Raw genomic sequence first — 480,090 nt, 5'->3', positions numbered from 1 at the left:
CACAGTGTCCATTACAGCTGCTCTGCTGTGGGACCTGGAAGGCAGCCGGGGACAATCTGTAAACAAGTGAACGGAGCCGTGGTCCAGTGTAACTATTTACAGAAATAGGCCCGGGCCTGCGGGCTGGAGTTTACCCGACCCCCTGGTGTTGTCTCAGTACTTGATTAAGTACTTGATTAATGACTGTCGAGGACTATTTTCAAATTATTTGGGCTTCCTGAATTAGCAGATGTATGTAAAGAGTTGTCTTTCCACCTTTCAAATACGTCTTCAGCTAAGGGTACACTCTTCAGACGACGAGAATCGCTCTCAAACATAAGGGAGGAGTGAGTAAGGTGGGGGACCAGCAGGCCATCACGAGGGTGGACGCAGCTGAAGCAACTGAAGACCACGTGAAGAAGTGTGGAACCACAGAGACAGCGGGAAGCTTTGCTCTGCTCTTCGGCTCTCCTCATGATCCTGAGGCCGTGTGGATGGCGTGCCACCTTTCCAGTCATTTGTTGCCATTCAGTCACTTAAGTCGTGTCTGACTCTTTGAGACCCATGGACTGTAGCCCATCAGGCTCCTCTCTCCATGGGGTTCTCCAGGCAAGAATGCTGAAGTGGGTCACCATGCCCTCCAGGAGAGCTTCCTGACCCCGGAATGGAACCCAAGTCTCCTGCGGCTCCTCCACTGCAGGCGGATTTCCCAGTCATGAATCATTATAACTGATACCTGTGTAGAAGAACCTGCACTCTTCTCGTTAGACTTCTTCAGAGAGAGCTTTAGAGGGCACTGGTTACTAGCTTTCTTACATACCCTGTTCTTGACCCATTTGTGTAGATATGATTAAGATGCAGACAGACGTCCATAGTTGTTATGTCAGAGTGGTAAGAGGGATTTTCTTTTTTTTTCTGTTGGCAGCCCTCATTGCTGCGTGGGCTCTGCTCTAGTTCCAGTGCACGGGACTTCTCTAGTTGCAGCGTGCGGGCAGGCTTCTCATCATAGTGCCTTCTCTTGTTGCAGGGCGTGGGCTCTGTGGCGTGCGGGCCTCAGTAGCTGCGGCACATGGGCTCAGTAGTTGCCATTCCCATGTTCTCGAGCACAGGTTCTGTAGTTGGAGCACGCGCTTCCCAGACCAGGGATCCAACCTGTGTCTTCTGCATGGGCTGGTGGATTCTTCACCTCTGAGCCACCAGGAAAGCCTTGAGTGGGATTTTAAAAATGTGTTCTTACTCCTTTTGTTATTTCAGAGTCAGCAGTTTCTCCAAAGTTGGTATCAGCATAATCTGATTCAGTGAAAGTGAAATCACTCAGTCATGTCCGACTCTGTGACCCCATGGAATTCTCCAGGCCAGAATTTTGGAGTGGGTAGCTATTCCCTTCTCCAGGAGATCTTCCCAACCCAGGGATTGAACCCAGGTCTCCCGCATTGCAGGAGGATTCTTTACCAGCTGAGTCACAAGGGAAGTCCAATAATACTGGAATGGGTAGCCTATCCCTTCTCCAGTGGATCTTCCCAACCCAGGAATCAAATCAGGGTCTACATTTCAAGTGGATTCTTTACCAGCTGAGCTATCAGGTAAGCCAATCTGATTCAAAATATCCCGAAAGCTTTATGTCTTCAATAAGCATTCTAGCCCCTTAATAAATCTGAACTCACCAGCTCCACTTCCATTAAGCTCAAAATAGAGTGAGTGTCCAGAGAAGACAGGACTCCTGGTGCCCGGGAGAGTCATGAAGTACAGTAGTAAGTCAGGTGGTCCCTTCCACCTAAGGCGAGCAAGTTTCCTCCCAAGGAAAGATCAAATCTCTTTAGGCCAATCGTTTATGGGAACGATTGGCCTAAAGAAATGAGACAACTGTAAATGGCAGTTTTGCCTGTTAACACTAGAGTTTTAGTTGAAAATGTTGATAGCTGGAGTGAAAAATAAGAATTTTCCATAAGGAAATTCTCAGAGTCTCCAGTTGGTCAGGAGTCAACAACCAGAGTGTCTTCTGTTTGTATGGTGTCTCCTAGAATAACGGCTCTATGTGGATAAATGAAATTCTAAATAAAAACCATATATTTAAGAAGGGGAGATATTTATCCGAAGACCAAAGCAAAGCTCAAAAAAAAAGTAATCTCAACATTTTGAGTGTTGTAAGACCTCCATGTCTTTGTTTTAACTCTTCTCTGCCCAGAATGTTCTTTCTTTCCCCTCCCCAGTACAGGAAAGACTAAGGTCAAGGTGTTACCTCATCTGTTGAAACAGGCCGGGCTTCCCTTGTGTCCACCACCCCCTTGACCTAGTACTGGCTCCTGGTATGGCCCTTGGGTGTGCATTTATTAGTCAGGTGCGTCTCACCCACCTTCCCCTCCCCGCTCTCTCCTCTAAGAGGGTCTTGGTTATTCACCTTCACATCCTCAGGGATAGGAGGTGGACAGTAGTCACTCATGGTGTTGTACAGGTGTGATCAAATCGACCTTTCTCGTCCTCCTCTCCCACTCGTCACTTCTTCCCTGCTGTGAGCAGAGAGAGACATTTATGGATACTCTCTTTCTTTTTCTTTCCATCATCTCCCTCTCTCTCTGCCCTCTTCTCCATCCAGTAGCATTCTGTTCCCTCAACACTTCTACCTAAGGATGGATTTGCAGAAAAATAACAGAAACCACTGTCTTTCACCAGATGGCATAGCACAGACCACTCCGGGATGGACAGTCTGCAACCGGCTGGTGTGATCTGGTCCACAAGGCCTGGGCCTCTGTGCTCCCAGCCTCACGCTGGTCATTCCCAATGCCATGTATGTGTGTCTTTGAGTTTTACCCACAGGCCCTTCTGTAGATATCTCTAGTCCTGGCCCAAGTTATAATATTGATTCTTTTCTTTTCCTGTAACTCCTGGGAATGGTCCCAGTAAATTTCAACTGACCAGCTGGTGTTTTATTGTTTGCTTCTTACCCTAGAAAGCCTTATAACATAGGCCACAGAGGGACTACTTATGATGAGTTCAGTATAGTTTCTATTTATTTCTATAAAAAATTGAGCTTCAGGCCCTTCATCAAATCAGAATGTAACCCTCTGTTACAGCATTTTCCCTGTGAATTTGTCCACGACAGTGTAAGTGGTTCTCTGTGAAAGGCCCCTGGTCATACCTTTGAGGGTCCCCCTTCCATACCCCTATGATCCTTTCCCACCATGACTAGTAACAGAAGGAGAAGAGGGAGTCAGGATAAAATGGCTGGATGGCATCACCGATGCAATGGACATGAACTTGGGCAAACTCGGGGAGATGGTGAGAGATAGGGAGGCCTGGCCTGCTGCAGTCCATGGGATCGCAAAGAGTTGGATATGACTGGGTGGCCGAACAGCAACAAATAACAGAAAATTCTGCTTGAGCCTCAGATTGAGACGTTTGGGACCCATGCCATGGTGTCTGCCCTAATACCAAGATCCTGTGTCATCTTGGTAACTAAAGGCAATCATCATCAAATTTTGTGCCATGACAACTTGTGTTCACAATTTCTAGTGTGATTTCATGCTCAATAGTAGTCCCTGGTTTCTAGGATGTGAACGAGCCTGATTTTCTGAATTTCTGTTCACTAATCCCACTCACTTCTTCAAGGACCTTTCTTTTCTCATGAGCATGGTTTCCAAGCTGAGATTAGTGCAGAGTAAGCCCAAGTCCAGCCGGGAGCAGAAATGTCTGGAGAAGGTGTGCCGTCCTGATGTGGATTACATGTTCCTGGGCTGCTGAGCCAGCGTCCAAGATAAAGTCTCAGGAGAAACAGCTGTGATTTGGGTGATTACACGTTTAGCATGGTCAGAGAAGTTTGTGTTACAACTTGCTGATCCCTCTTGGCTCAGACAGTCTGCGCTCTGTGATGTCTCGGTTGGGCTGATACAGAGGCACAGACCTGGCCAGAGAGGTGAGTTTTTGCTATGAAGATTTCAGACAGGCTGTCTGCCCTCTTTAGGTATCTGAGGGCTCAGGCAAAACTAGTTCTATCAAACTAACTCACATTGCATACCATGTTTTAAAGGGCACTTTCATAATTGATTTCTTTGATTTGCCCCTCATATGATGAGGGTCTCCATTTGACCATTGGAAAAAATCCATGGTTTGCTGCCCCATCACCCTAGCCACTGTGTTAGCTGTTGCCTCATTTTCTCTCATGATTTTGATCCATTTTCCTTTTAAGAGCCTCTATCGTATACAGGCATTTTATTAAAAGCTTCCTCAGATCCCTTTTTTGGAGCGATCAAGGCAGGACTTAAATATATGAGTAATTTGCACAATATTAAGGAACCAGTCAGTGGCAGAATTAATACTTGGAACTTGATTATTCTCAAGCAACCTGAGCTTTACACACCTTACAGCTCACACCTCTCTGCTCTTGATTTTTCCCTCCCTTTCTCTCCCCCGCCCCACAGAGGCTCAGGGATATATATGTATCATGAGCCACCTAACTTTACCCTCCCCTACCTTCCTAATGTTATTAATAACATCTGATATAGCCACGCTACACTTATCAAAGCTAAGAAATTAATATTGGACAAATACTCTTAACAGTCTTTTGTCTACTTTTAAATACCTTTTCAAGACTCCATTTTTAAAGTAATGCTGAATTTTAAGACAGAGAATGAAAATACTCAACAATAATATCCAGGCTCTACGGCAACAGGAGTATAAGTCCAAAATAATGGATTTTACCTTCATTATATACTCAAGACTGCTCGATACATAATTTATTCATAGTTAATGGCAAATAAGTCATTAGACAACTTGCTAAAATGACCCTAATGTTTCAAAAGAGATTTTTAAAAGATGCATCAGAATGAAAATATTATTCATAATATGACATAAATTTAAGTATTAATTAGAAATAAGGAAATTTACTCATAAAGACTACACTAAAAATTTTTGCCCTTATTACAGAATTTCAGACTTAGAGAAAAATTTTCAAGAAGAGTCAAAAAATTCTCCAATACTCTTTATTCAGATTCTACCAATGTTAATTTATTACATTTGCTTTTTCACTGCTCTCACTCTTGCTCTCTGTGGAAAGAGAGGGAGAAAAAGAGAACGCTTTTAAGTTGCAGGCATGATATCCCTTTACCCATAAATACTTCAGTGTGTATTTCCTAAAGACAGGAAACTTTCTTACATGATGACAGTACAGTTGTCCAAATCAGGAAATTCCCACTGATGCGATGCTGTTAGCTAACCTGCAGCCCCTATACAGATTGCTCCATTGTGGTAGGCAGAATAACGGCCGCCCTAAAGATGTCCAGGTCCTAATCCCTAGACCCTAGGACTGTGTAGGGTTACACAAGCAAAGTGGAATTAAGGTTTCTGATGTAATTAGGTTGTGAATCAGCTGATTGTGAAATTGAGAGATATCCCTGGATTATCTGGTTGGGCCAATGTGATTATAAGGATTCTTATAATTGAAAGAGGGAAGGCAGGAAAGGGAGTCAGAGTGATGCAATGGGATAAGGCCATCACTGCCAGCTTGAAGATGGAGGAGGTAACAGGACTCAGGTAGGTGGGTGGCCTCTAGAAACCCAAAAAGGCAAGGGAATGTTTCTCCCTAAAGAATCTGCCTGCCAAAGCAGGAGACACAGGAGATGTGGGTTCGATCCCTGGGTTAGGATGATCCCCTGGAAAAGGAGACGGCAACCCACTCCAGTATGCTTGCCTCTGTTTCATGAACAGAGGAGTCTGGCGAGCTACAATCCATGGGGTTGCAAAGAGTCAGACACAACTCAGCACGTGAGTGTACATGCACACACACACAAACACATTTCTCCCCTACAGCCTCCAAGAAGGGGACAAAGCCCAGCTGATACCTTGATTTTACCCTAGGGAGACCCCCATCAGACTTCTACCGAACTATAAGAAATTTGTGTTGCTTTAAGTCACTGCTGCCAAGTCGCTTCAGTCGTATCCGACTCTGTGCGACCCCATGGACTGCAGCCTACCAGGCTTCTCCGTCCATAGGATTCTCCAGGCAAGAACACTGGAGTGGGTTGCCATTTCCTTCTCCAATGCATGAAAGTGGAAAGTGAAAGTGAAGTCGCTCAGTCGTATCTGACTCTTAGCGACACCATGGACTGCAGCCCACCAGGCTCCTCCGTCCATGGGATTTTCCAGGCAAGAGTACTGGAGTGGGGTGCCATTGCCTTCTCCCTTAAGTCACTAAGTTTTGAGTAACTTAGTTACAGGGTCATAGAAAACAAATACACTATTTGTCTCAATAATGTCCTTTATAGCAAAAGAAAATCAGAAATCATGTCATGTTCAGTTGTCACATCTCTTTCATTTTCTTTAATCTAGAGCAATTCTGAGTCTTTTTTTTTTTTTTATTTTGTGACCTTGACATTAAAAAAACAAAAACAGAGACATTTTGTAGAATGTTCCTCAGTTTGGTCTGTCAGATGTTTTCTTTTGACTGGATTCAGGTTGTGCACCTCTGGCAAGGAGATCATAGAAGTAATGCGGATTTTTTTTCAAGAAGGACCTAAGTAATTACTGGATATGTTAACTTTGATGTTTTTTATTTATTTATTTATTATTTTTAAACCAGAGGATGATTGCTTTACAATATTGTATTGGCTTCTGCTGTATATCAACACAAATCAGCCATAGGTATAAACTTCAACGTTTGATTGGGCTAGTACCCTCTAGGTTTCTCCACTATAAAGTTATGCTGTTAACCTTGTATTGATAATTACCAAGTATCTCACAAGCAGACACTTTGAGACTATATAAATATTCTGTTACTTCTTATACATTTACCCAGTGAGGATGGCTGCCAAATGGAGATTTTCTAATTCCATTATTCTTTCTATATTTATTAGTTGGCATTAATATTGTGAGGTAGAGCTTTTCCATCTCTTCTGTTTATCTAATACTATATTTGTTTTTGTTGTTCTTCAGTCGTGCTCAGTCTTGTCCAACTCTTTTGCAACACCCTGGACTATAACCTACCAGGCTCGTCTGTCCATGGGATTCCCCAGGCAAGCATACTGGAATGGGTAGTCATTTCCTTCTCCAAGGGATCTTCCTGACCCAGGAATCAAACCTACCTCTCCTGCATTGCAGGCAGATTCTTTACTGCTGAGCCACCAGGAAAGCCCATCTGTTTGTATAGTCATATATATTTCTCTTACTTTATTTTTTTGGTCACATGATACTGCTTACAGAACCTTAGTTTCCCAACCAGGGATTGAACTTAGGCCATGGCAGTGAAAGTACTGAGTCCTAACCACTGTACCACTAGGGAATTTCTGATTTCTATTACTTTAGATTTATTGATTCCTATTTTATTTAATATTTTGTTTTTGATATTTATTTTGACCTTAAATGTCCCTTACTTAGCCAATGGGGGTACTTGAAAGCTGGCCTCTTACTTTCTGACACATCCTCGTCGTTCTTTGAGCATTGCCTTACTTTCGGCACATCAAGACATTACAGGCTCACCTGTACTTTCCCTGTCCTGAACCTGAACCAGCCACTTCTCCAAGGAGCAAAATTAGGTTTTCGTTAATTCTCAAAATGCCAATAGCCAACAACAACAATGATAACAAAAATAGGTTGCTCAAATGAATGCAAAAACCCTTGAAAATGGTGCTGAATTTTAAGCAAATTGTTCATGAGGCTACTTGGCTTCAGGATACATGGTCTGTTCTCTCCCTGTAGATGATTGCCTATTTTCTGCATTATCGACAAGTATTTTTGGAATACTCATTGCTCTCACAGCCTACCTAGTACTGGTATTCATGGGTTTTATCATGTGACAAAAGCAATTATCACTACTTTAGGAAATTTATTTAAGTCAAGGAAGCAGCAAAAACAAAACATAAACAATACAAACAAAAATAGAGGAAGATCTATTTCTATAAAGTAGGAATATGTGAGGATGTGGGTCGATGCTTAGGAACATTATGTATGTGTGTGTGTGTGTCTGTGCGTGATCAATGAATGCTCAGGGCCGTTTATTATGGGAAGTCTTTGAAGGACAAATACAATTTATATGAAAATGTGTGTACTTTTTAGCTGTGTTGGAGTGAATACAATCTGGAAAATGAGCTTGGGAATGAAAATGCAGGGACAGCAAATTCTATGATGTGCAGCTGCATAGTTGCGTTTTCTGCCCAACCATTCCTCTCTGTGTCTTGGAGATGTTTGGGAACCCCACTATGGTCTCTAATTCCAAGGAAAGCTCATGCTATGTGCTCATTTTCCATGTTCCAGTTTTTAATCGATTATTGTTGGCTACTCCCATGTGTGATGCTATCATTTCATAAGACCAACAACAACATGGCAAACTATTTGGTTATTTCAAACTCTCACCTATTATGGGAGGCTCTAAAGAAGTGCCTAGGGACTTCCCAGTGGTCCAGTGGTTAAGAATCCACCTTGCAATGTAGGAAATTCAAGTTTGATCCCTGATCTGGGAACTAAGATCCCACATGCTGTGGAGCGACTAAGCGCCCAGCCACAACTAGAGAACCCGTGCGCCACAACAAAGGATCCCGCGTGATACAACAAAGATCCCATGTGCTGCAACTAAGTCCCAACACAGCCAGATAATTTTCTTTTCTAAAGTGCCTAGTCATTCATCAGGGCCCCAACTAGAAAGACTTTGCCATGTTGAGATCAAAAAGGGTACATATCAAACCATTAGTAGTCTATTGATGTCTTATTAGATTCTAAGAAAAGGCTGGCAAAAACTGCTATGGGCTTAATCGTGCTCTTCTGTTGAGGGTAATGAGGGTTAACGAAATAATATGATGAAGTATGTACTCACGTAGAATTATGGACTGAGAATGTCTCCTAGAGCAATGGTTCTCAAAGTGAGGCCCTGGGACCAGCAATATCCACTTTGCCTGGTAGCTTCTTAGGAAAGCATATCCTCAGACTCTACCCCAGACCTACTGAATCAGAAATCCAGGGGTCAAGGGGCAGGGGATAGTCTGTGTTTTAAGCCCCTTCTAGGGGATTCTGGTGCTGTCTAGAGCATCAGAGAGTGCTATGAACTGTTCTCACAGGCTTCCCCTTGTATTAATCCTTGTTCCTGGTATATCCTGAGTGTCTGCATGTTGGAGCCAACCAAGCATCACCTGGACTTGCAGCTCCCCTTGCTAGAAAAAAGGCTGTAATCGGGGAGGGAGATGTTCAGAATAAGTCTTTGCTAATCACAATGTTAGAGACAATGTTAGCTCCTTTTTGTGCTTCTTAAAACTACTGAGAAACTCTAGGTACTTTATAGTAATGCTGAACTGGTTGATTAATCAAGATTTTTCTCCCATAGAGTACAAAGGCCTTCTTAAAAAGTAGGCAGAGCCTGATGTATCTATTTTTTAAATCCTTTAATATAAGAACTTATCTCACAATTGATTTCTCCACTTTTCATAAGATCTTCTAGTCATTTCCATCCACTAGGTGTGAATAGGCCAAAAGATTACAGACTAGACTTCTTATGATTCATCATTACCATCAAAGAGCGTGAATGTGGTCAGCTTGTTCTGAATGAGTCTGCGAATTATAAAACAAACAGAGCCAAGTCATTTAACATGAGTGATGCATTTGGAATTTGATAACCAAAAAATACATGTAAAGGCATCAAAAGAAGCTCAATGTAAGCCTCAGGCCCTGCTGAGTAGCCACAGTTCATGGACTGTTTAGCTGGGTACTCTTAGCTAAGCCTCTCAGCCTGCCAGTGTTTACTATAAATGGAGGCAACACAGCCTTACAGAGTCGTTCACATAGTGGGTAAGTACATGACACTATACAAATTTAGGGTAATCAGGTAGGCTACATTTTTGCGGGACCTGAAGTGTATGCAATTTGGGACCTTCTTATATCTATTAATATATACATTTATATATTTACATATTATATACATATGTGTGTGTGTTAGTCATTCACTTGTTTCTGACTCTACAACCCCACTGTAGCCCACCAGGCTCCTCTGTCCATGGAATTCTCCAGGCAAGAATATTGAAGTGGGTTGCCATTTCCTTCTCCAGTGAATCCTCCTGACCCAGGGATTGAACCCACATCTCCCACATTGCAGGCAGATTCTTTACCATCTGAGCCACTGGGGAAGCCTATATATATATAAAAAATATGTATATAAAATATACATATACCTATATATAATATACACACATATATTATATACCTATATATAATATACACATATATATTATATACCTATATATAATATACATATATAATATACCTATATAATATACATATATATATATAATATACCTATATATAATATACCTATATATAATATACCTATATGTATATTATATACCTATATATAATATACATATATATATATATATATAGGCTTCCCCAGTGGCTCAGATGGTAAAGAATCTGCCTGCAATGCGGGAGATGTGGGTTCAATCCCTGGGTCAGGAGGATTCACTGGAGAAGGAAATGGCAACCCACTTCAGTATTCTTGCCTGGAGAATTCCATGGACAGAGGAGCCTGGTGGGCTACAGTGGGGTTGTAAAGAGTCAGACACAAGTGAATGACTAACACACACACATACTCCAGTGTTCTTGCCTGGAGAATCCCAGAGATGAGGGAGCCTGGTGGGCCGCCGTCTATGGGGTCGCACAGAGTCGGACACGACTGAAGCGACTTAGCAGCAGCAGCAGTATATACCTATATAATATATATATGTATATATGTGATCACAAATGCAAAAGTAAGTATAGAACTGCTCAGAAGAGGCCTGTGAGCTCCGTTACCTCCCGGGGAAAGCCACTCTGTGTGGTTCCTGTATTTATTTTAAGCCAGGGGAAGACAGAGCAGTTGCTTCCTCTCTGTCACTGTGTCATGGGGCGTGTGCATGACTGTACTTCCCTTCCACTGCAGACACCTCAGCCGCCGTCTGGCCAGGAGAACCTGTTTGGTGTGCTCACTGCATGACGACAGTGGGTGCGGCTGGGAGGGGAGTGCCAGCCTCCAGAATGTGCCCGGCGGCTGCAGAATCAGACTTCTGCCCAAGAAAGAAAGAGCGCCCTGGGGCAGGTATTCGCTGAGGCCAGGGTGGACAGCTTGAGGGGCAGAGCCCACACTATCTTCAGTAAACCTTTTAATCTCAGAGGTGGATAAGGCCAAACTCAGTTCTTAAAGATCATTTCTTAAAATAGAATTGTGTCCACTTCCATCCTCAAGGAATTATATACCAGAGACAGTCCAGTACTGGAGTCAGGCCCAAGCCTGCTCTAAGCGTTCACCATACAGAACAGAACATGAACTCTGGACAACAAGGACTCAGACCTTGATGTTTCAACCAGGACTCAGTGCTAGATTATTTTTATTAAAGCAAAATAAAATTGCACAACAAAACCAATGCTATTTTAATGAGCTGAAAGATCTGAACTCCTAAGTTAGTCTGTGAGATGGTAAAGGATAATAATAGTGTCCTTCAAATTCTTTAGGGAGCCCATTTCACTGGGGACCCCAGAGTATCCTGTAGATATCTGCTCACTTATGTGGCATTGTGAAGAATATTCTGATCAGAAACCACTGAGCAGAGCTTCAGTGTAGGACTTAGACACCTCAGTTAGTGCCCTTTTATCAAAGGAAAATGATTTTTGATGGTTATTGATCTAGTACTAAAATAGAACCATCACACACCCACCTAGAACCCTGAAAGTCTATTTTGTAACTTTCTAAAATAATCTAGGAGAAAGGCTTGTCACCTGTGAGTGATGAACACAAATGTATCTAGGCCTAGATCAGCATCTGAAATCAGGAACTCTAGCTTTTGTTCATATGACATCATTATGTTGGTGGTTTAGTCGCTAAGTTGTGTCAGACTCTTGCAACCCCAAGGACTGTAGCCTGCCCGGCTCCTCTGTCCATGGGATTCTCCAGGCGAGAATACTGGAGTGGGTAGCCATTCCCTTCTCCAGGGGATCTTTCCAACCCGGGATCAAACCCAGATTTCCCACACTGCAGATGGATTCTTTACCAGCTGAGCCACCAGGGAAGCCCTGACATCATTACATTAAGGAAATTTGTAGCAAGTTTTCCTCACTGACTCTTGAGTGTCTCAGGAACTCATTGCACAGCTAGACGATGAGACCCAGCTCTGGTGAGACCCTGGACTGTGTGGTGGGGATGGAGCAGTGTACAAGACAGACAAAATGCCACCCTTATGGAACTCACCTTCTAGTGGGGGAGGCATAATAAAAGATGGATGAAATATGTGTTAGTCAACCATGGAGCATTTCCTATGGTCCAGTACCATTCTAAGAACTGTACAAAGAGGAAGCCTACAACCTAATGAGGTGCGTACTATTATTATTTCCATTTTATAAATGAGACAAATGGACAACAGCGAGATTTCATCTTGACTACCTGGTAAGTAGCACAGCCTGGCCTTGAACTTAGGCACACGGACCCCAAGGACATATCTGCAGCTCAACCACCGTATTATACTGCCTCTACGTGACACAGTGATGTCTAGTAGGGTAGAAGGGAAAATTGTTCTCTATGAAAGAAAAAGAAAACTGGGAAGAGGGGAAAGAAAACATTTAGGGGATAGGGTGGAGCTTGTGGATTTAGGCAAGCTGGTCCAGGAAGCCTCACTAAGATGCCATTGGAGTAAAGACCTGGATGGCACGGCTTTCTGGAGAAAGCACTTTCCAGGTAGAGGCATGGGGTGGGGTGGGGGGCATGCAGAGGCCCCAAAGAGGAAGCGACTACGTGACTGCGGGTGAGTGAGGAGGGGGTCAGAGAGGGAAAGGGGGTTGAGAGGGGGCCAGGATGCACAGTGCAGCATCTTGAGAACATTACAAGGACTTTGGCTTTCAGAGTGAGATGGAATGCTATCAGAAGCTTCTGTAATAGGGAGCAGTGTGGTCTGAGTTATGCTGTAATAGGAGGAGCCTGGCAGTGGTGTTAAGATAGAAGAGGGCAAAGGTAAAAGGAGGGAGGCAAGATGGGAGGGGATTGCAATCATCTGTGCAAAAGATAAGGGGGCCCAGGACTCCCCTGGTGGTCCAGGGATGAAGAATCCACCTGCCAATGCAGGAAGATCCCACATCACGCGGAGCAACTAAGCTCGTGTGCCACAACCACCAAGTGTGCACACCCTAGAGCCCATGACCTGCAACAACAGAGCAGCCACCACACTGAGAAGCCTGTGCAGTGCAACTAAAGAGCAGCCCCTGCTTGCTGCAGCCAGGGAAACCTGTGCGCAGCACCAAAGACCTAGCACAACCAAAAATAAACAAATAAAAATTTTTAAAAGATAAGGGGGCCTGGGTTAAGGAGACTGCAGTGGGAGTGATGAGAAGTGATCCAATGCTAATTATGCTCTGAAGGCAGACCAGCACAGCAAGATCTACTGTGAGAGGAAGGGAAGAGTCAAGAATGACTTTAAGGTGCTTGGCGTGTGTGTATGTGCTTAGTCACTCAGTTGTGTCTGACTCTTTGCAACCGCATGGACAGTAGCCCTCCAAGCTCCTTTGTCCATGGGGATTCTCCAGGCAAGAATACTGGAGTGGGTTGCCATGCCCTCTTCCAAGGGACCTTCCCAACCCAGGGATTCAACCCAGGTCTCTGGCATTCCAGGTGGATTCTTTACCATCTGAGTCACCAGTGAAGCCCTAAGGTACTTGAACTGAAGGCCAAAAGGATGGGAAGACTGAGGCAGAAGGGGAGAAGGAGGCAGAAATCAGGAGCTCAGCTTTGTATTATGCCAGGGATTTTGCTATCTGTCCAAATGGAGATTTCAGTTGGGAAGTTGAATGTGGTCTTAAAAGTTCATGGGGGGCTGTTCAAGATGGCTAAAGATATAAATGTGAATGTCGTCAGTTTAGAGCTGAGACTAGCTGAGAAAACCAAGAGAGTGAGTACAGACAGATGAGAGACGGGGAGCAAGACCTGAGCCTTGGATGGTTTCTGCTCCATTAGGAGAGAACTTCTGTATTAAGAGGTCAGAGAGATGAGGAGCAATCAGCAAAGGAGACCAAGAAGGGGTGATCTGTGAGGCAGGAGAAAAGCCACACAAGCCCACAATATCCTGGAAAGCCAAGAAAAAATGTTTTAAGGAGAAAGAAAGGAATGGTCACTTAAAGGAAGCTGAAAGACACAAGAAGTGAAGGCTGAGAATCGGCCACTGAGTTTTACACCCTGGAGGTCCTGGCCTAATCGCAGTGGTTGGAGAGGTTTCTTGAAATCTAACTGTTTCAAATGAGACTGGGAAGAAAGAAACCAGAGAAGGCCCTGATGGACAACTCTTCTGTTGTCCACAAGGGAGACAACTGTAAAAAGGAGCAGAAAACGAGGGCAGTAGCTGAATGCAGCCTGGGTTCCAGGGACCTGTTTTCAATATGGGAAAAATCCAGAAGAGAACGGAAAACCCATGACACAGGAGAGAGGATGAAGCATCCTGCTTCAGGGGGTGGGTGCGGTCCTTGATGAAGGAAGGGAGGAGCCCTCCTGCAGGCCTTAGCTGGGGACTGTGACAGCGGGCGGGGGATAGAGGGCAGGTTGGTTGCGGCAGGACAAGTGGTGGTACAGGCTCTCTTCCAAGGGCTTCTCTTTGCGCCCTGTCTTAGGAAATAGGTTATTAGCAGAGAGTGGCATGGGGAGGAGGTGTGAGAGGTTTGGAGAAGGAGAGAGAGGCAAATAGACTTCGAGGAGAATGGAAAAACCATCAGCCTAGGGAAATGGAACCCAATTGCTCACAACCCCTTGAGGTTAATGAGGATGAATTCAAAATGTGACTGTAAAATGTGCATGGGATTCTAGTGGGACTCTAGGGGAGGGATTTTAATGACTGATCGTGGCATTTTACATGGGTGAAGGGGACTGTGATGGAAAGAGGGTAGAGGGGAGAGTGTAAATGTGGTGGGTTCAATGGATCACAGGTTCTAACAGGATTGGGGTATTATTAGAGTCTGGCCACTGGAGAGCCTGACCTCCTAAAATCAGAGGCAATGATAAGAGACTGGGTGCTTGCAACTGAGGTTCTGGAAGAGGTACAATGACCTGGAATGGCAAGGTCTAGATGTGGTTGCCAGAGTGAGTAGCTGAGTGAGCATGTTTTACTAGAGAGTTTACTTGGTCAAGCACCACAAATCTCTTTCCTTCAATCCTGTCCCAGTGGAACACACCTCACTACATTTTGCAGAAGTTTACTTTTCAAACGAAGCTGAATGAAATCTTTGTTTACTGGCAGTTCCTAAGCCGTGAGTGAACAATCACAATTCACAGATACCCTGACCGTCTGCATCCCGAGCTCGGACACGTGACTGGGACATTTGGTAGAAATGGAAGGGTTTGAATCTCAAATGAATATTAGCGTACATACTTGGGGTTGATGAGGTATACTTGAGTCATTTCTGTGAAGCCCATGGTTTAAGTAGGGGTATTGGATTTGCTCTAACCAAATATCAGATTACTGTATTTCCTTTTGTGGTTGCCATGTGCATTCTGCAAACTTGCCTTCTTTGAAGTGTTGCCCTCTAGGCAAAGAATTTGAAAACCATTTACCCAGAAATCCTTAATCAGAACCCTTAATTGGACTGAAATGGTTTCAGCAATTGAGTTAACTGAAAAGAAAAATATCTCAAGAATAGAAGCTCATATTAATTATCTCACTGAAAATAAAAAAAAAGACAAAGAACTATGAAAAATTTCCAAGTGAACTCAAAGGATGGGCAAAATTTGGGTTTCACTGTCTATATTACCTATAATGCTGAACAGTAAAAATAAGGATTAAGAAAGAACAAGATCCATACTGTATGCCTGCAAGACGAAGAGTATAGAATGTCTTATCCTAATAAGTCATGATTATTCCTGTTGGTTATTCAAACTGGGGATAATGTTGGTGGTTAACCATATGTCCCTCCAGAGGAGGCTGCTGGGGTGGGGTGATCTATCAAAGACCATCAGGACATGGCCCCCAAACCCTTAGGAGCTAACAAAATCTCCTGCTTGCTTTCAAGAGTATGTAGCTGTTTTTCAATTTTGTATGGAATTTTTGGGTTTTTTTAATGAAAATATTTTATTGAAATATATTTTAAAAAAGAATTCATAAGATCCAAAATCTTCCAGAAAGATTATAATAATCATGCTTTAGGCAATGTGAGTGACACAGAGAGGGCACCTAATTTTTTTAATGAAGCCATGAATGCCTTAGTCTGTAAAGTCAAAGTCCCACACTTCAGAAAAAAACTGTTAGCAGAGACTTAGTTAGCAATAAACCATATTCAACCCCACCATCTCCTTTCCTGAGCTTTCTATTTGATCAAGGATTCTCCATTTGCTGTGTGTATAGAAAGTAGAAAATTGAGAAGGCTCTGAACTGACCAGGATAATTCTTTTAAAAAATCTTAACCATGTTACAGTAAAACTGTTCAAGGGCTTTTCCCCTTCTGCTCATTTGAATGGCCCGAGATACTAGATCAAAATGAAGGCCTGTTTTCAGGAGTTTGTGAAAGCACATCAGAACAGGATAAGACAGGAACCCAGGCTTCCACCACTGGGCAACAGATGCTTCGATATACCATGCAACGGGTGGGTTTCCAAAGAAATGTGTCAGAGCCCTGGAATGCTATGAGTAGGGCTGTGCCTGATCTGAGCATGTTAGAGGTCTCTCTGTCTTGGGGCTCCAAAGAAATGAAAAAACTCACCTATTTCTGTCACAGCTGGAAACAAGATTGCCTGCTGGGGAAATATCAACAACCTCAGACATGCAGATGATACCACTCTAATCAGTTCAGTTCAGTGGCTCAGTTGTGCCCGACTCTTTGCGACTCCATGGACTGCAGCACGCCAGGCCTCCCTGTCCATCACCAACTCTCAGAGCTCACTCAAACTCACGTCTATCAAGTCAGTGATGTGATCCAACCATCTCATCCTCTGTCGTCCCCTTCTCCTCCTGCCTTCAATCTGTCCCACTCTAATGGAAGAAAGCAAAGAGGAACTGAAGAGCCTCTTGATGAGGGTGAAAGAAGAGAGTGAAAAAACTAGCTTAAAATTCAACATTCAAAACTCTAACAATGTTGAGTCCCATCACTTCATCTAGTCCCATCCAGGATTTTCCCAACCCAGGGATTGAACCCAGGTCTCCAACATTGCAGGCAGATTCTTTACCAGCTGAGCCACCAGGGAAGCCTCTCCAGTCCTATCACTTCATGGCAAATAGATGGGGAAAATGTGGAAACCTTATAAACTGGCCCAACAATTATCTTTCCCCATTTTCTTTCAGATTAACCCCAAACATATACTTTTCAGTTTTATAAGAAGTCTTTCCAGGTGGGAGGGAGGGGCCATGTGTATACTATACCGATGGCTGATTCACGCTGATGTACGGCAGAAACCAACGCAACGTTGTAAAGCTTATCCTCCAATTAAAAATAAATAAATTTTAAAAATATCAAAACTATGATTCTATCATATAACAGCATTCTGGAAATGACAAAAATATAGAAATGAGAGGGGCATAAATTAGGAGTTTGGGATTAAAATACTACTGTATGTGAAATAGACAAGCAACAAGAACCTATTGTATAGCATAAAAAATTATACTCAGTGTCTTGTAATAACCTGTAATGGAAGAGAATGTAAAAAAAGAATATATATGTGTTTGTATATGTATCTATGTATAGCTGAATCACTTTGAAACTAACACAGCATTGTAAATCAACTATACTTTAATAATTTTTTTTAATTAAAAAAAAGAAAAGTCTTTCCAAGGAGAAGTTCAAGTGGATTTTCAGCTACTCAGCCACTTATTCTAATTCTAAGACATAGAATTATTTTCAAGTTGTTTGGTGGTGTGTGGTATGTGGTGAGGGGTGTGTGTGTGTATGATTTTTAAGAGCATGTTAATACTAGATCAATCTAAAGAGAGAAGAAGCTTCCTTCTGGGGAAGGGACAGGATTCATGCCCACAAAGGGAGCCTAATCCTAATGGCCTGGAACAGTGAGAGCATATTTTCAGGACATGCTGAGCTAACCAGTTTAAACTTGCCAAAGGATGCTTTTCCCCTTGGCTCACAGCTCTTCATTCATATTGGCTCTGGCCATCCCACTCATTTTATTTTTAATTCCTTATTCATTTTCAGATCTTTCCATATAGGGTTACTGAGGAATTGTTCATTCCAGACCTGCCCTTGGTGACACTCAACTAGAAGATTGTCAGCTTTTAGAAATCTTGTTCTTGTCACATTTCCTCCATGCCCAGTGTAAGAACACTTCAAGTATTAATACTTAATTACAGAAAGTGGTGAGTTTTGAGAATATTAACTTTAAGGAAGTTGGCTCTAGACTATTTTCAGTGGCATTTGGTAAAAATAATTCATTCAAATGAAGTCTAGACTGGAAAAATTAGTTGAGGAGAAAAAAATAAATCCCCACACTGAAGAATTCCAGATACCTCAAGGAGGTGGAGGGTAGCTCCCCACCCTTTATGTGTGGGCAGCATGTTGTGACTTCCTTCCAAAGAGAATGGTATGGAAAAGGGGGGAAATAATAACTTTACAGTGGAGAAACCTGGCAAGCACTACCTCAGCCAGGTCATCAAGGTCAACATCAACAATGATAAGTCATGTTGACAGTGTGTATCCTTGATACAATTAAATGGCACTGACCCTTGTGGTCGCTCCCCCTAAAAACACACAAGCCTAATTTAATGATGAGAAAAACAGCCAAATCCCAATGGGGGGACATACTGCAAAACACGTAGTCAATACTCCTCAAAACTGTCAAGGTCATTGAAAACACGGATAGTCTGAGAAACTGTTACAGCCAAGAGAAGCTAAAGACTAAACGCAACATGGTGTCCTGGTGCACTCCTAGAACAGAAAAAGGACATTAGGTAAAAACGTGGGAAATCTGAATAAAATATGGATGCTAGTTGAAAATAATCTATCAATATTGGCTGGTTAATTGTAATAACATACCCTTCTGATGTAAGATTTAATGGGGGGAAACTGGATATACGGTTTATGGGAATTATCTAAAATATATACTAAATGTTTCTATAAATCTATAACTTTTCTAAAAAATAAAATCTATTTTATTTTGGCTGACACAAAAAGGAATGAAATAATGCCATTTGCAGCAACACGGAAGGATCTACAGATTATCCTACTAAGTGAAGTGAACCAGACAAAGACAAATACCATATGATAATGCTTATATGTAGACTCTTAAAAAAATGATACAAATGAACTTAACAGAAACAGACTCACAGACTTAGAAAACAAAATTTTTTTTTGTTACCAGAGGGGAGAGGTAAAACTGAAACTGAAGTCGCTCAGTCATGTCCGACTCTTTGCAATCCCATGGACTGTAGCCTACCAGGCTCCTCAGTCCATGGAATTTTCCAGGCAAGAGTACTGGAGTGGGTTGCCATTTCCTTCTCCAGGGGATCTTCCCAACCCAAGGATCGAACCCGGGTCTCCTGCACTGCAGGCAGACGCTTTACCGTCTGAACCACCAGGGAAGCGAGGGGGCATAAATTAGGAGGTTTGGGATTAACATATGCACACTGCTATAAATATAAATATAATAACCAACAGGACCTACTATATAGCACAGGGAACTGTACTCATTATCTTGTAATAAGCTATAATGGAAGAAATTATAAAAAAGAATATATGTATTGTACATATATATGAATAATTGAATCGCTTTCTTGTATAACTGAAACTAACATGACATTGTAAATCAACTATATTCCAATAAAGACTTTTCTGGCTGAAAGATAAAACTCACTTCTCTCATAGAGTCAGTCTGGTGCAGAATGTCTAACTGTGAATCGGGCAGTTCTGGGTAGTGGGAACCCTGTGAATATGATCTCCACAGGCCAGCAATGCTGTGACAAGAAGTATATTCTGAGGCTCGCAACTTCCTCATTCTGCACCGTTCCCCTGATAGAGATGACAGCTGATACTTACTTTACCTATTCATTGCTTTCCACCTGCACAGCAACCAGCATTATGAAGTAGCTGAGTGCTACTTTAATCATTACTTTATCCATGAAGAAAATGAAACCTAACAAGTTAAAGGACCCAAGATCACCTTCCCTGTAAGGGTGAAGCTAGAGATGGGATAAAAATCCAGGCAGTTGGGGCCCAAGAGCCAGAGTTCTTTTTTTAATTAGAGTATAATTAATGTATAATATTGTGTTAGTTTCAGGTATACAGCAAAATGATTCAATCATACATATATGTTTTTTCATATTATTTTCCATTGTATTAAGAGGTTTAGTTCTGAGCTCTACAGTAAATCCCTGTTGCTTATCTATTGTATGTATAGTAGTTTGTATCTTAATCTCATACTCATTTATCTCTGCACCCTCCCTTCCACTTTGATAACCATAAGTTTGTTTTTCATGCTTGTGAGTCTGTTTCTATTTCATATATAGATGCATTTGTGTTATTTTTCAGACTCCACATATAAGTGGTATCATTTATTATTTGTCTTTGCCTGACTTACTAAGTATAATATTCTCTAGATCCATCCATGTTGCTGCAAATGGCAATATTTCATCTTTTTAATGTAGAGCCAGTGTTCTTTTCATCTCTATTTGTGGACTTCCCTCCCCCATTCACCTCTTCTCTTCCAGGGACCCGGGGGCTCATACGCTCTTCAACAAGAATTATCCATACGAATGGCCAAATTTGTTATGACCCAAGGTGTCGGAGAAGGCGATGGCACCCCACTCCAGTACTCTCGCCTGGAAGATCCCATGGACGGAGGAGCCTGGTGGGCTGCAGTCCACGTGGTCGCGAAGAGTCGGACACGACTGAGCGACTTCCCCTTTCAAGGTGTCAGCAATACTGTGTGGACTCTGCAGAGGAATAGTGGAGGAGGGGCAGGGCTGGGAGAAGGATGGAAAGCATTGCTCTCTGAAGTTATGCCTGGTTTCTAATTACGACGTTGGCTCCGATCCCATGCTCAGATCCCCTACACGGACACGCAGTGGTATTGAATCCCATCCTATAGTTGATTCTAGCCCTAAACCTAACATTGTGCCCATCTGATGTCTTGGAAACAACCCAACCTTGGGTCATTTTCAAGTGGTTTCTGTAATAAGCATTAGTGAACCCACAGGTGTGCCTAAGTGAGGATTTGTGAGGCTGAGCCTACTTTCCCAACCCTGTATTTCACAAAGGTTCCTTCCCTTTTATTTACCTAATAAGGTGAAATTGTATACACCAGCCCAAACGAAGAGCACTAGGCGCTCTTTCATGTTTGCAAAAGATGGGCCTAAGACTTTGAGAGAGTCATTTAAACAGCAACTTCTCAAACTCTGCCCTTTTCCATAAATTTCCTTAAATGGTCAGAAAGTTCACAACTTAATAAAGACCCTTAGAAAGGCTAGTCAAAGAATAGACCCATTCAGTAAACTCCATAAATACAGGGAGCTAAAAACATAAAATATTCCACCATGACTTCCTGTTGGAAAAGTCAAAGTTAGTTCAGATCACTTAGAGTGAAGACCTCACCTCTAGAAAATGCTGTTTGTTTTAAAAGTTCCCTGGGGTGTGCGATGGTGACAAGTTTTCTTTTTTGCCCCCTCTTTTGGTTATCTGTGTTTTCTAATGTTCCTACAGTGGAGTTGTATTGTTTCTGTCACAATAGAATTAAACAAGTAAAGCTATAAAAAAAGAAAGGGCAGATGGCTGTCTTGGCAGGAAAGGGCTCACCTGGACAATCATGGCGTGAAGGTGCCCTGGAGGGCTCCTCCTGTGGCTGAGCAGTGTGCAAAGCAGTGCCCCGGTTTGAGGGAGGTTTTGTCTAGCTGTGTCAGTACTCTGGGGAGTGCCGTTTAACACTGTTGGTGGATTGAAGATTTGGTAGAGAGTTCAAATATTCTGGTTCCGTAATGAACCAATAATTTGAGGACAATTCAGAAAACAAAACAAACAAAACTACAAATGGCTGAGATTGGAACACAGACCAATATCAAGGCTTCTCCTTGGCTCAGTGGTAAAGAATTCACCTCCAATGCAGGAGTCGTAGCAAGAGCCACAGTTTTGATCCCTGGTGTAGGAAATGGCAACCCACTGCAGTATTCTTGCCTGGGAAATCCCATGAAAAGAGGATCCTGGCAGGCTATAGTCCATGGGATCCCAAAAGAGTAGGACATGACTGAGCAGCTAAACAACACTAATCCATCTGGAAGAGAGGAGTGAGGTTAAGTCAGTTCAGTTCAGTTCAGTTCAGTCGCTCAGTCATGTCCAACTCTTTTCGACCCCATGAATCGCAGCATGCCAGGCCTCCCTGTCCATCACCGACTCCCAGAGTTCACTCAGACTCACATCCATCGAGTTGGTGATGCCATCCAGCCATCTTATCCTCTGTCGTCCCCTTCTCCTCCTGCCCCCAATTCCTCCCAGCATCAGAGTCTTTTCCAGTGAGTCAACTCTTTGCATGAGGTGGCCAAAGTACTGGTGTTTCAGCTTTAGCATCATTCCTTCCAAAGAAATCCCAGGGCTGATCTCCTTCAGAATGGACTGGTTGGATCTCCTTGCAGTCCAAGGGACTCTCAAGAGTCTTCTCCAACACCACAGTTCAAAAGCATCAATTCTTCGGTGCTCAGCCTTCTTCACAGTCCAACTCTCACATTGAGGTTAAGTCAATGGACTTCAAAAACTAAGGCTTTCCTTCTGAAGCTAGTGTATTATTTTCTTGTTTCCCTCTGCTCAGAAAAGAACAAGGGAAAAAATTAATGTAGATTGACATGTGAAGACTTTTTATCAACCTCATTTAGTCCAAGTTTAGCTCATCGTGTAGTTGAGTCATGATTTAGGGGACTGGACTCAGCTCCAAAGTGGGCCCATGTTATCCAAGCCAGGGGCTGGCAAATTTTTTCCGTAAAAGGCCAGATAGTAAATATTTGAGGATTTACGTGCCCTATGGTCTCTGTTAGCAACTACTGAACACTGCTGTTTTATGGAAAAGTAGCCAAGAGTGACTTCGTTCTAATAAAACTTTCAGAAACAGCTAGTGGGCAGCATTTGACCCACAACCATTGTTTGCTGACCCCTGGCCTAAGCCAATCATAGTCATCCATAACTCTTGCTACTGATTTGGGTACCCAAGCTTAAACCAATCAGCAAAAAGCATTTTCCTGGTGATAGTCACTGGTTCAGAGAAAGACATATGACCTAAATTGGCCCAATCAGGGAGGAGAAAGATTTTCACTTGATGTTTGGCAGAGGAGAGAGGGGTTTGATCCGCTAACCCCTACATGAATGAGGAAGCATACAACCCTGATTGTTACTGGCAATAACAACTATGACTCTACAACTATGTGGGGAGCCAGCCTTCAGATGAAACAGACTCTGGACGACAGAAGAGAAAGATAGAACTTGGATCCTTGATGGTACCATCAGCCATAGCATAATTTAACCCACCTGACCTCTGAATTTTCAGTTCAACATTTGTTTGTTATAAAACCCACTTCAACTTGGGATTTCTATTATTTACAGCTAAACACATCCTAGCTGATGGGAAATTTTAAAATAAGTATAAAGGCTCTCTGAGTCTGCAAACCCTGAAAAGAGCTGACATATTTTTCCTATAAAATTTCCTTTCTGTCTTTATAAATAAATGTAGAAAAATAGAGAATAAAATATATAAATCTTTTTAATTGCCTAGATTGGTGATAGTGTATCTTCCAGTGGGTTAGAAAAGGTTTGGGCTTCCCTGGTGGCTCAGATGGTAAAGAATCCGCCTGCAATGCAGGAGACCCAGGTTCGACTCCTGGCTCAGGAAGATCCTCCGGAGAAGGAAATGGCAACCCACTCCAGTATTCTTGCCTGGAGAATGCCATGGACAGAGGAGCCTAGTGGGCTATAGTCTGTGGGGTCACAAAGAGTCAAACAAGACTGAGAAGATAGCACAGAGGTTTACCTAAAACGGCCTGTAACTTATGGAATTGTGAAATGTCTGGGTGGGAGAACACTTTCTCTGTTATGAGACTAGGAGGATGGATGCAGAGGCTTTTAAGGACCTGGGCTTTCTCTCTGTTTTCCATTCACACCCTTGATCTTAAGTGCAGATCTTTTCCCTTCTTCATCTTCAAAGTCTAAACATAAGAAAGTATTTTACATAAGCAACATCTCTTTGAAATTTATGTTACTTACAGCATTTTTGTTAAGTTATTTAGGTGGCGCTAGTGGTAAAGAGCCTGCCTGCAAATGTAGGAGACTTGAGATGCGGGTTTGATCCGTGGATTGGGGAGATCCCCTTAAGGCATGGCAACCCACTCCAGTATTCTTGTCTGGAGAATCCCATGAATAGAAGAGCCTGGTGGGCTACAGTCCATACGGTTGTAAAGAGGATGCGACTCTTTACAGTAGTAAAGTACAGTAGGATGCGACTGAAGTAGTACAGTAGGATGCGACTGGAGCAACTTAGCACGCATATTCATTTTAGTCTCTTTTATTTGTATGAATTTATATAGCTTTGATAATCTGTGAAAGTATCTTAATAAAATAAGAGAACTTGAGTTTTAGAATTGTTTTTCTTCCAAGCAGGTCAAATCTGTGTAGTATTAACTTAGTCATCTTCCTAACATTCTTAAGGATTAATTTGGATAAGATATATTTCATTTCCCTCATCGTATTAATATTTAAATTGAGATATAGAAAGGTGAAAGATGAGCAAGTTCAGTCTTGCAAAACAAGTACTAAATATTATTACTCATTCAAAAATATATTGCTGAGAGCCTACTAAGAGCTAGGCACTGCTCTAGACCTTGTTACAACACAAAGTCCCTGAGGTCCTGGAGCTTGTATTTTAGAAGGAGAGAGATGAAAAAACACATAAATCTTAAGTTAGGTGGTAATAAGTGGGAAAAAGAAACAGAAAGCACAGGAAGAAACAGAGAATGATTGGGCAGGAGGGAGACGTGGCATCTAATTGTGGTCATCCTCACGTGGGAAGGCTCTGAGCTGGATGGGCTCCTCGTTTGAGATACAGCAGAGGGGCCAAGTTGGCGGGAGCAGAATGAAGGAAAATGAGGACTAGAGTGGACGGGTTGGAGGGGTGGGACGGGCATAGCGTATGAGGACCTCAGAGGCTGTATAACCGCTTTGGGTTTTATTCTGAGAAAGAGGGGAATTGCTAGGGAAGGTCATTAGCCTACAGACTCTTTAACAAGCCTGGATGTCCCCAGTGATACCAAAACAGTACCATTAAGAATTCTTACTGTTCATCAAGCTGATTTAAAGTCTTTACAAGCAGTTGAGGAGCTATTTATTAGATAAATGGAAGGGATTAATTCATCACCCCCTTTCAGTGCCACTTATTCTACCAGGGTGTCTTTGAAACTCTCTTCATAAAAATATTTTCCCCTTTGGGTCCCTTTATGCCTGGTAGATTGTGTTTCTGTAACACTTGTCTTTCCATTCTTTTGTCATAGATTATATAGAATGAACTATATTATTTATCAAGCCTGCCTTGATAAATAATAATTATTTACCACCCTGCCTGGTTCATAAGAGATGCTCAAAAAATTAATTCAACAAGTAAATGAAAGAATGAGCACAGAAAAATATTTTATTGTGATAAAAGATTCTCTATATAATTATTTCTATAAAATAAATTTCTCAGAGTTTAATATGAAAAATCTAACCTAGGATCACTGAAAAAGACAGATTACAAGCATTTCTTTCATCTTTCTTACATCACATTTTTTTCTTTTAAAAAATCAAATCATAAAATCAAAATCTGCATTGTGGTGAGTTTTCCTGGGCGAATTCCATTTGTAGGTGATGACAACACCTAAGTTTTCAAGAATTCTCTAGAAAGAAATTCAAAATACATTTTTGGGGTATTTTACACATGCTAGTTATTTCATTTTTCATAGAGCATCCTTCAAATATAGCAATGTGAATACCTTACTTTACAATTGTGAAAACAAAAATATGTGCAATTCTCCAAATTTTAGACTCAAGAAGGTAAAACTAAAGGAGCATGAAACTTACACCCCACTTCCAGACATCTAGTTTGAAAGTGTCATTCACTCCGTCATGTCCAGCTCTTTGTGACTCCATGGACTGTAGCCCACTAGGCTCCTCTGTCCATGGGATTCTTCAGATAAGAATACTGGAATTCTCTTCTCCAGGGGATCCTCTTGACCCAGGGATTGAAACCGTGTCTCTTGTTGCATCTCCTTCATTGCAGGCAGATTCTTTACCATCTGAGCCACCAGGTAAGACCTTCTAGTTTATAGGTTTTATTAATATAAAAGTGATAGCTGCCAGTAGAAATGTAGGGTTGGAAAAGTTTAATAACACATAGGATAAAATTTCTTCTGGCTAAAATTTTAATAGTCAAACAACAAATTACTAAATGTTTTCTTTCAAAGAAGTTTTTTTTTCTTCTCATCAGAACTGATTCTATTCACTCCCTAATTTTGCAAGAACTCAAATTCTGGAAATACTGACCAAAAGATACAGCACCTAGGTACAAGTGACTACTGTGAAGGAGGTGCTTAGTGAAATGTCCATTTTTAAAAAGGTTACCAGAGAAGGTCTTGGACATGTGCTAAGTAGGCAGTACAGTAGCCACTTGCCACATGTGGCTATTTAAATTTAAATAAAATTAAATGAATATAAAAATAAAGAACCTCAGTTGCACTGCTGCTGCTGCTAAGTCACTTCAGTCGTGTCCGACTCTGTGCGACCCCATAGACGGCAGCCCACCAGGCTCCCCCGTCCCTGGGATTCTCCAGGCAAGAACAATGGAGTGGGTTGCCATTTCCTTCTCCAATGCATGAAAGTGAAAAGTGAAAGTGAAGTCTCTCAGTCGTGTCCGACTGTTAGCGACCCCATGGACTGCACTAGCCACATGTAAAGGGTTCAATAGACTGGTGTGGTGAGTGGCTACCTTGTTAGGAAACTCACATATAGAACATTTCTATCTCTGCAGAAATTTCCACGTTTCTATCTCTGCAGAACAGCACTACCTTAGAAAGTGCAAAGAGAGGAATCAGGCTGATGAAATCTTTAATAAAAGTAGGTGAACAACTCACTCTGGAAAAGGAAACATGGATTCTGGGGAAAAGGTGTCTTCCCACACTGGAGTGGCTCTTTGGGAACCCAAACGAGTTTCAAGACAAGATAGAAACAACAGTTGTTTGTTTGGATGTTCAGAAATGTTACTAAAATTCCACACCAGAAATTATTTTAAAACTTTCCTTACCCTGGAACCAGAGGCAATATTTTATTATACATAAGGAACTTTCTTAGAGATAAAAATAGGCAGCTTTTCAGATGAAAGAAAATGTGCTAAGAGCAGTATCCTCCAAAGATCAGTGTGGTCAGCAATGTTTTCTAAAATGATTGTAAATTACCTGGAAGACATAATACATGGTTTAATCTTCCAGGTGGTACTTTGCTGAAGTTTGGTGCTAACTATCAAGTCAATGGAGACAGAAGAAACTTTTTGGGAAAAGCTCACAGGAACTGGAGTGAGCAGAAAGGTGAAATGTAAAATTCAATGAAAACTGGTATTGATTATTGTATGTAAAGGAAAATAATGCAAATCAGATGAACTAAATGATGGTCTCTGAATCCAGTTTCATGTCTAAGACGAAATCAAGAAATTATGTGGACTAATCCTTTGGTTCCCATTTCTTGCTTATGGCTAAAAGGAACCCCTCTGGGCAGACCGAGTAGAGAAAGTTTTTCTTCCTCTGGATGGATGCAGGCCTGTGCCAGGGTGTGTGGTTTGGCAAGAGAGGCTCCGTGCTGGATTTTAGTATTGTACGCCTTCCCAACCCCTGCACGCTTCCTTTGCTAGATATCGTTGTATGAGCTGTAACCATACCAGGTGACCCTCAAGGGCTCTTCAGCCAAAACTGTCATGCTGCCAGTTTGCAAGCTGTGATGGATCTAAATGTAAGATGCTTTTACAATCTGGTCTCTCTTTGTCAATACATCCATGGAAAAGCTTGAAAATATCCTTAATAAAGCAACCAAAAACATCACTAGGGAAGACTACTATGTGAGCCTAAAAATGGGATTTTCATCCAGAAAAGCAAAGAACGCGAGCTAAATCTAATAAAGTCATAAGGGATTGAGAAATGACTACTGTTCAGCAAATCCTAAAGCTAGGAACAGTTGAGAGATCCCTTTAATAAAATAAAAGAAGGTTGATTTTATATGCAGATCAGAAACTTCTAGAAAATACAGATATTTAAAAGAGGGAGTTGATTAAATTTACAGATGGTAATTCCATAGCATGCTAATAAATAAATTTTAGGAAATTTTGGACTATTTTCCTAAATATTTAAGGTTAGTATTATGGAGGCAACCCACACCCAAGACATCCCCTGGTGCTCTGGTGAGGTCCAACCTAGCTCTGTGTGAGGGGATGGTGACCTGAATCAGCAGGGCATTTTATGTGTTATCATTCTTGGCTCTGTCTGTGTCCCGGAAGGAAAGTCAACTTTGTGGTTGACTGGTTAGACAATCAGTTCTGATCTGGTTCTAAAAGGAAGCTCATTAAATTAATTTTTATTAATGTAGTTTATTTATAAAGTTAGTAAAAATTCTTCAGAAAATGTTAGCAAGAAAGAGTAGAATGTAGATAATATTAGGACAGTTACTTCAAAGATGGGTTTTCCATCAGGCCCTGAGGGTAGAAGATTTGGAATTGCCCTTTTCTTAGAAATATCGAATGTAAGACTAAAACCTGAAAACCAAACAAAAGCCCACACATTTTACTCCAAAGAAGATTTTTCTGGAGGAGGGCATAGCAACCCACTCTAGTATTTTTACCTGGAGAATCCCACGGACAGAGGACCCTGGCAGGCTACAGTGCATAGGGTCACAAAGAGTCGGACACGACTGAAGCGACTTAGCACAGCACAGAGCTCAAGGAATACATATGTGTGTGTGTGTGTGTGTGTGTGTGTGTGTAGGAGTCCCTGGTGGCTCAGAGGTTAAAGCCTCTGCCTGGAACGTGGGAGATCCGGGTTCAATCCCTGGGTGGGGAAGATCCCTGGCTGGAGAAGGAAAATGGCAACCCACTCCAGTACTCTTGCCTAAAGAATCCTATGGAGGGAGAGAGTCTGACACGACTGAGTGTGTGTGTAGAATTTTTAGCATAAGTATAATCCATTTTTAATTTACAGAGGCATGTAAAATATATTCAATTTCATATAAACAAGTCTGCTGCAAAACCAAATAATCATATGCTGCTTTTACCATGACTTTCTAAGTTACTTTCCAGGGTTGACTTAATAGAGGACCCTGAGATAAGAAAATAACAAAGGCAGCTGTGATAAAGCAATTAAATCTTACTTTGTTGGGTCTTCCTGCAATAAAAGGTAAGACATTGAAGCAATTATTCAAATAATTCAGGCCTGAAATATATTCACCTAAAATAGCCAGATAGTTGGGATAAGTGTGTCATTTTGGTTTTTTGGTTTAAGTTGTCTGAATCACTGTGTTAATTCTGCCACTTAATCTAAGTAGACACATTGAGGCTGTGAGAAATTTTTAGGTTAGTGAGGAATGTCTCTAGATTTTTCTGTGATTATTTGTAGCTCTTTCCATAATTGCAGTGATCTCACAGTTTTACCTTTTAACCAAAGTCTAATCCAATCTTCAAGCTTCCTGCTAAAGAACCACCCAGGAATGTTTGGGGATTTCTGGGTAACCAGGCCCTAGGAAAGCTGAACCCAGGGAGACAGCTACTAAATTCTGGAGCTCTTTCAGACTGCTCAGATTCACTACACCATGCTGAAACTAAGGAGTTCAAGAGTTGAGTTATTTAATAAAGAGCTCGTATACCTGGATTAAGGTATCAGGAGACCATCAAGACCAGACTGGATGATACAAAAGGATTTTGCCTAAGAATTCAAAGTCATTCCACACTGAAGAGTTACAAAAGGTAATGCGTAATGTGAGGGAACCTGGGTAACCTCAATGTGAAAAGGAAAATGTACTCCAAACTTTTATTGATGATCTACAGGAGGGGAGTCTCTAGAATATAGTATAGTTTATAAAGATTAGATATTTAGTAGGTCAGTTATGGGGCTTTCATGGAGTCTCAGTGGTAAAGAATCTGCCTGCCAATGCAGGAGCTAAAGAGACTTGGGTTCGATTCCTGGGTCGGGAAGACCCCCTGGAGAAGGAAATGGTAACCCACTCCCATATTCTAGACAGGAAAATCCCATATTCTTGCTGGGAAAATCCCATGGACAGAAGAGGCTGGGAAACTGCAGCCCATGGGGTCACAAAGAGTTGGACACAATTGAGTGACTGAGTATGCATCCATAAATAAACAAACTCACAGAAAAAAGATCAGATTTGTGATTACCAGAGGCAGAGGTTGAGGGGAGGATAAATTGGATGAAGGCAGTGAAGACGCACAAACTCCCAGTAGTAAGATAGATAGGAAGTAGGGATATAGGGTACAACACAATAAATAGAATTAACTCTGCGGTGTGTTATGTATGAAAGCTGTTAGAATAAATCCTAAGCGTTCTCACCACAAGGAAGAAAAAAAATTGTTCTATTTCTTTAATTTTGCATCTGTACATGATGATGGATGTTCACTAAACTTATTGTGGTCATCATTTCAATGGTGTATGTAAGTTAAAACATTATGCCAGACCTCTCAAACTTATACAATGCTGTCAATTCTATCTCGGTAAAACTGGGAAAACATTCCCTCAGCAAAAGTGAAAATAAATAAAAAGATCAGACATTTCATTTTTTATTTGAAGCTCCAACTAAGCGGTTTTTTTTTTTTAAACTGGAGAAAGATGTGTTTATCCAAGTGAGAGGCTTAATTTGCTTTTACACTGTCATTGAATAATAACTCCAGAGTGAGGCATTGGCATGGATTTGTAAGGGAGCCTGGGTAATCTCAAATTGAGGATAATAATAGCACCTGTTTCAGAGGGCGGTGGTGAGGAAAGAATTCCAAAACCCCTGCAATACTCCCAGCACTGAGCTGGGATATTCAGCAGAATATTCAGTACAGCTTTACCATCAGTATTGTAGTAGTCAAAGCTCTTATTAAATGTTTAAAACGCATCCAAAATGTCCTAACTAAAGGTGGAGGATTAGACTCTAAACGCTACTGGAAAAAAATGAAAAAATAAACGCTATTGGGTTTTTCAGACTTCACAATTTAAATTATTAAAGGTGGAAAGTTCTAGATTGAAATTAAGAGGCACATTTAGAAACATTGTTTCTTGAACTTGCTTTTTGCTTCTACAAGGCAAGAGTGAGGACCTCTGATCCAAGGTGGCCGCCTGCCTCTTTGGATTTTCTTGTCATCCTTGCAGCCCTGACCCCCACCAAGGCATTCCAGGGGAGAACTTCAGTGCAGGGGCTCCTTCTCTCTCATTCAGTTCTGAATATCTTCGGTCCACATACAAGCATGAGTGAGGAATCGAGGGTGGCATTCAGTCTGTTAATGCTAATGATACTTCACACCTGAGTAGATGACCAAATTTCATCCACAAGAGCTGTCACCACCCTCTGAATCTACTAGAGTTCCCTCACAGAATCTTACCCTTGCTTTTTTTTTTTTTCTATTTTGTCTTTTTTTTGAGCATGTGTCCTTCTCGCCAGTCCTCTCCACTTTTTGTATTGGTTAAACAAATGATTGATGTGAGTATTTCTGCTTGTGATAACCACATCACAAAAGACGCAAATGAGTTGCTCTTTGGGATCCGCTCTTGATTTCCCACCACTTCCCTCGTCCCAGGTGCATCACTAGCCAGCCACAGAAAAAAGGATCATCTCTCCTTAAAAGGCTTCCCTAGTAGCTCCGTCGGTAAATAATCTGACTGCAATGCAGGAGACCCGAGTTCGATCCCTGGGTCGGGAAGATGCCCTGGAGAAGGAAATAGCAACCCATTCCAGTATTCTTGCCTGGTAAGTCTCACGGACAGAGGAGCCTGGCAGGCTACAGTCCATGGGGTTGCAAGAGTCAGACATGACTTAGCGACTAAACCATCACTAGCTTCTCTTTAAACAGCTAAAGGTGGGGAGGGGGGGGATAAATTAGGAGTTTAGGATTAACAGACACAAAATAGATAAACAACAAGGACCTCCTGTATAGCACAGAGGATTGTATTCAATATCATGTAATAACATACAATGAAAAAGAATCTAAAAAAGAATATACATGTTTGTATAATTGAATCACTTTGCTATACACCCAAAGATAACACAACATTGTAAATCAACTATACTTCAATTTAAAAAAGGTAAAAGGTATTACTTGAACTCTGGTCTGGCTTCTACTGCTTCCTGAAAACTAGCTGTGGGAACACCATATACATTTCTGTGTAAAATAGAAGAAGCTTGCCACTTCAGCCTGGGTGCCTGCTTCAGAGAACACTGTTCTCCTGGAGTCAGGCCAACCTCAGAGAATCTACCCAGCTGATCCAGGAAACACTGAACCATTTCCATTTATGGACATTTTCCTTTACCAATTAAGAACAAAGGGGAGTTGTTGGGATTTTTTCCACCAGTTTTGCCTTTAAAATTTTTATGCTAATGATGACGTAATTAGAACTATCTGCGGGAGATTATAGGCTTAAAATTGAGCCCAGCAGCCCTGTCTGTTGCTGGCATGTCAACAGCCAGTGCTTCAGTTTTTATCATAAGTGAGTTTGAAATCGGGTGACATGCCAGACATTCCTTCTGAAAGTTAACTAAGGTAACTGATGGAACTCAAGGCAGAAAATCAACATGTCATTTGCAGTTCTATTTGGGAGGTTGGGGTGGAGAGATGACAGTTTTGTAAACTGATTTACACAGCATTGTTAAAAAAAAAAAAAAAGTCCCCTGGCCTATGACAGAGCTGCAAAAGAAACAATGGACAAAGGGGACTTCCAAGGCTTCAGCCTTCCTGGCCACGCCCTGTGGGAATGCTCCAGTACCTTTCCATCTCCGATCAGAGAACTTCTGCACAAAACATTACCGCACTGATACAGGGGTTCCACTCTAGATGAATGTGACAACTTGAAAAGAAAAGAGGAAAATCCGAGGGCTGACTTCCTAGGACAAAAGTCCAAGATGGGTTTGAGATTCATGGTCCTAAGCAAACATTTCAGAAAGGCATCTTGTAGCTTTTGTAAGCTGCTAAAACAGATCTCCAGAAGAGAAACCCCTAAATCAACTATGCTTTAGTAAAATAAATTAACAACGACAACCAGTAGAGGGATGTCCCTGCAATTCTTGGGTGGTATATGGGCCTGAAGGCCTGAGATGGCCTTTCACTTGAAGCTCTTTGGAGAGTATCAGAAACAGCAGAATGTCAGGGCTGAACTCTGCTCTGGCTTTGTCACCATTTATGCAGATGCTGGTGTATTTCTAGTTCTGGGTTTGAGTTTGCATATTTTTGTTAAAGTATCATTTTAATTGGGCTTCCCAGGTGGTGCTAGTGGTAAAGAACCCACCTGCCAATAAGAGACAGGGGTTCAGTCCCTGGGTCAGGAAGATCCCCTGGAGGAGGGCACGGCAACCCACTCCAGTATTCTTGCCCAGAGAAACCCATGAACAGAGAAGCCTGGCAGTCCATACAGTTACAACAAGTCGGACATAAAGGAAGTGACTTAGCATGCATTCACTCATTTTAATTATCAAATAGCTTTTTTTGAGATTTTTCTCTTATTTGTTAGTACTAGTTTTATTGAGGAATAATTTACATATGATCAAATTTACCTGTTTTAAGTGTTTGATTACTTTTGACCACTCTCATATTTCTGAATATGTCCTGCTGCTGCCGCTGTTGCTAAGTCGCTTCAGTCGTGTCCGACTCTGTGCGACCCCATAGACGGCAGCCCATCAGGCTCCCCTGTCCCTGGGATTCTCCAGGCAAGAACACTGGAGTGGGTTGCCATTTCCTTCTCCAATGCATGAAAGGGAAAAGTGAAAGTGAAGTCGCTCAGTCGTGTCTGACTCTTAGCGACCCCATGGACTGCAGCCCACTAGGCTCCTCCATCCATGGGATTTTCCAGGCAAGAATACTGGAGTGGGGTGCCATTGCCTTCTCCAAATATGTCCTACATCCCCCCAAATTATCCTTACATATCATTGCAGTCAATTCCCTACCCCTACTGGTAACTACTGATCTGTTTCTTTTATTGTAGTCATACTTTTTGTAGAATTTCATATAGATGGAATCATATAGAATCTGGTCTTTTGTGCCTGGCTTCTTTCACTTAGAACAATGCTTTGAAATTTATCCATGTTTGTAAGTATCAGTAGATCAATCCTTTTTATTGCTGAGTAGTAGCAAGATTATTTTTTTACATTTTTTGTGTAAAAATACACACAACCTAAAATTTCCTTTCTGATTATTGTCTGAAGTTGAAAAAATATTTATTTGGGTCACATGGAAAAGCAAGTAGATTTTTGTTACTTTTTTTGAAAAACATGTGTTAATTGAAGTTTATCATAAGGATATATATTCAAATGCAAAATTTTTGAAACATTAGCCAGGTGAATATGAATGTGAAGGAGATTTCCAGAGATGCAGCAAAAATACAAATTAACTAACAACTTCCAAGTAAGTGTAATCAGAACATGAACCTGGATTAGACCAAGCATTTCACAGAAGTTTAAAATTATGACGGAATAATCAATCAGTAGAAGGATTAAAGCAAAAAACAAACAAAAGAAACCCTCCTACCTTTCTCGTATATTTTTTAAGATTTTTTTTTGATGTGGACCATTTTTAAAGTCTTTATTGAATTTGTTACAATACTGCTTTTATGTTTTGTTTCATTGGCCTCAAGTCATGTGGGATCTTAGCTGCCTAACACAGGATCCAACCCACACCCCTGCACTGGAAGGAGAAGTCAACCACGGGACCGCCATGGTGTGTGTGCTTAGTAGCACAGTCGTGTCTGACTTTGGGCAACCCCGTGGACTTTAGCCCACCAGGCTCCTCTGTCCATGTGATTCTCCAGGCAAGAATACTGGAATGGGTCGACATTCCCTTCACCAGGGGATCTTCCTGACCCAGGGATCGAACCCAGGTCTCCTGCACTGCAGGCAGATTCTTTACTGTCTGAACCAGCAGGGGAGCCCAGACCACCAGGGACGTCTCCTCATATGTTCTTTGTTACTAATTATAACAAGCAAAAACTGATGGTGCTTAGTGACGAAACAGCAACAACAATTATTATCATGGCTGACTCGTGTAGTGCATATTATATGCCTGCTGCTGCACTAAGCACTGTATAGATGATTGTGATCCCTCACTTCAGTCTTGTCTGACTCTGAGACCCTTTGGACTGTAGCCCACCAGGCTCCTCTGTCCATGGGATTCTCTAGGCAAGAATGTTGGAGTGGGTTGCCATTTCCTTCTCCAGGGGATCTTCCCCAACCAGGGATCAAAACCACGCCTCTGTTATATCTCCTGCATTGGCAGGTGGGTTATTAACCACTAGTGTCATCTGGGAAGCCCATATAGGTGATTACCTCAATTTTCCCAACAAACTTACTAGGTAAGTATTCTATTATTATCGTCATTTTACAAAAGTGAAAAAACAGAGACTTAGAGAAAACTAAGTAGCCTGCCTAGGTGAGCAGCCAGGATTTGGCCCTGGGAATCTACTGGCTCCAGAGCCTTGACCTTTGACCTCTAGAGCATTCTGAACGGCAGCAATGTATTACAGAAATATTCAAATTGGCAAAGGGAGTTGGTATGGTCCCTGAGGAAGATATGAAATAAAGCCAGAGCAGACTGGTTGTTTAGGTGTATGAGGAGACCCAGAATAAGGCAAGGAGAAGAGGGAGGAGCTGAGAAGCACTGCAGTATTCTGTCCACATCCAAGAGGGTACTATTGGCCTGGTACCCAGGAGCCTGCTCCCCATTTTCTACCCCAGGTCCAGGTAACCCTGGGGGTCCTTTCAGAGCTAACATGTTAGGGAAATCAGAAGTATTTGTTCAGAGCTCACTGTGACTTGGCTTTATTGATGTAGGCCAAAGGTCCACAATCTGGTTGGCTTGTAATGGAGACGGTGATAAATCACCACAACCTGGACATTGAGTTCATTCAATATTGTCAACTTGTCTTTTTTTATAATGCTTTTGAATCTGATCTAACAAAGGTTGTGGACTTGGAACTAGATTGCCTCATGTGAATCTTGGTTTTGCCATTTATAAGCAATGGGACTTTGGGCATGTTACTTGACCTTTCCATGCCTCTGTTTTCTCATCTGTGAAATGGGAAATTAATAATCCATCTGTTTTGTAGCATTGTTTCGAAGTCTGAAGGGTTATGTATAAACGATGACAAACAGGTACTGTATTTTTGTTCAGTTCAGTTCAGGCGCTCAGTCGTGTCTGACTCTTTGCGACCCCATGAATCGCAGCATGCCAGGCCTCCCTGTCCATCACCAACTCCTGGAGTTCACTCAAACTCACGTTCATCGAGTCAGTGATGCCATCCAGCCATCTCATCCTCTGTCATCCCCTTCTCCTCCTGCCCCCAATCCCTCCCAGCATCAGAGTTTTTCCCAATGAGTCAACTCTTTGCATGAGGTGGCCAAAGTATTGGAGTTTCAGCTTTAGCATCATTCCTTCCAAAGAAATCCCAGGGCTGATCTCCTTCAGAATGGACTGGTTGGATCTCCTTGCAGTCCAAGGGACTCTCAAGAGTCTTCTCCAACACCACAATTCAAAAGCATCAATTCTTTGGCACTCAGCTTTCTTCACAGTCCAACTCTCACATCCATACATGACCACTGGAAAAACCATAGCCTTGACTAGACGGACCTTTGTTGGCAAAGTAATGTCTCTGCTTTTGAATATGCTATCTAGGTTGGTCATAACTTTTCTTCCAAGGAGTAAGCGTCTTTTAATTTCATGGCTGCAGTCACCATCTGCAGTGATTTTGGAGCCCAGAAAAATAAAGTCTGACACTGTTTCCACTGTTTCCCCATCTATTTCCCATGAAGTGATGGGACCAGATGCTATGATCTTTGTTTTCTGAATGTTGAGTTTTAAGCCAACTTTTTCACTCTCCTCTTTCACTTTCATCAAGAGGCTTTTTAGTTCCTCTTTACTTTCTGCCATAAGGGTGGTGTCATCTGCATATCTGAGGTTATTGATATTTCTCCCGGCAATCTTGATTCCAGCTTGTGTTTCTTCCAGCCCAGCGTTTCTCGTGATGTACTCTGCATAGAAGTTAAATAAGCAGGGTGACCATATACAGCCTTGACGTACTCCTTTTCCTATTTGGAACCAGTCGTTGTTCCATGTCCAGTCCTAACTGTTGCTTCCTGACCTGCATACAAATTTTTCAAGAGGCAGGTCAGGTGGTTTGGTATTCCCGTCTCTCTCAGAATTTTCCACAGTTTATTGTGATCCACACAGTGAAAGGCTTTGCTATAGTCAATAAAGCAGAAATAGATGTCTTTCTGGAACTCTCTTGTTTTTTCGATGATCCAGTGGATGTTGGCAATTTGGTCTCTAGTTCCTCTGCCTTTTCTAAAACCAGCTTGAACATCTGGAAGTTCACGGTTCACGTATTGCTGAAGCCTGGCTTGGATAATTTTGAGCATTACTTTACTAGCGTGTGAGATGAGTGCAATTGTGCGGTAGATTGAGCATTCTTTGGCATTGCCTTTCTTTGGGATTGGAATGAAAACTGACCTTTTCCAGTCCTGTACTATCTAAAAATTATGGTAGGTGGAAATATCTGCTCCTGAGATATTATGAACTTCTGAGATATAATAAACTATAGTAATCTGTACTAAAATTAAATTACCTTCAAGAGTTTATTTTGCAGGGCTCTGCTCCTTGTTCCTGCAGAGCATTACCTATCACTGATGAATAGATGCACAGGGAATAGACGATTCAGGGACATGATTTCAGCTGCTACAACGTACCAAATACTGGAAGGGAAAATTCTGGATACCTGATCTCTGTGACCTGAAACTTTAACAGTGATCAGATACAACGAGTTTGGGGAGAGAAGAATCTTTACATCATTTCTTTGAATCCTGGACAGAGTAAAAGAAAATCAAGCTTGGGATAAGAAAATTGGAGCTTCATCTCTAGTCCTCCTTTTTTGTTGCTGGAGATTTTAGAGTAGGTGCAGTAATCTACCTCACTCCTATGGTTCCTTGGTGCTGTGTTCAGAACCCAGGTATCCATGAACACCTGGTTCATACTCCATGGTCTGTACCAAGTCATCCCTAGCTGTCCAGGCAGCCCACTCTGGTCTTGATTACCTGCATAAACTGAAATCCTTACACCCTTTGATACAATCTTGCATTATTAGTTGCCTTATGTAGTTAATCATTTATGGAACTATCTATCTATGTTGTTAATCATCTATGGAACTATCTATCTATCTATCTATCTACCTCTGACAATTTAAAAATCTCTAGTAGGAACCAACACCTTCTCCTTGACAGCCAACTCCTTGAATTATGGACCTCAGCCTCCCTGGGGAAAGTGACAATGTAAGATATACCACTTGCAGTTTCTAGACACCACTCACTCACCTAGGACATTGAACTTGGGTGATACTCAAAGTTGGACTCAACAAACATTTTCTAAAGGGCCTATAGAGAGTGGCATGAGAAATATGTTGTATGACATAAAAGGAATATGAAATCTGGATCCTCTTATTCAGTCCTGCTGCTGCTGCTGCTAAGTCGCTTCAGTCGTGTCCAACTCTGTGCGACCCCAGAGACGGCAGCCCACCAGGCTCCCCCGTCCCTGGGATTCTCCAGGCAAGAACACTGGAGTGGGGTGCCATTTCCTTCTCCAATGCATAAAAGTGAGAAGTGAAAGTGAAGTCGCTCAGTGGTGTCTGACTCTTAGCAACCCCATGGACTGTGGCCCACCAGGGTCCTCGGTCCATGGGATTTTCCAGGCAAGAGTACTGGAGTGGGGTGCCATTGCCTTCTCCGCTTATTCAGTCCAACAGAACATTTATTGAGCACCAACTATGTGCTAGATACTATACCAGTTGTTACGGATACAGAGCGGTACCTATCCTTCATCAGGGAGTCCCACCAGTCAACAGATGACTTAGTGATCAGGACATTCTGGGGACCCAGTAGAGGAACCCTGGTTCAGCCAGATGATGGTGAGGGAAGGAATGAGGTGTCAGCAGAGTGGGTAGGCTGGGGTAGGGTTACTGTATTTCAGAGAGAGGTTGAGCCTAGGCCAGAGGGTGGAGGGGACCCTGTTGTGACTGTTGGACTGGCCTGTTTTCCTTGTTGATTTCTAGCCCAGAGCTGATCAGAGCTGCTGACTTGTTTGAGTTTGCTGCACAGGAGACTGGGCCTCCCAGTTGGAGGAAGGGGCGGGCTGCTAGCTACCTCCCCATGCTGCTCTGGACCACCCTGAGAGAAAAGGAGGGCTCTGGGGGACCTGGTACATTCCTCCCACAAGATCCCTGGGCCGCAGCCTCTGCACCACGCCCTCGGCCTAGGCCAGGTGTGCGCCCTCCTTGCGGCGAGGGGGGAGCCCGGCAGCAGGGGTGAGCGCTTTTACAGCTCCGTGTGTGCTGTGTGTTTGTCTGCCTCCCGAGGGCTGGGTCCTCCTTATTCACAGGTGAGTCACACCCTGAAACACAGCCTCTCTTCCTGTCAGGACTGAGTCAGGTAGAAGAGTCGATAAAACCACCTGATCAAGGAAAAGGAAGGCACAGCGGAGCGCAGAGTGAAAGCTCCCAGCGGCGAGGCGCCGGGCAGCTCCCCTGCAGCGGCGGACGGCGCGGCCCGGCCTGGCCATGCCTGCGCTCTGGCTCAGCGGCTGCCTCTGCCTCTCGCTCCTCCTGCCTGCAGCCCGGGCCAACTCCAGGACGCCAGGTGAGTCCCTTCCCGGAGGGAACAGCGCAGCCCTGGGCCGGGAACTGGCCTTGCCCTGCAGACCGTGATGGCTGCACGCACTTTGCAAGAAGGCGCCCCACTTTGCAAGAACCTCTTTAGAGCTCCCCCCTGCTCCACCCTGTGGGGCTCCTCCAGAGGGTGGTTCACAATAGTATTATATACTATTTACCAATACTATGTAAAGCTGTCTGATTTTAAAATGTGGAGCCAATGGATTGTGCCAAACCAGGGTTTTCTTCCCTTTAAAAAGTGCCTTCTTGAGTGTTTATTTATTTTTTGATCAAGGGGCTCTGGTTTAATCAGTAACATGTGGGTATATAAATTCTTTTCCCACAGTGTGTTTTTATTGATGGAATTTTGGTGGGAATGTTTTCTGTGACCTTGAACCCCATGAAGGTTGAAAAGGCACCTCTTTAATCATCCCTCTGGAATTCCCGTTTCTTTGGGATGGAAAATGAGCCTTAAGAGTCTTAACAATGCTTTTCCTTTTGCATAGTGTTACTTTTTATAGTATTTTCACATAATATTTATTCAACAGGCATTTATTGGGCACCTATGTCATAGACCATTTGATCTTATCTAGGGCACCCAGTGGCTGTCACGCTGTGAGAAGTTCAACTCCTATAAACAAAACTTCCTGGGCACCTAGCAACGGTATACTGTATGCATGCATCAGCCATGACAACATAACGGGTGTTTTTCTTAACTTTTACTTAGTAGTCACTGAATTTTGCCAATGATATTTGCCCGATTACCTCAAATTTTGGGGTTTATTTTTGCTTCTTGTATCTGATGGCACTTGGATAATTATCTCAATATATCCAATATCCATTTTCACACATGTGAACATGTGTGGATATGAGACCAAGTTCATGGGTACATGGAATTATCTTAGATACTCCATTTATTACTTTGCAGTCTGGGTGATGGCAGCCTGAATGGTATTTGAATGGCACAAATGTTTTAGCGTGTATTTGAATGCATTTGATTCAGTCTTTTTTGTCTAAGATAATCTTGAAATTAACTTCCAGGTCATCATCCTTGGCTACCATTTAAAAATCACTTATGAAAATGATCATGTAGGTTAGATTCCCTCAGAATAAATAGCGTTCACCTAGTGAGAAATATCCTAAAAGTAAGAATAGTCTTTGAGTATCAGAATTCAGAGAGACTGATTATGGATCGACTCTTAGAACCCCTTGACTTAATAAATGAAAATATGGGAATGGATTTGTGCAAAGCTACAGAAGCAGCTACTGGCAGAGACATATCTGAAACTTGATCCATGGGTACTTAGACTGGAGCTTCAGGGACCTTATTATAAAAGTAATAAGGGAACAGGTACATATGTTTTACATAATGAGTAATTGTTGAAGCAGTTTCCCTTTGGGCTATAGTTGAGTGTGTGTGTGTGTGTGTGTGTTGCTGCTGCTGCTGCTAAGTCGCTTCAGTCCTGTCCGACTCTGTGTGACCCCATAGACGGCAGCCCACCAGGTTCCCCCGTCCCTGGGATTCTCCAGGCAAGAACACTGGAGTGGGTTGCCATTTCCTTCTCCAATGCATGAAAGTGAAAAGTGAAAGTGAAGTCGCTCAAGTCATGTCTGACTCTTCTCGACCCCATAGCCTGCAGCCTACCAGGCTCCTCCGTCTATGGGATTTTCATGTGTGTGTTGTGTTAGCATTAGATAAAAGAAACAAATATGTAGGGAAATATCAATTGTTTTGTGCTCCTCCTGTAGCTCAGTGGTAAAGAATCCGCCTGCAATTCAGGAGCCATAAGTTCTATCCCTGGTCTGGGAAGATCGCCTGGAGAAGGAAATGGCAACTCACTCCAGTATTCTTGCCTGGGACATCCCATGGACAGAGGGGCCTGGCAGGCTACAGTTCATAGGGTCTCAAAAGAGTTGGACACGACTTAGTGGCTAACCAACCACAACATCAATTGTTTAATAAAATTAGAGTCAGGAGGAAAGAGTTTATACTCTAACTCCTCAAGGATGGAGAAACTCAGAGTGTCCAGTAAGTCAGAAGGACTTAAGGAATTGTTCAGTCAGAAGCAGTGTTTAGGCTCATTTCCAGACTTTCCCCTTTTTCAAAGATAGGCCATTTAAAAATATTAGGCTGCCTCCTCAAAGGGCTTCATTTGGGGTTCAGTGAGAGTGTGAAAAGTTTGTGTTAGGCTAGAGCACCCATGCTTTTCCATTTATGGGATGCTGGGATCTTGTGAGAGTTGGACTGAAAGTATGGTGCTTGCCATCTCCCAAAGTGACCTGCATCTGTGTACCTCTGAGAGCCTAAAGCAAGGACATTGCTTCCTGGGTGCTACCTTGCAGGTGAAATTATAGTGTTAGATATAATCAGAGCTGGTCTCAGCTAAAGCACATGTTTTAGAGTGAGCCTGACCTGGCTTTACATTTTTGACTGCTTTGTTTTCTAGTTCCTTATTAGTAACCATTCAGGCACCTCAGCCGCCCAGAGTCGGCTCTTTGCTGTAAATGGAGGCAATAGTGCTGTGTAACCTGGCAGGGCTGTTGAAAGGAAGAGATGTTATTGTGAAGAACCTTAAAATGCCTAGAACTACATTTCTTTAAGATGCCTGATGCCAACAGTGCAAGTGTAGTGAACTTGGATGCTTAGAGATCATTAAGAAAGGTAAAGATTCCCCCCAGGAGCTCACAGTTGGCGTGAACGTGGCTGTAGCTCCAATGGTCTGCAGCATACTTCCCTTGAGGAGGTGCGACTGGAGAAGGGAGGTTGGAATGCCACTAGAAATGTAGCCAAGAATCTGGTGGTGAAGAGCCTTCCATGCCAGGATCAGGATATGCAGTTAGGTTAGTGCCCTGTGGCAAAGAAGGGTTGCAGAAGTTTTTTTTTTTTTTTTTTTCCAGAGAAGGAAGGATTTATAATTTGCAGCAAGTAAGGAACACTTGATTTTCCAAAGCACTGTGTCCAGGTTGCAGGTGGTTTCTAAGAAGAGTGGACATGGGAAAGGTCACTCATTTAAGGGCTTAAAGGATGGAAGTGAGCTAGGAGAGGCAAATAAATGGCCATTGAAATACTCCAAATGAGACTTGATGAGGGTTTTCATCATGGTCGTGGAACAGTAAAGAGGAAACAGATCACAGAGACATTTAGAAGGTGAAATTGGAAGAATTTGGTGATCCAGTGAGTATGTGCGTTGGGGATAATAGTAAGGCGAAACTGTGAGAAATAAGAAAGAGTCCAAGATGGGTCCAAGGCTTCAACTTCATGTAATTGGTTAGGCAGTGATGCCATTAAAGGAAATGAGGACTTCAACAAAAGGGTCAGATTTGAGAGCAAGGTCGGCAGTAGAAGAGAAGGAGGTGAGCGTCCATGGCGATATGTTGAGTTTGAGTTGCAAGTGGACATGTCCAGTGAACAGCTGGAACTATAATTTTGGAATTTAGAGGAAATTAAAACAATATAAAGTTGGGTGTCCAACAAAGCCTTGAAAATAGATGAGACTACCTGGGTTCAGTTCAGTTACTCAGTCGTGTCAGACTCTTTGTGACCCCGTGAACCGCAGCACGCCAGGCCTCCCTGTCCATCACCAACTCCCAGAGCTTGCTCAAACTCATGTCCATCCAGTCAGTGATGCCATCCAACCGCCTCATCCTCTGTCGTCCCCTTCTCCTCCTGCCTCCAATCTTTCCCAGCATCAGGGTCTTTTCAAATGAGTCAGTTCTTCGCATCAGGTGGCCAAAGTATTAGAGTTTCAGCTTCAACATCAGTCCTTCCAATGAGCGCTCAGGACTGATCTCCTTTATGATGGACTGGTTGGATCTTCTTGCAGTCCAAGGGACTCTCAAGAGTCTTCTCCAACACCACAGTTCAAAAGCATCAATTCTTTGGTGCTCAGCTTTCTTTATAGTTCAACTCTCACATCCATACATGACCACGGATAAAGACTACCTGGGAGAAAGAGGTAAAAGAAACCTCAGTACTTAACAAGGAGATGGAAGAGTAGTGAAGGAACAGGAGGAAGGGGCATCAAGGCTAGGGAGAATCAAGAAAGAGGAGGTTTTGTTAGAGCAAGGAAGAGTTTCAACAATATCAGTCATACACAAATGAAGCTATCTATGAAACAGAGACAGAATCAGGGACATAGAGAATAGACTGGTGAAAGGGGGAAGGTGGTGGGAGAGGGTTGGATCGGGAGTTCGGGGTTAACAGATGCACACTATTATGTATAGAATGGATAAACAATGAGGCCCTACTGTATAGCATAAGGAACTATATTCAATATCCTGTGATAAACCATAATGGAAAAGAAGATGAAAAAGAATATACATATATGTATATTTGTTTAACAGAGTCATTTCGTTGTACAGCAGTAATTAACACAACATTGTAATTCAACTATACTTCAATTAAAAAATGTTAAGAGTCAAAAATTTCTACTTTAGGAGTCATAATTTCTACTCAGAGGTAGAAATATGAACACACAAAGGGTGAAGGCTAAGATGACACTATAGGATTTAGCCACTAGGTCAATTTTGAACCACTTGTTCTAGAATGCTGAACTCAGCATCCAAGATTATTCAGATCACTAATTTAATTTCTCCCATAGCCTGATGCTGGAAAAGAGGTACTTAGGATTGTGTTGTGATTGGTGGAAAGGACCCCTGGAGAGATTTATACTCTCATAGATTCTGTTATTTAACTTCTGGAGTGGTGGGCTTCCCAGGTGGCTCAGTGGTAAAGATTCCACCTGCCTATGCAGGCGATGCAGAAGATGTGGGTTTGATCCCTGGGTTGGAAAGATCCCCTGGAGAAGGAAATGGTAACCTACTCCAGCATTCTCGCTTGGAAAATCCTGTGGACAGAGGAGCCTGGCAGGCTATAGTCCATAGGGTTGCAAAGAGCTGGACACAACTGAGTGACTGAGCACACACACAACTTGTTGGAACGGTATAGCATCCTGCACAGAGGTACAGGCTCTGCAGTAAGACTGTGTTTATCTGTGTGTGTGTGCTCAGTCATATCCAACTCTTTGTGACACCTTGGACTATAGCCCACCAGACTCCTCTGTCCATGGAATTTTTCAAGCAAGAATACTGGAGTGGGTTGCCATTTCTTCCTTCAGGGGATCTTTCTGACCCAGGATCGAACCCGTATCTCTTGCAAATCCTGCCTTGGCAGGCGGATTCTTTACCACTGCATCACCTGGAAAGCATCACAGAGTGAGGTTCAAATCCTAGCGGCATCATTTACCACTTAAGGGAGTGACACAAGCTGCCCCCCATGTTACTGGGTTTCCTCATCTCTAAGGTGAAGATAATGAATTGCTGTGATTACTGCATGTACAGCATTTTGCACAATGCCTAGTAAACACTCATAGTGTTCAGTATTACTGTTATACAACTAATTGCTCTGCCAGTACCAAATGTCAGTATAATGCCTAAAGTTTTGGAAGAGGCTCCTTTCATTAGTCCAGGAAAGGTGATGAGGAGTCCCCTGGCTCAGGCTGAAATGAACTCTAAATTTTACCCAATGAAACGAACAGAATTACTCACAAGGAACCCAAAGCAGATTGGAGTTTCAGGATTCAGTTTCATATCATTTCTTCTTACGTTTTGTCAACCATCATACTTCATCATATACAGATTCAGCATATGTTACTTTCTGGAACATGCCCATGTATAAGATGACCCCAACATTAGATGACCTGTCATTTCTCAAATTCCATTTTTAACATTCCTAAAGCCACTTGAATGCAGTTTTTCTCTATTTTGGATCAGGTGAATTGAGACATGGCTCTATTTGTCTTATCTTTTGCTGCTGTCACTGAAAAGTATGCCATTTTCAGAAGACATGAAAAAGATTTAAAACCTATCCCGAAGCACTCATTGTGATCATCATAGCATAATCATCTCAAAAGGCTTACTTAGGATAACTTTCAGGCGCTCGCAATTGTGAGATGATGAACTATTAGGAGAATTGTGTTTGATAGCTTGGCCTCTTTCTTATTTAAAAATTATCTGAAACATTGGTTGAGGTCATTTCAGGTTAACATGTCTTCCCCAAATAATACTTTATTTTAAAAATAAAACAATTGAGAAAGTGCTGTATAACAGAGATTTTGAAAAGACTTAAATGTGGCCTTATATTCATCTTATATTCAAGTATGTATAATAAATTGGCATATAGAAATGCATTGGAGTGTATTCCCATGTAGGTTTAAATTCTGAGTGTTCCGAACTGGGGGAGCCACTGGTTTAACTCCACTGACCCAAGAAGCTGAGGAAGAATGTTGATTTGTGATCAGTGTTTATGGGAAAGTCAGGAGCATGAAATCAAGATGCTGAGGCCATCCTGGGAACATTTTTTCCCATTTAAGTTCTTAGTGGCTGAACTATTTTGACTTTTTTTTTTCTCCTAGAGAAATTTGCCACTACAAGATTTAGCAATCTATTATAGACCAGTGTAGAAATAACACCATAGATTCTAGAATACTCTAGTCACAAATTAGACCAAATAGATTACTGAATCATACTGAGCTGTGTTCTAATATAATTCCCAGGTATATGATGTAATATTTGAGCCACACCCAAAGCCAGAAGCTGAGTCTTTTTTTGTGTCTGTGGGTGACTGTACGTCTGTATACGTGCCTCCCCAACAAACATGGGCTTCCTTATGTCATAAAAGAAGGAAAGAATGGCTCTTTTTCCAGCACTGATCAATGTGAGGACTTCTCTCTATCAGAAGCAGGTGGAAGTCAATTGGGCAAACACATATGTATCCTGGACTTCTTCAGTTTTGTTGACCTCTTTACAGAAACCTGACTGTTTCTTTTCCAGATTTTATTTTCTTTCATTGTGTGAATATGGATCTTCACATCCTAGAAAAAATAAAATTGCAGCTAGGTCATTTCCCATATTAACTTAAACATTGGAAAAATGATCATATCTTCAGCTGTACCTATATTGGGCATTTGTTATGAGAAGGTTTGCACGTTTCACCACTTTCTTCTTTTATTAACAGCATCATGGACCTAAGTGAGAATGACTCTTAAGGGTTCTCTACCGTAGCCTCTCCTTTAAAGTTAAGGAAAAGGACACTCAGGGAGACAAAGTGACTGTCCAGATCATCATCACTGGCTAGAGCAGAGCTGGGCTCCAGGACATGTGACCCTCATTTATAGATTGGAAAATCACAGGAAAGTGATTGCCTTGACCAGAGCCGGGCAGTTAGTAACAGGACCGGATTTCAGTCCTAGTTTAATGTTCTTTAACAAGATACCTCCATGGCTTATTTCTCATTCTTTTTAAGAATTTTCTTTTAAATAAATTTTCAGAGTTGATGGACTCTTGATCTATTATAACAACATCCCTTACATTTCTAGCTGGGACATCAGTGTCCTGACCTTTCAGAGCTCTGTGGATGTGAGTCCTTAGAGTAGCCTTTCCTTTAAAAATGGCAGTGAACAACAGGGTAAAATCAAGCACAAACTCCAGTTTCTAGGAGAACTGACAAGAGAGCAAATTTCAGATTACCAGGTTTCCTCTTCTGTTTGTTTTTATCACATAGCTTGTAATTGACCAAGTGGCTCAAGAATCTTAACCACCAGACCGTCAGGGAAATCCTACCTCTCAATGTTTGGAATCTATTAAAGCATAGTTGTGTCCAGAGCCTATTTTTCTCTCCCTCAGTTCAGTTCAGTCACTCAGTCGTGTCCGACTCTTTGCAACCCCATGAATCGCAGTACGCCAGACCTCCCTGTCCATCACCAACTCCCGGAGTTCACTCAGACTTACGTCCATCGAGTCGGTGATGCCATCCAGCCATCTCATCCTCTGTCATCCCCTTCTCCTCCTGCCCCCAATCCCTCCCAACATCAGAGTCTTTTCCAATGAGTCAGCTCTTCGCATGAGGTGGCCAAAGTACTGGAGTTTCAGCTTTATCATCATTCCTTCCAAAGAACACCCAGGGCTGATCTCCTTTAGAATGGACTGGTTGGATCTCCTTGCAGTCCAAGGGACTCTCAGGAGTCTTCTCCAACACCACAATTCAAAAGCACCAATTCTTCAGCGCTCAGCTTTCTTCACAGTCCAACTCTCACATCCATACATGACCACTGGAAAAACCATAGCCTTTCTCTCCCTGGCTGGAGATTATTAGAATACGTTTTGAAGTTTTTCGGGATTCTGTCTGTTTCATGGCTAGAACATTGACCACTAAGCTTTATACATACTTATTGTTCTTTCAAGTCACTACTGATTTTGCTGTTGGTTAAAGGGGATTTCTAATGTTTAAAGATCATCTCTCATCTTGATAGGCCGGTTTACTCTGTGAGCCCAGTGGATCCAACGGCACCCAAAGTAGTGGCTCTTGTCTATTCCGAGGGGTTGTACGTAGGATATGGTAGGAGGGGATCTTCACAGGCTGAGATCTTCAGGGACAGAGGCCAGGCCACAGCTGACCAGGCATGGCAAGTAACATTATTATTTATTTTTATGTATTTATCTATTTGGCTGCATTGCGTCTTAGTTGCAGCACGTGGGAACTTCAGTGTCATGTGGGAACTTTTTGTTGCGTTGTGCGGGCTTCTCTCTAGTTGTGGCATGAGGGCTCCAGAGCTTGTAGGACCTTCTACAGGGAAGGATCTTCCTTGAAGATTCCACTGGATCTTCCTTGTAGGAAGGTCTTAACCGCTGGACCGCCAAGGAAGTCCCCATTTCATCCTTTCAAGTGATCTTGAATTTTATGGTTTTACGTGTGGCTGCTTCTAGTTTTAGCTTCTTCAGGTGTATCACAATACGTTTTCTTATTAGAGTAAGAGACTGGAAAGGCACTTCCTTTGCTAAGAGCTGGGATGTAGGACACGTCAATCCTACCTTCTGCTGGAGGTTTCACGGTCCAAATTCTTCTTACAATAACTGTTACCTCTCTTTGTGGATACATCAAAATGATTGGGTTCCTAAAATACCATTTAATTCACTGTCCTCACTTTAAGCACCACAATTTTAATTCACTATTTTCAAGTGGATTTTTTTTCAGCAATGAAGTTTGAAGGAAAGTGCTGTAAAATGCATTTCATACCTTTTCCGACATTGTAATGTACATGAATAAGATGGTCAGATAGCATCACTGACTCAATAGACATGAATTTGAGCAAGCTCTGAGAGATAGTGAAGGACAGGGAAGCCTGGAATGCGGTAGCCCATGGGGTTGCAGAGTCGGACATGACTTTAGTGACTGAACAGCAACAACAACAATGCACACAAGTTACCATGTTCTTCTGGCAAAACTAAGAATTCAAATGGTGCCTGCCTGGTAAGCATGCACATACCTAAATGTGTGTATCTTTGTGAAGGAATGTAGTGATAGCAAAAAAATCTGTGGCTAATCTCCTTGTACAAAAATATCTTGTTCATGAAAGCAACGAAAGGTTTAAAGAGGAAGAATCATTAGGTAACTTTTTTTAAGGAGCCAAAAAAACACAAATGTAAGCAAAGAAAAAGAAAAGCCACATTTAATGTATACTCCATAAAGCATTTCAGTGCAAATCAGAATTTCCTTTGAAATTTTTCTTTATTCAGAGTCCTCGTACATGATTTCTTTCCTTTTAGTCCTCATCGCTTCAGGGGTCACCTCTAGCTATCGTGGACTCTCTAATATCCTTTAGTTCAGTCATTTCTTAAAGGGGCAGATGACACCTTTCGCTGGGCCGTGTAGCAAGTGCTGAAAGAACACTATGCTCTTTAAGTAATAGTCAGATGTGCTTTCTGTATTGGGATGCTTTTCTTTGATGATCTCATGAAAAATAGACATTCCTGCAGCAATTGGCTCAGATAGTAAAGAATCTGCCTGTGATGCAGAACACCTGGGTTCGATCCCTGGGTGTGGAAGATCTCCTGGAGAAGGGAATGGCTACCCAGTCCAGTATTATTGCCTGGAGAATTCCCTGGACAGAGGAGCCTGGTGGGCTACAGTCCGTGGGGTCGCAAAGAGTCAGACATGACTGAGCGACTAACGCTCACTTTCGCAGGAATGTCTGTGGTCAGAAGGTTGTAGAGTAACAAGAGGGTGATGAACTTTCATACCGAATCCTCGCTGCAATCACTACTGATCACACCCTGTAGCTGACTCCTGTTATCTTGGAGTCAAGCCTTTAAAGATACCATGTGTAAGAGAAGGGAGCCTCTTCTGTATCCTTTGCATCCTAACTTTCTCTTCCTTCTCAGCTTTGCTAGTCAGGCAGAAATTGGCCTCCCCAACCTTCCTATTCACTGAGACCTCTTTCCCTGTCCCCATTGTCTGCTGGGATCCTGGTGGGGTGTTAGGGAAGACATCTCCCTGGTCTAGTCCTCCCTGGCTGAGTCATCCATATCCGCCTGTGCCACTTCTAAGTCTAGATTACAAACAGTGTGCTATGAACTTGTGATGGAAGTAGGTGACTCCTTGTAAGCCCTAATTATTGAAAAAACGTGGTAAACAGTTTCATTGGCTTTCAGTGGCTAGACCACTTAGAACTGAAAAGGTTTGTCTGTACTCTATCATTCAAAATTTTCCACGGGATTAGAACGCTGGCTACTGTCGGTCCTCTCAGAGCACTTCACATCGCAGGCGTACGTGTACTGCTTGGGCATTTACATGTCCTGGAAAACAAATGATCGGGCAGGTTACAGCACCAGTGGTTCCAGCGGCGTTGGCATAAAAGGAAGCTGTGACAAAGGCGAGGCAGAGAACGGAATTCAGTTAAAAAGCTCTTACAGAGGGAAGTGCCTTTTCAGTTTTCTTATTCTAAGTAGAAAACGTATTGCGACATACCTGAAGAAGCTAAAAGTAGAAGCAGTCACACATAAAAACATAAAATTCAAGATCACTTTAAAGGATGAAATGGAGACTTCATGGTGGTCCAGAGGTTAAGAACTCACCTGCCAATGCAGGGGACGTGGGTTCCATCCCTGGTTGGGGAACTAAGATCCCACATGCCTCACGACACCTAAGCCCGTCATGTAGCAACTACTGATTCTGGAGCTCTTATTTCACGACTAGAGAGGACTCCGCACAGCGTCATAAAAGATCCCTCATGGCACAACGCAGATCACGTGTGCTGCAAATAAGGCTCAATGCAGCCAAATAAACGAATATTTAAAAATAAATAAATAACTTATGAAGTATTCAGATTTTGCTTTAAAGTATTTACCCAAGCTGAGAAACAAATGAAACCTTGGAAAGAAAAATCTCATGTAGAAGATTTTAAAACTGGAAAATATGAGCATTTTCATTATCATCTTTTTTAAAAATTATAATAAAAATACTCATCATCTTGAGTATCACAGACATGGAGACTTTCAATTTTTGCAAATAGGATGATAGCTTCCAATGCCCTTGATACCAAACTGATAGATGTGTCAGGTTTTTCTTACTTCAGACTTCATAAGTAATGTGCAATTGGAGTATTTTTAAAAATAATTTTAAAAATACTTTATTATAGATTGCTACTTAAAGGACATCCGCTTTAATTGTTTTTGCTCTAAAAATAGGCATTTACCAGCTTTTTAAAGTGAGTATACAATTCTCACCTTTACTTTTATTCACCATTTTCTATCTATTTATTTATATTTGGACTTCTTGATGAAGAGCCTCATTACAGCTGACTTCCCAGAGGTGGTGATTGCTGTCTTTGAGCAGAAAAGAGTTGTCAGTACATGAGGCCAGTTCTTTGACTCAGAGGAAGGGGATGATATCTAAATAATAATAAATTAAGATTGAATTTTTAGCATAATTTCTTTGAACAAACAAAAGGGAGGAGGGTGGTCGGGATTGATAACCCCAACTCATGTCTGCCCACTATGATGCTTTTCCTCTAAAGCAAGAATATTAAGAAGCAGAGGAAGTAAAAACATAAAGTGAAATATAAGTGAAATGAATGGGAGAGAGATGAAGTTAGGCTGGAAAAGTAGATAGGATTAGACAGTGGAAGTCTTTGTAAGCAATGTTTAGGAGTTCTTGTCTTTATCTAAAAATTTTAAAAAAGGCATTATAGAGGAGAGATGTTGGTAAATATCTCACAGGGAGATATTGGTAAAATTTGTATTTGAAAAAGCTTTTCTGACTATACTGAGTGGAGGGAGGCAAGAGAAGTTGCAGAGGATTCAGTTAGGAAGCTATGCCAACAAGAGACAACTGGGATTTGGTCTTGTGTGGCTGTCGTGGAGCTAGATTTGGATGGGCTTGAGCTGTTTAGAGGATTATATCAATACGATTGGCCATTGAATAGAATATAGGCAAATGAAGAAGATGGAGACCCTATAAGGATAGCTCTCAGCTTTGTGACTTGAAGGGATGACAAAAGTTTGGTGGTTTTTTTTTTATAATTTTTTTTTATTGTGATATAGTTGCTTCACAATGTTGTGTTGGTTTCTGCTGTACAAACAAATGAATCATCTGTATGTATATATACATATATCCCCTCCGTCTTGGACCTTTCTCTCACTGCCCTCCCATCCCACCCCTCTAGGTCATCACAGCGCACTGAGCTGAGCTCCCTGAGCAGGTTCCCGTTAGCTCTCTGTTTTATACACGATAGTGCATATATGTCAATTCCACTCTCCCAACTCATCCCATCCTCCCGTCCCCTCCACCCAGTCCACATGTCCATTCCCTATGTCTACATCTCTATTCCTGCCCTGAAAAGAGGTACCGTTTTTCTAGATTGCACACATATGTGTGAATGTACGATATTTGCTTTTCTGACTTACTTCACTCTGTGTGACAGACTCTAGGTCCGTATTTGTCTCTAAAAATGACCCGATATCATTCCTTTTTATGGCTGAGTAATATTCCCTAGCATATGTGTACCACATCTTCTTTATTCATCTGTCAATGGACATTTAGATTGCTTCCTTTGGAGAACGATATGGAAGTTCCTTACAAAACTAAAAATAGAACTACCATGTGACCTAGCAGGCCCACTATTGGGCGTATACCCTAAGAAAGCCATAATTCAAAAAGACACATGCACCCCAAAGTTCATTGCAGTATTATTTATAAATTGAGTTTTTATATGCTTTGTGTGAAGAGCTTTTGAGACAACCAGTTGAACATGTAAAGTGCATGGCTGGACATGAGGATCTAAAACTGAGAAGGTATTCTGGGCCAGGGAAGTATCTTGGTATGTCCACACCTGTTGTGGTTATTGAAGTCCTTGGCTTGGATGAGAGAGTTCTAGAGTTCTATCATGAGAGGCATGGAGGCTCAGGCCTGAGACATGAGAAGCACCAACACTTAGAGTTGGGGCAAGGAGAGGATCCCACAAAGACTTGAATGGGTAAGGGAAGAGGTGAGAAGCCAAGAGGAACCTGGCAATATGGCATCATAGTATCCAAGGGAAGAGAGTTTCAACAAGGAAGCAGAAGAAAAGATTCGATGTCTCAGAAAGGGAATGAGAGACAGAAAATACAAGAAAGGAAACAAGGCACATACCTGTCTAATCCTCTAAATTAGGAAGAGAATTAAGCACCATCCTTAAGCGGTTTATATGTGGACTTATCCCCAGGAGATTCCAGGTCACTTATTCTAAACTTGCTGCTGTTTAAGTGATTCAGTATTAGTGCTCTTAGCAGCTGAAATGGCAACAAGAGCAGCAAGGCTCTACGTAACAGGAGCCAGCACACTCTGTCAGGTTCAAACATGACGCTCAGATTCCTAGCTCCTGAGATAGTCCCGCACAGGGGCCAAGTACACTGCCTGTCAAGACTGCCTGGTGGCGGCAAACTGATCTCATGGTCTCACACCTGCCTCGCCCCTGCCCCTCCTTGCACGCAGTCCTAGGCGTGCTGCCCTTTGCAATGGCAGCTTCAGGCTCACACGCAGAGGTCGGGACATCCTGGCGCTGAAATGGTTCGTCCAATGAAAGCAGCAACCCGGAAGTCTCATACGCTCCTTCTAACAAAAGTATCACGTTCCTCTCGCAATTCATGCTGTTCTCATTTCCCCATAGTTTTTATTTTTTGGGGTACAAACATTAACTTTTTTTTTTACACTGAATGCCTTATATGTAAACAATGAAAACTTTATGTATTAATGTTGAGAAAATTTCATACTGGGTCCCTAGAGTCCTGAGAAATTTCTCTATGTTCCGGTTCTTGTTTGGCTTTTCTTAGAATCAGATCGCCTTCCTTCTTTCCTTCCTTCTGTCTGTGCTTCCATCCATCCTTCCTTTCAGCCAGCCTTTCCTTTAACAGTCACAGTTGCAAGCCCTGTACTAGGTACGATGGGCTATGTCGACTGAAAAAAGTACACGCAACCTATAAGTTGAGAGTTATGTTTTATTTGGTGGAATCTTTTGGAACTTAAGCCCAGGAGGCAGCATCTCAAGTAACCCTAAGAGAACTGCTCCCAGGAGGTGGGGTAGGTGGGTGGGTTTGTGGCAGGAGCAGGTATATAGAAATTTTGTAACAAAGGGCAGGTAGCCAGAATGTCAAAAGTTTTTTTTTTTTTTTGTAAACTAAAGAAAACCAGATATCCCGTGTTAAGGAATTTAGCACTTTTCTATGTATGGAAAGATGCAAGAGTCAAGACTCACTGAAACCATTCCTTTGATGTGCACCTCATCTGTCTGGGGCCAGTATCCTGTGTTTTCACATCCTGAGCTCCCTTTCCTTAGGGCTCAGCGTAGGGAGTGACTGCAGTCTGATGGCTTCTAGATGGCTGGTGTTCTCCTTCCTGAGTTCCTTTACAGTTCACTGGCCCACATCGGAGGGCTGTAATCTCTGATGAATGACTGTGACTTGCTTGTTTACTGATATGGCAAGTAATATTCCTTTTCTCGGATACAAAAGTGCGAAGTGCGATAGAGGATGTTAGTCATGTACACAAATAGGGATGACTCAGGATAGAAAGTGATAAGTGCCATGAGAGAGATGGAGATGAAGACCTGTGGGCAATCAGAAAGAGAAGCTCTTAACCGGTTATCACTATGGACCAATGCCATCTAATTTTTTTGTTCCTAAGATTGCTCTTCTGCCGAGTGAGTTCAGAGAGGGTGGGAGCAGGTAGTGCCCAGGCAAAGGAAACAGCAAGCCTAAAGGCCTAAAGGGAAATAGCTTGTGCACCCCAGGATTAGTGCATGCCAGGGTCTATGTGTTGGAGTCCAATGAACGAGAGATAGAAAGAGGACCAAGGTCAAGATGGAGAGGTCAGCAGGGCCAGATCTAGAGGGTTTTGAAAGGAGTTTGGATTTAAAATTTTGTTGTTACTGTTAGAGCGCTAAAAAGCACAAGGGTCCAGCATGTGAAGGTGGAAATTAGATCAGCTTGGTGAAAAGCAGAGCCGGGCTTTTTATGTTTAGAACAATAGAAAGAGGACTTGCTTGTATACAAATGGTCACAGGAATGCCAAATTGTTGATCCGTTCTCATAATTGCTTTCAACATTTCCTCTGGAGAATTTAAAATGAGGTCTTGATGAACTGCAGCCCCTGATGCAGATTATTCCAAGACCTTGCCCCAGTACAACCCTAGGAAATATTTTCAGTTTCCTTTCATTCTTTGAAGGATACAGCTTGGAAACAGCCTTTGGCCCCGAGCTTCCTGTCCCAACCGGTTGGAGTTGTGTGTTTGAGTGAGGGTGGGAGTGTTAGGTGGGCCCGAGGCGGTCTGTACACCTTGCTGCATTGTTTGCAGACTTTGCAGCTCCTGGACTGTGTTTCCTGGTGGGGAGCCTGGGGGGTGGTGGGTGGATCAGCCTGCCTCTGGCTGCCTGGCGGGCTTTTCTAAGAAGTACCTTGAGGGTCAGCGATGGTGTGCTATTATAGCTGTTATGATAATAAATGCTTAAGTGCCAAAGAAGCAGCATACGTTGCAGTCAGACACAATTACTACCCACGTTTTCCTAGACTGAGAGAAATACAAAAAAGTCTGAGTGGCATGTTTGGTTTCTGTGGGGCTTCTGCGGAACTTGAGGTGAACTTGCTGAGTCTCCTTTCTTTAGCTCCTGAGGAGCATCCCTGCTGACAGGGCAAGGATTTAGGCTGGTGGAGTGAGGGGATGGTGAGGGGACAGGACAAAACCTTGAAAGTGAAGTGAAATCACTCAGTCATGTCCAACTCTTTGCGACCCCATGGACTGTAGCTTACCAGGCTCCTCAGTCCATGGGATTTTCCAGGCAAGAGTACTGGAGTGGGTTGCCATTTCCTTCTCTAGAGGATCTTCCCCACCCAGGAATCGAACCTGGGTCACCTCCAGTGTAGGCAGATGCTTTACTGTCTGAGCCACCAGGGAAGTCAAAACCTTGAAAAGATGTCCCTAATTTGGAAAGAGTACCATAGAAATGAATAGTCAAATAAGGGTAGTGGGTAGGACCTGATTCCTGTGATACAGAATCAGTGAGACAAGGAGAAAGATTCTGCCACTCTTAATTTCTAGACCCTATATGTCTTCAGGTCTGTTCAGGGTCAGAGTCTGATTTGTTTCTGTATTTTCTGATACAGTAATAGTTTAATGCCAGATCCTGGACCTATGCCTGTCCACGATAGAATGAGGAAAACCATGATAACATGATATGTATGCGACAAAGGACATGTCCAAGATGTGTATGTGACAAAGCCCAATATATCTCAAATAAGTGTATATTTAATATCTTACTTGGAATTCTCCAGGCAAGAATGCTAGAGTGGATTGCCATTTCCTTCTCCAGCGGATCTTCCCAACCCAGGGATTGAACCAAGGTCTCCTGCATTGCAGGCAGATTCTTTACTGGCTGAGCCACCAGGGAAGCCCATATAAAACTTATGATTCCCTTTATTGAAATCTTGCTGGCTCACAAAGCCCAGTGTCCGAGCACCAGGGCAGTGCCCCTGTTAGATGTGAAGTGATACTTACTAAATGAATGGATGAAATGTATGTCTTTTCCTCTAAGTATCACGAAAACTCCATGAAGTCTTGGACAGCTATTGGTTTTTTAAAAAATTTTATTTATTTATGGCTGTGCAGGGTCTTCATTGTTGCATGTGGGCTTTCTCTAGTTGCAGTGAGCCGGGGCCACTCTTCATTTCTGTGCCTGGGCTTCTCATTGCAGTAGCTTCTCTTGCAGAACACAGGCTCAGTAGTTGTGTTGCGTGGGCTTAGTTGCTCCACAACATGTGGGCTCTTCCAGGACCAGCGATGGAACCCATGTCCCCTGCATTGGCAGGCAGATTCTTAACTACTGGATCACCAGGGTAGTCCCATCTGTTGGTTTCTGGCTACCGCTAAATTCCTGAAAACAGGGTATGGCACATAGATGCTCAGTCTATATTTGTTGGATGAAAGGATTTGACAAATTATTCCCAATGGACCCAGGACATGTCCAGGACCCCCTCTTTATACTTGTATCACTGGCTTTTGTGTCAAGGCTCCCTGATGGAAACTAGGCAATATAGTTACAAAATTTACAGCTGGCCCCAAATTTAGAAGAATAGCAAGTAGATTTCAAAAAAAAAAAAAAAATTCTATAACAGATTTAAAGCTGAACAAGGCTAAACATAAAAAAAGAAGTATAATAAAAAAACATTTTTAGAGTTTCCTCTTGTTTTAAAATGTATTATAGGTGTGTGTGCCCAGTCACATCTGACTTTTTGTGGCTCCGTGGACTATAGCCCGTTAAGCTCCTCTGTCCGTGGAATTCTCCAGGCAAGAATACTGGAGTGGGTTGCTATTTCCTCTACTCCAGGGAATCACTGAACCCATGTCTCCTGTGTTTCCTGCATTGGCAGGCGAATTCTTTACCACTGCGCCACCTGGGAAACGTACCTAACCCTGGGCTTAAAGAGAAGCCCAACTAAGAGAGAGCAGGGTAGCTCACAATAGGTTTGCCGCAGAGTTCCAGAGTGGAGAAATGCTGCCTAAAGGCCTCCTGTATTGGAATTATATGAAAGCATCTCCATCGAAAGCTGTGAATTTTAAAGGAAGAACATCATTTCTTTCATAACAGAGCTTTAAAGCAGAAGGGACAGAAGGAAAGGGAAATGGTTAAAAAAAGATAAGGGGGTTTTCTATTTTTAAAATAATGCTCTAAATATACATCACTTCCTAATGAAATTAACTTCTACCAGCAAAAAGTTTGTTTTGAATGAAAAAAGACTTCCCTGGTGGTCCGGGTGGCTAAGACTCCACGCTCCCAATGCAGCTGAGTCTTGGTCAGGGAGTAGATCCCACAAACTGCAACTAGAAGCTCGAATGCTGCAACAAAGATCGAAGGTCCTGCAAGACCCAGCGCAGACAAATAAATAAACAGAATAAACATAAAATAAATACAAAAAAGAAAACAGAGACCACACAAAAAGCAGGAAAAAAAAAAAGCAATGAGACGTTTGAAATTATTTCGAGATTGTTCACAAAGGTCATCCAGGGCAGGGAGGGCACTGGCTCAGTGTGGGATCCAACTGGACAGCCTCACAAGGATCATTGGCTGGTGGATTTAGCTCTTGTTCGTGCCTAATGAGCTGCTCGGCAGAAATTTCACAGCACATGGCAGCTGTGTGGCACATCTGTTGGAGATCCAGAAAAATCCGTTACACAAACATTCGTTGGGAAAGATTCGGCTTGGCATCAGTTCTGTGAAAAAGCCCTGGGAGTCTGAACTGAATGCAAACTTCATGGGCTGTGAGTTTAGTGAAATGTTAGGCTCATCTGTGGAATTATAATATCTGGTCCTGCTGTAAGCTAAGCTGTTCAAACCACATTTGAAGAGCTGTAATAAATTCTGGTCATTTAAAGAAAGGTAGTGAAAATGAGTGGAGAAGGAAATGGCAACCCACTCCAGTGTTCTTGCCTGGAGAATCCCAGGGACGGGGGAGCCTGATGGGCTGCTGTCTATGGGGTCGCACAGAGTTGGACATGGCTGAAGCGACTTAGCAGCAGCAGCAGCAGCAGTGAAAATGAGAGTTTGTTCCTAGGAAGGGAGTCAAGATGAACCTAGAAATCGTGACTTGGGAAATGGTTGAAAGTTCTGGAGGTGACAGATCTTCAGCTTAACCTGAAGAAGAGAAGGCTAAAGATGAAGATGGTCCTATCTTCAGATACTCAAGGGCTTGGCTAATGCAGCGCCTTATAAATGTAAATGTGAGAAATGTCTGATGAGTCAATAAATAGAGAAGAGAGTAGGTGTGTCTGTGTATGTGTTGTTGTTTTCCACAGAAGAACAGAATGCATGATAAAATTATAGGGACAGAGGCACATTTAAAATTGCAGGGACATCCTGGTGGCTCAGTGGATAAGAATCTGCTGCCAATGCAGGGGACATGAGTTCCATCCCTGGTCTGGGAAGATCCCACATGCCTCGGAGCAACTAAGCCCATGCGCCACAGCCTCTGAGCCTGTGCTCTGCAATAAGAGACGCACCACAATGAGAAGCCCATGCTCACTGCAAGTAGAGAAAGCCTGGGCACAGCGATGCAGACCCAGTGCAGCCAAAAATAAATAAAATATCAGATGAGTGAGAAAAGGAGGGGAAACAATTAAAAAAATGATAGTTTAAAAAATAAAATTGCATAAAAATAATGTGTAACAACCAGAGCTGTCTCAGGAGGGATGGGACATCTTGCCAGATTAGGAAGAACTGGAGAAGAGGCTGAATAACTTTCCATGAGGGAGTCACAGAAAGAATACCTACACACAGGAGCAGACCAGAGCCTTAGACGCAAGAGTAACATGGAAAGGCTAGAGCTTTGTGATTGGACACACCTGGGAGCATTTACACCCTTGCCACTTGGCTGTGTCAGCTGAGGTGAGACACCCACCCCCTCTATGCATTCATTTCTTCATCTGTTGAATGAAAATTATTAAACCCATGTTAAAGTGTTATTGCAAGAATTCACTGAGCTGCTGAATGTAAAATCCCAGAAACATACTGGTCTCTGGATAGGTTCTTGACTTTGCTCAGATTAGGGGCAGCCACAGGAGTAAGAGAATGAGTTTTAGGAGTTACTGCAAAGAAGTCCCTCACGAAGGTCAGCGGCTGTACTCAGCCACCTTGGCCACCTTTGTTCCGTCAGAGCTGCCAAGGCCTGCACGGGCAGCTGCTCTGTATCTGTTGGTACATTTGCTGACTTTTAAAATGAGTCCCCAGGGTTAAGTCACGGCCCTGGGCATTGCCAGAGACAAGTTCTCACTAGGGTCGCACGGCCAACAGAGACAGTGTCTCTGGGGGAAAGAAAGTGGGTTTTGGCAACAGCCAGAGGTTCAAATCCCAGCTTTCCACTGGGTCAAGTTACTTAACTTTTGTAAGCTGCATTTTTCTCATCTGAGGCAATACCTCTCTCCTGTGAGTGAGGGGTGAAATAGCATAGACCAAGGACTTGATCTTCTTTTGTCAGTAGAATCCTTTCGACAATCCAGGGAGGTAGAAAATGCAGTCTACGTTTATAAAAGAAAAAAGACTCAGAGAGTTGAAGTGATTGCCTGAGGAACTAGCAGAACTGGTACTTGATACCATTCTTTTTACCCCAAGGCTCATCATCTTTTCCAAACCGTGGCTGAAATATTTGCTGGGGGTCTGCTGTGTGCCAGGTACAACACTAAGGATTTCCCCTGTTAACTCATGGGCTGTTTCGGTCCCGCATGGACATGTTAGTCACCCCACGAGTCTCTTTGGAACATGCATAACGTAAACTTTCCTAGAAACCTGGGGAAAGTCCTTCTTAATGGGACTGTGGTTCTTTTTGAGTCCTGGCTTTGGGAGAGACCCTTATGGCACAGTGAGAGGGGAGGAAATACCTGTCCAGATAGTCCTATTAGCTCCTCAAGCACAGGGAACCCTCCTACATTGTTGGTGGGAGTATAAATTGGTGCAGCCTCTTTGGGAAACAGAATGGAGGTTCCTCAAAAAACTGAAGTAGCTACGTGATCCAACAATCCTGTTCCTGGGCATATACTGAGACAAAACTGTAATTTAAAAAGATAGATGCACCCCTGTGTTCATGGCAGGACTATTCACAGTAGTCAAGACATGGAAACCACCTAAATGTGGGTCGAGAGATGAATGGATAAAGAAGACGTGATCCACACACACACAATGGAACACTACTCAGCCACAAAAAGAATGAAATGATGCCATTTGCAGCAACACAGATGGTCCTAGGATTATCGTGCTGAGTGAAGTCGGTCAGAAGGAGAAAGACAAATACTATATGATATCACTTATGTGTGGAATCTAAAATGTGGCACAAATGAGCTTATCCATGAAACAGAAACAGACTCACAGGCGTAGAGAACAGATTTGTGGTTGCCAAGGGGGCTGGGTTGGGGAGGGAAGGATCGGGAGTTTGGGATTAGCAGATGCAAACTGTTACATATACGGTGGATAAACAAGGTCCTACTCATAGCACAAGGAACTTATTCAATATCCTGTAATAAACCATAATAAGGGATATGAAGAAGAATGTATATATGTATGTATAACTGAATCACTTTGCTGAACACCAGGAATTAATATAACACTGCAAATCGCTGTGTTTCAATAAAGTAAATTAAAAAAAAATTAGCTCCTTGACCATCACTGGAAGGACAGATGCTATAGGTCTTGAACAGATAACACCTTCAGCTGTTTCACAGTCGTGCCAGAGTGCACATCCTGGCGGTCCTCAGGTCTTCTCCAGCCCATAGACTTGTACTGTGGGGTTTCACAGAATTTTAGAGATAATTCCTTGCATATATTTAAATCAGGACTTTTCACATAAAAATACATAATGTTAGAGCTTTGGTTTGTCTTGAGGGGTCTGGCAGTCTTGCAACCCTGACTGCACGTCGTTTTGTGTTCTCCAAGGCAACACTCCTCCAGCAACGCTTCCTTTAGGTAAACCGAGAACTCCCTCCATCGTCGTGCGGCCAATTTCACCCCGTTACCTTTTGCTACCGAGCAGTTTAAACTAGTATGTAGTACCCTGGGCATCATTTTTATTAATAATAATAATAAAACACCTAGGAGAATTGCCCCAACTTGTTTTCTGCTGACGATGTCTTCTTTTTCCCCCCCTAATCCCTAGTCTGTGATTGCAATGGGAAGTCCAGGCAATGCATCTTTGATCAGGAACTTCACAGACTGACAGGAAATGGATTCCGCTGCCTCCACTGCAGCGACAACACTGGTGGCATTCACTGTGAGAGGTGCAAGGAAGGATTTTACCGACACAGGGAGAGAGACCGCTGTTTGCCCTGCAACTGCAACTCCAAAGGTAGTCCGATAAAAGGGGGGGAATTGGGGGGAGAGAATGGGGAGAGAGGGGGAGGGGGGAGAATGGGGGGAGGGAGGGAGGGGGAGGGGAGAGAATAGGGAAAGGGAGGGAGGGGGAGGGGAGACAATGGGGAGGGAGGGAAGCAGGGGAAAAGAGAGAGAGAGCAGACCAAGAGGCAGATGTTCAGTTTTCTTGAATAGACACTTCCCAGTTGGTCCGGTGGTTAAGACTCCACAGTACTCCCAATGCATGGGCACAGGTTCGATCCCTGGACTAGGAACTAAGGTACCCCATGGCACAGCCAAAAGTAAACAAACAGAACAGAAAAATATATGGCAAAACTAATAATTTCCTTTCAACATATGAACATATAATTCTAAAAATAAAGTTTATTTAAAAATTTCTAGAACAACTGGGAATCTACTAGACACTGGTGTTTTTTTTTAGCAATTTCAATCTGAAAGGAAACATGTTTTCTCTTAAGGCTAGGTTGTAGGAACTAGCTGTGGTCTTCAGGGCCCATTAGTTGCAATTCCAGCCCCGAGAGAGGCACCCGATGACTTTTCCCAGCAGATGAGTCTTTGGCCTGGAGAAGGAAATGGCTACCCACAAAGAAGCTTGTATTCTTCCGGTGATAGTTCTTCATTTCCATAACTATCCCTTTGACCAGCCTCTCAAAAATAAGAGATTAGAAAGATTTGTTTCTGGTGCTATGCTGGGTGCTGGCAAGATAAAGTGAGACGATAAAAGAGACAGACACAGAATAGGTAGATTAGAATCCTTCACAGGGTGGTGAGCAAGAGAAAATAGAACAATAAATAAGAAGACCTAGTAGGGTGGCTGGTTCCTAGGAGAGCCTGTTTTTGTTGTTCTTGTTCTAAATGTATCACCCACTGCTGTATTCTCAGAACTATAGGCAGTTTATGTGTACACAGATGCACATGTCCTGCTGAGGTCATCATGAAAAGTGAAAGTGTTAGTTGCTCAGTCCTGTCTGACCCTTTTCGACCCCATGGACTGTGGCCCGCCAGGCTCCTCTGTCCATGGGGATTCTCCAGGCAAGAATACTGGAATGGGTAGCCATTCCCTTCTCCAGGGACTCTTCCTAACCCAGGGATTGAACCGGGGTCTCCCTCACTGAGGCAGATTCTTTACCATCATAGTCATGAGCAGACAGTAAAGACAAGTTAATAAAGATAAAGAGGAAGAGAGAGATAAATATTTGGGACTTAAAAAATTAAAAACAATTATTTTGGCCACACCATGAGGTACACGGAATCTTATTTCCCCAACCAGGGATTGAACCAGTGCCCTCTGTAGTGGAAGTGGGGAGTCCTAACCACTGACCACTCGGGAAGTCCCTGAAGTTGGGACTTTGTAAAGCTACCTTATTTGTCTATTGTCTTCCTTGGCATATCTATTTCTCTTTGCCAAAAAGTGTTTAATACTATAATGTGATCAATGTTAATTTACCAAAAAGGTATAGCCTTATGACTCAGTATAACTCTGTGGAGCCGATTCTTAGCAGCAGCTGAAAGAATCTAAAAATGGGCAGGCTTTGGCCCAGCCATGACTTGCAAGTAGCGTGTGTTGGGGAGCCTTCGAAAACGGGGGGTGACCCCATGGTGATACAGACCCATACATCAGCAGTCATTCTCAGATTCACCAGACTTGCTGCTACCATATGGTTTGAGTCAGATTTGCTCAGTCTTGTGGCTTTGACTCAGCATCCAGAATCTTTGGGGTTTAGTAATTCTCCCTCTGAACCAAAGAAAAATTAAAAGAAAAATGATTTCACTTTAATGGGCATTTAACCTCTCTGACAAGCCCGTATCCCCTTAGGTGATGTGGCTTTGTTGTGAGTCACTAGAGTTGGGTCATCCCAGGAAAATAATCAGCGTGAATGTGATGAGAAATGCAATTGGCTCAGCTGGAAAGCCTGGCCTGAAGACAAGGCTATTAGTCTGGGAGTAGACAAGGAGCCTGCGTGGTGAAGCTAGATGGTGAAGAGGCTTTACCATGCCGTCTCTTTGCGTGGTGAAGCTAGATGGTGAAGAGGCTTTACCATGCCATCTCTTCTTCTCCACTCTCGTTTGTTGCCACCCAGCAACAGTGAGCCTGGTTCTTTCCTTTCTTTGGGGGAATAGACATCTTGGACTCCGGGTGAACAACCCAGTAGGAAGCAGTGGAGCCCAGTGATGATTTATGTCTTGTATGATATTAATAGTTAACATGAATTACACGCTTACTCTGTGCCAGGCACTTTTCTAAACACTTTCATCCACTAATTAATTTAATCTTCACAAATAACCCTATGAAGACAGTGCTATTATTTTCATTTTACAATGAGGTAGCAGAGGCTTAGAGAGGGAGGTGATGGGACTTGTCGAGGGCTGAGTGGCACGGTGGTGGCCGGGGCTGTCCCCACTGTGTGCCATCTCCAGCTACCTGTTGACTGCACAGGTCACAAAATCAGTAGCAAGAATTTAATTCTCTGTGTGATTTCTCAGTTTCCCCATCAGCCAGAGGGTATTTTTCACTTTCAAAATATAACTTCCCAAGGGAATTTGTTGTATATTCAGTTACATCAGTTTCTTCTAAAGATACCAACTAGACTTATTTTTAGGTGATGATTTTAGGGGCTCAGCAACGGGGCTGAATTATCCTCAGTTCTCGTAACCCTGATAGCTTTCTGTGGATACTTTGAAACTCACTGCGTGTTTGTGTTTTCCTCCCCTGATACCTAAATTCTTGAGATCTGTACAGACATTAATGATATTGGGTTTGTTCTCTTAATTTTATTTTTTTTAAATATGTACAAGCCATGCAGTGAATTACTCAGACTATAACATTTGAGTTATTGTTTTGAAACATGTCTTAGATAATAATTTAATTATTATTAAATACAGTGATTGGATAACAATAATATAGTGCTATTTAAAAATGCAAGTGTCTATATTTTTTAAGCATTCTCAAAAGGAAGCAAGCTCTCTCAGTCATTTTAGAATATGTTCCTGAGTCCTCTAATGCATATAGACAGTACTACCTAAGTCCTGAAGTGCTTTTTGGGGACACATTTGAAACAAGAAGCTCTTCTTCATCTATCCTTTAGGCCCATTTGTTCACAATTCCTAAGAGTAGCTCGTGATATAGGAATTGGGACAGGTGTTTTTATTTTAATGAGATACTTTGAAAACCCAGTGCTATTATTTTGGAAGTTTGGGAACATGAAATAAATCAATCCTGTTGATAGTAAGAGCCTGTACGTGTTTCCATGTCAACTTTGCAAGGCTTGAAGGAGACCTAGAAGATTCAGGCATAAACTGCTTTTGTGAGCACTTACTATGTGTGAGACATTGAGTTAGGTGCTTCATTTATTTTAGTTTGGGAGACATTGAGTTAGGTGCTTCATTTACTTTAGTTTGGGAGACATTGAGTTAGTTGCTTCATTTACTTTAGTTTGGGAGACATTGAGTTAGGTGCTTCATTTATTTTAGTTTGGGAGACATTGAGTTAGGTGCTTCACTTACTTTAGTTTGGGAGACATTGAGTTAGGTGCTTCATTTATTTTAGTTTGGGAGACATTGAGTTAGGTGCTTCATTTACTTTAGTTTGGGCTTCCCAGGTAGCTCAGTGGTAAAGGATTCACCTGCCAGTGCAGGAGACTCAAGTTCGATCCCTGACTTGGGAAGATCCCCTGGAGAAGGAAATGGCAATCCTCTCCAGTATTCTTACCTGGGAAATCCTATGGACAAGGGAGCCTGGCAGGCTACAGACCATGGACCAGTAAGAGTTGCTTCTGAAAAACTATTGTAGGGAGAGTTTTCTTAAATTGGACTTCCCTGGTAGCTCAGACGGTAAAGTGTGTGTCTACAATGCGGGAGACCTGGGGGAGAGTTTTCTTAAATTAAAAACATAATTTCCAGTAATTTGAATGGAGGCAAAAAAAACATGTTTCTGGGTCCCAGATGTACTCATTTATGTTCAAATAATTAAATTGTATAAATTTAAACAGGAATTTACCTTCTGAGCTCCGTCTGCTGTGTGTCTCTAAACGCCAACCCCAGTGGCCTCTTCTCACTCTCATCTTAAGTGCTCTCTTGTCTTAGATATTGGAAACTATTCCATCTTCTTCCTCCCTTAACCCTCCTTGGAATTCTCCTCCCTTGGCTTCCACTATTCGGAGACTTCTTCCCATTCCTATCACCCTTTCCCTTTGCTTAATCAGTGATATTCAATCTCCACCCAAGGTGCCTTCCCCTCTTCTCTCTGTCTGCTCCCGGTGTGAGCTGTCTGATCCTCTGAGTGCTCCCAATTATCCACAAATGGACTTGATATCTTATCAGCTCTTAATTCACCAACAAATACGGTGAACTAATGTATATATGTAATGCCCAATTCAGTGTCTCACACAGAGCATAAAAGGCAGTTTCTGTTCTTATCACTGAGGGTCCTTTCAAGCCTTGCAAGGTTGACACGGAGACTCTTACAGACTCTAACTGTGAATGTAACTAGTTTATTTCATGTTCCACCTGCGGCTATAGACACAGAGCCAAACACCTTCATTGATTTGATTTGTATCTATAAGTGAATTAAAAGTTCACAGTCAAGTAAGAGATTAGGAGAAAGAAGGAACAACTGGTTAGTGTTCTGTTGGCTTTATAGATTATGAATAGCCTGTTATCACAGTTCAGATATAGTATTATTTATAATACTGCCAGCCTTAGGGAAATTATCAAGTGGGTGAACCACATTCTACCTCATCTTTTGGCTTCCTCCTCCTTTCACAATAACCACATCCTCCTTCCTGAGGGCTAATTAATGCAACAGACATCTAGGACTCTGCTTCGGGCACTGGGAATTCAGCAGGGAACACAAGCTGAGGGAGTTATCAGTAAGCAGGGGTAAGGACTGAGGGAGCAGTGGGCTGAATGTTATAGACATAAGAGTTAGAGAAGGTTTCTCTAGAGAAGTTAATCAAGACGGAAGTGCTGAGAATGGGCCAACTAGGGTGCGTTCTCAGGATAGAACATTCCAGGCTGAAGAAGCAGCAGGTGCAAATGCCCCGAGGAGGGAAACAATCAGCATATTCCAGGAACAGGGAGGGGAGCTAGGATGCTGGACCTCAGTGAAGGAGCAGAAGATGAGGCAATAGAGGCCAAGGCTTGTAGGTCATGGTACAGAGTTTGCACTTTATTCCGCTAATAGCAGGGACCTATCAGAAGACCTAGACCCATCAGAAGACCTAGACCCATCAGAAGACCTAAACAGACCAGTCAGATGATTCAAACTCCGTTGGAAAGGAGCACTTTGGCTTCTATAGAGAGAATGGAGTGTAGGGAGTCAGGATGGAGGTAGGGGCCAGGTGAGAGAAGGAGGAAGCTTGAACTGGGGGTGGTTGAAGGGGAGGTGCTAAAGGTGGCTGGATTCCAGGATGGCACACTTTGTTATCCTGAGCATCTCTCACCTTTCAGCAACAATCTGCGAGGTCATTTTATAGAGCATATCTATAAACAATTAATCATAGGAAAGTACTCTAGAGCCCCAAACCAGGTAAGATGCACAGAGTCTTCACTCCTCACAAGAGGTGATGCTCCAAAGGTGAGAATTTCTACTGCTCCAGGTAGGTAGAGATATTTTTGGTTAAGAGGCTTTTTTCTACTCTTGCAATCATACCATGTGAGCACTGACCCTTGAAAGATGTTGTTTGCCTGCCAGAGATAAGGGAGAAGGTGGCTCACTTTTGCATCCTGTCTTTGTGGAGGCTCATGTGCTGTTTCACAAATGTTCCTTCTTAAGATCTCAAGGATTTGACAAATGACTTAATGTTGAAACCAGAGCAGATATATAAATAATAATGCTTTCCGGAGTCATTTCTATTTCTTTCCCCAAAGAAGCCATCCTTGGCTGTCAGAATTTTCCCTAGTGGTGGATGCATATCCCAATGATGTGAAAGAATTGCCCAAGGCAGCAGGTCGTGGTGATTCAGTTCAGTTCAGTTCAGTTGTTCAGTCATGTCCAACTCTTTGTGACCCCATGGACTGCAGTGTGCCAGACCTCCCTGTCCATCACCAACTCCCGGAGTCCACCCAAACTCATGTCCATCGAGTCAGTGATGCCATCCAACCATCTCATCCTCTGCTGTCCCCTTCTCCTCCTGCCCTCAATCTTTCCCAGCATCAGGGTCTTTTCAAATGAGTCAGCTCTTCGCATCGGGTGGCCGAAGTATTGGAGTTTCAGCTTCAGCATCAGTGCTTCCAATGAACACTCATTACTTAGTATTTATTGAGCTCCCATACGGTGACGGTTGCCCTCTAATGTCATATGAATGAAATAGTTCCTTTTCTTCTTTCCTTTCCCCTCCTTTGTGGTTATAGGTTCTCTTAGCCCTCGATGTGACAACACTGGGCGGTGCAGCTGTAAGCCAGGTGTGACAGGGGACAGGTGTGACCGCTGTTTGCCAGGCTTCCACACCCTCACCGATGCTGGGTGCACCCAAGACCGGAAGCTCCTGTAAGTGCCTGTGCCACCACCGCTGGTTCCACTGTGACTAGTGGCGATCGTGTCAACATTAGGGACCACTTACATCTACTGAGTAACTGTTACTAAGTAACTGAGTTATGGAAACACTATTTTAAGAAAAATGTTTATTTTTTGGCTGCACCGAGTCTCAGTTGTGGCATATGAGACCTTACTTCCTTGACCAGGGATCAAACCCAGGCCTCCTGCATTGGGAGCTTAGAGTCTTAGCCACTGGGCCACCAGGGAAGTCTTTTGGGGACTATGTGTGCATTATCTCATTTAACCCTCACAATAACCCTAAAAACTTTGGATTAGTGTTATACTTGTGTTAAAGATAAGAAACTTAAACCCTGAGAGGATAAATAAGGTGCCCGGTGTTGCGGGTGGACTTCATACTCAGGCTCAGAATGTTGTCTGTGGAGGCCATGCTCATCACCCTGACAACTACCCCTCCTATAGACAAACTAGGGCGGAAGTTAAGAGTCCTTTATGTTTTAACCTGGAACTTGTTTCAGATAAGTGAATTTAGAGTAGAAGAACTTCCTGCATAATTCGAATCTCCTTTAGCTTGAAGCATTCTCTAGTCCTCCTCAACTTACTTTTCTGGAAAAAGGTGAAGCGCACCTTATAAGTCACATGGCCAGCCCGCAGCGGTGCAGAGCCAACAAGGTGCTGGGCTGGCTTTGGGGAGGAGCAGCTTGGCAGTGAAGCCACAGGCTAGAAGACTGCCCACAGAGAAACTGCTTCCTCATCACCCATGATTCCAGCCCCTTGTCCATGCGAGACCCACCCGCCAGCCTTGCCTGTGCCATCCTTCTTACCACCATCCCCGGTTCTCTTCCCCTCCCAGCCTTCCCTGACCCCTTCTAGGCCCTGTCTCCCTTGGTAATCCTTGTAAACTATGAAGTAGATGACATCATGGCTCTGCTCCAAACCTCCATTAGCTCCTTTCCCACCTAGAATGAGATCGAAACTTCCGATCTAGGCAGCTAGGGCCTCCAAGACCCTCCTGCCCTCTCCATTTGCCACCTGAGGCTTCTGCTCCATTTCTCACCCCCTCCCAGGCTTCCTTTCCTTCTTCAAAGGAGCCAAGTGATGTGACCTTGGCCTTGGCCTGGAGTCCTCTTCCCTCCCACAGAGCCACACAGAGCTTCATAAGTTCCATCCCCACCTTGTCCGTCCCCTCTCAGGGGCCTTCCGGACCAGTCCCCACCACTCCGCGCTGACTCTGTTGTTTTACAGTCTCTTACTTTATGTATGTATCTGTCTGTCTCTCCCCCTAGAATGGAAGTCTGGTCTTGGCTTGGTCGTGTTCACTGCTGCGGGGAGAGGCCCGTGAGCATGTTCCAGCTCGGCTACAGCTGCAGTTGCACTTTCTTGCCATTGCTGTTCATGTATCTGCCCTGCCTTGCGACTCCTAGAGAGCAGGACTGTTTCGTATTTTTTACTATCCCCAGTGCTTAGCAACCAGTAGATGCTAAATATGTGTTTCTCAGAGGGGCCGGGATAGGGAAGAGACCATGGCAACTGAAAGGTGGAGATTGGAAAAGAAATCTTCAGGAAGCCCAATAGGACTTGGCACTGATTAGATGAGAAATGTGAAGGAGGAGGAGTCAGAGGCAGGTTTGGGCAGGCTCTGATGGGGTCATGGGGCAGTCAGGAGGAGCAGGTCAGTAGGGAAGAGAACAAACTTGGTGTTAGATGCATGAGATAAATACATATGCTTATGGGGCAAGCTCGGTCATAGAGACCAGGACTTTGGTTAGTCAGAGACCAGTCATCAGTTAAAGCGCTAGTCTGCACAAGACAAGGAGATTGTGCCAAAATTAAATAATGAAAATACTGATTTTTTTCATCAAGGAAAGTCTTGCAACCAGAAAAAAATATCAGTGAAACTGATAGCAATTTCACTCCTAGATATACATTCGAGAGATATGAAAACATATGTATCTGCACAAAAACTCGTATGCAAATTTTCAGATTAATGTACACAAATTATCTACTATGAATAATTAGCATTATTCATAATAGTTAAAAAGTAGAAACCTAAATGTGCATTCTGATGAGTGGATGAACAGAACGTAGTATATTCACGTGATGGGATTTTATTCAGCCATGCAAAGAATGAACTACTGATACATGATACAACATGGATGCATCCTGAAGACATACTAAGTGAAAGAATCAAAACACAGAAGGCCACACGTTGTCCAATTCCATTTATAGGGAGCATTCAGAACAGGCAAATCTCCAGAGCCAAAAAGTTGGTTGGTGGTTGCCGAAGATTTGGGGGAAGGCAATGAGGGTGATCCCTAAAGGACAACAGGCTTTCTCTGTAGAGTGATAAAAATGTTCCAAAGTTGGTTGTGGTGCTGTTTGCATAACTCTGAGGATCAATTAAAACCCAATGAGTCGTATACTTTAAATAATGAATTGCAGGGTATGAATTATTTGTGAAATAGAAGTGCTACCAGAAGGAAGAACTAAATGAACAAGAAGCAAATAGGTGGAATCAACCGTGATGAAAGCAGACACCCCTGGATTAAACAATAGAGAAACAAATGATAAAAAAAATTTTAAGTCAACTGACGCAAACAGTCAACCAAACTAAACAGTTTCATGATGAGTTTGGTTTACATTCTGAGGCGAACCCCTCCTCTCTCTAGCAGTGGGTAGTAAACAGTTCTTGGACTGGCTGCCAGCCACGGACCACACTTTGAGTAGCATTAGTAGCATGGACAGATGAATTCTTAAAGGGTCTGAGAGAGATTAGCATGGACAAGAATAGCTAAGAGAGGCCTCATTGAAGATGAAAGATTGACTCAAGTTGGTGACATTTGTTTATGAGCGCCTGATCTTCATGTGTGTAGTTCAGAGCATTTGGAAACACAGCTCTAATTTTCTTTTTCTTCTTTCCAGAGACTCCAAGTGTGACTGTGATCCAGCCGGCATCGCGGGGCCCTGTGACACGGGCCGCTGTGTCTGCAAGCCAGCTGTCACGGGAGAGCGCTGTGATAGGTCTGTGTGAACTGTGGCCCTCTGGACACAGCAGGAGGTCCCCTGACAACCAGCATGAGTTCGGTTCATGGAAAAGGGACACTTAACCAATGTTGATGACCTTCTTCCTGCTCCCTGGCCTTAAAAACTAGACCTTATTATTATTAGTTTTTTTAATTTATCTTTTTGGCCATACTGCACAGCATGTGTGATTTTAGTTCCTTCGCCAGGGATGGAACTCGAGCCTCCTGTGTTGGAAGTACAGAGTCTTAACCACTGGGAAGTCCTGCAAAAACTAGGCTTTAAAAAAAAAAATACAAGCAAAGGATTTCCCTGGTAGTCCAGTGGCTAAGACTCCATGCTCCCTAATTCAAAGGGCCCAGGTTCAGTCCCTGGTCAGGAAACTAGATCCTACATGTCACATAGCTAAGAGTTTACATTGCCAAAATGAAGATGAATATCCCACATGCCACAGCTAAGACTCGGTGCAGTCAACTAAATAAATAAATAATTTTTTAAAAATACAAGCAAGGCCCCAAATCTCACTAGACTCCACGCTTTTGCTCTGGGTGCCTTCTCTGTGTATGCTGTGACAGGGCCCTGGGGAGTCCCTGGCCAGCTGGCTCTCAGTCCCAGGTGCTCTGTACAAGGTATGCAGGGATGAAGCCTCATGACTCAACTCAGTCCCAGGGAAGGCCTGGCCTAAGTAAACATGTTGGGAAAATCTTAGTCAGTGGAAATACTGCAGCATATGGCCATAAATAACCATTGTGTGCAGACGAGGACCTGCCCAGCGATGGGATGGTGATTATGTGCACACACACAAACTGGGGGAGGATGTCAGAGCCACGCTGGGGCAGGTGGTACAGTGAGGCCGATCCGCCCCCAGTTGCTGCTGCAGGAAATTCCTTAAATACAAACTGATCCTGGACTTAAAACTCTTCGCTCCCCTGAGACTATTGTAAGCAGAGGGCTGTGAGGTGGGCCCCAGAGGTAAAACCTTCCCCCATATTTCCTTCAAAGAAAGAAAGCAGTTCTTTGGCATGCAGCCAATCACTTATACCTGGGCAGAGGCAATGCCAGGTACATTCCTGGCTTGTGTTTTCAGCCAGTTCTTTGCTACTGGAGTGGGGGTGGTAAAACATAGCTTAAGTGATACAAGAGGAGTCCTTTTCTGAAAACCTTTTAAATTTCAAAATAGAACAGAGAAATAGAAAGTCTAATAAAACAAATGTTGTCAGCCGCACTAATTATATGAAATTCAGTTCAGTTCAGCCACTCAGCAGTGTGCTACTCTTTGCGACCCCATGGACTGCAGCGTGCCCGGCCTCCCTGTCCATCACCAACTCCTGGAGTTTACTCAAACTCATGTCCATTGAGTCAGTGATGCCATCCAACCACCTTATCCTCTGCTGTCCCCTTCTCCTCCTGCTTTCAATCTTTCCCAACATCAGGGTCTTTTCCAATGAGTCAGTTCTTCGCATCCAGTTCCAGTTCAGTCGCTCGGTTGTGCCCAACTCTTTGTGACCCCATGAACTGCAGCATGCCAGGCCTCCCTGTCCATCATCAACTCCCAGAATCTACCCAAACCCATGTCCATTGAGTCAGTGATGCCATCCAACCATCTCATCCTCTGTCATCCCCTTTTCCTCCTGCCCTCAATCTTTCCCAGCATTAGGGTCTTTTCAAATGAGTCAGCCCTTTGCATCAGGTGGCCAAAGTATTGGAGTTTCAGCTTCAACATCAGTCCTTCCAATGAACACCCAGGACTGATCTCCTTTAGGATGAACTGGTTGGATCTCCTTGAGTCCAAGGGACTCTCAAGAGTCTTCTCCAACACCATAGTTCAAAAGCATCAATTCTTCTGTGTTCAGCTTTCTTTATAGTCCAACTCTCACATTCATACATGACTGACTACTGGAAAAACCATAGCCTTGACTAGACGGACCTTTGTTGACAAGGTAATGTCTCTGCTTTTCAATATGCTGTCTAGGTTGGTCATAACTTTCCTTCCAAGGAACAAAGCATCTTTTAATTTCATGGCTGCAATCACCATCTGCAGTGATTGAAGCCCCCAAAAATAAAGTCAGCCACTGTTTCCACTATTTCCCCATCCATTTCCCATGAAGTGATGGGACCAGATGCCATGATCTTAGTTTTCTGAATGTTGAGCTTTAAGTCAACTTTTTCACTCTCCTCTTTAGAGGCTCTTTAGTTCTTTGCTTTCTGCCATAAGGGTGGTGTCATCTGCATATCTGAGGTTATTGATATTTCTCCCTGCAATCTTGATTCCAGCTTGTGCTTCTTCCAGCCCAGCATTTCTCATGATGTACTCTGCATGTAAGTTAAATAAGCAGGGTGACAATATACAGCCTTGACGTACTCCTTGGAAACAGTCTGTTGTTCCATGTCCAGTTCTAACTGTTGCTTCCTGACCTGCATACAGATTTCTCAAGAGGCAGGTCAGGTGGTCTGGTATTCCCATCTCTTTAAGAGTTTTCCAGAGTTTGTTGTGATCCACACAGTCAGGCTTTGGCATAGTCAATAAAACAGAAGTAGATGTTTTTCTGCAACTCTCTTGCTTTTTTTTATGAAATTGGCCTTTGCTAAAAATGTACCAGCCCCACAATATCCTCCCTCCTTCCTAGAAGTGACCTCCATTCTTCATAATTTATCTCCCAAGTATATCCTTACGCACACCCCTCCCTTCCCTTTCTGCTTTCATCATTCTTTCTTCACCCTTTCTCTGACTCACTTCTTCCTTCACTTCTCCCTCCCCCCTTCCTTCTTTCCTTGTTTTTTAATCTCTTTTAATCTGCAGTTTTCCTCCACAGAAACTATAATGAGTATTTAAACCCTTGATCTATAGAGGAAAAAAAAGATATTTACTGCTGTTTTATGTAGCATCTACAGTTCACAGCTAGCCTGCCTTTCTGATTTTGCACAATGGAAGTGAAATGAAAATGAAAGTTGCTCAGTCATGTCCAACTCTTTGTGACCCCATGGACTATACAGTGCATGGAATTCTCCAGGCCAGAATACTAGTTTGGGTAGCCTTTCTCTTCTCCAGGGGATTTTCCCAATCCAGGGGCATTTGCCTGTCTTTTGCTGGCCCCCACTTCCCACCCTATTACCCCCTTTAAACACTTGCTCTAGGACTGGGCCAACTCTACACAGCCCTACCTGACCCCTCCTCATCTTGCCCACTGAATTCCTTACCAAGGATGGGAAAAATCACCGTTTCCAGACCATCATGCCCAATGTGTTGCTGCTCTGCTAGAGCAAGAGAAAGTGAATATTCTTCTTGCTTTCTTAATGGGGGCCTGTGATTGTCCATCCGGAGGTTTGGGAGTGAGAGTGGTATGTGCAACTGAGTATTTCTCACCTTTGGGAATTAATGGGCTGGGTGGGAGAGAAAGTAGAAATGATCAGTCACCGTATTCTCTGTGGGGATGAGAAATAGCCTATAATATTGTCCTAATTTCCAAAACGCCCCTGCAGGTGCCGACCAGGTTACTATCACCTGGATGGGAGAAACCCTGAGGGCTGCACCCAGTGTTTTTGCTACGGGCATTCAGCCAGCTGCCAAAGCTCTGGAGACTACAGTGTCCATAAAATCACATCTACCTTCCATCAAGGTAAAGCGTTCTGTTTTCTGGGTGTTTTGCTTTTATTTACTGCTATATAGGGCTTTGTGCTTGTAGACTTCTGTCCGCAGGATGGGGTCCTTGAGTCATCTTTAACAGGATGACTCTCTTCTAGCTTTAAATGTACATTATTTTGTCAGGCAATAAGAAAGAGCCTCGTGTCTTGGAAAAGTTATACTCAGACCAGCTTATGAATGACTTATAAAAACAACTAAAAAGAGAACAGATTTTCAACTCCCTGCATTTCCTATTAATGTACTTTAAAACCACAAAAGAATCATTGGATTGAGGGGCTTAACACAAGTCTTGGAATGGAATTCACATTCACTAATATTATTTCTTTCATGTATGCCAAACGAGTTAATTTATGTGAAATTAATTACCAAGCTACAAAGCACTCTAAAAATATGGGAGATTAATATGATCTCAACTCTGAGTTTCTCTCTGGACATACTGGACCCTCTAACCTCACTAAGGCCAGACCGTGTTTATGTAAATGAAATAAAAATGCAAATTACAGGCAGATGAAAACATGTTCTCTTATTCCGAGAGTCAGATTCAAAGACAAGAAGTTAAAGCAGGTGTAAACAGGAGTAGGTGAAGGTGAAAACCAAGTAGAGAGGTGCATAGGGAATTCTGAGGATGGTGCATGAATGTGGAAATATAAAGAAAACCCACTTGTTACTCACTCATTGCTAGTGAGTAGCAATCAAGTCTTGCCTTGTTTAACTCAACAGATGATAAGGTTTGTTCTAATGAAGAGTGGTTTTACTTATGTTCCAGATGTTGATGGCTGGAAGGCTGTCCAGAGAAATGGGTTTCCTGCAAAGCTCCAGTGGTCACAGCGCCATCAAGATGTGTTTAGCTCTGCACGACGATCAGACCCTGTCTATTTTGTGGCTCCTGGTACGTGTGGTGTTTTTCCTGTAGATGTCAATTTAGAAGACTAGGAAGTCAGGATAGAAGAATGCGGTTAGAAAACATGAAAATCTTATCACTTAGTGTCCAGGGCAGTAGCATCTCCAGAAGACAATTGGGGCTTCAGTCCTATTGACAAAGTCATGGCCCAATAGGGTAGAACTGGGTGTCCAGGTGGTCAGATCCCAGTGCAGGTTCCTGCTTCAGTCAAATGGCAAATTTCTAAGTTTCCCACCAAGACAAGAAATAAGGATTCGGGTCAAATCTGTGGGTCTATCAGGAAGCAGATGGAAAGGTGAAGACAAAGCATTTCTCAAAGCTTTAAACCAATTGTAAATTTTAAAAATATAAAAATCAGAAAAGTTGGATGGAAAAGCTCTGGTTAAAACTTTTTTTAGATTTCTTTTTTTTTCATGCGGCTCATTTTTAAGTCTTTATTGAATTTAGTACAATATTCCTTCTCTGTTATGTTTTAGCTTTCAATGGCACCCCACTCCAGTACTCTTGCCTGGAAAATTCCATGGGCAGAGGAGCCTGGTAGGCTGCAGTCCATGGGGTCACTAAGAGTCGGACACGGCTGAGTGACTTCACTTTCACTTTTCACTTTCATGCCTTGGAGAAGGAAATGGCAACCCACTCCAGTGTTCTTGCCTGGAGAATCCCAGGGACGGTGGAGCCTGGTGGGCTGCCTGCCGTCTGTGGGGTCACACAGAGTCGGACACGACTAAAGTGACTTAGCAGCAGCAGACCATGAGATTATGTGGGATCTTAGTTCCTTGATCAGGGATTGAACCCACACCCCGTGTATTGGAAGGCAAAGTCTTAGCCACTGGACCACCAAGGAAGTCCTTCTGGCTAGAATTTCTAGTTCATATTCTTAGCTGATATGTGATTCCTGGGCAAGGTGGCCTCTTAACTTTTCCAAACTTTAATTCCCTCAGCTATTAAGTGGGAAGAATAATGACTAACTCCAAGAATTATTGCCATCAAATGTGATGATGTTTGTGCAAGTATTCTATAAACTAGAAAGCACTATGTACCAGATGGTACTATTGCTGATAGACCTGGGAATCTCTACATATCGGTCTGTCATAAGGGCCAACAAAGGTCCATCTAGTCAAAGCTATGGTTTTTCCAGTAGTCATGTATGGATGTGAGAGTTGAACCATAAAGAAAGCTGAGTGCCGAAGAACTGATGCTTTAGAACTGTGGTGTTGGAGAGGACTCTTGAGAGTCCCTTGGACTGCAAGGAGATCCAACCAGTCCACCCTAAAGGAAATCAGTCCTGAATATTCATTGGAAGGACTCATGCTGAAGCTGAAACTCCAATACTTTGGCCACCTGATGGGAAGAGCTGACTCATTTGAAAAGACCCTGATGCTAGAGAAGACTTAAGGTGGGAGGAGAAGGGGATGACAGAGGATGAGATGGTTGGATGGCATCATTGACTCAATGGACATGAGTTTGAGCAAGCTCCAGGAGTTGGTGATGGACAGGGAAGCCTGATGTGCTGCAGTCCATGTGGTTGCAAAGAGTCAGACATGACTGAGCGACTGAACTGAACTGATAAGGGCCATGCTGTGAATCATGTAATAGATGGAATTGTCTTATAATGAGGCCCTTTTAGCATTTCATTAACTAACCCTTCTTCATAGTCAATAGCAGTATGGCCATGTCCAGTGCCATGAACTGGCTCTTCTCAAAGAGTAGTTTGTGGGGAGTGATGGGTGAATAATACAGAACTCCAAGAGAAATTGCCAACATCCATGCAAACCTGCTCACTCCTTTTCTTCTCTAGTCCCCCAGCTGATCCTAGTCTTTTTGATCTGTTTCACAGCCAAATTTCTTGGGAATCAACAGGTGAGCTATGGGCAGAGCCTGTCTTTTGACTACCGTGTGGACAGGGGAGGCAGACACCCATCTGCCCATGACGTGATTCTGGAAGGTGCTGGTCTACAGATCACAGCTCCCTTGATGCCGCGTGACAAGACACTGCCTTGTGGGATCACCAAGACTTACACATTCAGGTAAAGAGAGAGACTGCAAGTAAGTCAAATAGAGCAAACGGTGTTTGAAGTCTGATTCCTTTGTTTATTCATTCAGTGATCATTCATTTATTCAACAAGCGTTTCTGAGCACCTTTATGGACCAAATATGGTGTTATGTGCTGAGACAGGTCATGACTGCTGCCCACAAGTCCCTGACAGGCTAATGGGGGAGAAAAATAAACTGATCATTGCAGTGCAGCTTGTAAGAGACAAAGTGGACACCAGTGTTTTGAATACATGCAGGAGGCATCAGTAACTTGCATTGGAGTGATGATCTAGGAAAGCTTACTGAGAAGATGTGACAATGAAGAGTAGCTTTCTAAGGAAAGAAAAGGAGTGAAGGTTACCATGGCAGAAAAAGTATGTTTGAGGAAGTTTTGTACATTTAGGAAATTCTAAGTGATTAGGCATGAGTGGAACATGGAACAGGGGAGAGGAATACAGTGAGAAGTGAGGTCAGAGAAGAGGCGGAGGTGAGGTCATGGATGGTCCTGTGTGTGTCTAAGGAAGTTACATGTTATCCTGTGAAATGGGAGATTTTTTGAAGTATGATTGACCTACAACACTATGTTAGTTCCAGGTCCATAACATAGTGATTCAATGTTTCTATACATTACAAAATGATCACGACAATTCTAGTTACCACCTGGCCCTATACAGTGCTAGTAGATTCTTGACTGTGTTTCCCAGGCTGTACATTTCATCCTTGTGGTTCATTTATTTTATAACTGGAAGTTTTTACCTTTTAATCTCTCTCACCGTTCACTCACCCCCCACACCCTCCCTTCTTATGACTCTGTTTTTGTTTCATTATGTTTGTCTTTTAGATTTTACATGTAAATGAAATCATATGACATTTGTCTTTCTCTGTCTAAATTCTTTCACTTAGCATAACACCCTCTAGGTCCATCCATGTGGCTGCAAATGGCAAGAATTCATTCTTTTTATGGCTGAGTAATATTCCATCACACACACACTCACACACTCCACATCTTCTGTATCTGCTATTGATGGACATTTTCCATATCCTGGCTATTGTGAATAATGTTGTAGTGAACATATAGGTGTATTTCTCTTTGAATTGGTGTTCTTGTTTCTTTCAGAAGAATACCCAGAAGTGGACTTGCTGGATCGTATAGTAGTTCTATTTTTAATCTTTTTGAGGAACCTCCACACTGGTTTCCATAGCACCTGAACCAATTTACATTCCCACCAACAGTGCACGAACATTCCCTTTTCTCCACATCCTTGCCAACACTTGTTATTTGTTGTCTTTTTGATAGTAGCTATTCTGACAGGTGTGGGATGATATCTCATCGTGGTTTTGGTTTACATTTCTTTGATGATTAGTGATGTTGAGCATCTTTTCATGTGCCTGTTGCCCATCTGTATTCCTTCTTTGGAAAACTGTTTATTTAGGTCCTCTGCCCATATTTTAATTGGGCTGTTTATTTTTTTGATGTTGAGTTGTGTAACTTATTTGTATATTTTGGATAATAATCCCTTATCAAGTACATCACTTGCAAATATTTCTCTCTAGTACGGGAATTTTGAATGGTGGGTACAGAGAGTTCAGGGGAGGGGATGTGCCTATCACATGCTTAATAGTGTATCAGAGGCTAAGAATTCAAGATGAAGAAACATGGTCTTTGTCTTCTAAGAGCTCTTGTCTTGTAGAGCATGTTATTATTTGTGCAAACATAATACAGTATAAAGTCACTTCAGTGGTGGTGCATGGTCATGGGGACTTGGGAGGAAAGGAAGGAGTGGCTTAGTTCTGTCTGAAGAAGTCAGGAAAAACTTCACTAGGAGAACTGTGTAGACTGAGAACAGAAATAAGCACCAGGCTTTGCCAGGGACAAATCAGGACAACCTGCACATGTGAGTATATGTGGGAATGCACAGGTATAATATAGGGCACTGGTGAGCAGTAGTTATGGCTGGAACACAACTAGTACAGGGCAGATGGGCAGATAAAGTTAAAGGGCTGGGAAAAGACCCAGCATGGTGGTTCTTGGACGTCATGTCCAGGTGCTGAGATCTGGCCCATGCCTGCAAGATGATGGAAATCTGTTGAGAGATTAGAAGTAGAGGAGCGACATGATCAGATGTGGAGGCTGGGTGCAAATCCTGTGTGGAGGACGGTTTGGGTAGAGTCTTTAACTGAACCATCGGATCACATTCACAGTGGTTCAGATGAAGGTTGTTGGGGGCCTACCCCAGGGTAGAACTAAAGGCAATAATGTATAGAAGACCCACAACACACACTGTGTTCTTCAGTAACCACCTGCAGCTTATTCTGATGCACACACTTAGCTCTCCATGCTGGAACACCCATTCCCACAGTCTCAGCTTGGTGAACTACTCTTTGAGATTCAGCTTACAGGTTTTCCCTTTGTATTTGCCTTCTCAGAACCCCAGGTAAAGTTACAGTCCATCGTGAATTTCTGCGGCGTGCTGTTCACACATCTGTTATAGCACTCTCTGCATTGTATCATAATTACACGTTTACCCACCACCTTGGGTAGACATTGATCACCTCACTCTACTTGTCTTTGTATTCTCTGTCCTAATACAGCTTCTAGCTCAAAACAAGTGCACAGTAAATACTTATTTCATGAATCAGTGGATGAGGCAAAAGGGTTAGGGTTGTTCCTGGAAGAGCTATTCCAGTAAAAACCAAAAAACATTAAAATAAAAAAATGGTACAGGGGCTGGTGATGTGATACACCGAGGCAACACGATGCCAAAACTAAGAAGTATTAGATGTGGACAGTGTGAAAGGTGGACACTGGCTTGTGAGAAGAGGAGGTGAAACATGCTCAGATAACAAATCATTTAAACAACAAAACCAAACATGAATGACAGCTCTTAAAAATCAGAGCTTCTGGACTCAGAGATGTTCCTGCTCTTAGGTTTTGTGTGACCAAGAATAGAAAGTGGTCTCTGAGGACTTGGACCCACACTGGATGCCGTAACCCCTGGAGTTCAGCTTCCTACACTCCATCACATCCTGTGGGGCTTGCGTTGCCCACGGAGTGGGAAAGCTCCAGGCTTGTGCCTACAGGGATATGGCTCCCTGTCCTTTATCCCCCTCTAAGCAGGGCTGTGAAGGGGCCTAGTTGTTCCTGCACTCTCGGGCATAACTGAATCAGGTATACACATTATAAGATTTGATAAGAGTTGGATTTTTCACCTTTTGGTTTTAAATCATGCAGATTAAATGAACATCCAAGCAGTAATTGGAGACCCAAGCTGAGTTACTTTGAGTATCGGAGGTTACTGCGGAACCTCACAGCCCTGAGGATCCGAGCTACCTACGGAGAATACAGTAAGTGACTAAAAGAAAGGAATTCCTCCCTTGTTAGGCTTTCGTTTAACTTACTTCAGCTCTCTAACTTGGTGACAGTCTCCAAACAAGTAGACAAACTATGAATGGTTTTGATGTAGAATCTCTGATTGGGTCTACATTTTTACATTCTACAAGACGTTGTTAACACATTACTGACCAGAGATGTATTAATACATCTTTTGTTACCCAAACGTTATTGACCAGAGTATTTCAATATAACAAATCACCAACCACAACCATTAGTTTCTGCAAAAATCCCCCGGTCAATAAAGAGTTAAGAAGGAGTAGTTCGTGGAAAGAGGTCACATCAATGAAGAATAAATGATGCTGCCTTGCTAAAGAGTCTCTGAATTTAGATTGAAGCCGATTACTTGAAGAAGGTAACCTATAGCAAAAGGGCACGTTCCCTTAGCTCAGAAGTGGCATCTACAACACTGTTCTCTTTATTTCTTGAGTAGTTTCCCTTTGGGATTATACTCGGTACTACCATGTTTGGACATCACCGTGTATTTTGTAAATTCCCATTATTGAACTTTCTACATACTACGTACTACGTTGCGTTCTCCTTATCGCGGTTGGAATTATTTAAATGAGACTGCTTAAGCTTTTTTAGCATCCATGTAAAAAGGATGCATGGCTAACATGCACCATTTCCATGTGACTGATACAGTGAATAAAGCAGGAAGTGGAAAAGATGTTTACGCACAATTTATTGAATCTTTACTATGTGCCAAGCGCACTACGATACATGCATTGTCTTATTTAATTTCATGACAACATGGGAGGTGGATACCTCTGTCATTTCTCTTCTGTAGCTGAGGAAACACAGTCAGAGGTATTGTGTGACTTGTCCAATTCACAGAGCTAGTGAGGATCAAGCCAGAATTCAAATCCTGATTTTTCTGACACCAGAACCAGTGCACTCAGCGATGATGAAGTGCTACACCATTATGCACGCCAGAGTGAGTGAATGTCATCTGGGCTATCACTGAAAAAATTAATCAGTAGTCACTCTATACTCGAATAAAAGATAAAAAGTTAAAAAAAAAAGTCAATCTAAGAAAGAAATGGAAAGTCTTATTCAAGCCAATATAAGAAGTAGAGCCTGGAGGCTGTCTCTCGGAAAGTTCTGAGAACTGTTCCAAAGTGGTAAAGGGGAAGCCAGTATGTATGTGACCTTGGAAGGAGTGTGTGCAGTTAAGCACATGTCTTGGTAGAAGGGTACTGCTATTCCCAGGGGACAGATATCTTAATTAATGGTTTTAGTGCTTCTCTAAGTATGAGAAGATCCAATAAACTGGATCAATAGAATTTTTCCTGAAAATATCTGACTGTCTAAGGGCCGGTTTTGTCAGGTTTATGAGAGCACAAGGTACTTCATTCTGATCTTTGTCTTGAATTCCTTTCAGGATGTGCTGTAGGTCAGCGACCACAGTGGCTAAAGACCTGATTCTTGTAGAACAGGATAGTGGGCAGTGTTCTTTATTTTACAGTCCTTTCCCTTCTGTCTTAATTTCAGTCATGGTTTGGGAGGTATTTTGTGACCACTTTGTCCCACAGCGCTAGAAATGCACATTCCCAAGTCAAGTGAGGACTTTTTTGACAGGCCACAGAAAGTGCTGTTACTGGGCCAGTTTCTGTTAACAGTAACCGAAAGCCTCTGGACCACCTGTCTCACTAGTCTGTTACAGTCCTCAGAACAGTTCCCTTTTGTTGCTTCTTCCCATACTGTACATTATTACAATCACTGATCTTGTAAAACTATGTATTTGATCAAATTGTTTCTAGTCACCTAATTATCATTAATTTTATCTGAGGCTCAGGCACACATTTGGTGGGTTTCCCAGGTGGCTCAGTGGTAAAGAATCTGCCTGTCAGTGCAGGAGATGTAAGAGACATGGGTTCAGTCCCTGGGTCGGAAAGACCCCCTGAAGGAGGAAATGGCAACCCCCTCCAGTACTCTTGCCTGGAGAATCCCATGGTCAGAGGAACCTGGCAGGCTACAGTCCATGGGGTTGCAAAGAGTCGGACACAACTGAGTGACTGAGCATGCATGCCTACATTTGCAGGGAACTTTAATCTTGTAAAATAGGCAGCATATAATATAACTAGTAACATTAATAAGGTCATAAGCAAGTATTTAAAGTAAGAACTTGCATTATGCGTGACCCAGTTTCTCCAGGTTGTCTGACTAGTCAGTTCTGCACCAATCGCTGTCTTTAAGGGAAATGATATATTGGCATTGACATAAAGTTCAACAGTGATGTCTGCACATACAAGGCAAGTAAGCAGGAGGTCTCTGTGACCCCTTTCCAGGATTGACAAAGGAATGTTATGTCTAAGGAGTTACATGGCTGGAGCCAGAAGGAGAAAAGTTGATCTTTGTTGTTGAGCAGGTATTTCTGCCACATGGGAGCTCTGCTTAACACATAATGCAGATGCACAATGTAAGAAGAAGGGAGGAAGGAAGCCAAAGGGCAGAGAGAAAGTTTTATGTCTAAATTTTCCTTGTCTTGCCTTAAAATGTGTATTTCTTTTTATTAAGGAGTTAAGAAACAAATCCAGTGTGAGGCCTGACTTTAGATCCCTGGACCTAACCACTTGTCTCCCTCCTGTCTTCTCTCTTGCAGGCACTGGGTACCTCGACAACGTGACCTTGATCTCAGCCCGCCCCGTCTCGGGAACCCCAGCACCCTGGGTTGAACAATGTGTATGTCCTGTTGGGTACAAGGGACAGTTCTGCCACGAATGTGCTTCTGGCTACAAAAGAGATTCAGCCAGACTGGGACCTTTCGGCACCTGTATTCCTTGTAACTGCCAAGGGGGAGGGGCCTGTGATCCAGACACAGGTGAGTGAAAAGACACCGGAACCAGGCGGTTCGGGGTGCAGCCAGGTGACCGGGGTCTCCCGTGGAAGAGAGAGCTGTGCAGGAAAGGCCGTGCCTGAGCTCATTTCAGAGATGGGAAAGGATTAAGGAGAGCAGGGCTGGACTCCAGGGAAGATGGACACGGCGCTTTATTACATTCCATCCTTTTCACGATGGAAATGCCACAAGATTGTGAGAAAGGTGCTAGGTTACAGGAAATGGCTGTCACGGTTCAGTGCTGGGTCGGGGAGCTGGTGTCACATTGCAAGAATTGTTTGGGGAGATCAAAGGCAGTGTCAGGACCGGAATGAATATGCCGACAAGTGGTGTAGTCAGGCCGTGGGGAAGAGGGGAGTGGTGTTAACTTATGGATGGTGGTAAAAGGAGTGCGTGTCTGCTTAGCCTGGGAGAGGGAGGGTGAGATTCAGGGTCGTGGCCATGTTTAGAGTTGGCAGGAGGGCAGAGGGGAGGGCCAGCGCTCAGGCACTCTGGGGAAAGCTGCAGACAGGGAGGCTTTGAATTACTAACCCCTGCCTCCCACGCGTCGTCCTCTGTATTAAAGAAAGTGGATAGTTTTACCTGCTCATTTCTCTGCCCCTCCGTTCTCCCTCTGCCTCCCAGGAGATTGTTACTCAGGGGATGAGAACCCTGACATTGAGTGTGAGGACTGCCCCATCGGTTTCTACAACGACCCGCATGACCCAGGCAGCTGCAAGCCCTGTCCCTGTCGCAATGGGTTCAGCTGCTCCGTGATGCCCGAGACAGAGGAGGTGGTGTGCAATAACTGTCCCCACGGCATCACTGGTGAGGCCAGCTGCCCACCCTGTCCTCCTGCCATGCATCTGTCCAATCCAAGGGATCTCCAGGGACTGCTCATGACTCAGGGTTATTCTCAATGGGCTCATTTTAAAGATAAGGAGAGATCGATGCCCAAGAGCTGAAGTGGATTGAAGAAGGGCAGGGTGTAGAGCTGTGGGAGGAGACATCTAAAGCTGTTTTAAGAGGTTTGTAATTAGGAGGCAAAGTTTTCAGATGAAATATGGAATTTAACTAAGTTTTAAAAAAATGAACCCCAAGGAGGGACTTCCCTAGTGGCCCAGTTGTTAAGATTTCACATTCCAGTGGGGTGAAGATGGGGGTTGGGGATGGGATGAGGGGTTGAGGGGTGGGTGCAGGTTTGATCTCTAGTTGGGGGTCTAAGATCCCACATGCCGCATGGCCAAAAAACCCAAAGATAAATAATATTATAACAAATTCAATATCGATTTAAAAAAAGGTCCTCATCAAAAACAAACAAAAAAAATTGAACCAAGCTAAAGAAGGAAACTTAGTAACGTTATACGTGTCACACCTCTCTGCTGGTTGGTCTCAAAGAAGAGCTTGTCTTGAGCCGCAGCCTTGGTGGTTTGGTGCTCCATCTGAATTTTCCCTAGCCAGCTTGTTAACTGGCAGGAAGGCCCCTGGTGGTGCTTGTGTTCTAGAATCTGTGACCACCGGGAGTGGAAGAGTCAGCCTCTTGCTGTGGGTTCCTGCTCCTGAGCCTGCTTTTGTGGGGTCCCAGGTTAGGGAAGCTCTTCTGGGGAGTAGCATAATTTCAGCCTCTGCCTCTGGTTTTGCTTCTAATCGATGATCCCGTGGGCGGCTTGACTTGGTTCCTTCCAGGTGCCCGCTGCGAGCTCTGTGCCGACGGCTACTTTGGGGACCCCTTTGGGGAACATGGTCCAGTGAGGCCTTGTCAGCCTTGTCAGTGCAGCGACAATGTGGACCCCAGTGCCCCCGGGAACTGCGACCGCCTGACAGGCAGGTGTCTGAAGTGCCTTCACAACACGACCGGTGCCCACTGCGACCAGTGCAAAGCCGGCTACTATGGGGACCCCTTGGCTCCCAACCCAGCGGACAAGTGTCGAGGTAGGACTGCACCCCTAGGCAGACTGGCCAGGTTCTGTGTGTGTGTGTGCGTGTGTGCGTGTGTGCATGTACACGTGTGAGAACATACAAATGGGCAAGGCTGACCACGGGTAATATTGTGATGCTACTTTGGCTTCTCTGACCTGCCTGGACCTTTCACTGATCAGAAGTCTTAAGACCAATTTCCCCTGCAGCAGGGCTCTGGCAGTCAGAGCCAGAGGATGTCGAAAGGGTTAAGGCTGAGTGGGAGAAGTGAAAAGGGCCAGGTTTACATTCCAAAGTGGAAGAGGAGATAAAATGGGGCTGCCTCCTATGCTAGTCCCCAGGCTGGTAGGCAGGCAAGTGGCCGCCAGACCCGTAAGAGGGAGGTAATAAATGACTCGAGATGAAGCCTGGACACACTGAAGTGGGAGGGGAATGGGCTGTAAAGTAGTTGGAGAGACCCTCTCAGGAAGTCAGTGTGATTGATGTATAGAAAGGTGACAGTCCACACGTCTCCTAAGGAGGTCGGGCTTCAAAGCAGTAGCTCTCGTGGAGCATTCCTGGGGGCTGCTTCAGATCAGATCAAAGCACGAATGTGCAGACCGGGCCTCTTGCTCAGCCCTTCTTTCAAGCCTTTGTACGTGTTCTGTTCTAGAGGCAAATTCAGTTCAAGGGAGCTGGCCTGCCACTTAGACTCACCGCCCAGTCACCAAGGTCCCAGACCAGCCTGGTGCCCAGAACTCAGGAACTTGCTTGTTTTAAGGTCCAGAGTGGCTCTGGGGACCCAGACTGGATTCCCCAGGAGGTCTGCAGGGTGCCCAGAGCCCCTCATTCAGACCAGAGTGCCCAGCCCTGGAAATGCTTGAGGACCTCTGTGCAACTTAGGGCTTCTCCCCAGGGGCACAAATTCCACCTGCCCTGACCCCAGCTTGTGGGTTAGCTGTGGTGTCATATGATAGGAAGCATTCACATGACATCAGCAGTATGAGCTTAAGTCCAGTTTTTTAACGTACCTCTTGTATTATTCTGATCTTGCCAATTAATTTCTCTGAGTCTCAGTTTCCTCATATGGACGATTAATATTTTACTCAAAGTAGTTGCAAAGATAAAATAGCATATGAGAAAGCACACTGTAAACTATATAATTCCATCTGAAAAGAAAAGTGAAATTGTTAATTGCTTAGTCATGTTCAATTCTTTGCGACTCCATATACTGTAGCCCACCAGCCTCCTCTGTCCATGGGATTCTCCAGGCAAGAATACTGGATGGGTTGCTGTCTTTTCTCTGGGGATCTTCCCAACCCAGGAATTGAACCCAGGTCTCCTGCATTGCAGGCAGATTCTTTACTGTCTGAGCCACCAGGGAAGCCCATATCTATAAAGTGCTATTAACAGAGATCTCACTGCATTTAGACAATATAATTTTTTCACTGAACTATCTTTTACCAAGCTCTCACCATGTGTGCAGTGTGGAGCTATATACTGATGTTATAATAATGAATAAGTCAGCGCAGCTCGGCAAAGAGCTCATATGCTAATAAGGAAGACACAGAAATATGGAAGCAAATAATAACATATGCTCAGATGTTATTCCAAGAGTTTTGTGATCACTGAAGTTGGAGTACCCAGAGAATCACTCCATGTGAGCAGTGTCTCACCCACTGGTATATCCTCAGCTCCTAGAACAGAATGTGACCCAGTGCTACTGAATCAGTTTGATTGAATAAAGGTACTACTTTACTGCATTCCCTACGTCAAAGGCAGCAGAGCAGAAGGACAACAGTACTGGCTCTTCCAAAGTTCTCATTCTTGCCATCTTCTTGCTGCATGTCCTAGGACAGATTACTCAACCTCTCTGAGCCCATATTTCTCATCTGTAATATGCAGGGAGGTGTCTACATCTGGCATATTGTAGGCCCAGAAGAAATGTTACTCTTCCTGTGAGCAAACCCAGAGTATCTGTGGAATATCCAAGAGACTTACAATTTAATGGGGGGAAGTAAATCAGTGTCACTAGAAAGGATGGGCTGTTGAAGTGTCTCTTCATCCACACACACACACCAAACAGACCTGCCAGATGATTCCCAAGACCTCTCTGTGTTGGGAATGTGCTTGGAGACATAGCCAAGAAACTAATCCAACACAATATGAATCAACAAGGGCAAAGAAGGGTTCTTTGCTTGGGTAACTGGATCTTCCTTTTATCTTTGCTATACCTCCAGGTTCCAGAATTAGTTTGACATGAAAGCTTCCTGTTTGTCTTTTGTCTCTAGCTTGCAACTGCAACCCAATGGGCTCGGAGCCCATGGAGTGTAGAAGTGATGGCAGCTGTGTTTGCAAGCCAGGATTTGACGGCCTCAACTGTGACCATGCAGCATTAACCAACTGTCCAGCTTGCTATAATCAAGTGAAGAGTCAGGTGTGCATGCTAGCCAGCCCTCACCTTCACAAGTAGAATCCTGAAGTATCTTCTGGGTGGTTCTGTCACAAACCCAGGCTCCTCCTAGTCTCCTGAGGACAGGAGTGGGGATTACTATTTCTCTCTTGAAAAATTGTTATGTTAAAAAATTTCCATGTAGTAGTAATAATACTTCAGAGTTAGGTTCTTATATTTACCATTTTTGAAAAATGTGTTATTCTTTAAAAGTCACATAGGTGGAACTGAAAATGCCACCCATGTCCACTGAATCTGAATTCAGTGCTCTATTATAATATGCCACTTTCTCAATGGATTTTTCCCAAGAAATGTCCTTATGAAACAAACAAAGGAAACCTAAACATATAAAAGAGATGTCATGGATCACTGCCTTGTCATGGCAAAGGGGCTTGCATAACTCAATGAAGTTATGAGCCAAGCTGTGCAAGGACACCCAAGATGGGTCACAGTGGAGAATTCTGACAAAACATGGTCCACTGAAGGAGGGAATGGTGAATATCTCCAGTATTCTTGCCTTGAGAACCCCATGAACAGTATGAAAAGGCAAAAAGATATGACACCAGAAGATGAGCCCCCCATGTTGGAAGATGTCCAGTATGCTACTGGGGAGGAGCAGAGAAATAGCTCCAGAAAGAAATAAGTGGCTGGGCCAAAGTGGAAATAATGCTCAGTTGTGGATGTGTCTGGTGGTGAAAGTAAAGCCCAATACTGTAAAGAACAATACTGCATAGGAACCTGGAATGTTAGGTCCGTGAATCAAGGTAAATTGGATGTGGTCAAGCAGGAAATGGCAAGGGTGAACACTGATATTTTAGGAATCAGTGAACTAAAATGGATGGAAATGGGTGAATTTAATTCAGATGACCATTGTATCTAAAATGGTCCATGCAAGAATCCCTTAGAAGAAATGGAGTAGCCCTCATAGTCAACAAAAGAGTCTGAGATGTAGTACTCGAGTGCAATTTCAAAAGTTGCAGAATGATCTCAGTTCGTTTCCAAGGCAAACCATTCAGCATCACAGTAATCCAAGTCTATGCCCTGACCACTGATGCTGAAGTTGACTGGTTCTGTGAAGATTTACAGGACCTTCTAGAACTAACACCAAAAAAAGATGTCCTTTTCATCACAGGGGACTGGAATGCAAAAGTAGGAAGTCAAGAGATACCTGGGATAACAGGCAAGTTTGGCCTTGAAGTACAGAATGAAGCAGGGCAGATGCTAACAGAGCTTTGCCAAGAGAACACACTGGTCATAATAAACACTCTCTTCCAACAACACAAGAGACGATGTGATGTCTACACGTGGACATCACCAGATTGTCAATACTAAAATCAAACTGATTGTATTCTTTGCAGCTAAAGATGGAGAAGCTGTATACAATCAGCAAAAACAAGACTGGGGAGCTGACTGTGGCTCAGATCATGAGCTCCCTATTACCAATTCAGACTTAAATTGAAGAAAGTAGGGAAAACCATCAGGCCATTCAGGTATGACCTAAGTCAAATCCCTGATGATTATACAGTGGAGGTGACAAATAGATTCAAGGAATTAGATCTGATAGAGTGTCTAAAGAACTATGGACAGAGGTTCATAACCTTGTACAGGAGGCGGTGACTAAAACCATCCCCAAGAAAAAGAAATGCAAGACGGCAAAGTGGTTATTTAAGGAGGCTTTACAAATAGCTGAGAAAAGAAGAGAATCAAAAGGCAAGGGAGAAAGGGAAAGATATACCCAACTAAATGCAGAGTTCCAGAGAACAGCAAGGAGCGATAAGAAAGCCTTCTTAAGTGAACAATGCAAAGAAACAGAGGAAGACAATAAAATGGGGAAGTCTAGAGATCTCTTCAAGAAAACTGGAGACATCAAGGGAGTATTTCATGCAAGGATGGGCACGATAAAAGAGATGGTAAGGACCTAATAGAAGCAGAAGAGATTAAGAAGAGGTGGCAAGAATACACTTAAGAACTATACAAAAAAAAGGTCTTAATGACCTAAATAACCATGATGGTGTGGTCACTCACCTAGAGCCAGACATCCTAGAATGTGAAGTCAAGTGGGCCTTAGGAAGCATTGCTAACAACAAAATTTCACTTCATGGCAAATAGAAGGAGAAAAAGTAGAAACAATAACAGATTTTATTTTCCTGGGCTCCAAAATCACTGCGGATAGAGACTGCAGCCATGAAATTAAAAGATGCTTACTCCTTGGAAAGAAAGCTATGACAAACCTAGACAGCGTATTTAAAAAGCAGAGACATCACTTTGCCAACAAAGGTCCATGTAGTCGAAGCTATGGTTTTTCCAGCAGTCATGTACAGATGTGAGAGTTGGACCGTTAAGAAGATTGAGAGCCGAAGAATTGATGATTTCAAATTGTGGTGCTTGAGAAGACTCTTGAGTCCCTTGAGGACTCAAAGTTCAAACCAGTCAATCCTAAAGGAAATCAACCCTGAATATCCATCAGAAGGACTGATGCTGAAGCTGAAGCTCCAGTACTTTGGCCATGTGATGTGTAGAGCTGACTCACTGGAAAACACCCTGATGCTGGGAAAGGTAGAAGGCAGGTGGAGAACAGGGTGACAGAGGATGAGATGGTTGGGTGGCATCAGCAATTCAATGGACACGAATTTGAGCAAATTTCGGGATATAGTGAAGGACAGGGAAGCCTGGCATGATGCAGTCTATGGGGTCGCAGAAGGTTGGACACGATTTAGCAACAGAACAACAACAACATAAAAGATACGTTGTTATCTTTTATTCCATAAAAGAGGAATCTAAAGGTGTCAGGGCTGTCCAAACAGAAATGGCCTCTAGAAATTTTTCATTCAAATTCCAGAGAAGAATGAAATTGATGTTGTTGTTGTTAATTGTGAATTATTATTTGTACTGGAGTGAAGGGCGGGGGAGCGAAGGGTCCAAACAGAACCCAAATGCAGAACAAACTCAGCCTGTTTTTTAAAATGTATCTATTTAACCAGCCTCTGTAGCACTTCCTCTATTCCCGGCTCTATTCTACAAATATTAACTCATTTAGTCCAAATAATAAGTCTGTGCGATATTATTATCCTCATCCTATGGATAAAGAAAGTGACTTGCCTAAGGTCACACAGCTAGTGAGTAGTGGGACCAGGATCCAGACTCAGAAAGCCTAGGGTCTAGAGTCTGAATTTTACCATGACATGCCAAGCCTTTCTGGACTTATAGCCATTAGCCCCTGGATGCATGCGTGTGTGCTCAGTCGCTTCAGTTGTGTCTGACTCTTTGTAACCCTCTGGACTGTAGCCCACCAGGCTGCTCTGTCCATGGGATTCTTCAGGCAAGAACACTGGAGTGGCAACCAGTATTTCCATGCCCTTCTCCAAGGGATCTTCCCGATTCAGGGATCAAACTGGTGTCTCTTGTCTCCTGTTGGGGGGTGGGTTCTTTACCACTAGTGCCACCTGGGAAGCCTTAGCCCCTGGATACCTGGCATATTATATTCCACCGTGAACCCCATCCTCTGTTCTAATCCTCTTTCTTTCGTGGTTTCAGATGGATCAGTTTATGCAGCAACTTGAGAGCCTGGAGACACTGCTTTCGAAGGCTCAGGCTGGCGGAGGAGCAGTGCCTGACACAGAACTGGAGGGCAGGATGCAGCAGGCTGAACAGGCCCTTCAGGACCTTCTGAGAGAAGCCCAGATTTCAGAAGGTGATGGAGGCCCGTTTTACACAGGAGAGAATTCAGAGGCTTAGAAAGCAGCCCCCTGGGTTATAGAATCTTTGGTGGTAACAGTTCAGCAGATGTCTCTGCCTAGCCCTTGCGGAGGTGGCAGAACTGTCTGTGATGTTCTCCTGAGATTTGAAATGATGGAGATAAAAAAGCATGCATTCACATACTGGGCTTTTACTGTTTTGCCGAAAGCCAGTCAAAGTCACTTTTTCAGCCCTCTATTTTTGATGACTTGACCCCCCAACGTGCTCATCCTCCCTTTCCTTGTTGGTGTTCAGGTGCTATTAGATCCCTCAATCTCCAGTTGGCCAAGGCCAGGAGCCAAGAGAATAGCTACCGGACCCGCCTGGATGACCTCAAGATGACCGTGGAGAGACTTCGGACCCTGGGCAGCCAGCATCAGGACCGAGTTCAGGATACCCGCAGGCTCATCACACAGATGCGCCTGAGCCTGGAGGAGAGCGAGGCTGCCCTGCGGAACACTGTAGGTGGTGCTGGGCTAGGGGGTGAGAGTCCCTGCTGAGCTGGGGGGCCCACGGCACATGTCATGGGCTCACTTTGTCTCTCGGGTTTTCTGGTCTCTCTGGTAGTCAGTAGGACTTCTTTTCCTTGCAGCAGTCACAGCTTTCTTTGACTTCCTGCCAGTTCCCATTTTATGCTTTATGGCTTCCCAGCTGGCTCAGTAGTAAAGAATCCACCTGCCAAGCAGGAGATGTAGGTTCGATCCCTGGGTCAGGAAGATCCCCTGGAGGAGGAAATGGCAAACCCACTCCCTTATTCTTGCCTGGGAAATCCTATGGACAAAGGAGTCCAGCAGGTTGCAGTCCATGGGGTCACAAAAGAGTCGGACACGACTTAGTGACAGCCTTTCTCTTTCACCAGTTCATTTCTTGCTACCTGTAGCATTGTCTGCTCCCTTCTTTCTTCCTATCTTCTAGCTTATTAGCTCTGGGAGGGCAGGATTGAGTTTTGTTCATCTTTACTTTCTCAGCCCATAACACCAAGTATGGCTCTGACAAATGTTTGCTGTATGAAAGAATGAATGAACAAAATGAAGAGGGAAGGAAGGAGACCAATAAAAACATGGTGATGAAAATAGGGAAAAACTTTAACTACAGTATGGTTTTCCTAATGATGTAGCTTGTGGTGTGATAGGAAGAAGAGATTTGAATGAACACTCTTGTCTTTCCGAATAAAGGAGGAAATGGGGACAATAATGTAAGATGGGAGGTGGATAAAGAAAGTTGGAAGATAATCAGATATAATGCTGGGGAAATGAAGGATTTAAAAATACTGTGTATTGATTTTCCTTTTGTAGAATATTCAGAAAATAAATGTCCCCTATGATCTCATTGCTACGAAATAACTACCATTAAAACTTGGCCTATGTTCTGGACTTTAAATATATATGAAGATATAAACATGCATATATTTTAAAATCCATTTATATATACAGAATTTTTTTGAACTTGGATTTCTATTTGATTCAGTCTCTACATTTTTTTTTTTTTTTAATGTAATGACCATGGTAAACCAGGGACTCTTGATGCGTCAGGTTGGGGAATTCTGTGTGACTAATGACAAGGGGTTCAGACAGGACAGCTGCAGAAGCTGCTTAGGCTCCATGGCTGCCAGCAAAGCCTTAACCATTTGTCCTTTTCCCACAGAACATTCCACCTTCAGAACACTACACAGGGCCAAATGGCTTTAAAAGTCTAGCTCAGGAGGCCACAAGACTGGCAGACAGGTGAGTACTTCTGGAGGGCACCTCTGCTTCAGACACCTCTGTGAGGCCAGACTTGAACAACTCTGCTGAGTATTCAGGACCAAAGCTCCATACTGATTACTTCCAGACTCCTTTGCAGCCATTCCCCTGCCCTGAAGCCATTTTTTAACTGCTTGGTTTTCAGTGTATGTCGGTGGCCACTGGGCAGGGTCATTTGGCAGGAGTTGAGGGTGGGGTGTTTCTTTTCCAGATTTCTCTATGACTCATGGTATGGCTTCAGTGTATGTCAGATGTAATTCCTTGGGCCCTGTGAAATGAATCAGCCCTTGGAAAAGAGTACTTTGCAGCTTTGAGGGACTCCAGGCTCCCACACCAAGCCTGGGAACAAGTCGCAACGAGTTGTTTGCTAGCCTGTGGGGGCCAAGAGTGCAGAGGGGGAGAACTCCCTCCTGAAAACCAGCTCTGCAGGGCCCTGGTAATCACAGGCAGCTCCTTAGTCCTTGCCTGATTGCAAATCCTACAATCAGGATTGATGCTGAAGAGGTTTGCTCCTGGCAGAGGGCTCAGCAAGGTGGCAGGCTCTGCTAATCCTGAATGGAATTCAGTCAGCAGAAGGGGCTGGCTCATGCTCTCATAATGTGAGCTGCCTCCTGGACTTGTTTTCATCAGTTTCTAGAACCAAGGGGACAAAAACAACTGGGGAACTGTTCTTGATGGGCTTTGTCCCCCTTAATGTTGGGCTAAGTTTAAAGATGCAGCAAAAAGTGGAGAGGGAGTTGGATCCTGGATAAAATAAAGCCTAGGATTTCTCCTGCAGAAAAGTTTATAAATGCAGTATTTATTTCCCTGAGACTTCTCCTGCCCATCTCCATCACTTGCCCTGATTATGCTAGAAATGGAGTAGATCATCAAAAAAGTTTAGGACGTGAGGCTATGTCTCAGAACACCTTCTGCTTCTTGATAGCACTTCTAATTGAGGAGCTCCATCTCATCTGGGTCAATTCTATTTGTTTTTTTGAGTCAAAGCAGTTCTCTTACTCCTCTCCCCTTATTTAAATAAAAGGCCAAAGGAAGCCCTTTTCATCCTTCCATATCATTTCTTTCTAGATTCCACATATAAAGGATGTCATATGATATTTCACCTTCTCAGTCTGACTTACTTCACTCAGTATGACGATTTCTAGGTTCATCCATGTTTATGCAAATGGCATTATCTCATTCTGTTTAATGGCTGAGTGATATTCCATTGTATATATGTATTGCATCTTCTTTATCTGTTTCTGTTGATGGGCATATAGGTTGTTTCCATGGCTTGGCTACTGTAAGTGGGGCTGCAGTGAACACTGGGGTGCATGTATCCTTTCTCGTCATGTTTTCCTCCAGATATATGCCCAGGAGTGGGATTGTAGGTCATATGGTAGCTCTATTTGGGAGGAAGGGGTAGTTAGAGATTTGGAGATGGACATGTACACACTGCTATATTTTAAATGGGTAGCCAACAAGGACCTGTTGTATAGCACGTGCAATTCTGTTCAATGTCATGTGGCAGCCTGGATGGGAGGGAAGTTTAGGGGAGGATGGATACATGTGTATGTATGCATGGCTGAGTCCCTTGTTGTTCACCTGAAACTATCACAATGTTGTTAATCGGCTACACCCTAATACAAAATAAAGTGTTGTCGTATGGCAAAAAAAAAATTTAAAAATAATAAAGGAAGCCCTTTGCTATAAAAACTCATTCTTTTTGATCCTTTCAGCCACGTCGAGTCAGCCAATAACATGGAGCAACTGGTCAGGGAAACTGAAGACTACTCCAAGCAAGCCCTGACCTTGGCGCGCAAGGCTGCTGCTGAAGGAGGCAGCAGTGGCAGCCTCCGTGGCTCCGTGGTGCAAGAGCTTGGGGGAAAGTACGTTTCAGCAGGTCCTCACATGGGCCAATATAATCTGCTCCCTCCCAGGGTACAATGCAAACCAGGTCTGAGGAGTGCTGTGTTCCTTTAAAAGTATCAATAGTAAGAAGGATAAGAAATGAGAGTGTTACTTTGGAGGAAAGCAGATGCCTTTAAGACTGGAAGAAAAACGTCAATTACTCTAAGTAAAGTTTCAGTTTTGATTTATAGATTGTATATTTGTAGATATGGTGCCATCCGTGGTGTTTAAAGGAGGTGAAGAAACCCATCTGGTGGCATGGAGCGTATAAACAATATATTCATGTGATTAAGAATTGGAAAACTTGGGTTGAATTTTTCTGACCCAACCTATATAAACTTTAATGTCTGTGTTTAAATTATGGAAAGAGATACATATCAGACATTTATGCTCGTCTCGTTCTTTGGATAATCCTGACGACATAGTTTTAACAGAATGAAATTTCGCTTTTAATAAAAAGAGCGAATTCTCAAAGTCCGCTCTCTTCACTCCCTGCAGATTGGAGAAAATCAAGTCTCTGGCCCAGCAGCTATCGAGGGAGGCCACTCAAATTGACAATGAAGCAGATACGTCATATCAGCATAGTCTCCGCCTTCTCAGTTCAGCAACTCAGCTTCAGGGGGTCAATGATCAGTCCTTCCAGGTAAGAGCATCTAACCTATGCAGTGATGTACAGAAGAAGGACCATAATGCTTTCTTCTCAGGGGATTCCATTGAATTGTTCAATCATCCAGTTTTTTCCCCATATTTACCTTTCTTGCTTTAAATTAAGAAGAGCATTTATCCTCCTCTTTCTTTATTCTTAAACTCCAATCGTGGTCCCTGATAACACCTTGGTTCATATTCTGAACCTATTTCTGTTGGTGAATACAAGTTTTCTGTCTCTTCCCTAGTTTGGGGGACTGTTGAAACCTGTGAGAAATTACCATGGAACTTTTGATATCTACCTTTGGGTCCAACCTATATATTTTCATGTGTAGCCACTTGGAAGGCTTTTTTTTTTTTTTTCCTCAAAAGTTTGCATTGTTTCTGTCATCAATTCCTTTAACTATTCCAAATTTATTGGATTAAGATTCAGCTTTCTACCCACAGCAAAAAGCATTCACAATGATTTTCACACATAATAATAATAAAAAAACGCAGAGCAGACATAAAATTCGTTTGCTAGCTGGGGGGCATGCTGCCTGACTTGCATGAGGAATATTGCCTCATTTCTGTTGGACTTTGGGCCTGGATTGTTGTTTTCAGACAATGATGGCAGGTCATGGGAAGACTGGTGTGGCAACTGGCGAGCAGAAAGTAAGGCTTATTCATTTTTGGGGACTCACAGGTAGAAGCGAAGAAGATCAGACAAAAAGCTGACTCTCTCTCAAGCCTGGTGACTAAGCGAATGGATGAGTTCAAGCGTGTGCAAAGCAGTCTGGGAAACTGGGAAGAAGAAACCCAGAAGCTCTTACAGGATGGGAAGAATGAGAGACAGGTATCCTCTGTTTCTTCGTTCCTTCAGCAGACCCGTGTTGAAAGCCTACCAGTAAGAGGAGCCATCAGAAACTCTCGAAAGGTCATGGTATTGCTGCTTATTGAGACCTTAATGTGATTACCTCAGTTCCACTCACTGAAAGTGAAGTCACTCAGTCATTTCCGACTCTTTGCAACCCCATGGACTGTAGCCTACTAGGCTCTTCCATCCGCGGGATTCTCTAGGCGAGAATGCTGGAGTGGGTTGCCATTTCCTTCAGCCCTCCAATGTAGGAATAGGACTGAGGTCTTCTGGGCCCAATTTTGATCTAGCTGTCTATGAAGACACATGTCTATACTTCCTAGGTATATATGACATATGTCTATGAAGTGTATGTCCATACTTCAGGAAGTATCCAGGGTTTAAAATTAGGATTTGTAAAACTGTTCTTGTCCCCAAGTAGAGCTCGAGTCTGTCCTCAATGTGGAATCCTACTGGGTCTTCGGGTTATAAAGTCTGTGTGGTCTCAGGTTGTGGAGGGTTGCTGCAGCACCCCCTAGACTCCAGGAATCAAGTTCTCTGTTGTGAAGAGCAGTGTGTCAGAGCGGCTATGCTGGCAGGAGGGCTCTGCCTGGGTGTGTGTTATATTTACTCTAATCTTGTTCCGCCTGCCCATTTACAGAAATCAGATCAGCTGCTTTCCCGTGCCAACCTTGCTAAAAGCAGAGCCCAAGAAGCACTAAGCATGGGCAATGCCACTTTTTATGAAGTTGAGAATATCTTAAAGAACCTCAGAGGTGAGTATTTCGGGGTTCAGATCACTTGAGTATTTTAAAGGTATAAACGTGACTTTGGTTTATTTTGAATCTTCATAAATCTCTGTAAGTGGCAGGCATGTTGAGGTATTAATAGACACTCAATAAATATCTTTGTAAAGAAAAACGTTTAAAAATATTTAATACAGTAGAAACAATTATGAAAACTGCAAGTGTTAATCACGCAGTTGCGTCCAACTCTCTGTGACCCAGTGGACTGTAGCCCGCTAAGTTCTTCTGTCCATGGGATTGTCCAGGCAAGAATACTGGAGTGGGTAGCTATTCCCTTCTCCAGAGGATTTTCCCAACCCAGGGATCCAACCCACATCTCCCACATTGCAGGCAGATTCTTTACCATCTGAGCCACGAGGGAAGCCCATATTGTACTAACTGTCAAAAGGCTTGAGTTCTGATCTGTGCTCAATCGTGTGATTAGGCTGAGCTGGCTGTGTGACTGTAGGCAAGTCACATAACCTTTCCAGACTCTGATTTTCTCATCTCTAAAAGAAGAAATTTCAACTAAACTGCTTCAAAGGTCCTGCAGAGATTTGCTATCTCACTGCCATATAGATAGTTTTCTTTTCTCTCCCCTTCTTTCTTTGGCCTGGTTGGTTCCAATATAGAGTCGGTGAGGCTGCCTTGTGATAAATGATATCGAACAAGCTTTGTCATAGCATCTAGATTCCAGGAAACTTGGGTTTGTGCCTTGCAGTGCATGCATGCTAAGTCGCTTCAGTTGTTTCCGACTCTTGGTGATCCTGTGGACTGTAGCTGGTCAGTCTCCTCTGTCCGTGGGGTTCTCCAGGCAAGAATGCTAGAGTGAGTTGCGGTTCCCTCCTCCAGGGGATCTTTCCGACCCAGGGATCGAAGCCGACTCTCTTCTGTCTCCTGCGCTGGCAGGTGCGTTTTTTTACCACTAGCGCCACCTGGGAAGCCCTGCAGAGATTTGGTTAAAGTTTCAGGCTTCTTCACTAAAGAACAACAATAAAGACGTTTTCAAGTCTTGGGATTTTCTTCTTCACAGAAGTACCTCTCTACCCCTTCTATTCAACTGCTAACTGCTGCCATTGGCAGCTTAGGGTTTAAGGCTCTGGGTTGAAACTTTGGGCTTCAAAGAGTCTACTTGTTTCTGATTCATTTGGAGGTTCACTTTTGCAAAGATGGGGACCCAGGACAGGCTGATTGTTGATTGTCAGTTCAATACTTTCTCTTGGACAAGAAAGAGTCATGACCACAACTTTCCACTCTCTCATCCCTTGGGTGCTATTAACACTCTGATTTTTCTTAAAGGCCTCAGCCCCTTTCATCTTCAGTTGTAAGTTAATTTTCATCTTCATGGCAATGTTTTCTTATTTTCATTTCAGAGTTTGATCTGCAGGTTGAAGACAGAAAAGCAGAGGCTGAAGAGGCCATGAAGAGACTCTCTTACATCAGCCAGAAGGTTGCAGATGCCAGCGACAAGACCAGGCGAGCAGAAACAGCCCTGGGGGGTGCTGCTACTGACGCCCAGAGGGCAAAGACTGCAGCCGGGGAGGCCCTGAAGATCGCGGGCAAGATAGAACAGGTAAAGAGAAATCTCAGGTCAGCAGGAGCAGCTTCAAACATACCGGTCATGTTGAATGAGCGAGAGCGTTGGGCTCATTCTGACCTGTAAGACTCAGCGTCCTGTTATGGTCCATGGTGTTCCCAGATCCACTTGGCTGGCCTTTTGGTTGGGTGGTTCACGAGCCTGTCATTGACTGAGGGCTGGAGCCCCACCCCCGCCATTTTCAGCCCCCTTTTTAGAGAACACCATGAGAAGAACCATGCAAGATTGCTTTTTATTTAGATATTCTGTTAGTTTCCTGGACCTGCTATCAAAAAGCAGCACAGATTGGGTGGCTTAAAGCAACAGGAATTTTTTCTCTCAGAGCTCTGGAGGCTAGAAGTAGGAAATCAAGGTGTCAGCAGAACGGTGCTCCCTCCGAGACTCTGGCTAGAAAGCTCCCGTGCTTCTTCCTAGCTTCTGGCGGTGGCTGTCAATCCTTTGTGTTCCTTGGTTGGCAGTCACTTCTCTCCAGTCCCTGCCTCTGTCATCACTTGGGGCTCTTCTTCCTGCATCTCTCCAGCTCTTCTTATAAGGACACTGGTTGGATTCGGGGCCCACTCTCCTCCATCATGACCTTATCTTAATAAACTACATCTGCAACAACCCTATTTCTGAATTAGGTCACACTCTGAGGTATTAGGGGTTAGAATTTCAACACATCTTCTTTGGGGGGACACAATTCAACTTGCAGCAACTATCCCAGTGTTTTGATTTGAGATTGTGAAATTCTGGAGTTCTGGGTCTAAGCTCCACTTACTCATTTTTCACTTTGTTTCCACTCTGTGCCAGCACTGTGCTGGGGATATGGAGATGGGGAAAACTCAGTCCTTTTCTTTAAGGAGCACTCAGTGTCATGGGAAAGACAGACTAGTTGCACTTACAGCACAAATGTTAAGTGCTACAGTAGAAAGAGTGCTTCTCAACTGGAAGAGAGCTTCCTAGTTCTGATTTAAGTGTGACTTTTAGAAATCATGGACTTCCCTGGTGGCTCAGATGGTAAAGCGTCTGTCTACAATGTGAGAGACCTGGGTTCAATCCCTGGATTGGGAAGATTCCCTGGAGAAGGAAATGGCAACCCACTCCAGTACTCTTGCCTTGAAAATCCCATGGACAGAGGAGCTTGGTGCAGGCTACTATCCATGGGGTCGCAGAGTCGGGCACAACTGAGCGACTTCACTTCACTTTCACTTTAGAAATCATAAGCAACTCTAGAAAGCCCAGAGGGGACTTTTGGTGTCTAGACTGTGTGGCCTCACTCTTGGATTACTTCCAAAAATAATCTCAAATCTTAGGTCCCTTTAGGGTAGAGACCAATTTTCTATGCGTCTTTTTATATGGCTTCTAGCACAGAGACACCTGTGACTTGATGCCTAATAGTAGCTTGTTGATAAAGATATTAAGATTCACTCATCCTAGTAAAAACAAAACTCAAAGCTGTAGCCCATTCATTCTCTGCACCCCAAACTCAAGTGTCTTGGGGGAACAAAGCCATTCAAAAGATGATGGCAGTAAAGAAACATGACAAAGAAGGAGCTGAGTTTCTCACCCTCTGGGTTTTCCCAACTGGTTCCTGATTCACTCACCGTTTGTTGAGCTTGACCCGGGAGGGAAGCAGGGTCTCACAGCTGACCATTAGAGTCTCTGGAGACATACCCCCAAATTCATTTGTTTGAGGCAGAGCTTGGGGAAGGGGGTGTCCCCAAGTCTGACTGTCTCGTTGTTCATCTCACTTACTCCATCAGAGCCCGGCCACAGCTGTATTTTTTCTGTGGTCGTCTTTGGGATGTTTCTGTGCCTCACCCCTCTCTCCTTCCGTCCCTGGCTCCTTTTGTTCCCCCAGGAGATTGGGAGTCTGAACGTGGAGGCCAACGTGACAGCAGATGGAGCCTTGGCCATGGAGAAGGGACTGGCCACTCTCAAGAGTGAGATGAGGAAAGTGGAAGGAGAGCTGGCAAGGAAGGAGCGGGAGTTTGACGTGGATATGGACACAGTGCAGATGGTGAGTTCCCATGGTTTTCCACGGCAGAGTCCTGTAACCTGGCCACTGTGGGAACACCCTTTCCATATGGGCTTGTGCTTATTTTTTCCTCAGGTAATTACAGAAGCCCAGAGAGTTGACAGCAGAGCCAAGAATGCTGGAGTTACGATCCAAGACACACTCAACACATTGGATGGCATCCTACATCTAATAGGTATGTGGAGTATCCACAACCTTCCAACCTGTGTTCCAGGGCTTCTCCCCAGAAGATTAACTAGACTTAGTCCCCATGCGTGGGAATCTCAACTTCCCTTAAGGGTGTCAGGAAATTTGCTTTGTTTCCAGGCTCAGATACCTTAGGCAGGTTGCTTTTCATTTGCTGTGGTCTATTTTACCATCTCTAAGGTGGGTCACTGGGCATCTGCCTATTGCCCTTGGAGATGAAAGTCTGTAGGTCAAAGAACTGGGTGTACTTGGGGAAGGTATGTTGAGGCTCAGAGAGGTTAATAATGTTCTGCAGATCACACAGTAAATTGTGGAGGTAGGATTCGGACTTCACAGTGAAAGAGAATACTGGATGGCTTGACAGCCCCACTACGGATTCTGACCTTGATCCCGAGAATCTAGTGGACAGTGTCAAGCAGAGGAATGGCGTCCGTGCTGTATATTTCGGAAAGATCACTGGAGCAGCTGGGTGGAGGAGAGTTTGCAGGAGGCTTAGACAAGAGGCAGGATAAGATCATTTTGGAGACAGTTGTAGTAATTGAGAGGTGAGAGAGCTCTAAGACTGTAGGAGTGGTGAGGGGAAAGACTCTCCCAGCCTGTGAGATCAAGAATCACTTGCTGAGAGACTTCCCTGGTGATCCAGCGACTAAGGCTCCACTCCCAATGCAGGGGGCCCAGGTTCGGTCCCTGGGCAGGGAACTAGATCCTGTGTGCAGCAACTAAGACCTGGCACAGTCAAATAAATACATAAATACTAAGAAAAAAGAATTATTTGCTAATTCTGCTGTTTGTCCCTCCCCAGACTACAGTTGGGGCTTCCCAGGTGGCGCTAGTGGTAAAGAACCCACCTGCCGATGCAGGAGACATAAGATATGTGTTTGATCCCTGCGTCAGGAGGATCCTCTGGAGGAGGGCTTGGCAACCCACTCCAGTATTCTTGGCTGGAGAATCCCATGGACAGAGGAGCCTCATGGGATACACAGTGCATAGGGGCGCAAAAAGTTGAATGCTACTGAGCACACAGGTGCACATATACACACACAAACCACAGTTACACTGTGCTGTGACTGGTTGTGGAAACTTGAGCTGCCTGGTAGATGATCCAGATGAAATGTCAAAGAGGGAGGTCCATGAGACACTATAGAAATTTTAGGCTAAAATAGATTTGATGGCACCCCATGGCAGCAGCTCCAGTTACCTCACCGCATCCCTCCCCAAAGAAAGTTCAGATAAATTAAAATCCAGGATTTGGGTAGAACTGATATCAAACCTTCTGTGGCCTGTTTTATCAAGCTTGGACCGCAGCAGATATGGAACTAGGGCTTCAGTCAGGGATTCCAGCCATACTTGGGAGAGCCACTTTCAAACTTTTCTGTGGAGTGTCATCATCACCCTGAGAGACAAGTATCATCTGCATTGTTTTCCTGATGGGTCCGCTTTGTGATCCAATGAGTCCCAAAGAGTAAAATACCCTCTTAAGGTAAAAAAAAAAAAAAAAATCCCCAGCTGAGAGTTTAGCAGCTTTGTTTAGTGTTCTGAAAAAGGCAATGAAACTAACAGGGCCTTTAGAGGAAATGAGAGCATGGGCAGGGAGGCTGGCTGAGAACTGTCAAGCACTTTCTGTGTGCCAGGCACTGAGCCAGATTTTTTTGTGGTGAATGGTTGTGTAAAATTTGTAAAGGTTCTGTGAGGTGGGTTTTAGGGCTTATGTGGTGGCTCAGTGGTAAAGAATCTGCCTGCCAAGCAGGAGATGAGGGAAGATCACCTGGAGAAGGAAATGGCAACCCACTCCAGTATTCTTGCCTGGGAAACCCCATGGATGGAGGACCTGCGTAGTCCCTGGGGTTGCACAAGAGTCGGACATGACTTAGCAACTAAGCAACAACTAATGAGGTGGGTTTTATTATTTTATTTCATAGAATAGTGAACAGAAGCTCAAGGAGTTTAATACTGCCCCACAGATCACATAGTAAATAGGGGAGACAGGATTCCACCCGAGGTCTCCGTGTCTGATGCTCCTGCCATTTGCAAGAAGCTCATGCTGCCTCCCCATGGATGTTTTGCCTGCAAGCCTGCTTCACTTCTCCTGCATGTCTTAGAGCCCTAAATTCTAGACTCCTCCTCTGTCCCCAGGGGAAGGACTGATCTACTGGATCAACATTTGGGTTATTGTGCTGTTTCTACTCTGTCTGGTCTCTTGAGTCCTGGAAAAATTACAGTTTAATCTCTTTAGCTGGGATAAAACTTCTGCAGTCAAATAGATCTGACCTTGAATTGTCCACTCAAACCTATTCAGACCAAACGGGTCTTGCTTGCACATGAAGGGTCAGGTGCCCTTCATGCTGACGTGTCCGATCATTTATGAGTAAAGCATACCTGAACAAATGTGACCACATTTCATATTGGAATAAACTAATGTCTAGCCAGATCTCCACTGTTCCAGGCCAGAATGAAGTCTTCCATCATTTCATACAGCTGGAATGCATCCCTTAAATAGCAAAGCCTACCTTGGCCTCCCTAAGCCCTGAAACCCAGCCAGTTTCTAAAGGTCTTCTAATAGAAAACAGCAAGAAATTTCCTAAGGGTGATTCAGAGAGCAGAATTTGGAGTTGATTCTGATCTAAAGGGATGAGCTGTGTTGGGCAGACACCTTGGACAGTGTTCAGTCCCTGTGACCTTCAGCCTTCATCTTTTCAGAGCAGAAGCTGTTGACTCTATTGTGAAAACCGAAGCCCAAGCTTCATCTTGCTTAACTAAAGAGCCCAGACGCTTAAACTGGGCTTTTCAAAACCTAGTAACAAGGCTTGTGCTCTCAAAATTTTTTCTAGATTATTTCTAATTTAAAGTAAGCCTTTTTAAAAGAATGGCATACTATTGACTCTCAGCAGGTAAAAACAGAAGTTAAAGTTACAGAAGGGCCTGCATGTGTTCAAGGGGATTCAATCACAACTTTTTCCTCTGTTAACTCCATTCTTGTCCTCTAAAAATAGACCAGCCTGGCAGTGTAGATGAAGAGGGGCTGATCTTACTGGAGCAGAAGCTTTTTCGAGCCAAGACCCAGATCAACAGCCAGCTGCGGCCGCTGATGTCAGAGCTGGAGGAGAGAGTGCGTTGGCAGAGGGGCCACCTCCACTCACTGGAGACAAGCATAGATGGCATTCTGGCTGATGTGAAGAACCTGGAGAACATTCGGGACAACCTGCCCCCGGGCTGCTACAATACCCAGGCTCTTGAGCAACACTGAAGCTGCCTTCGAGATTTCCCAACGGGGGTTCTTAGGATGGAGACCTCAGGCTCAGAAGCCATCTCATGCGGGTGGGGTGGGATGGGGCCATTTGAAGTGTTGATGGGCATTCTCAGCTCAACTGAACCTGGCCCCACCCCGAGACCTTGGCCAAGATCAGTGTATTGTACCAGTGTGATGCTCTTTGCTTCCTGATGTGGGGCAACGAGGCAAATAGCATTGAGTATGAGACTCATCAAGGGCCTGGACACCCAAAGGGTAGACCGGATGGAAGGACAAACTGCACTGGCAGATAGTCATAAACCAACTCTTGGAGTATGAACAAGTGTTGCCATGTCGTAGGCGGCTTATTCTTTGAGTAAATGTGACCAAAGGAAATTTTTTTGACTTTGCCCACACATAAAATTCTTCCTAATGTCAGAACAGAGAGTGAATTGAAGTCATGCTGTGGTCAGTAAAATACTGTTGCCTCATACTGTTCAATGTGTTCTTGTTGATCAGAGTTCCTCCCACTTACTGCCCAATCCATGACATGTACTCCACTTTCAAACTGGAGGAAGTGATGAACCGTAAGCCTGGCATGTTTGGAGCATTGGTATCCTGCTACCTTTGAGTTCTTCTGGGCCTGGAAGTGACCACCTTTCCCTTGATGATGCCAGGCACCTTAGAGACAATGTTTTTATTAAAGCATTTCTTAGCAGTGGAGCAAACATTGGGAACGTACTTACTTTCGAGTTTCAAAGTGATAGAAAAATGTAGCTTGGGCTCGCAAAGAGGTGCAATTATCTAAGAGATATTAGTCCTAATTCAATGCCATTTTCAAACACTAAAAATTATATGCCCCTGTGGGTTTTGTTCTCACTCTCTCTTTTGATAACAGACAATGTTCCTACTCATACTTGAACTGGGTAGCATCCATCCTTCCATTCTTCCATCCATCCATCCATCCATCCTTACAACATATATTTATTGAGTACCAATTGTGTGCCAGGGGCTGGGGTACATTGGTGATATAGTCTCTGTCCTCGTGGAGTTGACTGAATAGTAAGGAAGACAAACCTTAAAAAAAAAATTAAACTTACAAACCCTGTTCCTCACAAGTCATTGCAATAACCCCTTGGTTTGCAACCTCATTTTTCAACGGAACATATGTTGCAAGACATTCCCATGGGGCACTTGAATTTTGGTAAATAGCTGAAATGACTCTGGATTGTGCACCCTTTCTTGCATTTCAGCTGTTGCTCTGCCCCTTTCTACAACTGATTGCAACAGATTGTTGAGTCATAACACCAGTGGGAATTTCTGGAAAAATCAGAGGCCCTTCTAGCCTTGACTCAGTAGACTTTGGTACTGCCTCACCTCTGTATTTCCTTGGCTTTTCATGGACCTGTTTTTTTTTTTTTTTTAAATAAAGAACAATTCGTAGATGCCTGTGGTCAGTTTCTAATTTGTTAAACTATAAGCTTAAGGTGTAGGTACCAAAGCAGTGGAAACAAAAAATGCTTCAGAGAGAGATGTGAGCCCCCAGAATTAGCATCTTTAATTCTTTTTTCTGAGCATCTTGTTTGCCCTTTCCAACCAGGCAAGCATGTTATGAAATTTAACTGGTTTTGTCTCCTAAGCATAAAGAAGGATTTATTTCTGGAACAACCTGAGCAGGGTGAGGGTGATAATTAACGTTTTGGCTTTTTTTTTCATCAACTATAAAAAAATAAAGGCAAAAATCAATCATTTGTGGTACATTGTCATGCTTTTTAATAAACTAAAATTTAATAAATGGAGATCCTGAATTGGCCATCTACCCAAGTGACTGAGGACAGAATTCTGCTTCTGCCTACACTGACCCCCCAAATTCTGACAGATCTAATCACTATGCTTTGCCTTCTCTGAAACTGCATTTTTAATCCTGTCTTGGCATACTCAATCACATATCTTACAAATTTGATTCAATTAACTACAATATCACACAGACCTAAAAATATGCAAAATTCACTCATGATTGACTTTTTTTCTCGTTCTCATCACATACTGGATGGACAGTTGGCAGAGTAGCCCTCCACATATTCATTTCAGAGGCCCTGCCATTTATAACATGACTTTTAAGGTTGCCTTAGGCAGCATCTCTCTTCCAATGGGTGGAGAGGAAAAAAGACATTGAAGAAGGAGATACATGGAAGTTTTTGTGAGGCAGGCCTGGTGAAGGCTGAACATCACTTTCTATCACATTTCATGGTCCAGAACCCAGTATTATTATGCCCACCTCTAACTTGTACGGTGTCTGGGAAATAGAGTCCCTTGGTAGGAAGGAAGTTGATTCTCTGACAGTTCTCTACTATGAAAGGGGAGAATGCATCTTAGTGATTGGCTATCTGTTTCTGTCAAGTATACATATTCCAGGGTACTTGGTGGGGGATCTGAGGGTGCCTGCAATCATAAAAGGATTCCTTCGTGGGATTGACTGTTAAGAGAGTCATAAGACTGTCTTCCCTGACACATGGGAGATGATCCCTATGTAGAGATGGGAAATGGAAAAGTGACTCATGTGACTCTCTTTGGACAGAAATAATTCCCTCATTTCTGAGGTTGTGGTCGATTGTCCCTAAGATGAGAGAAGGAGTATGTGACTTAGAAATAGCCTCCCCAGGACTTAAGACTGTTACCAGTCTTGACCTGACCCTGCCAAGTTAAGGGCACTTTCCTTCCTCTTTCTTATCAGTATTGTGATTTGTAGTGGAAACTCGCTTGTGCTTCTGAGAGTTATCTAACTAATTGTGCCCTTGGTAAGCTATCACACATATTTTCATCTATTTTGACTCATGGGGATTTCTGTCTGGAGAAGTGGGTAGAAATGAAATGCATGTGGACTGTAACTTCTTAGTCAATGTACTTCTGATCTTATCCCAGGATATGGACTTCTTTTCAGTATGCTTGGACAAAATGTAAGATGGATACTTGGTAATGTCCAATGTTTGGAACAAGTCTCAAGGACTGGGAATGTGTTTATCATTGTTTTTTTTTAATGTTTCGCATGGTCATGGGAATGTTGTAAATTCTTGCTGTGGCTCAGTTTTCCCACCTGGAAAGCAGAGATTAGACTCTTTTTCCTCTGTTTTCTTTATACTATGGGCTACATGGAACTTTCTAGGAAATTCCAAGATCTGAAGTTTACTTACGGGTCATAAGGGAAAAACTGTGTTATGTACATGTCTGTTAACTTATAGATACAGTATATATTTTGTAAGTTAGTGTAAGTAAGCAAAATAAACCAATGTTTATACCCAATATTAAACAAGAGCTCATCATTACATACTCTCAGGACAGAGGGAAAAAAGTATTTCGCTTTGTGACTAAAGTAGCAAATATAAATACAAACCATCAATTTATAAGTCATATCAAGTACCACAATGATATGCCACCAAACCCACATAGCTGACTAATCTCAGCCTTAAACAAAAAAAGATACCAAGAACCAAAATGATAAACACACATACACACACACAACTAATCTGACAAACCAGTAGCTAAACCTTAAGTGAGCTGGCAGAGTGGAGAATTGTTATTTTACCTTCTGAATCACCATTCAGACCTAAACCCATACATAACGTTTGTCACAATTAAAAATTAAAAAAGATCGAGTAGTCACGGCGGGGTTGAACAATTAACTTATTCATTTTCAGCTTGTTTACTTTGCCAAACAAAACCAATTATGAGTTTAACAATTTCTGTCTTACTTGATATCCTTTATGTCAAGAAGTAAGTTTTTTAAGTTTTTAATTTTCACAAATACATTTTTAATTCACAAAGAACTAACTTCTTCAAGGATCCAGAGCTAACCAATACCAGACTGTGCAGGTTAGGTAGAACCGAAGATTTCATTTAAAAAAAAAACAAAACTGAGAAAACTTAGGCACAATTGAACAAATTTGCTAATTATTCTTCCCTGCTTATGGGTGTGGTTGTGTACACTTTCATATTACACATGCGACATTAGCTAAACCAAGCAGAAAATCTCCTGCTCTAAGAGCATTAACAACTGTTGGCTCCCGTCAAGTAAGACTGTGAAGAAAAAGTGATTAATTCTGCGACTCACAGAGAAGATTCTAGACCAAGACACAAGGCTCTAGTAGCATCATCTTATTTATTAATGTAGTTGAACCATTTTGCTGATAAAACTTTTGTCTGTGACTATTCTAGCAACAAAATTTTACTCAAAATATTGCACTGTGAGATGGTGTTGCAACTTCAATGTAGTATTTATTAATGTGTTGATTTCCATAAAGCAAATCTTATTCTTAAAATGGCAGATTCAGTGACCAAAAAAGTGATTCAAAAAAGCTTCCCCCTTCCCATGCCAATCCTTGAGACCGCTAGGATCAAGCTGAGGTTTGGGCCCCAGGCCTAAACTGAAGGAGGAGGGAAAAAGAGTAACTCATTCCTAACTGACTGTTACAGGCTAATAGAACATTCCAAACATACTCAACAAAGAAACCACATGAAAAATTGCATTTACTGGGCAGCTATAGGAAGGTGGACTGAACATAATGGACTGAACACATTCATCGTCTTTACCATGATGCTATTCCTAAGGTGTCCGAATTGGATGAGCTACAAAATCCATCCCTGGACCCATCCTTCCCCTCTCACCTGCCCGCCTTCACACTGGAAAAGATCCTGAGCTTTTCACATACTGACTTATTTTTGAATTACTCTTTTGAGGAATAAAATATAATAACATGCTTCTCTCTCTTAATCTGAGAGAGAGAGAGTAAGGGAGAGTGTATCTGTGTGTATCTGTCTGTCTGTTTGGGGGAGTAGATTTGGGCTAGTAAAATATAAGTCATTTCTCCCTGAATTCTCTGCCTCTTGCTGTAGTTTGATTATGGAGTCTCACTTTCAATTTAATTAGAAGACCATGTTCTTTTGTTCTTTCTGAGAAGCTGAAGCAGGAGACTAGGGAATGTGGGAGAAAGGTTGGCCAAGCCGGGACAGGAAGAACAGCTTCTCTAGAAGCTCCAGTTCTGGGTTTCAGGCACTTCAGGAAGAGACTTTCCTCCCCTGTTCCCATGTACATTCAAGGAAAATGAAAGCAAGAAGGCCCCAAAGGTGGGGGGAGAGGGAGAGAGGTGAATGAGGTACCCGCTAGCAGCACAGACACCACCCCCCCAGAGGGCCATTCCTTGAGGAGAGAGTCATTGACACGAAGGGTTTCCCTCGTGCCTCTTCTTACATATCAGCCACTTTCATGCAAGCGGGAGAGACATTTTTATTGGTAGGCAGGAAATGAGGCTCCAGACCCCCTCTTGAGACAGTCATTCTAGCCCATGCCTTTCTCACGATCTCTGAACCTTTGGGTCAGCCATTGTAGGAAGGAGCAGGACCTCAGGCTGGAAGTCAGGACCTGGAGGTCATCCTGTGGGCACCTGGGGCCACCATTCCAACTCTGAGTCATCTCTCTGGTATTGGCCTTGGCTGGGTCACAGTCACGTGTCCTGCCCTGGATTGAAAGAGGGGATCTGACCTCCCTGTAGCAAGTGAAGAAGGGGGCAGGGCAGGAAATGGACTTCCATCCAAAAGGGGAGTCACTTTTCCTTGTATTAAAGGAAAGCTATTTTATCATGATCATTGCGATCGATTCACCAAGACAGACTCTGCCTCATTTCATTCCTAGAAATCTACTTCTATCCCTGTTATTTTCTTTAGCTCATCTCACTCTCCCTATAAACGTGCTTTCCACCCCAACACTGAATGCCGCGATAGTCAGCCCTGTTTCTTCTCAAGGGTCATGAATGAAATGGGGCTTGACCACAGAGCCCAGTAAAGAAAAAGTGGACCAAAGGAACAAAAGACAGCTGGTCTTTCTCGGCTCTGTCCACGTGGATCTTCAGAATGAACTCTATCCATAAACTTCATATCCTTGATGATGCGTGCTTCCCCGGGGAATCCAGCTTCCTCATTTCCTTTGTATCATTTCCTGGCTTCTGAATGCCTTGCCTAGACAAAGGTACTTCTGTCTTTCTCTCCCTAGCACTAGTGCAATCTTGAGCACTTTCTCGGTCTTTGCCTTCCACAAAGCAATCCTTTCTTGGATTCAGATTTCCTCTAAGCCATTGCCATTTCCAGCAGTTCCTTTCTAAGGGAAACCTAGCTACAGCCTTCCTCACCATCACATCCTCCCCCCAGGACTAGCATACACAAGGCTGTATACAGGGAGCACCTGGGACAGACATAAGTTAAGAGAGAGATGCCAGGTAAAGACTGAAAGCTGCATCTTATCTGGTCAGTATCATGGGGAACCAAAGGAGCAGAGATTATGCGGTGTGATGACCTAATGGTCAGGGAAACATTAGCCTTTTGTCAGGCTTTACGCTTGCTGTGTGACCTTGGACGAATCATTTAATCCAGTGGATCTCTGCTTCCTCATCTTTTAAAAGAAACCTTGGCTCAATTAATCTCTAAAGATCTTCTCAGATTCCATGATTCTTAACTGAACACTGAGAGCCAAGAACAGTATCTTACTTTTGTCCTTTGGAGATTATTTCCATAATTCAAGAGGATAAGCCCTCCCCCTGCAACCATGCTATTTTCTGTTGAATTTATTTTCCTGGAGGCTACTGAAGGATGCTACAGATGTTTCTGGCATCAGATCCCACCCAATACCTCCCGGGCCAGGGCTGGTACTAGATATCGACAAAATTATCCTACAGTTTGGGGACCATTTCTCAAAGAATCAAACACCCAAGAGCCAAGAGACTGGATGAGAGACACAGAGCAGAAGAGAGTAATTTCCTTTCGGTTCTCCAGGCAGGACCTGAATGAGACCTGAACAGCTAGAACAGAGTCTGTCAAAACTGTTTCCAGAGCGCCAGAGGCAGGTGGGAAACTGGGGACAAAAAGGGTAGATGAGTTTAGTGGCTCTTGACAATCCCTCCAGATGTCTGTTCTGAGAATCGTGGTCCTGCCAGGCAGGCTTCCTCAGGCTACGACTGTGGCTTCTGGGTTCAGCATGAGTCGTAACCCTAAACCCACAAAAAAGGCTGAGGCTCTGCTTCTCAAGAAGGAACTGACCTCAGACACCATCTCTGTTACCAAACTAGAGTGGGTGAGAATCACTAGTTCCCACGGGGAAATGGGAATCACTTTCTCCTAGGTCATCCTGGATTTACGTTACGACAGAGACATTTCCCAGCCAAACAGGCAATAAATAATTCCAATTAGCAAAGATCTCTAGCTTGAGTGAACTCTTAGCATGTTTTATTTCAGAATTGGCTGCATTTTTAGGACTCGGCCTTGCATACGTGATTCTTTTCAGATGTAGGAATGTGACTAAGTCTGGCCTCCAAGGGCTGTGATGGTGATCTGAAGGTCCCTTGGTAACATCGGAGCTGGCAGGGAACAACCCACGCTCTGCCATCAGTCACAGCTCAAATAAGTAACTGAACGGATGCCACCAAGAAGTGAGAAGGAACCGGCTCTAAGTGATCGTTAAGCCCAGAGCATCAAAAAAGAGAGGTCTTCGGAAACTAAGGAAATGGACTCAAATCCTTCTGAGCAACCCTACTACTCCCAGACTTGCGTCCCAGGTTTCAGAACATGAAAGTCTCAGTCTTGACCCCAGACTGCTGTGTGTGTGTAGGGCGGAGGCGGGGAGAAAGCGGGTAGGTGGGTGGGGGTTGTCTCGGCCTGGTTCAGCGGGCGTAGCCCTCACGCAACTTTCTGAGAGCTGAGGCCTGGCTGCGGTATCCTGTCAAAAGGGAAGGAATGCCGCAGAAACGCAACAAGGCGACAGACATAAAGAACCGCGGACACGGATTTGATCCAAGTTCTATGAGGAGTGAACAACAACAACAACCAACAAACGAAACAACGAAACGAAAGATAAGAAAGAAAGGAAAAAGATAGCCCTTTGTGGTAAAGGGCATGCTGGGAAGGCGAGGGCCAGAGCCGCCTCCCCAGAGCATGCTGGGAGACGGGCACCCGCACATCTCCAAGGACCGCACTTCCCCCACCCCGACCCCGTCACCCACCCCAACCCGGAGACGAGAGGAGAGTTTGTCCAAAGATGGCTGCGGAGGAGGGGTACGCTGTGGTGTTCTCTGCAGGTTCCCCCACACTGTGGGGGGTTGAGTCAGCAGGTGGGGAAAACAGTCAAGATGAGGAGACGGAAAAACGGAGTTGGGAGAGAAACGGGATGGACAGAGGCGGCGGGGGGCCGGTGTGTTGGCGGAGGACCAGGGGAGAGTGGAGCACAGCGCCCCGTGGCCGCTAGCCCGAGGCGTTGATGTACAGCTGGCTCTTGAGAATGTAGTCGATGACCGGCTGGGACAGGTAATCCACGACGTGGCCATCCCCGTGCTGCAGAGCCAGCCTGGTTGAGAAGAGACGCTAATCAGTAGGCATGCTTTCCTGAAAGCAAGGCCAGAGGACTGGCCAGCCCATTCACTTTTGAGGAAAGGGTTTACCTAACACCCATTACCAGTCTTTGCTTAGGCTAAGTGCATGGCGTTCCTATCAGGAAAAAACCCCTTTCCCCTCTAATTCCTCCTCCATCCTGACTGTGCCACTTCCTAACTGAAGAACCTCTGGCAAGTTGTTTAAACCCATCCATTCTTCCATTTCCTTCTCTGTAAAACAGGGGTAATACTGGGGCCTGGGGCTGAGCTCAGCTATCAAAATGATTAAATGTCATACAGGTAGCACTTAGAAAAGCCCAAGCACACAGTAGGCATGTCAAGGTGTTAGCTATTCTTATGTCATTTCTTTGTGTTTCTCTACACCAAGGTCTCAGGAAAAGGAATATCATGATTGATTCCTTCTTTTCCTTCCTAAGGAAGCTCTGAGGGAGAAGAAGCGGCCCTCCTTCACGAGGCTCTTCTCACGAGCCCTGGTGAAGGGAAGCACTACCACGTACAGGACTCTCTTCATGCACTTCAGTTTCAGCACAGTTTTGCTCCAGTCTTGGCCTGGCTGCTTCCCATTCTCTATGCACATGGTGGTCTTGGGAATGTCAGGCCCCAAGGAGCCATTTGTAAGAATTCACACACTCCTCTGGACACCTTGATTCTAAAATGCATCTGTGCCTTGCGCTGTGAGATCTCCCCGAAGGCTGGCTCAGGGCCTTTGCAATGCACACAGTGTCCTGACCTTCCAGCAAACTAGGTCCCCAAGTGCCTCCCCACACAGTTTATGGGAGGCTTCTTGAAAAAGTGGTTTACATCCGTGGTTTCCAAATGCCAATCCCAATTTCACAAGAATCACCCAGAAAGCAGCTCCCCAGAGACCCAACCCCCCGAAATTCTGATTCAGTGGGAATGAATGGGACACTGAAATTTGTGTTGCCATTTAAGTTTTCACAGTAATTTTATTATACAGCCATGGTTGGACCCACAATCTTCCCCTCTTCCCTCGCTGGCCACTGCCACTTCTGCTCTCACCTCATAGTTGATGCTACCGTTTCAAAGGCCTGCATAATCACCTTCCAGGGAAGAAGTCCAGTGGACCTTTTAAAACCTTGGGCTCACTTGATTTCTTTGAAACATATGACACAGATGACAAATGACAGTGTTCTCTCCCTCTGTACCCTCTGCTGCTTTTGTTCCAGGGCCACCAATGCTGGTGGTTTCTGACTGCTCCTTAGTCTTCTTCTATTTATTTTTTTATTACTTTTTAAATTGGAGTATAGTTGATTCACAATGTTGTGTTAGCTTCAGGTGTACAGTAAGTGATTCAGTCACACATTTATAGCTATAATTCTTTTTCAGGTTCTTTTCCTTTGTAGATTCTTACAAAATATTGAGTAGAGTTCCCTGTGCTATACAGTAGGCCTTTATTGGTTATCTATTTCATATATAGTAGTGTGTACATATTAATATATAGTAGTGTGTATATATTAATCCCAAACTTCTAATTGACCCCTCAGCCTTCCTTTAAATAAATGTTAATATGTTTTAAATATTCCCATAGCCTTCTTTGCTCTTACTGACTCTCCCTGTGAACTCAGCCATACCCTTAAACTTTAATTTACACTTAGGTGCTCATGGCTTTCAGTTTTATTATAGTTCTAGACCTCTGTATTCCACATGTCTTATCCTTCCATTGGATATTTCCACTTGAAGTTTATGGTGGAAACTGTTAACTGGTCCCTAGTATCCAGTCTCTCTTTCTTATCCTGAGTAATAGACCCTCCCAAGTTTTAGCTGGACATATGGCTGCCAAGCCTCAAAGTCTACTCCCAGCCTGTCTGGAGGCTAGGCATGGCCACGTGACTGATGCTTAGCCAGTGGGATGAACGGGAAGTGACGGGTGAAACTTTGGGTCGTCTTCTAAAGGACAAAGCTCTTTGCCCTTCCCCACTGGCTGAGGAGAGAAGTCATTGCAGCAGCCGTGGACTCAGAGAGGGAGGCTTCATGCTGAAGAGAACAGAGATTCAATCTCTTTTGACACTGAATAACATTTCTCATTTAAAATTCTAACTATTTAGGGTTTTTTGTTATGGCAGTTAACCTAAACCCTTACTAAATCTGTGGGTACCTCAGAGTGGAAGTGGAAGTGTTAGTCGCTCAGTCACGTCCGACTCTGCGACCCCATGGGCTATATAGCCTATCAGGCTCCTCTGTCCATGGAACTCTCGAGGCAAGAGTACCAGAGTGGGTTGCCATTCCCTTCTCCAGGAGACCTTCCTTACCTAAAACTAGAGTCCAAACTAAAAATAACTTCTTCCCCCCTCAAGTCACCTAAAACTAACAGCCTGTCCCCCTTTTAAAAATCAAGGACTAGCAACAAATAAATGAGGTCTAAAAAGAAGGCTACATATTGGGGTAGCCAGTGTTGGCCAACCTAACAGTCAGCCTGGACTGAGGAGAGCTGTATGGGAACCTGAAAGCCAGTTTGACCAAGGTCTCTCTGGTCTTTTGTCAAACGTACCTGCTCTTGGTTGAGCTGACCACAGACATGGGATGGTTGATGTCATCCTTCACCACCATGATGTTATTCTGCGGACAGAGCAGAGAGAGTAGGTTGCCAGTCCCTCACACTAAACTCCTTTTGTGTCCTTATGCCTCCAGCCCCCAGGCTTCTCAGAGAAGGGCCATATCACATTACTACACCAGCAGGGAGCTGGAGGACTCACTTTGTATTTGCGGAGTATTGAAGAGTGGTTCATGATTCGGTCTGTGTCGGCTGCGTCCCGGGGGACCACCACGATCCCAAAGTCCCCAACGATCACCTCCATCTGAAGAAACCAAAGGAGGGGAGAGAAAGAGAGGAAGTAGCCTTTGGTGAGACCTTGACTCCAAACCCCTACCAAGCAACCAGCAAGGTGGAGCTACCTCCTGTTGGAACCCTAAGCTTTAGTCCCAAACCTGCCTTCTCAGCCCCACCAGTCAGCTCCTTCAAGTAACAACCTGAAACTGTGCTCGTGGAATGAGTGGGAACTTCACCTGGCACACTTAATAAATACCTAGAGACTGAATTAATAATGCACTCCTGCATGTCTGGGCAAGATCTCTTCAATTCCTGAGGCTCCCGTTGAGCTCATAGTGTTGAAGGGCAGCATAAAACATGGTCCTTACCTGGTAATATCCTCCTGGGTGACACAGATCCTGTTGCTCAGCAACCAGACCCAAGCCCCTGGTTGGTTTACTGAGAGGGGCTGGAAGGCTCTCTGAGCTCACCTATGTCAAAACTGCTGTGGGATTCAGGGTGGTGACAAGTGGGGAAGGGCTTGGAAAGCCCCAGTGTGTACACAAGCAGTGACAGGGGAGGATTACTGTGGGGTCACTTCTGAAATCAGCCTCTGATAGAAGCCTGCTGCCATCATGAGAAATGACACCTTTTCATTTAAAAATTAACCCCCCCCCAATTATAGATACAATAGAAACTTGGGAAAGTGAGAAAAAGAAAAAAAAAAATCACAACCACACAATCCAGTTAATCATTGTTAAATTAACATCTTAGTATTTCTATCCAGGGTTCTCTTCTCTATGGGTGTATGTCCACAACTGGACTGAACTGCAAAATTAATCATTTTATTAAATACTATATATATTTTTCATTTAGCATTGTATTGTGAGCATTCTCTCACATAGTTAAAAATATTTTAAAGTGTGTTTTCTCCAGTCTGTGTGTTTCATTGCCTGACTATACCGTCATATACCATGACATACTAAGACAAATTTGTATTATAGAAAATATAGAGTCACTTCTGATTTTTGCAGTTATAATAAGCATTTGTTGAAGATCTGTATACATAAGTCTTTTACCACATCTCTTGATTATTTCCTTAGGATAGGAAGTAGAATAATTGGATGAAGGGATATGAACTGGACATATTTCAAGCTCTTGAGACATATTACCAAGCTGCTTTCTGGAAAGTTGTGCCAATTCTTATTTTCAAAGAGCCTGCAAATTGTAGCATTTAATAGACTTGGATCTAGTCTGGGCATATTACTGTCTAGATCTTGCCAATTAAGGATCCCAGATGGAGGGAGAAGTGGGGAGAGGCAGGCTTCTTCTAAGCATGCAGCTTATTGGGCAAGACCTGCTTTGGGGCAAAGAAACCAGGTTTTTCCTTGTAATTCTTCAGCCAAGTGCCACAAAAACAGACATTATAGAGCATTATGGCTACTTCTTCCCTATAGAGGGTTTCTTTTTTTAAAAATTTATTAATTTTTTAATTGAAGGATAATTGCTGTACGGAATTTTGTTGCTGAGGTTTTTAGAGGATTTCCGTATCAGCAGAATTCCCCTTCCAAGCCTGATTCACTGGTTGTGCATGTGCGTGCCCGCACGGTGTGCACGAGTGTGCCCTTGGCTATTTGCAGCCACCTTCACCCTACTTCTCCCTTTGCTTATAGCTGGAGCTAGAGCTGCAATTAAAGATTGACTGAAGGCGCCCCAGGAGGGAATTTGTGGATGTACCATGTCTGAACCCCCATTGGATCATGCCGTTTGGAAGATACAGAACATTACACAACATGCTGCCTCTATTGGTGGTATTCAGATGAGGTAAACTAGCCCCAAGTCTTTGTCCTATGAACCAGGAATGTTAGGGAGGGGCAGGGCAGGGAGTGGAGGTGGTTCCAGTGCCTCCTGCCATAACGTTTAGAATATTGCACCACTACTTAGAAGGTAATCGAAGACACTGGCTCGTAAATTTGGCTGAACATCAGAATCACGTGAGGAGCTTAAAAAAATCCTCAAAGCCCAGCTCATACCCAAGATCAATTAAATCAGAATCTCTGGGAATGGGGCCCAAGGATTAGTATTTTTTTTTTTACTCCCTAGATTTTAATTTTAATATGTAACCAAGTTTAAGAACCAGCAGTGATCTAAGTACTGTATTAAAACTCCAGGGGAAAAAAAAAAAAAAAAACAAAACTCCAGGGGAATTATTACCGTAGAGAAAGAGAAAAGAGAAGGGATGGAAAGAGAAGGGGATGGGAGGGAAAAGTTGGAGAAGAGAATCCATCTGGCTGGTATACATGGAGATTCCTCAACTGCCTTGCTATGCAGGTGTCTTGAGATATTTGGTGCCAATTGTATAACATAGGATCTGAATTCAGTTTGATTCTGAGAATCTGATGGATGTTTCATGTGTGATGTATGAAATAGTGGTCTATTTAAAGTGAGCATTCCAGGAATTTCCCTGGTGGTCCAGGGATGGTGGTTAAGGATCCACCTGCCAATGCAGGGGACACCGGTTCGATCCCTGGTGTGGGAAGATCCCACATGCCGAGGAGCAGCTAAGCCAAGTGCCACAACTGCTGAAGCCTGCATGCCCTAGAGCCCGTGTTCTGCAATGGGAGAAGCCACCACAATGAGAAACCCACATACCGCGACTAGAGAGTGGACCCCAGCTTGTCGCAACTGAGAAGAGCCCACACACAACAATGAAGACTCACCACAGCCTAAGATAAATAAATAAAAATTTAAAAACCTAAAAAAAGGTAAGCCTTCTAGTTTAAAGCATGAAAACAACGGCTCAGAATGGCAGTCAGGCCTCATGGGGACGGCCCTCTGGGTGACGTTAGTGCAGCTGCTGCTTTCTACTCAGAAATTGATGACTTGAGCACCTAATCAGTAACCACACAGGCTGCTCAGTGGTGGCAGGCAGATGGAGGCCTCGCTGATTGCGATGGTTTCCTTTTCCAGAAACAGGTGACAGATGTACCCCCTGGGAACAGATGTGGCGGAGGAGACAGGTCTACCAGACAAGACACACAGCTTTACCACATCCCAGGAGCATCTCTGCAGATGTCTAGACCAGACTGCAGACCTTTTCTGCTCCTTTGGCCAGACTGGAGGTCACAGGCTTGATTTTCATGCTGGAAGGTGTACGTGGGTGTGTGTTTTGGGGTGATAGGAGGTGCCGGGTGCTAGAGCTGGCGAGGTTGCCCTCATCCCATGGGTGCCCATCTCCCTCCAGAGGCTTGGCTGCCCTGCCCACCCCCACCCTCATCCCTACCCCTGTCTTCATGTGGCCTCCAGGATCCACCCTCTCCTGTGTCCTCCTACCTCACTGGTTGGTCTTTTGGAGTTTCTCCCTGTACTGTTCCTTCTTTTTTTTTTTTTTCTTCCAGCTGCTCATCATGTGGGATCTTATTTCCCTAATCAGACCCGCACCCTGTGCACTGGATATGTGGAGTCTTAACTGCTGCACCACCAGGGAAGTCCCTGTGCTGTTCCTTCTTATCTCCTTGATCTCGAATGACTGGAGTCCCCCAGGCTCAGTCCTTGGACCTCTTTTCTATCTACGCTTGTACTTTTAATGATTTCATTCCATTTCAAAGTTTTAAAGACATACAGAAGGCTCTCAAATTGATATCTCCAGCATAGACTTCTCTCCTGAACTTCAGACTCATATATCCAGTGGCTCTTCAACAGGCCCACTTGGATGAGGTGTCTCAAGAGTAATATTCCACAAGCCCCTGAACACTCTGACATCAGTCAGTCCCCTCCACTGCCATCCCACACACACACCAAAATGCTATTCCTTTCTCATTTCAGTAAATGGAAACTCTTTCTACAACTGCTCAGGCCAAAATCTTGGTATTCTCCTTGATTCCTCTCTTTCTCTCACATCCCACATTTAGTCCATAAAGCAACTCAGTTGACTTGGTCTTCAAAAGAAATCCAAGAACCTGCTCATTCCTCATCATTTCCATCACTTCTACCTTCAAGCCTCTTCTGGTGGGTTAAATAATGGGCCCCCCAAACACCCAGGTCCTAATCTCTGGAATCTCTGAATGTTACAAGATGTGATTAAACTAAGGGTCTTGAAATTGTCCTGGATGATCTAGGTGGGCCCTTATGTAATAACGAGGGTCCTTACAAGAAGAAGGAGAGGGAGATTTAACTCAAGAGAGAGAAGGTGATATGAAGATGGAGCAGAGAAGATGCTACACTGTTGGCCTTGAAGATGAAAGAAGGGGCCATGGCGTGCAACAAGTGCAGCTCAAGAAGTTGGAAAAGGAAAGGAAACAGATTCTCCCTGAGGGCCTGAGGAGGGACTTCAGCTCTTGACTACGACTTAGCTCTGGCCCAGTGAAACCCATTTCAGACTTCTGGCTTCCAGAAATGAAAGAAAATAAATGTGTGTAGTTTTAAGCCACCAAGTTTGCAGCCACAGAAATTGTCCATCTCCATCAGCTCCCACTTGGATTGCTCTGGTCTGTTTTTCTCTTGCCTTTTTCCAGTCTATTCCCAACAGCCAGACCGATAATGTGAAATATCAGTCAAATTATGTGGTTCCTTGGCTCAAAACCCTTCACTTAAATACCGCCTTCTCACAGAGACTTCCACTGGCCACGCTATTTCAACCTCCAACCCTTTGCATAGAGACCCTCACCCTCCCCACACCCTCTCAGTCCCCATGTCCTAACTCTTCTTCATTTCCTCATTGCATGTGTCTCTATCTAACACCTTGTATATTTTCTTTGTTTAACCTTACTTTTGCCTCTTTCTCTCTCCGCTATGAAGGTAACCTTCATGAAGGTAGGGAATTTTGTGTTTCATTCATTGCCATGTTCCCGGGTGAAGAGGATCATACATGCTCAATATATACTGTTGAGGAAGAGGACTAGTTAGCTGATATACTCTCCCACTTTAGGATGTGGAAAGCAGCCCCAGTGTACCTAATGGGAACTCTAAGAGACTCCAGGAAGTGACTCTAGAGACTTGCAGGTCTCCATGAAAAGCATGGGTAATTTTACTTCTGAACTTTCCCAAACTTCATCTGATTGGTCAGTGGAATCCCCTGGGGGAGCTTTACAAACAATAACAGGCCCAGGGATTTTGATACAACGTGTCTACAATCTCTCTGTCTTTACAAAGCTCCCTAATCCTCCTGAGGTCCACCCACTTTGGGATTATTGTTGCTTTTAACAGTAGAGACTTCCCTGGTGGTGCAGGGGATGGGAGGGCTTCCCTGGTAGCTCAGCTGGTAAAGAATCCACCTGCAATGCAGGAGACCCCAGTTCAATTCCTGGGTCGGAAAGATCCCCTGGAGAAGGGATAGGCGACTCACTCCAGTACTCTTGGGCTTCCCTGGTGGCTCAGATGGTAAAGAATCTGCCTGCAATGCAGGAGACCTGGGTTCGATTCCTGAGTCAGGAGAAGAAAATGGCAACCCACTCCAGTATTCTTGCCTGGAAAAGCCCATGGACAGAGGAGCTTGGCTACAGTCCATGGGGTCACAGAGTTGGACACAACAGAGTGACTCAGCACAGCACAGTGGATGGGAAGCCACCTGCCAATGTAGGGGACATGGGTTTGATCCCTAGTGCAGGAGGATTCCGCCTGCCTCAGGACGGCTAAGCCCGTGTACCACAGCTACTGAAGCCTGCCTGCTGAAACTACTGAACCTCACTTGCCCTACAGCCAGTGCTCCCCAACAAGAGAAGCCACTGCAATGAGAAGCCCCACGCACCTCGGCTGAGAGCAGCCGCCGCTCGCCACAACTAGAAAAAGCCCTTGCGCAGCAATGAAGACCCAGTGCAACCAAAAATAAATAAATAAACACAAATTTACAAAACAATATAGGCAACTGCCTAAGCTGCTAATACCCTGGCTTGGTGTAGGATGAAGTCAAAATGAGATAGCTGTGGGATGGGCACTCTGGGAACTCCAGCAAAAATGAGGACATCCCCCCACCCCTATGCCCTAGAGCGATGAGGGCAGACATCTGACCCTAGGAAACAGAGTTTCTCAAGCTCTCCCTGCCCATGGAGCCCTGGGATGGAGCGTCTGTTCCAGCTCGAGTGGCCCAACACCTCCTATGTCTTCACGGAGATGTCTCTGCTGGTCTTGGTCTTGCCTGGGGGAGGGGAGGTGGGTGGGCAGAGGCATTCTGATTGGCAAGTCCCTCTCCTGACGTGACTGCTGTGACCTCATTCTGCCACACCGCGGTGAGCAGGATCGGGGTACAGTCTTCTCCCCCGCCTGCAGCAGACAGTGGTCTCTCAGGGTAGCTCTGGCCTGTGTTCTGTCTCAGAGGTGGGGGTCTGTGCCATTCATCCTGCTTCAACTTCCTGCTCACAGGCTCAGCTTTGATCATATCTTTTAGTCTTCCGGGGCAAAGGGTCCCTGGGGGCAGCAGGGGTAGGGCTGGGGAGAGGAAGTGGGAGGGGGCAGACTCTGCTTCCCTTCCACGTGGGGAATCTAAGGAAAGGATGTGACACATGTTGGGGCAGGAAGCAGCTTGGCCTTGGGAGGGAGAACACTCCGGGCAACTGGGCAGCAGATCTCTTGGAAGGAATGTGGAATTACCATCTTCCCTCAGGAGGCAGAATTTCCAGACCTGCCTTACTGGGTTCCACTGATACCTGGCCGGGAAGATGCCCTGTGGTCTTAGTTGGGAGCTTCCCAGCACCCCAGGGCTGAGCATGACAGATATGGCTTCATCTCTTGGCTCAATGACTATCTAGTGGGAGACATTAAACAAATGATGAATGATTTCACCCGTATCGCTCTGAAAGATAAGGTGGGTTACCAGTAAGTGGTACCACTATTAAAATCTTGTAGTGGCTAATTGTCTTCCGGGTAACTGACAAAAGTCTGGGCCGCGTCCTACTGTGGGGGCTGAACTCCTCCAACCAAGCTGTTTCCAGGTGCTCTTACATTCTTTCATTCAAAACTTCTGTTGAGTGTATGTGGTGAACTGGACACTGTCTCGGTGTTGACCAATAAGATGGACACGTTTAGTGTGCCCACAGAACTCACCTACAGTCAGGAGAGGTCATAAACAAATAAATATGTAAATAAGAAAACATCAAGTGGAGCTAAGTACAATGTTGAATATAAAACAAAATGACCTTGAAGCCCAAACCTAAATGGCAAGAAGGAGCCAGGCATAGAAATACCTGGGAAAAGAACATTCCCTGTGAGGCCACAGCTAGTGCAAAGCCCCTGAGGTGGGAAAAACTATTCAAACAAGGGAATCAAGTGTAACTGGAGCACAGAGAGGTAGGGCAAGTACAGAAGAACCAGATCATGATAAAGATGGGATTTCATTCCAAATGCAAAGAGAAACCATTAGAGGATTTTAAATAGAGGGTTTGACTTCCTTTAGCAGCAGAATCCAATTTACATTGACCTGCCCAGGCAAGTCTAACTGCTAAGACCCTCTGTGGAATCATTCTGAGATCAGAGTTTGAAATCCTGACCATCTCCCCAAACAGTTCTTCATTCTCAAGGGAGAGGATCTGAATCTCTTGGGCTCACTTGTACTTGTTCTCCAGATGAGAATATTCAGGGATGAGCAAGGGACTACCAGCAGGAAGGGGAAGCAGCATTTATCAGGGTACCTATATGCACCAGGCATAGTGCAAGGAGATTTATTTATTAATGCATTTAATCCTTACAACAACCATTTTCTGAGATATGTGCTTCAGTTCCCGCTTTATAGACAGGGAAACCAAGACTCAGTGAGATATAGTAACTAGTCCAAGCTGCACAGCTAGTGAGTGAATTTGAATCCACTCTTGTCTGCTTTACAGGCTCTCTTTTTTTTTTTTTAACCACATCATGCCTAATTTAGATTCATTTAAAAAAAATTTACGTTGTATTGGGGTATAGACAATTAACAATGTTGTGGTAGTTTATAGGTGAACCGCGAAGGGATCAGCCATACATAAACATGGGTCCATTCCCCTCCAAGTCCCCCTGCCGTCCAGGCTGCCACATGACATTGGGCAGAGTTCCATGTGTTCCAGCAGGTCCTTGTTGTTTATCTGTTTTAAATATAGCAGCGTGTACATATCTATCCCGAACTCCCTCACTGTCCCTTCTCTCCATCCTTCCACTCCTCCCTTCACCTCACTCCGGGCAACCATAAGCTCGTTCTCCAAGTCTGTGGGTCTGTTTCTGTTTTGTAAATAAGTTCTAGATCCATTTTAAGACTCGCAGTTTAGTGACTTGAAATTTTTTGGTTTGAAAATATAATCTATCTTCATTTTTTTCTCCAGGCTTACGGTGAGCCATGTCCTCAGTTCATTACTCCACATCGCCCCCTACGGTATGTAATTTTGTGTACTTCTGAGGAGGTTAAACCAGATGGGAGACCATCCAGCAGAAGCCACGCAGTAGGTGAGGGGCGTCTGAAACATGCTCCTCCCATTCAGGCAAGAATCCTCCACCCATGGTCTGCACCCGGCTTCTCTCTGGAGGGAGGGCTGAGCAGACGCTACTGCGGGAATGCATTTTCAGGATGGCTTCCTTAGTGCAAATAAATGAATGACCCTTCCAGGGGATTTCCCAGAGGAACCCCACACCCATTTCCAATCTGCTTGGGGGTGTGGGAAGGCAAGGGATTCCAGCCTCAAGTCAAAAGCCTGAAAACCAAAGCAACAGCGCCTTTCACACGAGAACCCTATCTCCCAGGGTAGGGGGTAAGCTGCCTTTCCCTGGGCTGGAAACGCGGCAACAGGCTTATCAGTGTGGGGGCCTAATCCCCGGGGTGGAAGTGTCCATCGGGCTTCCTGGCTGGGGCGGGACTGTCTGATAAAAACCATCTGAGCCTGAAAAGCCAAATGTTTGTCTTTGCTCCATTTGTCCTGGAGCCCTGGGATTTCTTCTGGAGTGGCCAGTGCCCCAGGCTCTTCCTCTGTTTATTTTCTTTGGTTGTTTTCCCATAGCTGGTGGATGTAGGAAGCAGTTAGCCCATGCCTGGTTGGCTGGAAAAATGTAGAACACAGCCAATTAGAGCCAGCCAGCCTATGGAATGCTGGACTGAGAAGTACAAAAAGAAAGAAAAAGAAAAAAATTAAAACTTCCTCATTAGCCCATCTCTGGTGCCTGATGTTCCACCTCCAGGTGTTCATTCCTTTGAGTTAAATATTGACCCTTGCTCATTTGAAATGCAAATACCATTTTCAAGTGGCAAATACATGTAATCATTAAACTGAAATGATTTTGTCTGCTTGCTGAAAAGTCAGAAGCCTCCCAGGCAAAGACCAAGATAAACCTTCTGTTTCAGCCAACAAGAATCATCTCCCCAAAAGGTCTTATTCCTACCACTGGATCTTTGACAGCCTTCTTTCAACCCCCAAAGCCCTTCTCTTTGCACTCACTTAAATCCAATCCTGCCCATCATTCAAAGCCCAGCTCAAGCTGCTGAAAGAAAGTGAAAGTGAAGTCACTCAGTCATGTCTGACTTTTTGCGACCCCATGGACTACAGCCTACCAGGCTCCTCTGTCCATGGGATTTTCCAGGCAAGAGTACTGGAGTGGGTTGCCATTTCCTTCTCCAGAGGATCATCCCAACCCAGGGATCAAACCCGGGTCTCCCGCATTGTAGGCTGACGCTTTACTGTCTGAGCCACCAGGGAAGCTGGGCTACTATGAACTACATGCCATTCTTCCCACTTGTCTGTCTTACCTGCACTAGGGAACTGAACATATGCAAAGTCCTGCTCTGCTGTTAATAGCTAAGTGGTCTTGGACAAGTCTGGTTTCCCAGATGGTACAGTGGTAAGGAATCTGCCTGCCAATGCAGGAAATGAGGGTTTGATCCCTGGGATCGGGAAGATCCCTTGGAGGAAGAAATGGCAACCAACTCCAGTATTCTTGCCTGGGAAATCCCATGGACAGAGGAAACTGGTGGACTGCAGTCCATGGGGTTGCAAAGAGTTGGACACCACTGAGCATGCACACGCGCATGCACGCTCGCACAAGTCCAGTCCAAGTGAGTCCTGGTGTCCATACCCATAAATGGACTCCACTTTCAGGAGGGCTCGGGGGGTTAACTGAGATAAGCCATGAGAAACAAGAAGAGTGTTTATTGTCTGTCTCCCCCATAGAAGGCAAAGTGCACATGGTCGGAAACTTGACGTATTCTGTTCTCTTTGTTCCTTCAGCCCTAGAACAGTGTCTGGGACATGACAGGTACTCAATAAATATTTTAAAACCAATGAATAAATAACAGCCCACATTTATTGACTGCTTACTTAGTTCAAGAACTCTTTCAAACTTTCTGTATGTTTCATTTCATGTATTATAATGAACTAACAGAATAAAAACTGTAAGATATTTTTAGCAAGTGCTGCCAGGACAAATAAAGTACTTACATTCATACTGGGCACTCAGTATTAGCTGAAAGATTGATGGAAGGAAAGAATGCCTGAATCAGAATTAATTTGCCAGATTGCCTTCCATTATACTATAATGGAAAAAGCAGCTGGCCGCATAAGATCACTAGACGATGGGTTTGTTTGAGGGAGGGGAGGAGGATACGAGTTTCCTGTCTCACAAATCTGTCATGACTTGACCCTTTCGGCTTTGGCCTTGCCTTCTCACAGGCCCTGGTCCAGGCCCGGATACCTGCTTCCCTGCTGGTGTCAGGATGTGTGCCTGCTGTGTGCTTAGTCGCTCAGTCATGTCCAACTCTGTGACTTTGTTGTCTGCAGCCCACCAGGCTCCTCTGTCCATGGGATTCTCCAGGCAAGAATACTAAAGTGGGTAGCCATTCCTTTCTCCAGGGGCTCTTCCTGATCCAAGGATCAAACCTGGGTCTCCTGCATTGCAGGTGGATTCTTTACCACCTGAGCTACCAGGAAAGCCCAGCGTCAGGATGCAGCACAGCAAAGATCAAGTCTCCTGGGGGAGATTATCCTAATTAAAAGCTTGGGAATGGGATGTACTGGTGGGGACTGGGTCACCATCTCCAAAAGTGGGTCCAGGAAACTGGATCTTGCTTTCTCTTGCGAATCAAGAATGAAAATGCCAAGTGCTAGACCATGCAGAAGCAACTCTTCTGTGTTCCATGGAGAGAAATGTGATGAATATGTATGGCATTTTCTCTCCATGGAATGTAAGGAGAAGGGGTGTGTCACTGGTCAGAGAAGGTCAGAATTCACTAAGGGCTAATGGATCTTTGTGTCTATTGGGAAATGCCCAAGGGATGTGCTTGGGCTGGGGGTGAGTGGTTGTGTAATTACATTTCTGGATGGAGAACATAGGTTCAGGAATCCAAAGCAAAAGAATGAGCAAGACTGACTCAATTGGAGAGTCTGTGATTGTGCCGAGAGAGACCTTGGCAGCCCTGTTGTGGAACAGACTGTCCCAGCTGCTTCTGACTGGGTGGGGACATTGCTGCTCCATGGCCTCTGGTGAGCGTTCTTTATAGAAGGGTGGAGAGGCTCCTATGTTCCCCACAGACCTGTTTGAACTAGTGGCTTCTCCCCTGGTTTTTTCCTGAGGATTCTGGAGATGACATGGGAAGCTGGAATGGAGAGCAAGGACATAAGGACTTTTCCAAGAAACCTGGCTCTCTTCCCCACCTTTCTGTCCCGTCACTGGCAGATTCAGAGCTTCAGGCTCATGGTCACTGAGCACAGATCTGTGGCCATCGAGTATCACTCGGGACACCGTGTAAAGAAAAGTGTGTTCTGATAAAGGGTTCACTAAATGAATGAAACTGGGGGCAGAAGTGGGTCTCACATACCTCATCCCAGGTAATCTCATAGTTAGGAACAGAGATCCCTAAAACCAGCTGCTTCCAGGCAAACTCCGGAGGGTAGAACAGAGGCAGGAGGTAAATGGAGCATGCCCCCACCCCACCACCACCCACCAGGGAGAGCAACTGGAATTCATTCCCTGTGGACAGAAACTCTGAAACATCAGTAGCAGTACAATCAAGAGAGGAGGCTGAGCCCTGCCTGGATAAGAGATAAGAGACTACACATTTCTCATTCTCGAAGTCAAGGAAACCCTCCCGACTAGAAATCTCCTTAAGAGGTCAAAAGTGGAGTGACGCCAACTACCCACAGGCCTCTTGGGTGAAATCCATCTTGGCTGAGAGATGTGCATAGACATGGGAGGCTCCTGAGATATATACCAAATACACACCCAGAACCAGACAGATTGAAATGACTGGCCAAAGGAAACCTGGAAGAAATGTCTCATAAAGGTGATTCAAACTATCACGAGGGCGCGGCTCTCTGAGTCCGCCCATGTGTCTATCCACACGTACTGTGTTCTCCTCCTAATAAACACTTCGCTTGTTACACTACTTGCTGTCTTTGTGGGAATTCTTTTCTGCAGAGTTGAAGGGCCAGGGTCTTGTCTCGGACCACTGATCTAGCAGCTAGGATTTGGTGCTCTCATCTCTGAGACCCGGCCTCAGTCTCTGGCCAGGAACCGAAACCCTGCTTGAAGCCACCGCCGGCTGAGGCCACCTGAGATCATAACTTCCTATTAGAATCACCAGAGTTCACCCTGGACCAGTCTTGAAAGAAGGACCTTTCTTTCCTAGACCGTAAGCTCCAACCTTCCCCCAGTAAGGACAGTGGGATAAATCACTGAGTGGCTAGCTAGTTTCATGCTCCCTGTGTCCACTTTTGTCCAGTCCCCACCCTATTTCTAGCGGAGAACCAGAGCCTTTATGAAAGGAATTTGCAGGGCAGAAAGCAGAACGTTTTGAAGCCACTGGCTTTAAACACACTGACGAGATGTTCCTTGAGGTCCTGAGGAGGGAAGAGACAATAGGGGCGCTATCTTCAGAGGAGAAAGAAGAGGTCCCACTGCCCCCTGCTCCTTCCACACTAGAAAGAAGCCAGAGATCTGTGAAGCCCACCCGCTGCCCTAAGGGCAGAGCCTCAGAAGAAGACAGGGGCAGGATCATAGGTGGGTGGGGTCCAGCACGGGGCTTCCAGACTCAGTCAGGAATCCTATTCTCCAGGTGGGCACAGAAGGCAGGGCCACCCACCTCCAGGTCCTGAGAGGGAAGATGTGTGTGGCAACCCCGAAGAAGAGATGCTCGTGTTCGGAGCCCATGAGAGCCTCTCAGGTTCTGCTCGTCAGCAATGACTGAGACCTATTTCCCATCATCCCTGGGGGTAGTGATTTGGAGTTGAATTTTCATTTGGTATGAATAAATTACATGTGATATTTCTGGCACACCTCTGTTGTGGCCTGAGAGTCACACTCATTATGTAAGGAAACAACTCCATGATTTTTCTGTTTTTTTTTTTTCCTCTACCTCAGATGGCATGATTCTAAGGATTCCACAGAGTCTTCGTGGGCGCTCGAGGGTGGGGAGGTTGGCACTCCAGGCTCTAGAAAATCCTCTGGAGTGAACCCTGAGGGGCTGCTTCACCCAATCGCCCTTCTGCCCGTGCTGTGGACGGGCATTCTCAGCCCCTTCAGCTGCACAGACGTGGGGTCCCCGCTTGGTCTGGATCTGCTGCACCTCTGGGAGTAGCCAGGCTGGGTGCTCTGATCCCCAGGGTGACGGTCAGGTGGGAAGATGATTGAATAAATGGGTGTCAAGTCTGCCTCCACTGCCACAGCCCCAGTACATCAACAGCTTTCGGTTTCTCAACTTTTCTCTTTTAACCAACGCATTCCTCTTCCGGTTGGTCCCACTTGAGCATTAGAGACCACCCGGAAGAGGAATGACCTGGGGCTCTTTTCCCTGGTCACTACAAGCTGGACCTGACAAGGTCAGGAGCAGCCGTTTCGGAGAGAAGCTAGAGGCTCTGCTGTCAGCGCAGAGAGGCTGGCTGTGTTTCAGGGGCCCCCAGTTGTGTCCGTTTCAGGCTCCAGAAAGCTCGTGTCTGCCCTTGAGAGGCCCACATTACAAGTCACATGCAGCAAGGAGGCCCTTGAGACGTCCTGCTCACGTGCTGGCCCTTCAGGCTGCTGCCCTGTCACTTTATCCCTGTAAATCCCCTCCCTGGCTGCCAGGGCCTCCCCGTGGGAAGGGGCCTCCGGCTACTGCCTGGATTTGCCCGGATTCTTGAAAGAGCTTTGCTGAAATCTTGTACAGAACTTCGCCCGCATTACTTTTTCCCTTCAAAGCAGCTTGCGAAGTAGAGAGGAAAGTAAAAGTTAATTAAGCCACTTAATCCAGAATTGAAAAGAGGTTTAAAATTTCACCTGCAAGAAATTGTTCAGGCGTGGAAAGGAAAGGGCTTACACAGTATAATTCGTTTCCCCTGAAACTCTCCCTCCCTGCTTGGTTATCACACAGCGTGTTAGCATTTATGCCCTTCACCTTGAACGTCTCTGTTTATCGATGTGTCTTTTAGGTAGATTCACTTATTAACAGTTGTATGTCACTGTGTATCAGGTGCTAGGCTGGGCACTTTACATGGACGATCTCATTTAATTCCTCCCAAACCCTATGAAGGTACTATTACGATGGCCATTTCTGAGATGGGAAAAACTGATACTTGTAATATATCTTGTCACAAGCTGTGCTGAAGTAGAACTGAGATCTTGAGTTTCACCCTGAAGGTTGTCTCTTTTCTCTTTCTCTTCAGAGACATATATGTACATGAGAAAATTTCACAAGCTGACATCTCGCCACCTAATACTTCCGGGCAGAGACTGTATTGTATATTGCTTTTTATCTGTAGCATTCTGAGATTTTAAATCTCAGAATGCTACAGATAACATTCTTTAGGTTTAAAAAAACAACCAAGGCTCAAAGGAGTTGAGTGATTTGCATGGGGTCACACAGTAAGTAATACAAAAAATGTACTAAGTCTAGAATATCTGCCATGAGAAACCCACTTTCAAAGGGCCATGGGCTTGGGAGCTAGCATTAGGTCTGACTAACAGATGAATGAATTCATGAAATAACAAAAATGAATGTATGTCTAAAGGGTGAGGAACTTATGAATTAGCTAGTTTAAGACCATCTCAGCCAGATTTGGTAACAACTTGTCCACTGAGCTTCTAAAGGGTATAGGTTTCAATTCCTGGTTCCCTAAATCCCAAGTCAATTGCCAGAAGGATCCTACTGACCTTTTATCATTAACTTCTCCCCTCTTGACCCTTTTTCTCTTGTTAAGGAAATTCTAGGGTGGTATTTACCACCTCTTCAAAAAGAATCAAAGGAAAACAAAGCACATAATAATTTCAAAAGGGCAAAGGCTTTTTCTTTTTTAAAAAGACCTCTCTCCCCCACCTCTCCCCACCAGCACACATACTCCAAGTGCTGTTTGGCGAAGGTATTCTATGACTCAGATTGCTTTTTTCCCAGGGGCTTTCCAGGAGCAAGCATGAGGGGGAGTGAGTGTAAAAATACAGGAGGAGATAAAGCTTGGGGGTAGTGAGAATTTTTTCCCATCATTATGTGAACGATTGCCCTCCTGGGAGCTCAAGGGAGATGGGAGACTCAAGCTGGGGAGGGAGGCTAGGTGGGGAGGGAAGACCAGGGGTCAGAGTCGAGTGCGCCTCCCCATCCTGCCCCATACCAGCTGTGCGCAGGCCATAACCCTGCTACTCACATCTGCCTCGTTCCACAGTCCTGGGATGCAGAAGGACTCCAGAAGGTCACTGCCACACAGCAGCAAGATCCGCAGCTCTGAGGAGGGGGGACAAAGTTAGCAAAGGGAGAGGGAAGCATTCAAATATCAGCCTTCTTCCTCTGACCAGCACAGAAGCGTCCCATCCCTGGGGCTCCAGAGCCCAGTTCCAGCAGGCAGCACGCTGTGTGCTGCCCGGAATCCTCTGCTCAGCCCTCCCCCAGGCTCATTTACAGACCACTCTCATTCCCTGCAGGAGGAACCTCTCTCCTGCGGAATGGAGCAGACAGAGAGTAACTGTCCTGGTTTGCTGGGACTGAAAGATTTCCAGGGTGGGTTTCATGCTAAACCAGGATGTCTGGTCACCCACAGTCTAAGGCAGCTACACGCCTTGTGTGAGGTCTAAGAGGCTCTCTTTTTTGCTCTATGTCAAACCAAAGTGCCCATGGAATGTGGCTTCTCTGCTGCTGGGCATCCTCTGGGGTTTGTCTTCCATCACAAGCGTGACGTGATGGGGGCAGGGGACATGGAGTGCACCCTCAATTCACCAGCTGGCTCAGCTCATCAGACGTCTTCCCTGTACGTGGCCACTGTCCTCAGCAAACGGCTTGAGAAGCGAGCCTGCCCCCACCTTTCCAACTCCCAGGCACGTTTCCAGCTTATCACTAGTTTTTCTTCTCTTGTTAAGCCCAGTCTGAATTATCCCAGCGAGGCCACTGTCGCTTAAAACAGGCAGCAAACTGACTCAGGCATGAAAACTGAGCAACAGGGGTGAAAAAGAATCCTGGGATTCTCAGAACCACGTGGGGAGAGACCTCCACCTGGGATGAGATTCAGGTCATGTGTTGGTTCCCGGGTACTTTCCCCAGGCTCTTTCATCAGGTGCTGTGCTTAACTGCTCAGCCGTGTCCGACTGTTTGCGACCCCATGGACTGTAGCCCACCAGACTCCTCTGTCCATGGGATTCTCCAGGCAAGAATACTGGAGTGGATGGCCATGCTCTGCTCCAGGGAATCTTTCCCAACCCAGGTATCAAACCCAGGTCTCCCTCATTGCAGGATTCTTTACGGTCGGAGCCACCAGGCTATCATCAGGGGGCTGTGACTGTGGGCATCCTGTCGGAACCAGTGACACAGCCCTCCTCTGAGCCTCCAGAGACCGCTGCCACCCTGGCCGCAGAGGCTGAGGGCCGGCAGCTCTGCCCTCCTCAGACCCCGTAGCTAGCTCAGGGAACTGTGGAGGACTTTCAGGTGGTGAGCGCGCCCTGGGTGCAGGCTCAGTGGGAGACTGCTGGGCTGACAGGGTCAGCATCTTACAGTCCCAGGTCGGCACAGCTCACCCTCAGGGAGTCCCCTGCAGCACCGGAGTCTTAACGCCTAAATATTCCTGCAGCCTCCCACCTCCCCCTCCCCTGTCACACTGTCATCTAATGTTCTGTTTACATCCAGGGACCTTAATAGAACTTTATATACCCAGGGCCTAGCAGAGTGACCTGCGCACAGTAGGTGCTCAGGATGTGTTGAATGAGCGAACGACAGAGAGGCTGGCCACAGAGGCCTTCTGGGTACCCCGGGATGGCAGTGCCAGATGGTGACTGTGGCCTCGGCTCTTGCAGCATGGAGGCCCTGGTCATGGTCCGCCTCCAGCCTCGGGATGGCTGAGAGGAGCCAGACCGGGCTGACTCTGGGGTTCCTGATGTCCCCTGTCCCCTGCTCGGAGCCGCCCAGAGTTCCAGGTCAGATCTGTTGAAAGGCTACAGCTCTATAACTGTGGGCCTAAAACTTCGGTTTGGAGGCCATGTCCAGGAGACATGCTGGCCCTCAGCTTTTTCTACATCAGTGGTTCTCAACTGGGGGCGATTCTGCCTCCAGAATTTGGCACGGTCAGGAGACGTTTTTTTGTCGTCAAGGCTGGAGAGAGAGGTGTGCTACCGGCACCTAGTGCTGGGAAGGCAGGAACGCGGCTCAAAAGTCCACAGGGCACACAGCCAGCCCCCACACCTCAGGGTTACGCCTGTTTCCTATGACAACGGCGGTGTGGTTGAGAAGCCCTGCTCTGCGGCCACGGAAATGAATCTCTTTTCAATTCCCTATCCAGAGACTCACTTTCTCACTCGAGTATAACGTGGGATTATTTTTAAAGCCAAAGCACAGCAAGTTAAAGCGGGGGGTTTCCACCTTTGCTTGCAGCACTGGAACGGATGGATTTGTCACAGACCAGAGGCCCCAGCCAGAGAAGGCAATGGCACCCCACTCCAGTACTCTTGCCTGGAAAACCCCATGGACAGAGGAGCCTGGTAAGCTGCAGTACATGGGGTCGGTAAGAGTTGGACACGACTGAGCGACTTCACTTTCACTTTTCACTTTCCTGCATTGGAGAAGGAAATGGCAACCCACTCCAGTGTTCTTGCCTGGAGAATCCCAGGGATGGGGGAGCCTGGTGGGCTGCCGTCTATGGGGTCGCACGGAGTGGGACACGACTGAAACGACTTAGCAGCAGCAGCAGAGCAGCAGCAGAGGCCCCAGCAGGGCTTGGGAATCCCATGTGTGGCCGCTGGAGGGCAGCAGTGGATTCTCCGGTTTACCCTAGGAGATGAAGGCTCACGTTCTCAGCCTGCAAGTCTGAGACAGGCCTGGTTAAAAAAGTGGAAATGGCGCCATAGATGCTAACTGAGCTAGGAGAAATGGCTTTTTCCTTCTCGTGAAGCGTGCAAGGGGATTTCAGAAAGAGGAGGTGTGAGCCAAAGGGCCTCACAGGGCAGTGGTCTGGGGGCCAGGCTGCTCCTCTGGGCCCCACTTCCTTCCCCAGTTCAGGATCCAGGGAGCCAGAGTCAGCCCTCCTCGGTCACACTCTCCTCTCAGCAATCCTGCTTCTGTGAAGCCGCAGGCCCCGAGGCCCTTTCCAGCTCCCATCACACACCGAGGCAGCAGCCACCTGTACCACGCCAGGCCACGAATCCATCCACACAACTGTGGCCACTCAGCTTTCCTTTCTCTGAGAGAGGGGGTCAGATGGGGCCAAGCTTCACAAGGAATGCTAGAAGCATGGCCATGCCAACACCCACTGCATTCCCTCTCTGTCCAAGGGGGCACTCCCCAGGCTGCAACCTGATACACGGACCCTGGGTGCCGGGGAGGTGAACGAGGTCCCAGGTGAAGCTGGCTCACAATACATTCTTCCCGGAACAAGGTATGGGAGGAAAGTACACACTGGAATACAGTTGAAAGGTTGAAGACTGCTCTGAGCGCGGCTGGTCAAGAAGACTTTGTCCCCGAGACGATAGTCACTGGCCAGGTATGGAACCGCCAGGCACGGGGAGTACAAGGCTTTTGGGTGTTTGTGGCTGTGGAACCTGGGGGTGAATGCTCCTGCTGGTTTGGGGGAGCATCCGGAAGTACTCTTTCCTGCGGCCTTCAGACAGCCATGTGCTGGTAAATAAAAACTATTAAAACTTAAAGAATCAAGGAGTTTCGAGTACTTATTACCTCTGTTTTTAATACAAAGTATTTAACTGCTGTGCTTAGCCACTCAGTCACATCCGATTCTTTGGGACCCCATGGACTGCAGCCGGCCAGGTTCCTCTGTCTGTGGAGATTCTCCAGGTAAGAATACTGAAATGGGTTGCCATGCCCTCCTCCAGGGGATCTTCTCAACCCAGGGATAGAACCCAGGTCTCCTGCATCGCAGGTAGATTCTTTACTGTCTGAGCCATCAGGGAAGCCCAAGAATACTGGAGTGGGTAGCCTATCTCTTCTCCAGGGGAACTACCCGACCCAGGAATTGAGGGGGTCTCCTGCATTGCAGGCGGTTTCTTTACCAGATGAGCTACCCAGGAAGCCCATTTAACTGCTACTTAGTATAATTTAATTTTTTTGACTGAGTTTAACAACCAACTGGTAAAATTTCTGAAAATTTTCAAATGGTTCTAGGAGGTCAGTATGAGTCAACTCAGGTGCATCACTACCGGGGATCAGAGGACAAGACCCAGAGAAGCTCCTAGAAATGATGTCACATCTGCTAGGCCTCCTGGGAGAACCCAGTGCCGCCCTGCCCCTTCATCCCTAGGAGGGGGCCTGGAGTATCTTTGCAGCTGGAAGTTGAAGACTGAGCATGCCCGCTGGACACCCAGCTGCCCCCGATCCTAGCACCATGGAGATGACACCCTGGCCCCCTGCCTCCCTTCCTCCTCAACCATCCCTATTGGTTCAAGGTTGGAAATTGGAAACCTGAGAAACGGCAGTGTGTATGTGTTAGTCGCTCAGTTGTGTCCGACTCTTTGCAAACCCATGGATTGTAGCCCACCAGGCTCCTCTGTCCATGGGATTCTCCAGGCAAGAGTACTGGAGTGGTTTGCTGTTTCCTTCTCCAAAATGGCATTAGTCAGCCCCAGAGTCAAAAGAACGAGGGCTGGATCTTCAGCTCTCCTGCAGAGTTGAATTTGGATTTGTAGGAGAGACTCAAAGATGGATATTCTCATTGATGCTGAGTCCTTTGGGGACTTCCAGCTGTCACTGACCCTCCTTGTCACCTGGGACCTGCAGCAGCTCGAGCTCCATTCTCGTCCGTCTGTGCTTTTCCGGCTTCAGACAGTTCTGTCTCTAAGCTACTCTGGAACCTTGAGAAAATGTGCTTCCCGGCTTGTTTCCTAGGGCTGCTCAGGACTCATCTCATTTCTAGGGGAGTCAGCGCCTTCCCATCCTGACAGCTCCGTGCAACCCCCTCCACCTGCTCTAGCCTGGGGCCTTTACTGCCTTCACACAGTCAGGGCCTTAGTGTCCACCCAAGGCTGTGGGGGAGATCGCAGACATGGCTCCAAGCACTGGATCCCTCCACTGAGGAAGGTAGGGGATCTTCTGTGGGCACGGTGTTGCGGGCAAGAGAAGAATCTCTGGCTGGCAATGAACTGAACTTCCGTATCTTTTGAATGAGATGAAGAAGCTCTGAAGGGGAAACTGCCCACGGATCCCATCCTACCTCCAGGGATCCTGCCGGAGTCCAGGTGGGAGATGGTACAGGTGAGATAACTAAGAACATGCTCTTAGCTTGAGAGCAATTAATTACCCTTCCAAGAGCAGACCCTGCTGCAAACACCCCCCAGGGGTTGCAAGCCTCCCTCGTCCCCCACTGTGCCTGTTTGGAGGCAGGAGGCCCTGAACATTCCCGCTTTTTCAGCCCCACTCACCGATCTCCTCGTACCGCATCACCGTGCCCAGGTTGGCATTCTCATCTAGGGAGGCAAGAGGAAATGCAGAATCAGGGAACCAGCTTCCTGGTACCTGACTCAATCTGCCCAAGGGGCTTCTCAGAGGGAGAACACGGGCTGGGATGGGTGGGTGCGAGTAGGGACATCTGAGTATCATAAGTGGAGAGCATGGTCCATCTTGTAATGGAGAGGGAACACTTCCTCAGGCTCCAGGGCAGGATTCACTGTTCTGGGAATTCAGAACTAGACCACCTGGCTGGGTAGCCAGTGATGGACACACACGCACTCACGCCGAGCGCCTTCTGTTTCCTTTTGTATTGGAGTGGGAGGAGGCTGGCCACAAGAGCAGCATCCTCAAACCTAGGGAGGCAGTTGGCAGAGTCACAAGGAGGTGGCCCTCTCTTGTTCAGGGCTACCTGGTTCAGAGAACAAGCAAAGCTGAGCAGGCTGAGATTTTTCATATGGCAGAAGGCAAAGCCCCAGGAAGATGTGAAAGAGACAGAGGCTTTGCCGTGGGTGCTGAAGGGGTGCCCCGCATGGGGCCCACGGTATGCACAGCACCACAGAGATGACACTCTGGCCCCCTGCCTCCCTTCCTCCTCGACCATCTCTGTTGGTTCAAGGTTGGAAGTTGGAAACCTGAGAAATGGCAGTAGTCAGCCCCAGAGTCAAAAGAATGAGGGCTAGACCGCTCTCCTGCAGAGTCAAATTTGGGTTTGTAGGAAAAAGAGACCCAAAGGTGGGTATTCTCATCCATGCTGAGTGATCCATTTTTTTCCTCCAAAAAAATGGAGAAAATTAAGAAAAGGACGTGTATGTTCTTAGCCTCTCAGCAGAAGTACTGACATGGGCAGAGCCGGGAAGACCTGAGAGGGGCCGCTGGGTCCCTGAGAACTCTCAGGTGGGTGTCTACTTTCCATGGAGGGAGGCACCAGCACAGCCCAGAGAAGGACGGTGAGTGCGGGAGATCTCCGGGAGCCTCAGGCCAGGATGGCCGCATTCCTGGGCTCCCGTCACAGATGGGCTCTGCAGGCCCGGTGACATCTTCCATTCTCTCTCAATCATTGCGCTATAAGTGCTTCAGGCCACAGCAGGTGCTAGGAGTGTCTGCTGCATGAAAGAGGGAGGAGGGATAGAAAAAGAGGGGGGCTGCTCCCTTACCCACAAAGGTGAAACGCTCCACTGGCGGGCGGACACAGCAGATCCGGCTCAGGCTTTCTCCCACCTTTCCCAGGATCTTGGCTACGGGAGAGAGCAAGACAGACAGGGACAGATAGGGAGGACCACTCATAACTCACACTCTCATCAGCACCGCCTTGGGGCCCTGGAAACACAGGACTGCGTGGAGGGGTGGGGACTGGGTCATGGAGGCAGAAGGAGGCTGGAGAGAAAGAACAGAAAGGTGACGGCCCCATTTCTGCTTCTCATTTCCAGTCCAAGGAATAAGCATTCTGAGCCCTAGACCGGAATCTATTTTCTGGTGGTGTTTATGACAGTGTTGAAAAATTGGAAAATATAGAAGAAGAATACATATTAAAAGGAAAAGAAGTATCCATAATTCTACGGCTAGAGGTAACTGCCACTAAAGTCGTCATCTATTATTTATTTTCTTCCATTTTTATTATGCATCAGTTCAGTTCAGTTCATTTCAGTCACTCAGTCATGTCCGGCTCTTGCAACTCCACGGACTGTATCCCACCAGGCTCCTCTGTCCATGGGATTCTCCAGGCAAGAATACTAGAGTGGGTGGCCATGCCCCACTCCAGGGGATCTTCCTGACCCAGGTATCGAACCTGAGTCTCCTGCAGCTCCAGAGTTGCAGGCGCATTCTTTGCTGATGAACCACGCGGGAAAGACCTATGAGCTGTGTAACCTTTGGCAAATCACTTACCTTCTCTGGAGCTGTTTTCTTTTTGTAAGTGGGAATATAATATCTATGTCACAGAATTACTGCATTAAATGAGAATCTGTGTAATGCACGGAGCACTGTGCAAGCAGACACTACTAAGTGTTGGGTAAGTGCTGGGGGCCCTTGAAGGGATGACTGAAGCTGGCTGGGGGGCTGGCGTTACGGGCTGGCCGCAGACTGCCCGGGTTTGACTTCTGTCCCTGCTACTTCCCACCGTGTGACCTTGGCAGAATGCGCAACCTCCTTAGAAAAGGCAGAGGAAAACGTTCCCTTTGGTACCTTTAATTCCCAGTTAAGGCAGTCATATTTATGTTAAAACACATACCATCAACTCCTGTCTCTCTCTGTCCCTGAATCTGTCTCTATCACTGTGACTATTTCTCTCTGATGCTGTTTCTTATGGGTTCTCAAAGCATGGTTCCTGGACCATCGACTTTTTAAAAATGCAAATTCTCTTCCTTCTCCCAGACCTACTGAATCAAGTTCTGGGACAATGCTTAGTGATCTGGGTTTTAACAAGAACTCCGGGCGATTCTGAAGTTCGAGAGCCTCTGCTCTACGCCAGCGTTTCCCTACCTGCAGTGGGCTTGCTGGGAGCGTTGTTGTTCTGGTAGATGGGTTGGGAGGTCTCATTTCGGGGCTGTCCGATCACAGGTGTCATGGAGGGTGTGTTGACGTTGGAGAGGATGCAGCCAGTCACCCGCTGCGGGGAGGAAGAAGAGCATAGTCACTGAAGTCTTTTCTAGTTATCCCCAAACGCTCATCTGCTTGGCCATCATGGAGAGGTGTCCCAGAGCTGAGAAAGAGGACTGGGGGAGGGTTCCAGACCCTAGGTGTGCGCTAGACTACACTAGGCTGGTAGGAGGCGAGATGGCTCCCTGGGAAATGCATTGGATGTGTTGTTGAACAGACCTGGGTTCAAGTTTGAGTTCTGTCCCCTTCTGGCTGCGTGACCTTGGATAGTTAACTTACCTGGTCTTGAACCTCAGCTTGAATGCCTCACTGACAGCGGCAACAAGGGCCATCTTTCTGGCTTACACGAGCGACCATACATGGAGCGCCTTTAGAACATCTGGCACATGGCAGAAACTGTGCACATTTTGTGACTTTCCATAGAATGCGCGTGCCTTTCCCGCCTGCTTCATGGGACTCAAAATGAGGTCATGTCTGCAGAAGGGCTGTGCAAGCTCGGGAAAGGTCACACAAACACCAGGCGCTATCACCACCTGCCGCCTCTCCAGGCCAGAGATGCCAGCGACAGGGCCAGGCTGGGGAGTGGTGCCAGGCCAGAGATGCCAGCGACAGGGCCAGGCTGGGGAGTGGTGCTGGGCGGAGCAGGATGTCTGCGCTGCAGGAAGGGGGAGGCGGGGCTCTGGGAACTCTGCGCCTGCTCAGAGTGTAAATACACATTCCAGAGCTAAACGGAAATGCTCTGTGCATTATCCATTGTGCTGTGTTATCTGGCCTGCTGCTTCTCTTGGTGCCACAGCAAACACAGAGCTGATAACGCAGCATTCTTCACAGCTGACCCAGAAACAACCCCCCACCCACCCCCAGCCTTGGCCCGTGGAGGGTGGAAGAGCAGCTTCTGGGCCACAGAAAAACAAAGGATGAATTTTCAATCTGCTGAGCTTCACAGGGCTGTTGCTTATTCAAAGTCCCTTCCCTGAGAGCCAGCTTCCCCTCATCCCTGGCCCACCACCCTTTCTGGATTACCGAGTCCCTCTGCCAGAGGGCTTCCCGGGGGGCTCAAGGGTAAAGAATCTGCCTGCCAAGAAGGAGATGCAGGTTTGACCCCTGGGTTGGGAAGATCCTCTGGAGGAGGAAATGGCAACCCACTCCAGCATTCTTGCCTGGGAAATCCCATGGACAGAGGAGCCTGGCGGGCTGTTACAGTCCATGGGGTCATAAAGAGTCAGACACGACTGAGCACACAGGCTGCCAGGGGACCCCCAGGTCCCAGGGCTGGGGTGACCCTCCAAAGGCATCCTCCACACGCCACCCTGGAGGAAGAGTGGCACATGAGTCTTTCTGAGCCCTGGAAGGGCAGGCGTTGATCTTGTGGGCTGACTTGTCACTTCTGTGATGGGGGGAGACAGGCACGACAGTATCCTGCTGCATCTGGGAGCCAGCCGAGGTTGGGGACCACGGGATCATCTCAGCCTGCTTTGTGGGATTCTCTGGCCGGCTGCGGCTGGTCGAGTGGAAGGGACAGCCTGCCTCCCTTTTATTATGATTTCACCTCCAGAAAAGAAAAACGCCACGTTCTCAGTCTGGGAGCCGAGGAATGTCTTCCTCTCGCTGCACGCATCATTAGTCCCATTCGACTTGTTCTGTGCTGGAGAAGAAACGTGCTGGCCACCTACCCCGCTCTGCCCTCCAGAGGCTCCCACGTTCTCACAGCCTTGCCTCGCCTATTAAGCCCCGTGTCTATCTCCCTGACAGGTCCACTTTCCATGCCAGGAACACCGGCCTGATGCCGGGAGCGGGGAGACCGGGAGTTACCAGCAGCTCCAAGCTCCCGCTCCTGATCCAAGGTGGGGGGCCATCAGGACTGACATTCTCTGCCGGCTTGTGACCATCACTCAACAGCTGTGGCTCCTGGCCAAGCATCTCAGGCCCAGACAGATGCCTCTGGGCATGAGTAACAGAGGGAGGGTTCAGGAAGCCCAGACGTTTAGACAGCAGAACAGCAGCCAGGCTTTCTGGCTGGGCAGAGCCAGGGCTCAGGAATGCCTGCAGGGTCCCTGAGTCCTCATTCCATCATGCAGCCTGAGGCTCCTGGTGACTGAAAGGAGCGCAGCCCCCCAGCAGCACCCCTAGCTGACCTGTAGTGTGAGAAATAAGCTTCTGTGAAGCCATTGAGATCTGAAGGATATTTGTGTATTTTAGCCTGCCCTGACGGATACATCCTTATACAGTAAGACAGGACATCTTTTATTGCTGCTGCTGTTAAGACCAGCCCAGAGGAGCAGGTCAGGGCCACCTTGTCCTGTCGAGGGGACCAGGAAAGACTCAGGATGTCTTAGAACGGTTCTCAAAGCAGAAAGAAGGGGGTTGGGTTTTCTTTAGCTTAATAGATGAAGCACCAGCCAGCTTGTCCTTTCTGCTCCTCTCGCTCTTAACTCCCTGGATGGTCTGGAGTCCCAGGTCCACGTCTGTTCAAATAAAGCGGGTAGAATGGGGGTGGGGGGATGGTTGAGGCCGCTGAGAGCTCCCCAAGAAGATTCTGACAGGCCCTCTGACCGTGAACACAGATGGAACGGGGGCGCTCCCTGTGTCAGCATGATGCCACTCTGATCACTGTTTGGGGCGGGGGGAGGGCTCTGCATCAGGACCAGTGGAGGCGAGCGGGAAGCCCTGCGTCTTGTCTTGGTGGGCCGGGCTTCTTGCCGTCAATGGCACTGCCTTTCACCCTGTCAAGGTGGAGTTGATGGGTTGGCATCCATGTGTGAAGGGTACTTTCTGCACATGCCGACGGGTGCTGCTGGCTGGCTCGTGCCCTGTGCTTACCTAGCAACCAGCTCTTCGGTCTCTGCACCCGGCCACAGGCCCCGGGCAGCTGTCAGGGTGGGTGAGGCAGTCACTGTGGGTCCTAAGATACCCTGGTTCACCTCTCTGCGCTTCCTGGTTGTTTGGGCACTAAGTCGTGTCCGACTCTTTGTGACCCTACAGACTGTCATCCCCCAGGATCCTCTGGTGGGTTCATGGGATTCCCCAGGCAAGAATATTGGAGTGGTTTGCCATTTCCTCCTCCAGGGGATCTTCCCCACCCAGGGATCGAACCCCTGTCTCTTCCATTGGCAGGCGGATTCTTTAGCACTGAGCCAAGACGGAAGCCCAGGCTTCCTTTTACCCACAAATAAATCAGAGGTGAGAAGACACTGTCTGTGCGTGGACTCCTGTGAGGAGGAAAGAGTGTCCTGATGTACAGTGCCTGCAGGAGTGCAGTGCTGCAGCCCTGGCATACCACGGGGCAAGGGGACCGCTGGGTCCTCCGGAGGTGCGGTGGGCGGACCTGGCCGCTTGTGCCTCCACCCAGCGCTGCTCTCTCCTCCTTCTCTCATCACTTTGTGAAGTTTCCCAGCTGCGGGGTTTCTGAATCCTGCCTTGAACTTCCTGCCGGGAGATGAAAGCTGCCCCCAGTCATATTCAGGAGGAGTTCAAGGCAGGGAGTAGGCTCTGGGACTGCTCTGGGTTCCCAGTTTCATTGCCCTCCTGGATGCTGCTCAGAGCTGGTCTCCCCAAAGCTGGCGGAGAAGCCGGGAACAACTGGGGCAGTCCACCTTTCCCGGGCCACCTGGCTGCTATGGGCCCCCAGCCCAGAGCCCGGCCCAGCTCACCTTCATGAGGTCCCGATGGTGTTCGAGGACGCTGCAGGTCGTCTGCCAGGTGTCCTGGTAGCACTCCCATGGGTCCACCCTGACGATCGGAAAGACAAATTTCCTTTGGTTTCCATTCTCACACTCTTCGCTTACAGGTTCCTTCCAAAGGCATAGCTCAAAAAGCTTACACAGACTTGGTCATATCGTGTCCTTAGATCTCAAATCAAATAAAACATGAGCTTGAAATACCTTCCTGAGCCTCAGTTTCCCCTCTGTAAAATGAGAGGAAAATGCTACAGGCTTACATGAACCGATGCTGGCACTGGTCAGGCCGAGTTTAATACCAGCACCAGACCCTCCCAACTGTGGGGCTTTGCGTAAGTAATGTGATTTTTGGTGCTCACTTTCCCCATTTGTAAAATGAGAATAACAATAATAACTCTCCTGTGGAGTTATTAAAGGGGTCAGTGAGTTGTACATGCAGAGTGCTTAGAATCGCATCTTGCTCCCATTCTGGGGAATTCTCTTCTGGACCTTATAGGATTCTGATAAGAATGAAACTAGCCACGCCCTCATCAAGTGGTGACTGCAGGTACCTGAACTGGGGAAACTGCCCCTGTCGGGCTCTGCGTGTGGTGGGGTGCCCAGTGGGCATGGAGGTGGGTGCGGCAGCCATACCAGAAGGCACAGTCCCCGGACCAGCCACTCCTGCTTCACGCAGGATGGGAAGTGAGCCGGGACCCAGGCCCAGAGGGAGGCAGTGCTCGGGCTTCATTACCAACTTAATGAGCTGCTAAACTGGGACGTTTCTCAAACATGTTCTTAGCAGCTGAGCATTCTGTCACCTCCCACCAGGCAGCACAAGTAGGGTTCCCAGGGACGAGACCTCACGAACTGAAAACCCTCAGAGGCCCGGCTTGCCCTGAGCCTGACCTTCTCAGATCCCTGACCTGAGACAGGCATCCTCTCTGAGATGGGCAGACCCTGGACCTGGCTGAACAGGTTCCCCAGTGCCCAGGGGCTTTGTGGGCCCAGCCCCCATCTTCAGAGCTAGCTCTGACCTCTCTGGCGACCTCAATTCTCAAAATTCTGATGTTCCCAGCCCCTGGAGTGTTGAAGGAAAGAGGGAATTATTTCAGAGTCTTCTAATCACAGACAAGCAGGAACCGTCTCCTGTCCCACACTTCCCCCACTGGACCCTTCTCTCCCCCGAGATCATGACGGGCAGAGCTAAGAGGCTTCGCTTCTACCCAGACTTGACCACAGATGCGCTTTCCTCGCAAGCTCCTTGACTTCTCCTGAGCCGTCTCCTGACCTCACCTCTATGTCGGGGCAGCGGTGGGTGGATGGGGGGATGAGACAGTCTATAAAGGGCATGCGCTGCTCCCACAAATCCCTGCACACAAATGGCATGGATCACCGTTTAATTATCATCTTTGCTTCCCTTCACCGCTCTCGTTTCCGCCCACCCCATCTCTCCCCTGCTAACTCTCTGCAGCCCTCATTCTGAGGTCAGCGGCCCTTCATTTCCTTCCTTTCATGGAAACCTCTAGGTGCTGCTTATTCTTTCATGAGGGGGAATTACGGGACACATGGTGTGTCGTTATTTTTTTTAAATCATCATCTTCTCATGCAAATTATAACTGTAGGAGCTTTGGGGAGCATAATTAGCATAATTAGTGGAAGCCTGCGTTAATTACACCGCCAGCTCAGCGGATAATGGTGTCTGCCATCTTAGCAAGGGGACCGTCCAGGGACCCTCTAGGGAAAGGCTGTGTGCACTCATACCCACCTCCCCCCCAGCCCCCGACACACACCTCTGTCCCACCCTCGGCACGGGGCCCTAGGGAGCCTGAACAGGAGTGGAAAATAGCCAAGGCCTGGAACCTTCCCTGAAAGGTAGTGAAGAGCTCATGGAAGTGAATGGGGATGGAAGTGGAGAGGCATTTTGAGTTTTCTGGCCCTGCTCCACCCCAATCCCCATGATATTTTTGGAAACTCTGAACAGACTCTTGAGTCCACAGGTGCCAGGGCAGATGAAACACTGAAAGCTCCCTCTTTAGTTTCACGGGCTCCATGGCTTGGTTAAAAAATAAGTCACCAGTTAGCCCACCCCAAAATGTTTACATGATTATCACCTGCATGGGGCTAATACCTCCCCCACGCTCCCCACTCCTGTGGGTTCCGAACTGCTGTGGGGACCCTTCCTCTTTCCCACCCAGCCCCAGGGAGTCCCAGGGCCGCCCACTTTGGCATCCTCAGGCCCACCCTACCTGATCCAGTCAGAATTCTGGACGGCCAGCTGACACATGATGAGACGGTGCCGGCTTGACACAAGACCCTAGGAAGCAACAGAGCGGTTGCTGGGAGGCCGGCCCTGCTCCCCACAGCCTCCCCAAGACACCATCCCAAGCCAGCCCGTTATAAAGGTGCAGCATTTTTCAGGGCTGACGGAGAATGAGAGTGGGAGCCCTCCACGTGGCCACCTGCCACACACAGCCATGGAGTGGATGTGCCGGAGGCAGGAGAAGAGAAAGAAGGGTGTGAGCGGTACGCTCCCCTCCCCATCAGAGTCAGAGCCTCCACCGACGGATGAAGCAGCCAGGGTGCACCCAGCACAGAGATGAGACAACATGGCAAGTGCTGCCTGGTTTCCCGGCTCCATCGGGCTGGGTGACTTCCCCGGAGCCCACCAGGTGTATCTGGGGGAGGAGGTGAAGGACTTTGACAGCATCCAGATTTCCTGAGATGTGTGGCAGGGAGGGAAGGAAAGGGAACATGAATTGTAAATCAGATTATAAGAGGCAGAGGCCTTTTCTCCTAAAATCCTAGGAAAGATTGCCCAGCCCATAACCAGCCACCAGTCTGGCATCCTTGGCCCTCAGCAGGGGGGCCAACTCCTCTTGTAGTGCGTTCTGACTGGGCCTGGGCATGGGCAGCTGTTTCTCCCAGCTGCTGCCCAGCTCCCTCTGGCTCAGGTCTGACTGTGGTCCAGAGACGGGAAGCAGGACACCTGCTGCTGGGGGTTTTGCATTTCTAAGAATCGCAGCAGAGATGACAGCGGGGCCAGGGGCATCATCAGGTCAGGAAAGGGGGTTAGGGAGGATGGAGACAAAGGAGAAACCCACCTGTTTTCCATAGGAGTCGTGGACAGGAGACACGATCCCACCAATGACAATAAACCTTCCAGTTTTGTGCAGATAATCCCTGGCTCTTTCTAATTAAGAGAAGAAAACCTCACATTACAAAGAGGAAAGGTGTGGGTTAAAGGTGATCGTTGAAATCAATACCTTCAGCTCTGTAAGGCTTATTCCCCATCTTTCTTGCCATTTAAATGGAAAGTGCCAACTTTCAAAGCAAACGTGGGTGATTCAAAAGGTGCTGGAACCAGATTTCAGCTCCCAAAGCAAAATGATTTAGAACTCAAGGGGATTAATCCAGGTTTAAAGGTCCAGTGCTGGATGAGTTTAGAGAGATTTAAAACAAGCACCTGCCTCAAAGTGACTGATTGGAATTTACCACTACGATCACTAGCAGAAATTATTCCAAAGCGGAGGAGTCATTTTTAAAAAAGAAAAAAGAAGAACCTTCTTATAAGATGAAAGGTGGGCTGATTGCTTCATCTAGTTATTCAGAAGAGGAAATCCATCAAAACAAATTTCAAGGGCCTTCTACGTAATTAGGGAGAATTAACAATCAGACCAGAAAACTGTCATTACAGTTGGTTGAGAAAAGTTCAACCAAAGAAAAGCTCCCCCTCTTTTTTTTTTTTTCTGCTGAAAAGAATCTGTGATGTTGCTTTTTCAATTTTCCAGACAAGCCCAATTTCATTTTCATGAGCCAATACAGCTAATTAAGAAGGGATGAAGGTTTTTGGTTCTATCTTTCTTCTAGGGCAGCTCATTGTGCAAATCCAATAGCAGTGAGCACCTAGAGCTGAGGGAAGGTGGCATGGATTTACTGCACAGGTGAGGGAGTCTGTAAGGGGCCAGGGGCTTGGGCAGCAGAGCTGTCTGTGTAGTTTACAAGCAAGGTTCCGGGATTACCTTGCTGGCTCTCTTACAACTTAAAAATAAGTCGTCTCATCAGCCCGCATGCTTAACTACTGAGGTGTGCACTCTACAGACTGCACTCTGCAGCTACAGAAGTCTACACACTGCAATGAAGACCCGGCACAGCCCACCCCCCCCGCCCCCAATTGTATCTTCTCTATGGTCTCTTTAAAAAATAATAATAATTAAAAAAAATAAGTCTCATCACATTTGCCTTTTCCTTCGTTCAGTGTGAAATCTTGGAGTTTTCTTTTTTTTTTTAAGAGATCTTTTAAAAAATAATAGTAAACTTTATTTTTTGGCATGGTTTTAGATGTACAGAATAATTGGGCAGATAGTACGCAGAGTTCTATGTATTCAGCCCCCCATCTTTTGACCTCCCCCACACCCCATTTCCCCTTTTATACCCCTATACAACCTTGCGCTTGTGTGGTATAATTGTTACATTTGATGAGCCTGTGTTGACCCATTATTATAACTACAGGCCATAGTTTACATTGAGATTCAGTCTTTGTGTTCTAAGGTTCTATGGCTTTTGACAAATGCATAATGACACGTGTCCATATTACAGTTTCGTAGAGAATAGTTTCTCCCCCTGAAAATCCACTGTGCTGTGGATTTTCATCTCTGCCTATTCATCTGTGCCTATTCCTCTCTCTCCCTCCCTACCGCCACTGGTAACCACCTATCTTTTTACTCTGTAGTTTTTCCTTTTCCAAAATGCCAAATAGTTGGAACCATATAGCATGTAGCCTCTTTAGACAGACTTCTTTCACGTAGCGATTTGTATTTAAGGTTCCTCCAGGTCTTGCCCTGGTTTGATAACTCATTTCTTTTTATTGCTGAATAATAATCCATTGTCTGGGCAGACCACAGTTTGTTTATTCATTCACTAACTGAAGATCATCTTGGCTGCTTTCAGTTTTCATGGATTATGAGTAAAGCTGATGTTACAATCACGTGTAGATTTTTGAGTGAACATACATTTCAACTCAGCTAAATATTTAGAAGCATGATTGTGGGAACATATGGTAAAAGTATGTCTAATTTTGTAAGAAGCTGCCAAATTGTCTTCCAAAGCGGGTGTGCAATTTAGCATTCCCGCCAGCAATGAATGAGCGTTCCTGTTGCTCCACCAGCATTCAATATTACCCATTTTGTTTTCCTGTTTGAACCATTCTTAAAAGTGTGCCACTGTTGCCTTTTAAAAGATGACTGATATTATTTCACTAATTTCCAAATTTTACTTCGAGGTCAAGGATAAACTGAAGACCCTTGTAACAAAACCTTTTTGAAATCTGAATAAATTCTTTAGCCTCCCCTCTTCCCTTTGCCCTTTATACCCCAGTCTTCCTTAGGATCATTTTCGTTTGGCCTTTGGCTATCACAGATCCTGTGCTGCAATAAGCCAGACCTTCCTTCCTCTCCCTGTCTTACAGAAAGTGTCCTCTTTTTACTCTCCACTTTCCCAAGTTTTATGTTTGAAGCTCAGCTCTACCCCATGTCCAGCATGCCTGTCCTGGCAACATCTCCCTTTGCTAGACGTACTGACCTACTAGCTCCCTGATCACCCTGTTCAAGGGACCTGGTCCAGAAATTGTTTCTGAGAGTGTATGTCTTTGCTCATCTTCTGTACAGAATTCTTCAAAGCCAGGGGACTTTGCTGTAGAGAAGAGGTCCCAGACTCATAAGATGGGCAATTAACATGCATGTGAGAACAAGCTGAGAATAAGATGATTTACATTCAAACAACCTTGGCTTGTTCAATTGCCACTGTGCAGGCTTACGAAAACATATCCACGGTCCGAAAGTTGCTCAGTCTGTCTCCCATGCCAAAGACTTCTTAGGCTCTTAAGCACTTGGTACAGTGGCTTGTTCATTGAGCAATACATGTTCAACAAGTCCTCAAACCTAGAAGGCTCATGTAGCCACCTTCCCTTAGGTGCTCTTTCTACTGGGCCACGTTGATCCAGAGAGCCAAGCTCTGTTCCTCAGACTATACGCAGGAGTTTCCAAAAGAAATAGGTTGCATCAAGCAACCTCACTGCCTTAGAAAACACTACCCTTTTCCTCTGGCCAATATGAGCGGTCACTTCCCCTGGCAATGCTCCACTGCTCACTGCCTCACAAAGAAGCAATTTCTGAAAGAAACAGCCCCAACCCTGAAAGAAGGATTCTTGATCTGAAGTAGTTAAACCCAGAAAAGTCATGATAGTGATCATGCAGGCAATTCAATTCATTTAACATTTATTGAGCACAAAATACCATGATGGATGCCAAAGGGATAAGAGTGGCTTTATTTATTATTCTCCACAGGTTCACAATAATGGAGAAACAGAATGCTATACTGATGGCTCTAATGAGAGACAAATTGGGTGAGTGCTGTAGCCATGGCTTTCAATGTTGTTGTCAGTGGTAGTATTTTACTATAAGCCACAGTAAGAAACACATTTTATATCCTGACGCAATACATACATATGTATGTTTATGCATAATTAACTGAAACAACTGCTACAATATTGTCTAGTGTATTTCATTCTGGTAGTCATAAATTTAAGTAAAAAGCTGCTCACAACCTAGGCATGTGTGGCAACCTACTGCTTGAACAACTCTATGAGACACTAGGGCAAGGGGGAGAAGGGACAGGAGAGATAATTTTGTCTTTCCAAGGAGAGTGAGAAGTCCAGCAAATATCCAGAAATTTCACAATGTAAAGAAAGCTCATCCACTAGTTTAATCTTAGTCACTAGGGTTAGGCTGTGGGGGGCTGGTAGGGGTGGGGTGAGGGTGAGGGAGGGATACTGTTGGCTAAGCAAGTGGGCATCAAACTTGAGAGGGCCCTGAAAGCCAGACCAAGGAGTGTGGTCAACACATATTCTGGTGTTGGTCAACATGTATTCTGTGGACCACTTGTGTCGGAATCAGGGAGAGGCTATTAAAATGCAGGGAGAGGCTATTAAAATGCAGGTTTTTAGGTCCTGCTCAAGTTCTGAGTCAAAATCTCTGGGAATGAGACTTATCTAGGGTTTCCCTGATAGCTCAGTTGGTAAAGAATCCACCTGCAATGCAGGAGACCCCAGTTCGATTCCTGGGTCGGGAAGATCTGCTGGAGAAGGGATGGCCTAACCACTCCGGTATTCTTGGGCTTCCCTTGTGACTCAGCTGGTAAAGAATCCACCTGCAATGAAGGAGACCTGGGTTCGATCCCTGGGTTGGGAAGATACCTTGGAGGAGGGAAAGGCTACCTACACCAGTATTCTGACCAGGAAAATTCCATGGACTGTATAGTCCATGGGGTTGCAAAGAGTCAGACATGATTGAGTGACTTTCACTTTCACTTTTAAAATTAGTATCCCTATGTGAGTCTGGGTGAACTCCGGGAGTTGGTGATGGACAGGGAGGCCTGGTGTGCTGCAATTCATGAGGTCTCAAAGAGTCGGACACAACTGAGCGACTGAACTGAACTGAACTGAGGTGATGTTTCTGATAGCTAAAGTTTGAGAACAACAGACATACATTGACAATAACCATAAGGTTGAGAAGTATAGATAGTAAGGAATCACTGAGGGCTATTTAACACGGGGAATGATCTGCTCTGAACTAGAAGAGAAACTCACAGAACAAATAGTGAAGTAGTGAAAAATCCTACCTTAAAGGAGAGAGTCATTCCTGGCAGGAACTTTTGGGCCAGGTGGTGAGGAATGAAGGCAGAAATGCGTGTGTGCCTACTTAGTCGCTCAGTCCTGTCCGAGTCCGTAGCCCACCAGGCTCTTCTGTCCATGGAATTCTCCAGGCAAGAATACTGGAGTGAGTTGCCATTTTCTTCTCCAGGGGATCTACCTGACCCTGGGATCAAACCCGGGTTTCCTGCATTGCAGGTGGATTCTTTATTGTCTGAACCACCAGGGGAACCCAAAGGAAGAAGACCCATCAAAAACTTCCCAGGGAATGTTTAGGGACCATGGATTTCCTCCTCTCTCTAGACATTTTGTTTGCTTTGCATCTGGGTCTCCTCAGTTGGACATGTCAATGCCATGTCATCAATCTTTCAGACCAGACATTTATGACTGTACTAACAGCACTAGGTTTTATACTCTGCAATTCACTTTTGCCTTATTATCCTTTAATTTGAATGTAATGTCAGGCAAGAAAAAAATTGGAACCCAGCTAAACAAAAATGGCCAGGAGCAGATACAATTACGTTTTCTCCCCCACCCCACCCCCCCATAGAGATTTTATTGGAGAAGGCAATGGCAACTCACTCGAGTACTCTTGCCTGGAAAATCCCATGGATAGAAGAGCCTGGTAGGCTGCAGTCCACGGGGTCACTAGGAGTTGGACACGACCGAGTGACTTCACTTTCACTTTTCACTTTCATGCATTGGAGAAGGAAATGGCAACTCATTCCAGTGTTCTTGCCTGGAGAATCCCAGGGATGGGGGAGCCTGGTGAGCTGCTGTCCCTGGGGTCGCACAGAGTTGGACACGACTGAAGCGACTTAGCAGCAGTAGCGGCAGAGATTTTATACAGTGGAAAAGTCTATCTAGTAGTATCTATTAGTAACTCAGGAACTATAATACTGTAGAAACAACACTGAACTTGGGTTCATAAGACTTCTGGATCTTGGGTAAGTCACTGAATTTCTCTGAGCCTTAAGTTTCCATATCTGTAAAATGCCTTCTTTGCAAGGTTGTTATGAAGATCAAATCAAATTCTAAATATAAAAAATGCATAATGCCCATGTGGTTTCATTGGAGAAGTCCAGCAAACATTTAAAGAATTAAAACCAATGCTACTGGGACTTGCCTAGTGGCCCAGCGGTTAAGAATCTGCCTGCTAATGAAGGGGACACTGGTTCAATCCCTGGCCTAGGGTTACAATTAGTTGTAACCACCTTAGTTGTAATCCACCTTACAATTAGAGTAAGCCTGTGCACAGCAACGAAGTCCGAGGGCAGCCAGAAAAACAAATGAACAAACCAAAAACCCTAATGCTACAGAAAGATCTAATGTAAAACATGGCGACTATAATTGATTGATAAGTAAAATGATTCTAGGGCTTCCCTGGTAGCTCAGCTGGTAAAGAATCCACCTGCAATGAGGGAGACTTGGCTTCGATCCCTGAGTTGGAAAGATTCCCTGGAGAAGGGAAAGGCTACCCACATCAGTATTCAACTCAATTCTGACACCATCAACCTGGAGATAGCATCAGATCCCACAGGTTAAGGCTTCAGTCTTACAAGACTGCCTCCTCCCTTTCAGATGTCAAATTCCAAGCTCACATGTTACTATGCTTCTGACAGACCAAAGGGCTACAAACTGGAGTTACTCATGACATAGTCTTTGGACTTCACATGCCAGTCACAAGTCAAGGTTGTTAACTTGTATTTCTGACCAACTGGCTATAAATTAGAGGCTCCCATGATGGCCTCCTTTATTTGATTAACTTACTAGAGCAACTGACAGAACTCAGGAAATCTGTTTATTTACTAGATTACCAATTTATTACAAAGGATATTAAAGGATACCAGTCAACAGCCATATGAAGAGATACATGAGGTGAGGTCCAGAACAAAGGAGCCTCTGTCCTCATGGAGTTTAGGGTCTCATGGAATTTGGGACATGGCGCAGTGGTATGTGGAAGCATTGTTTCCCCAACCTAGAAGATCTTTGAACCCTTGGCTTTTTGGGTTTTTAATGGAGACTTCATTATTTAGGCATGATTGGTTAAATCATTGGCTATTGATGACTGATTCAGCCTCCAACCCCTATCTCTTCCCCAGAAATCAGAGGGTGGAACTGAAAGTCCCTGCCTTCTATTCTCAGTTGCTTAACAAAAGTCACCTCATCAATAGCAGCCTAGTCGTGGTGGAAAGGAACTGAGGCAAGAGAGTAAGCATTAAAATAAATGATGCTCCCATTGCTTTTATCACTCAGGAAAGTCCAAGAGTTTGGGGAGCTGTAAGAAAGAGGCTGTGCACAAAGAGCAAATATATATGAAAAATTTATATGTGGACATCTGAATGACCACATATATATTTCTTATAAATCACTGCACATTGCAATCCCTGCATGGCAATAACACTGTATTACATAATTTAAATTTGCTAAGAGTGTAGAACTTAAATGTTCTCACCAAAAAATAAATATGTGAGGTGACTGACAGATATGTTAATTAACTAGATGAGAGGAATCTTTAGACAATGTGTACTTAAATCACCACAATGCACACTTTATCTAAAAATTGTATATGTCAATTATACCTTAATACAGCTGAAATTAAAAAAAAATCCTAACATCTGTCTAGAAAATAGAAAAAAGAACTCTTTCTAACATTTTATGAAGCCAGTATTGCTCTGATATAAAAATCAGGCAAAGAGAGTACAAAATATGCAAAAATCACTAGCAAAGTATTAGCAAATAGAATCCAGTTGTATATAGAAAGAATTATATACCATGACTAAGTGTCATGTAACCCAGAGATAGAAGGCTGTTTCAATATTTGAAAATTAAACAAAATTTAAAAACTACATAGAACTTGTATGCTAAAAACTACAAAATGCTGATGAAAGAATTACAGAAGATTTAAATAAATGTTGAGTCATACAACAGAAAATGACAAGCTACTCTGAAAAATAGTTTGTGGATTAAAAGACTCAACATAGCAAATATATTAATTCCCAAAATTTATATATAAATTTGATGCACTTCCTATCAAAATCTCAGCAAGGATTTCTTTTTGCATAAATGAAGACAAAATAATTCTAAAATTTATATGGTAAGGTAAAGGAGCTAAATAGTTAATACCTTAAAAAAAAAGAATAATAAAGTAGGGAAATCAATCTGTCCAAATTTTAAATACTATTATATAACTACGGAAATCAAGTGGGAGGTATTGGCAGAGAGTTAGACACAAAGGTCAATGAAACAGAACAGAGAATCTAAAAATAGCCCCATACAAGGAAGGCCAAGTGAATTTTGACAAAAGCGCAAAAACAATTCAACGGAGATAGGACTGTCTTTTCAATAAATGGTGCTGAAGCAACAGGACAGCCATAGACCAAAACCAAAATAAACCCAAACTGAACTTGACCTAAATCTCATATACAAAAGTTAATTCAAAATGGATCATACAATATCGTAATTAGCCTCCAATTAAAATAAATAAATAATTTAAAAAAAATGGATCATAGATCTAAATTATGTAAAATGAAAAACTATACAACTTCTAGAGGAAAATGTGGGAGAAAACCTTTGGGTCCAGGGCTTGGTGAAGACTCTTCAACAGGATAAAAGCAGAACAAACCACAATAAACTGGACTTTAATAAAATAAACTTTTTTTTCTATGAAAGACTTTACTAAGAGGATGAAAAAACAAGTTATAGGCTGGAAGAAAATGTTTGCATCCACATGTCTTAAGATTCATATTTAGAACATAGAAAGGACTCAAAACTTAGCAGTGGAAAAACTAACAATCCAACTAGAAAACGGGTAAAAGACACGAAAAGACATTTCACTGACTAGGACAAATGGATGGTGAAGAAACACAGGAAATGGTGTTTAATATCCCTAAGCATTAAGAACAGAGAAGGCAATGGCACCCCACTCCAATACTCTTGCCTGGAAAATCCCATGGACGGAGGAGCCTGGTAGGCTGCAGTCCATGGGGTCGCTAAGAGTCGGACACCACTAAGCGACTTCACTTTCACTTTCCACTTTCCTGCATTGGAGAAAGAAATGGCAACCTACTCCAGTGTTCTTGCCTGGAGAATCCCAGGGACAGGGGAACCTGGTGGGCTGCCGTCTATGGGGTCGCACAGAGTGGGACACGACTGAAGCAACTTAGCAGCAGTAGCAGCAGCAGCAAGCATTAAGAAACGTAAATGAAGACCAGGAGGAGATACCCCTATTCACTAATAGAATGGTTAAAAGAAGAAAGAATGACAATGCCAAATGCTGGTAAGGATGTGGAGAAACTGGGTTCCTGATACATTGCTGTTGGAAATGTAAAATGGCAAACTACTCTAAGAAATAGTTTGGCAGTTTCTTAAAGAACTAAATATCCACTTACCATATGACTCAGCAATTGCACTCCTGGGTATTCATCCCAAAGAAATGAAAACATGTCTACACAAAAATCTGTGTACGATTGCTCATATCAGCTTTACTTATAATAACCAAATACAGTAAACAAGTAAAATAGCCTACAATTTTAGGCTAACAGCTTAGGTAAACAGTTAGACTGTGGTACATCCATACCGTGCAATAGTACATAGCAACAAAAAGGAACAAACTGATTTGAAACAAACAAAAAGATAAAAATTGTAAATGCAACAATTAAAATAGATCAATAGCTTATCACATTGAGTGGGAAAAAAAGCCTATCTTAAAAGGTTCCATACTGTATGATTCCATTTATATAATATTCTCAGAAATTATATAGATTAGTGGTTGCCCATGGTTGGGGTGAGGGTACAGAAAAGGGAGGTGGGAGTGACTCTGAAGCTATAGCTCTAGTCCAGGGAGATCTTTGTGGTGATGGATGAGTTCTGTATATTAACTGTGTTGGTTACATGAATCTACCCATGTGATAAAGTCATGTGTAACTTTATAATACATATACTTTATACCAATGTCAATTTCCTCATTTTAATATTGTACTGTAGTTCACAAAATGTAAGTGTTTCAGGAAACTGGGCAGAGGGCACATGGGACCTCTCCATACTATCTTTGCAACTTCCTCTGAATCTATAATTGTTTCAAAATAAAATGTCTTTAAAGGGGTCATGCTAAACCACGAAACATGGTATCATTTTAAGGTGGCAGTGTGCAAATCCAGGCGAATGGCAAGCAATCTCAGGGGTTAGATGCTTCTGGAAATTTATCTCCTCGTCTCTTTCTAGTTTTGTTACTATCTGGATTCTAAGATTTGGGGTTGTTGTGGCCAGGCAGATGTTGTTGAAAGCAGTTCTTCTCAAGCTAATGTCCATGTGAATCCTCTGGGGATCTTGTTAGAATGCAGAGTCTGATTCCAAGGGATGGGATGGGACATGAGATCAGGGCCAGGATTAGGGAGAGGTGAGAGGGGGAGGATCATTCATTCAAGTGCGAGGTCAGATCCTGTCTTCATTTCAAATTATGATATTATCCTCATCATGGATTTTTGCATTAATTTTTATTTTTAAAAAACATTATTTATTTTGATTACTCAGTTTGGGGGTGGTCCCTTAAATTTTGCACCGGAGGGGGCCATCCTCCTTGGTCTCATCCTATTCTGGGCCCTGCCTGAGATGCAGTGTTTCTAATAAGCTTCCAAATGAGACCAATGCTGCTGATCTGTGGACTATATTTTGAATAGCAAGGGACCTGGTGCAGGGCTAAAGAATCCACTTGCCAATGCAGAAGACACAAGAGACCCGGGTTCGATCCCTGCGTTAGGAAGATCCCCTGGAGAAGGAAATGGCAACCTGCTTCAGTATTCTTGCCTGGAGGGCTCCATGGACAGAGGAGCCTGGCAGGCTACAGTCCAGGGGTCACAAAGAGTCAGACATGAATGAACATCTGAGCATACGCACACACGCACACACACACACACACACACACACACAGGTAGAACAGTCCTTCAGTGGTAGGACACGCCCTACAATCCTTCCTCCCTCTTCTACTCCACCACTACATCCACTTTGCATGACAAGGGCATTTCTGGACATTGGCAGGTAGCCTACTGGCAAAGCTGTATCTAGGGCCCTGGAATTTAATTTCATGCCAAGCTTCCCAAGATGTGGTCTATTTTTGTCCATCAGCTCTGTCCCAGGGACACAGCCAAATCATTCTCAGATTTTACACTCAGGTCTGACCCGCCCTCCATTTCATCCACCTTTCTTGCTCCTATCCTCACAGAGGAGGAGCCGAGGCTGCCAGTAGCATCGTCACGTCCTGTCCTCGCTACCCAAGGATCCACTGTGTCTCACAACTCATTCCAGGCCGCCTGGAACCAGGTAAATCTCCCTTCCTGACAGGTTGTGCTGGACCCACCAGACGATGATAGACACAACACGGATGATTTGCCCATTAATAATAACTCATGAGACAGACATGTCTCGTCTGCCTCCTGGCTGCTCAGTGAGCCTGGATGGTGTGTGATCTACTCTCCTCTTCCGGGAAGTTAATGGAGGAAACACTGTGGTCAGGATATCTACGCTAACCTGATTTTTCCTTTTCAGCTGCAATCAGAAATGACCCCTTCTGAGCTGTATTCACAGTTGAAGCTGCTGGCATTTGCCTTGTTTGTGAATTTCACAGAGGCAGTCTGGATTTGTAAACATTCTAAGTCTTAGAAAGCTTTGGCTAATAAAGGAAGAAGCCAAAGAGTGAATCCCTCTGGGCACATTTATTCCTCATCGGGGGTTAAAAAAATGTACTTTTTAAAGGAACCATCCTTGTGGCCTAGCAAACTGGACCTTAGGCATTCCCTGACAAAAATGTAATGAAGTGTGTATTACGTTCAAGGCTCTGTACCAGGCGCTATTCAGGACATAGAGAAGTAAAAGACACAATCCCCACCTCCAGGGAGCTTGGGTTTCCAATACACACAGCATCCTTTGCTTAATCAATACCAAAATGAACAGCTGCGACCTTAAGTGTTATAGGACTTTGGGGGGCGGGGGGCGGAAATCCCTGTGGAATGCAGTACCCTTAAGACAGGCCTGGGACCTCAGACCCTTCCCTGCAGTGCTGCAATGCTTGCACATGGCTGAGATGGTAAAGAATCCACCTGCAATGCGGGAGACCGGGGTTCAGTCCCTGGGTTGGGAAGATCCCCTGGAGAAGGGAATGGCTACCTACTCCAGTATTCTTGCCTGGAGAATTCTGTGGACAGAGGAGCCTGGAGACCTACAGTCCCATGGGGTTGCAAAGAGTTGGACATGACTGAGCGACTAACACTACTACTACTATACTTCTCAGGGAGCAAAAAAAAACAAGGAAATTATATGGGACTAAAAATAACTGCCTGCAAGCCCAGTCGGGGCAAATTCTGGATGCAAAAGATACAAAGTGATCAAAAAACCCAACTGGCACTTTTGAAGAGCCTGGAGCAAAAACATGGTGTTGAGAGCAAAAGCCGGGTGCTGTGCATGCCCCCTACACATAACACCACCTAATGGGTGGGCACACCACCTAAGTCACCCCTTGGTCTTTCCCCTCACACTCCCCTATATGGGATACCATATAAGGAAGTTCACCCCCCACCTTGGAGAGAGAGCAGCAAGGGAAACTGTTGTTTGTTCTTGCTCCCTGCTGCTGCGGCAGAGGCCCCAGAAAAGCCGTGGCTGAATTTCTTGTCTAGCCTCTGATCAATTTCTATTGATTGGGGAAGGCCAAGAATCTTGGTTGGTTAACAGCCTGGGAACTTTCCTAGAACAGATGAGACTTGAGCTGGGTTCTGACAGCAGAGAAGAGGATTATTTACTCTTTATTTTCTGTTTTCTGATGCTTTAACATCTGTGGCCTTGCTGACCTTGGAAGGGCCACTCTCCAAGAGTTCATCAATTCTTAGAGATAATAAACAACTTATCCTAGAGATAGAAAACTCTAGATTGCACCCATCCCCTACCCCCTCCTCCATCTGGTTCTCACACTCAGGGCCACTATTGCCCTGCCCTAATCACCCCCAAGGGCTTCCCAAGTGGCTCAGAGGTAAAGAATCTGCCTGCAATGTAGATGTGGGTTTGATCCCTGGGTCAGGAAGATCCCCCGCAGAAGGTCATGGCAACCCACTTCAGTATTCTTGCCTGGGAAATCCATGGATAGAGGAGCCTGGTGGGCTACAGTCCACGGGGTCGCAAAGAGTCAGACATGACTGAGCGAATAACACACAGACATAGTCAATCCTAAGCCTGCTTACCCAGCTCCCCACCCCTGCCATTTCTTCCTACAGAAACCACAGTAAAGGCTCTTACCCATGTTCCCACATCTCTCTGCCTCCTGACTGGCCCTGGTGTTTCCCTGAGGGACCCCCACCCCTCAGCATGTCATGTCCTCTCCTCTTGGGATCTGTGAGTATACGTATCTTTTCAATGGCTGCTGCTGCTGCTAAGTCGCTTTAGTCGTGTCCAACTCTGTGCGACCCCATAGACGGCAGCCCACCAGGCTCCCCTGTCCCTGGGGTTCTCCAGGCAAGAACACTGGAGTGGGTTGCCATTTCCTTCTCCAATGCATGAAAGTGAAAAGTGAAAGTGAAGTTGCTCAGTCATGTCTGACTCTTCCCGACCCCATGGACTGCAGCCTACCAGGCTCCTCCGTCCATGGGATTTTCCAGGCAAGAGTACTGGAGTGCGGTGCCATTGCCTTCTCCACTTTTCAATGGCAATCATCTCCTAATCTGTAGGTCTTGCCACATCTAAACAGTAGTGAAGGCTACATTTTGAAACGGAAGGAAGGCACTCATTCCAGGGGCACAAGGCAATGTTGAGCAGGTGAACTGAGTCAGGAACGGAGTCTCCAGGCTCTATGGCTTGGCTTCTTTGAAAAGACATGACACCCCTTTCATTCACCCACACTAAGCATGTCTGATCATCCCTCAGCCTGGGCATCTTTCTGGATCTTCCTCTAGTCCCAAATTCTCCAGTCTCAATCCATCTGGGAAGTAGGGGCTGGGTGATCACATTCCCCTGGCTGAGTGAGACAGTCAATCATACCAGCTCCTCTCCGAGCCATAAGACAGCTACTTGAGTCTGAAATGGGTATGAAAGGGTGGCATTGTCTTTGACGTTGATCCATGAGTGGGACCATGGGAGCCCACCGTGCCATCCCTTGGATATCATTAGTTGAACGGGTTGAGAGCCCCCTATAATAATTGCAGACTAGTTATAGACGACCTCCTGCAGGGAGCAATTAGCTTAGCTCTTCTTAAATCAGCCCTGCCCTCACCAGCCACCTACAAACACTTGCCATCACACCTCAGCAGAACCAGGGGAGAGGATGTGGATTTCCCAGGACAGAGGTCTCTCCCTTCCTTCATGCCCTTTACCTGCAACTCTAGGAGAAGCAATGACATATGAAGCCCCTTGAGGTCATGAGAGCATAGATTTTTCCTCACAGTGAAAGACAGCGTCTTAGTCCTGCCACTGAGACTCAGGAAGGCATGTGATGGAAATTACATTTCCCGAGGGGATGGTAGAGGGCCCAGATCCAGTGCATTCTTCTGCTCAGTGTCTGGCCAGCAGAAGGGGTGGTCTGAGCTTGGATGCACATGGGGATAAAGCTGAGCTCCCTGAGCAGGCTCATGTACGGAGCTTCCCTGCAAACCTTGAAAAGCTCCCCTGGACATAAGAGTCTCCTGGTGACCATCGGTCAACTCCCACCAGCTGCCCCCACCCCCACTGAGCATGTGTCAGGTTGCACTGACCAAGGAACGTCACCAGTGCTTCCCAGATGCCTCTGCATGCCTGGCTTTCCTCTAGTCCCTGGCTTTCCATCCATTCGTCTGGCTTTTGCGTCCCTGAACTGGTCGTCGGGGAGAAGTAGAGTAGCACGGGCACCCTCTCTTTCCCGTTCATCTTACTGGCTCCACTGCCTCTGGCTTGGGAGGATTTCTGTCCCTCTGTCTTCACAGCTGGGAAATGATTTATGATCCTCACTTCAACTGTCACTTCTGACAGACCATGCGGGGTGACCCTCTCATACTCCCCAAGTGCCATGTGCACCCTAGGGCTCTCCATTCAAATCCTTTCCACTGGAAACCACCCCCTGCCCTCCCAGATTGCCATCCGTCACCCTTCTCAAATCGGGCTACAAGCTTCTTGGAATTCACCTATTATTGAAAAAGACTCATTTCTATTTATTTCCTCAGAAGCAGAGAGCTAAATATATACATAAAAATATGGCATGAACCGGCCTCCCCTTCAGTGAGACTCATAAACACATGAGAGAATTATTTCAGAAACCCACAGACTGTAACACTAAATATAACTGGGTGGGTGGACTGGGGCGGGGGAGGGTGGGTAGACTGGAAGGTGAGGGGGAAGGAAAAAAGGCAGGAAGAGGACACATGATGTAGAAAACCCGCTGTGGCTTCATATCCAGGTGACAAGTCTCTGTCATTTGCATGGAATCAGGCTCTATTTTTAACTAGAAGTCTATTACTCCACACTGTAGGAACCATTAACCTTTTTGAATGTAAGTTCGCCATACAGGCTTCCTATTCAAGGATAATCCAGGCTTTGCAGTGGAGTTTGTTGAGGAAATAGCTTTGCCTTTATCAGGTAGAACTACCGGAGGGGACTTCCCTGGTGATCCAGGGGCTGGGGCTCCACGCTCCCAATGCAGGGGCCCAGGTTCAATTCCTGGCTGGGGGGCTGGATCCCACACGCCACAATTAAGATCCAGTGCAGCCCGAAAAACAACCAAGTGGAGAACATCTTGTTTTAAGGACGTGGTCCTGCTGAGGTCGTAGTGCAGGGTGAGATTTCTTAAAGGTTAAAGGTTGCTTTTGTCCTAAAGATCATTACTGCTAAATGCTGTTACCTTTACAGCTTATCTATGTTCATCTTCCCTTTCCACTTCCCCAAGAGTTAGCAGAAATACCTTCTGGAACCAAGGTGCGCTTAGCTAAGGGCAACTGGCTGCCCAGTTTTGCCCAAAACTTTCCTGATTTTAGCACTAAAAGTTCTATCATCGGGAAGACCATTCGGTCCCCAGCAAATGGCGATGGTCTGTGTGCAATGCTAAATCAGGGCCTTCCAAAGATGTCCACGTCCTAATCCCCGGAGCCTGAAAATATGTTACCCTATTGTGGCAAAAGGGATTCTGCAGATGTGACTTGAATTAAGAATCTTGAAATAGGGAGATTATCCTGGATTATCCAAGTGAGTCCAATGAAATCACAGAGGGAAGGCAGCAGGGTCAGACACAGAGGAGATGTGACAACAGAAACAGAGAGCAGAAAGAGATTTGAAGATGGAGGAAGGGACCATGGGGCCAGGAGTGCAGACAGCCTCTGGAAGCTGGAAAAGGCAAGGGAGCAGATCTCCCTCAGAGCTTCCAGGAAGAACACACCTTAATTTTAGGACTTCCAGACTATCCGGTAATAAATTCGTGTTTCTTTAAGCCTAGAAGTTCGTGATAATTGATTATAGCAACAGAAGTGAATCAGTACAGTTGTCACCCTGCCCCTGCAATGATCAGGGTGCCTGGTGAACCACTGAACCATGCCATCTTGTTCCTTTCATATACACGGGCCAAAGAACAAGTATCAGCTCCCACAGACGTAGAGAAAAGAAATCGGCTCGCAAAAAATGTACGTGTTGGACTTTTCCAGGGTCACAGAAAGGACACACTGTTACAGCAATTCCACTGTTATTTTGAATTTTCTCTTTAAAGACACTTACAAGTAAAGAATGGAGAAGGCAATGGCACCCCACTCCAGTACTCTTGCCTGGAAAATTCCATGGACGGAGGAGCCTGGTGGGCTGCAGTCCATGGGGTTGTGAAGAGTCAGACATGACTGAGCGACTTCACTTTCACTTTTCACTTTCATGCATTGGAGAAGGAAATGGCAACCCACTCCAGTGTTCTTGCCTGGAGAACCCCAGGGACAGGGGAGCCTGGTAGGCTGCCGTCTATGGGGTTGCACAGAGCAGGACATGACTGAAGTGACTTAGTAGCAGCAGCAGCATAAGTAAAGAAATGTACAATAATTTATAAACACCCCAAAATAAAGCCTTTATAATTCCCTAAATTAAGATACAGAGCCTACCTAGGAGGCAATAGAGCACAAGCTTATAGGCTCTAGGTTCAAATCCCACTCCAGGCATTACTAGCTGGGTGAGTTACTCAACTGCTCTGGCTGCCAACTCATCTCTAAGCTGAATATAATAGCATTATCCAGCTCATGGGGTTGTTAGACAATAGGCGCAGAGAGCTCAGGAGAGCACCAGTATCAGGAAACAGTGGCCACGCTTTTCTTGCCTGGGGAAGCCTAACAATTCCTTTGGGGAGGAAAGTGTGAGATAATAGAAAATACATATATTGGTCTGTGCCCCCCATTCCTGGCACAGAGCTCCTAAAATCCTTGTAATTTCTTAAGTGATGAGAAAACTAGGAGCATCTTTGGTGCTATTGGGTTGGTCAAAAAGTTGGTTTGCACTTTTTGTACGCTCTTTGTCCTTGACCCTGTCCCTGACACTGGGCTCTTAAAACCCTTGTAAATTCCTAAGCAATAAGAGCACAAGTAACATCTTCTATTCTCCACCCCCACCCTACACGGACTTCTTTAGCCATGGTATGTGGGCTCTAGAGTGTGGGGGCTCAGTGGTTGCAGTGAGTGGGCTTAGTTGCCCCTACGTGAGATCTCAGTTCCCTGACCAGGGATCGAACCCATGTGCCCTGCATTGCAAGGCAGATTCTTAACCACTGGACCACCAGGAAAGTCCCCATCTTTTGTTCCAATGAGGTGACTCTAGTCCAGGTGAGTTCCCAGATGACTCCTGCGTTGGGGCTGATCACCAGGACGACGAAGCCAAGATTAAAAGCTTAGAAGGTTCAGTTCCACCCCAACCCTATCCTCCAGAGAGGGGATAGGGGCTGGAAACAGAGTCAATAATTGATTGTGCCCTGGTGGCTCAGATGGTAAAGCATCTGCCCACAGTGCGGGAGACCTGGCTTCAATCCCTGGGTCAGCAAGATCCCCTGGAGAAGGAAATGGCAATCCACTCCAATACTCTTGCCTGAAAATCCCACGGACAGAGGATCCTGGTAGGTTACAGTCCATGGGGTCGCAAAGAGTTGGACACGACTGAGCGACTTCACTTTCACTTTCACTTCAAGTGAAGAAGCCGCCATAAAAATCCCAGCAGTAGGGGGTTCGGAGAACTTTCAAGCCAGAACACATCACCGGGAGGGTGTCGCACCCCAACTCCACGGAGACAGAAGATCCTTCACTCAGGACTGACCCTGATCTCACCCAATGTATCTCTTCACCTGGCTGTTCATCTGTATCCTTTATCGTATTCTTTAATAAGCTAGTAAACCTTACGTAAGCGCTTCCCTGAGCTCTGTGAGCCACTATAGCAAATTAATTGAAACTAAGGAGGGAGTTTTTAGAACCTCCCATCTGTAGAGTTTGGTCGAAAGCATCTGAGCTTTCTACTGGTGTTTGAAGTATATGGGGGACAGGGGAGGGTTGGGGCTTGCAGGGAGGGGACACTCTGGTGGGACTGAGCCCTTAACCTGTGGGAGCTGCTCTCTCAGGATGGGTAGCATCAGAAGCGAGATACATTGTAAGATATCAGTCTGGTGTAGCAGGAACTGCTGGTTGTGGAGAAAACCCTGCAGACATTTGCTCACCAGAAGTGGCAGAAGTGTGTTTTGTACGAGGAGTAAAGGAGACACACAAGGAAGGAAGGAATGGTCTCACAGCAGAGAAGAATCGGATATTCCCCTATATAGGAATGTGGAAAACTGAGACTTTTCCTTATAGCCAAAGTGAGGCCAGGACAAGGAAAATTCAAAAACTCTGAAAATACGCAGCTTGCCAACATGGGAGTAGGAAGTCTAAGAGGTCTTCCTTTTGACCTGCAGTGCTGGTCGGTGCCCCGTTAGATGCTTCTCTTGGTGCTCACCACCTCTCTTGGGCAGATTTTCACTCACTGTAGAGCATTAGCTGCGTTGCCGGTGTGTTCGGATGATGGATGGGAGAGGGAGCTGCGTGCAGGAAATGTCAGGCTGGCCCACTGCTCTCCAGGTTATTGATTAAGCCCTGCCGGCGGGGAGGACAGAGGCTTCTGGTGCAATGGATGAGACTATTCTAAAAGGTTCAGAGCTCACAGAGATTTTTGCTGCTTCTCCCTGAGCTGACTTGGAGGCATGACTCCAGGGGACACCAGCATGAAGCAATCTTAAAATGGCTGTTAGGACTCTGATGTGAAATAAGACACCATTGCTGTATGTCCCTCAAGGCAATTTAAAAAAATGATACTAATTCATGTCAGGGAGGATGAAGGGAGGTATGCATTCTAACACACTGTTAGTGGGAGGATAATTTAATAAAGCCTTTTAGGAAGCAATACGGCAGTCAGCATCTATCAAAAGGACAAATGGACATAACCTTTGACCTGACAATTCCACCTCCAAGAACCCATACTATGGAAAAAACTTGCACATGTGCACAGAGATTTGTTCAAAAAGATGTTCCACTTTAGCATTATTTGCAACAGTAAAAAATCAGAAATCTGTATGGAAGATGTCAGACAAATTATGGTGGTGGAGGTACAGTAAAAGGAATACTATGCAGCCATTTAAAAGAATGAAGTTGGCCTATCCAGTCTGACATGGAAGCTCTCTAAGACACATTGTTGGGGGTGGGGAAACTAAGGCACAGAACGATCCCTAGAGTATGGTGACATTTGAATTAGACTCTAGGAGTGTAAACTAAATTCAGCTAATGATGAGGAGAGAAGGGAAGAAGATGAAAGAGAGGGTATGGTGCAGGGCAGCTTCTCCGCAGAAGTAACAATGGGGCAGAGAAGTGAATGCCAAGGTATCCGCCACACAAAGATCTAGAAGGAGTGTGTGGCAGAGCAGAGAGAGCAGCTGGTACAAAGCCCTGGAAATGGAACAGCCAGGCTGATGCTGAAGTCAGAAGGTTTGAGGGAGACCCACGGGGAAGGGCCTTGTAAGTAGGGAAGACATTTGGGCTTTTATGCTAAGTACTTGGAGGCCTGTGGGCAGGAGGCCTGTGGGCAGGAGAACAATCTGAGTCACATTTTTGAAAGTTTACGGATCGGCTGTTGGGTGGAAAATGAATAGTGAGGGGGCAAGAGTGGAGTCAGTGAGGCCAATTAAGCGACAGCCACAGGAGTCCAGGTGAGAAGGAGACACGGCCCTGCCAACCACCAGGGTTCCTGTCATGTACTTCTGGAAGAGATATGTTCGTCTGCATCTTACAAGGCTGTTGGTAACTACGATATTATTTTTAAAAGTAAAAAGACCTATGTTAAGTGGAGAGAAATATTATGGGAGAATTATAGTAATAATTATAGGAAAATAATATAGGAGAATTAAATTTTGTTAATCAATTACGCAGATTATTTTGTTAGGACCCTATCTTGATCTGGTCAAATCCTTTCCCCAGAACACAGCAATTTATTCAACAACCTGATATTATATTGTTAGTTTATGAAATGGGTAGCAGGACTGTTCCCCTAACCCAAGAGTCAAAAGGGACCCCAGGGGACTTCCTTGGTGATCTAGTGGCTAGGACTCCATTCTCCCAACACAGGGGCCCGGGTTTGATCCCTGGTCAGGAAACTAGATCCCACAGGCTGCAGCTAAGACTGGTGAAGCCAAATAAATAAATATTAAAGCCCAAACAAAAACAAAAGGAGACCCCAGGACTTAGGAAAACCTGTACAAAATTCCTAAGTCCCACAGTCTCATGCTCTTAACTGCATGCACTCTGTATGAGCTTAAGCATACTTCTCTGGCTTCTGTTCCTTTTTTTAGCTAAAGTTACAGTGCCCTCTAGAAGGCCAGACTATTTTTTTTTTTTTTAAATCCTAGTTTTAAGCATAGCCAATACTTTCTCTTGGATGAACCTTCTCAGCACTTTTCTGAAAATATAAAGCAGACATTCAAAGAATCATAGAAATTCACCCCGGGTGGCCCATAGCTCTGTTCTTGGAATGTAAAAGATGAGTTTCGTGATCTTCCACAGAGAAGGCAGCTCTAATTAGAGAGGAAAGAGCCCACCAAAATCAGGTAAATCTGCAATCAACCTAGGTGGGGTTCAGATGGACTCTCCCAAACATTCTTAAGATGCCATATTTCTGATTATTCAAAACCCTTGACCTGGCAATCTGAATCTCAGTATGTCTAAGTCAGCTTCCCATACTGCCCTGCTCCCAGGACCTCTTTCCAACACCGTGTGAACAGCCAGTGCAGAATATGACACCGCCCTAATGCTTTAGAACCAGGACTCAGTGTCATACAGCAAACCCCGACTTCCAGAATGCCTCTGATACCAAGTCACAGCTATTCCTCTCCCCCCTCATTAGCCCAACCTTGAATCAAACTCCCTCCAATTTGCTCCCGTCCCTCGCCTGTCCCCAGCAGTTTCCCAAGAAGGTCAGAAAGACCCTGCTTCTTATGGAAGTTTCTAGATTAGTTGTTCATAACTGGGGTTGATTTTGCTCCCAGGAGACATTTGTTGATCATCACACTTGGAAGGTGTGACATGGCTAAAGTGGTGGTTTTCCCAGTAGTCATGTACATATGTGAGAGTGGCACCGTAAAGAGGGCTGAGCGCTGAAGAACTGATACTTTCAAACTGTGGTGCTGGAGAAGGCTCTTGAGAGTCCCTTGGACAGCAAGGAGATCAAACCTGTCAATCCTAAAGGAAATCCACCTTGAATATTCATTAGAAGGACTGATGCTGAAGCTGAAGCTCCAACACTTTGGCCACCTGATATGAAGAGTCGGTTTCTTGAAAAATACCCTGATGCTGGGAAAGACTGAAGGCAGGAGGAGAAGAGGGTGACAAAGGATGAGATGGTTGGATGGCATCACTGACTCAATAGACATGAGTTTGAGCAAACTCTGGGAGACAGTGAAGGACAGGGAAGCCTGGCGTGCTGCAGTCCATGGGGTCGCAAAAGTCGAACATGCCTGAGCGACTGAACAACAACACTGGGAAAGAGGGGATTGCTGGCTTTTAGTTGGTAGAGGCTAAGGGAGCTGCTAAACATCTTGCAATGCACAGGATCACCTCCTACAACAAAGAATGACCTGGTCCAATATATCATTAGTACCAAGGTTGAGAAAGCTGTTCTAGATAAACAAAACAAGGCCTCTGTTTTGGTAAAGTAGAAACTAACAATGGTAACCCAGGTGGAAAAATTACAACCCCAAGAGGCTAAAAAAAAGGCGATGGGATTTCAGAGTCTGCCTTTCTGCTGGTTTTAGCACAAGGGACCGTTATTGGAAAAAACAACCAAGTCAAATACCATTATGACAAAATCCTGCGTGACAAAGGGATTTCCAAGCCATGCAGGAGGGTTTTGTGTGATTAGGCCTACGATTCCTGCTCACCCCAAGAGGCTGCATGTAGAGATTCGTCCCTGCTAGAGTGAAGGACAGGGATCTGGGACACGCTTTGTTCTGTTCACCTGCCTTCTTCCTCTCTATTAGCTCCATCCCCTTTGCTCTCATAAACTGAATTCCTCTAGGGAGTCCTGCATCTCAGCTTCAAATATCCCCCTGAGCTGACAGACGAATGGCTTCTGTGCACAGTAGTTAAAGAGCACAGGATTTTGGAAGAAGCAAAGATTTAGGGACTCCTAGCTAGAGATCAAGGGAGAGAGACCCTTTCTCCTTGCAAGTCCTAATTAATTAATTGGCTCTTTATGAAAAGTTGTGAGGGAATAGTTCAGACAAGCAGCATCGAAAGGAATTTTCAGCAACCTATTTTCTAGACTGAAAATAATATTATATAATCATCAGACTAACCGAACTGCACTATTTCCTAGCACACTCCTGGTAACGAATTTTTCTTTTGAAAGTTCAAATGACATGAACCTCTTTGCACCCTCTTGGCAGGAGTGGACAAAGAGGCCTGTCCCTAGGGAGGCTCCCCGGAAGGACCTGCTTACTGACTCTCTCTCGGGTTGGAGGACAGAAGGGCTGCTTTATAATCTGATGACTAACAGCCGTGAAATGTAGTTATGACTTTTTTTTGTCACGTGGACCCCAAGAAGTGGGCTGCTGCCCAGATCAGAGTTAGCAGTTGTATGATACATCTTAGACTTCAGGCCCTACATCCACGCACCACCTTCATCACCACCATCATCGCCATCACCGTTATCATCTTGGTGTTCTGCCCAGTTCAACCAAACACATTTAGAAACCCTCGAGCATTTTATAAAACAGAAAAAGACAGAATTATTTTTTCTAGGCATGTCAGCCACAGGCTTGTGTTGTTTTGGTGTAGTTTTTAAAAATTTTAATTTCAGACTTAGAAACAAGTTGTAGGAATAGTACAACGAACTCCATATACCATTCACCCAGATTCCTTACTTGTTAATATCTTACCACATTTGCTTTATTACTTTTTCTTTCTGTATATTCATAGTATTGTTGTTCAGTTGCTAAGTTGTGTCTGACTCTTTGCAACCCTATAGATGACAGCACGCCAGGCTTCCCTGTCCTTCACTATCTCCCAGAGTTTGCTCAAACTCATGTCCATTGAACTGGTGATGCCATCCAACCATCTCATCCCCTGTCATCCCCTTCTCCTCCTGCCTTCATTCTTTCCCAGCATCAGTGTCTTTTCTAATGAGTTGGCTCTTTGCATCAAGTGGCCAAAGTAGCGCAGCTTCAGCTTCAGTTCTTCCAATGAATATTCAGGGTTCATTTCCTTTAGAATTGACTGGTTTGATCTTGCAATCCAAGGGACTCTTAAGAGACTTCTCCAGGACCAGTTCAAAAGCATCCATTCTTTGGCACTCAGCCTCCTTATGGTCCAACTCTCACATTCATACATGACTACTGGAAAAATCATTTTTTAACTGTACGGGCCTTTGTCAGCAAAGTGATGTCTCTGCTTTTTAATGTGCTGTTGAGGTTTGTCATAGCTTTTCTTCCAAGGAGCAAGCATAGTATTATTACTTTTTAAACTTTTTGATAGTAAGTTGCCTTTTTGCTCTCCTAAATACATTGATGTCTCAGTTCAGTTCAGTTCAGTTCAGTCGTTCAGTCGTGTCTGACTCTGCGACCCCATGAATTGCAGCACACCAGGCCTCCCTGTACATCACCAACTCCTGGAGTTCACTCAGACTCACGTCCATCGAGTTGGTGATGCCATCCAGCCATCTCATCCTCTGTCGTCCCCTTCTCCTCCTGCCCCCAATCCCTCCCAGCATCAGAGTCTTTTCCAATGAGTTAACTCTTCGCATGAGGTGGCCAAAGTACTGGAGTTTCAGCTTTAGCATCATTCCTTCCAAAGAACACCAACTATTTCCCAAAAAAAAGGACATTTTAGTGACAATTAAACTCGTATTTTTCCTGTTGAAGGAAGGCTGAATGTGGTTTCAAAGACTGAACCTGCAAAACAGTCTTTTCCAAGGATCTCCTGGAATATCTGGGTCCTAACCCTGGCTTTACTGCTCTCCAGGAATATGACTACTTTCTGAAGTCTCAGTTTCTTTATCTATAAAATGGAGACAGTGCCAGCATCTCTTTCACAGGTTGGTATGAGGATCAAATGGACTAAGTCACAGAATAGGCCTATAGTGGACAGGCTGAGCATGCAAATATTATTGAGAAATAATCTATTTTAAAGTGACACAAAGCTCAATAACAATAGTGCTTTTGCTTGTAATTATTCAGAATGGTTACTTGCCAGCTATTCTCCAACCAGGGTCCTTTCCTATGAAACCCAATCCCACAGTTTTCATTGATGACACTGGCAACAAATGTATAACTGTCCTAATTTCTCCCTCTCCACTGCCAGCGACCCTCCCCCAACACACACACACACACCCCCATCAGTGCTCTGTTCAATTTAACTATGACAAATTTAGAAATTTATGAGCATACTATAGAATAGAAAAGAACAAAACTCATTTCTTGTAAAGTTATAAAAATACTGTGCTTTAAAGTGGGACAGCCACAGAGATTCAAGCATGTCTTTGATCACATCTTTTAAGGAGCAACAGACAGCAGTGTGAGTAATTACCAAGAAAGAGACTGAGATACCTGGCTTCTGGATATTTGGGTAACTAGTGGTACTTACTGTCTTTCTCTAGGCATGGATAACTGGGCATTTGGTTAGTAAGGAAAAAAGAAAACTAATGTTTAAAATATGGGGCTTCCCATATGGTGCAGTGGTAAACAACCTGCCTGCCAAGGCAAAAGATGCAGGAGAGGAGGTTCAATCTTTGGGTCAAGAAGATCCCCTGGAGAAGGAAATGGTAACCCACTCCAGTATTCTTGCCTGGGAAATTCCATGGACAGAGGATCCGGGCAGGCTACGGTCGTCCATGGGGTCTTAAAGAGTCAGACATGACTGAGTGCCCACACACACATACATGAGCGCACGTGCACACACACACACACACACACACACACAATGTTCAAAACATACTGTGTTCCTGCCATTTTCACAAGATACTTAGATATTTCTACTTTCAAGCATCTCCTTTTGAGAAACATACCTCTTAAAATCCAACAACAATCACGTATGAGTTAATCACTAATTATTACGAACGGCAGCCCCAAAGGGGAAGGCTGGAAGAAACGCCTTGAATCAGAAAGCTGTGGTTTGGTGCCAGCCACGGCTGGGTTTTCTCTCCAGGGCCCTGCTGGGTGAGCAGCTATGGGGAACGGGTGGTTTGTGCTGAGCTACAGCTCTGGGCCTTCTGTTTATGAGGCAGACTCTGCAGGCAGCGATCTGGGCTGAAAGTCAGAAGCTGCCTGCAGGGTGTCCCATGTGGGACCTTTTAACAGTCTCCAGGGTCACCCATTCAGCCTTCAGTATGCCTTCAAACTTTTCACAACTTGCCTGCAGGATGAGGCCCAGACTCCCAAGGAGAGCGTATCTGGCCCTTAAATCTGAACCCTCCTCCTCTGCTTCTGCTGCAGCCTCAGGCATGCCCTCGTCCCCAGCGATGTGGATCCGTGAACACAGCCCCTTCACCACTGTGTTCCTTCTGCCTCAGATGTCCTTCCCCTGCTGGTAACACCTGCCCACCCTTCAAAGTCCAATTCACCTCGCCACCTCCTTGGGCCTTTAGTAGCAAAATTCATTCTTTCCACAGCTCTGTGTATATCACCAATAACAAGTCTGATCCCATTTTCTTTGGTGAAACTGTAGTTTAGGGCTATGGTTTACTCTTTTTTTACATCTCTATGTACCTGGCCCCTCCTTACCAACTGAAACACTTGATACTACTCTTAGATACTCGTCATATACACAGCTCTGAGCGGAACTGCAGCACAGATATAGATAAAAGTACAAGCACCTGAAAACTAGAATTTCCAGTCTGAAAGTGAAAATTACCAAAATTCTATACTTTGTACATGATAGTTTTGAGAACTTAAAATCCTAATATCACCTCATACAGATTTTAAGAGATTAAAAACTATAATAATTCAGTCAAAAGTTTAAATTAACACTCTATCTTAATATTCTATCCAAGTTTTTTCTCTTGTTATCTAGAACATTCGCCTACCTCAACAAAAAGATGCTGCTTATCATTTAAAAAAAAAATAGAAGAGCATATTTAATGGACTATCCCTCATACTGTGATGACCATCTGCCCCTGGCTGAAATCACTCGGGGCAGACAGAAAGACAGAAACAAAATGCTTTTGCACATGCTTTTCAAAGGGTCCATTTATATTTCAACTGTTTTAACAGAATAAAGGATAAGCACCAAGTTCCCCACTGACACAGCATCTCTGTGCGAACACGTCCGTGCATCATGCGTGTTTGGTAGCACGTACGTGACTAGTCCCGCGGTCCTTTAGTGGGCGCTGTACCACTGAGGACAGCTACTGTGGGAGTGTGTGTGCATTTAACTCAAGGCAAATTAAAGACATCACATCCTGACGGCTTTTAATATACGAGAGGAGCCTACGAACTGAGCGAACCACCAAATTCAGAGTAACCAGAGCCTTTAATCTTTGATACATGGAGGTTTCTAATTCAGTGATTAGTGAAAGAAGGCCCGCTCTGGGGGAGGATTCAGCCTATTTTTCTCTTCCTGGGCTCAGTTTCCGCCCATCCTGACACCATCTGCAGGTGGGGGCTGGAGGCAGCTTTCCTTGGGAATGTTGGTGACATCACAGGCCCAGGGTCCCCTCTGACACTGTGTGCTCGGGTTCCCAGGGATGTCCCCCTTGGAATCTGGAACTCATTATGACACAGGTCATGGAGAGCCATGTGAACAACGAGGAGGGAGTGGGCGCTGGCTGAGCGTCTGTCTCCCTAACTCCTCCCTGAGACCAGCAGCCCCACTGTGGAATGGGAGCAGAGGGGAGCGGGGAGCGGGGCTGGCCCCTTCTCTCCTGCAGGCTCTCCAGCTTGAAAAGGGAGTGGATTCACACCAAGTGCATTCCTCCTGACCCATTTTTCTCTTTTGTGTCTGTGAAGATCATGTGCTGAGCCAAACAACAGCCCCGGATTTCGTCCCAGGCTGCTGTTAATATCAGCCGCAGACCCAGGGCAGGCCAGCTCCGCTGGGCATCCTGGGCCTTGGAGCTGGTCGGCCACGGGTCTCCGATGGACTGTCTAGGACTGCTGATGCTGCACTTGTGCTCTGGAGGGCAGGACTGGATCTCATCGGGCTCGCCGCCTTGCCCACCCACCCCCAGCCCTCAGCAGATCCTCTTCAGTATTGACACCCAACACTAAGGGGGTGGGGGAGGGAGGGAATAAATTCAGGAGACGAAAGAGACAGAGGTTCAGTCCCTGGGTCGGGAAGACCCCCTGGAGGAAGGCAAGGAGAATACCACGGACACGGGAGCCTGGCGAGCTACACAGTCCATGGGGTCACAAAGAGTCAGACATGACTGAGCAACTTAGCACACACGGCCCCATGGGGATACAGTATACTGTGTGTGTGTGTGTGTGTGTGTGTGCACTCAGTCATGTCCGACTCTGTGACCCCGTGGACTGCAGCCCACCAGGCTTCTCCATCATGGAATTCTCCAGGCAAGTATACTGGAGTGGGTTGCCATTTCCTCCTCCAGAGGCTCTTCCCGACCCGGGGATTGAACCTGTGTCTCCTGTGTCTCCTTGCCCACATCGACAGGTGGGTTCTCACCATTGTGCTACCTGGGAAACCAGTATATTGTACACTAGTTGGAAATAGTGCCCTCTCTGATCCTCCTTCCTCCCACCTGAGGAAACTGAGGTTTTTCACAGCAGTTCTCACGCTGGGCCCTGGCTCTGCGTGTTGGAATTTCATTCACCTTCTTGGATGGGTGCCATGATCCAGACCTCAGAGCCTCCCTCTGGCCTGGCTAGTGGCCACCCAGGATTCTGGAACTGCTAATCACTAGACAGGTGTGGATTTCATAAATGTTACCCAATCCATCTGTAACACATATATTTTGACAAGAGCCCTCAGGCATCTCTCTCTAGAAAAGTGACTCTAAAATGGGAAATTCAGGAACCTGTGTCAAGGTGAGGCAGCTCTCTCTAGAAATTGGGGCCCTTGGGTCATATCTCAAAAGTAGCAGCCACAGGGCTGTGTGGCCAGGCTGGTCAGCCTTTTAACTACACACAGTCATCCCAGCTTCACCCTGCATTTCTCAGCCTCATATCCCCAACCCCCGCGTTAGCCTGACCCCTGGTTTTCTAAAAACTCGGATTCCCCAGCCCTTACCACCTGCAATCAACTCACCTTCAGACAGTCTCTGGAATCAGGGAAGCCCTGCTAGGGTTGACTCAGTTTCCCTACCTTTCATTAACCCCAGAAATGCTGTCACTCGTCAAGGGACAGGCCTCTGCCCAAGTCAATGCTAAGAGTTACTCAAAGAGTCTTGACTGGTGTCCCAAAATATTTTGTTTTAATTAGTATCAACTGTGAGCTGGATACTCTGCTAAGCGCAAGAGATACAAACAGAGCACCCAGTGTGGGTGAGAGATACATAACAGACAAGCACAGCAAGTGTTGTAAGAGTCATGACAACAGGCCAGGTTTCCGAGTGTTGAATATGTGCCCAGCGCTGTGCTACAGGCTTTACAATCACTATTTTAATGACAGAGGTGAGCTCCTGGAGCTATGGGAGCTGAGTTCCACTGACAGCAGGGAATTGAGCCTCTAATCCTGGGCACTGGGCCCAGGTTAACCCCATTGCTGCCTCACCTACCCTGCAGGCCCCAGGATCCCAGCCCTGGATCCCAAGAGCTCCCTTCACTCTGACTTTATTGGGCCTTCTGGTCCCCCATCATGAAGCTCTCCTACCTATCTGCAGACACTAGCCCGGTCTGTGAGAGAAAAGCCCGGGTCAGATGGAGAATCAGGGCGTCTTTGGAGCTGGCTTCTTACTTGGTGGGGGTGGGGGGTGGCGTGCAGAGGTGATGCCCAAAGGAAAGGAGCATTTGCATTGAGTTCTGTGTTTAGAAGACAGGTCAGCTCTGGAAGATTTATTCCCACTTGATTTTGGAATTCCAAAACCGGAGCGAGGTCATCTTGCTTTCCTTGAGAAAGGAAATCCCCCAAAGAGGGTGGAGGGGGCGGAATTTCTGAGGGCCGGGCATCTCCTGATCAGGGAAGGGAGGGCTGGGGAAAGAAAGGGCAGCAGAACACAGTCCAGCCTCCTCCCCCTGGAAAAAGGCCTAAGTCCGTCTTGCCTTGGGTGAGCCAGAGGCCGCGGGCTCCATCTGCTGAGACCTTGTAGATACACATACCACCGGACGAGCCCCAAACTGCTGATCTCTACTTTTACCTTCACTGGACTTTCTAAAATCAGATCCAGGAACAGAGGGTGTTGGTCATCCAGACACAGAACAGTGTGTTCTGGGGTCCGGGTGCCTGGGGCGAAGGAGGGAAGGGCCAAGAAGTGGAAAGCTGCTAAGGATTTTTTTTTTTTTTTCATAATTTTTTTTGGCTGCACTGGGTCTTCATTGCTTTGCACGGGCTTTCTCTTGTCATAGTGAGCAAGGGCTACTCTTCGTTGCAGTGTGTGGGCTCTGGGGCACACGGGCTCCGACAGCTGCACGTGGGCTCAGTAGCTGCGGTGCACGGGCTTAGTTCCTCCGAGGCATATGGAATCTTCTCAGACCAAGGATCAAACCCACGTCCCCTGCATTGGCAGGCATATTCTTAGCTACTGCGCCACCAGGGGAAGTCCAAGATTTTTAAAATATTTATTTTTACTATTTGGCTGTGCCAGGTTTCTGTTGCAGCACACAGGATCTCTTAGTTGTGGCATGTAGGATTTAATTCCCTGACCAGGGATCGAACCTGGGCCCCCTTACACTGGGAGTCTTAGCCAATGGACCACCAGGGAAGTCCTCTGCTAAGGATGTTTAAAATCACCTTCTTGTTGTTACTGTTTACTTTATCATCACATCTGCTCTACTGGGACAGGGATCATGAAGCACAGTTTACAAATGAGAAGCTAAGGACTTGCTTTAAGTGTCAGAGTCAGGAATCACACCAAGTCTGGACTCAGAAGCCCGTGCACTGGGATGCAGGTGTGTGCACACCTCTACACGATATGACCCAGCCTGAAACTGGTTGGTGGCTCTGGATTTCAGTTGACTCACTTAAAAAATATTTGCTCTGCTTACTTTCATTCCACCAGCATGGAGCATCTACTATTATGTGCCAGTGGGCTAGGCTGAGTGCCAGGAATGCAAGGATCCACAAAATCAAAGTCCTGCCAAGAGTAGTTTATATACCAGTGTGGAAGAAAGACTCTCCCACAGATCATCTCAGTGCAGTGTCTACACAATGCCCAGGCGGTACTAAAGTTTAGATGAGATGATACATGCAAGCGTTGAGCAAAGCCAAGGGATCTCCCCGAGGCTGAGCCAGCTCTCTTAGGAGTGGAAGGAGAAACAAGAACAGGATGGGAGACTCTCGCAGAGAATCTCAAGGCAGTCTTCCCTCAGCAGTGCCGCCATCCACCTAGGATGGGGACAGGGCCATCCTTTTCTTCCCTTTTGCTCCTTCCTCCCTCCCTTTTTCTTTCCTTCCTTCTTCCACCGTTCTATGCGTGTCCAGAGAGGTCCTTGGTGGCGGGACCCATCCGACAACAGTAAGCAACTGGGGAACTTCTCAGCTGGGGAGTTCAGGATGATATACAACCTAGGAAGACCTCAGAGGGAGTTTTCCACCATCTGCTCTGTCTTTGAGTGTCTGCGATGTGAAGGAGTTCCCATGCTCTCGCATTTCCCTGGATATGTCCCAATGTAATAGGAAAATCATTACTCATCTCTAATAACAGCCTCTCCTCTTCTCTGCCTATCATGGAGAATTCTGGGACAACACTGTATTCTCTGCTGAATTGGGGTAAAGGGAAAGGAGGGAATTTAGAGAAACCAGACTGGGTAGATTGATTTCCTCTGGAAAGTAACTCTCTGTGTTACTGGTGGAAGAGAAATAAAAAGACCCTGAGAGTGAGATGAGAAAAAAAGAAAAATGTGAGTATTTGGGCTTAGGGAGAATTTTAGGAGTGTGGAGAGGATGGTTCTTGAGAGAGAGAGAGTTGTATATGAAATGTACATGGTGAGACAGATTTTTTTAAAAGTGTTGCTCTATTTTGAGCTGAATGCAGTTTTGGTATTCTTTGAGGGATTTTAGCTGAGACTAAGATTTCTTTGTGAATTACTTTTTGTCTATCTGACAGTTGTTTCCCTGAGTACATCACTGTGTCAGGACTGGGTCACGAGGCAGCCTTGCTTTCTGTGACTTACACCAGTGTTCACAGAATTCAATCCAAAGTCATCAGTTCTCAGCTCTTCATTTTATTACAGATAAAAACGCAGAGAAACGCCAGATAGATCCCAGTTCCTTGTTTCACACCTAATTTCCTAACAAGGCAGTGGAGCTGCCCCGGTCCTTCTGCTACTGAAAAAGAATGAGGGGAGACTGGCAAGCAGAGGAGAAAAGGGAGAGCAGAGAGAGAGAAACTATCTCCCTCCATCTCTTTCATTGGTATATCTCACATTTGAGCCACCTTCATGCTGGCAGGCAGTGCACGTCCTGTTTCTCTGCCATTTTTTAAGCTATGTGGCTTTGGGAAAGTCATCTCCTATCTGAGCCTTAGTTTGAAATTGGATTGGATTAATAAGAACAACTAACCTGCTGGGTAGCTGGGAATTTCGAATGAGAGCACGTAAGTGTAATCTGACCTGTAAGCTACAAGTCGTGGTGTGATGAGACAAACATGTCCATCCTTTCATCCCACCAAAGAGAATCCTTTCATTTCAACCTAATTCCACAAACCTCTTTCTCCACACTAAAAAAATGATGCATTCTTTCCTCCTAGGAGAGAGGTCAAATCATAATAAAAGTTTGAGAGAGCGGGGAAAGTTCAGAGGCTGGGGTAGAAGAGTTTATCTAAGGGAGAGGTTTGAAAATGGTGCCAAAGCAGCTTTAGGGTGAAAACTATCTGAATAGAAAAAGAAATAAAATTTGAGTTAATCTTACTGGGAGCGTACATTTGAGTACCTTTAACATCCCAGACTCTTGAGAGTCCCCTGGACTGCCAGGAGATCAAACCAGCCAATCTTAAAAGAAACCAACCCTGAATGTTCACTGCAAGGACTGATGCTGAAGCTGAAACTCCAATACTTTGGCCACCTGATGAGAACAGCCCACTCATTGGAAAAGACCCTGATGCTGGGAAAGGTTGAAGGAAGGAGAAGAAGGTGACTACAGAGGATGAGATGGTTGGATGGCATCACTGACTCAGCTGACATGAGTTTGAACAAGCTTCAGAAGATAGTGAAGGACAGGGAAGCCATGGTTCGCGATCCATGGGGTCACAAAGAGTCGGACATGACTTAGCGACTGAACAACAACATCATCCTTGATGATAAACATGGAATTTCTTTTAAGTTATAAGTAAATGTGGAACTGAGTTTTCTGAATATGATGGCCCTCTGAGATTGTACTGTCTGGGTTTATGCAGGGTATGAACATAAGATATGCCTGAGAGACCTTTGAGGGAAGAAGAGCGTATGGTCCCGGGTCTCCTTAGACCTGAGTCCAGTGGGCCTTGACTTCTGCTCCATCAAGCTCCTGGGCTGCACCCACAGCCCTGGGCTTAGGGAACCACCGCCACCATCTAGGGTGAGGCTTCTCCTTCTCATCTAGAAAGATCCCCTCCACCCCCTCCCTCCATCTGTGCAGACCATTCCCTCCTCCTGCCCTTATTCCTCATGAGCTGGATGTGTCCCAAGCACTGTCCAAAGCTGGCAGCTCTCACCTGTCAGCAGACTAAGGAGAGTCTACAGAGGGGGCAGCAGTAGCCGTCAGGGGATCACGGAACCACCACCTGGGGCCCCGGAGCAGCCACCTGGAGACGAAACTCTTCTTATGCAAATCACAGGATGAAAATTTCAGGACCACACAGTGAAGTCTAAGCCTTCCCTGAGCACTTGAGACTATTTAGTGTCCATTCTCATGATTTTAGCTTCCCTGGTGGCTCAGCGGTAAAGAATCCGCCTGCAATGCAGGAGATCTGGGTTCTATTCCTGGGTTGGGAAGATCCCCTGGGGAAGGAAATGGCAACCCAGTCCAATATTCTTGCCTGGAAAGTCCCATGGACAGAGGAGCCTGGTGGGCTACAGTCCATGGGGTTGCACAGAGTTGGACACAACTTAGCAACTAAACCACCAGCACACTCACAATTTTAAAAACCATCTGTCTGCTGACACCTCTCAAATATCTATCACTTTGCAGACTTTGCCTCTGAGCTCTAATCTCAGAAATCTAATTATCTGCTTGACATCTCTGCCTTGACTGTGTCTCACAAACATCTCAAACTTGAGATGCATACAACAGTAGATTCTTCGTAGCCATTCCCAAATCTGAGCCACCACCACTCCCCACCTGCTCCCTCCCTACACCAATGACACTGCCAGATGCTGAAGCCAGAAAGCAGGGAGGTATCTTTGGCTCCTCCCTCTCCCTTAATTCCCATATCTGATCCATCAACAGCTTCTAAAACCCACCAGCGTCTTTCCATCTCCATTCCCCCCACCACACTCCAAGTGACCCTTCTCTCCTGTCTGTATGACTGGGGCATGGAGCTTAGAAGAGAAGGGGGTTGAAAAGGAGGTACTTTTTTTTTTTAATTAATTTTTATTGAAATATAATTGCTTTATAAAGTTTTGTTAGTTTCTACTGTAGAGCAAAATGAATCAGTCATTCGTATATCTCCTCGCTTTTGGACTTCGTCCCCATTCAGGTCACCATGGTGCATTAAGTGAGTTCCCTGTGGTCTCTATCACGTTCTCATTAGTTATCTATTTTGGGCTCAGTCGCTCAGTCATGTCGAACTCTTTGTGGCCCCATGGACTGTAGCCCACCAGGCTCCTCTGCCATGGAATTTTCCAGGCAAGAATACTGGAGTGGGGTGCCATTTTCTACTCCAGGGAATTCTCCTGGAGTAGAATCTTCCAGGGATTGAACCTGTGTCTCCTGCACTGGCAGGCAGATTCTTTACCACTAGCGCCATCTGGCAAGCCCTATCTATTTTGTACATAGTATTAATACTGTATATGTGTCAATCTCAGTCTCTACGTTCATCCCTTGGTATCCATATATCTGTTCTCTATGTCTGTGTCTCTATTTCTGCTTTGTAAACAAGAATCATCTATACCATTTTGCTAGATTTCACATACATGCATTAATATATGGTATTTGTTTTTCTCTTTCTGACTCACTTCACTCTGTATGACGTTCTCTAGGTCCATCCATGTCTCTACAAATGACCCAATTTCTTTTTTATGGCTGAGTAATACTCTACTGGTAAGAGGGCACTTTAAACACAAGGATAGAGCCTTGCTCCCTCTGCCGCACCCCTCAGTACTGTTGTGTGAGGTCAAAATTGGAAGTTTGAAAATCTGAGAATGGAAAGGACTTGGCTCTACTGCCCTCTGCAACTTGGGAGGGAGACAGAGATTCCAGCACTGACAAGGGGTGCCCTGTTAATGCAGATGAGCAGACCTAGGCAGAGAGAGGGCCCAAGATACTACCTTCCCCACAGATTTCCCCTGGCCCTACTCCATTATCTTGGCTTCCTAGAAGATGGGGAGTAGATCTGATAAACCCTTGTGTATAAAGTAGGACAAAGGTTATCTAGGGATCGAGAGCTTAGGGACCTGATAGGGGATCACAAAAAGGGGGCAAGGGGCCCCAATGTGGGAAGGTTCAGGGTGGCTGACCAAACTGGAAACCAAGGATGGGGCACAGTGGTAAGAGCTGAGATGAGGACAGATTCCTCAGCAGTCACTTCCTGTTGCCTGGGGCAAGGGGACAAACGACAAGGTACGTGAAAACAGCAGATACCAGCCAACATGGGTCAGAGGCAGCTCCTTCAACGTCGGGAAAGATATAAGCCCCTTGGAATTTTGAGCAAATTCAGAGAGAAAGGGAGAAGGAAAAGGAGGGAAAGATCCTTTGCTTTTTCAAAATTTACTCTTTTTTATTTACTTTTGGCTGCGCTGGGTCTTCATTGCTGTCTCTAGTTCCCGCTAGTGGGGGCCTAGTTGCAGTGGGGGGCTCCTCATTGACTTCTCTTGCTGCGGAGCACAGGCTCTATATACCAGCAGCTCAGTAGTTGCACCTCATGAGCGTAGCTGCTCTGTAACGTGCGGGATCTTAGTTCCTGGACCAGGGATCTAACCCGTGTCCCCTGCACTGGCAGGTGGATTCTTAACCACTGGACCACCAGGCAAGTCCGAGGGGAAGAATTCTGAAACCGCTGAAAGAGTGTTCAAAAGAGAGTCTCAGAACTCACTGTCCCTCCACAAGGAGGACGTGGACTCTCAGTAGCTGAGTTTCATCACAGGAAAATAAACAAAATTAAGTGTTTGCAGTGGGAAGTTTTACACTGGTGAAATGTGGGTCCAATCACAGTTTCCTTTACTTAAAATAATCCAGCCCCCTTGCTTTGAGCCATAAGGTCCTGCATGGCCTGGCTTCTACCCTCTTACCAGCCTTATTTCAAACTTCTCTTCCTGGACCACTAAATGCCAGCTGCCCTGGCTTTCTTTGAGTTCCTCCAATACTCTATCTAAGCCTTTTCCTGCCTTTGGATGTGTGCTCTATCGCCCCGCCTCTTTTTTGATCCTTCAGAAAGACAGCACCTTCTCAGGGATGTCTTCTCTGGCTACGTTCTAAATGATTTTATGTCATTCTCTGCCTCTGCACTGGGTTCCGTATTCCTCACATAGTGCTTCTTTCATCCTTTCTTTCTTCGTCTGTTTCGTGTTTGTTTTTGAATGTTGGCTGTGTTGGATCTTCAATTGCAGTATGCAGGCTTTCTCTAGCTGTCATGCATGTGGACTTCTCTAGCTGCAGTTCATGGGTGTGGGCTTGGTTGCCCAGCAGTATGTGTGATTTTAGTTCCCCAACCAGGGATAGAACCAGCATCCCCCGCACTGCAAGATGGATTCTTAACCACTGGACCACCACGGAAGCCCCCTCTTTCTTTCTCTCTTGAGTTGCAATTAACATACAATATTTTATTACTTTCAAGTGTATAACATAGTGAGTCAATATTTTTATATATTATGAAATGATTCCTATAATATGACCAGTTACCGTCTGTCAACATACAATGTTACTCCACTGTTATTGACAGCATTCCCTATGTTGACCATTATATCCTCATGACTTATCTATGGCTAGAAATTTGTAATTCTTGATCTCCTTTCACCTACCCATCCCCTCTAGCAACCAGCAGTGTGTTCTCTATATCTGTGTCCGTTTCTATTTTGTTTGGTTTGGTTTTAGGATTCCACACTGAAGTGAAATAATGGTATTTGTCTTTCTCTATCTGAATTAACCTAACCCACTACCCTCCAGGTCCATCCATGTTATAGTAAATGGCAAGATTTCATTAGGCTGAATAATACGAATATTCCAGATATTGTATTTATATGTGTATATATACATTCTTTGCCCATTCATCTGTTGATGGACATTTTGATCGTTTCCATATCTTGGCTATTGTGAATAACGCTGCTATTTACATAGGAGTGCATATTTCTTTTCAAGTTAGTGTTTTCAAATTTTCTTTGGCTAAATACACAAAAGGGAATTGCTGGATCATGTGGTAGTTCTATTTTTTAATTTTTTGAGGCTCCTCCATACTGTTTTCCATTGTGACTGCGCCAATTTACATGCCCACCAACAGTGTAGGAGGGTTCACTTTTCTCCACCTCCTCACCAACACTTTTTTCTGCGCCACTGGCTTTCTTTCTGGCTTGCTGCCTTTCTCCCCACTAGGGAAAGTCTCAGCCTAGAGTCTCTGCACCTGCCGTCCCTCCACAAGAACTCCCCAAAGATAGAGACTCAGACATTCCATCATCATATGTACAAAGCTCCTGGCACTGCGTGTAGTAGGTACTTAATAAATCTCTGTTGGCTGAATGACTCTCTGAGCCCCTAGAACACACCCAGTAGAGTGTGTAATGCAGGGTAAATGTGGGTTCAGTGACTGTGGTCCAACCGAGCCGTCCCTGAGGTTACTCAGGAATCACAAGTCATACCACGCCCCTCTCTGGCTACAGAGTATGTTACTAGGGGCACCTGGCTCAGGGTTTCCCATCTCACCATCACTCATCTGGACCTCCTGGAGGGAACACCTCACTGACTTTCCAAGTAAGAAACCTGAGGCCCATTGAGATGACTGCTCTCCAGTTACTTCATGATGGAACTGGACTCAGTGTCCGAGCCTCTGACTCCTAGTCAGTGCTGTTTCTCCCACATCAGACAGCTTTATCCTAAATTCAATTTCTTCCTCAGTGTAAGTAAAGGAATTTTATTCCGTCTCCTTCAATAAAATGCCAACATGGCCAACTTGTACAGAGACTAAAATTCATGAATACTCTGGAGAGATACATACATTTATCTGCATGAAAAAAAGGAATAGTGTCATGTTCTTTAAGAGACTCAGGGAAATCTTTAAGGTTTTCTTTAAACTACTTTAATGCTTTGATGGTTTGAAGAAAGCATATCGGAAATCTCTGGAGAAAATGGCTAAGTGGGCCTAAGGTATTATACCTGGGCTGGAGTTGCTTTAAATAAAACCTTCTTTCACCTCATATTGTTTCCTGAGTAGAGCAAAATAGATAAGCCTCTTGTTACTCTTTTGGTTTTTTTAATGTAATTTCAATGTGCTTTGGATATTAACAGAGCCATCACCTTTACTCCCCTCACACTCAAATAATAGTTAAATCATGGGTGTTATGAACATCAGCTCCACCTGGGCAGTCTGTTTTATTTCTTCACTATTTGCCCAGCATATATTACAATTCTTCACATGTAGCAGGTGCTCAAAAAAGACATGGATAAAAATTTATTGACCATCTGCTATAGCCTGGGTACCCAGCCTGTGTGCTTAGGGTCAGAGGTGGACCAAAGACACATGTCCCTGCCCTCATGGAGCCTGGAGAAGGGAGACAGACAAGACAGGTCTTTATTTTAAAGCACACACACAAACACACAAAGAAATACACATTGAGAAAAAAGTCATGAACATAATGAACAGACTGCAGTAATCAGGCACACACGAAACATGCAAACAAAGCTACTTAGATATGGTTGTCTGGGAAGGTATATTGGAGAAAATAATTTTTCTCTGAGGCATGAATGAAGAGGAGGGGCAGGGGCAGAGACTCAGAGGTTTAGCACTCCAAGTGGAGGTCCAGTGGGTACAAAGACTCTAGGACAGGATGAAGTTCAATGTGCCCTAGACCACGAAGAGTCTGGCGTCATGGCAGTTGCTCAGCAGGCGGCATGTCACATTGGGTGTACTCTAAGGGAAATGTAAAGTCATTGATGGGATTTAAGAAAAGGAGTGACATGATCTCACTTATGTTATAAGAAAAGCACTCTGGGCTGTGAGGAGAAAGGATTAAGAAGCTAGAGGACCAGTCTTGCAACAGATGAGGTGGAAGTGGGTAAGGGAGATATTAATAGATGGAAAGGAGACAATGGTCTCAAAGTACACGTTGGAGGAAAAATTACCAGGTTAGCTGAAAATGTGGCTCTGGGGGTTAGGGAAGGGCTGGGATTGCCAGGAGGATGGGAAAAGACTTCAGAAGGACCAAGATAAGGAGAAGAACAGAATCAGTCTGCAAACGTATTCAATAGGGCTTCCCCGATGGCTCAGTGGTAAAGAATCCACCAGCAGTGTGGGAGACCTGGGTTCGATGGCTGGGTTGGGAAGATCCCCTAGAGAAGGGAAAGGTTACCCACTCCAGTATTCTGGCCTGGAGAATTCCATGGATTGTATATAGTCCATGAAGTTGCAAAGAGTTGGACACAACTGAGCGACTTTCACTTTCATATTCAATAAGGGTAAAAGGGCTGGAATGACTTTTACCCTTACCATTTCCCAACAGTATTCATAGCTTTATCCTTTCCATAATAGGAAAACAGAGACAAAAATCAGTGAAATTTCAGTTCCCATGTGAATTATGAAGATGGGTTGGCACAAGAATGACCCATCTAGCAAATCTAATAAACCATATTTCCCTGTGGTTCTTCTTATTGGCTGAGTTGATAGTTCATAGTATATCAGGGCCTCGCATGGTCCGTGTTCCAACAGCTCTTCCCAGTTTGAATGAGTGCACGAGGCACAGAGACTAGTATTTCCCGGAATCGTTCAGCATGGAGTGGGTGGCAGGGTGAGTGGCCAAGGAAGAGAGGGATGTTCATTTGGCAGCTCAGAGCTCTCTGTGCCCCCAAACCAGGTGATTTCTTGGTGTACAAGGACATTCATGAGTCACTTGGGCAGGCCTCTTGGGAGTAGTGCCTAAAGAGTGGAAAATAAAAACAGTGCTTTCGGCTGTTGGGTTTCTTCTTTTGTCCTGGGAGGCCCCTGCTTTCCCTGGCTGCTCCTCCCTGCCCCCGTCTGCTCCCTGGCTCCCCCGGCTTTCAGAGGAGCTGGTACTGGACACTAACTACCCTTTCTCACTTGACATCTTCTCCTGCAGAGCAAGCTACTCTCTTGCCAAATCTCTAGGTCGGTGGCTCATCAGATATCAGCTGCCCCCACGGCTTCCAGGGCGAGCAGGGAGGTGCTGCAGCCAGTGCTCAGGGCCAGAGAGGAAGGTGTCATGTGAGGGGCTCGTCACCTGGTCCCGGAACTGAAGACCACAGAGCTCTGCGGCTGGACCCCAGCCACTCAGACCCAGCTGGCAGGTCCCGGAAGAAGGTGAGGGGCCAGAAACACCACAGGACAGGACCCTGGCTTCCTCCCCACCCAGCTGCCCCATCCTGACTCCCCTCCAGAAACTGGAGAGGCTGTGCTTTCTTTGGACATAGTCTGAGGCTGAGATCAGCAAAATCTGGACCCTTCGACAGTATTCCAGAAAAAGCCTCTGCTGTGCTGACCTAAAGGCTAATGAGCCTTTCTAGGAGGTCCTCTTCTCTGATTCACCAGCTCTGCCTCTCCACCACTCTGATGTCCTTGGGCAGTGGCCCTTTGTCTTGGAGCCTTTCTCAGAAAGAAGGGAAAGAAGGAGATCAGTGCCAAGCCTGGGCAGCCCTCGCAGTGAGCCGGCATGGCCAGATCAGGGCAACCTCGGTTTGTTTTCAGAGCTAGCTGTCCTCCCAGATCTGGCCTAGGTGACTTGTCTCCGGGTGCCCTGCCTACTGTCCTTCCCAGTCCCAACACTTAGTGCTGTTGGCATGATCTTCTGCAGTAGCCTGCAGGAGTCTGCCTCCCGCAAGGGAGATCTTATGGAAGTCTACCCAATTTATACTGACCCAAGGACCCCCATGGCACCCCACTCCAGTACTCTTGCTTGGAAAATCCCATGGACGGAGGAGCCTGGAAGGCTGCAGTCCATGGGGTCGCACAGAGTCGGACACGACTGAAGTGACTTAGCCTAAGGACCCCCAGGGACAGGAAGCTGGCTGCTGTCCTGTGAAATAGGACCCTACACCCTGACTCCACTCACGGTTGATTGGACGAGAAGGGCCAATAGGAATCTTTACCCTGTTATTTGAATTAGAGGCGAGAGAGACAGAAAAACACAGAGACAGAGAGATTTGGTCCTTCCGGGAAGTTGTGGTTGGCCTTTCTCTGCTGTGACTCTTGAGATGTAGAGGCAGCAAGTCAGCAGAAAGAATGAACAATGAGTCGGATATACAGAAAGAGGCAAAGACGAGAGATAAAAATACTTCAAAGATTCCCCACAGCATTCCAGATTTGGGTTTCTAGCCTCCCTGAGGCTCATTCTTGCCCACAGGGGTTCATGACTATTCAAATAAAGTCCCTCTTCTTCCTAATGTGATTTCTTTCCCCACCACCAACATAGACTGAAGCAATAATAATGCTATTATATTTCTTTAATTCTAACACACACCATCAATTTGAATAATGTTTGTGTGTCTGTCTGTTTATGTGTGTGTGTGTTGGGGGAGAAACACGACATTAAAAATAAATATTGTCTGTATGACTTATTCCAATTTCAAAAATGTTCAACATGAAAAGCATGCACTTTAACATTGAGGAAATAGGACACTTCACTTACACAGTCTCTGGTCCTGACTCTTAATTAGGTAAAATGGTCCATTTAAATGCAATTAAATTGTGTATGTCTCCAAGTCATTAAGGAGTAGCTGGAATCTGTGTGTTATGATTTACACGAGAGCCACTTGGGTTAGTGTTTAGCTGGTCAGGAATAGCCTTAGGCAGTTTCCTGCCGACCCTGCCGTGGGTATCACAACCATGATTATAACTGCGGGACTCATTATGGATCATAATCATAAGAGGATTTCCCTGTTAAGAGCATTATCCAAGCTCTTATTGTCGCTCTCACGGAGGGACACAGTCAGAGAGCCACATTAAGCTGTCCATTTTTTCCAGGGAGGCTGCCCACCCACTGCCTGTCTGCCGACTGTGTTCACTTTCCTCCCGGCCTCCAACTTCCTCTGGCGACCCCCAAGATGAGGTCCAGACGCAGGCAGGAATGGGTCGGCCCAAGCATAACTGAGCACTCTACACAGGCATTGCAAACACTCAATCTTAGAGTGGTTTAGAAGCCATTGAATCCTCTGCCTCCTCTGCCAGATGCAGAACTGTGGCTCAGAGAGTTTGAGCAAGTTACATGGGGTCACTTGGCCAGATGGCGGCACAACCCAGACTCGAGCCAGGTCCATCGACCTCCCATGCTGGGCTCCACTCACTCTTATCACCATGCTACACGTGTGTGCTAAGTCACTGCAGCCGTGTCCAACTCTGTGCAACCCCATGGACTGCAGCCCGCCAGGCTCCTCTGTCCATGGGTTTCTCCAGGCAAGAATACTGGAGTGGGTTGCCATTGCCTTCTCCAGAGGATCTTCCCAACCCAGGGATCGAACCCATGACTCTTACGTCTCCTGCATTGGCAAGCAGGGTTCTTTACCACTGGCGGCACCTGGGAAGCCCTACCACCACCACTCCTCTTCCCCCCCAAAGCAGGGAGGCTGGGCATCCAGCGTGGGTACATGAGATGAAGTCTGACAAGTGACTAAGAGCATGGAGCTGCAGCCAGAGTACCCAGGTTCAAATCCCAGCTCCACCACTCCCCGGCGGCCTGCACTCAGCCCAGCTACCTAACAGCTCTATGCCTCAGTCATCCTACCTGTAAAATGGAGATAAAAACAGTATCTATTGCTTAAGAGCGTTGTAGCATTATTAAGTTAATGAGTAAAGCATTTTGACCACTGCCTGGCACGTGGTACACTCTATATGTATGTTTGCTAAATAAAGTCAAGCAGCCTCTGATGCCCCAGGGTCTGAGGAGTTGTCTGGAGGTAGAGCCATCCCAGGCCATCAGATGGACAGAGTCCCTCAGCCCCAGGCTGAGGGGCTGTGTTGCAAAAGCAGCCAGGAGCAGAGCCGAGGAAAGAAGGAACAGGACATGTGCTGCGGCCTGGGTCACCTCGGCGGATGCCCCCTCCCCATTCCTCCCAGAAACCTCCGTGTCCTCCCTAAGCACACCTCAGCTAGTGGTGTCCCCCAGGAGCACTGTTGGTGGCAGTGAGGCCGCCTGCTGAGTGGCCAGTTCCCTCCACCTCCCGAAGCTGGGCTTGGGAGAGGACAAGGTTCCAGAGACTCCTGCTGAGGCGGCGGTGAGAGCTTCCAGAAGTCTGGGTCCACCGGCTGAAAGCTCTTAAAGTGTGGGGCAGGGTCACAAAAGGAACTCCTAAAAAAGAAGGCATTTCTTATTGGGGTTTTTTGGTTTGTTTTTTACCAACTTGCATCTTTAAGGGTTAAATCAAACAGGAACAGTGAGGTGAATTCCATTCCAGCTGGCAGTTCTTCTCCCTTCAGGGTCCTCTCAGAAGCTCGTGGGAAATATGCAGGGCTCGGAGATCCTCATCCCTGGCTTCACGATCCTAACATCCCCTTCAGATCTTCACGCAACCTCTCAGAAATGTGGGAAGAATTTTCTCTTGTGTTTTCCTGAGCACGCTCTCTCTCTCCCCACCCCCTTTCTTCCCTCTCCCCCACTTCCCCAGGTTTATTCAAGGTCCAGGCTTGATGTTCAGGCAGAGACACCATCTGAGACTCAGCTGGGGTCCCCTCCAACCTGAACAGCTCCCAGTAATTCCAGGGAGATGACAGAGGACGGTGGAATCGGGGAGAGGGGCAGTGGTGCACTGAGCACTCGCTCTCTCGGTGGAAAAGGCAGCCATCAGTCACAGCTGCTCTTATAAAACACACCTCGAAGCCAGGGGAGGGGGCTGCCTCAGGCTGCCAGGCCTGTATTCCAGCTCACTTCTGGGGACTTGAGGAGGAGTGTTGATGGGGAAGCCTGAAGGGAAGAGAAGGAGGCTGGAGAGGGAGGAGCTGGCAGGGGACCCTGCTGGACAGACAAGACGAAAGGAAAGGAGATACGGAGGGGCTGAGTGACTGAGGGAAGAGGAGGCAGGTTGGCCCAGGGGTGGGCCAAGGGAATTCAGGAGCCAGCTGGGAAGGTAAACACCTGCTTTCTCCTAATAGAAAGCCACCAGGCTTCCTTTAAGAACCACCTTCCTCTCTGGAAGCCTCTGCTGCTCTCTCTGTGGGGCCCTCCTGCTACAGCCTCAGGACTGCGTGCTTCAGAGAGTGAGACACACAGAGCTGGTAACTCAGGGCTCCTCCCCAGGGGGGACACAATCGCCCCCCCAGCCCCACCCCCACGCCTCCGGGCAACCCTCCCACTCAGCATGCCCACTTTGTATCCGGTTTTAATCCTCCAAACTGAACCAGTGTCAGATAAGAGCTCTGCCAAGGCACCACACTTACCTCTCAGGCCCAGCTTTCTGTTAGAGAACTGCTTATGTTAGCAAACAAAGGGCCAGTGGGCCTCCTCTAGAATTTGTATGCAGGGCCCAGGTTCACATAGTTAAACCTACTTCTGTATTTTCTGATCTCACCAACATGGGATTTTTTTTTTTTTTCAGACAACTTTATCTTATCTGTCTTTTGGGGATGTAATAACCCAAGATACACTGCAGACTTAAATGGTAAGAGTCAGGATGTGATATTAATCACTGAGAATACTCAGCTTTAAAAAGCACCAAATGCTGAATAAATTAAAGCACTCAGTCATGCAGACCAGACCAAAGGGAGGGGAAACTGAGGGCAACTACAATAGAGACAAGACTTAAAAGGAGCTTTGGGATCTGCCTGAGCATGAGGATAGAACTGAGATGCAAGCAGACGCTGCCACCAGCCAGCCCTGCGCTGAGTCGGGAAAAGGGATTCTAAAAGGTCAAAAGGACGGCCCTTGAGTCTGAGAGACAGAATGCTAGCTAAGCCCACGAGGACCTACCCCAGGATCACTCTTAAATTATTCTGGACCAGAAGGAAATTCCACAACTTGCTTGGATCTCATCGTTTCTCTGGGGATGCAAACTCACCATGGAAAATTCCCAGCCTCACCCAGGTCTGGGCACCCTGCCCTGCCACTCTCCCCGCTGGTTTCTGGGCCTTGAAAACCTCCGCACATTTTCCCTCGTCTTGTTGGGAGCAGTGACAACTATCCGCTTGTTGGGAACCAGAAGGTGGTGGCAAACTTGGAGATGATGATCAAAGGAAGGCGCCACCAGACATATGGTGTCAGCGTCACCAGGCAGGGCCGTCTGTCCCGGCGCAGAACTGGGATGCATGGGCTCCCACGGTGGAGACCCCAGAGAGAAGGCCTCCACCCATCTGTCCAAATTCCTTTTGAGGGGAAGGAACCAAACCCAGAAGGAGGCCAGCGCCCAGAGAACCCTCCAGGGGATACTCAGAGTTGGTAAAATAAGTTCTGGCTATCCCAGCACTCAGAGGTGTTACTGAACATTTCTAGATAAACGCAAAGGAAAACTCAAACTGCAGGTGGGTTGAGAAGGTCACCTCTGCTGTGGAGGCAGAATATCAGCCCCCTCAAATGCTGACATCCTATTTCCTGGAACCTGGGCATGTGTCACCTTGTATGGCAAAAAGGACTTTGCAGATGCAATTGAGTTAAGGATCTCAGGATGGGGAGATTATCCTTGACTATTCAGATAGACCCAGAGTAATATCCAGGTCCCTCTAAGAGGGAGACAAGAGGGCCAGAGTCAAAAAGGTGTGACAAGGAAAGCAAAGGTCGAGCGGGTTCCATTCCTGGTCCGGGAAGACTCCACATGCCTTGGGGTAACTAGATGCACCACAACTGCTGAAGCCCGTGTTCCCTAGAGCCTGTGCTCTGCAACAGGAGAAGCCACCTCAGTGAGAAGCCCGCAACTAGAGAACAGCCTCCTCTCTCTGCAACTAGAGAAAGCCAGCATACAGCAATGAAGCCCCAGCTCAGTCATAAATAAAGAAAGAGATAATTTTTTTTAAAAAAAAGGAAAGATGGAATGGGCAAGGAAACATATTCCCCCACAACATCTAGAAGAGGAAGCAGCCCACACGACCCATTTTAGACTTCTGGCCTTCCGAAGTGTAAGGTGATGCATGTATATTGATTTAAACCACTAAGTGTGTGGTAATTCACTATAGCAGTGAGAGGAAACTAATACTCTTCTAAGCTACACAACTTCCCCATGACCCAAACCATTTCTGGGTGAGCCTAAAACATGGTGCCCGTCTTGCCTCTCTCCACAGATGACCTTTGCCTGGTGTTCCCCTCTCCTGACTTATTAATGCTGCCATTCATTCTCTCATTTCCAGATATGAAAAAATTTGTTCTCCTCAGCTATCTGAAGGACCCACCAGTGTCATCTCATCGTTCCCAGTAAGAAAGCTGGAAGGTGAAACACAAGTCCATGGGCTTTGAAGAACGTGCATGATGCCTTTTCCTCACTGACTGAAGGAGACACTGGGAAGGGTCCCTCCAGCAGAAGAGTCAGTCATAGATTTCTCCACTGGCCCTCCCAGACACACCCAGAGCGATGTATTGTATGTCTGTGTCATGTAGACTGTAGCTGTCTGTCACAGGATGCCACCCCTGGGGACGGCCAGGGCCCTGGGCCTCCCCGAGAGGTGTGCTGGAAGGCCACAGATTATGTATCCCCCCCACCCTCCCACCCATCCCTGCCCCAACTGTCATCTGGGTAATCTGTCCAGACAAATATCCAAGGAGACCTTTCTTGGCCTTCTATACAGCCTCCTCCAGGGAAAGGGGTTTGTCTCTACTCCCCGCTGCACAGACACAAGCCCATTGCAAGATCCTCTGAGCCCCAGTTGGCACAAGCCACTCTCTTCTGCTCCAACTTTCACACCACAGGCAGCAGCTCACAGGCCTCAGGGCCCCGCCAACCTTTGATGTAAATTCTGTTCCATTTCAGCATATTCTGTGCTTCCCCTAAAAGCCACATTCAACTGAATTTATTTTACCCCAGAGTCTGTCTGGGCCTTACTGAATAGGTACTGTGGTGGGCATAAGAATACCCCATCTAGTCTTCCTGGCCCCAACTCAGATGCCCACCGACAGCTGAGCACTGGTGTGTGGGAGGCTCCCAGGGTGCCCTAGGGAGACAGCTCTGGGCCCACTTCCTGTCTGCTCTGGTCAATGAGTCAGAAATAGGTCACACATTAAGTGGAGAGAATTGAGGAACTAGAACACAGTTTGGGATTAGGTTATCACTTCTCCCAACTCCTCACCATGTTGATTAATAGTAATTATCCAATGTAACTTCCCAGGCACTTTAGAGATGTCTTCTTATCCAGTTCACTCAACTACTCCATGAGTCTACTGGGCTTCTGTAAAAAGTCACCAGCTTCAACAAAATAACAACAAGCCCCACCCAGGAGTTTTCCTCCTCCTTCTTACTCCTTCTTAGATCCTGTCTTTGTTAACGGCAGCACATCCATTCAGACGCCTAGACAGAAATGTCTGATAGAAACCATAGGGTCTCATCCAATTCCATCTCCAAGTCCTGGAAAACTGACATCTCTGGCTGCGGATGCAGGTGGGAAGGAGACAGCCCTTCGGCGTGAATGTAAAATAAGAATGAAACACCAAACAACCATCCACTACCCACCCCTGAGGCAGGTGGTTGGGAGTGAATGGGGCTCTTTTTCTGATCCATGGCTGCTTTTGCTGCAGCCAGGTTTGAAGATGTTTCTGCTCAGGTCATCTCCAGTTACAGCCTGGCTTTGTCTCCTCGGGCTGAACATTTCTCCCATCTAATATGATGCCTTCCTGAAGCTTAAGGAAAAACACAGCTTCCCAGAAGGGACACATCTGTTCCTCTGGACGCCTCTCTGTGACCCAGGTGAAGTAAATCAACCCTTCTCTGTGCTCCCATGGTAACATGTGCATGCCTCTTTTTGCAATTATCCCAAGCACTGTCATTTATTTCATTGCATCCGTTTCTATATATGGTTCTTCAACTACACTGTAGGCTCTTGGAAGTCAGGACCAGGTTTACCTTCTAATCTTCATCCTAATTAATGCTTGGCACATTACAGATGCTCATCAATGTTTGTTGGACAATCTCTGAATGCAAGAGGCTGGCCCATCCTCTGTGCACAGGATGTTCTTAGAGATGAAGGTTTACAAGGAGAGTAGGAGGAAGAGACCTTCAATGGTAAGAGTGTCTGAACTCTATGAAATTCATTCCTGGGAAGAACTAAAGCCAAATCAGAAATTACTCTCTGAATTTATGTGATTTCCTCTAATACCGACCTTATTCCCTGGCAACAGACTTTCATGGCTTCCTATTTCAACACAGCAAAACTCAGCTTGTTGGTTTTTAACCAGTATCTGCACTATTGTGTCACTAGAGTAGCACCATGATCAAATGCAAGCCTAACAGAGTAGATTAGGAATAAAGCTAGGAGGATGAGATTAAGCTTGACAACTGTTAACATCATGAGTCATTGTCTCCTCCACTTTTCTTTGAATCCTTACATCAGGCTTCTGTTACACATGGCAGACTGAATACATGCATTTATTGCCACTCTCTTGAAACCCCACTAAAATGACGTTACAGGAATAAAAAAGTAAAATTGTCAAGGACAGAGAAACCAGAAGGGGAGACAGAAGATGCCTACACATTTTTTGGAAGGTCAAAATACATGCGTGAGTGGTGATTGACATGGCAGAGTGGAGAAAGCCAAAGCTTAAACATGTAGAGCTAATTTGCACCGTTGAACCTAAGAATGACTTGGGATCTGAGACACCATTATCTTAGAAAGCATGGAGCGGAACAGAGAATGAGTAAAAACTGATACAAGGGGCTGTTACACCTGCACAGCCCCTGGCCTCTGGAGCAGGTTTGCTGCCCCTCCTTGACCCTGGCGGGAAATGAGAATATTATCCTCTGGAACAAATGATCCTAAAAGGTTCTAGACTCTGGGAAACTGGACACAGTGAAGGGCAGAAGGAAAGTGCCTTCTGGAAAGCAAGGGGATTAAGAGGGTCTCCATGCTAAAGAGTGATATCCACAGTTCCCTTTCTTATGAGGCTCCCAGAATCTGGTTCATGTTCCTCAAGCAGAAGACTGAGGACTCTTTTTTTTAATGATATTTTCATTTATTACTTTTTAATGTTTATTTGTTTATTTTTGACTGTGCTGGGTCTCCCCTGCTGCACGGGTCTTTCTGTAGTTTTGGCAGCAGGACTACTCTCTAGTTGCTGCTCGCAGACTCTAGAGCACAGGCTTAGCTTACTTGCAACACGTTGGTTCTTCCTGCATCAAGGATAGAACCCGTGTCTCCTGCATTGGCAGGTGGGTTCTTTACCACTGAGCCACCAGGGAAGCCCAGAAGTTTAAGAACTCTTCTTTAGAGAAGCTGATGGGCTCAAGAGAAACATGGATCGATACTGATGGAACCACTCTTGCATATTCCTAAAGCCCTCTAGTCAACAGGCTCCAACTGGGACTCAATAAGGCCTGGCTTATGAATGGGCAGTCAAGGATCACCAGTTATTTGAGGAAAGCATTCAATTTAAAGGCAGAAAATCATAATAAATAAATGGGGTTTGGGGTGGGGCTCAGAGAAACAGAGGAAATGCAGAAAATAGGGGAAAAAAATTAAAGATGTAACATCCTCAGAGAGATATAAGATCTTGCTTTCATGAAATGAGAAGAAAATTCTATACCAAACAATCATTCATTCATTCATTAGCTATTTACTGTGCTAATTGTGGATGGTACTGTTCTAGGTCCTAGAAACACAGCACTAAAAGAGAAAACATTTAAACATCCCTGTCCTCACGGAGCTTTCATTTCAGGGAGAAAGAAAGACACCAAACAAAAAGTAAATAAAATACAGTATGTCTTATTATGATATATACTATGGAGGAAAAAAAGATAGCAGGGAAATAAGTTAGGAAGACCTAGCAGAAAGGGATTATATAAATTTAACCATGATGATCAGGGAAGACCTGAAGGAGGAGGTGCATTTGAACAAAAAATATAAAGGAAGCTAGGTAGCAAATATGAGAAAGAAAGACTCGTGCCAGTTAAAAATATTATGGCCAAAATTTGAAATTATAAGAAAAGTTAGAAGATTAGGTTGAAGAAATCACATAAAGTAAACCATAAAAACAAACAGCAATAGGAGAGAGGGGGGAAAAAAGGTAGAAGGTAAAAGATGAATCCAGGAGGTTCAATCTGACTAAAAGGTTTCCCAGAGACACACACATGTATGGTGTACTAATTCTCAATAAAAGCAGAGGAATGGGGTAGGAAACATCTTTACAACAACACCACTGAAAGTACTGGGTGCTGAAACTGGTAGATACGTGCGGAGGGAAGAGAGAGCTTCAGCTCCTACCTAAGGGAAGAGAGAGTTTCAACTCCTACCTAACACTCATAAAGAGTAAATCTGACACTAAAGGTTTAGCATATTTACCTAAATATACAGGCTGAAAACCATAAAGCCTCAAGAAGAAAATTTAAGATAATAAATTTGTAATTTTGCAATAGTCAAAGATTTCTCAGGACAGAAAAAGTACTAACTGTAACAGAAAAAATGATAAATTGAACTTCTGACAGGTCTTAAAACTTCTGCTCATCAAAAGATACTTTTAAGAAAATGAATAGGTAAGCTGACCAATCGGAGAAAATACTTGCAATTTATGTTACCAAGGACTTCTATCTAAAATACATAAAGAACTCCTACAACTCAATAATAAAAAGTTAAACCAATGAAAAGAACATGCATGAAAACTTGAATATATATTGAATATATATTTTTAAACCTTTTTTATTTTGAAAATAATTATAGATTATAGGAAGTTGCAAAGAGAGTACAGAAAGGTCCCATGTACTCTTCACTGACTATCCCCCCTTAGTTATATTTTACATCACTTTGTAACATTTTGAAGACTGACAATTTAAAAGATTGACAATGCCGAATGTTGGTGGTGATGTGGGAAAACTGAAACCTTTATAAATTGCTGATGAGATTGTAAAATGGCTATCACTTTTGAAAACGATTTGAAAGTTCTTTATAAAGTTAAACAGATATGTATTGTGTAACTCAGAAATTCTATTCTTAAGTACTTACCAAAGAGAAACAAAATCATATGTCCACAAAAATACTTCCACAAGAATGTTTATAGCAAGTGTATTCACAATAGCCCCAAATCAGAAGCAACCCAAATGTTAATCAACAGATTATATAGTATTCATAAAATGGAATAGTACTCAGCAGTAAAAAAGGATAAACTGTGCTACTCCCAAGAACACGGAGAAATCTCAATAACATTATGTTGAGCAAAGAAAGCCAAATGCAAAACAATATATACAGTATAATTCCATTTACATGAAGTTCAGCACTGCAAAACCAAAATTTGATGATAGAAATCAGAACGATGGCTTTGTGTTGAGGATAAGGATTGCCTGGAAGGGGGCATGAGGAAACTTTCTGGGGAGATGGAAATTGTCTGTACCTTGACTGGGCAGTTAGTTACACAGGTGTATCTATTTATCAAAATTCACTGGATTGTACATTTAAACTTGTTGCTCTATGTAAACTTTACATCTGTTTTCAAAAGTGAAAAGAATGAGGGGAAAAAAGATTTCCACAATGAGAAAAAGAATGAGATAATGAAAGGAAGGAAATAAGGGGAAAAAACACAAATTAAGTTTTTAATTTTTAAATTCTCATATCATTTTTTGATATATTATTTAGTGTTATTATTACAACACAGATGGTATAAATAAAAACCCAAGACATAAAGAGGTAAGTAATTTACTAAAAAAAAAAGTCCTGGATCTAGGTTTTCTTACTACCAATAAACTTAACCACCTCCCCTCTGTGGCAAGAAAAATACCATATGTTTGAGAAGCATCTATAATTGAGAGCTGCCATCAGTCTGTGGGCTATTATAATTATCCCTTCAAGAGTAATGGACCAAGGATTCAGCTGAAGCCTCTCTGTTGGCAGCAATCATTTCCTGCTCCATTTTTGAATTCTTAATCACTCAGATACCTTAAGCCATCAATATTCTCTATCCATTTGCACTATTACTGCCATTCTCCAAAGATCTAAACGCCTTGTGGATGATGCTGGAAGATGTCATAAACCAGGCTTCTCTACGGAGAGAGCAGCTGTGTTGTGCTCAGAGCTTTTACACCCAAGGAATGGGACGGCTGGAGCATGCACACACTGATTCTTTATTTGCTCTCCAAATCTAAGGAATAAACTTAGTTCTCTTACTACTGATTTCATCTAGGTCCCCTTCCTGAAGAAAGTGTATGTACTGCTATATTTAAAATAGATAACCAACAAGGACCTACTGTCTAGCACAGGGAACTCTGCTCAATATTCCTAACAACTTAAATGGGCGAAGAGTTGGAGAAAGAATAAATACGTGTATGTGTATCACCGAATCACTTCGCTGTACACCTGAAGCTAATGCAACATTGTTAATTAACTATACTCCAATATAAGATAAAAAAAATTTAAAAAGAAAGTGTATACTGTGAACTACAGAAAATGAAATGTTACAGGATACAGACAGAAGAGTAGGAATACATCTGAAAGCTCATAACCCTGATACAAGTATCAGAACCCTGAGTTTGTCAAATGAATAACGATTCATCAGAAAACTGACAGCTAAGAGGGTTCTCAGAGATCATTTATTTCAAACAGCCTCTCTTTACACATGAAAAAAAATGAGGTTCATTTTGTGTGTGTGTGAAGGTGGGGACAGGGGAAAAGAGAGACAAAGGGAGAGAGGGAGAAGGAGGTGACAATGTGGAAATAGAATTGAAATCTCAATTAGGAAATCTTGGTTTCACATCCTGGTTTTCACTTGGAAGCACAATCTTGGCCAAGTGCTTAACTGAACCTCTGGTTCTCTCCATACAATGACCATAAGAGAATCTGTCCTGATTACTCGCCTGTTCATATGAGAATCAAATAAAAAGGTCTGAGAAGCTGTTTTGTCAAGCCTGTGTTAATGCTTGTTACTACTATTGCCCAAGTTGGTAAACGGGAAAGTTACAACTTGAAGTCAGGTCTCCAGAGTGCACTCCGTTCGTATGGAAACCACCCCTCGACTCCTCAGCTGACCTTGGGGAGCTCGGTGTGATTAACCTCACGGCTTAGGAGGGAGCATCTGGCTTCAGGGGGTTGTGGGGGAGGAGCAGTGGCGGCTGACTGTTAGTGAGACAATGTGGGCTTGGGAAAGAGCAGGAAGTAACTAGAAACTGTCCCATGTCAGAGGATTTGGCCAGGCAACCTTTTGGAGACTGCCCTGCCCCGTCTCAGGCAAAGAAGACCGATGGGAAGGGCAGAACTGCGAAGACAGAAGGAAATGTCTGTGGGGATCAGGACCAAGGGCCTCCAGGGTCTCTCGTTCCCTGCTGGCTGAGTTTGAAGGGTCCCGCCAGTTGCCCCTTCTCCCCCAGCCTTCTGCCAAGGTCCCACGAAGGGCAGGCGCAGCAGCTCCCGGAAATCGCTGCTTTAAATCTTCAGGGATTGACATCCAGAGAACGTGCTTGGAAAGCATTGCTGAATCCCTTTCGGCATTTTTGAAGAGAGTTTAGAGTTAACAGCTTTCCTGTGGGAAGAAGCCCAGCTCAGAGAAACCCTGGATGCAAACCCTGAGCCATCATTCACAAGCTGAAAGTCCCTGTAACAGATTCAACTTGTCTGAACTCTAATGTCCTTGTACTTACAGTTGGGATAAAAACAATACCTTCTTCTTTTTTTCAATTTTATTTTATTTGTTTGATTTTTTAAATTTTTTTGGCCATGCCGCAAAGCATGTGGGATCTTAATTCCCTGACCAGGGATCGAACCCACCACCCCTCCCCACATTGGAAGCATGGAGTCTTAATCCACTGGACCGCCAGGGAAGTCCCAACAATACCTTCTTCATAGAATTATTGTGAGGAAGGTAATGATAATGGTTAATGCTAATTGAACTACGTGCCGTGCATTGTTCTAAGCTCTCGACATGGATTATCTCAGTTGTCACACAGTGTGTTTTTGATAACTCTTCTGGCACCTGGGAGCTACCGTGCTCACAAGTAAAATGAAGCTCCTTTTGAGCGAGCATCTTCATCTCTGTCTCCTAGGGAGCCGGTGAGAGGCTGGAAAGGGGATGTGCCTGCCTTAGGGAGAGGGTGGAAGCATTCATTAATGCCTGAACTCACTCCTGGGAGGTGAGGCCGTTATTATTATTAAAAATCAAGACGCTGTAAGCACAAACATATGAAAGGAGAGTGGTCCCTTTGAACGTCAAGAGAGCCAGCTGGACTGATTAGAATGATTACAATGAGTAGGAAGTCTGGCCCTTCCCTCCATCTTCCTTAGGGTCCACTGCCAATCAGCCTTGCAAGGCGCCTCAGCCCAGTGAATCACACTCTGGCTTCTCCCTTCCTGGGTGCTGTGTCCCTGGAGGGAGTGCCGAAGAGCAACAGCTGTGCTAGCAAGCCAGCCTCTCACATGGCTACCACTGGAGACATATCCTCAAGTACACACAGTTGACTGACTGGTACCCCGGAGGTGGAGCAGCTGGTGCAATGGCCGTTTGGATCCTGACGCTGTTTGCTCTGGTTAGCTGCTTCTTGGCAAGAGCCGGACTGGGGAGTCTTTCCAAACACCTGGCGACTTAGGTGTGAACATCCCTGCTCGGATGCTGGCAGGATTTATCCGCCAGGCCTGCCAAGCTGGGCTGAGGTAGATTAACCCAAGGATGACCTGCGAGGTTACTGTTTAATTACCACACCCAGAAAGTGCCCTAATGGTGAGGGAGGAAAATGATCATGACCCAGAAGCCCCACCTAACAACATGAATTTATCCTAAGGGTGGGTCATGGTTATTAGAGTATTATCTTTAGCTGAGGTGGGCTAGAGTTCACCAAGGCTGCAAATGGGTTATTACATTAGATCCTGATGACAACCTATGAGCTAAAGCAAGATGTGTCTTTATTTTACCGACAAAGAAACTGAGGTTCTCTGCCCGGCTGAGGAACTTGGCCCAAGGTCATACAGTTAATGGGCAGCTGAGCTAGCATGCTGCTTAGAGCTGGCACTTAGTAGGTGCTTTAAGAATAAGAAAAGACTGGATTAAGGTAGGTTTTCTCAGCCTCCGCACTGCTGACACGTTGGATCAGATGATTCTTTGATACGGGAACCGTCCTGTACGTTGTAAGATGTTTAGCCGCATCCCTGGCCTCTATCACTAGATTTCGGCAGTTCCCTATCCCATTCAAATGTGGGACTTCCCCGGTGGCCCAGTGGTTAGGATTCCGTGCTGAGACTGCAGGGGAGCACAGATTCTATCCCTGGTTGGGAAACTAAGATCTTGCATGCCACGTAGCAAGGCCTAAAAAAAAAAAAAAATGTTCCCCAGAAAAGAAAACTGCCCCAGACTGAGAACCAGGGAGTTAGGGTAGTAGTAAGTGAAAGTCAGCCGAGGGCCCAATCCCAGGACTTCATCTGACTCTGCAGCCCAAATTGTGAGCCACCCAGGATCAGGTGAGGACTAGCTTCTGACATGTGATCATGACATCAAAATAGATCTCATAGTTAAGAAGTAATTCTCTCCTGCATGCCAGTACTGATGAAAATGGAATGGATCTCATTTCCCTTAACAATTCTACCACTACCTCCATTAGTAAAACGAAACCTCACTTTCATCTGGCCCTCTTATTCCTGAAGGAATCCATCAGGGCTGGAGATGGAACTCCTTTAGTCTACTCAGACTTCCTTTTGAGAGAAGAGAAGACATAAATAATCTCTGGAAACACTTCCTGATGATACAGAATCAAATATTCAGAATATTTAGAGTCCTCACTAAATACCACTAAATACTGTACTTAGCACTTTATATGCTGTCTCATTTAAACATTATTTTCTAGATATGGAAACTGAAGCTGAGAAAGTCAAAGTATCTTTCCCAGGACCACAGAGCTAGCAATGACGAAGCTAAGGTTTGAGCTCAGGCCTGACCCAGGCAGCGCTTCCTCCCATCCTAGGGCCACTGGAATTCCCCCAAGCTCTTCCAGGTCTGCTCTCAGCTGGTTCAGAACCCCAGAATGGAGAAGGAATGTGAGAGCTGTCATCCAATCCCATCCTCCCTGCCAAGGCCCATCTCCTGATTCCATATGGTGGAAACCTTCCCCTGGATAAAAATGAAATTGTGAAAGTGTTAGTCACTCAGTTGTGTCTAACTCTTGTGACCCCCAAGGACTGTAGCCACCAGGCCCTTCTGTTCCTAGGGATTCTCCAGGCAAGGATACTGGAGTGGGTTGCCATTCCCTTCTCTAGGGGAGCTTCTCAACCCAGAGATCGAAACTGTGTCTCCTGCATTGTAGGCAGATTACTTACCATCTGAGCCAATGGGGAAGCCCTCCATTGGACAGCCTATGGTCAATTAAAATTACTCTCCTAATACACCACCTCATCCTCTCCCCACTCCCACCCCCACCATTCAACCTCCTCCTGGCTGACTTGTCTCTGTCAAAAAATCACTCAATTTACCAAGTTATTAAGCCCTTGAAATCATCTTTGACTCTTCCCATGCACTCCCTTCTCCCACACACCCCATCATTCGCCATGTCTTATACCTGTCCCGAGTCCCAGTCCCAATTCTGTCTCTAGACTCAGTTCTCTTTGCCTCTCACCTGGACTCTTCTCTTTTTGGGGGCTGTACTGCGCAGTTTGTGGAATCTTAGTTCCCAACCAGGGACTGAACTGGCATCTTTAGCAGTGAAATGGAGGAGTCCAAACCTCTTGACCGCCAGAGAATTTCCCCACCTGGACCGTTAACGGCCTCTCACTGTGATCCCCTCCAGGCCTTTAACCTTCAATCTCACTGTACCCACTGCCTCCAGACTAAACATCAGCAGCTAACTCTGATCTTGACCTTCAGTGGCTCCCAAGGTCAACATGGTTGACTCCAGACTCCAGATGTGCCTTGACTTGACCCTCCTCTACTTTTCTGGCCTCTGTCCCACTGATCCCCAGAAAAATGAACATCTTGTCACCCCCAGTGTTCTACAACCTCTGTGTTTCTGCCCACTGTCCTGTCTGGAACAATCCTGCAACCCCACACTCACCCCTGGGATAGTCATTTCTTTTTCTCTTTCTTCTTGTGACAAAGCAAAGAGTCAAACATATGGAAACCCTCTCTACCCTTTAAGACCAAGCTCAGATGCTACCTCCTCCATGAAGCCTTTCTTGATTTTCCCAGTTGGAAGTGATCTTTCCTTCCTATTAAAAAATATATATATATATATTATATACATATATAATACATATGTATCATAATATATATATAATGCAGCATATATGTATTATATATAATACAATATAATTCTATTATATTGATGTTTTCCAATTGCGGTGCTGGAGAAGACTCTCGAGAGTCCCTTGGACAGCAAGGAGATCAAACCAGGCAATCCTAAAGGAAATCAACTCTGAATATTCATTGGAAGGACTGATGCTGAAGCTGAAGTTCCAATACTTTGGCTACCTGATGCAAAGAGCTGACACATTGCAAAAGACCCCGATGCTCAGAAAGACTGACGATAAAAGGTGAAGAGGGTGGCAGAGGATGAGATGGTTAGGTAGAATCACCGATTCAATGGATATGAGTTTCAGCAAACTCTGGGAGATAATGAAGGACAGGGAAGCCTGGTGTGCTGCACTTGATGGGGTCACAGAGAGTCAGACATGACTGAGTGACTGAACAACAACAAATATGACATACTACAAACTACCATAATACATCCTTTGTATCTTTTCCTCTGGCATTTTATCACTATCTCTGTGAGTGTTCCCTCCTTACTGCACAGAAAAACTCCTGATTCATAATCTGTAAAATGGGGATAATAATAATGGAAACTCATGGAACTGTTGAAAGGATTAAATTAGATAAAAGAAATTATTACATGGAAAATGCTTGGGAAATTAAATACACGTTAAGCATTCTAAAAATGCTTGCTATTATTATCTTCATGTCTTTGAGGCACTTAGTGGACATAGGAATTATTAAAAAATATTTTTGAACATATGAATGACTGTAATATCACTGTTCTTTGAAGATGCAACACAGCTGATCAGCATGTAGCTGGGGCTCCAGTTACATCCCAGATTTGAACAGAAGCCATTCTTTTCTTGAGTGCTGCCTTTCTCCTCATGGTAGATGGACCCTGAAACATCCTTTTCTTTTAGGCCGGTTGACATGAACCCTTTTTTTTTCCCCCATGCCAGTGCCCTGAGAGATAGCATAGTTCACTCTACTAGCAAACTCAGGCCAGGAGGAGTAAGTGAGGAGGTGTACACGGAAAATCATCCCCAAGGGAATTCCTGATACACCTCCCTCCCTCTCCTGTTGCGAAACATCTGTCCTCATCTGCTTTTCTTGGAGCTAGGACTTATAAAGAAAATACCTGTTCCTTCATTTTCCCAATAGGGTGACATATTTTCTCCTCTTCAATTCAGCCTAAGGTTTCATTAAAACAGTAGCAATCCAGCAAAGACATCTTTTAGAGCAGGGGTCCCCAACTTCCGGGATCTAATTCCTGATGGCCTGTGGAGCTCATGTAATAATAATAGAAATAGAGTGCACAATGTAGTGCGCTTGCGTCATCACGAAACCATCCCCTCCCTCTACTCCGATCGTGGAAAAACTGTCTTCCACGAAATTGGTCTCTGGTGCCAAAAAGGTGGGGGATCACTGTAGAGGTTTCTCAGTCCTTTGAAATAATAAGCAACGTGGCCCTCATCTGCGTGTGCTCACGTGTGCTCACACGCATGAGTACGTGAGTGCACATACTGGCAGCAGAGGGGATGGAAATAATTTATTCTGGCGATGCCGAGGGAGTTACTGTTAACCATTTCCATCTTCCCTCACCATCAATGTCCATCCATGTGATCCCCTGTGGACAAGCAGCTGAGCCCAGCACAGAAAATAGTAGAGTCACAAAGATATTTATGTTCTTTGCCCCTAAGACCTTTGTATTGATATAACAGAAAAAATAAAAGGAGGAGATGAGTAGAAGGGTGAAAGAGAAAATGTAAATATTTTTGCATAATACCTCACACCAGCCTTGCAGCCCAGATGATTTGGAGATTAGCTGGAACAAAGGGTCTTTCATGGCACATGTAAGATAAGGGGCATTTCAGCAAGGTTCTTTTGCTTTAAAAAAACAAAACCGCAAATCCCTCTCCTTCATAGCTCCTGCTCGCAGATATATCTAAGGAAGATATGCTTTCTGAAATGCCTTGGGTTTTGGTGAGATCGTGATGCTTGACTTATTGAATTCACTATTTGCGCCCTGATCCTTTCATCAGCTCATAAGCATAACTTTTCCTTGAAATGACAGCCTCAGCAGAGCACCAGGAAGCAAATCTGTGGAAGTCGTTGGGGGTTTCTTCTCACGTCATGCGTAGGAGAGCCTGTGACACGGGTCAGGTCCTTGCCAGGAGAAAGGAACACTGACGTGAACACGGTGAGGACGCGTGCTGCCCGCAGTACATCTGCTGCAAAGACCGAGTCAGGCAGTGACAGCAATGTGCATGAAACCCGGGCTAGTGGCTCCTGACCCAAGGGGACTGGCTCACCTGCTTTCTGACCTACACTGTCCTGGGCGCTGGTTTCTAGTGTTCAAAAATAGCCCACATGAAATCTGTCATACGGGTTATATTTCTCCCAAAGGGCAGAGCTCTGCTGGTTTGCAATCCTGAATCATCATCTCAATGACACCTTTCTGCATGGTAGAATTGGAAGCAGGTTTGGAAATGTTTGCTGCCAAGTTCAGGTGCCTCTGCTCCTTCGGGCAGTCTGGGAGGAGCCTGGAAGAAGGGTCCACAGTCAGGGTCAACATCTCAAACTCCTGGCCTGCTCACAAAAGGACCAATCATCCGTAAATGGCCACATAGATAGAGAAGAGGCAGGGCAACTCTCAGGCAGCTTTGATGCTGAAGGCAAGGGAAGAGAAAGAAATGGAAAGACTTTAAAAGCATTCTCTTTCCAGCCCCCGCTGAGAATTTTAAATGCCTTCTACCCTGACATGTTTGAAGTCTGCATTTTATTGTCTGTTTAACTTACCCAGCAAGCTTCTGGGGCGGGCGAGAGTGATGTGGTTGTATGTTTGTGTCTATAGCTGAGGATCTTGATGACACTCAGAGCAGCAGAAAATAATGATACAGCTAACATTCACCGCAGCAGTGGGTAGCCTGGGCCCAGAATGTAAAAGCTAAAGGAGAAATCACCTATCTGGATGGTGTGAAGAGGGCATGAGATTTCCGAAACTGCAAATGCAAACCCCAGGGATGGAAAGAAATATCAAATATTGGGTTGGCCTAAAAGTTCATTTGGATTTGTCTGTAGCATCTTATGGCAAAACCAAACAAACTTTTGGGCCAATCTTATACATACTGAATTCCTGCTGAAAATTACCTTGACCTTGCTGCCTGGGAACCTGGCAGAGAGAACTGGGAGGCTCATCCTTCTAGGGAAGAAGGTACAGAAACCATCCCTCCTTAGAAGAGGCGTGTGCTAAGTCGCTTCTGTAGTGTCCAACTCTTTGCAACTCTGTGGACTATAGCCCATCAGGCTCCTCTGTCCATAGGATTCTCCAGGCAAGGACACTGGAGTGGGTTGCCATGCCCTCCTTCAGGGGATCTTTCCAACCGAAGGACTGAACTCTCATCTCTCATGTCTCTTGCATTAGCAGGTTTTGTTGTTGTTGTTGTTGTTGTTTTTCTACCACTAGTGATGCCTGGGAAGCACCAGAAGAGGCATGACTCAATCCACAACAGCAGGCCCCCTTGCTGGGCCTGGCAGAGTGTAGTTGGAGGTTCCTGAGCACAGCTCTTTCAAGACTTGCCTTGTGACCTCACGCCACTAGCCCACAATCACACACATCCATGCACTCATTTACCCTTCATTTATTGAATTCCTCCTATGCACCAGGCATCGTGCAAATACCCGAGCACATAAGGTACACAGAATACGCACAACTCCCGCACGGAGCGTGCTTTCTGAGGAGGACAACTGCAGAGGACGATAAGTGCTCTGAAGAAATAACTGGAAGAGCAAGACGGCTGGGGTCCTCCTGCTTGTCCCCTCCCTCACACCGCAGGCAAGGGCCACGACCCAGAGCATCCAGGGAGACAAGGGGTTCCCTGTTCTCACCCACCGACTGAGGCCAGGGAGCTATTGTGGTCAGCCTCGGTCAGTTTGGGAGGGAAAACTGAGATAAACTCGATACCCTGTAGACTGGAGGCCTTGATGATAAAGGAAGGAAGGAAAAGAGAAGGAAGGCAGAAGGAAAGAAAAGGACCCTCTTTCTATTACCACGGCTTTGTAACTTGAAGTACATGTTAATAAGGTGTCTTTAGTAAGAAATACACATGTCTGACTTGCTCTATCGAGAGATTCTTGAGAGTGAACCACCCTGTAGACTGGTTATAAAGACTGGTTTCTTTTCTTTTCAATTTAGGTAAACTTAACTATTGGCCTTTAAAAAAAAATTAAAAAGCAAATCATTAAAAACAGAAAGAAGAAAGAAATACGCACGTCTGACTTTCAAAGCCCAATGCTAATGCGTCAGAATTCATTTGTGTTACTAAGCTTGATCACAATTCAGCTCCAGGAATAGAGTGAACGATTTAAAATCTAGATAAAGACCCTTGGGAGTGGAGTAGAAGGAGTTCTTGATGGACACATTAGAGGGAGCAGCTATAGGAAATGAAAGGAGAAAGGATAATTTCCATTGATTGCATGTCTACCACACGCCACACAGTACATGTGATTTCATTTAATCTTCACAAATAGTATGTATTATCTTCTCTTTCTTACAGCAGAGTGAACTAAGGCTTAAGGAAATTAAATACCTTACTTAAGATCACAAAGCTATTAAGCGGTACAGCTGGGATTTGAAAACTTCTCACTTCTAGAATTGTGTCAGCAAAAATGGCAATGAAATCTCCCCATGGCATCTTGTACTGAGGGTTGGGGAGAGGAATGTTCTTGGGAGCCATGTTCCATCATTATTACCAGCCGACCTACTACTGCTAAGTCACTTCAGTCGTGTCCGACTCTGTGCAACCCCATAGACAGCAGTCCACCAGGCTCCTCCGTCCCTGGGATTCTCCAGGCAAGAACACTGGAGTGGGTTGCCATTTCCTTCTCCAATGCATGAAAGTGAAAAGTGAAAGTGAAGTCACTCAGTCGTGTCCGACCCTCATCGATCCCATGGACTGCAGCCTTCCAGGCTTCTCCATCCATGGGATTTTCCAGGCAAGAGTACTGGAGTGGGGTGCCATTGCCTTCTCCAGCCAGCCGACCTACCATCATGTAAAATTTCTCTTCTTCTCGTTAGAACAGTGTGTCATACTCCAGATCAGTGCTCCGGCACCTGGCCCCATTTGCTTTGGGTCTTGCTCTTTGCTCAGCCACTTATGTGTTTATCTGCCACAGATTTCATTTAAAATGACTTGCATTATAATAGAACCTCCCTCATAGAACAGCCTCATGGGGCCCTGCGTGCTAAGTCACTTCAGTCGGACTTTATGTGACGCTATGGTAGCCTGCCAGGCCCCTCTGTCCATGGGATTCTCCAGGCAAGAATACTGGAGTGGGTTGCCATACCCTCCTCCAGGGGATCTTCCTGACCCAGGGATCAAAACGGTGTCTGTTATGTCTCCTGCATTGGCAGGCGGGTTCTTTATCACTAATGCCACCAGGGAAGCCCCATGGGGCCCTACTAGCAGACTATTCTCTCCACGATAGGCCCAACCTTGCTCTCACAACTCTTCACATAGGCCACACGGTTCAGCTCTTTTAATCAAAGTAGCAAGCTCTCAGAACCCCTGGATAGACGGAAATTGGTGACTGAACAAGCTCCAAGGATGCTAAGGATACAAAGGGCCGAATCTGTGAAAAGTCTGAGCTTCCCTCCCCTGCAGAACTTTAGAAACAACCAGCTACCCATTCCTTTTTCTTTTTTCTTTCTTTGGCTGCTCTGGATCATCGTTGCAGGTCTTGGGCTTTCTCTAGCTGTGACACGCTGACTCGCTATGCCCTGGGGCATGTGGGATCTTAGTTCCCAGACCAGGGATTGAACCCACATGCCCTGCTTTGGACAATGGATTCTTAACCACTGGACCACCAGCGAAGACCCCAGCCACCCATTCCTGAGCTTACTTCTTCTCTCATATCCCCTGCAGCACCTGGGAAAAAAAAACCTTACCCACTGGTCAGGCGCTAGACACACAAGTACACTGATGATATCTTCTGCTTGGTTTAGCCCTTTCAGTCTAGGGTCTTGGTTGAAAGGATTGAACCCTCAGAAGCTGGTGACGTCCCCACACTTGGCAGCATTCAAGCCAAGGAGGGCTGGGAATAGGGCACTGGGAACATGTGTCATAAAGTGTTGGACTGGAACAGCTGCTGGTCCTTCTACAGTTCTGCAGGAGGCTCTAGTGTGTGCATGCGTGTGTGCTCAGGCACTCAGTCGTGTCCGACTCTTTGCGACCCCATGGACTGCAGCCTTAAAGTCCACCATTCTCTGTGAATAGTGCAGTGGACGATGGGGAAAGACACGTATGCGGTGCTTCCAGGGCTTCAACTCCAAGACCACATCACCATGTGGAAAATCATCTGAAACACTATCAAATGCCCGGGAACCATGGTATCACAGGCACTTCCAATATGAGACATGAAAATGAATACAAGTTTTCAAAGCAGTAGTTGACTCACCCCCATATTGCTGGGTTACTGATCTCAAAAAAGAGGTGGCATTACCATTGCTATGGGAACTTCCAGTTTCACTCATTGGTATTCAGGCCTCCAGCTGGGAACATCCTGTTCCGGTCCCTAATTGCAGCTCATGACCTACTTCTACTTGCTTGAGCGAGAGGCCCTGGTGAGATACCTTGGAGTCAGGATGCCCCAGACGCTCACTCTGGCGTTGGCTTCATTCCCCTCCCCAGCAGAGGTCAAGACACACTATTCCATTGTTCAGTGTTGTCACAGTGAAATAAGGATGACGGTGTCAGGCTTTCTCTGGAAAATGTTTCAAGAGTTTTAACAGCTAAAGCTTGAGAGGATAGAGCATGTGGATGTGTGGACAGTCCTTTCTTCCCACTAGGTTTGTCGAGCTGGGAACCCAAGCTTGATCAAACTTGCCAGAGCCTTGCCCTCACCTTCAAATAGCCGACTGTCCCAGCACACAGTTTAACTAGAAGAGGTGGATGGGTGTAGACTGGCTTGAAGACAGAGCTGTGAGAGGAAAAAGGGGGGAGGAAGGCTGAGGGGAGTAAAGTTAAATAACTGCTGGTGTGAATACAAGACTCGCATCCCTTTCTCAGGAAGATCGTCAGAACCATCCCACTGCTCTTTCATCCCACTTAACTTCTGATCATCCTTAACATTTTCCTTTTCTCCTCTCTTGCCCATCTCCAATCCTTCACCAAATGCTATCGATTCTACTTCCAAATAATATCCCTGATATACCTACTCCTCTTCACACAGTGGTAATAAGTTACATTGTAAAACCATGAATCAGGACGTATCATTTTTCCTTTCAACAAAGGCTTCCTGCTCTACTTAGCACATAACCTGCAGCCTCTCTGCTGGCCCACCAAGCCCTGATGACCTCTCTTGGCTCCTGCCCCTTTGGCTTTGCCTCAACAGCTCTTGTACCACCCACCATGCCCCAGCCACACCGGCCTCCTTGCTCCGACTCACCACGCACTACTCCTCCTCATGGCCCTTCCCTTTCCTCAACCCCCAACTCTTTCCTTCCTGTTCACCTTCAGATTTCAGTTTAAATGCCCTTTTCTCAGAGAGGACTTCTAAGACTCTTCCAATCTGAGTGAAGACCCTCTACTAGACTCTCCCAGAACTCCCGATATTTCTCCCCCAGAGAAAGTATCACACTTTGTCATTATGTATTAGTGGTTCTCTAAATGTAGTTTCTAGGGACTTCCCTGGTGGTCCAATGGCCAAGATTCTCACTCCCAATGCAGGGGGCACAGGTTTGATCCCTGGTCAGGGAACTAGATTCCACATGCTGCAATAAAACATCCCACATTCCGCAACAGAGATAGACCGCTTGTGCTACAACTAAGGCCTAGCGAATAAACTAAGACGTAGCCAAATAAAAAGCAAACAAAACCAACAAAAACACATATAGCTTCTAGACCAACAGTATCAGCATTACCTGGAAACTCATTAGAAAATGCAAATGATTGGGCCCCACTCCAGACCTACTGAATCAGAAACTGAGGGTGGGCCTCGAATCTGTGTTCTACCAAACCTCTGCGGGAGTCTAATGCACACTAAGGTTTGAGGGCCAGAACTTATTGCTATTCCTGTGACAAGCTGATTGACATCTGTCTCCCCCACTTGACTGAAAACCCCATGAGCTCAGTGCCTGGCACAGAGCAGGTACTCAATACAACTTTTGTGAATGAATGAATTCATAAATGAGTGTTACATGGATTGGCTGGGAGGGGTGCCAAGGAAGCCCAGATCAAAAATGTAGCCTTGCCCTGGGCTCCCACAGCTTGCTCTGTTCACAGACCTCAATGGCAAACTCACCAGTCAGGCCCCAGCTCCTGTCCGGCCCACAGAGTGTGTTTCGGGGCCCATCGAGGTTACAGTGTTCTAACCAATGGAGTCCCTGCTGTAGACACAACACATCCGCTGGCCTTCTCCAGTCTCAGGTACTTGAAAAAGCTTTGGATAGCTTTTGTCTCTATACATTTTTTTGGAAAAAAAAAAAAAAAAACTTTTTTATTTTATATTGGCGTATAGCCAGTTAACAATGTTGTGATGGTTGCAGGTGGACAGCAAAGGGACTCTACACACACATGTATCTGAGCTCTCTCAAGCTCCCCTCCCAGCCAGGCTGCCACATAACATTACGTGGCAGCAGTTCCCATTCACTATACATTTTCTTTTTTTTTTTTTTTTTCACTATACATTTTAAATCCTTCTTTTGGAAACCTCAGAGCTCCCCTGAGGGTAGAGTGGGTTGAGCTTAGTCTTTTGAGAGCACTGCTTCCTGCCTAAAAGGCAGAACCAACAAAGAACTGCTTCCAGAGGGGCTAAGTATCTATTACGAAGCACATGGGATAGTCAACTCCCAAGAGCTGGCACGCGTCAAGCACTCACTACGTGTCCAACACTATCAAGAGATGCACAATTCCATACGATCCTCAGAATGATGCCGTGAAGTGGGGTTTTACTCCACTTTACTGATTTTTAAAGAACCTTAATGAGATTAAATACCTTGTTTTACATCACTCCTTTAGCAGTGGTAGAGCCAGGACTTTAACCTAGTTCTGTCCAAACACTCCTCATTCTTAACCCATTACATTATACAGTTCCCCGTAAGTCAGAGAGAGCCTCAGACTCTTAGAGCCGCTTCTGGTGAACAACCAGCATGCTGAGTGCATTTCATTGGCTCCAAAGGCTTTCCAATTAGTAATACTAGGGAGTGCCCCAGGGTGCCAGGGTACCACCCAGCCAGTGTGTACTTTAGCTAAATTACAGAGTACAGAACTGTAGCATCATCACCATGGGTGTTTGACCCAGATCTCAAATTTTGATTAAACTTGTGCTCAGACCAGACTCCCATTAGACCACAGACCCCACTAAGCCCATGCCAGAGACAAGACCTGCTGGATCAACCTTGAGCCTGAAACAACTGGTGATGACTATCTGTGTTCACAGTATACACACGAGCAGAGTTAACCAGCAAGGAGGTGAGAAATGTTCACCTTGTGGGGGTGCTAAAATTCCTTCAAGCTGCCAGGGGGCTATTTATGGCAGTGGAAGATGGCATTTTCTAGATCAAACTGGACGTGTCTGAAAATTGGCCTCTAAAACCCAAGCAACTTTTCACTAACAAAAATCAGGTCTATGGTTACAATTCATAGCCTATATTCTATTCAGTTTTAGTGCCCTCAGTGGTCTGGGTCTCTGCCACGTGCTACTGATAATATAAAAATGAATAAGACACATACCTGCCCTCATAAAGTTTATGATTGATGACACATGATGTTTATGGGGGCAGTGGGCAGAACAGAGAGTGGAGGACGTTGGTGAGGATAGAACAAGTGCACTGAAATAATCGAGGTGCCAGAACCTCGGGCACATGGGCACATGGTGACCAGGCCATGGTGCCCAGGCCGTGTGCTTGGGTGGCTAAGGGAGGAGAGACATCAAGTGCAACAAAACGTTGCAGGGGAGCCCTCATGAAGAACATGACTCTCTGAGCTGGGCTTTGAAGGAAGAAAGAGGAAAAGGCTCAAGCAAAGCACAAAGGAGAAGACACTGCAGACATACTCTGCAAGATCTTGAGCTGAGGGTCCTGACTGAGAACAGAGAACTGGAGAGCAAGCCAGAGGGGCAGGGGAGCACCTACCCTGTCATTCCCTGCCCCCATCATTTGGTCTAAGATTTCCATTTCCTAAACATGCTAAGTCTAAACTGTTCCTAGAATCTTCCAACATGCTAAGAATGCACAGCATCCTTCTTTTTCTGCTGTCTCATGTTCCTATCCTCCTTTCTGGATGGCAGCAAATTGAAAGATTAAGGGAACACACTCAAGCTCATGCATGCCCCCTGACAAACCACTGCTAACTTACTCAGGCATGAATGAGCCAAAGGCAGCAGCATCCAACGATTCAGGGGACAGGGAGGGAGCAGACGTGACATCGGGTGTCTCGGCCACTAGCTCTGTGGAATCTTGGGCAAATGACCTAACCTCAGTTTCATCGATTGTAACAAGAGGGTTAGATCAAGTGATTGTGGAGGTCTTTCCCCATCATGAGATTTTCTGGCTCCTTCCATTTTATCATTTGCAGTCTCTTTAAGGAGGACCAATACCTTCTTCCTGAAGTGAATTATCACATAATCAAAACAAGATTAATAGCATAAATAAAATGCCCAAGGGTTGGAAATAGAAGGGAGGAGCTCAAATGACTTGAATATAATAGTGGCAGGTCAGTTCAACATTGAAGGAATGTATGTGCATCATAATACGGAAATATGCAAGTGTCAATACGAACAGAGCTTGTGCAAGCAGGCTGGCAGAAAACAGCTGGGCAGAGATGGCACGATTAAAGTGGCATTGTTGGTTGAGTTGTTCAAATACAGAATTTTCTTTCTAACTTGATTTTTCTTTTAAAACGTTATGCCTGTTGCAGAACAGTCTTGTGGTTGCCAAGGCGGAGGGAAGGAGGGAGAAGGGGGACTGGGAGTTTGGGGTTAGTAGATGCAAACTGCTACATTTAGAATAGATAAACAACAAGGTACTACTATATAGCAGAGAGATTTATACCCAAATCTCCTGGAATAAACCATAAAATGGAAAAACAGTATTAAAAGAGAATGTATATTTGTGTATAAGTGAGTCACTGCTGTACAGCAGAAATTAGCACAACACTGTAAACAACAATACTTCAATATAAAATAAGAACAAAACAAAAATGTATGACTACGAATGGGCTTCCCAGGGGGCTTGGTGGCAAAGAATCTGCCTGCGATACAGGAGACACGGGTTTGATTCCTGGGTCTGGATGATCCCCTGAAGGAAGAAATGGCAACCCACTCCAGTATTCTTGCCTGGAGAATTCCACGGACAGAGGAGCCTGGTGGGCTACCATCCATGGGGTCACAGAGTTGGACACGACTGAGCATGCCCTCACACACACACACACACGATTATTAATACCAATTATAGATTATATGAAACTGATTTTATCATGCAGTCTATTTTATTATATAACTTTAATACTTCTATAACATCTCCCCAGAAGGCCCTTTGTTTTGGAAGTGGGAGGCAGGGCATATCCTGGGTCCCTCCAGCCCTCTCCAACCTCACCTTTACCAACACACTACGTTAGTAAAATGAGAACTTCTTCATAACACACATACAGTGCCACCATTCAGAACCTTTCCATAAGAAATTGTGGAACTCTCCGGAACTGGAAATCCCTTTTCTTCCCCATCACCCACCCAACAGAGAGGAAAGAGAAGAAGACACAGTGGTATGTGAACCAGCAGATTTGTTCGTCAGCGGGAACGACACCTCAGCCCATTGCCTTGTCTGCGTGCTGTGAGATGAGAACAGAAGAAGGCCCTGCAGGTGCCAGTCGTCTTTGTCTCTTCATTTCTTGGATCAGTTTATATCTTGAACCATGTGAGTTCTGAACTCTGCCCTTCCCCTGTGTGAGGCTGCGCTGGCCATGGGTGAAGCTTTTTTTCAAGCAGAGGCGAGCAAGACAGAAGGCATCTGTGCTGTGTATGAGGGATATGTGACATGGAGCCAGCTCAGAGCTGGTGGGAACTTCCTCCCTCCTGCCCCTTGCCAACATCTGGCTCAGCAGTGGGAGAGGAGCAATGGGGAGAAGGGTGACCCAGAGGCCAGCTTAGGTGGGACACGGGTGTGGTTTACAGGCAGGAAGGGCTGGGAGGCATTTGTTCTCACGACTTTAGCCTAGATACGAACATCTACTGGTTATTCTTCCCTGCAGAGAAATCTGCAAGATAAAGAGTGGGTTTTTTAAATACATATTTATTTATTTGGCTGTGCCAAGTCTTAGTTGTGGCATGTGGGATCTAGTTTCCTGACCAGGGATCAAACCCTGGCCCCCTGTATTGGGAGTGCAAAGTCTTAAGCCACTGGATCACCAGAGAATCCAAAGACACTGTTTCTGCGATAACATTGAGCCAGGTTTCTTCTTGTGTCCTTGTTGTCAGCCCAAGCAGACCCTTGTCCTTATATAAAGTTACGTGTAAAACACTGAATTTTTGCTGACTTTGGACTCTTCTCTGACTGGCTGTTAAGTCTAAATGAATTAAGTACCTTCACACACTCCTGGGTTCTTCCGCACACGGAGATGGGTCGCCCTGCTGTACCTTGTTTTTATTTCTCTATCAAATTTCACACTTTGTTTCCCAGAAGCCTGTATGATACATTTCAGGTCAAAGCTAATTCAGTCAGTTCAGTTTAGTTCAGTCGCTCAGTCGTGTCCGACTCTTTGCAACCCCATGAATTGCAGCACCCCAGGCCTCCCTGTCCATCACCAACTCCCAGAGTTCACTCAGACTCACGTCCATCGAGTCAGTGATGCCATCCAGCCATCTCATCCTCTGTCATTCCCTTCTCCTCCTGCCCCTAATCCCTCCCAGCATCAGAGTCTTTTCCAATGAGTCAACTTTTCGCATAAGGTGGCCAAAGTACTGGAGTTTTAGCTTTAGCATCATTCCTTCCAAAGAAATCCCAGGGCTGATCTCCTTCAGAATGGACTGGTTGGATCTCCTTGCAGTCCAAGGGACTCTCAAGAGTCTTCTCCAACACCACAATTCAAAAGCATTGATTCTTCGGCGCTCAGCTTTCTTCACAGTCCAACTCTCACATCCATACATGACTACTGGAAAAACCATAGCCTTGACTAGATGGACCTTTGTTGGCAAAATAATGTCTCTGCTTTTGAATATGCTATCTAGGTTGGTCATAACTTTTCTTCCAAGGAGTAAGCATCTTTTAATTTCATGGCTGCAGTCACCATCTGCAGTGATTTTGGAGCCCCAAAAAATAAAGTCTGACACTGTTTCCACTGTTTCCCCATCTATTCCCCATGAAGTGATGGGACCAGATGCCATGATATTCGTCTTCTGAATGTTGAGCTTTAAGCCAACTTTTTCATTCTCCTCTTTCACTTTCATCAAGAGGCTTTTTAGCTCCTCTTCACTTTCTGCCATAAGGGTGGTGTCATCTTCCTATCTGAGGTTATTGATATTTCTCCTGGCAATCTTGATTTCAGCTTGTGCTTCTTTCAGCCCAGTGTTTCTCATGATGTACTCTGCATAGAAGTTAAATAAGCAGGGTGACAATATACAGCTTTGATGTACTCCTTTTCCTATTTGGAACCAGTCTGTTGTTCCATGTCCAGTTCTAACTGTTGCTTCCTGACCTACATACAGGTTTCTTAAGAGGCAGATCAGGTTGTCTGGTATTCCCATCTCTTTCAGAATTTTCCACAGTTTATTGTGATCCACACAGTCAAAGGCTTTGGCATAGTCAATAAAGCAGAAATAGATGTTTTTCTGAAACTCTCTTGCTTTTTCCATGATCCAGCGGATGTTGGCAATTTGATCTCTAGATCTCCCCAAATCCTTGCAACAGGGGAAATATGAAACCCATTTCAGAGATGAGAAAGCCAAATCTCAGCTAAGGCAAAGAACCTTGTAAGAGTTGATGGGGAAAACTGGGACAGGCAGATCCCCGCCGCACCCCAGCCCAGGGTGAGGTGGTGGAGACACCTTGTCTTTTCCCATCTGAAGAAAGCTGGCTGCTCACTTCTTCCTTTCTTTCCTCAGCCCCAGGTTCCACCCGTTATCAAAATTCTCAGACTCCTATATCCACAAGTCTCCCCATCACCATTGAATCTCCTAGAGAAAAGACCTGCTTGTAGACTCCGGTAAATATCACCGATCTAAGGATACCCAGCAGGCAGGAATTTGAGCAGTGCCCTCGGCAGAGCTGAGGTCTAAAAAAGCTTGCCAGGTCATCTATCAAGATCAAATTACCAGCAAATTTGCCCCTAATGAAAAACAGGCTGAAGGAGCAAGGTGAGTGAGTCTGTAAAACTGGCGCTGTGCCTGCCCCTCACTGCAAAGACTCCGGTTTGTGGGTTGCATATAGAAGACTGACTTCGGGTTTCTGGAGAATTCAAATAAACACAGGTGCCCCAGGGTTTGATCTGTGTTTTTTTCCCCAAGTACAAGTGCTCTTTTCTTGGGGGAAGCATTTTTATTTGCTGTGTTTTCTTTTATTTTTTTTAAAGTAATGCATGATTGTAAAGAATTCAAACATAAAAATAACGGAGAGTGAAAACATCCTTCCTCTTTCTTTGCCCAACCCACTCTCCAGAGATAATCACCACATCCACTGTACATCTTGGAGAAGATTTTCTGCCCTTTTGGTGACAGTCCCTAACCTCAGAGCCATGACCACCTGCACGAGTGCAGAAGAGGCAATAATAATAAAATACGCTCTGCACGTTGCGAGTTCACTCTGTGCCCTGCGCTGTGGGAAGCATTTTTGCATGCACAGCTTATTCAGCCTGCATGACATCCCCCCAGGCTGGCAGAGGCAAGATTCAAACTCAGGCATGTGAATCCAGGATCTGGGCTGGACAGAACTCACTCCACCACTGCATGTATCGTCCCCATCCTTGTGATGTCCAAGCTTAGGCAGCCACTGCTTGGTCTTGACTCTTGAATCCAACCCTTAGCTTTACAGTCAGACAAATCTTGGTACATCTGTCTCTACCACTCACTAGCTCTGTGACTCTGGGCAGATCTTTTAACCTCTACGTGCATCAGTTTTCTCATTTGTAAAACAGGGAGACTTGTCTGTGAGGGAAGAAAGGTAAGAAATGCTAACACCATTAACAAAATACCCAGTACACTCTCTTGTCGTGTGCTCAGTTGTGTCCAGCTCTGTGCGACCCCAGGGACTGGGACCCACAACGTTTCTCTGTCCATGGGATTCTCCTGGCAAGAAGACTGGAGTGGGTTGTCATTTCCTTCTCCAGGGTATCTTCCCAATCCAGGGACCAAACCCTCATCTTTTATGTCTTCTGCATTGGCAGGCGGGTTCTTTACCACTAGCGCCACCTGGGAGGTTGTACACTCTACATTCTAGCTGTTCAATACATTTTTTTTGATGTGGACCATTTTTTAAAAAGTCTTTATTGAATTTGTTACAATATTGCTTTAGCTTTATGTTTTGTTTTTTGGCGTCTAGGCGTGTGGTATTTAAGTTCTTGGACCACGGATTGAACCCATGCCCCTTCATTGGAAAACAAAGTCTTAATCACTGGACTGTCAGGAAAGTCGCTTGATAAATATTTCTTAATGAATATTGGCTCAAATGAAAGTGCAATAGTGGCTCCTCTCACTGGGTTTACTTTTATTATACTATCGTGTTGATATTATAAATAATAGGCTATTGTCTCCTATTGACACTACACTCCTTGCACCTTAATCTCTGTGAGAGATATTAAGATTATTTGTATTGAGTGATGTATCTCATACCAGAGCCAAAAGAGACATTCTTTTTGTTACAGTTGTTGTTTACTATTTTTTTTATTTTTACTGGAGTATAGTTGATTTACAGTGTTGTGTTAGTTTCCGAAGGTGTATAGCAAAGTGAATAGGAGAAGGCAATGGCACCCCACTCCAGTACTCTTGCCTGGAAAATCCCATGGATGGAGGAGCCTGGTGGGCTGCAGTCCATGGGGTTGCTGAGGGTCGGACACAACTGAGCGACTTCACTTTCACTTTTCTGCATTGGAGAAGGAAATGGCAACCCACTCCAGTGTTCTTGCCTGGAGAATCCCAGGGACGGGGGAGCCTGGTGGGCTGCCATCTATGGGGTCGCACAGAGTCGGGCACGACTGAAGCGACTTAGCAGCAGCAGCAGCAGCAGCAGAGTGAATCAGCTATACATATGCATATATCCACTCTTTTTTTCTTTTTTTAGATTCTTTTCCCATATAGGCCATTAAGGAGTATTGAGCAGAGTTCCCTGTGCTATCCAGTAGGTCTTTATTAGTTATCTGTTTTATATCTAGTAGTGTGTACAGATCAATCCCACTCTCCCAGTTTATCCTCCCCTCCCTACTCCCTGGCAACCAGAATTTTGTTTTCTACATTTGTGACCATTCTTTCTTTTTTGGCTATTTATCAAGAATTTCACTCGCAAGCACGTCACATATGGACACTCCCAGCAAGTGTACTATCAGTAATTTTATTGTTAAATCCTAAATCTTGGCAGCATGTACCCAGTGAGTTAGGGTTTTTCCTAAGTATGGTATCTGACACTTGCTTAAGCCAATCTGGCCTCAGATATATATTTTTACAACAACTTTATTGAGATGTAACTTGCTTACCATGAAATTCACTCTTAATTTTAAAGTGTACAATAACCCTGTGTACGAGACAGCAAAAGAGACACTGATGTATAGATCAGTCTTATGGACTCTGTGGGAGAGGGAGAGGGAGAGGGTGGGGAGATTTGGGAGAATGGCATTGAAACATGTATAATATCATGTATGAAATGAGTTGCCAGTCCAGGTTCGATGCACGATACTGGATGCTTGGGGCTGGTGCACTGGGACGACCCAGAGGGAGGGTATGGGGAGGGAGGAGGGAGGAGGGTTCAGGATGGGGAGCACGGGTATACCTGTGGCGGATTCATTTTGATGTTTGGTAAAACTAATATTGTAAAGTTTAAAAATAAAATTAAATTAAAATAAATAAAATAAATAAAAAATAAATAAAAATGAAAAAAAAATAAAATTAAATTAAAAAAAAAAGTATACAAATCAGGGGGTTTAGTGTATTAACAAAGTTGGGCACCCATCAGATCAGATCAGATCAGTCGCTCAGTCGTGTCCGACTCTTTGCGACCCTATGAATCACAGCACGCCAGGGCACCCATCACCACTAATTCTACAAGCTTTTCATCACTGGAAAAAAAATTCCATACTCCTAAGCAGCCACGCTCCATTCCTCCTGCCCAATAATGCCTGGCAGCCATTCACCTACTTTCTGTCTCTGTGGATCTGCCCATTCTGGACACTTCATATGAATGGAATCATATAATATGTGGCCTTTTGTGACTGGCTTCTTTCACTTAGCATAACGTTTTTGAGGTTCCTTTATGATGCAGCATATAGTAGTACGTCATTTCTTTTATTATTAAAATGACCCTGAATAACATTCCATTATATAGCATAATGCATTTATACATTTATCAGTTCAGTTCAGTTGCTCAGTCATGTCCAACTCTTTGCGACCCCATGGACTGTAGCATGTCAGGCTTCCCTGTCCATCACCAACTCCCCAAGCTTGCTCAAACTCATGTCCATTGAGTCTGTGATGCCATCCAACCATCTCATCCTCTGCCGTCCCCTTCTCTTCCTGTCTTCAATTTTTCCCAGCATCAGAGTCTTTTCTAATGAGTCAGCTCTTTGCATTAGGTGGCCAAAGTATTGGAGCTTCAGTTTCACCATCAGTCCTTCCAATGAATATTCAGGACTGATTTCCTTTATAATTAACTGGTTTGATCTCCTTGCAGTCCAAGGGACTCTCAAGAGTCTTCTCCAACACACAGTTCAAAGCATCAATTCTTTGGCGCTCAGCTTTCTTTATGGTCCAACTGTCACATCCATACATGACTACTGGAAAAACCATACCTTTGACTAGATGGACCTTTATCGACAAAGTAACGTCTCTGCTTTATAATATGCTGTCTAGGTTTGTCTAGTTTTTCCTCCAAGGAGCAAGTGTCTTTTATTTTAGCCATTCTAGTGGGTGTGAAATGGGATCTCACTGTGGTTTTGACTTGCATTTTCCAAACAACTAGTAATGTTGAGCATATTTCATGGGCTAAATGGCCATTTGCTTATCTTTGGAAAAATGCTATTCAAACATTTTAAAATGTGGGTTATCTGTTGGCCTCAGGTATTTTTGTAACAGCTGTTGTATGTAAGCAAGGATCACAGGTTTACCTGTGTCTAACCTATACTTGATTCTGACTCCATCATTTACATATGTGACCTCAAGCAAGATTAGTTCATTTCTTTGACATGTTAGTTGCTCAGTCGTGTCTGACTCTTTGCAACTCCATGGACTGCAACCCATCCATGGAATTCCCCAGGCAAGAATACTTGAGTAGCTTGCCATTTCCTACTCCATTCATTTCTTTCAACCTTAGCTTAATTATCCATAAGAAGGGGGTCCACACTTCTCTCCCAAGACTGTTTTGAGGAGCAAATGAGATGTAGAAGCCATCAAGCACAGATTGGGGAACCCAATCGACACTCAAAAATTTGTTAGACCCTTTGATCACTCCACCCGCATCTTGGACATGTTTTCCCTTAGGAAGATAGTATTTGACCCTGACGGAGTTTGAGTAAGCTCTGGGAGTTGGTGATGGACAAGGGAAGCCTGGCATGCTGCAGTCCATGGTGTCTCAAGGAGTCAGGCATGACTGAGCGACTGAACTGCACTGAACTGAACTGGACCAAATTCAACATGGCCAATGGAGTGGACTGAAGTCTAAAAGCAGGGCCTCCAGCTGGAAAAGGTCAGTGAGTTTTCTATGAGTTTTCTATGTGTTTTCAACACACACAACAATGTCTCCACTTTGGGGTGAGGGGTGTCATGGCCTTGCTGACCTCTGCATGAGATAATCTGAACAAATATAAGCCATCTCAGTAACCCAAAAAATAAGACAGAGACAGTTATCAAAGAGGAATTGTAACCCCTTCTGTCAGCACCAGTATTCTGTAAAATCGTCCTAGTTTTGAATAGTAAGAGTTTAAGAACGGGTGGCTTGAGAGCTTTGGGTAACATGACATTCAGAGTCTGCCTTTTCATAAGAGCAAGTCTGGCTCTTGCTTATTAACAGTCTGGTAATGCACAAGGCCTGTCATTTGTTCTTTCTCTAATGAATGGATAGACTGTTTAATTTCCTGATAGGCAACCTAGTAATTTAAGTCTCGCGCACCAAGCCTTTGTCTGGCTTGTTCCATGTGCATAAAAGCAACCTTCTTCCTCTTGCTATCATGTGCTGTTTTTCTTCCCATTATAGCTCAGCTCAAAGGCCATTTCCTCCAAGTAGTCTTCTCTATTAGGGGAGTATAAGCCCTGAAGGAGTGGTCAGGCTGATAAGTGAACTCTGTTATTAATCCTGTAATCATTGACTGAGCATGTATTTTGGGTAAGACATTGTGCTGTGTCCTGGGAAAGGAATATGACATAGTCTGTGCCTTCAAAGGCTCACAATGTGTTGGATAAAATGGATGTATAAACAGATATTTACAAATAACCTCATGTTTCAATGATTGCCACAAAGTGATTTTTATCACCACAGCATAGGGAGTAGAGTTTGCAAGAATAGTAGACTCTAAAGTTTCATCTTTGTTTAGATGTCCTTTGGGGAACCCCTTCACTTACATAGACCCATTAGAAGGGAAGACAAAAAACATATACATTTTTTTCATTTTTCTGTGTCGAAGCATACTTTGGAGAAGGGAACCAGCAGAGAAGAAACAAAACAAAATAGATTTTAAACATTATTCCTCTAAATAGAAAAATATAAGGAGAAATCACAGGAAAGTATTACAATCGATTTACGGTATTGTTTTGTTATGTTTAAGTAAAAGCTGCAGGGAGAAATTTAGGCAAGGAGAGGACAATGTCATTTTCAACGTCCCCCAGAACCTGACAGAGGATTTCCTGTAACCCCATGGACAGGGTCCTCAGCGTTCTCTAGATTTACTTCTGCTCATATTTAAAATGAAGAGGTTGAACCAGCAGGTTTTGACAATTCCTGATGGTTCTGAGAGCCTATGAATCAGAGTGGGCAGTCTATTCATGGGTTTATTTTTAGCTGTGAGAAAGGAAGAAAATATGAATAGCAGGAAAAATGGAGGTGTCTTAATGTTTATTTGGACATAGAGGGCAGCGAAGGAAAAAGAATGGCACTGTTCGTTGCTTTTCTTCCTCGGTGGTGGGTCAGAACCACAGAACCGGGACACAGAGCCTGATGGAAACAGAGAGGAAGCTCAGGAAGACTAGGAACTGAGGAAGACAGCCATCGGGCCCAGGCAGCATCATTTTTCTAGATTAGGAAACGTTCAACCAAGTGTAGTAACCAGGCTCTAATGTGATAGAAAAGATGTGGACATCAAGAACAGTTTTTTTCTAAAATAAAGGACAATGGCAGGTGGCCAGCAGCCCCCGAAAGATGTCCAGGACAGTGTGCTATATAAATCCCAGGAAGCAGCTCCCTGGGGGACGCTGGTCACGATGTTTGTGTAGCAAGGGCTGGATGAGGCAGGATGCCAATAGCACTCAGCAGGCACAGACTGAAGACAAGCCACCCCTGACTCACGTCTCCAGCTGAAAGAACACCTTGGGCCAGCCGAGCCTTTCCCTCTCCACCGAGAATGTTTCATCCTCTTATTTCTTTTGATCACATCTATCAGATTCCTATTCTCTCTGCTGCATCACTACACCTGGGTCAAAGTACAACTGTCAAAACAATTAGTGTCCTCTTAGATCCTCAAGAAATACCTCCCAGTCTAACAACCACACACGTGGCGCACAGCACCATTATATGCCCTAACCCATCCTCTGGCCTCATTGATTTATTCTCCCATGTAAGTTTTCGTTCATTTATTCATTCAGTACTGAGCTTCTAAAGTTGGGGACCTTGGGCAAGTCACTTAACCTCTCTGTACCCCAGCTTTTCATCTGCAAATGGAATCATGGTAGCTATATTATAGCTGTTAGAATTAAGTGAGTTATTATATGAGCAGTGCTTAGAACAGTGCTTGGCACATACTAAGCACCATATAAGCATTAGATTTTATCATTGTTATTATTCATTCATCTTACTACTATGCAACAGGCTAGCTAAGCACTGTGCTATGTTAGCGACTCCAAGATATGCCTTCAAAGAGCACGCTGTGGCCCAAAATAGTAGCCTTGTAAAGTATTATCATTATTAATATTGAAAGGAAAAGTACTCTACACATGACCAGGAGAGAGAACTGAATGGACAGTAACAGAAGAGATGTCGGAGGGGACAGAGGGGACAGACTGACGTGGGCGCAGGGATAGATGAGGGTGCCACTGATACATGCGGTGTGAGCTGATGGAGAGACACTCGAGTCAGATGCGTTCCCGGATTCTGTGCTGAGATGAGAGACCTGGAATAAAGACCTCACTTTGGGAGTCACTGAAAGGTAAACAACCGCAGGAGGGAATGAGAGACAGCAAGAGGAGAGAACCCAAGATGGAAGCCTGCGGGGGACATCTTCATGAAAAGATAAGTGGAGAAAGAGAAGCGTTCAGAGGACACGGAGATGGACCACAGTAAGTAGGAGGAAAACCAGAAGAGTGACAGCAGAGAGATCTCTGGAGAGGGGCGTTCCAACGAGAAGCGTGAGAAGACTGAAAAGTCCATGGGATTTAGCACCATGGAGCCCACTACGAGCCTTCCACCTTCGGGGAAGGTGGAGGGACCACATCCATTCCTGCGTGAGTCCAGATGTGGGTGAAGGTGAAGTGGCTACAATGAGGTATGACTCTCCTAGAACCTGGCAGCTCAGGCAGGGAGGAAGAGGAGTGAGCAGCTGGAGAGGGAGGCAGGCTAGAGGAATCTCACCTCCCACCTCTCCTCTCTTCCCTCCTTACAGCTCAGGGTCCAGCCAGTGAAGTGCAGAAAACGCCATGCTCTGAACATGCTGTGTCATTTGTAACTCCATGCATTTTTCAAAGCATTGTGGTAAAATATATATAACATAAGATTTACCATTTTGACCATTTTTAAGTGTGTACAGTTCAGTGGCATTAAGACCATTCACATCATTACGCAACCATCACCACCACTCATCTCCAGAACGTTTTCATCCTCCCCAGCTGAAACTCCATCCCCATTAAACAGGAACTCCCCATTCCCTTCTGCCCCAGCCCCTGATAACTACCAATCTACTATTTGTCTATAGTTTTGACTACTCTAGGCACCTCATATATGGGCTTCTCTGGTGGCTCAGACAGTAAAGGATCTGCCTGCAATGTGGGAGACCTGGGTTCAATCCCTGGGTGGGGGAGATCCCCTGGCATCTCATATAGAGTAGAATCATACAACATCTGTCCTTCTGTGACTGGTTTATTTCACGATGTCTTCAGTGTTCATCCATGTCATAGCATATGTCTGAATGTCTTCTTAAGGCTGAATAATATTCCAGTGTATGTATGTATATACCACAATTTGTCCATTAATGGGCATGTTGATTGCTTCCACCTTTTTGGTCTTGAAAATGCTTCTCTAAACATGGGTGTACAGAGTACCATTCCTTTCTCCTTTTCCTTTTATAGCTCTCACTATCCCCATGATCCACCACCTGGAAGGAACTTACAACCCCGGAAATTAAGCTCCTCACACGGTTATTTTTCTTATGTTCTTAAATTGTAGCTGTTTATACTCTTAGTACAAAGGGTCTAGTGTTTGTTCTTGTCAAAAAAAAAATGGGTGTACAAATATCTGTTTGAGTTCCTGATTTAGCTCCTTTGGGTATATACCTACAAGTGGAATTGCTGGATCAAACTGTAATTCACTGTTTAATTTTTGAGGAATCATACCATTTTCTGTAGTGGCTGCACCATTTTACACTCCCAGCAACAGTGCAATTCCAAAAAGCGTTCCAATTTCTCTATATCCTCATCAACACTTGTTATTTTCTGTTCTTTTTTTTAAAAAAATATAGCCATCTTAACAGGCATGAAGACCTTTGTGCCTTTTTGTGTGTTAATTTTAGTCAAAATATCCTGCCTCCTCCTGTCATCCACGCAAAGTCTAGTTGTTCACCAGGAACTTCTCAGCGCCTTTGAGTAGATTCTGAGACCCACTCCCAACAGAGTTAACCACTCTTTTAAAATTTATTTATTTATTTATTTATTTGTCTGTGCCAGGTCTTTTAGTTGTGGCATGCTCATTCTTAGCTGTGGCATGTGGGATCTAATTCCCTGACCAGGGATCGAACCTGGGCCCCTTGCATTGGGAGTGCAGAGTCTTAGCCACTGAACCACCAAAGAAGTCCCTTCACAGCAATTTAACTGGGTACATTCACGTCTGCTGAACATCCGAATTTTACAAGTGGCCTTGTATTGTGTGCTCTTTCCTTCTTATTTCACCTAATTTATTATTTACTTATTAAATACATTTACTAATTAACCTTCACCATATTTTATAAAACTATTCACTCACAATGGATTGGAAATTAAAAACAAAACATAAACCTGGCCTTTCACCACAGAGAGCTGGGGAAGCACTAGAATAAATGGTAAATCTTAGAGCCCTGAGCTGAAGGCCCTCCCCAGAGAGCTGTCTGTGCAGGGCTCAGAACTCGGGGAGCAAGGTGGCTGCACTGGACTGGGAAGGGGCCCTTGTCTCCTGACTGCTCCCTGCCCTGGACCGGGTTGTCTGTTCCTTCTTGCACTCCCAGAGGCCTCTGTACACCACACAAAAAAAACGTAACTGTTCTGAAGTAAACTGGGATGTCTGGGGAGAATCACAGGTGAGGAGTCTGAAGGGATGCCCGTCCCCAGATCCAGCAGGACCCAGGGGCATCCAGGATGTGTGTCTGCTTTCCCTCCTCTGTTCCACGCCACACCACTCTGCTGTTCTCTGCTCTGAGTGCTCTGCATTCTCCCTTCACTATGAACACTCCATAAATATTTGTGGGCAAGCCCAGTGAAAACATTAAAACACCATTCTCTTCTCAGACATACTGTGTTGATGCCATTTAATTGAATGTTTTCGTCCCTGGGTTCGCAATTCTTTTGTTCTAACTTAACCATCAAATTTAGCTTCGCGTCAGAGCCCGAAGCTCCTGGCGTGAGTCTGTGTAAAATGGGGCAATTTAGTAAGCGGTGTTCCATTTATAATCCTGGTGTTTGACCTGGGCAGTGAGGGCTCTTCCGTTAACATGTGAAGTCACCAGCCCCTGTCCTGATGCAGCTGAACCACAAACTGCTCCAGACACCGGGTGTGAGATCCCCTTCTCACCGCAATCTGGAGCCAAGTCACAGGCGTGTGCTTGCAAGGTTCTGCCCTTGGCTCTGCAGATCTGCCCAGAAAAGGCCAGGGCTGGGGCATGTAAGAGCTCCCGTTTATGAAGCATTTACTATATGGGCTCTGTTCTAAGTGCTAAACAAGCACCAGCTCATTCAATTTCCCCCCAGATCCTTTGAGGAAGGTACACTTTTGTTTTTTTAAACTGTGGTAAAATATAGGTAACAAAAAACTTAATCATTGTAACCATTTTCAGTTCAGTGAGATTTAGTACACATTGACATTGTGCAGCTATCCTCACCACCCATCTCCAGCACTTTTTCATCTTCCCAAACTGAAACTCTATATCCAGTAAACAGCAACTCCCCACTCTCCTCCTTCCTCCACTCCCTGGCAAAAATCATTGTACCTTCTGTTTCTATGACTCTGACACCTCTAGAAATGAGGACAGTATTTTTATTATTACCCCCTTTACAGAAAAGGAAACTAAAGCACAGACAGTGTAAGTCACTTGCCCAAGGTAACAGCTGGCAAACGGAAGAGCAGGCAGCCTGGCTCTGGAGCCCATTAAGCTCCAGGTGAAAGTGAACAGAAGTCCCTCTGGGGAGACAGCCAGATACCTCATTTCTTAATGTCCCAATCGTCCCGACACATGGCTGTACCCTGATCAGAAGAGCAGCAGGATACTCTTCGGGTTCAAGACTCAAGGTGGGACAAAAAGAAACTGGGATGATTCTTACCATTCAATTTATCCTCTTCCAGTCCATTCCGCCACACACATGTGCACGCACGCACACACACACACACATACATGTACACACACACACACACAGAGGCTGTAGTGGCAAGAATCTGACTTTTGGATTCAAACAGATCTGGGTTCCAGAAACAGTTCTGTGATGTACTAAATATCTGCTCTTGGACAACCTGTCTGACCTTTTCTGAATTTCCATTTCTTCTTCATTAATGTGGGAATGACATTATCTACCTTATAGGTAGACTGAGAATAAGGGTTAAAAGGAATGAATTTAGAAAACCATCAGGCACAGAATCTGACACAGACAGGAAGCTCAGTCATTCTAACTTCTGTCCCCCTTCCTTCGCCACTTCACCCTTCCTTGAAAAGAAAACTGGAAAACCCTCCATGAATGCGCTGGAGTCTGGCCAGTCGAGTTACCAAGGGCACGGGGAAGAGACGAGTGAGCAAGAGGAAGAGGTGTGGTTGAGGGGAAGGAAAGGTTGGTACTTGTTCATCCTGGAGGAGGGAATGAAATGAAATCCCCAGAAAAAAATGTGCTGCCTCTTTCATCTCCAATATTGGCAGGAAAGTTAGAACAATGGGACTGGTGGGCTCACAATATAACTGATGCTGTAAAGACCAAATCCTTGCCTGAATTCCCATCTCCCTGGCCAGCAGGCAGGCTGGACAGCTCCTGCAGAGCCCACTGTACTCCCCACTGGCTCCCCAGAGCCTCCCAGCGTGCCAGACACACAGGAGTGTGCAGGAAACACCTACTGAATCGGTGAGTGAGACAATACATGTCACTTGAGCACAGACCCTAGAGTGCGTTTTTACTTAAGAAGGGCAAACTGCCTGGACAAAAATTTCAGGGTGGATTCCCCCATGCCCTCCACAAGAAAAAAAGTAAAGTTTGGAGAAAGGGTTGATTGATGGCTTTCAGCCACCGAGGCAGGAGACAAACTTCCTGAAACAGCAAAGCTAACTAGTCTAAGAGGTCTGAAACTCTGGGGTGATCTAAGTTCTGCTGAGATTGCTTGTAGCTGGAGGGCAAGGAAAGGGGGAGCTGCTGTGCCCCCCAAATTCCCTCTCTTCTTTGCAACGATCCATGCTATTAAAGAAACAAAAAGTGAGCCATGGGGACCTTCCTGGTGGTCCAGTGCTGGAGAGCCCGCCTTGCAATGCAGGGGACGCAGGGTCAATCCCTGATCGGGGACCTGGGATCCCACAACCATGGAACAACTAGGCCCGTGCACCACTTCTACTGAGCCCGTGTGCCACAGCTAGAGAGCCCACGCACCGCAACGAAGATCCACGTGCTGCAATTAGGACCCCACACAGCCAAATGAGTAAATATGTTGTTTTTAAAAAAGAACCAATGAGATGGTTCTTTTAAAAAATTATCTTAAAAAAAAAATGAGCTACACATGCTATGCCCACTTCTTTGGAGAAACAAGGGGCGGCTTCAGGAGAACATATGAAACAGCTAAGGGGTTCCATAAACAAAGGCATATTTCTCAAGGAACTGGGGTGCTAGGCATTGGTTAGTGGAAAAAAAAATAGGAGAGAGATAGTTAGCAAACCAGAAACACAGAGACACAGAAAAGAAAGAGGGCAGCAATGGAAACAATGATGATAGAGAAATAAACTCCACACTAGGGAAAGCCACAGAAGAAAGTCAAGGAGAAGGGAACAGCGAGGACCGGGGGTGGAGGAGACTAAGCGAGGGGGTGAAGACGAGGCTCCAAGAAGGAGCTGGGAAAGGGAGACAGGGAACAAAGCTCGGCCTTCAGCTTTAGAAAATGAAACATTGTGTGGCGCCACCTGTGCGAAACAGCAGATGGAAAGCCAGGTTCTTCCTGTGCCTCAAAACAGACTTTTTAGTAAGACTAAAATTCAGTAACTCACTGCAGAATTGCTTGGTCCCTTGTCCTCTTCAATGTTTTGCTTCTGCCAACAAAACAGTAAAAATGCCCCCATCCTTTAACTGCTGGATAATTTCCGAGGAGATTTTGGAAATGAAAATCCCGAAGTGTGATCCTGGAAAGTGACCGAGCAGAAGAGCTGGGTCTAAAGGGATGTTGTTATAAGGATAAGACACTCTGTGACAGCAGTCCTCAGCCTTTTAGGCATCAGGGGCCAATTGCATGGGAGACAGTTTGTTCATGGACCTGGAGTCAGGGCGGGAGGGGGGATGGTTTCGGGATGATTCAAGGGCACAAGCTTTACTGTGCACTTTGTTTCTAAGTTAATGCTGCCGCTGATCTGACATTTTATTTCTAATCTAATGCCGCCACTGATCTGAACAGGAGGTACCACTACGCGGCCTGGAGGTTGGGGACCCCTGCTCTATGACTTCAAAAAAAATTTGGCCCTGATGCCATCTGAGCAGCTCAGCCTAGGAAATGGGGCAGAAGTGAGTATCAAAGCTTAATCCCTGAGGTTCCAGAGGTGGGAGAGACCCTCTGTGGATTCATTCTCCTTGTGAACCAGGGAGTAGAAATGTCTTTCATTTTCTGGGTTCCATGAGGAACCCCAGGGAGCCAGTCCAGGCCCAGATGTCCCATCTCTGGAGCTGACAGGCTCTAAACAGAGCTACTGGGCCAAAGTGCCTTGGGATGCTTCCTGAGGCTCTGGGCTCTAGGTCGGATGAGGGGAGCCTGGGTCATCCCCTCCAGCCAAGATGGCTTCCCTGCTCACCTCACTATGCTCTTCAAATGGTCACTTCCAGTAACGCTTGAAAGGAAAAGTTCAAACACTGCCAAATGAAATGTCTGCCTCTCTTTAAAAATCAGTACTGTCTCTGGGGCAGGCACCTGCAGTTCCATCTGTGGGGCCGGATTGCAAACGACCTCTCTAGGTGGGCTTAACCCACCACCAGATTCTTCTCCCCTCTCCTCCCTCCAGGAGCGCAGTGGTCAGAGAATGAGCACAGCAGTAACAGGGTCTGACTGTCGTGGGGCAGCCGTCTCTCAGGTCTAACTGGGCCCTCTTGACCCTCTGGGCCTCTTCTGCAACCCCTGGGGGAAAAGCTTTAGAACAGCCATGAAATTCCAGAGTCACCATGGAGAGAACAAGTATCGACAAGTGCCTGTGCTTATTCTAAGACTTCCGACTTCTCCTTTGAGATAACTGGACTTTACTCTTTATCAATAATAACTTAAGTGCTCACCATGTGCCCCTTTGCTAAGTACATTATATGTATTATTTCATATAATCCTGATGCAATACTCCAGGTGTTGGATGTTACTATCCCCAAATTATAGAGAAGGAAACTGTAGTTCAAAGAATCTAACACATTATTGACTGGAGACATATTAACACTACAAGTGTTAGCTTCTGCAAAAATCCCCTGGTCAATAATATATTAACTAACTCCTCTCAAGGACATTCACATAGGGATGAGGGTCTGAACCAGTTCTCTCTAACCTTAAGGCCACACTTGGAATTTTATACTATGACACCATTTAAGAATTTTAGGGACTTAACTAGTGGTTAAGACTTTGCCCTCTAATGCAGAGTGCAGGTTCAATCCCTGGCCGGGGAACTAAGATCCCACACGCCTTAGTATCAAAAAACCAAAAAATATAAAACAGAAGCAATATTGTAACAAATTCAACAAAGACTTTAAAAACAGTCCACATTAAAAAAATATTTAAAAAAAAGAATTTTAATAAGGTGATTTAACAAAATTTTAAAAATACAATGATGGGTTCATCAAAAGGAAAAATAGACTCACTATTCTGTTTTCGTCCCCACATCCCGGCTCCAGACATCCTCACCCGGACACTTGCATGCTTGGTTCTCTGCCCTTGAGAGGCTGTATCCTCAAAACTCCTACCTCATGGAGGAGAGCCTCACTCCCCACACTTGTAGGGGATCATCTGCTTAAACTAGGCCACAGCCAGAATCATTCATTCCAGAAGGGGCTGTGATTCATATTTGAGCTTTGGAAAATGGTGTTGGTTTAATTTAAAGGGGAGAAGAAAGCAAAATAAAATGTTCAGATGCTGACAGATTTCTTTGGGGCTTAATTTGCATTCATTTTGTTTCCAGAGCATTTGATTTGTTTTTTTATTTTCAAACTGTGTTGTACCACATGCAAGGAAAATAGATTTACTTAATCTGGATCCTGTGATTTCATTGTTTATTGATGTCAATATGGAACAGACGAGGAGTACGAAGAGAGGAATATCAGATGGTTTTCCATCTTCCCTCTGCGAAGCAAGGACCAGAATCGCCAAGCCCAGGACTTCTAGAGGCGTCGACAAACTTCAGGGCTGACGGCCACACTATGTGTCACCTCCCCAGATCCTTCCTGGGAGCCATGTCAACCTTCACACAAGTGCAATTAGGAGACCTTATTCCTCTCCTTAGGAATAGGATATGTGTTGATGTTCCCAGTGTGTGTTTAAACACACTCTGCATGTAACCTGAGTGTTGACATTCACTGACCCACAAATATTTCAAAAGAGGGGAAGCATTGGAGCCTGGCTTCTTACAGAGGCAGAGAAGCAGGCTTTCCGGGATGATAGGAAGTGGGGGGCAGGGCACACAGTCCATCATTTAGGACAATCACCATGGTTTCTTAGATCATGTCCCTGCCTGTGGTTGACCTTGTTCTCCACAGAGCTATCATCATAATACAATTATACCAGCTTCTTTTTAAAACTTCACCATTTCTTACCAAAATAAATAAACAAAACAATACCCCATGTCTGATGCTGCCATTTACCTATGCAATCATTTGACAATTATTTATTAAGTACCTGCTCTGTGCCAGCACAACCTAATTCTTTTTTCTAATCTTTAACAAAAAATATTTTAAAATTTATTTATCTATTTTTGGCTGTGCTGGGTCTTCACTGATTTGCACGGGCTTTCTCTAGTTTTGGCGAGTGGGGGGCTACTCTTCGCTGTGGTGCGCATCCTTCTCACGGAGGTTGCTTCCCTTATTGCCGAGCACAGGCTCTAGATGCCAGCTTCAGGAGTTCGGGCTCAGGGGCTCTAGAGCACGGGCTCAGCAGTCCTGGAGTATGGGCTTAGTTACTCGCCAGCATGCGGAATCTTTCTGGACCATGGATCGAACCCGCTGTCCCCTGCAATGGCAGGTGGCTTTTTATCCACTGCGCCACCAGGGAAGTCCAGAACAACCTAATTCTGACAGGCTCTCCAGGCACGTCTTCTCCGCCCCTTTTCCTCCACACACCAGCACATTCCCCCTCTAGGCCCTCGTCCAGGCTGTTCCCTCCCCCACACCTATACATCCGAGTTCTACCCAGCCTCAAGGACAACTCTTTCATCCCACTTTCTCTAAGAAACCTTCCCATTTCCCCCCTGGGCAGCATTCATCACTTCTCTGACCACCTGCCACTCCTCCATCCCAGGAAGAAGCAGCTGTTCCCCACTCCGAGCTCCTGGACTGTCATGCTCTTTCCACAGCCTTCTGTTCTTTCTTCGTGACTTGGCAGTATTTCTTTACTACTGTCCATCGAAAGCAAAGCGCATGCTTATTCTCCTCCATCCACCTTAAGAACAGAATCAAGCAGCCATTCAGAGTATTCTGAATAAACGGCCACAGGAACACTTTCTGCTCAATTCCCACACCCCCCATACTCATAATTAGGTCATTGATCACACTCTGCTTAATATTATAAATACCTGTGTACATAATAATTATAAACCACTGAAGGCCTTATTTATCTCTTGATTTATTTATCTTTTTATCTCCCACAGCATCTAAAAACAAACTCCTTTCTCAGAGTGGGTACTCACTAAATGCTACTGAAATGAAAGAAAATAAAAGTAAATTCCTATCCTTCCAGGTGGGGTTAGGGAGATACTGGAAGATGACCTAAATAGTTGGGGGTGGGGGGGGGTGCATGCCAGATTGTCAGTTCAATTCAGCTAACATTTATTAGCTACATATATATGTACAATAATATAGTGTGGTATTAATAATTAATTTAATAATTAATATTAATCATTATTATTAGCTGAACACCTATTAAGTGGGCTACATTTGAGGGTCAAGTTAGAAAAACAAACGTGAATGTGACCTGACTCTGTTTTCCAGGAGATCACAACAGAAATACAGAAGACAGAACTACATGACAAGGCAGCCAAACTCTACAGCAAACCCCTGAGTGCTAGACTGAGGGCTTGTGCTGATCCATAACTAAGCATCCAGGGTCTATGATGATAAATATAAAAAATTAAGCTGACTTTATTGAGTTTTTTAATATGGCTAAATTTATTCCAAATAAAAGGACTGTTCATTACTCTAAGAGTACATTCTGTGGGAAGGGAGTGGACATTAAACATCCTTTCATATTGAAATAATGGGATAGCAAATGGGTGCTATTTGGTCTGAAAAAGAAAAGGCTGAGAACCTGATGTTGATTCTCCTAACTATTTTTGTTTAATTTTGCTGCTTCATGAAATCCACACCTGGGATCCAACATATGAACTTCATAAAGTTGAAGGTGCATTTGACTGTGTGGCGCGTAGACTGAAGACAAACCTCGGAAGACATTTTCCAAGAAATATCACGGCCCTGTCTGCAGGGGCTCCATCAGTCTCCTGCATGCTGGGGTACAGTGGTCCTAACTTCAGGCTGAGAACTGTTTGGAAACCTTAACTTTCATAAGAAGAGTCTGATTGTGTTCAGTGGACTGTCAAAAATAAGGCTCTCTTTGCAAATATTTCCTTCAGGAACCCCATCAAAGGTTTTCAGCAAAGATCAGGGAGAAAGTTCCCCTCTTGGTGCTAGTTGGGAGAGAACAGTAACCAGTGTTAAAATTCCATCTCCTTTCTGCTCTCTAAGGAAGAAAATATTCACAAAGAAAGACAATAGAAGAATAGTCTGATAGCACTGGTGGAAATTTACCGAAGCTCAAGTAACAGATTAGGGGGAAAAAAAAGAAGAAGAAAAGCTCTACCTGGAATGAAGGGGCAGAAATGCATGCTGTTTACAACCCTGCATTTGGAGGGAGGCTAAGAACACTTGAGAAAGCCACATCCTGAGTTCCAGATTGATAGTGCCTGCCTACAGCTGAGACAGAACATCAGAGAACGGCCTCTCCCACACCTATCTTCTCCACACTGCTGCTGCTGCTGCTGCTAAGTCGCTTCAGTCGTGTCCGACTCTGTGCAACCCCATAGACGGCAGCCCACCAGGCTCCTCCATCCATGGGATTCTCCAGGCAAGAACACTGGAGTGGGTTGCCATTTCCTCCTCCAATGCATGAAAGTGAAAAGTGAAAGTGAAGTCGCCCAGTCAGCCTGACTCTTAGCGACCCCATGGACTGCAGCCCACCAGGCTCCTCCATCCATGGGATTTTCCAGGCAAGAGTACTGGAGTGAGGTGCCATTGCCTTCTCCTCCACATTAGCAAGTATCAAGTGAAAACAACACGGGCATACGGCTGGGAGCGCTGCAAAAGGCAGATGCTCTCTGAGCAGCAGTGCACATGGAGACTCAAATCCAAGCAGAAAGATTAAAAGCCCAGCAGGGACAGACTTTGAGAAAACCCTGTAAACTAGTCTATACCATGAACAGAAGTCATCGTTAGAGAATTTGAAGATTCGGGTGCGCTAAGGGTAACCACAGCAACAGCAAACTTCAAACACAGCCCAACTTCAACTAGATTAACATGAACTTCCAACACTAACGGTCTAAAAGGGAAGGAGTGGTCATCTCCAAGTGTTAAAAAAAATTTGGACTCATCTCGTTATCTACTGTACTATATACATCTGGCCTTCCACGAAAAATTATAAGACATACAAAAAGACAAAGAAAAACAGAGCTTGAGGAGAAAAGCAATCATTAGAACCAAATTCATAAATGATACAGATGTTGGAGCTATCAGATTAGTAATTTAAAATAACTATGATTACTGTGCTAAAGGTTCTAATGGAAAAAAGCAAACAACATGGAAAATCAGATAAATAATTTCACTAGAAGGTTGAAAAATATGAGAAAGAACTAATGAAAATACAAAAAATCAAAAATGTAGGAGCAGAGATAATGAATGTTATCAATGAGCTAATCAGTAGACTTGACATAGCTGAAGGAAGAATCAGCAAATCAGTAAATCTGAAAATAGGTCAAAAGAAATGATCAAACTGAAACACAAAGAAAATGCATAAACAGCAGAAATAAACCCAGCAGAAATAGCTTTCAAAAGTGAGGGAGAAAAAGAGAGTTTCTTAGACAAACAAAAAAACTTAGGAAATTCACTATCAGCAGACCTACTCTAAAAGAAATGTTAAATCTTCAAGCAGAAGACATATAACATCATTCTTAAATTTAAATCTAAATAAAGAAATGAAGAAGCAAAATAAAATTTTCCTTATTTTTAATTGTCCTAAAAGATACCTCACTGTTTAAGGCAAAAAGAGTAGCAAGGTATTATATGTTTGCAGCATAGGTTAAAGTGAAATAATATAACTACAATGGCACAAAGAATGGGAAGAAGGAGTTGGGAATATAGTGTTATGAGGGTCTTTACATTTCACTTGAAATGGTATAATGTTATTTTAAGATAGACTCAGATTATTTTTAAATGTGTATTATAACCCTAGGACAATTACTAATATAAATAATATATCAATAAAGGAGGTAAGAGTAGAATTATAAAAAAAAAATTCTAATTAAACACAGAGAAGGTAGAAAAGAAAATGTAAGCAAAGAATAATTGAAACAGACAAAAATCAAGAAGCAAGATGGTAAGTTTTAGTCCAACCATATAAATAACCACATTAAACACGAATGGTCTAAATACACCAGTTAAAAAGGCAGATATTATCAGACGGGATTTTTTAAAAAAGACCAAATTCTATACTATCTTCCAGAATCCTACTTTTAATATAAAAGCACAGGTTAAAAGTAAAAGGATAGAGAAAGACACACACGCAAACATAACCAAAAGGGAGCTGGAGTCACTGTATCAATTTCACATAAAGTAGACTTCAGATCAAGGAGTAATGTGGGATAAAGAGAGACCTGACATAGTGATAAAGGGGTCAGTTCAGCAACATAACAATTATAAATGTGTATGCACCTAGCAACAGATCTTCAAAAACAAAGATCTGTTCTTGATTGGTAACAGAAGTTACTTGCGCTCTAGGATCTGGCCACAGATCCTACAGCCTTGAACGCTCAAATATTAGTAAAAGATATATTCATGATATATTCATATCGATTCAAAGAATTTCTTGAAGGATAAGCAGCCTACTCATTTCTATAGCTATTTTAAATTTTATTTCCTAATCTAGTCAAACCATTAGAAAGTTGTGCTCTTGAGCTGCACTATTTTAGTTCCTTATGGAACTGTTTTCTTAATCGTACTTTGATGTTCTGCCAGCAACTTGAACTTAAAGATGTTATAAGAAACGGCCCTATAAAAATCCTTATTGGGTTTAACATAGGGTTATTGTTGAGAAACCTATCCTTTAGAACACATAGTATTCTCTTCATAGGGTTTCCTGAAAGAGATTTTTTTTTAGGTTTAAGAACTAGGAAAATCTCTATTTCTCTGGTCAAAATTCTCTACTTCTTTTGGCTTCTAGGAAATTTGCTCAGAGGCAAATTTTAGCCCATGGAAATTAATAGCATGCTTGTTTATACTAACTTTACCCCTGAATTTATTTTATTTTCCCATCATCCCAATTTTCCCATCTGTTTATTTTTCTTCTGCCTTTACTGTACTTATCTTTTAAAATCAAATTTATTGAGGTATAATCTGCATGCAACAAAATAAACCCATCTTAAGTGTACTGTTCAATGAGTTTTGGCAAGTATTACCATTTTGTTATTGTTAGTCATTTGAAAGCAATTCTGAAATAAGCAAAAGTAAAACTGAATGTCACAAGGCAGTCTGTGCTAAGCATTATCATAGAGATATAAACAAATTACTCTGGGAGTATGAGAGAGGATAAAAAAATTCTGACTGGAGGGACAGTGGGGTAAAGGATGAGGGATCTTAGAGAAAAGTCTCATTTTAAAAAGTAGTATCTCACCTTAAAATTTAAAGATGGAATTGAAAAGATCGAAGTACCAGGAAAGGCAATTTGGATAAGAAAATGTCTGAGTAAAAGAATCACGTGAAAGACAAAGGCACTGGTTCAGTTTGGCTGGAGTGGAAAGTGAGCAAGAAAGGAGTAAGGGGAAGGAGCCTCTAGCCACGTGGTGTCTTTCAGAGGAGGTTCTGAAAGCCTCTAGCCACGTGGTGTCTTTCAGAGGAGGTTCTGAAAGCCACATGGTGTCTTCTTACATAATTGTGCAGGCGATAGGGAGCCACTGGAGGTATTCAACAGAGAAGCAGCACAATGAGATTTATTTCATTTATTTTAAAAATACGTTTATTTTGTGGCTGCACTGGGTCTGAGCTGCAGCACGTGGGATCTAGCTTCCCGACCAGGGAACAAACCCGGGTCCCCTGCATTGGGAGGGTGGAGTCTTCATCACTAGGCCACCAGGGAAGTCCCTGAGAAGTGTTTTAGAAAGATCACTTTAGAAGCAGTGTGAGAACTAGATGGGAAGGTTTGATGGGAGGTAGATAGGGCAGCAGGGAGGCAGCTTCTTCAATGGTCCAGGAGAGAGAGAAAGAGGACCTGGAGCAATCATTATGAGAGCAAGAGATGGAATGGGGTGCCCTATAATGGGAAATCTCTAGGCAGGGTCAAAGAATTAGTTGTGAGAATGAGTGAGAGAGACATTGACTATACAGATGAATGAGGGACAGGCATTCGCATGACTCCTGCTCCAGAAAGAAGATTGCCAGGCCCTGGTGTCTTCCTTCTCCCAACCTCAGCCAGCAGAGAAAGCACAAGTTCCCAGCCCCAAACTAACCCCTACTTTTCTGGTAGGAGTAAAAGGGATAACCCAGTCGGGGCTGGTCATGGTAGTCAGTTCCTTTACAGTTAACCAGAGCCAATAGCATATATAATAATAATAGCTAGTTGTTGTTCTTCAGTTGCTAAGTCATGTCGGACTCTCTGTGACCCCATGAACTGCAGCACACCAGGCCTCCCTGTCCATCACCAACTCCCGGAGTTTGCTCAAACTCATGTCCATTGAGTCAGTGATGCCATCCAACCATCTCATCCTCTGTCACCCCCTTCTCCTCCTGTCCTCAATCTTTCCCAGCATCAGGGTCTTTTCCAAGGAGTCAGTTCTTCGCATCAGGTGGCCAAAGTATTGGACCTTCAGCGTCAGCACCAGTCCCTCCAATGAATATTGAGGGTTGATTTCCTTTAGGATTGACTGGTTTGATTTCCTTGTGGTCCAAGGGACTCTCAAGAGTCTTCTCCAGCACCATAGTTTGAAAGCATCAATTCTTCAGCACTCAGCAGTACTTTACTTCAATTTTTAAAAGTAAAACGATAATAACTAACACTTAAAATAACAGTCTATATGTGGTACTTCACATATTTTAACTCATTACTTCACACAGAATTCCTACAAATAGGAACTATTATATACCCATTTAACAGATGGAAGAATTGAGGCACAGGAAAATAAGAGTCTTGCTTGAAATGCATAGCTGGTAAATGGCAGAGCCAAGAATCAAACCAGGCATGTGATTTCAAAGTTCAGGCTCTGTGTCATTATGTTCTAATCATGATTGCTCTGGACCCTGTAATAATTTCCCAACTTACATGTTCACCCAGAGAGTGAAAGCCTCTCACTGCCTTTCAGTAGGAGGTGCTGATATTTCTGGCAGAAAGATTAATAAGAACATGAGGAAAAGCATTGAAGGTCGGTATCTATGGTATGTTTGGTGCCCCATCAGTCATCAGGTATGAGCACACAGAGTATTAGGCAAGATGCTATATATGAACTGCAACCAAGACTATTGCAAAATATGGAATAGACATAACAAAAATACTGTTAAAATCAATGGCCATAGGTATACATGAGTATATGTATTCTTGTGTGTCTGGAAAATGTGTTATTGATGGTTGATATTGGCTGAAGCAATGGCCTATCACTCACAGACACCAGAAATTCCTGGAAAGCCATCCACCAGCTAGTTAATGATCTAAAAATACACTTTTGAAAGACAGCCTTGGAACGTTGAAGGTCTAGTTGAGCTAAAACAAACTCAAAGCACATTACCAGTCTACAGAAATACTGGACTTGGACATATTCTGTGAAAACATAATGGTGACCCGAGCCATCACAAAACCAAAGTCACACAATTTTAAAAAGTAGACTATGCCTGGATTTTTTTTTTTTTTTTTAAGAAAAGCCTCCACATTTAAGCTGTAGGCAATGCCTGTCCTCCTTTCATCACCTCATGTATGAGATTTGGCCACCCATACATTTAAGCAACAGATGGGAACTATCTGAATGTGTGCACATAGTTGGAATCAACAGATATTAAAGTCTGCATATGGCATCGGTTGAAATTTATACCAACTCTCTAAGATACTGGAATGATTCCTTATCACAGAAGATTGTGTGGTTACTTGTTCATTGTGCCAGGAACTGAGGGAGTGAACAAAACATCATCTAAGAGTCTGCTCTCAGCACACCTAGTGTCTAGTTAGAGAGCCAGGTAAGTAAACAGGTGCATACGAGGCCAGCTGAAGAGGGCCCCAAGGTCGCTGAGAGCACAGAAGGAGGGACACTGAGCTGTTGTGTCAGGGCAGCTCTGGGGAGGAAGGGACTTTAGGAGAACCCATGAAGCCCATTGGGAGAATTGTATTAGGGAATTAAACTTTTTGTGTTCTTTCCTGTTTGTCTAATTCTGCTATAACATTTTGTTACCTAAAGGACTATCCTTTAAGCAAAAATTATACTCTCAGGGGGAAAAAAAAAAAAGAACAAAAAGCTAGGCTGGGAGGAAAGGGATAACAAGACTAGACATTGCCAATGGAAGAGAAGAGATCACGTATGTGCAAACATAAGTTGTCCAGAAAAATTCCCTCAGGAAAGAAAGGGCCATCCCATGTATAAACTTTCACAAAATCTCTAATATTCTGAGGGGCCGTTTCAAGTATTGTGAACATTAAAATTGTACTACTGAGGGAGGTTGCACAAAATCTCTAATATTCTGAGGGGCCGTTTCAAGTATTTTGAACATTAAAATTGTACTACTGAGGGAGGCTGTGCTGTGTGCTTGGTTGCTCAGTTGTGTCCTGCTCTTTGCGACACCATGGACTGTAGCCCTCCAGGCTCCTCTGTCCATGGGGATTCTCCAGACAAGAATACTGGAGTGAGTTGCCAGGCTCTCCTCCAGGGGATCTTCCCAACCCAGGGGTTAAACCAGGTTCTCCCGTATCGCAAGCAGATTCTTTACCAGCTGAGCTACCAGGGAAGCCCTTGAGGGAGATTCAGTTCAGTTCACTCACTCAGTCATGTCCGACTCTTTGCAACTCCGTGGACTGCAGCACGCCAGGCCTCCCTGTCCATCACCACTTCCCAGAGTTTACTCAAACTCATGTCCATTGACTTGGTGATGCCATCCAGCCATCTCATCCTCTGACATCCCCTTCTCCTCCTGCCCTCAATCTTTCCCAGCATCAGGGTCTTTTCAAATGAGTCAGTTCTTCACATCAGGTGGCCAAAGTATTGGAGTTTCAGCTTCAGCATCAGTCCTTCCAATGAACACCCAGGACTGATCTCCTTTAGGATGGACTGGTTGGATCTCCTTTCAGTCCAAGGGACTCTCAAGAGTCTTCTCCAACACCACAGTTCAAAAGCATCAATTCTTCGGCGCTGAGCTTTCTTTATAGTCCAACTCTCACATCCATATATGACTACTGGAAAAACCATAGCTTTGACTAGGCGGACCTTTGTTGGCAAAGTAATGTCTCTGTTTTTTAATATGCTGTCTAGGTTGGTCATAACTTTCCTTCTAAGGAGCAAGTGTCTTTTAATTTCATGTCTGCAGTCACCATCTGCAGTGATTTTGGAGCCCCAAAAAATAAAGTCTGTCACTGTTTCCATTGTTTCCCCATCTATTTGCCATGAAGTGATGGGACCAGATGCCATGCTCTTTGTTTTCTGAATGTTGAGTTTTAAGGCAACTTTTTCACTCTCCTCTTTCATTTTCATCATGGGGCTCTTTAATTCTTCTTCGCTTTCTGCCATAAGGGTGGTGTCGTCTGCATATCTGAGGTTGTTTATATTTCTCCCAGCAATCTTGATTCCAGTTTGTGCTTCATCCAGCCCAGTGTTTCTCATGAAAACAACCACAAACTATGACTTCCCTGGTGGCTCAGATGGTAAAGCATCTGCCTACAATGCAGGAGACCCAGGTTCAATCCTTGGGTTGGGAAGATCTCCTGGAGAAGGAAATGGCAACCCATTCCAGTATTCTTGCTTGGAAAATCCTATAGATGGAGGAGCCTGGTAGGCTACAGTCCATGGGACTGCAAAGAGTCGGACACGACTGAGTGACTTCACTCACTTCCACTTTCATGCTAAATCTTGGTGCTTATACAAAACATCTGATGAAACTGGGTTGGATGTTGTACATGAAGTTTTTTAAGATCAGTTTTTGAAAGTGACAAAAGGAATTCCCTGGTGGTCTAGTGGTTAAGGCTCTGTGCTCCCAATGCAAGGGGTCAGGGTTCGATCCCTGGTCAGGGAACTATATCCCACATGCTACAACTAAGAGTTCATATGCCATAAGTAAAAGATCCTGCATAATGCTACCTAGACCCAGTAGAACCAAATAAATAAATGTTTTTAAAAATTAAAGCAATATAGTTGTTTTGAATATTATTTCTTCATAGGTGAAGTCATACTATATTTACATAATTACATATCCTGCCTTTTTCACTTGATATTACAGTGTCAATATTTTGCACAAAATTCAAAACTCTTTAAAAATTAAAAAATATCCAGGTAGTATGTAGTCATTTGTGGAGATCGTGAATAGCCAGCAATAGAAAAAATGAAAAATCCAAACCATTCTTATGCAAATAGGCACATAGCTTAGGGTAAAATTTTATTATACACACATGCAAAAAGGGCTTTATATCAAACAACTTAGACAAATGTGAAAATATTATGCTCTGAAAAACTATTAGATGATTCAAAAATTCACTTCAGCAATGACAAAGACATTGATGCTGATATCTGCAATGAGTTAAATAAAACTGATGAAATGAACATGAAGAAAGGTAATATTTATAAACTTATATACTATGCCACAGAATATATACTTTGAATCTTCAAGAGTAAATATAACATAAATTAAACATTACTTTAAATGTCATCTATAGCCCTAAATGGCAACCCACTCCAGTATTTTTGCCTGGAGAATCCCATGGACGGAGGAGCTTGGTGGGCTACAGTCCACGGGTCGCAAAGAGTCGGACACGACTGAGCGACTTCACTTTCACTTTATAGCCCTAAAAGTAAATATATCACTCTCTCTGATGGGAAAACCCTATTTTTTGGTATCTTCTTATTGAGAAAATATGGAATTCCCTTGATTTGGGATAAATGAGTCATTTAGGTTTTCTTGACCAATCCCTGTGGAATATCTAATAAATACAAGTAGTAAAAAAAATTAGTTAACTCAAAAGCTTGCAGTAGCTTTGGCTCATTTAACATTGGGGTAAACAACTCTTACACCTATATGCCTACATGATAGCAGAGGACAAAGCTGGATGCCTGAAAATCCGCAATAGTTCCCCCATTTGCCTATAGGATAAATCGAACACCAACAACTTAACATTCACGTGCCTCCACAATTTGTCAACTGATCTTACATGTTTCCACATCTGTCTTTCAGTCTTTGTCTCATCCATTCAATGTCCAGACAAATGAAACCACCCAGCATTTCGGTGCCAGTTCCAAAGGTTCAGCTTCTGTTCTTCTGCTCACATTGTCCTCTCCAAATATAATAATGGCTTTCTCCTCCTACTCCCCACCATTTCCAGATGTCCACATCTTTTCCCTTTCCAAGGTCCATCTCAAATACCTCTGTATCATTTTACACGTCTTGAATAAAAGGAGGCTTCTTTTCCGTAATCCCAAATCCAGATCCCAAGGGCTCTGCACCAGTGGCCTCTCTGCTTGGGTGGGAGTCGAGAGGTAGATTCTCAGCAGGAGTGGTCTTGAAGGTGAGTGAGGTCAGTCCAAGTAATAATAACAAGCACTTAGATAACACCAGAACAATAATAGCTAACTCTAATACAAAATTTGCTGTGCGTTAGGCACTCTTAATTATTTCACATAGATTAATTCATTCGATCTTCACAAGAATCTCATGAAGCAGGTACAGCATCATCCATAGTTTATGGATGAGGAAACTACAACCCAATGTAAGTAACTTACCCACGGTGGCTGGGCTACAAGTAACAGAGCTGAGAAAATATGAACTTGACCATTATGCTTTTCCACCTTTGGACTACCACAAAAAAGAGAAATCAGTTGTGGGCAGGAAGATAGCTGATACTGGGCAGTATGGAGGCCCACACATTTAGTTGGGTGAAAAAAGGGACAAACAATAAGCATGCAGGGAGATAACAAGTGAGGGAACAGAGTAGGATCCATCCAGGGCTTTCTTCCCGCTCTGGACTAATTTCAGGATCCTAAGGAAATACACTCCTGCCAGCTGTATTAGAAGATGCATAGCATTTTAGGTACCTCATTACTTTTAAAATTACTAATAAGCCTGTCACATCTCCCCCATTAACCAGATGCTCCTTGAGGATGCATATTCAATTCACTTACTATAGTATCTAAAACTATACTTTGCACATGGTAATTAATCAATAAAATATTGTTAAATATCACAAACCATCAGTCCTCAGTTCAACTGGCTCTTTTTAATAAAGTGAACACATGTTAAAAGTATTTTAGGAAGATTTATATCCAACACTTTAAAAATAATTCCTAATTATATTTTTTCTTTCTTGTATTTCGTTAGTTTTTTTAATTGTCTTCCCCAAGTAGTATATAAGCTACACAAGGGCAGAGACATCATTCTTGTTTATCACTGTATTTCTGGCATGCTAGAACAAGGCTTGGCACTTTTAAAAGAACTTGGTAAATACTCATGAATATTTGAAAAAGAATGGACTTTGGAAATGCTCGCCAGATCTTTGTTGGGCAGTTTTTATCCTCGTCAACCAATCCTGACTTCATGTATCAATACTATTCCATTACCCCTAAAGCGAGCACATGCCATGAAGTACAAGGAAAAGAAAGGGTACGGCTGGAGTGGGTTGGGGGGCGGAGGATAGACACAGTCTCACACGGAGCACAGCGTTTTGTCCCTTTTCAAATCTCCATTGCACATCTCTGTCCACACGGAGCTCCAGGCCTGCCAACTGGTCATCCCTCCACCCTCCAGGCCGCTACCTCTATCACTGCAGGTTCCCAGGTGTCCCTCCTCCCAGACTCTACCCTGCCACCTGGCCCTGAAAAATTCAGGCTCTCCAGTTTACCTCTTCACACCTGTGGGCCCTCAGGATCCATTCTCCTTAGAAGGAAGCATGGGAACTAAAAGAGAATTTTTCTCTTTTACAAATAGCTTCGTTTTTTTCCCGCCACCTACAAAGACCTGAATTTGAATTCAAGTTTTTCTGTTTTATAAGTGTACACATGCTCAGTCGCTTAGTCATGTCTGGCTCTTGGCAGCCCCATGGACTGCAACCCACCAGGCTCCTCTGTCCATGCGATTCTCCAGGCAAGAATACTGGACTGGGTTGATCTTCCTGACCCAAGGATCGAACTCGTATCTTGTGCATGTGTGTTTCTCCTGCACTGGCAGGTGGATTCCTCACCGCTGCGCCACCTGGGAAGCCCAGTTTCCTGATTATGAGGTGGCTACAGATGGTGACTGCAGCCATGAAATTAAAAGATGCTTGCTCCTTAGAAGAAAAGCTATGACAAACCTAGACAGCATATTAAAAAGCAGAGACATTACTTTGCCAACAAAGGTCCATATAGTCAAAGCTAAGGTTTCTCCAGTAGTCATGTATGAATGTGAGAGCTGGACCATAAAGAAAGCTGAGCGCCAAAGAATTGATGCTTTTGGTCTGTGGTGTTGGAGAAGACTCTTGAGAGGCCCTTGAACAGCAAGGAGATCCAACCAGTCCATCCTCAAGGAAATCAGTGCTGAATATTCATTGGAAGGACTGATGCTAAAGCTGAAACTCCAATACTTTGGCCACCTGATGTGAAGAACTGACTCAATGGAAAAGACCCTGATGCTGGGAAAGACTGAAGGCAGGAGGAGAAGGGGACGAAAGAGGATGAGATGGTTGGATGGCATCATGGACTCAGTGGACACGAGTTTGAGCAAGTTAGGGGAGTTGGTGATGGACAGGGAAGCCTGGCATGCTGTAGTCCATAGGGTCGCAAAGAGTCGGATGCAACTGAGCAACTGAACCGAACTGAAGTGAGCCTAAGAAAGCATCCCATCCTGCCTTTGTTGGCAGACTGTTAATGCCAAGTGCATAAGAGCCATGATAAGAGCACAGGATGATTTTCGGCTAGTACATCATAATTGCCTCACAAACACTTGTCAGCTGCTTGATTCTAATGGTAGTTACACAAATTATACTTAAAACCAAAATTGAAGACTCTTGGCGGCTGTCTAAAAGGTAGTCATTCGAGGCAGCACTTAAGAATTTGTAAAAAAAGATAACTCAGGCTAGGAATGCCTGACCAGATAAACCAAAGTCACTTTGGCAGGGAGAAATGTAAAGGAGAGGACATTTATCCAAAACAAAAGAAATAGAGAATTCCTCTCCAAGGCCAAGATGGGCTCCCTAACTAATGATGTGAAAGAGAAATTAAACCATGTGATGCTGCATATAATTTGGAACATGTGAAAGGTCAGCTTGGATCAGAGCATAACATTTTTTCTTTTTACTTTTTATGAAGTCAGTTTGTGCGGAGACATGACAGTTCTGATAGCTCCTACAATCGGAATCATTCAAGTGATGCACAGGTAAGTTTTAAGTTTCAAAACTTATGCCTAAAAATCCATTAAAATCTGACTAGGAAATCTCGAAGGAGGGACAGAGACATCTGATATTTGGCACGGAGATAGCACTGATGAAGTTCTCTCACACACAAGCACAGGGCCATAGTCCTGAGAGAAATACCTCCACCACCTCAGTCATGCTCTGTCCCTGCTCCTTTGGCATATTTCTCTTCTCTCAGCACTTCCTTCCCCACCTGACCTTTCTCCCTATCTCACTGAGAAAACAGAAACTCTCAGAAGAGAGCTTCCCACGCTTCCACCAGCACGTCTGTCTACCCGCTGGCACAGTGACTCAGTATCCTCCACTTCCTCTCCTCCTCTGATGGATGGACTTCCGGTGCTCCTAAACAGAGCCAACTCCCCTGTTTTGCCTTGACCCAACCCCTCTCGCCTATTCAAGGACATCCTTCCAAGATCTCTCTCTTCTCTTTCTTGCACTAGCAGTTCTTCATATCCATTGGCTGATTCCCATCAGTCTAAAAACATGGTATTATTTCTCTCATCTTAAAAAGAAAAAACACAGAGAACTTCTAACCCATGTACCCCTCTAACCACGTACCTTTCGTCTGCTTCCTTTTGGAGTAACACTCCTCAAAAGAGCATCTGAATTTGCTCTCTCCAATTACACGCCTCTTTCTTGCTTATGCTCACTCCAGTCCAGCTGCTGCCCCCACCACTGCAGCAGATCTGCTCTCGTCAATGTCTCCAGTGGCCTCTGCTTTGCGAGACCAAGCATCAGTCGTGGTGTTCATCTTAGGTGACCTCTCAGCAACATGTGACATGGTTGATCTTGCCCCCCTTGAAGCACCAACCTCACACGTCTTCCTGGATATCATACTCTCCTGATTTTTTAAAATTTACTTTATCTTATTTTTGACAGGGCTGGGTCTTTGTTGCCTTGTGAGGTCCTTCTCTAGCTGTGGCTAACAGGTGGCCGTGCACCGGCGTCTCACTGTAGTGGCTTCTCTTGTTGCAGAGCACTGGCTCCAGGAGCGTGGGTTTCAGTAGTGCCGCATGTGGGCTCAGTTGTTGGGGCTCATGGGCTCTACAATGCAGGCTTAGTTGCTCCAAGACATGTGGATTCCTCCTGGACCAGGCATTGAACCCATGTCTCCTACACTGGCGTGTGGATTCCCACCCAATGCACCACTAGGGAAGTCCCACACTCTCTGATTGTTGTCCGCCTCATTAGCTGATGTTTCACAGTCAGTGGCTGTTGACTTATGTCCCCCATCTTACCAGTCCCTGAACACTGCAGTGTCCTGAATGCTCAGTCCTTGATCTCTGCTCCATCGACGCTCACTTCCTCAGTATTCTCAGCCAGTCTCGTGGCTCTAAATACCTACTCTAGGCTGATGAGTCCCAAGTTATTTTTTTTATTTTTACCTTTTATTTAGTAACAGTATATGCTTAGTCAACATGTCCATCTGAACGTCCAACCATCCTCCCAGAGGTAACATGCCCAAGACTCAGCTCCTGCTCATCCCTCCTGTTCACCCCACATAAACGGCGATTCCATCTTTCCAGTGTCTCAGGCCAAAAACCTTGGCTCATTCTTGATTCCTTTTCCTTTTTCCACCAAAACAGATCCATTAACCAATCCTACTGGTGCTTCCTGCAAAATATATCCAGAGTCCTATCACTTCTTGCCACCTCTACCTCCCTGGTCCAAACTGCCATCATTCCTCCTCTGGATTACACGCACCCACCTTCTAAATGGCTTGCCTATTTCTAGTCTCAGTCCCAATGGTCTATTCTTTCACTGCAGTCAGAGTTAAGTCCCTGGAGGTCCGATCAGGTAGCACTTCTCTTCAAGAGCTTCGAAAGCCTCTGCTTCCTTGGAGTGAAAGTCAGTGTCCTGTGTGTACACACGCTGTCCGTCATCTCTCTAACCTCACCTGTCACTCCCCCTCTCTCCCTCTATTCCAAATACACTAGTTTCCTTATTTTTGTCTTGGGCCTTTGAGGGAAGTGCTCAGTTTAGGACTTTTACGGTTGCCATTCCCTCTGCCTGGAATGCTTTCCCCCCAGCATCCATATGGCTAAGTCCTCATCTTCAAGTTTGTGCTTAAGTGTCAGCATCTACTGAGGTCTCTCCCAAACACCCTTTAAAATTGCAACCCCCACCTTTGGAACTCCCTATTCCTCTTTCTTGCTTTTTTCGAAAACTCCCTCTCTCTCTCTCTGTTGTATTCTTTGGCACTTATAACCCATACACTACACAGTTACTCATTGCCTTCCTGCCTCCTATAGGCTGTAAATGCCACGAAGGTAGGGATTTTTGTCTGTTCTGTTCTCTGACGTACCTCCAGCAACTGGGCTAGTGCCTACACATAGCAGGCAATTTCGATAAGCATGGGTGGTGGTGGTATTGGTAAGCAGACTCATAAAGAGCATCTCTGGAAAACAAATACTCTCTCGCTGCTCCAGAAATTAATTCATCTCAAGTAGAAGATACATTCATTCTCAGGCTAAATATACTTTTGCTGTACTGAGATTACACAACATCAATCACAATAACAGCAGTTGTAACTCTCATGTTGTGCTTTCCAGTTTGCAGTGTTCTCCCATACAGCTGTATTTTATCCTCAGAAAAACTCTGAAATTGAACAGGGCAGAATGTGCCGATCCCATTTTGCAGATGAGGAAGATAAGCCCCAGAGCAATGAAATGTGCCCCTTAAGGGTTATCCAGGCAATGAGTACAAAACTGGGAGGAAGCCTGGTCCCCTGACTCCAAGATCAGGACTACTGTTGCTATACCAGTCAGCTTCTAAAGAAATAATCGGTCCTTCCCTGAGTACTCAGATGAGTCCTGACAGGATCTGGGGCCATCACTATCCTGATTCGGGTCTTGATTAATTCAACATGTATTAAGTGAGCACTTCCTATGTTCCAGCCTTGTTCTAAACACTGGGCATACAGTACAGGATAATAAAGAGCAGGACACGTTATGCTCTCACAGAGTCTATATTCTTTTTTTAAAAAAAATCTTGTTTGTTTATGGCTGCACTGGGTCTGTTTTTGCTGCCTGGGCTGCATGCGCTTTTCTCTAGTTGCAATGAGCAGGTGCTACTCTCTAGCTGCAATGCACACTCATTCCTCATTGCGGCGGCTTCTCTTGTCGCACAGCATGGGCTCTAAGGCACTCAGGCTGTGATGGTTTCGGCATGGAGACTTGGTGGCTGTGGCTCCCAGGCTCTAGAGCACAAGTTCAGCAGCTCTGGCCCACGGGCTCAGTTGTTCCTCAGCCTGTGGGATCCTCCTGGACCAGGGGTCAAACCCATGTCTCCTGCATTGGTAAGTGGATTCTTCACCACTGAGCCACCAGGGAAGCCTACAGAGAGATGTCGATAAACAAATAAACATCACCTAAAATACGTTGGGGTGAGAGTGCTATGATGAGGAAAGGAATAGAAATTGATGGGGAATGAAGGAGATGAGCTATTTAGAGATGCCCAGTAATAGTTTATTAACAACCCACAAATCCTTTCTCTGCCAGTGAGGTGGACAATGCTTCAGATTCTCTGGTGGAAACATGACAGAATGTGTGATTATACATTTGAATAACAAAGATGTTCAAGATTCTCTTTCTAGATGCTGCTGCTGCTGCTGCTGCTAAGTCACTTCAGTTGTGTCGGACTCTGTGTGACCCCAGAGACGGCAGCCCATCAGGCTCCACCATCCCTGGGATTCTCCAGGCAAGAACACTGGAGTGGGTTGCCATTTCCTTCTCCAATGCATGAAAGTGAAAAGTGAAAGTGAAGTTGCTCAGTCATGTCTGACTCTTCCAGACCCCATAGACTGCAGCCTACCAGGCTCCTCTGTCCATGGGATTTTCCAGGCAAGAGTACTGGAGTGGGGTGCCATTGCCTTCTAGATGCTAGAAAAGCTAAATAAAATAGTCTGGTGGACAGTTTGAGAAGCTGGAATCAGGAGAGACAGCCCTGAGTTACAGAAATACAGATTTTGTTGAAGACAGAAGACCTTTCTAACAAATGAAGTTGCCCAGCAATCAAACAGCCTGGACGTGAGCTACCTGTCATCAAAAGTATCCAATAAGTGACTGAATGACCTCTGGAGCTTCTTCCAACTGCAAATCTGATTATTCCCTATTCTGTGGAGCCTCTCTCTACCCAAAATCACCATTAGCTCTGCTGGCAATGGGGTGAAGACAGGCATGAAAATCTGGCCCCAAACCATGGTTCTCTTGCCAGCCCTCCCAGGGGACGAGCAGTCACCTGACTGTTGGCCCTAGATCCTTCCAGCAGCAGCTCAAGCTGACTCTCCTGCGGGGAGAGTAGGGGCACATTCTCTCCTAGCTGTATCCTGCAGGACTTACCAAGGACTCACAGCTAAAAGACGTGCTCTGCCTGGGTCATTTGTCTTTGCCAGTCTCTCTACACTCACTGATAGTTCAGCCACCAGTGATTACAAAAGGGAGAATTATAAATTGTCCCAGACAGGAGGCCTTCCTCTCTGGATGTTCACTTGGCAATGTCCACCCCTACAGGTTCGAGATCCCTACCTGCTAACAACATCCCTGGATGATAGTCACCCACCCTTCTCTGCCTTTCAGTCATTTCCCATTTCCTCTACTAATCCTGGCAACCAGACTTCCAGGGTGACTGCATGCTGGCCCAGGAAAAACATCATGAGACAGACACTGGCAACAACTACTAATATTATCCCCATTTATTCATCACTTCCTGTGGGCCAGAGTTTGCCAAAAACTCTGTATGTGGCAAGATGGACTATAACCTCTATCTTAGAGCCAAAGAATTGATGCTTTTGAACTCTGGTGTTGGAGAAGACTCTTGAGAGTCCCTTGGACTGCAAGGAGATCCAGCCAGTCAATCCTAAAGGAAATCAGTCCTAAATATTCATTGGAAGGACTGATGCTGAAGCTGAAACTCCAATACTTTGGCCACTTGATGGGAAGAACTGACTCATTAGAAAAGACCCTGATGCTGGGAAAGATTGAAAGCAGGAGAAGGGGATGACAGAGGATGAGATTGTTGGATGGCATCACCGACTCAATGGACATGAGTTTGAGTAAGCTCGGGGAGTTAGCGATGGACAGGAAAGCCTGGCCTGCTGCAGTCCATGGGGTCGAAAAGAGTCGGACACAACTGAGCAACTGAATTGAACTGAACTGAACTGATGTGGCTGGGACATAGAGAACTCCAGCTGGGCAGAGTCTGACTAGCGGTGGTGGCTTTTGCTTGCTGAGTGGGATATGCCAGTCGCGGGACTTAGAGAGGTGGGAAAGGGAATGGAGGGGCTGGAGGGGGAGCTGGGCCAGGGAAGCTGAGAAAAGTGAGGGCAGGGGGACTGTGGTATTTTGTAGGGAGCACATGGGGAGGTGGGGAGCAGTTGTTGGAAGAAGAGATATGAACCTGCTGCCATATGGGGAAGAACCAAATTTCTCCCTAAAGTTGCATGGAACATTTTGGAAATTTTTGGTGATTTAGACTGTAACGCCTGCTATCTCTTGCTAAAATGTTTGGTAAAATCTATATCAATTAGTACCTAGAGACTGGATCTGTGATTTTCAGGGGGTACAATTAATGCACCAGGGTTCAAGGTGAAGACAAGTGGTCAAAAGAGGTGGTATTACAATATATTCACATTATCTCATTCAATCAACAGTCCAAAAAGGTAGGCATTATTATACTCATTCTACAGAGAGTGGGAGGAAGAAGATTACTGAATAATTATTTGTAGATGCTCTTGCCAACTACAATGTAAAAGAAGGGAGACAATTTTACACTTACATCTGTCCATTCTGACTCTGTGCCTTTAAGTAAGGAGAATGGTGAACGGGGATATTTCATTCTGTTTATGGTCATTGCCCAGGTCCTTCTTTTTCTTTTCAATTTTTATTTATTTGGCTGTGCCAGAGTCCTAGTTGTGGCATGTGGGAATCTAGTTCCCCAACCAGGGATCGAACCCAGACCCCCTGCATTAGAAGTGTGGAGTCTTGGCCACTGGACCACCAGGGAAGCCCCAGGCCCTTCCTGATTTGCTCCAGATCTTCTTCTGTTTCCCTCTAGCGTCTCCTCATTCTAGGCCAGGTCCTTCTCTGTGCTTCTCACTCTGCCCTGTGGACTGTCCACAGGTCTCCTTAGTGGCCTCCAGAGTCCTCTGGCCTATGTGCACTTGGTGGCCTCAGGCAGGCTCCCCAGAGCAGTGCCAGCCCCCTGCAAACAACCCTGGTTCTGGCCCACACAGGAGAGGCAAGTGCTAGATGTGACCTAGTCTCTGTTTCTGCATTGTCACAGCCCCTAACACAGTGCTGAGTGGCCCTTTTCACACAGATGAGCAAGGCAATGTCTTGCCGTTGTTAAAACAGTAATCTCCAGAGTCAGAGCACGTGGGTTTAACATTTCTGCCCACCATGCCCTTAGAGTGCGACTTGACACAAGTTACCCAAGCTCTCTGATCATTAGCTGAATGGGAATGACAACAGGATGGTTGTAAGGATTAAACGAGGTAAGGCAAGGAGAGCCCTTAGTGCCTGGCACAACGTCCATGCTTGATAAGTGGTAGCTCATGTGTTAGTTTGCAGTGATTATTTATTGGAGATGGACAGAGTTGGTCACGACACCAGTCAGAGTGTCTATCGATGGTATCATTTCCCACAAAAGCCTTTGGGCAAATGCCCTCTGGAGAGAGTTCAAGCAGACAGAAAGGGAATGGAAAAGGAAGCTGAGAAGATCACCTTATTGTCAAATTGGGTTTTTCTTTTTTCTTCCCCGTCCCTTTAATTTATAAAGTTCAAACTTTTCCCCACAGCTGTTGTCATACAATAAAACAAGAGTCCTCATAAGCAATCTCATTGCTTATTCCTTTTCCCTTTGCCAGCCTTTTCAAACACAATGTGTTTCTGCATGTCTTTAAACAAACAAAAATTGTTATCACAATAGACTGAAATAACATAGTTTGCATCTAAAAAAAAAAATGTATGCGTGTGTAAATGACCGTGGGTTGTCTTGAGTGGAGGATGGAAGCAAGTGAAGCAAAGCAATGCCAGAAAGACTACATTAAATGTCCATGATGGGTGGCCCGCTCAGGAGATAGGGCTTCCCAGGTGACGATAGTAGTAAAGAACTGGCCTGCCAATGAAGGAGACTTAAAAGAGACATGGGTTCGGCCTCTGGGTCAGGAAGATCCCTTGGAGAAGAGCATGGCAACCCATTAGTATTCTTGCCTGGAGAATCCCATGGACAGAGGAGACTGGCAGGCTACAGTCCATGGGGTCTCAAAGAGTCGAACTCAACTGAAGCGACTGAGCACGCACGCACTCAGGAGACAGTCTTTACCAGGTCCCCATCGTCCCTGCTCCACCCACTGTTAGAGCTCAAAAAAACCAAGAATGAAACCACGAAGAACCCATATTAACAAAACAAATGCAGCTGGGAAGAGCAAACTCCATATGGAGAAGTCATTCAAGCCTCTTATATGAATATTCAGAGCCATAAGATTTACTGGGCAAACTGGGATATTAGGCTTAAACATCTCCCCCCAACACCACCCCCCCCCAACACTTAGAGCTTCAGCTGGGAAATCTTTATTCACTACATTTAAATGCAAATGATAACACAACTGCATGACAATACACTTTGAAAAGCTGATTTAAAGCAGCACAAGGGAAGGATTAAGAGACCAATAAGAAGGGTTTTATTTTAATGTTTCTGCAGAGGTTAAAGGCAGACCAAATAGAAGCTCAGAATTCAAATGCTATAGCAGGAGCCAAACTTGTCCCCAGACAGAATGCATTTAATTATTTTCCTCCTCTATTGAAGAAATGGAAGAGAAAAAAAAAAAAATCACTTTTTTTTTTTTTTTTTTGCTCATAGAAAACATTTCTAGCTACCAAGCAGGACTCTTGATCATTATGAGATGATCTCACCAAACTAACAATAATATTAATACAAGCAGAAGTCCAGAAACTCGATACATAGCCTGTGCCATATTGAGGGTGATTATAAGCTTAAGAGATACTGAAAACAGTCCCCAGATCCTTATTCTGGTCTATGAGAAACCCTGGTTGTTTAGAGTCCCCAGGTTGGGAACCACTGATGTGAGAAGGAACATCTAACACAGACATTCATGGCTCTGAATGACAAGGAATAAAGAGCCGAATGTTGCATGTCATGGAAGAATGGCTCATTGTGCCCAGTGTGAGCTCCACTCTGGAGGGGAGACTTGGAGGCCCTATATGATGTGAGAAAGAATGGAGAGGCCATAAATCCCTTGCAGTAAAAGTAATGCCAATGCTAAAGAGTCACTTACTGTTTACTGGGATGAAAGAATTATTATATCTGCTCAAAGATGGAAATTAGACATTGTCCCCATACCAGCCCTGTCTGCAACTGAAATTGTCAAGCAAACAAACAAGAAATGAAGAGGAGAAAGCTCCAGTCTGCACACAGAGATCATATAGACAGAGAAGTAATTATGCGTTAGTTGAAAGGACCTCACCTTGAAACAATAGGATGCCTGGGATTTGCTTCAAAAGAATATAGGGCAGGGGTAGGGGTAGGAGTATTAATGAATCAAGACTGGCAATGCATCTGTAATTATTGAAGTTGGGTGACAAGTACTTTGGGGGCTTCCCCGGTGGCTCAGTGGATAGGAATCTGCCTGCCAATGCAGAGGACATGGGTTCAATCGCTGGCCTGGGGAGATCCTACATGCCTTGAAGCAGCTAAGCCCACGCGCTGTTTACTCTGGTATATTTGGAAATTTCCATAAGGAAAATGACCTATTTGTTATATACACGTATTTTTAAGATTCCATATGCCCAATTTAAATGTGTCACTGCGCACCTCTGTTGGGACAAAGTCACCACTGCAGGGAACAAGAGCATTTTTTCACTCTCATGGGAGCGCTGGGGATAGGGGAGTGCCGATGGCACAATCATGAGGAGAAGAGCCGGACAAGAGAGGGAAAAAGTTAGAGTTCAGTCCCCAAACCAGGACTTTGAAACATGGACAAGAATTGATTTGGAACTCTCGATAGAACCCATTGAAAAAGTAAGTAATAGCCCTTACAATGAAATACTAAGAAACTTGGGACCTCCCTGACCATCCACTGGCTAAGTCTCCATGCTCCCAACGTGGATCTCACATTCTGCAACTAAGATCTGACACAGCCAAATAAATAAATAAACTTGATACATCAGCAATTTAGAGATGTGTAGTGTTAGCCCCATCCTGGAACCTGAGAAATTTCTTCCTTATCCTGAAAGGAACATGTGACTCTCAGTGTGTGGATGACATCTCACACAACCAAGCATGTGCACTGACCTACAAAGTTCCAGAAGATACCCATCTTCAGTTCAGTTCAGTTCAGTGGCTCAGTCATGTCCGACTCTTTGTGACCCCACGAATCGCAGCACGCCAGGCCTCCCTGTCCATCACCAACTCCCGGAGTTCACTCAGACTCAAGTCCATCGAGTCAGTGATGCCACCCAGCCATCTCATCCTCTGTCATCCCCTTCTCCTCCTGCCCCCAATCCCTCCCAGCATCAGAGTCTTTTCCAATGACTCAACTCTTCGCATGAGGTGGCCAAAGTACTGGAGTTTCAGCTTTAGCATCATTCCTTCCAAAGAAATCCCAGGGCTGATCTCCTTCACAATGGACTGATTGGATCTCCTTGCAGTCCAAGGGACTCTCAAGAGTCTTCTCCAACACCACAGTTCAAAAGCATCAATTCTTTGGCACTCAGCTTTCTTCACAGTCCAACTCTCACATCCATACATGACCACAGGAAAAACCATAGCCTTGACCAGATGGACCTTTGTTGGCAAAGTAATGTCTCTGCTTTTGAATATGCTATCTAGGTTGGTCATAACTTTCCTTCAAAGAGTAAGGGTCTTTTAATTTCATAGCTGCAATCACCATCTGCAGTGATTTTGGAGCCCCAAAAAATTAAGTCTGACACTGTTTCCACTGTTTCCCCATCTATTCCCCATGAAGTGATGGGACCAGATGCCATGATCTTCGTTTTCTGAATGTTGAGCTTTAAGCCAACTTTTTCACTCTCCTCTTTCACTTTCATCAAGAGGCTTTTAGGCTCCTCTTCACTTTCTGCCATAAGGGTGGTGTCATCTGCATATGTGAGGTTATTGATATTTCTCCCGGCAATCTTGATTCCAGCTTGTGCTTCTTCCAGCCCAGTGTTTCTCATGATGTACTCTGCATGTAAGTTAAATAAGCAGGGTGACAATATGCAGCCTTGACGTACTCCTTTTCCTATTTGGAACCAGTCTGTTGTTCCATGTCCAGTTCTAACTCTTGCTTCCTGACCTGCATATAGGTTGGCACTGTACTAATCAGATTTGTTTTACCAGCCAGACTTTTAAATAAATTGAACTAATTGGACTACGTCATTTCGTCCACCAAATTGATTGATTAGTCAGAGTGTCAGGACATTTCAGCATGAAGCTAACCATAACTTGTCTTACCTGATTCCATTAGAGAGACACAGTGCCACCCATAAGGGGAACATACCATAAGCTACATTCAATCATAGGTAAGAGAGCTCACTGCATCAGAAGGCTGCATCACAAACTGGCAGGACATTTAAAGAGGGATGTAGACAATGAAGATATGTTCAAAAAGGATGAACCAGAACATTATGAAAACTAGAAACAGTAATTGATGTTCAGCTGAAGGAACTTGTTAGCCTAAGGAGAAGACTAGTGAGGAGGGCAGAGTAGCTATCTTCAGCTATCTGAATGTCTCACGAGCAGAGCAAGACAGATTAGACCTGTTGCGTGAATCTCAAGGAAAAGAACTAGGGCCAACATATGGAAGTCTCAGGAAGGTCAATGTCAGCCCAATAGAAGAAATAATCTTGAAAAAAGTAAAACTGTGCCAAGAGCTATTTGGCTGCCTCTGAAAAGAGAGCTTTCCTTGGCCCTGGAAGATCTTACGCCAAAGTCTGGACAAATACTTGTGAAAGTGTTTTAAAAGGGATTTTGGGACTGGATGAGTGGTTTTTGAAATGTTCCCTGAATGGCGATTCTATGATTTCTGAAGCGAAATCTTACAATTGACAAACCAAAGTTTTTTGTTCATTTTGCTTATCTGAACTAAGCTCCCCTGTGTCAAGTGCCATGTACATGAAACCCTTATCAAACCATGACTAAATAAAATTTAACTCCTCCCTCATCCCCCAGCCTACTTTTGCCTCACTGAGAAACCATTGCTGGACGTACTAAAGCATCTGACTGTAGCATCCAGTGGATAGTTTGAGGATTCACCTTCATCCTTGACCCCACATTTTCCATTCCTGCCAAGTCACAAACTTAATAGCTCCTAAGCATGACTTGCAGGTTCCCTTGTGAGTGCCTGGAAAGGCTATACATGGCACATGAGCCTTCTTACCTTGAGGCAACAATCCATCTCAGTTTTGAAGTCACTAAATGGTTGCTGTTTCTCCTGTTTTCTGACTCTGGCATATATGAAATTCTGTTTTCCTATGTTTCCTGATTTCCAAATTCTTGTCTGATTCCCAATTACCTATTTTGCCTAAAATTTGAGATTCTGAATATTCCCAACCATTCAATCATTCATTCATTTGCTAAATATTTATAGTACCTTCCATTTGCCTAGAGCACTTTAGGAGATACAAAAAGCCCTATGACATAGGCAAGAGCCTAAATCTGATAGAGAATATGAAGCATGGACTGAAATAGCTGCAACCCACAGCACAATGTGCTAAGTGCTCTAACAGAGGTACAAACCAAGTGCTAGCAGAGTTCAGAAAGAGGTGAGATCCTGCAGAAAACCGAGATGTGACTGCAAGAGCAGCCTGCAAAAGCCCAATGCAATTGCTGTGCTATTTTTTTAAATCCTCAATATAAAGTATACAAAATATTAGATGGAAAGAAGGAAGTAGCTGTGAATCAGGAAAAGGATGTTCTGGGAAAGTACATCAAGTGTTCAGCACCAGATAAACGTCTGACATTAGCCAGAGGGGCTAATCAATGCCCAATGTAAACCAAACACCAGAAAATCATCCCCATTGTGAACACAGTCATTTACTCAGTCGGCCAGAAAAATTACAATTATGAAATTGAAACTACATTTGCTGCTTAAATGAGTCCTTTCAGAGATTTAGTTTAGACTGAAAATTGTTCATTAAAGAGTTCCACTGGGTAATGAACTTCAACTGTACTTTATATTTTTAGAACCCTTCAAATTCACTCCCCATTCCAACCCTCAGAGGTAGGTTACATCAGGGATAGGCAAACTTTTTCTGTAAACAGTCAGACAGTAGTAAATATTTTAGGTTTTGCAGTCTATAAACAGTTGCCATCACAACTACTCAACTCTACTGTTGTCATATGAAAATAAGCAGAGACAACATTCACGTGAAGGAGAATGGTGGGATGAATGGAGAAAGTAGCATGGAAACGTATACACTACTATCTGTAAGAGAAACAGCCAGTGGGGATTTGCTGTATAACTCAGGAAGCTTAAACCGGTGCTCTGTGGCAACCTAGAGAGATGGGATGGGGTGGGAGGTGGGAGGGAGCTTCAAGAGGGAGGGGACATATATATACCTATGACTGATTCATGTCATTTGTATGGCAGAAACCAACACAATTTTGCAAAGCAATTATCTTTCAATTAAAAATAAATACATTAAAATAAAAAACACTTTATTTATGAATGCTCATATTTAAATTTCAGAAAATTTTCATGTGCTTCAAGTATCTTTCTTCTTGTATGTTTTCTCCAACATTTAAAAATGTAACAGCTATTGTTAGCTTGCACACCACATTTGTCTGGCAGGCTGGAGTTTTGCTGACCCCTGACTTATATCAATTACCCTATTTGCAGACGATAAAACAAAGGTTAAAGGAGACTAAGTATATTCTAAAATCAATAGAAATTCAGTTTATTATGTTCCGTATACAGAGAAATAATGAAGCAATAGGAAAAAACAGAGACATTTATCTACTCTTTATCCATGTGATTCACAGCGTGGGAAAATCATGTATTATCTATAAACTTTGATTCCCTGGGGCATAACAAGTAAATAATTTTTAAACTGTGCTTAGCAAGATTGGTTCATGGTAAATGAGGCAATTATGTCTTAAATTTATACATATAATACTTTATTGTCTTTCTTAATTTTAATTTATAATGGGTGACAGTCTCTAAGTTGAAAAAAAAGTTGTCTTATTTTAAAGATATTGTAGTTCTTCTGATAAGCCATATGCTGCTAAGTATTTATCAGCACATACATGTCTCAAAAAAGATGTGAATAATTATTGATGTAAGTTAATCTCAGTACTTCATAGAATGAGGATCCCTCTGTGGGTACCAAGATGAAGGCTTAGAAAAATATTCAGGAATAAAGCAATGAGAAACCCAACCACCACCGCTCCCCACCCACATACTCACACACTGGAATGTCATTTATTTGGGGCTTTAAAATCATATAATAATAAATTTAAAAGTCACAAAAACCCATAGCTTTGAGCAAAAACAGATATACAGTATACTTATTCAAGACCTCCCAAAATTATTACAGCAGAAAACCAGTGTCAAAGAAAAAGATCTCCAACAGTCCTCACTCTCCAGACAATTAAGCCTAGAGAAAAAGAGAGCAGGCACGTGACGCAAAAGCTACAAAATCACGAAAGATCACACAAGGGTGATCTGAGGTCACCAAACCTGAAAATACTCTAACAGCAGTGAGGGGAGCACCCCACTGAAGTACAGAGGGTTACCTTTAGAACCTAGGCGAGAACAACTTCTATCAGAGAAGTGATTGTTTGATTGTTGATCTGCTTAGGTGGGTTGTACAGCAGTATAATTTCCCACTTATTTATTCCTCAGTAGAATGGACAATGGTTCCATTTCAGAAAACAAAAATTAAGAAGTAAATAAATTTTTTCAATCTTGGGAGAAAAAATACTCCATATTTTTTTTAATTTCTTAATTTTTTGCTTGCTCCATGTGGCTTTTGGGATTTTAGTTCCTCAACCAAGGATTGCACCCAGGCCCTCAGCAGTGAAGGCGCAGAATCTTAACCACTGGCCCACCAGGGAATTCCCCTTCCATATTTAGAAGAGTGACAAGGAAAATAATAACTTTAAAATGCTTATATAAAATCATGGGGTCAGAATCCTAATAAAGACAACATTGACATTTGGGAGGTAGGTCCCACATCTGCAATGCACTTCTCTGCCTGGGTAAAGTCTAAACTCTTTGGTGTCCACCCCCTACCCCTGCCCAGACCTGTTTTCTGGCTCTCTCATCTCCTGCCCTTTCCTGTCCCCACCCACACTCCAGTCACCTAGCAAGCTCCCTGGAGGTCCCTTCATGTGTGAAGCTGTTTGGGGCCTTTTCACATACTAGCTCTTGGCCCAGAATGCCATTCTCCATCCTGTCCACTGGACAACTCCTACCTTCAAGCTCACTCTCACTACACCTGCCCTGGTGGTCCTCCCACCATACCTGGAGGGATCACTTTTCCCTCAGTGTTCCCACTTTACGTCATTCTCCCCTCTTTTAAGGCACTTTGACTCAAACGGCTATGTACAGCTTATCTCCTCTACAGAAGATGGTCTCCCTGAGGCATAAGAAGGAATGCCTTTAATTGAGGCCTAGCACAGTGCCTGAGACATATTCATAACTCAATAATCATCTATTGAATGAATCAATGCTCACTGATCCCTCGTAAAGACTTTACCTTCTCTGCCACAGAAAGAATCTAGAACTGAGGTTGGAATAGTAGGTAATTCTAACATTTCATTCATTCACTCATTCAACAGACATTTATTGAGCATTATGGCTAGGCAGTCTTCAAGGAGCCTGAGATATATGAGTGAGCAGAGTAAATGAAGATTCCCTGCATTTGAAGAGCTCACATGCTAGCTGGGGATACAGACATTAAACAATCAACGGTGAAAGATAACATCTATCTTTGTTAAAGCTATCAGAGCTTCCCTGATAGCTCAGTTGCTAAAGAATCCGCCTGCAAAGCAGGAGACCCTGGTTCGATTCCTGGGTCGGAAAGATCCCCTGGAGAAGGAATAGGTTACTCCCTCCAGAATTCTTGGGCTTCCCTGTGGCTCAGCTGGTAAAGAATCTGCTGCAATGTGGGAGACCTGGGTTTGATACCTGGGTTGGGAAGATCCTCTGGAGAAAGGAAAGGGTACCCACTCCAGTATTCTGGCCTGGAAAATTCCATGGACTGTATGGTCCATGGGGCCGCAAAGAGTCGGACACGACTGAGTGACTTTCACTTCACTTCACTTTGTCTTTGTTAAAAGGGGACAAGAGATAAGAGAAAAAGATATAAGTAGAGTATGATAAAGGGGATTGGGAGTGTATGAGCTGTGATTTTAAATTATGTGATCAGGGAAGCAGGACCTGTCAAGTAGACAGTGAGAGGTTGCATTTGGACAAAGAGAGTGAAATAGACATGGGGTATATGGCGGAAGGGCATTCTAGGCAGTGAGAACATTCAGTGAAGGCTCTAAGGATAAAACAAGAGGTCAGTGACGTTGGCTAAAAGTGAGATGGCAAAGAGATGTGTTGATGTAGGGAGACAAGGGGGGAAAGGTGGCGGGTCTTGGAGACCTTGTAAATCATTAAAATGACTTTGACCCTGAACAAAATAGGGAACCGTTGGAGAGTTTTCAGCAGAGGAGCAACATGATCTGACTTACATCTGACTTACATTTTACAAGGATCACTCAGCTATTTTGTTGAGAATTTAATATTGGGCCAAGGGTAGAGAAAAACTATAAGCATTTAGTCTTATCTAGGGGCTAGATTTCACTCCCTCTCCTACTGTCTGGTAAATATTATATGAGGCCAATATGTCTGAGCATAGTTATCCATGTGGAGGCAACCTGATGAAGGAGAAAGAGCAGAAAAAGAATGCAATTTAGCTGTTACCACTTTCCAGGTTAGCCTCTGAGCCTTGCCTTTTCTACCTCTTCCTTTTACTCCCTTATCACCAAATTACAAGAATTTCCCTGGTTGGCTCACTTGTTCAGAACAAAAGAGAATTATGCCATAGATTTAGTGGAAAACAGTTTAATGGTAGTAGAGTTTAAGAGGCTCAAATAAGGTTAACTCCATTATTAAAATGATCATGGGGAAGACGATGATGCTGGTAGTCTTTATAATATTTGCCTTTGCTGCAGAGTTCGTAGATCATTGAGATACTGCACAAAAGGAGGAGGGTGCCAATGCCAGGAAGATGGCCTTAGTCATACCATGTAAGCCATTGAACATCTTTTTTAGTCTAAAATATTTCTGAGGCTATCTGCCAAACTGTATTTTAAAAAAAAAAAAAAGCAAATGTGATCCAGGCATTTGAATGCTTATAATTGGAAAACCTATGACAATGGAAAATTGCATTCTTTGTAAACTGACACTGCATTTACCTATATTGAGATATGGAACACATATCCATAAAGTTGTATAAGTGAAAGTGAAGTCGCTCAGTCATGTCCGACTCTTTGCAACCCCATGGACTGTAGCCTATCAGGCTCCTCCTTCCATGGGATTTTCCAGGCAAGAGTGCTGGAGTGGATTGCCATTTCCTTCTCCAGGGGATCTTTCCGACCCAGGAATCAAACCCCGGTCCCCCACATTGCAGGCAGACGCTTTATCATCTGAGACACCAGGGAAATAAAATGCATTCCTATATCCCAGTTCTTAGTTTGTTAGATTAGATCCTTAAAAATTACTTTAAATGCCTTTGTTTAACCAAAATTTGGTGTGCTGAGTATTTTTTTTAAACCAGTGTTAAAAAAAAAAATATTTAGGGACTTCCCCAGCAGTCCAGTGGTTAAGACTCCACCTTCTAATGCAAGGAGTGTGGGTTTGATCCCTGGTTAGGGAAGTAAGGTCCCACGTGCCATGGGGTGTGGCCAAAAATTAAAGAAAAAAATTAATGCATTCCTTTGTTCCTTTAGAATCTTTCTTGAGCAATTCAGGATGAGTTGAACACTTTAAAAATGAACGAGAACTCTACTAGAAAGTGTGTATTTCATAGTATCATTAAATATTGATTAAGTATCCACTACACATACAGCACTGTATTAGTAGCTAAGAGGACCATGATATTATAAAATTTAGATTTGAATTTTTTTAAAGAAACACTTGCAAAATGGGGTTTTCATTCTCTTTCCCGGTCATGCATAGTTTACTTTCACAATTATTGCCTAGCAACAGAAAAATAACAGAAAATAGAGATGATCCACCTAGTTGTGCATTTTCCTCTCATGTCTGAGGATCTCTCTAAAGCAGAGGGAGATCCAGGCTTGAGGGTTGACAGGTTACGTTTCCAGTTGAGTTTGCCTCCGCACTTTAGGCTGTTCATTTGACTTGGTCTAAAATTGGAAATTTGTGTAGAAGTGTTTCTCTTGAGACTTGCAACATTTTAAAGGATGTTCCTACTAAGCAGCAATGCAAACTAAAAGTCATAGAAACCTCTTAATTCTGATAGTTCTAAGCATAATCATTTGGATATGTAGAATAAGATCAAGGAAAATGAAAAGAGAAACTTAAAATTAATATTTCTTCATTTCAAAATTTTTAGCACATCAACCTTCTGGGTTATATCCTGTTCCTTGGTTTGAGACACGTTCTAGATGGGAGAGTTGCCTATCATAATTAGCATAATTATGTCCACTCAGGGTTCAGTCAATCAGTTCAGCAGGAGAAAGTAAACCTGTTCATGTAGGCAAAAATATCTACATTTTTTTTCAGCCATTATTCTCATGTCATGAGCAGGCACAGCTCTTGCCAATGAAACTACCATGAGTGACGCATGTGTTTCCATTATTGAACCTTCAACTTACCAGTGAATTAGAATTTCCAAGCATCCACCTAAATGTATTAGGTTGGCCAAAAAGTTTGCTTGGGTTTTTCGCAACACTGTATGAAAAAACCTGAATGAGATTTTTGGTCAGCCTTATATTATATTATTACAGCTCTCATCACAATGATGGGTAAGTTTTGGAATGGTCTTTTGAACTGCATCAACTGTTTTCAGTTTCACAGCCTCAACATTACAAAAGAGTCAACTTTAGGGTTATAAAAAAGCTAGCAAACTCTTTATCTTTTTATTTCCATAATGTTAATGAATTTCAATATATTTCTTGAATGAAGAGCTTTGAATAATCCAAATGGAACCTACTGGGAGTTTTCATTTGAAGTTTCAGATGTCTTAGGCTACAAAGAACCTTTGAATTTAAGTATTTCCTTCTTTTGCATTAGGCTTCCCTGGTGGCTCAGACAGCAAAGAAATCTGCCTACAACGCAGGAGACCCAGGCTCAATCCATGGGTTAGGAAGACCCCCTGGAGAAGGGAATGGCAACCCAGTCCAGTATTTTGCCTGGAGATTCCAAGGCCAGAGGAAGTTGGCAGGCTATAGTCCACAGGGTTGCAGAGTCAGACATGACTGAATGACTTTCACTTTCTTTGGCATTAGTATTAATATTTGGTTAGAATGCATATTCCCAAAATTTTAGAGTAGGAAATATGAATCTTCACTTTCCTCACCAAACCCAAACCTGCTTCTTTTCCATAATGTTCTTTATCCATCCACCTTGGATTAAAACCTGCCAATTACACTAGACTATTTTGCCATCACCTACCCATCAAATCACAAAATAAGGATCTTTTACCTTCTAAATATTTTTAAATACACATTCACTCTCCATCCCAAACCCCACCAACCTGGGCAAGGTAATAGTCTTTTCTGACTCGAACTCTGTACTGCTGAAATAGGTTCCTAGCTGGTCACCACATCTCCATCCTTTCCCTTCACCAATTTATATTCAAAATTCAATTAAATCACAATTTCATGAATATGATTATTACATCCCTTTTCTTAAAAAATGCAACATTTGTCATTGGCATTGGCATAAACTCTAAATTCTTTAATAGGACATAAAGTCTTCATGATTGATCAGAATTCCACCTAACTTTCCAGTCTTATCTCTTACTACCCCCCACATCTTGAATCCTCCTGAGCTCTTTTGTTCTAATATGTCATGGCTCTCTATCTCATCACCCCAGACCTTATGCATGCTTGATTCCTCCACCAGGAACAACATTCTACACATTCATTTTTTTTTTTTTAAATTCAACAACTATTATGAAGCAAAGACTTGCTTTTTCCAATTGTTATTATATTATACTATTGGGTTGGCCAAAGAGTTTGTTCAGGTTTTTCTGGAACATCATACAAAAACTCAAATGAACTTTTTGGCCAATCCCAAATGCAGCTGTGCTGTGCTTAGTCGCTCAGTTGTGTCTGACTCTTTGTGATCCCGTGGACTCTAGCCCCCAGGCTCCTCTGTCCATGGGGATTCTCCAGGCAAGAATACTGGAGTGGGTTGCCATGCCTTCCTCCAGGGGATCTTCCCAGCCCAGTGATCAAACCCAGGTCTCCCACACTGCAGGTGGATTCTTTATTGTCTGAGCCCCCAGGGAAGCCCAAGAATACTGAAGTGGGTAGCAGATTCCTTCTCCAGGGGAACTTCCTGACCCAGGAATTGAACTTGGGTCACCTGTATTGCAGGTGGATTCTTTACCAGCTGAGCTACCAGGGAAGCCCCAACCCCATATTATGGAGAGCCTATTCCATGTTAGGTACTAGTCAGTAAATCAATAGTTAAACCAAGCATAGTTTCTGTCTCAGTAAAGTTTATTGTCTAGCATGGGAAATAGTCATGAAACAAAGAACGAGATTAGAGTTATGACATGGAAAATATAAAGTTATGCAGGATCAAATGTCAGGTAACCACAATTAATATAGGAGTCAGTGGAGGTTCCCTGAGGAAGTTCTGCTGAGGCTAAAATCTGAAGGATGAGTAGGAACTAGTTGTGGTAATAGAAGAGTGGAGAAGGAGGAGAAATGGTGAAAGAAATGTCCCAGCCACACAGTTAAATGGACAATACACAAATACTGAGAAAAGAAATAACTTGTCCTCATTATAAGACTTCCTTGGTGGCTCAGATGGTAAAGAATCCGCCTGCAATGTGGGAGACTTGGGTTGGGAAGATTCCTTGGAGAAGGGAACAGCTACCCACTCCAGTATCCTGGCTTGGAGAATTCCATGGACAGAGGAGCCTGGTAGACTACAGTTCATGGGGTCACAGAGAGTCAAACATGACTGAGGCTTTCACTTTCACTTTTTCCTTATTATAAGCATAAGATATTGGGAACAGATATCTCTACTGAATATATTTTGTTGGTGGTTTGTTTTGCAAAGGTAAACAATTTATAAAGTTCTCATTACCCTTTGTTGATAACTAAGTTCAATGGCTCCTCTTTTCATAAATGCTGTTGTAATTAAAGGAATAAAAAAGCATCTTTGGTGAGATACAGAGTCTGTATATCAGGAAATTGATTCTATTTGACTTTTGCTTTATGATTGTGAACAAATGACCTAAACCTGTTCCTCTGCTTTGTTGTTTATAAAAGAATGATGATAACACTATCCAGTTTAACTTATAGGGTGGTATCAAATAGTGGTGCAAAAGCACCACTTAATGAGCCATACTGCTTAATGATCTTTTTTAAAAAATGCATTTCAAACACACTAAATAATTTCTTGATTTTAGACTGTGACGGAAGAGCCTGGTAGGCTGCAGTCCATGGGGTTGCTAAGAGTCGGACACGACTGAGCGACTTCATTTTCACTTTTCACTTTTATGCATTGGAGAAGGAAATGGCAACCCACTCCAGTGTTCTTGCCTTGAGAATCCCAGGGACAGGGGAGCCTGGTGGGCTGCTGTCTATGGGGTCGCACAGAGTCGGACACGACTGAAGCGACTTACAGCAGCAGCAGCAGCTACATATTGGTAGCAACTCAAATTAATTTTTCGTATGATTCTAGCTGTAGCAATAGGGGCTGCAATTCCAATTTCACAGCAAGTAGAAAGTCGTCTTCATTAGCTTTCAAGAGAAACAGAATTGGATTATGTCTCTTTTCAAAAAACCCAACTGTTCAATTCAAAAATATTTTGAAGCAGAAAAACTGGAAAATCCAATTATTTTGCACTCATCAAATAAACAGGACACATTTCTTCTGTGATCAAGTCCCTCAATTCCTTTACTTTTCATGGAAGTTAATCTGATCAGTCTTTCCTTACTTTTCTGTTTAAACTTACTATCTGATCTCCCACTAGCATTCATGCATGCATGTGTGCCAAGTCGCTTCAGTCATGTCCAACTCTTTGCGGCCCCATGGACTGTAGGCCACCAGGCCCCTCTGTCCATGGGGATTCTCCAGGCAAAAATACTGGAGTGGGTTGCTGTTGCCTCCTCCAGGGGATCTTCCTGACCCAGAGATCTCTCACTGGCATATTTATTGACAAACATGGCAATACAAATGCAAAGAAAGTTTTACTGAAATATAATCTCTCATGCTTAATAACTAAGAATTTACAGGTTAAAAAGAAAAAGAGAGACTTTCTAGCCTCATGTTATTTTTGTATGTAATAAGGCAGACATGAAATAAGACACCATGGGTTTAGGGGTCTACTTTGCCAAAACCTTTTATTCATCCCTGAAAGCATTTTAGTTACAGTTAAGTATATAGGTGTCAAATATCTCTATCACAAATACTGATCTTTTCTTACATGTTTCCATAGTCATAAACAAGAATAATATCAATTCCCCTTTCAGAATCAAAGGACAAGTTCATTCTGAAATATTTTATACATATTGAGAACTGTACAAGTACTACTTCACAGAGATGAAGAGTGAGTTTTTAGTTCTGAATGTCACTTTTTTGTTTGTTTGTTTACAGTCTCTTTTTTCTTCGGTGAGCAAAACTGGATTTCAAAATATAGGAGCCCTCTTAAAGGTGTCTAATTTCAAAGTCCTATTGGGTCTTTAATTAAATTTATTTTTTGCTGTTTGTTGTTTAGTCTCTCAGCCATATTTTATTCTTTTGCAACCCCACGGACTGTAGCCCTCTGTCCATGGATTTCCCAGGCAAGAATACTGGAGTGGGTTGTCATTCCCTCCTCCAGGGGATCTTCCTGACCCAGGGATTGAACCTGCAGCTCCTGTTGAGGCTCCTGCCACGTCTCGTGTACTGCAGGTGGATTTTTTTTTTTACCTCTGAGCTATGGGGGAATCTTTTTTTATTTGACTGCGGCGGGTCTTATTTGCAGCCTATGGGATTTTCGATCTTCACTGGGGCATGCAGGTTCTTTTAGTTGCAGCATGTGAACTCAGGTGTAGTACGTGGGATCTAGTTCTCTGACCAGGGATGGAATCCAGGCACTCTGCATTGGGATGGCAGGGTCTTAGTCACTGGACCACCAGGGAAGTCCTTGTTTGGGTCTTTTAAAAGTTTTTCTATTACTAATTTCAAGAATCTTTAAGAAGTTTGATCATTTTATTGCATTAATTCTGTATTGTTGGGGGAAATTTTTTAAAAGTCATTTAAAAGGAGAAAATAGATCATGGATGATTGGTTTCTTTAGAAATGGGGAAGAGCTCTTAAGGAAATGCATATTTAGGAAACTTACTTAGTTGATGGCAAATTTAATTCTAATCTGTTAGTATATGCTTGAAGAAAATAGAGTTCATGGAATTATACAGTCAGAAGATTAGTGAGCGCTTCTTTCTGCTTTTGGTACAGTGCAAAGGCCTATTCAAGAGGAATCTGAAATGTGGGGTTCAAGTCTCATTTCTGCCACCCACTCTCCATGTCACTTAAGCTACTTAAGAGAGCCACTTGGCCTCTGAACATCAGTTTCTTGTTTGTAAAATGGAGATAATGATGCCTTTCTTATAAGCTTCTTATTAGGAATAAGAGACATACACAATGGAAATGCTTTGTAAATCAGAAGCTGCTTTACAAAAATAAATTAACAAAACTTATCACTAGCTCAAAGATTCCCATAAGAGAGTCTACAAAAAATAGCTTAATATGTACTTTGGGTTCTTGTTCCCTTTTCAATGTATATGTGCTAAATCCTTCATTAGGTTATAAGCTCCTTAAAGCCACAGTGGGCACACCATATCCTCTTTGACGTTGCTCTCTGGACTACACATAATGGACACTCAAAAGGCTTTGTTGACAGATATTCTCTCCTCTTCCTCAGTTCCACTGGCAAGCAAAAATCACTACTGTCAAAAAGTCTAAACCTCTCTGCTGTAATCCATATTTATTTCCTTATATTCTCTCCTCTAAAGTCATGGAGAATTGGTAGGTCAGCAGCAACTTAACAAAGCCTCAAGGCAAAATCCTTTGTTCTCAATCTAAATCTGCCCCTTTTGCAATACAAAACAAGTGGAATTAAGTACATCCTTGGCTCCAGGAAGAAAGGGAGAGTACCTGCTGGCCCACTAAAAATTTCTAGAGCCACGGAATTCCACAGGAAAGTCCCCCTCTCTCTGAGTAACTGAGAGGAATAAAGTATAGCAACATAAAATGGCTAGAGTAAAGACTCACAGAGAAGAAGAACAGGACTGAAGACACCAAAATCAAAAGAAGGTGAAAAGAGAGTGTTCCCAGGGCACTGATACTGTCTTAGAAGGCTGATGACTTGCTCTGCTCTACCCTCATGCTTGAACAACAGTCTTTAATAGGTAAGTTGGCACCAGCTCCTGACTCAACGCTTTTAAAAGTGAAAGTACCGCGGTGAGGAAGAGATGGCTACCTCAGTCTCCCTCCTAGAATCCTATGAATGTGCCTATACGATGCGCTCTCTGCTCAAAGTATACTCTTTTCATGAGGTTTTTATTAGGGGTGCCCAGTTCAACTCACCTGTTAGTTTAAAAGAGGAATATTTTTTCTTCGAAGCCACCTTGCCCTGTCTTTACCGATACATCGTGGCTTTCATTAAACAGCCCTTAGGAGGGCCCACGCATTCCTCAGGCTCGGGGTAAACACGTGTGTCGGCCGGCAGCTCCGGCGCACCCTGCGTTTCAGCACCACCGTCTCCGGACAGCGCCTCGCTGGCCGGCCGGGTTGAGGCCTCCTGTCCTTCATTCATCCACCCCCGGCCCACTCGCTTTCCTCTTCCCTCAGTGCCAGAAAAAAAGCACCCCAACTTCTAACTTCTCAATCCTTGCTACTACAGTGGCCTCCGCGTCCCTTCCTCGGAGTCTAAACGCGCACGCCCCGGCACCTTCGGGTCCTCCAGCACCAGCACCCGAGCAGCATCGGTGGCCCGAGACCGCCCCCAGGCAAGGATCACCTTTCCCTCGCCACTTCTGCATCCCAACCCAACAGCCAGGAGCCCCGGTTCGCTCCGTCTCTCTCTTCGCCCCAAAGCCTCTGAAAAAAAACGCGCGACAATGCCCTCTCCCCCCGCCCCAACACACAACACACGCGCGCGCGCGCACACACACACACACACACTCATACACACACTCGCACAACGCAAGCCTCGCGGGTGCCATCACCGCCCTGGGCAGAGCCTCAGCCAACTTGGGCCCCATCCTTCAACACCGGCTCGCAGAGGGCCGCCCGCAGCGACCGCCCCGCCTCCTCCCCTTCCTAGGCGACTGGTCCCGGCAGCGGAGACCAGGCCCCCGCCCCCTGTCCCCCCACCTCCACATTCACTAAGCCTTCCGCCTCGCGCGGGTAATACACGGTTCACAACCCTCAAACATTTGCCCCGGGCCGCCCCCCAAACCATCAGCCAAACCATAAACGAATCTCCTTGAGCCCAGCCCAGTTCCTGGTGTGTTGTGTGTGTGTGTTTGTGTCTCCGAAGCCTATACATCATTAACTCCTTCGAGCTTTCAGCCCAACCTAAACAAATAGCACGTTATCTCCGACCCCCTTCTACCTTCTCCGCGCCCCAGCCTCTTCCCCCATCCGGATCCTCATTCGCCAAGTCTCCAAACGAACCACCGCACCCCAGCCCTCAAACCTCGACCTCCCACCCAACCCAAAACAACACTCGCCTCCAGCCCCTCCCATCCCCCACCCCATGGCCCCCCAGCAAGCCGGGTCTGGCCCGAGCGAGTGACGCCTCGAAAGAGCAGCTGGCATCCCCTGCCGGGAGCCCAGGATAGAGGAGCTGACCTCTCACCAGCTGGATCAGCCAGCACACCCCTCCGGATGGGCACTCGCCAAACCGTCACACGCCCTGGAAAACACAGGTGCCGGGGAAAGGAGAGAGGCGGAAGCTGTCTCGGGGGTGGGCGGGAGGACTCACCGAACATCTGAATGTGCCCTTTGGTGATGGGATTGAAGCTGCCGCAGGCGAGCAAGATAACGTGCGTCTTGGTGGTCTCGGTCATGGCGCGGGCGGGTCCCTCGCGCTGGCCCAGGGGTCGCTTCTCTTTTTGTGTCTCGATGTGTCTGCAGAGGGAGAAAGGAAGGCGAGGCTCCGGCGGTGGATGCTGTGGACTCCGAGGAGCCGCTCCAGACGCAAACCGCGTCACTCCCCGCCTCCCTTTAACGCTTGCAGCTCCGGAAAGATCCGAGGCTGCCTTTGTATATGCTAAGCTCCGTTCTGCTTTCCTTCTAGCTTCTTTCGCGTCTCTCGAGCTGGTCTCCGTCTCCCCCCTTTCTCTGACCCTACCCCACCTCACCCTCTCTTCCTTAGTGTTTATCTACAAATCAAGATGTGGTACCCAAGCCCAACTCTGAATACTCCAACAGGCAACGATCAGCACGGTGTGAACCCTTTCTCTTTTCTCCTTCTGAATTAGTTTTCCTCCCCTAATCGAACATTTTTTTTTCTGTCGACATCAACTTTCTCCAACATTTCCAGCTCCAAACGTGTTTGATTTTAAGAACTTGTTCTCTTTCTCTCCCTCTCAAAATTTTAAGTGAGAAATGACAATTGATCAACTGGGGAGTATTTACTTCTTCTTGTCTTTCCCCCCTTATCTCATGGTTTTGAACTACTGAACTGAGTCCAGAGCTTGACCAAGTGGTTGCTAAGATATAGGAGGAAGCTGAATCCTTCTCCTGGCATACTGCTCCTTTTGTGCCTTGAAGCAATGAAAACACGGATGTCACAGAGTTACTAAAGCTGTGTTTAAAACTATTGTGATCTTACATAAGCTATCAAAATTCAGACAAAGATTTACCCATTCATAAGTGTTTGAGTGTCCACGATGTGTTAGACTCTGATATAAACCCTGCTGATAAAGCAAAGTCTCAGTCTTCATCAAGTTTACATTCTACTGGAAAGAGACAGACAATAAACAGAGAAGGAACATATTACATGGTGATTGTGCCACGCACAGTAAGTGAATGCAGTTCACTCTCTGACAGAACAATGGGTGAACGAGGAGAGGGGACTAATTGAAATGAAGAAGTTAGGGAAGGCGTCTCTGCGGTGGTGAAATTTAAACTGTGACCTAAATGACAAGGAGTTGCTAGTATAAATATTCTGGGGCAAGGAGGGGTTCATTGTCCTCCGAGAAATGAAAGGCCAGAGAGACTTGAGTGTATGAATAATGGGGAAAATGCGAAGAGAGAAGATTGGACTGGTGATCAGGACCAAATCAAGTAGGGCTTGTAGGCTAGGGTAGGGTTTGGATGTTTTTCTAAAAGAAATAACTTAGAGAGGAATAACAAAAGGAAACCACTGAAGCTTTTAGGCAGGGAAATGACAAGTAATTTACATTTTTATAAGATCACTCTGGCTTCTCAGTGGAAAATGGGAAGACAAGGAAAGCACTTAGGAAATCCCGCTGGTGGGTTGGCAGGTGGAGTTGTCCTTGGCCTAGGTTTTACAGAGGTAAAGCTGATGAGAATAAAATGGTCTCGGGATAAATTTTGTTGGTAAAGTTTACAATCTTTGCAAATGAACTAGATGTGAAGGAAGGGAGAAAGAACAATCTAAAAAAGTGTCTAGAAATTTGGCTTAAGTAAATGTGTAGATGGAGAATGAGAAAGATGGGGAAAGAAAGTTTCAGGGATGACCAAGTGTTCTAGTCTGATACAAAAAATAGACCTAATAACTCGAGATTTTTTTTAAATGGCATTAAAAAATGAGATATAATTGACATATACCATTGTATTAGTTTTAGTTGCATGTAATAACTCTGAACTTAGAGATCCATAAGTACAAATATTTACCTTTCTGGGGCTTCTAGATTCTTAGGTAAATTTCTACTTATTTTAATGGGTTGGTCATTGTTTCTTATTTAAGAGCATGTATTTGTGGTGTACAGTAAATATTTGTTATACTGAACAGCAAATCAATCTTAATGTGCATAAAATTTCTAGTTTAAAGACATGTTAAAGACATCAGAATTGATGTATATTTTAATGGTTTTGTATCCTTCCTGATATGGGATACAGACTAGTGCGGTAGACAAGCAGGAGATGTTTAGGGGGGCCTGACTTGGGTTTGAAACTCTGATACTTACTAGCTGAACAAAAAATATTTATTTGCCATGTGCCAGGCACTTGATTTAGGGGCTGTGAACAAACCAAAGTTCCTCCTTTAATACAGCTCACATTCTAGAGGGCAAAACAGATCATTAAAAAACAAAATAAACATAATGGTAATAGATACCATAGGCTTCTCTGGTGGTAAAGAATCTGCCTGCTGATGCAGGAAATGCAGGTTTGATCCCTAGGTTGGGAAGATCTCCTGGAGAAGGAAATGGCAACCCACTCCAGTATTCTTGCCTTGGAAACCCCAGGGACAGAGGATCCTGGCAGGCTACAGTCAATGGGCTCGCAAAACGTCGAACACAACTTAGCAACTGAAGAACAACAATGACAACAGACATCACAATGGGAAGGAAAAAAAAGCTAGGTGAGAAGAAAAAGAAAGGGAAACCCTCCTTTATTTAAGTGGTCATAGACGGCCTCTCCAGTAAGACGGGATCTGAGCAAAGACCTGAAAGAAGTGAAGGAATGTGTCATTTGAATATCTGGGGAAGAACATAACCTGAAAGAAAGTGAAAGTGAAAGTCGCTCAGTCGTGTCCAACTCTTTTGGACCCCATGGACTATACAGTCCATGGAATTCCATGGAAGGGAAGTAGCCATTCCCTTCTGCAGGGGATCTTCCCAACCTAGGAATCAAACCCAGGTCTCCCACATTGCAGGTGGAGTCTTTACCAGCTGAGCCACCAGGGAAGCCCGATGCAAAGAGCCTGAGGAGCAAGAGTGTTTGGGAGTCTTCAACAAGCACACCCGTACGGCTGGAGCAAAGAAAGTGAGTGGAAAATGGTGGGAGATAGATTGGAAAAGTAGGACAGATCAGATAGGGCCTTACAGGCCCTTGTTAGGGCTTTGGCTTTTTCAGAGATAAGAAGTCACTGGAGGGTTTTGAATGGAGAAGTGACATGAGATGACTTACACTTGAAAAGTATCGTTTTGGCAGGAAATATAAATTTTGGAGTCATCAGTATAGTTTTATATTTAAAACCATGGGAGTAAATGAGGTCACTTTGGGAGTAACAGATATACATAAAAAGAAGAAAAAGAGGTGCTCAGACTCAGCTCCAGGACACACCAAATGAACAGCTGACATTCACTATCAACAAGCCCTGGCACTATAAGCCATCTACAGATGTTAATTCATTTAACACCAAAATTCTGTGAGTTCAAATAATTTTATCCCATTTTAGAGATGCGCGTAAGGGAGAAGACAGAAATGAAATAACTGGTAGGAGTAAGTGTGGAGCTAGGTTCAATCCCAGGTACTTTTAACTGAAGGCCCTGCTGTTGATCCAAGGCTATCTCGTCTGGTTTCACTGCTACGCTGTACAGGCATACCTTGTTTTGCTGAACTTCACAGAGACTGTTTCTTCTGCAGATTGAAAGTTTGTGGTAACCTTGAGTTGAGCAATGTGTACCCATACCGTTTTTTCCAACAGCATTTGCTCACATCAGGTCTCTGTGTCACCATATTCAAGCTTTTCCATCATTATTATATTTATGACAGCGATGTGCAATCAGTTGTCTATGGTAATTGTTTAGGAGCACTATGAACCACACCATGTGAGATGGCAAACTTAAATGATAAATCTGTGTTCTGAATGCTCATCTCCCTCCCTCTCCTCAGGCCTCCTTATTTCCTGAGACACAATAACATTGAAATTAGGCCAATTAATAACTCTCCAGTGGCCTGTAAGTGTTCGGGTGAAAGGAAGGGTCTACTGATGTAGCAAACTCCATTGCTGTCTTATTTCAAAAAGCTGCCAGAGCCACCCCAACCTCAGCAATCACCACCTTGATCAGTCAGCAGCTATCGGCATCCAAGACCCTCCATCAGCAAAAACTTTATGACTTGCTGAAGGTACAGATGATGGCTATCATTTTTTTAAGCCAAAAAAAGCATTTTTAAAAATTAAGGCATGTACATTTTTAAGACATAATGCAATTTCAAAGTTAACTGACCATGCTGCTGCTGCTGCTAAGTCAATTCAGTTGTGTCCGACTCTGTGCAACCCCATAGACGGCAGCCCACCAGGCTCCCTCATCCCTGGAATTCTCCAGGCAAGAATACTGGAGTGGGTTGCCATTTCCTTCTCCAATGCATGAAAGTGAAAAGTGAAAGTGAAGTCATTTAGTCATGTCCGACTCTTAGCGACCCGATGGACTGGAGCCTACCAGGGTCCTCCATCCATGGGATTTTCCAGGCAAGAGTACTGGAGTAGGGTGCCATTGCCTTCTCCATAACTGACCACAGTACAGTGTAAACATGAATTTTATATGCTTTGAGAAACCAAAAAAAAAAAATCCATGTGACTCACTTTATTGCCATATTCCTTTATTGGGGTAGTCTAGAACCAAACTTGCAATATCTCTGAGGTATGTCTGGACATTTTTATACATTCATAAAAATAAGGATGACTATACCCACACCAAGGAGAAGGCAATGGCAACTGACTCTAGTACTCCTGCCTGGAAAATCCCATGGACAGAGGAGCCTGGTGGGCTGCAGTCCATGGGGTTGCTAAGAGTCGGACATGACTGAAGCTACTTAGCAGCAGCAGCAGCATACCCACACCAAACCACAGAGATATGAAGGTTACCAGTAATATATGTAGAACACCTAGCATATAGTAGATGGTCAATAAGTGATACCCATTTTATAAATGGAACTTTGTAACAGCGTTTGAAGAACAGAGAATCGCCTTACCAAGCCTTCAGGCCTTCCCCTCCTCTATAGAGGAAAAATGGAACAGTAGGCAACAAAATACTTGCTGGAATGACTGGGCACTCACTCTACAAGTTAATTTTAATAAAAGGAAAGAAAACAATGTCTAATTCAATATTCCCACACAGAATAGTGGTCAGTAAATATTCACTGATGAATTAAATACAAAATGCTCAGAGAGTAACAATGAAACGTGAATTTGTAATACAATGCAATAAATATGTTTAGTCTTGTAGGTTATGTCTTAAGGCATAGTTTAAATTCTATAGATTAGATTAATTGGTTGTGATTCTAATTGACTCTTGTAATTTTCTTTGCTGAGGATCTCTAATTTGTGTATCCCCAAAGAGGGCTCTGGAACTGAAACAGAAAAACACTGAAAACAAATCTTGGTTCTGCCACTTGCCAATTGTTTGGCTTTGGGTCATTTATTGCTAAGACTGGAGATACAGTGGTCCACCCTCATCCCTGGTTTCAGCTACTTATGGTCAATGTTGGTCTGAAAATATTAAATGGAAAATTCTAGAGATAAACAATTCATAAGTTTTGACTTACATGCTGTTTTGATTAGCAGGATGAAATCGTGTGCCCTCTGGCTCCATCTTTCTGGGACCCCCAACCACCAACAAAATCTGTTCCTGACAACCAAATGATGATCCAGGATCATCCAAAGCAGACAATCCTTCTTCGGAAAAATCCTCAGAATGTCAATAGTAGCCTAATGCTCGGTCATTCACTTCACTTCATCTCATCATGTGTTTCATTATGTTACATCATCACAAGAAGGGTAATACAGCACAAGAAGAAATTTTTGAGAGAGGGACCACATTCACATAATTTTTATTACAGTATATTGTTGTAGCTATTTTATATTATTATTGTTGTTAATCTCTTACTGTGCCTAATTTATAAATTAAATTTTATCATAGGTATTCACATATAGGGTAAAATATAGTATATATAGGATTCAATACTATCTTCAGTTTCAGGCATCCACTGGGAGTCTTGGCGTATCCCCCATTGATAAGGGGGGACTGCTGTACTATATATAATACATGTCCTGTGTATTTACAGGGGTTCTATATGGTTTAAATAAGACCATGTGAGAATAAATGAGTTTTTTTTTTAAAGCATATCATCAGCTTTAGGCTAAACTCTGTAGTTGTTATATACAAAATACTTATTGTTTTTGAGCATTTAATTATTCTGTTGATGACTTTATCAAGGGTGTTTCTGCGAGTTCCAATCTTACAGGGTAATGACTTTGGGAATGTGCTAATATGCTAATAGTGTATATATATCTCAACCAATGAAAAGAAATACCAAAAAAACATACTAACAACAAACTTATTCTCAGGGAAGATTCCAAGGCTGGTTCACAAGATATAGAAATACTAATAGGAATGTTAATCATTGCATAATACATGTACCTTAGTATATATCATGATCTATTCTCAGGGGTGTTTATTTTAACTTAGGTAATATAATTTGGTTCAATATTTCAACTTCCCAACAGCTGGGTAATTGCTTTAGGCTGAAAAAGAACCTGAGTCATTCTCCTACAGCCTAAACCTTGCAATCTGCTCCAGCCAGTTCAGTTTCCAAAAGGCTCAAGGCACATAGTCCAACCCAGAACATTCCTAGCAATAAATATCTATTCTGATGGGCAAGCTAAAGTGTCTGTTGAGTCTGATTTGAAATGTGCATATGTGAAGTCTAGCAGAGTGGGTATGTATGCTCACGTATCTCCCTATTTACTTAGTCTGGGTTAATCATCCATGGTGGCTCAGATGATAAAGAATCTGCCTGGGAGACCTGGGTTCAATCCCTGGATTGGAAAGATCCCTAGAGTAAAGGAATGGCAACCCACTCCAGCATTTTCGCCTGGAGAATTCCATGGACAGAGGCAGGCTACAGTCCTTGGGGTCCCAAAGAGTTGGATGCGACTAACATTTTTTGTTTTTACACACATCACAAGTCAGGGTAAAACAATTCCATGTTTATGAAGCTGGGTTCCTAAGTAATATTAGGAATCATCCTTTATAGGAAGTGCACAAAGTCACACACACAAATATAGCTCCCTAGTTCCCGGGATCATGTTAGATATTGAATATTTCATGTTTCTTGGTAAAAATATGATTATGAGAAAAAAACATATTATTCTGAGAAAACCATGACTCCTTGGGATTCTCTTCACTTCTCCACATTTCTATAGTTTTCTCTGCTTTCTCCACTTCTCTTCAAAATAAACATCTTCAGGGATACAGCTAAAGTGACTGGTTTTATTCTCTCATTTTCCTTACATGCAAATATTTTTATGTCTCTGGGGTGAAAAATATCCTAAAAATTAAGATCCCCCTTTCTCCAGCTCTAAATCCCCAGACTCTTATTCAGACTTGTAATTTCTCTAATTATTCTAATCATGTTTCAAAAACAAAAGATGTTTTCAAATTTTAAAACCTGATTATCAATTATAAACATACCAATTCTTCTGGCACTACAGTGAAAGAAAAAAAATGTACATGGGTCTTTATAACCAAAAAAGCATTGTATACCATTAAAAATAAAAAATTTCTTCAACTAGTTCAGAAATTTGCTGCTTTATTTATCATGGCTTCTTTCAGATAATGGGGTGAAGGGCACATACGAGTCACTGCTTTCATCTTGAGACCAAAGATTTCACTACTTATCATAAAGTTTTCCCAAGAGAAATGGGAGGTAGGAAAATCAGTTCTAACAGACTTAGCAAGAAGTATAATTGATTAAGAAGTAAAATAATTCCCTGAAATGACATCTGAGACTATCTCTGCCTCCCTCCTTTAAGTCACCCAAATGGAAAACACATTTGGCTCAAGGGAGCATTAAATAAAGGATGGAGGACTTAAAATACAAAATATTTTTTCCATTACATCAATACCTCACAATTTGGTTAAGTCAGATAGAACCCAGAATTTCAATCCCATCATTCCTCAAATTTCGGAGATGTAGAAAACAAGTGGAGGTTCCACTTCTAACATCCCAAACACCCCAAAATCAAACTTCCCCAGGAAAAACAGGTGTACGAACTAGACAAGGAGTGCCAAAGATGGTGTGGCAGGATACTTTTTATTACCTCTTTGACGGCTCTAGAGATGTAGCTCAGATCAAAGATTATCCTGGGATGTGACGAATAGCATGGTAACTATAGTTAACAATAATGTATTGCATATTTGAAAGCTGCTGGGAGAGTACATCTCAACAGTTCTCATCAAAAGAAAAAAAATTTTTTTGTAACTATGTATGGGGACAGATGTTAACTAGACTTACTGTGATCATTTTGCAATGCATGCATATAATCAAATCATTATGTTATACCTGAAATGACTACAATGTATTTTTTTGGTCTGCTGTTGTTTTTACAGGATCTTAGTTCCCCAACCAGGGATCAAACTTGCACCCCATGCAGTGGAAGCACAAAGCCCTAACCACTGGACCACCAGGGAAATCCCTAATATAATGTTATATGTCAATTATATCCCATTATTATTATTATTTTGGATGCACCATGCGACTTGTGGGATCTTAGTTCCCTGACCAGGGGCTGAATCTGGCCCTCGGCAGTGAAAGCATGGAGCCTTAATCACTGCACCGCCAGGGAATTCCCCTTTATATTTCACTTAAAAAAAAAAAAAAGACTATGCTAACAAGAAAATGGATGGTGATCACTAAACTATGCTGCAGAATTTGAAGGTCACCAAAGCAAAAGCCAAATGCAAATACAGGCCCCACTCCACCTTTTTTTTTCCCATGTCCTAAATTTTCAATACTAATGTCTTCTATGTTAAATAACTAGGATGGGTTATCTGCACATGGAGACCACTGTTATAGCACTGATCTGTTATCTAAGAAAATAAGTTTGCTAAAGAATTTTTGTTTCCCAATTTGATTTTTTTGACTTGGCTGCGCCCAATCTTAGCTGTGGCACATGGCATCTTCACTGTTTGCTGCGGCATGTGGGATTTTGTGGTTGTGGTGTATGGGATCTAGTTCCTTGACCAGGGATAGAACCTGGGCTCCCTGCTTTGGGAGCACGAAGTCTTAGCCACTGGACCACCAGGGAAGCCCTTGTTTCTCAATTTAAGTGAACAAAGAAATGAATAAAGCAAGACAAAGGAAGATACAGGAAAAAAACTGTGTATCTTACTTTCCAGCCAATTACTTTCTAAATATCTCCAGAATTGTTCCATTTTCCTTTATCTTTCTGCTATTTTTCAGCTTCAGGCCACCTTTCTCTCTCTTTCTCTCTAATTATAAAAGAATTCTGGCTGGACTTCCTGCCAGTAATCTTTCCCTCCCCTAAGGCATCTTTCATATTCTAGCCAAAGGGATATTTCTGTAAAATATAAATCAAACCGTATCACTCTCTAGCTTTGACTCCTTCGGTGGCTTCCCATGACCCTTAGAATACTATCCAAACTCTTAAGCATCTAACAAGTTGTCTCAGGATCTGGTTCCTAATTGCCCCCCCTCCGCACCCTATCTCTTTACTCCAGCCATATGGAACTTCTTTTAGGCTTCAAATGTAGCATGCCCTCTCTTAGCCAGTAGATGCAAACTTGAATCTACTTAATCTACTTCCAGAGCCTTCTTTGAGCCCCATGGGTGTGAGTGAATGCCTCTCCTCACAAGTACTGTTTTTCTTGTATCACAGCATTATCACTGTGTCCTGCATTGTGACTGCCTTTTGATTTGCTCACCTTCTTCATCAATGTTTATTCAGACCCTACCACGTACCAGACAGTATGCTTAGCACTCTGCATTCATTATACCACTTAATTTTCATGGAATCTCAGTTAAGTAGGTTCTTTGATTATACCTTACAGATGAGGTAACTGGGACTTAGACAAGTAACCTGTCCAAGTTCACACAGCTAATAAGTGGGGGAGGCAGGCTTTGAACCTGGGTAGTCAATCTGATGCTTCTGTTATCCAACTTGCCCCAAACTTCCATAAGAACAGGAACAGCTTCTGTCTTGTTCACTATTACACCCCAATGACCGTCACAGTCTGGTACATAGCAAGATTTCCTAAGTGTGGGACATTTTTTGCTTATGGTTGGCTCCACTCTGTAGTTAAATTTTAACTCCTACTCTGAGTTGGATCCACACAGTCAAAGGCTTTGGTATAGTCAATAAAGCAGAAATAGATGTTTTTCTGGAACTCTCTTGCTTTTTCCATGATCCAGCGGATGTTGGAAATTTGATCTCTGGTTCCTCTGCCTTTTCTAAAACCAGCTTGAACATCTGGAAGTTCACGGTTCATTTATTGCTGAAGCCTGGCTTGGAGAATTTTGAGCATTACTTTACTAGCGTGTGAGATGAGTGCAATTGTGCGGTAGTTTGAGCATTCTTTGGCATTGCCTTTGGGATTGGAATGAAAACTGACCTTTTCCAGTCCTGTGGCCACTGCTGAGTTTTCCAAATTTGCTGACATATTGAGTGCAGCACTTTCACAGCATCATCTTTTAGGATTTGAAATAGCTCAACTGGAATTTCATCACCTCCACTAGCTTTGTTCATAGTGATGCTTCCTAAGGCCCACTTGACTTCACATTCCAGGATGTCTGACTCTAGGTAAGTGTGAGTGATCACACCTTCGTGATTATCTGGGTCATGAAGATCTTTTTTGTACAATTCTACTGTGTATTCTTTCCACCTCTTCTTAATATCTTCTGCTTCTATTAGGTCCATACCATTTCTGTCCTTTATTGAGCCCATCTTTCCATGAAATGTTCCTTTGGTATTTCTAATTTTCTTGAAGAGATCTCTAGTCTTTCCCATTCTATTGTTTTCCTTTATTTATTTGCATTGATTGCTGAGGAAGGCTTTCTTATCTCTCCTTGCTATTCTTTGGAACTCTGCATTCAAATGGATATATTTTTCCTTTTCTTGCTTTTCGCTTCTCTTCTTTTCACAGCTATTTGTAAGGCCTCCTTGTACAGCCATTTTGCTTTTTTGCATTTCTTTTCTATGGGGATGGTCTTGTTCCCTGTCTCCTGTACAATGTCACGAACCTGCATCCATAGTTCATCAGGCACTCTATCTATCAGATCTAGTCCCTTAAATCTATTTCTCACTTCCACTGTATAATCATAAGGGATTTGATTTAAGTCATACCAGAATGGTCTAGTGGTTTTCCCCACTTTCTTCAATTTAAGTCTGAATTTGGCAATAAGGAGTTCATGATCTGAGCCACAGTCTGCTCCTGGTCTTGTTTTTGCTGACTGGATAGAGCTTCTCCATCTTTGGCTGCAAAGGATATAATAAATCTGATTTCGGTATTGACCACCTGGTGATGTCCATGTGTAGAGTCTTCTCTTGTGTTGTTGGAAGAGGGTGTTTACTATGACCTGCTTTATTGACAATACCAAAGCCTTTGACTGTGTGGATCACAATAAACTGTGGAAAATTCTGAAAGAGATGGGAATACCAGACCATCTGACCTGCCTCTTGAGAAACCTATATGCAGGTCAGGAAGCAACAGTTATAACTGGACATGGAACAACAGACTTATTCCAAATAGGAAAAGGAGTCCATCAAAGCTGTATATTGTCACCCTGCTTATTTAACTTATATACGGAGTACATTATGAGAAACGCTGGGCTGGAGGAAACACAAGCTGGAATCAAGATTGCCGGCAGAAATATCAATAACCTCAGATATGCAGATGACATCACACTTATGGCAGAAAGTGAAGAGGAACTAAAAAGCCTCTTGATGAAAGTGAAAGAGGAGAGTGAAAAAGTTGGCTTAAAGCTCAACATTCAGAAAACGAAGATCATGGCATCTGGTCCCATCACTTCATGGGAAATAGATGGAACAGTGGAAACAGTGTCAGACTTTATTTTCTGGGGCTCCAAAATCACTACAGATGGTGATTGCAGCCATGAAATTAAAAGACGCTTACTCCTTGGAAGGAAAGTTATGACCAACCTAGATAGCATATTCAAAAGCAGAGACATTACTTTGCCAACACAGGTCCGTCCAGTCAAGGCTATGGTTTTTCCAGTAGTTGTGTATGGATGTGAGAGTTGGACTATAAAGAAAGCTGAGCACCGAAGAATTGATGCTTTTGAACTGTGGTGTTGGAGAAGACTCTTGAGAGTCCCTTGGACTGCAAGGAGATCCAATTAGTCCATCCTAAAGGAGATCAGTCCTGGGTGTGCATTGGAGGAACTGATGTTGAAACTCAAACTACAGTACTTTGGCCACCTGATGCTGAGAGCTGACTCATTTGAAAAGACCCTGATGTTGGGAAAGACTGAGGGCAGGAGGAGAACGGGATGTTAGAGGATGAGATGGTTGGATGGCATCACTGACACAATGGACATGGGTTTGGGTGACTCTGGGAGGTGGTGATGGACAGGGAGTCCTGGCGTGCTGTGGTTCATGGGGTCACAAAGAGTCGGACATGACTCAGTGACTGAACTGAACTGAACTGAGTTGGATGTTTTAAAAACGAAGAAAAGGGTTGCCCCAAATAAATCTGAACAGGTATTTGTAAAGCCTGTTAACTATAAGATCTGTGCACCTTTTCTTCCCCTCTCCTGTCAAGATCTCTTTAGACCATGGTTGCATTGTTCATTCTGGAAGGAACAGAGTCACTCCCTGGGACAGGTTATTGCCAGCTGGAAGTAAAGATCCTTCCTCCAAGCCCTCTATGTATGTTCCTGAATTTTAGGGCCTGGAAAGAAAGATATAACATTTCTTACACTCCCTTGCAATAAGACTTCTGGATACTAATTACATTCTATCAGGGGGATGTCCTGTGTGGGATTTAGAAGGCAAAAGTGATGTGAAAGCCATCTTATTACTGTTCTTGCTGCTAAGCGACAGAGTTGATGTGTGTGTGAAGGCAGAACCCACATTCAGTAGTCCACAAATTCTTGTCACCAAAGTCAAGGGGGTTGAGGGGCAGTTTGACAGCTTCCTATGGACTACAGCTGTCATGCTGTACCTTGAGATCTGGAGTCATGTGATGGCCCCTAACTTCAGCTTCTTTAGCACTCCCAGTGAATTTTGTAAGCACTGTTGTTTTTAATCCCTTTCTGCTTGAACTACCTATTGTTGTTTCTGTTTCCTGAATTGAAACCTACCTGACACATCGCCTTAAATGCCATATTTAACTGTACCCACTTTTTGTGTAGGCAAGAGCAAATTACATATAAATGCAGTTATTTTGGAAGTGTAAATATGCAATGAATAATAAATTGATTGACAGGAATTAGAATAATGGGTGAAACAATTATAGGGTTTGTGTGTGTGTTCCACAAGTAGGGGAAGGGAGATGATGGGAAGGATGAATCAAGCAGAACGAAAGATGATGACCAGTAAAAGAGAGAGAAAAATGAGCAGAGAACCCTAGGGTTCTATGAGGCAACAGCAGAGCAGAACTAATCATCAGTTTTTTATGAAGAACCATTAATTGTTTACATGTGTGGAACCTTTTACAGCTCACAGTGCTTTTGTGTGTATTATTCTATTTGATTCTTGTAATAAATGATGTTGTGAAGTAAGCTTTTGTAGGTTCCGTTATGGACTTTTCATATGAGGAAAGAAAGCAAGGCTCAGGGAGTTTAAGTGACTTCCTCAAGGTTACAGCTAGTAAGTAAAGAGATCAGAGCCTTGATTCCAAATTCCAGTGTTCTACTTGAGGCTGCTGGCCACAAAAATCATTTTGGCTTAAGAAAGAGGCAGAATTGAGGAATTCAGACTTCAAGGATGATTAGCATACTATTTTAAATCTGAATATAAAAGCTGCAGAGCCCGGTCATAAAGACCTTTGCCTTACTCAGGATTAGGATGTGCCTTTCTTTGTTTTATTCCCAGTCCCTAAGCCCTGAGAAGTAGGGCCCCAGTGGCCTGGTAGGGGAGTTGAGGAGCAAAGTGAGCTCAGTTTTCTATGCTGGATAGGTAAAATCTGGTATTTTGTAAATAGTCTTGGCTTAATGGTCCCATACTGTAGTAAAGTCACTCTTGTGCTTAAAAGTCTGACTGAGTTCTCATGACTTATCATAGGAAAAGACACTGGGGCAAAGTAAGGATAAGTTTTGGTTCTAAGGTCACGTTAAAGACAGGACCCTTTTAGTGCTCCAGCAAGACTCATGGTGAATGGGATGCCTTCTTTGCAGGGGCCGCTGATGTCTGTGTCCACCTTCCACACAGCCCCCCCTCAGCTCTCACACTTCCTATCATCTCTGTCAGCCCTACTCTAAGGGAAGACAGGCAAGACGTCTTGTTTGGGGTACAGAGAGAGCTGTCTCCACTAGGGCAGTGTCACGTACAAAGAGCTACTCAGAAGTGGCAGGGGAGAGGGAAGGATGAACAAGCTGTCACTCAGGGGAATCGCAAGGAGCTGTGCTATTACTTATTCCTTCTGCCTGGAGGACACCTCAGTATCTGGTGAAAGGATGACCGTCCTCAGTCCCCTGGGTAACTGGCATGCCCAAAATCTGGCCCTGATTTTGGAATTGTGGGGATGAGGGAAGTTTCCTGTAGTTGCTCCCTTGATTAACCACTCCTCCACCCTACACACATAAAAGATGCACACCTTAAACAGGATTGCAGGGGGAGTACAGGAAAAAAAATTCTTAAGAAGCTTGGTAAAGCTTTGGGTACAAAGACTACACTTATCCCAGGTACTTAGTGTTCATTCATTAAAGCCTCCTCCGCAGGATTAGCTCTTAACCTCTGGCTAGACCAGTCCTCATTGAAAAGGTGCTGTTTAAAGTGATAAGGCATTCAAATTACTAAAATTATTCTATATTTTTATATCAAACTGCAGTGCAGGAGACCTGGGTTTGATCCCTAGGTCAAGAAGATCCCCTAGAGAAGGGAATGGCAACCCACTCCAGTATTCTTGTCTGGAGAATCCCCTGGACAGGCTACAGTTCATGGAGTTGCAAAGAGTTGGATACAATGAGCAACTAACACTAACTCAATTTATCTTCTTTCTAATTAGTCAGAATGAGTGTGACAATATAGAGATTGCAAACTTGTTTAAGAAAGAAATTCCAGAGTTAAAGAAGAGAGTGGTTGAGACCCTTTTTTTTAAAGCTCATCAGACTTGGAGGTTGCCTTTGAAACAGATGGTAGGAAAGATACTTTTCCTTTCATGTGTGTGGTAGACACTGTTGTTTGCCAATTCTCTTCTTCCTTTTTTAGACTCTCACTCCCAGCTCTCTTGGAAGCTAGTGTGGCTATGTGACCCAGTTCTGGCCAATGATACCTGAGGGAAATTAGGCTGGGGCGGGAGGAGCAATTTACTCCTGGGAATGATTTCTATTTCTGATAAAAATAGGGATGGGAGTTCAATACAACTGTATGAAAATGTGATGTTGGAGCTGCAGCAGCAATTTTGTTACCATGAGATGAAAAATCTGAGGATGAACATTCAACACTTAAGGATGTCAGAGTAGAAAGATATACATATATATATATATATAAATTTTTTTTTAATTGAGCAGCTTCCCAAACCTGGAACTATCTCCACATAAATGTGTTAATTGCTTAAGCCATTCTCTGTCACTTATTCTGTGATTTGCAACAATATGTATCTTGACTGATACAACAGAACTGGCAAAGAAAAGGATTCTTCAAGTAGAGTTGCCATTTAACCCATTTGACACCTCTGTGTCAATTAGATAAGGTGCTTCTTCCTCTAGATGGATTTCAAGTCCTAATTATTTCCTTTGCCAAGTGCCCTGGTGCCTTATAGATCACCAGCTTGCCTCCTTAAGTACATCATAAGGCTGCCTCTGTTCAAAGGGTTTGGGTGCCAATTCCAAATAAGAGGGAGAAGGCAAGAATTCCTTTTGCTTACTGACTTAATTTACTTTTGAGACTGTCTGACTAAAATTTGGGCTGTTATTATTGTTATTGCCTTTCATTTTAAACAATGAAATTGTTTTTAACTCCAAATTCAATATTGGATTTTTCCATTCAATAGTGTACCCCAAAACACAATTCTGGGAAAAATACTAGTTAGTACGAAATTCTTTTTTAAGTTTGTACTATCACATTTCTGCTAATAATCTGTTAAGACTGAGCTGACAAAAACTGTATCAGAGGAATATAACCATCTGCAGTATGAAATTGTTATGTGTAGATTATTTAATTCTCTTACTCCTCTGTTAAAACTGCTAGAAGCATTACTTTTGTATAATTAGCATGACATCATTTATCCTTCACCTGATGCAAATAAGTTTACATATTAGGTTAGTGGCTTCTCATTAGTTGGCACTATGTCATTTTCATCATGTCCAATCAAAGTTTCAAATTATTAACATAAGCCAAAGTATTTTTCTGTGAAAATACCTTTCCAATTAATGTTACCACTACAAAATCTTAGTTTTGCCTACATAACTGATAAAATTAATCAATATGAGTATAGTAATATATGCAGAACAATTACTATCACTTTGAGATGCAAATTAACAGGAATTTTCACTCATTTAATATTATATGCTGTTACTTTAGGTATTCATTAGTGCAAACTCACCGAGAAACAAACATGAGTACTAACATATGACAAGACTGAGAATACTCTTAGGTGATCATAAAATATAAACACAACATTTAAAAATTCTCTTTGAACTCCTAGATATGTTAGAGAATTTGGGCATAATGCATATAATACAATAGGATAATGGCCTGAATAGACAAAACAATCATCATAAGTAGACTCAGATGTTATAACTAAACAGGGTAACATATATATATATATTATAATATATATAACAGGTAGGACTTCCCTGATGACTCAGAAGGTAAGGAGTCTGCCTGCAATGCGTGAGACCTGGGTTTGATTCCTGGGTCTCGAAGATCCCCTGGAGAAGGAAATGGCAACCCACTCCAGGATTCTTGCTTTGAAAATTCCATGGACGGAGGAGCCTGGCAGGCTACAGTCTATGGGGTCGCAAAGAGACAGACATGACTGAGTGACTTCATTATTCACTATAATGTATATTATACATTGTATATATGCACTTACATATATATATATATATCAATTTATGATTTACCATAAAGCTAGAGTAATAAAGACTGTGTAGAATTGGCAAAAGGATACATATATAGATCAATGGAACAGAAGAGGCCAGAAATGATCAACTGATTTTTAACAATGTGCAAAAGCACTTCAATGGAGAAAGCATACTCTTTGTAATAAATGGTGCTGAAGCAACTCAACATACATACATACGCAAAAGAAATAAAGGGGGAAAAAAGAACCATGTCATAGACGTCATACCTTATGCAAAAATTAACTCAAAATGGACCATACACCCCAATGTAAAATAGAAAAAACAAGTTTCTAGAAGAAAAATATAGAAATTTTCATCATCTTTGATTTAGTGATGTTTTAGATATAACAACAAAAGCATAATCCACAAAAAGAAAAAATTGATAAACTGGACTTATCAAAATTACAGTGTTTAGCTTTGCAAACAAACAAACAAGAAAACAACCATGTTTAAGAATGACAAAACAAGCTATAGAGCTGGAGAAAATATTTGTAAATCACATGTCCAATAAAGGACTTAAAGTCTGAATATAAAAAACTGTTGTAATTCAATAAGAAAACAACCCCCCAAAAAGCTACTTTTCAGAGGAATTATACAAATGGCAATATAAATATATGAAAAGATGCCCAAGTCACTAATCATCAGGAAAATGAGAATGAAAATCACAGTAAGATACCTCTATTCACCTACTAGAATGTTTAAAAAATTTTTTAACTCAGCAATTCCAAATGCTGGTTAAAATGTGGTGCAACAAGCACTCAGTCATTGCTTGTGGAAATACAAAATGGTACTAGTTTGGCAGTTTCTTGACAAAGAAAAACATGTGGTTATAATATGGCCCAGCAATCCCAATTCTAGGTAACTACAAAAGTGAACTGAAAACTTTGTACATATAAGGGTCTGTAGTGAATATTTATAGTAGCTCTATTCATAATCACTAAAACTGGATGTAACTGAGATGGCCTCAGAGGTAAACAGATTCACAAATTATAATACATCCATACAATAGAATGTTATTCAGCAATTTTTACAAAATGAACTCTTGATTCACACAATAACATAAATACATTTGTTATGAGAAAGAAGCCAGACCTCAAAGATTACCTGCTGTATGGTTCTATTTCACTGGCATTCTGCAAAAGGCAAAACTGTAGAGACAGAAACTACAGATCATTGGTTGCCAGGAGTTGGGAAGAGACTGAGTGTAAAGGGGCTGGCACAGAGCGCATCTTCGGTGTTGGAAATCACTGCGGTGGTGGATACGTGATTCTGTGCATTTGTCAACACCCATAGAATGTTACATATAGTCTAAGAAAGGTGTAAATCTAAGAGTGAAATTCAACGTATGCAAATTTGGAAAATCAACCAGGGTGGTTGGGGGGGTAAGGAGGGGAGGGTCCCAGGATGTAAGGCAGACTAACAAATATAGCTGTATTACAAATACTAACTGAAATGGATGGGAGAAAATGAGCTGACCAAAGTAATTTTGGAAATGTGTTCTGACTGGCTATCACAAGGCTAAAGTAAATGCAACTGTACATGAATTCCTTATTTCCGTTGGTAAATGTGTTTCTCACAGGGGTGTGAGTTAGCAATTCTGAAACTACTGGGCACAGTATACTAGGGTTGAACAAGTAAGGAAATAAACTGTAGCTAATTAAAGCCAGGTTTCTCACTGTCAAACAAAGAAGTTACAAATAAGCAGAGAGAGCTAGAATGAAACCTGTAGTTCTAGACGAAAATTGATTCTACATGTATGAATTTACGTGTGTATACACAGGTAGAAAGATACAGAAATAAATATAGATTTGTGTGTACATATGAATTAGCAAACATACATACATTTCCCTTTCTGTCTGCTCCAAGGGCCTAGAAGCAAGGGCACCCCGTTAGCGATGAGTACCCAGATCTTGGTAGAAACCAAGATTATTATCATTCTCCAATAAAGAAACAAAGACTCTGAAGCACTGGTTGATTCTATGTCTGGGACAAGGAAAATACAAGTTTGGAGCTTCCTGTAGTGCCATAAAGGAAGTGTTAGAAAAAAAAAAAAATAATAAGGGATAAGGCATGTTGCTTAAGGATAAGGTCTTTGGGGCATCCAAAACCTCTCACACCTTCTGTGGTATGCTAGAAGGACTTCATAGGACTTAGCATACCATGCACTAATGACTAAAATTTATTACAATGACAAAGTAAGGTTACATAGCAGATGCTTAAGGGGAAAAGGCACACTGATCAGAGTCCAGAAAAATCCACACACAGGCTTTTTATACTTTCCCCTTCTGGTCCAGGAGAAGACACTCTAGGTGTGTTCCCCTTGTGAGCAGTGAAAATGCAGTGGTACATGTGCAATGTTTCTTTTGGGAAGGCTCACTTAAGACCCAGAGTTTAGGGGTTTTATTGGGGACGAGTCACGTAGGGATGCTCTGGCTGGCATCTACCAAAATCCCAGGCTCTCAGAAGGAAATAGGTACTCAGTGTCTTATGTGAGCAACAAAACCTTACCAGTATAGAGAATTTTTCATGTCACTGTGGGGAATTTGCACAAGCCAAGTTCACACATACCAGCCAAGGGCAACCCTGCAAACAGGCCCTTCTAAAGACAGCAGCTCTGGCCTGCTTTGTTAACTCTTTACTGTACAGGACATATCTAAAGGACACAGGACCCATGGCCAAAATGGGAACAATCTGAACAACAAAATAAATAACTATAGCACTGGATTTTAATTCAAAGAATAAAACAGATATCTATGAGTATATATATAGCTATAAATAAGTGAAACAAATAAATAAATTAGGCAAGGGGACAAACCCTTGTTACTGGAGAATTCCAAATAATAATATAGACGGAACTAAGAAAATTGAAAATCACCATTAGAGCACCACAGTGATAACTGCTGCAAGATCCCCTAAAATTAGTAGATGAAACTAAGAAGAAACAGAACATTTGCATAGTTTCAAAGTATCTCACCAAAAAAAAAAAGAGAAAGAGAGAAAATTTATTATTGTGGTGGTTTATGCATTTGTTCACAAATTCTTTAATAATCAACCTTCAAATTCCATTTTCTTTGAGTATGGACTGGACTTATTGACTTGTTCTAGCAAATAGAGTATGGAAAAGGAAAAACAATAACTTTACAGTACAGAAAATGGCAGACCCCAGCTTAATAATGTGATCAAAGTTAACACCATCAGTTATAAGTCATGTTGATACCATGTACGCCTGACATGACGTAATCAGAAGGGCACATCATTCCGTGATATCATTTTCAAAAAATCCGTTAAGTATAGTCATGATAAAGCATCAGAAAGATCCCAGTTTAGGAATGTTCTACAATATACCTGATCAGTCAGTAGTCCTAAAATTGTCAAGGTCGTAAAAAACAAGGAAAGACTGAGAAATTACCACAGATTTAAGGGAACTTAGATGAAATGACTAAGTGTAATATGGACTGGGTCTTAAAAACAAAAAGGACATTAATTAAAGGACACTAAAAACATGTGAAATCAGAATTTAGCTAGTAGTTTAGTTAGTAGTATTGTACCAATGTCAATTTCACAGTGTATAACTATGATTATATAACATGTTAACATTAACGGAAGTTAGCTGAAGAGTATCTGTGAGCTCTCCGACGATATCTACAACTCTTCTGTAAATCTAAAGTTATTTCAAAACAACTCAAAAGAATTTTAAGCACTTAAGCTGACATGTACTAGCTGCTAACTGATGTTAGCTTCTCAGTTAATTTACTTGCTAATCATTCCCAGAATGATATTGATGGGAAAATGTCTCTTGTTGCCTTCTGTGTGTGCGCTCAGTTGCTCAGTCATGTGTGATGCTTTGCGACCACATGGACTGAACCCCTTCAGGGTCCTCTGTCCATGGGATTTTCAGGCAAGAATACCAGAGTGGGTTGCCGTTTCCTACTCCAGGGGAATCTTCCCTACCCAGGGATTGAATCATGTCTCCTGCATGTCCTGCTTTGGTGGCAGATTCTTTACCACTGCATCACCTGGGAAGTCCCTTGTTGTCTTTACTCCAAACAAAAAGTGTATTTCTTCCTTTTTATTTTTTAAATTATGAAAGTATAATAACACATTTACAGGAGACTTAAAAAAATACAGGACAGAGTTACATATAGTTCCACTATATATTACCATTATTTTTTTAAGTAGATAAATTAAGATTTTTAGTCGGAGTTTCAATATAAAACTCTCAAAAATCAGTAGAAGGAATAGACAGAAAAGTAGAAGGATAGAGCAGATCTGAAAAGCACTATGAACCAATTCAACATAATTAAGATTTATATGAATTAAAAAGTGAATTTCTAAGGATGAGCGATTTTAGTGGCATTTATAAGCTTGGAGAATTTCGTTGTCCTTTAAAAGAACAGTATCATAATGGAAAAATACCAGGCTGACAGTTCTAAATGCTAGTGCATGTGCATGCATGCTCAGTCGTGTTCGACTCTTTGTGACCCCATAGACTGTAGCCCGCCAGGCTCCTCTGTCCATGGAATTCTCCAGACAAGAATACCGGAATGGGTTGCCATGTCCTTCTCCAGGGGATCTTCCTGACCCAGGGATCGGAATATCTCTTGCACCTCCTGCATTGGCAGGTGGATTCTTTACAACTGAGCCACCTGGGAAGCCCTACATGTTACTGCTTTTGGTCAGTTTTTGAGCTGCTGGGGACACCTTGGCTGTGCTGTCCTATCAGTGGAGATTATTGTCCAGAGGGCCAACATGGCTGGAGAATTAGGTCTGGACCTGTGACCACCCAGGGGTAAGACGAACTAGCTACATATACCACTATAGCAGGCCTCAACGCTCCTAGCCAAACTGTTCAAGCTTGTGTTTTGAGGCTGTTTGGAAATGTATGACTCAGGATGCCAGAATCAAACCAACACTGAAGCCAGACATACCTAAAAATGGGACAGTGTGAAAAAAATCTGGCCAACATGGGCCTTACTGCTGGCACCAAGGCCTCCAGATAGTACTAACTTCAGTAGTGGTCAAGTAAGAGACTGGTAAAGGATGAAGAGACAGTTTTGGAATATTGTAAGTTGTACTGTGTTCTGACCTGTGCTTCATCTTACATTAAAATGTTTTTCTCCCATTGGAAGAAATGAACTTTGTAGTTCTACCTGCCTAAGCTCTTTCTTGCTCAGTGGCTTTTGTAAAACCACAGAGGGAAATAGTTTTTGCTTATTATTTATGCTCCCACCTACTCCCAAAAAGGATCTAAGATCCCCAAACAATTTTGCTAACCCTCGGCCTTCATTCTCTCCCAGACCATCTGTTCCTTTTCACCATGAAGTCATAGTACTAAATTTATGACAGTACAATCATTTCCATGGCAACAGGATATGGTCCTCATCACCGAATCCTTATTTCACTCTGACCAAGATCAAGCAGCAGGAAGATCAGGAAGTATATGCTCACATTTTCTATTCTTTTTCAAGTTTTGTTTCTCTCTGAAGAAGTTCTTACTTTTGATTCTAAAATCTTATACTCAGCCTAGATAATGTTTTTGCATAGCTTATATACAAAACATTCTTCCAGTAAATAATCAGATACGTAAACCAAAAAAGAAGTTGAGAAAAATCACACAAGCCTACACACACACACACACACACTATGATGTATAAACTGGCTTGACAGTGAGATGACTGGTAAATACCTTTCTAGTTTGTACAGAAGAAAAGAGAACACAGAATCCGTTTAAAAGACATGAGACTTTGAAGCCTGAGAAATCTGCTTTGATGACTGTGATAAGCAATGGAAGGCAGCTGACCTAGTTCCTACTCAATGCTTTCCTTATCTTGCTGAGCACAAATAAAACATCAGAGGGTCTTCCCACGTGAGCTCAGGCCATCTGACCAGAGGAACACAGACAGATGTTCACCTTTATTTATAGAGATGACTAATATCTGGGTATTTCGTCCATTTGTGTTAACCACACTCAGCTTAATTACACAATCTTTGGAGAGACTACCTAGAATACCATTTGCTACACCGTGAAACTGAGTGAAGGGCATGAACTCTGAAAAGAGAACTAGTTACTGGAATATCAGAAAATACCTGATTGGGGGATTAAGTTAGCAGTCTTACAGGACAGACAGCAAGGTATGTTATAATGAGGTTCTACTGGACAGTCCAGATAACATATTAATATATAACTATATATGTGTAATATGTCATATTATATAATACACACAACATATTAAATATGTGGGCTTCCCTGGTGGCTCAGATGATAAAGCATCTGCCTGCAATGCAGGAGACCCAGGTTTGATTCCTGGGTCAGGAAGATCCCCTGAAGAAGGGAATGGCCACCCACTCCAGTATTTTTGCCATGGAGAATCCCATGGACAGAGGAGCCTAGTGGGCTACAGTCCATGGTGTTGCAAACAGTCAGACACGACTGAGCGACTAAGCACGAAGCACAGTTAAATATGTACCATAACATACACCATGTGTTATGTGTATTATATGTATATAAGAGAAGAAAAGTGTAACATGTAAGAACTTTCTTCTCTTTTCTATTCTTCCCCAGCTTCCATGTAGACAGGGTAAGTGGGGGAAGGGAGTGGGAGAATGGGTGATAAGGGCTAGAAAGAAGAGCTGGAGGAAAAGTTAGAGTGATTTATATTAATCTTTTTTTGGCCACTCCATGTGGCTTGTGGGATCTTAGTTCCATGACCAGGGATTGAACTTGGGCCCTTTGCAGTGAAAGCACAGAGTCCCAACCACTGGACTGCCAGGAAATTCCCCTATATTAATTCTTTAAAAGGTAAAAAATCACCTACAGTGGAAAAGATTTTCCACCTACAGTGGAAAAGAGGAAGTGGAGAGACACAGTAGACAAGTGAGAGAGAAGGGAAGTGACTGGAAAGCTGAGGAGCGGTATTTTGACAGCAGTTCCTCTGTGATATACGTGCTTTGGGGGAAATAGGAAAGCGGATTAACTAAGTTCTGTTGTTTGTTACATGATTTACCACTTTGCTACATCTCCAAAATTTCAGTGAAGACAAACATTTTTCAGAGCTCATTATAGATGAATCTGTAATTCTTCTGAAATGAGATAAAATGTTCAGATGGACACTAAGGCTGGAGTAAGCCCTATCCTAATTTTACAAATATGTACATAATAAGACTCTCTTGAGGAAAATGACCAGCAGGGCCACCATTACGGCTTTTACCCTTGGGAAATATGTCCCATTGCCATATTTACCTTGGGAAATATGTTCCACTGCCAAGTCATGTCATATTCGTAGTAGGTACTGACTGGCCAGAGATGGGTGGCATTCTACAATCTGGAGTTTTTAACTCTAATGAAATTCAATTTTAGCCTTAAAGAATCTAGGAACTTAGATGATCAAACATGAAAGAGTGGGGGGAAAAGGCACTATGACTGCTTCAGGGAGGCCTAAGGCCAAGCCCTAAACCTAGCCTTTGAGGACTGAGAGAAGGCAAGACCAGACTCCAGAGAGTGCCATGACACCCGAAGGACAGGCCTCACTGACAGTGAGATGTCACATTCAGGCTTGCTCCAATCTGACACTGATCTCTCTGTCTTGTTACAGATAGTGATGTGTCGGAAAATGCAGAATCTCCTGCTGTACTCATGCATAGGATTATGGCAGTGAGTGGTAAGGAAACCTTTGCAAGAAGGTCATCATCACTCTTGATGACATCAACATTTTCTAAGCATAGACATCATAATGGAGAATATGTAATGATTTTGGGGAAGGTAAGGTAAAACAAGATGGAAGAGATCATCAGGATAGAAATGGGAGGCCAGGGGAGGAATAGGAAGGCTCAACTATTCCCTACTCTCCTGTATAACATTAGTTCACAAGATGTGCTGTGACTTTTTTTTTAAGGTTCTGTGGAAAGCTAATTTTGGACATTGCCTAGTTTTTTTGTGTGTGAAAGGCTCTGAGATGTCTCACCAAGAAAAAATAAAATGTTAAACTATTGTTTAACAATAGTTGCCCAAACTTATTTGGTGATGCATTGTATGTGCCAAGTTGCTTCAGTCGTGTCGGACTGTAGCCTATGCGACCCTATGGACTGTAGCCTATGCGACCCTATGGACTGTAGCCTGCCAGGCTCCTCTGTCCATGGTATTCTCCAGGCAAGGATACTGGAGTGGGTTGCGATGCCCTCCTCCAGGGGATCTTCCTGACTCAGGGATCAAACCTGGGTCTCTGTAATTTTCAGAGAAGAGTTTTGCTTCACAAAAACTGTGTGGACTTTATGTTTGTTTTCTCTATAAAGATACAAGCTTTCCCCATTTCTCCTAAACACTCAGTGCCTTTTAAAAAATTTCTTTATTCATGGCTGCACTGGGTCTTTGTTGCTGCATGTGGGCTTTCTCTAATTTCTGCAAGTGGGGGCTACCCTTCGCTGTGATGTGCAGGTTCCTCATTGTGGTAGATTCTCTTGATCCAAAGCATGGGGCTCTAGGATGTGGGCTCGGAAGTTGTGACACGTTGGCTTAGCTGCCCCGCAGCATGTGGAATCAAACCCAGGGATCAAACCCATGTCCTCTGCATCGGCAGGCAGATTCTTAACCAGTGAACCACCAGGGAAGTCTGCTCACTTTATAATGCCTGTTACCACCTGGGAACTACCATCTGGAAAATCTCTAGGATACTAACTTTTCATTGTAGAATTGCATGCACCAGAGTTTGTTTTTTTTTTTAAACTCCTTCTCACCAAAACCAACTTGATTCCTCAGGAAACTGCTTTCTCCTAGGGAACCACTACAAATGAATCCACTTTGATGTTGCTCTTGTTCAGTCGCTAAGTCATGTCTAACTCTTTGCAGCCCCATGGATTGTAGCAAGCCAAGCTCCTCTGTCCTCTACCATCTCCTGAAGTTTGCTCAGATTTATGTGTCTTGAGTCGGTGATGCTATCAAACCGTCTCATCCCCTGACAAGTTGTTCTCCTTTTGCCTTCAATCTTAGCCAGCAACAGGGTCTTTTCCAATGAGTCAGCTCTTGGCATCAGGTAGCCAAAGTATTGGAGCTTCAGAAACAGTCCTTCCAATAAATATTCAGGGTTGACTTCTTTTATAATTGACTAGTTTGATCTCCTTGCAGTCTGAGGGACTCTCAAGAGTTTTCTACAGACCCAGAATTTGAAAGCATCAATTCTTCGCTGCCCAGCCTGCTTTATGATCCAGCTCTCAGCATCTGTACATAACTACTGGAAAAACCATAGCTTTGACTATACGGACCTTTGTCAGCAAAGTAATGTCTCTGCTTTTTAATATGCTGTCTAGGTTTTTCACCAGGTTTAGGTGTGCTGTCTAAGCTTGTCTTGGTTTATCTAGATAAAAGTAAAGTCTCCCATCCAAGTACTAACCAGGCCTGACCCTGCTTAGCTTCCGAGATCAGACGAGATCGGGCACATTCAGGGTGGTATGGCCGTAGACAAAAGTAAAGTCTGATGCTGTAAAGAACAATATTGCATAGGAACCTGTAATGTGAGATCCATGAATCAAGGTAAATTGGATGTGATCAAATAGGAGATGGCAAGAGTGAATATTGACATCTTAGGAATCAGTGAACTAAGATGGACTGGAATGGGTGAATTTAACTGAGATGACCATTATGTCTATTGCTGTGGGCAAGAATCCCTTAAAAGAAATGGAGTACCCCTCATAGCCAACAAAAGAGACAGATGCTAGCATAATATACATCCTGCTGTCTACCTTGATTTTTTCACATATCAATATATCATATTCTTCCATATTAGTACATGGAGAGCTAGTGCCTTGGTTATTTAATCACCGTGTGGTGTTCACTGAATGCCTGGGTTATTTTATTTCATGATTCTATTGAAAGATATAACGTTGCCAATCTTTCATATTATTAACAATATTGAATAGACTCACTGAATAAACACCTAGAAATGGAATTTGTGTCCATGGGTATGTACATTTTTACTTTTGAAAGATATTTGCTCTTTATCCCTATATACTCATCAACTACATCGGAGCAGTTACTTCCTTAAATCTGTATTAAATCAGTATTTTATCAAATGTTTTGATCTTTGACAATTTGGGGAAAAATTGTACATATTTTTATAACTTGAGATCCAACGATAGAGAAGTCACAACTCAGGATAAGTGTAAAGGGCATTTACCTATCTTTTCCATTTGTAATTTGAGACAGAATTCCTCATCCTACTGAACTCAAGAATTTGTTCCTAAGCAGAGAGGTATTAGATTAAAATAATTAACTTAGCTTAAATCAAAGGTGATTGATATTTAAGTAGGTTGCCTCGAAAAGTTAGACTTTTTATACTAAGATGTCCTTACATATACATAATGCTGGCCTTGACACTTTGGAGGTAGTGGGAAGGAAGACTACCACCTCTCCAGGGTTTTCTAGTTTCATGACTCTCTGATTTCTGTAACTCTGCAGATACATGAAATATTAAACAATGAGCAGAATACTTTAACCACCAGCCCATTCACAATTACAGCCTATAAAATTAAGAGACAACCCTTTCTTTTATACATCACCAAATATAAATCAGGAGAAAAGGAAGGCGATCCCAGCTGTTTCCACCTTCCCTCTCCGAGTCCTATAGTCACGCCCAGTTGGAGCCATTCAGCCTCATATACTATAAATTAACACCTCTCTCCAGAACCACAGCTCCTGGCCTTCCAGTTACCTCATTCCATTATTCTCGCCACACTTATTCTCTCAATGCATCAGGCCACCTCCCCTGCCTTTCCCAACCCAAAACAACCCACTCTTCTCCTCAATCAGAAATTTATTTACATCACTATCCATCCTTGTTTTCTTCTTTCCTAACATAAAAATGAGCCACTATGGAGAATGATATGGAGATTCCTTTAAAAACTAGGCATAGAAGTACCATATGACCCAACAATCCCTCTACTGGGCATATACCCTGAGAAAGCCATAACTGAAACAGACGCAGGTACCCCAGTGTTCGCTGCAGCACTATTTACAACAGTTAGGACATGGAAGCAACCTAAATATCCATCGACAGATGAATGGATAAAGAAGTTGTGGTATATATAGATAATGAAATATTACTCAGCCATAAAAAGAACACATTTGAGGCAGTCCTAATGAGGTAGATGGGCTTTCTTGGTGGCTCAGCTGGTCAAGAATCCACCTGCAATGCAGGAGACCTGGGTTTGATCCCTGGGTTGGGAAGATCCCCTGGAGAAGGGAATGGCTACCCACTCCAGTATTCTGACCTGGCGAATTCCATGGATGCTACAGCCCATGGGGTTGCAAAGAGTCGGACACAACTGAGTGACTTTCACTTCACTTCAATGAGGTAGATGAACCTAGAGCCTATGGTACAGAGTGAAGTGAGTCAGAAAGAGAAAAACAAATATCACATATTAGCACATATATATGGAATGTAGAAAGATGGCACCGATGAACCTATTGGCAGGGCAGCAGTAGAGATACAGACATAGAGAACAGACATATGGACACAGTGGGGGAAGAAGAGGGTGGAATGAATTGAGAGTAGCACTGAAACATATACGTTACCATATGCAAAATAGATAGCCAGTGGAAATTTGCTGTATGATGCAGGGAGCTCAAATCAGGTGCTCTGTGATAACTGAGAGGAGTGGATGGGGTGGGAGGTGGGAGGGAGGTTCAAGAGGGAGGGGACATACTGTGTCTATGGCTTATTCATGTTGATGTATGGCAGAGACTAACACAATCTTGTAAAGCAATTATCCTCCAATTAAAAGTAAATTTAAAAAAATTCGGCATAAACTCAATGTCTATCCTGACACTGGCAGAAATATAACCCAGGTCAATCTTCTCCCTTTCTCTGGGTTGGATCTAAATTTCAGTTTGGGTGCTGCATTTACGCTATGAGCTGGAGTCAGGTGTGGACATGGTTTGGGGACCCATGGGATGTAGACAGCAGTCACCATCTTAACAGCACTGGCAGCCAGTGGATCACCCTCATCTGTCAGTCCATGCTGGGTGCTGCTGTGTCATCAGTTCATTCAAGCTTTTAAGTGCTATTTAAGTAATTCCACTGGAGAAGGCAATGGCACCCCACTCCAGTACTCTTGCCTGGAAAATCCCATGGATGGAGGAGCCTGGTGGGCTGCAGTCCATGGGGTCTCTAAGAGTCAGATACGACTGAGCGACTTCACTTTAACTTTTCACTTTCATGCATTGGAGAAGGAAATGGCAACCCACTCCAGTGTTCTTGCCTGGAGAATCCCAGGGACGGCGGAGCCTGGTGGGCTGCCGTCTATGGGGTTGCACAGAGTTGGACACGACTGACGCGACTTAGCTTAGCAAAGTCATTCCACTGAAGCATGGGACTGGCTTGGGCCTGTCTTCCTAGACACTGGTCAGTCTTTCTTTGACCTTCTTCCATGAAAACACATTTTCAAAAGTACATTTGATAAAGTCATGGTTGCTGTGGGGAAGGATAGGGGGAAGGAATAGTTAGGGAGTTTGGGACGGACATGTATACACTTCTATATTTTAAATGGTCAACCAATAAGGACCTACTGTAGAGCACAAGGAACTCTGCTCAATGTTATGTGGCGGCCTGGATGGGAGGGGAGTGGGGGAGAATGGATGCATGTACATGTATGACTGAGTCCCTTCGCTATTCACCTGAAACTATCACATCATTGTAATCGGCTATGCGTGTGGTGCTAAGAAGCTTAGTCATATTTGACTCTTTGTGACTCCACAGACTGCAGTCCACCAGGTTCCTCTATCCATTGGATTCTCCAGGCAAGAATACTGGAGTGGGTTGCCATGCCCTCCTCCAGGGGATCTTCCCAACCCAGGGATCTAACTTGTGTCTCTTATGTCTCCTGCATTAGCAGGTGGGTTCTTTACCACTAGCACCACCTGGGAAGCCCTGTTAATCAGCTATATCCCAATACAAAATAAAAAAGTTTTTTTTTTAAAGTACATTCGAGAATACAAACCATCCATGTACTTATCATGCAAAATGAACAAATATCACTCTTTCATATTTCCCTTCAGTAAAGGGGAAGTCCCTTACGTGCCCTTCCCATCTTCACTCCCTATCTCCCTCATTCCCCAGAGACAACCAGTAACATCAATTTGGCACAAATCTAGTCCATGTTGCTATGCTTTTGCTTGATATATTTATAGCCAAAAACAATATCTGGTATCTGTATTTTAAAAGTTTACAAATAGTATCATACTGAATATAAAATTCTGCAATTTGATATTGCAGAGTATTGTTAAGACTCATTCATGTACTGATACTAGTTATTATAACTTCTATATAGTATTTCATCAAATGCATATACCCTACTTTGTCTGCACTCGAGCCATTCATCCTTGAGGGTATTTCCAGTGGTTTTTTTATACCAACAATACTGTAGTGACTAGCCTTTCCGGCCTCCTTTTACCACCTGCTACTCCTCAATTATTTCTGTCTTCATAAATGGCTTCACCAGGCACATTTGCCAAAAACCTCAGTTGGCCTTGAACCTTTTCCCTCACACCTCAAATCCGAATCACCAAGCGTCTGCTCTGTATCCTGAATCCAATCACTTCTCAATCCTTTTTTTTGGCTGTGTGGGGTCTTCGTTGCTGTGAAGGCTTTTCTCTAGTTGTGGTGAGCGGGGGCTACTTGCTGGTTATGGTGCACCGGCTTCTCATCGCACTGGCTTCTCTTATGGAGCATGGGTTCTAGGCGCATGGGCTTCAGTAGATGGGGCACAAGGGCTCCGGAGTTGTGGCTCCTGGACTGGAGGACAGGCTCAACAGTGGTGCTGCACTGGCTTAGTTGCTCCACAGAACGTGGGATCTTCCTGGATTATGGATCAAATCCGTGTTTCCTACACTGGCAGGATTCTCAACCACTGAGCCGCCAGGGAAGCCCTCTCAACACTTTTAAACAAGCCTCAACCACCACCGTCTCTCTCCCACTACTACAATAGTTTTCTACCGTACCCCACACACTGATTCCACTTTACCTCGTGGGCTTCTTTCTTCCAATATTCCAAGTCATTTCTGCTTCAGAGAATTTGTGTTTGCCATGCTTTCTTTTCTGAAATGTACTTTCTCAGACCTTAAACACAGACCTTCTTCCCTCATTTCTCTGTCTTTCCTCAAACTCACCTTCTCAGGAAGGTCTTCCCTGTCCATCCTTCCTAAAATAGCACCTCCAGCCCCCACCCTTTCATCCTGCTCAATTTTGCTTCAGAGTACTCAATCCTATTTGAACTGATACAGACTATTCTATAAAATATATTTTATATTTAATACTTATAAAATATCTATATCTCTATGTCTATATCTAATCTATATATCTCCATAAATGTCAGTTTCACTTAGTTTCTTGAGAGCAGTGTTGTCTACTTTTTTATTCCCAAAACCTACTATGATTATGGGTTCAGGTAGGAATTTGATAAATATTGAATATTTATTGAATATTGATCGATATTTAATCAATCAATATTGACTATCAATCAATCATTAAATATTATCTCATGCATTTAATGTTATCTCATGCATTTTTCACCATTTCTTTTAAATTATGTATCTGGAGGTGGAGTTTTGGATCATAGGACGTGCACATTTTCAACTGGGCAAGGCATTTCTAAATTGCTCTCCTAAGTGGCCTTACCAATTTACATTTCCACCAGCAGTAGGTAAGATTTCTCACTTCCATATAACTAATAGTCAACACTTGGTATTGTGAAATTTAGAAATAGTTCCCAATCTGATGGACTCTTTAATTTGAATTTCTCAAACTACTAGGGAGGTTGAGCATATTTTCTTTCCCCATATTTTTCTGTTAGATTGTCTTTCTCTTATTTATATAAGGAATTTATATTGTGTGAATATTAATCCTTTGTTTCATAGATATGCTACAACTATTTTCACCCAGACTGTTGCTTTCCTTTTAATACTGTGTGTGAGATATTTCGAGCTTCTCTGGTGCCTCAGGTGGTAAAGAATCTGCCTGCAATGCAGGAGACCTGAGTTCAATCCCTGGCTTGGGAAGATCCCCTGGAGAAGGGAATTGGCAACCAACTCCAGTATTCTTGCCTGGAGAAACCCATGGACGGTGGAGCCTGGCAGGCTACAGTTCATGGGGTCGCAAACAGTCAGACACAACTGACAACTAACACACATACACACACGAGATATTTCATCAAACAGAAGTATTAAATTTGGAGTATTCAAATTTATAAAGCTTTTCCTTTATTATAATTTGTGCTCTTGACTAACACTTAAATAATCCTTTCTTCCCCTGTGGCCACAATGTGTTCACCTATAATTTCTTTCAATAGTTATAAAATTTTTATTTTGTCCCAGTTTTAGATCCTTAATTCATCTGGAGTCCTGTTTATAGCCGTGGTTCTCAAACAGTGGTATGGGGATACCCTGGGGGTCCCCAAGACTTTTTTAGGAGACTTGGAAAACCAAAACTATTTTTCTAATAATATTAAGACATTATTCACTTTTTTTCACTCTCATTTTCTCATTGAGCAGGGGAGTTTTCCAGGGGCTACATGACGTGATGATGCCATCACTCTGATGGCTAATGGAATGCGTGCTTCCACTAGCATGTGTTCCACATAAACACAATCTGTTCATGTGTTTTACACATTTCTTAATTTTGATTTCTAATACAATGTCTTAGTTGGTTCAGGCTGTTATAATAAAATACCCCAGACGGGGTAGCTCATAAAGAGCAAACATTTATTGCTCACAGTTCTAGAGGCTGGAAATTTGAAGTCAGGGTGCTAACATGATTGCTTGAGGCCCCTCTTTCTGGTCACAGGCTTTTCACTGTATTCTCACATTGAGGAAGGAGCTATATACAGCTTTGTGGGATCTCTTACAAGAACACTAAATTCATCCAGGAAAGCTCTACCCCCTGACCTAATCACCTCTCATAGGGCCCCACCTACTAAGGCCATCAATTAGGATTTCAACACAGGAATTTTGGGAGGACACAAAATTCAGATCATAGCCTATAGTAAATATCAACAGATACAACCCACATAAACAAAAACTCTGACATCTTCAATAATTTTTAACAGTGTAAACGAGTTCTGAGACCAAAAAATTTTAAGAACTGCTGGCATAAGGTATGAGATAGTGATCTAATCTCCTTTTTTTCAGCACAGAAAATGAGTAGCCCTCAAATTCACTAATGTTTCCTCTATCATATGCCAAGGGCCCACACACACTTGTGTCTACTTCAGCGCTCTTTGTATTACAACACTGCTTCATCTACTTACTATAGCTCTATGAGGACTCTTCCTATTTAGGGGAAAAAAAATCACACTTCCTTGGGCTTCTAGAACTTTCTTGGCTCTTTTTAGACCTTTTCTCTTTATAATTATCTTTAGAATTAGTTTGTCAAATTCCACAAAAAGTTTTGTTAGGACTTTGAAATTCCATTTAATTGTGGAGTATCATAATACTTAAGGTACTGATTTTTCTGTGAATTTAGTATGACATAATTTTTACTAAAATCTTTATTTTTTTCCATTTGGCATTTTAGGTATTTTAACCACAAAGATCTTGCACATTTTTGTAAGATTTATTCCTGAGCATCTTATTATTTCTATTGCAATTGTAAATGGGATGTTTACCACCACCACTACTCCATAATTACAAAGGTGTATGGATTTCCTATTAGGTATATAGAACTGATATTGATTTTTCACATTGATTGTAATTTAGCAAGGCTGCTGAACACTTAGGCTAAGTTTTTTTTTTTTTTTTCTTGAATAGCTTCTTGGAGATTCTACTTAAAAAAAATGATACCCGCAAATATTTTGCTCTCTTCCTTGCTAATGACTGCACCTTTTTTTTTCCCTCTTAAATATAGAGGAGTAGAACTGGTAGTATTATGTTTAACTACAGAGGTTATAGCAGGCATGTCATGTTCTCGAATTTAATGGGAATACTTTTCTAGTCTCATAATTAAATATGATGTTTGTTATAGACTCAGTATAATATTTTTTGTTATGTAAGAGATATTGTTTTTAAATTATAGTTCTTGACATTTTAATGCTTTTTTGCAGCCACTGAGATGAGCATATGGGCCTTTTCCTTAATCTGATAATAAACAGATTACAGATGCATTTAAAATTATTGTTGTTGTTTAGTCACTAAGTCACATCCAAATCTTTGCTACCCAATGGACTGCAGCCTGTCAGGCTCCTCTGTCTGTATTCTTGTCCAGGCAAGAATACTGGAGTGGGTTGCCATATCCTTCTCCAAGAGATCTTCCCAACCCAGGGATTGAACCTGCATCTCCTGTATTGCAGGCAGATTCTTTACCACCGAGTCACATCTATATTTGAGGTAAACTTCATTTTTGCCTGATGTATTGCTCTGAATACACTTCTGGATTTGATTTTCTAATTACTTTTCACTACAATGTCAAAAAAATGAGATTCATCTATAATTTCCTTTGCTTGCAGAGTTCTTCTATTTTGGTGTTAACAGCTTAGTAACTTCATGTATCTTTACTTCAAGTAAAGATACTTCAAGTATCTTTACTTCTATTGTCTGGGACAATTATAGAGTACGGGATTGTCTGTTCCATTAAATATGGTAAACTGCTGCTGCTGCTGCTAAGTCGCTTCAGTCGTGTCTGACTCTGTGCGACCCCATAGATGGCAGCCCACCTGGATGCCCCATCCCTGGGATTCTCCAGGCAAGAACACTGGAGTGGGTTGCCATTTCCTCCTCCAATGCTTGAAAGTGAAAAGTGAAAGTGAAGTTGCTCAGTCCTGTCTGACTCCTAGCGACCCCATGGACTGCAGCCCACCAGGCTCCTCCATCCATGGAATTTTCCAGGCAAGAGTACTGGAGTGGGGTGCCATTGCCTTCTCCGAAATATGGTAAAACTTACCTATAAAACCATGTGGCATTGTTTATTTGGCAACGGATCTAAGGATGAGTTGGGAGACTTTGGACTACTGATCTAATTTGTTGATGATTGATTTATTCAGATTTTCTATTTCTTCTTAAATAAATTTATGCTCTTCTGGTAAACTGTAGGTTTTACCTCAGTTTTCAATTTACTGACATAAAGCTGCTTAGTATTATAAATTGTATAGCATAAACAATGATATTCTTCAGATCAGATCAGATCAGATCAGTCGCTCAGTCGTGTCCGACTCTTTGCGACCCCATGAATCGCAGCATGCCAGGCCTCCCTGTCCATCACCAACTCCCGGAGTTCACTCAGACTCACATCCATCGAGTCAGTGATGCCATCCAGCCATTTCATCCTCTGTCATCTCCTTCTCCTCCTGCCCCCAATCCCTCCCAGCATCAGAGTCTTTTCCAATGAGTCAACTCTTAGCATCAGGTGGCCAAAGTACTGGAGTTTCAGCTTTAGCATCATTCCTTCCAAAGAAATCCCAGGGCTGATCTCCTTCACAATGGACTGGTTGGATCTCCTTGCAGTCCAAGGGACTCTCAAGAGTCTTCTCCAACACCACAGTTCAAAAGCATTGATTCTTCGGCGCTCAGCCTTCACAGTCCAACCCTCACATCCATACACAACCACAGGAAAAACCATAGCCTTGACTAGACGGACCTTTGTTGGCAAAGTAATGTCTCTGCTTTTGAATACGCTATCTAGGTTGGTCATAACTTTCCTTCCAAGGAGTAAGCGTCTTTTAATTTCATGGCTGCAGTCACCATCTGCAGTGATTTTGGAGCCCAGAAAAATAAAAGTCTGACACTGTTTCCACTGTTTCCCCATCTATTTCCCATGAAGTGATGGGACCAGATGCCATGATCTTCGTCTTCTGAATGTTGAGCTTTAAGCCAACTTTTTCACCCTCCACTTTCACTTTCATCAAGAGGCTTTTTAGTTCCTCTTCACTTTCTGCCATAAGGGTGGTGTCATCTGCATATCTGAGGTTATTGATATTTCTCCTGGCAATCTTGATTCCAGCTTGTGCTTCTTCTAGTCCAGCATTTCTCATGATGTACTCTGCATATAAGTTAAATAAGCAGGGTGACAATATACAGCCTTGACGTACTCCTTTTCCTATTTGAAACCAGTCTGTTGTTCCATGTCCAGTTCTAACTGTTGCTTCCTGACCTGCATACAAATTTCTCAAGAGGCAGATCAGGTGGTCTGGTATTCCCATCTCTTTCAGAATTTTCCACAGTTTATTGTGATCCACACAGTCAAAGGCTTTGGCATAGTCAATAAAGCAGAAATAGATGTTTTTCTGGAACTCTCTTGCTTTTTCCATGATCCAGCAGATGTTGGAAACTTGATCTCTGGTTCCTCTGCCTTTTCTAAAACCAGCTTAAACATCAGGAAGTTCATGATTCACATATTGCTGAAGCCTGGCTTGGAGAATTTTGAGCATTACTGATACTCTTAATCTCTACTAAATCTCTAATTATGTCCCCTTTTGAATTTCTTATTCAAAAAATTCTATTTGAAAAAATAATATTGTTTATTTATCCTATCTTCTCTTCAGTGTAGCTTGCTAGAAATGTATTTTATTAGTCTTCTCAAAGAATCAGGTTTGGATTCATTGATCAGTTGTATTTTGGGGAGGCTGACTCTATTCACTTCCCAGGTTATTGAAGTGGATGCTTAGCTCATTTGTTTGAAATAATTTTTAATAAGTGCATTTAATGCCATAAATTTCCTTCAATTTACCTGCATTACACAAGTATTTTTTATTTTTTAGACTTGATTTTATAATATTATCTGTTTTACTGACTTCGTCTGTAAAAATGTTATTATTGGAATATAATTGTTTTTCAATGTTATGTTAGTTTCTGCTGTACAACAAAATGAACCAACCATATGTATACACATATCCCTTCCCTCCTGAGCCTCACTCCCACCCCCCAAGTCAGGTTAATTTAAACCAGTAGTTCTCAAGGTGTTGCATTAGCCAAGTTTTATCATGTGTTTTTCTTTGCTGCTGTTGTTGTGCTCAGTCACTCAGCTGCATCTGACTCTTTGTGACCTTATGGACTGTAGCCCATCAGGCTGAATTGTCCATGGGATTTTCCAGGCAAGAATACTGGAGTGGGTTGCCATTTCCTCCTCCAGGGGATCTTCCTAACCTAGGGACTGAACCCACATCTCCTCTGTCTCCTGCACTGCAGGCAGACTCTTTACCACTGAGCCACCAGGAAAGCCCATTTTCTTTGTTATTCTTCTGTAAATGGTGTGTAAATTTTATTTAAATCATGAGTTATTCAGGAATGTGTTTTTAAGTATTCAAACATATGAGAATTTCTAATTTAACTAAATTTTGATCAGAGAATGTGGTCTATACTACAGTAATTCATTAAAATATCTAGCCTGGTCAAATTTTTAAAATGTTTTATGTGTGTTTGAGAAGAGCATGAATTCTCTATTTGTTAGGTGGAGGGTTTTTATATACATAGGTATATAATATTATTTTCCAAAGACATACAGATGGCCTCAGTTCAGTTCAGTTCAGTTGCTCAGTCGTGTCCGACTCTTTGCGACCCCATGAATCGCAGCACGCCAGGCCTCCCTGTCCATCACCAACTCCCGGAGTCTACTCAAACTCATGTCCATCGAGTCGGTGATGCCATCCAGCCATTTCATCCTCTGTCGTCCCCTTCTCCTCCTGCCCCTAATCCCTCCCAGCATCAGGGTCTTTTCCAATGAGTCAACTATTCGCATGAGGTGGCCAAAGTATTGGAGTTTCAGCTTTAGCATCAGTCCTTCTAATGAACACCCAGGACTGATTTCCTTTAGGATGGACTGGTTGGATATCCTTGCAGTCCAAGGGACTCTCAAGAGTCTTCTCCAACACCACAGTTCAAAAGCATCAGTTCTTCGGCACTCAGCTTTCTTCACAGTCCAACTCTCACATCCATAAATGACTACTGGAAAAACCATAGTCTTGACTAGACGGACCTTTGTTGACAAAGTAATGTCTCTGCTTTTGAATATGCTATCTAGGTTGGTCATAACTTTCCTTTCAAGGAGTAACTACGAGCACATTAAAAGATGTTCAATATCACTAATGCAAATAAAAAATGAGAGAGAAGTGCCAATCAAAACTACAATGAGGTATCACCCAGCACTGGTCAGAATGGCCATCATCAAAAATTTTACAAATAAAAAATGCTGGAGAGGGTATGGAGAAAAGTGAACCTTCCTATACCGTTAGTGGGAATGTTAAACAGGTACAGCTACTATGGAAAACAGTGTGGAGCTTCCTTAAAAAACTAAAAATATACTTATTATATGATCCACTCCTGGGCATATATCCAGAAAAGACAAAAACTCTAATTCGGCAAGACATGCATCCCAATGTTCACAGCGCTATTTACAATAGCCAAGACACAGAAGCAACCTCAACATCTGTATCAACAGATGAATGGATAAAGAATACGGTGTACATATACAAAAGAATAGTACTCAGCCATAAAAAGAATGAAGTATTACCATTTGCAGAAACATGAATTTACCTAGAGATTATCACACTAAGTAAAATAAGTCATACAGAGAAAGACAAATATATATCACTTATATGTGAAATCTTAAAAAATGATACAAATGAACTTATTTACAAAACAGAAATAGACTCACAGACATAGAAAACAAACTTATGGTTACCAAAGGAGAAAGGGGAGGAGGAGTAAATCAAGAGTTTGGCATTAACAGATACACGCTACTATATATAAAATAGATATACAACAAGGTCATTACTGTAGAGCATTCAAAATCTTGTAACAACCTATAATGGAAAAAAATCTGAAAAAAAAAAAAAGACAATAATTTTGCTGTACACCTGAAACTAACACAACATTGTAAATCAACTATACTTTAAAAAATATTGTTTAAATCTCTGTTCCCTGAAGATGATCCATTCCCACCAGAAAAGAAGTCCATATTGGCAAGTAGTCTTAAACTGACTTTACAATAAATACATTCAAAGAAATTTTAAAAAAAATCTAAAAAAAACCCAAAGCTTAAGAGACAAACAAAGAAGATGTGAATTAAGTAAAGATGAACATGAAAAATAGCTAAACAGAGAAACAAACATTTGATTAAAAAAATATTCAATGAGATAAACTCTAAACTCATCACAGAGAACGAATTTTTTTAGTTTTGTTAGAGCTTTAATTGACAAAATCATAAGACATTTAAAGTGTACATTGTGATGATCTAATACACACACACATTGTAAAGGGATTACTCTCATCCAGTTAATTAAGGAAGAATTACTGAATTGGAAGATTAAGGAATTCATGCAGAATACAAATCTATTTTGAACTGTATTGTGGTAGCTTAAAATCGCAGCCACAAATTCTTTGATATGCCTTCTATTCAGAGGTGGGTGTAGCCCCTGCATTCCTCCCGTCTGGGCAGGTTTATTGTGTGCTAGTGGCTCATTCGTTGTCTGACTCTTTGCAGTCCCAGACTGTAGCCTGCCAGGCTCCTCTGACCATGGGGATTCTCCAGGCAAGAATACTGGAGTGGGTTGCCATGCTCTCCTCCAGGGGATCTTCCCAACCCAGGGATCGAACCCGTATCTCTTGCATCTCCTGCATTGCAGGCAGGTTCTTTACCGTCTGAGTCACCTGGGAAGCCCAAGAATGGTCGAAGGGATAGTATGTGATTTCTGAGCCTAGATAATCAAAGTCTATATAGCTTTTGCCTCATTTCTGGAACAGACACTATTGGAGCTCTGAGTTGCCATTAAACAGTATGATTACCATGACGAAATCATACTACATTGTGAGGAAATTCAAACCTCACAGAGAAGTCATGTGTAGGCATCCACCTTACAGTTCAAGTAGAGTTCTGCCTTGCTCACTGTAGCCTAGACACGTGAACCAAAAAAACCCAGCTATTCAAATGATCACCAGCTGGTCACGTCTTCTCATCTGACACCCTGAGCATCATGAAGCAGAGTCTAGCTATCCCTGAAGTACCTATCCAAATTCTTATCACACAGAATCTTGGAGATTGTTTTATGCCACTGTGTTGTGGAAAGGTTTGTTTCACAGCAACACAAAGAATACATGAAGCATGCATCTAATCAGTAGTTTTAGGAAGAGGATAAACAGTACGGTGGAAGTCATATTTGGAGACACAATATACACTGAGAACTTTCTAAAGTTCTTGAAATTAAAGCAGATGGTAAAGAATCTGCCTATAATGCAGGAGACCTGGGTTCAATCCCTGGGTGGGGAAGATCCCCTGGAGAAGGGAATGACAACCTACTCTAGTATTCTTGCCTGAAGAATCCCATGGACAGAGGAACCTGGCGGGCTGTGGTCCATGGGGTTGCAAAGAGTTGGACACGGCGAAGCATGCACACACTTCAGTGTAGCCTCCAGGTAGATCTGGAAACCCCTTTGTCCAGAACTAGGTATCTCAGACCTCCTGACCCTCAGGGATATTGGAGAAGACAGCAGATCTGTCTGTCAGACAGGAAAGCAAGCAGACGGGGTGCCCTGGTTTCTCTTCTTCCTTTCACCACTGCAGACAAGCTGGGGCTTGCTTTGTTCATTTTTTAAAACTCTAGGTCAGGGTGGAAACCATTTGGAAGGTTTTCCCAAATCCCAGTTTCACAGTGAGCCTGACTAAGGTGCCATACCCTATACAGGATGCTGTTGATCCCCACTACTCTGAGGAATTCAAACTCCTAGCCAACTTCTACTTGCTTCCAGACCTAGAAGACCATCAGGCCCACAGCTCTAGGTTCACTAAACTAGTGGTGCTGCTTTTTCACTTCTGATACCCAGAGATGATTCTCTTGTGACTGAACCCAGAGACATTTTTTAATTTAAAAAAGAAAATGTTTTTGTGACTGGAGTTCTTGGAGAAGATGTGGACATTCAAAGCATCGCTCACAATACCATTTTGACTATTTTCCTCTGCCTTTCTGGATGTGAGGAATTCTGTGGTCTTGCTACCTCTTTGGCTTTTACTCAGTAATGGGGATTGAGGTTTCCTCTGTTCTCAAATGTCAAAAACCTATTCAGAATCTCTGTAAGTCTCCTCGGGATTCTGACTTGGGATGAAGGGAGGCAGAGTACAAAGTCCGTTTGTTTCTTGCTCTCCTCTCTGATTTTCTGTATATATCAATTTGAAGGACTTTTAATATATTCTGATGCTGAAAGCCTTGCCCTTAAATCATCAGTTTTTGTCCTGATTCTTCAGAATCTATGTGATTTTATAACCTGAAGTTTTAAAATCCTAGAGGGCAAGGGATAAAAGAAAATATTGGGGCTGGGGGGAGAAACTCCATAATTTACCATCTCATTATTATTCTATCAGAAAAAAGATTTCCATCTCTGCCTTTGTGTCCTGAAAGTCTCTCTTCCCATTTCTTCAGAGGCCGCATTTCCTATCTCCTCAGCCTCTCTTTTATCTCTTATTTTTCTATCCTGGATCCTTTCTGCTGAAGGCTCTCACCTCTCTGTAAGACAAAACCTCTCCTAGCTCTCTTACTTTATAGACAAGCTTTCTGAAACCACTCAAGTATCTTCAGTTACATCTACATATTGATGACTCCCAAATTTACAACTCTAGTCAGATTTCTTTCAAGTTCTCCAGATCACAAGATCTCTCAACTCCAGACCACTCCAGTTCAACATGTCCACAAAACTTCATTATCTTCACATCCATACATCACTCCAAAATATTTCTTCTCTTATGATTTCTATTTTCATCTAGTTTCTCAAGCAGAAACCTGGAATCTCCTGGATTTCTTCCTCTCCAGTGCTCACATCCAAGAAGTGACCAAGTCCTGTCATTATGTTTCCATTTATGGATTATTTATAGCCAAGTGTTTATTATGTATCACTAGAACCATAACAGTACAATGAATTAAAGATGAGGTTAAGGTACTAAAATTAAAAAAAAAAATTAAAGTGTCATTGGATTCAAAGTAAAAATAGTTTGGGTAAAGGAAATATGATTAGTATTACCCAGTAGAACAGAAAGCTTAAAAGAATGAAAAATTTAAAAGAGAGTGTCAGATTTAATTAGAAGGTTCCAAGTCATCTTAAAAACACCTGAGGGGAAAAAGAGGATTTTCAGCAGAGTGTCTAGTAGTTTTAACAACTGTTTCGACTGCACTACTCTGTACTTATAGGGTGCTTTCACCACCACATGCATAAGAGGTAAGAGAAGGGTAATACTCTACATTGTATCTGCAGGCTAAATTCAAATGATATATTTTGTTTTGGGGAATATCAACTTTTAAAATGGCAATATAAAGTTTCCCATGGTCTGTACCAGCCTCAAAAAGGATCATTAAATGGAAAACATCTTGAACTTGTCAGACAGCAAGAATCAGAGATGTCCCATTCAGCAGATAGAGATCACTGGGTCTGAAAGTGTATTTCAGAGGTTGACAAGTTCCTTTCTTGTTTTTAATTTGGACTGGGGATCTAGTCATTTCTTAGAGTTTCACAGAAAGTAGATTCTAATAGGTAAGTGTCTAACAACTATTACTACTACCAGGTAATGTGGTTCTTTGCTCATCCATCTCTTCTCTCGCTTCCTCTAGACTTTATAATTTCCCTTTTCTCTTTCCATGCTCTTGCTTCTTTCTCTACTCAGTTTTCCTCCCTATCTTTCTCTTTCTCACTAGGAAAAAAAAAGAGCAAAGCAACTGTTGAGTTTCCTGACTGGTCACATTCCAGAGAAATGAGGAAATGCAGGTTGTTATACAACTGGGAGGGGTCAGGTATGACCTAAAGTTGAGGGATGAGAAGAGAATTCTAAAGAGAAGAGAAGGCAAAAAGGTTCAGTAAAGGTTTAATGTTAGACTTTTATTATATAAAATGATCCTTTGTGAATCCCTTCTAGGGCATTTCATCCTTCTCAGGCTGTGATGGTTCCCAGTAGATCCAGAATTGCCAAAGAAAGTCAGCAATGATGTATTCAAAGATGATCACCCGGATCAACTTTTGTTCAAAAGTATCAGTACCTGATATTGTGTTACAGTGAGCCTTAGGACATGTCCTAGGGAATGGCCTCTAATAAGGCCATTTTTTTTTTAATCACCAGTATGCAAAAAGCTATTAAATTTATTTTTAATCTATCTCCTATTCAGTTTCCCCCTTACCCTTAGGTTTCCGTAACTTGGCAGATAGTCCAGACAGTCTTTAAAAACAATGACAAACAATGAAACTCCTAGCAACAATAGCAACCACCACAACAATAAAATCTACTTTACTTTTTGGTTGGTGGGAGATCAATAAAAGCCTCCCATAAATAATTTGCCTCACAGAAATAACTGCTCTTAGTATTGTGTTTTTGGCCATTTTCTGTGCAAGTATATGTCATAGTTAGACTTTACATCTACTATAGTATACAACTTGTATAAGCTCTATTAACCTAAATATAACTGTGACATAGAACTACAAAGTTTGCATCCTTCAGCCATATTTTAGTCTAGAATACTTTTAGCTGTGGTTTGCCATCACTCTTCTGGTAGCTGAATTGTAAATATTCCTTTTCCTTCTGGGAAATAGAATTTGAAAAAGTTAACTCTGCAAAACCTCATTCTGAAAGACTTTGAAGCTGACTGGAACACTTAAGGACCATCTGATTGCATGTCTGTCTGCACCTGATCTCAAGATGAAATGGTTCCAAAGACCTCTAAAAGTTTTATCACTCTATACTACAACTGCCCCATAATTCTCCTCTAAGCTTTAAACACTTGAGAGCAAGACCGTATTGTTCACATTTGTACCCCAGTGACTAGCATATGACCCAACACACAGAAAATTCTCAATATGTTTTTGAGGATTGAGTGAATGAAAAAACTGAATAAATAATTAAACACTAAAATTCTAGAGGATCCATAACTCATTAAGCTTTCTCCTTAGCATTAAATACACCCAGATTAAGGCTCTGAGAAGTAAAGGATTGGTTTAGATTTGTCTTTAAAGAGCAGAGAAAGATAGGAATGCATCATCAGTTGAACACTCCCTATGGTCTCTAACATCTTTACCTAAAATTCCTATTGCACTTTAATGCTACAATTTAGCTGTCCAACAAATACTTACAGAAAAAGGACTTCAACTTCACTTTCTACAAGCTGATTACCTTCCGTAACATCTAGGCCACTGCTGCCTACATTTTGGAAGTGTTGGTATTCCAAGAGTTGGCATGCCTTATAGGTTTACCACAGGGTTATTTTTCAAGAACTAAACCCTTGAATAACTTCTTGGACAAAGGGTCGGATCACTTTGGATACCATAAAGGAAAGCTCACAGCCACTGGTTGAGAGACAGCAAGATAATGGGAGAGTGAGCCAGAGAGCCTTCTAGAAATGTCAGTTTGAAAGAGGGCAGGGAAAGCACAAGCAGGTGGTTTTGCTCCTTCTAAGCCTCCTTATCGTCTTCAGTGTTGACAGATCTTGGACCTCATCTCATTCAGATATAAAACTCCTAATGAACTGAGATATCCTCTGTAGGTAGATGAAAGCTGTTTTCTCTCTTGGCACTTTATACTTGGTCAAGTGATACAACTGGTCATAGAGTTTTAAGGCAGCGTGCTGTGTACCTCTCTCTTCCCAAATGCAATTTTACATTATTTTTTTAAATCTACATTATTTAGAATGTGAAGTTGACTGTGTGAAGCTCTGATTCACCTTATATGTGTAACAAGAGCAGCACCACCTGTTGAGCGCCTACCAAGTGCCTGCAGCTGCCGGGCACGGTATCTAGTTGGTAGGTCGCTAAGTGTTTAGTCACTAAGTGTTTCCAACTCTTCTGCGACCCTGTGGACTGCGGCCCACAGGCTTCTCTGTCCATGGGATTTTTGTGGCAAGAATACCAGAGTGGGTTGCCATTTCCTTCTCCAGGGATCTCCTTGACCCAGGGATCAAACCTGCATCTCCTGCATTGTAGGCACATTCTTGACCACTGAGCCACCATGAACTTAGATAACATGCCTGCCTCTAGAAATATAACTTAAATATAAATATCTCATTTACTTTGAAACTGTATATGACCCTCTCCTTAGGAAACATACATTAAATTTATTTAGCCCTATCCTGCAGCTGCTGCTGCTAAGTCGCTTCAGTCGTGTCCAACTCTGTGCGACCCACCAGATGGCAGCCCACCAGGCTCCCCAGTCCCTGGGATTCTCCAGGCAAGAACACTGGAGTGGGTTGCCATTTCCTTCTCCAATGCATGGAAGTGAAAAGTGAAAGTGAAGTCGCTCAGTCGTGTCCGACTCTTAGCCACCCCATGGACTGCAGCCTACCAGGCTCCTCCGTCCATGGGATTTTCCAGGCAAGAGTATTGGAGTGGGGTGCCATTGCCTTTTTTACAGGAGAAAAAAAAAATAACAATAATAATGCCAGAATTTTTAAACATCTTTCCAGTGAGCAATACAAAGACCACTGAGTTTTCTGTTCTACACTGTGACAATTTTCTGATTTTTTAAATCTAATTTTTCTATCCTATTTCCAACCTAGCTGATTGCCTGTCTTTTCTCTTGCCATCTTTCCCCAGAAGTGTGCTTTTCTTTTGCCACACAAAAAGAGGATTAACTGGTTCCCCTATGCCCAAAGTAGAAAATACAAAAGTTAAAAGTAATTTGGACACTGAAGACCTTTTTCCTATATTGAAGTATGAGACTTTGCTGTTAGATAATTGATGAGTTCAGTCAGTTTAGTTCAGTCACTCAGTCATGTCTGACTCTTTGCAACCCCATGAATTGCAGCACGCCAGGCCTCCCTGTCCATCACCAACTCCTGGAGTTTACTCAAACTCACGTCCATCGAGTCGGTGATGCCATCCAGCCATCTCATCCTCTGTCGTCCCCTTCTCCTCCTGCCCCCAATCCCTCCCAGCATCAGAGTCTTTTCCAATGAGTCAACTCTTCGCATGAGGTGGCCAAAGTACTGGAGTTTCAGCTTTAGCATCACTCCTTTCAAAGATGAGCTATCCATAATTTTATAAGTGTGCTCTTTACTGACTAAGTAAATTACATATAATAGTTTCAATTTCTCAGACAGGCTGAAGGCCCAGAAAATTTCTTCTCTTATTGCTTAGTAATGCCTCTCTTATTGCTTAGACTTCGGTATTCCATAGAAAGGTGGCCAGGAATTTTAATCATTTATATGAAAAGTCAGGGTCCAAACTTCAAAATTTTCCCAAGATTGATTGATTCTACAAACATTTATGAGCATCCTTATATCAGGCAACCTGCTGGGGGAGTGATAAACAGCAGTAAGCAAAAAACAGGTAGTGTCTGCACTTACAGAGTTTATAGCCAACTGGAGGCAACAGACATTGAATAAAGAATCAAATATGACAAATGCCATGAAGAAGATGGGCAGGGTGCTATGGGAGTATGTAGTAGGTGTAGCTAGCCTAGCTTGATGGGGTGTAGGGCAGAGAAGACTTTTCCAAAGATGTTCTAGTTTAGGCTTGAAGCATAAGAAGGGAGAAAAGTTATATAAATAAGGAATCAGCTGGTGTAAAGGCTCTGAGTAGAAAAGAATACCACTTATTTAAGGACCTAAAGGAAGGTCACTGTGGGTAAAGCGCTGACTTCAGGAAATGTTAGAGAAAAGGCAGGCAAGGACCAGATCATGTAGGTCATCATAAGGACTGGGGACTTTATTCTAAGAGCAATGGAAAGCCAATGGAAAATTCAAGCCAAGAATTTAAAATAAAAACTTTAAAGATTAACATGGATAAAATATAGACTAAAATATATATTAATTCACTAATTTCTTCTGGGACATGCTCTCATATCTTGTAATCCAATGATATTAAGGATTTTTATAAATGTGAGACAAACTATCTAGGTTTATAACATATAGAATTTTTCTGTGAATAGAAAACATCCTAGGATAGCTAAGCAAAGCAGAACAGTACTTGGGTACCTATCCATAGTCAGCCTTGAAGTAACAAATGCATATCGTGAGCTGCTTTGCTTTTCATCTATATCACATTTTAACTTCAACTGAAAATGGAAGTGGTAAAATAATAAAGGCAGGGAAAAGAGGACTGTGTGCATGCGTATGAGCATGTGTGCACACGTGTGGTTTCCTATGGTTTTGAAGAAGAGCAGATTTATGACAGTATCAGTTTCATATTCTCCGTGCTCAAAAATAGTTGACTATGCTCCAGATATAAGGAAAGAGGTGACTATAAAATAGTGAAAAAATTGTTTTCCTTTTATTTGGGTGTTTTAAGGAAAAAAAAAGGCAGCTTCTGCGTAATACCACATATTTTGACATGAAATACATTGATTTTAGACTAGGGACCCCATGCTGGTTTCCGTAGTACAGTTCTTGGAGTAATAAAGAAATCCATGAACACAAAGGCCTTTGGACAACATAAAGTATAAGAGGCCAAGGTTTTAATTTAATAGTCTTCAGTCTTCCCTATGGGCATTTCTTCCTGACTTCTCCAGATGGTCTACATCCATTAAAACAGCAGATAGGATTTTAAGGTTTAGTTCTTTACCAGAAGTGTTTTCTTACTGGGAGTTAAGAGAAACTCCTGAAGATTAATAAGGTTTCCTTTGGGAATTATTAGGGGAGTGGAGGAGAGGGAGCAAGCTCTGACTACCACTGTCATCTCACTGTCTCCCAAACCAGAAGTTTCTTCTCTTAAATCTTGAACTGCAAGCTTCCTGACTGTTCTGGAGGCTCAGTGACTCCTTCTTGGAAATGAATGAATAAATTCACACTGTTTGAGAATAAATAAACTGTTTGAGAAAGGCTGCCAGTGAGTTTAATCAACTTGTATCCAACTCACTATTTGAAGAGAAGGAATTACTCATTTGACTGAATCACTTAGTTCCACGTCTGAGGTGTGGTACTGAAGAGAAGGGCTCCTATACATTGTGTCCTTGAGTACTGCAATTGACAAATCATTCTCATCAAAATAGAAACACATTTATGAAGTATCTATTGTACACAAGATTTGTAAACAATCAGAATATGTAGGTTAATTATCAAAATAAATTAGTACTTGTTAAGGGTTCATGGAACAGGTGAGATGGGTATTATTAGTAAAAAGGAGGAGGCTTGCTATATATTAATTATCAGGTTACCAAAGCTCTGAGTAAATTCAATAGCAATGTTAAGAGTAGCTTCTTAGCAAGTACTTGGTGTCTGGTTGAAAACTGGCCACTCTATTTACTTGGGCAGAAGTGTGGTTATATTAAGCTGTTTTTAGTGATAAAAGGTTTTTTTTTTTTTAAAGTTTCCACCCTCTGGAATCTGACTCATAATGTCCTGATACTGTATTCTTTTCTGAAATCAGAGTCGAGGACAAAGAAATCTATCTTCTAGCACTGAATGAGAATAAATTTGGGTGTGTGGTCAGATTTATGAGTATTATAGACAAAGACTGTATAACCTATTTTTTAAAAAAATAATTTTATGCTGCAGTAGTTCTATATTACTAGTTTTAGCTTGATAAAAGAGCAACAGGTCAAAAAAATTAACATTCATCAAATGCCAGTGTTGTATGTCAGGCACTCATATATTCATGAAAGTAAAAAGTGAAAGTCACTCAGTTGTGTTCACCTCTTTGTGACCCCATGGACTATACAGTCCATGGAATTCTCAAGGCCAGAATACTGGAGTGGGCAGCTGTTCCTTTCGCCAGAGAATCTTCCCAACCCAGGGATTGAACCCAGGTTTCCCACATTGCAGGTGGATTCTTTATCAGCTGCTGCTGCTGCTAAGTCACTTCAGTCATGTCCAACTCTGTGGGACCCTAGGTGAGCCACCATATATGCATACAGTTATCATTAAAGTTTACAGAAAGCCTGTGATAGGTAATGTTTCCTTTAATCAAGGAAAAAACTGAAGTTCAGAGACTGAGATGGAAGACTTGGGATGCACTCAGATCTGCTAGCTTATGATTTTTCCATAAAATCACTTAGGCATAAAGTGAAAAACTTAAGATTAGGTAGGATGAAACAAAATGAAACAGCTTGTCTTCTATAATTTCTTTTAGTTTCGATGTAACCTTTTCCGGCAGGGGGAACAAGGTGAATAATATTGCAGGAAGATGCTTGTATTCTACAAACCTGTTGATGGGGGCTAATAGAAAGAGACGAAATTGGAAAATGTACATTAAGCAATATATAAACTTGGATCATAATCTTTCTGAATCCTATTGACTTTAAAGTTACTTTCAAGATGGGTATCAATGTTCTATAATCTATAAAGTGTAAATGTTACTATTCTATCTGGTTTGTAGAGACTCTAAAGCTATTGAAGAGTCTTGAAAAATTCTTAGGAAAGCTGCTATAAAATACAAAGAAGGCTTATGTGTCTGAACTTCATCAGCACACTTAAAGCACTTTCTTCTTACCTTAACTGCCGAACTCATAATATTGCATCCAAATCCCATCTCTATTCTCTGGTATCTCTACCAAAAGGTGGGTTCCTCCCAGACAGGGAACATGTCTCTTCCACAGTGGTATCCATAGTAACCTGGACAGTGTCTGAAATATAATAAATGTTCAGTAATAAACATTTGACTGGATAAACTGTTGACTGGACATAGGAGCCATAGACATAGAAGGTGCTAAAAGGGGGTGGTTGTTTTACATAATAAAATTTTTTATTCTGGTTAAGATCTTTAAAAAAATCTAACCAATAAATTTCAGAAAGGAAATCTATGGTATTTTAGGTACTGTGTGCCTACGTGCTCAGTCGTTTCAGACTCTGCGACCCTATGGACTGCAGACCGCCAGGCTCCTCTGTCCATGGTATTCTCTGGGCAAGAATACTAGAGTGGGTTGCTATTCCCTCCTCCAGGAGATCTTCCCGACCCACGGATTGAAGCCATGTCTCTTATGTCTCCTGCATTGGCAGGCAGATTCTTTACCGCTGAGCCACTGAGGAAACCCATTTTCAGTACTATGTAGCAATAATCTCCATCCTTGGGCTCGCAGGTTGAAGAAAAGTCGGATTCTAAACCAGAGATGAGAACAATCTTTCACTAGGTGTCTCTCTTTCCCATGAGTGGGCGGCCTCTCGGTGGGAGGAGGGACGATAGGGGGCATTGTACAGCTGCAATCACACCGCGGGTCACACCACATCACAGTAGACGCTTGCAGCACAAGGGGGCATAGTTCAGTTTCTATTTCGTTAATGATAATCTCTCCTTGGGATTTAACTACAAGCAGCTTGCACTTTCATTTCCTCCAAACATACGCATAGACATTGGTCCAGTCTTTTAATAGGATTTTGACAGTGCCTCTTCACCCAGCATGAAAGGATCAGGTATCCCGAGTCAAAAGAAAACAGCCCCTTAAAATTCTTATTTTAACCATGAAATGAGGCGGGCATTCCTGGAGGGGTTTATCCGTTACACATCCTAAAGTACTTTGGGTGAGCTCCATAATACCAATGGAAAATATAATTTGTAAAATGCTAAATAATTCTTTCAAATCACTAGGATAACAACTTCCCCAGCTACTTCTCACACTCCATATTATGAAGAACCCATTCGTTACTGGTTTTTTTTTTTTTTTTTTTGCCTCAAACCTGAGATAAAATACACATAATAAGCATTCAAAAAGATTGTGTCTAAGAATGAAAATCCATTTCCTAAGAAACCTTTCATTGGAACTTTGCGCAAGTGTCTGTTTTTCTTGACACTATCTTACCCAATGCGTTCCTCTCCAACCCAAAAGATACATAGTGATGAGTTCTGAAATACTGCAGACACATGACAGAAGGAAATTTGAAGAGGAGAAAGGAAATGGGACGTCTGCTTTTGATAAGCAAGTCCCGGGGACTCCCACTGCGGGGAGGGGTGCCTCTCAGAGGGATGGCGGCCCTGAACTTCGCACCGTGTCCCCTGTCCTAAGTGCTGGAAAAACCACTTGTCAGCCTTCCAAGATGAGTTCCCACCCCAACTCCGGCCTCCTCGTGACAGGAGATGGCTCGTGAAAGCAGAGCGGGGAACTCCCGAGGAGGCTCAGTCGCCGAGTGCGATTGTGGGGTGGGGTCTCGGGGATTTCTGTGAGGGGCCGACCCGCTGGGGAAAGTCGGCTGTCCCAGTCGGCAGAAGAGGGATCTCGGCAGTCGTGTGCCGTTCTCCTCCCTCAGGGACCCCGTCCTGGCGGGACCCCGCCTCCCAGAGCCCTCCCGGTGATGGGGAAACCCCTGGCCCGCCTCGCAGCCTAGCGCCGCCGCCTCGCCCAGTCGGCTCCAGCCCGCCGCCCACCAACCTTCAGGCCCGGCATCTTTTTCGTAGGCCCGGCCCTCCCCGCGTCCGTCACCGAGAGGAAAACTATGGAGGCGGTTCCCGCCCGCAGGCGGGTGGAAAAGCCCATGGTGAATGCCTCGGGGTCTCCCCCATCGCTGCGGGAAAGGGAAAGGGGGGAGAAAATGAACCTCACTGCCCAGGAGAACTACCCGAATTCCCAACCTGGGGGAGGCCTTTATGATGGAAGGGAAGCCGAGGGGAAACCCTAGGCACTTTTCGGGGAATCCACTAAGCCAAGGGAGGGTCATTCAGCCTGCACACATTGGTTACTATGACAATACAGCTACAGCCTCCAGTTGCCTTGACAGCTGCTTATCCAATCCGATTGGTTTCTTTTCTCTCCATCCCTGGGCTCCACCCTAACCCCTCCAACAGTGTCCCTGCGTGCAGAGGGAGGGGCCCTAGAAAAGAGGAGGGGGTCCTTAGCGTCACTCTAGGGCGCGAGGGCGGACCAGAGACAAGGGACTGGGGGCCGGAACTGTAAGAGGAAGAGGCGCGTTTCCGGTCGGGAAGAGTGGAGGAAAGGAAAAAAGGAAGAGCGAAATCGGACGGAGTGGAAAGACGGGGGAAGACTTTGAGTGTAACTCCCGATTGATTTGGGCTCGATGTTCCCGGTGAGGCTGGTGTTGCCCCCTCGCGCGGGAGGAGAGGGGTGGGTTGGCCGGAAGCCGCCAAGCGCCTCCTGTGGGCCATTCAGCAGCCGCACAGGCGCCGCACGGCTAACTGATCCCAAGAGGGAGCGCTACAGAGAGGCGGAAATCACCCGAAGGGACCGGCGCCGCTGAAATCTCGCGAGAGACCCCCCCCCACTTCCTTCCGCTGCTGTCCCTCTTTCCCCCGCCCCCATCCCTTCTCCCTTTCCCTCCCCCCTTCCCGGGTCGGAGTGTCCCTGCGCCCCAAGGGCCGGAGCAGCAGCGAGAGCAGCTTTCCCCGCTCCCTCCCACCTCGCCTTACTCACCCCCACCCCCCCGCCGAGCGAGGAGGAGCCGGAGGAGAGGAAGATGGCGGCGGCCGCCAGCACCCGTGGTGCCGCGGGGCCGCTCCGAGGAGCCTGAGAGACGCGCAGAGGCTTCGCGGAAAGACGCGGCGGCGGAGGATGAGCCTGCAGAGCGCGCAGTATCTCCGGTGAGTGTGGGGGCCGGCCCAGTACGGAGCCGGGGAGCGGGTCGAAGGTTGGGGGCACGGAGCAACAGACACAGAGGTGGTACGTCCGGGGTGGCGGGGGAGTTGCTGTGTCCTCTCTTTTCCCGGCTGGGAGGCGGGGGCTGCGAGAGGCTCGGCGGGAGGGGGCGGAGCGGGCACACTCTTGGGTGCCTATCCCCCTCCGCGGGCCGGGCTGAGTTCCCGCGGAGCTGGCTGGTCTCGGTGCGGGGAAGGAGGTTAGGGAAGCGTGAGAACGTGTGTGTGTGCGCGCGCGCCCGGGGTCGCGGGCTCGCTGGCGAGTCGGGGTGGGGAGGCGCCCGGGGAGGCGGCGGCGACCCCGAATGAAGGTGGGTGTGGAGGGGTCTGATCCCGGCGGCGGGGAAACGTGGTGTGGTTGTGGGGCTGGAGCGATGGCTGGGGAGAAGGCCAGGTGGAAGTCTGCACACCTGGGGTGTGTGGGGAGGCCTAGAGGAGGGGGAGGCCGCCGGAAACTGGAGTTTGTTCATCGTTCTGGGGTTGGAAGTACTGAGAAATAATGTCATCCTTAGTTAGTTGGTGGGGTGGGAGTAGGGGGCATAGGGAAGGGAATGGATGAGGAAGTGAAGAAAGAAGGAGGTACTACGGCCGGGGTTGGATTCCCCAGAAGAAACTGGGTTAGAATCTGTCGGAAGATACCATTCGGAGAGTAGTGTAGATCCATTAAGAGTGGTGTAAAGAACTTGTATGTCGAGGTAGAGTGACGCATGGGTGCAGAGTGTGAGAATGTGATGTGTATCAGGGGAGGGTTTAGGGGGCGATTAATACACACTGGAGAAGGAAGATGCAGATTGGAACCAAGTACATGGTGGCGAGAGCGTATTGCACCAGCTATTGTGCAGCTTGGAAGGTTCCGTGGAAGCAGAATAAGAGCTTGAAGGTAGAGATAAACGGGGGTCAAGATCCTGATGGCACAGGAAAATGAGATTGTTAAGAGCCTAAGACTAAATGGGGAGTTGCCACTGCTTAGAAAAGGGGAAGGGAGACCCTGAAACAGGTCTTTTTGTCTTTTAGTAGCAAAACTAAGAATGGCAAACTTATGGTAAAATGATTTAAAAAGTGGTTTCATACCTTGTGGAGGAGGGAATTGGATGGGGTAGTAGTCTGAAATGAGCAGAAAAGTCATTTTAGCCATTTAGTGAAGTGAAAGTATTGGTGTGGGAGTGGATCCCTGCAAGAAAAGGTTTGTAGTTAAGTGCTACATGAGGGTAGCTATTCTGCTTTTGAAAGTAGTAATCGTTTTATTAAGCGGAGTGTGTAGAGAAGGTTGAGATCTTTCAAGTATGGTGGAATGCCTGAGTTTAACTGACAGCATGTATGCCCAATGACTGCATGGTAGGTAGGTGGAATTATAGGGGTATTTCAAGGTCCTTTTTCTCCTTTATTATCCCTTTGTTGTTTAACATATCAGATAAGCTTAATAAATACAACCGTGGTGAAGATGTATGACAGATGCTGTAGAGGAGAGATATGGAAACTGTCAGGACAGTCCTTAATTTTAAGGAATTTGCAGGTTAGTATGTATTAGGCAAGTAAACTATGGTAAGGATCATAAAGGATAACAAGTGTCACCAGTCCAAAGGCAGAGTATTCGAGCAATTGGGATGAATCAGGAAAAGCTTCCTTTGTTTATTTCCTCATTCATACACATGATTCATCAGTCATTTTGGTGATCACCTGTATGAGAGCCATTGTACTAACTACTAAGAGTATAAAAGTAAGACTCCACCCTCCTCTTACAGAGTTTGCAGTTTGCTAGGCTTCAAGGAGAAAGCAGCATTTAAATTGGACCTTAAGGATAAACAGTGTTCTGAGAAGTGTGGATTGCGAAGGAGGAATCCATATGAAGGAGATTGAGCAGAGATATATAGAAAGGAGGATTGGGCTCTGGGGGAAGTACTCAGTCCAGTTAAACAGAAGTATAAGGTGATGCAGCTGGAAAAATTTAACAGTTTCATAGATTAAGTTTGACCCCTTCTTTTTACAGATGAAGAGAGCATAGCCCCCAAAAGTTAAAATTATTGAGGATCATATAATTGATTTGTGGAAGCTAAAACTCAAATATAGGTCTTCTGAGTCCAGACCAGCTATGCTGTGTTCAGCATATCTGAATTTACCCATTCTTTCCACAGATATGTCTTGAGAGGTTGCTGTATTCTAGGCACTGAGGATTCAGTGGTGAATGATTAACAGTGAACATGGGAAAGTATTTGCTGATGGAAAGATGCAACAAATAAACATAGGAACAGATAAATATGTTTACCAGGTGGTGATAAGTACTAGCAAGAAAAATAAAGTAAGACAGGGATGTGCTGTTTTATATAGACAGGGTGGTCAGGGAAAGTCTATCTGATTAGGTGCCCATAGAGAAAAATCTTGATTACTTCGACCTTTAGTGTATCATTAAAATGAGTGGACAATGGAGACTCTGAGAGGGTTTGTTTAGAAGGGAAATCACATGTTCATAGCTTTGTATTAGGAAGGTGCATCTGTGTGGTGGGCAGTTAAGGACCAGAAATAAGGTGGTGTCAGTGAGACTGGAAAGGTATGGTGAAAAGCAGATCGGGAGAGTGGTGGTATTTTTTTTTAAATGATGATGAATGATGTTTGAAAAGCCCAGTTTTTAAAAATATTTATTTATTTGGCTGCACTTGGTCTTTGTTGCGATCTTGTTCCCTGACCAGAGTTCTAACTCAGGCTCCCTGCAGTGGGAGCTCGGAGTTTTAGCCGCTCGACCACCAAGGAGGTTCCGTGGTGGTATTTTTAGTGGGAAGATCAGTTGGCTTTGAGAGGCTTCTATGTTAATGTATCTTGTGTTTTTAAAGTTAGCATGGTAAGGAAGACTTATCCTTGGGTTGTAGAATCAATAGTAGACACCTGGTAATGAATTTAGTTTTTTAAAGAAGGGAGAAAAGAATAAGAGTGAACACAGGTTAAAATAGCCTAAATTTCCCAGCTAAAGTTGAACAGGCAAAATTGAATAGGCGTAGGACCTGAAATCACATAAAGATTCCTGAAAGCTAGTCTTTTCTCAGTCTTGCTCATCTGTCTTAAGTAAATAAAAGCAAATCTTAGGGCTAACAGTTGACAGAGATGGGAAGAGGTGATAAAATAAGACTTGCACCAGCCAGAATTTCCCTCTTTCTCTTCTTTAGATACTCACTCCATTTGAAGTGTGCTGGTAACTAGTGGTTACCAGTGGGGATGCAGTGGGATGCAGTATAGGGGTGGAAGAGTGGGAGGTATGAACTATTGGGTGTAAGAGAGACTCAAAGATGTATTGCACAACATGGGAAATGTAGCCAGTATTTTATAATTACTGTAAATGGGCAGTAACCCTTAAACATTGTATTAAAAATTAAAAATAAAATCTGCTGTGAGAGTCTAGAGAATGTCTTCAGGGAAGCATTATATTCACTTTCTTTCCTTTGATGACTGTGGAACCATTGGTTTTTATAGACAACCTGGGGAGGATGCTGAGTGAGTGTGGCTGTGAGTATAGCAGTTATTCTTTGTGACTTTCATTTTAGGAAGAGTGTTGGTGTCTACCTTTGTCAGTGGTGTAAGACCATGACTGGGCAGTCTTTAGACTGTACAGCTACAGATCTTCCTCATGTAGATGAAAATTAGTTTTGTCTCAGCTGAATTAATTTGTCAGAGTAAATGAGTTGGTGTTGAAATGGTGGGGTGGTGGCAAATCAGGGGATAAGGTGGCAGTTTCAAAAGAGTGAGAAGTGAGGATATGAGGTAAGAAGCCTCAGTAAGACAAAGAGAGGGAAGTCAGCATCACGGGGACTGAAGTAGTCTTGAGTTGTAGAAATAGTGTGCAGATGAAAGGAAAGATAAGCCTGTCCTCTGTATGGGTGATGTTCTGGGCAAGACAGAATGATGACTCTTTTTTGTTGTTAAAAGGGGAAGGGAGTGTCACTTTTTAAAATAGACCAGTTAGAGTCCTATCCAAATGATTAAGTTGAGAATACATTTTTATATTTTATAAAAACAAATGGTCTTAAATATGGGGCTTTCAGACTGAATAACATTGGAAATTTAATACTCAAAGAATTCAGTGTTTTCTTTTTTGATTTATGACAAAATGGAAAGATGTTTAAAGACTTTGCCATCTTTGTTGAATAAAAGAAAAAGGTGTATTGAATATAGTTCATTTGAGAAGGGTAGGCGAGGGTGAGAATAGGCCATAGAGGAGACAGTAGGTGAGGTATGATATGCTTTAAAAGAATAACGTTTGAAAGAATAGAAATACGGAAATTAACATGTCAAGGTTGGAAAAATGGAGCTGGGTAAGACTATGCCAAAGCCTTTGATTGTGTGGATGACAATAAACTGTGGAAAATTCTGAGAGAGATGGAAATACCAGACCACCTGACCTGCCTCTTGAGAAACCTATATGCAGGTCAGGAAGCAACAGTTAGAGGTGGACATGGAACAACAGACTGGTTCCAGATAGGAAAAGGAGTACGTCAAGGCTGTATATTGTCACCCTGCTTATTTAACTTATATGCAGAGTACATCATGAGAAACGCTGGGCTGGAAGAAGCACAAGCTGGAATCAAGATTGCCGGGAGAAATATCAATAACCTCACATATGCACATGACACCACCCTCATGGCAGAAAGTGAAGAGGAACTAAAAAGCCTCTTGATGAAAGTGAAAGAGGAGAGTGAAAAAGTTGGCTTAAAGCTCAACATTCAGAAGACGAAGATCATGGCATCTGGTCCCATCACTTCATGAGAAATAGATGGGGAAACAGTGGAAACAGTGTTAGACTTTATTTTCTGGGGCTCCAGAATCACTGCATATGGTGATTGCAGCCATGAAATTAAAAGATGCTTAACTCCTTGGAAGAAAAGTTATGACCAACCTAGATAGCATATTGAAAAGCAGAGACATTACTTTGCCAACAAAGGTCTGTCTAGTCAAGGCTATGGTTTTTCCAGTGGTCATGTATGGATGTGAGAGTTGGACTATAAAGAAAGCTGAGCACCGAAGAATTGATGCTTTTGAACTGTGGTGTTGGAGAAGACTCCCTTAGACTGCAAGGACATCCAACCAATCCATTCTAAAGGAGATCAGCCCTGGGTATTCTTTGTAAGGAATGATGCTAAAGCTGAAACTCCAGTACTTTGGCCACCTGATGCGAAGAGTTGACTCATTGGAAAAGACTCTGATGCTGGGAGGGATTGAGGGCAGGAGGAAGAGGGGACGACAGAGGATGAGATGGCTGGATGGCATCACCGACTTGATGGACGTGAGTTTGAGTGAACTCTGGGAGATGGTGATGGGCAGGGAGGCCTGGCATGCTGCGATTCGTGGGGTCGCAAAGAGTCGGACATGACTGAGTGACGTGATTGAACCGAACTGAAGTATTAAAGTACCAGACAGGGAGGACATCATTAAAGTTGTTTTGGAAGATGAGTACATAGAATAATCATAGCCATAGGGAGTATCAGGTCAAATCTGGTTGTAAAAGGTGGCCACTGGAGCTTCTGCCCGACACCTACTGTGGTTGTGGGAGGCAACTGTTCCCTCTGTCTTCCCTCCAATAGTCTCCTTTGTTTTTTTTGTCTTTAATTTCTTTTTATGCTGAAGGTTTTCCAGTGGCATCCACTTGAAGTTGATCCCTGGTGTTAGACCACTTCACAGGAAAGGACTACAGCTTACCTGTTTTGTAGAAATTTTCTGAATAATACTTCTGTGGGTGGAGAGGTGCATTCCAGTAGCATTTTCTTTGTCAGAAACTTTGTTACCAGAAGGAGGGATATACAGCAGCCACAAGGTTTTTTTCTGAGATAGCAGAGAAATGATTGTCATTTAAATACTAATTAAAACATCCAATATGTTGTAAGATCAACTTTGTCACTTTAAACCTTGAGACAGAGGGAGATAAAGGGAATGGATGAGACTGGATAAAGCAGCAAGCAGAGTCTTTTTCTAGCCTGGAGAGGAGAACTAGGTCATGGGATCTTTTGGGGGAAATACGAATACTAAATAGGGTGGGCTCCAGATTCTGGAAGAATCTGGTAATGCAGGACTGGATATTCACTGTCCCTGGAAGGCTCAAGAAGTTCTCTAGCATGTACTGATGCTAATTCATATGGTCAAGAAGTCTTCCCCTTACCCATTCACCCACCCCCCCACTCTCATGCTGAAGATTTAAAATAGCATTGGTCCCAGAGATACAGCCAAATGTGGCTGATTTACCAAAAGTGGTAAAATTGTTTGAAAAAAATTACCCTCTCACATCTTATAAGTCTATTTTTTGTTGCAGTAGTGTCAATAGCATTTTACCTACTTGGGTATTAACTGGCTAAATTATTCTGGCAGTTAATTTCTGCTTTACTTGTGGTTTCAGTTGGACTCAAAATGTATACTTCCTGTTCCATCCTGTGTTTCATTGCTTTCTAACAGCTGCTCTGTTTTACCTTCATGGTCCATGAAGCACTTGCTGAGTTTTTGTTTTTTCTTTTAAGATATGTTATATTAAGATCTGGGCCCTCTAGTGTAGCAAGTTTGTCATGAGGCAATTTTGGGATGGATGAGAGTTCAGACTTAAAAAGGGCTGTTTTGTTGTATGGTGGAGAAATAGCATTTGTAGCCCGCAACTGCATCTCTAACCCTGGCTAGCCTTTCAGATTTCTGTTACTGGTGGCATGAATAAGTACCTGAAAGTTTAGGTGGGTTTGTTTAACTGATCTTTTTCAGAGAATAGACTATTAAGCAAATGTCTTCTGGATAGTGGATTGTTCATCTGTATGTGGGTATTCTGGCAGGTGGTTATCACATATTGCCATTTAATTTTGTAATCAAGCTGTATTTGAATTGTGAATAGACTTGTCAATGGCCTGAGAAGTTACAACTTAGAAGGACTTAATCAACAGTTACCGAAAAATACCGTGGTGGCATTTTCGCCAGCATGTCACACTGTAAGGGAAAAGTTGTAACCAGCTCCTTTCTTGTTAACAGGTAAGCGGAGCTGTTTAGACAGATTGTTTTCACCTTCCCTGAGGCCCAGTTTTTAAGTGTAGGTGACTATGTTAAGAAAAACGTTATGATTCTCCGGTAGACTAGGTAACAGTTTTGCTCAGGGTTGTGCTGTAGATAATTCCTTGTGGGGAGCAATTCTGTGCATCATGGGATGTTTAACAGCATCCTTGTCCTCTCCCCACTAGATAACAGTATCATTCAACCCCATTCGTGACGACCAAAAATGTTTCAGCACATCACCAAAAGTTCCCTGTGGGTGCAGATTCACTTAGGTTTATTTTTTCCCACCTCCTTCAAACCGCAGGTTACAAATAAGGCTAAGGCTTCTCTTAGCAGTTTGGTTTTAGGTAGTAATAGGCCAGTTACCATGTTTAGATTTTACCTATATAAACCTGTACAAGTTTTAAATGTATTTATTTAAAAATTGTGTTTTATTTTACTGATAATTACTGAATACTAATGTGCAGATCACAATTATAGGGGCTTTGCCTCTGGGAAATTCAAAGATACTAGAGAAAGGTTATTAGTGAGTGAACTGGTAAGTGCTACAATAAACACATACTGTGCAAGTTTAAGGGAAAGAAACTTTATTCGAATAGAGTTGGGATGAGGAAGGTATCTTGAAGGAGGTGAGATTTGGTCTGGGTTTTTTAATATGGTTGGGACTTGTAAAAGTAGATATTGGTTAAATTGACATTTCAGGCAAGAAGAACATCTCATGTCTCCTTTATTCCAAATACATTTTAAAAAATTTTATTAACTCATTCAGTGTATAACGTTAGAATTCTAGCCAGGCCTTTCTAAGTTTTCTGTTATGGACAGAGAATTAGACATATGTGAAGTGTTAGTTCTGAAGACTTGGTGGCTGGGAGAGGTCTTGAAAAGGGAAAAGCAATTTGGCAGTGGGGTCCTGCAGAATCCCTTCCTTGACTCTGTTCTTGATTATGTATTACTCCCTCTAGAACCTTATTTCAGATGTGCTGTGTTCCTCCTTTTAATCTTTTTAATCACTGCCTTTACTAGTTTTCTGTTTCGTGGACCAAACTCAGCTTTCTCTTAAAAGTTCTTGCCTGTTCCCGTTTTCCCTTTAAGCTCTGTCCGTCCTTGATTTTCTTTAATGTAACAATTTCAAGTTTGCCCTGTACTGTGTTTTTCCTTTTATTTACCATCTTCTTTACCTTAATCCCTTGTAATACAGCCATTTCTCCTTAGCACTTTGTTGGATTTGACCTTTCCAAAGGTGCCAGAGACCTAATGGCCAGATTCACCCATTGGTTGCTTTCCTCTCTCACACACTCAGACTTTTGCTTTCCTTTTCCTCAGGCTTTCTGTGTTCTTCTCTTATCTGTCCATCCATCCCATCAGTAAACATTCAGTTTGGACCCAGATATATCCCAGATCTCTGGAGGATGAGATGAGAATATACTCCTAAGTGGTTTCTACCAGGCCGCATAGGAGCTTCCCAGGTGGTGCTGGTGGTAAGGAACCCACCTGCTAGAGGTGTGGGTTCAGTCCCTGGGTGGAGAGGGATGCCTGGAGGAGGCACAGCAGCCCCGCTGCAGTACTCCTTCCCAGAGAGTCCCATGGGTTCAGGAGCCTAGTGGGCTGCAGTGCATAAGGCTGCAAAGAGCCAGAAGCGACTGGAGCACCTAGCACACGCGCGCACCGGGCCCACAGGTAAGTACACAGCTACCACGTAGTTCTTAGCTGCTATGATGCACACTCTGGGGCCTTATGGGAACTTGGTGAGCTCTGTGTGTTTTAGTGCTGAGATTATGATTACCCTACCTCTTATTTTACTTTCCTGGTCCGCCTCAACCCACTTGGGACAAAACGAAAGGCATAGCCCTACTCCTCTGTTTCCTTTCAACGTTCTTTTTCCCCTCAGAAATCGCAGTACTTTTGCGTCTTTCATCATCATTGTTTAAAACCTGTCAAGCACCTACTTAATATACTCCTATGTCCTGTGGAGACAGATTGGTGAAAGAGACCACGCCTGCCGTTCAGAGAGCTTATAAACTAATGCAACAGGCATAAACACACAAAAATGCAGAACAAAGTGCAATTGGGCACAGTGCTTTATTGTGGTCTCTGGGACACAACTGCCTGTTCTCAGAGCACGGGTCTACCACTTACAGCTGTGCTGCCTTGGGCAACCTGCTGAAGTTTCCTATATCTCAGTTTCCACATCTGAAAAGGGAGGATAGTTAACAGCATCTATCCCTTGGAGTTATAAAGGTCAAGTGAGTTCAGTGTAAAGTGCTTGGGATAGTTCTGGCATACGTAAGCGTATAAGTTTTAGCTATGTATGATGCCTGAAAATTAGCCCCTGGCACTGACTAATCTGATAATTTTTCACCACTGCCTTCTGGCCATTCCTCATTTTAGAAGTCTTTCTGTCATAGCAAACTGAACACGCTTAAAGGTAAACTCTTGCTCCTACCCTTCTCTCCCCGACCCCCATGCTTTCTCATTCTTCTCCATTCATGCTGCCACTCCCCATCTTCCCAGTCAGGTTTAAAACCTGGCAGTCATCTTTGAGTTCTCCCAGTTTTCCTCACCCTCTTCCACACATAAACCGATTTGGAAAGTGTTGCCTTCCTGTTGTCTGCTCTCTTCATTTCCAGCACTGTCGGTCTATATGCATACTCTTGAAACAGTCTTCATGTGATACCTAGCCCTGCAATTCTCGCAAGTAGCAAGAAGAAAGCACTGACTTCGGGTTTTTAAGCACTGCCCACTACTTTCCGTTTTTGAACTAACAGCATCTCTGGGTGTTGATTTCTTTGTCTTTAAACTGGACGTTGATCTCATAAAATTGTGGGCAGTGTTTTTAAAAAGCAGATTTATGTATGTTTACTAAATTATGGTTCTCCTTCAGGCCCTATCACCTGTCCCCTTGCCAGTTAATCCTTTGCGTTGCTTCTGTGTTATTATTCCTGAAAAGCATTTGTATGTGGCTTTCCCAAATGCTGCAGCTCCTAGTTCAGCATTCTTGCCCTTCCATAAAGTGACCCTCATCTACCTCTGCCACATGGTATCTCCTTACTTTTTGAAAAGAATCAGCCACCTTAAGCCAGAGTAATCTACTCATTGTCTTCTAAACATCGTTTATCCACTCCTGCTTTAATCTATCTTCCAAAGCCATTTCACTTGTAGGAGGTACTATCCTCCACTCTCAGGTTTCACCTTCTCTGTGAAAATTTCTTGTCCACCCTGGTGATTTCTTCAGTCATTGACTTTTTGTAGCATTTCATGTCTTTCAGTCATCTGGTACATACAATTTCTTAAATTTATAAAGACCTTTTTTTTTTTAATATAAGTGAATTGTCTCTGTGGTGAGACACATTTAGATAGGGATCATGTCTCAGCAGTTTTTGAATGCACAATGTACATAACGGGTTTTAAATAGAGTTTTTATGCTTCTGTTTCATTTTTGCAAAACATTTATGGAATACTTATGAATGCCAGTGCTAGACTCTAAGAATATAAAAGCAAATAAACTGAATTTTGATCTTGAGGCTAGTGGTCTCCTGGGGGAGAATGTTGCACAGGTATTTCAATATACAGTTGGTCCTCTGTACATGTGGGTTCCCCACTGGCAGATACAGCCAACTGTGGATGGAAAATATGGGGGGGGGTTGGAATTTCAGAAAGTTCAGAAAGCAAAATGTGAATTTGCCAAGCACAGGCGACTGTGTACATAGTATTTACATTGTATTAATAGCTATTTACATAGCATCTGGGCTTCCCTGGTGGCTCAGTGGTAAAGAATCCGCCTGCCTGCCGAGCAGGAGACACAGCTTCAGTCCCTGGGTCGGAAAGATCCCTTGGGGAAGGAAATGGCAACTCACTCCAGAATTCTTGGCTGGCAAATCCCATGGACAGAGGAGCCTGGTGGGCTACAGTTCATGGGTCACAAAGAGTCAGACATGATTTAACGACTAGACAACATAGCATTTACGTTGGATTAGGTATTCTAAGTAATCTAAAGATGATTTGAAATATACAAGAGGATGAGGATGATGTGCAAAAGCTGTATGTAAGCACTACACCATTTTATTAATATATAAGTGACTTGAGCATCTGGGGATCATTCCCCTCTGATACTGAGGGGTATTTACATGTGGTAAATACCAAGGTAAATGTTTTCAAGGGATGCCATGAGTATACTGAAAGTGAAAGTGAAGTTGCTCAGTCCTGTCCGACTCCTTGCAACCCCATGGACTGTAGCCTACCATGTTCCTCCATCCATGGGATTTTCCAGGCAAGAATACTGGAGTGGGTTGCCATGCTGAGGGAGGTTGAATTTTTACTGCCTGGGAGTTCAGAGAAAGCTTCTGGAGTTGAGCCCTTGAGCTCAGTCTTAAAGGTTGAGTAGAGTTAGTCAGGTGAACAAAGTGCAGCAGGCAGAGAGGAACAGAATGAGTATATGCTTGGGAACAGTGTGTTGGAGGAACTCTACATCTCATTCTGTGTTTCCTTTGGGAGTTTGACGTTCTCTTTCAATAAACTTGGTCATTAGTCTTGCAGGAGTAATTTATATTTAGGTGGCTGGTGTTTGTTGTATATGTTTCTACCATAATATGAAGACAAAAGAGAAATTTTTGTTATGCTTCTAGTACTTCCTTTGATATACATGAAGATTTAAATTTCCTTTCCGTAATTTTGAAAGTCGTCTCATCTTAGGCAAAAATTAGTTATGTGGAACATCATAAAATTATTATGTAGGGGAAAGTTTTAGTGAATACCTGTAATTCTGAAAATAACTTTGGGTGAATAGGATTTACATTATAGTCTCCTCACCTGTTGAGATCAGACATGGAAAGGAAGTGAAGGAGAGGGAAAGAGTTCTGTAGCGTTGGCGGGAGGGGGGTGAGGGTAGAGATCGGAATATTAAATACAGTATCTTTGGATTTAACTTTTTCAAGTCTGTCTTTCTAAAAATAAGGTAGACCCTTTTTGATGACTAACATCTTGTTCTCACTGTTCTTGATGGCATTTCCCTTCTGTAGTGTCTGTCTCAAGTGAGAAGCATCATTCTAAAATCCATTGTATTTAAAGAATTGCTGTATTGATGCATTAATATTCTCAGTCTGTTTCCAAAAACTCCATGGGCTCACTGACTGCACTGAGTCCTTTGTCCATCTCTTCTCTTCCCAAAGGCCTAGTATTTCAGTGCTTAGTTGGAATACAGTATATTAGAATATGTTTTGCTACTGCTGTTGCTGCTGCTGCTAAGTCGCTTCAGTCGTGTCCGACTCTGTGCGACCCCATAGACGGCAGCCCACCAGGCTCCGCCGTCCCTGGAATTCTCCAGGCAAGAACACTGGAATGGGTTGCCATTTCCTTCTCCAATGCATGAAAGTGAAAAGTGACAGTGAAGTCGCTCAGTCGTGTCTGACTCTTAGCAACGCCATGGACTGCAGCCCACCAGGCTCCTCCATCCATGGGATTTTCCAGGCAAGAGTACTGGAGTGCGGTGCCATTGCCTTCTCCGTTGCTACTACTGCCTCTTAATTATTTAGTTTTTCATCAGGCAACAACTTAACCTGATTTTCTTTGAGATACTTTGTGGTGATGAAATGTAGATAATCAGTAAAGTGCAACTGGAAGATGATATTCCAAGAAAAAATGAATTAGAGGTATGCTTCAAAGGAAAAGTGAGTTAGAGGTATGCTTACTTGAAGACTTACTTGTTGGTGGTAGAAAAAGATAAAAAGCATAGTGTTGAGAGAACCACCATAGGATGAATTTGGGTATAGAGCGTTTCTTAGGGCATCTGTAAAGTTGTGCACTTCCGCACACATACACAGTTTGAGTTCTTGTGTTGCAGGCGTACAGTCACCCTACCATGCAGGGCTGTGTAGCCTTTCAGTTTATTTGTATATTAACCTTCATATACTTGTATATACATATGAATGTATATAGTTTTAACATCAGGGATTGGGCTAAATCATATAGTTTTTTAATTTTTTTTCACTGAACATTGTATCAAAGATGTGTTCATAATTATATGTCTATAACATCATTGGAAACCTCAGCATGCTGAAAATTATAGGAGTGACATAATTTTCTAAGCTGATTTCCTAACAATGAAAAAGTATGTTGTTTCCAGTGCTTTATTATTATTTAAAAAAACACTAATGAGCATCCTGGTGCGTACACATGACTGACAGGGTAGCATGTTTAACATATGTTAACTGTGGTGGGCAGAACAATGAGCCTCCCAAAAGACATCTACATCCTGGTCCCCCATCCCTATGGAATATATTATGTTATGGGGGCAGGATTGAGATTGCTAATCAGCTGATTTTAAAATAAGGAGATTATCATGGATTATTTGGTGGGCCCCGTATAATCACAAAAACCCTTTAACTGTGGAAGAAAGATGCAGAAGAGTCAGAACCAGAGAGAAAGAGCATCCTGTTGGAATGAAGCAGGTCACACACCAAAGAATGCAGGTGGTCTCAAGAACCAGGAAGAAGCACAAACTCAGGTTCTTCCCTAGAACCTCCAAAAAGCTGCATAGCCGTGGTTATACCTTGTTTTTGCTTTACTGAGACTCACTTAGGCTTCTAACTTTCGGACATTATATAAGAGAATAAAATTCGTGTTGTTTTAAGCCACTGATTTTGTGCTAATACATTACAGCAGCAGTAGGGAGACAGTACATGGTGGATAGTGCCAAAAGGTACCAGAAAGATTTGTACAGTTTGTGTCTGTGCGCTCAGTCATGCCCAACTCTTTGCAACCCCATGGACTGTAGCCCACCAGGCTCCTCTGTCCATGCAACTCTCCAGGCAAGAATACTGGAGCAGGTTGCCATTTCCTTCTCCAGGGGATCTTCCGGACCCAGAGATCAAACCATAGTCTCTTGCATAGTCTGCATTGGTAGGTGGCTCCTTTACCACTGTGCCACCTGGGAAGCAGTACAGTTTATTCTGGCCCCAGGTAACTTTTTCTGTATCTGCTCACCAGTATTGAAGATTTCACGTATTGATATTTCACCTTTTTTTGAAGCAGATTCTTTGATGTCTTTATACATAGAAAGGGGTTCCCTGGTGGCTCAGACAGTAAAGAATCTGCTTGCAGTGTTAGGAGACCTGGGTTCAATCCCTGGGTTGGGAAGATCCCCTGGAGGAGGGCATGGCAATCCACTCCAGTATTCTTGCCTGGAAAATCCCCATGGACAAAGGAGCCTGGCGGGCTAGAGTCCGTGGGGTGGCAAAGAGTCAGACATGACTGGGTGACTAAGCACATACATAGACAAGCCTATCCAGTACTCTAGCATTTCCCACAGTGTGTTCTGCTGAATGTGGCAAATTCATGTGTGTTAGGATTCTCAGTATTTCCAAGGCAAAATAAATTAAGAATACAGAATTAAACTGGATTCTTTATTTACGACTTCTTATAGCTTATAATATGCTACATATGTATTAAGAACCTTCAAGAGGGAGATAGAGATTGGTGTTTCCAAAGCTGTGTCACGTCTCATAGGACTGACATTTTCTTGGAACACTCATTTAAGATGCAACAGTCCTTTTCCTGTTCTTTGGTCTCTTATTTCTCTTTAATATATTAACCTTCACGTATGCCCATATTATACCTTAGACTTTGTTATTCTTCAGGATTCTTCTACTTCTAAAGTCCTACATTCGACCATTTCACTTTGACCACATCCTGACCTGCTCTAATCCAGCTGCTTCTGTTGAGGACTTACAGTGTAGATTCCAAACTTATTTGCTGTTAGTCACTTCCTGGTTTTTTCTTTCCTTTCTCCTCCTGTTTTTCTCTTCTGCCCTTTTATAGATACTACTTTAACTGTCTTACCAGTGTCCTCAGTCTCCTTGTTCTCCCAGTCTAGGAAAATTCACTCTGAATGATTCTGAAAATAAACTTCTTTGGGTATAATTGATAGCGTTGCTGGGAAAAACAAAATTACAGACTGGCCAATTGTTGTTGAAATGCGTAGACTACCACTTTAATATCTGTTCTTTTTTCCCTCTGTTTTGCTAGTTTCTTCACAGTACTTTTAATTTAAACTTTTAGTACTTTTTCTTGAAGTTGTACAACTTTCAACAGATGGCCTCTATGTGAACATAACAACAAAAGCTTTCTGGTGGGGCTGATCTGCTTCCTATCCCTTCTACTAGTTCTTGCTTCTGTCCCTCTTGGAAAGGGACAGGTTCTCAGCCTCCTTATTAAGGTGGGCTTTTGTGTGTGTGTGCTTTGGATCTCATCACCTTGTTCTTATATCCAACCCTTTCCCTCTTTACTGGAACTTTGTTTTGTTGTAAATATTGTGCAAGCTTCCCTTAACCTGTCCTTCCCTAGCCTTTGATCTGTCATTTATCTTCCCCGTTTATCATCTTAAAACATGATCTGTGCCGACTTCCTCAACCCAGTGTTCCCTGGCCTCTACCTCTGCCTTTCCACTGAAACTGTACTTGGTCAGGTCACCAAAGGCCTCTCTGTTTTTAACTCCACAGACTCTTTTATTCACTCATTTTTTAAATTGAGCTCAGGGACTGTTTGGCTAATAATTGTATCCCTAAGGCCTCTATGGTACCTGACACATAGTGGAATCCTTGCATATGTTTGATGAATGTTCATTCAATGAATGTATGAATATACTTCAGTTTACTACCGTCTGTTATGACTCTCTGCTCTGGCCTTGTTTCTGTCTTTATGTGTTTCCGTGACTTTGTTTTGTTTTTTAACTCTGTTTAAATTTGGTATTTTTTTCTGCTTTTTCTTGTTACGTAAAGACTGATTCTTATATTGAAAAATTGTATCCTGTCAGTGTGTTACTATACTTTTAAAATGGAGCTGTATTATCAAAAAGTTTAGCCTGATACTCCAAATATGAGCATTAGCCAAGTATAGCACTTAACAATATAGTGATTTAAGAGCAAGGCCTTTACTTTCTGGCAGCCCTGCGTTTGAAAACTGGGTGCATGATCTTGGGTAAGTTACCTATTGTTTTGATTCCAGTTTCCTCAGTGGTGTAGTGGATATAATATGTTTCCTAGGGTTTGAGAAGGAATAAATTAGTGATTACTGACGTAGAGCCAGACATCTTGGAATGTGAAGTCAAGTGGGCCTTAGAAAGCATCACTACGAACAAAGCTAGTGGAGGTGATGGAATTCTAGTTGAGCTATTTCAAATCCTGAAAGATGATGCTGTGAAAGTGCTGCACTCAATATGCCAGCAAATTTGGAAAACTCAGCAGTGGCCCCAGGACTGGAAAAGGTCAGTTTTCATTCCAATCCCAAAGAAAGGCAATGCCAAAGAATGCTCAAACTACCTCGCAATTGCACTCATCTCACATGCTAGTAAAGTAATGCTCAAAATTCTCCAAGCCAGGCTTCAGCAATACGTGAACCGTGAACTTCCTGATGTTCAAGTTGGTTTTAGAAAAGGCAGAGGAACCAGAGATCAAATTGCCAACATCCGCTGGATCATGGAAAAAGCAAGAGAGTTCCAGAAAAACATCTATTTCTGCTTTATTGACTATGCCAAAGCCTTTGACTGTGTGGATCACAATAAACTGTGGAAAATTCTGAAAGAGATTGGGAATACCAGACCACCTGATCTGCCTCTTGAGAAATTTGTATGCAGGTCAGGAAGCAACAGTTAGAACTGGACATGGAACAACAGACTGGTTCCAAATAGGAAAAGGAGTACGTCAAGGTTGTATATTGTCACCCTGCTTATTTAACTTATATGCAGAGTACATCATGAGAAATGCTGGACTGGAAGAAACACAAGCTAGACTCAAGATTGCAGGGAGAAACATCAATAACCTCACATATGCAGATGACACCACCCTTATGGCAGAAAGTGAAGAGGAACTAAAAAGCCTCTTGATGAAAGTGGAAAGTGAAAAAGTTGGCTTAAAGCTCAACATTCAGAAGACGAAGATCATGGCATCTGGTCCCATCACTTCATGGGAAATAGATGTGGAAACAGTGTCAGACTTTATTTTTCTGGGCTCCAAAATCACTGCAGATGGTGACTGCAGCCATGAAATTAAAAGACGCTTACTCCTTGGAAGGAAAGTTATGACCAACCTAGATAGCATATTCAAAAGCAGAGACATTACTTTGCCAACAAAGGTCCGTCTAGTCAAGGCTGTGGTTTTTCCTGTGGTCATGTATGGATTTGAGAGATGGACTGTGAAGAATGCTGAGCACCGAAGAATTGATGCTTTTGAACTGTGGTGTTGGAGAAGACTCTTGAGAGTCCCTTGGACTGCAAGGCGATCCAGCCAGTCCATTGTGAAGGAGATCAGCCCTGGGATTTCTTTGGAAGGAATGATGCTAAAGCTGAAACTCCAGTACTTTGGCCACCTCATGGGAAGAGTTGACTCATTGGAAAAGACTCTGATTACGGGAGGGGTTGAGGGCAGGAGGAGAAGGGGACGACAGAGAATGAGATGGCTGGATGGCATCACTGACTCGATGGATGTGAGTCTGAGTGAACTCCGGGAGTTGGTGATGGACAGGGAGGCCTGGCGTGCTGCGATTCATGGGGTCGCAAAGAGTTGGACTCGACTGAGCGACTGAACTGAACTGAAGTTAGATAACATAGTGAAAGTTCTTAGCATGGTGCCTTATACCTGGGTTAAAAAAAGAAGCGGTAAATTGAGCGATTAATAATTAGTAGTAGCAGTACATTATTATATAAAAACCTCACATTCTTACTGAGTTGTCTAAATTATTTTTAATGAATTTCATTAGTTTTGTTTTGTTTTTTTTTTAATTTGAATTTACATATACCAAGTTGTGGGCTTCCCTGGTAACTCAGCTGGTAAAAAATCCACCTGCAATGCAGGAGACCTGGGTTTGATTCCTGCGTTGAGAAGTTCCCCTGGAGAAGGGATAGACTACCCACTCCAGTATTCTTGCCTGGAGGATCCCCATGGGCAGAGGAGCCTGGTGGGCTATAGTCCATGGATCACAAAGAGTCAGACATGGCAGAGCAACTAAGCAAAGCACATACTAAGTTCTGGAACTATGATAGATCACTGGATCAGGGACAGTTCTGTGAATACAAGTGCATTGGACTTATGGGCATTTTATAATTTTGTTATTTAATCTATTTATTTGTTTACTTTTTTTTGGCTGTGCCATGAGGCTTATACCTAGTCTCAGACGAGGGATTGAACCCACGCTCTTGGCAGTAAAAGCTCTGAGTCCTCACCCTTGGATCACCAGGGAATTCTGGCCATTTTAATCTTCTCAGAGAACTAGAAACAGTACTTAATTGTAGCAGTTTATTTAGATGACTGGCTTTAAGGAAACGGGGTTACTGAAGATACTATGATGGGTGTTATAAACTGTTTTATGGGGAAAATTCCAAGAGCCTTGAAGACTATTCATAGGGTCATTTCCAATGAAAGGTACATTTTTGCAAAGGTATTGTGACCTACACACTAATGTGAGGGGTGTATGTGGAGGAATGGCAGGACATAGGCTAGAGAGCTGTCAGGGGGAAGATGATTATGAGTTGCTTTAAAACAATTTTAGACCTGAATGTGGACATGATTTCTTTTAAAAGATTTTTATTTATTTATGTATTTATTTATTTAAGGCTGCCCTGGGTCTTCGTTTGCTGCACTTGCTCTGTCTCGTGGTGAGCAGGGGCTACTCTAGCCGCAGTGCAGGGGTTTCTCATTATAGTGGCGTCTGTTGTTGTGGAGCACAGGCGCTGGGGCACACAGGCTTCAGTAGTTGGGGCGCACGGGCTTAGTTGCCCTGAGGCTTGTGGGGTCTTCCCAGACCAGGGATCGAACCTGTGGTCCCCTGCATTGGCAGGTAGATTCTTAACCACTGGACCATCAGGGAAGTCCCGTAATTCCTTCCTTTATGTTAGTTATTTCAGATCCCCAGATTCCCAAGTGAGGTAAAATGAAATGAGAGAAACATTTAGAATCGCGAATTACAGCCATGTACTATATAAAAGGAGTTTGAAAATGTTATAATGCAATACCAAGTTAATAAAATCTCCAAGTTTCCTGCTTTCCTATACCTGTTACCTCCACTGTTTTTTCATACCTAAGATGACATTCTTTCCTCTCCACTATTTTTGGCAGCTGGTGTGATGCTACAAATTTATTACCATAAGTATTTCTCTCATTTTAAATGCTAACAGGGAATTGCTTTCTTTTGTGTGAGGATTTACTTGTGTTTGTGTTGTACTAATATTTAGGAAACATGTACAGTCTATCCTGATTTTTTGGCTATATAGGTATACCCTTTATTGTTTTTGTTATTTTATGATTTTATAAAAAGTTTTTAAGAATCATTTTGATCTGTTTATTGTTTTTGAAGGGCATCTTAATGATTATGCAGGCTTCCTGATGGCTCAGTGGGTAAAGAATCTGCCTACAGTTCAGGAGACATAGGAGACAGGGGTTCAATCCCTGGGCCAGGATGATCCCCTGGAGAAGGAAATGGCAACAGTCTCCAGAAAATTCCATGGAGAGAGGAGCCTGGTGGGCTACAGTCCGTGGGGTCACAAAGAGTTGGACACAACTTAGTGTCAGAGGTTAATGATTATGCCCTAGACACTCTGCCTTATGGGTTCTGGATTAACTTTCAGTCACCTGTAATCTGGCAATGCTAATGTACTTTTTGTTTCTTCACCTTTAATATTGAAGCTTTCATAGAGTAGAGTAAGGTATGATAACTTTATAGAGAGAGGCTGTTGATTTGTGCTTTTGACCTGATTAATAATAAGCCAACAGTTTTATTTTGTGTTAGATACTATTCCAAACATCCTTCAGTTGTGAATCCTCACGGCAACCCTATGAGGTATATATTATTAGCTTCATTTTATAGCAAATCAAAGAGAGAGGCAGAATAGTTAAGTCCAAGGTCATACATAGAGTAGCAGAACCATGATTTGAACCCAGGAATCGGGCTTTAGAATCCATGTTTTTAACTATGTATCATATAGACTCTACCTCTATAGTTTTATTTTCCTATTTGCCTGAGATTGTAGGATTTTGCTTTTATTTTTGTTTTATTTACATTTATTATTATATGCTTACATAAAATATACATATTTTAAATATGAATATATAGTCTGAACAAACTGATCTCCTCAATCTTAAGCTGCCTCATGCATTTTTTTGTGTGTGAAATATAAGAAAGAGGGCAGGTTAATTTCTCAGAATGTTTACTAAGGGGAACAGTAGCGAAGATCATTTTTCTTCTATATTTGAAATTAATTTATTAATAAACTAAGGAACTAGGACTGACTAGTTGGTCTGCCACTCTTCTCTCAATTACAGCTGTTCTTTCTTCAGTTTTCCTCTTCAGTATTAGTACTTAAATACAGTATTTCCCAGGACTCTTGGGGATACTGAGACCCAGCTATTATGGTAAAAATAGTTCTGACCCACCTGAGCTAATCAGACAAGTGGAAAATGACTTGCCAGTTTTGGCAACTTAAGTAAAGAAAATTGGAGTTGCCTTTTCCTTATTGACTTTATATTGTTGTTACATAGACATATTCAGATGTTAGCTTCTGATACTAAGGAACATAGTTTTGCATGTACAAAATTCAAACCTTGGATAAGTTACTTTAAAAGGAAAATTCAGTGTGACTTTTAAAAACAGTAACAGATTACTGAAGGTTTCATATGTGGCCTGACATCTTTGAATTAACCATTTTTCTTCTTCTTAAACACATAGTCACCTGAAAGTGAGCAAGACTGGTTTACTTAAAAAGGGCACTCACAGTCTGAACTTTTTCTTTCATGTGACTTCACATTGTCTTTGAAAAGTCCCTCCTTGCAGAAAATCTTTGAGTCATGGTAGAATTTTGTTAGATAAATGACAAGATGTTTCTTTTTATTCTCAGTCTCTTTCATTGATCAGATTTCTTAATGTTTGTTCACCATTCCCTGATAGCATTTGAGGGAAGGGCTTTCTCTTAATTGTCCTGGTACAACTTTAGAGCAATACCAACACTCAGTAAATGTTAACTAGTAACGTATGAGATCCTGCTTATTACCAACATTTAATTTTTTTATTGAGGTGTAGTTGATTTATATTATATAATTTCAGGTGTACAACATTGTGGTTCTCAGTTTTTAAAGTTTATACTCCATGTATAAAATATTGACTATATTCCCCATGCTGTATGCTGCTGCTGCTGCTAAGTCACTTCAGTCGTGTCCAACTCTGTGTGACCCCATGGATGGCAGCCCACCAGGCTCCCTCGTCCCTGGGATTTTCCAGGCAAGAACACTGGAGTGGGTTGCCGTTATAGTATATCCAGTAGTTTATTTTATGCATAGTAGTTTGTACCTCTTAATCCCCGCACCCATCTTCTTCCCCTTCTCTGGTAACCACTAGTTTGTTCTCTAATATGTGAGTCTGTTTATTTTTTTTTTATATTCACTAGTTTGTTTGATTTTTTAAGATTCTACATGTAAGTGGTAACATACAATGTTTATCTTTCTCTTTCTGACTTACTTTACAAAGCATAGACTTTGTACAGTTCATTCATGTTGTTGTGAATGGCAGAATTTCATTCTTTTTTATGGCTGAATAGTATTCTAATATATGTGTGTGTGTGTTTATACTGCATCTTCTTTATCCATTCACTTGTTGATGGACACTTATTTAGGTTGCTTTCATATCTTGGCTATTATAAATAATGCTGCTATGAACATTGGGATGTATTTATCTTTTCAAACTAGTGTTTTTGCTCTGTTGGGATATATACCCAGGAGTGGGATTGCTGGATCCTGTGGTAGCTCTATTTTTAACTTTTTGAAGAACTGTGTTGTTTTCCACAGTGGCTGTACCAGTTTATATTCCCACCAGAAATGGGAATATAAATTCCCACATCCTCACCAGCCTTCATTATTTCAGGTCTTTCTAATGAGAGCCATTCTGACATATATTAGGTGATTTCTCATTGTGGTTTTGATTTGCATTTCTTTGACGATTAGCAGTGTTTGAGCCTCTTTTCATGTGCCTGTTGGCCAGCCATATCTCTTCTTTGGAAAAATGTCTATTCAAGTTTTATGTCTGTTTTTTAGGGGTTTTGTTTTGTTTTTGTTTTTTGTTTTGATATTGAGTTGTATGAGCTGTTTGTATATTTTGAAAATTAACCTCTTGTGGGTCACATCGTTTGCAAATATTTTCTCCCAGTTTGTATGTTGTCTTTTCATTCTGTTGATGGTTTCCCTTGCTGTGCAAAAGCTTTTAACACATTGTTGACCAGGGGATTTTTGCAGAAGCTAACGCCTGTAGCTGGTGAATATTGAAACACTCCAATAAGTGACATTTGGGTAACAAAAGATGTATTAATATGTCTCTGGTCAATAATGTGTTAAGTTTAATTAGATCCCATTTTACTTATTTTTGTTTCCTTTACCTTAGGAGGCACATCTAAAAAAATATTGCCATAATTTATGTCAAAGTGTTCTGCCTATGTTTTCTTCTAAGCTTTTCTGATTTCCAGTCTTACATTTAGGCCTTTAATCCATTTAGAGTTTATTTTTGTATGTGACTTGAGGAAATGTTCTAATTTTATTCTTCTGCATGTAGCTGTCCAATTTTTCCAGCACCTCTTGTTGGTTAATTGACCATAAGTGTGTGAGCTGGTTACTGGGCTCTCTATTCTGTTCCATTGATCTGTGTGACTATTTTTATGCCAATTCCATACTGTTTTGATTACTGTGGCTTTGTCATATAGTTGAAGTCAGGGTGCATGATACCTCCAGCTCTGTTCTTTCTCAAGATTGCTTTGGCTTTTCAGGGTGTTACATGTTTTTGTACAAATTTTTAAGTTATTTGTTCTAGTCTTGTGAAAAATGCCATTGGTGTTTTGATAGGGATTGCATTGTATCTGTAGCTTACCTTGAATTGTATGGTCATTTTAACAGTACTAATTCTTTCCATCTGTTTATGTCGTCTTCAGTTTCTTTAATCAGTTTTTTCAGTTTTCCAAGTACAAGTCTTTTACCTTCTTGGGTAGGCTTATTCCTAGGTATTTTATTCTTCTTGATGCAACTGTAAATGAAATTGTTTCCTTAATTTCACTTTCTTACAGTTCATTGTTAGTGTCTAGAAGTGCAACAGATTTCTTTATATTAATTTTGTGTCCTGCAACTTTATGGATTTCATTGATGGGCTCTAGTGGTTTTTTTGGTGGTTTCCTTAATGTTTTCTATGTATAATATCATGCATGTTACCTGCACAGTTTTACTTCTTCCTTTCCAATTTGGATTCTTTTCATTTCTTTTTCTTGTCTGATTGCTGCAGCTGGGACTTTGAATACTGAGTTGAATAAAAGTAATGAGAGGGCTTTTAGCTTTTCATTGTGTCTGATGTTAGATATGGGAAGGAATTATAGAAGTATAAGGGGGTATTTGGGTTAGACACTTAGGGAACAGCTGCCAATGATAATAAAGCTTAACTTTCATTCTTAATGATTTTGTTAATCTAGATGGGTGGAAACAGAAAAAGGCAAGAAATGATCTATCCAAAAGGTAGGAAGAGTCAGGAGACTGTGCAGAAGAAAGGTCAGCTAAGTGTACTTTAATGAAGAAAAGCATTAAAGAAAGATTTAATGAAGGCTTACTCTAACAGAGTAGTTCTCAGAGTGGTCTCCAGATTAGGAGCAGCATCATTACCTGAGAACTTATTAGAAGTACAAATTCTTATGTCCTGTCTCAGACCTGCTGAATCAGAAACTTTGAGCATAAGGTCCAGCAATCACTTTATAAATCTCTTAGTGATTTTGATGTGGGCTAAAGTTTGAAAGAATGCTGATGCAATATACTATTGAGAAATACTGCAGAGTTCAGGAAACATGAGGACTGAGAAAACGCTCTTAGATTGGGCAAAGTCATTGTTAACTCTTGAGAAATTTGTTACAGTGGTAAGGATGGACGCCTAATTGAAAGTTTAAAAGTGACAGGATAATGAGAAAGTGAACTCAGTACTTACATATTGTCTTTTTTATTTTTTATTTTATTTTATTTTTAAACTTTACATAATTGTATTAGTTTTGCCAAATATCAAAATGAATCTGCCACAGGTATACATGTGTTCCCCATCCTGAACCCTCCTCCCTCCTCCCTCCGCATACCATCCCTCTGGTACATATTGTCTTTTAACAGAATTTAGAGGCAAGGATTAGGGTGTATGCTTGAGGGAAATAGTGGGATCAAAGGAAATTTAGATTGGAAGAAATGAAGTACTTTTAAACCTAATGGAAAAGGATATTTATTTATTAGAAATTATTTTAGTGTGACTAGTGAAAGCTTTCTATGCAGAAAGCATTCTAACCTTAAAATATTTAATAATTGGCTTATTAGGACATTGATATATTTAGTAGTCATTCATTGTTGTAAAGGTATTATACATTGAGTAAAATTAAAATGTTACAATAAAAAACTGTAATATTAAATTGCCACCAGCACTGTTGACACTGTCCAAACTTTTTTTTATATATATGATACGCATTTTATGCATATACAGGTAATGAATTTAATTAGATTATGATCATGTGGTGTATACTGTTTTTCAGTTCAGTTCAGTTCAGTTGCTCAGTCGTGTCCGACTCTTTGTGACCCCATGCATTGCAGCACGCCAGGCCTCCCTGTCCGTCACCAACTCCCGGAGTTCACTCAGACTCACATCCATCAAGTCAGTGATGCCATCCAGCCATCTCATCCTCTGTTGTCCCCTTCTCCTCCTGCCCCCAATCCCTCCCAGCATCAGAGTCTTTTCCAATGAGTCAACTCTTCCCATGAGGTGGCCAAAGTACTGGAGTTTCAGCTTTAGCATCATTCCTTCCAAAGAAATCCCAGGGCTGATCTCCTTCACAATGGACTGGTTGGATCGCCTTGCAGTCCAAGGGACTCTCAAGAGTCTTCTCCAACACCACAGTTCAAAAGCATCAATTCTTCGGCACTCAGCCTTCTTCACAGTCCAGCTCTCACATCCATACATGACGACGGGAAAAACCATAGCCTTGACTAGATGGACCTTTGTTGGCAAAGTAATGTCTCTGCTTTTGAATATGCTATCTAGGTTGGTCATAACTTTCCTTCCAAGGAGTAAGCGTCTTTTAATTTCATGGCTGCAGTCACCATCTGCAGTGATTTTGGAGCCCAGAAAAATAAAGTCTGACACTGTTTCCACTGTTTCCCCATCTATTTCCCATGAAGTGATGGGACCGGATGCCATGATCTTCGTTTTCTGAATGTTGAGCTTTAAGCCAACTTTTTCACTCTCTTCTTTCACTTTCATCAAGAGACTTTTTAGCTCCTCTTCACTTTCTGCCATAAGGGTGGTGTCATGTCCATATCTGAGGTTATTGATATTTCTGCCGGCAATCTTGATTCCAGCTTGTGCTTCTTCCAGCCCAGCATTTCTCATGATGTACTCTGCATATAAGTTAAATAAGCAGGGTGACAATATACAGCCTTGACGTACTCCTATTTGGAACCAGTCTGTTGTCCCATGTCCAATTCTAACTGTTGCTTCCTGACCTGCATACAGATTTCTCAAGAGGCAGATCAGGTGATCTGGTATTCCCATCTCTTTCAGAATTTTCCATAGTTTATTGTGATCCACACAGTCAAAGGCTTTTGCATAGACAATAAAGCAGAAATAGATGTTTTTCTGGAACTCTCTTGCTTTTTCCATGATCCAGCAGATGTTGGCAATTTTGATCTCTGGTTCCTCTGCCTTTTCTAAAACCAGCTTGAACATCAGGAAGTTCAGGGTTCACGTATTGCTGAAGCCTGGCTTGGAGAATTTTGAGCATGACTTTACTAGCATGTGCTGCTGCTGCTAAGTCACTTCAGTCATGTCTGACTCTGTGCGACCCCATAGACTGCAGCCCACCAGGCTCCCCCGTCCCTGGGATTCTCCAGGCAAGAACACTGGAGTGGGTTGCCATTTCCTTCTCCAATGCAAGAAAGGAAAAGTGAAAGTGAAGTCGCTCAGTCATGTCTGACTCTTAGCCACCCCATAGACTGCAGCCTACCAGGCTCCTCCGTCCATAGGATTTTCCAGGCGAGAGTACTGGAGTGGGTTGCCATTGCCTTCTGAGATGAGTGCAATTGTGCAGTAGTTTGAGCATTCTTTGGCATTGCCTTTCTTTGGGATTGGAATGAAAACTGACCTTTTCCAGTCCTGTGGCCACTGCTGAGTTTTCCAAATTTGCTGGCATATTTAGTGCAGCACTTTCACGGCATCATCTTTCAGGATTTGAAATAGCTCAACTGGAATTCCATCACCTCCACTAGCTTTGTTCATAGTGATGCTTTCTAAGGCCCACTTGACTTCACATTCCAGGATGTCTGGCTCTAGGTCAGTGATCACATCATCGTAATTATCTGGGTCGTGAAGATCTTTTTTGTACAGTTCTTCTGTGTATTCTTGCCACCTCTTCTTAAATCACATTAATTGAAGTAATCATTATATATAATGAAAATACACTCATGTTAAGTGCACAGTCATGAATTTTGATGAACGTATACCTCTAACCACTGCCCTAGCTAAGGTATAGAACATTTCCAAATCCTAAAATAAGTTCACCCAGGCCTCTTTGTAGTCAGTCCTACCCCTACCTTACTTGTTTCTCTATGTCTCAGGCAATCATTATTCTGTTATCACAAAAGATTACTTTTGCTTGTTCCAGAACTTCATAAATGAAATAATACAGTACATACTCTTGTTGTGTCCAAATTCTTTTGATGTAATATTTTTAAAAATAATCCTTTGTTTCATGGATCAATAGTTTGTTCCTATTTATTGTTGAGAAGCACGAGCTGGAATCAAGATTGCTGGGAGAAATATCAATAACCTCAGATATGCAGATGATAACCACCCTTACAGCAGAAAGCAAAGAGGAACTAAAAAGCCTCTTGGTGAAGGTGAAAGAAGAGAGTGAAAAATCTGGCTTAAAAAACTAAGATCATGGCATCACTTCATGGCAAATAGATGGGGAAACAGTGGAAACAGTGACAGACTTTATTTTGGGGGGCTCCAAAATCACTGCAGATGGTAACTGCAGCCATGAAATTAAAATATGCTTGCTCCTTGGAAGAAAAGCTATGACCAACCTAGACAGCATGTTAAAAAGCAGAGGCATTACTTTGCCAACAAAGGTCCATCTAGTCAAAGCTGTGGTTTCTCCAGTAGTCATGTATGGATGTGAGAGTTGGACCATAAGGAAAGCTGAGTGTCGAAGAACTGATGCTTTTGAACTGTGTTTTTGGAGAGGACTCTTGAGAGTCCCTTGGACAGGAAGGAGGTCTAACCAGTCCATCCTAAAGGAAATCAGTCCTGAATATTCATTGGAAGAACTAATGCTAAAGCTGAAACTCCAATACTTTGGCCACCTGCTGTGAAGAACTGACTCATTCGAAAAGACCCTGATGCTGGGAAAGATTGAAGGCCCGAGGAAAAGGGGACAACAGAGTTGAAATGGTTGGGTGGCACCACTGACTCAATGGACATGAGTTTGAGCATGCGCCCAGAGGTGGTGATGGACAGAGAAGCCTGATGTGCTGTAGTCAGTGGGGTCGCAAAGAGGCAGACGTGACTGAGTGACTGAACAACAACTGTTTCATCATATGACTGCCACAGTTTATTTATCCATTCACCTTTTAATGAATCCTTGGGTTGTGTCTCTTTTCTGCTACTGTGAATAAAGCTTTAGGAATGTCATATTAAAGTCTTTTTATGGGCATGTTTTCATTTCTTTTGGTAAATACCTAGGAGTGGAATTGCTAGGTCATATAGGAAGGACATGTACAACTTTATTAAACATTACCAACCTGTTTCCCAACGCGATTATAACATTCTTTTACTCTTATTAGCAGTGTTATAACCCACTCCAGTGTTCTTTCCTGGGGAATCCCAGGGACGGCAGAGCCTGGTGGGCTGCCGTCTATGGGGTCGCACAGAGTCGGACACGACTGAGGCGACTTAGCAGCAGCAGCAGTATTAAAAGGGTTCTAATTATTCCATATCCTTTCCTTCAATATTTGATATTGATAATTTCTTTGATTTTCACCATTCCAATGCACATGCATTGGTATCTCATAGACTTGCATTTTCAGACGAATGAAGATGTTGAGCACCTTTTTGTGTGATTATTGGCCGTTTGTGTATCTTTTGTAGTATCTAAATCATTAGCCCATTTTTCAAATTGGATTGTCTTATCACTGAGTTCTCTTTAATATGTTTTGAATGTAAAGCCTTTGTATGTGTTTATATATACACATACACATTAGCTTGCTTTCTCACTTTTGTTAATGGTCTGTGTTGAAGAGCAGAAGCTTTAAAAATTAAAGCTATTAAAAAGGCAAACTGAATAAAATCATAAGCAATAATATATTCACAATTTAACTTTGAATATGTGAATTGTTGAAAATTGAGGTCTGTATTGTATTATGGAATAATGAGTAAGTGAAGTTTAGGTTATCAGATAGGCAGATGATACCACTCTAATGGCAGAAAGTAAAGAGGAATTAAAGAGCCTCTTGATGAGGGTGAAAGAGGAGAGTGAAAAAACTGGCTTAAAACTCAACATTAAAAAAGACTAAGGTTGTGGCATCTGGTCTCATCACTTCATGGCAAATACAAGGGCAAAATGTGGAAGCAGTGACAGATTTTATTTTCTTGGGCTCCAAAACCACTGCGAGCAGTTACTGAAGCCATAAAATTAAAAGATGCTTGTTCCTTGGAAGGAAACCTACACTAAACCTAGACAGTGTATTAAAAAGCTTTGCCAACAAAGGTATGTGTAATCAAAGCTATGGTTTTTCCAGTAGTCATATACGAATGCGAGAGTTGAACCATAAAGAAGTCTGAGTGCTGAAAAATTGATGCTTTCAGATTGTGGTGCTGGAGAAGACTCTAGTGCTTAAGAGTTCCTTGGACTGCAAGGAGATCAAACCAGTCAGTCCTAAAGGATTTTGCCAACATCCGTTGGATCATCAAAAAAGCAAGATGAGTTCCAGAAAAATATCTACTTCCGCTTTATTGACTATGCCAAAGCCTTTGACTGTATGTATCACAACAAACTGTAGAAAATTCTTCAATAGATGGGAATACCAGACCACCTTACCTGCCTCCTAAGAAATCTGTATGCAGGTCAAGAAGCAACAGTTAGAACCGGACATGAACAACAGACTGGTTCCAAATTGGGAAAGGAGTATGTCAAGGCTGTATATTGTCACCCTACATATTTAACTTACTTGCAGAGTACATCATACAAAATGCCGGGCTGGAGGAAGCACAAGCTGGAATCACATTTGCTGGGAGAAATATCAATAACCTCAGATACACAGATGACACCATCCTTACGGCGGAAAGCGAAGAAGAACTAAAGAGCCTCTTGATGAAAGTGAAAGAGGAGAGTGAAAAAGTTGGCTTAAAACTCAACATTCAGAAAACTTAAATCATGGCATCTGGTTCCATCATTTCATGGCAAATAGACAGGGAAACAGTGGGAACACTGACAGACTTTATTTTCTGGGGCTCCAAAATCACTGCAGATGGTGACTGCAGCCATGAAATTAAAATATGCTTGCTCTTTGGAAGAAAAGCTATGACCAACCTAGACAGCATATTAAAAAGCAGAGGCATTACTTTGCCAACAGAGGTCCATCTAGTGAAAGCTATGGTTTTTCCAGTAGTCATGTATGGATGTGAGAGTTGAACTATAAAGAAAGCTGAGTGCTGAAGAATTGATGCTTTTGAACTGTGGCGTTGGAGAAGACCTCTTGAGAGCCCCTTGGACCGCAAGGAGGTCAAACCAGTCCATCCTAAAGGAAATCAGTCCTGAATATTCATTGGAAGAACTGATGCTGAAGCTGAAACTCCAATACTTTGGCCACCTGCTGTGAAGAACGGACTCATTCGAAAAGACCCTGATGCTGGGAAAGATTGAATTCAGAAGAAGGGGATGACAGAGGATGAGATGGTTGGATGGCATCAGTGACTTGATGGACATGAGTTTGAGCAAGCTCTGGGAGTTGGTGATGGACAGGAAAGCCTGGCATGCCACAGTCTATGGGGTCTCAAAGAGTTGGACATGACTGAGCAACTGAACTGAACTGAATCCTAAAGTAAGTCAACCTTGGATACTCATTGGAGGGACTCAAGCTGAAGCTCCAATATTTTGGCCACCTGATGTGAAGAGCTGACTCTTTGGAAAAGACCCTAATACTGGGAAATACTGAAAGCAAAAGATGAGATGGTTAGATAGCATCACCAACTCAAATGGATATGAATTTGAGCAAACTCCATGGAGGACAGAGGAGACTGGCATGCTACAGTCCATGGGGTCACAAAGAGTTGGACACGACTTAGCTACTGAATAGCAACAGCAAGGTTCTGGAATTCTGATACAGTTGGATTTGAACCTCAGTCCTAGCATTTACTACCTTTGTGATCTTGGGCAAGTTTCCTAAAATCTCTGAGTCTTTGTTTCTTTGTAAAACTGAGAAAATAGTAGTTACTTCAGGTTGCTATGAAAGTTAAATTGAGAATAGTTTATGTAATCCAGTTCCTGTCCTAAAGTTATCCAGGCCTCCCTAGAGGCCCCTCCGGAGAAGGCAATGGCACCCCACTCCAGTACTCTTGCCTGGAAAACCCCATGGACGGAGGAGCTTGGTAGGCTGCGGTCCATGGGGTCGCTAAGAGTCGGGCACGACTCAGCGACTTCACTTTTCACTTTATGTAATCCACTTGCCATTCACCCTAGTCACTGATTATTAGTTGTCTTTCTTTATATAATTCACTTCAAGTTTTATTCTTTCATTCAGGGGTCTTTTTGCCTTTAAACTGTATTATATTTAAACAAACTCGTATAACCCCCTCTGGCATTCCTGAGACTTTGTTTTCAGCCTTTTTTTTTTTTTCCCCTCCATTGAATCCTCCTCTTGTTATTTATCCTGTTCCATCCCATAAAAAAAACATATATTCCATCTTAAAAACTTTTGACCCTCACTCTGTTGCCTCTCCTGCCTAGAAAAAGGTATCTAAACTCAGTTTTAGTCTCTGATCCTTTCCTATTTTCCATTAAAGTCAGTCCGTGGGCTGATGCTCCCACTTCACTGCCCACATTGTTCCTAACGAGATCCTCAGTGACTTCCACATACTGAATCCAGTAGTCAGTTCTCAGGCCTCATTTTACTTGCTGCATGAGCAACACTTACTGATTCTACTTTCTTTTCTTGAAGCTCTTTCTTCATTTGGCTTCCACTACACCACAAAACTTCAAGTTTCCCTCCTTTCTCTATGGTCATTAATTGTCTTTTTATTATTCCCTTGTCATTTCTTGCCTTGTGCTGATGACTCCCAAGATGGATTTCTGTGGTTACATATCTTTCCTTTAAATGTCAGATGCTTTAATAACTGCTAGTATACATTCACATGGATGTATAATGTCTTAAAGTTATCATCATCGTAAAAAACAATAGCAAGTGGTTTATATAACACCATGTGCCAAGCATTGTTGTCCAAAATGAACTCTTTACCCTATGCCTACTTTTATCTTTAACTAGTAAATGACAAATCCTCATGAATCATTTTTGATTCCTGCCTCTCTCTCTCTGTTTAAAATTTCACTCAGCAAACTCGGTCAAAGTCCAATCACATTTTATTCTCTCCATTGCTGCCTACTGGTTCAAGCCAGTAAATTCTTGACATAGTGGCTCAGTGGAACATGTTAAAATCTAGGTTAGGTCATGGAGCTTCTTTGCTCAAAATGTCCAAAGGTGTCCCCTCTCTCAGACTGACTAGGTCAAGTTGGATGACTGGTCATCCAGTGGTTCAGTGTCCTGAATGGCCCAAGATGACCTCGCTCAAATGTCTGAACTGTCAACTGGGGTGGATGTGATAGGTGGAAAAATGGAGTCTCCTCTTTCCAAGTCATCTGTCTCCTCTGCTTCATAACATTGTGAAGGCATTACAGAAGGGCAGGCCCAAATGCACAAGTGCTTGTCAGGCTTCCATTTGTGTCGCACTTCCTGAAGTATTGGCCAAAGTAAGTCACACGGCAAACCCCAAGGTCACTGCATGAAGAGAGTTCACAATGGTACAGATGCCAGGAGGTGTATGATTCATTGGGGGCCGTCAGGGTAACAGACTCTATAGGCCCTCTATGATTTGTATCAGATTTGTTAGATTATTTGATTATAATGCATCACCCCTGTCTTTAGACAAACAGGTAAATAATAAAGAAAAAAGGAACCTGACTAGATAAACTGATGTCTGGAAGTACAGGTTAAATAATGGTTCTTGGGTGGATAAGTCAGATTTGACTTTTTTTATATCTCTTAAATTTCGGAGACCACAGAAGTGGAAATTTCTAGATATACCATGATAATGTACAGATTATTTTATTCAGTTAAATCAGACAGTATCTTAATATTGTTGCTGGCTGAGTTAATTAAGGTGTCCATATCCCATGTTATACTCCAAATTGGGAAGTTGTACTTTACTTTTCCCTAACCTAAATTTATATGGTGTTTTACATCATATAAGGGACTGTTTACTATTTCTTTTTCCAACATAATATTAGTTTCCTGCTTACCTATCAAGGGGTATAGTCACACCCTTATTTTCTTCAGGTCAGCTCTTTATACTTTGTATTGTCACGCTGTCCCCATGTCAGGTTATTTTTCTCTTAGCATTTCCAGTAAATTGGATTTGCTGTTACTTACACTGAAACTCATTTTAATTCTAATGTCTACTCAGATTTTTACTTTCATTTTCCTGTCTTTGGAGTTCTGTTACCCTTCTCTTAAAAGTGTATATAGGAACTCCCTCGTGGTCCAGTGATTAAGACTTGGCACTTTCACTGCCATCGACCCGGCTTCAGTCTCTGGTCTGGGAGACTGAGATACCACAAGCCACGTGTTATGTACAAGCATTGATATCTTGACCATTTGTATATTGTGATACTAGTTTTATTAAAAATTTCTTTCTTTTCATTTTTCCTTGTAGAAGGCATTTAGTTATTCATTTTAATGTGTTAAGTAGTGTATATCATCTTGTATTTTATTTCAGGAAGATAAAAGCATTGTTGCAAAGAATGTCTTTTTTCTTAAGCGTTGAATCCAGTAGTGTTGAAAACCACCATCCTGGCCTACATCATCCAATAGAATAAATAATCTCTAGTGCAGGAAATGTGTGAATGAATAACTTCATCATAGTGCTGTGAGTGCTGTTATAGAAGTGGGCATTAAGATTCATTGGGAATGCTTGGCCAAGCCAAGTCCCTCTTACAGGAGTTGCTGAGTCTTAAAATACAAAAAGGGATTAACCAGACAAAGAAGGAAGGGGAAAGGCATTTCAGGTTGAGTGAAAGCATGAATCAAGATGCAGTGGGGCAAAATAGCAGAGAACTAAAAGTAATTTTGGTTTTATTGGGTCCTAACATATATAGTTGGAAGCTATAGGACTTAACATGCTGTACCAATGAACTTGGGTTTTGTCATGAGGTGTTTTCTCCTAGTCTTTTCCACTAAAGTACAATTAAAGTCACAGGTGATTAAATACATGTTTTGGAAGTATGGAGCCAGAGTCTACATAGACCTCCTGCATGTTTGAGATTTCTCTTAATATTGATGTTTTATTGTTTAAAATTATGAATATGTCTTCTATTCTAGAATCAATTAATGTGCATTCTTAGCTTCAGTTTCCTAATTTTAAAATGAGAATAATAATAGCATTTACGTCTTAGGATTGTTGGGAAGAGTAATAATACCTATAATGATATAATGACAATAATAACAGTTTTTGAGGGCTTATATAACAAGGAACAATCCTAGAGGTTTTATTTTTGTTACCTCATTTAATCCTCAAAACAGCTCAGTGAAGTGGGTACTTTTATTATCTCCTTACTGCTGATAAAATTAGGGCATAGAGAAGTAATTTTCCTAAAGTTACACAGCTAGTAAATAGCAGAGTGAGGTTTGAACCCAGGCAGTCTGAATATGATACTTAACTATGACATTTTATTTTCCCATTCTGTGAGATCAGTGTGTAAAGCATTTAGTATAGAATCTGCCACGTAATAATTTTAAATGTAAGCAGTTATTAGTATTTAATAATAATTACTCAATTTATTTTGCCCACATCTTTAAGTTAAATTGGTGTCTGAAAGAAATTGTGCAAGTGGCTTGAGTTATTCCCAGCATGCCACTGAGTACAGTGCGATATCCAAGCCCATGCCTTTAACCACTACCTTCTACTGCTTCCTCTTTCCTGTTGGGCTGTCTCCACATTAGAATTTAAATCGCACCCCACTCCAGTACTGTTGCCCGGGAAATCCCATGGATGGAGGAGCCTGGTAGGCTGCAGTCCATGGGGTCGCTAAGAGTCAGAAATGACTGAGCGACTTCACTTTCACTTCCACTTTCATGCATTGGAGAAGGAAATGGCAACCCACTCCAGTGTTCTTGCCTGGAGAATCCCATGGATGGAGAAGCCTGGTAGGCTGCAGTCCATGAGGTCGCACAGAGTCAGACATGACTGAAGCGACTTAGCAGCAGCAGGAGCTATAATGTTTTGTTTATCATTGTCTACCTAGTCCTTAACATTGTTTAGTATAGAGAAATAACCAAATTATTATTCATTAGGACTTCATAGGTGCCGCTAGTGGTAAAGAACCTATCTGCCAGTGCAGGAGACCTAAGAGACACAGGTTCAATCCCTGGGTTGGGAAGATCCCTTGAAGAAGGGCATGGCAACCAATATTATTGCCTGGTGAATCCCATGGACAGAGGAGCTTGGTGGGTCACAAGTCCATAGGGTCGCAAAGAGTCAGACATGACTAAAGCAACTTAGCATGCATATGTTGTTCATTGAGTAACTGAAAATCTAAATACCTACCTTTTAGCTGGTCTCAGAATGTAAGCTTTTTTTGTACCTTCTGTAATTGTGGTTTAATTGCTTTACATGGTTTTCCTTCCATACGTAGTCCAGTTTGGACCAGCCATCTGCTCCTGAACCTTGGTACCACAAGAACCCTTCTGGGTAACTGATACCTGTTTGTCCTTTAGTGATCACTCAGCTTTCAGGCAGGGAGATTAGAATAACAGTTGGATACCAGACTAGAATTTTAGATATATACAAAACAGAATTTTAAAATGTGTAGTCTCAGAAACTAAATATAAAAAGGAAAAAAGCCATGATATCTTTCCTTTTGCCTTTGACATTGATCATTTTAAAGAGAAAATAATTTAACTTTCTTCAAGAGGGTTCTCTGTTATTGTGGGTTAACTCATATTTTCCTCCTCTCCTCTATCTAGAATGTCTTAAACCATTCTACCTTATGAGAAATTGGATGTTCTTGCAGATAGTCATTGTGGGAGAAAACGTTTCATTTAAGTCCCAGATGAGGACCGGAAACTTGAAATCAGAGGAGCATCTGAAATCAAGTAATATTAGGTAGGATAAAAATTACAAGGGATTTATACATGTTTGTATTCCTTTTAGAGATGTGTTAACGTATTCACATACTATGAACACTAGTAGAAGAATTAGAAGCTTTCTGAAGCATTTGCTATTGGCCGGGATGGGGGAGGGAATGCTAAGGGTTTTTTGTTTTAACTTACGCAGCCTCATAAGAACCTTGTGTGTTTACTTTGTCATGAGCATTTATATCTTACAGTCCAAAGAAAATTTTTAAACATTTAGTAACATAAATGTAAATTTTATGTTTGCATACATGGTCTCTGAATGTTTATGGCAAGCAGAGGGGTATGTGATTTATCTTGTGGGGGACTATCCTTTAGAATAAAAATTCCTGTTTTGAATTGCATATATAGCAGTTCATTTGAATACAGGGAGCCTCATTTCTTGCTTCTGTGTGTTAGCCTGCATACAGTCAGGCCTTCTAGATGCCTGTAGAAATAGGTATATGGTGATGTGCAAGAGAAGCCCTCTCAGCCACACAGTGAGCTGGTAACTCTTCTCACAGTAACTTGTATCAGTTTAAATGATAGTGTGAAGGTGCTTGGGGTCAGAGATGAGACTTTTAAATGTGAAGTGCTGGTTGTCCCTACAAGTGGATACCATGACAGAGGCACCTAGAGCCAGGCCATTCCAGACGCCTTGCTTTGTTGTGTAACGCTTATGAGCTCTGGACCAGACTGCAGGGTGGAACCCAAACTGCCACTTCCCAGTTGTGTGATTTGGGGCAGGTTATTTAACTTTTTCCTCATCAGAAGAATGGGAATAGTATTGTTACTTACCTGATAGATTTCTTGTGAGAATTAAAGGTTTAATAATATATTGTAGCACATAAACAGCACCTGGCAAATAGTAAATGATCAACTGTATTATTATTTAAGCCATTGATTAATTCCTAGGAGATGAGCTTAGATGGCATTCTGTAATTCACACTTTGCTTGATGTGCTGTCATGTCTAGTTTTTAACTGTTTGTCTAAGCTGTGTGATCAAAACTAATGTTTGGAGAGGAGAAAAATGTGTTCACGATCCAACTTTAAACTGTATTTCTTTAAGTTTTATATAATCAAAACATGTTTGAGGAGAAACAAAAAATGCAATAATGTAAGCCCTTTGCAATTTTTACATATTACTCTCTTGTTTTTATTTTCTGTACATACTATAATGTGGTCATTACAACATTCAGGTTCTCTTTTGTTACTTAGCATTATGTGGTGATAGATGACCCAGGATTTTTTACCTCCACCTTGGAACATTGCCGTCTTCAACCTAGTATGTTGCTTCAGAAAGGATCCTATGTCAGTGACCCAGTTAACAAAAGTAATTTGGTGGTCACTGAAGTGTTCATGTCACAGGTTAACCCTCTCTCTTGGAGTTATCTCAGTGGACATGAATTTGAGCGAACTCCAGGCGATAGTGAAGGGCAGGGAAGCCTGGCATGCTGCAGTCCATGGGGTCGCAAAGAGTCAGACAGGACTTAATGACTCAACAGCAACAACTTGGACTTATCACCTATGTTCTTTTATGGGACTTACCTGTTTTGTTTATTCCTGATAGCAACTCTGAAAGGGAGCTTGTATCCCTGCTTTATAGATGAGGAAGATGAGGTCTCTTAAAAAGAAACTCCAAGGTAACACTATTAATATAAACCCAGATTCAGACCTAAGTCTTTTTTCTTCTGTATCATTTTGTGTTACATAAAGTTGCCGTAGTATGATACACATTTTACCATTCATTAATTCAACAAAATTTTAGTGAACAGCTGTGACATACCAGGCATTATTCTGAGTGCTGGGGATATAGTCCTGAATACGTCTTCTCACGTTTTTTCGTTGTGTGTGATCCGTACTGTACTCATCACTTTTTCTCAGTTCTTTTGCCTTTCATTTTGTTATTATCCCATAGGTTCACCATTCTCCTCAGTTAATCTCCCTCTTACTTTTAGACACTGATTTGATCTCCTGCTTTATCTCTGAATTTGAGGCAATGTAGCAGTGAATTCTCTGGACATCTTTCCACCCTGCCCTACTCCCAGATTTTCCTAGCACAGTTCTTTCTAACACGACTTTCCTTCAATTTCATCCTCTTGAAAGCCAGTCTTGCTTCATGTCTTTCCATCTCTTCCAGAAGCATGCTGTGTCACTCTTGTTCTTTCCTATATCTTCCACCTGTTCATTCCCACTAGCTTCTTTTCTTTATTCTAAACATGCTCAAGTTTCTCCCATCGGAAAATAAGAAACTTTTACCCACGGCCCCCTTTTCTTTCTCTTCACAGCCCAGTGTCTTAAGAGTTGACTGAAACGTTTCCCTCTTATTTGTTCCTCATTCTCCCTACAATTTGACACTGTTTCTTTCTCTGACAAGGCAGTCATTAACACTTATTACACTAAATCCAACACACCCTCCAGTCCTTAGAGTACTTATCTACTGCCTGTGATATTGTTGACTACCCTTCCTGTTTATCCTCTTCTTTTGCCCTCATGTGCCTGTGAGTTTCTTCTTGGTGTTCTTCATTCTTTTATCTGCCTTTTAAGAATGAAGATAGGGAGCTTGCACCACCCTTCTGCCTTTCTGGGCAATTACAGTTACTCCCGTGGTTGCAACTGCCATCTGTGTGCTGATCACTCCAGCATTGTGTCCATCGTCTTGATGTCTCCCCTGTGCTTGACACTCATCTCTTCTTAAGTGTCTGCTTGCTCACCCCTACTTAGTCACATACCCAGATGTGCAAGGCAAGAAATTGAGAATGATTTTAGATGGTTTCCTCTGCTTTATCTTTTGCTGATTTTACTTCCAAGTATTTCTTGAATCTAGGTGTTTCCATCCATTCATGCCTCCATTTCCATCCATTCATTTCCTTCACTTCCTTACCTCCAGTCTTGCCCTTTTAAACCCCATCTTCCATGCATCTTGTTGTAATCATTTAAAAAGGCAATTCTGACAATGCTGTACCCCTCCTTAAAACCCAGCATAGATTTCCTAGTAGTTAAAAGACAGAACCTGAGCTCCTTAACATGTCATGCACGGCCTCACAGTCTGCAGTCTGCTGAGATTCTCCAGCTCATCTGTAGCTTCCCACCCTGCATTTGATGCATCAGTCTCCCTCCTTCACTGGCTTAGCTTTGTTTTTCTTTTGTGATATTTTCTCTGCCTGGAAGAGTAATTCCTTCTCAAGCTTTGAGATTCCTAAACCAGAATTGGCCCTTTATAAAACTAGGTACACATGTTCAAATCATATAGATTATTGAATGAATGTTGTAATACAGAGCAGTGGAGTGTCAGGAGATTTGAAAATTTGTGCCAGACTGTGAAGTGCCATAGAGAGAGAAAGCAAGTTAGTATTTTTATTATCTCTTACTGAGAAGCTCCTTTAGGAGCAGCATTTCCCTAGATGTTATTTTTCAATGTGAAATTCAACAGTAGAGCAGCACGATTTATTTTTTTCTGATGCTAAAGCTGAAACTCCAGTACTTTGGCCACCTCATGCAAAGAGTTGACTCACTGGAACAGACCCTGATGCTGGGAGGAATTGGGGGCAGGAGAAGGGGACGACAGAGGATGAGATGGCTGGATGGCATCACCGACTCGATGGACATGAGTTTGAGTGAACTCCGGAAGTTGATGATGGACAGGGAGGCCTGGCGTGCTGCGATTCATGGGGTCGAAAAGAGTCGGACACGACTGAGCAACTGAAATGAACTGAATACCGTGAGACTTGGTATTACCTTAAAGATCTCAGGAATGTCCGTGAGATTTGATGTTACCTTAAAGGTCTCAGGAATGTGTGTGTGTGTGTGTGTGCACGCGCGCATCTGCGTTTGTAAGCACATACTCGCCTTCTAGTGTCTACTCTCTGACCTGTTATTTAACACAAATAATTATCATCAGGTCATTATGTTTATGGTCATAACTGATGGCTACTCATATCCTGAATACTCCTTAGTACTTTATGGAAATAAGTAAATTATCTTGAAATAAGACGTGCTGTGGCTTTTATTAAATTTCAAAAAAAAAAAAAAATAGTGTTGCCTCCCAAAACAAGAGACTAATTCACCTCTCCTCAACTGTGAGATCAGAGGACATTGGCTTATATATTCCTGTGTTCTTCTCATAGATGGAAGGGGGTTGGTCCAGGTAAAAGGAATCCTCCACTGTATTTGCCCCTTACTTGGAAATACCTTGTATATTTTTAAGCCATGAATATAATGTGTGATTTTGAGAGATTATTCTGTATTCATTACCTTGCATTGTTGTATCAGTGGTATGTATAATCAAGCTATTTGTTAAAGAAGATTACCATTAACTAGTTTTTTCCTCTAGTGACATTATAAAAAAAATTACTGTAAAATGTTTAATTTTTGAAAGCCCCAGTTCCTTGGGCTTTTATTATCAAACATTCCTTTCCCCTCTTCCCCCCCTTTACAGTCTTGTATAAGAGAGGAACTGTGATGCAGTGGTTAGGAGTTAGCCTCTGGAATCAGTGTGTTGAAATGCTACCTCTGCTACTTGCTAACTTGATGACCTTGGGCATGTTACTTAACCTCTATCTTCTTATGTTTCTTCAGCTATAAAGTGGGAGCAATAATAGTACATAGTGAGGGTTAAATGATTACTTTATGGCAAACCCTTACTTTAGAATAATGTGGCAATAATAAGCGCTAAATATAGTGCTAGCTGTTTTAGTGTACCTAGTGCATTAGAATGTGTTAAATGTATTTATAGATCTTGATGCTCACCCATCTCCAAGAGTATTGTTTCAGATGCTTGGCTTTAAACATATTTGGTTATCACTGAATGTTTCAGATTTTGTTCAGCCTTTAAATGGCTTTTTCTTTTCTCTTGTTTGATAGAGGTGCTTAATTTTTATTATTTACAAACAGACAATATATTTAGTATTTTGAAAGCTTTATATTTTAAATAATGCTGTTTTATTATTGAAGGCATGATGATTTTAATTCTCGGATTCTTCGTTCATTCTTTTTGTTAATTCCTTCGGCTTAAAGTAAGAATAAAAAAGAATTCATGTGGCCACACCTTCTAGAAGCCAAGAGGAAATTTTTGAAAACTAGTTTATATAAGCATTTATATAAGCATTTTATATCTCTTTATATAAGCATTGTAGTATTAATCTTTCATAATACTGATCTTTAACAAAACCAATAGGTCGTTGAGGTACAATATTTTCTCTTTATAAAAAAAGTAAAATAATCAAGTAGCCAATTTTGTGCTAATCTTTGTGAAAGCAGTTGGTTTAAGATCACATATCTGTTGATTTCTTATATATTATACCCCATCTAAAAAAACTTATTTTCAAACAGTCTTCTTTGTGACATTATGATGTCAACAAATAAAAATCTTTATTCTGAGGAGACTATTATTGATGATTCCTCATGGGAAAACTGTTTGGTTTGGGGATTTATACATATCGACTTCTTGTTTTTGATCAAATACTCCCTGGAGCAGGAGAGCCAAACCTTTTCTGTGAAGGGGCCGATAGTAACTGTTTTAGGCTTGATGAGACATGTAGTCTTTATCTTAACTACTCACCTCTGCTCTTGTAGCAGAAAGCAACCATAGATGATACCTAAATGACTAGGCAAGACTGTTCCAATAAAATGTATTTACAAAAGTTGATCCATTGTGAAAGAGGAAATTTTACCCACGGTCTGACCACTGCACAAGAATATGAATTTTACTTCTTGTGGTCTTTCTGGTAGAAATCTCAGGTATTTATTTCCTAATATGAACTGATCTTTTTTTTGGTTTGTTTTTCATTTTTTGTGAACTGATCTTCAATTTAGACTAGTTGACTTAAATGTTAAGGTTTAATCAACAGAGCACGAAACTGAACCTAGTTTAAGTCTGTGTTAGCTTTTTATGTCATAGAATTTTTAACTCCAACTTGAAAAAAAATAACTTGAACTTCAGAGTCAGAAAGAACTAAGTTCGTACTTAATTGTACCTAGTTGTTTTGTGATAATGGACAGATTATTTCCACATTTCAGAGTTTCAGTTTCCTTGTTTATGGGATGGGAATAATAGTGGCTGTCTCCCATGGTTTTATTTTCTGTTTAACTCTCTTTACCATTTCAGTTGATCAGAGTTATTAACACGTGTCTCTTTCAGAACCTAGGAGAGAACTGTGCTCAAAGGTGAGCATCTCTTCCCTAGTCATTCTTGAGGTATCAAAACTCTTGAAATTTCAAAATGCTTGGACATTCACGTCAGATAGTTTTTATGACATTTTTGCAGTTTTGTTTGTGTTTAGATTTTTAGTTTTATATTTCTTGGACAGGTTATATAAAAATGGTATATAAAAATATATAGTGAAATTTTGATCTTTATCAGTGGAAGCCTGTTCCAGAATCTGTTAGAATTATAGTTTTTTTCTTCCTGATGGCCTATCAGAGAAGCAGATTATTTGGAAATAGTTCCTGTTATATGCTCAATATAATCTTCATTTGACTGGAAATTGGTATCCTCATTAGGCAGATCTTAGGATACCAAAATGGTATTTGTTCATCTTTACGAGCAAATCTTGTTCGGAATGAGAAAACAATCTATAAACACATGGTTCTCAGTGTATCTTGTATATACTAGAGTATGTGTTTTTAGGTAAGATACGGATTCAGTTCAGTTCAGTCACTCAGTCATGTCCGATTCTTTGTGACCCCATGAACCACAGCACGCCAGGCCTCCCTGTCCGTCACCAACTCCTGGAGTCTACCCAAACCCATGTCTGTCGAGTTGGTGATGACATCCAACCATCTCATCCTCTGTCATCCCCTTGTCCTCCTGCCCTCAATCTTTCCCAGCATCAGGGTCTTTTCAAATGAGTCAGCTCTTTGCATCAGGTGGCCAAATATTGGAGTTTCAGCTTCAAAAATCAGTCCTACCAATGAACACCCAGGACTGATCTCCTTTAGGATGGACTGGTCAGATCTCCAAGATATGGATACATTGTAAAATATATCCTTAGTAACTTGGCTACTCAGAGTGAAAGGTTACTGAATCCAATGAAGATGCACAAGTAGGGCTGGTTGTCTCAGGTTCATAAGTTTTAGTACTCTAATTAGGTTCGGGTGAGGGCAGGAGGGTGTGACACTGGTAGGTTAAGAGGTGAGGTATTTCTAAATATGATCTTAGGTTTTAAGGACATAAATCAACTACTGTGTGAAGTTTTGTTTTGTTTTTTTAATGGCAAAAGTTTAGCACTCAAAGCAAACAGTAAAACTATGCTGAATGGATAATGGAATTTGATGTGATGTTATCTTTTAGGATTAGTATAGCTGTGTATTGGTATTCCCTGGTGGCTCAGAGGTTAAAACGTCTGCCTGCAATGCGGGAGACCTGGGTTCTATCCCTGGGTCGGGAAGATCCCCTGGAGAAGGAAATGGCAACCCACTCCAGTCTTCTTGCCTGGAGAATCCCATGGACGGAGGAGCCTGGTGGGCTACAGTCCACAGGATCGCAGAGAGTCAGACGCGACTGAGTGACTTCACTTCACTTCATAGCTGCGTATTTGATATTGTTCATTTATAGTGATAGTTCTTATGTGGCTTGTGGTTTTTGTAGGATCCTATTATGCTTCTGTTATATTTGAAAGCTTAATTTTTAAAAACTTTTTAAAAGCTAAGAAAAAAGATTAATGTTATATTTTGATGAAACTAAAATTCACAGTTGATATTAAATAATAAAAATTTACAGTAAAAATTTTAGAGTCTCTGTTCTCTAGCTTTTATGTCAGATTTTGTTTTTAAACATGGAAATCTCTTAACTTTATATTCTTACCTTTTTATAGTATATGACTGTAATTTAGCCTGTTTTCTTTCTTCACTTAAAAAATATTTGTTGAATGCCGACTGTGTAGGGATAGGAGTTGTGATGGTGTGCATTAAAATCTGTGATGTGTACTATGAAGAAAAAATACAAGTGCTTTAAGAACATAAAACAAGAATATCTTTCATGTATGTAGGGTTCAAGGGCTTCCCTGGTGGCTCAGATGGTAAAGAATCTTCCTGCAATGCAGGAGGCCCAGGTTCAATCCCTAGTTTGAAAAGCTCCCCTGGAGAAAGGAATGACACCCCACTCCAATATTCTTGCCTGGAGAATTCCTTGGACAGAGGAGCCTGGCAGGCTACAGTCCATGAGGTCACAAAGAGTCGGACATGACTGAGTGACTAACACACACACACACACACACATGTAGGGTTTTAGTAAAGCTTCCTTGAGAAGTAATGTCTGACTGAGACAAAGGATGAGTAATTAAGTAGACAAAGTGGGGAAGAGGTATTTCTAGCAAAGGGACTCTTCTTTACAAAGGCTTTGAGTGTGAAGGGAGCCAAACACATTGGGGAATCTAGAAAGAAGTCCAGGGACTGGAGCAAAAGGATCAAGGAGAGAACAGAATGATGATAGAAGTAGAGTACAGAGGCTCTCTTCAGAGTGCACAGGGCTTTGTAGACCACTTTACTAAAGATCTTGATTTTCACCCTAAAAGCAGTGGGATGTCATTAAAAGATTTTAAGAGGGCAGTTGATGAGGTCAGATTTGCATGTTTTAAAGATCCCTCTGATAGCAATAGAGCAAGCAGAATGAAAGGAGACAAGAGTGAAGTGGAGAAAAAAATGTGGTGGCTTTGCAATAGTCCAGGCAATGGATGGTTATAACTTGAATGATAGTGACTGAAAAAGAAGTAAAGGGAGAATTACAGATTCAGGATGTATTTAGTAGGTAGAATTCTTTGGCATTGATAGGTTATCCGGGATTTGAGAGAATGTTGTCGTGGATGACTTCCAGGTGTCTGCTTTTCACAACTGGGAAGCCATGATGCATTTAGTAATGTACAAAACTCTAGAAAGAGAAACCGGAGATGAGGGTGGAGGTGGATCATGAGTTTGTTTCTTGAATACAGTCAATTCTTGAAGAATTTGGGAAGAGAGAAAAGAAGCAGCGGTTAGAGGAGAATATGGGATAGAAGATTTTAAAGTCTGTGAAAGTGTAGGGCATGTTTAAATATTCTGTGAGAAGCATCCAACAGAGGGAAGTTTTTAAATTGTTGAAAGAGGGGGGAGGTGGTCATTAAAGAATCAGAAGTTTTTACAAAGACTAGAAAGAGCATACCTAAGTGGAATTACTGGTCTTAAACAAGATATACGCTTCCTCTAGTGTTTTAACAAGAGTAAGAAAGAAGAGGGTTCTGTGAATATAGTAAGCCTTTATTTAGTAAGGGCGTTGTTTTCCCTGAGGTATGGAACTGTCCTTTGCTGAAAAGAATTGAGACTCGGGAAGAGGGCAGAAATCAGCTTGAGGAGGATGGAGATTTAAAATAGTTAAAGTGGCTAGTGAATTGAGAAACACAGAATTTCCTGGCCTCATTGACAGAAAAATTTTAATTTAATAAATGTCACTTAAATGTTATCTTTAAATGTATTAGATTTGGGAGTAAACAGTAAGAAAGTGAACCCTACTTGGTAGAAGAGTTCATGATGACCCTGTGAACGTCTAAGCAATGACATCCGTTTGCTAAGATCTTACTATTCTGGATGTTAAAGCAGGGTCACTGTTTGCAGTGCCACAAATAGAGCTGCTATACATTCTTTTTTTTTAATTTGCATTCTTGTCATACAATTTTACTTAACTTTTAGTGTTACTTACGTTGGGTAGGCCTAGTTTGTTTCTAATTGATGTTCTTTTTCCCTTTTTTAGGCAGGCAGAAGTCCTGAAGGCTGACATGACAGGTACTGTCTGACTCATTTGTTTTTCACAACTTATTTTATACTGTTAAATTAAGAGAAGTGTGTCATCTTATTATACTACTTGTGGTATTGTCCTGGTTGCCAAAAGGTTTTTTAAATATTTATTGTTTTTATACTTTGAATTTTTACCTAGATGGCTCATCAAAATTTTTTATAATCTGTGCTACACTGACTTGAATATTGCCTAGTTTAATGCATATAATCATTTAAATTTGACATACTATAGCGATTTAAGAGATACAGAAAAAATGATTCATCTACCATATAAACACAAGTACCGACATTAGGTTTATATCTTCCTGTTTATAATTCCCCAAACCTAAATAGTAAATAAGCCTTCAGAGAAAAATATTTTCAGGAAAACTCTCGCAAATTGAAAGTCCTTTAAGTTGAGCTACCTTGCCACTTTTCTTTTCTCTCTTACCTTTTTGTTTTCTATAATAGCCAAGGTGTTTTTGAAAGAATAATTGGACTTAGCTGCAAAAAGGAGCAAATGACTTGAACTCAAAATTAGGAAACACATGGCGGCGACCATGTAGCGGTTAAAACGCTCTCTTACAGCACAGCAGCAGCATGCTTTCTGTGTAACTGTGCTGAAATGTTTGCACAACAGCAGCATGCTCTCTGTGTAACTGTGCTGAAATGTTTGCACAGCAGCAGCATGCTTTCCGTGTGACTGCTGAGATGTTTTTAAAAATACAGGTGCTAGTGGATCTCATTCTAATTTTTGAAGATTTTAGTTCTGCAGTGAAACCCACAACGAGGGTAAAACTTGTTGTAAACCGCATACCTGCTAAAATTTACAACCAAGAGGAAATGGGCTATTTGGATGTGTTTTTCTCAATTTCCAGAGTTGCAGGCTAATATTCTAAGAATTTGAGTAATCTCACTGTCATCTTGTTCAAGGGGAAGAAAAGCCCGAATCACTTTTTCTTAGTTTACAGTTCTTCCTGTTATTAATGTAGCTGTCATTATCCTCCATACTGTGGCTACCAGGATCAGCTCTGCGCTCTGCTCTGTTATGCCTCTTTGTGTTGGCATTGTAATCTGCATTGTGCAATAAAAGTTGTATATGGAGCAGTCTCAGGCAGTCTATATACCTTTTGCTGCTGCTGCTGCTGCTGCTAAGTCGCTTCAGTTGTGTCTGACTCTGTGCGACCCCATAGATGGCAGCCCACCAGGCTCCGCCGTCCCTGGGATTCTCTAGGCAAGAACACTGTTAACATTTTCTTAACTCTTGAACACCCTCAGTAAGAAGGCTTAGGGTTTGACTTTTGTAGGGTACATCTGTTGTACCCAGAAGGTGACTGACTTGTCCCTAAGATATTAAGTCTTCTCATTCAAATGCTAGTCTCTCTGATTGGTCAGAGTTAATGATACCTTAAAATCCTTTCCCTGCAGCCGATGAGTTGAAGCAGGGTTGAATAAATCTATATATCTATTTATTTAGTCATTAAAAGCTTAATAAAGGGCCAAGAACCTGATACCAAAAAATAGACCCTATATTTTAGTTTCTAGCAAACTCTCGTGAGGATTAAGTCTAATATCTGGGAGATTCTGTGTGCAGAATAAGATTATGGTGCCTGTAGATACTAATAGCAAACCTACAGAGGAGTGAAGACTATGCCGTTGCAAAACCTTGAAATGCAACCAGTCAGGCTAACTAGCAGTCAGAAATATATAATTGAAAAGTCCATTATTAAGTTCTTCTATTGAGGCAGCTCACTATCAGTTGTTGCACTCACAAGCCTAGTAATAGGAAAGGCTAATGTGCCTTGTAGGACTCTGGCTGACAATACAGCCCCAGTTTGGTATTACATGTAGTCGTGGCCTGACTTCCTGCTCTCATCTTGCACCCAGTCTCTCATTTGGCCTCTTGAGCAGTTTAATCACTTGTCTGCTCATTGACATTAAGTAGCAAGTATGCATTGCTCACAAAAGTGTCTTGACAAGCAGCCTACCGATGACTTTATTGGCTTGACATATATAGGAAAGTAGGAGTAATAGCAGAATGCTCAAACAACTGCTGGATTGTGAGCTGACAGGAGGCTTCTGTAAGGGCAATTGTGAGATTGATTCAAAAGAAGAAAAGCTTCTTTGAACAAAGAGATAGTTATTAATGTAAGAGTAAACAGATAACTTGGCAGTCCACCGTTTCAAATGGGGTGACTTCTTATGAGGCATATGACTTCCTATGGTGTAAATATATAAATATCCATACCAAAATCAAAGGGTGAACCATTCTCTCTCTCTTTTTTAAGCCTTTTTCATTTCATGGTGTTATTTCAAAACTAAAAGACAAATACAGAAGCATTTTGAAAGATTCAGTCATTAGCCAAAAGGTGGAAAGTTTCATCTGAAATGTAGTAGTATAAAACTTTTGGAGCAGTCTGTGATATGTATTTAAAGCGGGTTTTTGCTTTGGTGAATGGAGAGTGAAGGAATTGTTGGTGTGGCATAATGGCCTTAACTATCTGTTTATCTATCTACTGTTTTTGTTTTGTCACTCAGATTCTAAGCTGGGTCCAGCCGAAGTCTGGACATCCAGGCAGGCTCTGCAGGACCTGTACCAGAAAATGCTTGTTACTGATTTGGAATACGCTTTAGACAAGAAAGTAGAACAGGATCTGTAAGTATTACCATTTGGGATGTCCCTGTAAGATCAAGAATCTCACCGAGACTTTAGAAGAGAACAGTTTGGTTGTTTCTTTTTAACCTATTTCAGAGTAAGCTATCTCAATGGGAAAAAAAAGAAATTCTAATATTTGTGATGTTTTGAACAAACTGACCTTTGGTGTAAAGAGAAATGTTCAGAGTTGGGTTTTATTAAGGTGTTTAGGGCATATCATAAAAACAAATCTGTATATATTTCAAGTGCAAAGAAACAGTGTTTGGATTCTCTGTATTGTATTCAGTCCTGTATTTAAACTATGATTTAGAAAAGGAAGTGTTCAGAGCAGGCTTTCTTTGATAAATGCGATTCTATAAGTCTGTCCCAAAGGAAAATACATTGTAAGGAAAGTTGTTCCTTTTAATCAAATAAGTAGATATTTCCTTCCCCCACTTGCCAACAAGACTAAGAAAAATTTTATGTATTTAGGCTATTCTACTCATTCTTTCTATGAGCTGTGAAATGGCAGATAACCAGATTCCCAAGTGAGTAAATAAATTCTTCCATGGAAGGCCTTGCCTTATAAACTGAAACAAGGACATTAACCTGGTGGAAAATTAAAAATCAAGAATATTCTGTTTACCTAAGTTGTGGTGAAAATTAGTTTTTCCTAATCTAATTTTCCTGATTTTTGCACACCTGACCTTTATATTGTTAGAAGACCTAGTAATAGAATTTAATCACAACCACTCAAACGCGTATTTTTGATATTAGAATCATGGATAAGATGACATCAAAATTGCTGAGGGAATGATTGCCCTCAGAAATCATTAAAAACCCCAGTGCTTCAAAAGAGTCTCAAAAGCTGCCGTTGATAAAGAAATAGGTACTTTCCAGGTAGGTTGTAAACCCTTTATCTGTGTTGGCATCCTTTAATGAAGCCAGTATATCTTCCTTCCTTCTTAGTTCTGTTTTTTTGTTTGTTTGTTTCTTTCCCCCCTGTGATTTCCAAATTAGGGAGCAACTGTACTTCACCATAACTAAATTTAAAATGACTCTCTGTACAACTTGATTAATGAATGAAAGGCATTTTATAACAGGATTTTGGTATGCCATATTTCAGCACTGTGTTGTTTCTTAGTTTGAATAGCCAAAACTGAAATGTCAAAAATAAGTTTATGTTTCAAGCTCTAGCAAAAATATTAACCCCAAGAGAAACAAAACTATTAAATAGAAATAGAACCAAGTGTTGTGGGAAATAAGTTTTAGAGAAATAAGAAATACGGCTTAATATTTATAAGGAAACCACCACCCCACCGCCACCCCCCCTCCCAGGCATGCCACGTGATAGAAGACATTTTTTGGTGCAATGATACAATGTATGAAAATTTGTTAATAGCTTACTTTTACTTTGGTCTTACCACTGTAGTTCTAAGTTTGTACCGGGATTCCTAAATAGGTTCTAACTCTAGTAACCCTAAAAGATTAATAACTGAAGCCACAGTCTGATTATTCGAACATTTGGTAAGTGTTTACTAAGGTCAGTTGCATTCTACTGCTTGTCTAATCATGTTCAAAGGGGAGCATAAAGTTATTTAAGTGAATAACTTTAATGCAGGTTTACTGTCCAGTGTGTTATAATTATAACAAACAGTTCTTTCTTGTTCTCAGGGGGACCAGTGTCTGCCCAGTGAGTCACTGCTATACCAAATAGAATTACATTTTGTTTTCAGCTGGAATCATGCCTTTAAGAATCAGATCACAACACTACAAGGCCAGGCAAAGAATCGAGCAAACCCGAATCGGAGTGAAGTTCAGGCAAACCTTTCTCTGTTCCTAGAGGCAGCTAGTGGCTTCTATACTCAGGTGAGTTCGGCACTACATACCAGTTTTCCTAAAAATCAGTGGTGATTATTCCCTTTGTGCACACCTTATTTGTATAGGCACTTTACGTACCCATAGTATGGTATGTCTAGGAGTGGATCATCTGTAATCTCAAAAAAAAAATGTCCAAAATTATTTACCATAAGACTATTAAAACAGTAAAGTCTCTGCTCTTTAAAAGGTGATGGTTCACCTTAAAGGTTGGAGGTATAATTGTATGAATAGAAAAAGGGTAATGCGAGCAATGCCTTAGTGAAGCAGCACAAGTACAGTTACAAGTGAACTGACTTTGCTTCATTAGAGCAAACGTGAATGTATGGGTATAGTCACTAAGAAAGTAACAGCCAGTTGTGCCAGGTAAGAAAGTCAGACTCTGTGATCTCAAGTGAGTTTCTCTAGTATTAAATATATAGTAGAATATATCTAGAGCTTCAAATGCTGTTAAGCTACCTAAGAGATACAGTAGCCTTTCCTCAGTTTGAATAATAAGCTGTTATTTATTGTTCTTAGAAACTTTCCCTGCCCTTAGTTACATCTTGATATGACTTCTAAATCACATGAGGTAGAATGATTCTTTTTTGGACAGACGAATAATTCTTTTTGGACAATGAATTTTATTTAAGCAGAATTCCTTTGAAAACTTCATCCCATCCACTTGTAATAGCATTCATAATTTAATAAAATGTGTATAAATTCTCATCTTACAATGACAAGGCAAGATTTTGAGGAGCTTGCACCAAAGAAATTCACAGAACCTTCTGTCTGTGCTGCTGTTTGACCAGTGCTACCTATATTTTGTCTATTTTGGTTTTGCTGTTTAGAAAAGACTGTTGAAAGATATCAAATAGCCACCATCTTACAGATTTACTTAGACTAAAAAATTAATCATTGTTCATCATTGAAAGAAGTCAAGTATGTTTCTTGTTCTCACACTTCATTTTTTAATTGCTTCCAGCTTTTAGCAAAAGTTGGTATTTCTGGAGAGAAGGGTTGTGGTTTGACTTGACTAATCCTTAGGGCAGGTATTAAAAGGTTAATTCATTCTGCATGTAACTGTTAAAAGTCTTTTCTTTGTAAGACACAATACTAGAAGATTAGAGGGAAGAGAGGCCATCTTTATCAAAAGACTATCCAGTCTAAATGAGATGGGTATATTAATAGATACTTTTTTTTGGCTTTTCCGTTATAAAAAATGCATACCAATGCCAAGAGATTTTAAAATTATAAAAAGTCAAAGCATTTTTCCTTACCCTCTCATTCAGGATAAATTACTCATGAGTAGAGTTTTTAACACTATTGATAATCACTTTTGTTTTCCCGGAAAGTTATCATTTATGTTTTTAAATTTCCATCAACAGTGTATGCACGTGTCTATCTTGATATACACTGAACAGCGTTAAGTATTTCAGTAAAGGCAAATGAATGATGAATTGAATAACATACTTCATAGATGAAGAATAATTTAATGTCTAGTTACTAGTGATGTTGAACTTCTTTCATTCTTTATTAGATATTTGTATTTTATACAATCAGTTTAATCATTTATTTTCCCCCATCCATTGTTCAGACTCTTAATTTTTTCTGTAGTAATGTATCTGAGCTCTTTCTGCATAGGGATATTAATTTTTCTTCCTTTTTTTTTTTTGACAGACATCTTTTGCTCCAATTTCTTCTTGTCCTTTCATTTTGTTTGAAGTTTTTTGAAATACAGAAGTTACATAGTTGTTGTTCTTACAGTACAGGTTTTTCTTTGTGCATTTGTCCATAGATCAACAGATATTTAACAATTACATTTAAAGGAACAAATAGGTATTATATTCATATACTAAAATTTGGAAGCAACACCAATATCTTACAATAGAGTAATGGTTAAATAAATTATAAACCATCTGTAAAATGGAATTACAAAACTATTATAAATGGTATTTATGAAGTTTTTTTTTATTGAGGTTTAGCTGATGTACAATATTATGTAAGTTTCAGGTATACAGTATAGTGAGTCACAATTTTTAAAGGTTGTACTCTGTTTATGCCTGTGTGCTTGCTAAGTCACTTCAGTCGTGTCTGACTCTTTTTCACCCTGTGGACTGTAGCCCACCAGTCTCCTCTGTCCATGGGGTTCTCCAGGCAAGAATACTGGAGTGGGTTGCCGTGCCCTCCTCCAGGGGATCTTCCCGACCTAAGGATCAAACCTACCCGCCTGTCTTATGTCTTCTGCATTAGCAAGCAGGGCCTTTACCACTAGTGCCATCTGGGAAACACTTGCTCTGTTAATGTATTATGAATGTTGGTTATAGTCCCTGTGCTGCGTAATTATGTCCTTATGGCTTATTTATTTGGCACATAACAGTTTGAACCTCTTCATCCCCTACCTCTGCCTCTCCTCTCTCCTTTGCCTTTCCTAGCTGGTAACCACTAGTTTGTTTTCTTTATCTGTGAGTCTGTTTCATTTTTTTGTTATATTTACTATTTTGTTGTGTTTTTTAGATTCCACGTGTAAATGATAACATACAGGCATGTACCTTTCTCTATCTGACATTGCATTTAATATAATCTCTTCCAAGTCCATGTTGTTGCAGGTGGCAAATTTTCATTCTCTTTTATGGCTTAGTAGTATCCCATTGTTTGTGGAGATACACACACACACACCCCACATCTTTTTTATCCATTCATCTGTTGATGGACAGTTGGGTTGTCTCCGTATCTTGGCAGTTGTATATAATGCTCCTGTGAACATTGAAGTGCATGGATGTTTTTGAATTAGTGTTTTTGGTTTTTTTTCAGTTATATGCCCAGGAGCAGGAGTGGAATTGCTAGGTAATTGGGTAGTTCTGTTTTTATTTTTTTGAAAAACCTCCATACTGTTTTCCACACTGACTGTACCAACTTACATTTCCACCAGCAGTGTATGGCGGCTCCCTTTTCTCCAGTTCTTCATTAACATTTGTTATTGGTGCTCTTTTTGATTGATAACCATTCTGACAGGTGTGAGGTAATAACTCATTGTGGTTTTAATTTGCATTTTTCTGATGACTGGCAGTGTTGAGCCTCTTTTTCATGTGCCTGTTGGCCATCGGTATGTCTTCACTGAAAAAGTGTTTATTCAGATCTTCTGGCATTTTTTAATCCAGTTATTTGTTTTTTTTGATCTTAAGTTTTATGAGCAGTTTATGTATTTTGGATATTAACCCCTTATCAGTTTTCTCTCATTTGGTAGGTGGTGTTTTCATTTTGTTGACAGTTTTCTTTGCTCTGCAAAAGCTTTTAAATTTAATTAGTTCTTGTTTATTGGAGAAGGAAATGGCAGTCCACTCCGGTGTTCTTGCCGGGAGAATCCCAGGGACAGGGGAGCCTGGTGGGCTGCCGTCTGTGGGGTCTCACAGAGTCCGACACGACTGAAGCTACTTAGCAGCAGCAGGTCCTGTTTATGAAGATTTTTTTTTTATGATGAGGAAATTATATTAAATGAAAAATCACGATATAAAATTATGTATACAGTTGGACTCTAAACGTTAGTTGAATAGTCTAAGCTCAATGGGGGTATTAACAAAAATGGTATGTCTCCCTATTCCTAGCCCACACCCCCCCAATTACTACTTTGAACTATACTTCTTTGAATTCCAGATTCCCATCATAACCTTTCGGATAGATTTTGTACCATTCTCATTGCTCTTAGGTTTTTATAATAAACAGTCTAGTTTTAAAACTCCAGTCTCATCTCCACCCTAAATCTCCTCCTTCCTCCATGTAGTGGAAATCTAAACTGTGAACACACCTGAAGTCGGGAGGAGCAGTAGAGACTTGGGGCAGGTATTGGATTGGCCAAAAGATCTTATGGAAAGACCAGAATGAACCTTTTGGCCAACCCAATAGAGTATCCACCTTCTGCAGTACATTTTTATATTAGCCATTACACAGAATATCTTGAAAAATGATTCTTAACCTTTTTTTTATGATGTGACACACCTGTAGCCCATTTCTAAGGGTTTGATTACTGCTACTGCTAAGTCACTTCAGTCGTGTCTGACTCTGTGCGACCCCATAGACGGCAGCCCACCAGGCTTCCCCATCCCTGGGATTCTCATTTGATTGGACACTGATAAATCCAAACAAATCTGCAAGGAAGTATAGCAGGAATCATTTTTGTTGAGGTAGCAGGTTATTTGCAAAAACATTTTATGAGCAAGTCAATAATAAAATCACTAAATGTCTCAAAATATTGTTTTATAAAGGAAAATATTATTTTATAAAGGAAAATATATAAATAATCTAATTTTGAAATTTGTTTTGTGAAATTTTTGTAGTAAGTATTGATCTTTCCCCCACTGCATTCCACAGCCCCTGGTTGAGTCATAGAATGAGCAGCAGTAAACTTTTTTCAGGTCTCAACGTTAATAGAACTTGTTAGTAACATTTTTTTGGTTATCTTGACTTGGTAATTGAAACAGTTAAATGATGTTGTAAACAATAATGTTCTGTACATCTTTTTTGATGACATGTGGTGCAGATTAAGCTACCAGACTAGGGAAGTACACCAGGTCCAAATCATTGTACAGCTTTATAGACTAAGATGAGTTTTGAATTTTAATCTGAAGTATAGTTGCAAGTCATTGGGAAGTAGACGGGAATAGCATGATAAAATTTGTATTTTTAAAAGATTACTTTGGGTGTTACTTGGAGATTGATTTATCAGGGGTCAAGAATGGAAGGTAGATACTGTGCTGCTGTGGTAATGGAAAGATATTGATGGATTTTTAAAGTATGGCCAGGCCTTCCTAATAAATTGGATCAGATGTATGGAATCAGGATAGGTGAAGAGTCAGAGATAACTTAAGTTATCATATTGAGCAGCTAGTTGACTGGTTGTACCATTTACTGAGATAGGGAACACTGAGGAAAAGACAACTCTATTCATGCTATGCTAGGGAGATAGGTGCCTGTTTGACATATAAGTGGAGAGGTCAAATAGGTAATTCGATAAGCTAAGCTAGGAGCTCAGTGAAAAGGTCAGAGCCAGAGTAAAATTTATGATTACAATAAAGTACCCTGACTTAGACATTAGGGTTTTGCATTTAAAACCATAAAACTAGGTGGGAACAGGTTTGGCACAGGAGGAGCCACATCTCAGTAGGAGTAAATCAGAGTGGTATCTTAGAAGACAAGAGAAAAGCACTTCACTTTGAGGAGGAGGAACCAACTCAGTTGAGTGCTACAAAGAAATCAGGTAAGGTGATTCAAAAGGACCAGTTGGATTTGACACACAGAAGTTATTAGTGAAATTGATGGATACGTATTTCCTCATTTCTAAACCATTTTTCATATTTTAACACCTCTGAGATAGGGATACATTTACAAAAGATGGTCAGTTCACCATTTAATTGGCAGTTTTTTATTCTGTTACATAAATAATAGTTCATCTTACAATTTATGGTATCTTGGATTTGATGAAATGTGACTTAAGTTGAGTGGTCCAGATAGAAATCTGATTAGAATGGATTGAAAAGAGACTGATACATGATTATCCTCATTTCTGTTTTCTGTGAAGATGATTTTGACTTAGATCGTTTTGTTAACTATTGGTATTTAAAGCATGGTGCTTCAAACCAGAACCAAATTGCCAAATGAAGTAAAGATGTAACATCATGCTGTATGGGTTTTTTTAAAACATAAAAATACAGAACAGTAGAGTAGTCCTTACTCTTAAGAAATGGGAGCCAAAAAGAAAGCGTTAAGTATCTGTAGTAATTAAAAGATATTCTGTGTATTCATAGTGAAAGTGAAAAGTGAAAGTCACTCAGTTGAGTCCAACTCTTTGTGACCCCGTGGACTATACCGTCCATGGAATTCTCCAGGCCAGAATACTGGAGTGTGGTAGCCTTTCCCTTCTCCAGGGGACTTCTCCAGGGGATCTTCCCAACCCAGGGATCAAACCCAGGTATCCCTCATTGCAGGCGGATTCTTTACCAGCTGAGCCACAAGGGAAGCCTGAGAATACTGGAGTGGGTAGCCTATCCCTTCTCCAGGGGATCTTCCCGAGCCAAGAATCGAACTGGGGTCTCCTGCATTGCAGGCGGATTCTTTACCAACTGAGCTATGAGGGAATCCCTGTGTATTCATATTTAGTTCTAAATTCTTAGGGTAGATTGAAGAGCTAAGTAGCAGTGGAATAGTATAATAGAGTTTTCACAGAATAATTGCCAAATACAGTTTTGTTCAGCTTATTAAACATCTGTTTCTCTTTAGTCCCACCTTGTTTCTGCCTCAACTCGTGCTTTCTCACCTGGAATCCTTTGAACCAGCAGGAATTTTTCCAGTATCTCTACCTACAACTCCTGGGTTCAGGCAAAAATTTTATTATAAGACAGCCACATGAAGTTTCAACCGTATTTGATTTACTTTTCTTAAATATCTTTTTTTTCTTCTTGATAGATAATCAGCTGTGCCTAATTCTCCAGTCTGTTCTTTCAGTACCTGTAGAACTCAATTGTTTGTTTATCCTCTGTCATGTTTGTTCTTGCTAGCTGCCACAGAATCTGTTTTAGGGTTTTTCCCTTTTTCTGTTCCTTTTTTTCTGTTTTCAGACTTTCTTGGCACTAGTTGTGTTTGCTCAGTTTTATGTCAGTAAATTTCTTGCACATTGCAAGTGTACAGGTATAAGTACAGTTGTAGGTAACCCCTGTGTTTCGTGAGAAGGGAATATAGGATTTTATATTTGGCTGTAGAGGTGCTTTTTATCTTAGGAAAAGGGTGAGATATTATATATCATTCTAAGTTGGGTCCCCCAAGGTATCTTGTTTTGTGAAATCTGTACTTATTAGAGTGGTGTTTGAATCAAGGTATTTCTAATTCTGTAATATTTGTCAAACAACTCAGTATTTTTGTTGATTTCATACCCTCGTCTGAAAAAAATGGAGCTTCATACCTGTGTTGAAGCAACATATTGCATTGCTACTAGTTTATCACAAGGATTAAGTGAGACAAACACATAGCCCAGGGAGTGAAACTTATTACAGGCATAGAATATTCCATTGGTTTATGCTATCGTGTATGTTATTTTTCTCTCTCTTCCTCGTCTCTCCTACTCTCCCTTCCCTAATTTATGTACCTGTCTCGCTCATTTAGCTGTGAGCTCCTTAAGCACACAGATTTTTTTATTTATCTCTGTGTCCCTATTGTTTTCCATGGGTGTGTGATACAATAACCAAGTATTTGAATGATAATCAGTTCAGTTCAGTTTAGTCACTCAGTCGTGTCCGACTCTCTGCGACTCCATGAATCACAGCATGCCAGGCCTCCCTGTCCATCACCAACTGCCGGAGTTTACCCAAACCCATGTCCATCGAGTCGGTGATGCCATGCAGCCATCTCATCCTCTGTCGTCCCCTTCTCCTCCTGCCCTCAATCTTTCCCAGCATCAGGGTCTTTTCAGAGAGTCAGCTCTTCTCATCAGGTGGCCAAAGTACTGGAGTTTCAGCTTTACCATCAGTCCCTCCAATGAACACCCAGGACTGATCTCCTTGAGGATGGACTGCTTGGGTCTCCTTGCAGTCCAAGGGACTCTCAAGAGTCTTCTCCAACACCACAGTTCAAAAGCATCAGTTCTTCAGCGATCGGCTTTCTTTATAGTCCAACTCTCACATCCATACACGACCACTGGAAAAACCATAGCCTTGACTAGACGGACCTTTGTTGGCAAATTAATGTCTCTGCTTTTTAATATGCTGTCTAGGTTGGTCCACTCCAGTGTTCTTGCCTGGAAAATCCCAGGGACGGCGGAGCCTGGTGGGCTGCCGTCTATGGGGTCGCACAGAGTCGGACACGACTGAAGCGACTTAGCAGCAGCAGCAGGTTGGTCCTAACTTTCCTTCCAAGGAGTAAGCATCTTAATTTCATGGCTGCAGTCACCATCCACAGTGATTTTGGAGCCCAGAAAAATAAAGTCAGCCACTGTTTCCACTGTTTCCCCATCTGTTTGCCATGAAGTGATGGGACCAGATGCTGTGATCTTAATTTTCTGAATGTTGAGCTTTAAGCCAACTTTTTCTCTCTCCTCTTTCACTTTCATCAAGAGGCTCTTTAGTTCTTCTTCACTTTCTGCCATAAGGGTGGTGTCATCTGCTTGTAAGTAAATATTTGAATGAATGAGAGTAGAATGTGAAGAGCTGTGTGGAGGGCCAAGAATTAGGTGCTTGAGGCTATTAATGTGGGGGAAGAAAAGTCTTTGAATGAAGGACACTGAAAAGAAATGATTGGCAAGAAAAAAAGAACTGGCAAGCTTAGTGATCAGTCATAAAATCAGCTGTTTTCAATGTGACAGAGAGATCCAATAGGAGGATGACTAGGAAACATCCATTGTATGTGCTTATTTTTAACAAGAAGTCTTTGACAGCAGTTTCAGTAGAGTGGTTGTAGATGGTGGGATGGGGAGTGGAGAGGCTGTGTGAAAGTCAGATCATAATGGACTAAGGAGCGACTAGGAATTGAGAAAGCAGATATGATACTTGTGGACTCCTTTGAAGGAATTCTGTTGAGAAGAAGAGACATTAGAGGCTTGCTAAAGGAGAAATCTAGAGTCAAGGGAAAATGCTTTGGTTCTGTGTGTTTTGTCTTACAATAATAATTATTGTTTTTTTTTTGTGGGCACCATTTCATAGGCCATAGCAAAGAAGCTTGATAAGTTGAAAGTAGATTTTTAAAATGAGGGGATGACAGGCAGGAGGCAGAAAAGAATGAAACAACATGCTCAGACAGAGAAGTTATTTCTCAGTGAGAGAAGGAACCCTCTCATACCATAAAACTAGAGAAGAAAGGAAGAAAGAAGTGGATGTCTACATAATGTCAAAAGTTCCTTCCAGATCTCTACAGATGTATAGATCTGTGTATGCAGAGACCCAAGTTTGACCTCGGGCTTAAGAAAATAAATCTCAAGAAACTCCTGAAGTCTGCCAAATATGTTGGTTTGTATTTAAGTCAAATTTGTAACCTGCTGCTGCTAAGTCGCTTCAGTCGTGTCCAACTCTGTGCGACCCCATAGACGGCAGCCCACCAGGCTCCCCCATCCCTGGGATTCTCCAGGCAAGAACACCGGAGTGGGTTGCCATTTCCTTCTCCAGTGCAGGAAAGTGAAAAGTGAAAGGTGAAGTTGCTCAGTTGTGTCCGACTCTTCGCTATCCCATGGATTGCAGCCTACCAGGCTCCTCTATCCATGGGATTTTCCAGGCAAGAGTACTGGAATGGGGTGCCATTGCCTTCTCCAAATTTGTAATCAACTAGTCTTTAATGAGTTTTGTGTATTTCTAAGAGGAAAACAAAATAGAGAGAGGTAATTTCATGGAGTTGCTTGCTGAATGAATCTGAATAGCCTACTCAGGTAAAATCATTTTTTTCCTAAATTGCTGCTGTTCCTTTTAGGTGTACATCTTGGATTGCTCTAATACTTGGCAAGTCAAATGATATGATTTGTAATGAATGTTACTAGTTATCCTATAAAAGGTTGTCCTATCTTAGGTCTTAGCAGTATGTAATATTAGTTACACATGTTAAAGTATACCAACATTACTGTTAGAGCACTTCTGACTTAATACTAATCCTTGCTCATGTTTTCCTTTCAGTTATTACAAGAACTGTGTACAGTGTTTAATGTAGATTTACCATGCCGTGTGAAGTCTTCCCAGTTGGGAATTATCAGCAATAAACAGACGCATACCAGCGCCATAGTGAAGCCACAGTCTAGCTCCTGTTCCTATATCTGCCAGCACTGCCTCGTTCACCTTGGAGACATTGGTGAGCCCTTGGTGTGAAGGAATTGATAATACATTCATGCTTTTCTTTGGAGTAGTCATAGAAAGATTATTTTCTTTTAAACAAGTATACACGTACAACTTAGATTGTCATAAGAGAAAACTATAAAATGCATTTTAAGAAACTTTGATTTTCTGAATGCTTTGGGATTGGCAAAGGATTTTGAAGGAAGTAACTTTCATATTCAGATTTTATGCAGATATAGGCAAATAATAAACCAGCAAAAATGTAATCAAAGCTTAATTTTTCAAAGTGATGCCATAATATTTTCTGAAAGACTGTATTCCTTTGGAATTGTGGAGTTTATACAAATTACTCCTTCTGAAGCTGGGTTGCCTTCTTTTCTTCCTACCAGTGCATTAAAAGTTCATTTTTAATTGTTTGCTTTTTACAGTTTGATTTGTATTTCCATTTTATATATTTTATCTGGGAATGTTATGTAATATATATATTCTTGTTCATTCTTTTAAGGTGACCTAAAAAGGGTTGTGAAACAAATTAACTATAGGATTATGTTTTGACTGTCCTCAAATAACAAGGAGTGGATTTACATTCAGAGATTTTTAGATTTCTTGATGTCATAAATCATTCACTCCAGGAGAGGTCACATCAAAGCAAGCACCAATTTCTACAGGGAGATTCATCGAGTAGTAGTATATCTAGATTGCTTTTGCTTTCAGTGTGTTCTTTGCACACACATAAATAATATTTCAATAGGTATGAGGCATTTTTCAAAATTACTTTATAAAGATATTAAAGAAATACATAAATTTCAGATCATATTGTATAGTGTTTTTTGTTTTGTTTTGTTTTTAAGTGCCATATAACTCACCCCTTCTGTGGGCCGGCCCCAGGTCACCAGCATAGTCCGTAGTGAGAGCTGGTGATGGCATGACACTGGAGGACCTGAAAATGGGGCCTAGGTAAGCTTTGAAGTGGGTTCCATGCTGAGTGTCCCAGATAGGAAGGCCGGATGGACACTTCACACGTAATCCTGTAGTTAATTTGTTTTAAAATGCTTTGTCTTTAATCATCTTAACTTAATTTTAATGTATTTATTAACTTTAAATCTTTAAACTATAGCTGTTTTGGAATTACCCTAATGGTTGTTTTTATCTGTGTGTTTGTTTTTAAACTGAGCTTTTTTTTTCCTTCCTCTTAGCTCGATACAGAAACCAGACCAGCCAGGCAGAGTCCTACTATAGGCATGCGGCTCAGCTTGTCCCCTCTAATGGTGAGTTGGTTATGACACTTTACTCTCAGTAGAAAAATAGAAAATAGGTAGTTCAGGGCTCCTGTTTTAAGTGTAAGAAGCCAAAAGATATTTTCAGTTTTGGTATTGATTATTGTATTTTTCCTTTTAACTGTATATTCTGTGCAATTGGAAATAAAAATATTATTACTGTTGTCAGTAAAGCACTATGAATAGAATATCCTCTAATGGGATCTAAAATTGCTTCAACAACTGGCTTCCCCAAGAATAATAATAATAATTTTCTTTTTAATACCATAATTTCCCTCCTAGAAAAATTCTCTCTTATTACAAAAAGATAATGCTTTTGTCTTTTGATGGCTCTCTAAATGGGCGTTAGGAGTGATTCTTGAATTAAATTACTGTAGGTGTTTGGTGATATGCATTCTTGTTAAGCCACATTGAAAGTCCGTTAGATTCTAAAGGAGTCCCTTGCAAGCAGGGATGGCATTGGGACACACTGTTTCATGCTGTCTGTGGCTACTTTCCCACTGCAGTGGCAGAGTTGAGTAGGTGTGGTAGAGATTGGCCCACAAAGCAAAAAATACTTCCTGTCTAGCCCTTTCCAAAGTCTTATTTGAACTTAGAGTGCCCTCCACCCTAATCATATGACTTTTTAACCTATGTGCCATCACTAAAGTGTGCTACTAGGCCATTTTTAACGAGCTAGTCATGGGATTTACTTTATAAAATGCTCCCCATTGTTAATACAGAGATTTAAAAACTGACCTTCTGCATTCTGTGATAGCAAGACTTCATTGCATCTTGGATTACTTTAGAATCTTACCTTTCTCCTCTAGGTCAGCCTTACAATCAGTTGGCTATCTTAGCTTCTTCCAAAGGAGACCATCTGACTACAATTTTCTACTACTGCAGAAGCATTGCTGTGAAATTCCCTTTCCCAGCTGCCTCTACTAATCTACAAAAAGCACTTTCTAAAGCACTGGAAAGGTAAGGTTGACTTTTCCAAATGGACTCAAATTTGGGCATACAAGAAATAATGGCCAGTTGCTCATGCTTCCTGTCTCTCATATTTGCCTAAAATCTAAACATATGTATTACAACAGTTTTGCATGTAGTCGCCACTGAATTTCAACCAGTCTCTGAGTTGTTCCCAGTGGAGTAGTACAGGCTGCTGAGTACTAATTCATCTGAGCGTGTTACAGTTGAAAAGTCATTGAGAACACAATCCACTCCCTGACTCACAGGTGCTCAAATAACATGTTTTTGAAAATCAAAGTCTCCTGTAAGACGTTTGAGCCATTTTGCTGTTTAAGATTCATGAAAGTTTTTCTTTCATTTCAGCCGGGATGAGGTGAAAACCAAATGGGGTGTTTCTGACTTCATCAAGGCCTTTATTAAATTCCACGGTCATGTGTACCTGAGTAAGAGCTTGGAAAAGTTGAGCCCTCTTCGAGAGAAGTTGGAAGAACAGTTTAAGGTTAGATTTTTTTAAACAGAATTTTTTCTTGTCTAAATGAGGAAGCATATGATTTGGAGGAGACTCACTCCCAGTTTTATGTCATTACTTAATTATGAAATGTTGATAAAACCGAAATTTAAAGCATGTGAAATTCTGGCAAACCGCATTCCTTCAGTTTAAACTGAGGTGCTATCTATATAAAGAAATACAGCAGACATGTTTTCACTAAGTAGCTGCCATTTGGCAGAAAATATCATAGTGGGAAAAGACAAATTTTCCTCCTTCCCTGTCAGATCGAGCACCTTTCTTTTCTCAGTTTTGGAAGTCCTGCATTTGATGTTTTCTGTATTTAGATGTGATCTGGTTGCCTACTTTATTGGTAGTAATTCCATTCTGCGAACTGAGCTCATTGTTCTTACTGTGCTTTGATCCCTCAGGATTTGTGATTGACTGAAGGAAAGTAATGAGAATTTCATTCAGCAGGCATATATTTCACTAATTTGTACAAGGAGATAAAATTAAGGAACCTTTTTTCTAGTTATATGTATGAAAGTAATTTTTATTAGTATATTAACTTAGTTTAAATGATGTAGTAAAATATATATAATATTGGAGGAGTTAAAATTAACTGTTTTATTTTTAGTTCATTTATTCAACAAATATTTGACTAGTATGTATCAGTCACTGTTTTAGTCACTGAAATCAACAGTGAATAAGACAGTCTCAAAGAACATATTCCTAGGTTACTTTTGAGTGTCTATACACTTGGGGAATTGTCTGTAACTATGGTTTTTCCTGTGGTCATGTATGGATGTGAGAGTTGAACTGTGAAGAAGGCTGAGCACCGAAGAATTGATGCTTTTGAACTGTGGTGTTGGAGAAGACTCTTGAAAGTCCTTTGGACTGCAAGGAGATCCAACCAGTCCATTCTGAAGGAGATCAGCCCTGGGATTTCTTTGGAAGGAATGATGCTAAAGCTGAAACTCCAGTACTTTGGCCACCTCATGCAAGGAGTAGACTCATTGGAAAAGACTATGATGCTGGGAGGGATGGGGGGCAGGAGGAGAAGGGGACGACAGAGGATGAGATGGCTGGATGGCATCACTGACTCGATGGACGTGAGTCTGAGTGAACTCCGGGAGTTGGTGATGGAAAGAGAGGCCTGGCATGCTGTGATGCATGGGATTGCAAAGAGTCGGACACGACTGAGCGACTGAACTGAACTGAACTGAACTGAGGAATTGTCTGTAACCGGGAAATTGTCTATGAAGTATTATAGAGGTTTCACATTCCAGAGATTGTAGAACTTAGTTAAAAGACAGTAAATTAGCCAGATAAAATCAGTGTGAAATAGTTTTTATAGACGATCATTTTTTAGTTGATACTTTTTATGTGTAAGAGATTATACCAAGTAACTATAATAGACGTAGTTTGTTTTTGAAATAAGCTTTTAGAGTCCCCTGCTGTTCTCTGCTTCTGTTAGTGACCTATTTAAACTTAGCCCATGATTTATGGGGTTGGGTACATGAAAGAAACAACTTTTTAAAGCCCTAGGCTGTTCAGCCTAGAAAAACAAGTCTAAATATTATTCATTGTAAGTTTTCAGATATATGAAGGATTATTTTAAAAGAACACATCTTTGTCTTCCTGAGGTCGGAAATAAAATCTTAAAATTTAAATAGAGACCTGTAGGGGCTTACTAGGAGGTCTCTCTTTTGAGAGCTTAAAAGTCAGATTGACAGCCATTTTTCTTGAATGGTTTAGGTGCAGTCTCATTGAATAGCAGGGGGTTGGACCAAGTGATCTTTTGAGATTGCTTCCAACTCTGATTCTATTCAAGATATACTCCGTAAATGGGGAGGGAGGGGGGACCTACCTTCATGAGATCTTCTCTAAGTCATTCTCATATAGAAGCTAGTCAGTTTTGTAGTCAATTTGGTTCAACCTCAGACACTAATACTGTCTTCAGATATATATTTTTGCATGTGAAGTTCTGGTGGGTGTATGTGGGCAATTGCTAAAATAACACTTTAAAGTATTATTCCAACACTCTGAAGTTAAACATAGTATGAGGCAGATCTATTTTAAACCTTAGCCAGTATTGAAATGTCAGAAGAACATTGTTGGAGTGGAATTTTAGCATAGTTGAGTAAGTATTTCTAAAGCTTTTACAGATAATTAGTATTATCCACATGTAAATCTCAGTGTATCTGTCTTACCAGCAAGTCTTTACCTACTAAGCAGAAACATGTACCAACTTGAGAGGTCCTTAAGTCCTCATTGGAGGACTTAAGATCTGGGTTTAGGAACTGAGATACACGGCTTTTATATCTGTTAAATGTGTGCTGTTTCTTAACAGTATTTAGTTCAGTATAATCCTTAACTGCGTTGCAAGTGTCTTTGAGTAACAAAAAGTCAGTCCCAGTTTAACCTGTTACTAAAATGCAATCCAAATGTTATGAAATTACAACTTAATAGTTATGTATTTCTAAAAGTATGGGTTATTCCTTCACTAAGTGTTTGAGTCCTATTGTATACTCTGCACTTCTCTCACTTCTCTAAGCTCTTAGAGATATAGAGGAGAACAGGACATAGTCTGTACCTTCATGAACTTGCATTATCATTTGCTAGTCCTAGGCTGCTTTCATATGCTATGTTTCTGTACATAAACTAGGAAAAAAATTTTGTTCAGTAGAACATTGCCTTCTAAAATAAATGCCACTGGATTTATAGATACAAGGGATACATTACTATAAATTATACTCATAGAAAAGCACACTTCTTGAAAAACAATATTCTCATGCCAGTCTTAGGTGTTTATGTAAATAGTCAGCTGATCTGTAAAGTTGGATGTAGAAAACGAAAGAAGAGTTTTATAGGAGCACTCTGGGAACGAAATAACATTTCAAGATATTCAGAGTAAAGGAAAGAAAAATGGTCGATGCCATTTGAAAAGGAGTAAGCATTCTTGATGTACATACTGGAAAGACAGATGGCAGGATGATAGGGAGAATAGAATTAAAGAGAAATAGAACTGTGTTTTTTCCAATGATAATGTGAAAGATCTTGTTAGTAGAATTATGGAACTTATTCTGGATGTTTCACATTCTTTATGGTAAAAAAAAAAAATCTCAGAATAGGCTGGACACAAGCAGCTATAAATTTCTGAGATGGTAGGATCTCTTGTCACTGCTGGTAGAAGTGTAAGTGACATAATCCATTTCCCATCGTAAGGCTAGTGGCGGTGAACCCCACTTTCTCCAGAAGTTTGGCCTGGGGAGGGAGGGTATTTGGCCGTGGCTGAAGTGTAAGGTGAAACCAGGATGTCGTCTCTAATAGCTATCAAGTTTGTCAGGAACTTGTGTTGGAAAACTGTTTTCTGTGGGAGTACTCTACACTACTGCACATATTGAGGTAGCAGGGTGATGAAGTTAAGGCAGCTGAGAGCGTGCAGGTGAAACCTTCCTCACGGGGATGCTCAGCAGATCACTGTGAGCATACACTTCTTAAGTCAAAGAAATGTGGTTGTGAAGGCCATTGCTTTCCTGATAGAGGAACGTGTCAGTATAATTATTTGTACAAATGCCTGTTCAGTTCAGTTCAGTCACTCAGTCATGTCCAACTCTTTGCGACCCCATGAACCGCAGCACACCAGGCCTCCCTGTCCATCACCAGCTCCCGGAGTCCACCCAAACCCATGTCCATTGAGTTGGTGATGCCATCCAACCATCTCATCCTCTGTCGTCCCCTTCTTCTCCTGTCCTCAATCTTTCCCAACATCAGGGTCTTTTCAAATGAGTTGGCTCTTCGCATCAGGTGGCCTATAATACTTGTTAATGATTGCTTTGGATTATCCTTTACCCTGTGTTTCAGATATGTTTTTGCTATATATCTCATTTATAAATAAATTTCTTTAAATGTGTCAAGCCTTTGAAAGAGTAAACTTTATGACCAAGTTTGGAAGACATTTGTTACATGCCAAGAGTTCAGAAACATGCATTTTGCCTCTTTTTACTTGAAATTTTGATTTTCACTATGTGCACCTATTTTGTCATCATTGGTCCTGGTTTCATATTTTAGTATGTTTCCATCTCTTATAAAATAGCTTCTGATGAATTAAAATGTATAAATTTATTAATAGTCCTCTAAAAAGTTTTTCTCGGATCATATTAAAAAATACATAGTTTCTTGCAGTAAAAAGCATTGTTAAAAAAAAAAAACAAAAAACAGCTCTGTGGTGACTGGGTTAAATCTTTTCAGGGCAGAAAGTCAACATGAGAAACATCAGACTGCATCATATTCAATTAAAATACTCATCTATAAATGTTACCGTTGTGGTTTAAATGCAGACTGCCAGTTTAATTGTGCTGAAGACAGCTTCAGTTCTTGATAATATATTCAGTATTCCTGTCTTCTTTTATAGAGGCTGCTATTCCAGAAAGCTTTCAACTCTCAGCAGTTAGTTCACGTCACTGTCATTAACCTGTTTCAACTTCATCATCTTCGTGACTTTAGCAACGAAACGGAGCAGCATAGTTATAGCCAAGATGAGCAGCTGTGTTGGACACAGTTGCTGGCCCTCTTTAGTGAGTATTAAATCATTTAACTTCCTGTGCCATCTTTTTTGGGAAGCATGAACTTTGACATTTTCATCGTTGCAACAAACCATTAGTAACATGAAAAAGTGTTTATTTCGTAATACTGAATCAGGAGGCCTAAACCCTAAGTTCTCTCCTTTTATCTGCTGACATCCCCTTCATCAACTGTATCTGTGACATTGCTAATGTAGAAAAGAAGATGTCTTTTTAGAAGGAAGCTGTAAGATATTTAAGTGTTAAGTAGCATACAGCCCAAGGCTCGTAGTAATATTTTAATTTGGACTGGTACACAATTTCAAATATTTTATTCTTTGTGCACACATTTTTTCTTTAAGTGTCTTTTCTTGGCATCCTGTGCAAGTGTCCTCTCCAGAACAAGTCTCAGGAGGAATCCTACAATGCCTATCCCCTACCTGCCGTCAAGGTGTCCATGGACTGGCTGAGACTCAGACCCAGGGTGTTTCAGGAGGCAGTGGTGGATGAAAGACAGTAGTAAGTATCTCGGAATTTCCCATTAGCTGTGTGCTTTGTTTGTTTGATATCCACAGATATGTAGAAACTGCCTTCTAACACAATATTGGAACAGTGGAGGACTTGTATTTTCCACCTACTCTCTAGAAATTGAACTGAAGACTTCTTTGTAAGCTTTTCACTTACTTGGTCGAATTCTTCATGGGAGGCACAATCTTAGATTTCTGACTCGCTGTGTGCTCCCGCATTCCTGCTTGTCATCCTGGGGAAAGGCATTTTTCACATTGCAAAATGAAATAGTTTGTTTCTTATTCATTACAATACACCCCAATTTTCTGTTTAGGAATTGAAGGGAAGAGATTTTTTACTTCTTCCTTCTTTTTTTTAACTAAGCTGTTTGCTGCTGACTTTCAGTAACACCCAGTTTGAGTTATATTTGTTCTAAGCATAGAGAATTGGCTATTATTTGGGCTCTCATGATTTTCCGTGTAATCTCTACTCAGAATATTCCTGACAGTTCTTAGGAATTATTCATTAGACAGTGACAAATGAAAGCTTTCAGTTTACCTTTGGCCATAGGAATAAATGGGCTTCCCTGGTGGCTCATTGGTAAAGAATTCATCTGACAATGCAGGAGCCGCAGTTTCAATCCCTGGTCAGAAAGATCCCCTAGAGAAGGAAATGGCAACCCACTCCAGTATTCTTGCCTGGAAAATCCCATTGTCAGAGGAGCCTGGCAGGTTATAGTCCATGGGTTCACAAAAGAGTCAGACATGACGTAGCCCCTAAACAACAATAGAATAAATACCTGCAGTAAGGCTTTGCAGTGAGTGAGAAGCTTCTCTCCTGCATACTTTGATGGTGGATATTGGGAGAGTCTCTGAAATTTCTACTTTGTGGCTCAGCATCTACATATTGACCAAGGTCACAACCTGAAAAATGTCCTAGCCACATTCAGGACCCCATGATCCCTCTTACTTTGTGCTTGTCTTACCTCTTCTCCTCTCAAATCTAACTTTAAGCGCCTTCATTTTTGATATTGTCATGAACAGAGTTTAGCAACATAAGCACAGCATACTACACTTCTCTTTTTCATGCCAAGGTAGTAAAGTTATATTTTAGATAGTGTTTTCTTGCACAGAATTTTCATTTCTTAACCAGAAGCTATACCTTTTTCCTTATCATGTGTACTTTAGAACTTGTGTTTGGTTCAGTAAGTTGTATTAGTAATGTTATGGAAAAAGCATTGGTATTTTTATTTAGTTTTTTTTTGTTCCTATACAGTGAGTGATCTTTTAGGCCCATTCTATGCATTCCCATTTCTTTTCTTTTCTTTTTTAATTTTTTTTCACTGTGCCACATAAGTTGCAGGATCTTCGTTCCCCCACCAGTGATTGAAGCTGGGTCACAGCAGCGACAGCCCCGAGTCCTAACCACTGGGCTGCCAGGGAACTCCCTGTGCATTCTTATCATCGCAAAGGATATTCAACCAGAAGAAATAGCTTTATTTTCAAACTTCTTTCCTTTTTCTTCCGTATCATTTACTCTTCTCCCTTTCTTCTCTCAGATTTATTGGGATCTTTAAATTATGTCCTTGCAGGTATTTTATTTTATCTTAAAGTATGTTATTACTCATTTTCAGCTTGTTTGAGGTATTTCTCTAAAACTGAAGATTTTCCTAATGTGTCAGATACATCAAGGTGTAGTAATCCTCATATCTTTTAAATGAGGGTAAAAACAATTTTCTGAACTTCAAGTAAACTTCAGTTTCTTGCTTTTGACCATTATAATTTCTAGAACTTGTTTTCTTCTATACTTTTTTGAGAACATGTTCTCTTAGACTGATAAGTACATGAAATAGTGATTTTTTTTTCTTTGTAGAAAGCAGAGTTAGACTTAAGTAACCCACAGTGGGGTAAAGCAATATATCATTAGGTCATTTCTTATACTCTTTTTTTGTCTGTTTCTTGAGATTTCATATTTGTTGCATAGAGACATTGTTCTAGTCTAGCATGCTTTTTTAGATTATTAACCTTCCTTTTCAACTGTCTCTTAACTCATTACATCCTCAAAGGCTTGTAGCAGACATTTATTCTTCAATGTTGTTTCCTTATATATTTTTTCTATATTATTCATTTATATATATTTTAAAGTAGCGTATTCCCATATTTTAAAGTGTACAGCTGTCAGCTTCCAGGTTTTTTCTCTGATGTGATGATATGCATCCAATCTCTCTATCCTGGGCAACTCACCCTGGGCTTTTTAAATTTTTTTAAAGCCACACTCTTTTACCAACATGGTGGTTACATATTTCTAGAAAATCTTAATATTATCTTAAGTAGATTGTAATTATTTTTAATATTTTAACTAAGTATTAAGAACATTTTTTAATATTTTGCAAACTTTGGCAAAGGTTTGGTGTTAGGAGACAGAGGTAAGGACATTGTAACAATGTGAACTTTTTTATATCATAAAGAAAAAGGCATATTCATCACTTTTAATGTGATATGACTATGATGTAACCACATCCCCTGTCACAGATTAAGAACTAGTAATGGGTTCCATAACTGATAATGTATGTGAAAAATATAAAAACATAATGTGCTATTTCTCTGGTCAAAGGTTTCTCAGTAAATATCCATTTTCAGTGAATAAAACTGACAAGTCAGTTTTTCTGATTGTTAAATTAGGAACCTGGGGACCGATCTGCAGTAGTAGGTCTCTGTTATAGAAGTTTGGCCCTTCTGGTGTATCTTATCTAGACACATTTGTAATTATATTTTAGGAAATCATAACAGCATTTAAAATGCTAAACCAAGAGAAAAATACATAGTCTAGGTCCTGTTGGTAACATTTTTATGGCTTATTAGCGTTCTGGTTTCTCATGCAAAAATAAAGTCTGAACTGTCTGTTTAATTTACAGCATTTGGCCGTGGCTAATTTCTCTTCTGAACAGTTTCCATCCCCATGAAGAAGATCTTTCAAGTACTAATGGTAAGAGCTCCCTTAACCTTGTGTTGCTGACATTGTTCTCTGTCACTACCAGTGGGCTTAGTGAAAGTGAAAGCTGCTCAGTTGTGTCTGTCTGTTTGCGACCCCGTGGACTATGCAGTCCTTGGAATTCTCCAGGCCAGAGTATTGGAGTGGTAGCCTTTCCCCTTCTCCAGGGAATCTTTCCAACCCAGAGATTGAACTTAGGTCTCCCACATTGCAGGCTGATTCTTTACCAGCTGAGCCACAAAGGAAGTAAATAGTGGGCTTAAGGCCAGAGAAAAACAAGGTTTTGTTCTTAAGTGTTTGACTTTAAATTCAGTATCTCAGAGGAGACTTTGTGCTTTGCATTGGTTAAGTGGGTGGAAATAGAGATAATAATCCTCTTGTAATTCTCTCAGCTTATTCTCCTGTTCTGCTTCATTTGAATAGGAGTCCAGAGAGTAGTGTTTTCAGATTCTTTCCATCTTCCCTTCTTCCTCATTCTTAATAGTTATTTTTTTGGGGAACTAAAGTGAACAACATTACTCTGTCAAAATAATACTTGCTTATCAGGACATTTGGGACATACAAACAAAGAACACAAGTCCCCCTTAGTTCTCTCGTACAGAAATACTCTCTGTACTATTCACGATACTCTATTTTCTTTGAGGCTTTTACTTCTTTGTACATACATACACATACCTGCATGTGATTGATATCATATCGTTAAAGTTATGTGATATAGTCCACAAGAATCTGCCTGCAATACAGGAAACCCGGGTTTGATCCCTGGGTCTGGAAGATCCCCTGGAGAAGGAAATGGCAACCCACCCTGGTATTCTTGCCTGGAGAATTCCATGGACAGAGGAGTCTGGGCTACAGTCCATGGGGAGTGGACACGACTAAGCCACACACACACACACACACACACACACACACACACACGCTTTATAAGTTTAACAAGATACTGTTAGAATTTTTCTTTGTCATTTAAACATTTTGGAACGTGATTTTTAAAGGCTGCTTAATAGTCCATCCTATTGGCTGTGCCATAATTTATTTAATCATTATCCATTTGCTTAAAACTTTGCCCCATTATAAGTAGCACTGCATTGAACAAACTATAATTGACTCCTTTCTGATTATTTTTCTTCCATTAGATCAGTGCCCCTCAAGCATCATATTTGCAAATGAATCACTTGGGATCTTGTTAAAATGCAGTTTATGATTCCGTAGGTTTGGGATAATGCCCAAGATTCTGTATTTCTTACAAGCTCCTGGGTGATGTAATGTTGATATTCAGTGCTTTGAGTTAACAAGGAGATAATCTAAACATTGTGATTAATGGATCAAGCTATGAATTTTTAAGGCTGCTAGGGGAAAAAATAGTCCATCGTACCCATCCTCCTCAGCCTTGAGTCTTGGGCAATGTCACGGGCTCAGAGGCCACAGGTAGGGGCTTCACGGGTAAGTTATTTTATCACAGTAACTATAAAGAGGAACAGAGAACTATGAGCATTAATCTTTCTTTCTGTCTAGAAAATATTCTTTTTTTAATATAGGAAGCAATATCCTGCTGAACAATAATATTTTAATTAAAATGTTTACAAGTCTTGATTTCTGCCGTTCTCTAGCAACACCACTTCCAGAGGAGTTTGAGTTACAAGGATTCTTGGCTTTGAGACCTTCTTTCAGGTAGGTGGCCTTTGTCACTGTTTACCTAGAGTATAAAAAAGCTTCCTAATGTACTTCCCTACTTAAAAGTTCTCTCCTTAGTCCATTTTTACTCTGCTTCTGCAGTTATAAAGTATAGATTTTATGATGTCCCATTACTAGTACAGAAAACTTCAATTTACACATCCCCAGTTGTTAAAATATCTTTTTTATCTCAATGTCCAAAAGCTTAGTTTTTCAGCCATATTTCCTGCGACTTTCACCCCTTTCCCCCTCCAGTAGCTACACGTTATACATAAACTGTGACCTGTACTGGAATAGCTCTGTATTTTTATTCCTCCAAAACTTTGTTCATGCTGTGCCTGAAAAGTTCACATTCCTCTTTCATCCTTCCCTTACTTACTAATCTGTAAGCTCTTAACCATACCTGTCCAGGGTCCAGGTCAGGTATCACTTATTTTGTGAACCTTTTCAAAGCTTATCAGAAGACAGTAATGTTTCTTTTATAATGCTTCTCTTATTCTTTGCTTAGCTTTTATCTCTTCGGATTAAATCATAATTATTTGTTCCTTAAGGTCAGGAGACTATCTATCGTTGTATCCTCAGTTTCTGGCCTACTGCCTGGAAGTTCTTAGATGCTGCTGCTTTTTTTTTTTTTTAAGATAGCTTAAAGAGAAATTTGAAAAACCCTTACTTTTTAGGTTGACTTACTTTTCTAATGTCAGTGAGTTTTTTGCTCTGTACACTTTATGGTATGTGTTCATTTTTTTCTGATTTAGATTTGGCCACCTTGAAATGAATAGATAATACTATCTGTTAGAATAGATACCTCAAAGACTCTAGCATTGCCATGGTTGTTTGAAGTAAGTTACTTACAATGTGAGCTTACTGTTAAATAAAAACTTTATTTATATTTTAAAAAAAGTCATTCCTAATAAAACGTGATTTATTTCAACTCCTCCATGAGAAAGTGAAATATAAATAAAAATATCACATTAATATTGCTTTGTTTCATGGTATTTACAGTCTTTAAGAGTATAAATAAGTTCAAGCAAATGCAGCTAATTACAACAAATAGCTAACCTGTATGGAAAAATCTGAAGCCATTGCAGTTCATTAGGTTTAATTTTCTATAATTTGCTTATGTCAATTTTAGGAACTTGGATTTTTCCAAAGGTCACCAGGGTATTACAGGAGACAAAGAGGGTCAGCAACGACAAATACGACAGCAGCGTTTGATCTCTATAGGCAAATGGATTGCAGATAATCAGCCAAGGTATTCCTCATCAGATACATACACACACCCCATATGAGTTTTACACTTTGGTATAAAGCTATTGATTGTAAACTCTTAAGTCAAAAGGTTGGGAACACAGCATCGGATTATGACCCTAGTGATCTTTAGAATCTCTTTAATCTCTGTCTTCTCATTACCCTGCCTCTTTTAGAGGAATTGGCCTTGTCTCCCCTATTTATTGCGAGATGCTTCTCCAATTTATGAACATCCGTATAAATCTTAACTAAATTGTATGTTCACAGTCACGGTGATTTGTGTTGACAAGGGCATGCATGGTGGTCAGTTTCAGTCAAGACGGACCAGGATGATGCTTGTGCATCTCTGAGCTTCAGTTTTCACACGTATAAAATAGGAACGTCAAGGGCCCATTCTGGTGTCTTGTGCTTAAAACACGCTGAGCAGATGTAACTGTACTTACTGGAAAAATGGTAAAAGGGCCTAGGCGTGTGTTGTGGCGATGTGTGGTAGCATAATGAGAATGTGAGTTTCTACAGAACTGCTGTTTATGTTCCCCAAGTCCACGCTATTGCATCCTGCTGTTTCCCACATTTTAAGGCTGTGGGACCCATACAAAGTTCAGCTGTTACTGTTTTTGATTTATGTTTTTCATATATGGATTTATTTTTACTTTTTTAGGCTGATTCAGTGTGAAAATGAGGTAGGGAAATTGTTGTTTATCACAGAAATCCCAGAGTTAATACTGGAAGACCCCAGTGAAGCCAAAGAGAACCTCATTCTGCAAGACACAACCATCATAGAGTCCCTGGCAGCTGACGGGAACCCAGGACTGAAATCAGTGCTATCTACAGGCCGGAATCTAAGCAACAACTGCGACCCAGGAGAGAAACCAGTGGTCACCTTCAAAGAGAACATGAAGCCACGAGAAGTGAGCAGAGACCAAGGAAGAAGTTTTCCTCCCAAAGAGGTGAGAAGGGACTATAGCAAAGGAGTAGCTGTAACTAAGAATGATGGAAAGAAGGACAACAACAAGAGGAAAACAGAAACCAAGAAATGCACCTTAGAAAAGTTACAGGAAACAGGAAAGCAGAGTGTGGCAGTGCAGGTAAGCTGCGTTTGAACTGTAAAGCAGGTAGAGGAAGGCTCACACAAAAGGCAAGCGTTCCATTCGCTCCTAGACCCTTGAGAATTGGCTATTCTGGAAGCGTCCGTGCACTCTAAGAAGGCTGCATAGTAAGGTAATGTGAAGAACTATGGTAGATCTGTACTCTTGTCAGTTCACAGAAGTTGTAATGTGAGTGAAAAAATCCTAACCTGATTGGACATCTCTGTCAGTTCTCTCCAGTTTAAGTAGTAGGAAATGAGCCCAGTTGCAGAGCTCTCGATTTCACAAATAATTACATTTTCTTTGGGAGCTATAACTGCGATTTTTTAAAAATTTGAGATCTTTATAGATCCCACATAGTTGAGTATGTTGAGGCTTACACAGTGGTATTTCGTGGGGTTTTGTGTTTTTTTCCCCCCAGATTCACTATACAAAATGAAACACATTTTTGGAAAAAGATTTTCCTTGACATTTCTATCTGCCCCAGCCAGTAGCATTGTATAACCTCAGTGTTATCCTGACTCATGAGAATTTGTAAAGCAAGAATCCAAGTCTCCTGCTGGGGAAAGATAAACACCACTCAGTTATTAGTGACTTGTTTATATATATATATGTATGTATCTTTCCAAAGAGATACAGATGATTTCATATAAACAGAAAAAGGTCTTTACTCTGTGCTGGTCTTATTAATACCACCAGTGTTTGTAGCCATTTGATTCATTGAACACATTTTGGCAAATATATTTATTTACAGTAGGCATGAGGAATCTTACATTTTTGAAAGCTGCTTTCAGATAAACAGTATCTACAGTGTATTTCCCTTACAAGATTTTTTGGGGAAAGAACATAATAGTTCCATTTTAATACTAGTAGTAGGGGGAGAAACAGAGAAAGAACATGGTAGAAATTGAGGAAAGGCACAGAGAGAGAGAGGCGCTGGGGAAAGGCAAGGGACAAACGCCGCAAGAGCTGTAAAGCCAGAGGTCAGCGTTTTAGGGTAAAGAGCTCAGCTGTTTCCCGCCTGCTCTGCCTTCATCCTCTGCAACTGCCTCCCAGAAAGGTCCAGGAAAATGAAATCTTCTTCCAGTCTCTCATCCCTTTTAAATCTGAGTATCTGTGATTAAAGAAAGCCTGACAATAATCAGTGTATCACCACCCTCTGTACCTCATCCTAAGTTTTCTATTAAATGCTGCCAGTTTTCCTCATTTTATTCATCTTTATATTACTTGAGCAATGCATATGGGATCTGCTTCTCTGGCGCCACGTGTAGGATCTCAGGCCTGATTTTTTTATTGCTGAAAGTATCCTCATTTATTCTGGGGGTGGTAGGGTTGCAGGGTGGATGCTTGACTGATACCTTTAAAGCCTCCCAGATGAAGTTACACTGAGGGCCAAAGTGTCTCATCTGTGAGCTAGTGGTCATTATCAATTCATGTATGTTCTTAATGAATTAGAGAATACAGGGCCCTGGGGCCGATAACATTGGCTTAAGATAATAGGCAACTGTTTCAACCTGTTGGCATTGGGTGTCTCATTTATAAAAGAAATCAGTTCTCAGTCCTCTTCCATATTTCGTACTTCTGTGATTTTGTGAAAGCAGAATAACTATACAAGTAAAACTAAGCCCTTAACAGCTTTTTGAGGTATTTAAGTAATTTGATGTTCCCATTTTTAATTTAGGTGAAGTGAATAAGCATGTACTTTACTTTTTTTTTAACATAGGCTTTTAAATCCTTTGTTAGAGTAGGTGCTGCTTTCTGTCTCATTTGAGTTTCAGATTATTATAGGTAGTCTTGCTTCTGGTTGGTCATAGGTAAAATCTCAGACAGAGTTAAGAAAGACTCCAGTGTCTGAAGCCAGGAAAACACCTGTAACTCAAACCCCAAGTCAAGCAAGTAACTCCCAGTTCATCCCCATTCATCACCCTGGAGCCTTCCCTCCTCTTCCCAGCCGGCCAGGTAAATACATGTTTTGCAATGTCTTCTGCTGAATTCCGTCTGTGTAGGAGTTTCTGTTCACCTGCTGAGAAATTCTAGACTCTGCGGGACATGACTAAATCCTTAATATCAAAAGGTATAAGGAGTTCTCTTTCCCCTAAGGTTTCAATGATTTTTGAGCCATTTGCCTGTAGTTTATGCGCAAGTGCGTGCTCGTTGTTATGTAGGAGTGCCTGTCATTAAACATGGCATCCGAGAAACCTTTAGGACACTCCAGTTGCCTCAGTGGATATAAGTAGCAGGCAGTAATCTGTATTTAATTCTTGAAATCGGGTTAAAGGTTGACACTTGCATCTTACTTGATGCTTGATGCCTGTCTTTCGTGATTTATTAGAAAACCTCTTCTCCACCCCAGCCCCAGATGACTAATTTTTGTCTTTCGTTTGCTAAGTTTCCTTAGAACTAAAACGATGTTCTTCTGTTTTGAAGGGTTCCCGCCCCCAACATATGTTATCCCCCCTCCTGTGGCATTTTCTATGGGCTCAGGTTACACCTTCCCAGCTGGTGTTTCTGTCCCAGGAACCTTTCTTCAGCCTACAGCTCACTCTCCACCAGGAAACCAGGTGCAAGCTGGGAAACAGTCCCACATTCCTTACAGCCAGCAACGGCCCTCCGGACCAGGGCCAGTGACCCAGGGACCTCAGCAGCCTCAGCCACCTTCCCAGCAGCCCCTCCCACCTCTGCCAGCTCCGCCAGCAGCACAGACTGCAGGCCAGCTGCAGGTTCAAGCTCTAGCTCAGCAGCAACAGTCCCCTACAAAAGCTGTGCCGGCTTTGGGGAAAAGTCCTCCTCACCACTCTGGATTCCAGCAGGTGAGTTAGTTGTGTGTGCTTCCAGCTGAGGTGAGGAGAGGAGCACCTGGAATCATTCAGTGTCAAGTTCATTCAAAATACTAGTTAATCCACCTCCCTCAGTCAAATAGAGAGCTAATGGGAAGTTGCTTTATGACACAGGGAGCTCAACCTGGGGAGGGTGGAACGGGGTGGGCAGGTAGGATGGGGTGGGGCAGGGGTGGGATGTGGGAGGGAGGGGCTGTATGTGTACCTGCGGCTGATTCAGGTTGTTGTATGGCAGAAAGCATACGACACTGTAATGCAGTTATCCTCCAATTTAAAAAACAAAAGCATTCAGCTACTTTTTTCTTAGACTTATAATGATTATGGGAACACAGCAGTCTTTGCTGTTGAGGAAAGTTCAGTTGTTCTTTTTACTTTTGTAAAGGAGAATAGATATTACCTACCATACTTTCCTGCTACTGCTTGTTGGCTTTATAGAAAGGGATTTTCTGTAAATAATTTCCCATATTTAAACCTGAACTACAGAAGGGAAACAGAATCGTGCTCTTGATGAGATGTTAAGAGAACTGTGACACCAGTCTTAAGTATCATCATCCTGCAGCACTTGAAGCAGAAGGGGAAATGGATGCATGCCCACCCACCCATACTCACAGCCTCATTTATTAAACCTCTTAATATTGGAATTGAAAGAGAATATGAACTCAGTGCCCTTAATCTGTTCCCAGAAAGCTCTGCTTATTGAAAAACTTAAAGAGCAAAGAGCCTTGCATGACCAGGAGTTTTGTTGGTGGTAAAATCTCTCAAGTTCTCTCTGTGAGTCCTGAGTGAAGTAACATTGCATTTTTATCCTCATCTTGGTGAACCAGGCATCTCTTTTTTTAGTATCAACAGGCAGATGCCTCCAAACAGCTGTGGAATCCCCCTCAGGTTCAAGGCCCATTAGGGAAAATCATGCCTGTGAAACAGCCCTACTACCTTCAAACCCAAGACCCCATAAAACTGTTTGAGCCGTCGTTGCAACCTCCTGTAAGGCAGCAGCAGCCTCTCGAGAAAACAATGAAGCCTTTCCCCATGGAGCCATATAACCATAACCCCTCAGAAGTCAAGATCCCGGAGTTCTACTGGGATTCTTCCTACAGCACTGCTGATAACAGAGCTGTGATGGCACAGCAAGCCAGTGTGGACCGCAGGGGCAAACGGTCCCCGGGAGTCTTCCGTCCAGAGCAGGACCCTGTGCCCAGGATGCCATTTGAGGTGCGTGTCCTTCCCTGTCACCAGGCACTTCAGAGATCTCAGGTGGATGTTTAAAGGTCCCTCTGATTTCGTTAGTGCTACAGACCGCCACTGAGTGAGTGGGTGCAGCTCTTGGCGCCCTCTTCACACCATGTAGATTTGGGGAAGCTGAAGAACGCCGTTCCTGACGTTGAACTGTGACGGTCTGGCAGAGAGGACCATGTGCAGGAATCTCTAAGGCAGCGCATTAGAGAATTCTGAGACAAAGCTCCTCTCAGTTGGGCTGAATCCTCTAAGTTTAAAAGTAGATTTACTGCATATTTAAGCAAGTGGCTTTCTGAGAGGAACAAATTTAGCCTGTCACCTTTGATGGTGGAGTTCCCTGTCTTTGCCCTTTTTACTCATGAGAAACAGGTGTGTGTTGGTACCTTTTAAAAAAAAAGCTGTTTCTCCGTTAGCCCAAGATATGCTCGTCTCTTCGCTGCCTTGCGTCATTGCGCTGGCTGTCCACTAGCCTTTTGTGTTCTGCTCTGCTGGCCACTGTCTTTGCCTCTTTCTGCTGTCTTGATCTTTCCTTCTCATTGTCCTTGTGTCACCTTGCTTCGGTGTTTGGAAGCCTTTTCCTCTTTGCATAGCGCTGTCTTCTGTTCCTTACAGCTTCCTCCTTGACTTTACCTGCCTTCATCCCCCTAATGATGCGACTACTCCGCTGTGCTTTTGTCATCCCACATTGCATCTCACTGTGATCCTTTCTGTCACTAGGACCCCAAAGGCTCCCCTCTGCTTCCTCCGGACCTGTTAAAGAGTCTGGCTGCCTTGGAGGAAGAGGAAGAGCTGATTTTTTCTAACCCTCCTGATCTTTACCCAGCTCTGCTGGGGCCTCTCGCCTCTCTTCCTGGACGAAGCCTCTTTGTATGTATTTGATGTAATTCTTTTTCTTGCTGTAACCCCTGCCTTTTCTTCTGAGATTTTGTAGTAGAATAGGTAGTTTCTTCTTTCTAGGGCTTTCCTTTTTTTACCAGAATTTTAAAGCTTATTTCCTGATTGCCCAAACTAAGATTCACATGACAGTAAAATGTGGTAAAACTTTTCTGTCCCATAGTTTCCTCAAATCTTGTAGCTTTGTAATATATGTTATCCAGAGAGCATCCTGCAGGGCTGGGCACACACAGGATGTAATGCTGGGAAATTAACCTCCTTTTCAGGTGTCATTTCCACCTGGACCCAGGAATTTTAGGTGTCATTTAATCTTGCTTAGGAACAGTGAGATTTTTCCTCATGTATTCAAAATATGAAATGAAATAAAGTTCCAGGTGTTTTACTGAATAAAAATATTCTAGATTGATTTTACTGAACAGTAAGTGGTTCTTTTCTGTTTGGTTAACTAAGAGCCCTGATCTAAATTCAGAGCCAGATTTGTAATATGAAGAGGACTCTATTTAAAAACATGATTGGAGTACCATCAATGAGTAAGCACAGAGATAAGGTCTCAGAATTGATTAGTAGTATCTTTTAAAAATAATCTTCTGTATCCCAGTCTGCATTTCAAAGGATGCCATTATTTACATGTTTTACTGAGGTCGGGAACTGCAAGAAAGAAGTATGCTAGGAGGTTTTTTTCCCCCTCCCTGATCTTAATAAAGTGTGAAACATTTTTGAGTTCCACTTTCTTGCTGTTTCTTTCCCATAAACACAAGGTAAGAGAACGTTCACAGGACTAAAGTGCACTGATTTTAGTGTTAGAAATAAAAGCTTAATGGCTCTCCTGACAGAAACTGCCATTTCTGGCACTTGAAGTTCCCTTAAGAATTTTTCTGAGTGAGTGGCCACACAGACCTCCCATTCCCCGCCCTCCCCAAATGAGCAGAAATAAAAGATCCGCTGGACACCGAGATGGTAGTAGTGCGGTGACAGCGCCTAGAGGTCGTGGAGAGCCCAGCTACTAAACTGCTGATTCTACCTGTTTGCCTTTCTTGCTGTTTTTGTGTTTTGTTTTTTTTTTGCTGGGTGGCTTAAGGGCCTAGGGGCAGAGCGCCTTTCTGTTCACTTGTTTCCTAATCCCTTAATTCTTGTTGTGCTTACCTTCTCCGCTGGAAATGACCCTAATGATGAAACAAGGAGGGGGGTGCTTTTAGTGGGGTTTTGTCATGTTAAAAAAAAAAAACCTTAACTATAGCCCTTCCTGTATTTAACATCATTAATGATGTCATGTGTGTGACAGTGCCTTGCATGTAGCAAGTGTTTAATAAATGCTTTGTTGACCAACAGTTCAGTGATAGTGAGCATCAGAGATTCAGCTTTTTTTTTTTTTAATCAGTGAGTTTCTTAAGGACCAATAAATGTAAACTTGACTTTAGCAAGTGTTTGAATACATACCACAGATAGAGTTGCTTAGGAACCATGCTAACAAAACCAGTTGTCAAATGGATCTAAAGGCTTTTTTAAAGTCATTAATGTCCGTTTTCTAAGATTCTAGCAAGGGGGCAACAAATTAGGAAGAAAACAGTGTTTGATCAGCTCAGTGTCTTGTTTTGAGAGTATTTTAAATGCAGCTAGTGACAGGGATTCCTGAGGTTCTTACCCAGTGAATACTCAGTACTGCCAGTTTCCGGGGTCCCTGCCAGGATTTCTGTGCTTAAGTTAGAAGCACTGATCAGGAGGGTTCTGTCTGACTCACCTGTGACGACTGGCCCTTAGTGGGACCATGGTATTAATAAAAATTAATCCAAATTGAATTGATACTTTCTAAGCTTTAATTTGTACGAGAGAGGTGAATACAGATATTCTTAAATTGTGGTCTTTTATTTTGCTTGTATGGTATTTTAAAATTAGTACTAAGAAAATGGAAAGCATAATTTAACTATCTTTTGTTTTCCCTCTGGGACTATGAAGAAATCCTTACTGGAGAAGCCCTCAGAGCTCATGTCACATTCATCCTCTTTCCTGTCCCTCACCGGATTCTCCCTCAATCAGGTGCGTAAACAGTGAGGCATCCTGCTGTGGGCTAGCGTTTTCTTTTCCAGTCTATCTCAATACATCTGTTTTTCTCTTTCCTTTCTTTTCCATATATTGGTGTTTTCCAGGTATCTGATTTTACCACCTCCACCTCCCCCTCACCCCGCCCCCTGCCCCGCTTTGATTAGGGTATACTGGAGACTTTTGTAAGTTTGAATTGTTTAACTTCTCATTAATAATAAAATCTTTGGGGCTCTCTTGTTCAGCCAAGTAAATTATTCGTACTTTTTAACCTGGGCGGTTTACATAGAGCAGGATAAAGGGTGAGGGAAAGTAAAAAGCAAATGAATAAAAACAGGAAAACTGAAAGAAACATAGACAAACTTCAAAAGTTTGTCTTGCAAAGAAAGTCTTAAGATCCATCAAGCATCCACGTGCATGAACACTACATTTTCTTTCATTGGAGTGAGTCTGTTCACTTGGTGGTCATTGTCTTTCAGGAACGATACCCAAATAACAGTGTGTTCAATGAGGTATACGGGAAGAACCTGACAACCAGCTCCAAAGCAGAACTTAATCCCTCAATGGCTCCCCAGGAAACATCACTGTATTCGCTTTTTGAAGGGACTCCATGGTCTCCATCTCTTCCTGCCAGTTCAGGTATCGACTAGTCTTTACATTATAGACTTTGCATTATTAGCCGTACACTCAAAAGATAGTGTGGTTTGATAGTTTTATGTATTTGGTGGTTTTTGTCTGTTACTATGATTTTTATTGTTGTTGTCGTTTGTATTTGTTTTTAAAGTAACTTCTGAAGGAAAATGGGGTGTAAAAAAGCCTGGTGAGCTGGTTCACATAATAAATGCCATTAAAAAAAGCTGTTTTACATTCTCAGTAATGAGCACAGTTGTAAGGGAGAAAAATATGAGTTTTATCTTAAGGTTTGCAGCTGTTTTTTAGTTTTATTTGTAGATATTCATTCTTTGCAGGAAAATTCTTACGGTTAGGCAATTCTGCTCTGATAGAGAAGACCAGTATATACTTATCTGAAACAGGCACACCAAAACAGTGCATACGTTTGACAAAACTGTCTACATTTTTATTTTTAAGGTAAGGAACGTGTCTTGGACATGTACAGTAAGACAGACTAGTACATCTGGCAGGGTCCCTCTGGGGGCCTTTATTTTGCCTTTCTCCTGAAACCCTGTGGTTATTTTTAAGAGAATTTAAGTGATCAAATCTACTGGAAACTTTCATTCTTGGTATGTTTGTGAAACATCTCTATTTAATGTCCTGCGTTGCTGTTATTCAATAGATCATTCAACACCAGCCAGCCAATCTCCTCATTCCTCCAACCCAAGCAGCCTGCCAAGCTCCCCTCCAACACACAACCACAATTCTGTCCCATTCTCCAATTTTGGACCCATTGGGACTCCAGATAACAGGGATAGGAGAACTGCAGACCGGTGGAAAACTGATAAGCCAGGTGAGATCCAGTCTTCATTGCTTAGCAGAAGTGAACTAACTTACTCTGTGTCCTTCCTGGACCTTTGGCAGTGAAAGAACATCTTCTTGAATTATTCTTTTCTCTTCATTCCTAGCCATGGGTGGGTTTGGCATCGATTATCTCTCAGCAACATCATCCTCTGAGAGCAGTTGGCATCAGGCCAGCACTCCAAGTGGCTCCTGGACAGGCCATGGCCCATCCATGGAGGATTCCTCTGCTGTCCTCATGGAAAGCCTAAAGGTGAGTGGATCAGGAACAAGAACCATTCGAGATATCTCTGCTTTCAGTCACATAAATAGCTAGTCTTATTCCTAAGGCCCTTAGGATTATTTGATTCATACTATATATCTGGCAAAGTCTTAGAAGCATGGTCTGCATTATAAGATTCTTTAAAAGGATTTTTTTTTTTTTTTTTTTGAATTTTTGAATTCACTAGTGATAAACCAGTATCGTCAGGGGGACAGACATGAAGGTTTTAGTTGGATTCTAAGATTAAGAAAATTCTGACTCATCTTGAAATATTTTCTTTACTCCTTTTCTGAACAAGTAAAAGAAGGATATCTAATTTCATAAATGTTTTGCCGGCCTAAAACCTTTCTAGTCAGTGTCTGTTCTCACATGGAGCTGAGTTTTAGTAAAAAGACTTTATAGAAAACATACTTTCACCTTTTCTGGTTTAAAATGATCTTAATGAGAACTAACTAACCAGTCTTGAAGGACCTGGTCTTACAACAACTCCTTGTAATAGCTGGATTTTTTCAGGGTTTGGGGATCTTGGGACATATACACCTTTATGTTTGGCTGGGATTGAAAATCAGATCCCTTTCAGACAACCAGGCATGTGACCTCTGCTGACAAGCTCTGGGCTGTTTTTCAGTCTATCTGGTCCAGTTCCATGATGCATCCTGGACCTTCCGCTTTGGAGCAGCTGTTAATGCAGCAGAAGCAGAAACAGCAGCGGGGCCAAGGCGCCATGAACCCTCCACACTGAGGCCAGAGCGGCACCCTGGGAATGAAGGCTCCATAAACCATGGCATGCTGGGTTTGCAGGACTGACCCACGCAGTCCCCTGCAGGTGGCAGCCCTCTTTTCTGTGTCTCGCTGTTGAGAGGGTGTAAGTATTCCACCAGCCCGCTGAGTGTGCACGAAATGTCCGCAGTGCAACAAAAAGAAAAAACCATCAGGAACTCTCCGTCCCCCCGGGGCCTTCCGGAGGGGGAGAGGAACTGCTGTTTGTCTCACTCAGTTACCTGATATCACCGCCTCTCACCTTCTCCATCGTGCATGTCCCCAGCCACATGGGAAGTGAAAGCTGAGAAGGGAAGGCAGATGGGAGAAGCCAATGGGAACTTCTCAGTCCTTTTTTTTTCCTCTTTGGGGAATAAAATAGGAATCCATTAATGATTGCTTTGCTGACTGAGAATGTAGTTGAAATTACTCCTGAACATCTTTTATTATTGTTACTCTCAGTAGTAAGATATCACACTGAATTCTTCCATACACAGATGTGCTTCTTCTAGTCAGTGTGTAGCAAGGAAAAACCCCGTGCACTGCTCCTGTGAGAGGTCGGTGGTGACAGGATGGGGAAACCGACCTCTGCAGCCCGTGGAAACGGTCCATGAGGGCGAGGACGTGGCCTCTGCTTGGACTCAGAAGGTTCTGGTGGGCCCTCCTCTAGCCTGGAGACTCCAGCCGGAAATGCCCTCCACTCTGTAGGTGCTCGAGCCCCCACTGAGGATGCCGCATGGCTGGTGGTGCTGGGCTGGACTAGCCGAGGACTGCCGTAGGGCTCTAAAGGAACGTTTGTGACTCCTGTCCATCTTACGGTAGTGTCGCAGGCAGTCCCACAGCAGGCAGGCTAGTCCATTCATGGCCTGACACAGTTTAATAGGTAGAAGCTTTCAGTGTGGTTACTTTTTGTTTGGTTGGTTTTTGTGCCCCCATCCTACTTACCACCCACCTCCTCCTGTCCCTACCTCCACCCCCTTTCTACCCTGTGCTGTGTGCTGTAATCGTTTTTATTCCTAATGTGTACAACATCTCGCCAACAAGCAACAGCATGGGGGCCAGCAGTTGGGGCCCAAAAGACAGTCTGAAGAGGAAGGAAGTGGCGGCGTGCGCATGGCCCACTGAGCAGCCAGGCCCCTGCCCGGCTGTGGTCTCCCAGCCTCCACTTTCAGAGTGAAATTCAAGGCGACACAGACACATGTGCATCAGGCACAGAAGGAAAACACAACGGAGTCCATTCTGGAAAAGGCGGAAGAAAGGAAAAGAAACTTTTTATCTGATATTTATTAGAAGGAAAGAGGACTGAAGATTTTTCTTGTGTAGAAACAGAAGGACAGCATTTCTGATAGTCATTTCCTGGCAAAGTAATATTTTAAGGGGAAATTATGGAAACAATCTAAATGTCCAGTTGCTGTGCTAGTGTAGGGTTTGTTTTCTGGGAGGGCTCTCCTTCGCGCGCGCGCTCGTGTGTGTGTGAGTGTTTGTGTGTGTGCACACTGGCCCGTCTGCTCCCTGGAGGGGAGGGGCGGTGCGTGTGAGTGTGTGGAGCTAGCGTGGGACTCAAGAGCTGGAAAACAGCTACAGAGCAAAGCACATCCAGGAGCCCCGGTCGTCACTGGAGTCTGGGCAACCCCAGCAATGAAAGGGGGTGAGATTCATGCTCATTGCTCTTCCGAGAGAGTGGTTGGAGTCCGAATGCTTACATCATTGCTCTTTTAGTTTGACACGGTGTTTGGGGTTTTTTGTTTTTTTTTTTTTGAAAGGTCTGAAAGGGTGCAGTCCCCCACCCAATGGCAATATGAAACCCTTTGTGCTTCTCTCCAGCCCCTCCTCCGTGACCACCGTCCTCCCATCCCCTCCCTCCCGAGCCTCCTTCCCTGCTGCCTTTACCCACTTTGTGTGTTTGAGCTCTGCATTCAGGCAGCTGCAACATTCCAGTGTTTGAACTGTCACCAACTCTTGCACCCTCGACACGCCCACCAGGTTCGCCGTCTCGCTCCCGCAGTGCCCACGTCCCGTCTGCAGCCCCATTTCTGCATGAGAATTTGGTGTTTGGAATGTTTTTTGACTCTTGGGGCGGGGTTCCTCGCCTTATCATCCTCAGTGTGGAGTAATGAGGAGGGAAAGGAGAATCTTCATCAGAAACTGGTTCTGTGTAGCAAACTTTCTTTTGTGTTTCTTTTTGTTTTTGTTTATTTGTTTTGGTCTGTCTGTGCAAGACCTGCAGCTGCTGAAATCAGCTTTGCCTTTAATTAAACCATGTTCTCTCCAACCAGATCTGTGTAGAGACTGTTCTTTCCTATCCTGAAAGAAAATCCAACTTAACAAATTTAAACTACTCACAAGTCATCTAGGGGAATGAAAGAAGGTCAAAAATCGAATATGCTTCAGGGTTATTTTTGTTTTTAGTAATATTTCAAACCGATGTGCAGGATTACAAAAAGGGATGGGTTCTAATAAAGAGTGGCTTGTGCAAAGGCATTAACAACTCAGCATTTTTATCCTTACTATCACCCTTAATAAGGCAGCTCAGAGACCGTGTATCCTACTGGCCCAGTAAAGTCAACTCAGTGTGATGAGCAGCAACAGTATTTGGCGTTCTCTGCTCTGGGGTTGTCTTTCTTCAAGTTGTGTCCCCTGATTTCCAGCGGTGGCCTGCTGGCCTTCACTGTGTGCGTGAGCCAACACTGCACCTCACCTGTGTGTGCACAGCCACCAGCTGCATTTTCACACTGATGTTGATTCAGTCCACGGTTTGTCTCCTAAATGTGCTTTTCATAAGCACCTACACACTTGAAAAATTGTTAACAGAATATTCCGCAAGAGGAAGGGGAATTAAGGCCAGGCCTTTGGAATTTATGGAAACTCACCCAAGTTAATCCTGAGAAGCAGATGTAGAGGGACAGCACTAAGCGCCTGGCTTCCTGAGCGCGGCCGCTTTTCACCCAAGTGTCAGTGCGTGGACTCGCCATTGAGCTCTGTAACAGGTGCCCTCCATGAGAAGAAACCAAGGGGCTTTTCACCCAAGTGTCAGTGCGTGGGCTCTCCATTGAGCTCTGTAACAGGTGCCTTCCGTGAAAAGAAACTAAGGGATGTAGTTCCAGTATTTTAATTTTCTGTGAAATTAAAAGCTATATTCCAGGGGAACATAACTCAGTCTAGGTTCTGTTTAAGCAGCGAGACTTTCAGTCCCCAAAATGTTAGTTTCGTGTGTGCAGGCGTGCATGCTCACATCTTCTGAACTACCTGTAAAGTTACCTCAGTCCCTGGGAGTTTGCGATAGTAACGGTGTAGGAGTGGGGATACTTATACTCAGGTCTTGGGCCTGCACTCTGGGTATCTTGTTTTTGTACATTTTTTATTGAGTCATCACACGTATAGAGAGAAGTGTACCAATAGTAAGTATACAGCTCGGTGAATTTTCACAAACCGAACACACCTGGGTAGCCAGCATTCCAAGCAAGAAACAGATTTTCTGCAGCCTAGAAGACCCCCCTCTTCCAGACATTTCCGACCACCACCCCTCCCTGTCTTCAAGGTAATCATTGTAAGTTCTCACGTCATTGTCTAATAGGTTAAGTTTTAATGGAAGAGTTAAATGAATTAATATTTATTTCATGAATACTTGATGATGGATTAATACTTTAATGGATGAATTAATAATTCCAGAGGTGTCTCTCAAATGTATAGCAGAGGCATGCCAAACCTTGTAAGCAATAGTACTTCCTTTTCTTCAACGTTGTAGGTTGTGAAACATCCTAGACTCTTCCGGGCGTGCTTTCCAAGTCTGTAGTTGGATGTTGTTCAACAAAAGCTTTGGGGAAAATGCCAACCTTCCCTTTGCACTCCCCTTCCAGCCATTCTTCATTCACTGATAAAAGGAAAAGTATACGTTGACTTCTGCAATGAGGATAGGAGAAGTCCCTCACCCACGTAGTCCACACAGAACTGGGTCGCTCTGTCTTCACCCCCAGTTGTGCCAACAGGGAAAAGTCAACATTGGAAAAGTGATTGGTAAGAGCAAACATAGGCGCTATCTCATGATTGGTTTCTGTTTTAGACACAGAGAAGTAAAATGCAGAAAAATGAGAGTCTTCAAAAAGTTACAAAGTGAAAGAAATTAAACAATGAATCCTTATGTATGAGGTGGTTTGTTTTTTTTTTAACATAGAGTTTTAGCTTTGTTGGGAACCTTTGTTTTGATTACAGGACAGGGATATGCCATTGGTTAAATAGATAAATAATGATTGTTCACTAGTGAATGATCAAAGAATTGAGAGTTGGAGCTAATGACGGGTTCAGTCCGTGTTTATAAAATACAAGAGTTTTCATAGCACCTATTTTGAGACTTTAATAAAGTATGTGCATAGACTTCATAACTCAGTTATAGATAATATTCCCATTTTAAGTTTTCTGTGGTTAAAAGCTACATTCCAGGGGAACGTAACTCAGTCTACGTTCTGAGAAGACACAAGAGATTAATAGCTTGTTCGGGGTCATTTCTGCCACTAAATATCAGACACCTTAGGTAGCTGTGACCTATTCTAGAGCCTATCCAACAGACCATAGAAGCTGTTTAGATCAGAGGCTCATCTTTGGATGTAACATGTCTCCATCAGATATTATAGCAACACCATGTGGTACTTGGATCCTGTCCCCAGAAACTGTCCATTAGTGTGGAGTGTGGCTGGGCATCCGAGTTCACCCAAGGGAATTCCAATTGCAAACTCTTGTCTTGATTCTTTCTTCTATGATACGAGTATCAGCATTTGTTGTGCTGGATCCTGGGAGCTTGTTAGAAATGCCAAATCTCAGGTCCCACCCCAAACTTGATTCGGAATCCATTTTAACAAGTTCCCCAGAGGGTTCACATTTAAAATTTGAGAAACTTTTGGAATAAAACCATCTCATAACTTGAATACAACTGAACTCAACCCCTCGGCCCTATACAATGTTTATGCTGAATTCTATTTCCCTATGTGTTACGAAAGTTTCAAAATCTTACATAGATACTTCCTGAATTAAACCAACTTAAACTTCTATACAAATCCCAGTAAAGAGTATACCACCTTCTCTCCATATCTACTCAGAAGACTTTTCAGAGCATTTGTTCATCTTCATCTCATCCCCACCCCTGAAAAACAAATTTCGCCAGTTGCTTGGTACTGACACTTAAAAAATGGCTTGGGGAGTTAAATCCAACTCTCATAACTGAGTTTCCATTCTCCCTTTTAGAATATACGCACCATCCATGCACCCTGTTTGTTTTTCACTTCTTATATTGTTGCTGCAGTCTGGTATACTCACTCTTCACCCCCACTAACTTGAAAATCTCCCGCTTATTTCTTAATCTGTTAATTTTCTGTTACAATTGATAATGGTGTTCTGTCTTCACTGTTTTGCATTGCTAACGTACAGGATTTCGGCCATGTGAATGAAACTTTTGATATGACTCTTGTTACCAGGTAAAGAAAGAAGAGTGTCAAACCATGAGTTATTAATAGAATGCTGCTTCTCAGTATGGTCAGTAGATCAGCATCGCCTGGAAGCTGGTTAAAAATGCAGATTAGCGGGCCCCACCCCAGACCTGAATCAGAATCTTTAACAAATTACAAAAGATGCATGAGCATACTTAAGTTTGAGAAGCAGTAAATTAGGACCCTCCACTTATTTTAATTTTTACTGTTTTTGATTTATAACAACCTGGGAAGTAGCAGAGAGCACGATTCTGAATAGTTGTTTTTAAGGCAAAATGTATGCCCTTCTTCCCTCATCTTCAAAAAGTACATCAATTCGAAGACCTGTAGTTTGCAAAACATCACTATCACGTGGCTCGGTGCAGACACACAGTGGTTGAAGCCCTCTTCAAATCCATTAACTCCAGTGTGAGAACCCGTGGCTTCCAAAACAGTCTTTAATGTGTGACTCAAGTCTGCCATTGGTTGCTTCCCTGCCCAGGAGAGCAACAGATGGAAAGGTGAACACACTCAGTTTTGTTCCCTCCCACTAAGAACTGGGAAGGAAATTGAAACCATTGGCTAAAGTTTGCGGCTGATTGATGTTTTCTTCTCTCTGTACTTGTATTTATTGCTGCTAACGTGTGCATTCGTTTCTGCACTCCAGGAGTAGCACTTACCCGTTGATATCACCAGGATTACGTCCCCTTCCAGGAACTCCAGGTCTTCTGGCTGGGTAGCCTCGTAACTGAAGAGAGCAACCACTTTGCTCCCTTCCTTAAGCTCAGGTTCTGTTGTCTGGTTATTAGCATCAGATTTTTTGCTTTCTTCGGGTTCATCTGGAAAGCCCTGGTCACCCTGAAATAGTAAAGGGCCTATTAGTTTTCCTAACTTCCTGCCATGAACATTGAACATCACTGAAGGAATCAATCAGCAAAATGTCAATGTAGCACCTGGGATATAAACTCAAAGCCAAGTTTGTGATCAGTGCCAAACATAGACCTGGTGTATACTTTATGAACACTGGATGGGTGGACACAGGACCGTAGATCGTCTTAAAATCCTACTGAAACATGTTAATCGCAAAAAGGGTAGGTATAACTGGTAATTTTTCTTAGATGGAGAGACAGATTGAATCACAAGTAAGTAAAGGAACCCAAAGTCAAACCTAACTCCCAAATCCAACACCCTTTCCCCAGTACCCATAACACTGGGCACCTTGTTACAGAAAGGCAAACTTGTCTGCACCATCCCAAATTAATCAGGAACTCCCTGTGGGAGTTAACAATCATTAACAAAACAACAAAAAATAATTTAAAACAACAAAATCAACGTTTGCAGTGAAGTAATGCTGAAGCTGAAGCTCCAATACTTGGGCCACCAGATATGACCAGCTGACTGATTGGGAAAGACCCTGATGCTGGGAAAGATTGAAGGCAACAGGAGAAGGGGGCAGCAGAGGATGAGATGCGTAGATAGCAGCACCAATTCGATGAACATGAATCTGAGCAAACTCCAGGAGATGGGAAAGGATAGGGAAGCCTGGCATGCTGCAGTCCATGGGGTCACAGAGTCGAACACAACTGAACAACAAATTCACATTTAGAACTGAACTAAAAAAAAAGAACTGAACTAATAGGAATCCTTTCAAGACAGAACTGAAGGGATTAGTCCAAAAACAGATTATTGGAAAACCTGGAGTGACCTTTCACACTTTGAAGGGACACTTTGCGTGGACACCCACTCGCCCCTGGGTCCTAGGCCTTCCAGCCAGGCCAGCTCAGCTGTGGCTGACGCTGCAGCCCCGTGAACCGCACACGCCAGGGCTCCGTGGCTGTCACCAACTCCCAGAGTCCACCCAAACCCTTCCATCGAGTCGGTGGTGCCATCCAGCCATTGCATCCTCTGTCTTCCCCTTCTCCTGCCCTCAGTCTTTCTTTTCAAATGAGTCAGCTCTTCACATCAGGTGGCCAAAGTATTGGAGTTTCAGCTTCAACATCAGTTCCTCCAATTGAACACCCAAGACTGATCTCTTTTAGGATGGACTGGTTGGATCTCCTTGCAGTCCAAGGGACTCTCAAGAGTCTTTTCCAGCACCACAGTTCAAAAGCATCAATTCTTCGGCACTCAGCTTTCTTTATAGTCCAATTCATATCCATACACGACCACTGGAAAAACCATAGCCTTGACTAGACGGACCTTGGTTGGTGCCAGAGGTCTCAGATCCAGTGGCTGCACTTCCTGAAACGATTTTCTGAACTCTAACCCCTAAGTTTACTTTGTGGGGTTTACTACAGGGCCTTCCTCCAGACCTATCCTCTTTAGTTCTTCCCCTCCCATTTTTTTTTCCCCCATCAAACATTTGTCTTTGATTTGAATGCAAAGGAGACACTTCCCTAACTGAGCAGTAACCACTACCCAGCTGTGGGGATGAGGGTTTGGAGGAAGGACTCGCTGGGCCCATGGCCTACATGTCTGGAATAGCTTTCCTGCTGTGGTCATTTCTATGGTCTCAAAAGTCCACTTGTGGCTGAAAACTAGTAGCTGACCAAGGATTCCCTTAGGAGCTATTCAATTTTATACCCCCTAGGCAGATAAAACTGCAGATGCCACTGTTGACAAAGGCTAAAGCAGGAAGCAGGTGAGAAGAGGAACTGAAGTGTCAACGGGACCCCACTCGAGAGCTTTGGGCAGTGGGAACTGCAGGCTCATGGTCTCTGTGTCAGGACTCCCCAGCCGCCCGATTGTGGGTCGGGAGCTGTTTACTCAGAGGAAGCCCACCAGCCAGCCTAGCTGATTTCTCTGCCTCGCTCATATGCCCTTTAAATTACCAATCCAGAGCAAGACCTCACTTATCTTCTTCCCTGCTCACAATATCAACCTAGCACAGCAGTGTCCAAGACTACCTCTCTCTGGTCCTGTGGTTTTTCCAACACTTTTCCCACCGCTGTCCCTGCCCAACAACACTGAGCCCCTTTTCCCACTGTGCTGATTCTTGTGGTCTGCCCTCCTGTTTTTTCCATCTATATAATACATCCATCCTAACCTCCTCCACCTTGCTAATTACTACGCACCATTTTCAGGATAAGCTTCAAGACAATTTCAGTCTCTAGGAAGACTTGTCCCACTTCCCTCCAGCATTTTTGGGTGAGATACCCTCCCGATGTTATGTAAATGCTTACATAACAGAGTAAAGCACTTGTGTGTCTCCATCAGTTTACTTCACACACGCTTTGTAGTCATCTGCTTGCTCTTCTCCTCATGAAAAAAGGCCTGTGTCTTACTAGTTTTTATATCTCCAGTACCTATCTAGAGACATGTGCCCAGCAAATGTTTGTTGAAGAATTAATGTCATTAGATAAACGCTGGAAACAACCCAAATGCACACCAACAGCTGAATGAATAAGCCAGTTGTGGTAACCATACAATGGAATACCATTCAGCATTCAAAAGAAATGGACTATTAATATATATACTGTACCATCCACTTATTTGAAATGACATAAAAGACAAAAAACTTTGTTGACAGAAAGCAGATGGATGATTTTCAAGGACCATTGTTGGGAGGGAAAATGAACATCTACAGCAAAAAGAAATGGCAACGTTTCCTAGGGAGACTAAGGGACAAAGCCAAAGAGTACTAACGTGTAGCTGCTACTTCTAGCCTTGAACTTTGCTCCTGACTCCCTCATTCTTACTGGAAAGTCAGTTTAGCTCTTCTAGACCCCAGGGCCTATGGATAACCTGCCCTTTTACTGTCAGTACACTGAGGTGTTCAAGAGCAGCAGTTCCCAGCCTTTTTTGGCACCAGGGACTGGTGTCATGGAAGTGACGGTTTTAACACAGACCTGGAGTTGGGTAAGGTGGGGCTGGTTTTGGGATGATCATCGTAAGGGGCACACAGCCTAGTTCCTTCACAGGCACAGTTTGCAGTGGGGTTCGAGCTTCTACGAGAATCTAATGCCGTCGCTCATCTGACAGGAGGTAGAGCTCAGGTGGGCTTCCCTGATGGCTCAGCTGGTAAAGAATCTGCCCCCAATGCGGGAGACCTGGGTTCGACCCCTGAGTTGGGAAGATTCCCCTGGAGAAGATCCCACTCCAGCATTCTGGCCTGAAGAATTCCATGGACTGTAGAGTCCATGGGGTCGCAACAAGTTGGACATGACTGAGCGACTTTCCCTGTCACTTTCAGAGCTCAAGTAGTAATGTAAGTGATGGGGAACATCTGTAAACACAGATGAAGCTTCACTTGCTGATGGGCCTCTCACCTCCTGCTGTGCAGCCTGACTCCTAACAGCGGATGGGAGCCCTGTTCAAGAGTATAGGCAGGCTCTGAGTAATGTTTGTCAGGTGGACCTCGCTTTGCCTTGTTACCTACATTATAAAACAGGATAACAATACGTACCTCACAGAGTTATGCAAGTTGTAAGAATTAATACACAGAGTGCCCTTAGCACAGTGTCCGGTACACAGAAAGTTCTCAGTAGGTGTTTGCTGTTAGTGGAAGGTGGTTATCCAAGTCGTCTTCATGAAAGAAACACTCGCTATTTTTTTTTTTTCACTCCCAAATGTCCTTCCCCATGGAAACTTAAGGTGAAGAATGGCTGTGAACTCAGCCTCAAGCTGCGACTTCATTCTAACCTTGCTTGATCGAGCCTGAACCTTAGGTGTGGCCGCAGATGGAAGGGACCTGAAGCTTTCTGTGGGCTCCTGGGCCTGCTCCGCTCTTGTGGGAAAACCTCTCTCGGCTGCACCTCGGGTGAGGATGCCAGAGCTGCAGCTTGTTACCTGCCATGTTCCCAACACTACACCTAGGGCTAGGCTCCCAGCAGGCCCTGGGTGAATGCTCAAGTGTTGTGGAGGAAGTGGCCTGTTAGAAATCCAGCCTTACAGGCCCTTGGGCACTCACCACGGTGTTCTCACACCACAGCGTCAGGCAGTAGTTTTTCACTTGGGCCCAGGCATCCTTCATGCTGAATTCTGAAAGGGGCACCAGCTCATTGCTGTCCTGACGACGGTAGCTGGGTAGAGGTAATGAGGAAGAAGCAAGTCAGAACAGCAGGGCGGGCCCATCCTCTGGCCCACAGCGGGCTCCCGGCTGTACCCTCCGTCTCCCTATGTGCAGCTCACCTCAGCTTAGTGTGTTTCGGCAGGAGATCCAGCTTCTTAGCCACCATGTCCCGGACCTGGCTGTAGGGGAGCCTGAACTGAGTCTCCATGACCACCGTGTACTTGTAATGCACCTTGAGTGTGTAGGACTTGGGGACACTGAGCTTGATTTCCTGCTGGGAGAGCCAGCAGAAGGAATCTGTGAGTGCCTGAGGCTTCCTCTGAGCAACATACTGGATCCCAGGGAGTAAGTACCCACCATGGTGGGGAAAAGCTCAGAAGTGCCTGGTTTCACACTAACGTGAGAAGGCCTTCAGAGTCCTGTCCTCCAGCTCAACTCATGCTTGGATGAAAATTTCTATGGGTGATACCTGGCCCACCAGCCATGGGCCAGCAGGCAGTGTGTGCATGGAAGAGGGGGAGATTGTCAAATGCGGTGGGGGAGAGGGGTCCCTGGTCCCTGTATGTACGGTAACAACTCTTCTACCCCTTCCCTTGGGGCTCTTTCTACAATCCAAGGACACCACCCGTGGAAATGGTTAGGTGGGCAACCTAAGCTCTTTCTTGCTCTACCACTTGAAATAGTACAAGGAAAAAAAAGATTACCTTGGGCTCTTCTTTTCCTTTCTGACCTAAATGGAGAAGGTGAGAGTAAAACAAAGGAAGATGATGAATGAACACTCTCAGCCCCTGCCATACACAAGACAAAACCGCTTAGAACCAGGCGCCCAACTTCATACGCTTTAACCTGTGGGGTGATTATTAACCTTAATAAACTGTGGGGGAAATCATTGGGTAGATGTGAAGGGCAAAGCCATGAACACAAAATGAACCTGGTCTCTGCTTCTAGGGAGCATATAGGTAATTCACAAAGGACCATCACATCTTCACCAGCCCATGCGGTTAGGGAGGGATCCCAAAGGAGTGTTAATAGTAGTGCTGCTGGTGTAGTGGTATCATGCAAGATTCCCAAAGGTCAGTTAAAGCAGTGGGCTCCATCGAAACAAATTCAGGGAGTGTGAGATGAGCCAGGGGCCACAAGAAGAAATAACTGCGTATTTTTAATTTGTCCTTTATCTTTTGTATGTTTTCTAATGTATAAAATATATTAATATAGCAGTACATGTATAATTTATGGGGTTTCCCCAGTGGTTCAGATGGTAAAGAATCTGCCTGCAATGTAGGAGACCTAGGTTCAATCTTATGGTTGGGATTGGTTCCCAACCCAAGAAGGGAATGGCTACCCACTCCAGTATTCTTGCCTGGAGAATCCCATGAACAGAGGAACCTGGTGGGCTACAGTCTATAGGATTGCAAAGAGTCAAAGATGACTGAGTGACTAAACACATATAATTTATATAAGAAAAGTATGTATAAAGATATTCACCATGGAAACAGCAGTGCATAATCAAAAAAGACCACTGATCTCAAACCCAGCTGATCATTAGAATCACTTGGGATTTTTTTTTTTTTTTTCCCTAGAAAAACAGGTTTCTAAACCTGATTCCAGTCCTAAAAAATCAGAATCAAAGGCCTTTGATTCTACATTCTTAAAATCTTCCTAGGTTAATATGTGATCCTTGATGGGCCCCTAGACAGAAAATATAAATTCAAGAAAGCTGTCAAGGACATTGGGGGATAATAGAAATTTGAATATGAATTATATAATCTATATTATATAATAATATATAATATATTAACACTATCCTAGATACAACAATTATATTGTGCTTGTGCAGAAAAGCATCCTTGTTCTTAGGATTCAGATGCTGAAGTGCAGGGTGAAGTGTCATGAGTCTGTAACTTAGTTTCAAGTGGTTCAGCAACTAGAAAAAAAAATTACATTAACAAGAGGAACAGCCCAAGTACATGGTGCAAAATGTTAACAATTACTGAATTTAAGTGAAAGATATTCTTGTGTTCATGTTGTACCATACGTTGAACCTTTCTGTAGGTTTGATATTTTCAAAGTAAAAATAGGGGTGGGGAGCATCCCAAGTGATTCTGATGATCAGGTGGGCATGACAGTCATTGATCTAGGATCTGGACAAACCACCTATTCAATGCATCTCTACCAAGCACTTACTCAGGATCTGCTTAACCCGCATTAGTGACCAAAAGTCCATGACTTCCCGGGGCAGCCGTCTCCACATGTCAGGAGAGTCTCCCTTTCATGTCTGCCCCGTGGTCCTTTGTCCATCCTCCAGGGCTCTGCAGTTTCTTTTCTAGATAGAGCTCCTCAGTCGTTTGAAAAGAACCACTCCACCCCGCTCTGAAGTCAACAGGTTCGATTAGTTGAACCTTTCCTCCTGGGATAAGGTCCCACGACTTAATGACTGATTGAGTTGGGATGCTCACAGCCTGCCAGAAAGCAGCTGCCTTTACCCAAGCTCCATGCATGTTCTGGAGCAGGCAGGTAGGAAGGACTTCTGTTTTCCTGTGTTTGGGGTGGGTGAGTGACACAGGAGATGGGGTGCTCTCGGGCCCCATGATCATAAGCTGGGAGAACAAGAAACCAGATTCTGTCAGGCTGGGAGAGCAACCCTCCGTGGGAAGGCAGCCTGGAGCACTCCTGCACCCAATCCCGGGATGGTCCTCCAGAGACACTAACCTGGTGACAACTGGGGTCTTCCAGGAGCGCTGGAACTCGGGGGAGCTGGGATATCAGACTCCAGGGAGGTTTCTTCCTGGAGGGGACAGGAAGAGAGGGTGAGAACCTCCATGCAGACACAGTTCTTAGGCAGGGATAGGAGTCGGGGAGACCCTGCAGACCACCATGGAAGGGAGCCAGATGCAAACAACTTCCTAAAAGTTGGAGTGGTGATGACATTTAGTGGAGACTAAGGGCTGGGAATGATTGAAGGCAGGAGGAGAAGGGGACAACAGAGGATGAAATGGTTGGATGGCATCACCGACTCAATGCATATGAGTTTGAGTAAACTCCAGGAGTTCATGATGGACAGGGAAGCCTGGCATACCACAGTCCATAGGGTTGCAAAGAGTCAGACGTGACTGAGCAACTGAACTGAACTGAAGGAAAGTATTGATTCAATGGGAAGCAGAGTGGGTCTGGTGAAAATAATCACAGTAGAAATAATAATGAGAAAATAAGAATTCTAACCCTCCAGCTACAAAGCCCTTGCTGCCTAATCACCCCAATTACCACACTGGAAACCCATTGGGGGCAGGGTAGGACCCTTGTCTAAGCTCACTCTCTCACTCTACACCTTGCCCCTTCAAAAGAAACGTGCCACTTCTCATCTACATGGCATTTAGAACTTTTCCAGTCATCTGGACATCGTGACTCTGACCAGGGACGGCCAACACCACAGAGGACAACTGGTCGCACAGTCTAGAGAGAGACAGGATCCATTGCCATCAGGCATCTGCACAGATCCAACAAAGACCACTCCCCAGGCCTGGCAGAAGGGCAGGTCATCGAGATGGGGGTGGGGGTGGGGGTGGCAGCAGCATCAGAAGCAGTGGCTGGCAAGGTCTGCTCTGATTCAGTGCTCTAAAGCAGATTTCCTTTGGTGAATGGATTTCACCAGCCAGCACGTTGACTCGTCTTCCTGGTGAAGAAGACATCTGGGAAGACCTAAGTCATCACATGCTGTAGCTGTGGTCAAGTCACCCCTGACCAGGAGGAATCACAGAGCTGGGGGCCCAATAGGACCTGCTGATGCCTCCACTCAGCACATCTGGGTTTTTTCTATCATCCCTAGGTTCAGCTCTGAGCGGCTGGTACCAACTCAAGGTGGGCTCAGGACTAATGAGTTCTCAGGGCCTCTTCCTCTCTGCTCCCCTCCATGGTCTGTCGGTGGCAGGGTTCAGGGGTGGGAAGGGAACGGGTCAGCCCTTGGCATTACGTTACCTGGGGCTGCTGCTGAGGATGGATCCGCAGCTCAACTGGTTCAAGGTAGTTGCAGGGAACAAGCCCCTTCTGCAGTGCAGCATCGTGGAGCCAGAAAGTGGGAAACAAAGATGCACTCGTCAGTAGCCACAGGGCAGGACACCCGGAGACGGGGGAGGGGTGGGGGGACAGGTGAAAGAGGGGGCAGCTGGCCTGCATGTAAGGCAGCAGACGCTGCTCCTCAAAAAGCTTGCCATGTGCTGCCAGGATCCTGTGCCATTAACCCACCCACCCCCCATCCTCTGAATACCTGCCCGTTGAACATGACCGTAGCCCAGTTATCATTGCCCTTCTTCAAGACAAAGACGATGTTCCCTGGCATGACCTGCAGCTCCTCTGGTGTCTCAGGCACAAACCCAAACAACACTCGGTGGGCTTCCCCTTCCAGGGCCCTGCGGGATGGGGGTGGGGAGAAGAGGAGGGGTAGACACAAGATACGAGATCCCATCCACCATCTAGCCTGGACCACATCTGCTCCCTTGATGCTGTGGGTCAGCAACTATGGACCCGGAGCTGGGAGCCTCACTCCCACCTCTAACTGCCCAGGTGACCGTGAGCAGGGAGTTGCCTGTCTGGTGGCCCGAGAGGACTCTGCATGTGAACGTGCTCCGTAACCACACATGCAGTGGGACAAGAGCTAAAAAAAAACCCAACATAACACAACACTCGATGACGCCTTGCAACCCCTGCCCTCCCTTCCCTTCTGAGGAGGAAGGATCCCAGCTGTGCTTGGCCAGTGGCCGAGTCTAGGCGGGGCCCAATCAGATGCTAGGGTGCAAAGGAGCAGGCAGGTGAGAACCCGCAGGGTGAGGAGGAGAGTGGGGGAGGAGGGCAGAAATCCCCTAGAACAGCAGTCCCCAGCCTTTTTGGTACCAGGGGTGGGTTTCACGGAACACAGTTTATCCATGGACCAGGGCAGGGGAGTGGTTTAGAGATGACTGTGTTTCCTGTGGACTGTGTTTCTATTTTGTGGCAATTTCAGGATATTCCGCCTTGACTTTAGGGGAAGGGGCCCAGTTCCTATGAGAACCTAACGCTGCTGCTCGCCTGACAGGAGGCAGAGTTCAGGTGATAATTTGAGTGATGGGGAGCAGCTGTAAATACAGATGAAGCTTCACTCACTCCCTGCCACTCACCTCCCACAGTGTGGTCCAGTTCCTCAGCAGGCCACAGACTGGAACCAGTCCATGGCCCAGGGGTTGGGGATGCCTGCCCTGGAGCCAGCTGAGGCCGTCCATGGGGGAAGGACAGAGAGTAGGGGAGATGGCCGGGAGGCAGTGGGGGATGTGAGGCTGCCTTGCTCTGCTTACATAATGTCATTTCCCCTTTGCCGTTTCCTCAAGGCCTGCTCTGCTCTGCTCTGGGGCGTCCCATTTGAGCCACTTCAGAAGGCGTGACTGCGGCCAGCTGGCCTCTCCAGGCTGGTTCCCTTTCCCTCCCACTCTGCTACCTTCCCTTCGGCCCCTCGTTTTGTCTCCAGACCCTGCATTCATCTCTGTGGGGGAGACGGCCTCCCCCAGCACAGGGGAGCTTCGGGGTGAGTTCACAGGCCCCTGCCTTTCTCTAGTTGCTTTGCACTCTCTCCACTCCTTGTTAGAACCTTCCCTAGTGGGGAGGGGGAGGCTGGGCTTGCTTCTTCACTTAGAGATAACTCTGAAGAAAGCTGTAGGTTTTGTCATCCTTGGCTTCTCCTCTTACAGAAGAATGGCTTCTTTTTCTCGAGTCCTTCCTCTTCCTTCTTCAGAAAACATGTGCCAACAGGGAGTGAAAAACGCGCCCACACAGGAAAGGACGAGCCGTTCTGGCCTCCCACTCTGCTCTCCCCGCTCCAGGGAGCCTGGCCTCTGAGGGGGATCCTCCTGAGAGGAGGGCACCCTCCACTCCTCCACCCTGAGGTCTGTGTGCAGCCCTCAGAGGGTGGTGTTCCACAGACACTGCGGTCCTTCGGCGACAACCCCTTGCTGTCTCGGTGCACGCTGGCCTGGGGACACAGGGCCACCCCTCGGCTGTAGCCAGGTCACCACCGTCAGCCTCACTGCAGTCAGAGCTCCATTCCCACCATCATTCCGCCCTAGCCTCGAAGGCAGGAGGAGCCTGATGTGCTAAATTCCTCACAGTTTGGACCCTGACCCCAGCTTCACCTTCTTCACCCGTTTGTTGCCCTCGGTTCAGGCTTGGGAGTTTGGCTATCCTGCATTTTGGTCTAAATCTAACTTACCTGAAGATCTCTGGGGTTTTCGGCCTGGGTGGAGGCTCAGCTGCCTATCGGACATGCAGGAGAAATAAAGGAGGCCAGGACGACAAGGGAAGGAGGGGAGACAGAACAGATGGTTAATGGTAATTTAAGCCTCCTTCCAGACCAGAACATTGAAGACTGCATTTCTGGCTCAATTAGAACACTCGTGAGGGAGAAGGCAATCATGTACCCTGACTAAACACTGGAAAAGAACCCCTCCCACCAGCTCCCTGGGCCCAGATTTCACCAGTACAGCAATTCGTCTTGAGCCAGACCTGGTTTTTGGAGTTTTAGCTGTCACAGAGCAACATGGCATCATGAGGGTGCTTCTGCCCTTGAACTCTGTCCGCCTCCTAGGAAGTTTCTCAAAGCACTGCTCTATAATTAGCATCTGCTCTACCACATGACATCTGTGGGTAGTTAAAAAACAACTCAAGGGACTTCCCTGGCATTCCAGTGGCTAAGACTCTGTGCTTCTAAGCAGGGGGCAAGGGTTTGATCCCTGGTCAGGGAACTAGATCCCACATGCCATGTGGCCAAAAAAAAAAAAAAAGTCCTCTATGTCTGTGGTGATAGTTACATAACTCTGTAAATATACCCAAGATCATTCGGTTGTGCAAGTGAAGTAAATGAATTGTATGGTGTGTAAATTATAACTCAATAAAAAATTTTTTAAATAAATAAAAATCAACTCAAGGTCCACAGGTCAGGTAAGAATCTCCTTTTAAAGTATGTTCCCTGTTCTACCCTGAGTCCTATGGAGACCAGTTATCTGGGCTTTTTCCCCTCTGGGAGTTCCCTGGGTGCCCCAAAGCCCAAGGGAGTCCTGCAAGGCTTTCTTCAACTCTCTGATGAAGAGAGGTCAAAGAATCTTGCCTCTCTTGCTCTCCCCCTCTGTTCCTCTTAGCCTCCGATGCCCCAGCCTTGGTCGCCTTCTGGGCCAGCAGTCAACTCTCTGACCCTGGGAGGCTGTCAGCACAGCCCTCAGAGTGACCAGGCGTGTGCACACTGGACCGTGGGACCAGCACACTCAGAAACCCCTCCCTGTGCTCGCGTGGACTAACGCCCCTGCCCATACTGGTTCTGTTGCCACAGAGCTGGAACTGTCCTCAGCCGGCACGACCCACTTCCCTTCACAAGGAAGTGCCACCTTCACATTCCAGACCCACTGGCATCTAGTCTATCTGGAACCGGTCTCTGAGCCCACCCTGGGGGAAAGATGGTTCACCCTGGGCCTGCCCATGTTCCTGAGGGGATTGCTGCCTGCGGCCGATGGGTGCAGCCAGAAGAGCTCCCCCTGTGTCCTGTGTCTGAGAAGGGACAACGAGCAAAAGCCTTCCATGGCTGTGTTTCAGTTTTCTGAGAGAATGGTCAAGGCTTCGGGAGAGATGAGACACGCTGAGCTCTCTTGGAACTTCAGAGAAGCGAAGGCAGGCATTTGAAGGGGAAATGGAGGGCTGGCTCCCGAGGACTTGAGATGACACCCAAGGATATGATCTTGTTCCCCTTCCAGCTGTGGGATCCCTGACCAAGCATGGCCAGGCATACACCCTCCACAGACTGAAAGCTCAGCTAAAAGAGCCCTGAAAATGAGGCCGCTCAGCACAGGCACTCTGCCCAAGCTGGCTCTTTCCCAGAGAGCCCTGGAGACCCGTGGAGAAGGGCAGGACCACCTCACCTGCGGCTGCAGTGGGGCAAACCCCGAGAAGCTGTCCTGGTCTACCACAGAGGCCACCACCTGAAATTCAGAGAGGGAGGTGTGAGGGCTGTGCTGGCTCTGTGTGCCCGTCCTTCTTTGTCCTCCCCAAGATCCCTTCCTCACACCCTGGATCTGTTCTCACAGGGACTTGGTTCCAGAGGTGGACGGTGGCTAAGGATGGGCTTGTCAACCTTTAGGTTAGAAGCTGCCTCCCCAGGACAGAACCAGAGGCAGGCACCCCTTCCTCCAGGGTCCCCTCGCCCTCAGTCCACAGGGCTCATGCAAGAGGGGACTCAGGGGACACCGAATGGCCTCACTCACCGTGGCCTTGCCTAGGTAATCCTTCTTGACCAGCTGAGCCACTTGCTTCTCGTTCGGCCGAAAGAGCCTGCCCACAGGGATCACCACCGGCTCATACAGCTTCTGTTTCTAAAACACAGAGGACAGAGTCTTTTCCTACCTGTAAAATGGGGGTGACGACCCTGGTCCCTCACTGAACAGATGCCCGGATCCATTGAGAGAACCTCGCAAGAGCGCTTTTTCTCCACATGCAGGGCTGGACTTCTTAGTGTGTCGGGGAGGGCCATTTGGTTTCACTGTCACCTTATACCGAGATGTCTGTGGGTGCTGTTTGCCCAGCACCCTCTTTTCCTAGAGGGGCTGCCCACCCCCACTCTGTGAGGCTCACGGAGGGCTGTCACTCCTGACATGGGTGGCCCAGGACCCGAGCGAGGCCCATGACCATGCTCTCTTGGGGCTGCTGTCCGCAGCCATGGACAGATATGTACAGACTGACTTATGCCCCCTTGTTCCTGGTGTTTAAAAATATGATTTAGAACAAGCTTCATCCCTACATGTGCTCAAACTCAACTTCCCACCATTTGTTCCTATAATCAATGCATTTGTTCTCGAGCACTGTCATGTGTCTGGCCCAGAGCCAGGCTGCAAGAACCCAGCGGGTAAGCAAGCTGGCACAGCCTCTGCCGTTGGGTGCTGCCCCCGGTCCCCCACCAGAGCCCCCTTGGAGGGGCATGAGGATGGCTCTGCTGTCTCTTCCTCTAGGCCTCAGCTTCTTAGACTTCCACATTCAAGATCCCACAGGGAAACAGACCCCAAGATCAGCGTTACCTGGAGCTCAGAGGAAGTAAAAGCGCCACATTTTTGCTTCCCAGTCGACATGTGCACAGAAACAAATCCGAACCCAAGCAGACCTGCTGCTTCGCCAGCGCACTCACCCAAACGCTTTCCATGGCTCTGTCGATTTTAGAGTGTCTCGGCTCAGACTTCATGCTCACAGCCAGCGCTAAATGTTCTTCAGCCTTTTTCCATTCCTCCCTCTTGGCGTACATGAAAGCAATGTTATATAACACCTAGAAAAGCACAGGCCACAACATAAAGCTTGAGGCTGCTCCGAATCTAGGGACCAGGCAGGGAAGAGCTCGCACTTTTTGCTCCTGGAACGTTGCCTGGTGGCCTTTCTCCCTTCCCCAGCTCTCCTGGAGATATCTACAATACAGTGCAATCAATATGGCTCCTGACTTATATCTAACACAAGGATGGTGTGAAGAAAACACCATGTAATGCAAAACTCCAACATCGTGTGCGTTCCTTCAACAACCAAGGAGGTCAGGAGTGGGCTAGAGCTGTTGTGTGGTTTTGGTATGGACAGCAGTGACGTGTTCAAGGCCCCTTGAAGAGCTGGGGGTAAAATACATGCTGTGGCCTCCCAGACCGGCTCCTGCCACTGGTCCTGGGCTCAAAGACTGGACGATGTGGGATGGAGAGACAGAGTGTTCTACATCCACAGAACCCATTCTAGAACCTAGGAGTAACAAGATGTAATGTAGTCATATGGGCAGGAGGAAGCTCTATGGGCAAGAGTTCGCTGGAGCTGGAAAGAGACCCAATACAGACCCAGGGCAACGCTTCACCTGGAGTGGAAGGAAATCAAGATGGCAACTAATAAGCAGGGTTTACTTTACCTTTTTTAAGATTTTTTTTTCAGTGGACTGATTTTAAAACCTCTATTGAATTTGTTACAACATTGCTTCTGTTTTAGATTTTTGGGTTTTTTTGGCCCCGAGACATGTGAACTCTTAGCTCCCCGACCAGGGCTCAAACCCACGCCCCCTGCATTGGAAGGCAAAGTCTCAACCACTGGACCACCAGGGAAATCCCTAACTTACTTCTATTTAATGACAGTGTAGCCAGTTCTTAGGGCTCCTCACATCATGTATGGAGGATGACTAAGTGACCAGGAGCTGCTGCAGGCTTCTCACGGGTCAGAGTGATAGGAGTCCCAGCCTGATGCCCTGGGGTGGGGTGTGGGCGGTTCTCCAGGGCTTCAGAGAGGAGATACAGCTGGTCACCTGGGGCCTCGTTGGAGAAGGGGATTGTTGGCCTTCTAAGCAGTAACGCATGGAGGCAGTGCAGTGGAGGGATCCCAGGGCTATTTTCTGCTATGTGGCCTCATCATTATAAAATGATGATAATAACGTTTCCTGCCTCCAGATTTTTGTAAGGAATGAAGAATTCATTTAAAGCACTGTGTTTAATTGGCACGTGGTGGGTGCTTTAGAGCTCTTCACTACTATCATCACTGTTATCTGCGGAGCTATCTTGGGACTTGCTGGGAGGCTGAGCACAGAGGTCTTGCCTGCCTTCTCGGGGAGGGTGACAATGCCCATGTGATTTGGGGGAAGACCACAGGGCTGGGTTTGCTGACTGATACCATCTGGGGATTCTTTGTAGTCACAAAGCTAAATCTATGAAGAACTCGGGGAAATCAGCACTGGAAATCAGTGCTGTCTGTCGTCTTTATCATGATCATTGATATGATTTACTGACCATCACTATGGGCCAAGCACTTTATCTGCATTATCTCTAAGCCACACAACCAGCATACAAGGTAGGGGCCTCACTTCTGTGCTTCCAGAATCCTTCCCTAGCACTCTTCTCCTCCTAACCCAATCACCTCACATTACGCGTGACCATGGGTGTTTGGCTGCTGACACCTTGTGGCCCCTTGGGCCTCTAATGCCTGACCCTAGCTGGCATTATGTGATGCTCAGTCATGTCCAGATCTTTGTGGCCGCGTGGACTATAGCCCGCCAGGTGCCTCTGCCCATGGGATTCTCCAGACAAGAATACTGGAGTGGGCTGCTGTTTCCTCCTCCAGGGGATCTTCCCAACCCGGGGATGGAACCTGCATTTCCTCCGTTGACAGGTGGATTTTTTACCACGGAGCCACCTGGGAAGCCCTAGCAGACATTATAAACATATGCAAAAATGAATGAAAGTGTTAGCGAATGTGTATAGGGTAACTACTCAGCCTTTCTTTACAGATGAGAAGGAGCCCGGGGCTCAGAAATGACACTGAATTCACCAAGGTGTTTAAGACTAGGAAGTGTTGGGCTGGGATCTGATCCCTCTCTCTCTGATCCCAAAGTCCTTGCTTTAGTGCAACCAGCTTCCGAGACAGCACCAGTGATTCTCACCTCTGGTACTCACCCACCTGTGTGGTCCCTTCCACATCCAAGGGAGCTGAATGTGTAGCAAATAGAATATTATGCAAATGAGAGGTTTCCATAATGTGACATTTGAGGTTAGGTTAGAAAAGACATCAACACTCTGTATCAGTTCCTCTTGGATCATTATTTCCTCTGGGGAAAGCCAGCTACCATATCATGACAGGACTCAGGGAGCCTTAGGGAGAGGTTCAAGTGGCAAAAAACTGAGGCCTCCTACCAAGAAGTAACCCTAACTCGCCAGGTACCTAAGTCACCTTGGAAGTAGATCCTTTGGCCCCGGTCAGGCTTTCAGATGATGGCACCCCTACCAACATCTCTACTGCAACCTCCTGAGGGCCTCTGAGCCAGGACCACCCAGCCAAACTTGGGTTCCTGATGCCTGAAACCATGAGAGAATTGTTTTAAGTGAAAGTCACTCAGTTGCATCTGACTCTTTGCGACCCGTGGACAATAGTCCATGGAACTCTCCAGGGCAGAATACTGGAGTGGATAGCCATCCCCTTCTCCAGAGGATATTTCCAACCCAGGGACAGAACCCAGGTCTCCAGCATTGCAGGTAGATTCTTTACCAGCTGAGCCACCAGGGAAGCCCAGATTGTTTTAAGCCACTCTGTTTTACAGCAATTTGCTATTCAGCAGTGGAAAACTGGAGAAGGAAATAGCAACCCATTCCAGTGTTCTTGCCTGGAGAATCCCTGGCAGACTACAGTCTATGGGGTCGCAGAGAGTTGGACACGACTGAGTGACTATCACACAGTGGAAAACTATTACACTTCTCAATACCAGTCTGCCACCTACACTGTGATTGGCCCCAGGCCTCATCCAGAATAGAAGAGGACTGTTTATTTAGGCAAGTATGGATGTGAGAGTTGGACCATAAAGAAGGCTGAACACCGAAGAATTAATGCTTTCAAACTGTGGTGCTAGAAAACTCTCTTGAGAGTCCCGTGGACAGCAAGGAGATCAAACACTCAATCCTAAAGGAAATCAACCCTGAAGATTGATCGGAAGAATTGATGCGGAAGCTGAAGCTTCAATACTTTGACACCTGATGCGAAGAGCTGACTCATTGGAAAAGACCCTGATGCTGGGAAAGATTAAGGGCAGGTGGTGAAGGGGGTGACAGAGGATGAGATGGTTGGATGGCATCATCATCTCAATGGACATGAGTTTGAACAAACTCTGGGACCTAGTGAAGGACAGGGAAGCCTGGCAGGCTGCAGTCCATGGGGTCATAGAGAGTCAGACACGACTGAGCAACTGAACAACATGTATGGTGGCAAGGCTGGTTCTCCCATAGTTAGTTGGCTGGTGCTGAACGACGGGGACAGGGACCAAGCCCAGAATCGGAGAACTAGACTCCCTTCCTGGGCTATTTTTAGCCTCAGGGAGCTGTTGCTGCCTGCAAACATGCTTGACTGGCCTGATCCACCCCCGTGAACATGCATGCAGGAAGAAAGGAGACCTTGAGGCCATTTAAAACTTCCCGCTTGGTTCTCAGACACCTACTCTTAAGACCTTCTCTAGCAACAGGTTTTTATGACTCCATGACTGGGAAAAGCCTGAGACTCTTTTCTGGTATGATTTCTCAGAATTCTGATGGGAAGGGAGGGGTGGTCTTATAATTAGTGAAGTGACTGAAGTGTCCCAGGTGGCCGATGGGACCCTGAAAAGTCCAGCCTCCCTGGCAGAGAGGACGGCACAGCAGGATTTCCTGCCCCCTGGGTCATTTCAACTAGAGCTGCAGGGGGAACATTCCTCCCATGGAGTTCTGCTTTGATGCCACTTTTTTAGGATGCTTTCTCCAGAGCTTCTTGGTCCCTCAACCCTTTAATTAGTGTAAATGATTCTCAATCTGGGGTGATCCACAATGTCTAGAGATATTTTCGATTGTCACCCTGGGAATGGGTTGCTACAGGCATCTAGTGAGTATAAGCCGGGGATGTAGCTCAACATCCTACGAGGCACAGGCCAGTCCCCAGAACAAAGAATGAACTTGTCCAACACATCAAAAGGACCACAGTTGAGAGACTGCACACTGGAAGCTGGCCTAACGCCAGCCCACCAAAGAGCCTCATTTCCCTAGACAAGGAGAACTGAAGTTGCTATCCTGTGGCGGGGCTGGATGGAGACACGTGTCCCCAGGGGCGCAGGCAGCTGTGGACTCTATTATTAGCCCTGAGTGACCCTGGGAACACTGGGCTTCTTCTGCCTGAGAAACTCAAGCAAGGGGGCTTTTTTTCACTGATTCTGCTAAGTAAAAATCTATGTTTGCAGGGATATTAGTTTTAAAGTTACTGGTGTATATTAGGGGTTTAGAATGAGAGTGGGGAGGGTTGGCTGGAAAAGTACATGAACCTGTACATGAACGTGAAAGCCAGTCATGTATCTCCATCTTGGTGATATAGAACATGATACCCTTCTGCGAAGACCTTTCCTAACTGTGTGCTCTGAGCTGTTCTTTGACCAGGAGGGTACAGGTTGGTGCTAAATGATCCTCACTCTTTCTCTGGGTATTAACCAAGTACACGAGGCCACACCATTCATCGCAAAGTGTGTGAACTTTGGAACCGAGCCAGGGTAAAGCAGTTTCTGCATGGAGAGTGAACCTGTGATTTTGTTTCTTTGTTTTGTTGTTGTCTTTTGATTTGCTTTGTTTTTTGCTGCAAAGGAAGCTTCACTAGGGCAGAGACCTCTGTGACTTTTGATTTGTTAGTATAATGCTGAGAAAACACCCTGTCAACCTGAATCATGCAAATTATTATGAATATTTCAGGCTTCCCTGGTGGCTTAGATGGTTAACACTCTGCCTGCAATGCGGGAGATCTGGGTTCAATCCCTGGCTTGGGAAGATCCCCTGGAGAAGGGAATGGCAACCTACTCCAGTGTTCTTGCCTGGAGAATCCCATGGACAGAGGAGCCTGGCAAGCTAGTCCATGGGGTTGCAAAGAGTCAGACACGACTGAGCAACTAACACATATACACACGAACACTTTCACAGACCAACACACTCATGTCCAGCCAAGCCTCCCTTCAGAGAATCCAGCAAACTCATTTCTACATGGTCCTTTGAGCCTCATGTTAACAAAATCCATGCATTCAGGTAACTGAAGACTCCATTAGGAGCCCCAAGCAAATGGTTCTGAGTTTTTTCTTAAGGGTAAATCTGAGTCCCAAGGGAGGGGATGCAAAATGCCTTCTTTGGGCTCCTAGAAGTGTCAACAGATGGCTGTGCATCTGAGCTGTCAGCTTCCCCTCAGCCGCAGCCCACCACTCCCCAGGCTGGGCCCTCCGCTCCTCACCTCACAGGCAAACAGCTTGAACTGTAGCCCCAGGATCTTGTAGTCAATCAGCTGGTTCCCTCGAAGCTGAGTCAAAGCCTCCTTAAGGTCTTTAATGGCGGAATCATATCTGCAGAAAAGAAGCCAGTTCAGGGAAAGGAGGAAAAAAAGAATGAAGTGTGTGTCTGTTTCCTTTCATCCATCTGTTTCACTGGGACAAGAAGTCTTTTCAATCCTTTTTGACCTGCTCTAGTTTTTCGCCAACGCTGACCCCAGGATTCTGTAGAACTTGGTGTGAACAGCGCCCCTGGAGTTGTGCATCCCAGCAACACTGCAGGCCTTCCAGTCTCAGGCTGCCACAGGGATCTCTGTCTTTGCTGACTGCACACAGCCCCCACCTTTCTGACAACCAGCCTGTCACTTTCTGAAAGAGCCTCGATCTCCCCAGAGAGCTCCAAGCAGAGCAGCACCTGTCGCCCCGTGTCTCCATGGAGCTGATTCATCCCCCACCAGGCAGCCAGGCCAGCCTGACGCAGCTCCCAGGGGCCCTTCCTCAAGGCCACTGATGGCACCCTCCTGCCCAGAACCTTCTCCTTCAGCATTTTTTGAGTTCTTAGCTCTTGGTTTGTGGCTGTCCCCTCCTCCTCTTCCACATACTTTAGGAAAAAAGACAAACCATCACTTAAGCCAGAGAGCCCCTTTTTTTTTTTCTTGGTAAAAGTTAAGAATAAAAATGTTTTAGATTATTGTGTATTTAATTTTTGGCTGTGCTGGGTCTTGGTTGCTGCACACGGGCTGGTTGCAACGAGTCGGAGCTACGGTCTAGCTGCAGTGCGCAGGCTTCTCATTGCGGTGGCTTCTTTTGTTGTGTAGCAGCGGCTATAGGCATGCAGGTTTCAGTAGGTGCAGCTCTCAGGCTCTAGAGCACGGGCTCAGTAGCTGTGACACACGGGTTTAGTTGCCCCATGGCACATGGGATCTTCTCAGACTCAGGATCGAACCAGCATCCCTTGCATGGCAAGGCAGAGTCTTCACCACTGGACCATCAAGGAAGTCCCCAGACGGCATCTCTAACCCTGCTCCTGGCACTGGCCTTCAGCTCCATTGGGTTGGCGTTGTGCTGACTGGCTTGAGGTGGATCGGGATGGCTGTCATTGGCTTGGTAGCAGAGAATGGGGCTGACCACACCAACAGTGCCCATCAGGGTGTGGGCAGGACCTAAGGCCAGGCCTGCTTGGCCTGCCTCTAATCAACACAGAGGCCCTGGTGGGAGGGAGCCATTGCTGGGCAGCAGGGGATAGAAGCAGCAAAAATCAAGCTAGCCCCAGCCCCAGCCCAGCCCCCGGTTTGGCAGGAACAAATTTGCCTGTCTGTGTGGCTCCCACCGGGCAACTAAACCAAACGTCCCTCAGCCACCATCTGACCCAGAGTTGCCACTTGTGGCTTCTCTTGGAGACAAGCCTGGAATGTGAACACAGGCTGGTGGGGACCCTCGAGAGGTGGTGTGGGTAACGAAGGTGCCCGAGGACAGCGGCCAAGGGACTGGGACCAGGTCCACCAGCCCTGCCACTAACTGGGAGACCCTGGCAGACTGCCTCCCTGGCCTCACTCCACATGGATATTATAAGGAGTGCATTGTGCGCAAGGGATATATTATATTCAGGGAGCATAGCACATCAGGCGCTTCCGAGTATGTGGTCCTGGATCTAATTTCTGAAGTCAAACCCACGTGGACTGGAGTCCTGCTTCTGCCCCTTACTGCTGCTGCTGCTGCTAAGTCGCTTCAGTCGCGTCCAACTCTGTGCGACCCCAGAGACGGCAGCCCACCAGGCTCCCCTGTCCCTGGGATTCTCCAGGCAAGAACACTGGAGTGGGTTGCCATTTCCTTCTCCAATGCAGGAAAGTGAAAGTGAAGTCGCTCAGTCATGTCCAACCCTTAGCGACCCCATGGACTGCAGCCCACCAGGCTCCTCCGTCCATGGGATTTTCCGGGCAACAGTACTGGAGTGGGGTGCCATTGCCTTCTCCGAGAGAGATATATATATATATATTTCCAGCTCTAAAACCGGCAACTAAATTCACACACCAATCTTCTATTACATGCTTGCGTGTATGCACGCTAAGTCACTTCAGTCGTGTCCTACTCTGTGCGACCCCTCGGACTATAGCCCGCCAGGCTCCTCTGTCCATGGGGATTCTCCAGGTAAGTGTACTGCAGTGGATGGCTGTGCCTTCCTCCAGGGAGTCTTCCCGACCCAGGCATGGAACCCGCGTCTCTTATGTCTCCTGAACTGGCGGCGGATTCTTTACCACTGGTGTCACCTGGGAAGCCCTTACCGCATGCCTACTTAATACCATATGCTGTATTAACTGTTCTCAGGAGATAACAATACACAGTTGTTGGGACTTCCCTGGTTGGTCCAGTGGCTAAGACTCCACACTCTCAATGCAGGGGGCTGGAGTTTGATCCCTGGTCAGGGAACTAGATCCCGCTTGCCACAACTAAAGATCCCAGATGACATAATGAAGATCAAAGATCCCACGTCCTGCAATTGGGACCCGGTGCAGACAAATAAATAAATGAAACATTTTTTTTAAAATACATGGCTGTAGAAGCCAGAACGCTCATGTCAGGGAAACTGGAAGCTGACCAGGAGGGCGGCCTGGCTGAGAGATCCCAGGGTGGCCGGGGAAAGCTGGACATTCTGTCATCATTTGGTTGGTAGTGACTCCCACAGCCACAGGGGCTGCAGGAGTGACAGGAGCACACAGCCTGGGTTGGAAACAGAAGGATGGCTTCCTCTAACATATCTTTGTTAATAAGTGAAGTTGCTCAGTCCTGTCCAACGCTTTGTGACCCCATGGACTGTAGCCTGCCAGGCCCCTCGGTCCATGGGATTTTCCAGGTGAGAATACTGGAGTGGGTAGCCATTTCCTTCTCCACGGGATCTTCCCGACTCAGGGATCGAACCCAGGTCTCCCACATTAAAGGCAGATTCTTTACTGTCTGGGCCACCAAACTTTTCACAAGCATTCCGGCCATTCCTTAAGCATCTCAAGTCATTTACACACCCTTTTAGGCATTTCCTTGAAGGGGGAGAGGAGAAGCATTCTTGTGCTTTCTAAGCTGGAACATAGCCGGTGACTGGCTCTGATTCACTGAGCCAAAAAGGCGGGCGGCGGGCAGAAACGCAGGTGTCCTGTTTCCTGGGCAGATGGGATTTCCATCATGTTCCACTGCCTGTTTGTGAGTGCACTGAAGGTCCTCGGAGGGCCCGTGGGGCTCTGTCTGCAGTCACCTGCCGGTGTGCCTGCCTCCCTCAGCAGATGAGTTTCAGCTGTGAAGGAGCACCGCCTGGGTCTACCTAGGATTGAGTGAGCCCAACTCCTCCTAATTCTGCCCAGCAAGATCGCTAAAGATCCGGGCCCAGTAGGACGGAGAAAGAAAGGACTGATGTTATTCAAAAGGCTTGCTTTGTGTTTAAAACACCCCTGCTAGGTGTCTGTTTTTAAACGTCTTTGACAGCATCGCCCTGAAGGCCTCTCCTCAGCTGCCTGGTTTACCCAGAGCAGCTCCCCTGGAGCGTGTGCTCTGATGCACAGCTCTGCTTCCTGCTGCCCAGGGTCTGAAAAAGCTCAGTATGAGAAATCCAAAATAGCCTTCAGTCCTCTGCGCTGGGAGGCAGGCAGCACAGCCCCTGCCTCTTTCCAGCCCTCCAGCAGGAGGTTTCCTCCATGCCATTTGGAGCCCACAGCATCCCCTGAGAGGCCAAGGAGCTGGCATCTTCCCCTGGTTCTGCTGGGCAGGACCTGAGCAGACACCTGAAGGGCACTCCACCTGGTTTCTTCTCAGCTCACCAGCGCAGCTGCTGACTGGCTAATGCTTCTCCCCAGCTCTGAGCCGGAGAGGGTTTATTACCCTCGTTTCTGTAACACTCCCTAGAAAGGTTTTTTTCCTTAGTAACCACTGAAATTCCCAATTACTCCTGCACTGCCAGTGCCAGCCTGTAGACTAGAATCCTGCAGTCCCCACTCGGGTAATGGAGAGAGACTGAGCCAGCTGAAAGGGGTTGAAGCGTCACATGCCTCCATGCCGGGGCCTGGGGACATGCCCTTGCCCATTCAGAAGTCAGGGAAAAGACTGCTGCGTTGCCTCTTTGAGCAGCTCCATCGAAAGGGCCTGGCCATATTTTCAGGGCCCTAAAATGTACAAGGGGCTGCCCAGATGACTCAGATGGTAAAGAAATCTGCCTGCAATGCAGGACCCACCGGTTCAATCCCTGGGTCGGGAAGATCCCCTGGAGTAGGAAATGGCAATCCACATCCAATCCAATCCCACGTAGAGAGGAGTTTACAGTGGGCAACAGTCCATAGGGTCACAAAGGATCTGACATGACTGAGCGTGTACACATGCAAGATTTATAAGGTTGGGATCTGAAAGGTACCTTGAAATCCCATCTCCTTTTGAATGACAAGGTGGGGGTTAGAGAGATGAGACATCCCTCAGGACTGACTTGCCTGGGCAGAACAACTCTAACTTTACTCTGCTGGAAATTTATAATGACAGATGAACAACCCAACATCTGAAAGTGGGAAAAACTGAGAGAAGAAACACCCATAACATTAGCACCTTAAAACAAACCCTGTAGTGATCTGAGGGTCATCCTAACCCATGACTGAGAAGCGATAGTTCCAGGTCCGCATAGGCACTTATCTAAAAACCTCTCCCATAGCACCTGTCCCATTGTGCCCTGCGTAATAGATCTAGTGTTTGTGACCCGCTTCCCCTTTTCAATACATAAGTTCCTTGAAAGTGTGAAGTGATAGTTGCTCAGTCGTGTCCGATTCTTTGCAACCCCATGGACTGTAGCCTGCCAGGCTCCTCAGTCCACAAAATTCTCCAGGCCAGAATACTGGAGTAGGTTGCCATGCCGTCCTTCAGGGGATCTTCCTGACCCAGGGATCGAACCCAGGTCTCTTGCATCGCAGGCAGATTCTTTACCATCTGGGCCACCAGGGAAACCCTCTAAGTTCCTAGAAGCAGAGACTATATTTCACCCCCTTGTTTATTTACTCCCATAAGCATTTATTAATACTGTACTAGATACTGAAATACAAGAGTGAATAAGGATTCTCCCCTCACGAGTAGTGGAGGAGACAAATATACAGGCAAGTATCTATCATTGGAGAGACAGCTGTAATCAAAGGAGGCACAAAAGAGAGTGGTCACCTGGGTGAGTGTGCCTGGGGCAGACATTGGAGGGTGTGAGTGGGTGGACAGCTGCTGAACCAGAGAGCAACAGGCAAGGGAAGCTCCTCTTTATCCTAGGATCCACTGGAGGTTCTTCAGCAGATGACATTTCTTTTTTTAAAAAGGTCATTCTAGGATATCATTGAAGCAGGCAAGAGTGGTGGCTAGGGAAGCCATGGTACAATAGTCCTGGTAAAAAAAAAAATGAGGTCTAAACCAGCATGGTGCTGGAAGGGAGGGTGAGGGTTCTTGTATGATTTTCAGGGGACACTAAACCCCCTGAAATTGCACATAAAATTAGGTATGTGCTTGCATGTGTTTTTCTGGGAAAATTGCCCATATATTTTGCTATTTAACAACCAATGAAAAAAGGACAAAGCATCAAGAGCTGATGGAGAAGGCAATGGCACCCCACTCCAGTACTCTTGCCTGGAAAATCCCATGGATGGAGGAGCCTGGTGGGCTGCAGTCCATGGGGTCGCTAAGAGTCGGACACGACTGAGCGACTTCACTTTCACTTTTCACTTTCCTGCATTGGAGAAGGAAATGGCAACCCACTCCAGTGTTCTTGCCTGGAGAATCCCAGGGACGGGGGAGCCTGGTGGGCTGCGGTCTATGGGGTCACACAGAGTCAGACATGACTGAAGTGACTTAGCAGCAGCAGCAGCAGCATCAAGAGCTGAACCTTGGACTTTCCTGGTGGTCTAGTGGTTGATTATCCACTGGCCAATGCAGGGGACACAGGTTTGATCCCAGGTCCAGGAAGATTCCACATGCTGAGGGGCAACGAAGCCCACGCATCACAACTGCTGAGCCTGTGCTCTCGCGCTCAGAAGCCACAACTACTGAAGCCCGCCTGCCCTAGAGCCCGTGCTCCACAAGAGAAGCCACCGCAATGAGAAGCCCACACACCGCAATGAAGAGTAGCCCCTGCTAGCTGCAATCAGAGAAAGTCTGCATGCAGCAACAAAGACCCAGCACAGCCAAAAAGAAATTAAAATAAAATAATTAAAAAAAAATTTTAAACAGAGCTGAGTCTTGTGGAGGGGAGGACACCAAAGCCTATGGATTGAGCAAAAGAAAAAAAAAGGCAGCTCAGGACCCAGACTCGTGTCTCATTTATGTTATTTCCTTAATAAGTAGTTGTTGAATTAAAGGTAAAATTTGATAGATTTCTCTCTTAGATTTAACGATTACCAGTCACAGACTAATTGAATCCTGAGTCTGATTTCTGGATCTTATTAAGATCTTTTTGACTCACTCAAAACACGAGGCTTTCAGGTTCTGGGATTTCTGGGCATTTCATGGAGAAATGTCTTCTGGGAGCCTCCCTTCTTTGCCATCTGTCTCCTCATTTGAGGCTGTTAGAGCTGATTCAAGGATGGCCTGAGAGTTTGTCCTTCTAGAGATCTGCAAGAGGTTTTGTGCTCAAACCTGCTCACAGGTCCCATACATCCTGAGGCTGGTGGGGATGAGGGGAGGGGGACCGAGAAGGAGAAGAGGGTTAAGAAGGAAGACGGGGTATGATGCCATTGAAAGTAAAGGCCTGTGTATCTTTTCTCTATTCAAGGCTTTCCCTTCCCAGACAGCCTCTGTGTCTGTGATTCTTCTTTTGGGAGACTTCACTCCTGCTCTTAACTCATTCAGGTAAATGACCGCATCTACATCCCAGAAGTCCTCTGAGCGGTTGGTAGTTGCCCATGGCAACGGCTCTGCACAGTGGCCTGGCAGGCTTGGTTTCTGACTAAACTGGAGGATCAAAGCCTTTCCGGGTTCCAGAGGATCCAATCCCAGCCTACCCCTTCCCCAGTGCCTGGACATTCTCTGTAGCCTCCCCTCCATCCCACCAACGCCCTGCCTCATCTGTTGTGCACACACACACACCATGCCCCTGCTAACATGTTACTGTTTGAACTGTTCTTCCTTAGCCTGAGCTGAATTGTCTTCTCTGGAACTTGTGCACACTCAGGGAACTATTTCTACAAAAGATCAGTTAGTCATCCCCTACATTTTAAACAAATGCTTAGAATATATTTTGTTATTTGTATGTTTTTAGGGCATTTGGGGGAGGGCTGTGGGACTCGAGATTAACTTTCATTTTCTATTTGTCTTTTTACTAATTATTTCCTGTTGACTATAAACAAACCAAAAATACAGAAAAGCTGACAGAAGAAGATGGAAATCTCTCTAATTTCAGTAGCTGGGGAGGACTGCTGAAAACATTTTGGTCGATGGCCTTTCAGACTATTCTGTGAAACGGTAATGGGATTGTACGATACTATTCTGAAATCTGCTTTTAATTTAGTATATATTGTGAACTTCTTTCTACAGTAAGACAAACACTACTCATCTGTATTAATATATTCTGGTACATACAATATTAATTGTTTATGTTCTCATTTTAGTGACTGAATTATACCTCATTGAATGCATTAAACTGGGTTTTGGAAAATACATTCTGCAGGAATGTATTTTTTTTGTTAAGCCAGATCTAAGTCAATCACCTAGGAAGCTTTTATTTATTTATTTATTGGCCATGCCCATGTGGTCTGTGGAATCTTAGTTCTCTGACCTGGGATTCAACCCAGGCCCTCAGCAGGGAGAATGCGGAGCCCACCAAGGAAGAGACGTTGTGATGTGGTTTCCTGATCTTTGTCATTGTGTGAGAGCTCAATACCTCACAGCAGTAGACAATCAGGGGTGCTCCCTTGATGGCTGCAGTATTTACAACCTGAACTGCCCAGGAGACCCTTCAGGAAATGGTGGGATGCCATCCCCAGCCTGTGATGGTTACGCAGCCTTATGGTGAGCTGTAGCTGGGTGGCAGGCCTGCCTTCCCTCCCCAGACAGGGATTCTGCCTCGTGGTGACTGGTTGCGTTACTGCCCAGAGAAAGCCCCGTCATGCTTCCCCACAGAGGCTGAGGAGACACGTCTCAAGCACCAAGTCTGGCAGCACCAAGACCCGCTCTGGGTTTCTCTGCACGATTCCCCAGCTTGTGCAACACTGGACCACTTACTTCTCCATCTGGTAATAGAGCATCCCTCGTTGGAAGTAGGACACTGCCAAGTGCTTGTCTCGGTTAATGCTTTTGGTGAAGGCCTGCGGAGGGAACAGTCAGGCGGTAAGTAGGTGTGAGATGAGCCAGTGGGTGCGGCAAGCAGGAAGGGTCTGGAAAACCGTTGATGTCTTGGAGATGACAAGCGGCTTAGGGGTCAGAGTACTTGGTGTTGTCACTTCCTAGCGGCATGGCATGAGACAGGTTGCCCAATCTCCTTGAACTTTAGTTTTCTCCTCTGTAAAATGTGGATATGCATATCTCCCTTTCATGATTACTATCAGGATTAATAAAAGTCATCAAGTTTGAATATAACCTAATTAAAATGTTATCTACAGGATGCATTTATCTTATAAATTTATTATAAGGATATTACACAATTAAGATCATTATCGATCTGTGTGTTCCTATTGCCATTTTGTTCACTGTTTTGAAATCTCATACAATTAAAATAATAACAATAATAATGCATTTAAAATGCCAGGAGCAAGGACTCAAGCATAAAACCAAAGAAAGGCAGCGAGAATGAGATGCCAGAGTGGAAGAAAGCAAAGGGAAGCCTAGAGCAGGGGGAGGAGGGAGGGACAGGGGAGTGGGCCAGTTGGGAGACCCGAGAGGAGAGGTAAGGCTGGAGTCAACATCCCCTGCTGGCAGAGCTGCACCCGGCCCTCTGCCCGGACTGACAACCTTTCCTCTGACAGTGTGCACTTTGTTTCCAATAGCCCCTGGGATCTGCGGTTCTGTTTGCTCAGTCCCTGGGCAGCCCCCCACCCCCAGAGGAGGTGGGGCCACTGTCTTCCCTCCAGTGAGACGTAGAGGGTCCTCCCGCGCTCCCATCTGCCCACTCTGCAGCCTGAGGCTGTGCGGGTATTCCACAAAGCTTCTCTCTCTCCCTCTTTCCCAGGGCAAGGATGGCTGTGGGGGTCCCCTTCAAGGTGCTGGGGAGTCAGTCATCTAGCCACACCACCTTGCAAAGACTTGCAGTGAAAGGTAAAAATAAGGACTAACATTTACACAGTGGTGTGAAGTTACACAGGACTTGAATAATCTATGCCTCCTATATAGGGAAAGAACCTAAAAAAGAATGGGTATATATACATGTATATACACATATATACATGATTTACATCATTGTATACCTGAAACTAACACAACATTGTAAATCAACTATATTCCAACAAAAACTAACTTAAAAAAATAGTTCATGCCTCACTTATCTTCAAGATCCTTAGCCTCTCCAGAAGCTGAAAGCCCGACGTCTATGACTTCCCAACACCAAAAAGCCCAGAGACAGGCGGAGCTGGGGTTTGATCCAAAAGTTATACCCTTTCCAGCTTACCACGACCAATACAAAAAAGTGATTGTTGGGAATGCTTAACCCCATAGTAGGGAATATGAGAGAGAGAGAGAAAAACAGTGGAGAAATATGACATTCCACACATGTCCTAAAATCACTACAGATGGTGACTGCAGCCATGAAATTAAAAGATGCTTGCTCCTTGGAAGAAAAGCTATGACCAACCTAGACATCATATTAAAAAGCAGAGACACTACTTTGCCGACAAAGGTCCATATAGTCAAAGCTGTGGTTTTTCCAGTAGTCATGTATGGATGTGAGAGTTGGACCATAAAGAAGGCTAAGCGCTGAAGAATCCATGCTTCCGAACTGTGGTGCTAGAAAAGTCTCTTAAGCGTCCCTTGGATGGCAAGGATATCAAACCAGTCAATCCTAAAGGAAATCAACCCTGAAGATTCATTGGAAGGACTGATGCTGAAGCTGAAGTTCCAATACTTGGACCACCTGATTCGAAGAGCTGGTTCATTGGAAAAGACCTTGATGCTGGGAAAGACAGAAGACAGGAGAAGGGGATGACAGAGATGAGATGGTTGGATGGCATCACCGACTCAATGGACATGAGTTTGAGCAAGCTCCTGGAGATGACGAAGGATGGGGAAGCTGGGTGTGCTGTAGTCCATGGGGTCTCAAAGAGACTGAACACCACCAGTCCGCAGTAGACATCATTAATCAATCACCATCTGCATTCCTTCCACCAGCCTCAGACTCCTTTGTAGAGTGCTCCACATAATGGATCAGAATTGTCACTTGAGGGGGAACCTATTTTTCTTAAGTGCCTTCTCTTCATCTCTTGGGCAAGCAAAGCTCACTCACAGGAAGGTCTTAGAAAGCCAAAAGAGGTTCTTGGAAATCAGACGTTAAGCAGTTTAGACAGAGATTCTGTGGCTCGCAGTCAATAAAGGAAACAGAACTAGGAGAGGCTTTCAAAAAGGTGTTAAGGAAAGTTTCCAGAATGATTTGAATGTAATCGATGGAGAATAAAGGAGAACAAAACCCACAATGAACAGTTCCCACCGGGGCTGCCTTTTCGAACCACCTGGGGAGCTTTTCAAAGCGGTGGCCGCCCAGGCTGCTCTGCAGGCCAATTGAATCAGAATTTCTGGGGGTGGGTTGGGCCGGGGCAGCCTTTGTTCTTCTGAAGCTCCTGAGAGGGTTCTAAAGTGCAGCCCGGGCTGAGAACCAGTTAAGACAAAGGCCCCCGGGGGAGGCGGGGGCCGAGACACCTCCACTCACCTTCTCCGCCTCCGGCAGGTTCCCCAGAATCGTGTATATGCAGCCCACATTGAAGCAGATCCTGGAGTGGGGGTCCTGTACCCCAGTGAAGGCGTCCAGGGCTCCCTTCCAGTCCTTCTTGTCAGCTGCCAGCACTCCTTCATTCCAGAGGCTGATGGCCTCGGCCAGGGACATGGTCAGGTGCAAACCGGGAGGGCTGCCTGGAGACCGGGGGAGAGGGCAAGCCCGTGTCTCCCCAGCCGGGCCACCCCAAACCCGCCTTCACTTTCCTGGCCTGGAGCTCAGACTTGGGGCTCAGGCTCCTCAAGACAACTTCTCAGTGTTGCAAAGGCGGCAGGAAGTGTCCCCACCTTTTGGCAACGGACGCACAGAGCAGTCAGTTCTGTGAGAGAAAAGGAAAGAGAAGGAGAAAGAGGGCAAGCGGGGCGGAGTGTGGGGGAGAGAGGAAGTACATCAGATACTGCCCCTGAGGCCGCAGTTCCCCAAAATGCTTCTGCTCTGTCCCCCAGCTCCTCCCCTCCGTCTCCCACCCGCCTCTGCGGGGCGGCAGCTTTTGGCCAGGGCTCTGACCCCAGGTTCAAGGCGACTTCTGGCTGCCTGTCCAGCGAGGGTGTTGGGTGACAGAAGAGTTCTATTCAGTCTAGAATGAATTCTTTGCTCACTTCCTCACACCCTTGTTGGAGTAGGAAATGGCAACCCAGTCCGGTCTTCTTGCCTGAAGAATTCCATGGACAGAGGTGCCTGGCGGGCTGCAGTCCATGGGGTGGCGAGGGGTTGGACATGCCTGAGCGACCAACACTTTCACACCCTCACAGACTGTCTTGATGTATTTGGTTTTTTATCTCTGGCTAAAATTGGCAATCAGATTCCCGAGTAGGATGGTCTTGGGTGTCCGTCTGAGTCTGAGGTACTTTTGTGAACACTTAGGAAGCTCAGTGGGGACCAATCTCCTACAAATGGCAAAACTAGGAGCCAAATATGACAGCGAATGACTTCTCTTATCCTGTGAAAAACTGAAGAGACAAGGGTTCTCACTGATGACTGATCTGTTTACTAGTCTCCTAAAACACAGATGTACATCTCCTTCCCTGCTGCCCTGAGAAAGTAGAAAAATCAGTAAGATAATTGGGAGGAGAGGGTATAATGAATTTGATTTACTAAAATCCTGGCTTCTTGTTAATCACACTCCAGAGTAAAGGTAAAATGCAATTCTGAGGGTTAAATGCTTAGATGGCAACACTCGCTCTGTCTTTACTGAAGCACCTGTCAGTTATCACCAAACTTCCCCTAAGAGCCCAAAAATAAAACTTAAAAATGTCCATTCTATAAGGCTTATAGGATTGAAGATGAGAGAATTGGGAAGATGTGTGTGCACTTTTGTAGGGAGCATGCCCTGTGTTTGGAAGGTCTTCTCATCTCACTTTGTCTGGCAAACTCCTACTCATTCCTGAAGGCCCAGTGAAATATCACCCCCTGCCTGAAATCTAGTTCCACACTCCAGCTAGCAGAGATTCCCCCCTCCTTTGTACCACCTCCTCCCAAACAATTGTATTTGTTGCCGTTTCTCTTTTCATTTGCCCAAGCTCTTAGACTCCTGAATAGCTGGGCCCATGCCTTTTCAATTCTAGGATTCCCAGCTCCTAGAATGGGAACACACTCAATACATGACGAAGGGATGCATTCCAAAAAGAAGTTAGAGATCCTTGGCAAATGACCAGCCAATAGCAGTGATGACAGGGAGGGAGAGATACTGCTATTCCATCTGGTGAAAAAATAGAACTCAATCAGCACGTTGATTATTCTGAGGAAAACCAAGTGGTTTTGTAACTAAGCTAGACTTTAAGCTTTCTTTTCACACTGTTATCAGAGTCTGCCACACAAAACTCTCCGGAAGCTGATGCCTATGAGTTTTCCAGTCTTATTTTCCCAGAATGTCCTTCACAGGCCCCTACAAACTCTACCGCTTGCTTCTCTTCCCCCCTGGGTCTTCATTTCCTGCCTCTCTGCTTTGGCTCCTGCTGGCTCCCCTGCTTGGGCTGCCCTTCCCAATGTCTGCTCCTTCAAACCCACCTTGCACAGACGTGGGTGCCCTGCTCAGATATCCCCTTCCTCCAGAAGCTGTGCTGAATTCAGGCCCAGTCTTAAGCCCCTAGACCTGTGATCTTACTTCTGAACTCCCACGTGGTTCTAAGTCACCCTCACGTGAGTAAAGAGTGTGTACGTGTGTCTTAGCTCCTCAAACAGACTGCCCCATCCTTGCTTCCCCCAGAGACCCAGCAGTGCTGTGCACACTCATTTCTGTCCAGTTACACCCCTCTCCCCACGCCACCATAAGCCTGTGGATGAACATATCGTCTAACCTCTTGACATGCATCCATCTATTCCCTACAGAGTAGCCAGACTATTTTTTTTTTCTTTTTTACAGCATAAACTCTTTATATCTTTATAATTTGTTTCTTTTTAATTGGAGGATGATTGCTTTACAATGTTGTGTTGGTTTCTGCCATACATCAACATGAGTCAGCCATAGGTATACACATGTTTCCTCCCATTGAAATATGTACATTACCATGTGTAAAATAGACAGCTAATGGGAAGTTGCAGTATAGCGCAGGGAACTATAGCGCAGTTGAACCAGTGCTCAACCTGGTTCTCTGCGACAATCTAGAGGGGGCGGGGTGGGAGGTGGGAGGGAGGGTCAACAGACTAATCTTTTAAAAATACAGGTTGGATCACGTCATGCCCCTGCTTTAAAACCTTCAGTGCCTTAGTTATTACTCTTAGGATACAAACCAAACTCCTTCCCACGGTGCCAGAAGGATCCTCTCTACACACTGCGCCCCCTCCCCCCACCCCAATCCCTGCCCCACCATTTCCCTTCCATCCCTTCCTCACCCCTTCCCAGTGTTTCCATGCAACGTCGCATTGTTAAATGGTTTCCTCTGCTTGGGATGTTCTTCCCCCAACCCCTTGCCCGGCTGGTTCGGTTCCAACTCATCTTTCACTCCCTCAAGAAGGCCTTTCTTGATCCATGACCTTCCTGTGTTCGTCCTTTCTCTCTCTCACAGCACACAGTTCTCTTGGGTCACGGTGTTTGTCACAATTTGTAATTGTATTACAGTAGTCATCGATGGAGAAGGCAATGGCACCCCACTCCAGCACTCTTGCCTGGAAAGTCCCACGGGTGGAGGAGCCTGGTGGGCTGCCATCTATGAGGTCGCACAGAGTCGGACACGAGTGAAGCGAGTTAGCAGCAGCAGCAACAGCAGTCATCAATACTATTAGTAGATGACCTTCTCAACCACCCTTCCTTCATTCCCCATTTTTCCTTTGGTAGAACCCCCATTCTGTTCAAGTCTCCACTCTCTGGAGGCCAAGTGCCTCAGGAGAGATAAACTCCCAACACCGCCCCAAGGAGTGGGGTTCTGACTGGTTCAGGCACAAGCGTGAGATGGAATTCTAGTTAATAACACATTTGGAGAAGGCTGCTGAGGATTTCTGGGCAAGATTTTTTTGCCCTGCTGATTAAAAAAAAGACACATGGAAAGAAACAAGACAGTCCTTATTTTTCCCCTGGACAGTATTATGAAGCTGCGCCTGGAACAGTAGCAGCTATCTTGTGACCACGAGGAAAGCCAGCTAAGAGCAAGCCATTGTTTTAAGGAAAAGAGAATGAAAAACTAAAAACCTGGATCCTTAATTATGTTGGTGAGCTCCTAAGTTAACCCATCTTGGAACTAATTTTCTCAGAATTTCTTTGTTGGCGAGATAAGTCTGTTTATTGTTTAAGCTATTTGAATAGTGTCTTCTGTTTTTTATCATTTAAAACATTCTGACAGACATACCACTATATTTTCCATTCTTGGCACAGCACTGGACATAGTAGGTGTTCAGAAAACCCTTATTGAATAAATTAAGACACTGGTTGAATCTCACAGTTTTAGCTCAATGTTTGCAAAATTATTTCAAAGTTCTGTATAAGCAAGATTTGCATTTGCTTTGCTCACAGATCATAAACTCCTGTTGGATGCGCTCATTCAACGGGAAGCTAAGAATATTCCTAAGGCTTTCCTTTTTCTGGAGGGAGGGACCCCTGAAATTAAACTCATTGTTCTCATTATTCCTTGGCAGTCAGCAATCACCTTCTCCTCCCTACACACTCCAGTATTCTTGCCTGGAAAACACCATGGATAGAGGAGCCTGCCAGGCTACAGCCCATGGGGTCGCAAAGAGTTGGACATGACTGAGCATGCATGTATGCCCCACTTTTAGAGCTTAGCATTTCATCATTCTTCAGCTTTTTCTAACTTTTTTGCAGCTTCTCTCTCAAACTCCCCAAAGGGTGGAAACAGGTCTGTTTCCCCTCATTCTTTCACGCTCTAGGCACATAGCAGGTGTTCTGTGGACCACTGATTGGTTAAATGAACCAAAATGAAGAAACCGGAACCCTACTTGAAGAAATAGCTTTATGGAGTTTTTCATTATCACCCTTATTTGCATACAGTGTGGTACATTACAATAGTAGGCAGAGTATGTACATCCTGTTTCCTTAAATCTAACATCAGAAGATACTGACATTGAGTACGAGACAGGGAAGCCTCAGGAGGTTGGCAGGGAGACCTCATTTATTACATGTGAACTTGGCCTGAATTTCACAGGGAGGACACAGAAAACTCAGTGTGGGTCTCCTTCGTCAGCAAGGCTGGTTGAAACCCTCGAGGCTAAAAGCCTTCCTTCTCCAGGAAGATGTCATAAGTTAGTCCTGTCTAGCCTACCTGGTTAGTAGTTTATTTCTGCATAAAAAGTCATCACAAACTTAGTGACTTACAATAATACGCATTCACTCTCACGGTTTTCATGGGGCAGGCATCCGGGCATGGCCTGGCTGGTCCTCTGTTCGGGTTTCACCAGGCTGAGATCAAAGTGTGGGCCAGGCTGCATTCACCTGGAAGCTTAACTGGGGAAGAGTCTGCTCCTAAGCTCCCTCATATTGTTGGCAGAATTCATTTCCTTGCAGCCGTAGAATTTAGGATCCCAGGGATGGGGGAGCCTGGTGGGCTGCTGTCTATGGGGTCACACACAGTCAGACACGACTGAAGCGACTTAGCAGCAGCAGCAGCAGCAACCCTTACGGCAGAAAGTGAAGAAGAACTAAAGAGCCTCTTGATGAAAGTGAAAGAGGAGAGTGAAAAAAGTTGGCTTAAAGCTCAACATTTAGAAAACTAAGATCATGGCATCCAGTCCCATCACTTTATGACAAATAGATGGGGAAACAGTGGAAACAGTGGCTGACTTTATTTTTCTGGGCTCCAAAATCACTGTGGATGGTGATTGCAGCCATGAAATTAAAAGACGCTTACTCCTTGGAAGGAAAGTTATGACCAACCTAGATAGCATATTCAAAAGCAGGACATTACTTTGCCAACAAAGATCCATCTAGTCAAGGCTATGGTTTTTTCAGCGGTCATGTATGGATGTGAGAGTTGGACTATAAAGAAAACTGAGCGATGAAGAATTGATGCTTTTGAACTGTGGTGTTGGAGAAGACTCTTGAGAGTCCCTTGGAGTGCAAGGAGATCCATCCAGTCCATTCTAAAGGAGATCAGTCCTGGGTGTTCATTGGAAGGACTGATGTTGAAACTCCAGCACTTTGGCCACCTGCTGCAAAGAGCTGACTCATTTGAAAAGACCCTGATGCTGGGGAAGATTGAGGACAGGAGGAGAAGGCAATGACAGAAGATGAGATGGTTAGATGGCATCACTGATTCAATGGACATGGGTTTGGGTAGACTCCGGCAGTTGGTGATGGACAGGGAGGCCTGGTGTGCTGCAGTTCATGGGGTCACAAAGAGTCGGACATGATTGGAAAACTGAACTGAACTTCTTAAAGACCAGCAATGGAGAGAACATCTCTATGTCATCGAGTCTCTGAGCCTAGACCCCTTTTTAAAGGGCCTGCTTGACTAGGTTGGGCCCACCCAGGATAATTTCTCTTTTGATTAAAGTCAGCTGTTTAGGGTCCTTGATTACTTCTGCAAAGTCCCTTCACCTTTGCCATAGCCTGTGAGTGAGAAGCAAGTCTCAGTCCCTGCCCACACAGTGGGATGGGATTACACACGGGCATTTTAGGATTGGAGGGTCATCTTAGGATTCTGCCTATGGTCACTATAGAGTTCCAGTCTTCTCCTTCCCTGACTCACCAGCTGGGTCATTATTCCTGCCCTATGCTCTCATAGCAGCCTCTCTACTTCCCCAACCGCGTGTTGAACCACACATGATAGTAATTACTTGTTTAAGTGGCTGTTTCCCAGCTAGGCTGTAAGCTCCAGGAGTACAGGACCTACATCTGAGTTTTCCAGTGCTATCTTTTGTGCCTATCACATGATAGATTCTCAAAACATCTGCTAAATATCAATGCTGTGGAAGGTGCTTATAAAGTCACTGTAATTATTTAGTTTGGTTGGTTACACATATCCATCTTATCATCCAGATGAAGACATGCATAAGGCTATTCTTTTAAAGTATCCTCATATTAAGCACACTAGACATGAGGATCATTGCCATCTTTGAACTTTTATACACAAGGTACCTGGGCTTCCCTGGTGGCTCAGCGGTAAAAAAAATCTGCATGTCCATACAGTACGCAGAGGTTTGATCCCTGGGTTGGGAAGAGCTCCTGGAGAAGGGAAGGGCAACCCACTCCATTATTCTTGCCTGGGAAATCCTCTGGACAGGGGAGCCTGGCAGGTTATAGTCCATGTGGTCGCAAAGACTCAGACACAGCTGAGCATGCACAAACAGGCCATAATTTTTTTAAAAAATTGAAAAATGAAAAAGAGCCTTGGCTAATAAAAAAAATGAAAAATAGATGTTTGCCCCTCGCCCAAGACTCTAAAATGACAGATCGCCATAGAGGGATGGGAGATTCTCAGAAATTAACACAGAGATCCCAAAGGTGGAGGAAGTGGAGCCGCACTGGGTCCCACAGGGAATTCTTTCCAGCAGTCAGACCCACAAATGATGGATGACGTGGCTCCTGACCAGTGAGAAATCCAAATGCTGGCAGAGATCAAAGAAGGTGTACAGGGAAAGCGGAAGCCCAGAGTGAGTGAAGCTGCAAAAGTACTAAAGGGTGACACAAAGAACTCCTTAGTGTCAGAGGATGAACATAGAGGGTCACGGCTTGGTGCAGATGACGTCACATCAACAGATGATGGCGAGAAAGCAGAACTACTCAGCTCCAACTTTGTTCCTGAGTCATACAGGGAATGAAGACCCAGACAGAGGATGGTGAGGAAGCTGACAGCTGGTCTAAAGAAACTCCAGTCATCTAATCCAGATTCACTGAATCCCAGGAGCAGAAAGATTTTGTTTGTATGATCCCTAAAACCTTGTCAGTTGAAGCACCATGAAGACTGGGGTCGATGCTAGAAAGCCAGGATGGATGGGAAATGTGATTCTAGGTGTCTAAAAGTCATGAATTCTTAAAATGATATCGGAGACTTACCAGTTGATCCCTGGAAAGAATTCTAAAATATAGATTATTAAACAAAGGCACTTAGAAACAAAAGGGAATTGGAATTTTAGAAACCAGAATGAGTTTACTAAGAACAAGTTGGGCCAAAGCAAACTCTTTTCCTTTTTTTGAGAAGATGTTCCTGATAGGTGAGCCAGAATGGTGCATATGCAAATATAAAAGGATGTTTGGCCAAGATATTCCCTAGACAAAGTAATTTAGATGGTTTAGTTGGCCTAATATTATGTCCCTAGAATCTTCTTGAGGTATCAATGTCAATTTGTGCTTTTAACCTTTTTATAAACAACTTGGATCAGATTTACAAGTGACTCAAAGCTTGGAGAGACTATCAACATGTAGAATAACAGAATCAGAATTCAAATATTGCCTGACTCATACTGAATCACAAAACTCCAAGTTGTAATTTAACAGGAAACATGTAAAGATTTACTCCTATGTTTGAAGATTCAATCGCCCCAATATAGGAAGGCAATTGCTCTTTAAGAAGGACGTATTTGAAGACATCTAACAATTTGAGTTGAGTGCACACTCAACATGAGTCAACAGAATCGCATGGTTGCCAAAACAGCTAATGCAATCTAAACTAACAGAAGTGCAACCAACTCTTGTGTCAGTTGGCTCTTGACTCAACCACCCACCCAGAAACCCGCATGATCTCTCTGTTGACCAGTGCAGAAGCTGGGCACCAGCTCCCTAACTCGGAAGATTCTTGTACACATCGTCTCCTATGCACGGTGCCTGTCTTCCATCAGAAGGGCTCCCATTCTGACCTGGCTGGTGTTCACATCTTTCCCCAGAACACTTGGCTCAGATAAGAAGGCACTGTCTAGAATGCCCCCCATTTCATTCAGTCCTTTTCCCCACCTGCTCACATTTCAACAGCCACAGCAGACACAGCTCATATCTCCTTCACAAGGGACACAATCCCTCATCTCCAGGCTTAGCTTCTTTCCAAGGCTTCAGAGCAATCAGCAACAGGGAGTTGATCAGCATCTAATGACTCAAGAGCCTGGCTTAATGATGGGCTTCTTCTGTGTCCTTCTCAGTATTCAGGTTGATACACCTGTCCAGGAGTTCACCTGCTTGACACAGGTCTACCAAGGCCATCACTCCATTCATGTGAATCAAACCCATCAGAGCCATATCCCCTGAGTAAGGACACATGCATACCATCCATGGCTCATGAGATGATTTTAGGCAGTATGTAGACAAACAGTTCTATCATCATAATTACTGTATTATTTTAATTCACTAAAACTTTTGGACAAGTAACATGCTCATGTGGTTCAAAATGAACAAATATGAAAAATTATTCTGATCACTGCCAAACATTTCCCACTCACCAGGAACCACTTGTGTTAACTTATCGGCATTCTCTCAAAAGAGATTTTAAGTATATACAAATGTAAACCCCTGCATGCGTGCATGTGTGCTAAGTCGCTTCATTCTTGTCTGACACTGTGACCCTATGGACCATAGCCCACCAGCCTCCTTTGTCCATGAGATTCTCCAGGCAAGAATACTGGAGTGGACTGCCATGCCCTCGTCCAAGGTATTAACCTCTTGGCCACTCCCCTGTTATGCACAAACCATTTGACACACAGTTCTGTACCTTGCTCTTTTCTCTTAACTAATATTAAGGACTATTTTTCTTTATCAGGACATAGAGCACTTCCTCCCTCTTTTATGACTGTGTAGTTTTCCACCTTAGAAAAAAAGTAAAAGCTAGTATACCAAACCCACAATTTCACAGTTACATTTTATAATGAGGCAGGTTTTTTTTAAGTGAATTAATGAAATAAAAATGCCATAAATAACAGCATAGGTGAAATGAAAATATGGCTAACAATTATGGAAGTGATATATAAAGAGCTGGAGTCTGATAAACACTGACCTCGAGTGGAACTATCAGCTTTCTTGACCAGAAGCCCCTCAAGTCTCCATTTCTTGCCAGCTTCAAAGGCAGAGGCAACACACAGGAGTGGGGAGAGCTCTGGAATCCAGAGACCCGGGTTTGGAGCCTTGACATTCCTCCAGCTGGCTGTGGGTCTTACAGCCTCTCACAGCCTCTCTTTTCTTGGGGAGAAAAGTGTGTTGTGGGGGAGGAAAGATAGCACAGTCAAGGGCTTGGACCACAGTGCCTGTTTGATCAACAGAGGCTGTTATAATTCAGCTATTTTGAGTGAATTGGGGAAAGAAGGAGACGGCAGAATCCTTGTTCTGCATTGCATGTCTCCCTCTGAAAACTCCTCTACACAGATATTGATCAGGGCAGTGAGAAGTGAAGCCATGTACAGTGTATAATAGGATGTATGACCTGTGCAGTCGCTCAGAGCCCCAGGCTTATAGGGTCCCCACGCTTGGTTCAATTCTCCGCTGTCACCATCTTGGAGTGCTTAATGATTGTGAACAAGAGGACACATTTTCACTTTGCAGAAGGCCCTGTGAATTCTGTAACCAGTTCCGTACATACTGTCAGTCACCCATGGCCTGCTCCCTCTTACTGCCACCAGTGACAGATGAGCCTTTGTGGCTCCTGAAAGTTACTGGGGGGAGCCCATCCCATTGGGGCATCTACAGAGTATAAAACCTGGCAGCTTTGCTGTGGCCTGGGTAACACTTTCTGTCTTAGTCTACCATCTGTAACAGACTTCTCAGCACATTCCTAAGCATTCCTCCAGGGGTGAGTCTTTGGGAGCCGCTCTAAGTTCCCCTAGGTTTCCCAGGGGACGTGAGGTGGTCAGAGCCAGGGTTGAAGACGCCTCAGTGACTTCTGTCCCATCCACGCCCCTAAGTTCTATGGAAGCTGTTAAGCACGGCTGGCCCTCTCTCATCCTGGGTTTTCACCAAGAATGCATTGTGAGGTCAGAAATCCTGGATTCAAATCCCGCTCTGTCTTGTACTACCTAAGCCAACTTTCGTAAGTCATGCCAGTTCTCAAGAGCTCAGTTTCCACATCTGCAAAATGGTTCTAAGAACAATGCCTTAGAGACTGAAATGAAATTCCATATAAAAGTGGCACACAGCTACTCATAGGCGGTGGATGCTTTCGGATTTCCAGATTCATGACAGAAAAGTAAACAAACAATCTTTGTTTGCCTCGTGAGGTGCTGATCCCCTGTTGTGACATTCCCACCTCCCACTCCAGGCTGCTGTGAGCAAAAGCCTCTCAGCATGCCGGCACCACCTCCTTAGCCAGACCCTTGGACACCCAGTCCCACTCTGTCCCAACTCTAAGCGGTTTTCTCTCAGTTTCTAGTTTGCCGGCTCACAGCTCTGTAGCTGTTTCCTCCTTAGAAATTCCTAGCACACAAAAGCTTTGCAGAATGCTTTACGACGCCAAGGTACAATCAAAGGCATAAAATTTGTGACACTCTGTCCAGAGTCATCAAAGCCTGAGAAAGTCCCCTTTTATACAAAATGGTGGACTTCCTGCTTTAGAATGTATCATAATTTCCCACTGAACAGAGATTTTCATCCTTCTTTCTCTCCCTCTTTCCACTGTCTGCTTACAAACTGTAGGTGAGACATCTATTTCTTGCAGCCACTGTCCTTCCAGACCCTGTCTTGCTTTTTCCTTCCATCTCTGTCTACTGGGACACAAAACCCTGGGAGGAAGATGGGGGAATAAGGAGTTTTGAAGTCTGGAGAAGTGGTTCTTATCTGGGCAACAAAACATCAAGAAGCTATTGTATTTGAAAAAGAATAGATATATGTGTATGTGTAACTGAATCACTTTGTGCTGTACACCGGAAACTAACACAACATTGTGTATCAACTATATTCCAATGTAAAATAAAAACGAGAAAAAGAGGCTACTGTAATATCTCAGGCAATCAAGAGTAATGCTAAAGCAGCTGCAAGAAGAGGAAAGGAGAGAATAAATGCCAAAGACAATTTGGTTCTGCTCATGGAGACAAAGAGGAGGAGGAATCCAAGATCAAGGAGTCCCCGGGGTTTTCAGCCAGACTGATTGGGAGGCTGTTGTCACGGTGGCTGCCACAGGAAGTGGAGGAGACAGAGAGGTAATTCATCCGCTCCCACAGGTTTATGCAAATAACTCTCAGAGTGAGAGTTTTTCTGGCCACACTGTCTCTGCGAAGCATAAATCTGAGATGGGCTGATACGGCTTAAGAAAATGAGGGTTGAGCTTTAGAGAATTTCTAGGTAAGACAGGTGGAGTCAGTGGAATGTCCAGTGAGCCAGTGTTCAGGGAGACGGGGAAGAGTCTGGGTGACGCAGTCACACACGTCAGGAGGTGAAACCCTTGGAAGGCACTGCCAGAGCTGGGGCCTTTCACAGGAGGCAGAAGTCAGGTTGTGAGGGGCTGAGGAGACGAGGGAAAGCAAGGGGCTAAGGCCGTGCCTTATAGCATGTCGGGGGGGTATCCTAGTTCCTCCACCAAGGATCAAACCAGTGCCCCTTGCCGTGGAAGCATGGAGTCCTAACCACTGGATCTCCAGGAAGCCTTAAACACATAGGCTTGATGCTCTGAACATGTGGGAGGAGTGGCATTGCCCTGGGACTTCAGCCCACACCCCCTTGCCCTAAGGTTCGTGAGCCCCACCAGATTCAAGAGTCTTTCTGAAACCCTGCTCAGTCTGTAGTAACAACTCTCCCCTGATGAAATTTTGTTTTGTTTTGTTTTGTTTTTTCCTTCTTCTCCTTGCTGCATAAGCCCTAGCTGCCTTCCTCCTGAACAGAACTGAGCAGCTAAATTAGCCTAAAGAAACCCCAGCCCATTTCCACAATTGTACCAAACAGGCCAAGAAAACACCCAGGGTTGCAAAGAAGGGCTTAGTGACAAGCAGTCAGGATTCTGACTTCTCCAGAGCTCACCTGCCCTGGGGGGTGGGTGGGGGCATCATGGTCTGAGACAGACCTTTCCCACATGCACCTCCTCCCCTCTGGACATAGAGTCTGAGGCGCCAGGCTTCTCAAGCAGTGTGGATGTGGAGGAGGGGTAATGACAGCAAGAATATCAGGAAAGAAAGGGCTGAGTCCAGTGACCCACGGAGAGTATACCGTTCTCAGATCTTTGTCAGAAATGAACAGGACCCGCCTAGTCCCTTCTACCACCTCTCCTTCCCAGTATGCCTGCCTATTTGCTACTGTGGGTCCCCAAAGAGGAGTCCGAATCCATATTTGCCAGCTTCCCCCTGAGGACAAATAGGCATCTAATTGCTGTAGTTGCAGAGGCTGGAATCCTTCAGGGGTAAGAGGGGTGCTGGCAATTAATGCAAGAGTACTGGAGTGGGGTGCCATTGCCTTCTCCGAATAATCTAACAGTCACTCTCTACTGAGCTCTTACTGTTTGCCAAGCAAGTTCAAGCCCTTGGCTTGCATCATTTCATTCACTCCTCACCAAAACCCAATGTAGTAAAAGAAGCCGAGTCTTAGCTTCAGTAGTTTGTTCAGGGTTACAGAGCTCATCAATGACCAGGATTAAAACCCAGGTCTGTCTGACTTCAAAGGCAATTTATGCTCATTAAAGAAGAGGGGGGCTTCCCTGGTGGTCCAGTGGTTAAGAATCCACCTGCCAATGCAGGGGATCTGGGTTTGATCCCTGGATGGGGAGCTAAGAGTCCACATGTCACAGAGGCAACTCAGTCTGGGCACTACAACTACCAAGCCTGTGCACTCTGGAGTCTCCCTGCCACAAATAGAGAGAAGGCTTAATGCCACGACAAAGATCCCACATGCTGCAGCTAACACCCGACACAGCCAAGGAAAGAAAGAAAAAGGAGGGAAAGAGAAATTACCACCGCAGAGCATCTCACCTATTCTGACGTTGTTGTTCAGTCGCTTCAGTCGTGTCCGACTCTTGTGACCTCGTGGACTGTAGCCCTCCAGGCTCCTCTGTCCATGGGATTTCCCAGGCAAGAATACTGGACTGGGTTGCCATTTCCTTCTCCAGGGGATCTTCCCGACCCAGGGGTCAAACCTGGGTCTTCTATATTACAGGTGGATTCTCTACTCTCTGAGTCACAAGGGAAGCTGAGGTCATTCGCCAAAGTCAAATGGAGACAAACTCTTAAACAAGTAGATTTTCTCTGCCTGGAAAAGAGGCAGGTGAATCCTTGCTCCCTTGGGCTTTCATTTTAACTCTGGAAAAATCTGTGTCATCTGCTGGAGCTCCTACTGAGCTGTTTCCATGGCCCAAGCAGGGACTCTTCAGACAACCTCTCTCTTTGAATTCTAGGATCTCCATAGCAACCTGGGTACCAGCTGGAGGACCTGAGACTCAGCAGGGCCCTGCTTACCAGCCCTGAGGGAAAGCAGAGAGCAGGTGACAAACAGGAAGGATCCTTTATCAGAGGTCTTTTTTTTTTTTCTTTCAAGATACTGTTCTGCGGGTATAAAAAAATGTGTTCAGTTGACCATGAAGTTAGCTTTAAAAATCAGATTCTTTTGCTCAATTCTAGGTAAATTATTAACAAATTGGCTGTTGGTTATGTTTTTAAGTCAAATGTTCATGTTTTAAATTTAGCATTTCAAGGTCCAGCAATTCACTTTCATTTTGTTCAGGCAAAATGTGACAATACTAATACCCCTGAATTAGCTCTAAAACAGCTCAACTACACTCATCATTTTCTTATCTATCTTTATACTTGTTGCTTTAACTGAGAAACAGAAATGGAGAATTGAAATCCAAGGTTGAGATCAAGCTTAGGGAAGTCCTTAAATAATGAGGAAGCCCCAGTTTGCGTATTCCAGTGTCCTCTTAGGCAAAGGTCTCAAGATCCTTGCCCAGGGTGGGACGAACTGCAAGAGGAGCACTGGCGTGTATCCACGGCTGCTGCTGCTGAGTCGCTTCAGTCATGTCCGACCCTGTGCGACCACATAGACGGCAGCCCACCGGGCTCCCCCATCCCTGGGATTCTCCAGGCAAGAACACTGGAGTGGGTTGCCATATAAGACAGAGAGCCAGTGGGAGCCTCCTGTGTAGCTCAGGGAGCTCAGCTCGGGGCTCCGCGGTCACCTTGAGGGGTGGGGTGGTGGGCGTGGGGGGAAGTTCAGGAGGGAGAGGAAATATGTATACAGATGGCTGATTGACTTCGTTGTACAGCAGAAACTAACACAGCGTTGTAAAGTAATTATACTCCAATTAAAAATTAAAAAATAAAACACTCTACATGTTTGGTTGGGGGTGATAAAAAGAGCCAGAGCAAAACACAGGAACAACTCCCATTCCTTTGCAAATACGCTCTACATAGTATAGACTGGACACATTCCCAGATGAAAACGTCCTTTGTGTAAGGTCTTAGGTCTGAACAAATGTATTCAGACGTATTCAGCTTTCGTCCAAAATTCAAGTGTTTCAGCTGGTTGGTTGTTTCGATGTGCCATCTTGCATGGACCAAAGGGATTTCTTCTCTTCTGGCTGTCTTTCAGCCACCTGGCTTTCAATAAGACATTCTCTACTTCTTAGAACATGAGAAATGACACCTGTCTAGGCCGCAAATGATTCTTCTGGGTCCAGTTTGCAAAATCTTGAGCCCGTGTTTGATCATTATCATGATTGCTCTAACTTCAGAAATGATTTCCATGTAAGCACCAGAGGTGGGGTTTCTGCATTTCAGTTGATTACCCCATGCTTCCGTTCACTCAATGCCCATCTGGGGAGATGAAACCCTAGAATCTTAGGTTTATTTTCTCCCTGTAAACTTGAATAAAAGCCCATCTGTCACCTTTGACGGTTGGTCCTGCAGTTTAGCTCTTAGAACCAAAGCTCCCACGTCAAGGGTGAACCAGGGGGAGGTTTCCACTTCGACTGGAGGGCCTTGTTAGGCTGCGGTGTGAGACGGGGAGGGGGCCAGGTGTCCAGCGGTGGATCCAGGCTGTGGAAACCCTTACTCATGCATAGTATTTCTCTTTCTTGACCCATAGCCGGCCAACAGGCAGTTCTCAATGACCTGAACGCTCTCTCCCTCAGCCAGGTCCTGGGAGTCCCTAGAGTCATATTCAGAAATGAGGAAGTAAAACGGGCTGTGGAATGAGCCTCATCGTCATACAGCTCTCTTTCCCTAATTTGGTCTGGCAGGCCTGGGCACGGGAGCCTGGGAACCATATCTGCCTTGGCAAGGCTAGAAGGGAAATCTAGTGCCTTCTATTTTCCCATTCGGTATCTGAGGTGACATTCTGGATGGAAATCTCCAGAGGACGAGAGCTGAGCCGCAACTATCCTATTTGTTTCCCCTTTTCTTATCTGTCCTAGTTAGGGCACACACGCCCTTTCTAGGCTTGGAATATGCATCTTTGTGATGCAGAAGGCAAGCAAAAGCATCCATTCCAAAAAATTGTACTTTTGTGGCAAATATTCATTTCCCCACTAATAGAGATACCCGGGAAAAAAAAGTCTGTATTTTCCCAAACTTTCTATGTTTAGCTCTCTTTTTCTTCTGGTGGCAGAAAAATGTAATCTTATTAAGTTCCAGGCATACTCGGCCACTTTAAGTTTAAACCTACTCAGTTCCCCTCCTCTGAAGTTTCCAAACTTTTCTAGAGTCTGTCATTTCCTCCCTTTTGAAGCTAGCTAATTCTTGGATACCTGGCCTTCCATGCCTCTCCTATCGGTCCCCATCCAACTGTTTTCTCTTCCGTCTTTATCTTCTTCCAGGGGTGAGGAGGTGTGGAGTAGGGGAGAGGGTTTGGAAGGACGAGGATGGTGGAGAGCCAATGAGATCCCCCCCTCCAATTCTCCAACCCTCCACTCTATCTTTCCATGTTACTTAGGACCACTGCTTTTGAATTTAAAAGCCAACAATGGGTTGTCTTTCTTCTCTGGCTCCATCATGACAAGTCTCCTCTGACACACAATGGCAGCCTCCTGTTTTTCCATCGAAACGTGGGGAAAGGTCACAAAATGAAAGGAGGGTGGTGACTCCATTATTACGTCATTGCGTGTTGTTATTTCGGAGAAGTTCTTCTTCTAAAGTTCCGTCCCTTCTACTACTGACTCTCGACAATGGATACCCCATTGTTGGGCAAAGGGCTCAGGGCCACCCCTAGTGGCTCCCTCGGTCCAGGCTGGAACCCAGGGCAGATCCCCGGGGCCTGCCCCTCATCCTGGGGAGAGGTGTGCTTGGGCAGGCAGGCGCACTGCTGAACCCTGCCTCCTCTTGGCCTTCTATTCCCTTCTCTTCCCTTTTTTTCTTTCTCTTTTATGCACCCTCCCGCATTCCTTCCCACCTCTCTGTTTTGTAAAATGCACACATTCAGTATACACCTCGGCGAGTCATCACCAGAGTGCTCCCTTTTTATAAGAGACCGTAAGTGTCTTCTGGCAACTGGGACAAATACAGCATGGATTTCTGCACAAAATGGTCTGACTTTGGGTGCTGGCTGCTTATAGGGGTTTCTGGCTTTGGAGTTCCTTAGTTCCTTCCACCCCAGCTCAGATTGGTGGACCAGAAAGGCTCCACCAAGGAGACTTCCCCGCCCAGAGGCCCTGCAGGGTCCCCTCTGCCTGCTGGGGAAGGAACTTGTCACCATCTGACCTCTGCAAAGTCCCAGATGGGAGTATCAGTGGATCTATTGTAGATTCATCAGTCATATGAATGTCCTGCCCCAGATGAGGAGCGTATCTTGTGGGAGTGTCTCAGGGTCACCCTGCTGTGGTTTGGGCTGAGCTGTGGGTGCAGGCCGCACAGCTGCATTTCCCAATCAAGCACTAGCATGGAGCCAAAAGCAGAATCAGAACCAGACTCAGCTGAGAATAGATCTGAAGTGTTTTTTTTTTTTTTTTAATTTCAACCATGATCTTTGACAAATTTTCTTTCTGCTCTCAGATGTTCCCACCATTAACAGGGTCTTCAGTTCAGTTCAGTCACTCAGTCATGTCTGACTCTTTGTGACCCCATGCATTGCAGCACGCCAGGCCTCCCTGTCCATCACCAACCTCCGGAGTTCACTCAAACTCATGTCCATTGAGTCAGTGATGCCATCCAGCCATCTCATCCTCTGTCGTCCCCTTCTCCTCCTGCCCTCAATCCCTCCCAGCATCAGAGTCTTTTCCAATGAGTCAACTCTTCGCATCAGGTGGCCAAAGTACTGGAGTTTCAGCTTTAGCATCAGTCCTTGCAAAGAACACCCAGGGCTGATCTCCTTCAGAATGGACTGGTTGGATCTCCTTGCAGTCCAAGGGACTCTCAAGAGTCTTCTCCAACACCACAGTTCAAAAGCATCAATTCTTCGGCACTCAGCCTTCTTCACAGTCTAACTCTCACATCCATACATGACCACAGGAAAAACCATAGCCTTGACTAGATGGACTTTGTTGGCAAAGTAATGTCTCTGCTTTTGAATATGTTATCTAGGTTGGTCATAACTTTCTTTCCAAGGAGTAAGCGTCTTTTAATTTCATAGCTGCAATCACCATCTGCAGTGATTTTGGAGCCCAAAAACATAAAGTCTGACACTGTTTCCCCGTCTATTTCCCATGAAGTGATGGGACCAGATGCCATGATCTTCGTCTTCTGAATGTTGAGCTTTAAGCCAACTTTTTCACTCTCCTCTTTCATTTTCATCAAGAGGCTTTTTAGTTCCTCTTCACTTTCAGCCATAAGGGTGGTGTTATCTGCATATCTGAGGTTATTGATATTTCTCCTGGTAATCTTGATTCCAGCTTGTGCTTCTTCCAGCCCAGAGTTCCTCATGATGTACTCTGCATAGAAGTTAAATAAGCAGGGTGACAATATACAGCCTTGACGTACTCCTTTTCCTATTTGGAACCAGTCTATTGTTCTATGTCCAGTTCTAACTGTTGCTTCCTGACCTGCATATAGGTTTCTCAAGAGGCAGGTCAGGTGGTCTGGCTCAAAAGTCAATAGACCAATTTGTCCAGGGACTTCACTCTGAATAATGCTCACTGCCAGCTTTGGGAAGTTTGAAATTGGTACAAACTTTCTGAACATCTTGTAATACACTTTGATTCAGCATTCTACTTCTAGAAATCGGTTCTGCTGAAATATGCAAGTGTGCAAATATACACCCCCCACAGCACGCATAGACAGTGCAGCAAGGTTTATAATAAGTATGTGAAAGTGAAAGTTGCTCCATTGTGTCGGACTCTTTGTGACCCCATGGACTATGCAGTTCATGGAATTCTCCAGGCCAGAATAATAGAGTGGGTAGCCATTCCCTTCTCTAGGGGAACTTCCCAACCCAGGGATCGAACCCAGGTCTCCCACATTGCAGGTAGATTCTCTACCAGCTGAGCCACCAGGGAAGCCCAAGAATACTGAAGTGGGTAGCCTACCCCTTCTCCAGTGGATTTTCCTGACCCAGGAATTGAACTGGAGTCTCCTACATTATAGGCGGATTCTTTACCAACTGAACTACCAGAGAAGCCCCATAGTAAGTATAAGATTTTTTTTTAAAAGCTAAGTGACCACCAATATAGGGATGTTTAGATAAATTATGGTATCTGTGTACAGGATGAGGTTGATCTGTGTGGGCTGATATTAATAGATGGCCAAGCCTAGAAGACCTAAATAGACATTTCTCCAAAGAAGACATACAGATGGCCAATAGGCACATGAAAAGATGCTCAATGTTGTTAATTATCAGAGAAATGTAAATCAAAAGACAATGAGGTACCACCACACTCCAGTCAGAACGATCAACATTAAAAATTTACAAATAACAAATGCTGGAGAGGATGTGGAGAAAAGGAAACCTTCCTACAATGTTTATGGGAATGTAGGTTTGTGCAGCCACTCTGGGAAACAGCGTGGAGGTTCCTCAGAAAACTGAAAAATAGAATTACCGTATGATCCAGCAACCCCACTCCTGGGCATATATCCAGACAAAACTTTAATTCAAAAAGATATGCGCACCCCTATGTTCATAGCAGCACATTCACAATAGACAAGACATGGAAACCTCCTAAATGTCTATTAACAGATGAATGGAGAAAGAAGGTGTGGCACATATATACAGGTATACAACGAAATACTAAAAAAGCATGGAATAATGCCATTTGCAGCAACATGGATGCAGCTAGAGATGATCATACTCAGTGAAGTAAGTTGGACAGAGAACAACAAATACCATATGATATTACTTTTATGTAGAATCTAAAATATGATACAAATGAACCTATTTATGAAGCAGAAACAGACTCACACAGAAAACAAAACTGTGGTTACCAAAGCAGAAAGGGAAGGGGGTGGGATAAATAAGGAGTTTGGGATTAACATATACACACTACTACATATAAAATAAGGCTCTACTGTATAACACAGGGAACTATATTCAGTATACTGTAATAAACCATACTGGAAAAAAAACATTTTAATGATTATTGTTTTAAGCTGCTGTGTTTTAATTTGCTATGTGGCAGTAAGTAGCTAATACTTTCTTGGTCATTTTTATTGTTTGCTGTTGCCGTTGTCCAGTCGCCCAGTCGTGTCCGACTCCTTGCAGCCCCATGGACGGCAGTGCGTCAGGCCTCCCCGTCCCTCACCATGTCCTGGCATTTGCCAAGTTCATGTTCACTGTATCAGTGATGGTGTCTAGCCATCTCATCCTCTGGCACTGTCTTCTTCTGCTCTCAATCTTTCCTAGCATCAGGGTCTTTCCCAATGAGTCGTCTGTTTTATTGTATAACATTCATTTATTCAACCAACATTTTCTGCACTTCTGCTATATATTGAGTAACTGTGCTAGATGGGGGAGAAATATGAGCAAAAACAGACATGACTTTTCATGGAGTGGACCATTTAGTAGTGACAAAGATTATTAAATAAAAACTACAATAGTGCAAAGTGCTGCACAAGAAAAGGGTATAGCTATGCAAGGCTATGAAGGGAGCCTGATTCAGACCAGGTGGAATTAGGAAACGTTTGCCTGAGGAACTAGACTGAAGGAGGAGTTAGTTAGGTCAATGGGAAGGGGAGGAGAAGAGCATTCCAGGCAGAGGAAGGAGCAGATGCAAAGGCTCTGTGGCTGCAGCTCAGAGATGGAGGACAAGCAGTGACGATCAAGGACAGAGGCCAATCCACACAGAACTCTGTGGCCATGTTAAGGAGTTTGGGTTTATACGAAAACCAGTGGAAAGCCTTTTAAGAAGCAGAGAAATAAAATATGATTTTGATTTTAGGATCTTTGATTTACATGACTGTGAAGGGAACAGATTGAAAGGCATCTGTGACATCAGTGAGAAGATTGTTTCAGTAATCCAGGTATATAATGTGTTAGTTGCTCAGTCGTGTACGACTCTTTGCAACCCCATGGACTATAGCCCACCAGGCTCCTCTGTCCATGGAATTCTCTAGGCAAGAATACTGGAGTGGGTAGCCATTCCCTTCTCCAGGGGATCTTCCCAACCCAGGGATCAAACCCAGGTCTCCTGAATTGCAGGCGGATTCTTTACCATCTGAGCCACTAGGAAATCCAGGTACTGTTACCATCAAATAACATGTTTACAATTCCCAAGCACAGTCACTTTTCTTCTCAATATTCTCTAGAAAGAGTAACATATACACACATAATATGTAATGTCATAATATTATATAGACATAATTTTTGGCTTCTCAGAGTCTATCATGTAAAAAATCAGCAATGGTAGGACCAAATGGGATGACATACAGACATGTAAGAGAGCTGGAAAATTGAGAAATAACTCCAGCAAAGACTGAGATCAATCAATTGATTTGTACAGAAAGGAAATATAACTAACATTTCTTGAAACTCGAATAGATGTCTTAGACATTTGACACTCCTTATTGATTTATGCCCCATAACAACTTCATGCTGCAGATGACACTGTATTTACTTTACAGATGAATACACAGGCTCGGAAAGGTTGAGCAACTTGACAGAGATCACATAGCTTGTGGGGTCTGTTTATTTCAAAGTGAAAGCTTGTTTTATTCCACGAAATTAGCTGCACTTCCATTTGAAGTCCTTCATGTAGTGGAAAAAGTTTTGTTTATAACCAGACACTTACCAGATTCCAGGTCATCACTATAATATATATGTTTCTCTAAGCAGTATGATTCTCCAAGCTAACTTCATTAAAATGAAGACAATAATATCAATACTCATGCATTTAGCATTTAACAAAAGGTGCCTGATCCTTCAATAACATATATAAGGGACTGAGTCATATACAAGTTTTATAAAATGACCAAAGATAAATAATCCATGGACTCTGCCATAGAATAATCTATTCATGAAACATTTTTATTTTCTAAAATGAGAATCTCATAAAATGAGAAAACTTCTGAGAAGTTTTCTTCCTTTATGCTCCATCCACGGAGTTGCAAGGATAGTATGCATTTTAGCAAAATGTGATCCAGCCTGTTCCTCACAGCTGATTGGTCCAGAGGTGGTTCTAAACTCAAACTGGGCCAATCAGAATCCTTCCCTGGCACTTTGGAAGTTGAACTGAGGAAGAGAATCTGGGCACCTGAGCTTCAAGATGGAAAACTCACAGCCTTCTGGTGGACACATTTTGCCATGTGACTGGTAAAGACGAGGAAACTGGTTGGTAATAAAATTGAGAATGGAGTAGACCAGCAGAGAAATGTATCAGTTTTAGGTGGTACATGCATAATGTTAAACAGAACTTTAGCCAACTTTTTCTAGCACAACATCCGGTGGCACCATTTACACCAATTTCCTGTGAGTGGCGCACGTTAGAACACGACTGTGTGGCATGAATGGAGTTCCCTGGAGTTGTGATATGAGACATCCCCATTTTTAGTTGAAGATGGGGCTGTAGATGAAGGCCGGGACCAAATAACTCAAGTGGTGTGGTGATGGTGGTGTTTAGTCGTTAAATCATGTCTAACCCTTTGTGACCTCATGGACTGTAGCCTGTCAGTTTCCTCTTTCTCTGGGATTCACCAGGGAAGAATACTGGAGTGGGTTGCCATTTCTTCCTCCAGGGGATCTTCCCAACCCAGGGATCGAATCCACATCGCCTGTGTCTCCTGCATTGGTAGGCGGGTTCTTTACCACTAATGCCTCCTGGGAAGCTCAAGTCAAGGATATCTTCTTTTTATCTGAGGACTAAGAAAATTTGGAACCAGTGTTCAATCACATAGCGGAATCATGGTATCAGTTAATTTACTTGTTTTAATACTGATAATGAACAGAATTCTGGGACACTGTAATTTCTGACACCATGCTCTTCCCTCAGCCTGGTATACCCTTGCTGCTCTTGTCTATCTGGAAAACTCTTTTTTTTGTAAGAACTTATTTTATTTATTTACTTATTTCTGTGCTGGGTCTTCTTTGCTGTGTGTGGGCTACTCTCTGGTTACAGTGCGCGGACTTCTATCGTGGTGGTTCCTCTTGTGGGCCACAAGCTCTGGAGCGTGGTGGGCTTCAGTAGTTGCTGCCCTGCTCGGGCTCAGTAGCTGTGGTGTGTTGGTCTACTGGTCTTGTGGCACGTGGGATCTTCCTAGGCCAGAAATGGAACTTGTTTCCCCTGCATTGGCAGGTGGATTCTTAACCACTGAACCACCAGGAACGTCTTGGTAAACTCTTACAGCCTTCAAGACCCAGTGGAATGGTTATATTCTCACAGTTTTCCCCTAACATTCAGTCTTGGAGAGGTATTGCTCCCCATCTGATATTCTATATAACTTTACTCCTTTCTCTATTCTAGCTTGCTTCCTATGGAATTGTAGTTATTGCTGATGTGTCTATTCTCTAGAATCTAGGACCTGAAAAGGATTGAATCTTACATATACCAAATAGCCCCTGGCATATAGATATTTGATTAAATGACAGGGAAATTGTAGCTTAATGTGTGAAATACTTTGGGTAGTGTTAGCTGTCCATCTTAAGAAAAATACCCTTAAATCATGAAAAAGACAAGCAAGCTAGTCAATTAGGAGCTCTGTGGGACTTCTGCCTGAGGCCAAGCTAGTCACTGGGATTCTTAAATCTGCAATTATTAAGAAGGAAAAAAAAAATCAATGTTTTAAAATAAAAAATCTAAAATGTAAGATCATAAAAACAATAGAGGAAACTTTAAGAAAATTAATTTTTTAATTTTGAAGCTAGGAAAACTTTTCTAAATATGACTTGAGTGCTAAAAGCTAAGAAAGATTAATAAACTCAATTACAGAAAAAGGAAATAACTTTTTTATCCATAGTAAAAACCATTATAAAGTCAAAAGACAAACTGTGAGAAAATATTTGACATTTCTATGACAAATAAAAGGCTTACATCGCTATGAGAAAAAGAGCTCATACAAATTCAACAAGAAAAAAAAAGCCATCAGTTGGGCAAAGGAAGTATAGGAATACAGAAAAGAAAATACAACTGGCTCTTAAACATACGAAAAGATGCTCAATCTTATTCACATGAAAAGTAATGCAAATATACACTACCATTTTTTAACCTATCAGATTTGCAAAGATATAAATGTTTGATTTATAGACACACAGAGAAGTTGGGAGAGAGGGGATAAACATCGTCCTACATCACCAGAGGAAGTGTAACTGATGTTCTTTGATAGACTTGAAAACACTCTATCAAAATTATGTATACACACACTTTGATCTAAAATTTCACTTAAAAAAAATTATTTATAAATAGGGTTGAACATACATAAAATGGTTTATGCACTGTTGTACATCATTAATTCATCATAATGTCATTTATAAATTCAAAAGATCAGTGAGTGAGTGAGTGAAGTCGCTCAGTCGTGTCTGACTCTTTGCAGCCCCATGGACTGTAGCAGCCCACCAGGCTCCTCTGTCCATGGGATTTTCCAGGCAAGAGTACTGGAGTGGGTTGCCATTTCCTTCTCCAGAGGATCTTCCCGACCCAGGGATTGAACCCAAGTCTTCCACATTGTAGGCAGATGTTTTACCATCTGAGCCACCAGGAAAGTCCAGAAACCACCTAAATCAGAAAGAAAATGTTTAGATCACTTACAGTACATTTATTTATACAATAAAATATGACACAGTCAGTTATTAAAGAGAATAAGGAAGTTCTTTCCATATTGACAGGAAATTATTGCCAAAATAGTTTCCAAATTATTGCCAAAAGGGCTTCCCTGGTGGCTCAGGCAGTAAATAATCCTCCTGCAATGCAGAAGACCTGGGTTCACTCCCTGGGTCAGGAAGATCCCCTGGAGAAGGGAATGTCAAGCCATGGAGTGTTTCTCCGTGGATAGAGAAGCATGGCGGGCTACAGTCCATGAGGTCACACAGTGTCAGACACAACTAAGCGACTAAGCACACACAGACATACTTAACAAAAAATCAAGGTGCAGAACATTGTTTATAGTATGCTAGTATTTATATAAACAAGGGGGGAAATATATGGGTATTTGCTTATAAATGCACACACCATCTCTGTAAGGATGCCCAAGAATCGAGTACTATTAGTTGATTGTTCCGGAGAAGGCAATGGCACCCCACTCCAGGACTCTTGCCTGGAAAATCCCATGGACGGAGGAGCCTGGTGGGTCGCAGTCCATGGGGTTGCGAAGAGTCGGACAAGACTCAGCGACTTCACTTTCACTTTTCACTTTCATGCGTTGGAGAAGGAAATGGCAACCCACTCCAGTGTTCTTGCCTGGAGAATCCCAGGGACGGGGGAGCCTCGTGGGCTGCCGTCCATGGGGTCGCACAGAGTCGGACACGACTGAAGCGACTTAGCAGCAGCAGCAGCAGTTAATTGTTAAAAGGGGAACTATCGTGGGAATGGAAAATAACCATAGTACCTCTTTTTTTTTGTCTTTTGGATATCGAATCATACAAACACACTACTTATTTGAAAATAAGTAAAAAATTAAAATTAAAAAAATGACAAAATACACTGACTTTTAACTCAGCCACCAAATAGAAGAAAATCTTATTTATAGGTACTTCTGGAGTCTTGATTCAATTTTTGGATAAACAAAAGAAGGCATGGTGTTATTCAGCAGCATTGTACATTTACAGCATGATCCCTAAGAGCTAACATGACTAGATAATCCTAGGTATAGAATGGAGAAAGTAGCATGGAAATATATACACTACCATATGAAAAATAGATAGCCCGTGGGAATTTGCTGTATGATTCAGGGAACTCACACTGGGGTTCTGTGACAACCTAGAGGGCATGGGGTAAGGTGGGAGGTGGGAGGGAGGTTCAGGAGGGAGGAGACATATGTATACCTATGGCTAATTCATGTTGATATATGGCAGAAACCAACAAAATATTATAAAGCAATTATCCTTCAATTAAAAATAAATATATGTAAAAAGACAGCAGAAAAAAAAGAAAATCCTAGATATAAACAGAGTCAGGAAAGGTGATATAAGTTCATGCATACGGTTTCATCCTATCTTAGACAGTAACGCCAGAATAACGGAGCTGTTCCATGAAAATTCCCTCGATGCCACTGACATGTGAGCTGGAATTCTGTCTTGATTGGATCGAGGCTATTTGAACCTAGGAGGAATTTATTCTTTGCATAGGTCTCAAATTTTTTCTTTTAATATGTTCTGTTCAGGCATCCTAGGACCCATCCCCAGAACTCGGGGATATCTTAGTCCAATGATTTGGCTCAATCAGCATTATCCAACTGATAGACACCTGCTGAGTATCAACTATGTCAAGGGATCATAGAGGATGAGGCACACGTGACTACTATGACCCTAAGTAGGCCATAGAGTCTAGTAGGGAGGTCAAGAAGGTGTCCTGGAGAACATTAGCCAAATGCTGGGCTAGGAGACATGCAAGTCTTAGAATGCTGGCCTGTGAAATTCAGGTGAGTCATATACCATTCAATTTGTATTTCATGTATCCAGCCTTTAGGCTACTGTCTCGTAGCAAAAGAGATGCAAGCATAGATAATTGATGTTTATTGTCTTTAAACGTCCAAGTAACCTAAGTGATGAAGGAAGATGGAAATAAGTGTGTCCTGCGGGGCTCGAGGTTCATCAGTGTAGGGATATAGCGCCACCTTGAGGCAGATGTTATGCTGCCGTTCTGGGCGTCCCAGGTTTCTGTAGCTTGACTGGCTGGTGAGAGGCACCTGCATTTTAGCTCACAGAACATTTTATTTTTTTATTTTTTTATTTTTTTTGCTCACAGAACATTTTAACACAGCAGTTTTCATGTATTCTGTCAATGATGTTGGGCTAGGCAGAGAAGGGGTAGGGCAAAGATCACGGCAGGAATATGAATGAAAGGAGCCTTGTTTAGAGCACCCCGTTTCTAATATGTTCTGAGCCCATTCAGTTTGTTTTATAATTGGGCTTACCTTCCCATTCCCAATCACTTTGGTGTGCTTTTGTACTTTCTTTTGTCTGTAAGTCGAAGTTATTCATAAATCTAAAGAGAAAATAATGTAATTAAAACTTGGTCTTGGATTTTGGGTTATTTGCTCAGTTGCTGGCCAAAGCAATCTATAGAAATAAAAAATCAGCATTTTTGCAGTTTAGAAAGAAGCATTTCAAGTATTCGGAGCCATTTGGGGAATTGTGGGAGGGCATTACTTAATGTGCCTGAGAACCGCATATTTAATTTTTAGAAATGATTCTGAGAGCATAAGCATCAGATAATCTAAGGAGAGAGAGAGGAGAAAAGGGAGGAAGGCGGTAGATGCAGGGACTGAAGAAAGAGAATAAGAAAATAGAGAAGTAAAGAATTAGGGAGAGGAAAGGATACAATGCAAAGGCAAACAAGAAGTGGGAAGAGTGGAGGCAAATCACAGCGGGTCAGAACTTACCCAAACCCATCCAAACCCAGCTGGCGTGAGACGGTGCTGTGTGATGCTGGCAAATCACAGCGGGTCAGAACTTACCCAAACCCATCCAAACCCAGCTGGCGTGAGACGGTGCTGTGTGACGCTGGCAAATCACAGCGGGTCAGAACTTACCCAAACCCATCCAAACCCAGCTGGCGTGAGACGGTGCTGTGTGACGCTGGCAAATCACAGCGGGTCAGAACTTACCCAAACCCATCCAAACCCAGCTGGCTTGAGACGGTGCTGTGTGACGCTGGCAAATCACAGCGGGTCAGAACTTACCCAAACCCATCCAAACCCAGCTGGCGTGAGACGGTGCTGTGTGACGCTGGCAAATCACAGCGGGTCAGAACTTACCCAAACCCATCCAAACCCAGCTGGCGTGAGACGGTGCTGTGTGATGCTGGCAAATCACAGCGGGTCAGAACTTACCCAAACCCATCCAAACCCAGCTGGCGTGAGACGGTGCTGTGTGACGCTGGCAGACATGTGATGGCACCATGGACGAGGGGCCCAGTCAAACGTTTGTTATCCGCTGAGTGCCTGGTGAATGGTGGCTGGGTTCCTTATCCATGCCGTCTGTGATTATGATCCCAACTTCCTCAAGCCCAGAGTTATCTCAGGAGTCCCATATAAAAACTCTAATCTTCAATCTTAAAACTGGAATGTGAGGGCATTCCAGAAATGTGGACAGAAATAAGCTTGCAATTCAGGGTACTTCCAAAATGGAACACCAGATGATTATATTGAAGGTGGATAACATGGATCAATTAAGCAAATAATTTTTAGTTTACGACCAGTAATCTGTTTAACTTGACTAATGAAATGAGAATTGCAGCTCTGGTTCTTGATAAATGGAATTAGCATGAAACTAATGAAAATAGAAGTTCATCAGTTAAAAGACATCTTCTAGGGATTTCCCTGATGGTCCAGTGGCTATGATTCTGTGCTTCCAACGCAGGAGACCTAGGTTCAATCCCTGGTCGGGAAACTAAGATCCCACATCACCACAACTAAGACCCAGCATAGCCAATTACAAAAAAAAAGACATCGTTTGTGCAAATATGGGAAATGTGAATCTAGTGGGAAGCTGCTATGTAGTATAGGGAGCTCAGCTTGATCTCTGAGATGACCCAGAGGAGTAGGGTGGTGGGGGTTTGGGGGAGGTTCAAGAAGGAGGAGATATATGTATTCATATAGCTGATTCACTTCCTTGTACAGCACAAACTATCATAATATTGTAAAGCAACTATCAGTTCAGTTCAGTTCGGTTGCTCAGCCATGTCTGACTCTTTGCAGCCCCATAGACTGCAGCACGCCAGGCCTCCCTGTCCATCACCAACTCCCAGAGTTTGCTCAAACTCATGTCCATTGAGTCAGTGATGCCATCCAACCATCTCATCCTCTGTCATCCCCTTCTCCCCCTGTCCTCAATCTTTTCCAGCATCAGGGTCTTTTCTAATGAGTCAGTTTTTCACATCAGGTGGCCAAAGTATTGGAGTTTCAGCTTCAGCATCAGTCCTTCCAATAAATATTTAGGACTGATTTCCTTTAGGATTGATTGGTTTGATCACCTTGCAGTCCAAGGAACTCTCAGGAGTCTTCTCCAACACCACAGTTCAAAAGCATCAATTCTTTGGCACTCAGCTTTCTTTATAGTCCAACTCTCAACTATACTCCAACTAAAAAAATACTGGGTGAAGAGCAAGACATAAGAGAAACTACACACTTTGAGGAGCCCAACTCTCAGTCACTTTGTTCTAGAGGAGTTACATATGTTATGGGAATTGGCCTCTGCCTCATACTTTAGAAATCAACAAAAGGCAAGTAAAACTCAAAATGAAAAAACAGCAACGCCATGCTTTGTGTGCTGCTGAGTATGTCTCTAGCATGGCAGCACTTCTCCAAATCTCTCTTCTGATTTCTATGCTTGTTAACTTCTGCGTCTTTGAAGGGCTCCTGAGGAGGTTTTATCTCTCAACAGTAACCCTCAAGCATTAAGATTTGAGATGTCCAGAAAAAGCTTCTCTGTTCTGGAAACATCTGCATTCCCCAAGCACCGGAGTTGTGTAAGAAGTGGGGTAAGACTTGGGAGTCAGGCAGATCTGAGTAGGAATCTGGTTCCTACACACCGTGTGTCTTTTATCTATTCTCTGAGCTTCAGTTCTGAAAATAACATTTGATGGTACTGACACATACTAAGTACTCACTAAAGGGTGGCTTTTGTGTTTTAGTCTAACTGCTGTCATGGGCTTCCTAGGTGGCTCAGTGGAAAAGAATCTGCCTGCCAATGCAGAAGACGCAGGTTCGATCCCTGGGTCAGGAAGATCCCCTGGAGAAGGAAATGGCAACCCACTTCAGTATTCTTGCCTGGAAACTTCCATGGACAGAGGAGCCTGGATGGCTACAGATCATGGGGATGCAAAGAGTTGGACATGGCTGAGCGACTGAGCACAGCACTGCAGCACCAGCTACTCTCACTGAGAATCTTGCTTTGGAAATTAAAAGCCATATTACTACCACACGCTGGGAGTACTGTGTCTTTGTTTTCCTGCTATTTGTGCTATATCCGTATTATATTTCATACATTTCATAAACTTGGGTAACTCTGGGCCTCAAGGACCTTTTTGTAGGACTCTTAAAGTTGTTTCAATGTTTCAGACTACTTTGAAATGAACTTAACATTTTAAGAAATGACGAAAAATATTTAAAGGATAAAATTATTCATTTCCATTTTTATAAGTGAAACTCTCTACTGTTAAGATGCCGTCTTTCTTATAAAATTCCCATCCTTTTACTACTATAAAAGGGGTGAGGGACTTCCCTGGTGGTCCAGTGGTTAGGAATCTTCCTGCCATTGAGGCGGGGTTCGATCCCTGCCAGGGAAGAGGGTTTGATCCCCGCTCCTGGAGGTTTTCACACGCCATGGGGCATCTAAGACCTCACGCCACCACTACTGAGCCCACACTCTAGAGCAAGCGCTCTGCAGCAAGAGAAGCCATCACAGTGAGAAGCCCAACCACCACACCTGGAGAGAAGCCCTGGCTTGCCGCAACCAGAGAAAGCCTGCACACAGCAATCAAGACCCAGCGCAGCCCAAAATGAATAAATAAATAATTTAAATAAAGGGGGGAGGGTAAGACTAAGTGACCATCAATGTGTATTTCCGCTAAAATTTTTTTTTGAAAAGCTCGTGACTTTTTTGAATGCCTCATGAAGATACTTTACCAAAACTTAATCCTCTTAATAAATAAATTTCACTGTCTATAACATTATGTTAAAACATTAAACCCATAAAACAGCAACAATGAAACCTACTTCAACTTTCTCATCTTTCTACTCCTTCCATTTCAATTGGACTTGCCCCTGCTGCCCGTGCAAGGCCAAGTTCAGACTGCTCTGTCTCCCTTTACTCCAGTCCACCCTGATCTTGCTAATCCCTCAACACAGATTCAGTGCATCTACAAATACAGTAATAGGACACTGGAAATAAGAGGAATTGGAGAAAACAAAAGATGTTCAAATTCCCGAGTGTCACAGCCAGAGGTGGATTTATCACGTAGTGAAGGGTAAGCCTCAGGGTCCCCGCCAGCATGTGCTCCTGCCCAGACCCTATTTCAATTTTAGGATTGTAATTCATATATTCTTTTCCTTAAGGAGAGCTCTTCCTTAGAAACCTGGATCAGCCACCTCTGGCCATAGTAATGTAAAAAAACCCCCACCACTTTTACTACGCCTAATAATGTTCTTGCCTTTTCTCTGCGAGGATTAGGTTAATAAACAAAAATACATGCGGTCATTCTACTCATGGAAAGGAAAAAAAAAAGGAAATCCAGCACATTCACGAAGGCAGGCCTTCTCAAAATGGGGAAAGTGGTTTTAGAGCGGAAGAAAACCATCACCTAACCAAGTAACGCCATCCTTCTGGGTGGGTCCTCCAGCACTGCCTGTGGGCAGCTCTCCAAGGCGCACTCAATGGGGAAAGAATGCTAGCTCACCCCTAGGGCAAAGGGGCAATTCAAGTCAAGAGAATTCACATGCACTTTTTAACTATTTTAAGAAAGGTCAGAGAAACAATGTCACCCCAAGGAGGGGCCGAGGCACTGGGGCTGGAAAGGAGGCCAGTCTACAGGGAGCCATGGGGACACAGCACACAGGGCTGATGGGCACTGGGCAAGAGAGCAGGCAGGGTGAGGAGGGTTAGGAGCCTGCTCTAGAGCCGGGAAGACCCCAGCTCCTTTACCTATCACCTAGGATGGTTTTGAGGACAAACGGATAATGCCCAGACAGACTGGGGAGCAGTCGCCAAGGGCACAGGTCCTGGAGCCAGTCCCGGTTAGAATTCCTGATAGCTGATTGACCATGGGCAGGTTTCTTAACGTCTCTGTACCTCAGTTTCCTCATCTGCAATATGGGGGAAAATCATACCACCTATGTCATAGGTCTCTTACAAGGACTAAAGGAGATAATACACACAAAGCACTTTGAGCCATACTTGGCATATATGCCTGCTGGCTAATAAAATTCTCACCATCAGCCCCTAGTGAGCAAGCAAGGTATCTGGGTACTCACTTGGATCAAGACACTGGTTCAGAACTGTCTGCTCTCCAGTCTGCCAAGGTGTGAAAGGTCTTCCCAGTGTCATGTTCTATCAGGAGAAATCAAAAGCCCAGCTCACTTGTCAGATTTTCTAACTGACCCCAAACTAAGATCAGCATCCTAATGTGAGGATGAAAACACAGGGCAGGTGAATTAAATGAGGCAGACTGGGAAAGGTCTAGGGTAGGATCTGTCAAATTTGAAAAATGCTTTCCCCTTTAAAGAGAAAAAGGCTCACTCACAGAACCTCTCCTATCCGCACTGTCAACTAACTAATCCTTATTATAATAATTATACTGCTACTCACATATACGCAGATAGAAAACTAGGATGAAGCTCCTTTAAAGCCCGTGTCATAGATTTAAAAGCAGAACAAAAATTACCAAATAATACATTCAAATTAAATAAGGAGAAAAAAAAGTAACACTTATTGAACACTTAGTATAGGCTTGAAAATTATGAAATTGCCACTATTCCATCATCTTGTCCTACAAAGATAGCAGTTTCGTATGGTTCAACCAAACGTGTGAGAGGCACTAAATGCTTTCCGTAATTCCTACAACACTATTATTACTGCCCCATTTTCTAAAAGGTGAGAAAACTGGAGCACCAAGAAACGAGGACACATTTTTAATTTTAATTAAAGTTTTTAATTAAAAAAAAATTGTCTTCAAACTTAAAAAATTTTTTATTTGGCTGTGCCATGTCTTAGATCGTCATTGCGGCACACAGGATCTTGTAGGTGCTGCATGTGGGGTCTTTGTAGTTGGGAGAAGCAAACTCAGTCATGTCATGTGGGATATAGCTTCCTGATCAGGGATCGAACCAGCCCCCCCGCATTGGCAGCATGCTGTCTTAGCCACTGGACAACTGGAAGTCCCTGGGGACACGTTAAAATCTTCTTCAGAACTGGCAGGTTCCCGAGAACTCATTTGCAGAACCCCTAGGGATGAACAGACACCTCTTTGGGAAGCTTTGGCCTAGGAGGCATGCAGCACGCTTCCTACTTCTTCTAGAGGAAGAAGCAGGCCCAAGAGTTTGTTCAGGCAGTGAGTGATAGAAGGATGACAAGTCAGGGACAGCATCTCCTGTTGGAGGGAGTGAAGTGAAAGTTGCTCAGTCGTGTCCGACTTTGCGACCCCATGGACTATACAGTCCATGGAATTCTCCAGTCCGGAATACTAGAGTGGGGAGCCTTTCCCTTCTCCAGGGGATCTTCCCAATCCAGGGATCAAACCCAGGTCTCCCGCATTGAAGGCTGATTCTTTACCAGCTGACCACAAGGGAAGCCCAAGAATACTGGAGTGGTTAGCCTATCCCTTCTCCAGGGGATCTTCCCAACCCAGGAGTTGCAACCGGGGTCTCCTGCATTGTAGGCGGTTTCTTTACCAACTGAGCTATCAGGGAAACGCCCTGGAGCTGGAGGGAAGGGGCCCCAAAGACCATTCTGCTTTCGTGTCTTGTCTTTGTTTGGGGTGGGACAGCCAGTTTTCCCGGCTGGTTCTCCCAGGAAGACAGGTGCTTGCCCTTCTCGGGATCAACAGTTAAGGGGCATAATACTACATTATATGACATTAACTTTAGAATGCTTCAATCTTACTTCCCAATGAGGCTGAAAGCAACTTGTGAGCAAGATCCAGACGTTACTCTTCCAGTGTGTCCTGTGTGATCCCGGGGAACATGTACATGCTTTAAAAAGACTCAGTTAATCTGCCCCATCACCAGATGGATTTCACCTGTGTGTTGATGGATTTCTCTAACACATCATCATACTTACGATCAAGTGACTGTTACCTAAACAGTGCTGTTACTGAATGACTAACAAAGGGTTGTTGTTGTTTAGTCACTAAATTGTGTCTGACTTTCTTGTGACCCCATGGACTGAAGCCCACCAGGCTCCTCTGTCCATGGAATTTTCCAGGCAAGAATATGGGAGTAGGTTGCCATTTCCTTCTTCAGGGCGTCTTGCCGACCCACGGATTGAACCTGTGTCTCCTGCACTGGCAGGCCGCTTCTCTATCACTGAGCCAGCAGGGAAGACCCAGCGAAGGGTCCGTGTGCCATTTTCCCCCCCTTAAAAGTGGCAAAGACAAAACACACAAAAATAGTTAAAAACAAACAATAAAACCACCGGGATTGAAGAAGGGCACAGGTGCTCAGAGTGCCCCTTAGCATTTATCTTTTTCCCACAGTTCATGCTTCCTCTCACTCTTTTGATGATGGTGCTTTGTCATGGTCAGCATCACTTGGGCTGATGTTTAGCTGAGACACATCAGTCGAGCCACTTGTTTTCAGCTGGCATGCATTCTGACTCCATACCTATGCTGTTCCATCTGTTACATAGTTTATCTCTCCTGAGAAAAGCTGTTGGCAAATTTTGAGTACAATCATTCTTATGACTATAAAATATAGAACTCTGGAATTTCCTTCAACGCTATAGTCATGAAAGAGATGTTAAGAAGGATTCTATGAAAAAGTATTGCCATTTGGGCTTCCCTTGTAGCTCAGTCAGTTAAGAATCTGCCTGCAAGGCAGAAGAACTAGGTTTGATTCCTAGATTGGGAAGATCCCCTGGAGAAGGAAATGGCAACCCACTCCAGTATTCTTGCCTGGAGAATCCCCTGGACAGAGGAGCCTGGCAGGTTCCAAGTCCATGGGATCACAAGAGTCGGACACGACTTAGTAACTAAGCCACCACTGTTGCAATGTCACTTGCTTTCATTTAAAGTTTGTATGTGGTTGTTATACCTACTTGACCACCTGTATTATCTATAGTTTAGTGTCTCTTACTCCTAGCCCTCTGAACTGCTTGTAAATTTCTAAAGCCTTGACATAGGAATCTAGTCAGGTGTAGTGGTAAAAGAGAGAATGCCTTGAGTAGATAAGGATAGTAGATGATAGGTGTAAGAAAGAGCTTGGGAGCTGGAAGTGTTCATCAGGCTTCCAGACAGCCATGGAATCACTCCAGAGTGAGTGATTATAATAATCACTTCATTATTAACATTTATTAATTACTCTCTCCTCTTCTCTACCATCAGAGAAAGCAATGGCACCCCACTCCAGTACTCTTGCCTGGAAAATCCCATGGACAGAGGAGCCTGGTAGGCTGCAGTCCATGGGGTCGCAAAGAGTTGGATACGACTGAGTGACTTCACTTTCACTTTTCACTTTCATGCATTGGAGAAGGAA

At 43.6% G+C, this 480,090-nt stretch overlaps 4 protein-coding genes and 4 long non-coding RNA genes across 50 annotated transcripts; 5 read left to right on the top strand and 3 right to left on the bottom strand.

The window, feature by feature from the left end:
* Positions 1–39,330: 39,330 nt before the first annotated feature.
* Positions 39,331–107,080, top strand: LAMC2 (laminin subunit gamma 2). The gene is made up of 24 exons (XM_086343461.1): positions 39,331–39,464; positions 39,578–39,795; positions 61,810–61,998; positions 68,376–68,511; positions 71,440–71,538; positions 75,019–75,155; positions 75,948–76,070; positions 77,920–78,109; positions 81,349–81,461; positions 84,113–84,331; positions 84,971–85,153; positions 86,012–86,257; positions 88,513–88,658; positions 92,208–92,364; positions 92,664–92,869; positions 94,053–94,132; positions 95,869–96,018; positions 96,539–96,683; positions 97,371–97,520; positions 98,182–98,296; positions 99,679–99,878; positions 101,743–101,901; positions 101,995–102,094; positions 105,096–107,080. The coding sequence occupies exons 2-24, from the start codon at positions 39,717–39,719 to the stop codon at positions 105,347–105,349; spliced, it is 3,576 nt and encodes a 1,191-aa protein (XP_086199587.1). The 5' UTR covers positions 39,331–39,464; positions 39,578–39,716; the 3' UTR covers positions 105,350–107,080.
* A 1,915-nt stretch (positions 107,081–108,995) lies between these two features.
* On the bottom strand, positions 108,996–325,404 carry NMNAT2 (nicotinamide nucleotide adenylyltransferase 2). 11 transcript variants are annotated; one of them, XM_086343467.1, is made up of 15 exons: positions 324,926–325,065; positions 322,060–322,192; positions 321,264–321,456; positions 320,513–320,588; positions 272,722–272,867; positions 146,662–146,750; positions 145,807–145,874; positions 143,552–143,630; positions 139,785–139,911; positions 138,461–138,541; positions 137,279–137,323; positions 132,079–132,155; positions 116,475–116,576; positions 116,270–116,337; positions 108,996–113,714 (listed from the first exon to the last, which is right to left on the bottom strand). In XM_086343467.1, exons 3-15 carry the CDS (start codon positions 321,277–321,279, stop codon positions 113,612–113,614), a joined length of 1,077 nt encoding a protein of 358 aa, XP_086199593.1. In that variant the 5' UTR covers positions 321,280–321,456; positions 322,060–322,192; positions 324,926–325,065; the 3' UTR covers positions 108,996–113,611. The 11 variants fall into 11 exon arrangements, with proteins under 11 accessions (XP_086199593.1, XP_086199594.1, XP_086199595.1 ...); XM_086343468.1 differs by lacking the exon at positions 324,926–325,065 and adding an exon at positions 323,930–324,449 and having other exon boundaries at positions 321,264–321,785; XM_086343469.1 differs by lacking the exon at positions 321,264–321,456 and having other exon boundaries at positions 324,926–325,404.
* LOC147356235 (uncharacterized) lies at positions 157,428–157,953 on the top strand. Its single transcript, XR_015143159.1, has 2 exons — positions 157,428–157,583; positions 157,809–157,953. It is a non-coding gene; the product is annotated as an uncharacterized LOC147356235 (long non-coding RNA).
* Positions 190,266–194,036, top strand: LOC147356234 (uncharacterized). Its single transcript, XR_015143158.1, has 3 exons — positions 190,266–190,397; positions 190,718–190,780; positions 192,456–194,036. It is a non-coding gene; the product is annotated as an uncharacterized LOC147356234 (long non-coding RNA).
* SMG7 (SMG7 nonsense mediated mRNA decay factor) lies at positions 324,945–411,206 on the top strand. 28 transcript variants are annotated; one of them, XM_086343436.1, is made up of 24 exons: positions 324,945–325,092; positions 360,515–360,606; positions 370,337–370,368; positions 372,898–373,015; positions 374,731–374,863; positions 384,493–384,664; positions 385,845–385,916; positions 386,735–386,885; positions 387,240–387,375; positions 391,781–391,943; positions 392,291–392,447; positions 395,350–395,420; positions 397,034–397,094; positions 398,230–398,349; positions 399,007–399,295; positions 401,248–401,392; positions 401,861–402,243; positions 403,111–403,482; positions 404,224–404,373; positions 406,354–406,434; positions 406,917–407,076; positions 407,732–407,902; positions 408,018–408,163; positions 408,801–411,206. In XM_086343436.1, exons 2-24 carry the CDS (start codon positions 360,554–360,556, stop codon positions 408,912–408,914), a joined length of 3,450 nt encoding a protein of 1,149 aa, XP_086199562.1. In that variant the 5' UTR covers positions 324,945–325,092; positions 360,515–360,553; the 3' UTR covers positions 408,915–411,206. The 28 variants fall into 28 exon arrangements, with proteins under 28 accessions (XP_086199562.1, XP_086199557.1, XP_086199564.1 ...); XM_086343431.1 differs by having other exon boundaries at positions 399,007–399,433; XM_086343438.1 differs by having other exon boundaries at positions 360,468–360,606; positions 401,951–402,243.
* A 1,288-nt stretch (positions 411,207–412,494) lies between these two features.
* NCF2 (neutrophil cytosolic factor 2) lies at positions 412,495–458,752 on the bottom strand. Of its 5 annotated transcripts, none has more exons than XM_086343463.1 (16): positions 458,371–458,752; positions 445,054–445,435; positions 442,425–442,507; positions 434,177–434,285; positions 428,580–428,714; positions 427,666–427,773; positions 427,324–427,383; positions 425,628–425,671; positions 423,660–423,801; positions 423,371–423,439; positions 422,108–422,183; positions 420,103–420,128; positions 419,518–419,672; positions 419,297–419,408; positions 415,068–415,245; positions 412,495–412,802 (listed from the first exon to the last, which is right to left on the bottom strand). In XM_086343463.1, the coding sequence occupies exons 2-16, from the start codon at positions 445,225–445,227 to the stop codon at positions 412,690–412,692; spliced, it is 1,584 nt and encodes a 527-aa protein (XP_086199589.1). In that variant the 5' UTR covers positions 445,228–445,435; positions 458,371–458,752; the 3' UTR covers positions 412,495–412,689. The 5 variants fall into 5 exon arrangements, with proteins under 5 accessions (XP_086199589.1, XP_086199591.1, XP_086199588.1 ...); XM_086343465.1 differs by having other exon boundaries at positions 419,518–419,669; XM_086343462.1 differs by lacking the exon at positions 458,371–458,752 and having other exon boundaries at positions 445,054–445,585.
* LOC147356231 (uncharacterized) lies at positions 424,340–425,915 on the top strand. Of its 2 annotated transcripts, none has more exons than XR_015143156.1 (3): positions 424,340–424,477; positions 424,753–424,946; positions 425,110–425,915. It is a non-coding gene; the product is annotated as an uncharacterized LOC147356231 (long non-coding RNA). The 2 variants fall into 2 exon arrangements; XR_015143157.1 differs by lacking the exon at positions 424,340–424,477 and adding an exon at positions 424,537–424,663.
* Positions 458,753–468,616: 9,864 nt separating the features above from the next.
* Positions 468,617–477,214, bottom strand: LOC147356229 (uncharacterized). The gene is made up of 3 exons (XR_015143152.1): positions 476,875–477,214; positions 471,817–471,887; positions 468,617–469,460 (listed from the first exon to the last, which is right to left on the bottom strand). It is a non-coding gene; the product is annotated as an uncharacterized LOC147356229 (long non-coding RNA).
* Positions 477,215–480,090: the final 2,876 nt, after the last annotated feature.

This window comes from Bos grunniens, chromosome 16 (assembly GCF_055505025.1).
Source record: "Bos grunniens cultivar Pamir isolate PY7600 chromosome 16, Bosgru_T2T1.0, whole genome shotgun sequence".
NCBI classification, from domain to species: Eukaryota; Metazoa; Chordata; class Mammalia; order Artiodactyla; family Bovidae; genus Bos; species Bos grunniens.
This window is presented reverse-complemented; position numbering and strand designations above follow the sequence as displayed.

Bases quoted from the DNA above. Each gene is read 5' to 3' on its own strand.
- LAMC2 (XM_086343461.1), top strand. From the start codon at position 39,717: ATGCCTGCGCTCTGGCTCAGCGGCTGCCTCTGCCTCTCGCTCCTCCTG. The intron at 92,365-92,663 runs GTGATGGAGGCC...GTTGGTGTTCAG, and splicing joins AGAAGCCCAGATTTCAGAAG to GTGCTATTAGATCCCTCAAT. The intron at 92,870-94,052 runs GTAGGTGGTGCT...CTTTTCCCACAG, and splicing joins AGGCTGCCCTGCGGAACACT to AACATTCCACCTTCAGAACA.
- NMNAT2 (XM_086343467.1), bottom strand. The intron at 272,868-320,512 runs ATGAGTAATTCC...CTCCCTCTGCAG, and splicing joins GAACTAAGTGATTCAGTCAA to ACACATCGAGACACAAAAAG. The intron at 137,324-138,460 runs GTAAGGGAGCAG...TTGCCTCCCTAG, and splicing joins GGAGCGTTTCACCTTTGTGG to ATGAGAATGCCAACCTGGGC.
- NCF2 (XM_086343466.1), bottom strand. From the start codon at position 445,227: ATGTCCCTGGCCGAGGCCATCAGCCTCTGGAATGAAGGAGTGCTGGCA. The intron at 427,384-427,665 runs GTGAGTGAGGCC...TCTGAATTTCAG, and splicing joins ATTACCTAGGCAAGGCCACG to GTGGTGGCCTCTGTGGTAGA. The intron at 423,802-425,627 runs GTAAGTTAGATT...CCCATCCCGCAG, and splicing joins AAAACCCCAGAGATCTTCAG to GGCCCTGGAAGGGGAAGCCC.
- SMG7 (XM_086343430.1), top strand. From the start codon at position 360,491: ATGAGAAATTGGATGTTCTTGCAGATAGTCATTGTGGGAGAAAACGTT. The intron at 402,244-403,110 runs GTGAGTTAGTTG...CTCTTTTTTTAG, and splicing joins ACCACTCTGGATTCCAGCAG to TATCAACAGGCAGATGCCTC. The intron at 406,435-406,916 runs GTGCGTAAACAG...ATTGTCTTTCAG, and splicing joins CCGGATTCTCCCTCAATCAG to GAACGATACCCAAATAACAG.